Source organism: Stegodyphus dumicola, chromosome 10 (genome assembly GCF_044657685.1).
Source record: "Stegodyphus dumicola isolate Sdum_Otavi_A_Nest chromosome 10, ASM4465768v1".
Taxonomy (NCBI): domain Eukaryota; kingdom Metazoa; phylum Arthropoda; class Arachnida; order Araneae; family Eresidae; genus Stegodyphus; species Stegodyphus dumicola.
In genome coordinates, this window is record NC_140777.1 from 46,606,720 (window position 1) to 47,033,298 (window position 426,579).

Genomic DNA, 426,579 nt, shown 5'->3' on the forward strand with positions numbered 1-426,579 from the left:
ACTCGATTAGGTTTTACGCATCAGTCATTTGAGTTAAGAACAATTTAGGCGTTCGATCAGCTGCGGGAAGAAATATTGGCAAGATGCCAAGTACTAATTCTCGGAATGTCCCTGTGGTATAAATTGCTCGGAGCAGTGTCCTTTTTTTTTCTGAGATGGGAGCACTCTGATGAAATATTCTCGGAATTTAACGAGCCGACTACTTCGGATTGACGGGTCATATTCAAATGGCGAAATTAGCGAAGGCAAATGCAGAACTAACATTCCAAACTAAATGAAAAATATTTTAGGTTAATTTAGCATGAAGATTAAGCTATGTGATATGTTAATGCAGTCTTTACAAAAGGCGAAAAGGATTTTTATATTATGCACTAAATACACCTTAAATAAAGATGTGCATAATAAATGGAAAAGATTGGAAATCATAAACACTCAAAGCAGACAAAATTCAACATTATTTTAATTAAAACGTTTCGAAGCTATGGAATGACAAATCGTTTTGTGAAATAGCCTCATAATTTATAATTTCCTCCAAAAATTTCTGAACTAAAAATGTACTTTTCAGCTGTTTTACGCTTTGTATTCATGATTATAGTTTAGTATGTATTGTAATATTTGTAGAAAGTGTAAGTATCTTAGAGTCATATTTGACCAAAAATTAACATGGAAAAAGCGCATCGGATTCCATTTTCATAAATGTGGAAAAATTATGAATACTTTTTTTGAAACCTTCAGCCAAACAGGCTGTATCACAGACGGTAAGCGTATGCTGCAGTAGAACAATGAAGATTGTCAAAACTGAGGGCAAGATAGTTGGTAGATACAATTTAGTTCCAACAAGACAGCTCAACGGCGAGTTGAAGTATCTCTGGTGTTGACTGTTGACGGAGTGAATGGGAACACTATCTATGGCTAATAGGTTTTACCGCACGTTCGCCACTGGAGTATAGCATTTATTAGCATATTATCTACATAAAAAGCACTCCTATGCTACAATATAGTTGTTGGTGTATATGTTGTGTACTGAGTTATTAGTTAAGAATCAAAGCACAACTTTTGTTCGTGATGGAGAAGCACATCCATGTTTGTGAAATATAGTATGTCAGCCGAGTGCTTGCAGATTGTTTTTCGGCAACTTTATATGCAGCCTTTATGCTGTTTGGTAGCCTGTTAAGTTATCATTGGGTATGTTACAAGTAAAGTATAGCAGACTGTTTACCCAATGACCAATATTTTAAAAACCCCTATTTTTTAAAAGTACGTTGAGAAGGGTCCGTAACCTCTAATACAAGGAAGTTGTGAAATTTTGGTGTATATTTACTTATGGTATGTGGTAATTTGTGTAACTACCTTGTTTGTTTTGTGTTCCATTCTTCTTGCCATGGTGTGTGGGCTTTACTGCTAAGTTGATGCTTGAAGTAAAAACGTGTCAGCGAAATATCTTGAATATCGGTGTGCCTGTTACTGACATACTGCTCTGCGAGCGCGACGGCGATTTCTTTGCTACATGTGCTTTTGTCAAATGAATAACGACGTTGCAATCTTCATAAGTCCTACTGGATTTCCGTTCTTATTGGTGATATATGTGTACTGATGAGGTGACTTGCAGTCATTCTGCTGAGTGGGTGATGTATGTTTTCTGGAGTGACATACTGAGTACTTTCACTATTGCTATTATGTCTGCTTGTATATTACTGTTATAAGGGAAGATGTGTCTTTCCATTAGTATGTGATATATAAGTATGGCTGCACTCTGAAACTCAAGGTTATGTTCTGCTACATTACTCCTAAAATATTCTGATTTCCCACTTTAACAATTTGTCCTCGCAGATTTGACAACTGCAGAAAGCTTTCTGTGGAGTTATCCTCTAAAATCTTTGATGTTGAAACATAGTTTGCAACAGATTGGCGAATATACTGTTATGAGTTTTACATCTATATAAATAATTTTAGAGAAATTATACATAAATCGTACATTTGTATAAATATAATCTAATGTATATGTAACAGGAATGTGTGTATATAACCTCTTGTATAATGTAACAGGAAAGACCTCAAGAGTGTGAAGCATCGCCGGAAAAACAGGGTTAATGGGGTAAGTTCATTTAACATTGAGATAAAAGGCTGTCTCACCAAATTGGAGAGAGAGCGCGTAGCTGGCGATGCCTTTATCGAATAATTTTTGTCGCCAATTTGGCAAAAAGTCGCAAAATATCACCAAACTGGGCGATATTTTGGTCATACACCTATGCAGCTCTAACTGTTTCGACCCCTAAGTAACTGTAACTGCATCCAGTCCATATATTTGGAACTGTGTACGCCTTTCAGCAATTTCATGAAGTTGTAGGTACTGGAAATTTCTCAACGGGCAGGGAGAGCTATATAAGACCGGAGTGTGCATCAGTTTACAGTTTTTATCTCTCAAAAACCACATCGCTCATGTTTTTAACAAAGCAAATGCTGTATTTACGACAATTTACAGCGTCTCGGGAAGAAAATCCAAACTAGGTATAAAAGTCAAGAGGACACTCTGTATTACTTTTAATTCGTCCGATCTTACTGTACGCCGTTCCTGCCTGGGCTAAAGCTATCAAAACTGAGAGAATCAGAATCTGTGTGCTACAAATTAAAATACTCCGTCTATAAAAAATACTCCATGGTACGTCAAAAATTCGCAAATTCATGCAGATTTACAAATCAAGTCTATATCTGATCACATACGTATCAACGCACACAGTTTCTTCGAAAGTATCAGAAATTCTCCTCAGAGTGCAATTCAGAATTTAATTAAATATGACCCAACAATAGAAAGCGTCATCAAAAGGCCACGCATAATACATTACAGTGGTTTCTGATGGTGAAATATAAATATGTATATATTTCAAGTTTTTAGTGCATGTTGTATTTTCTGACAAAGCAGGACTTTATTTTCCTGCAAAATCAGGAATGGACTTTGCTTAAATTTTTACAATTTCATATTATTATTATTTTTCAACTTTAATCTACAATTTATTTTAATTTGCACCGTGTAGACCATGAAATAAGTGACTAGACGTTGTGTTTTTCACCAAATCAGATACAAATGAATTAATGTGAAATTTCGAAAACTTTCGTAAGGACCAATTAAGAACTTGCATACAAGATTGTTGCCTATCCGTCGATAAACATCATGTGACCTAAAGTGCTCTCAAAATGAGCTTAAAATCTGCAATTTTTTTTAATACAATCAAATTTATTAATTTGAAATTAAGATTCAATTTGGATCCGGGAACACGATCCGATGGAATGGAAATACGATCCGAGAAAAGAAATGCTGTATGGAATGCACATTGCTTATAAATGAATTGCGATAACTTGCACGAATGGCCTTTGTCACCTCACGCATTCACGCCTACGGGTGAACGGTACAATGGCACCTCATATTTTAAAACTAAAGTGATTGGCCTTAGGACAAATAAAACTGTCCTGGCAAAAACTCTCTGTAGTTGATATTAGCTTGCAAACCGATGATTTACGAATTTTAAATTTAGTAATGATCTGCGTAAGGGGAGGTGGTATTTTTACATCGCGACACTTTTATAAATATTTCTTTCTTAGCCGACTTGCACAAAGGGGCCAGGACCTTCATAACTAAACGCTGTTGTGATGGCGTCTCACATCAGAAGGAAAAAAGTTAGGCTAACGATTGGCATGAAAGGTAGTGCTTTGCGAAAAGTATTTCTACCAAAACCTAACAGGCCGTTTTGCTGGTATAATGGTTACTAAGGAAAACCACCTGGGTCGGGGTATCCGTGTGAAATTGGTTTCCAGTAACGCCCCGAGGCCAGTTTGACAGCTCAGACGGTATTTTTTAAATCACGCTAACACAGATTAAACCACATACACAGATAAAAACTCGAATAAGACGTAAATGATACCACGAAACGTCCGAATACTAAACGTAAATGCAAGGATGTGCACGTAACGCAGAATATGCATAGGTTCTAACCTACCGATAGGTTCGAATCCTGGAGAATGCATGGGTGTCTGTAAGCTTGTAGTGTTTGTCCGGCGAGAGGATCGTGAAGTACACGGCAAACCGAAAATTCTCTTTAGATGTTAGTGATAGGGAAAGATGCAACAGCCAAAAGAGCAGCAACTGAGCCCCACGTTCCCACACTTGATGTGCCTAACTCGGGCTCGTTCTTAAAAGCCGAGCTCGAGAGAGCATTATTGAAGCGTTGGCAAAATCTGTGGGAGACAGAGGCTACTGACAGGAGAGTTTACAGATTTTTCCCAAACGTCAGTCGGCTTCTAAGAAGTAACTCGCCTCACTTTACCCAGTTTCTAATAGGGCATGGTCCCTTTATAACTTACCTGCATCGCTTCAAACGACGCGAAAACGACCAGTGCTCTTGCGGGATGTCAGGAGATCCGGACCACTATGTATTCGTTTTCAGAGAGACTGTCGAACTTCATCTTAGACAGCCAGCAGTCGTCCATATCCATGCATAGGCCGAAACTACTTCGATAAATCGCTATGCATTGAAACACATACGCTACTGTGATAATATTGCACGTAATATCTCAGGCTGGAATAATTTTAAAATGCCATCCTCGTCACCAGCACAGGCCCCTGTGTGTTCTGTACTTGTAGCTAATTAATTTTATTTTAAGTTAGCTTTCTCTGTTTATACTGATTTTCTTGAATTGGGAACTTTGAATTAGCTATTTTGCCTTATGTTATGTATTATTTTTACTGTTTTATCAGTCACTTTATTAAATGCTCGTATTCATAATTAGTGTACTATTTAGCTTATTATAACTCAGTTATACCTGCATTTATTTGACTATCTACAGCACTCATTGTTCAAGTTGTGGACGCCTATTGAAAGTACTTAAATAGTAACCATCTTCCTATAACTTTGTAAATATGAAAGTGAAATTTTCCTCCTCACCCGCAATGCCTCATTCTTCCATCACTGCACCATTGACTCGCTCAAAATTTGTTTGCACCCCTAGCACTCGCCTTGAGCACAATATGCACCAAAATATGTTATGTACACGAAGTTAATTCCTCCAGCGGGCCTATATGGCCGACCCTGTACGAATGGTGAATTTCTGGAGCCCCGTTTGTTTCTACTTGTGCCTACACCTGCTAAACACTAACAAGTCCATCAAACATATTTGTCAATGATTGATTCCGGCCAGGCCTAGATTGCTAGATATTTTGGAGTACCTAGATCATCCCATAATTTCCCATTACAGTCCATTTTTCTGATGAAACAAAGAAAGAAGGCAATTGAGGCCTCCAATAAACCTCTGGGTTTAAGATTCATTGGACACTGGTTGCTAGCTGCGACTTGTCGAAACATAAAATTTCAATTCATAAAGTGGCGAATACAAAACCGTTGGTTTCTTGAGAGGAACTATTGACGTGACCAGCAGCCTCCTAACTTAATTCTCCTATGATTTTCTGCTATGGATCTCCGTAAAAGACAAAATGTGAATATAAAAACACTATTGGTATGAAAGGTATACGAAATTACCCATCATATGAAGCGAAATTCAAAGGAGATATTTAAAAAAATAGAGAAAATGGGGATGAAATCGAATATCTATTACTTAACTCTCAGTGGTACTTAGATCCGAAAATAAAACAAATCTGAGTTCTCAACTGTTGCCACTTTCTACTTGAAAAAACAATCCCTTCATTGCTGAAATAGTGGAGGCGGAAAAAAAAGGAGAGAGAGGAGATCAGATGCTTAGTGAGGTCAAGTGGCTGTGGCAATCTCAAACACGCGAAGGCTTTATTTCTTTTCCAAATAATATTTCCGAGTGGCAACAGAGAGGACTGTGTTTTAGTATTTCTGTCTGAATTTATTTTTATCGTTTAGTTCTGTCGTTAGCTGAGCGTTATTTGATATCAATAAAACTTTTAAAAAAAGGAAAAGAAAAAAGAAAGAACTCGTAAAAAAAGTTTACGTTGGAATTTTTTACATTTTCGTAAAGAATCGGAGATGGTGAGGATATTAACCATGATGCCGAGAAATTCTGATTATTGTGTTTTGTTTATGATAATAGTTTTTGTTTTTGAAATCAACGTTACTATTACAAGGTGTGCTTATCTATTTTTAGAATAATTTCGATAAAGAAATTTAAAAAAATGTTTTGAAAAAAAATTTCTGACAACCTTTAATTGTTCGAAATGAGAAATATCGTCTGCTACTTTTAAATTTCTTCTTCTTTCAAAATATCGCATATAAACAAGCTGTGGACTGGAAGGATATGTTTTTGCATTCTTCGCAGAGAAATATTGCTTTTCCATGTTATACGCGTAAGACAAAAGTTAATGTTTAAACTCTTTTTATTAGTTCTTAGCCCAGAAGGGCTATTAATTTCGTTTTGGCATTTTGCATCGAAAACTTTAAAAGTCTGAAGCATTTTTCAATTTGTTGCTACCAAATATTAGAGCCCTGTGTTATATTTAAAGAAATTAAATAATGAAGAATCTGCATAAATGTATGTATGTTTCTGGCATTGTGACAACACAACGGTACCAAGAGCCATCAAATTCTGAATAACGTACGTCTTCACCCGAATATGGACACCTGGAAGCCCGAATTTGGAATTTGCTTTATTATCTATGACATATTTTGTAAAGCATTTATGAGTTTTTTATTGAGAACTCAACTATTTCAAAGCGACAACGGCAACACTGTAGGAAGAAAAAGATGTTATTTCCAGCGCGCGAAACTGTGTATCGGGAAATTCTAAAGATATGCTCTTTTCTAATTATTTTGCGATATTGCTGTTAAATTGAATTTTATGTTTAAAGTACGTAGAATATTTAATAAATAAAGGCAACGCACAAAACGTTAAAAAAAGCGTAATTTTTTTCATTTTATTTATTTTTTCGTTTATTTTTATTTATTTAACATTGTATTTATTTTGTGTCTTATACTTAATGAATTGCAATGTTTTTATACTATTATTGCGTGCTTACGGGTTCGTAATAGATTGAATGTACAAGTCTGATAAAAAGTCAATAAAATTTATTCTTATCGCAAGAAATAAAACAAAATGCTGAAACTTTCCTTACCAGTATTCGTACAATATCACACCGTATTTATATTTTAAACTACTATTGGAACACAATTCAAAGTACAGAAAAAGCTCAATCGATCTCACCGTGAATTCGCTACAATCAACAACAAAAACTTAGTAAACAACTGAACTGAGATCTTTTTCTCCGGCTTTTTAAAGCCTTTTAATGTCACGAGAAGCTTCTTGTAATTTTTCGAGGTTTCTGGAAAGCAAACGAGTACAATTACGAGATATCCATTTATAAAATGTTATATAAATATTCGTGCTCCTGTAATTTTGACTTTTTTGGTGTAGCTTTTTCTTAAAACTCGTCACGCGCTGCATTGCACGGGGAAATGAAGCAATTTTAATTACAATTCAACTAAAAATAGGAACTAAATACAAAAACCATAACACTATAAACTTATGCACTAAATATTGCTGTATACTATAGATAAGTAATTTGTAATATAAGAACAGATTCACTCATTTTACATTAATTCCATTGTCAAAGGTAATTCTGGTTTAGCAACATTTCGGATGACGAACGCCGTTCAAGAGCGAATTACATTCGTGAATCGAGGTTTCATTGTAATTTAAAATATATTTAAATTCACAATATGTAAATTGATATTTATAAACATATTCATTATTTCATAAAATTAGGCACACCAACAGCCTTATGTTTGGTGTAGATCTTTGTCAAGACTCTATCAATTTCAAGGGCAGCCAGTTTGAGGTCTCTCTTTATCAGAAGCACAGAAGTCTTCCCAGATATTAGATTTCCTTACTCCCGATGAAAGGAGAAAATACCTGTCTGCCCTCGAGATCGATAGAATCTTGACTAAAATTTACACGAAACATAAGGTTGTTGCTGGGCCTAATTTTATATTTCACTTCAATGTGTTTCTCTTCTATTTTGACATTCATTATTATTACCCTAAATAAAGGATATTCGTTCGCAGCTATCTTTGTCAAGACTCTATCAATTTCAAGGGCAGCCAGTTTGAGGTCTCTCTTTATCAGAAGCACAGAAGTCTTCCCAGATATTAGATTTCCTTACTCCCGATGAAAGGAGAAAATACCTGTCTGCCCTCGAGATCGATAGAATCTTGACTAAAATTTACACGAAACATAAGGTTGTTGCTGGGCCTAATTTTATATTTCACTTCAATGTGTTTCTCTTCTATTTTGACATTCATTATTATTACCCTAAATAAAGGATATTCGTTCGCAGCTATCTTTGTCAAGACTCTATCAATTTCAAGGGCAGCCAGTTTGAGGTCTCTCTTTATCAGAAGCACAGAAGTCTTCCCAGATATTAGATTTCCTTACTCCCGATGAAAGGAGAAAATACCTGTCTGCCCTCGAGATCGATAGAATCTTGACTAAAATTTACACGAAACATAAGGTTGTTGCTGGGCCTAATTTTATATTTCACTTCAATGTGTTTCTCTTCTATTTTGACATTCATTATTATTACCCTAAATAAAGGATATTCGTTCGCAGCTATCTTTGTCAAGACTCTATCAATTTCAAGGGCAGCCAGTTTGAGGTCTCTCTTTATCAGAAGCACAGAAGTCTTCCCAGATATTAGATTTCCTTACTCCCGATGAAAGGAGAAAATACCTGTCTGCCCTCGAGATCGATAGAATCTTGACTAAAATTTACACGAAACATAAGGTTGTTGCTGGGCCTAATTTTATATTTCACTTCAATGTGTTTCTCTTCTATTTTGACATTCATTATTATTACCCTAAATAAAGGATATTCGTTCGCAGCTATCTTTGTCAAGACTCTATCAATTTCAAGGGCAGCCAGTTTGAGGTCTCTCTTTATCAGAAGCACAGAAGTCTTCCCAGATATTAGATTTCCTTACTCCCGATGAAAGGAGAAAATACCTGTCTGCCCTCGAGATCGATAGAATCTTGACTAAAATTTACACGAAACATAAGGTTGTTGCTGGGCCTAATTTTATATTTCACTTCAATGTGTTTCTCTTCTATTTTGACATTCATTATTATTACCCTAAATAAAGGATATTCGTTCGCAGCTATCTTTGTCAAGACTCTATCAATTTCAAGGGCAGCCAGTTTGAGGTCTCTCTTTATCAGAAGCACAGAAGTCTTCCCAGATATTAGATTTCCTTACTCCCGATGAAAGGAGAAAATACCTGTCTGCCCTCGAGATCGATAGAATCTTGACTAAAATTTACACGAAACATAAGGTTGTTGCTGGGCCTAATTTTATATTTCACTTCAATGTGTTTCTCTTCTATTTTGACATTCATTATTATTACCCTAAATAAAGGATATTCGTTCGCAGCTATCTTTGTCAAGACTCTATCAATTTCAAGGGCAGCCAGTTTGAGGTCTCTCTTTATCAGAAGCACAGAAGTCTTCCCAGATATTAGATTTCCTTACTCCCGATGAAAGGAGAAAATACCTGTCTGCCCTCGAGATCGATAGAATCTTGACTAAAATTTACACGAAACATAAGGTTGTTGCTGGGCCTAATTTTATATTTCACTTCAATGTGTTTCTCTTCTATTTTGACATTCATTATTATTACCCTAAATAAAGGATATTCGTTCGCAGCTATCTTTGTCAAGACTCTATCAATTTCAAGGGCAGCCAGTTTGAGGTCTCTCTTTATCAGAAGCACAGAAGTCTTCCCAGATATTAGATTTCCTTACTCCCGATGAAAGGAGAAAATACCTGTCTGCCCTCGAGATCGATAGAATCTTGACTAAAATTTACACGAAACATAAGGTTGTTGCTGGGCCTAATTTTATATTTCACTTCAATGTGTTTCTCTTCTATTTTGACATTCATTATTATTACCCTAAATAAAGGATATTCGTTCGCAGCTATCTTTGTCAAGACTCTATCAATTTCAAGGGCAGCCAGTTTGAGGTCTCTCTTTATCAGAAGCACAGAAGTCTTCCCAGATATTAGATTTCCTTACTCCCGATGAAAGGAGAAAATACCTGTCTGCCCTCGAGATCGATAGAATCTTGACTAAAATTTACACGAAACATAAGGTTGTTGCTGGGCCTAATTTTATATTTCACTTCAATGTGTTTCTCTTCTATTTTGACATTCATTATTATTACCCTAAATAAAGGATATTCGTTCGCAGCTATCTTTGTCAAGACTCTATCAATTTCAAGGGCAGCCAGTTTGAGGTCTCTCTTTATCAGAAGCACAGAAGTCTTCCCAGATATTAGATTTCCTTACTCCCGATGAAAGGAGAAAATACCTGTCTGCCCTCGAGATCGATAGAATCTTGACTAAAATTTACACGAAACATAAGGTTGTTGCTGGGCCTAATTTTATATTTCACTTCAATGTGTTTCTCTTCTATTTTGACATTCATTATTATTACCCTAAATAAAGGATATTCGTTCGCAGCTATCTTTGTCAAGACTCTATCAATTTCAAGGGCAGCCAGTTTGAGGTCTCTCTTTATCAGAAGCACAGAAGTCTTCCCAGATATTAGATTTCCTTACTCCCGATGAAAGGAGAAAATACCTGTCTGCCCTCGAGATCGATAGAATCTTGACTAAAATTTACACGAAACATAAGGTTGTTGCTGGGCCTAATTTTATATTTCACTTCAATGTGTTTCTCTTCTATTTTGACATTCATTATTATTACCCTAAATAAAGGATATTCGTTCGCAGCTATCTTTGTCAAGACTCTATCAATTTCAAGGGCAGCCAGTTTGAGGTCTCTCTTTATCAGAAGCACAGAAGTCTTCCCAGATATTAGATTTCCTTACTCCCGATGAAAGGAGAAAATACCTGTCTGCCCTCGAGATCGATAGAATCTTGACTAAAATTTACACGAAACATAAGGTTGTTGCTGGGCCTAATTTTATATTTCACTTCAATGTGTTTCTCTTCTATTTTGACATTCATTATTATTACCCTAAATAAAGGATATTCGTTCGCAGCTATCTTTGTCAAGACTCTATCAATTTCAAGGGCAGCCAGTTTGAGGTCTCTCTTTATCAGAAGCACAGAAGTCTTCCCAGATATTAGATTTCCTTACTCCCGATGAAAGGAGAAAATACCTGTCTGCCCTCGAGATCGATAGAATCTTGACTAAAATTTACACGAAACATAAGGTTGTTGCTGGGCCTAATTTTATATTTCACTTCAATGTGTTTCTCTTCTATTTTGACATTCATTATTATTACCCTAAATAAAGGATATTCGTTCGCAGCTATCTTTGTCAAGACTCTATCAATTTCAAGGGCAGCCAGTTTGAGGTCTCTCTTTATCAGAAGCACAGAAGTCTTCCCAGATATTAGATTTCCTTACTCCCGATGAAAGGAGAAAATACCTGTCTGCCCTCGAGATCGATAGAATCTTGACTAAAATTTACACGAAACATAAGGTTGTTGCTGGGCCTAATTTTATATTTCACTTCAATGTGTTTCTCTTCTATTTTGACATTCATTATTATTACCCTAAATAAAGGATATTCGTTCGCAGCTATCTTTGTCAAGACTCTATCAATTTCAAGGGCAGCCAGTTTGAGGTCTCTCTTTATCAGAAGCACAGAAGTCTTCCCAGATATTAGATTTCCTTACTCCCGATGAAAGGAGAAAATACCTGTCTGCCCTCGAGATCGATAGAATCTTGACTAAAATTTACACGAAACATAAGGTTGTTGCTGGGCCTAATTTTATATTTCACTTCAATGTGTTTCTCTTCTATTTTGACATTCATTATTATTACCCTAAATAAAGGATATTCGTTCGCAGCTATCTTTGTCAAGACTCTATCAATTTCAAGGGCAGCCAGTTTGAGGTCTCTCTTTATCAGAAGCACAGAAGTCTTCCCAGATATTAGATTTCCTTACTCCCGATGAAAGGAGAAAATACCTGTCTGCCCTCGAGATCGATAGAATCTTGACTAAAATTTACACGAAACATAAGGTTGTTGCTGGGCCTAATTTTATATTTCACTTCAATGTGTTTCTCTTCTATTTTGACATTCATTATTATTACCCTAAATAAAGGATATTCGTTCGCGCAGCTACCTACATCAGTAAATAATTCCCCCGACTTTTTTTAAATCATTAAATTCAGTTTCGTTGCGAGTGGATGTAGCTTAAAACTTATCAGAACGCAAGAGGACCGCGAGGAGAATTTTGTTTTTTCTTCCTTTTTTTTTTTTTTTTTTTTTTTTTTTTGCAGAACCTGAAAGGGTGCATTGTGCGGCAAGCGCGAAGAGGCCTCGACCCCGTTGCGTCACTTGCCCCACCCTTGGCGTTTTCGGTTTCGCACTCTCTACTCGTGCCCTATGAGCCCGGCTATCGCTTTCTCGCTTAGATAAATAACTGCTTCTGCGAAGCACGTTTCCTTGATGAATTGCGAGCACAGCCCAGACTTGTTTGTTTTTGCAAGGGCGAGAGGAACGGAAACACGACGTCTCGGAGTCCAGACCCCGCTCGGAAATATTTTTGAGAACAAAGTAGCTGGAAAAAACTGAAGCATAGAAGGGCTTTAATTTGGTAATGGGACATTGAATACCGATACGAATATTCTTGAGATGAAAATCCGAGATGCTTCATTGTGCAATGGTGGACAATAGAAGTGGAAATAGTTAACCCTTGATTGGCCGCGGTTAAAGCTAACCCATTCTTGCCTAGAAGCAAAAGTTAGATCTAATTACTAAGTATCGATGAAAAAACTGCTATAACAAACCAACAGCGTCAAACAAAACTGTCTTTGGGAAGCGTAGAAGGAGGCGTGGGGAGAAGTGAAGTGCGCGGATTAACAACAGTGATAATGTCATAATACTTGGGGTTTTTTTAATTCACAAGGATACGTAATTTAGTTATATGTAAACTAGAATACATAAACATGAAAGTAACTCGTGTAGTCTTAATAATAACTAAAGTGTGCAGAATTAATCTTCTGTTACAGATTGACTGCTTTCGAAAGGTAAGAATAATGTAAACAAACGAAAAAAGTATGTGCATCACGAAATGAGATAAAAAGTAAATAGAGTAAGAAATAGATACAGAAAGAAAGTGCGTGCGCGATCCAGAAAGAAAAATTCTGATGTGTACACTACATGACTTCCTTGTACGGAATATTTAATTATGCGCATTTTTATAGCATTTCATTTAAACTTATTGGATTGAATTAAATTTACTTCGTCGATAGCGTATAAACCACAATAAAATAAATACACTCTTTTAAAATCCATTATATCTGTTTACCATAGTGACACTGGGGCGCTACGCTAAGTTCCCTTAACAGCGTTACATTTCATTTATTTTATAACTCAGAATTCACAAAATTTATATCATCTGAAGAATTATCTAATCGTTGGCACATGTTCTATTCAAATATTATAATAAATCTAAAACGATATATAAAAGAAATTAAACAAACCAAATAAATAATTAAATAAATAAGAAAGAAAGAAAACAGTTTTTCACTGACAATTCAGTATTTCTCATTCAATTAATTCAATCCTCACTTCTCTACAAGGCTAAAATACATAAAAACTCAAAATAGCTATATTGAAAATTACGAAGTAAATCTTAAACATTTATTTCCTATTATTATTATTAAATTCCGGAATGGATTAAGCATGATTTAATTCTCAATAGTAAAAGAAGAATAGTAAAGTATTTCTAGATTGGCAACAAATCCCTATTCTGCCAAGTTTCAAATGTAAACAAACATGGCCGCCATGGTAAAAATAATGAGGCTTAGCCGCACTTAGCTTTTAAATTGTTGATAATTCTACAAATATTGCATACCGATTTACTAAAACCACAAAAACCTTAGCCGTAAGATAAGAAAAACATAATTCAATCATTTTTAAAGCAAAAAATGCACAATTTACAAACATGTTAGAATTGCACATCTACATGTTATAACAGTCCTATGTACAAAATTTCAACGTTCTCAGACTATGTTTTTGAGTTATGCGAGATACGTACGTACAGACGCCACGAAAAATTCTCTTCAGAATTCATTTTAAAGCAGTTTTATAGTTTTTTTGAAGGAAAAGAGTCTTTTTTTCCGTCCTTACGTACAGATATTACGCAAAAACATCGTTAATACATACGTACATACACATAAACATCGTACATACATACGTACGTACGCACAGACGCCACGAAAAATTCTCTTCAGAATTCATTTTAAATTAGTTTTATAATTTCTTTAGGAGAAAAGAGTCCTTTATTCTGTCCTTACGTACAGAAAACATCATTAAATTGCATTCGATAGCGATGAAAATTGATATTTGCGTTAAAATATAATGCCTGAACCTTTTCGCGATAACAGTACTTCCTTTTTACTTCGTACAAAGAAGTAAAAAAGAGAACTTTGATTACGTAGTTTATTTTTTAGATTAAGTTGCTTGAAAATATAAGTATTAATATTATTTATTAGTTAAATTTACTGAAGAGGATTTTCAGCTCCTCTCTGATTTCAAGTCATGCTGCACAGACACTGTATAAGGTATTTCTCCCGCCTTCCTGGCATGCCTTCGTGGTGCACGATCAGCGAGTAATTGAGAGGCCCGTGGTTCGTTTCCCGGCGAAGGCGTTGCATATTTTTCATTTTGCCTGCTTCCCAAAAAATACCTAATGTCTCTACAGTGCGGCCCGAACTAAAAGGGTGTTGGTTGATGATTCTTCTCACCCAGGATTTGACGATTGGGTTCCTAAAAACCCCAGTCGCCCTTTAAAATGGGGAGTATATAAGGTATTTATCCCGCCTTCTTGGCATGCCTTCGTGGTGTGGTGGTCTGCACGCTCAACGCGTAACTGAAATGTCCGTGGTTTGATTCCCGGCGAAGGCGTTGCATATTTTTCATCTTGTCTGCTTCTTAAAAAATACCCATTGTCTCTACAACTATACGTACATAAACACCTATGCTATCTTCGGATTGAAGCCCTGGTTCATCGATATGAAACTCAGCATGGGCAATCATTATACCAATGTTAGGCAGATAGGACCACTATACTCTGTGCGACTAATTAGCAGACAAAAGTAGTCATTGAACTAAAATATTTTTTAATTTTAATTTGCATAAGTAATTTTCGCTGTGTGATAAAAACGAAGCCTGCCATTGTTTCCTGGCATAAGAATTCTATAAGATCTGATATTAGATCGCTTTTTTGGAAAGAAAAAGTTATATTGACCATTCATGAAAATCTGAATTGAAATACTTGTCGCTTAATCTATTAATGCCATACACCATTTTTCGCAAACTGATATTTTGTTTTTAGATATTTAGATTTCATATTTTGTTTTTAGATATTTAGATTTCATGTACAAATGCAACTATTTCGCTCTTCAATTTACGAACGGCCCCTTAATATTATTATCTCCAGCATTTAAAATGAAATATCTTGAATATTTTTTGTCATAAGAATGTTACATTTTATACTTATATTTTTAATAATGTGTATAAAACTTAACTACATACGTATAGACCAAAGAGACATTTGCAAATTTGTTATTTTTATAATTTTTTAAAATTTTATTTAAAAATATCAGAACATGAGTATTTGTGTCATTTAAATCGTTTTTGCAATTGAAAGTATGGTAAGTTACGACCAATGTTTGCCGAAATAAAAACCGAAAAAAAAGCTTCTATTTCTATGTGTATATTGCTATATCGTTGTGTATATAGCGATGTATACTGATAGAAGCTAAACTAAAGGCCATGTATAGCGACAGAAAAGAAACAGGAACGATGTTTTAGCAGTTGAGCGAGTAAAACAAGAAATGCATAGATTCTAATATGCACGTAAAATTCTGTTTCTACGTAATTTTGTTAAGGTTACAGTTCACAGATTTTGGTAATATAACTGCTGAAGCATATTAGAACTGCGTGACTCATAAGCTTTATTGTCATAAAAGTCATATGGCCCGTTTTACTTTTAAATGAATTTAGAAATGAGAAATTTAGAAAAACTTCTCATAAGCTTGTTACTACTTTTCGGATAGAAAAGGCCAAATTAAGAAGCAGATTTAAGGAGTTATTGTAAATTAAAGTTTTTTTTTTTTTTTCATACACGTTACCTCACAGACACATACAATTTAAAATAAATAAATATTAAATAATTATAGGTATATTTATGAAGTGTTACCATTAATTATTTTTTTAATCTTTTCTCATTTCATCATATAGATGTTCAGTTTTCTTACTAACGTGCCGCCACACAATCTTTTTTTGTTATTTTTGTGTTGTCTTTTCATTTTTAACTTTTTGTCTTTGGAACTTTAATTATTAAACGTCACTTTCTTCGCACTGAAGCTAAGTACAGTTCAGCAGTAAACTTAAATAATATTTAAAAATAGTGCATTTTTAGAACTCCCTACAGAGTGTTAAATTTTGCCATATATTTTTAATATTAGCTATAGTATATGGCGATAATATTTGGTGGCAACACCCTTTTATTTGAAAAGTGATACCGCCAAGAGAATTGAGGACAGCTGTAATTAAAAAAAAATAGAAACAGGAAAATAAAATAAAAAATTAAATTTGTATGATAGTAATTTTGTAATAGTAATACAGTAGCAAAATCAAAAATCCTGCAGCTGAAATATATTTACAGGTTCCTTAAATTACTATTAATTTAATTTAATGTATTAGTATGTATTAGTTTTATACATCTTCCTTATTTGTACTTCATTTTTCGAAAGATCACTTGTAAGGTATATAAACGATACTATTTTCTTAAAATATCTTTAGCTCCTCTTCCATAACAGACGCACAGAAACATAAATTACAAAAATGATTACTTTTCTGTTATGTTTCCAGTCATATCCTTATTTTTCGATACAAAAAGAGGAAAAACTAGGTAGATAAAATCCCCAATAAACTACTCTCCGCTATATAAACTTGTGGTTACACTGAACAAGAAACCAATACAGAATTCCCTACGTGCTTCGTTATCATTTCTCCCTTTATCCCCATAAATCGGAAGTAAATCCCTTTCTATTACATTCCTACTGTCACAACAGATTTATAAATAAGGATGTGTCCCTACCGTTTATTGGCGACATATTTTTTGTCAGCCGCCAAAGATTACTTTTTTTGGCAAACTGGGGTAGTATTTTTTGCTTTTTCTTTATCCATATTTGCTAAATTTCTTTTCTTCTTTTTACTATGCTCTTGTGTCCCAGTGAGCAAGAAACATTCTAGTAGTAAGTTGTATTTCTCTTATTTCGTCGTCTGATTTATTTATTTCTTCTCAGCTCTATTTCTTTTGCTTCTGTGGCAATGTTGTGGCCATTGGCGGTAAAGAGAATAAAAGTCTTACTATGAGGATGAAACAAATTTTGTTTTCCTTGTTGTTAAGCTCCTGGCGAAACTTATTCTAGATACTAGGATTCTGCAAATACAGTTTTGTGATCACAAATGTCATTTATTTTTCTACAGAAAGTTTAGCATTATAGACTTCTATTAATAATAATATACTTCAGTTAGATTTTGTAAGCGGCTGAAAACTATTTTAAAGACTTCCACATAAATTTTAATTTAAGCAAAAGAAGAACCTTATTCTGCAGTAGATTTTGAATATAACTCGGGTAGTTTCGGAGGCCATCAGATACAAATACTTCTGTTTCCTTATATCTTTAGTCATCATTTTGAAATGTTTTATGCTGTTCAAATTATAATAAGAAATTAAAAACATTTTATTTTATCTGCTTTGAAGTCAGTAAGCGTGTTCACAAAAATGTAAGTTAAATTAGAAACATTGAGGCAAAAAGAAAAGATTATTTCAGAACATGCTTCAGAAATATCTTCCTGAAAACAGAATTAATGTTTGACTGGCATATGAAAGAACAAAATTTCATTTTCAAAATTAATTTTGAGACAAAGAATATTGCTCATTTTTAATACTTGTGATTAAGCTTACATGCAAACACTTCTAAGTTTTCTTGTAACTTAATTAATAACATTCATACGGAAATGTTCAAAAGTTAAAATATATTTCCCTATCAAATTTAAATAAGTTGTCTCCTTAATAACTTCCCGAAATGAAACTTAAACTTCCTTTTTCTCCAACTAATATCAATGAATAAAACTAGATTTTTTTTATCTTACCATAAAGAATTGTTTCATTTCGGGTATTTAATTAACTCCACCTTTATGTGCTGTAATTTTCGAACTCATGCATTGAAAGTGAAATCCAGTATCCTTTTTGGCAATGGCAGAATGTACAAAAAATTACTAGATAAAAGAATTCTGTATTAGTTATTATATTTTTTATATTTTTTTATGCGCTTGTTATTACAGAGAGTGTTCACACATTTTAGAACAATTTCCATAAAAAATTTTAAAAGACGGGGTTTGGAATAAAATTGTTTGGCAATCGCTTATTATTTGACATGAGAAATATCGTCTGCTGCTTTTAAAATTTATTCCCCTTTAAAATGTCGCATATAAACAAACTGCAGAATGAAGGATATATTTTTAGGATTTCCGAAGAGAAATGTTCCCTTTTCACAATTCAAAAACTTTGCATGGTTTTAAAATTTCTGATTGTAGAATAAGCAATATTATTAATAGGAAAAGAAAAAAACCGTTGATCATTACTTTTACTTGTAAAGAATTCTGCAAATGAATAACCGAATCTAACGTTTCTAAAGTTAAATCGTTGGTAACATGAGAAAATCCGTCGACGCAGAAATAAATTGTAGAGCTTTCAATCCATTTGTAACAACATTAAATAAAACAGTAAATTAAGAATTGCAGTTAAAAAAAAAGCTTAATATTCGTCAGGTTTTGCCGAGACATGTGGCTCAACGCATACAATTTGTAGAACGACTGTATGAAAACTATTTAGCCGGAGATAACCCTTGATAAAGCATTGGTTCATCTTAAATGAAAAAAGAATGTTCTATTTAATATCGAAAACGAAGAGGAAAAATATACAGATCTGGTTCCGTCAATGCAAAGAAAGATTCAATGATCGTTGCGATATTTTCTTACTATGGGAAATTAAAAATAAGAAGAGTGGAGGGAAAAACTCAACGTCCCAGAGAAAGTTTTACGTCCGATATTTGCAGAAAAAGTTTCATTTTTTTATCCCAGTGAATTTCGCTCAGTCAAACTTCATACTACTTACAACTTTAATGTGAGGAAATACAGTATTACCTCGATGTATGTACGCTTTGAAATACATATACTTTGCTTACGTACTATTTGGATGCAAAAAATTTTGTTTGGGATACGACATTTGTTTGGAATGATACTCCAATTCTGTAAAGCTTGACTGCGAGCACTATACTTGTTTATTTCTTTTGAGATAAAGCTGCGACTGCCCATGAACATCAGTACGCCTCTGGTTACAATTCAGTAAACAACCCGCATTATACCTCTGAATTTAAGTGATTTTGTGTTTAATAGCGTAAATGTTTTGTAAACCCATGAAAATCTGTTTTAGGAAAGTTAATGAGAAGAGTCAAGTAACGAAGAAAATTGTTAGGATCATTATGGGGGTGAAAATAGAGATTAGTATAAAGCAGGAAGATGGAGTGAATATCTGGGTTTCAGCTACGCAAAACGCATGTCGAGTACGGTGTCTAGGATTGTGAAAAACAAAGGTGTTAAATCGGGTAATGTTGCGGGGAGTGAAATCGATGACCAAACAAAGATCAGAGGCCTTAGAGAATATTGAAAAATTGCTCTTCATTTGGATAGCAGACAATCATATACGTACAATGTATATTTTAACCACTGCATTTGTATATTAGTATCAGACCATTTTATGATAATAACAATAGTTTTTTTTTTTTATTAGAACGGATTAATCTTTTCTTTTTATTTCTTATAGAAAATATTCATTTGGCATACGGCCAAGGTTATGAAAGTGGTACCTCGTCACTAATCCGTTCCAGATCCCTGGATGTGTACTAAACAAATTTTTCCAATAAGAAATAAAGGGAAAACGATTCATCTGTTTTTATAAAAAATCCTGACTGTTATTATGACACTGTTAAAAATAATGCAAATGCAGTGATTGAAATATATACTGTACTTAAATGAGGAGCTGCATATAATACTGGTTACTGTTACACAAATTTTTTTCTCCTATCCAGATCAAAAGCAATTTTTTAAAAAGCTCTATCGTCTCTGACCTTTGTTAGGCAATCTACTCCACCCTTTCGCAACGTAAACTGATTTAATAGCGTCTCTATTTTTCACAACAGTAGGCACCATCGTATTCGGCATATGATATTCAATAGTCAAATCTCGGATACGCATGCCATTATCGTATTTCAATAATCTTTTTTATCATATCTCAATAATATCTTTTTTTCGTTTTCATGGGGATCCTAACAATTTTGTTCGTTGTTTGACTCTTTCTGTTAACTTTTCTAAAACTCAGTGTTAAAGAATTCACATTAAACACAAAGTTATTAAAAATTCAGAATTATAATTTAGGTTGTATACTTAATAGTAGCAACAGGCGGACAAGTACTCATAGCCAGTCAAAGCAATGTCTCGAAAGAGGTAATTAAGTGTGATGTGTGCCCTCGGGACTGATGGAACTTAGTCGTATTTCAAACAAATGTCATATACCAAACTAAATCCAAACAGAACTTACCAAGTGGACGTACTTTTAAGTGAATATATATCGAGGTACAGCTGTATTTTAAAAGTTTTCCACGGCCGTACGCACGTCTTACGCCAATGTGCTATTCAATCTCATGCATGGTACAGAACAAAATCACATTCGCTGCAAAGATCTTTCGTGGAAAAAAAGGAGAAAAAAAAATGATGGAAAAGTGTCAAATTACGCTTTAATTGCTAACAGAAACAAAATAAAACAAAATTTAAAAAATGTCCGATATGTAAACAATAAATATTTTTAAATGACGTTAAAAGAAAAGTTTTGTTGCCGGTCCAAATTTGATTATGGAGAAATAAACCTTTCCCGAATATTTCTTCTGAAACAATCAATCATGATATATGTCATAATATTCAGTTCATTTTTGAAGTAATCTGTTATTTATGGCATGCAAACACACACAAAAAAATTCCCACTAATGATTAGATGGTTTACTCTCGGGTGAGATTTATTCTCTGTTATTTCTTACTCTTTTAAAACTGTATAATATTTTACTAATTTTGATAAGCTCATATTAATGACAGGGTTTTTTCTGTGGGATTGACTCAACATTATTTTCTATTATTATTACAGAATTATGTTCCTTTTCTTTTCTTCCTTTTAAACGGTTTAATTTTCTCTCAATACCTGAAAGAGAAGTATTTACAGTAGGCACTAGGCAACACTTAATGTGTTTGCATGACTATTTTGACAGCATTATACGAGAGAAAAAATATCTTTCAAAATAGCAATAGAATTTAACTAAATAATAACTAATAATTACTAGAAGCATAGACACCTTCACAGAATTTTAATTACGAAATTGAAAAGTTTGTTAATGAACTGTTCGTAACATATTGAAAAAGTTCATTTATGAACAGTTTATAATATTTCTGAAAATTACTTGACCGATGTTGTACTCCTAGCCTTAATACTCAGGACGCATGCCTCACTAGAAGAAAACTTTGGAATGTAAAATTGAAAGCGTTGAATTGAATTTTACGTTCCAAAAAAAAAAAAAACATCGAAATGTAAAATTTAAAATTAGCAAAAAAATAATTGGTCATTTTTCCCTCGAAAAAAGAAATTCTGCAGATAATGTTTTGCTCCTGAAGAAAAGGAAGTTGTGCCACATCTCCTCAAAATCGATAGAGCTTTTGATAATCTACATCAAATACAGATGTTATTTCGGGGGGGGGCTAATTTTAAATGGTTGAGTATAACCAAGATTAATACACAATAACACGCCGAACAAATACTAATTCAGAAGTCAAACAACAAAAATCGCGTTACATTTTCAAATTTTCACAGGACTAGTTTTGATGGTTTTACCGAACCACCATCGTCAGCCGCAAACTTTTGCATCTGACGATGGTGGTTCGGTAAAACCATCAAAACTAGTCCTGTGAAAATTTGAAAATATAACGCTGATTTTTGTTTGACTTCTGAATTAGTATAACCAAGATGTTTGGTGAATAAATGAACGCCCATACTTAGTGACAATTGTCAAGTTACAGACTTGATGTATTTTATAACTCATTTTAAACTTATTTGGGGGATTGTATCTCTTACACTAGAACACCCATTATCTGAGTTTTCATAGGTCAAACATCGTCCGAGCGGTAAAATTGCTGAACACTGCCAGTTCAATCCGAGATTCATATCCCGGCGAACAAGCATACTGCATGGGTGTTTTCGTGGTTTTCCACATGTGTAACGAGGATTCGAGCCAGTTTCCCTTAGAAAGTCCTTCACGAAGGCATTTCTCCCTTGAGGCAGATAGATCCCTCATTCATTTTGCCGTAAGCGGTCACACTGGGACATATGTCTGTGCGAAATCGTCCATTTGAACGGTTAATTCCTATTTTCGAGCTGTCATGGCCTCTTTCAGTCTACTTTGGCGACTACGGATACGCATGCCGTTAAAATATGTACATGTTCATGCGCTCAGCGCCGCACATAACGACTAAAGTCTTTCATTTAATAGCGATCGTCAGTTGCAGACCATTCATAACTTGCAAAATTAAATGTGCAGCCATCGTTAAACACGCCTGCTGAAAACGCGTCAGACTGCGTCACTTTGACTCCATGGGGACTTTTAGAGCTCCAGTTTTGGCTTTCAGAATTAAAAATACATTCATCAGATAGATGTTATATGAATTTTGCAACAATTGCAACAGCACACTCTATTTTTCAGTAATAAATACAAATAATGAGAGCCCTCTCTAAAAATAAATATTTCTTAGAAACAGAAGTAAACGTTGCCACTGAACATCAACTACAAACATATTCTGTAAAATGGGCATGATTACAGAAGGCCGTTTGGAAACTTGGGTCGGTCTAAGTGATTTCATTGCATGCAGTGAGCAGCGAGACCGGCGCCAGAACATGTACCACCAGTGCAACCGCGCCACGCAGCGCAATTCTGGGTGGCAAAAGTTTTAAAATTTAGAAAGGAAACGGGCGGCAGCATTTTGGATTTGCGGAATTTGCACCAGATATCAAAAGGATTAGCGACGGCATGGTGAGCAGTTGATAATAAAGAGTATTAAATGTTTGAAATGATTAATTAATTGCTTGAAATTTTCATGCCTGCATTGGCTCCCCAAATTCAGCTTCTTTAGCTTAGGTCATAAAAGGGCATAACCTTGGCATAAAATGCTCAGAAAGTCATGATTACTATGCAGAGATTAATTTTGAGATAGAATGGTTCTTATACTACTTCTCTAATCTCAGAAAAGCAAATTACAAGCTCCATTACAAGGGGATGGAGCTCCAGCTAGTCGTTTACTGGCCGCGAAAAGTTAATTATTTCCATATCCTGCGGTAAAATTTGAGTATACGCAACTTCATCCTGTTTGGATAACTCATTCTTTCTGAGTTGTTTTTTATGTTTTAGAGAGTATATTTACAGCTGCTTTCAATCAGGGAGTCACTTAACTTTACAAAGCTAGTTGAATGAATCAGTTCAAAACTGCAATTTAATCAGTCAGTTGGTACTTTAGTTGCTCACTGTGCGTGTGATATTAATCGTCGACGTTTCTTGTGTTGTTAAGGACAATTTTGATTATCTTTTTGTTCCGCTTCAGCAACTTGTTGTTGCCTTTGTATAAGCTGTTATTTGTTGTTTTTGTTTCTATCAGCTGTTGTCTGACCAAGCCAGCTAACAGAGTGGGTCTATATATATATATATATATATATATATATTTGTTGTTTTTGTTTCTATCAGCTGTTGTCTGACCAAGCCAGCTAACAGAGTGGGTCTATATATATATGTTGTATGAACATAAATCCATTTAGTGCGAATACAAGTTATTATTACTTGCGCAATTGCTGCAAAGTTAGTTAATAATAATTTATTTCCTAAACAGTATTGATTAATTGATTATATTATCTCCTAAGTTTAATTAAAGTAGAATTATTTTAAAAGTGTGCATCCACACTTGTAAGTTATATTTTGAAAGATGTTTTGAAGTAATTTGAAAGCAAAATGTTAATAATGTTTTAACGGGGACTGGAGTTAAATCATCACGAAGAATAATATTACAATTGTAAAAGTAAAAATTAAAACATGTAATTATTGTCATTGATCGGAAATTAGTTGACTTTTCAAGGGGAACAAACCAACTCCCGTTCAATGATCAATAATTGATAAAAATACGTAAATATGAAAGTGTTTCGTCTTTACTCGAGTTATAAGTTAAAGCCAAACCGGCAATTCTAGTCAGGGCAAATATTTCCGCGAATAGTTGTTACTCAAAGAACTTATTCTCATGAAGCATTTTAGTCAATTCAATTTGGAGTAAAAATCAATTACTGTAGAGAAATCCTGTAAAACTCGAGTAATCGTCCCCGACACTATCATCTTTATGTATTTGAGTACTATATTATTTGTAGAAATTAAACATTGGAAATTGTCATTATGAAATCGAAATCAAAGTAAAGTTGAAATAAACATAGAAGATTATAAAAAAGATAAATAATGCAAACTTTGTAAAAACAAATTAAAGAGAACATAAAAATAATATAAAAATAATATAAAAATAAAATAGAAAATAATATAAAAATAAAATAGAAAATAATATAAATAAGATCAGTGAATGTACATGAAGATATAAAGGCCAGAAAGGTATTAAGTAACTTACATTCTTTCTAGTGGGGGAGTTGGCAATGTGTTCTCTTCGTGTCTGACTCAGAAGTGTAGGGTGTCCGAAAATTCTTAGCGGCAGTAGGGGCTTTGAATTATATCAGTCGGTAAGACTTGGGTGAAGAAATTTATGGTAGTGGGTGGGACTTGGAATTCTTGAGGGATGTATTTTGTGGAGTTCTTATCTGAGAGAGACCGTCTGTTAAGATTTTTTTAAAAATACTAGTGAATGGAAATTAATTAATTTCTGGCTAATTGTCGTGTCGCAATGATTAAGAATTTAAGAAAGGAAAAAGACATTTTCGCTGTCCAAGAGCTAGTAGACAGTCTAAAGGCAGGAAATAGGCCCATTTTTTTAGTAACAGTATAGTAACAGTATATGTCTGAAGACAATTAGCTTTTTACAATATATACAATTGAGTAATTACACTATATACAAATCTTTCAACTGACAGTCATCCAACTTATACAGCCTTCTCAGGTTTAGGAATAAATTATCATATCCCTATCAGTTAAATGATTTAGAGTGAGTATTTAACGCCTGCTCTTTTAAGGCAATGGTTGATAAATTGAAAGGGAATTAGATTATTTTTGAGAATTTTGATAAGGATCAAAATTTCGCGTTGTAAATCTATTGTATCTGTGCATATAGTTTTAATTCGTTGTATTTGATTAATTATAGTATTGTTAATTACTTTTTTGGATATGTTGGAGTTCCAATTTATTAATTTGTTAGTATTGAAATTGAAGTTTCTTGTTTTGTCAAAAAGTAAAATTTTTTTGTAGTTAATGATTTGAAGATCTAGAAAGTCTATGCTATTTTGTGAATTATTAGTTTTATTAAGTTTAAGACAATTCGGATAAATGTCGGATTTTTCAATTTTACCAAAATTATTAATTGTAATATATATATATAATGTTGTATGATCTTAGATCCATTTAGTGCGAATACAAGTTATTACTACTTGCGCAATTGCTGCAAAGTTAGTTAATAATAATTTATTTCCTAAACAGTATTGATTAATTGATTATATTATCTCCTAAGTTTAATTAAAATAGAATTATTTTAAAAGTGTGAATCCATACTGGTAAGTTATATTTTGAAAGATGTTTTGAAGTAATTTGAAAGCAAAATGTTAATAATGTTTTAACGGGGACTGGAGTTAAATCATCATGAAGAATAAAATTTCAATTGTAAACGGAAAAATTAAAACATGTAATCATTGTCATTGATCGGAAATTAGTTGACTTTTCAAGGGGAACAAACCAACTCCCGTTCAATGAACAATAATTGATAAAAATACGTAAATGCGAAAGTGTTTCGTCTTTACTCGAGTTATAAGTTAAAGCCAAACCGGCAATTCTAGTCAGGCCAAATATTTCCGCGAATAGAAGGAATTATGAACCAATGCTGATACTCAAAGAACTTATTCTTATGAAGCATTTTAGTCAATTCAATTTGGAGTAAAAATCAATTACTGTAGAGAAATCCTATTTAACTCGAGTAACCGTCCCCGACACTTTCATGTTTATGCATTTGAGTATTATATTATTAGTAGCCTCGAGTTAAATATGTTACTCGAGTTAAATAGGATTCGTTGAAATATGATACCGAAAATTTTTCGCGAATAGAATACTTCCTTACTTCGTAAAAGGAAATAAAAATACCAAATCAGAGCGGAATTTTTTAAAAACTTTTAAAAGTAACTATGGTACTTCGCAAAACACGCTCTTCCTCAGTTAACGGTAATTGGCCTGATCGTAATAGTAAACATAATAATCCATTAATCATCAGTAACTAGTTTTGAGTACATTATATGTTGATGTGTTTCCTCCCCCCCCCAAACGCATAGAGTGTTTTCACGCTTTTCTTACGTTTTTAAAGTGTTGTTTCATCGTTCATTCATTCTTTAGTCAAATAGGTCATTCATTTCTTGTCAAATAAAAAATGAATATACGTAGAGCAGTAATTTTATCGTGGGAAAACATGGGAAAATTCTCAGGATAGTCGCATGGTCGGCGAAATTTCACGAAATTTCGCCACCTTCCATTCATTAGAACACTACTTTTACGGAACATATCGGCCCTTTTAATGAAGCAAGTTATGGACTGTCATTAGATATGGGCTCTTTTCCAGTCTTTAAATACATAGAAAGCATTACCAAATCGATTTTAGTAAAGTAAATTAAATTATATTTTTACTTCACGTAAAAGTTATTTTTAGTTTACAAATGAAAAATCTATTCTTGAATATTCTACTAACAGCTAATATAGCAAGTACACATGTTTTATGTGTTACCTTTATTTATTAAATATCATGTTCTTCGCACTTAAACCATAAACTTCAGTTCAGCAATATCGCAAAATAATTTTAAAATGAGCATATCTTTAGAATTTCGATACACAGTTCCGTGCGCTGGAGAAATTTTTTTTTTCCCCGTAGAGTGTTGCTATTGTTCGTTTTTAAATCCTTGAGTTTGTTAATCAAAAATTCGTTAAAGTTTTACAAAATATGAAATTGATAATAATACAAATTCCAAATTCCAAATTTGGACTTCCAGATGCCCATATTCGAGTGGAAACGTACGTTATTCAAAATTGGATGGCACTAAGTACCGTTGTTTTATCACAATGCGAGAAACATACAGACATGTATGCAGATTCTTCATTATTTAATTTCTTTAAATATAATACAGGGTGACAATATTTGGTGGCAACAATTTGAAAAGTGAATCGGACATTTATAGTGAACCAACGCAAAATGAAAATAATAATCCTTCAGGGCAAACTGCCCCTTTGTTCTAAAAACGTAATGTTCACTAGCTTTTTCCGAGGCATGTAACTCTTCGCAGAATAATTTGTAAAACGCTGTATGAAAACTAATTAGCCGGAGATAAATGGAAATACTATAACCGTTGATGAAGCTTGGGTTTACTAAAGTCACTGTAACAACAACAAAAAAATGTTTATTTATTATAGAAAACGGATAGAAAAATGTATGCAAATCTGTTTCCGTCAATGCGAAGAAAGCTTCCGTAAGGAATTTTCGATTGTCATAGGATTTTGTTTCAATGGGAATTTAAAAATAAGAAGTGGTGTGGGTGTGTGTGTGTGAGTATGGCAAAGCCTCGAGGGCTATCTGCCTAAGAGGAGGGATGCCTTCGTGGAGGACTTTCTAAGGGAAACTGGCTCGTATACACGTTACACTTGGGGAAAACCACGAAAACGCCCATGCAGCCAGCCCGTTCGCGGGATTCAAACCTCGGACCGAACTACCAGTGTTCAGCGACTTTACCGCTCGGCCGCTGGTGGGCTAAAAATAAGAAGAGTGGGAAAAAAAGTTAAAATCTACTCAACGTACTATTAAGACAACGTTTTACGTCCGATATTTACAGAAATAATTCCATTTCTTTATGCCAATGATTTTTGTAAATCTTCTTTAAGGCAAAGCAACAAGTAATACTTGAGTATCACTGCATTCATTGAAAAATAGAAAACTGATATTGATATTGCAAATATACCTTTTCAATGTATTCCTGCGCAGTCGCCTGACATTTCATCCACAGACGTTTGGCCTCTTGAAATGAAGTCTTTCTAAGCGCAAGCCTGCCACGATGATCGGACTTGGAAAGTAATGGAAGAGAAATGGAAATCAATACCCTTGGAAATTTTATGAAAAGTCCTTCTATGATGGAAATCGCGATGTAGACTTTCCGATCAAAAAACAGGCTACGAGAAGGAACACTTAAAAAATGCTCTTTACATTTTAAACATTAAATAACCAGCAGCAAAATCGTTCTAAATATGTATTAAACATCTCTGTATCTTTTGCTGTTGTTTTTTCCTAACTCATGCGAACTGGAGACGGGCACATTCTAGGAGGAACTTGTTATTTTTCGGAATATCATCGTCTGTTGGAGTCGAAAGCTCCCACTGTATGGAATTATTCTTATAGCATCCTGTTCTCCTTGGATCTCAATCATGATAGACAAGACGAAGACGAATCTGTTGGTTGTCATGACGACGGGAGTTAAGGTTCGCGTCTTGGGAGGCGTTTATCTGGCCACCTGCCACAATGTCGTGTTTTTGGAAGGAAAGAACTTTTTTCTCCCTATCTCGTGTTCTCTTGTCACTTCTCCTTTTTCCGAACTGCGAATTATGTCAACAGACAAGAACGATAAACGAAATTGATGTCTTTTTATTTTGAACAACTAAATTTTTATTTTATCTCGCTTATCTCTACGAAATATATTTTTTATTGGGGGAGGAGAGGAGAGAAAAAAGAATTCATAGACACTGAAATAATCATTTAAAATTCTTACAGCTTTTCTAATTGCCTGTATGGAACTGAGACGTTAACTATTAGTGTAAAGCATTACAAAAAATTTTATAAAACAATTCTTCACTTAAAACTCATTAAATAATAACTGAAGAAATTAATTCCAGAAAGAGCAATTTTATATTACGAATAATAAAAGCGTGGAAAGTCCGTGATAAATATATAAAGTTAATGCGTTATAAATTTATAAATAATGTGCAGATCTATAGTACAATCGTTAACTTTGATAAACGTATAAGACAATCCAATCTGATCATTAAATTTTGTTATCTAGGAGCCAGTGTCTTTATTATTTGTAATATAAATTATTTGTAATTTTTTAAATGAATTATTTAGTATCTTTTTCCCTATAAACTATTTAATAAATTATTTTTCTGCTTTTAGTTCTCTGATTACTTTATGAGTTTTAAATGTGGATTTTTTTTAATGAAAACTTCTTTTTTTTAATTTGTTTTATTTATTTTTTTATTTTCATCTTTTCAATCTCAATGACACGTTAGTAATCAAATTATGAAACTGAAAAATCATTTTTCAATGATAAATAAACACACGTTTTGCTTTCAATAATGTCAAATCGTTGAAAGTAACCCAGCGATATTGCCAAATAAAACGAGATATTATGTAAAAATTTCTTATAAACTGCATTTAAAAGATTTTTTCCGCTCTATCCGATAGCATAAGTATTAAAATTATGAAATTTTTAATTAGTTCTTTAAATGAAGATATATATGAAAAATCGTTTCAGCTTTAAATTTTTAAAAATCTAAATCGAATTTTTAAAAAAATCGTTCAATACAATGTATTGTCATCCATAAAATGTACGTACTGCATTTTTGTCTAGTTCAAGACCAATTTTGAAAACGTTACTTTTGTCTGTAGTATTCTTTAGATCGAAAATTTTCGCGTAGAATCTTTGAAAATTTCAAACCTTTATACGGGATACATTTTTATATATTATAATTTTAAAAATCAATAAAATAATATAATATTACATAGTCTAATAAAATTAAGAAAATAATACCTTAAAATGAAATGCTGAGAAAATTATGTAAATTTCTGAAATGGAAAAAAAATTTAAAATGACGTGATTAAATTATGTGAAATTTTAAAATGATTAAATGACATGAAATTTAAAAATAATTAAATAACGTGAAAGATTTCATTGACGCAGTAACATAGCCCCCCCATTGAAACTATGTTTTTCAGCAATGTTCGAAGGCCCTTCTGTGTAGCATTGTTTCACAGAAGGGTCTTCTATTCGAAGAAGCCCTTCTGTTTCACCCTGTAGTATACTTTAAAAAAATATGTAGAAAATCATCCAATTAATTATGTCTTATCATTCTTGTTTTAAAAGAGGGTGAAGAGTTTCTTTCGTAATTTCTAAAAAATTCAAAACTTTGTAACCAATATATATTTAAGCGTTGAAATTACTTAACATGCGAGTCAAACAGTCGAAAAGAGTTGAGCTTTTTTCGAAAATTTGCCTAAATATCAGAAATGACATTAAAATCTGATATGAATTTCATATAAAATCGGATGGTGCAAACAGTCAACTTCTGAGATTTTTTAGTTAGTTTAAGTAAGTGAGAAAAATCATTTCTCGAATTTTTAAAAAACTGCTTCGCCATATTGTATTGCCATCCACAAAAACTGCGTGTACAAAATTTTAATTCGATAAGTTATCAGGAAGTATGTTGAAATAAATTGGAGCTTATAATAAAGTCAATTTTACGTTCCCTAAGTGGACGTCTGTAAACCAAAAACAGAAGAGCCTATTTTCATGTTAACCAGATTACAATATAACTCATTATTTAACAGGATTATTATCAGTAGGATAACTCATTACTTGTACATACTACAACTGAAATTAAATGAAACTGAACATATAAGCGAAAGTTGAGTCAAGTTTTATGGCCAATTACCGCTTTTCAGCAGAAACCACTAGCTGCCATTAATAACGAAGATTATTCGTATTTCCCTTTATTAAATTTCTAAGAAACTGTCGCATACCACTCTTTAAATAGGAGAGAATGTAAGGATCACATTCCTCACGCATCCTCCTATGATATATACAGGATGGTTATAAAGTAGCTTCATCTAACTTAATAATTTTAATAAAGCTTAGTAGCTTATCCATTCAACCAATTGAAATGAAATTTCAGATATTGTTATCTGAAGGCATGCGCTCAAGGTTATGATTATTTAAACAATAGAGCTCTCACAGTTACGGTTACACTGAAAGCTTTTAATGGCAACACCCACCTTTCTTCCTGCGCAAACTGATAGCGCATTGATAAATCATAAATGGCATTGGAATAATACACGCTTGATGAAAATTGCTGGAGTAAAACTTATGCATAGAAGAGCGTTGTAAAATACCATTTCCAACATAAGAGACGAGAGGAATAAAAACCTTTTTATTAGAATTACAAATTTTCAACGTGCACACTTTCGCAGACTACAGTGCACTCCATACTGGTGATTTTTGACAATAACGATGAACGTAATATCGCAGGAGGAATCTGTATAACGTGAATGTTGTGGATTTGATATATACATCTTAGATTTCATATAACTCCAGAACCAGAAAACCATCGGCGTGAGATCAGGGACCACGGTGGCCACGAAACTGATGACTCTATCTTGAAACGTTGTTCATGTTCATAACTTGTACAACGTTTCAAGATAGAGTCATGAGTTTTGTGGCCACCGTGGTCCCCGGACATCACGCCGATGGATAACTTGTGATTCCAATAAAAGTTATTTTTTCTTTCTGCTCTTTTGCATTGTTATTAGTACTCTAAAATGCTCATCTTTGCAAAGGTTTTTACGCAAGCAATTTTTGTCACATGTATCGTTCCAACACCTTACATAAGGTATTTCTCCCACCTTCCTAGCATGCCTTTGTAGTGTAGTGGTCAGCAAGCTTGGCGCGTAATCCAGAGGTCCGTGGGCGCGTATTCCCGGCAAAGATGCTGCTCATTTTTCATTTCTCCTGCTTCGAAATTACCTAATGTCTCTACAACCCTTTTACGGCTTTACAATACTCTAATAATTCTGCATAGGAAAAAAACAATAACTGAAATTTTATTTTGGCCGCTAAGAGTTTCTATATCGGGAAACTTTTTTATGACCATTATGTAGTTATTCTACATTAAAATCAATTGATTGTTTGAAGGATAACTTTGCTTGATGATATTCGGTTAATGTTATCAAAATAGTCAAGGATAAAGACAATCCTATTAACTGTCGCTTATTATTTTGTTACGTTTTGTAACTGGAGATACAATTATTAATGTCATACAGTTGTACTAATTGCTTTTCTTTTTTTTACAGGTGAGTATGAATGATTGATTATCTCTTCATTTGAGTGCTGATTGGAAGGTTCGTAGATTATTCTCCTTTGAACTGCTAAAATACTAAAATAGCCGTTTTTAGATGATTTTAGACACAGAGATACATTTAAAGTTATTCATCTTTTTAGAAATGAATAGTGTTAAAATTTTAATTGTATGTATACGCAGATAACATACACTCAGCTCACTTTATCCATCATTTTCTAACAGTAAAATAGTTTCGTCAGATAATTTGGTTTCTGTAAAAATATCCTTCAAAGAAGATAGTTAGTTACATTTAGATTAGCAAGCGTTGTTTTCTGTGACAAAATAGCCGTCTTATTTGGGCTGTTTCTTTTATAGCTACATATGTGGGTATAAAATATGTGTGTATATATTATACCTACATGTGTACGTTTGATGTGGAGATGTAAATGGAGGAACATACTTGCATTCATAACCAGTTCATAGCTCTCGCAGCCATTCATAGCACCGTTTTTGATCTTGAACAACTCAACAAATCTCTGCAATCTGAGTAACCTATTTTGTAAAATTACATTTGTACTTTCAAACTTTTATACCGTATTCCCTCGGATATTTCTCACCCCACTCGCGTATTTTCTCACCTAACTTTTAAAATATTCACTTAAATTTCCCTTCCTTCGTTATATACAGTTTTATCCTCTGGAGCTAGTTTAATGACAAATTGTATTCCCTTCATTATTTTTGTCAATTACATTCAATTTGTATTCACATTTCATTCATATTAGTTCCCTTGCTTTTATTTTTTGAAATGTATTTTGGGAAGATTCTTCGTTAAGCTACCCGGACGTGCCAGTTGTTCTCACACTTAAGAATCTTTCCAAACGTGTGATTTCACCTTACTTCTGCTATTTATGTTCCAGCTAATTATAGTCTTGTGTACTGGTGATGTGTCCGATATTTCGAAATACGGGTTTTTTGTTCGCCTCCCTTCTCCATTCTTTACAGGCCTGTCTTCATCAGGAGCAAAGAAATATCGTCACCATCCGGATGCTTACATTATATAAGGGTTAGGTTGTGAGTAATACTTTTATGATTTTAAGTTACCTTTATTGCATAATTCAAGTTTTTTATTCGAAATTTTAATACTATTACTTGCCCAAAGATTTTTTCCCCGTTTGTAAATAACTTGCATCATGAGCATATAAGAGTCATATGACATAGTTTTGAAATAACGGGTCAAATTATTATAAGCGTATTACTGTTTTTAGGACCGAAGGGAGAAGTAACCAAATTAAATAGAAGATATAAGGTATCCTTTTGGTCATTCCATTGAAACACTTAAGGGAAGAAAAAAACTTTTGTTTTCCTGCAATGTTTCACCAAAATGCGACGAATAACACTATTTCTTATTCAGCTGAGATCCTTAATGAGTCTTAGTGATAAACTTCGATCTGACATCCTGTGTCTTTGTATTTGTAATCATCGATTTCTTTTGGATTTACTTTAATTATTTGAACTACTGGAAAGACAAATTTTTTGGTTTCCTCACATCATAAACTAAAATATAAGGAACGGCAGCTTTTTCTTCTTATTCAGCAAGATAATGTCCGCCCCCATTGCACATGTTTCTACTGCTTGCCTTAGTGCTTGCCGAACATTACCTTGGCCAACAAGGTCGCCGGATCTCTCTCCTATTGAGCACGTTTGGAGCATTATGGGCAGAACCCTCCAACCAGCTCGGGACGTTGACGATCTAACGCGCCAGTTGGATAGAATTTGACACTATATCCCTCAGGAGGACATCCGCAACCTCTATCAATCGATGTCAAGCCGAATAACTGCTTGCATAATGGCCAAAGGTGGACGAACGCGTTACTGACTTTTTCACTTTTTGAAGCTCTATTACTTCAATAAATCATCCAATTTTTCTCAAACTGTAATCATTTGATTTTTCCGTACATGTACATCATTTCTACCGATTTCCGTCTCATTCGGATTCCTTCTTGGTGCATCGTTTTTTTTTTTTTTTTTTTTTTTTTTTTTTTTTTTTTTTTTTTGTCTAAGAGTGTATGCTGAATAGTTTCTAACGATAGGGCGAATTAGTGCTTTCTCATTCGAAAATCTTCCTCCCTCATGTGGAATGGAATGTCATAATAGATAACCAGCTACCTGTTTCTCTTCAGAACCCCAGCTGCAAGCACTTATGTTTCACATTCACAAAGATTTATCTTCTTTAGTTAATACTTTTTATTCTAATCATGTGCTTTCTAACACTTTTAAAATTCGATTAACGTGCTTCTTTAGTTTCGTAACTCTTTCTGCCGACAGATGTCGGTACCTTCTCTTTTGCTTTACTCCTTTTATGGATAAATATAACCTTGGCTTTCCTTTTGTTACAAATTTCTTTGCTCGTGATCAAGAGGAACCCGTACGTGGTTGAACTCGAAATCGATAGAGTCTTCATTAAAATCTATCTCAAACACAAGGTTGTTGCATTGATAATTTTTTAATAAATAATTTTAAAGTAGAAAGGAAGATGTAGAAAAATCATCTATTAAAAAATTTAGAATTTGAAGTTGTTTGTAGTTTTCTACACAAAAGAAATTCACGCCTCGAGCGCACTGTCGTGAAGAACTTCGCTAAATAGAGGAATTCGTAAACTAGAATGTTTGTTAAATAGAAACTTGACTATATTATCAATTAAAATATTCAATGTCAGTTAAAATTAAATATTATCAAAAGCTATATAATTTTTACTTCCTTGTACCAAGTAAAAAGGAAGTATTGTAATCGCGAAAAGCTTCAGGCAGCATATTTCAACGAAAATATCCACTTTGACCGCTTTCGACTGCAATTTAACGATGTTTTAGCGTGATATCTGTACGTAAGGACAGAATAAAAGACTCTTCTCCTCCAAAAAAAACTAAAAAACTGCTTTAAAATGAGTTCTGAAGAGAATTTTTCGTGGCGTCTGTACGAACGTATGTACGTACGTGCGTACGAACGTACGTACGTACGTATCTCACATAACTCAAAAACGAGTAGCTTCAGAACGTTGAAATTTTGTATATAGGACTGCTAAAACATCTAGATGTGCACCTCGTATTTTGGTTTCAATCGGCCGCGCCAAACGTATATAACAGAGTGGATATATTTATAAATATATCCACTCTGTTACCCGGCTCAGTGATATCAGTTTCTTTACTCTTATATGTTTGTAAATTGCACATTTTTTTCTTTAAAAATGATTGAATTATATTGTTTTTTTCTTCCGGTTAAGGGTTTTATGCCTTTAGTAAATTTGTATGCAATATTTTTAGAATTATCAACAATTTAAAACTTGTTTAAGTGCCGGTAAGCCTAATTTGATGGCGGCCATTGCTTGTTTACATTTGAAATAGCTGAGTAGTGAATTTGTTGCCAATCTAGAGAAACGTAGCTTCGCAACAACAAAGATAAACGCCTTCATTTATTATTGCGATTTAAATCATGCTTAATCCTTTCTGGAATTTTTTCGAGGAAATAAGTGTTTAAGATTTACTTAATTTTTAATAATTTAACTTTTAATAATTAGTAATTTAATTTTTAATATTTAGTAATTTTTAGTATAGATATTTTGAGTTTTTATGTATTTTTGCCTTGTCGCGAAGTGAGAACTGAATTAATTGAATGAGAAATACTCAATCGTCTGTGAAAAACTGTTTCTTTTTTGTTTTGTTTGCTTAATTTCTTTTATACATCGTTCTAGCTTTATTATAGTACTTGAATAGAACATGTGGAAACGGTTAGATAATTCTTTAAATGAGACACATTTTGTGCATTCTGAGTTATAATATGAACGAAATATAATACTGTTAAGTGAACCTAGCGCCAGAGTGTCGCTATGGTAAAAACATAGAAAGAATTTTAAAGAATGCACTTATTCTATTGTGGTTTATGCGCTGTCGGCGAAGTAGATATAATTAAATCCAATAAATTTAAACAAAATGCAAGAAAAAATGCGTATAATTTAATATTCCGTACAAGGAAGTCATGTGGTGTACACATCAGATTTTTTAATTTTGTGTACTGCATTTGAAAGCATATTAAATTCTTTATCCCAGTAACTGCCCCGAGCAATTCTTTTTCCCCTTCAAATGTAATCTTATTTCATTAGAATGAAAAAAATCATTTTTCATGCATCATTATTCCCTTTCGCATAATAAACATAATTACAAAATGGAATTTTAATAAAAATTCCTAAATTGATGTTAATAACTTTCCAAACAGCCAATGGAAACAGCAGAAGCAGCTTAATAAAATCCATTTTCCACGAGTGGCTTTTGTGACGTCTATGACTTCAAGAATGTTGCCATCGCGAGGATATTTAATTTTGTTTTTAAGTATCTAGGAAGAAAAGAAAAAAGAGAATCTAGAAGATATCTTAAATAAAACGCAACAGAAAAAATGAGGAAAGTGAAAATTAAATTAAGCGTCCGAATAGTTAGAAAATGTGTCACACTAGATTAAATTTCTTTTTGTTGGCAACGGGGAGTATAATCCGATTCTTTTTCATTCTGTTATTGGCCTTTTATTCGTTGCCATATGTGGGAACCATAAAAATATTTCATTCTTGAGAACGAAGACATATGATTTTTGCTTTTTCTTAATTTTATTTCATGGGGAAGAGAGGAAAAAAAAGGAGAATTCTAGAAATCAAAATCTCATTCGTTTGCGGAATCGAAGAACTGGAATTTGCACTTTCTTTTTCTTGCTACAATAACAACAGAATGAAAAGTTTTCAAATGTCATTAAGAAAAATCGAAACTGACGAATCATGACAAACTTCGTTTTCTGTTTTTCCCTTCATCAAATGCTGATTTTTCTTGCCAGAAATGGGAATTTAAAGAACAAAGAAGTGTTTTTATATACTTCAGAATTCAGAACGCTTTCAAAAGTACAAATGTTATGTCAAATACTAGAAACATGAACAGCGATTCCAGCAATCATACAAGAATTTCTTGACTTATGAAACATCTTTGGCATCGCTTTGCGGTATCCTGAGTGGATGATTCAAAGAGGAATATTCGGGAAATATTTCTGCTTGTATTACGAAAAATACAATGAAAAAGCAGTTTTTATAGAATAAGCTTTTATTTAAAATGGATATGATAATAAATGCACTAAAAGAAGGAAAGTAATTTATCAAGTAATTTAATGGTAAAAACAGATTAAATATATTTTATCTATTTAATACATCTACAATTTTATATCGCGAATAATAAAAACGTTGGGCGCCTAATTAACGAGTTCTATTAACTGAACTTCGATTTTCAAATATATGAGCCATTATCTTTATAATTTTCTATTAACTTAATAGCATTTTCAAATGTATAAGGCATTATCTCTTTTAATTTATGATGAGCGCCCAATGCTTTTATTATTGGCAATAAAAAATTGTAGATGAATAGAATTATTTAATTTGTTATTCTCATTAAACTATATGATAAATTATTTTTCAACTTTTATTGCATTCATTGTCATATCCATTTTAAATAAAAGGAAATGGATACTTCCGTTGAAATATGATACCCGAAATTTTTGGCGGTAACAATATTTCTTATACTTGTAGATAGAAGTAAAAATAGCACTTTAAAAAATACGGATTGAAATTCGATGCATACTTAAACGTTTTCGAAAACAAAGTAACGTTTTTTTAACTCATTGAATTTGCATGAAAATTTGTAGTTTGGATTACCCGTGTTTTTCAATTATTCGTGACCTACTTTTCCGATATTACCTCGACCGAGACTACATTGTATTATTGCTTCAAAAACAATATTTAGAGATAAAAAATGGCGGCTGCAGGTGAAATGAAAATGTGATACGGAGAAAAAAAATGTGATCTAGGACTTCTAATATTTCTTATTAGTCCAAAGGGGCTTTGCCCCTGAAGGACTATTGTTTCGTTTTGCGATATTGCTTTGGTTCACTATAAATGTCCGTTTCAGTGAGCCATCCAATTTTGAATGACGTAATCCTAGTGCGAATATGGGCATGTGGAAGCCCAAATTTGAAATTTAGGAATTTGTTTTATTATCGATTTCATATTTTGTAAATCTTTATCGAATTTTTGATTGACAAACTCGAGGATTTCAAAGCGAGCAATGGCAACGTTGTACTGAGAAAACATTTTTATCTCCAGCGCGTGAGACTGCATATCGGAAATTCTAAATATATGCTCAATTTAAAATTATTTTGCGATATTGCTCTTGAACTGAATTTTATGGTTTAAGTACGAAGCACATGATATTTAATAAACAAACAGACAAAATGTTAAAAACGCTCCTTTGGACGTAATTTAAAATCTGAAACCTTTCAGATTTAAAAAAAAAAATTTTAATAAATAAATTAACAAGCTGAATTCGGTTTATTTTGAAAGAAGAACTAGTAAACTAATTAGTTAAAGTTCTATTGAGTATTACTTTGTTTAAACGTTACAAGTGTTAAAAATGAGGTCAATGTAATTAGTGTACATGCTTCTAAGTGTTAAAAATCATAGTACATTCTTCTAAGCATTTAATTAATTGCAATGTCAAGTTGCAAGTAACAAATCGGAACACAGACGATATATGTTACAACGCAGGAACATACTGCATATTCATAAATTAGTAATTGTAATGAAACTCCATAAGGAAAACCTGCAAATGTTTAAAACTGCAACACATCAGCATCATTCTTTCACTTTATCCCTTTGAAGTGGAATGGAATTATGTTTCGCCGCTGATAGCCGCTAACATGATCATTCTCGAACACGAAACTCCCATCTTCTTGCCCGGTTAAATTACCCATAATTCACCATCAGCGGAGCAATCCCTTTTGCTGTAAATGTAATAAACAGAAAAGTTCTCCATATTGTCGTATTCTCTGTAGGTAATCGTCATCATCAGCATCTGTCGTATTCTCCAATGGTCGTCTGCTGAAATTGGCAGTTTCTTTATTGGCTAAAGATGCGTTGTCCTGGAAACGCGTCAAGTGACGTCATGAACCTCTGCGGTCCCTATTGAACTAAGTATCCCGTGATGAACCATCTCACAAGAGGATGATTTTCTGTCTAATGATATATAATTAAAAACAATCATACGATTGTTTAATTATTGTTTTCGCAAGAAGATTTTTCTGAGTGGTTTTCGTTTTCTTTTTTGTTTTATTTGCAGTTTTAGGTTACGCTTATAATTAATTATTGTACGATTAATTTTAATTGTTGAGTTAAATAAGACTACATTTTTTACTAAATTTACTCTGTCTTAATAATTTATATCTTTGCTTTATCTTTAGTCATATACTTAAAATGTAAATTTTTAACGAACATTTTCGAGAAATCATCGAATTTCCCATTCATGCTCTCGTTGTGTAACCACGTCCAGTTGGATGACCCGATGTTGGAATGCCGGCGTGGGCACAGACGATTTCCAAAGTCCTTTGCTCTAAATTTTCTGAGGGTTTCTGCAGCAGCATCAGAACTTAAACATTTGGTAGTTGGTAAATCTTTACCACTTGGGTTAAGTTTCCTAGGCCTCGACAATTTCCCCGTTTGACCTTTAAAACGGGGAGAATGTAAGGAATTATAGCAGTGCCTCGTGTGAGCTTTCGTAAGGTAAGCGGGCTAACACATAGATCTAATTAGTGAGAGGATACCACGGTTTTGGACTCTAAAAACGTAATAGTTTCTAATGTGGCACTCAAACGAAATGTGTAGAGAGAATCAGAGATTGTCATCACTTAGATTTGGCTGATTGAGTCCTTTACCCCTTCCTATTTGCTTTGTAAGAGTTGAGGAAGGGCATAATGCAAGAAATTTTTATATTCCTGCATAACTATATCGTGTGAATATGCAGCTTGCGGACCTAGCTGTATTACTCGAATTCTCAGCTTGTTGTTCATGCATAACAAGACCCACTGTAAGCGAGTGGGTTATCATGGAGCAAATTCCGTGAGTTACCTTGCTAGAACTCAGGTAGTTATTATGAATTGCTTCATGCAGAGCTACAAAATACTTAACTACTGTTAATTCTCAACGGTTTGGGCCGTTCATGGAAATCCAAGATTCACAACACTAGGGCAATCAAGGGAAGAAAGGAAATAGCACCTGAAAGATTCAGATTTTAACGGTCATCCAAAAAGGTTTGTTAAGGTTTTTTACGCTCTCGCTGAGCTTGCAGTCTATCAGTCTGGCTGTTTGCCTCACGCCTGGTAACCTTTTTTTTTTCATCTCTTTAGCTTTATTATTAAGCATCAATTTCTTTCGCATTTACGTCTGACAGAATACAATAGCAAAATCCCAAAAGCTGCGTAGAAGCATATATTTAAAATTGCTGATGTAGTGCTAAGTTTAGGCATTTTATGTATATATTTTTACTCTTTTCTCAGTTCTTCACATCAATGTTCAGTGTTCAAGATGACTAACAAACTTTTTTTTATCTTTTAACTTTACATATTTAATATCACGTTTTTCGCATTTACGCCACATCACAAAATACTTAAAAACAACATATCTTTAGAATTCCCGATAGAGTATTAGATGTTGCCATACATATTTTTATATTCGCTATATTATATTTGCCCAAAGTAGTTATCATAAAAAAGAAAAAGTATATAATGATTTTAAAGTGTAACAAGTAAAGTGCTTCAAAGAGTAACTTCAAATATCTAAAGATGTTAAATTAATGTTTTAATTAATACTATAACAAAGCATTTAAAAGAGACCACTCAAAATCGTATTTCCAAGACCCCTTTCTTGGGGGGGGGAATTAGTGTTTTTAGAATAACTCGAGAAGTAATGCAACACAAATCAGTAAAAGCTTTTAGAATTGTTGTCCAGGTTCCAAATAATGTAGGAATTTGTTCAATGATATTATTAACTGTTAAACAACAAATCACTAAGCTTCATATCTATGATTCGATTGAATGCTGCTTATTAAGTTGAAGTGGATCGTCTGCGAAAGCGAGGTTCGTTTTTATCGAATTTTCTGCTTTCCTTTTCGTCTCATCATTGAAAATCTCTTGTTTCTGACAAAATATTGTCCAGAAAGTCTTTTTGAGATATTTTAAGCGTTTCTGTAGTTGAAAATTCCATGGTAAAAACAAAATCTGATAAAGAACTTCGATCGTATGGCTACAGTTGCCACCTTTTATATAAACCTTAATAAATTATTTCTAATGGAAATTAATTTTAATAAATGCATTGTTTCAATAGATATGCATTTTAGTAAGCCCCTCATTGTCTAACGAATCGAATAAACGAACGCCTGATCGGTTTGGATTTTTTTATATACATATAAATATTAGTGTTAACCTGTCGAGCGGACGCACAGAACTAAAATTATTTTGTCTGCTCAATGATCTCTCTCGGACGGTTTTCGATTATTTTGATAAAAACATTATTTGCAACCTTAAATACTTATCAACCGAGTGCGTCTACGCCCTAGATATATATTTTTTTTTCTCTTCCCTCATCTTCTTTCTTCGTCATTTTATTTCTTTGCCTTTTTGAATCATATTAATCAAGTAACTGAAGAGGTTATCACATCTAGCGCCGGTTCCTGCTAGACGGAACTATTCTGAGAAACGAGATTCTGGTAACACTGGTTTAAACGGGAGGATTCCTAGAAAAAGGCCTCCCTGGAAGCGAAGTTCCGCCTAGCTGCGGAAACGATTTACTGGATACACGGGATTTTTCGAAATTTCGCCGAAAATGTTTCGGATGCAGTTCTGTCCCGCGTAGAGATCAACCAATCAGACAAAAGTTCTACTTCTGAAGGATCACATGATTCCAGGCTAAGCGATAGTCGATTACTATTTGGCTTTCAAGTCTTTGTAGTAAGTGAAAATGGTAACCTAGCGTCGTGGGTTTCCTGGAAATGTGCGGGATCTGAGAATTGTCCCTTTCAACGTCAAGTCCCTCGTATCCGAAAAATAATGTGATTGAGACTTAAAAACACTAAAAAGTAAGTAGTTATTATATTAAAGCTCATTTATTTCATTGTAACTAACACCAAAACAGTTTTTCAGAGTGCAGATCATAAAATTAGATAATAATAATAATAAAGCCTATAACATCCTATTGATTTTATTACTGAAATCTTAAAATATATTAAAATAACAACTTACCTGTTTTGCAAAATAAAAGTCTTAACAGTTTGTATAAACATTGTAAATAAACATGCCACAAGAGGGAGGGAAAGAAAATGAACCATAAATTTAGAACTTGTTTTGCAACTCCAAGCAGTAAAAATTTTTACAGGTCAAGATATCTAGAACACATCCAGATATCATTAATTATCAACTCGAATATAAAGATTATAGGGAATGTTATGAAAAGATACGGCAGCACTTAACGCTCTGTAAACGTAAATACGGATCAGGTGAACTCGTCTACGCCACACACACCTTTTTCCTCTTCCCTTTTTCTTGTATAAAATTACAAAATTTTAAAGTAGCAGAAATCAACATGAGGCAAGGATGGAGTAGCAGAAAATTAGCAAAATCGTAGCGACAGAAATTGTAGTAGCGCAGATTTGTCAAAAGCAGAAAATTTGCGAAACCTCGCACGTTCTGGTAACACTGTCCCCATACTATTTTCTGTGCAGTATGGAACTGTTTCTCATAAACGCATTCTATAATCCAGCAAGATGTTATAGATCAGAATTGACATCTTTTCTTAATACCGTATTTCCTGGTGTACCATTAAAACGATGGCGCCGATGCCAACGGAAACACCAAACAGTGGCGTTGCGGCGAACGAAACCAAATGTTAAGTATTGTCGACGACGCATACGGGGAAGTGCACGTTAACCGTTAAAATGTTAAGACCTTCCTTCACTTGTTTGAAATTCCATTTGAGATTCACACCAATTTCTCCCCCACCGTTCATTAACGAACAAAGATGTGTGAAGGTTTCAAAGGATGTTGTTTCTAGTTCCTAACAAAGGAGCTTCCTCTTGAAAGTAAACTGAATCACCTTTACTAAAGATAAAAAACTATAAAAGAATCCTCTTACCGAAAGTTCTACACTAAAAATGAACTGATGCAATACACTTGAGGAAAATTGCGTCTAAGACTATTATATACTTTAGGGGTTGACCGACCTTAACCCTTTGACTACGAATTAAAACAAATTACTCCGTTTTCTATCCAAGGGAACAAAATATAATATAAATAATGCAAATTTAAAATTTGGGATTTTTTTTAAAAAACGGTTTTCAAACCAAAGGTTGGGACACATGTGTCGCAGCTGTAGTTAATGGTGCGGTACAAATGTCCCGTACGTAGCGATCGACTTACTATCAGCAAGCCAGTTATTTTGGAAAACTTTATTATATGAAATAGATTTTTACATTGTGTGGTATAGGGTAAAGCATTCTTTGCATAACCCAGCATTACACATTGGGCAACCCATATTTGTTCTTGTCTCTATGTTCATTTGTGTACGAGCACAGCGGCTTCTTGGCTTTCCAACTATTGGAAAATGATCCCCAACATTCAGGAGATTCTAAGTACTTTTTAACGCAGCAGTAACTTTTAAACTTTTATTGGGACATTAGTGTCTCGTTAGTGGTCAAGGGTTAGAGGTGGTTTAAGGCTGTGCTTTAGGGGCCGATTTACAGGTGAGATCCAGCTATTAGATGGGAAATTTGAATAACTTTATGTAATATTCTTCCCATTAAACTGTAATCCGGCAGGATAATAAAAAAAAGCACTCTCTCAACTAAATAATTCTTTATTTTTTTCAATTTTTTATTCCCAAAATGAAGTTGCGTTTTATACAAGAGAGTGTCTTATTCAAGAGGAAATGCAGTAATTTCTAGTTAAATCAACAAAAAAGCATAATTACGTTATCATTCAAACTCGGATGTTTCTCTTTCATGTATTATTTCAAATATTCAGCCGTGTAATTTATTTAAAGGTTTTTAAAATTTCTTAGCTATAAAATGTAACCTGAATAAAAATTTGGCAGAAGTTCATTCTTTCTGCTTTATTCCATTTTTTTTTTTTTTTCAATAAGCTCAAAAATACCATAAAAACATAGTAGGGAAAAAGACAAATCTAATTTAATTTTACTTTTGCTCAAACTTCACTTATTCTTATCGAAAGTTCTTTTCTAATTTAATTTTATTATTAAACACGTGAGATATTGTGATCTGTATTCCACACGATGGTACGTAGTTTACCGGACTTTCAATTTTACTTCAGTTTTTCTTTTGGGTCGGGCTTTGTATTTTTTCTGAAATTGTTTTCTCTGTGTTTATTATATTTTTTAATTTTAAATTAAAAAGTTTTAAGGTTTACTTTTAAATATAGAGGAACGTTCTTTTACTTTTTATTTTGATTTTACTGTATTTTAAAAAGGTACACTGCGGGGAAAAAAAAAAAAAAAAAAAAAGATCTCTATAGTTCCCGTTATACTGGGCCAATTGAGAAAATTCAAATTGCATTTTTCATGTCTCGAAAGCGCAACTTAGGATATATATTAGATTTATATATACCATTGTTCTATCAGAGATATTTTGACATAAAATCGTACTTTTTCTGAAATAACATACCAATGTTTTTCCATATTTCGATTCTACAACTCAAATTATGCCTAGATATTAAATTTTGTAAAATTTGGTGCGAAATTTACTGAGAAATTCAAAAATTTAGTTTAGCACAATTTTTGAATTTGCGCCAAGAATAATTCACATGGCGCACTTTTTAATATATGGCAACCAATTTTCCTTTCCCTTCCATTATACCTGAGCGGAAAAAAAGGCACCTCGTTCCTACCTTTTTACATTGCGTATGAGCCGAAAAAAAAAGTCACATCATTCTTAATTTCTGATAATTTTAGCAAAGTGTTTAAACCACATTCGAAGATTTTATCACTTTCAACAATACGCCAAATTTCAAAACGTGCCAATATATAAATTCACGTATATCTTCGGAAATTGTGAATAAAAAGCTGTAAGTTTTAGCAGGTATGCCAGAAAAAGTCCGATTTTGTGTCAAAATACCGATATTGGAACAATATATATAAATCTAATACATATCCCAAGTCGCGCTTTCGAGACATGAAAAACGCAAGTTGAATTTCATCAACCGGCCCAGTAGAACGCAAGATATAGAACTGTCCCCCTCTTTTTTTTTTTTTTTTTTTTTTTTTTTTTTTGCGGATTGCGCAGTGTACATTTAAAAAATATTCTAAATTACGCTATGAGAGGCTTTAAATGCACTGTATATTTTAATTGCCGATGTCTAAATAATTAGTGTCGTACACCAGCGGCTGACCAATAAAGCCGCAGAACACTGTTAGTTCGACCCGAGTTCAAATCCCTGGGAAATGGCTGTATATCTGTTTTCGGGGATTTTTCTCTCCCACATGTAATACGAATATGAGCGAGTTTTCCTTAAAAAGGTGTTCAAGAACGCATCGCTCTCGTTATGAAGATACCTCCAGTTTGCTTTATTATAACCTAATAATAAATCTTTAGGTCTTATAGTCAGTATCAGAGTTGATAATAATACTTAATATTGGTAACTGAATCGTGGGTATGATACTTGGTAGTAGAAGGAACTGGCTGCATGCTTGATTTTGTTATTTCTTCCTTATACGAAGTAAAGGTAGTATTGTAATCGTTAAAAACTTCGGGTACATTGTTTCAACTGAAATACCCATTTTGACCGTTCTCGAATCCATTTTGACAATTTTGTTTGCGTGACGCCTATACGTAAGAACTGAATAAAGGACACTGTTTACCAAAACGGATTGTAAAATGGGTTTCAAATGATTTCAAAATGGATTTTTTTGCGGCGTCTGTACTTACGTATGTATCTCACATATCTCTTTTTAGTTTCTTTTTTAATCATATTAGATCGAGACTGATCTTGATTGGTTTGTCTAATAAATTACCTATCTATATCCATGTTTCAACACAATGACGCGTAACGTATAAAATAAGCAGCAGTTAAATTCGTTTACATATTATAAAATAACTAAATTTTTGTCTGTATTTGGTATTTTAAGCTGAACGTTATATTAATATTTTATTACATCAACATATTTGGAATGATGATATATCTAAATACTATTTCTGAACTCGTTTCCTTTAAAATCGAGATGTTTTTTGTTTCCTTTTTCATTTTTATATTTATTTAAACTTCCGTTTCATACTAGCGAGCTATGGATTTTTTAAGAGTATCCGTACTTCACCGGTAATCATGAGTTTAACTTTATTTGAATCATCTCTCTAAATTTTCTGAGTGGCCGTACACAAAAATGATCTTATCCAGCATGTCTTAATTAATTAGGTTGTATCTCTGTCCTGGTTGTGATCTGGCATTAAAGGATTCTGGCTCCAGAATAATCCAAAAGCAGCTAGATTACTTGGGAGAGACAACTGTATTTACGTAATGATCGTGTCATGAATAATGCATATTTCATCTGAAGAAATTGATAGATTCTTATGATGAAATGTCATAATCTTGTGGTAATCCAGAAACTTCAGGTAACTCCCAGAGTATTTTTTGTTAATGAAGCAATTACAATATGTTAATTAACCAATTATAAACTAAGCATCTACAGTAACTTCTCCTTTTCAATAGTATTCACCAGGATTCAAATTAGAATGTAGATCATTTTAAATCCAGGGATTTGTGTGTTTTAGATGTAAACGTTTTGGCAGCGTTGTCTGCAGTATACGTTCTGTCGCCCAGTTCTGCTAATATTTAGGTTTTAGTTATTTCACTAGCCGATGTTAAAAGACGCCATTAAAATATTCAGTCAGTTCAGCGGGCCAGTTTGTGTAGTCTTTTACTACTGTACCTTTCATTTGAGATTTATGTTATTTTAAATACTCACAAATGGCGGTATTTCGACCGTAAGCACAAATACAGCCTTCTGTTTAATTTTAAGAGTTAAATAAAAATATTATTTACAACCTTCTTAAGACTTTATCATAATATTTGCAGACAGAGCAAAAACTCGCTTGTCAGTCTAACAGGATCTGAAGAACTTAAATGTCTACACTATGAGGATTCTATTTGTGTAGAAATCAGGACAGACAATTTTCATTGCGGTATGAACATGTCTTCAACAATGAATAATTTGAAGAAAGGGATAGACACTTGTGACGATGACACTGCAAAATATCCAATGCTTTCATCCTGAGGTTAAGATTTTTTTTCAAAGTGTGGAAAAGATTACTTATTCAACATAGCATTCTCTACTGCCGATGCATGCATTGTAAAAACATTCTCTAATCGTAATGGACAAAGATAATCTTGTCCTGGGAACACGTCTCACATTCATTGGACAAGACAGCTTAGTGTCCAGTGTATAAGAGAGACTGGTGTCCACTTTCACTGGACAAGAGGATTTAGTCCAGTGAAATTTCGCGAACTAATAGGATCGAGCTCCATTCTCTTCTCGTGATCTATCTTTAGTAACGGATAACGTTATCGAAAATTTCGAGGAAACACTGTGATGCTGCTTTGTGCTTTGAAATCAATGTTTAAAAATGTGATACCATTTACCAAACGGAATCACTATTTGATATTAAAACACAAGATGTGTCTCCTTTTCCGACTGAAATAACTTTTTTTTTATTTAATAATTTATTTTTAAGTTTCGTGGTTCTTGTTTCGCTTGCATTGTATTTAACTTAAAATATATGAATTTTTTCCTACAATGATTTCCTGCCAGTTATATTGAAATGTTAAAAGCAGAAAATGTGGCACGATTGTTATATAGAATACTAAAATGGTACGGTTTATGATGCTCTCCATAACATCTGCAAATGGAAGAAAAGAAAGTCTAAAATTGCACGATTTTTACTGCTACCTACCGAGAGCCTGAATCGAGAAAGCCCGAAATGGAACATGAAGGTCATTTTCTGACATCGTGTGTTTCCGGGCAGTCTGGAAACAGCTAAATGACTCTGTAAAGACAATAAACGCTGTGAACAACTGAAAAAATAGATAGACTGTGATCACGATTAAAAATCTTATTAAGAAACTTTCAGGTGCTGGAAAAGGGTGAAAGAGAATAGAACAAGGTTATTACTTAATTATCTCCTGCGAAAATAAACGGAGATTTTAATTTCCTCATTTACGCGAAAGCAGAAATATGATTTCTTTAAAGTTAATTGCCAAAACATATTATTATACATTATATACATTTTTAACACATCCTAACATTTTAAAGTATCAATTAATATAATAATTACTATAAACATAGTAAATTACTTTTAATGCGTATTTCTTAACTTGCTGAAATAAATTTAAGACCAAATAATACCTTCAAACCGTTCTTCAAATTTTCCATTGCCCCGATTAACGTCATTCACAGTAATTAAACATAAGCGACAAAGTTACATCGTTCGTACATGCGTATTAATGCATCCCAATTAGAGGATCATTCTCCTTGACGTCAACAAAAAATGAAGAAAAAAAAAGCGGGATAAAAGCAGAATATGTAAAACCAAAAACCTATGATTAAGCCGTATTAGCAAGAAAAAAAATTATTCCTCTTTTCTTTTTTTCTTCTTAAATGAATGTAAACATTTCGAACATATCATTAAAACATCAAAGTTTGTAGTTCCTTTGATAGGAGGGATAAAATCATTTAAATGTGTTTTTAACAGTGTAGTGTATTTGCTGTGTTTTTTGATACAACCGTTGATTGCTATATTGTGGACACATAGTTAAATTTGCTTTCTAAAAACAAAATGGGGATTCGTAGAGATTTCCTTAAATAATAAAATCAGAAAGACTTGAAACCTTAATGAGCTATCACAAGCACGATAGACATTTTTAAAAAGCCGAAGAAGAAAAACAAAGAAAAATTCTACTTAACATGCGTGGAATATCGCAAGTTAACAGAACCGCTAGCAAAGCAATATTTAAAGCACCAAACACGAACGGAAACCTTAACAACATTAAAACACATTGATCCAACTACTACTACTAAACACATTAATTGATTGATGGCGGTTCACAGCCTCGTATTTATAGGGTTGGTTTAAGTGGAAAGGTGAGCACTTCTGATATCTTTCAAAAAATTTCGTCTTAGAATTTTGAAAAGTCGTTTCTCGAAAACTTCTAGAATATCAACAGATGTCGTCAAATTGGCGACAAAACTGCTGACATGCCTTGGGTTTTTTCTTTATCTGTGGCTTTCCTTGAGCGGTTTTTTACAGTTCTAAATCATGCCGATTCAAAATTAGAAGGTATACAACAAACTACATAAAGTAAACACATAAGAAAGAACGTGAGAAGTAACCTCAAATTCAAATTTTAATAAAATACGCAAATAAATTTTAAATCTTCCTACAAAATGCACCGAATAAATAAATAAAAACAATTCACAGCGTTACACTAAAACAGAAAATTCTGGACCAAATAAGACAGATTTACAATAATACTTATTGAAACTGTCTACTTGATGCTTCTCTTTTTTTTTTTATATTTCCTCCAGTCATTTTACTCCGTTTCTCTCGCTTTATAATGTCTATAGAATAATATAAAAATTTGTAATCATAGCAACTTCTTGCTTAGATTGCCAAACTTGAGTTAAAGCATTATTTTCCCTTTCAAACGTCATAAACATATAGACTTAATAAGGTTATTTTAATTGAAATTACAAAATACAATGCCAACCTTTTGATGATAATGGAGGAATATTGTATAAATCTAGGTTTTAATGTCTATGCTTGTATAAATTTCAAATTAACTTTATACTTGTGTATTCAAAAATATCGAAGAAAATCATTTCATTGTCTTAAAAGGACTGCAAAATATTTAGAAGCTAATATTTCAAAACGCAGTGCTTGGATTTAAATATCCCATTAGGGATGATAGAATGAAGACAAACATCTTCCTTTATCGATTTAAACTATTAGTTATGTCTCGTTATGTTAGTTTATATAAACTGTCATTTATTGTGGACTTTTATGCTTTTGTAACAGTTATGTGCCTTCCATATTAGATAGATCATTGTTAAAATTTTGTATTTACTTTTCCGAATGAGATAAAAATGCGATTTTTATAAATGAACCATTATAAAATAGTTAATAATCTGAATTCTGATTTACAGTATGAGCCTGAATTCGGTGCTTAAAATTATTATGAACTTTGAATGCATATAGTCCTCGACACGGACATGGGGTACTCGAAGATCAAATTTTGAACATCAAATTTGGTTTTGATTTATTTAATATTTTGTACAAACATAACGAACTTTTGTTTAACAAACTCTGAGATTTGTAAGCGAGAAGTGGCAACACTCTTCGAAATAAAACATTTTTTTCCAAAGAGATTAGAATGGATGGTGTAAGCCTGACGTCACAAAAATGAAGCCAAGGAAATGTCGTCCAGACATGACGTCAAGACTTATCATGGCTGCCATACAGCATAAGGGTAAGACTACGAGACATATAGTTAAATAAAATTACACTGAAATTGAAAGCCAATATCAACGTCTACAGGCTCAGAAGTATCTTTAGGCATTATTTGCATAAAATACCATCAAAGCTTCCACTCATCATTGAGGTTTTTACCATGTAATACATTTATAGTTACCATTTACACATTTGCATGTACCTAGATTTGATTAAATTTGAAAGAGTTATTTGTAAACCTTGTGATTTTTCTATAAACTAAGTATAAAAAATCTTTTACGTTAAGTATTAAAATTAGAACGAGAGACATATAAACGTTCAATGATGAATAGCTAACATGCAGTCAAAACCAGTTAGAATGTAAACAAAACTAACCTAAACTAAAACTAATGTAAACAAAACAAAACTCCGCTTATGGCAGCGGCCATGGTGAGTCGTAACTTCATACCGCGCCGTTTCATGGCTTCATTTTCATCGTAGGAGAAGGCTTATTCCATCTATTCTAACCTCTATGAGTTTTCTTTCCAAAGCTCAAGATTGTTGCCATTCAGCAAACTTTAAAACATTTATTTTTCAATTTTAATCCCCAAATTTGGCTATTTAAAAACAATGTCTTGCAACGATCTCAAATGGAACAATTAATACCTCCACACCTGTTGCCATTCAATAAACCGGGAGATATTTAACTTTTAAATTAAATCTTTCTCAGACTAAGTAAGTAAACCAAGTGATCGAAAAGCAATAACCTCTCGAGAGGACTTTCGGTTCGCCACATATTTAGAGTGTCCCCATGCCGTATGGATACTATTCATTTACAAACATCCATGGATTCGAATCCTGGTCCTTCGGTATGGCATTCAGCGACGCTAACCACTATACCGGTTGGGCGGCTTATAAATTCTTCACATTAATTAAATGTTCCCCGTGTTCAGATGTGAAATTAATCATGCAAACTGAAGAATGTGCTCAATAGTAATTTCAAAATTTGAGTTTGTTTAAATTTAATTAAAAAAATAAGATCAGGCTGTTGAAGACGTTTTCATATACAAAATGATGTTTATTTAAACACCAATACCTTTAGTAATATCTCATTACAAAATACCTACAAATGTTTCTTAAAACAATAATTTCTCTCTTTCTGATCGCTTTAATTGGCTAATTAATTATTAAATATTTTGTTAAAAAAGAGGTTTTTAAATATCTAAAATAATTCTTTTGTCTCGATCATTTAAATAATCCACGTCTTCTTTGGTTTGTATTTATCGATTTTAAGTTTCAGTCGTGAACATTACTGCCTTAATTTAAAGGGTCTGGGTATATATATTTCTTATTTTATGCTTTTGTTTTAACACAATTAACTTCGAGAAAGTTTCCTGTAGTGTTTTTTCCCTCTCTTGTGCTATTAATCAACCGGAAGGAGCTTTCGTTTTCTCTGCAACGAGAAAGCTGTTTTCATGTTTAACTCGTAATGATCAATGCTTTCTCTATGCATTTTTAAGAATTTTTAATTGGTACGAAAAGGGATTCGCAAAGTAACAAATAATAAATCTTACCTTCTTATTGCGATCTTCCGCTTGCTTTTGATTATTTTTTAACAACATGTTTTACTGAGATTTTTTTAGAGAATTCTGCTTAGATGTTTGCAATTTTTGCTGTAAACACTTCTGTTTAAAATGCATTTGCTCTTTGCTTATGAGTAGAATGTTTTTTCTTTCCACCCTCCCCTTCTGAAATCATTTTACATTTCTTTGCACATTTTTAAATAACATTATTGTCGACAACGAAAGAAATAATAAATTGAATGTAATGAAGTTTGTACAAAGTAATTTTGGAATCAAAAGGTTTTTTTATGGGGAATTTAATGGAGTAAATATTATCTCTTTGTGAATCAATCATAACATCTCTTTGTGAATGAGATATGTAAAAATATAATGGGGGGTGGACTTCATAGAAGAGCATTAATGTCCTGAATTTTCATTGGTACAAGTGATGCAAACATGCTACAGATAATATTCGTGTAGAATATTCAAACAAAATAAAAACTGAAATATTAAATTTCGTATTTATTGCAAACGTGAGCCAGAAATTCATACGGAATTGGGTTAAATTAAAGCTATAAAGACCTTTAAGAAAGATTTTTATTAAATCAAAGAAGTTTTTAAGCTTATAAAGGCTTTAAGTTTTTCATTTAAATTAGAAAGATTATTGTTTTACTAAATGAATAAAATTAATTTATTAAATTTATAAAGAGCTTTTATTTTAGCCCAAAGGGGCAATTTCCACAGAAGGATTAATAATTTCGTTTCGACATTTCGCGCTGATTCATTATAAACGGCGAATCACTTTTTAAATTGTTGCCCACCAAATATTAGAGCCCTGCGTTATATTCAAAGAAATTAAATAATGAAGTGACTGCATAAATGTATATATGTATGTTTCTTACATTGTGATAAAAACAGCGGTACCTAGAGCCATCAAATTTTGAATAGCGTACATCTCTGCCCGAATATGTGGCATGTGGAAGTCTAAATTTCGCAACGATTTGAAAGCGAGCAATGGAGACACTGTATGGGAAAAAAAATTATCTCCAGCGCGCGAGACTGCATCAGAAATTCTAAAGATATGCTCTTTTAAATATTTTATGATATGGCTGTTGAATTGAATTTTATGGTTTAAGTGCGAAGCACATGATAAGTAAGACAAGCAAGTGTAATTAAATAAATAATCAAGCTTAATCTTACATACTACATTCTAATAAAAATGATGTATTTATGTCCAAATTACGACCACTTAACTTATAGCTTAAATACACTGTATAATATAAAAAGCGACGTACTGAGTAGGAGCTATTCGAATGGGATGAAATTTTATATGCCCAAATCTTACGATGGAATATGCAAATTAGCTTTCGACAGCCAATGACTGACTAGCTGCAGCTGCAGTGCACTGCAGCTGAGCAGCCGGCAGGAACATTCATCATTTGAGAAAGGACCTGCAAAGTAACCAGGGTGGTCAAATCGAAGAATCACTAGACATTTAGATTGGACGGATGCTATCATTTAAAGGCGATAGCAATAATGGGTGAACCATGCCGTATACAGCTTCAAAAAGAGCGATGACAAAAAGCGAAGCCAGAGTGATCGTCCGATCGGCGCTCACAGACCCTGATACAAGTACACCAGTGACTTTCTTTTCTTTTCGCCATCGGCATAACAACTGCCTTACTGGGTTAGATGCTCTTCAGCCTGTTGGATCAATGGAATTTTAAAAAAAAAAAGAGCTTAGTACTGTGTCCTCCGATAATTTATTTTATTTAGAGAGCTTAGTGCTTTGCCCTCCGGGAATTGACCACGCTAAGCGAGAAACATTGAAAGAAGAACAAGAATATTGAAAGAAGGTGCATGGTGGGATCTGTTGACAGACTAACGGGGACACCTTTCACTATTATGGTCCATGTTAGGCATACAAACATATAAAGGACAGAGTACAGACACAGGTAAAGATTCAAAGGTGAAATCTAAATAAATACATTGCAAATCATGAAATATATTAAATCAGTGCTGGATTAATCATAATATTAAACATAATTAATAACAACAAAAAAACAAGACATTAAGTAAATTAATATCTGTTCACGGGTTTCTAACGGCACAATGTCCAAGGAAAGAAGTCACTCCAGACTGTCATCAGCTCTCAGCAATTATAGTGCTGTCTCTATTGCGACTGAGCGCATATTTTTTTCTTAATTGTGTTTTTGAACCATGCCGGCACATTGATTGCAGCTGGTCTTTTTAAATGTAAATTCGCACTGTGTTGGCAGTCATACAGATAGTGATCTGGGTCACCACTACTTCCACAAATACACACCAGTGACTTCACTGGCTACTGGTAGGCGACTCAGCGAACGGGGACTGAAGTCACGGAAGTCATTGTGCCGACTGTCCCTCACCGTTGCACACCACCAGGCAGGTTTGCAGTGGCGAAGGGGCATTCGACCTAAGATCTTATTGACAGAAATTGTTTTCAGCGATGAGTAGCGCTTTAAATTGAGCCCCGATGACCAGCACGGATGTATTTCAAATACCCAGGACAGCGGCAGGATATTTACCTGACTGTCGAGCGCTACACAATTCGACAACCAGCAGTCATGGTACAGGATGTTATTTCATTTTATAGGACTCCTTTTATTCTTAAAATCTTGGATCTTAACTTCACATCTGGCATTACCTACTAAGAGTTCTAACCAGTATCCTGAAAATTATAACCATGTAGACATTTGCTTCGTTTAAGAAATAAAGATGTACATTTAGTTCATCATCGCACGAAGCGAAAATATAATATGAACGTTCATGATTTAGTAAAGTTCAAACGAAAGATGTTCTTCTTCGATCGCTGCGCTGGCGTGGAGACAGTCCGAGGAGAAGTCATGTGCCCTTGAGAAGGCACCTGATTCGTCAAGGTCGATATTTGCAGAATTGGATTAAAGTTCTTAATTAAGCTAAAAATATGCTTAATTTGAAATAAATTTGTGTATTTACCTTTAGTCCAAAGTCCAAAGCGATGAGGAAGAATACAGTTTGCTCTATTTACATAATAATATTAAAATGAAAAGCTTGAACTTGTAGGCGTGGCTTGTGGGAACCATTGCAGGGAACAGAGTCCAAAGCACTTTTACACGAAATACACTAAGTTCAGAGGGTAAAATAAAATCTTGGATAAATAAAAACTATGTATAGTCTATAAGTTGCAGGTAAAACATATACAAGATGAAGATGAGATGAAATAAACTAATGTAGTTGCAGTTGTGGAATTGTAGTTTATGAAACTAGAATCCCAAATCAATACTTGTAAAATAGTCGAGTGCGGCAATGCCGACTTCGAGTTTACTCACAATTGATTTTGCGTTTTTGAATTTTTGTAGGAATTCTTTTGCCTTGTTTAGATGGGTTTTTATTCATGAAAATATTGAAGTTTCATTATCGTTATCAGCGTCCTGATTATTTTTTGTCCATGCTGATTTATTTGTATCATTAGATAGGGTGGAGAAGTCAGATGCTTTAAATTGGAATTTATTGTTTGCTTCTGCTTCTTTCTTGGCTTTCGCCGCGGCAATGGCTTTATGGATACTATTTGGGTGCTTAATATAACCTTCATAAATTGAAACATGATTTTCTCCGCAAAGGGCACAGCCTGCTGATTTATTATCTTCCTTCTTTTGGTTGCATGTATAGGTTTCATGAAGTTGTGCACATTTCATGCACCTCGCTGAATAATGACATAGATCCCGTGTATGCCCATAACGTTGGCATTTGTGACATTGCACGGGGCCCTTTTTTGATTTGTAAAAGGCGTTAAAAATATCTAATCCTCCGAGTTTCTTAACGTCATAGACTTTTTTGCCTTCGATACTACGCTTACATTCAACTTGAAAAAGCGGCAGTTTCATTGAATTTCCATTTCTTACTGTAGTGAGTTGGCGAACTTTAAGAACTGAAATACCTTTTTGTTTGAAGTTCTTGCTTAATTATTTCAGGATTTAAATTCTTTGGAAGTTTTTTTAATAAGCGCTTTAAGTTGTTTTTCATTATTTGGTTTAAAACTGTGGTATTGAATTCCACGCTGTTGTAGTAGGCTAGTCATAAATCTGAATTGATCGGGGTCAAAGACTCGGATTGTTAAGGTTTCGCCTTTCATGTTGCCTGTAAATCGAGTAATAGCATTACTTTCAATTTCTTCTTTTAGTGCGTCCCAGTTCCCGGTGAAATCATAGAAAACAATTGGGGGAATGTGTGGTTTTCGAGCTTGAGGATTCTGATTTACAGGAATTTCCTCTTCCATTTGATCATCTTCAATTAAATTCGAAAATTTATTCAATTGAGTTGCTTCATTTTGATTTTTGCCCGGTAAAGTACGTTTAACTGAGTTTCGATGAGAAATAAATCCTTTACTATCAGTTAGGGCGCGATTGTTTCGTTTTTAGTAGCTTTAGTAGTTGAGGGAACAATTTTATCAACCTTTTCATCCAAATGGTTTTCTTTTGTTATTTGTGATGGTTGGTTTGAATTCTTTTTGATTTCCTCAATTAGAATTTTTAGATTATCAACTTCATTCTGTAATTCAATTTTCGGTTCCATGTGGCTTAGAGGTATCATCAGGGCTTTCACTAACACCTGTCGATAATATGAATTGTTTAAATTTCAATTCATCAGCTTTCTTTTGAAGTGATTCAATTGTTGGTATCGGAACCGATTTTAAATCTCTTTCCTTCTCGTTCATGATGACTACCATTGTTTAAACCAAGCAAATATGAGATGGCATAACTAACAGTATACTAACCAGAATTCAAGGTGAAAAGATCCATAGCAAAAGATAAGGAATAAGCAAAATAACGGAGCTAACAAAATCCCTGTCTAGTCCCTATGGGCTCAGCGACAGGAATGTGATGTGGCCCTTTTATTGCTATCCGTCACACCTTTATAGCACGACGTACGTCGATGAGTCTGCGTACGTGGCCCGTTCATTTCAACACAATTATCCCCGGCCTCACATGGCATGCCTTTCTACTGCTTGGTGCTTCTACAACACTTCCCTAGCCGGTGCAGTCGCCAGATGTCACGCCAACAAAACATCATTGGGCTTTGATGAAGATTTCCAACTGCCCTTGGACACGCCAATCTTAGCCAGCTGAAATGAGCGTGGCAAGCAAAGTTCCAAGAGAACATCTGCCAATTGTACGAGTCAATGCCCAGCCAGATAATACTTTCCATCAAGGCTAGAGGTGGACCAACGCATTATTAATCTTTCCCTCTTATAGATGCATTTTCTGACTGTCACTTTCTAAAATTCCTAGAAAAAATTCCCTAAACTTCCTTTCTAAAAAATAAACTAAATTCCTACAATACTATTAGCTTTTCGTTTCAAGTATTTGTACATCGCATATAAAGTTCACGGAAGGTAAATTTCGGAATACTTTTTGAATATTTCTTTGCTCACTACTGAATCTAAAAAATAAGATATTTATTTTTATTTCTATCGTCTTTGCACTTTGAAACAGAAAGAGTTAGAATCAATTAGACTCGGAACTTTATCTTAGAATTTAGGCCCATTTAATACATAACTTTAATCAGCATGTTGATGAGACTCAATTTTAAATGAAGATAAAAGTAAATAAGGCTTCCTTTCGTTTGCTAAGGCTTTGTTTACAGTAGTTTTAGCGCGAATAGTATTTTTAGGGAAGGTAATATTTTTAAGGGGATATATTTTTTGGGGGAGGTAATATAAGGTAATATTTTTAAAACGTAGTGGTTCTTCCTTTTCCATTAGCTTTTTTTTTTTTTTTTTTTTTTTTTTTTTTAGGAGGGAAAGTGTCTGATATAATCTGTCTGCGGAAAATATCAGTAAGTTTCAGTCTTCATATCAGCACAGAGAATCTACTGATGTTTTCCGATAGTATATGTCTTGATCAAAAAGTATCGAAAATTATTCCAGAAACACGAATTTCGTTTCGTTGGTCAATATTTATTACATCTTCTTCAAAGTAAGCATTACGATTGGCAACGCGCTTATGCAAATACTTATCTCCAGTTCTGGGAACGAAATGCTTTAAAATCCTTTTTTGTGAAATCTCTTTAAGTTTCGCACAGAATAATTCTTTTATTGCATGAATAGATTCAAAATGGTGACTAGAAAACAGCAGTTTTATTCGGAAAAAGTAAGAAAATGTCAGCCGTTGTGATTTGATGCATGTTTTTTGCTCAATTACGTTCGCCATTTGGGGGAAATTGTCAAAGCAAAAATTCTTTATTTTCTGAAAAATGGATTTATTGGCGAAAAAGAAAGGGTAATGAAATACAGATTGTTGCAAGATATCAAGAGAGTCATAAACATCACTAAAAGAATAAACATTGCGAGCTGTTTCTTGCATAAGAGTCTTTTAAATGAATGTTTTATAATCGGAACAGAAGTAATGCTTGTAAAACAATGATTTTCATTGGGCTTTTCAAAAGCTATATGAATAAATCTCATTGAAATCAATTATTAAAATTGATTTTAGACTTGTTCTGTATAAGTTGATGACTAATCTTCAGTTTTTGTAAATTATTTGACTGCTTAAATTGAATTATTGGCTGGTAACTATTACTTTAACTCACATACTTGATACTTTCCCCCAGTCTTTTAGTTGATGCAAACACTTTATCTTATAAGCAATCGATTTCGTATGCCACGAATTTCTGAAAAAATGTGAAACACTGAAATTCAAACGTTCTTTCTTTTTTGCCACTTACATCTTTCTAATTTAACCTAAAAAACCATTAAACATCTTAACTAAGAAGTTTGGAAATACTATTTGCATAATTAATATCCAGCAGTACCATTTAAGGGAACGCAAATGTTGCAGTTTCAGGGGATTATTATTACTGTATTTACTCGCATATTATCCCCGAAAATCAAGAGGTGAAGATTATACGAATATTTTAATTTCTAAAGAAGCAGTTGCAGTAAGAGCCTGACAAATGAAAATTATTCACGGGTAAATGGTACCTTGCGTATAAACGCAATCACCTTTGCGCTACTGGGGGGATTTTTTAAAGATAAACAGATAAAAATTACTTATTTCGTGGAAGTTATCGATCTTAAAGATTTTTTTAAACATTCCCAAATTTGATTTGATTGTAAGTCGGCAAACATTATCAACATATCAAAAGGAAAGCACTTTAAAATATAAATTTAAGTTATTAAGTAAGGATTCTATGATACTTTAAAAAAAAGAAAAAACAATTTACCCGAAATCCTTCTTTAGCTTTTTAGCGTTGTTCTTCTTCCCATGTACACAGCGATCAGTTTTCGCTTTAAAAACATCCGAGAATTTCAGAAACTTGGCACTGTGCATCGGGTATCTACAAAATGCAACTCACCATTGTTCTGTTTAGTGATTTTGCGACAAAATACTGTATTCCTGAAGAAAGTTTACAGCAGTTTCTTCCATTGCTAATAAATTGAAAAGGCGATATTTTTAAATCCATTGAAGGCAAAAAATATCGTGATTATCTATAAAAACTGCAGAACTGTGAATACAGCAAAAAGAATGCATATGAAAATGGTGATGTTGTATAATTAAAGGGCTGTTGGGAGCATGGCTGCCTGAAAAGTATTTATGCGGATGGTTGCCGGAGTTGGTATAAATTTGAAAATTTGGCGAATTCTACTAAGGTGGTTGCGATAAAACGTAAGTACCGGGTAAACTACCGGTTGCCATCGCAATATTATTTATTTAAAAGAAACCTGTTTTCCTATAAGCCTATATAGTAATAATAATAATACTATATCTAAGATGATATCTCCATTTCTACTTTGCTATATCTTGAATCTGTTATTGGCCGATTCTACTCCGTAATCCTTAAATCATTTATGCTGTTGGAACTGCTCTTTGAGTGAACGCTGTAGTTTGCAAGACGTTGCCATCGTCATAATTGCCACCTTCTTCCTCATCGTTCAGGATTGCCTCGTCGTTGTCTTTCTACGTGCAAGGATCTTCAAAACCATCAAAGTATTATATATATCCATTTTCATCTTTAAGTTGTTCATTATTATTGCTACATGGCAGAGTCTATGCATCTCAAATACACGAGCAAACAAACTGGTGAGACGAAAACGACCACGATATGTCAACGAATCCATTTGAAAATTTAGGAAAAAAACCGCTTTGGGAACTCCTTGAACAAAACGAAAGTTACGTAATACTTAAAATATTTTCACGGCTTTGTGCAAAAACCCCGGGGGGGATATGGGAGTACATACGATATTTGGGTCACTGCAACGCATGATAAAGCTTTTGCTGAAGAATGCATTTTTGGTGGAAGTTTTTATGGAAAGCTGGCTTGTATTCATGTAACATAATGACAAGCATAAGTAAATGACCAATGCAGCCAGGCAGTTCTCAGGAATTTGAATCCGGGTCGATCTACTAGTTTTCATTGATTTTACCGCTCGGCCCCGGATAGCTTGTAGCATCAAATGATCTGGACCTATGTTGATAATTCTCAAAATAAAATTTATTTATTCAGAGTCTCCGCCAAATTAAACACATTGGCTAGTATAGTTTTTCTAATTTTAATTTCATTAATAGTTTGGCGTTTTTCTTTTCTTATTAATTTGGTGTCATAATTTGACGTCTTTTTCTTCCAATTACAACGTTACGAAATTTTGAGCTCTTTCTACAAAACAATATTTAGAACAATACGCAGATTTATTCTACGAAACTGGACATAACATTTCATATACATACATAATTCTTCCAAGTGATGGAAAAGAACCAGTTTATTTCCCTCATAAATCAGAACATTTTTCTTAGTATCAGAAATTCTCCACATTTGAATTAAATCGTATAATATATCACAATTATTCAACATATCGTTGAATCTAATACTAGAGTTTCCAAACGCATTATTTCAAAGCATGTATTGTTACCCACAACACGTTTTTCTTCTGTACCAAGTTCTGGAAATATGTTATCACACAAGCAGAAACGTCAGAATTAAAATGTCATTCATCATGCAACTCAAAACTTAAAATCCGAGATTCGCTTATGTTTCACAATGCTGATTTCTACTGTCTCAACTGTGCATAGTCTGTCCGACCTTTCCTTTTCAGACGATTCCGCCGAGATTTCTTCGAACATTTGCATAATCTTTCCTTCGGTTGAATCTTTTGTTCGAAGAAATTCTCTCCGCGATGGCTTGCCATACTATTCTGAGAACTGTTTACTAATGCAATGCTGAAGTTTCCAAGATTTACAATAGGCTCATGATAGCAGGAATTCACAAAGTTGCGTATACGCCGCTACACGTGATTTTTAGATTCTTTTAATCGTGAAATATATTATCTTTTATCTGATACTTCGGTTTCATAATTGCAACGTTTCAAAACAAAATACTTGGAGCTGAATCGACTATTTCTCTATTTTATCAAATTTATTTTATTAATGTCAATCTTCGACTTGTTTTACAGCAATATGATACCAAGCTCTTTTGCTGATCTCGTAATTCTTTTAAAATCTCAATATATCGTTATTGTTACGAAATTTGTATATAGATAGATGGTTTTAGTGCAATTATATGTGAAATTGTTGTATTTTTCTGTGTAATGGTACGTAAGAAAAATCTGAAAAGAGAGAAGCTATGCCCAAAAAGTAAGAATAGAACGGCAACAGCATTTAACATTGAGTAAATAAGTATCTCGGTAATATGGCGAGAAATCGCCAAAATTCACCAAACCTTGCCACCATTTGGCGACATATTGGTCCGGTCTCTGTATCATTGTAATATGTATTGTAATTGGATAAATACAATTAATCACCATATTAGCTGCAACCGTAATTTCGAGAAGCAGAATGTACTAGAAATATCTTAGTGGCCGGGTGAAGACTATATAAGGCCGGATAGAGCATCTGCTGCTTAGTTTTTGTTGTTGCGAGTTGTAAGTTCAGCGTGAACTGAGATATCTTCTGGTTAGCTTTCTTTAGGTGCGCTTTACATTGCATTCTGTTTAACGTTCTTAGCAGTTTGAAGTGTAACTACTGATTGTACTCGGTGATACTGTGAGCACCTCTACGAGCATTTCTGTAGAAAATTCGAGAACTTTCAAGTATTTCATAGGATAAAAATAAATTTTATTAACCTTGTGCGTTCAATCTATTAAGAATCCGTACGCACGCAAAATTATCTTTACCGTAATTATCACCAGAAGCTCTGTTAGTATCAAACTCACTTTTTAACCGTATCACTGCTGTGTCTGTACCACTTTCTCCAATGTTGCCATTAGCATCCAATGATGACAGAGAAGAAGTTAGCTATTTTGCTTCCACATCTTTATTCAGCTCAAATGGCAGATTATTATTCTTTTAGATTCTCTAAAATTGCATATGTAACTTAAAATAAATCGGATTGACTTTAAATTCATTGCGTCATATTATTCAAACAAAGGGAGATAGATGGGAAGAGCAGCAGCCAAGGTCTTATAACGGCAGAAAGAGAAAGCAGTCTGACTAAAAAATGGCGCGAACTCTGCATTTATAGTAGCGGTTATATAACATGCCAGAATATTCTCGAAAGTACTGGCCTAAGGGGAAGATCCTGAAATTGCGGAAAGTTAATTAGATTTTGCCTGTTCGCGTAGAGCAAAGCCATCGTATTTTTTTATATTTTACATATACATATTTCACGAAATGAATTTTTCTTACTAACAAATCAAAAAATCTGATAAGGGAAACACATGATTTCCTTGTACGGCCTCTTAAATTATACACATTTTTATGCATATCATTTAAAGTTATTCCCTGGTAACTTAATTAACCCATCCCTTAAGACAAATTGAAAATGATATCAAAACTTTCCGCAATTTTGAAATTTAATACCCCGGTCAATTTTCGTTCCACAGGAGTCAAAATTCTTGTATTTTTATTACTTCATTGTACGAAGTAAAGGAAGTATTGTAATCACGAAAAATTTCGAGTATCATGTTTCAACGAAAATATCTATTTTGACCGTTATCGACTGCAATTTAATGCTTTTTGTGTGACATGTGTACGTACGGACAGAATAAAGGATTATTTTTCCCAAAACGAATTATAAAATAGATTTAAAAAGATTCAAAAGAAATTTTTTCCATGGCGTCTGTATACATGCGTATGCAACCATACGTATGTATACGTCCTTACGTAAGTCAGCCATACGTGTGCAGCCATACGTGTGCAGCCATACGTGTGCAGCCATACGTATGCAGTTCATAAGTATGCAGCCATACGTAAGTCTAGTCCTTTATTCCGTCTGTGATTGCGTGCATACGTCACACAAAAATTTCCAAATGGCTTTGGGAACGGTCAAAAGGGATATTTTCTTTGAAATATGATACCCGAAATTTTTCGCATTTTTCATCTTTCCTTCCTGCTTCCAAAAAAATACCTAATGTCTATACAACATATGTAAACAATAATAACAATATCGCAAAAGAAAAAAAAAATATATTTATTTTGTGTTTGAAACCTAAAGTGTAGTGTCTGCAAAGCATTTTTATCTGTGATACTTTCTTAGTCAAATATATAGAGAGCTAAATATTAAATTTTCATACTGGTATTTGTTTAAAACAGGTCTAACGTGTTTAATCATCAAATAACTTTAATACAAACGAAAGATAAATTATGAAAAATTTCAAAAATGGAACAGAACTTGAGATTAAATAATAAAAATTAATGTCTTTCTCTTATTTATTAATTTTTTATCGACGCATAAATAAAAATGTGGATGTTTGTTTGTAATAACTATGAACTTATTTTTTTCTGATTTTATGACCGCGTTTCGATTTGAATAAAGTTTATAATTCTCGAGAAAAATTAATAGAAATAATTTTTATCATGGATTACAGAAACTCATCGGTCAATTGTGTATTTTTCTTGCTAATTTTCAGATGTGAAATAAAGCTGTAACAAATACGAATAAGTTAAAATCTATACATTCAAATCTTTGAAAAGATTTAATTCAATGAATTAACTCGAATCATAGATTTTCTGGTGAGTTATTCATGTTCGTCTTTAATGATAATGAACATAATATAAACTTGAATTTCAAATAACTAAACTCTTGAAATCTTTGCAACAATTCATAATTGAAATGCTCACGGGCCGCATAAAATTGATTAGGGGGCCGTATGCATCGCACGGTCCGCCGGTTGTAAACAACTGCTTAACACTACTTACAAATAAGTACCTACATACAGCAAAACTCGAAATCCGTTGCCATTCGGCTAATTGAAATATTTTCCTTTACCGGACTGAGAAATCAGAACGGACACGGTCATCCGGCCTTAACGACTCACTTCCTTGATTTCGTGAATGTCAGCGGCGCGTTTAATTAACTGTAACTGCTCCCGTAACGACCGCTCCAGTACACATTGCGAAATAAATGTAGCTTTCGAGAGCAGTGATTTCTTATTCTATTATTGTTAATTCGGTAATGTGTTACGATGTTGATTTGAAATTTAAATGCCGTGGCGCAATTATGTATTCATTACGTGTCTAAGCTGCACTGCCAATTTCGAATGGCATAATTAAGCAAAGAGCAAGTTTGTTCTAATTTGGTTGAGAAAATGCGTGTTTCGATTTATTTGTAATGAGAAGGGAAATTACCATATCATACTTTTATATTTAACGCGACTAAAAATATCTACTGAGTGTTTTCTTTTTTTAATTATTATTATTCCTTGGAATATTGACCCCTGATTAGGTATAAATTTTCCAAAATTTCTTGTTGTTTAACTTGGAGTTCCTTAAATATGCTTTGATTTGAAAAAATGAAATTTAAATCAGGTTTAGTTTTTTCTTTTCTTTTCTTTTTTTTTTCCTTGATTCTTTGGCCATTTAGTTTGAATTTTTCCAAATTCTTTTTCTTTTGAAAGAGAGAACTTTAAATGAACTTTTGTGTTTAGTTGAAGCTTTTTCAAAATTTCTTTGACTATTCAGTTTGAGTTTTTTCAAAAGCTTTTACTTTTGAAAGACACGAATTTAAAACAACTTGTGTTTAAGCATAATATTTCAAAATTCGTTGTTATTTAGTTTGAAAATTTCAAAACTTTTTGAAGGCACATTACTGCTCTCACTTTTTTTAGAAGACTGAAACAACTAACTTGTGCTTGATTGTAATTTTTTCAAAATTTCTTGTTATTATTTTGAAGCACCTAACTTAATCTAGCTTAATTTAAATCTTTCGAAACCAACTCTTTTTACTTCTTCGAAATAAAGGAAGTCTTCTGATCGTGAAAAATTTCGATTTTCAGATTTCAACGGAAATATCCATTTTGAATATTTTATTCCATTTTGACTTTTTTTTTGGCGTGGGTACGGACAGAATTAAGGACCTTTTATTATATAATGGATTGTAAAATGGATTTAAAATAGACTTTTTCATAGCGTCTGTACGCAAGTATCTCGTTTAACTAAAAAAACGATTAGCCGTAGAACTTTGAAATTCTGCATATGGACATGATTTCTAGTTGTGCACCTCCCTTTTTTATTGCAGTTGACGGTGCCACAGTGCCAAACGTAAATTGCTAAAAAAGCATTCAAATGCAAAGTAGCCAACGGGTACTTTGCTTTTTTTGCTTTTTAATTTTGCGCATAACGGTAACTCAAAAACGGCTAATCATAGAATGTTGAAATTTTGTATATGGAACTGGTATAACATCTAGTTATACACCTCTTTGATATTTGCTTCTTAGTACAAAATAAAGGAAGTACTGCAATCGTAAAAATTACGGTTTTCAGATTTCAAAGGAACTATCCCTTTTGACTACTCCATATTCCATTTTGACTAGTTCTGTTGTGACGTCTATACGTCTGTTGATTGTTTACACATACGTATGTTGCGTAGCTCAAAAATGGTTCAACGCAAAATGTTGAAATTTTGTATTTGGAACTCTTATAATATCTACTTGTACACTTCCTTGTTACTTGGAGGATTTTAAAAACCGCTAAAAACATGTTTACAAAAATTAGTAACTTTCTAGTGCTGTGTTTTTGTTTTTATTTTTGTAGATGGTTAGATCATAACAAATTAAAAACAAATATAGTATTAGCTAGATAAAAGACTAAAACATTTATTTACAGAGTAATAATGGTACTTTATATTTCAGGGAAGAGTTTTGTTTTAATAATTACATAAATATTTGATGTTAATTAAAACCAAGTTATTTATTGTGTAAGTGTTCACTTTCTTAAAGAATCAGAAGATCTTATCTCACTTTTAAATGAGATATGTTTAAACAACACGCAGCAGAAAATTTGCATAATTTAATAGATGTTTTCCCTCGAATAGCAGAAGACCCTTTTTGTTGACATCAAAGAAAGGAGAATTACCTTAAAGGGTAATTTTTAAGTTTTGTAAAATTAATTTCTAAAGTCAGTTAATTTTAGAGGAACTTCTGCTATATACACCATTGTAAGCACAACACATTCGGAGGTTGTTTTTCATTAAGACACGCGACCACACTCATCCACTTCTTCTCTTGAGGAATGTGTCTCATTAGAAATATAAAATAATTTTATGAAGTTACAGTAACTGGATTCATTAAAATCATTATTTATTTTTTCGTTTTATGATGACTATTTCAGGCGATTGGCTGCGCAGGTGACTAGTGTTCACATATAAGGTTAACTTTTGTAACTAAAAATTTTAGATAAGTTCAGCTTTTTTTATTATGATAATGAAATTAGTTTCCATATACATCTTTTTCGTCTAACCGAAATCAAAATCTTAACATCATGCAATATATGTTTCTTTTTTTTTTTTTTCCTTAGCCCAAAGGGGCGTTAGCCCAGAAGGGTATCAGTTTCGAAACGGCATTTTGCGTTGAATCACGTAAATGCGATGTATCACTTTTCAAATTTTTCCAACCAAACATTCTCGCCCTGGATTATATTTAAAGAAACTAAATAATGGAAAAATTGCATAAATGTATGTATATTTTTTGCATTGTGAAAAAAACAACGGTACCTAGAGTCATCTAATTCTGAATAACGTAGTCCTCCACCTGAACATGGGCATCTCGAAACCCTTATTTGGAAATTCGAATTTGTTTTATTGTGTATCTCATATTTTTGTAAAACTTTAGCAAATTTTGGAATAAAATCTCAGCAATTTCAAAGCGAACAGTGGCAGCACTGTAAGACACAAAATATTTTTATCTCTAGCGCGTGAGACTGTCTATCGGAAGTTGTAAAGATACACTGTTTTTAAATATTTTTAGCCCAAACCCTCTCGAAAAAGTGTCTGTGTCTGTAAGTGAAAACTAAGCTTGTTTGGGCGCAATATAAAATCACAAATCTTTCAGATTTTTTTTTATTATTATTTTATTTACTTACTTATTTGCAGAATCTATAAATGCAAAGCAATGTTCTGTCTAACCAGCACATCAGCATTTCTGCACACTGAATTTTATAAAATTGCGTACGTGCTTTTACTTGCTTTGCATACATTTGACTTCAGAACATCAGCATACAAAGTATTCAAAATGATCAAAATAGCGTTTTGTGCAGACTGTAGTTTTTCTGTGTTGTAATTTTTTCTGTGTTGATCTGGTTATTCGAAAAATTTAGAAGAAAATGCATTTCAAAACAATTTATTCTTCCGTAGTTCTATGAACCATTTTATCATTTTCAGGAGCAGTTGCACATTTGTTCTCATGAGTATTTAAAATATGCTTTGAAGAAAATTGAAATTTGTTTAAAAAATACAGTCTGTACTTTTGCTTCAAACATAGTAAAATTCAGGCGTTTCGCATTCTACTTTCTGATTTTATGCATAAGTTCATAGCTTATTATATACAGGATGATTCAAAAGTAATAAAACACACTTTAAATGTGATAGGATTCACCGAAACAAGCATTTTTCATCATAAAATGCATGGTCGGATTTCTGCGGTTAGGCGTTGCAGAACACTTTCCGTTTATTCCACACACGCCTTCTTCAGCAATGCAGGAATACAGGAAATTTTTATGTGGGGATATAAGAGTAGTGTTTATCGTATGTGCAGTCATTATTTTTAGTCCAAAGGGGCTTTGTCCCTGAGGAACTATTGTTTTCGTTTTGCGATTTTGCGTTGAATCACTATAAATGTCCGTTTTACTTTTCAAACTGTTGCCACCAAATTTTAATTGCATTTTAATGTGACACCCAGAAAAGTTTTCTTTGTTAGAGTTTACAAAAACTTTCTAGTACTCTGGTATCAGCAATCTACTTCAGATGCCATTAAGGTTGGAATAAATCTCCGTATAACTCTCCAAAAACTCCCAGGCGTTTCCTAAAGGGGTTGAAAAGAAAGTAGGATGATCGAGACAAATATGAACAGTTCAAGAGAGAAAAATGATGTTTTCGTACAGCATTAGCTCGCATTATAAAACAAACAAATACGAAAGAAAACAGAGAATAGAGCGATTTAGAGGAGTAAAACTCATTTACTGGCGTAGAACATCGATGCTTAAGAGGCGACGCAAACGGGTCGTTTAGATCTTTCCTACACCCAAATCGATGCGACCGTAGTTTTCAATGTAAAAAGAGAACTGAAATATATTGCGCATAGGACTATTCAAAATGTAGTTTCAAAAGTTACTTTTGATAAATGATTTCCAGCAATGATTTTGAAATAACTTCCAAAATGTGGTGGTTTTTTTTTTTTTTTTTTCGTATATAGGCACTGAGAAATCAATATCTTTGGCCTATTTCTGTTATTAAATTAAGTAAAGTGAAATGTTTTAAGTACCTGAACATTTATTTCTTGAATGCATTATTTTCATTTATAAATTAGGTTAGGATATTCTAATATGTCAAAGACACAAAGCCTATCTGCTTAAGAGGAAGGACGCCTCAGTGGAGGATTTTCTGAGGGACATTGGCTCGTATTCTCGTTAACCATGGGAAAACTAGGCAAACGAATTATGCAGCCAGTCCATTCGCTTGGACTTAAATCCAATCCGGTTCTAACTACCTGTACTTAGCAGTATTTAGCACCTGGCTACTGGTGCGCCTCGTTTATAAATTAGAGACGTGTCAATATATTCAATGATTGAAACTATTTCGATAAATTTATTAAATATAAAAATTATATTGTTGCCTGTGTACGGATTCGTAGATTGAATGCACAAGTCTGATAAAAAGTTAATAATATTTATTCTTATCACAAGAAATTTAACAAAACGCTGGATTTTTCCTCAACGATACAATATCACGCAGTAGTTATGTTTTAAACTTCTTAAACGTTAAATAGAACGCAATCCAAAGCGCAGAGAAAGCTAATTCGATATTACAGCGAATTCGCTAAAATCAACAACAACAACTAAGTATCAAGTGAGCTAAGATAATTTGGCCCTTACTTGGAAGAAAGACGAAATACTGTCACTTAATTTGTTTGTTGTTAATTGATAGTAGATTGGTTTGTTCCCCTCGACAAGTCTGCGGTCAGTGACAATAACTACTTAAAAATTGTTACTACTTAAAAATTTTCAATACTTAAAAATTGTTACCTTTAATTTTGCTATTTTTGCGATTGAGGATTTTTCTTTGCAGACTTTTATGGTTTTTACTGTAATATAGCTCTAGAAGATACTAATTTAAAATGCTAATTAAATACTGACTAAAATAATTTTTTTCTTATAATAATTCATGGTTTTAATTGAATTTCTTTTCCTTGGAAAATGGTATATAAAAACTTTTTCTAATTATACTATGTTTTATATATATATATATGTGTGTGTGTGTCTGTAATTATGTATTCTAACTATACTATATAATATATATATGTATGTGTGTGTGTAATTATGTATTCTAATTATACTTTATATATATATATATATATAGTGTAATATATAATAAACTTCTGGTCCTGCTGATCGCGATAAGAACGGAAGATGCACAACTAGATGTTATAGCAGTCCCATATACAAAATTTCAATGTTCAATGGCTAATCGTTTTTGAGTTATGCAATATACATACGTAAGTCCAGACGTTATTAAAAAGTCCATTGTGAATTATTTTTAAATTCATTTTGCAGTCCTTTGTGGAATAAAGTGTCATTTAGTTTGTCCATACGTATAAAAGTCACGAAAACAAGTAGTCAAATTTGAATTCGGGAACTGTCAAAATGGATATATGCGTTGAAATAATGATACCCGAAATTTTACGCGATTATCGTACTTTCTTTATTTCATACAATCAAGTTTCGGAATTTTCCAAAATTTATTTTTGAAATTTAAAAATATCATAATATGAATATTTATATCATTTCAAAACTTTTTTCTAATTTTTAAGTTCATATGTACCTCCAATAATTGCAGCCAATTGCCCCCCCCGCACCCAAAAAAAAGAGGAAAGAAAAGACCGTATAAGGATTTTTATGAGCACTGTGTATAAAGCTTTTTGTAAAAAGTAGAAACATAAATATAGAGATTGGATTTTCAGCAAAGTATTGCTGTTTTAAAATAAAACTCTGCTTTTAAAAAAAATGTGAATTCAACATCCGTTTATATTTATCTATAAAAGCCTTGCTGGGTAATACTTTCAGGACGCTATAAAAGTTTCCCACTTTATATTATCATGTGAATACTACACATTTTTGTGTAGTATTCACATGATAAATATGTAACGAAAATATTTTTTCAAAAGTAAAAGAATTCCATATATCGGCCTCCTAGTGGTAGAAAGAAGTACTTTCCAATAAATAAAAAAGTATTAATGATATGTGTTTTCTTGTATAAGCGAAGAATGTATCTTCCAAGTTATTTTTTTAAAGTTTCTTTTTCATTCCTATTGTAAAGAACGCTCCTGAACTCTACTAGAAAGACCTATGATGCTCTTGACTAGAGAGAACGTCGTTAGCAAACTCCTCACAGTACGAGTACTATAATTCATTTTAACACCTTATTTAAAGAACTGTGAATGGCAACGACTTAACTGACTAATACGCATGGGTAAAAAGATGAGATTTCTGTCGGAGGCCTGTCTGTCAGTGAGAGAGAGTCTGGGAAGCTCCGCGAGCGAGCTGAGGTGTGGAGACTGTTTGTCGAGTGATGACGAGTACCATCTGCGTTACCGTCTCTGATCGTGTCACCAGCTCGGATATCTACTAAAGTTTTCTAAATGTATTAATGTTGTATCTGTGATATGTTGTGTTATTAAAAAGTGATGCATCACCAATACCAGTGTTTATTCCGTTTTCACTGAAGCATCCACGACGTCACACTATAAAGAATTTTTAAGGCATATTTATTTCAATATTTAATTCGAAAAGGATGCTAGCAAAGTCTGTCACCTGCAGTATCTTCAGAAAACTTCAGTTATTACCCGAAAAGGGCAATTAGTCTAGACGAATCGCTATCAATGAGTCGTTTCACTTTTCATTCGGGTCTATTGCCATTCGGCAAAACTAAACTGTTTGAAAACAATAGATGCAATTTTTTTTTAAATATTCGTTATTTACTTTTGAATCAGAGAGATTTAAATAATAAAAATGCATTTAATACATGATATGCCTAATTAAAAGTGTTCATCATTTCCAAAGAACGACGTTATATACTTTTCTAACATTTATTTCACATTTCGTGAAACATTAATGAATTTTTCATTAACGAACTCAACGATTTGAAAGCAAGCAGTGCCAACACTGTACGGAACAAAACATAAAATTATTTCATTCCTTACAGTGCCACCACTGCTCGCTTTCAAATCGTTGAGTTTGTTAAAAATTCATTACAAAATTTGAAATATATAATTCGAAATTCAAAATTCGGGCTTCTCAGTGCACATGTGCGTGTGGAGGGATACGTAATTCAAAATTTGATGGCTCTAAGTACCATAATTTTTTCACAGTGCGAAGGATATACATACATGCATGCAGATTCTTCATTATTTAGTTTCTTTAAAAATAATACAGAGCGATAATAGTATTTGGTGACAGAAATTTTAAAAGTGATGCAGCCGTTCATAGTGGAGGTATAAAAATCCCGTTTTTTGACAATAACTAATATCCCGGTTGGGCTAACGCACTTTTGAGGAAAAGTTTTGTAAGGCGTCTTACTAAGAAAATCGAACTTTAATACAATTAATTGAGAAATGACTGAAAAATTGCAAAAAAAATGTATGTTGACACTTTACTGCATCGGCAATTCTAAATATACGCTGCTATGCTGCTTTTAAAATTTTTATGATTTTGTTGTGGAATTGCATATGGCGTAAGTAAAACGATGGTTAATAATAATGCTAAAAAGACAAAAAAAGTGTGTGTTAGCGAGAGTAAACTTCGCAAAAATTAAGAAGTAAGCTGTTGCTGTTAATGTATTAAACTGCTAACAGTTAATCAAAATTAAAATCAGTGCCAGAACTTGATGGAATTTTTTCGTGTTCCCCATTACATTTTTTTTTTCATTTAAATAAACATTCCTTGCGAATGTTTCCTACGAAATGAATGAAAAAATAGGTGTACAACATGATATTTTTTTCTTAACTTCCAAAAACGAATTTTCTTTAGTGGTCAAGACTGTTTCTTTTTTTTCCCATATCCATGCAGATGGTTCTAAATTTGGTTTTAGGTTACAAATAAAATACTAGTTTTTGTCGCTACCAATGATTGCTTAAAGAAATTCGGAAATATTGCCTGTCTTTTGAATCAAATCCTTTTTGCTGTGAGTCGTTGAATACGTAGCCGTAGACATCTGTATAAATTGTAATAAATATTCTCCTTAAATGTTTTTCCACCAAGAGACCACATTTTTAAGAAGAAAAAGTTTGAGATATTTTAATAATCGTTGCTCTCATCTTGTAATTCCACTGGGCCTTATTGAAAAATATAAATCAGCCTTAAAATTTTATCGATACAATGTTATACTATTTTAAAATAAGCAGCAATTGCTGTCATACTAATGCCGAAGAGAAAAACAAATTGACTGTAGAATTTGAATAGCTTCTTTGTTTTCTAAACTTTCTTTCTATTTCAGGACATGGGATACTACCATCAAGTTCTGGGAGATAAAAATTTCAAAAACATTCGTTGTATCATAATGAATTATTTCTCGGTCGCGGTTACAGCATCATAATTCTTATGGTTTACTTCCGCTTTATGAATAACAACACTTCGAGTTCAGTATTTCCTTTTCGGAGTAGATTTGTCATTCTCAATTACTCTGAGACATCGCTGTCTTTTTATTTTAGATTAGTATCAACGGAGCGTGACGTCATATTCCCATTTGCATCGTTAAAGAAATCGTCGTTGTCATCTTTATTCAAGGGTGTTACTTTCTTTAGTCTCAAAACACGTTTATTATCGTATGTTTTTGGATAAAAAGAAAAGGAATTACTTTTAACTTTTAAGAAGTGTAATTTTATCTAGGCAAAACTTTCAAATGTTTTGTTTCTACAAGCAACCTTGAAATAATTTTCAGATCGCCTAGAACCATTTGTACGAAATCCAAATTTGTTGATATTTAATTACGCGTTTATCTAATCCGCAGACCTTTGATACAATAATCTAAAAATCATTTACAATGATTTTGATAAATTGAGTAAATAATTTTGTTCTGTGGATCTGTTTATTACCTCCTATAAAGAGGCTTAGGGCTACATTAAACTGCCCGGTAACTGAGATAATTCAACGATCATCGGATTACTAAAAAAACGATCATCGGATTATTTTGGATAACTACTTTTCTTAGATATATGCGTCTGCGGGGCAACTGGCTCCCCCGACCACTACATATTTGAATGCAGCCTTACATCCAACTTACACCTACTACTCCCAGCCACAAATATAGAATCATATAAACGATTCATCATTAAGCACCCACCAGCGGTCAAAAAGATCTGCCAAATAATTAGGCAGGTCAACGACCTAGGGCAAGATATCTGCCAACCAAACTAGCGTCAATTAAGGCGTCTCATAAAGCAACCACAGTCAGCTTTCATTACCAAATCATCAACAGAATTCTGACAGTCTCTTATACTGACAATCAGTTGAATGCAACTTACAATATGTTTAAGTTATGTGCTGTGCTTATAACATAATTGCACTGTAACATAACTGCAGACATAGCTGCTTACTGAGTACAGTACTCACTTACGGCGTATAGAGCAAACTACTGACTATGAACAGACTGCTACCTGCATTGTCTCTGTAGTAGTTACAACGACTGAAATATCTATAGAAGTATTTCCTGGAATAACAACACTTATTACAACAACTGCAAGTTATATATCAGTGTATAAGGTACTGTGCGCAGAGTAATTGGAACGCCCTGACAAATCGTGTACAGAGCTCAACACTGACTAATCACAGGCTACTACTTGCATGTCCATGCTAGTCCATGCTTAACTGAACAGTGTAAAACAAATGTGTATCCGACTTTGCATTGTGTAACCATTCTGTAAGCATTGTGTATACAACAAGCATCATGTATCTATTACAATACTAATATGCACTGTGTATTCTACAACATAGTGTTTCTCCTACAGTCATTGCCAGTACTGTATTACACAAACGCGTTATACAAACTATCTGCAATAAATATGCACTTCATTCTGCACTGAATTTGTCAAATTCTGCACAGTATCTGCTGTATATAAAGCATATAATTACTATGCAACTATCTACATTGCGTGTGCATTACCTGCAATACCTTACAACCTGTTGTGTATCTGACTTTGCACTGTGCATTTGTTCTGTGAGCAATGTGTATATAAAAAGTACTGTGTACCTACTTTAATCCAATAAACACTGTGCATCTAATATAATATAAAATAAGCTCAGCGCATTCTATAACATAGTGTCTCCACTACAGTTATTGCCTGCACATCATATCTGTATTAGTGCATGCTTTATGTATGTTAATTTGCGCATTTTACATGTGATATGTGATCTAAATGTGTCTTTAGTGTAAGTGTATACTATATATTAGCTTAAATATGTTTCATTATAAGTATGTGTTTTTCTTGTATAAGTGTGTGCAAACTAGTATCTAATTTCTATTTTTATATAATGTGCTTACATGTTTTATATGTGTTATATATGTGCTTTTATATGTGTTTTACAAGTGTTTTGTATGTATCTTTATATGTGCAAGTGTATGTACTTGTATGTGTATGTATATGCTGTAATTAGTGTCTAACAATGTCTAACAAACCAAGATGTAACAAATCATCCGCCTATCGATCAAAACTAATGTATTCCTAAGACGCCTCTGTATGGCCATGTACAATTACGTAAAATTCTTCAATAAACTCCCAAGGTGGCCTCATGAGGCTCCTGGGAGTTGCTGCCACTAGATAGGGGAGGGCGCGGGACATATGCCTGTTTACCTCTGTCAGGCGTCCCCGTCCTCCGTCACCTGTCACCTGCTTGTTGAATCCTGTAAGTTCGTTTAACGATATATTAACTTGACTGTAAACCTGTAGACACTATACGCTAACAATCATTGGCTGTGGTATTTTGAGTCATATTTTTCTTCACTGGGTCTGTTTACTGCATCCTATAAGTTGCATTAATGCTATGTTAACCTGACCATAAAGATAGCTAACAATCCATGGTAAAGGTATTTGTACTAAATATTTTCCTTCTGAGGGTCTCTATGCTGCGTATCATAAGTTGGTATCTAGGTATATTAACCTGATCAGCAAATAGTCCATACAATAATTTAACGGGCATTAGCCATAGTATTTTGAGTTAATTTTTTTCTTCTGTAGCTATGTTAATTGTATCGTGTAAATTGGCTTACTGAACACATTAGCAACAGCAATAACTTAAATATCTACCAATCATTTAGCTAAAATTATTGAGTGGAATGTTTTCTTTTGTGGGCCTTTTTGTTGCATCTTGTGAGTATATTTGTACATTAACCTTATCAGCAAACTGAGATGTAAAATTTCTCTTTATTGCATCTTGTGAGTATATTTGTACATTAATCTTATCAGCAAATTGAGATGCAAAATTTCTCTTGCATCTTGTGAGTATACTTGTACATTAACCTTATCAACAAACTGAGATGCAAAATTTCTCTTTGTTGCATCTTGTGAGTATTTTGTACATTAATCTTATATCAGCAAACTGAGATGCAAAATCTAACAATCACTGGTAGTTTTTCTTCTGTGGGACTGTTTGTGGCATTCCATAAATTAGTTTAATGGCACATCAACCTGATCAGCAAATTGACGATACAATAAGCTTATAATCATTTTCAATAGTATTTCGAATGATATTTTTCTTCTTTCCACATTTACCTGATCATCAAACTGAGATATCTAACAATCACTAGCAATGATATTTTGAGAAAGTATATTCTTATGTGGCTCTGTTTGTTTAATATTTTAAATACATTTGTACATTCTGTTCCTACATTAACTTGACAATTACTAATTATTTCTGTTTCTACATTAACTTGACAATTACTAATTATTTTTTTCCTGTGGATCTGCTTGTTGTATCCTATAAGGACACATTAATCTGATCAGCAAACTGTAGATAAAATAATCTAACAGTCAATGGCAGCGTATTTTGAGTAAATATATTTTTTCTGTGGATCTGTTTATTTTATCCTATGTAACATGGTTTAAACGATAAACATGATAATGATAAAGCAAACTGTTGATTGTTTGTTGCCTCCTACAATTTGGCTTAACGATACATTAACTTGATCAGAAACTTTAGATACAACTGTAGAGCGATTAGATATTTACCGGGACAGGGAACAAAACAAATTAGCAACGCTCTTGTTGGAATTCTAACTCAAGATTTCCTGAATGCTAGCCGATTGATAATTATATTTCTTCCGTAGAGTTATTTACTGTATCCTATAAGTAGGCTTAACGATGTATTAATTTCACCAACAAACTGTAGAGAGAATAATCTAACAATCTAACAATCATAGCAAATGGTATTTCAAGCAAACATTTTCCTTTTATGTTAAACCATCTTATCGTATCCTATAAAGTTAGCTTTAAATTATTCTTCTACTGTAAAAAAAAACCTTTCTTAATTGGAAGAATTACAGCCATCTTATTATGATCTGCCATCTTATTACATTACTTATATGATCTGAAATTTCAAATAATAACTCAAAATTAAAATACAAGAAGAAAGTTTATAAAATATGTTTCGCTGTTTCGCAAACTTTATAGAACTCAAATAAATAATAAACGTTATTCACCACTACTTACAAGAGGTTAACTCAAATGAAATACTTAATCTTTGCAATACACAAAATATAATATGCTAAAACTTTTAGCGCCCTTAATCGACTAATTTTGATTAACATATTACTCGTACTTAATAAGATATTAAGTCACTCGTCAATTCAAATGTAATAAACATAAACTATTAAAGATTCGAAGTCAGTTTTGGCAGAGTGTCAAAACACGCTACTGCTAAACATGCCTTTTTATTCGTAACTGTATGTTGGGTTATTAAAAATTTTTTGATCATATTTTCGTACTGTTTAAGGCTTCAATAGTAATCCAGGGGGTAAAAAGAATGAAAACATGAAGTTGCGGTCTAAATTTTGTATCTGATCTGTACAGCATTATCTTTTACCGTGGATGATGCAGTCTTGTTTAGAATATACAGCGCTTGGCCCTTCCAAACTCAATCGGGTAATGGGTTTCGAGAGGCCCTTCTGTTTTTGCTAGACATCAGAATCCACTTTGCTTTAATGTGTTTTATCTGGATATAATCTTGCACTTTGAAAAATTCGACTGCATTTCAAGATCGTATCAGGAATGGGTACGTCGTATACCGTGGAATTTGATTTTAAGCTTGGGAAATGTGATCACAAAATGTTTATTCCTTCATCCCAAAGGAAAAAGGAAATATTGGTCTAATACAACATTTTTAATTTAAATTTCTGTTGAGAATAATTCGAATCTAACATTAAGCCCATCTGCCTGTTTAAAAACGTCGACTGCTGTGATGTGTCCTTGTGTATATATTTATGTGTTTAAGTCAGCGTAGATAATCGTTAGCGTAGAAATACCATAGTAAAGTACATCTTACGCACGACAGATATGATCTTAGTTGGTGCATAATTTTTAATATATATGCAGAATGCAAGGAAAGGATAATTTGCATTTTTGTAGCTAAAAACACAAAACCTACAACTTTTTCCAGACACGTACAGTGCATTCCCAGTACAAGGATATATATATATGGGTATACATTCCAGTTCTTGTTGTCAGCTTTCGTCCTTTTTCATACAATATAAATTATTTAGTGTTTTACTTTTCCACTGTTTTTCAAACATTTTGGCATTACTAAAATGCTAATAAACTCTTGTAAACTAAATTTCATTTTAGGTGTGCGAATAATGCTTATTTAATGTCTAATATATTTCTACATGGCAATAGCTACAGTCCCAATTTATTTATTTTTCTTATATAAGAAGTGTTTATTAGCCCAAAAGGGGCGAGTCTTTGCAATTCGAGTCTGTTGCTATTCTGCGAAATGTGAGATATTTATCTTTCAGATTGAATCTGTCTGCTGTGGAGAAACAAATTAAGCTATTTGAAAACAAAAGATACTATTAATTTAGAAGTCAAACAACAACTATTAAAACTCAACCTAATTTAACCTAAATTAACAGATACAGTTCTTAAAAAATATTTTTTTACTTTTGAATGTTAGTGATTTCAATAAAAATGCGTTTAATTCATGTTATAGCTCATTAAAAACACTCAATACTTTCATAGAATAACATTACATATTTTTTTATTATTTTGTAAAACTTTAATAAATTTTTATTCAACGATTTAAAAGAGCACACTGAACGATTTGAAATAGCACAGCATAGATAAAACATTTTTATCTATAGCGCCCGGGTCTCGCTGTCTGAAATTCGAAAGATAATACTGTTTTTAAATATTTTGTGATTTTGCTGTTTATTTGAGTTTTGTAGAATGTAAGTCCGAAGTATGATACATTTAATAAGTAAATTTAACACACAAAGCGTTAATTATAAAAAAACAAAAAAAGAACAGTTTTGTCAGCCCTCTTACTAAGAAAAGTGAACATTGATAAAGTAAACTGAGAAAATACTGAAAACAAAAATAGAAAAACGTTTGCCACACATTAATACTGCATTGGGAATTTTAAATATATTCTGCTATGCTGCTGTTAAAAGTTTGTGATTCTGCTGTAGAATTGTATATGACGTAAGTGCGAAGAGAAAGATACTAAACTGTTCCTTTTATGCTGCTGTTAAAAGTTTGTGATTCTGCTGTAGAATTGTATATGACGTAAGTGCGAAGAGAAAGATACTAAATAATAAAGCTTAAAAAAAGGCTAACAGGAGTCATTGCAAACAGCAGACTGGTAGACTGCGAGCTCAGCGAGAGTGTAAAAAATCTTGACAAAGCCTTTTGGGCGACGGTTAAAATCTGAAACCATTCAAATTTTTAATATAATATTCCTTTATAGCTTCTTGCTTACACTTTACACAGATAAATACCTTGATGCAGCCATGTTAATTTAATTTTACGCAGAAGGATATCGGGCCATGTTCGTTAACACACTGTACAGGCTATCTAATCTTTGGTAACATATGATTTCACGAGTTCAAATAAAAATCTGAAGAAAAGGATTTAACTAATGACATTGAGGAGAATAGTCCTAGGCTATTTAATCCCAGAATCTTAATCTCCTAGACCCTTTTATGTAAAATCTTGCCGTATAATCTTGTGGTCAGTTGATATTAAGAGTTTCATGAAGTATTTTCATGTATTTCTAATAATGCAGAAATGAATGAATTAATTCCTGCATTATTAGAAATTAATGAATTATTAGAAATGAATGAATTATTAGAAATGAATATTTGAAATGAATGAATTTTATAGGGATGATAGTTTATGTCGCTATCGATTTCGGAAATTCCGGTTTGAGATAGAAGGTATGAAGTGCAGCCACTTTCTAGTCGTTCCTCAATGATTTCTGAAAAGATTTTGGATATAGGCATGACAAATCCATATTCAATCTGTCCTCGAACTAGCAAAAATATTAATAGTATAGAATAACATTTTAAATTGGATGCATGGACTTGATTTCATCATGAAGCTGGATCATTAGTGCTTGCTTGTTGTGAAATACAGGAGGAAAGAATCTGTAATTTCTTTCGAAATGTCCCTCAGTGGTTTCAAAAACAAAGTGTTGGATTTAAAGGATTACAAATTACTCGCATCCACGAGTAGCAAGAGTATTGATGGTATATCAAAATTGGATGCAGGGACTTGAGTTTATCGTGAAGTTGATCAACTGGTTCCAGTATCTTTTTTTCTATTTTTTTAACATTCTATACATCCCTCAGTGATTTCTGAAAATATTTTGGAGTTAAACATATCAAATGGCAAACATCAATCATTTCTCCACGAAATAGCAAGAATGTTGATGTTATATAAAACTATGGTGGAAATGTGAATGCAGCGACTTTGGTTCATCACGAAGTCTGATTACTTAGCTCCACACGTACTTTCTGAAAACAATTGGAGGAAAAATCCGTAACTGTGTTTCTTTACCTTTTTTGCTTTTTATAGGTCTCTCGTTTGTTTTTGAAGAGAATTTAGTCTCGGCATCACAAATTATTAGCTCTCCACAAGCTAACAAGATTGTTTATGTTATATAGATCAGTGGAAAAACGGATGCAGATACTTGAGTTCATTATGAAGTTTGATAAATTGGTTCCACACTTGCGTTCTGTGAAGGATTGGAAGAAAACATCTGTGACTACGTTTCTTTTTTTTGTTTTTTTTTTTTGTTGTTGTTGTTGTTGTTGTTGTTGTTGTTGTTGCTACAGAAATGAACCGATTTTGGAAAGGATTGTAATGGGCAATGAGAAATGGGGGCAGCGCAGGAGCATCAAGAGTCAAAAGACTTAACGTCGAGTTGCAGAATTTATGCCATCAACCTTTAAAGCAAATTTGGATCCCAGTAAGCTTTTGCTAAATGTATGGTAGGCCATAAAGAACATAATATATTAGGAATCGTTGCTATTAATTGGCCAATAAAGGCTGAAATCTATTTACTGTCTGTAGTTGTGCAAACTGAAATGAAAAGGGATAGCTAAACTTCAATCATAAAGGCGTTTATCATAGAAATTAAATCTTATTTCGTATCGTATTGATCACTCAACAAAGATAACTGAATTCTATGAAGGCTGCTATTTATATTTCAGGCCTTGTCAACAATGAGTGTTTTTGGTGACCGCAGACGATTCCAAACGAAAGTTTGATATTTTTAATCATAACTTCTTCAGAACGTTTTGCCATTTTAGCGTGATATGTGTTGTTTACAGTAAACTGGAAATTTTATCTCGGGCAAAAAGTGGAATTCACTCGTGAAAATGTTCATGCGATTGTTTTTCACAATAACTTTCGATATGAATTATCAAGACAAGAGTCTTTCGATGAACTTAATTCTGTATACAGCAATAATGAACCATACTACAGCACTGTAAAATATTGCTATAACGAATTCATTCGTGGTCGACGTTCGTTCCAGGACGAATTCCGTAAAGGTCGTCCAAAATCGGTTCTTTTGCCAGAAAATATCGATGCTGTGAGTAAACGTATAAAGCAAGATCGTCATGTGACATACCTTGAGATTGAGGCATCTTTGAACATTAGTATGACATGGATAGATCCTGCGTAACCTGACAAACGTTCCAAAGAAGGTTTGTATTTATTGGTGCAAGGAAATGTTCGAAAAATATGTTCATTATGCATTAAGGCAGTGTATAACATTTACATAGATGACGAATCATGGATCTATGCAAATGAGCCCAAAACAAAACACAGTCGATTATATGGGTCTTCTAAGACGAGCTAAATCCAACAAAAGTTGTTCGCGGAAGAAGCACATCCGGTCACCTGGCGACAGGGGCGTTAGAGAAACGCAGAACGGTCAATTCCGAATGGTACATGACTATTTATTCCTCAGAAGCTATCGGAGAAATTTTAAAAAAGGCAGAAGAAGAAGGGAATCATTCTTCATCGTGACAATGCGAACTCTCACACATCGGCTCAAACAAAAGAATTTTTGACGGACCAAAGCATCGAATTTACAGATCATCCTCTGTATAGCTCTGATTTAGCACCCAATAACTTTTGTTTATTCCTGCACATCAAAAATAAATTACATGGTCAGCGATTTGCGACACCCGAAGAAGCGAGTGATGCATTCAAAACGCATGTTTTGGAGTTAACTAAATCGGAGTGGAAGAAGTGCTTCGAAAATTGGTTCGAATGCATGAAAAAGTATATTGAACTTCATGGAGAATATTTTGAAACACAGTGAAAATAATTTGGATCAAAAATATTTGATTTTCATTATTAGGCCAGAAATATTAATAGCAACTCTCGTAGTTGGTAAATGTTACTCATCTGGAGACATTTTTAATTCTACCATAAGACATTTTAGTGAACACTTTTGCTTTCCCAACCTCCGATGTCTCAGAGTATATGAAAGCGTTATTATAAGACATTTTAAATTCTAAAATAAAGGAATTTAACAATGTGAGATAAACTTAGTAACATAAGGTGAGAAATCAGGAATAATGTTTAAGTTAGGTAACTGTTTAAGGCAAAGCATAAAAGGTCTTCCTGCGTAAAGAAGTAATGCTTTAACGAAAACACTGTTTTTCCCCCATTCACTCTCTCAGTAATAAAGGAATTGTCTTTGACTAACTACCAGTGTTCAGCAGTCTTACTGTGTATCAACTGCTTGGTGGAATATGGATTATATATTTACACATGACCCACTCTACATGTCATAATAGATATTTGTGATTAAAAATCATGTAAAATATTTACTTTGTTTAGGATAAAAAAATGAGGTGCATTCTGCACTAATTTTTTTAAATGAAAGGAATGGTAAATGTTCATTGCGAATGTATCGTTTTCCAGATTATTTCAAACTTTCTGCATTAAATTCCTAAAATCCCATGAAACAAATATGAGACACTTAAAGGAAATTTAACATCAAAATTTATAACAAGCCTCAACCACATTTGCTATTCAAAACCTAAATATTAAATTGAAAATCTCCCGAAATCAAACACAAAATATTTATCAAGTGCTTAGTAAAGATTGCGAACACATTTATGAAGATGAAATCTAGTGTAATTTATTTAGACGAATGTACGAGCGCCCACTCACTTTGTTAAGGGAAAGCTCCAATTTGCGTAATTTATTATTGTATGCTTTTCAATTTAATCACATTCCTAGGGCGCTGTATCTAAATATTAAATGCCCAAAATGTTAATTTTAAATCCTTCCGCGTGTTGAAATTGAATTCCTGAAGCAAAGTATGTGTTTGCGTCTTTCGTTTTCCTTATCGATTGTACATTGTCTTTCAAAATTCGTTTCAAACTTTCCCACCATTTTCAGTTTTCCATTTTTAAAACTCTTCACAAATATTTAAGGTTTTCTTTTGCCTTTTCTTCTATTTTGAGATCTTCAGTAAAACCTCGGTTTACGAATTTCTTTCCTGGAGGCCTTTCCTCAACCAAAATGTTCGTAAACGTAAACAGTTTTCTGCATAGGAATCAATGAGGAAAGGGATTAATTCGTTTCTGGTATACAGATGCTTATTTTTTTAAACTTTGCAATAGTATTTTGTACACAAGTTCCTAACACAAAACAAATGGAAAGCACTAAATCCTTAACAAAAGCACTAAATCCTCAACTTAACACTACATTAAACAGATTAAATAGACGAAACGTACTTTAATTTTATTGTACCTGTACGAATTGGGAATTGGACGAAATACAAATCGGACATTGGACAGGTATAAGTGGAAAAAGATGAGAAAAACGTTATTATTTGGATGCGAAATTATCTTTCCATAAAAATATCATGTAGCTGTTGTTATCTTTAGAAAGCGTGTTCTTTTATCTTTTCTTTTGTCTCTAAGCGGACTCAGATGTGGTTGAAACTTACTGGCTCTCCATTTCACTCAAAACTGGTCCTATGTGATTTGTTGTTGCCTATGTTTTGGGTGTTCCTAAAATGAGACACAGCATTGTCACTGAAAATTCTTATGCTATAGCTTCCTACTGCATTATTAGGTTGTTACTATTACGTAAAAACTTTGCATCTTACCCATTTTGTACAAATTTCACAGATCAGAGAACCAGCATCCTCTTCTGAACCCGTTTTTACCAAAATCGCCTTTTGTTGCTATTCCATAAATCGCCACTATGGAAAATTGCATCTTATAAACTTGCCAAAAGGTCTTCCCATCATACATAGATAGCTTCAGTGAGGGACGAGCAGGCATGGGTAAGAATTTGAATAAGAACGAATTGCTCCCTGCCGTCGCTACGAATTTCTTTAAAGTATCAACTTCTTTGGCAACCGCATAAACCCTGTCATCAATTTGTTGTTCGATTTGTCGTTGAAAGCAAAAATCTCTTCCTTCGATTTCTTCTTTGACAGAAGAAACTCTGTAACCTACGAGTATTTGTTGTTCAACGGCCGAAACTCTCTCTTCTATTCGACCTTTCATAGAAGAAACCTTTTCTTCAATTTGTCCAACTTTATTTTCAATCGCATCTATTCTGCCTTCCGTAGCCTCATTTTAGCAAAATGAATCGTATGACAAAACAGGATTGATTAACAACGCTATAAAAGTGTAATTCCACAATAGAAGTAAAATCTTATAAGGTATTTCTCCACTTTCCTAGCGTGCCTTCGTGGTGTAGTGGTTCTGCACGCTGGGCCGGTATTCCAGAGGTCCGTGGTTCGATTCCCGGCGAAGGCAGTTGCTAATCGTTCATCTCTCTTGCGTCCAAAAATAAATCCCAATGTCTCTACAGTGGCGCCCGAACTAAAAGGGTGTTGGATGAGGTTTCTCCACACCCAGGATTTAGCGATTGGGTTCCCTGAAAACCCCAGTTGCCCTTTAAAAAGGGGAATATATAAAGTATTTCTCCCACTTTCCTAGCGTGCCTTCGTGGTGTAATGGTTCTGCACGCTGGGCCGGTATTCCAGAGGTCCGTGGTTCGATTCCCTGCGAAGGCGGTTGCTAATTTTTCAATTCTCCTACTTCAAAATATTGCCTAATGTCTCTACAACCTAAAGAAGTAAAACCTATATCCATATCTGCTGGAGGAGAAGATATGTTTTTCTAATTTTATTGTTATTACTGTACATGAACATATGCACATAAATTATCAAAAAAAATTGTACCAGTTTATTTGCACACTATAATTGTGGCAAAGTGGCCCTGAGAAATAAAAATTTCACTTCACCGGGTTTAAAAATACTACGGTGTTCTTTTACGAAAAAAAGACTAGATAGAATAGACTCACATCTTTATTAACATTTTAAACTCAACTGCCAGATAGGATATTCTAAGTAAACGATATAATTTTTGTTGCCATTCCGAAAAGGTAAATATAAAACGATATAACTGCTTGGTGCAAAAAAGGTAAATATAAGCAATAATGTTATAATTATATATTTTTCAAGATGGAGCGCAGAAAAATAAGCCAAAGGCCGCATGCGGCCCGTGAGCTAGTAGATTGACATGCTTATACTAGATTTCTTCCAAAACCCACCAAATGCTTCATATTTATAGTTCTGTATGTCAAATAATATTTTCAAAAATGTAATTTAACTGGCAGTGTTTGAATATTGCCTCTGTAAAATGGCGGCCGTATTCAGTTTTCTGAACAGTAATGGAAGCTGCTCAGTATTCGTTGAAATTTTTTATCATGAATAATGGTGGGATGGTAATTCAGTGTTGCGTAGAATTCTAGTATAATGTGTATGGGAAGCTTCCGTTTGAAACATCCCAATAAGTTAATATGGCGTCATCGTTCTTGGAAAGTATCAAAGATGTTATTTTACAATCATTAGTTTTGAAATAAATTTCACAGCGAAGAATTAGTCCAGTTGTTCATGTTAAACAAAAGAGTAAAATAGCAACTCAAGAATTCTGTTAACAAAATCTTAACAAAATCACGAGCTCTCAGGCTTCTGGTGTTTTATGAGACTTATCTGCGCTATCTGTATCGCTTTCACAACGGTCCCCTTATCCAAGTCGGCCGATGTTCGAAAACACAGAAATCTGCGTAAGATGTCTGCATAAATGAGCGAACACAAACTGAAGATCAGTTTTACTCTTGAAATTAATCCTTATGCCAATCAGGCGTTTCTCGTAAAGGTGCGCGAAACTGTATAAAAATTCAGCGTTTTCTATAAAAGTGTAGACACCTTATGCAAAATCCCAGTTTTTATAAAGGTACCAAAGATTTATTTAATCTCTCCTTTAATTAAGTAATCAGTAACTGAAACGGAAACTGGATTTGCATAAATGTGCGCGGTTCTTTGAGGAAATCACCAGATCGGGATAAGGGTGCCGACGATAAAATAAGCGAGAAACTAAACATCAGTTTGTGCGCGCTCCCTTATGCTGGGCACACTTATAGGTATTTCTGTCTTTTCGATTTGCGACTGATTTACGTAAACGTCTGGCTCCGTTATGAAGCGGTTATGGTCAACTGTAACTGGAATAATAAATTTACTAAAACACCATAGACTCGCTAAACCGGCTTGCAGCACTTCTAGTGCTCGTATGTTAAGATTGTGCCGAATGCTGCGTCATTTGGTGCATATTGAATGCATGAATCCAATGTAGTACTCCAGGTCAAATGTTATAGCCGTACCGGGTATAAAGTAAATAAGAGTTCCTTTAGCTTAGAGTTTCCCACCGGTGAAATTAAATATATCGGTATAATTAAATATCAATTTTTGTTGTACGAGTTTCTTAGCTCGAAAGGGGTATTAGTCCCGAAACAAGTTTCCGGTTCATTCACTTAAATGTCACATTTAAGTGAATGAACATCAATTCATTAAATGCTATTCACTGTCAAAGCGTTGATTCATTTTTCATTCGAGTCTGTTTCCATTTAGAAAATTGTAATCTTTCGGATTCATACTACTTGTTATGGATTAACAAACTAGACTATTGAAAAGCAACAGATGTAGTTCTTAAGAATATTATTATTTGAAATTTTAATGCAATTAATTTAAAGTAAGTGCATTTAATTCCCGATATATATATAATTTAAAATATTCAATATTTTTATAGAACGACGTTATGTATTTTTCACTTTTCGAATATACAGACGCTATACAACGTTCTCAATCTAAATGTACATTCATCTAATATCCTACAAAAATCAAAATGTCCAAATATACATCCGTCTAATATCCTATACAAATGTTTCCCTCTTCCCACTTGTCCATTTTCTGCTCATAATTTCTACTGATAAACCACATTAAACGTTAAAGGAACTCTTTTTCGGTGGCCGTTAAATTCTAAATGCTTTGCGACTCCTTTATTCATTTATTTTTTATCTTGAGTGTAACTTTTTCCTAAATATTATTTAGGAAAAGATTATACTTATTATAGTATACTATTTAAATATCGGGTTTTCAACGAAAGTTTCTAGCCACCGCAAATATCGAATGCTCAAACAATTTGCGTTTGCGTGTTTATTCATATTTTGTCATAGGATTTTGGCGTTTGAAAGAGAGACTTGCTTTAGAACACTGTGTGAAATTTGTAATAAAATATCGTTATCATTACGTACAAGGTATCTGAAATGGAACTATCATGCTAGCAGATTAGAACCATCATTCACTTCCAGTTCTGTTGCAAAAAATCAGCTACAGAATGCCACCAAATCATGTGTATAACTTTAGGTACTAATGTTATATCATATGATACTGTGTAAATTTGGCACCGAAAGTTCAAAGACAAGAACTAGAAAAATTCAAGAAGCATCGCGCTCTGGCCGGTTTTCTGATGTTGATGCCGGACTTCTGATGCTGCGAGAACTTGTGGAAGAAGATCATTATGAAACCACTCTAGAGCTTACTAAGTAGTTAAACGTTAGTGCCATGTCCGTTAATCGCCCTCTGCATCGCATAAACTTGACGTACAAGTTCAAACAGTGAGTACCGCATGAGTTGACTCAAGCAGATAAGGACAGATGTGTTCGGGGCCTGCATTAGTCTGCTCGAATATCAAAGCAAGGACCAAATTCTAGACCGGATCGTCACTTTTGATGAAAAGTGAATTTACTTCAACAACGCAGTCCGAAAAGGGGGTTTGTCTGAGCGCGGTGAGTCCCTGTCAGCAGCGCCGCAAAGCGCAGTTTCACTATAAAAAAGATCATGCTTTGTATCTGGTACGACTGCCGTGGTATTATCCACAAAAAGTATTTGTAAAAAGGAAAAGCCCTCGACACTAAGGAGTACAGCGAGATGGTAATCCGTGTTGACTCTGCTATCAAGGAAAAACGTCGAACTGAGTTCCGGAGCAAAAAGGAACTGGACTCTGTACGGACTGGTATGGGAACTTTTGCCACACCCACCATATAGCCCCGACATCGCTCCTTCGGACTTCTACCTCTTTTAGCACTTGCAGCTACATCTTGCTGGTGCTATCTTCTATTTTGCCCAGGACGTTCGAAATTAAGTTGATCTGTTTTAGAACTCGCGGCCACTAAGTTTCTGGGCCGCAGGCTTTGAAAAACTATAGATTTAGGGGATGATTACTACCCGCACTAAAAGTACTGCTTTCATGTTTTTTTTTTTTTTTCTAACTTTATTAAAAATGTTTTATGGCGGAAAACATTCGTTACAACCAGATATTATTCTAGTCTATATATTGTTATGGTAAACTTGTAGTACACTCTAGTAAGTATAGATACTGACGGGGAATAAATATAAAGCTAGATTTCGTACATTTTACAAAATTGATTTCATTTTAAAATTGAAATGAAATTTAAAATAAATTTGAAAATGCCAAAACATGAATATTTGGATCAGTTAAATTTTCTTTATTGCACAATGAATGTATATGTCAGTGTTACGTATATAAAGCGATGGTAAAGATGTGTAGACGCGATGTATAAGATTACTTTTATGCTTTAAATAATTACGATTAAATTTTTATATTCATATCTTATCTTTATATACTTATAATAATAATGAATTCTAATAATCTCATTTATTAATAATAATAGCTTCTTTTATAATAGTAACTTCTTTCTATTTGAGACTACTGTTTACCGTGATTCATGATTTAAAGTCATTTAAAATTATTTGAACCTATTACTTCGAAGGTTGAATGGGAAATGGGGAAGCGTGGAAACTATGCAACCTGAATTAAAAAGAACTTGAAACAAAATTAGAAGTTTTATAATGGCATCAGCGACGGATATACACAAACTAAATGAAACATACAAGCAATATCACAAAGGAGATTAAAAACGAAAATTGAGTAATTATGGGAAGAAAATAACTAGGAATGGGAAGCGAGCCAATTATTCTCTTATTATCCAATTTATACCTCTCTGTCCGCAGGGAAGGAGCAGAAATAATAATCCAATTTAGATAGATCTGAAATTGGCATGTAGAGTCGAGTTCAACATGCTCGTGTTGATCAATAAAAGCCAAAACTGAAATAAAGGTAATTGCATTTAAATTATGAGTGGTAAAAATTATTGATATTATTTTAATTCATTATTTGCTAGCTTTTTTAAACTACCGTGTGTTTAGCGCATATAACCTTTCTGGTAATGTGCCATTAACTCAACTACCATCTCAAAATCATTATTCGCAAAATAGGCAGACTAGTAGAAAATAAATACTTTAGTGAATGAGTGAAGATGAAGTCTCAGATGTATAAGCATTGAAAAAAAAATGCAATAAAAGAAAACAAAACAGCTGGAAATATAATTAATAATTGGCAAAGAATAGGAATTAAAACTTAAAATAAATGCAATAATTAGTTAGTAAAAATATTATGCAGCTTCTAAATGAGTAATTATTTCCTAACTTTGCTTTTTTACCCCAATCAAATGCTTTCGAAAGCAAAGTTTTATTTCTTTTTCTTCATTTGTTCATGTCATCTTTGATCATAATGTTTTTACGGATTATGTGCATAATTCTGAAAAAAAAAAAAAAGAATCTACTATGTTTCCATAAAACAAAATATTTCAATTTATTAAGCAACAGCTTTGAAAATTTTTCAGATTGCTATTTACCTAAGCTACGTTTTCTTCAATCCTCGAAACATGTTTTCAAAGTATTTTTGTGACATACCTTCAGAACTCGCAGCAAACTTTTATTATATCGACAGATTTGAAGTTGTTACCCATAAAATCGGAATTTTAAATGTGGGAATAAGAAAAAATGTCACAGTGCTGTATCAGGTGAATAAATCTTTGCTGGTTTTTCGGTAAAACTTTTCTGAACATGACGAGCAAATGCATTATCGTACGCAAAATCTATGAATTATCTCTCTAGTGCAGCGGTCGCCAACCGCTGGTCCACGGACCACTGGTGGTCCGTGAAATCATTTTGATGGTCCACAAAAAAAATTGAGACATTATATTTTTATGCAGATTCAGTTTAAAAAATCACGAGTAACAAAATCTATTATGGAATATGGATTATGCTTTTTTTTTTTTTTTTTTTTTTTTTTAAATTTAGCTACTACTTTTAGTGAAATTTCTTCTGAATTTAGCGAATTTTTAGCTACTTTTGCAAGTGTATCTAGCGACATTGGAAAGTGAGAGTTAGCATCCATGGATATGCTGCTGTTTATCAATAATAGCTCGAAATGGTATTTATTCTCCTTCCTTTTAAATAACAAACATATGGTATTGTTGTCGTTAATAACACAGTTTTTCTCCGTGTCAGTAGGCATCTTGATAGATTTTTATGAGAACCATCTGCATTCTTGTTTATAATTGCATCACTGAAAGTTTCCGTTTTTGTTTTGTCTAACTGTTGATCAATGGCGCCATTGCTGAGTAAGCGATTAATATTATGATTACAATAAATTAAAAATTTTCGGTATAACACTGTCAGTTTATTAATATCGCTTTACATTTTCCGGTTTCTTCTTGCTTTTCGTAAAGTTTCTTTTCAGTGATATGGAAATGTGAAGCTTTCTGTACTTTCTGTAAAAGAAGGTAAGATTTTTGTACTTTTGATGTAATTTTTAGTGTGAACGAAATATGTGTAGTGTGCTGTTTATTACTGTATAAATGTATTTACTTTTTTTAAATTCATATTAGTGTTTCGCCAAATATAAAATTATATATGTAGTGGTCCGTGAAGTCCCAAGAGTTGACAACCTCTACTCTAGAGTTCATGTCCTTTTTAAGGAATTGCTCCAGTCGTAGAACATCAAGATATTGCGCCATTCGGAAAGTTCTGTGTTTTTTACAATAGAAGCGCTTTTTCTTATGTTTATTTATTTAGTGATGATTAGAGTGACCTTTATTAAAGCAAATGTGTAAATACACTATTTTTTGCTCTTGTAGCATAATCGTAGCAAGTGGTTGTGGTGTATTTTTTTTTTTTTTTTCAAGTGTACTGCTAAAAGAATGCAGAAACCAAAATTTTATTTTTGTCATATTATGCTCTTTTATTTAAAAAAGGGAAAAATGCTAGTTAGACTGTTGGTAAAATTTTGCTATATATGGATAAAGTGCTGTGTCTGATGGCATGGTTCACAGGTCGTCAGTGAGAAGCCAGAAATTTTAACCTTGAATGTGGTGCCTGCTCTGGTCAATGATCCTTTACAAATTTAAGGTATTTTAAAAGACGCTGTTTCTTAATAATCTCCGTTATGCAGCTCAGGAACTATCAAATAGATTAAATATTCCAAAAAATACAGTACATGATCATTTCAAGAAGACTGGGTATGTAAGCTGCTATGGTATATGGGCATCCCAAACAACAGAGCAGAGTATGCTTGCTCGAATTTCGAGATAAAATTCTGTGCTTAAATGAAATAAAAAAGCTCCTTTTTTTAAACGGCTCATTAGTGGATATGATAAGTGAATGCTATAGAATAATGTTAAAACTAAACGATCAAGCTTTAAGTCAAATGAACCATCTTCATTAATATCGAGATTAGTGGTTGCATTTGAGGAAAAGTAATGTTTTGATAAGATTAAAAAGGAATTGCACGTTATGAATAGTTGCCATCAAATTAGAAAGTAACGTTGAAAACATATTGTTCCCAAATGGCAGTTTTAAAAGCAGAAACTGAAGCAAAGCATCCTGAACGGACCAATCTTCAAGGTGTTGCCTTCCATTATGACAATGCTCAATGCGATGAATGTGAGAAAAAGATTTGTTAAATATACCTGTGATGTTTTGCTAACTTGTGCCCCTCATAGTCGATAAACTATGCCACCTGGGATTTTCATCCGTTCAGATCATTTCAAAATTCTCCGAGTAGCCTGTAATTAGTTCACTTTTTTGGAGACTCTAAAACAGTACCTCGATAACTTCTTTATGAATAAACCTATTGACTTTTTTGAAAAAAGGAATTTTCTAGTTGCCGAAGAAATGGCAAAACGTCATAGCACAAAATAGCGCTTATGTGATTCTATTAAATTATTTTATGCTTCTGTAAAAAGAGCAGAACTTGGGGGATGGACGCTCTTTTAATAGTATGCCCAGTTAGTACAAATTCATATTACAAAGCGCAACGAAACGCGAAGAAAACAGTCAACATTACTTTAATTTTTGACCGATTTTTCACGTTAATTTTTCGATCATGCTTCATTGTTTGAGTGCTATTCACTTGATTGTTAAACAGTTAATGAAATGCGTACATTCAAATTTCATTAGCTGTAAAAAGGAGCTTTAAGAAAAAAAAGCTTTGACACGGCGTTTTTTGTACTACTCGAGAAGAGAAACGCCTCAATCCCAAATGAAATTTGAAATTTTCTTGATTAAAACATCATACAGTAAATTGTAAATATAATCATAAAGCGTCACATTGCTGACTAAGGTATTTCTCTCACTTCCCTAGCATACTATCGTGGTGTAACGGTAGTACGTTCGGCCGGTATTCCAGAGGTCGGTGGTTCGACTCCCGGCGAAGGTGGTTGCATATTTTTCATCTCTCTGGCTTCCAAAAAATCCTAATGACTCTACAACTTGATCAACGTGTTCTTCATTAGTTGAAGCAGATGGTCTGCCAGAGTATAGTTTACCTCAGTAGCCTTAACTCAAAAACTTATTGTTATCGATTACGTATTGTTCTCTAATGGTTTTCATAATATTTCACTTTTTTTGCAGCAGAAATTCTATTGCGAAAACAAAATTTAATCTTTGCTCGCTGCATTCGCCGTTTTGGGAAATAGCCAAACCAGAAATTCTTTATTCATTTAAAATAGAAACTATTTGCAACTGACAAAACAAAATACAGATTAAAGCCAGATGTATGTGGAACTCGTAAAGATTTTGAAAACAATTTTGCAAGAGATTTCTTGCATATGCTTATTTTACACTGAATCATTTTTGATATTTTTTCATAGTGATACTTCCCCCTCTCCAAAAGAAAAAGAAAAAAAAAAAGGAAAATAAGAAACGTTTCAGTTTTTAACGTGAGACTAGAAGGTTATTTGAGGTTTTTTATGCTCTCGCTGAGTTCGCAGTTTACCAGTTTGCTCTTGGACTCACTCTTGCTAAGACAACTTTTTTTGTTTTCATTAAAACATCGCTTTCTTCACACTTACACCTCATAGCGTTCGGTACTAAAATCACATAGTGTTTCTAAAACGCATATTTTCAGAATTTCTAGAATAGTGTTGCCATATTTTTTCCATTTTCTTCGCTCTTTCCTCATTTATCTGAGTTCACTATGTAAGGATCTTAAATTTTACTAACGTTTATTTTATTTTAAAACTGTACTATCACTTCTTATTTTCCACTTCCGGCCAGAATTAAATGTGTTAACTTGTTTATGCAAATTGTACTTGCTAACGGCCAAGTATTTAAGTTGTGGCGTTTTGCCAAGAGTTAGAGAGAGAGGGAAAGTGAGCCGCCTTGCCAATGCATTTTCGCACGAGTTTTCAATCAGCTGCTCTCCGCCTTTAAGGCCAGAGGTTTAGTCCTCTTGATATTTTAAACGTATTGTATTTTCGGCAGTTTGCGTACTACATACGTAATAATTTAAAAGGCCAGTATTAGTGTTAGACATTTGTGTAAACTAATTCAAAGTTAGCTCTTATTTTTAGTTAGTAGTTTTATATTTTTACGTTGAGACTACAAATAGTTGGTCTCTGTATCCCGAAAGTGTGGGAGCACCCGTATTATTGTGAGAATAAAGGGTAAGTCTAACCCTTCCCGCTTGATATCGTCTATTACACACATATTTGAACATAGCTTGATTAAGCTCCCTGTTCCCATTCAGGACACAGCATGTTCCGAAAACAGATAAGAAGGAATACAAGTCCTGACAACACTTGTTAACAAAATTACCTATACAAATTGTTTCTTTTTAGCTTTTTAACTTTATTTTCAAGCATCACTTTTTTCATACTTACATCACGTAAAATTCAACAGCAAAATCGCTAAGCTTTTAAAAGCAGTGCTCGCTTGGAAGTTTAGACTCGCTGTTAAGTACTGCCATTATTTTGTTCAGTTTTTCCTCAGTTTATCATATGAATGTTCAGGTTTCCTAGTAAGATGACTTACACGCTTTTCTGTCCTTTTTTATTAGTAACTTTTTGTCTTTTTAACTTTCTTTATTAAATAATACTTTCTTCGCGCTTACGGCACAAAATATTCAGCAGCAAAATCACAAATATTTAAAAACTGCCTATCTTTAGAATTCCCGATATAGAGTTGCCATACTTTTCTTTATATCCTCTATATTATTTCTTTAAAACTAATGCATGGCGATATCATTTGTTATCAATACCCTTTTATTTGAAAAATTATTCGGTCACAAAAGTGAAACGGATAAAAACGTAAGCGTTGAAAACTAAAAAATGTCTTCAAGAATGAATGAAAATGTACACAAATAACATTTTGGCGCTTTTAACAATCGTTTTTCTTGGATATTAAACACATGAAGGCGTCGTAAACCATCTGGGAAAAGAAAACTCGAGGAAGAGATGCATCATAAAACGAAACGAAATAACCAAACCAATAAACCCTAAATCAGCTGCGTTATGTTTTATTATACTATGTTGCTTTATCCATCATTGCATGAGGCTTTATGTTCTTAGCCCAAAAGTAAATACACCTTCGGATGCGACCACGATTTTGTTAAAGATTGTATTTTTGGCTTTCCCTTGATATAGGTAATAACTACTACTTTCTTCCTTTTTTACTGCATTACATAATTTATTAAGTCACTAGCACAGTTCCGTTGACAAACCATACACAATTTTGTCCATAAAAGTTGCTAATCGGGCTTTATTTTTCCTGTGAATATCAGTGGTCTTCAAACTTTGCTCATTCTCGTGACCTTTAAAGCTAAAATTTCTTGCAGAACCTTTGAAACCATAAATATTTTTGCTGGAATCTCTACCAATCCTCAGAAAAAAAAATGTTAAGGCACTGAAAATATATGAATGCTACGTCCCTTTTATGTGTAAAATGAAAAGCATTATCTCGTTATAATTTTGCTTCTAAAAACAGATTTACTTCGTATTATTTAAAGAAATACTGTTACGAATTTTGAATGTATGTAATTAATTTTAGTAAAATCATATGTAAAATTATTGTATCTCTTGTGTAATGTAAATTGAAGTGCCTCGAACAAGCGAAGCTGTACCGGAAAAATAAGCTTACAAGAGCAAGTCTATTTAACATTCAGGTAAAGGGCTTTCTCGTTAAACTGGCTGATACCGCCAAGCTGGCAATGGTTTGGACAACTACTTTTTGTCGCCAAATTTGGCGAAAAAACCAAATTTTGCGACCATTTGGCGACATTTTGGTCTGGTCCGTGTATAACTGTAATTGGTACTGTTACTGATCCCTATGTTGAAATGAACGCTGCTCAAGTGGACTGCCGGACCTAGCTATGATAAACCATCCACCATATGTGCTGACTGAGCACGACTCCCAGAATGCACAGCATTTTTGATTTCACATGCAACTGTAACTGTATATACTTCCAGTAATTTCAAGAAAGGGAAAGTAATGGAAATTTCTTGGCTGTCCAGGTAAAACTATATAAGGCCGGAGAGAGCATCAATTCTCAGCTTTTAGTTCAGAGTACGAGCTTCACTCTTTACATGGGCTTTGCACTGCGTTCTGTTTACCGCTCTTAGCAGTTTAAAGTGGTGACTACTGACTCTGCTTTGACATACTGAGAAGAGCTGTACGAGTTCTGCTGTGGAACGTTTTGGAAGTGTAAAGTGTTTCTTTTGTGAAAATAAATTTTATGAAGCTTTTATGAACTGTACGTATTCATTTATTTACGAACCCTTGTGGAAAATTATAGAAATATAAAATGTTTCTTTTGTGATTCACCTTGCACGCTTGTTCAATTTAATTTCACACAATTTTTAAAAAGTTTTTTACTTCAAACAATCGGGACACTTCTTTTTTTCAGTTGTACGCAGGGCTGTCTCACTAATTTTCAATTGCTGAGAATTATTTGAACTTTTTGTACATTTTTACTTATGTAAGACATGTTCCTATTTAGTTTTTTCGTAATTTTTACTGTATTTTAACTTTTACTATATAATCCCTTTGAAAGGTCTGATTATTTAACTTTTTTTAAAAGAATGTTATACCTCTTTCAAATTTCATTTTATGTATTAGAAAAACAGATCGGGAAAAGGGACAATTCCATAAGACTATTAATTCTACGAATTACTTTTGACTATTTGATTACGTTATACTATTCTAAGCCTCAGTGAATCAGACGGAACGAAACTTGTTTTAGCTGGTCTAGTTGATCAACTTTGTATGAAGCTTCAAAACACTTTTCCCTTGACAAATTCTGCTGTGAAGCTCCAAGTAAAAGAGATTAACATATGCATTTTAGTTTTCTGGTTTACCTTTTTTGTTTACTTACTTTTTTAGTATTTAACGCAATTTGCGTACACTAATTGTTTTAGTATTAAATATTGTTTTGTATCTTACTATTATAATGTATTTCGGAAACAAAGCTGAGTGTAATTCGGATCTTCTTACTGATTAGTTGGATATCTTGACCTTTATATTTCTTTAGAATTTAGCGCTAATTTCTAACCTTTAAGTACTATCGTACTTACTTCACGCTTCATCAACTTCTCCCTATTTCTCTCTCTCTCTCTCTCTATATATATATATATAGTTGTGGTCGTGGTGAAGCTTGGCATCAAAGTTCAGGCATGGCTTTGTGCAGGGTGGTAAGGAGGATATCCAAAAATGGCACAAACTGATTTAGCTTTTAATCGCACATTTTTATTTTCCAATTAGCAGATCATTTTCCTTTTAGATGAAAACTCTCTAAATTATATATCCTAAATTATATCTCTAAATTACATAGTGATTTTAACTAAGTCGGATTGAATTTAAACTTCCTGCGTCATAACTAATTCTAACAAAAGAAAGAAGGACGAGCAGAGTAGCGCGGAGTCTCGTAGCAGCGATATTAGAAAGCAGTCTGACTGAAAAATGACGCGTACTCAGTATTTATAGTAGCGGTTACGTAATAGGCCAGCAAATTCTAGAAGGTACTGGTCTAGGGGGAAGATCCTGAATTGCAGAAAGTTAATCAAAGAATGCGTGTTCGCGTAGAGCAATGCCATCGTATTTTCTTATATTTTACATACATATATATTACTAAATTATATGTATATATATATATATATATATAATTGTATAGAATTTAAAATCTAACAAAAGCCGCTTAAATATTTGAAAGCATCCTATCATTTTTCAGGAACACGTTGCAAAAGTTAAATACACGAGAAAAAGGCAAGTTATAAACTAACTGCATTACTATTGGAAAAATGGAAAAATTACAGAGTACAAAAAAATTTTTAATCCCCTCTGTTTAAAGCTTCAAAGAGAACATGTCGAGGTAAAAGTGTTTCGAAGCCTCAAACCAAGTTGATCAACTAGAAAACGGTAACATGTTTCGTTCTAATGAATTCACTGAGACTTTAAACGTTTTAATTTAACTCATATTCTTTATTAACTTAATAAAAGTCTCATTAAATTCACTTCTTTTCCCGACAGGCTTTCGTTTTCTATGTCACATAATGTGCAGAAATACTTAAAGAAATTACTCCTAAAATTATAAAACATAAAATTCAAAAAACATCTTAAGGTCTAAAAAGGTGTAAAAAGGCTAACGATCGAATGATAAAGGAAATGTAACAGAATTTTAAAAAATTGATCAATTTTTAGGTATGAAAATTACGTTGAAAATCCTATATAAAAGCAAAAAAACAAGGGCAGACTCGAATGTGTAAATTAATTAAACCTTTTTTGCTATTAAAATCTTGTCAAAGTAAATATGTAAAAATGGAGCAATTATGTTTAAAAAGGAAAAAAACGCTTAAAATAAATAAAGATTGAACAAAAAAAAACATACCCTTAAGTAGACTCAAACGCCGGCATCATGTAAGCTGTGAAAATTTCAGACGCGTAAAAAGGTTGCCAAAATTCCGACGAACCTACCAGAGGGGCCTCTAGAAATTTAAAATTGAATTTATCTTTTTAATTTAGCAGCTCATGGCGCTAATTTTATGTCTAATTTGCTCTTTCACTTTTAAAGGCATTTTTCGTCTACTTTATCATATATATATATATATTGGAAGCCATTGTTAAAAATGGGTATATATCCCTGTGCAAGACAATTAAAATTCGCTCAGAGATATCCATGGCTGAACTGGATGTATTTTTTCGTATGCTTTTTTAATTCTGGAAGCCATCTTTCATGCTGCCTTGTAATGATAGTTACAAACTTCAGTTCAGCTTGTGATCATTATTTTTAGTTTTGTTGACAATTAAGCTCAAGTTAAATACTGGCCTATCTTCTTCTGGTTCATGTTACATATTTCCGCTCAGACCAGAACGTTATGCAAATGAATAACGTGTCAAAGAGTTTAACCCTAAGTAGCTTAATTATAACTCGTGTATATTGTAGTAAACTCCACGCGCAACCACAGATAACTTTACCACTAATTATACGTTTCGAAAGCTGTATTGTTCCCGCTTACGGTGCGCATTGATAAATTGTTTTAAGTGGTGAAGAAGCAATGAAGTGTGCAATTTGAATAGAAACGTGTTTTTATAAACCGTAATCCTCAGCAAGCCAACTTGCATCAATTTTTTGTAAGCCATTGTCGATATGTTATCAACTTTTATCGAAACTTTTGGTTTTCTTTTAGGTTGTTTGTATTTGTTTTAGATCTATGCCACTAGGAATGTCTAAAAAGACTGTTATTTAGTCTGTATCTGTTAATGTCTTATGTTAGCTGTGTATATACTAGCATAAGCCTGCAAACATAGGTAGAACAAAATGTTTCCGATCTCACATATAAAAAATTGTTTGGAAATAAATTCCTCTTGCAGACATGTAATTGCAAAAGTGATGTTTATTTTGAAATGTTTAAAACTGAGATTAAAGAAGAAATGAATAAAGAAGAAATGAAATGAATAAATAATGTTTATTTTGAAATGTTTAAACTGAATTGATTAAAGAAGGTTTTAATCCCAAAGAAATTAACTAGCGTTTAGATCAAGTGTATGCTTGTTCATCTCCCTTCTTACTAAATGAACAGATAAAACTATTTCGCACGGCTTGAGAATCCATAGAAGCTTATTCTCGTGAAGATTGACTTTTGGAAGCACTGACATCAGAAAATATTGCTCGTGCCCAAACGGGGAAACCTATCATCCGACCCTTGTGGAAGGTCCCTTATCCAATGAGTAACATGATATCAAATGACAAGGAGATAGCAGCAAAACTGATCTATTTAAAGTAACTGTTTTGCGTATTCTGCGTGAACATCTTCATATTAACAAAGTTCTGCAAGATGAATATACCGATGTCCTTCAGAAATTCCAAAACAGTAACGAGTCAGTGCAATTTGGAAATAGCAAGTGTGTTTAAGGAGCTTGACCATCCTATTTACATCCCAGATTTAGCTCTAAGTGATTCTTATCTTTTCCCGAAAATGATATATGACCTTCGTAGAAAGAGATTTAATGACGATGATGGCATGAAAAGAACAGTTATGAAACATAAATTGAGACCAAACCTTCAGGCTGCTTTCCGAGAGTTTGCTTACTACACGATGCGAAAAGTGTATCAATATACAAAAATATCATGTTCAAAATTAAAATATTAAAATTTTCAAGTTTCGTTTGGAAAGATATAAGGTCTGATACTTTTAAATCTCTTTATCTAAGTATGTCTTATTTAGTTTATGCAGCTGATATTCACAAAAGGAAAGTCTTCATTTTTTTTTTTTTTTTTTTTTTTTGTGTGTGTGTGTGTGTGTGAGAGAGAGAGAGAGAGAGAGAGAGAGAGATGGAGTAAACATGATGACAAATATAATAAACACTTCCTGAGAAAAAACGTCTAAAGTTTTATTTATCTTCATCTGGATGTCCTGAGTATATTTTGAAACATTCTTACAGTCTTGCCACCATTCTTAAACGGGAAAGCAGTTGCACATACTTTTTAAAAACAAATGGTCCACATTTTTGTATATATTATTATAAACATCAGAAGTCAGCTACAGCGACGAAGAAACTGGAAGCCAATAACTGAAAAGGCATGGGGAAAGACATTAGCTAACACAAATTACATCAAAGCGCCAAGAAATGCACTTCAATAAACTTTTACACGGTTAAATAATTCATAAAGCACTTCATTCAATTGCATTTCACCTAGGCGGGAGCAAAGAATCATTTAAATATATTCTTGGCCACTTCGTTTATAGCAGAAATATTAGTTATATTAAAGACAAGGTACCTTTTTCAGTTTTGTGTGCCTGGTGTTTTAAGAGTGTTAAGATCTGACTACGAGTTTTAGTTGTATTTACGGTGACTTCTGAAAAGTGATAAATTTGAATTACAGAAGAATAAAATATATTATAATGATTTTGGCATTATACCAAGTTGGTAGGAATATATTTCGTGGCTATTTTGAAAGTCCTTTGAAACTTTAGATTGTCATGTTTCACTTCTAGTTTAACTTGAAGGCATTTTCCCTGAGGCAATGAAGTATAATTTTGTTCTGAAAAATGTTATTAAAAAAATTATAACGATTTGAGTGGTGACCTTTAACTAATTAAATTCTTCTACCATTACTCGTCCTCAGATATTTCCTTCACTGTGCTAGCGAATTGTCGGCCTTAGTTTTAACTGACTGCAAAAGCAATAAACACACAAAAAAGTAAAATATTAACTTTATTTTCTCACCACTTTTCAGTTAGATTAAAGTAATACGAACGTAAAATCTATATCTCCTTGACTTACAGTTGCTAGCTAGAACGCACGGTAATTTAACTGTCTGCAACAGTCGTGTTCATTCTCATAGTTATAAATAACAACTGGATCGAACAATTAATTTATTTTACTAAATTGCATTCTTGCCAAGACCTGCACTTAATGTCCGGCATCTGTAACGGGAAGACGAGCCGCTTTGCATTAGAAAGTCGTCCACGATGGCATCTCTCTCCTTAAGCGGATAGCCTTCGTGTAATTTGCTATACTCATGCAGCCTGACCTAACACAATGTCCGGTGATTACGTTTAATCTGACTGCGGGTTCCGCGGCAATAATATCAGGCGATAATTAGCAGCAGCAAAAGTCTTTACTACGACTCATGCAGGCTCTGATTTTTTTCACTTTATTTAGGCTGCGCCGCTTGCCCTAAAATCTTCAAACGCCTTTGTACTGAGCGAATACGTGATGAAACGAGACATAAAGAAAACTCTAAAATAAAATCTTAACTGTTAATTAAATTTAAATGAAATATCACAAATCGAAATTATTTTTGTCTTTTGAAGTTAATGTAAAAAAAATGAATCCGTAAATTGACCACAGATGACTATAAAAAATGAGCTTAAATGTCACAGTATCACCAGAATCCAATTTATGTGTTCCGTTGAATTCCAATTGGAATTACCGTATCTTATGAAAGCAGAGAACTACACTATCCGTACTCCGGCTAGATTTACTCATATGTTTTAATATTCTGTTAAAGAACATCCAAAGAATTTCGGTGATGAGAAAAACGAAATTGCTTTTTATTAACCTGTAGTAGCGTTTTATGCTTTTTTCCTCCCTTTAGTCACTTTTCCAGACATTTGGCTTTGAAATCGTGCAGTGATCTTCGGTCCCAAAAGAATATTATTAAATATCGAATTCAACTGCATGCACTAGCTTTTATAAGCTTCCTTCCAACGTCCGAGCAATCGAATGTGAACAAATGTTTCTCTTTTCGCGTAGTCTACGGAGAGATTAAATAGAAAAACTCTCAACAGGGATTCCCTGAAGTCCCTTTCCGTGGAAACATCGCTTCCTGCTTGCTTTTGCGATCCCATGTTTTCCTTATTTTATCCCACTGTGTCTAGAGTACTTAACTCGAAGCTGGAAACTTCCGATAGAATTGTGGTAAGAAGATATGGGTATAGAAAGAGAGGAAGGGGAACTTGAGTAAATAGGATATCGAGCGATAGTACATTGTTTTAGTTTCTGCGCGAATGTTCTTCCTTGCAGATGCTACATGGATATAAGAAGATCTCTTAGGTTCTCAGTAAATATAACTGAATGGATGAAAGGAAAGGCAAGAATAGGAACAGCGGTTTGGGTTGGAATGGGTACATTTCTTGGAATGATTTATTACTAGTCATCGTATCATCATTTGATTGAATACAGGACAGTCTCTTCCTTCTAGGCTGCCTTTAAAATTAGAGAATATTCAACGTTGCATCGGTATTACATTTCCAGGAAAGCTGTATATTGCATTTCCATGAGCATCTGACTCCAATCCGTTATTTTCAGGGAGCAAAAGTGTTCCGGTACTTTTTACCAGACATATAAGTTAAATGTAGAGTTGTAAAGTCCTGAATATTCTGAATTGCAAATTACAATTTGCTTTCGCAATCGTTTTTCCAAAATGCATTGTAAAATGATTCCAAAGTGGATTTTTTTGTGACGTCTGTACGTACTTATGTATATATCTCGCATAAATCAAAAACAATTAGCCGTAGAGCATTTAAAATTTGTATCTAGGACTGCTATAACATTTACTAGTTGAGTATCTCCGTTTTATATTGCAATTGACAATATCTAAAGTATATATGTATATGTGTGTAAGATATAATAAAATACGGTGGCTACGATAATAAATGATTTTCTGAATTTTATGTTCTCCCTCTAAGTTCATCTGGTCTTCCAACTTCGAGATCTTTCCATGCTACATAACGCTGCTTTGCAAAAGGGAACTAAAAACCTTAAATTAACCAATCGCAGCTTAACTGTACATATGCACCTACGTACTGCGTTGCAAGCAATTACGTCACTTCTTCTTCTTAACTTCTCCTGCTATGCAAAACCTCTGCTGCTATGCTTACTTATCTAAGATGACGTCGTGCTTTAAAACCCGTGTACATAAAATTATCGTATTTAACTATGATTGAAAACATACCTTGTCTACCAGAACGATCTGATATGAATTATCATGGAATAAAATTATGTTTCGAAACGGTCACGTCTAGAAGTTTTTAATTTATGCACCCATCTTTTTAATTACGCAGGGAATTTCCTTCGACTGCCGGAAATTAAAAGTACCGGCTCGTAGACATATACTTCTAATTACAGAAGTGTTTTAAATCACGAAAACAGTTTGGTAATTTCAAATTTAAAAACAAATCTTTTGTACTAATAAAGAAATCTAATTTTTCTGCAGTCTCCCTATTCCTGTACTTATCTTTGGCAAAGTTCTACATTTGTTTGACATCCGTATGATAAAAAGTGACCAGGATATTTACTTTCAAATTTTGCAATTTTTGATGTCACTTTCAACTTGCTTTGACGAACTAGTTAATTTAGTTGGAATAATTAAAGAAAATGAGTTTTAATGAAGTCCAACAAAAATATGTATAATTTAATAGGCATACAAAGAAATATGGTGTCCACATCAGTTTTTTTTTCTTCTGAATAAGGGATCTGTATCTGATTTAAAATTAGGTAATTTTATTCAAAACATATGACGCATTAAAGTTGCTTTTTTGTTTCTTTAAAATACTTACAGTTTTAATACAAATGATCAGCTTATAGAGACATTAGGTTAATTGGAAAAGCCCGAGAGATGAACCATTAGCAACCGCCTTCGCCGGGGATCGAACCACGGACCTCTGGAATACCGACCCAACGTGCAGAACCAGTACACCAAGAAGGCACGCTAGGAAAATGGGAGAAATACCTTATATACTCCCCTTTTTAAAGGACGACTGGGGTTTTTAGGGGACCCAATGGCCAAATCCTGGGTGTGGAGAATCCTCATCCAACACCCTTTTAGTTCGGGCGCCACTGTACAGACATTAAGTTAATTGGAAAGGCCAGAAAGTGAAAAATTAGCAACCGCCTTCGCCGGGAATCGGACCACTGACCTCTGGAATACCAGCCGAGGCTGCAGAACCACTACACCACGAAGGCACGCTAGGAAAGTCGGAAAAATACCTTATAAGCTTTTAATTTTAACCTCTTGCATAATGTATTGTGAATATGTGACATATAACTATACACACGTAGACGAAGCACTTTAAATAGTCTGTAACTGTAGTCACAGACGTCCATAATCCGTGTTACCCAGAACGTGAATTTACGATCACCTCACCTGCGTCTTGTATAATGAATGAAAAGCTTTGGTGAACTCGCTCGACTTTGTTGCATATTGAATGAACTACTTTGCCCTTTTCTTACTTCGAGTGTTGCCTGTTTATCCAAGCAGTTCTTTAAGCCCCCCCCCCCAAATGGCAATTCTTGTCGACTTCATTTCCTCTCGCGGAGGAAGCTGCCCATGCCTCTTTCCATCTTATCCGTATCTCCTTCTCTCCTTGTAAAAGGAGAAATCTCTCCGGGAAATAGGAGAAAAAAGCTATTGCTCGCGCCCAGAGATGAGATTTCTTGAGACGACTGCCAGGAGGAGAGAGAAAGTTGCTTATTTTATTTCTCTCAGCTAAGGCTAAAATGAGAGAGCTGTGGGCGCAACGAGATGTCATGTGGTGTGGGGAGGCTGGAACAGATTTGACTGCTGTTTATTTATTAACAATGTGCATCATCTAGTTTTGATTAAGTTTTGTCTAGGAAAAAAAGTAATTGCGAAAACTTGCTTTTTGTGTGTGTGTACAGGTGGGATAATCATTTTATTAATCATAATAAATAGCTGTCAGGTTTTTCTTCTTATAAGTCAGTAATTTATCACTTGACAAAATCTCGTTATTTATCAAGGAAGGTATAGTTATGATATTTGAAAATGCTCTCTGCAAAACAGATTCTATTCATTCACCTCCCCAAGGACAATCTAAATCACGTGAAAATAGCACATCTTACCATAGCTATATTTGATACATCTAATAGATTTGATAGTACTGGTATTACTTTCTTTTTACTCCTAACCTGGTACATTTTATAGTACTAATTTACTTATTACATTTATAACAGACTGCTTATTTTTAATATCGCTTTCATATAATATGAAATTCAGTTTTGCAGTTATTTTTACTATTAATTAAAGAGTTTTTAATATGTGTTAATTGCGGTACTCTTTCTAGTGCTAGAGTAAAAGAGTAATGAACTAAGATTGATCTTATTTTAATTCAGAGCATCCATAAGTAATCATATTTCTTTATATTGTCACATTTCTCAAACACTAGAAATTTTAATTTAGCAATTTTTCCTGGTACATGTTATAGAAATAAATATCACTCTCTTTATACTCTTAATCTACAGATAGTGTTTACACATTTTTAGAACGAATTCACGACGGTTCGAATATTTAAAAATCTAAAGAATACTTTTTAAAATGTTCTATCTGATAGCATTTTTTCCTAGATTGTAAATCTGCATAGTGATTTCCATGATAAAAGGGCTTTTTGGTAAATTAGCATTGTTTTCCATTCCTCATCCCCTACTTTCCAGACTCTGTGCAAACATTAGGTATTTTGGAAGCAGGAGAGATGAAAAATATGCAACGCTTTCGCCGGGAATCGAACCACGGACCTGGAATACCGGCCCAGCGTGCAAAACCAATACACCACGAACGCACGCTAAGAAAGTGGGAGAAATACTTTATATCTCCATCAATCGTGGTAGGTTTACGCTTAGGAAGAGACTTTTTCCAGAGACCAGAGCCACAATAGTCCATAGGTGAAATTTCAGGGGAATTCACCGGAATATATTGAAAATTAGGTATATATGCAATACCTGTATTAGTCTTCATTTTTTTGAAGGAATGCAGTGGTACTTTTCAAAATATGACTTGCTGTTTTATCTTGATAAAATTTCACTCTTTGAAAGTCGCTAGGTTAAAGAAATGGAATTACTTTTGCAAATATAGGACGCAAAATTTTCTCTGGATAGCACATTTAAGATGATAATATTTTTTTTTCCCACAATGCTATTTTTACCTTCTCAGTGTAACAGATTCTTGCGACAGTTTATAAACACCTTCCTGAAACGTCCTTTGTGGCAGTCATTTAGGTAAACCCGTGCTTAATTAAGGATCGCAATGTATTTCTATTGATCTTCCGCTTATACAGAGCTCTACATACAGGGTTTTTTTAGAGGGTTCCTTCTATACATTACTTTGCATTGAAAATGACTCTTTGTTGAAATCTTTCTACAAATCTGTGAACATTTCCTTTTATATTTAACAATTTTTTTAAATAGTTTGTATTTTTTCGCATAATTTCGAGTTGTTGTTATGATTTATCTCACTTGTCTGACAGTAACATCAGAACCAGCTCACGAAGTTTGTGGTGGCAAGAAGTATAAGCGTGCGCCTGTGCAAGGAGTGCAAGAGCCTTCAGCATCATACAGGTGGCAGTGCGACTTTTCTCAGTTGCGCCCTTCCCCCCAGTTTTAATTGAGAGCACCCCGGGTGGGACGGGTCCGAAGTTTTCCAACTCTCTTACCCTACCACGAACCTCTCGAGAGGACTTTCGGCTCTCCGCACATTCAGAGTGCCTCATGCCGCACAGGCACTATACATTTACAAACATCCATGCCTTTTCCGGGATTCGAACTCGGGACCTTTGGTACGGCAGTCAGCGTCGCTAACCACCTAGTGTTATGGGAAAGCAACCTTTGTGGCGCACTCTTAAGAAAAAACAAGTTTAATCAATAAACAAAATAAAACAGGTTCTAATCTTTTAAAATAAAAGTACTTCCAGTATTTAAAAGACTTGGGATTTATCAATATCTAATTTCGTGTAATATTTTATTTGACAAGAGTTTAAAAAGAACATACATATTGTTACGAAATGTAAAAGCGCGGTAAGAAAGCTTCTCCGCAAAACAGTTTTAGGGTTGCCATAAAATGTCAAGGGAAGGCAGGGTTGCCACATTTGGCGATAAATCCCCCGTTTGACGACACTTAACGTCAAAATTGGGGATATACCATGGACGGTTGGAGAACTTTCTGGAACGAATTCTTACCGGTTTAACCCAGAATGTCCCCGAACACAAGCCGCAAGCTATATAAACCCTGCTGGTTCGCAGTCAGTTAGAGTAGTATCGAGAGGGAAAGTGCGCGTCTCTCATCAAGTGAGTGTGTCTCGTCTAACGAGTCAATCCCTGCGGAGGCGATCGCGTTGACAGCCGGCCAGCGAGTACCGAGTGGGTCGTTGAGTGCAACGAAAGAGTCTCATAGAGTATCGCGGTTAGTGCATCGTCGAGAGAGCGTGTTGAGCTCCGTAAACGACTGAACCGAGAGTCAGGAGCTGTGCTCTGTGTGTCGCGAGTTGTGTCGAGTGCTTTGCGAGTTGTAGCGTGGAGAGTCTCGAGAGTACGTGGAGTTCCGAGAACGACCAAGCAGAGTCGGGAGCTTTACTCCGGAAAGCAGAGTCGGGTGCTTTGCAGGAAGCTGTCTCCACCCTGATAACCTGAAGGATGTGTCTCTGATCGTGTCAGCGTGTTTTTAGTAGTTCATCGACGACTGTAAAAAGTGATTTTGAAGCTATCTCATTAATACTGGCTAATAAAGTGTGTTTCGATACTTCATCAAGTGTCGTCGTTATTAACTCCAAATCTACGAACCCCGTACGAACGTGAAGGAAGAAAATAACGTAACAACTGGTGTTAGAAGAATAAAAAGAAAAACGAAACAATATTTTAAATTAATTTGAAAATGCCATACTCATTCAAAATCAAGTATTAAACATAGTAATTAATTTTCTGTTTACGTGTTAGATTGACAAAATGTAAATACATTCATTTTGCTTTACACGTGGGCAAAACGGCGAAAATTTTGCGCAGCAAACCCATTCACTGAAAATCTTCAAATTAATATATACCTCGCAATTCATCTTTTTCGTTGCTACTAACTTGCAGAGTAGGAAAAAATATTATAATTAAAAAGTTCTTTTCGCTATTTAAGGCGAATTAGTGTTTTAACAATCACGAAACAAATTCTTCACAGATGAGTTCGAGAAACAAAACAAAAGAAAGAACTTATAAGAGAAAGGGAGGGATGCATAAAAATGCATGGATATACATAAAAACATATGGATACATAAAAAGAAAATAACAATAAGTCAATAAAAGAAACTTAAAGATACAGTATTAGGGGAAAAACTCGAAGGATCACAAAAACGCATCTGTTTTCATTGCTTTCCCTCTTACCGTTGATTCATCTTTAAATAAGCTGCTAAAATTCCCGTATCCCTTTCCTCGCTTCTGTAAAAATATTTAATGAACAAAGGCTAAATTTGTTTTGCTTGACTTCGGCAATTACACCACTTTGGCTTTGGCCATTTCTTCCTATCAGAAGTCGAATCTCATTACCGGCTGTGAGCAGACGATTATAAGATGGAAACATGGATCGTCTTGACCTTCTTTTTCCTCTTCCAGAATTCTGTCGGTTCTTTTGAAAATGATCGTTGTGTGGGGTAGGGGTGGGGGATGAGCTGCCGCACCCACTCCTCTTTGCCACCATCTAGAATCCTGGAGGAGGTGGGGTTGGGGTGATTGCTTTTGTGGTCTAGTATTTTTATCGTTCGAGACCATCTTCAAGATAGCAAGATGGGGAGGGCGGTTTTCTGAATGCGGCGAATAAGGTTCCTTTTGTAAAACAAATATGGCGCACGTCAGTTGGAATATTCTCGGTTGCAGTTAATTTCTACGTTTGGGATAAAAGAGGTTATGCTGCGCACAGACCCGCAGTTTCTTTTTTTTTTTTTCCTTTTTCGTGTTTGAGAGAAATGAATTTATCGTCTTCCACTTTTACTATCGTCTTTTTATGCAAATTCCGTAGTCGAGAAATGTGTCTTCCCTCTTGCATTTCTTCAGATTTTAAGAAGTATCTTTAACTGCTAGTCTCTTTTTTTAACTAATCCCAGTTAGTGATAAATCGAGAAGCTAAAGTCAAAGGAACTTACTCTCGCCGAGTATCCAAAATTATCAATAGGCTCTTGGGCAAACTTCTACTAATACGCTTTTTTTGGAGGGTGGTGTCTTTTTAGCTTTGTTATTAAGAATCGCATTCTTTGCACTTATGGCACATAAAATTCAAAGAAAAATCATAAAATATTTAAAACCATCAGATCTTTAGAATTGACATTAGAGTGTTAGGGGTTGCCATATACCTTTTTTTTTTTTAATTCGCTACATCATTTCTCTGAAAATTAGCGGCTCTGTCAGCCAGCCGCCTAAAAGAGATATCATATCATAAGAACAGAAAAAAGTATGAAATGATTTTAGCGAGTACAACTAGTGCCATTTCGTAAAATATTTAAGATTTCTAATTATGTATCTCATCATGTAAAGGAATTTTTATTTAAAAAAATTAGATTAAAAAGTAGGAAAAAAAGACAATTTTAAGAACTGCGTTTATTGCTTTTCAGTCACTTGATTTGCTACTCAGTAACAGAAAGATTGTAAATTAAAATAAATCGTATTATATAATACAATATGATTATTTTCTCAGTAAATTTAAATTGAGAGAAAAAAATATCGTGTGCTGTGTTGTGATTTATCTCACTTTCTGACAGTAGCATCAGAACAAGTCCACGAAATTCATCGTGGCAAGGAGTGCAAGATTGCCCCTGTCTTCGGCAAGAACCTTAAGCACTATACAGATTACAGTACGATTTCGCTCAGTTTCGCACACAGTTTTGATGGTGAACACTCGGGGGGGGACGAATTCGAAGGTCTCCCACCTCTCTTTCCCTACCACCAACCACTTGAGAGGATTTTCGGCTCGCCGCATATTTAGAGTGCTCCCATGTCGTACAGGCACTGTATATTTACAAACATCCATGCCTTCTCTGGGATTCGAACCCGGGATCTTCAGTACGGCGTCGCTAACCACTATCCCGGTTGGGCGACAAAAATATAGTTTTTTTAATGATTACAATATTGTATTGCCAAATAAAAGAAGAAAGCGGAAAAAAATAACTCGTTAAAAATATCTTGAAGATCGCCCTACACATATATTCGGTAAAATTCAAACACATGGAGGATTCAGATGTGACCTATATTTTAATCATATGCTCTTATTTTAACTACGCAGTACCCCCAATTAACGAAGAACTGACCTATTATGTACTTCATTTTTCGTTCTTTAATGTAACTTTTGATCTCTGTAATAAGAGGTATAGTATCACAATTTATTTTTAAATATGATTAAAATGGAAATACTCTATGAAAGTACTGCCATTCTAAAAAGTGGTATGAATGAGAAAGATATGTAATCGAGATTTTCTTTAAAGAATTTGATGTAATATTTTAGCCATATAATTAAATATTATTATAATATTGTGTTATTATTCACATTTAATTTCCTCATGCTTTTTATAGGATTAAGTTATTATATGTACTTAAAATATTTTGTTTTTGAAAGCATTAGTTTTTCAAACGGTATAATATTTCACATACATTAGGAAGACGGTATATTTATTAGAGTTTTGTTTTCTTAAATGCATAATACCTTTTTCCAAGAATATTTTAACATAATTGCAGATTTTAATTTTTCCCAAAGAAATGTGTCATTTCATTTGAGCCTTAAGCAAAGCACAAAAAAACAGAAAAGGCAAATAAGAGTTCTGTTAAAATATACTTACCATATGGCATAGGAATGAAACATCTCTCTTCAGCAAACCTGTCTGATCAGCAGATTCCAACATGCACTGTATTCTTGCATTTAACCCTCCTTCTAACCACAATCCCGGTTTCAAACCCTACCAGGTTTGAGATATTTCAAGTCTTTTTTTCTCTTCCTTGCATCCCAATGCGCATGTTCCAAATGTTACCGATACAGAGACAGAGAAAAAGAGGTGGTAACGGGAAACTTTTCAAAAAAGCCGTTTGAGATGCAGAAATAATGTTGATTGGGAAGCGAAGGAATAAGCGACACATAACCGACATTATTCGTGATAGATTTGGTTTTATTTGATTACATCAAATCACACTAGGGATATCTGCCTAAGAGGAGGGATGCCTTCGTGAACGACTTTCTAAGGCAAACTAGCTCGCATACACCTGGGAAAAAACACTGAAACGCTCGTGTAGATAGTCTGTTCGTCAGGAATCTCAGCCAGGTTGGAACTGTCAGTGTTCAGTGACTTAACCGTTCGGCCGCTGGGCATTATTTATTCGTTATATAAATGAAATAATTTATCATGAACATGACCAGAAATGAATCGATACAGAGATTAAACAACATATGTATAGATGTAAAAGACGTATAAATGTTAAATGGATAAATGATGGCTCACTGTAAAAATATTTAATCTCTGTCATGAAGTGGCGAAAAACAGTTCAGATTCATATTAAGTACTTTTTCTTAATTGTAAGCTTTCCTACGTGTATTTTCTTACGTGTTTCTTACGTGTGTTACAATCTGAGCAGCTATAATGTTTTATTTTAATTTTGTTTTAAGAATTTGCGAACTTCTTGTGCTCTGCATAGTACATAATTAATACACAAGGCTTACAGAGGTAAGTAAAATGCTAAAATGCTACTAGTTTTTAATTCTAATCTTAATTTTTATCTACTATATAATAAAATGCTCTATACGGAAGAAAAGATCGTCATTATCACTGATTGTACTGGGTGCTGTAAAGGGTTTTCATTACCCGACTGTTCTTTTATCCTTCACTATCACCAACATGTTTCTGTTTTCTTATCGTATACACTGGCTTCCTAAAGCTTAGAATGTGACTGTAAAATAAACAAAACTGGGAAAGTAAAACTTTGATTAACACCAAATTGCACATGAAGGTGGCAAATGCGTGTATGCATGAAAAAAATAAGCGACATGTACAAAGAGGAACGCACTATTCAATTTTCATAAATAATATGATAGCGTCACAATTTGGATCATTAAGAAATTGATGTTAAATTTTAAAACAAATAAAGCTTACATTAATAAGGTATGTGACCACTTTTGACCTTCACCAAGCTCTACAGTGAAGTGATCAATCATCGCAGATACTAGCAATTTTTTTTCTTCATTAGGCCATTTTTTAACAGTTTGAGACAAGCTGAAGGAAGAAAAGGCTCAGAGACAGCACAGCTTAGGACATCTCAAAGATTTTTCGTGGGATTAAGTTCGTCGGCCTTCCCTGCGAGAAATTTCCTAACGCTTCTGGTATTCGTTAACAATATTGGCTCGATGGAGACAGACGTTATCATCTAAGAAGGAAATGAGGACCAACTTTTGCAGCTGGAAATCCTCTTGGGCGGAAGACTTCATCCCAGTACTGTGCAGCCGTCATAGAACCGTCTGTAAAGATGTGTATCTGGGTGCGAAATCACACTGAAATTCCAGCCCACACCGTGATGCTGCCACCTCAGAAGGCATGATTTTCTGGGCGTAATTTTATGTATATTTCAATCTCTCCAGCCCTTACACGCCTATCATTTGATTTCAGCCATATGTGGACTAGTCCGTGAACAGGACTTGCGCCAATCAGAGACAGTCCAACTGACATGTTGTTGACACCACTTTAATCTCGCCCATCTGAACTGGGCGATTAGTGGAACACAAATAATTTCACTTCATGTGAGGTTTTCGGTACAGAGTACTGACAGATATTGTTTTACAAAGTGACGCTGCAACTACGCATGTAAGAGTTGTGAAGGTCGCTTGTCGATTCCACTTGGCTACTGTAGCAGTATATCAATCGAAGAAGGGGAGATAACCTTTTTAGTCGACCGAGAGCAGATCTCCGTATAACTATTTGACTTGTTTGTAATTGTTTCAAAATTCAAGAAGTTACAGAATGATCGACATTAGGAAAAAAAAAAAAAAAAAAGAGTGACATCTTTTTATTGTCTGTCTTTCTTGAATGCGTCCGGCAGCATGCCAGAGATAACTATCTACAAATCGTTTTCTTTCTGTCATACAAATACGAATATCATTTTAAATTATCCTACGAAAGTTGTAAACATTTCGTATCAGCAATTAACTGGATCTCCTGAAACCTTGCAGAACGCTAACTTTGTTCCATGATAATTCACATCATTTTGGTAGACAAAGCCTTTATCCGATCATAGTTAAATACAATAATTTTTATGTACACCAATTTTTAAAGGTAGGCATTTTTAGTAAGGTAAAGCAGCGCGAGTTTGGCTGAGCAGAAGTTAGGGAAAGGAAGATGACGTAGTTAACCGGCTAACCGGTATTTATGCTAAGTATATGCAGAAGGTACTCTAAGCTATGACTAGTTAATTTTAAGCTGTTATGTAATATGGAAAGATCTCGAATTTGAAAGAACAGATGAATTTGGAGGGGGGAGAGAACATAAAATCTGGAATAGTTAATTTCGTGGTCGCCAATCATTTCTTAAAGCAGACTGGGCTAATCAACCATTTTCCGCTTCTTAATTTTAATATTTTTTGCCTTTAACTTGTTCGATCGATTTGTATTTTACTGTGTTTTTAATTTACTTTTTATTTCGTATATAGCCTGTTATTTTACCTCATTCAATTGATTTGTTTTTTTACTGTGTTAAAAATTTCCGAAATGTTTAGCATATAACTTTTATTAATCTAACTTGTAAATATTCAAATATTTTTTTCCATTTTCACACTTTTCATAGCAACTGAATATGCTTATGTTGAAGTTTTCTTGGAGCCACAGCTCTTGGTAACTTTTTGGCGAGCTTACTAAAATTTATCTTCTCATTTCCTTAATTTTGCAGCACAATGCGCAAAAGATTTTGACGAAAATTGGTCTTTTTAGTTTTGTTCTTACAACTTTCTTATAATAATAATAATAATAATAATAATAATAATATATATATATATATATATATATATATATATATACGTAAAGAAAGAAAACAGGAGGCTAAAAATAAAAAGCAAATGTATATATATATACTGTTGTTGAAAGGAATCAATGCTAAGTGATAAACTATGATAAAGCCCGTTAATTTTGATCTATGGAATGTTATTATTTATTATTTAGCCATTTCGCTTAAAAACATAATCTTTTACACTTGAGGAGAACGAGAGAAGAATATTATTTATTTTTATTGTCTGTAATGAGTTTAAAAAATCCGGCGCTTAAGCATTCAATTCACACAAAATTAAAGTTAACAAAAATAAAATTCCCTCGTTAGTCCCTAGAAATACTGCAATCGATTACTACTCTAATTAAAAAAGGGGGAAGTAAAAGTAAAAAAGATAAAAAAAGAAAATCTGAAATGATTCATATTTTAAAGTCGCACCAGAGGGTTTCTTAAGGTTTTTTATTGTCCCGCTGAGTTCGCAGTTTATCTATCTGCTCTTGTACACACTCTTGCCGATACAACTGTTTTTGTCTTTTTAACTTTTATTAAACATCACTATCTTTGCCCTTAAGCCTCATAAAATTCAACAGCAAAATCATAAAATTTTTAAAAACAGTATATGTTTAGAATTGCCGATAGAGTGTTAAGGGTTATCACACATCTCTCAGCGCAGCAGGGCTCTAATTCTGGAATCTCACTTTTGTTGTCCGTTTCGCTTTTCAAATAACTAGCCGCTTAAAATAAATACTTTAAAAGAGAAGTAATATACAATGCATTTAACAAATCCAGGTAGTGTGGTTTCCGGCCGGTAATTAATAAAAGAGATAAAGAACTGCATTTAATGCTTTTAAATCTCTTAGTTTGTTAATAAGTAAAAGGGAGATTAAATTTTTAAAAAATTTAAATGGCCAAATAAAAAAGGAAACTGCAACGAGCAAAAAAGTTAGGTTTGAGACTAATAAATTAAGAAAATTTTTTTTAAAAATTCCAAAAGTTAAAAAACCAAAAATAATTTCGTAAAATGTAAGCTTTTGATATTTATTAATAAATATATATTACACCACTTCAATTTAATCCCCCTACATTGCAATTTGCTTTTCGAGTCTTTTTCCTATCTGCGAAGTGCGTTTTAAAGTTATTTGATAAAAAAAAAACCCTTCGGGACTTTTACAGTGAATTTTCTTTTATTACATCAGTAGACTCAATATAGAGATTGCAAAGGGGCAGTTTAAACCTTGGAAAATGGAATCACACGATGGCGTATAAGTGAATATGGAGTTTGCTTATCTGAATGTGTTGAAATTTCGGCCAAAATTCACGAACAGAAAGACCATCGGGAGTGAAAAATCTAATTTCGACCGTGAGTTATTTGCCACAATTCACGTCGTTGTCCACGAATTGCGTTTTGCAAATGGCGCAGAGCACTCAAATAATAACATCTCCAACGGTCTGTTTCAGTTTGTGGAAACTCATGACGCACAAGAACTGAAGAAAACATCAACATAATGGTGATATTCGATCGACTCTACTATGGTCTTTACGAGCATGTTTCATCTTTCGAGCATTTCTCTCTTCATTCTTGAACTGTTTCTGCATCAAAACCTTAAATCCATGTTTTCATCACAAGTAGTAATGCTATTTAAGAAGGTGGCTTAAAAAAGCATATTTTAGGATACTTGAACGCATAGTTTTTGGAAAAAAATTCAGTGACTTTATAACAATTTGAGAATGGATATACCGCAAGGCTTAGTGATGTTTCAGAGACTGTTAAGCATGATTCAAACGATAGAGGAACTTGTTCAATGATATCTTTAAGAAATGATGGCTAAGGTCAGATATGGGAATTAATGCCCAGTAGCTGAGGTCCACCAGTATCCAAACGGTTTTAAGATAAATTAGATTATTTGAATACGGTAAACCACAGGAAGGCTATCTGCCTAAGAGAAGGGACAGATTTGGGAAGGATTCTCTTGTTCCAGCAGTTTAAAACTACTAAATACTGGTAGTTTGTTCCAGTTGGAACCTAGGCAAGAAGGCTGGCTGCTTGGTTGGTTTCCTTATTTTTTCCATGTGTAACGTAAATACAAGTTAGTTTCCCTTAGTTCTCCACAAAGGCATCCCTCGTTTAGGCAGATAACACTAGTGTGCTTGGCCGCATTTAAATAAACAATGTAACCATCAGCTGTGGTCAATCATCTACCAGAGCAAATTTCGTCTTCAAAATATTCTTTGCCTTCGTGAAACAATCATATACCTTTTTATAAGCCCACCAGCGGCCGAGCGGTAAAGTCGCTGAACACTGGTAGTTCGGTCCGAGGTTCGAATCCCGCGAACGGGCTGGCTGCATGGGCGTTTTTGTGGTTTTCCCCATGTGTAACGTGTATACGAGCCAGTTTCCCTTAGAAAGTCCTCCACGAAGGCATCCCTCCTCTTAGGCAGATAGCCCTCGAGGCTTTGCCATAATCACACACACACACATATACCTTTTTTATAAAGTTTTTGATAAAGTGTTTTCTTTTGAAGATTTTTGCAATATTTCCTATGTTTCTATAATAACATTCTCATTTGAAAAACAAAATTTAGTGCATGCTCGTTGCTGGGTTATATTCATAACTTCTAAATATCGGCAGGAAAAAATATTCTGAATACATTTCAGGCGAATTTAAATTAGAATGATGAAAAAAAAAATAAAATATGGATTGTAAATTATTAAGCGATTTTTTTTTAATACACATTCCCGCGTGTATTTTAAAAATGAGTCATTCTCGGTATTGGCTGCTGTCAGGAGTGTACTTCTACCATAAGATATCGGAAACGGATAAATAAAAAATATTAAATAATAAATAAATGCTAATGGCGCAGCAGTCTGCGTCTCTTTATTTAAACAATTGCCATATTCTTTTGGAAGATTACAAATACAAAAAACATGTGGCAAGACACAAACTTTGCGCGTGAAAGGAAAGACTTGACGTATTGGTATATGTATATGTAAATGCAGTGATGCCTGGAGACTTTCACAGAAATCCTTTAATTTCGTAACGAAAGTGTTGATGAAATCTGTAATCATCAATATTTCTGGACAAAAACAAAACGTGCTGTTATGCAGTATGTATCAGACTTTTCATAAAAGACTGTTTTAAAATTTTCTTATAAGAGTGCCTCTTCTTTGGTATTTGTGAAATAAAACCGAGCAGCCGGTTTTTAAAAGCAAAAACATCTTTATTTTATTAAAGAAAAATACTAGAAGTATGAGTAGAAAAAGCGTGCAGGAAAAGTGTAAGCGTTTCAGAAAAGAAGTATTTTGCTAAAGAATGAAGAAAGAGCTTTAGAAGACATGAACGATTATGCATGCTTAACTTGCAGAATTTTATGCAAGAGAAACAGACTTGCGAGTTTCTACTTGCGTTTGAGTAGTTCGTGTATTTCTCCTGCAGACGCACATTATCGTATTTATTTGTTGAGTTTTGAAACATCCTTTTGAAAACCAACAAAGCCTTGACAACAGTTACTCAGAGTTATATTACTTTACATTTGTAATGAGAATTTCGTATGATATCGGATTTGTACTAACATCACATCAGAATAGGTAGTTGGTCGTATTTATTAAATACGGAGGACTTTTTAGCTATCTAAAACGTACTCGTACGTTAGCCTTTAAAAAGCCGAAAGCAGAAAGCGGCTATTTATCAGCTGCAATTAGAAACTTTGAAGAATTAATTGAAATTTTCTTTATATGTAATTAGCTGGTAATTCATTATGACCACCGGATTAGAACGCTGCTGGATGGCCTTTCATTATAATTTCGGCTTGAATTCTTCGAAGCTTGCGTTATGAAGGAATCGTTGAAATCATGCTATGTTGCTCAAGAATCGCGCAACCAAACTAAAAGTTTCATAACTTTTTTTAAATTTTATTTTCAATGTGGACATTTCTTGGCATTTGCCAAGACATTTCTTTTTCCTTAAATTTATTTAATTCTATGAAGATAAAAAAAACTCTTTGTGATATTTTCCCACTATTCATTGTCATTTCAAACATTATAAAAGTTCTGCCTTTATATTAGTTCCGGACAAGGATACATTTTATTTCTATGCGGTTAGATGATGAGCACGTTAGAATTTAAATGCAACGTTAAAAGTGTGGGCAAGGCACGTTATACTAAAAAAAATCCTTATGGTGTCTCCTTTGTCCTTTCGTATTGTGTCAAAATGACGCTGTAGTAAATCTTTACCCTATTTACTTTCCTTTCCCAAACGAAACACGTTAAAGTTAAAAAGGATTTATTCTGCTTACCTTTAACCGATTTTTCTTATTTTTTGTCTTTACCTTTAGTCGGGAAAGTAAGTTAAACAGAATCTATCAAATCTTTAATCAGGACGTACAATTTACTTATCCTCAGAAGAAAAAATAATTCAAATATACTACTATAAAAATACTACTAATAAATAATTTTAAAATCTGAAAGCTTTCTGATTTAATATTACGCCCGAACGGTTTTTTTTTCCATTTACAGACATATACACGTTTCGAGAGCATCTGGGCTAACACCACATTAAGCTAAAAATATTTAAAAACAGATTTTCTTAGAATTTATTGCCGATAGTTAGTCTGGAGCGTTGGAGATGAAAATGTTTTATAGTGTTGACACTGCTTCATTAATGAAACTGTTGAGTTTTTAATCAAAAATGCGATAAAGTTTTACAAAATATGAATTAGACAATAAAACAAATTGCAAATGCGGGCTTCCAGATTTCCATGTTAGGAGCGAGGAGTTAGTAACATAAACTCTAAGAATATATCATGAACAATCTTCAAAGCGTAATTATTTCTTCGCCAACGTCTATTTCGAAATATCTGTTTAAACCTCTGAGAAAACCTCTCTTGCAGTCAAATTTTGCCTTAGTATTGGATTTTTTTAAGCTTAAGCCATCAGCCGCTAGGACTTTTTAAGCTTAAGCCATCAGCCGCTAAGCAGCAGTCTCGAAACCTGAAAGCTTCATGTGTGCCCCGACATAAAGATGTCGATATCTTTATAAAGATCAGCTTGAAGTCGAGGACAATAACTCTCATAACGTTGCTGGCGCCTTTATACCAGAGCACTATTGCGCAGGCAGGATAGTGTCTTGGCACGAGGATACGAGCTATTTTATGAAAGTTGAAAATGCGAAACTGATTTTCACAAGTGTCTGGGCACCTTTATATCAGAATATCATTATGTAGATTTCTGTCTCCCAGAACTGTTATCAGGTTGCATAAAACTTCTGCAGTCTTATTCCGAGACACTGTTGCGAAGCGATCCCAATTCATAGATTAGGTGACCAATTGCCGCGAAATCAAACGTTGCACTACTTCGCATTGGTGACTATCAACTCATAGATCATCGGTTACTAATGGATTTAATGGTCTCCAGCAACTAGTAAACTTTTAATGGTTATCGTTTTCTTTGGTTTAATATTTTTAATAATACATCTAAATTAATTTCACCGTTTCACTTTGCCCTTAGATGACCGCCAGCCATTGACAAACTATGTGTCACCGATAGGTCACAGATGATTAATTAGCTTAATGGTTATGTTATGTAGAAAAGAAATAATAATAACTTTAACCTTACTTTAAAGGGAACTGAACTGAACTTTTTTCTGTCTCACTGATGCCGCCCAAAAATAATAAGAGAATGAAACTTAAAAAGCTGAACTTTTATGGAGTGAGGAACTGGGAACTACGTTAAATCGATAAGAACATATTCTTATACTCAACTTATTCGAAATTTAAATTCAAACATGTTAATTCAATAACCTTGTAGAGACATTAGGTTAATTTGAAGCAGGAGACATGAAGAATGAGCAACGCCTTCGCCGGGAATCGAACCACGGACCTCTGGAATACGCGCCCAGCGTGCTGACCACTACACTACGAAGGCATGCTTAGAAGGCGGGAGAAATACCCTATAGATATTATTATTATATGCACCTTGTGTTTTAACAAATAAAATCAACCAAGAAAACCTCCATGTTTTAACAAACCTTAAGATTCAAACAGTTGAAGTGACCAGAATAGGCCACCAAATAACAATAAAAATAATGTATACAAGCTGGATCTATGTCCCTACAGCATTTTCTTAATAGATAGTAACACACATTTCAATTGTTATATAAATCTACTCATGTACTGAATATTTAAGAATTTATATTTTTGCCTTTAAAAAGACACTATATTTCTTTTTTCTGATTACAAACCTAAGTATTATATTAAGTTTTGTTAATTAAATTCACCTTGGTATGTCTTCCTTTAACATTTGCATTAAAATAACTCATTATTTATTAGCCATTAGCCTTAAAAAATCCTTACAGCTGACTATAACAGTTAAAACAGAGAACCAAAAACAAACTTCATTCCTCATTGGATGAAATTGAAAACATCTGAATTACTGATGAGACTCGGACAAATAACCAGAACATTAAGATTTCAGATATTTCAAAGTCCATTAGAAATCAACTCTCTCATTCCAGTTCAACGCCCAGGAAATGTCGAAGTAAGATAGTCTAGTGTGAGTTAACCCACTGCCAGGGCTAAGTACGAAGCCTGTGCCAATGATTCTGTTCCTTAAAATAATCCTTCCACAACAGTGCAAAATCCCAAGCAAACCTTCCTTCCCCAAACAATTTGAAAACACAAAATCACATTTTGCATTAAAGCAGCCTTTTATCAACCATGCGAAAAAGGTGTGTGTGTGAAGGCTACCACTTAAGACCCAGGTCTCGTCGAACCTCTGCATCCGGGAGGAAGGAAAAAAAAAAAAGAACTTTAAGCAAAATTCTCTTCAGTGGTTCGACTTTAACGGGAAGGTTTCGAGAGGGCTCAGTATGTTTTCTCTGCAAGTCCGCAACGAGCAATGTCACCTTCTCCTTTTATTTTTATTTAGTTTGTAATTCTTCGGCACTCAAAACAAATCTGAAATCTACTGCTGTGCAATCGTTCGGGAAAAAGTCTATCTCTCATCACCTAAATTTTATAAGTTGAAAGGGAAATTAAAATTACGTTCTGACCATTGCAAGATGAATTTACACCATTTCTTTTTCCAATAGAGAGCATTGAAGTTGACAAGACCTGTCCACCAAACGCGTGCAAACAAAATTCAGCACCTTATCTTTCGAAGCGGGAATCGTTCAATTTCTTTAATTACTAGCTAAACAAAAGCCGTCACTTCATCATCCGCTCACTCATAAACCTCCATGGCTCCTGAAACTTGAAAGCTCGACTATCTGTCTGGAGAACACTAACAACCCGCTTCAGCCTAGATATACAGAAAAAGCACTCCCTGCGGTTTGTGACAAAACGATCTATAAAAACTGAAAATAATATAACGAAAGCTTTTAAACTGCCCTTATTAATCTAGTTCAAACTATTTCAATGAAATAAAAATCTACATTAGCACAGTTAAAATTTGCGACACAACAGTTATCATTATCTTCTGAAGATTTCTATCCTGTCCAACTTGCATAAAATTCCGGCAATTTTTATAATAGAGGCAGTTGCTGAATGGCTGCACGTTGTTGTCCGTTTATGTCCGTGCTCCTTTTGTATCTTTATTTCTCCCACTTCTGTAAGAAAGTTCGGGAGGAGCCTAACTTTGTCCGTTTACCGACCTTGGTCTTGGAAACCAGTGGTCTGGCTTATCTGATTATGTCAAAGCATGATAGAATCTTAAGGTACGGTCATGTCTTCATGGAGGATTTTCTAATGATAACTGGCTCATATCCATGTTACAAATGAAGAAAACTATGAAAACGCCCACGCAGCCAGCCCTTTCGCTTGCAGCCGAGGCCGAATCAATCTACTAGTGTTCAACGATTTTACTACTCCGTCGCTGGTAGGTCGAACGTAGAAACTGGAGAACAGTTGTCGACTTCCATAAAAGTCTGACAGCTTTCTGATGGAGCATCGTACTGAAACGCTTCCTAAGGCCTGAATGTTCCGAACATTAGTTTACGTCAATTCACAAATCATCGGTGACTAATTGATTTAAAATATTCACCAGTAACTAGTTACTTTGATGGCTATTGATGTTCTCCGGTTTAATAGTGTATCTCTACTTATTTCAGGGCTCTACATTGCTGACCTATGGGCTGATCGTCAGTGACTGAGAAATTATATGTCAACGATGACCAATTCTTCGTAGGTCTTAATTTTCATCACCGTTTTTGAAACTTTCTGTCTTGGAGACATGTGGTTAGCTTGCGCAAAACGTACGGCAGTTTTATGACGGGCGCCATGCTAAAGCGGTCCTCAACGGTTGAATAGAATTTAAAAAGCGGAAAACGGTCCCAACTGCTGAATGGTTAAACCATCAACTCACAGATCACCGGTGATCAGCGAATTTGATAGATTAATGTAATCGAATACATCAGTTTGTTCCGGTTTCGCTTCATCTGTCATGCTGTTCTCTGTTGTTTCATCATAACAAATCATACATCTAGTCCATCTTTTCTAACTTTCATTTTTGTTAGCTCCATATTTAAATATTATATGGTAATTTTCACTGTGGTCTGTTAGTTTACTTGTGGATACCTCTAAATTTATTTATGAATGCATTTGCACCATTTTAAAATGGAATTCTGGTTTTTTTTAAAAAAGAGGCGAATAAATTTGAGTTGAATTAGCCAAGCAACTTTTCAACAAATGCTTTCTCCTACAAGCTTAGTTTTATGCCATGAAAAGTCAAAGCAAAAATAGCCATTAACGAAGAAAAGGCGACTTAAACGATTGCAATATTGCAGTCTGAGCTATTTTGTTCTACCAGGAATCAAACTAAAAAACTGCACGCTATATTTCAGTGATTAATGGATGAAAGCTAATAGGTTCTTTATGTAATTTTTATTTTATTTGCCTTAAGTAGATTATAACTCACATCCGCTGATCTTTTTTCGTAAATGTGAAGATAGAAATCATGTGATTAGCTTTCCCATATGATAAACACGCAAGCAGAATAAATGGAGTAGACTGTGACAAATGATATAACTGTACCATCTATTTGTTTCTTGTGGTATCATGCCCTGTCTTTTCTTTCACTATAACAGAAAGTTATCATTGGAAACGATAGACGCACACATTAAAAAAAAAGGCAGATTTACATTTTCATTTTTTTTTTTTTTTTTTTTTTTTTTTTGTATTGGTATGTAATTACATTCAACGGAAATGAGTTTATTGCTAATTCTTTTTAACTTTGTTGAAAATATTTCATTAAAAATAGCAAACTTTTTTTTCATCTATTGATGTATATTGCCCAGATGAAATATATCTCAAATAACGAAATAATATTCTTGAAACGTATACAGACGTAGTACGTGCTATATCACATTGTAGTAGTATGCACATGTTATATCACATGAAAAGCATATGGACATAGTATTCACATAAAAGCTTTCTCCCCCCTCCACAAAAAATGTACAAACATGACGTTTTGTTTACAAATGACTGTAAACCTTCTAAACGTACAAGAGTGCTACTGTTGATGAGGAAGCACTTTACATGTGTTACATTAAATCATTCAAGATTGCTCATCATAATAGTTGTTTGTATTAATGTGGAATGCATGTAATATGGATGGCTGTGGAGACCCTATGTGTAGATGGCCATATGTACTGCTGTAGAGTGATGCATGTGAATGGCTGTATGTACTATAATAAAGTACTGCATGTAGTATTGCAATAAAGTAGTGCACCTACTGTATTGTTGTAGAGGGCCTCTTGAGAAATGCTGGATAAAGACAGCAAAATGTGAATTTCTCTAGAAGACAGGACGACGAAATACATGTAGTGCCAAAAGTTTTCTTCTGTAATCAAAGTACTTTGCGCAGAATCGTAGTTATTCACCCACAAAATTGTTCACCCAGTTTGACTTTTCTTGACTTTTTTCGCGCATGTGAAAGGTTTATTTTAACATATATATTTTTCATATAAATTCAGAGCTTAATTTCTAAAATTAAGCCGGAGTCTTATAGAAGACCGCTTGACTTATTTGAGTTTCCGATTGCAGTTAACTTCGACTGAATTTAAGCTTTGAATGTAAAGGGAGGATGATAGAAATAAAGACTATTCTTTTTCCAAAACACCAATGAATAACGTTAAAATGGTTAAAGCATCACTAATGAGTCTAGACAGAATGTTATAGACAGTAATAGAATATTGTAGAGTCATTAGGTTATTTGATTCCTGAAGACATGGAAATGTGCACTTGTGGATACTCCCCGGGACTCAACCTGGGCCTCTCGAATACGCGCGCCGAGTGTGCTACCTTTACACCAAGAAAGCATGCTGGAGAAAGGGAGAATATTTAATTATTGTTAGTTTGAATGTTTAATTATCATTACAAGTTATTCTTATAATAATAGTTAAACATTCAAACAAACAGTAATTTTGGGGGAATGTTTAATTATTATTACAAGTTGTTTTTGGTACGTTTTCAGAGTACAGCAAAATTTCCGCAACAATGAACTTTTAGAATAATGAATGCTATTCCATCAAAAGTAGTATGAAATGAATCGCGCCTTCAGATCTGTTACCTGTATTTTGTATATTCTACTTTATGTAACGCATGCGGAATAATCTGATACTTTTGCTTTTGTCTTGATTTCGGAGTGTAGATAGTTGCGGTATCCGGATAATACCCGATTAGTCTATGCAAGCCGCCCGGATGTCCGGACCTGCTCTCACCTGTCACCTGTAGGTATGAAAACAAAAAGAGATTTCAACATTTTCCGACCACGATCTCTCATCAATATAAATCTGGATGTCAAGCAGAATGAGACAGAGGAACAAATGCTTCCCGAATCCAAGTGTTAGTTGAAAAAAAATAACTAGTGACAATCTTTATCGCTCATGTTTGGTTACATCGTTCCAAAAAGACTGTAGGATCTCTTTTCAGCGGGAAGACGTAAATGTTGGAACAAAATTTACCCGTTGTCATAAATTTATTGTAGTTTTTGGAAAATAAGCTTTTGACATGTGAGTATGGTTTTTCTTTCTTTAGAAGTCTCGACCTCCGTCCAAGGGTTAGTTTCCCAAGGCACGCATTCAGAAGTTAGAATCGATTTTTAATATAATTTTATTACTAAAAATATTTTCGAGGTCAAATTCAAGAGGTATTTAAGAGGTCAGTGATTCAAGTCCCGGCGAGGGCATTGCTCACTTTTTATTTCTCCTGCTTTCAAAAAATTCCTGATGTCTCTACAGTGGCGTCCGAACTAAAAAGTGCAGGATTTGGCGATAGGGTCCCCTAATCCCCAATCGCCCTTTAAAAGGAGGGAGTATATAAGGTATTTATCTCAGCAGGCCTTCGTGGTGTAGTGGTCAGCATGCTTGACGCGTATTCGAGAGTTCCATGGTTCGAGTCCCGGCGAGGGCATTGCTCATTTTTCATCTCTGCTGCTTTCAAAAAATGCCTAATGTCTCTAGAAAGTAAATAATAGAAATACGTAAATAAACTTGTATCCGTAGAGATAATTTTTCTTCTTTGGCCATAATAGGAAATCCAGCATTCGTAAGAAACCAAAGCATTCTTGAGAAACCTTTCCGTCTGTAAGCCAAAATTGAGTAAAATAAAGACGAATTTACCATTCATTTTAAAAGCGAAAGACTTTGCCAGGCTTCTCCATAAAACCGACTGCCAAATAATACTAAAAACGAACATATTATGATACATATACAGAAGGCTAACATATTGGAAGGCTTAGAGGTAATGACATTGACGATTGTATTAAGTACAACAGTCAATAGTTGGGTATTTGAATAGGGCAATAATTTTATCTGGGCTCAAATTTCCGTAATTATTTTCGGAGGTTTCCAGAATTAAATAATTTCACCTTCTGATTTATGCCAATGCTGACAAACGTGGCAAAAATTAAACACGTGGCACTAAATGAAAAAAATATCAATGAAAAAAATATGCATGTATAAATGTAACGTATAAATCGTATAAATATAATGCATAAAAGCGTGTAAAGATAAGTTTAAAAAATATATATGCAATGTGTAAAAACGTATAAATGTATAAATCTCTCTACATATACCTGTATAGATTTATATAATGAATAAATGTATATACAGGGTAATTCTAAATTGTTTTTACAAATTAAGAGGGATGATAGTACTCATCCAGATGAGCAATAATTGCCATAGAATATAGGGTCGCATTCCGCTCTAAGAGGCAGAAAAGAAAAATATTAGAATTCCAATCTGAACTTACAACGGTGTTGTGAGAGCGAATGAATGAGACCAAGTGTTGCACAATCAGTTTAGTGACAAACTCACAGAGAGTGCACAAAACGGATAAACCAAAAACTTGGCGTTCGAGAGTTAATTAGAGCTGAGACTTTGTGATGACTAACACGCAAATGCACATCTTTGTTAACAAGGTGTCAACCTCGCAAATGATTGCAACAAGTTAATTATCTAAATTATTAGTGGGAAAAGCTACCTTGAATCAAGTATCAAAGTAGCAGTTGTTTTTCTCTTAGCTATCTTCAAACCTGTCGTCCTGCACTTACTCTGCTGCGCTCGTTCTACCTACCGCCCTTCTATGGGAGACGAAGTTCTGACAGCCGGAACGCAGCATGAGCTTTTCATGCTAATCTCGGCATGCAGCGGATGTTGGTGTTAGTTGATAATATTCAGCCCTTGTTTAAAATTATTAACTTGTTGCAATCGTTTGCTAGGTTGACACCTTGACAACCAAACATGTGCATTTCAGTGTTTGCCATCAAAGTCTGAACTCGAATTAACACTCGAACGCCAGGTTTTCAGTTTTATCCGTTTTGTGCACTCTCTGTGAGTTTGTCACTAAACTGATTGTGCAACATTTGGTCTCGTTCATTCGCTTTCCGAACACTGTTGTAAGTTTAGATTGCAATTCTAATAGTCTCTTCTTTTCTGCCTCTCGACAATATGTTCTATGGTAATTATTGTTCATCTGGATGAGTACTATCACCCCTCTTAATTTGTAAAAATAAATTTAAAATCACCCTGTATATCTATATAGATATATATAATGTATAAATGTATATATATATATATATATATATATATAATATAAAAACATATATATATATATATAATGTATAAATGTATATATATATATATATATATATATAATATAAAAACATATATATATATATATAATGTATAAATGTATATATATATATATATATATAATATAAAAACATATATATATATATATAATGTATAAATGTATATATATATATATATATATAATATAAAAACATATATATATATATATAATGTATAAATGTATATATATATATATATATATATATATATAATATAAAAACATATAAACAAAATACATAAAAGCACCATTCAATTAAATGGTAATCTTTATGTAAAATAACGATGTTGAATAAGTTATCCTGAATTCGGTGGATTAAAAATGTAGAATCTAGTTAACAAATCATAATTTAAGATGTATTTACTTACATACTATTTACGCGTATTGCTTCTCCTTTCTGTCCGTTCCTCCTTACATTCTATTCCTTCCAAATTATATACGTTAAGTATATACGTAAATATATACTATACGTAAAAAGTATATACGTAAATATATACGTTAAGTGTTTTTGAAAATGTTAGTGAAAATACCAGACCATGGAATTTTGTAAATCTTAAATATTTACCAATGAAAATTTTGTCTTTTTTCCCTGAGAAAAATTTTATCCTAATAATGAGAGATACCAGATCGGCCTTAAAATAGGAAATTTTAAATAAGGAATTTTCTTCTTTCCCACGTGCCTTCCTATTGCCAATAGAAGCACGCTCAATTAGCAGTTGGGAGATCCGGAGTTCGGATCTCTGCGAGGGCACTGCTAAGAAGATGTTCAAACGATAACCCTCGCCTTTTAAGTGGGGAAGAATGTAAGGAATTTCCGAAATCCTCACCACGTGGTTCAATCGGAAGTACTTCCTGCTCGCAATCGGTCGAACCCTGATTGATAGGACTGAGTTCGAACCCTGGCAAGGACTACTGATTTGACATAGTTCCTCTTTCGAAATAAATTTACTAGCTCTACAACATTAGAATATAGCCTTCGTGAAAGGCTTTTAAAGGGAACCTGGCTTTTGTTTACGATGTGTGGCCAGCAGAATTGCCGCGATTTGAACCCGCCTCGAATTGCCAATATCAGCGGTTTTACCGCTCGGTTGCGGGAGGGCTGAATGCAAAACAAAGAAGCATCTCACCATCGTTTGTATTCTTTCCATCATTTCTTCTACGTTTACTATGTATTTCTACTCTTCGGTTAACAGGCGAAGTTCGTCATCTGCTATGGCTTATGTGGTAAACCTAAAACATAACTAGCATATTTTTCCTACAGCACAGTTCTTAGCGAATAATCAAAGTATTCTGTAAAACTGCTCTAATACTGCTAATCCATTGACATTTGAGCCCACCAGCGGCCAAGCGGTAAAGACGCTAAACACTGGTAGTTCGGTCTGAGGTTCGAATCCCGCGAACGGGATGGCTGCATGGGCGTTTTCGTGGTTTTCCCCACGTGTAAGGTGTATACGAGCCAGTTTCGCTTAGAAAGTCCTCCACGAAGGCATCCCTCCCTTTAGGCAGATACCCCTCGTGTGCTTTGCCATAATTGAATAATCCAATCTAATCCAATCCATTGACATTTGAAGGGTCATTTTTCTGTCATCATCGTAACGCGAAACAAGCATTGAATAATACATCCGCTTTGCATGGTAAAATCGGAAAACGATTAGTTTCAGTCATCGAAAAAGATACTAATATAGATCTTTCGTAACAAATGAGCTTTCGTAAAGCGAGGGTTAATAACAACAAGAAAACTAATTAAAGATTAAGCCTGCAAAAATATTCGTTTGCCGTAACTATTACGCAAGAACTTTGAGTAAGAAGTTTTTTATCCCATGAAACAGCGATTTGCAATAAGAGCATGAACCCTTTCAGAGCCCGCAGCTGACCTCTACGCATGCGCGTCGTATCCGATAGTCCGTGGCGTGAAGCATGGTACACACACACCGCCCGATTCTTCTTCAGTTGTTGGTTCGAATTCCGATGTGATGGGTAGCAGACGATATCTTCGGTCGTCTTTCGGCGCTGTATAACTTTCTTTTGGAATCTCTGAATTCTTTCAAATTATCAAAGGCGTGTTTTTGTTAATACACTCACTTTCGTTTCTTTTTGAATAATATTTCATTTAGAAAAATTGTTATTTTAATAATTTAAGTGTTCGAAAAAAATTATTTTCTGTGCTTTTCAAGGAAAAAAAGTACAAGAATTTTATTGAAAGGATGTTTGTGGAAAGATTCGTTAAAAAGATATTCTCGAAAAAAAGAAACCAAACATGAAGACTGTAGAACTTTCAATGACGGATGTACTGCTAGTTTGATTTTCGGGGGGAAATATGTAGAATTTTGCAAACAGAAAAAAAAGAAAGTGTGTTATGTTGTGATAATTCATTGACGACTGCTCTGAATTGGATTAATATGGAATCTCGTTGGAGCTTGAGAAGAATATTCCGATCTTCTTACAATAATCGGTAAGACATCACTATAATTTCCAATGTTTTGCTTGTATTAAAATTCATATTTTTACATTAGAAACATCTATAACAATTTTGAATTCTCAACCAGGGAAGGAATTTCCCCCGGGGGGGATTTCATTGTTAAAGGGGGGAATGCGGTCAGCCGTTTATTTAGCTGTTAAAAAAACTTTTTTTATTCATGTTTGGGTATTTATAAACATTTTGTACATATTTTCTTGTTTAATTTATAAAACACATTGAAATATAATCTAAATTTAAATAAATGCATATGTATTTCTTGATGTAATGTTTTGAAAGGAGTGAGAGCGAATGATGAAAGGGATGCTTGAGTCGGAAAAGTTGAGAAGCACTGATTTGTAGCCTAATCCAATGATTTTCAAATTGTGCGATTTGTAGAACTCATAAAAAGTGTGAGTTTTCGGATTCTGTTCGGAAGAAGAGGAAGGAGACTGTTTCGGAGATGTTGTTCTCTGTTTTCGGAGAAGCTGTACGATCCTTTAGAAAAATTAATTACTAAATAAGTAATACTGGGAACTGCATGCAGGTTTTGTGGAAAGTAAAAAGAAAATAATTATTTCATTACAATTTTATACTTGAAAATGGACATAGGTAACAAAAAGAGAAATAACAAAAAATTTGTTTAGGTAACAGCAGCAATAGAAGTTCTTAAATGAGAATTAAGAATGTTATTAATTTAATTAAGAATGTCAGATTTCCACATCGTACTGAAAAATTGTTCTGAATTTCGATTTTAACTTACGGTACCATGAGGGAAGTTGTGTGGGAATCTAGGGCTTCGCAGAACACAGTTCGAAAAATCTTTGATCTATTCTATTTTTACATCATGCTGTGCTACATTGCATTAAGCTATTATAGCATTAATCATCTGCGCTACCTGAAAATGGGCTAATTATGAGGACTGTTGCCATTCCACGAACCCTAAGATATTTTAATTTATTTTTCAAACTATAATCGCATTGCGACAGACTGAGGAGATTCTTAATAATTTTATAACTAGCATATTAGTGTCATTAATAGGGCCTGATTCACGTACGGGAAAAGAGACACATGCACTAAGCCCCATAGAGGCGAACTTATAATGGTTGAGTAAGTCTAACTATAAAGGTCCTTGAATCATTAATTATTTTTGTTAATTGTAAACTTATATTGCCTTAAAAGGGCTCAAAGGGAAAGCCTTAAAAAGGTTAAGCGACGTGGGCCCACTACTTCATAAACTAAATTTTCCGCTTTCAGAAGCACTTGTAAATCCTTTTTTAAAATATAAAATGTTATGTACTATTTCTAATGTGATGAATTTTAAGTTACATACGCAAGGTATAAAATTAAAACCAGGAAGAAAATTTGAAACGCGTATTTTAATTTCTTAAAAAATCATACATTACGCCTTCATTTTACATTCTTGTTGGTGAAGCCTGGATGAGACAAAGAACTGAAAATTTTATTTTTACCTTTTATTCATACACTTGATAATTAAACTAACAAAAATTTTGCATAAGTTTGATTTAATCCCTTTAACTTAATTAATTAAGGTTTATAATAGAGTTCTTTGATTTCTTCTCTTTCTTCCCAGATGATTCGATTCGAGAGTAACGTAAAACAAATTGTTGTAAAATGTTCAATCTTATATTTTAAATAATGCATAATAAATTACAATATAATAAACAATAATTTTTCAGATTATATAATTACATCCAAAGGGGCATTTTTTACATTTACATATACGTACACGTTTCTAGAGCATTTGGGCTAATGTTCCTTTGGGTTAAAAACATTTAAAAACAGTCTATCTTTAGAATTTCCGATAGACAGTCTATCGCGTCGGAGAAAAAATGTTTTCTTTCTCGTACAGTGTTGCCATTGCTCTCTTTAAAATCGTTGTGTTTTTTATCAAAAATTTATTAAAGATTTACGAAATTTGAAATGCCCTATAAAATATTTAAAAATATCATACCTTTTGAATTTCCGATAGACAGTCTCGCGCGCTGAAGATAAAAATGTTTATGTTTTTTCCCGTACAGTGTTGCCATTTCTCGTTTTGAAATCATTGAGAATTTTTGCTGTATTGGTTTTTAACTCGAATATTTAAAGATTTGCTGTATGATTGCAAATAATCCTAGCTTACTCTCACTACGTATATTTTGCATTTCTGCACAGAATTGATTTGTTTTATTTACCTAAACTTTTATTGTTTTCTGTAAAACATAAATTACAAATAGTTCTAAAATTCTGAGGTTTGAAAGGGAACTCGCGAAGTTATTCAACGTATAATGTAATTCTTCCGTATAAGTCAAGGTTTCTTCAAGCTCGCGTTTTTTAAATTCATGCATCTTGTAAGTTCTGCGGTTTGGATTGATTTCATAAAGCCAAAATCCAAAAATATATTTTCACTTTTAATTTAACTGAGGTTAAATTATTCATTCGGCCTTTTTGGAATTTTTACATATCCAAAAGGGAAAATGCCAAACCAAAACGTTATTCATTTATGTTCTTAGAACTAATTGTCACTTTCAGAGGTCGTTACCATAAAGGGTTGGTACTCAGGAGCGAGTTAAATGTATTTGAAAAAACAGAATGAAATACTTGCAACTAAATCTGGTTGCCAAAATTTCATGTCATTGTCGTAATAATTATATAAAAAATAAGAATTTATAATCAATTTTTCCTGTAAACTGTGAGGCTTTCCGATGCGATATTAAAGTCCATCATCGGCAAAAACATTTTCTTTCCCGCCATTTTAGCCTTATATAATAAAATCCAATTGGAAATGCAGTAAGATGATATTAATTTATAACCTCACTTTAAAAATATAAAACAGAATTTTTGTTAAATAGTAAGGTTTGTTAAAATGTTTAAGAACTTCAGGAATGAAGGAAAAAAAACTTTGCCCCTGTCGCGTGTTACGCCACAACTATTCGTTGTTTCAGTGCCTATAACAAAGATTACTTAAACCTTGGGCCTTTTCATTTAATCATAGCATGAAAAGCATAGTTAAATCTGTTTAACTTTTCCCGCCACGTTACTTCACTTAAATTCAAACTTTAAAAAGGAAACCTCTGGCCGTCCAATAGAACAAGCTGTACAGATAATAATAAATATTTTTAACGCGTCATGTGCTGCCAAATTTACGTGTTTTGGTTGTTTATTATGATGAAGCTGAAAGGTCACTAGGGTGCAAAAAGAGAAACATATTTACGTTGTTTAGGTCTCGTACTATCGCTTCTGACTTACGATGGATGTTTTCTTCTAATCATTTCGAAACGTTACTGAAAAAAAGAAAGCTGTTATCTAAGAGAACATTCATGGAGTTAGTTAATGACTGAGCGAAAGCAGTTGTAACTCGCGATGTTTAAGCAACATTTTTTATCACACTGTCATAACATCCTTGCAAATCTGTAAAAATTCTAAGGGATTAGATTTTTTTATTTTTTAATTTAAAACTTTGGAAATTAAATGCTTGTAATATTATAGGCAATAAATATAATTTCATACAATATAACGTAAAATGTTATATGGTATTTTCTCCCTCCTTTCTGCATGCTTTCGTGGTGTAACGGTAGCACACTCGGCGCGCATTTAGAGAGGTCCAGGTTCGAGTCTCGGCGAGGATATTGCTCCTTTTTCACGTCTTCTGCTTAAAATAAACTAATGTCTCTACTGTGGCGCCCGAACTAAAAGATGGTGGATGATGATTATTCACCACCAGGCTTTGCAACTGGGTCCCCTAATTCCCAGTCATCCTTTAAAGGGAGAGTATATAAGGTATTTTCTCCCTCCTTTCCTTCTTTCTACATGTCCCCGTGGTGTAACTTTAGCATATTCGGCGCGTATTCGAGAGGTCCAGGTTCGCGTTCCGGCGAGGGCACCGCAGATTTTTCAGATCTCCTGCTTCAAAAATAACTAATGACTCTACGATGTACTATGAATAATTCTTATATAGGCAAATGTTGCAGATGTTAAGTATTTTAAATGGTAAATATGTAGTGGAAAATGATATGATCATGATTATTCTGCTGTTGCCTATGGCAATAAACTGGCGCCCCCGAAGGAATTTGTTTTTGTTATCTGTGTATACATTTAAATCATGCTTTTGTTGCAAGTTGCAAAAATTTCAAAATTTTAATTCTTTGAAGTCCGATTTTGCATTATTTACATTACCATTAAAACCTAACATAAGTAATTCACCCAAAAAAAAATCTATAAATAGAGCTAATTAGTTTATAATGCAATATAAATCTTATTCTAAGATATGAAGGTACACATCTGTCTAACGTTAATTCGTACTTGTTAAAAGATTCATATTCTCATTTACGGATTTTTACAGTAATAAAGATCGCATTATTTTTAATACATTTATATGTGAACAGTAGACATTTTTTACAGACTCGAAAATTAATCCATTCTGAGCTTTTTCACTGTAATGCAGATAAATCAGCAATTTTATACGACAGCAAATACCACAAAGATTAAGTCTTAACGAAACCTAATAGCGCTTCATCGAGAATATGCTTATTTCGTTTAACTTTTCTGAAGAGTGAAAGCCTGGTATCCGAGAACAATAACTGAAAAATAGTGCACCTTCTAGTCCCTACATGAAACTGATGAGGATCGAATTCTTCAATATGCTTCTTCTGAGAAGCCAGAAAATAGCAGTATACACGCTTCAGTTTGGTAACAATGGAAAACTGCACCATCTGGGTTTACTTCAGACATTGCCAACATAGATAGCCGCCTAGGGTGCCGATTTTCAGAGGCTGCCACTTTTGATTTTTGTCGCAAACGGCACCTAAATAATGAAAACCTCAATAGTAGAGTTAATGATGTGTTTAATTTATTCTGGGTCTCAACGGTACTGATCTTTCGAGACTAATTTAGCCGCCATCCTTGTCATCATCCGACAGAGCTGAAGTCTGACTTGGCCGGTATAATTAATTGTTCAGCGTCCAACTTACAAAACGTTTCGTGTACAGTCAAGCATAAAAATATGCTAACCACAAATTCCGAAAACAAATTACGCATTTTTGGTTTAAAAAAATCCTTCTTAGCATAAAAACCAACTATAAATTCAAGCCGGATTTGAAACTACTACATACGAGGAAATAACGTGTTGGTCCTCGAGACGCCTGTTAATGGCGTCCAGTCATGAAGTTGCAGCTAGATAGCGGTTTGTATTGTTCTATGCAAGTCTTTGCACTGTTCTATGCAAACTCTATGCAAGTCTGCCACTGTTCGGAAGGACAGAAACCGTCATAAGGATGAAGATGGCTGCATTCTTTTGCAGATTGTAGAGTCATTAGGATGTTTTTAGGGGCAGAAAAGAGGAAAAATAGCAAACGCCTTTGCCGGGAATCGAACCACGGACCTCTGGAATACCGGCCCAGCGTGCAGAACCATTACACTACGAAGGACGCTAGGAAAGTGGGAGAAATACCTTATAAGATGAGCTTCTAACCTATAAAAACTTCTTACAGATTCGGGCACATTTATGCTGGGACATCGTTACGCAAGTATAATTTTCATTTCCTTTGCTCATGGCAGAAGCAAATGGCAAATCACACTTGCATAGCGGTGTGATACGTATATATCAAGGATGCATTTTACAACTTAGAAATTCATCTTCATAAAGGGTGTGGACCCCTTATATCGAGGCACACTTGCACAGATGCTTCCGCATGTCTGTCTTAGCGGCCAACTTGCACAAAGATGCTGGCACTTTTATGACAGTATACCATTAAGAAGAGATACCTTGGTTAGTGATTAAAAGCGGTCGTAGGAGAAAGATGACTGTATTAATTACATGAATGATGGAAGGAAACTGTCAAAAATTCAACCTTTGGTGATTTTTAGCTAGATTATAACTGTGCATGCATTATTGCTGAAAAAAATGTATCGCTACTTAGAAAAAGGACGTAGATGAAAACTTGCGCAGTTAAAAAATTGTGATTTTTTTAGTTATGTATGAAAAATAATATGAAATAGTTATTAGTATTTATTATATGTAAGAGTTTGGACACACAGGCTGTCTTCAATTGTTGTGACTTTATCACTTGTGTGACAGGAAACATCAGAAATAGACCACGAATTTTTATCACGGGGAGAAGCGTAAGAAAACATCTGCCGTTCCCATGAGCCTTGTACATTTTTTAGGTGATAGTACAACTTTTGTCGCATTTTCGAAGAAGAATCACCTTTGGGACAAGTTATACTCCTTTCCTGTATCACTAAATCTCTCAAAAGGATTTTCGGTTCACCGTTATATTAAAAGCCCCCTTACCGCAAAAATGTTATATGTTTACAAATATTCAAGTGTTTTCCGTTATTTGAGCTCGGGCCCACCGATAGGTATCCAGCAGTGCTAACCACTATACCGATCAGCCTTAGCGCATAGTTTTATATTTTATTATTTTCAATAATGGTATAAGGTATTTTCTTTCTCCTTCTACCATGCCTTCATGGTGTAACGGTAGCACACTCAGCGCGTATTCGAGAGGTCCTGGTTTGAGTCCCTGATCGGGTGCCAATGTGGAATCATTAGGATTTTTTGAAGCAAGAGACGTGGAAAATGTGCAGTGTCCTGACCGGGACTCGAACCTGGACCTCTCGAATATGCCCTGAGTGTGCTACCTTTATACCATGCTGGAAGGAGGGATTGCAAAATTTGGAAATTTAAAACACATTTTATCCAAACCTGCAGCTTTTTGAGAAGGCTGAGTATCATAGCAAGTGGTAATATGTTCTAATATTTATATTTTTCATAATAATAATGTTCTGCATCTCCTCGCACAATAAAAAATATTACATCGCCTTTAGTATTTTGTTTTTTGAGTTAATAAGGTTTTGGCCCCAAAACAACTATCTCTTTCATTCAAAATTCAGAATTCACTTTGATCAAATTCAGAATATTTGCTTTCTATCATCTAAATATTAAATACCTTAATCATTTATCTTCGCAGAGCGTTTCGGTAAACATATATGCATGGTGACTAAATGAAGACCTTTTGCAGGCAATATATTAAACGACACAAATCCATGTATAAAATACCAAAGACATTTTGACATTAAAAATCTAGGAAATCTCTCTTTCTCGTGGCGGTTTAGGGAAATTGGAGCTTATTAAATGGCTTTCAGATTTACTAGTCATATGCGCTAATTGAGTTAAACTGAGACAGCTAATTTCCTCGTCTTTTCATAAAACAGTGAGCGTGAAAAGGAAGACAAAACAAAAGTAAAAATGACTCTTAAAATTCTTTAAAAATGCACGACACTTTCAAATCATAATTTGTATGCTTATTATGTGATGAATTTATACTCAATTTATTAAGGGGACAGCTTTTAAACTTGCTGACTATGTTGATTGATTAGATAACAACTATAAAATGTCTTCCATTAGTCATATCTAACTATAGGCACAATCCCTGATTCTATCGTTAGTCAAGTTGTTTCAGTCGTTTAACAATATAATTATTCATTTGATAGGAATTACAGAAGATATTATCATATCAAACTACTGATTAAATGTTAATTAATGGAAATTATCAATTCGAATTACAGATGTTCTAGAGCGAGTGAAATGGTCTGCTATTGAATTATTTCAATCCAGCCGTCAAATGTCAAATTCTAGGTAATATGACTAAATATATGTTTCTTAGAGGCATTTTTGTAATTATAAAGCCTAATCATGTACATCGGTTGTTCAGTTTGACCAGTATAATGGAAATTCAAATATCCGGATTCGTTGGAACCGGATAACTGAGTTTTTTCTGTAGGCTTTTTGATTATCTTGTATTAGAATAATTGGTGTTTTATTCTCTTTTGTTCCCTTACCTTTACATACTGCTCTAGAAAATCCACTATTGTGCAGAATGCTAAAACAGAAAAATAAAACGTGTGATCTTGTGTAAACTGATTAGTAGGACTCAGAAAAGAATAATAACTTCAAGTTTAATGTTTTCTTCTACTTGATCTAACTCATTGGTCTTGTAATTCCTATATTAAAAGCTGGAAAAGAACCAAAGCTCTAGAGATTTAAATGTAATAATAAAGAAGAACATAGCGAAAAATTCAAAAGTTACAGCAATTAATAACGAGGAACCGAGACGGTGTAACGTGAGTTATATTTATAGTAGTTTCGAAGGCTAAATAGAACCTTTAATTTAATCAAATTATTCCCCTCTTGTTACCCGTGTTGTTAAGCATAAGCTATATTTACGCTATACCAGTGTTAATTATATGACAGTGTCGATGTTATGGGGTCTATCCAAAGTCGTCTATTCTACGTAGTGTTGGTCAAGTCTGTACAGCATTTACTTATGCTCGTGTCGACTTTACGCTTAATCGCTGTATCGTTGTTCATTCTAATAGTATTAGTCCTCCGATTGCGTCGATCTTACGCTACTCCGATCCATTTTTGATGTTCATTTTAGGCTGTATCAATCATCCTATGCAGCTGTCGATTCTACCCGGGTTTCGCTTTCGATTTAGTTGATTATGATAAAGCACAGGCTGTCTACCTAAGGGGAGGGTGCCTTAGAAGATGACTTTCTAAGGGATACTGACTAGTATACACGTTACACATGGAGAAAGCTACGAAAGACCCCATGCAGCCAGCTCATTCTACTGGTGTCCAACCCATGTCGGAACTACCAGGGTTCAGCGATTTTACCGCTCGATCGCTGGTGGGCTGATTATATTCAGTGTTAGCCTAATGGGTATTTCGATGCTACGCCGCGCTAATCTTCTGAGAGTCGATTCTAATATTGTTGGTCCTATTCTTGTACCGGGAATACGGGTATACGGATATCAAATTTGCACAGTTTGGGTCCTATATCTCTGTCGACCTTGTGGCTGTTCGTTTAACACAATATTATTCTTATGCCTTTGTCGATATTACGCTGTATTGAGCATGTACAGTGTAGAGTCTACTAAGTGTTGGGACTTGGCCTGTGTCGATCCTATAACAATGTTGATTTTAGATAGTGTTGCTTCAAGCCTGCATTGATCCTATGCGAATGGCGATTCTACACAATGTCGTTCCTGTGCCTGTGCCCATCTTACGCCTTATCGCTCTTTATTTTTTCTATATAGTGTTAGTCGTTTGAGTATGTCGATCTTACGCAGAGCTGATCCTATATGGATGTCTGTATTAGGCCCTATCAGTCCTATGTCACTGTCGATTTTACTGAATGTTGGCCTAATGGCTGTGTGGTTCCTATAGCAATATTGGTCTTGTGCCTTTATTTATCACACCCCGTGCCAATCCTACGCGATGTTGATTCATCTCGGTGTTGGTCCAATGCCTGTATCAATTCTAGATAGTGCTGGTCGCTTCCTGTATAAATCCTATGCGGGTAGCGATTCTATACAGTGTTGGTCCTACACTCGTGTTGATCTTATGACTATTTATTCTACACATTGTTCTTATACATTTGTTGATATTGCTTCGTGTCAGTCCTATGCCGTGTCGAGTCTACTCAGTTTTGGCCCTATGCCTGTGTCGATCTGTTCCGTGTCGGTTCAACAGTTCTATATAGTGTTGATCCTAAGCATGCATCCTATTGCATGTTGATTCTGTCTAATGTTGGTCGTATGCCTGGGTGAATTTTATGCGTACGTTGATTATAATCAGTATCGGTTCTATGCCAACCGTGTCAATCCTACATCAATGCTGATTCTGCATATTATTGGTCCTATGACTCGTTTATGTTTTTCGTTACTATGCTAGTATTGATTCTACGCAATATTGATCCCATGCTTTCTTTTATTTTACGTTTAGTCAATTCCATACGGTGTCGGTTCTTCTCAGTGTTGTTCCAATGCTTCTATCAATCCTGCACCGATGACGATTCTAGATAGTGTTGGTCCTTTGTGCATGTGGATCCTATATGGGTGCCTATTGTACATGGTTTTGGTTCCTACACCTTTATCCACTCTTGTCTGATATCGATTCCATACATTGTTGGTACCATGTCAGTGTAACTCTAGACAATATGTGAGGCCTATACCTATGAACAACGGTGGAGAAGTGTTGACCTTCATGTTAGACCAGTATAATCGACCATAGGCAATGATGATTCTGTGTTTATGACAAACCATGCTGTAATCATCTTACTTTAGTACATCATTATCTTTTATAGCATGTCGATAGTACGCCGATATACCGTGTCGACGCAGTGAATTTTACACGCAATGTTAATTCGTTTAGAGTTAATGATAAGAAATGCATGAAAAGAATGTAAACACCGAATTGGCTTCTGGGTAGTGCAACCAATTAAGTTACTGAAGAAGAACAAAACTTCTAAGTATTATATTAAATATTTCCAATGTTACTAAATTTATAATAATTCTCAAAATTTCACGTATTTAATACATTATAAAGTAACGCATTTGAAAAGTCTTCAAGAATTTAATTCAATGTTGTGTTCCCTTCAACAGCTGAAAATTACAGCTATAAATATTGCGCTAAAGAAATATGTCTTAAAATTTCAAAATTACTAGTGTGATTTCGTAAATTTCGAATTAGCATTGAAAATAAAGAGAAGTGTTTTTGCGAAGTTTTATTGAAATTTTATCCAGCGTATTCCATTTCGATTAGCAATCGAGTTTATAATAATAAAAACGGTGTCAAATATATGTGTTAAAATTGCTTGAAATATTCCTCCCAGAATAATGTGCCCTGTAAAATTTGAATATTTATTTTACAGTTCATTTTTACAAATTTCGTATAATTAATCGAATGAAATCGGCAAATGAGTTCTGATTCCCTTAGCGATAAGCATTTCAGCAGTTAAGATCAATTCATTGAGAAAGAAAACGGGGAATAAAACTTTTGACTAATCCTTGTTTATTTGGGCGGTGTATTTTCGCAGATAAATCTTTCTTTAAACTCTTTATTTTTTTTATTGCCAGCAGTGGCTCCATTATTTTGTTCCTGCTGTTGTTTCATCCTGAAATCATTAATAATTTAAATCGCTTTTTAATGTCGTACCATTAAACTCTTCTTGTTGAAAAGAAATATTTGGATTTAAGCGAGGCATTCGAAATATATAAATGTGTGTGTTATAAATCCTTATTGTGAGCTGCAAGATTAACCAATAAAAAATGAGACATGTGTCTAGGACCCGTAATTGGGAGGGATTTGCCTTCAGAACAGAAAGATAGTAAATAATTAATAAACAAACAAATATAGTATATCAAAGAGAAAGAAAGTATGAAAAGATTCATATTTCAACGTCACAGCGGAAGATTTGGTAAGGTTTTTTATGCACTTGCTGAGCATCGTAGGTTACATTCTATCCTTAGACTCACTTCTGCTAATATTCATTTTTTTCTTTTTTAGCTTTATGATTAAGTATCGCTGTCTTCGCAGTTACATCACATAAAATTCAATAGCAAAATCACAAAATATTTAAAAGCAGCATTTTCCGATAGAAAGTTGAAAAATATGGCGATAGTTTGCCATTCTTTTTAATATTCGCTATGTTATTTCTTTGTAAACTAGCTGCTTGAGCGTCCAACTGCCTAAAAGTGTTTTCACCAGAGAAAGGTAAAAGTCTATAATGATTTAGTGATTTCAGCTAGTGTCGTTTCGTAAAAATAATTAATATATCTAAGACACTTCATGATTTAAATGCATTTTTATTTTAAATCAATCATATTAAATATTATAAAAAATGTTTTTGAGAATTGCATTTATCGCTTTTCAGTCACTTGGTTTGCTACTCAGAAAGATTAAGTTTGGAAGTTAAATCTTACGATATACAGAATGGCAACACGCTGAAGCGTGAAGGTGATAAATATGCTATTTGATGCAGTAGCGGCAAATTCGCCTATCGAAAGATAAATATCTTATATTTTATCGAATGGCATCAGATTGGTGCGCTGCAGATAAAAGTGTTTTATTACAGTTTCTGACTTTCAAATCGCTTTGTTAAAAAGAAATTCTTTAAATTACACAAAATATGAAATAAATCAAAACCAAGTCCAAAATTTAAAATTCGCACTTTCGAATGCTCTTGTTCGTGTGGAGGGTAAATATACTATAAATCTGGTGGCTCTAAAGTGCCGTTGTTTTTCCACAGTGCAAGGATCATACATACATACATGCAGACACTTCGTTTTTTAATTTAATTTTTTTAATATTATATCGCCATAACATTTCGTGGCAGCAGTTTGTAAAGTGATACGAACATAAAATGGGTTTCGAATTTAATAGCACCTCTGATGCTAATAGTAAAATTTACGAAATATTTATAACAAATCTTTAATAGTACATAATATGAATGTTGTTGTTTTTAAATATTGCAAATAAATGTCATTATAGTAATTGATAGAAGCATTAAAAGCGGACTAAAGCTGCTTCGGTGCTACATGTTGTACTGATGTATAATCTGCGTGACATATGGGTGCGTGATAACTCCTTACATGCATTCAGTACATACATGCTCACTGATAATTTGTAATTACTGTTACTTTTTACAACAGTAAATAAAAAAGGTAATTTCTGTTACTACTGTAACACGTGAGCTGACACAATTTGTTTTAATGGCACGGAAGCAAAATTTGTGAAACCCGAACGATATGTACTAGTTTATAGAAAATCACAACGTTTCATTTCCTTTTCTATTGGTGGTTTCCCTCATGTGTAACATGTATATGAGCCAGTTTCCCTTAGAAAGTCCTCCACGAAGGCATCCCTTCCCTTAGGCAGATAGTCCTAGTGTGCTTTGCCATTATTAAATAAACCAAATCTTTTCTATTGCCGAAATACTGCTAATAATTTATTTAACTGTGTCCTGTAAATAATGTAACAAGCGAGATCTTACTCTATTTCAAACCCAATTTAAAATTATTTAAGAAACTCTACAGAAGACAAGAAAGGCTAAGCAGTATTTTCTATAGTTGTATTGTATAAGCAGTATTTTATATAGTTTTTTCTATAGTTGGTATGTTTATTATGGCAAAGCACACGAGGGTTATCTGCCTAAGGGGAGGGATGCCTTCGTGCAGGACTTGCTAAAGGAAATTAGCTCGTGTACACATTACACATGGGCAGTCGGGTTCTTTTTTCATTATTTTTCAACAGCGGAAAAACGCTGTTTCCATAGAGATGCATTCCGAAACGAAGCGATTATTTTTAAAGGAAAAATTCGCACCGTAGCGTATTTATTTCTGTGAAAAATACGAAAGGATATTAATCATATCTGTATCTTTAGATCTTTGAAAAAGATTTACACCTCTTTGTGAATTAATTAGCACAATTTATATGTTTTCTGGTGTATTATTCACGTTTGCTTTTAGTTGTAATGATAATAATGTAAACGGGAATTTAAAGTAACTAAAAAATCTTGTATCTTGTATGTAAGTATCTTGAAATATTCAAGATATCTTGAATATCATCATGATATCAGATGTAAATATCTTGAAATCTTTGCAACACCGTATTTGCAAGAAATGCATAATTGAAATGTAATCACGGGCCGCATAAAATTGCTTCGTGGGCAGCAGACCGCCAATTTGAGATTGTTGCTGGTATGCATATCATATCTGGTTAATATTATGTTTAATTTTGTATTACGATGACGAATATTCTATGATCGTTTCTCGTGAGACTTCGACCGAGCTTTCATCAATTTTTTTGTTTCCAATACTGAGATTCAGCTTCTCAGTGACGTATACCATTTCTTTGGAAAGGAAGAACATATCATGAATAGGAATGACTCCTTCAGGCCACTGAAAATGATTGTAATTGCTGCTTAACAGGAAAACGTCATTGACGGAAAATGTGACTGCTTCACTTCAGTGATCTGAATTCCTTAGAAGAACATGATGTTACTACTATATCTGAAGTAGGAATGAGCATTTAAATGACAGCATTATAAATTTAAATGACAGCATCGCAGGAAAATAGAAATAACTTAAACATTAAGGTAAACGTATTTTGGTGGATTTCTGAAAAAAAAAAAAAGTGAGGTTTCTTGAGGTTTCTGTGCAGTAAATGAACTAAAAATACTATTAAAATGTGAAATGAACTAAAAACACTTTTCTTTAACTCAGTGAATCAAAAAATATTATGTGCACATGCGCTATATTTTAATAGCCTCATTGTGGAATAAAGCAGGCCCGGGCCTAGGCTTTCTGCCACCCGGCTCCTTTTTTTTTTCTCCTCCGGTAAAACATTTGCCAGTGAGGCTGCACTGGGTGCACCGGTTAAAACGCCCTCCTTCGTGGAGACCACGCTCCGTGTAAAGGGTTATGTAAGTCGCTACATTTGCCGAATTCGAGGCAGTAAAAATCCGAGGGAATATATTTGGAATTCTCCAAAGGTCAGTGTGCATAGTACGACATAGTGATAAGGAAACATGAAAAATAACCTGTGTCTAGGAGAACCCAGTCACCTATTCCAAGTGATTATCTTCTACCACAATTTAGTCGCACGACGTTGTAGAGTTTTTTGGAATTTTTGAAGCAAGAAAGATAAAACAGTCAACTATGCCGTTTCGGAAATTTGAACTCCGCAGCTGCTGATTGCTAGCCAGATCTGTTTCCAATCACACCATGAAGGCAGGCTGTAAGGAAAGAGAAAATTGGTTACGTCTTTTTTCTCCAACGGACTGAGCAAATGAAAATGGAAGATAAGACACTGAGATATAAATTCCAGAGACATGAAGCCCCGACCCTGCTTTGCGAATCTTGGACGAGGTAATTCAAATGTTCATTTCTAGCGCGGTGGAATGGCAAAACTGGACGTATTTCATGGTCTGCAGGAAGTGCTGACTATCCCCGCACCAGACTTCATCTGGAACTTTATAAAAATGAGATGTCCAATGAAAGTAACAATTATTACCACCTCAAGAACAGAACCAAAAAGCAGCTTCAAGCGTTACACCATTTTCTTGCCAGAGTAAGGACCAGAACAGAATATCGCTCTGTCTTTTGTCGTGAGACTAATAATACACATATTGAAGTTTGATAATTATATTCGTAAATATGTTTGACTAAGTGAAATAAAAAATCTTACTTTCAAGCCATTTTTTGAATACCTGCTTCGCAGGGCACGCATCAAAGTCCACTTTTCATGTAACCTATATAACTGAATAGAAAGATCGAACAGGGACCCTGTAGAATCATACCTGTAATATAATAATAATAACCTGTCATAATAGTGTATACCCTGTAATAAGGAGGTCTGAGTTTTTGACGTGATATTGTTGCAATATTTGTATGATGCGCCATAGGCTGTTTCAACTGAATTGCAACAGAGCCAAGATTCAGAAATCAGAGCGAACCTATACAGTAAATTTTAAATATTACCTCATTAATACCGGTATCTTTTCACAGACCAGATACTGAGAGGCAAAAACTGTCAGACATTACTATTTTAAATCTTTACAGCTGTAAGAGCGAACCGCATGACGTTTAAGTGAGTTTCAACCATGTGTGACGTTCAAGTCAATTTACCTCGGAAAATCATTTGTACATCCCTTTCCATATGGCGTTCCATCCTCTCTTTGCCGCAATCAAATACTTTAACCTATCTATTCGATATCTTTATGGAGAATGAATCCTGTCTGATCTTACTGAATTGTTAATAACTTTCAAAAAACGAAAGTTCGAATAGTATTCACGGATTTAATTAGAAATTTTGTGAAGCCGGTTGCGACTGGTAAACTCGGTGGGAGGTCCTTTTCTGTGTGTTGATAAGTTTTGTTTTGGTTGGTTTATTTAATTATGGAAAAGCACTCGAGAATTTCTGTTCTTCTCGAGCTTTCTGTCTTTTTCTGTTGTTCACTCGAGAGCTTTCTGTCTTTCTAAGAGAAGCCTCCGGGAAGGACTTTCTAAGGGAAACTGGCACGTATACATTTTGCACATGGAGAAAACCACAAAAAAACCCATGCAGCCAGCCAGTTCATCGAAATTCGAACCCCGGACCGAACTACCAGTGTTCAGCAGCTTTTACCGCTTGGCCGCTGGTAAGCTCAGTTTCACGTTGGTTTTTAAAACTTTGCTTTATTTTCATAAGGTTTATATAATTGTCGCATTCATTTGTGCATAGTGTTATGGTTAGCAGTTGGCAAACTGGAAGATGTATGGCTCGAATCCCGCAGAAGCCACAGTTCATTTTCTTGGTCCCTGCTTCGAAAATATGTAATAGTCTCCACACTGGCAGCCGAATGTGGTGGGCAATAATTTGTCACCATCACAATTTTATCAAGTCGGTTTCATGCCTCTGCCTAATCTCCCTTTAAATGAAGAGAAGGAATTTCAGTGTAGAGTCATTAGGATTTTTTCGGAAGCAGGAAAGTTGAAAAATTTGCAACGCCTTCTCCGAGAATCGAACCACGGACCTTTGGAATACACGCCCACATGCAGACCACCACACCAAGAAGGCGGGAGAAATACCTTATAACAGCATCCTTGTGCATGTTGTTATGGTGTTCGTATAAGCGATTAGCACATTTAGTCGGTAAACTGAAACACCCTCATATAGATTCCAGACGAGTATAGATCTGACTGCTCATGTTTCTTGCTTTGTAAAACCCGAACAGTCTTTATAAAGTTGCCGTAAATGATATCTTTGGAAAATGTCTTAAATCTTTTTTTTATATATGATACGTGAGAAAATCTTTATTATGTGCTGCTGCCTTATTCTACTAAATTGCAATTATGCGAACTTTCAATGAAACCTAACCTGCAATTTAAATGCCTTTTCTAGGAAAATAAAGATAATGTAGGTCTGATTTTTATTTATTTATTTGTTTTCTGTAATAATGCTGCTCCGCAATTGTGATACTCTCAGTTACCACGCCTGTTTGTTCTTTCAAGGTAATTTTAACCTCACAAATGACTAAAGATGCATAATTTTTCACTAGCAGCATTCAGGTGCTCTATACAATGAAAACTGAGAATATCAAACTGTGCTATTAAACTCTGCTTAATGTCTGCTATTAAATTTTATTGATACCCATTTTTACCGTAAAATAGCAAAATGCGTATAGTAAATCTACCTAAAATGCGACATATTAAAATAAATCCCTATGTCTTATATATCGCTATAGTTTATACACACACACACACTCATATGTACAATATATATATATATATGTTATAATAAAAGCAAATCAAAAAGACGGAACACTGTAGATGCGTGATTAGACCCATATTGAAGAAGATTTTGACTGCGTAGTATGCTAGTAATGCTAATTTGGTAATATCTAAAGAACTTGGCAGTCGAGACAGTTTTAATTCCATTTTTATTTGCAACTGATATTTGTGGCCACAATCACTTGGCACTCTAGTCGTGCCTTTCCACAGAAGATTTTACATTTTTGAAATTGTTGAGATAGAAAGCAAGCCAGCGAAATTACATCTTAGCACAGTAGAGAGCAAAAGCTGAAGTGCGTATTTATGAAAGATGGAAGCACGGCGAAGAGAAAAGTTTTGGTTTACAAGGACGTTTCAGTTCCCAATTATTACGTCATCTGAGCTGCGCGGGCCATAGAGTGATCTAGAAATGACGCAATGCAGAGAAGTTATTACGATTTTAGAATAGAGAGGAAGAGTTAATGTTTATAGTTATATTATAATTCTTATTCATATATTTTTACCTTACATATATATATATATAATGTGATAATTCGGTGTAAGTGACTTGAGTGTTAGAATATAGCCATTAACGATGAGATGCTATCTGTAATTACTTGGAAAGGCTTTCATGCGTAAATTTACAAGGTGATATAATGAATACAGACTTAACGAAAGCAACACATTAATTAATTCGCGAACATTCTTGACAAGCATAAAAATGTTCGTTCATACGTCATTTTGTGTGCTTATCGCGCCCTCCAAACGTTTATATAGTGGATTACATTTTTAGAACAAAGGAGAAAGCAGAGCGATCAGAACACTTATGTTGCCATAAACAAGAGAAGCTGGGAAAAAGGGGTGTACATTAGTAGTAGAGTTATTTATAGTAAAAAGTTCCTTTAATTCGATTGGACAAGAGCTTTTCACACTGCAAAATCATTACATAAATCGAAATGGGTTAATTTTCAGATGACGTATTTTAGATTCCTGGAAAGGGATGTAGCTAAATTAAAACCAGGAATTAAGTGGCTTAGTTGACAGCCCAATAAACATGTAGGTCCAAGTGCAAGTGTTTCGGAACACACAGTTCAGCGGACACTGTTGGCTATGGCACTGCGCAACTGACGTCCCACCTCATGTGCCTCTGTTGACCAAGCGTCGTTGTCAACCACACCTACAGTAGACCCAGGAATATCGAAACTGGAACATGGATAAGTGGAAGACAATTGCCTTGTCAGATGAATCACGATTTACTGGCAAATCGTTAATGTTAAAATTTTGAGAATATCCGTAGGAGATTAGGAGGAAATTTCGGGATGTCCTGAGTCTATGATAAATAGGACTTGGTATGATTCTAGTATCCCCCACTATCAAACGAACATAGCTAGGATGACCTGAGGATGCATTCGGATATATTTAGATAATGAGGGGGATTTTCCATAATGTCTTGAAAATATGATAGAAATATGACGTTTAATCTTAACAGTGTCTCTTAGAATATCGAAAGGATGTAACAGGGATGTCCAGGGATTTACTGGAATGGTGATATTAAGATTCTGGAAGGATCTGTTCAGGAGATTTTGTGGAAATTTTGTTTCCTCTGAAGCTTTGATAAGATGTCGCTCTTTTGAGAAATGTAGTAACTTCGCTATTCTTAGTCTAACATCAATAATATAATCTTCGCTTTTCTCTTGCCCTTGTCCTGTGAACATGTAATCCGTTGCCTGTTTTACTTTATTTACTTTATTTTATTTGCTAACCGTAATAATTTTAAATGTATGAAATATTAGCTGGTAACTAATGAATAACAGGAGCGATTATTGGCAGTTTAGTTATATGTTGTTACCATAGTAGTTTTATAAAGTATTATCACATTTCCATGTAAGTACTGTCTGATATGATTAATTATCCCATCAAGTCAGCAGCTGGAAGATCCACGGTTCTGTTCTCCACATAGGGTGATTTCTTAAAATCCCTTGCTTCAAAAAACATAAAATCTCTACGAGGGCGTTCGAACTATAATCTTCTGGACAACTGGTCGAAACTTGACATAGTCACGTAGGTCTTCTTCCTTGGCTCAGTCGCTCTTTATGTGAAAAAAAGTAAGGAGTTACTACATTGCTTCCTGAGTGGTCTCGTTATTAAGTGGCAAAGACGTCCAGACAGCAGCTGGAAGAACCCTGGTTCGAATTCCGCTGAGAACATAGTTGACTTTTTTCAAGTTTATTGGCAACAAATATAATTAATAGTTGCTCCAATCTTGTGCCGCAAATAAAGAACTTACGAACCAGAATTGACTACATGTTCCTTACAACTATCCAGCATCCATCAGACCCAAAATCCTTCTACGTTATCAGACCCAAAATCCCAGTCTTGGGCGACAGGTGAAGAACTATAGGAATCGGAATGACTGCTTATTTCTTGTAACCATCCAGTATCCATCATCTTTTATCTTCTTCGTCAGGGGTATGAAATTGGCGGCCCCCAAGCAGATTTATGTGGCTCGCGAATACATTTAAATTATGTGTTTGTTTCCAATGCAGTGTTGCTAAAGTTTAAGATTTTAGTTATTTGAAGTATGAATTTACGGTATTTTCATTACCATTAAAAATTAACATAAATATCGGACCAGAAAGCGATTAAATGGAGTTAATTTACAGTGTTATGTAATTGTACTCGAAGACTTAAAGATACGGATTTCTGTTAACTTTTATTCGTACTTAGTGCAAATAGTTCGTAACTGAGCTTATTTGTTTTTAGATTTTAAAAATTAAATAAACTCAATTACGGCTTTTGCACTAAATAATCTCTTTGTTTGGGAATGCAATTATATATGAACAGTTGTTTTTCACAATTGAAAATTAATAAGAAAATAATCAGATTGATTATTGATCCTTTACGTCTGTGATGAAGATAATTTCTAGCAACTTGTTTCTAACTACAAACGAAACGGCATCAAGTATCAAGCTACAATAAATAGTAGTTAATAATATTTATGAACATATGTATTTTTATTCATGCGTTTAAGAAAAATTTGTTAAATAAGAGAAAGTGACTAATTTGTGATTATTTATTCTCATTTTTGTTCCATTTGGAAAATTTTCTCTGAAAACTTAGAAATTGTTCATAATTTGATCATTTTTAGTTTAAATTAAATTAAAGTCATTTAATGATTGATTAAACATTTTAGAATTATTTGAAATAAATGTCGTTCTGAATATTTAAGTCTATATATATTTTGCAACCAACAAAACTGTCTTGCAGGTAACAAACTTCAGATATCATGTAAAATTGAATTTTTCTTTACGATATTATTATTATTGTTTACATACCTTTTAACTAAATTTTATAAGTGAAAAATTTTAATTTATTTAAAATATTTAAAAAGCAAATTCTGGTCCTTCAGCTTTTTTAGATGGTGCATTCGTCCCGCTTTGAAGCTTGAATGCGAGACTGTCATCAGATGACAAACTTCATCTTGTGCATAAATTTATTCCGATATATTAAACTTTTTATGCAGTTTCCTTGCGTTCATTCTTTGAAATTTATAGCACACGTCAGTGCATCTCCTCTTTTTGCTCTAATACATTTCAGCAACTTAATTACGATACTTCATGTTAACAAAGCGCCGTGGCTCCACTACATTGTTTTATTTCAGCTTTCATAAAACTCTTCAGTTTCACGATCTCCCATGATCTTAAAGATACTTAATCACACCCACTGTCAGCGGCACAATGCATGCTGTAGTGTCAACGGATGCATTCTTCCATTCAGCTGAACCTCTGAAGTTCATCCTCTGCAAATTAGCTTAATTACTGACTTCCCTTATTCTCAAGGAAGAAAGAAATGTCTGCTGAATGCTTAGGAGCGTTTAGCTTCCTATAAATGTTTAATTGTTAACAAGAGGGTTTCACATAATAAGGATGTATCCAGCAGTGTGGAAAATGTCACACACGTGAGCAACAACGACAACAAAAAATTGTTCTCATTGAAAGGGATTTAATGTTTTCTGTAAAACTGTTATTACCATTGTTAACCAATCGAGATTGCTATATCCATGTTTAATTAAAAGGCCTTTGCTACCTTCACAGATTTTTAATCTATTGATAATAGTATTATCTCTTTGTGAACCTGCGAAGTTTAAATTGTGAACATCATGTAGAAGCTCCAACTACGGGGTGACTTCATGAGTTGAAACTTTGTGGGGCGGGACAGAAGAATGGATAATGATTCTCTTTCTCTACATATTCGCAGATCTGAAGAATGAGTTTCCTGAAAAGAAATAAGAAGGAAACAGAACATGATCTGTTTTAAATTAGATCAAATCACAGAAAAATAATTTTTTATAAAAATAATTAATCTTATATTATTTGATACAAATTTGATCGTTCTTCGATCTTCCAAACTTGTTGTCAAGCATTCATAGCATGTTTAAGTATATGGTGATTCAAAAGTTATAAGATATTTCTCTCGCCTTCTTAGCATGCCTTCGTGGTGTAGTGGTCAGCACGCTGGACGCGTATTCGACAGTTCCGTGGCTCAATAGTTCGAAATAACCTAACGACGTGACGCGCATCAAACTTTCAAAAGTTGTGGAAATGCTAGAAAGGATGCTAATGTGAAATAGTTGATGCATTACATTTCATTTGGTTAATACTTCCAAATTATTGAAATCAGGTTGTAGGTTTTATTTAATTTGTTTATCCAACTATTTTAGGTTTTGTATTTTTATTGTCATTTCTCTCTCTCCGTTTTCCTGCTAGAATGCCAATTATCTCACGTATATATAATTGAAATGGTTAAGTCAGAGCGTGTTCTTCCTATTGAAGGCAACGTTGCTAGGCTGGTTGTTTTAAGATAAAATTTCCTGTCTTCGGCCGGGTAATACTTGCCGATATTAACGCCAGTGAAAGTCCTAGAGCCTACTTCGCAATTAATTTACGCTGCGTAGCCTTTGGCTATTAGTTATCTAGATTTAGATTTACACTGAATTTCTAATTTGAATTCGCGCGATAAATACTGGCTGATTTGAAAGCACTACGTATGCCTTCTGTTCTTCCATTTTAAAGGGTAAAAATAAACGGTCTTTTGCACCCTTCCCAAGTTTCTATTATACTTTTAAGACATATTGATAAGTCGCTTAAAGTCTTATTAAGGTTAGGTCACAGGTTACAAGAAAAAGACCACATGCTTTACAAGGTTACCAAGCAGAAAACCATTTTATTGTTAGATTCAGGAGCATGTTATCGTTGGCAACGGTATCAGTGAACAGAATAATGAAAAATGAAAAATGTTTATAATTAATATGCAGTCATAAAATTTATAAATAAATTAGGATTTATTCAAAAACATTTAACCGGAAGTGAAAGTTTACTTAAAGCTCGTTGCTATTCCGTACATGGAATTAGAAAGAAGTCATATGTGCTAGCCATTTCAGATTTTGTAATGACAAACTGCATCATTTTAAGTTACAAGCAATAGTCTAATATCAGTATTTGCTTCTCTTTTCTTCATTTTATTCCATGAAAATCGTCGCGGTAGGTGGGAAAAGGAAGCAAGAATTATGCGATAGCACTTTTTCTGAGAAGAGCACTTAAGTGAAGAACGCAACGCATTAATAATCACGTGTGAAGGGAAGCATTAATATTGCTTTATTCTGCATTTCAAATAAATCAGTTAAAGTTATTAATTTTAATAATATTCTTATCACTAACAAGATAATCGATAATCTTTTTCATCTCTGCACGCATTTTATACCGTTGTCATTAATCAGAAGCTTCTAAATTATGTGTTAAAATTACAGGGGAAAATATAAATGTTCGAAAAAAATATACAAGTAAATACGATATGAAAGATAACTGATAATAATAATAATATTATTAATAGCCACAGTCTTTATTTCTTTAAATACGATCCTTTTATTTCATCATAAATTAACTCTATGTGAAGAATATTTATATGCGTACATAATATGCATCTATCTCTTTATCTACACTCATCTATATGTATATTTGTATTTATTTATTATAAATATATATGCATGCATGCATAGGAAATAAGATATATGTTGTTACGAATTTTGTATACATGTAAATACTTTTAGTGGAATTATATGTAAATTGTATTATCTCTTGTATAATAGAACACAAAAGGTCTAAGGATGTGAAGCATCGCCCAAAAATAATGTTAGAGGGGTAAATCCATTAAACTTTGAGATAAATAGCTGTCTCGGCAAATCTGGCTAGAAATCATCAATAGTAACTAAGCTTGGGGACAACTTAGTGACATTTTGTTCCGATCTCAGTGTAAGTGTAACTGGTCCGATGTAACTGGAACTGTATCCGGCGTTATGTAACTGTAACTGTGTATTCCTTCCAGCAGTTTCGAAAAACTGAAAGTACTAGAAATTTCTCAGGGAACGGGGGGGGGGGGGGACTATACGAGACCGGAGAGAGCGTTAGTTTGTTCAGAGTTTAGCTCAGAGTATTAAGAGGTCAGAATATTGAGAGATTATTGCGGGAGCTTATAATTTTAAGACCCTTCTTAGCATTAGTCTTTAAATATCAGTTTGCGATCACAATATATTCATATTTTTTATCCTAACACCTCTGCAGGAGGCTGTCGATGGTTTTTCTGCAACAGCCCCTGATATCTTACTTATTCGGTTAGTATTGCATTTAAGACCCTGCGCTGCTGTGGGATTCTGAGTCGTCGAGGTCCACTCTACCCCTCCTGGAAATTTGTTCCTCTAGTTTTCAATTACCTTTTGTAGTAACCCATAAAAGTAACCATCACATTTTTTTTTGGTATCATTGTTTTACGTAATCTTTGAAAAATGGAAATTATATTACACATCTTACATAGATTGCATAATCAGCGGACTTAAGATATCATGAACCATTGTGATTTACGCTGGATGATACGATGAGATCACGTTTACCTGCCTCATCAGTTTTATAGCAGTTGTCTCAAACGCGTGGGCCAAAGGCACAATCCAAAAGCAGCTGACTGGCCGGTATTTGTTTCAACAAAATACATTTTTTAACTAAATTTAACAATTGTTTTCTACATGTTTGTCAGGACATGCATACTATGACAATGATGCAGAGAAAAAATTAATATTCATACTTATTTTCTGTTTCCGATATAAAGGATGCTGTCTGCAAGAAATTTCTGTTGGTCACAGTTTGTAGTTTACACATATCGACAGCTAAATATTAAAACTTTCAGAATTACATTTATTCAAAGAATTGTATTTCATTAAAGTAACCACTAAATAACTTACTTAAACTAAAAAGAAATAAAAGAAAACTTTCCATGAGTGACAAAACTTTGGAATGAATAACGACAATGAATAACGGTGGTGTGGTGTATTTAATTATGGCAAAGCACACGAGGGCTATCTGCCTAAGGGGAGGAATGCCTTTCGTGGAGGACTTTCTAAGGGAAACTGGCTCGTATACACGTTACACATGGGGAAAACCACGAAAACGCCCATGCAGCCAGCCCGTTCGCGGGATTCGAACCTCGGACCGAACTACCAGTGTTCAGCGACTTTACCGCTCGGCCGCTGGTGGGCCCAATGAATAACGAATCTTTCTGTTATTTATGAGATTTCCATATGACGCATACAGAAAAAATACACATTTTTAGTCGAAAGGGGGAATTTGCCCAAGGAAGGAATATTAATTTCGTTTCGGCATTTTCCGTCGATTCACTATAAACGGCGAATCACCTTTCAGATTGTTGCCACCAAATGTTAGAGCCCTATATTATATTTAAAGAAATTAAATAATGACGAATCTGCATAAATGTATGCATATTTCTCGCACTGTGATAAAACAATGGTACCTAGAACCATCAAATTTGAATAACGTACGTCTCCACCGAATATAAACGTCTGGAAGCTCTAATTTGGAATTTGTTTTGTTATCAATTTCATATATTGTTACACTAACGAATTTTTGATTAAAAAACTCAACGATTTCAAAGTGAGCAATGGCAATACTGTACGAAAAAAAATTATCTCCAGTGCGCGAGACTGTGTACCAGAAATTCCACAGATATGCTCAATTTAATTTATTTTCCGATATTGCCGTTGAATTGAATTTTATGGTTTAAGTGCAAAGAACGTGATATTTAATAAATAAAGGTAACGCACAAAACGTTAAAAAACACGCTTTTGAGCGTAATGTAAAATCTGAAAGCTTTCATATTTTTTTCGGGGGGTGGTTAGATGATTATAAAATTCTTTGTTTCATACTATACCTTTCAGCTACAACACTTCATGTCGTTTAGATTTTCATAAAGTTTGCAACCATGAAGGAAAATTATTAGCAAGTATCTTTTCCACCAGTAGTAGGTACTCATTGGTAATCTGGTTCTTTTCGTATACATATTACCTTTTAACTATGGAAAAACAACTGTTCACATGTAAATATACTCTCAAACATAGCGATTATTCTTATTGCAAATATTTGTAACTGAGGGCTATAGAGTCATTAGACATTTTTTTTTAATGCTGGAGACGTGAAAAATGTGCAACGGCCTCACCAGGACTCGAACCTGGATCTCTCGAATACGCGTTAAATGTGGTACCGTTACACCACGAAGGCACGCTGGTAGGAGGGTAAAAAATACCTTATATACTTCTCCTCTTAAAGGGCGACGAGGGATTAGGGGATCCAATCGCCAAATCCTGGTGATCACGAATTATTATACAGCATCTTTTAGTTTGGGAGCCACTGTAGGTCATTAGACCTTTTTGTTTTATGATGGAAACGTGAAAAATGTACAATGCCCTTGACAGAACTCGAACCAAGACATGTCGAATGCGTGCTGAATGTGCTACCGTCATACCACGAAGGTATGCTGGAAGGAGGAGAAAATACCTTGTATTTCCTTACCTTAAAATGTAGAATCTTATTTTGAAAGCAAGAGAGATGAAAAATGAGGAATGCCGTGGCCGGGACTGAAACCACGGACCACTCGAATACGCGCCGAGTGTGCTGACCAATACACCACGAATCATGCTGAGAAGGCGGGAGAAATGCCCTATAAAAATACCTCATACTTCATATATATCATTTGATAAATACGAATAAAAGTTAATATAATTTGTATCTTCAAATGTATGAATAAGATTTATATCGCAGTGTGAACTAGTTAGCGAATAATTTCTAGAAATTTCGGATCGTCACTCACATTCGTTTTTGTTAATGAAACTAATGTAAGTTAAATTAAAAATGATTAAATTTTAAAAAGTTAATTTCCTCTTCGAATTCTTGTCATAATAACGCTAATTAATTTAGGTTTGAGGTCACTATCTTATAGAATCAGAGCAGTTTCTGGTAAAAGGTTTAAAATAACTCCAGCATTCCAAACTTGTATGTCTCTCTTCCAAAATGAATTCAAGCAGTTTTGGATACCAAAGTTGTTCCTGTGATAATATTCCATCTTTTTTGGATAATAAATGTGTATATTACATATAATTATGTAGTATGTCCTAAACAAATAGGGAAATATTTATATATCCTTAACATATTATTCGAAAATTTTTTGGCTTACTTCATCCGACTTTATTTTTACCCTAAGCGCACCAGCGGCCGAGCGGCAAAATCTCTGAACACTGGTAATTCTCCCCGAAGTTCGAATCAAGGTAAACGGGCTGGCTGCATAGACGCTTTCGTAGTTTTCCCCATGCGTAACGTGTATACGAGCCAGTCTTCTTCAGAAAGTCCTTCACGAAGGCATCTCTTCTCTTAGGCAGAGAGCCCTCATGGGCTTTCCATAATTAAATAAAGCAAGTCAAACCAAACCAAATCCAACCATTCGACTTTTTCCGTTTTCCTAAGTCGAATCGGTTCACTTTACCTCGCTGTTCTGTTTTACGGTTATCTGTTAAGTATAAGAAAGAGAATAAAGGTAAAAAAAATAAAGGTCAATAAACTATAGTGTAAAAACCTGGTTTTGAATAAACAAACTCATGTACATGTATAAACGAGAAAATTTTAAAAGCGTTGACAATTTAAAAGTGTATCTCTGCTTCCTTTTTGAATAAACTTGTACTCCCAAATCAATGCAGTGAAAAAAGTAAAATAAAATGCATAACTTCATGACTTATTCAAAAGTTACTGAATGAGGCAACAGGCTAAAATAAGAACGGTTGAGAGCTCTGCCAAAATAAATCGATAACACTCAAAAATTGCCTGCAAAAAATGAAATGGAGTAAAACTCTATTCAATGCGTGATACTGATTTCTGTTTGGGATATGAAGAAAATCATTAGTTTCAAACCACAAATCTCGATCTTATAATTGCCACTAGCAATGACTCTACCTTTTTGCTTCATCGCGTCTTAACTAAAGGATTTAGAAAACATATAAGCCTTTTTTTGTAAAATCTTTAAAGATCAGCGCACTTGTCTATTTAATCTTTCATTTTTAAAATGATAGAACTTCCATCATATCTATTTTTAATTCATAGCGTCATTAAAAAAATATTGTTCTTCCTTTGTTTTTAACGTTCAGGACTTAGAGAATTTAGATATCATTTTATATTCAGGATTTCTAAATTTTAGTTATTTAAAAGCTCTTATAAGTTATTTAAAGAGTTCTCTCTTTAGTAAGAAAAAGCTCTAAATAACTAAAATTTAGAGCGTTTTCTTCCTATGACGAATATACTGTATTCCTTAAAGTGATCCGATTTCAGAGGTTTCATTTTTTAAAACTTTAGACACACAATGATAAATAATACATGAAAAGATAGGAACATAGTTTGTCAGATTTTACTTAAAAGTATACTGTGAAACTATACTTTAGTCTCATGAATAGCATCGGGACGATACTCTAATTCTTATCGTGACTGTTTCGATATGTAAATTTTTACTCTGTCCAGAACAGTTGCGTAACTTTTCATCAAACTACTGACTGGGCCTTAAAAATAGAAGTACTGGAGCGGTATGGAAAACCTTCAGGAAAGAGGAATACAAATAATAAATTAAATAATTAATAAAAAATAAAATAAAATCACAGAGCTTTGAGATTTTATATTACGCCCAGATGGACTTTTTTTCATTTACAGACACATACACGATTCGAAAGCAATTGAGCTAACGCCACATTGTGCTAAAAATATATAAAAACAGCATATATTTAGAATTTCCAATAGAGTTTTCCATGTTGGAGATAAAAATGTTTTATTCTCTTTGGTAGTGCCACTGCTTGCTTTGAAGTTGTTGAGATTTTAATAAAAAATTTGTTAAAGTTTTACAGAATATGAAATAGACAATAAAACAAATCCCAAATTCCAAAATCGAGCTTTCAGGTGACCATGTTCGGGTGGAAGACTATGTTATTCGGAATTCGATGGCTCTAGGTACCGTCGTTTTCTCCAAAGTGCGAGGAACATACATATATTCATGTATATTCTTCATTATTTACTTTCTTTAAATAATAATACAGGGCGATAATATTTGTTGGCAACGATTTGAAAATTGATTCGACGCAAAATGTCGTTTTGGTACTAATAAGCTCTTTTGGACTAACTCTCATTTCGGCTAAACATAGCATTAAAAATTAATAATTAAAAAAATAAAATAAACAGAAGTTATATGTATAATAATACAGTTTTGGAGCTTCCAATTGCGACAAAAAAGAGGTGCACAACAAGATGTTACAGCAGTCCCATAAACGAAATTTCATCTTTCTACGGCTGATTTTTTCTAGATATTCGAGATACATACATACGGCGTAAATACTGGCGTAAAGGAGGTAGCACCTTTATGACGGAATACCTCTGCGCAAGTAGTGTTTTAATGAATTAAACTTCATGAAATGTATTGTTTACAAATTAGTGGCTAACTTTCATAATGGTGTTCATAAAGCTTCGTAGCTGCTCTGTAGAGCTCTTATAAAAGCGTTATCATAACTTACATTAAGACATAAAGGTGCTGGTTCCTAATTTGACAAATTCAAGTTCAGGGTATCATTATTCAAGTAGGAATTTTGTTTTCAGTATTAATCTGAGTAGCAAATTAAACCTTGCATCGCGTGCAGGTACACTTTTATTCAGTCTTGCAAGAGTTATTGTTTACAAATTCAGGATTTACCTTTATAAGCGCATAAAAAATAGAGAGAGTCTTCATAGAGGCTTTATAAATGCTTTATAATAACCGTCATAATTCTGTCGCATTCTTTTAAATTCCTGAAATTTATAAATGTTTTCTCGAGAATTGGAAATCCTTAAATATAAAGAGCAACAATTCTTCAGAATTGGGAATCGAGATCTTTTGTAAATCCCTAGGTTTCCTATAATGTGAATCTGGAATCTTGGTCGATAATTTTATAACTTCGGAGTCCAGCTGTGAAACAGCGAGTCATAGCTTCCACTATGATTGGTATAACAATCATAGATGAATGAAATCATTGAGGACATTCTAGTCAAACTCGAAATTTCTTTATTCATTTGCTGCATGTGTAAATCAATATATGATTAATTGGTTGCCAATTATTTTCAATCGTAATCGATTCCATTTTCGATAACCATACGGAATTAATTTATTTGAACATCCTTAAATGTAATAAACAAATCAGAATTTACTCTCCTCGAACCTAAACTCATTCTTCATTATACTGCAGTACTACAAACTCAGCAATTATTAATTTAATCTAGGAGTAAAATATAATCGTTTACTGAAAAGAAGCTCATTGGTTCGAATCCAAGTCATGCCGTAGTACTTTATTAAGACGTCCAACTAACGAACATGTTACTGTAAATACCCAGCTCAAAGCTATTATAAACTCTCCGCTTTTCTGGAATACTTTTGAGCAATAACATTAAAACTCGGAAGTGCCTGCATGTGTTTAAATATTCAGCATAAAATTTTGTCCAGATGTACATTAAATACGGTGAGTTCAATTAAACTAAAACGAAATAAATGAGCAAGTACACAATCTTGTTCTGTCAAAAGTCTAAAATAATGATTCCACTTCAGAACGAGAATGATCCGGAATCATATCTTTCACTTTTTCGTCTCTTCTCTCAGCAGAACCAGAGAGCCTCGTTCTCAGTCTATTATTACTTTTCCTATTACCTAAGTCTAGCAGAAATAAAAGACTAGTCTTCACCAAAGTAAAATGATGAATTGTAAAGGTAAAGAAGATCGATGAATATCCACCAAGTTAATTTGGACATATTGATAACCACTTTCATGAATACTCTTGTTCGTGGACGTATTTATATTATAAATGGAGAAAACCGCTAAAACCAACTATGCAACCAGCCTGATCGTCTGGGATCGAAGCCGGAGTGAAATCCCAGCATTCGGCTGTCTGAATCACTTATCCACTGGTGGAGCTTCTTGCGAGTACGAATTGCGTAAACGGTAGAACACACTCATACTAGTGGTGCACTGGAACTCGCGGAATGAGACAGAGTATCATCTAGACATATCCCGAGTTACTAATTGCGTTCGCAATAGTTTTGAGTTCTTTCCAACTACTGCGTAAACCGCAATGCTGTAAGCATATTAATGTTGTATATATGAACCGTTTTTTTGCAACTTTTTTTTTCGGGATACCTTGTATTCTATATAGAATATATTCTATATAGAATACAAGGATATTCTATATAGAATACAAGGTCTTGAATATCCAAGTGTTTATCATTTTGCACTCTCTCGGAAGAAGCATGGTATGGTATTCTATTGGAAGGACAGCACGTTTCTTGCCAAGCAAATCAGCAAATACACAATCTTGTCCTAAGTTGGTTTTACGCGCATTTTTCTTCAAAAAATAAAGCATCGTACATATATTTACTTCGTTTATTTTAAACATGCTATGATGCATCGTACGAATTAGGAATGGGCATTTAAATCATGGAATTCTACATATTAAAACAGATTTGGGATTCGAAAAATCAAAATCTATTTTTTTCGACATTTGAAAAAAATTAAAAATCCGTTTAAAAGTTTTAATTCAAAACGTTGGAATACCTTCTAATAAATACATTAAAAAAAGACGCAATTGTTGCAGTTATTTTATATCTGAATCATTAATAAAATTTCGTTGCGTCTTTCAATACCAAATTCTATAAATAATAAACTGATTTGTTTTCTCATTTTAATTTTTTGGAACGAGTTTAGAATTCTCTGTTAAGTAGTTTATCTGTGTTAGTTCTTAAAATAAACCCTGTGCCTTCTACAGATGCTTAGATTTATGAAGATTCTGGAAAAGTTTAAACTTTACTTAAATGCATTTTCTCACATTTTCTTGAGAGAAAATGAGTTTCAAAATTAATGTTTTTTAGAATAAGTACTATTAAAATTTGTGCGCCGTCTGTCTGTTTGTTTGTATATTTGTTTGAGACATAATTTCCTTTGGAAAGGGTGGGGGAAAAGAAGCCTTTCCGACCATATGCATCTTCGTACGACTTTAATCAGCCGAGATACTAATTAAAATCTCTGAAAACGCTAATTTTCGCCCTTGTTTTTCCGAGTGGCAACAGCATCGCGCGTTGGAGATAAAAATGCTTTATTTCGAAAAGCGTGGCCACTGTTCGCTTTCAAATCGTAGAGGTTTTAATAAAAAATTTGTGAGTTTTACAAAATTTGAAATAAAAATAGCATTGCCAAACTTTAAACATATTATTATTAGTCCAAAGGGATTTGAGTCCCGAAGGACTGTTACTTTCGTTTTGGCATTTTCAGACTCCTGTAAATGTCGGTTCACTTTTCAAACTGTTGCCACAAAATGTTAGAGTCCTGTATTATATTTGAAGAAATTAAATAATGAAAAATCTGCATGTATGTCTATTTCTCGCATTGTGATAAAACAACGGTATCTAGAGCCATCCAATTTTGAATGACGTAATCCTACTGCGAACATGGGCATCTGAAATATCAAATTTGAAATTTGGAATTCATTTTAGTATCGATTTCGTATTTTGTAAAACTTTAACGAATTTTTGAATAACAAACTCATCGATTTAAAAGCGAGCAATGGCAACACTCTACGGGGAAGAAAAAACATTTTTATTTTGACCGCGTTGAACTGTGTATCGGAAATTCTAAAGATATGCTCATTTTAAAAGTATTTTGCGATATTGCCCGTTAGTGTACTATATTTACTAAACTTCACTTGTATATTCTTAATCAATATGTTTTTAGTCAGTATCTCTAAATCCTTTTATAAGAAGATCATGAATGAAAGCATTGAGGAGTCGTGGAATCATGAATAAATACATTAGTTCAAATAAAGAAAGCTTAATTAAAAGATTTTTCTCTTTCATCTAAATGAGATTTTCACGTCAGCAATTTTTTACAAGAATATGAAATAACTCTATTCTTTACTGGCCATGGACACTTTAAAAGTTATATGAGCAGATTTAAATTAGGTCCAGAAACATTTTGTGATGGCACTGTTGGTGGCGAGTAAAATGCTGAACATGTGCTTCATCTGTGTTGCAAATTTGACAGAGAAAGAAAAATCCTAAAACTGGCATTCAAAAATATTATTATTAACTGGCCTCCTGATTTTCATCAGTTTATTTCCGAGAGAAAAGCCTTTGACTATTTTAGTCAATTCATTGTCAATTATTGTAATCCTTCATAAGTTTTCTTTTAAATTTTTTCTTTACTGTTTATTTTTCTGTACTGTATTTTATACTTACTTCCGTAAGCCCCATGTGATAATTTGTGATACATGAGGAATTGTGTGCGTATTTAACCAAAAAAAAAAAAAAACTTTTTTAAGAACATTATTCTTAATTTTTTTAAATAGATGACTGAACTTTTGGCAGTCGAAATCAAATGCTATATCATCAAAATTTTAATTAAGCTTGAAGAAAAAAAAAGTCGCATTATTTGATAATCAGGTTTCATAAATCATAAGTAGTGTGAAAAACTGCTACTATAATACTGGTCGTAGAAAGAGTACGAAATAAATTAATTATATTCACCGGGGATAAGAAATGGACTATAATTTCATAATTTTGAGGATAAAACTTAAAAACCCGTAAAAGAAATCTTTAAATGTGCAAAACCTTACGCCATTCCCATTAAAAGCGTTTGCTTCTTAATGAAACTGTTGATGATTAAATTCTTACAGAGTTAATACGAATGTGAAATTATAAAACGGCATTAAGTAGATTTGTAAATTTGACAAAGCCTTTAGTGATTTTCCAAAGTTTGAAATTGATTAAGCAGCTTTCGTTTCATTTATATCACTTTTATCTCCGAAGGTGCTACTAGTCTCAACCTTCATATTTTTGTCCCTATCACTTTTCAAATAAAAAGATGTTGCCACCAAATGTTATAGGCTTATATTATTTTTAAATGAATAATATATCGAATGTAAATAAATTTATGCCGACACATTATCAGGAAATCTAGATGTGCTGTTTTCCAATATTTTGTGATTTTGCTGTTGAATTTTATCTGGTATAAGTGCAATTAAAGTTTTGTTTAATAAATAAAGTTAAAAGAAATTAATAACAAAAAGGCAAAAAAGTTGCATAAATCGTCTTAGTAAGAAAACTGAACACTGATATGAAGAACGGAGGAAATATTTAAAAACGTTAATGGCAACACTTATCTGGTTATGTTCGAAAAAGAGAAAGTTTAGTAATAGAGTTTAAAAGGCGAAAAGAAGTTGTAGCGACAGGAGGGTGTCCAAGACCAGATTGAGATAGCTCAGATAGATCTGCTGAGTTTGCAATTTATCAAGCAAGATTTATCTTGCTTGATAAACTTCAAGCTGAGCAAAAGCATGAAAAACCTTAAGAAACCCTCTGGTGCGATGTTAAAATCCTTTCAGATTTCCTTTTTTCTGCATTTTTTTCCCTTTCAACCCGAAGGGGCGGTAGCGGAGAAGGGCTGTTAGTCTCAAAACGGCATTTTGTGGCGTTTCACTATAAATAGCAAATCACTTTTTAAATTGTTGCCACCAAATATTATCGTCCTTTATTATGTTTAAAGAAATTAAATGATGAAGAATCTGCATGAATGAATATTAGTTTCTCGCACTGTAAAAAAACGACAATACCTGGAGCCATCAGATTTTAAATAAAGTAGTCTTTCACCCGATTATAGACAATTAGAAGCCCGAAATTTGAATTTTGAGTTTGTTGTATTATGCATTCCCTATTTTCTAAAACTTTAAAACGAATTTTTGATTAACAAACTCAATGATTTCAAAGCGAGCAATGGCAACACTCTACAGAAAAAGGAAAAAAATAAAAATAAAAATAAAAACATTTTTTATCTTCACCGCGCGTGACTGCGTATCGGAAATTCTAAAAATATGCTCTTTTTAAATTATTAAAGTATATTGTGATATTGCTGTTGAATTGAATTTTATGATTTAAGTGCGAAGAACATGATATTTAGTAAATAATGGTAACACAAAAAACATATACAAAAACGCCCCTTTGGTCGTAAATATAAAATCTGAAAGCTTTCAGATTTTTTAAAAAATTTTCTTTTATTTAATATCATATGTATGTCTCAGATGAATACGAAAAGTACGCGAGGATTGTCTTCATAAAAAGAGTGATGCTTTCTTGCGTGATTCCTTTCCTTGCTTTATTTCATTCCTTTCAAAATGATGCAAACTGGTATAAAATATTTAAAACCAGATGAAGCAGAAAGCGTATTATTGCTTTAGAGTATGGCAACTACGCTGCTAGGTAATTAGTCACTGTTTCTACAGTTATAACAGAAGAACTTCTTTCTGGTTAAGTCTTGTATTTTCAAGTTTTCCTCCTCATGAGTATGTACGTAATTATAATAACGAACCTCCGTGTTCTTCATGATTAAGTGGTTAGTACATTCACCTGGCAACTGGAAGATCCATGGCTCGAATCCCGGCGAGAGCAAAGCTGGCTTTTCACATTTACCATTTGCTAAAAACCTGATGTTTTCTTTCTTTCTTTTTTTTTCCATTGGCGGAATTTGACGATTTTTTACAGATGGAAAGGTAAAAGTTACTTATCGGGTGCAAGTTGGTGGTTTTCGCCTCCTTTGTTTTCAGTAAAATTCCCAAATTATCGATATTTATTGTAAGTCGTAAACAATAGCAACATATGAAAAGAAAACATACTTTAGCTATTTAAAATTCAAATTTGAATACTAAATAAAGATTTCGCTATACATTAAAATTCTCACATTCTTCTTGAAATCTTCCTACAATTTTTTTTTAGCAATTCTCACGAATTACACAGCAATCTGTTTTCGTTTAAAAGAAAGAAAAAAAAAAAAAAAAAAAAAAAACAAGCTCTTAATTTAAAACTAAATTTACGACAAAAAAATTACGATTTTTTTATAAAAACCGTTGGAACGTGGAATATAACAAAGAAGAGCCCATACGAAAATTGTGGAATTTCTTGAATGAAAGACTGTTATGAATGTTTACCAGAGTTCGCCTCATTCTGAAAATTTGGCGACTTTTACTAAGGTAGTTGTTTAAATACGTAAGCACCAACCTATACTTTAATATTAAAGCCGTAATATTCATTGGTTTGCTTAATTTATCAATTGACTAAGGTAAAGCACGTGATCTATCTGCTTAAGAGAAGGGATGCCTGCGCGGAAGACGTTTTAAGTGAATCTGCCTCATATTTACATTGTACACGTTAAAATCATTGGTGGGTTTTCATTCATTAATGGGTCAACATTTTCTTTTTGATTTTTTAAAATAAGTGTAGAGTTATATTTTAAAATTGAGTTTTTATTTTTTACCAGTATGTTTGTTACTTAAACCTTCTTCTTCAATGGCCAGATAACCCAGGATAGGCCCTTGCCTTCCTCAGAATCGAATTCCAAGCTCTTGTATCCTTCGCCATGGGCATCCAATTGGTTATTTTTAAAATTCTTAAGTCTGTTTCCAAACAGTCGAGACACCTAAGTTTAGGTCTTCCTCTTTCTCGAGTGCCGAATAGTCTGGTCAAGAAGATCATTTTAGTTACATGATTTTCATCCATTCTGCATAGGTGTCCTGCCCATTTAATTCTCTGAATCCTCATATATTTTACTATATTTAGTTCTTTAAAAGATTTATAGAGTTCAGAATTAGTTTTTCTTCTCCAAATATAGTTACATTTTATGCCACCAAAAATACTTCTCAAATTTTTTTTTTTCAAAGATAGAAATGATACTTTTAACTTTTTCTGTCATTGCCCAGGTCTCAGCACAGTATGTAAGAATGGATCTGATTAAGCTTTTGTAAATTAGAATATTCGTTTTTCTGCTAGTGAAGTTAGAGATCAAGTATTTTTTGAGACCGAAAAAAATCGTGTAGCATCTGTGACTCGTTGCTACCCGATGGATAGGATCTCAGGCATTGAATCATTGAGAGTATTAACTTCTTTGTTATTTTAATCAAATGTGATTAAATTTGCAATTGCCAGACATGCCTTCGTGGTGGATTTTCTAAAAGAAATCAGCTCAAATTCACTTTACATGTAGAAGAAGCCACGACAACCAAATGCAATCAACTATTTCGTCGAAGAACTCACCGGAATGAAATACCAGTGCTCAATGGTCTTATCGACAAGGGCCACTATCTAAATTCCATGGGTGATTTAAAATCCATTTGAAGCCCACCATTGAAAAAAGAAATAAGATTTATAAACACTGGTTGTTTGGCTAGAAAGGTAATGCTAACAAAACGACGGGATGCATGGCCATTTTTGTGGGATATCCCATATGTAATATGAATACAATCCAGTTTCACTTAAAACGTCCTCCACGATGGCTGATTAGGTTTCAGTTTATTTGATTAAGGCACATCGCTCGAAGGAAGGATGGCTTAAAAAAGAATTTCCAAGGGAACATGGTTTGTGTCATGTCCCTCCCCTTTAGTGCTGGGGTATAATTTAATAAACCAAAACCAAAACAGCCTTCGCGGTTGATTTTATAAGAAAAACTGGCTCTTATCAACATTGCACATGGGGGAAATCCACGGAAAGGCTCAAGCAGCCACCTAGTTTGAACTGGTAACGAACCGTTAACGAACTACCAGTGTTCAACAGCTTTACCACTCTAGCGGTTCAGCCCAGGAAGATCCTTGAGCAGAAAATCCTCAGTAGATATGCAAAATATGGGATAATCAATATAAATTGCTTGGCCATAATCAAAATAAATCAAATCCAATTTTCAGCTAGTCTAATTTTCTCACGATCGATTTCCTCGCCATCACTGAGATTTCCATTGTTCTCCATGCACCATTTTTTTTCCTCTCAGCTCAAAGTGAATTTTGTAGTAAAAATGGTATAGGATCTATTCCAAAATAAGAACGTGGGGCAGTATCCGTTCCCAGTTTGTAATACTGTCGGAATTCTTTCACTTAACTATTCGATGTACATTTATCGATTTATTCACAGTGACATCGAAAGTGAAACATCAATATTGGCAAAGGATATGTTCAGATTCCTTTTTCCGCTCCAGAACATTTCGCTTTCGCATCTTTCGCCTCAACATCGACGGCAAAATAACAATAATCATAACAACAACAACAAATAACAAAATAAAAACGACAACAACAGCAAACGATTTCTTCCTCGCTTCGTTCGCCCAGCAAAGGTTACGTCTTTTCGTACGCTGACGGTGTCAACAAACCTGAAGAAATCGAGCGTTGCATACGTGCCATGCATCTTATGCATCGCTGCGTTTGGCGCGCCACATCAAACTTTTTATTTTTATTTCTCCTCCGCGCTGCGCGAGAAACGCAAATTTCACTTTCTACCTTGAAATATAGGTGCATTGGCTTCAAGAAAAAAACGCATTGTAATATATTTTGGCGAGATGAGACGACCAAAATTTCGCCAAACGCATTTTGAATTTATTTATCATTGCACATGAGTCTGTCATGAATATTATTGTGTAATGTCACTTATAAATGACTGTAAATTAGGTTATTTGAATTTGGAAACGTACATGAGGATTCTTTGCTAAGGGAAGTAGTGCCTTCGTGGAGGGCATGTCAAGAGAAACTAGCTCGCATTCACGTTACACATTTGGGGGAAAGGGGAATTATGAAAAATTACCATGCAGCTAGCCCGCTGGCCAGAGTTCGAGCCCGGGTCGAGCTTACAGTATTCAGCGGTTTTAACCACTGAGCATTGGCGGAGCCAAATTATTATCAATAGGATTGGATTGGATTGGATTATTCAATTATGACAAAGCACACAAGGGCTATCTGCCTAGAGGAAGGGATGCCTTTGTAGAGGACTTTCTAAGGAAAACTGGGTTGTACACACGTTACGCATGGGGAAAACCACGAAAACGCCCATGCAGCCAGCCCGTTCGCGGGATTCGAACATCGGACCGAACTACCAGTGTTCAGCGTCTTTACCGCTCGGCCGCTGGCGAGCCTTATTATCAATAGGTACAAGTAAAACTAGAAGAGATCGCCAATTAGCCACCAGGTAACGCCAATTAGTTTGTCTCCAGTAAGCATCCAGGTAACGCCACTTAGTCTTTCGCCAATTAGTCATCATGTGACACCAATTAGTCTATCGCCAATTAGTCACTAGGTAACGCCAATTAGTTACCAGGTGACACCAATTAGCCACTAGGTAACGCCTCCATTCACTAACCATCTTGAGCAGAGCCCCCAACGGCTGCTGTGAGCATTCGCATTGGGCATCCAACCAAGCGCAATTACACAACAGCCGGCAGGTACCACCTCTGCCTTTGCTGGTACTCAGCCCGTTCGAAATACCAGTATTCAGCGACCTTTATTTTTGGCCGCTGCTAAGCCAGTTCTTAGGATTGTGCTAGGGTCGTAATACATGGGAACGTATTATAAATAAGGCTCATAGTTAATTATTAATACTATATTAATAAGAGTTGTAATTAATTATTAGTTTCACAAACGAGTCGTAACGCCAGTATAATGCAGAGTCGTAATTAAGAGTCTCAGCATTATGAAAAAATATATTAGCAAAACTACGATGTTAAATCTCTACGTCATAGATACCGAACAGTTTTCTACCAGTAATGAAAATTGCGCCGACATTTCGTGTAGACCATAGTTAAATTAAACGTGGTGCTTTTATTGTTTTGTAACACTGCTTTGTTGTTTTCAAAATAAGCGTTGTTAATTAAGTTTTTAAATAGTATAATCTTCTTTATTCTCTGTTTTATTGAAGTAACTAAGAGATAGGTTTCTTACGTTTATAGTCAGACGAAAATATGTTTTCTCGGTAAAGTATTAACTTGGTGTATAAGTCTTTCTACAGAAAATTATTTGGGGCGTATTGTGCTATAACTGAAAAAAATCAAGTAATTAATTTCTAATATGGTGATCAGGGTACTAATTTTATCGACCAAAAGTAAAAGGCACTATTTCTGCGCCCTAAAATGTACACTAACAATTTTGCGAAAAATGTATTCACGTTCGAAAATTTGCTGTAACATTGTTTTGTTTTTCCCTTTCTTTCTTTCTTCTTTTTTTTTGGGGGGGGGAGGAGAGGTAGTGGTGAGAGTCAGAAAGGAAGCAGTGACACTAATAGCGGGTCTTTTCTGTTGCAAAATAACATGTACCACGCAATTTTATACTGAAAGATACACGCTTTTAACGTTGCTCGTTGGCAAATGATGTTTTCCATTCTTAAAATAAATACTAGCTGGTTTCTTTTGAAATGAAGAATCTCTACCCTTAGACAGAAGCTTTCGTATCCTTTGCCGTAATCTAAATATTCCAATCCAACAAAATCTTTAAATGCGTTTTGTTTCAAATTAAATATTTCAATAAAAAGATTTTCAAATCTATTACTTTGTTTCGTTTTATGTTTATTGAAATAAATTAACCTAAGCAGTATGCTTCTTATGTTTAGAAAGCTTTTATCACAGCTGAAGATTAAATACGTTCGTTACCTGGCACAAGTTTCCCTTGAAAAATCTTTCACGAAAACAATTCTTTCAGCAAACAGACCTAAAGCTCTTTGTCGTCATCCAAACAGTCTAGTTCAATCCAATGTTTTCTCTTTAAAAGTATTAGTTTGGCTAGATGCATTTCTAAAGAAATCTGTTACGTAAATTCCTAAATAAGTAATGTACCGTTAATTTTAAATTATAACTTTTTAAACTGAAATTTAAGTTTAACAACTAATTCGTTGTCGTTATTTCGCAAGTCGCGAAACGTTATAAATCAACTGTGCTCTTCATGCTCAACTGTGGGATACGAACCATTGATTCTTTCCTTCCTAGCCGAGGCATGCTAACCACATACTTCACAAGAATACGAGAAAAAGATTGTGTTTCTTCCTTAAATTTTAGATTTAAGATTACCATTAATTTGCACGATGCTTTTCAACATCATATTGCACGAGTACAGATATTCTACATTAAATTACTCGTTGTTAAAAGAGGATAATTAGACATAGGCATTAAACAATCAACAATGAGAGACTGTATACTTTAGCAAAGGACTTTTTCTCTTATTCGGAGACATCAAACAACATTTAGGTTGATTCAGAGTTCCAGCTTATAGTTTGGATTTTGAAAAAAGGCTACTAAAATTTTAAAAGGAATGCTAAAATTTTGCATCAAAGAATAGGAATCCTATGTTAGCCAAAATAGAAATGAATAATATTCGATAGCTGATCGTAATTTTCTACGATTCTGCAAAAATTATCCGTAAACATTCCTCTAATTTTGAAAAACATTATTCACAAAAATTATTTAGCTAAATGGATTTTCTTCAATTGTTTTAGATTTAAAAAATTTATCTGCTTTAATTAATGACAGGGACAGGGAGAAATGGATGAAGCATCAGAACTTTGCATATGCTAACACAGGTATTGCACTGTCGCACTACTGTACATTTTTTTAATTAAAAATATATTTTAAATATCCTTTTTTAATTAATGGCATTAATTCCAATCCAGTTCTTACTAATGTATTCAGAATTCTTAACTTTTTACTTATTTTATTGTTTTCCGCGAGAGATGGCGCTATGCTAGTTTTCTCTTTACTCCACCCATTAATGTTTCTGTAAATATGTTTTTACTTGTCCTACATTTGCAAAATTATTTGCTCAAAGAGAAAAACATATGTCAAATCGTCTTGTATAGAGTTTTATTCAAAATTTGTTCTTATTTAAGATTTCCTTCCTGCCCAATTAAAAATAATTATTATTTTTTATCGTCTTTATGGCAAAAATTTCATTCAAATGATACACGATATTTGTTTTTGTGTCCACTATACAAACTGACAATAGTTTTAAACTGTGAATTTAGTTTTGGGCACATGACTTACATGTTAGTTAGAAATATAATATTAAAAAAAGTGTTGTAACTGTATGTTTGTAAATGAAAAATACCGTTTTTGATCATTTGTTAATTGTATTGTTTCTTTTCTTTTTCAGGTGAGTATGAAAAAATGCCTTTTCATTTTGAACTACTCGTTTGAAGGTTCGTAGATTGCACTTTTTTTAACTTTAAATTTTAATGAATATCTGATAATAATGCTTTTATCTAGTAGATCCTTTGAGATGCAAACACACATTTAAAGTTATTTATATCTTTTAAGCCGAAAATGTTGATGTCATACACAGAAAAAATTGTGAAATTATTTCCAATTAAGTACTTTGCAGTGCGTCTAAATTCTCTAAGTTTTTATTGATTCTTTTACCTTTGCAAAAGCTTTTTTGTTTTTGAAGATCGGGAAAACATGTAAATACATAAAATCTTCTTCGAAATAAACAGTAATTCTTTTTTATTTTCTTTTTTTTAAACCAATCTCAATTGAAAAGTGTTCTTTTGCTTAATTTTAACGCAGTTGCTATTTTTGCAGTAGAATTCTAATTATCTGAAGAGCAGATAATAATTATGTACCAGTGAAGAATGTAATAACAATAATCGGAACCCCAGGTTTTTCGAATGCCACGTTTTCCTTACTAAGCCAGATAAAGCTAATGTTATTTTTTCTATTTAACGTATTTTTATTTTTCCCGTGGTTTAATAATGCAAAAATAAAATATCGTACCCTGCGTACATTTTGGAGAATTTAATAGACTAATTGAGAAGAATATCTTCTAGATACAGACTGAATATCAATTTTTCCAGTACTTCGATAGACTATCATCCTCTCTTCTTAAGAAAGAATTGTACATTTTGGAGTTTTAAAGATAGAATTTAAGATTTATTACTTCATTAAAAAGTAGACGATAGTTGTTTTTTTTTTCCTAATGCCATGTCTTCCGACTGTGTTCCGCAGAATCTTTCGTTTGCAGGAAGTTCTTCTAAAGGTTTTGCAAGTCAAAGTCAAAATTCGAAGAAAGTTTTGAATATCACATGGACGGTAAGACTAACTAGATAAATTAAGTAAACAAAGTAACATTTCTTTTATATCAGCTGTTATTGTTACCTCAAACAATAAGAAGCAAAGCTATTTTTATGAGTAAAATTGTAATGAAATAATGAAATGACAGTTTTTTTTTTTTTTTTCATTTTCCACTTAACATGCACGTAACACTGATATATTTTCAAAGCTTTATGAATACTTATTGTTCTAAATGTGGAAGGAATTATATTAAAGAATTAGGTTATTTTGTCTTGAGCAGAAGACGTGAAAAATGTAAGGAGCCCTTCCCGAGAGTCCAACCTTGGACCTCTCGAATACGCGCCGAATTTGCGTCCGATTACACCACGGAGACATGCGGAAAGGAGGGAGAAAGTAACGTATATACTCCCCCTTTAGAAGGGCGCCTGGGGATTAGGAGACCTAGTTGTCAAATCCTCGTGGTGATCAATTATTGTCCATCTCCTTTTAGTTCGGAAGCCACTTGTATAGTCATCAAGTTATTATTATTTTTTGTTTGTTCTTAGCTACGTAAAAAACATGCAATGCCCTCGCTGGGACGTCAAACTTTAGACCTCTCGCATACGTGTCGAATATGCTTCCAATTACACCACGAAGGCATGCGGAAAGGAGGGAGAAAATATCTTATAACATAAAAATAAATAAAAAAGTAGTTTTAAGGATTCCGCAAAAGAAAATATAGTTCTCTCAAGTTCTCCGAGTTGGCAAAGGTTCTAATGTACACATGATAATAACTTTCCTATGATGAGTGCTAATGGCTTCTAATTCCTTTGTACATTATCCAAATTCTGATCAAAAGCTTACTTAGGAATTATTATCCGAATATCCCACATTTCCGTAACCGTTATTTATTGGATAGATTTTTCTTAGCTATGCGAAAAGATTTAAGATACCCGTTATCCTTCTGGTTACGATAAGTATTAATGTTAAATAGTGCATTTTTAACACGGCTGTTTGAGTAATATTACACACTTTTAATCTATGGGACATGAGTCATTGTTTGGTGTGAAACTGCATTCTTTCAATATTTTTGTGTCTTTATTTCGCACGAGAGTATCAGATTTTATTCACCGGTGAAGAATGCAATGGACTGTAAAAGAATAATGTTTTTCAAGAACGAAGACTGAGAATGAAGAAGCTGTCTATTAATTTTATTCAAGAATCTCCTTTTGTGTAAAGATGGAGCATAAAGCCGGTAAAATGTGTGGTATTTTTTATGGCTGCGTAGGCGGAAGGTTGCTAAGTTTCTTGGAAAATAACCGCCTGTTAAATTTTGAGGCAAAGAAAATGTTCTTTTATATATATATTCTTTTTACTACTTATAGAAGTCTTTCATAAAAGAAACAATTTTTTAGAGTGCTGTGCAGGTTTATCTGAACGTACTCGTATAATAAAATAATAACCAAAAATTTAAAACAATATGAATAAGAAATATACTTCATTTTGCCTGAATAACGTCGTTCACACGTTTAAGTATATATTTCACCAGCGTTTGATATCCTTACATGGCATCCCCTAAAGGAGATTCCCGATTCCCGTTTGCTGATATTTGAAATCAGGAGATTTATCGGTGTATTATCTTTTGACTTCAGTCTTCTCTTCAGAATTGATCAGATATTTTTAATTGTACTAAGCTCAAGTGGATCTGCTGACTAGTCAAAGATATGGGCTTGACTTTTCGCAAAGTTTCTAATACTTTTCTTTGATTTGTGTCATTATGTAAGTACTTGAAAAATGCCATTTTTCAGGTCAGACATTTTCTAGATTTATTGCTACTTTTTTCTCTACAATTTCGATGTAGGGTTTTGGATTCATGACACCAGTGATAGATGATACAAATGGTTTCGTGACATTGGATAAAGAAGCATCTCTAGAACGTTTTTTTCGGAATATTTCATAGTCTTATTGATGTGGAACCTCAGATACATTTAATAGGTGACATTTTAACATATCCAGAATGTTGACCGCAATCAATGAAATTGGCTTAATCAATAAAAATATAATATGTTCCCAACCCTTTTTGTTCCTTACTGAATATGTTTACGCTGAATCAGTCGTTTTCTTTCATATGGAATATTAAAATGTGCTTCCTTTTAAGTAGAGCTGCTTTTCGATCTGCTTTTAGTAATCTTCCATATATAGTGAAGTCGTGTATATGTATTTTAGAATTTGACAACTCTTTTTGTAAATCAAAATTAATAAGCAGAGAGTTTTCTTTCGATTTTCTTAATAGACATCTGTAGTGATTGATTCGTGTTTTCTACCACATTTTAAAACTAGTTATGGTTCAGTCATCCCACTTCCTTCATAACATTTAAGAATGCTGTTTATAGTCCCAACACTTATTTGACTGGTCTTCGCAATGTCTCTTTGAGTCACAGAAGTGTGCTGATTTAAAGTAACAATCTTACTTCGCTTCTCGGAAGTAATATCCATTGTAGAAAATGAAACAGAGGTCATCTACAATAAAAGAAAAATATATTGTTGCACTTACGCCACATGAATCAAAATCAAAATCTCAAAATTTTTTAAAAGAGCATATCTTTAAAATTCCTAATAGACTTTTAAGGGTTGTCATATATTTTGTTTCTTTGTGTTATTTTTTTGAAAATTAGCCGCTCGAGCAGGAAGCCGCCTAAAATAGTTATCATAGAAAGAAAAACGTATTGTAGCAGTCTACGGGTTCATGGATTTGAAGTGATTGACAACAACACTTGAAGAAGAATCAAAACACAATTTATTCGCTAGTATTTTACAAGAGAGTGCAAAAGACACGTTTACAAGTGTCGAAAAACTACTCTAAACCCGCTGAAACAATCAGCAACACAGCCTTCCGCCTACCAGGCTGTAACGGTTAAGTCAGCTTCGCGGCAAAGCAGCAAAGTACAGTTCCCGACTCGGTGCGGTCGCTCTCGGAGCTCAAGACACTACTACTGAACTCAAGGTACTCTCGATACTCTCCAAGATACAATTCACGATACACCCTACGATACGCTGCTACTCCGCGTACAAGCAGGCTGTATATAGCTTTTGACCTGGCTTCGAGAACATTCTGGGGTAAACCGGTAAGCATTCGTTCTAAAATGTTCTCGCTCCGTCTATGGAATATCGCAATTTTGTCGCCAAACGATCGATTTCGCGCCAAATCTGGCAACCCTACCTTCCTTTGCTATTTTCTGCCAACCCTAAACCCGCTTTGCGGGGATACTGTCTTACCGTGGCTGGGCATTTCGTAACTTTTTAGGATATTTTATGCTTCTAATTAGACATTTCATGATTTAAATGCATTGTTATTTAAATCAATCAGATGGAAAGTATACAAAATAAGAATTACGTTTATAGCTTTTCAATCACTTGGTTTTCTACTCAGTAATAGAATGGTTAAATTTGAATGTTACATATCCTACGCTTTATTGAATGGCAATTACGCTGATGCGTGAAAATAACAAGTATTATGTGTGAGGCAATGGCAAAACATTGCTTTCAAATAGCCGAATTTGTGGATTAAAATTGAAAGACAAATATCTTACATTTTGCGAATGGCAGCAGTCCGGTACGCTGGAGATAAAAGCATTTTATTTTGAACAGTGTTGCCACTTTTCGCTTTTAAATCGTTTTGTTAAACAAAAACTCTTTAAATGTATTCAAAATAAGAAATGAATCAAAAACAAATTCCAAATTTAAAATTCGGGCTTCGAGATGCCCATGTTCGTATGGAGGACTACGTGTTTTAAATCAGTTCAAGTTTAAATAATTAATTACTAAATGGAGTATAGCCGAGCATATTCGATGGAATATAACTGTATTCTATAGGCTCGATTACTATGCAAAAATATTAGAAAGTTCTAACATATGACGAATTTGTCACTAGTCGAAAGAAATTTGTTTCAATCAATTAATTTCATACGTAACAATTGAAATAAATTTGTTTCAATAAATTTCATACGAGCTAATTGAAATAAATTTCTTTTGATTGGTGACATGCTTGTTATATCTAAAACCTTTGAACAATGTTTTAACTGATTGAATTAAAAATTAGCTTAATATGAATTAAATATGTGCTGCTTAATTCACATTATAATGCAAATTCTAACTTAACTATAAGCTGATGGTTTAATGAGTAGCTTGATAAAAATAACTAATGGAAACAGTCTAGTGAAATAATAAACAACATTTCCATGTGGTTCCGTCTGAGATTGTTTACTCATTAATAATATAATATCAGAATTCTTCAGAATTATCCAGAGAGTTTCAAACATAAAAACGTACTTATTTGGAAAGATTTTATATTTGGTATTTATTTATTCTTAATTCATTCTAACATGTTTACCATATTCGCAGGTACTAAAAACTATTAGAAAAAAAGAATTTAAATGAATATGAGCTTTATGCTGCCATTTTTTGTAATGAAAAAATAAAAGAGTATGATTCTATTTGAATTGCTAATGAACATAAACCTTTTGCATAATGATTTCCGTAATTAAAATATTTTCAATTTATCGTATGTTTTTCTATGCTTAAAAAAATTGTTCATAACAAACACTTAATTACTTTACGAAAAAGTTACTTTTTTTCCTCTTTGTAATGAAAATTATTGATGAAAAGGCTAATACTGATCGAGAAGATGGTATTTAGATAACGTGAGTAAGTTTTAATAAAGTCTCCGTCTTGAATTCTTTTTGTTAAGTATCAGGCATATTTTCAGATCATATTCCTTAGGCGTAAGGATAGGTTACGAAATTGTCTAAAGCTGTTTTGTGTGGATTACTTCAGATTTATTTTTGCAATAAAGCTAAACTGATTCAGTAAACTTTCTTTTGTGAAAAGCGAAAATATTTTTCCAAATATTCTTGAATAATTCAGTAAGTCATATATTTAAGTAATATTACTTAAATATTTAAGTAATATTACTTAAAAGTATTTATAAAAAGCAGTGCATATTTAAGCATTACGTAGATGCATTGAAATTTGCATATAATGCCGAATCCGAATAATTTGAAATTGCTCATATGTAACCGATATCTCAATATAAAGTGACTAAACTTTTATTTGGCCATTATTAGAACGAGATAATTATCGAACCTGCTGGAGGACACATTTTCTGAACTTTTTTCTTAATTGTTCAGTTCTTTTTCACTTTTTTATTTTTCTGAACCTTTCGTTGGATATTTTTTTTTCAATTGTGTTTTTCAGTTCTCACCTGTTAGAGCGAATCCTTACGGTTTCAAACTATTTCTATTTTCTGTGAAGATGGTTGTTTTAGGCATCAACACGGTTGGTGATGTTAAATACCGATACTAATTTAAATTCTCAGAAATGCTGAATGGTACGGACATAAAAAAAACATGGTTGTTCTGATTACGTGAAATGCCTTGTTCAGTTTCAGTGTATATTCAGATAACCGTTTAACATATCGTATATATCCTTTTATCGCAATATTTTATTGAATTAGTATTTGCTATAAGATAACTAACTTTCATCAAAATATTTTCTTTTTAACATTCATTGAAATATATTCATCAAAATATTTATTTCAAACGTGTTTCAACTTTCTCTTATGTATATCTGTATAAATAAAGAAGAGTGCCCGTGTATTTGTCTTTCATACAAACCTACGCTTTTATCTGGATCTTGATGAAAATTAGCACATTTGACTTTCGAAACAAGAAGGTCACTGTCTACATAAGCTTTCTCAAAAAATACTGCATAGGATCCTCAGTCTTTATATAGCGAATTTAACGAACTTTTGATCATAAACTCAGTGCTTTAAATGCTTTGTGTTGCCACTCTACAAAACGTAAGATATTTGTTTCAAATTTAATCAGAAAACTCGACGATATAAAGGAAGTGGATTGTTAGGAAGTATGGAATAAGTTGTTTGTTAATTGTTAAGCAAAGTTTGAGTTATGTTGTAAAATAAACAATAAAATTATTGATCCATCTTCGTTTAATCTTTATTTAATATTATTTATTTATTATTTGAACAAAAGGGTTTAAACACAATTTTGCGCGGTTTCATTTTTTATTCGAGTCTGCTGCCATTCGGAAAAACGTAAGATATTATTCTTTCGTATTAATTTGTGTGTTATTCATTAGGAAACTAAAATATTTAAAAGCAATAGATGCAGTATCTGAAAATTATTATTTTTTAGCTTTTGAATTTAGTTGATTTAGATGAAAATATATTTAATTCATGATATATCTAATTAAAAACATTAAATACTTTCATAGAATACAATTACGTATTTTTTCACCTTTTATCGATAATCCCTATTGATAAACCGTATTGACTTAAAAAGTGCCCTTTTGGCCGATCGTTAAAATTTGTACCCTTTCATATTTTTATTTTCAGCTTATTTAAATTTCGTTTGCTCTTATCGCCAAGCATCGAAATGCATATACAATTTTAAAGTTGTATTTATTCTCTACTTTGCAACTCTCGTATTCTCAATCCCATGCAGTTCATACCGTAGCGAGTTTCATGCATTCGCTTATCCGATTCGTTACAGAATCCGAAATTTGAATTGAATCATTTTTTTTTCTGTGTTTATTTTTGTTCTCAATTTGAAAATGTGGTTTTAAAAGTTAAATTAATAATATTTAAATATTAATGTTACAGTATATCCGTTTTCACAAAAAAAATTCACTATTGCGTTTGAAATGTTATAACTCTTAACGTTCTAATATTTAATTATTAATGCTTATTTATTAATATTCTTCATTTTAAGTTTTAACCTTAACATCTGTTAAAGTTATAATACATATTTTTCAATGCCATTTCATCTCAAGTTCTAAATACTCATTATTTGTCCAAGGCTGCGTGCAATATTTGCATCTATATCAATTCTTGCTCTCTCTCAAAATACACTGATATTTTCATTGTTTCTGTAGAACGAATATCACTTGTTTACCTTTCGAAATGCATTGAACTGTTTCGTAGAATTAACGTCAGGCCAAAGTTGCAAACTATGCTAACTATTAGTATTCAACTCGACCGTGCAACTCTTGCATCTGCTAACTATCTACAGCTGTTTAAGAGGATTTTGCTCGGGTTTCCTTTCGTGTCCCTCGCCAGTGCAGTGCTTTCGTTTCCACAAGCTGTAGCTTTGATTCTGTTTTGATTTTTTTCCACTTGTCTTTTTCCGATTTTTTTGTGTACATTTTTCTTTTATTTTTCATTCCGCATTTGTTTGCGTTCTTTGAGTTTGTTGTGTTTTCCATTCTATTGTTTGGTTTCCCTACTAGTTCTTTTTTTTTTTCGTTATTTATCTTTTTTTCGCTAAGCAACTGTTTTCATCCAATTACCTCCTAAATGGGTGAGGTTCTTGAACTATCTGTATTTTTTGTTTCTGCACAGACTGCAAAAACGACATTCTCAGGTTCCTTTCCGTAGAATGAAATTTAACGTGACAAGATTTTCCTGAAGGCAGTGCAGGGTACGACAATTTGTTTGAAGCTTACTCTACATTATCAAACAAGTAGTACTATTGGCTGGGTTATTTCCTCTTGCCTACATGTTACAGAGCTGCCCATACGGTATAGTGATCAGGAGGTAATCTCCGGTATCGAAGGGCCCGGGTAAGAATTCTGGAGAAGGCATGGATATTTGTAAATGTATAGTGTCTCTGCGGCAAGGAACCTACTTATACTCTAAATATTGGCGAGCCGAAAGTCCTCTTGTGGAGTTTGGTGGTATGGGAAAAAATGTAAGAGACACTCGGACTATCCCTCGGGGTGCTCTCCCTCAAAATTGGGATGGAAGTAGAAGTCCAACTTCCTTGAGTCTCTGACAACCATTCTTCCGTAAAATTCATGGACAAGACAACAACAACAACAGCATGTTACAGAGAAATCAATCCAAGCAGACACAAAGATTTCAAATCCTTTGGATCTTATGCGAAGAAGCATGCTATCTGGAGACTTTCAATATGTGTTCTTAGAAATGCTACCCACTTTTAGAAGTGGTCACCATTAGAGATTTCATTTCTTTGATTACTGGAGTCCAGACTCCATTATGTCTACAACTATTCCAACTAAGCAGAACTCAGTTATTAATATTACATTTTTAAAAGAAATAACGTCTACTTCGATTATAGGCAAAATTATGCACTATTTCTTTCATTTCAAATTCACACTTAGATACCTGTTAAAACTCCGATATTCCATACCAATTTAAATGCATTTTTTGAATGATTTGTCATCAGGTAATTACAGAGGGATTTTACACATTTTTAGAACGGTTTCGCCGAAGAAATAAAAAGATGGTAATGTTTCGAAATAAAAATATCTCATTATTTGAAATGAGTAATATTGTCTACCATATCGGATATTTAAAAAAATACTCTTGACGTTTTAAACATAAATTAAATGGCCTCGAACGTGTTCTAAAAATGTATAAACATCCTCTGTAGTATTCGTCCAAATAGTTTTTAACTTCCTTGTACGAAGCAAATGAAGTATAGTAATCCCGAAGTCTTTCCGGTATCATATTTCAATGTGTATATATTTGGGAACGTTCAAAATGGAACGTAAATATCCATTCTAAATATTCTCGAATCCATTTTGACTATTTTTTTTTTGCCTGACGTCTGTACGTACGGACAAAATAAAGGACTATTTTTTCTAAAACGGATTGTAAAGTGGATATAAATTCACTCAAAAGGATTTTTTCGTGACGTCTGTACGTATGTATGTACACATGTATATATCTTACATAAATCAAAAACGATTAGCTGTAGAAAGTAGAAATTTTGTACGTAGAACTGCTATGACGTTTAGTTGTGCATCTCACCTTTTCATTGCAATCTGCAGTACCAAACGTATGCATATGCACTCACCTCCTTTTTGTGGCTTAAAAGACTTTACCTGACCTCGTTGGTTGTAGTCATATATCTTCCAATTAAAGAAGATTTTTAAATGAAAAAATACTCATCCAATTACCTCCTAAATGGGTAAAATATTCATCCATATTTGCCTATCAGATTAAATAATAATAATAATTTTGGAGAAGCAGCGAAATCTAAGCTTTAAAACGATCTCGCGGTTCCTATACTCATATGTGGGAAATTTATACTCAGTATGAAAATATAAAATTATAAGAAGTATGAGTTACACACGAGAAAAATTGACGGGGATATTAATTTCAAAATGGGAAAATTTTTATATCCTTTTCAACTTGAGGGATCGATTAATTTAGAATATTTAATTGGTTATTCTAACTTAAAAATTCGAGGAAAAAAGTTTAAAAGAAGTGCAGAAAAAAAATCTGTATAATTAATTACGTAGTACAAGGCAGTTATGTGGCTTCCACATCTGATTTGTGGTTTTACTTTCCACAATATTTTCAGAAGACAGTCAAAAATGAAGACAAATGCTTAAGCAAACTTTAAGTATCAAATAAAAATTAAAGCACTCTAACAAACTAACTTAGGCCCTCAATTTAACTCTAAGCATTTATGTCTAGCAATGGCTAAACCCGATATAAGTAGTACCTCATTTGCAGAGAAAAGTAACGCAATGACGGTCAACTATGGCTGCCGTAGTCCCTCAGTATGGAATAAGCACCCCAAACGCGGCACTTTTCATAATTCAGAACTTTTGGTCGCTTTGACGTAATTCCAGATCCTTTATGCATACAGCTAAGAGCCTACCAGTAGCCGTACAGGTTGAACACTGACCGGTAGAGATGGATTCAATTATCGGTGATGAGATTGACTTGTAACGGAGTTTTTTCAGTTTTCGTCCTGTAACATGAATTCTAGCCAGCATTCCTTAAAAGGTTCTCCACGCAAGTTTCATTTCTCTTAGGTTCCCATGTAGCTCTTCTGTTCTTTGTCGTAATCCAAATAATCCGATATGTATCGCTAAAATTCAAGTTGGTGGTGGTAGTGGTTTGCAAATGGCTATATGTGTTATATATTCTTTTGGAAGGGTCAATACCCAGTAGTTTTAGGAATGGTTTATTAGAGGTCAATGCCCATCTCATCTCAGAGAATGTTGTCCAAAATGCACGAGAGGGGTCGATCGACCTTACATCCGCAAGAAGCGGAAAATGCCATCCCACACTTGATGATGGGATTCCGGGGTATCTGAGGGTCTCTCCTTTTTTCTCCTGCCATGAAACCTCTGGAGAGTTTCCCAGTGTAATAAATGCCTCATATCTCCTTTCGGCTCATCATTATTATAAATATCCCATATCGCACAAACACTATTTATTTATAAACATCTAAACCTTTTCCTGAGTTCGAACCCTCTTCCAGCGGTAGAGCCACTGAATCGATCACGGAATATTTACATTTCCTTAAATGGCAAACTGCTAAATTAAATGTGAATTTTATTAATATTGAACATAAATCATGGTCTAACACTCAAATTTCTTGTGAAAGCTGAAGATATTACGTTTTCTAACTCGCAGCACTGACTTCCTAGTCAGTGTTTCAGTCACTCCATAAATCAACCATCGATAAAATAGAGAACAACGTATTCGTGAAAATGAGGCACTTCTTGTATTTCTCTCGAAATGCACTGAACCTTTCACTTTATGAATGAAGGCCAAAGGAAAGTTAAAATTTATAAATTATTAACTTCTGAAGATGAGCAGAAGACAGATTTGAAGATAACCGAAGTGGAATTTCAATCAAAATGCCTACTTGATTTCGGTTTATTAATTTTGAAGGACACTTAGGAATGAAATTTCTTCTGCTCTTTTCGATCCGCTACCTTCCTAAATGTTTTCTGAACTTAGAAATATTCAACTTAGAAGGAAAAATATTCAACTTGGATGGAAAGCTTATTGAACGGGGTTGAATTTCAGATTTGATAATGCAATACTTGCTATAGTTTCATTAATCTGGATTACGGTTAGCTAAAGTTCGGTTAAGAGATATTTTACAGTACACAATAGCAACTGTAAGAGGAGTGGCGAGGCGCTCCTCTTACAGTTGCTATTGTGTACTGTAAAATATCACCACTCAGGCGCCGGATGTAGAGAGGCGCTGCGCCGAATAATCAAGAATTTTAAGCACACCAAAAGAATCTTCTGCGAAACGTTCTATCTTGATTTTGCTAGTTTCAGTTTTTAGGGAAAACTGAAACTAGCGCGCAGGTCGCCAAATACATTAAGAGCGGCCTTAATTGTACGTGAAGATAACTAACTGAATATTGACAGTAAGAGCTTTTTCAAATATCCTTTTTTATGTGAATTTTGTCCTAAAATTTCGTAGACTCTTATGCAAATTTTAAGATACACAAAACATTTTAAACCCTCATTATTGTATAACGTATTAACTATTATTTAATGTATTTGCAAAAACATACTAATTTAAATTTTTACAACTTTTAATTGCTGATTAAAGGAAATAGTTACATTTTAAAATTTCTAAATTTCATTCTTGGTTATTATTAGTGGCGCTTACTTCGCCAAAGTGGAAGCAGGTGATGGCAGGTTACCAGAAATTTCAGATTTGATAATGTCTTATTTATGCGTTTCTCGCCACAGAGGCTTTATTTGTCATTTCATAAATATTACTTTATGGGGACAAATGTTTTACGGCGGAAAATGAAATGTCTCTTGGGAACAGCATACATTTTCGAGTGAAGTGAATTTGTATTTACCTTTTCTCTGTCAATATTTTATATAGAATTTTTTAATACTTATTTATTCAAATTCAGCTGTAAAGCATCGAAACTGATGTTTCTATGATAATATGAAATGAGGTAAAGAAATATTTTAATTGAATTTATTTATTTAGAGAGAGACATTGTTAGAATTTTCTAGATTTATTAGTTAATTTGCAAGGTTTGGTTTGGTTTATTAGATTACGGCAAAGCACTCGAGGGCAGGGATGCCTTCGTGGAGGACTTTTTAAGAGAAACTGGCTCGTATACACGTTACGCATGGGGAAAACCACGAAAACACCCATGCAGCCAGCCCTTTCGAGGGATTCGAACCTCGGACCGAACTACCAGTGTTCAGCGACGTTACCGCTCGGCCCCTGTTGGGCTCGTTAATTTGCAAGGAAGCCTTGTGCTATAGTACTAATTATCTGTAATAAACATTATTGAGAATACATTTACATAATAACTTGAAGCAGTTCCGGTTTGAGTCTTAAATTTACACAAAATTCGACTTTAATGGATGCTTGTTTCCATCTTCTATACGGCTATCTGCCTAAGGGATGGGATGCCTTCGTGGAGAATTTTTAAGGAAAACTTACCCCGCATTGATATTACACTGGGGATAAACCACGAAAACCAAAGATGCAGCCAGCCCGTTTGCCTGGGACTGAACCCAGCTCGAACTCTTAGCATTCAGCTATCTTAACTATTCGGCCATTGGTGGGCTTGAAAGACACAGATCTGTGATAGATTCACTTGAAAGGCATAAAAGTGGCTGTAAAACTAATATAAGTCTGAAGTTATAATTTTTTCTGATTTTGAAACATATTTACTCAAACCTGAAAAATTTCCACAATCAGATGTTTTCTCAACACAACCAGTACACAGGGTGGACCATGAAAAACCGATCCATAAGCAAGAGAAGAACTTACTTTCTAACTTACTTTAGAACACGAAACGTAAGGCGATATTATATCGGGTGGCCCAAGATAAGCTGAACCGCATACGGAAGTCTTCACTTGCTGTTGGTTCAGTTTATCTTGGGCTACTTGATATATCGCCTTGCACTTTATATGGTCTTCACTCGCTTTGGGTCCGGTTTGTCTTTTACGACTATCCTGAATACATTCCATAGAGAAGATTATATACTATGAGAAAACATGTTTCAGATTACACAAAACTTAGTACACAGGAATAGAAAAAACGTACTGAGAAATCTTTCAATTTCTGTTACCTGTGTTCAATAGCTGAATATTTAGGGGAACTGGTAAAGAGAGCATTTATTACAGCTTTGGGTGATAGATCGACGCCTCTAATCAATAAAATACTGGCACTAGTTTACATGCTGCCTAAGGCCGAGTTTACTATGGCCACTATTCTAAGTTTCAGAGTGATACTGTTACTAACTTGGCGTTGATGCAGCCTGACTTCGAATTTTGTTCTGGGATATCATATAGTAGTGAACTAAGTTCTGACTTCATTCTCACTACAAGGGCTTTGAAGAGCATTCACTGAAAAAGAAGATTAAGAAATACTTTTCAGTGTTTTGTATTCTGTTTCAAATGTCACAATGAATTTCTAATGTTATGATCCCCATTTAAAATTTGAAACCTGATGGATCTGAACATTTCGTTGTTCGCATTTAATGCGTATTATGATAGAGACAATGATAAAAGAAAAAAATCACTACCCTTAATTGGATAGAATGCTACTGGTTTAGTAATAAGCTTTTCAAACAATGATTATTGATATTAAGTGTGTCCATGCATATTTTTTACTGGAAAATACCATATAGTGCTTTTTACGGTAGTGTATTACACCTCATCACCAGATCGGTGGGTCATCGATGTACCCGTTATATATACAAGAGATGATTAGGCTTTGATGCTGATAGCACTGGAAATCGTGACTTCAGGTTGTCGAGTTGATAGATGCTTCGACCCGCTAAGGGATCAACTCGACTGCCGCGTTATCCTAATACTGTCTTTCAGATATCGTCGACAGAACCCAAATGGACAATGAACTGGGCGATATCGCTGTAAGGATGTACAATAACGGTTTGGTATACGTAGCACTCCTTGAAAAAGATGACTAAACTTCAAAATTTCTTTACTCAATCAGTGCGCGACTAAATCAATATAGTAGGAGTATCTGGAATCTTTCAATGTACCGAGCAGAGTGTTGCTAGCTAATGAATTATAGGATAGGTATTGCCATCTTGGTGTCCAGGTCTCAGTCCGACATTATTTTCGAACTATTGTCTCCAAATTTGATGCACAGTATTTGCATTACGTTGAGTTCCTACTCACTAAGACTCTATAAGACCAATAAAGCTGTAGTAAATTATTTATTTTGATGATCATCTCAGTGCCATTTTAAAAAACAAAACTTCACACTGAAAGCCATTTTCATACCATAGTTTTAATCTTGACACTAAAAGCATCAGAAAAAAGCTATTTCCATATACTTGAGAAAGTCTCAAAAGTTAGCTTAATAAAATATCTTGTCCCTTTTGACCCCAGTTTCGAATAACATCATAGATTGAAAAGTGCAAAATAGATGAAACACCTTTTTCTAAATACTGTATTTTTCTCTTTTGCGTTTTAGCACAAAGTTCTAACTTTTTTTAAATAGTCATGTAATTTCCTTCCTTAAGGCGTTCAAAAAGAGAACAGCCCTAAATTTTATAATGGGCTCATCCACGCATTGACTGTTTTCTTCTTATTAATAATTAATTTTTAATTATTAGTTAATTTCTTCGTAGATTTTGTGTGTATGGACTCTGGTGGAGGAAAGAGTAATAGTGAAGAGTTTCAAGAAAACAGTTACTCTTGGTGGTTCTGAAGAGCACTCCACATGGGAAAATAGACTTATCGGTGAAAAAGACGGTAACGATGGCGACAACTTCGAAACTGTAGCAGACGCAACAGACAGCAGCACTATCTTATTGGAACGCAGCTTTATTTTAAATAAATCATATTTAGTTACCGATTGTGTATCTATGAACTGTGTTCATTTTTATGTTTTTACGTACCATTGTCATTCATAAATTAAATTATTCACATAATTTCCCCCTCTGTATTTTCATGCTATAAAATTAGTAAAAAACGTGAGGGAAAAACGCTTGCAGCGGACCACACAGAGGTGAAAAATTGTGTGTGCGGGCCCCGCAAGTCACTGTTTTCAAGCTTTTACGAAGTGTCACACGACGGGGTTCTGAGATCGTAGACGCAATAATACGTTCTAGTTGACAGAACAAGAGACATAACTTCCCGACCAGTATCAAGAGATTTTAGAGTTCTGCACTGTGTCTGTCGTCAAAATCCCACGATTTCAGGAGGGCTGATGAACCATTGTTTTTCCTCTGATATCGTTCCAGACATAACGAACAGAGGATGTAAAATACTACTAAAAAATTAAGGAGGCGAGGCTAATTCAGTCTGAAGATTTTTCTAAGTGAAAAAACACGTCAGAATGCTCCTGAACTGTCGACTAGAGAGAACCAGAATGCGCTTGAACTGTCGACTAGAAAGACCCAGAATGCTCCTGAACTGTCGACTAGAGAGACCCAGAATGCTCTTGAACTCTCAACTAGAGAGAACCAGAATGCTCCTGAACTGTCGACTAGAAAGACGCAGAATGCTCTTGAACTCTCAACTAGAGAGACTCACGTTAGCAGGTTCCTCAAATCATGAGGATTATAATTCACTTCAATAACTGTTCTATGCTGTCCATGAATTATATGTATATGCAAAGAGCTTCTCGTAATTGCAATAAATATGTTTTGAGTTCAAAAATGCAGTATTACGGAAACTCACAAATGTACTAATAATTATAAGGCGCCAGATGTGCTACCTACCTGCCCCATATGCTAGTAAATACGGTATATTCTGAAATTTGCGTATAGCTAGAACAAATATTTTATGATGTTGCTTTTTATGGTGAAGTAATATGTTTTCTACCTGAAAATTTCTCAAAATAAACGCGACTGCTATCCAAGAGAATGTTATTATATTTTGAATATCACTTTATAGCAAAGACCACTGCGTCTAGATTAGATTGTAACAGAGATCGCTAATCGTGTTTTAAAGCCGATGGTATTGTAACTGAAGAGTGAACAACATTTAAAAGAGTCATACAATTTATTCCATTGTTTGTTAAATGCATTATGCAGTTACCTAAGTACAGCACTGTTGCGTGCAACTGAGATAATTGTACAATAAAAGAGTAGTAAATGTAAATGCATTATCTGCAGATCCATTAAAATGATGCTGAGTTCTTCAACTAAAAGGCATGCTGTGAAAAAATGTGGGTATTATCCGTAATGAATAGTTGCGTGACAATATTCGTTACTTGTTTGATTTCAAATGTTACAGCACTTCTATTAATTATTAGAATTAAGTGGAGTTGTAGTTGGATTACTGCTTTCTTTTTTTATTTCGGCGACGTTTCTTCTTAGTGGTTTGATGAGAACCTATGCAGAGGGTTTGACATTTATTATTGTTAGGAATTAACTTTCGCCAACGTAATTACTACGTCTGAAGATGTTACATTGTCATAAAATAAGGCAATTATGATTAAGCAGAAGGAATAAATCGGAAAACAGTTCCGTAGTTGTACTAATTTTTATAAAACTTTAGGGTAAAAAGTATTTGAAAACCGTGGGAAGTGACAGAAGATTAATATTTTAAATGTAGTCGTTGAGCAACGACAAGAACCGTAAAGATCCAAATGACTTTAGAATATTCTTTTCTTATATAAGAAGAATGCTTGTGTTTAATGAATTTACATATTGTGAAACGTAAATCGATTTTTTGAAGAGTGTGCCAAAGAAAGAAATGATAGATACTTGCTGAACTTAGTTGATTTGAATTAGTCATTATGTCCTGTACATTTATTTCCTGTAATATACATTTATTTCGTGTATATTTCGTGTACATTTATTTCGTGCATTACTTGAATACAATTGCCCTGTATATTAACTGTAAAGCTTAAATTTAATGTTTAAAATTTGTATTGTTATAGTTAAAAATTAATAGTTTTTATTATAACAGTTCCCTGTTTCGAAGATTATCTTTATATCAATTCTTTGTTTCTAAATTACTGATTCACTGCAGAAATATGCAAAATGGGAGGCAATGAAAAGTGAGAAGATACGTTCGAAATCATTTTAGTGTTTGTGTTCCTGCTGGCTAATTTCTCGCCTCAAATCTAATTGTTTAACGCATTCAAACCAAGGCCGCCCAGACGATATAGTGGTTAGGGGAGCTTACTTGCGGTATCAAAGGGCCCGGGTTCGAATCCCGGTGAAGACATGGATGTTTGTAAATGTATCGCGTCTTTGCGCCATGAGGGAGCTCTAAATATACGGTGAGCCGAAAGTCCTCTCTTGTGGCTTGGTGGTAGGGTGAGCCCTCGGATCACCCCTCGGGGTTCTCTCCCTCAAATTTGGGATGGAAGTAGAAGTCCACTGGCAACCATTCTTCCATGAAATCCATGGACAAGACAACAACAACATTCAAACCAAGTTGAATGCAGTTTTCAAAAAAAAAAAAAAAAAAAAAAAAAAAAAAAAAAAAAAACACGTGTTTTCATCAGTTTTGAAAATCATTTTTACTCTGCTATTTAAATGTTCATGGATGCCCTAATAATGCCCTCTAATTCTTTCTTTTTGTGTAGTAGGGGAGATTTTAACGAAAAGCTGCGTATAGAATCTAGCTGATGTCGGATTAGAAGAATATTTAATTTATATCACGTGCTCGAAGCGTTTCGAAAAATAAATTGTTGTACGTTGAAATCAGGGTCCTTAGAATATGGTTATAATGCTCACCTTTTTAACATGTAGTATTTTATTGCACATGCTGGAGAAAATTGAAAAGTACCTATGTTGCTTGTTGAAATGTACATCCTAAGAGCACGGTTGTAATAAGCACCACTTAAACTCATCGTGTAGGAGAGGCTTTATAACGCATGCTGAAAACATTTCGAAGAGGTCTAATGCTGTATACTGAAATGCAAGTCCTAGAGACACAGTTGTAACACGAATCACTTTAGAGCGTCATGTACAACGTCCTTTCAAATACATGCAGGTAACATTTTGAAACGTACTAGTGCTGTACGTTGAAATGTACATCCTAAGAACAAGACTGTAATAGGCACCACTTTAGCATATTGTGGAGAAATACTTTATAGTATCTACTGGGAACGTTTCGAAAAGTACCAGTTTTGTACTAAAAACATGATTGTCACATACGTCGTATAGAATGTTATATTAAATGCAAGTAACATCATCAGAGAACGAAAAACCTTTCGAAGTTAATAGAACCATTATAGAACGATCTTTTGAACTCTTTGGAGCTGCTTGGGTAGCTTAATAGCTATTTCTAGCAATAGGGGAATAAGTTGGTCATTCATTAGAACATCGAATCAGTAATGGTTCAGTAGCTATTCCTATCAATAGGAGAATAGAATGGTCTATCTACTAAGTATCGCAGCTTTTAGTCGCTAGGACAATATGTATTATAAGAATTCCAGACAATAAATGCTTCGGCAATAGCGACAACCATGTTGAAAAGTAATAAGTGGTTTAAAATGCGGATAAAATTTCTAAGAATTAGGATCCTGCATTTCAAAGAAACACAGGTATAAAAATATTTCTGTAAAATTTAATAGACATTTTTTTCTACATATACACTGCTGGTCATTAAAATTGCTACCCTTTAGGGGCGACATGTAGCAAATGTCAGATTTGCATGAAAAGTACTGCATGCTGGGAGATGCAGATGTTAGCATCCCAGCGCATACGTTCAAAAGAGGAATCTACATTGTTTATAAATGGGAAGATTACACAGCGGGTTTATCATTTGGAAATCGCATATAAATATGCTGTGTTAAAGTCGGGTTACGCCTGACTAGGAAAGTAGGCTTGCCTATTCACAGGAATAATACATTGTAATACATTGGGGGTACACTCAGACCCTCCTAGCTACGAAGTGGCCTCAAGGTAAACAAAAAAAGAAAGAGTGACCCCAAAAGAACATCAGATATAAAATAAATAATACATAATACAAAATATAAATAAGATACAAATAGTACTCAAATATAAAATAAAAATAGGGAAAAACGTACAACAAACACTCACGAACATACAAGCAAAAACTAACACAAAGGACAGCATCAAATCAGAATTCCAATTACACCTCGATTTGCATATATAAATTTAAAGGCATCTTGTGCAAAAGATATGATATCGAAATTATCGTTATATATAGCATTATCAATTTTGTAAATCTTCCTATGATAGGCGAAAATAGGACAGGCTTTTAACAAAATGTTTCGCGTATCCAATGGCATTACAAGAAATACAAAATTCATTATTTTGTAAGTTGAATCTCTTAAAATAATAAAGAAATCTCCCGTGGCCAGTGAGAATTTGGTTTAAGTCAGTATTGTTAAAAATAGTCATTTTATTAGAAATTCTGATAATTTTCATGTATCCTTTATTTTTTGGTGAATTTTCCCACTTTCCATTTGTCAATGTAAAATTTCTTCGTGTGTGTGATGGCCATCTGTTTAGATCCTGAATTCGTAGAGAATTGAATGGGGCGGCCATCCGGCCAAGTCAAACACAGCCTCAGAATATCGAAAGACGTAATTTATAGGGTCAGACTAATCATTAGCGTTCCAGACAATCTATCCAGCTTCTGAAGAAATTCTGAGATTGGGCGAACAGAGTGAAGAATCTCGTGGTGCCAAGTGATTAGCTGTTCCCTTCAAAAGGAGGATATCTGCCGAAATACTGGAGTAAATAATGGAAAAGATTCAAAATGTTTCTGTGAAATTTAACCAACATCTCTGTTGTATAGTTATTAGGTTTATCGAAGCTGGAAACATGAAAAAAGTGAAGTGGCCTCTCCGGTGTTCAAATTCCGTAACTTCTGATTGCTAGCCGGACGTACTTCAAGTTATAACACGAAGACAAGCGATACGAAGGGAGAAAATACCTTTTTCCTCCGTTTGAGATATTTATTTTGCCTGTAGCAACGTTCTACTAAAACCACAGAGAAATACTTAAGAGACCGACAATACTAACATTATAAATCTTAAAATTTTTGGACACTTGGAACTATTTTCAACATTTGTTTTTTAATTGCATCTCAAAATTAATTAGTTAAATTTCTTGATATATCAAGATGTATCTTCTCGATTTGTACTGGCTCTTCAAATGTAATTTCTATTCGTTCTTCAAATAAAATAAATATTTTTAACAACCTTAACCCAATTTTATTTCAAAATTTTACCAAAAGAATATCTATTTACAAAGTTCTATCTTAATTTTTTTAATCGTCACGTTCTTTAAAATGTCTGTAAAATTTTCGTCGTCTGTTGCCATTCCAACGAGGTGCAGTTTATTCTTTTTTAATTATGAATTCTCGATCTATCGTATGTAGGTCTTAATACTTAGTATTTGATCTATTAAATGGGTCATTGATTTAGGTTTAATTGCTTTGCTGTGCTTAGTAATTTCGTCATAACAGGTGAATTAAAATATTAGTATCTTCTTAGATTTATACAATAGTCTACGTTTAATACACAATTTTTTTCTTCATAAAATTTTAGCTTTCTTGATAAGCTCAATACTTCAACTTTTAATATTTCTAAATCCTATTTTTATAGAATTATTTGAACTTTATCATTAATCTCTTCAACATTAAAGCTTTCTCACTGCTTGCGTTCTGCATAAATAGCAATCTTTTTATGCTGCTACTGCTTGGTTTTGTTCAAAACTTTTCAAATAAAAAATTTGACTTTCCTTTTAATACCGCTATAAATTTTCAACATCTGATAACACTGCATGTAAGGTTTCTAAATCCTTAAATTTTCCTTTTTGCATGCGCATTCCAAATTAGCTTGGCACGCTCGACTGCACGTTTCAGCCTTTTGTTTCTAAGCGTTTTGTTTTAAGTAAATATTAATGGTAATTTTATTTTATTTTATTCATTTCGCTCTGGGGGGGGCAGGAAGAAGATGCTTAAACGGTTACCGGTTTGGGAAAATACTTCCAATTTTACAGCCCTCGGAGCATGGACGTAGTTTCTTTTTTTAGATATCCCTTTAAAATTTTGCGTAGAAAATTTTATTCATTGTTTAAGAATTTCAAGATTTTTTGCCCAGAGGATATAAAATGAAGCGAAGAGGTAGAAAGGGAAAGTGGAAAGAACATTATATTCCCTTTTCAATTTTTCCAGCTGAGCGCATCGCTGCTTTTTGTTGAAGAATGAATCCTCAAACAGCGAATCTGCCCCCCTCCCTGGCTTTTTTCTATCTTTTAGCGCACCAGGCAATGGTGTAGTAGGCTTTCTCATCGTCTTCCTGTCTATAGAATATGTGCGGAGGAAAGTATAATTCCGTCCTTTCTTTGAACATTGTTTTGGCTGCCATGAGTGATAGCTGTGAATTGAAAATCACATCATTTCGGTTCATAAAGGCCTGGCCTTGGAATAGGGTAAAATAGGAGATTTAATATTTGGTATGATATAAGGCTTATGCATGGAGATATGTCTTCCTCTTGGCATATTACTTATTTAAATGTCTTTTCTGAAATATATGGCTGTGTCTTCTAGTATAATCTTAGGCTTCTGACAGAACTTGCTATCGCGTTTTCTTTTATGTAAGATACGTTGCGAAGTGACACGTAGGCAAGATGATATGTTAATTGAAAGGATTTATGATGCATTATGAAAATGCATCACAAATACATGAATGTGTGTAAATTATACCTATTTTTTACCGAAATGCTTTGCAAATTTCCAGTGAAGAGCTTTTCATTTTTAAGAGCTTTGCACATTAAGAATAGGGAAGTAATTTTATCGCATAAAAAAATCCAAATTCTTCAGGGCTATCGCATAATAGTAATAGAAAATATGAAACGTTTCTGCGGCTGATTATATATACTAGCAAAACCGTGAAATTTTCCATGGTCGATGATTTCTTACTAACATTTTGAGCAAGACACTCCCTACTGGCATGGTGAAATCGGCTACTATACTGAGATTCAAATCCTGGGTTAGGTATGGGTATTTATAAGTGTATAATGTCTTACAAAGTATATAATGTGCAAAGGGGGCACTTAAAATCTTCTTGAGCCGGAAGTCCTCTAGAGATGTTGAGGATAGGAGATCCTCGGATCCGTTTCCTTGTTGTTCTTCAAAACTGGGACACAGCTTCCCCTACCTCACAGGTGTAATTCTGTTCGCTTCCTACAGTACAACCTGAACAACGTTCTTGGTGATGAGATCGCTAAATGACATATATCTGGCGAACAGATGACAGTATTAAATTACAAAATTCCACCAGTTTACAGCAACATTTTGAGAGGGTTGTATATCGAGACGAGATAATAATATTATAAAGTGTTTCTCCCGCCTTCTCAGCGTGCCTTCGTGGTGTAGTGGTCTGCATGCTAGGCGTGTATCGATTTCATATTTTGTAAAACTTTAACAAATTTTTGATTAACAAACTCGACGATTCCAAAGAGAGCAATGGCAACGCTCTACGGGGGGAAGAAACCTTTTCATCTCCAGCGCGCGGAACTGTGTATCGGAAATTCTAAAGATAGGCTCATTTTTAAATTATTTTGCGACATTGCTGTTGAACTGAGGTTTAAGTGCAAAAAACATGATATTTAATAAATAAAGGTAACACACAAAACGTTAAAAAAACTCCCCTTTGGACGTAATTTAAAATCTGAAACCTTTCAGATTTTTTTTATTTTTTATTTATTAATTTTATTTATTTTTCATTATGAAATCATGGCTAGTCATTTCTAAATTCTGAGATACGAAACTGGTAAATTCTGAGCTATAGTGCTTAGAATTCAGCAGTGGACCTCAGAAAGTCAGTTAAGTAGACAAGTATTCATTAATTATATTTTGATCTCTATTGTTAATTAATATATGTAGTAATAATTGTTAATATTGCATGTAAATTCCTCGCATTATACTAAGTGAATCTGAACAAGTGGTCAAAATTTTAGGGGGTGATAAACAGCAACTATACATGCACAGAATGTATAGTCGTAACGCAAGCGGTGAGAAATTAATGGGTATTTTTGAATTATCACATTTAAAGAATTAAAACAAGAATGAGAGAAGATACTTCAGAAAGCATTTTCTTAACAGGAATATAATTGACAGATATGCTGAAAGAAATTGCTCAAAAGGCTTTCCACCAGCTGTAATGCAGGATTCAGACCTGCAGGATAGGGAATTGGCGCACATTTGCGAAGACACCAGGCATTTCCCAAATATTGCTGGCAACAATGGCGATCATGTGGACTAAATCCATATCAGTTTCAACAGGGCACTCGTAGATTAAGCTATTCATATGGCTCCACAGGAAAACGTTCAAACACGAGAGATCAGGTGATCTTGGTAGCCAAACTATGGGAGGACCTCCAGCGATCCATCGCCCTGGAATTTTCTAGTTCATATAACCAGCCATCCTCTTGGCAATCTGTGGTAGAAAATGCCGTTAGATGCGAGGACCGACACTTTTATACCATTTACAATACCATCTAGCGGCTCTTCGTTTGCGTTCCAATCATACATTCTTTGACGAATATTCCTGGTATAGCTGGCTTCTCTCACCCCCTAACGTTTTTCCCACTTGTTGAGATTCACCCTGTAGAAAAACGACGTTAGCCAAAAGGCACCAAATTTTGAATACGCATAGTCCTCTACCGGACCATACGTATCTTGAAGTCCGAAATAATAATTTTGAATTAGTTTACGAATTGAATGAATTTGCGCTAGACTGTTGCCATTCGGGAAAATATAAGATATTTATCTTTCACTTTTATTAACAAAATTGTCTTTTTATAAAAGCGATATGTACACTGCCTGAAGCAAATTGTTTTTATCTTTCACGCGTCAGCATGCTGACATTCATGAAACCGTAAGATATTTTACTTCCAAATGTAAATATAATGTCAATTGCTGTATAATAAACTAAGAAATTGAAAAGCAATAAAAGCAGTTGCTAAGAACATTTTTTCGACTTTTTAATCTGATTGATATAAATAGAAACTTTTTAATTAAAACCATTATATATTTTTGTTGGTCGCGCAAGCGGCTAATGTACAAAAATTATGACAGTGATCAATGCTGAAAAAATACAATAAATTAAGATAATATTTAGAAAATTATGACAATGATCGTGAGTTTCAATGATCGTGAGATTTCAGTGATCGTGAGTATTAATTTTTTCTGGTTCAGTTTCATGCTTCTGGAAGAAGCAAGAAAAGCGTACCTGAAATTTTATCATATTTATCTACTGAGTAAACATAATCAAAGGCGGGTACAAAAACTAATATCTGCATTATTTTATTTTACACGCGCTTTTAATAATATTGCTCACATTTGAGGATGCTGAAATTCATGTAATAATAGCGTTTCTTAATCGCTCAAATCTAATTTTGTGATGAAACTTGTCAGGGAAAAGTTGCTATTTTCATGGCTTTGTGCCAACGCTTTGTCTTCAATTCCTGGTTGGCAAGATTCTAACTGGGTTTAAGTTAAACCGCTTAGTTGTAATACCTTTGATTAAGCCTGTAGTTGTTGATAGCAAATTTAAGTAATCAGGCAGAATTTATACTGATTTGAAATCTTAGAAAAATTGATGCGGAACGTACATGGTTTCAAAATCTCTAGAAACTTATTAAAAAGTTAGAATAAAACTTTAACGTTTTATTCTAACTTTTTATTTTTATCGTTTTAGAATAAAATTTCCAATTTGGCATTTTGTAAATGCAAAATACTTTGTCACTCTAGGTTTGAATTATGTTGAAATTAATATATAAAGCTTGGCTTAAGCCGTTCTGCTTGCTAACCATTAATTATCTACGGACTTTGCTAAGCCTTGTTGCATGTTACCACTTTTGACAGCTATTTTAATATAACTTAAGCTTTAAATAAACACGGAAACTTTCAAATTCTTGATTTAAAATTTATTAATAACTGCACCCGGCCATAACAACACAAAGCGTACCTGAAATTTACAAGGGCACTTGTTTTCTTAAAATAATTTTGAACACATGCTCATCAGAAATAATCAAGGTTATTTATCTATGATCTATATGCTATTTGAGAGGAATGGTTACACTCTTCATTTTTTTTAAATACAGAGTGCTCCAAAAGTAAGCAGATCTTTTTGTAAAATCGGGCACTTTTTAAAAAATTCAAGTTTATTAATATTTACCACGTTTTAAATCATGCTAATTATTTTTAATGAAATTCTGATTTTCCACCCATACGTACCTGTAACCATTATTTAGTAATTCTGGAAAGGAATTTTAAAAAAACGTCATTTACGCTTATACATGCGAAAACAAAATTTAGTACACTTTTAGGAACATGATAAACATTAATAGACTTGTATTTTTCTAAAAAATGTCCGATTTCAGAAAAATAAGTATTTAAGCTTTGTGGCACCCTGTATTAGTCTCATTGGAGACATTCCCCTCAAGCATCAAGCATAGGTTAAAAATGCAGGAAACTATTGATCATTTCTTCAATTTATCACCAAGCTTCTACTAGGAATAGACCGATATTATACCCGCAAAAAGGGGGAGACATAGGAAAAAAACGAACCTTTCGTAGGATTCGAACCTACATCCTGAAGTTAACAGCAATAGTCAGTTTCCGCTGACTATGATACCATCCGAGGCAACTAGTTTTAAATAATTTGAATAGTTTAGCACTTTTGGTGTCTTGGTGAAATGTTCATTATGTTAATAAACTTCCAGATTCCAATGCATATGAACCCCACTTGTAACCGAGTGAAGAAAACCAGTAAATATTGGTAGTTTGGTCCGGGTTTGACTGCATAGGAACGGGGCAATTTTGGTGGTTTTCCGTATGTGTAACTGTGCAACGTGCATTGAAGCACTTTTACCCAGAACGTCCTCCACAAAGGGGCTAAAAGAGTTAAAGTGGTTAAAACATTATTGAATATTGGTAGCTCATCCCGGGTTAAAACCAAGGGTAACGGACCAGCTGCGGGATTGTTTTCGTGGTTTCCCGCGTATGAATTTGGAATACAAGTGTCCTTCTCTTGAAAACCCATCAATGAAGGATTATCTTCCCTTAGGGCCTTAGGCACATAGCCCTCATGTGCTTTCCCGTGTTCAAATAACCTAACCTCCACGAAGGCATTCCTTCCCTTAAGCAAACAGCCCTGGTATCCTTTACATTAAAATATCTTAATTTATTTGATATCCTCCATCTGAACCCTCCATTTTGTGAGGTAAACTCGAAAATCTTTTATGGCCTTGCTTAGGTAAGGCAATATTAATATGCCAGGGATCAGTCATCTTGTCGTCGGTGGATTTTCTGTTTTATTCTGATCGTTCAACTCCAGAAAAATGGTCGGTCTCGAAATCATCGAGAAGTTATTCCGATCACGTCCTGGGAGAGGTTTGAAATTCAGCTGGAAGATTTATCCGCAATACTTTCGCAACCTTGCTCTTCTTTCTAAATTAATTCAGTCGAATGTGAGAAAATGTATCAGTTTGCGGGCATGTTTTTGTTTATAAGAGATTTAAAAAATTCTTTTCTTTTTTAACGGTAGATATCAAATGCTCAGTTATTTCAGTATCAAATGTTCTGTATTATTTTTCAATAAGCATAAATTGTGTTGCCTAAAATCTAAATCTGTTTCTTTCCTTAATAGTTTATTCTTTCTAATCTTTTTTAATTAAAGAATTAATTATATGAACAAATTTGTACATTTAATTATGATATTTTGTTTTGGCTTTATACGTTTAGGATTGATGTACTTCATATATTTTTTCTTCCCGTCGTTACTTTTATTGTACTCTGTAAAAAATTCATATTGTTATTTAAATTTGCCAATGAGCACGAAATTGTAGTATTAAGTCTAGAAGTTGAGATATTCAGGGAAAAAAATTCAGATGTGTTAAAATGCTTATGTGTTCTCGATACTGAAAATGGCTTTTATAAATGCGTTAAAGACAATTTTTAACTGCATATCCTTTTTTGAAATAAAATACTGTAAGCATGTAAGCAAAAGAAAAATAAATAAATACATAATACAAAAATAAAAATTAAAAATTAAAGTTCAAATTAAATCAAAAATAAAAATATGAATAAATTTTCCAAACTACATAACAGTAAATTATATTTAGTTTACGATAAAGAAAAGAGAACCTAATTGCATGTATTTTCCGCTACCTAAATAGACTGTAGTCGTATTTAATCTGGATTGGGCTATTTCATAGTTAGTCAACATTTGGATATCTTATAATGGGCGCATTTTTCAGAACATTTAGATTTGTATATAATGATTTTGTCCTCTTTTAGCTCAGATATTTGGATGTGATAATGCTGGTCGCATTTAGTCTTTATATTTATGATGATACTAGTCACATATAGTTCGGATAATTAAATATGATGGTACTGTTCGCGTTTAGTCTATATATTTGGATATGATGGAACTAGGGCATATTTAGTCTCAGTTTGTAGTAATATTATTCAGTTAACTTCATATTTGTTTAGAAATTTCACAGGGTGGGTGATCTTCTGTGCAAGATACTGAGAAAATTTTGATATTCTTTATGCTAAGAATAGTTTCAAGAATTAATAAATTTCAGTTTTTTTATGATAGACTGATTATTCAAAGTAATATACACCAAGGTCACCTTGGATTGTCAAGAGCTTGTATCATACATGCATATTAACTGTTATAGGATAGCTATGGACTTCGGTCCTTCAAATTGTTTTATTAATATATATACAGTATTCAAAGAACTACAAAAGGGTGGATTGTAGTGAATAAAACATTTTTGCTTCTGATAGAAGTGTACAACTGACTGAAAAATGTAACAGCCATCGTTAAAATTCAACATCATTTGAGAGATCTTTCTTAAGTATAGTACATACTTTTAAAATATGAATTTTTGCAATAATGTAACATATTAAAAGAAGATAAATTATGTATTGAAGTGAATTATGCATTCAGTATTCCAATAAATTTTCCATTTTATACAGACACGAGTCTCATTTAGACAGGATAGTTGGATATCCTTATACTGGTAGCAATATCCTGAAATTTTGATATGATGATTCTGATCTTGCTTAGTTTGGATATTTTAATTATATGATAGTCACTTTTGTTCGGATATTTTTATAGTGTGTTAGTGTTAGTTCGGATATTTTGATTTTGTAATACTGGACGCTTCTGTCCGGATAGATACTATATAGCCTGTTATTGGTCGTATTTATCCGGATGTTTGTATATTCTTGTACTGGTCACATTGTCCTGACATTTGGATATGATGATACTATAAGAAAGGCCGGATATTGGTATATGATGATAGTGGTTGCTTGTCTACGGGTATTTGCACATTCTGTCAGTAGTCGAATTTGTTTGGATATTTGATATGATAATACTGGTTGCATTCCGGATATTTGTAAATTATGATACTAGTCGCATTCGGTCCGGATAATTTAATACCCTGAAGGTAGTCGCTTTAATCCAGATATTTGGATAACCTGAAAATAGACCTATTAGACCAGATTTTGCCCGAATGGATCTGATATGCGTTGGAATTCGGAAGTCTAAAAAAAGTTTCAGATTAAAATAGCATATTACCTTCTTCAAGCCGAATATATTTTTTAATTTGATTGGCAATTATCTTTTGTTTAGAAGAATATATTAAAATGTTTTTATGTTACTGTTTAAATGCAATATTTGAAGACTCATTAAAAAATTTAATTTTTTCTATGATAATAAACTTTTTAATAATAAAAAGCATAACCGAACGAATAAAAAGCATAAACTTTTTACTTCGTTTAGAAGGAATTTTTCTTTCTTCGTAAAATCTTTTAGGTATTAGATTTACTTCTGGCGATGAAAAAGGATTCATCTTCAAAAACAAGCATAAAAACATTAACTGTTATAACAAATGGCATCACTTGCTACATTGACAAATAGTGCTTTGCTATTTAATTAATGCTTCTTATTTTCCGTTTGACTTAGAACAGTTTGATTTTATTTCTGCTTCAGCAGTCGGTCAAGTTACTATTTTTTGTAATTTAAATTCTTTAAATCTCTTCTAATAATTTTCGCTTCAGTAATGATTCGAAATACCAATCACTTACTGAAAGGACGTGTATTTGAGTTAATAAATATGAAGACTAATTATTCTCTTTTTAAATGCTTCAGTTTTTTTTAGATAAATAAGAAGTTTATAAAAACTAAATTATTTACGATAGAAAACGTTAATAAGAATAACAGTTGGAGGCTTGTCTGTTACCGTAGGTATGTTGCATAGTGCAAGGTGAAAACCAGTAACGAAATTTAGTGCAAGCTTCTCTCAGGAGGCCTATTTGTAACCAGGTTTTCTTCAAAATTCGTTAAGATTTTGAGATTTTTTAATAGAATGCTAAAAGAATTTTTCGTTATCTTCCTAACATGTTTTCATTTAAACAATAGAACAAACGTTCATAAAATTTCAATCCTTAAAACTGAAATTCATTTTGAGCTGAGTTTTAATTTAACTCAGCCGTAAATATCTGCGGTTGAACAGGAAACAATAGATATTACTTTTATTTCTGAAGAAAAGCGAGTTATTTGCGTAATTTTTTACATCTATTAAATCATTCTCTATTTTTAATTTTTGAAAAGTTTTTACTAAATATGTTTTTATATATTTTTACAAACATTTAAAGTTTTCTTTGTGATATTAATCTATGATCGAATGTTTTCAAACTGCAGATTCCTTTTTTCTTTTTTTCCTTCATTCCCTCCCCGGTATGTATGCATGTGTGTGTGTAAAACGATGTTTATGGAAATAACTTTCCGTTCATAGCTCAACGAGCAGCAGCTAAGATGACAAACCGTGTGTTCTGTGTTACAAAGTAATGCAAACTACCATTGACTGAAATGCAGTTGAGTAGATATTTATTCTCAGCACTACTCAGGACATTTCACCTTATTTGAAAACAAAGGTCAGCTATGCAAATAGCTGTTAACTGGTATTTACTCTTGCATAATCTCTCATTAGAGTGACGTTAGCCAACCATTCACGCTATGATAAATAAATTTAATGATATTTTCCATTAGCCAATCGACGGTAACGTAGGGCATATATATTTAATGTTCTGTGAATGCAAATATTTTACTTTCTATGTATTGTTTTAATTATATAAGTTGCAACGCGTTATTTGAGCCGTGATTTGCTTTGAATGTATGACCACGTCTTCAGTTGTAAGTTTGAAAAGATAAATGGAGAAGATGAACCATTTTTTTAATTTTGGTTGATTAGTGTTTTGTGGCACTGCATGTCAGTATCAGTCCTTTCGGAATCTAAAAATATTCTTACTTATCTCTAACGCATTGCTATAATAGGCTTTTCATTAAAGTAGGGACGAAACTTTCCTGAAAACAAATTTCTAGAATGTTTCCGATATCTTGGCTCTTTTATATAAGAATGAGAAGGCAGAAAAACGGAGCAAAAATTTCCTCTTGATGTTAAAATATTAATTAAAGCAATTCATTTTTTCATATAATTGCACTAAAAACATTTGAGTTCCAGTAACGTTTTTAACCGTTAAGTGTCCCAGGTCCACTGAGATGGCTCATTTTTCAGACTAGTGACTCAGATCCACTGTGATAGTTATTTTTTCCCCTCTGGTGACCCAGATCCACTGAGATATCAACAGCTGCCTTCCTTCTTAATGTTGGCGAGCTATGTCCACTGAAATAGTTCTTTTTTTTAATACTGGAGACTCAAGAGATTATTCATTTTAATACTGGTAACCAGTTCCAAAGTCACAACAGCTGAGTTCTTTAATACTGGTGGCCTAAGTCCACTGTGCCCGTTCTTTTTTAATACTGGTTATCGAGGTCCGCTGAAATATTGGTGATCCAGGTCCACTGAGCTCGTTCTTTTTCAGTACTGATTATCAAGGTCTGTTGAGATATTGGTAACACAGGTCCATTGGGATCGTTCTCTTTAATACTAGTAACTCAGTTCCACTGTGATATTGGTGAAACATTTCCACTGAAATCACCCAACAGCTTAGTTCCTTTTATAATACTGATGACCCAGGTCCTCTGAACTACTTTTTTTTTCAGTACTGATTACCGAGGTCCGCTGAGATATTGGTAACACAGATCCACTGATATGGCAACACTTGTTTCTTTTAATATTGGTAACCCAATCCCCAGAGTTATTGGTGACTAAAGTCCACTGATATTGCAACAATTGCGTTCTATTTTTTTAATATTGATAACCTAAATCCACTGAGATATTGGTGATTCAGATCCCTTCAGTTGCAACACTTGCGTTCCTTTTTTAATGAATCGAGGTCCATTGGGATCGTTCTTTTTAATACTGGTAACTCAGTTCCACTGCGAAAATGGTGAACCATTTCCACTGAGATCGCCAACAGCTTAGTTCTTTTTATAATATTGGTGATACAGGTTCACTGCGCTGCTTCTTTTTCAGTACGGTTACCAAGATCCGCTGAGATATTGCTAACACATGCCTACTGAGATGGCAACAGTTGCTTTTTTTTAATATTGGTGACCCAGTCCACAGAGTTATTGGTGACTAAATTCTACTGATATTGCACCAATTGCGTTATTTTTTTTAATATTGGTGACCCAGTCCACAGAGTTATTGGTGACTAAATTCTACTGATATTGCACCAATTACGTTATTTTTTTTAATATTGATGACCTAAATCCACTGAGATATTGGTGACTCAGATCCCTTCAGTTTGCAACACTTTCGTTCCTTTTTTAATGAATACTTTTGTTAGAAGTCAATCAAATTAATCTTACAAGAGTTTTGAGTTAGAACATTTAACGACATTTTATTATAATTTCAAAAGATATGATTGAGTTAAAAAATGCGAAGAACGGATAGTTCGAAATGTCTCTCCCTGTGATAAAAGTTCCAACTAGTATGACATTGCAAAAAATGTACACAGTTTTAGTGATTTATTTCTTTTAAAAAAATGGAGAGGTAACTTCTCGATGAAATTCGAAGAGTTATATGCGTGTATGTATGCAGTTTCATCTTCCTCAACATTCGTTACCGTGATGTAGGGAATCATCGCGTGACATGTGATTCCCAAAACAAAATGGCCGTTTTGTGTCTTAGAAATCCAGAATACTGAAGCCATTACCGAATGGGCTAGCTGCAGGTTGATTTTCGTGGTTGTTTCCATGTGTTACATAAATACAAGCTAGTTTTCTTTAAGATGTCCTCCACGAAGGCGTCGCTTGTCTTAGGCAAATAGCCCTTGTGAACTGTGACAAATGCGAATCTAATAACCTCCGTAATATAAACAGCAGTTTTAGGAGCTCTTGCTTGAGATATCTTGAGTTTGGTAAAAACTTACGACCTAAAAAATATGTATTTACATCATCATCAGAGAGAATTTATGAATTTCGGCAATCAGCATCTGTATATCGTAATGAAACGTATCTTATAATACATATTTACTGTGTTTTCTTTTTGGTACTTATGTGTTATCGCAATTACCTCAGTAGAAGTCGCTACATTTTCAGAATGTGCCAGACTCTGGCAACCATGCGTGGACCATTCTTCAGGCAATCATGCTCGTAACAATTCTTCAGTCGAGCAATGTCACCATGTTCGTAGGATTTCTTTTTGTGGTATTCCAAATCCTAACGCTTCCATGTTCGAAGTTCTTTATTGCCTTAAACTCAAATTTAAAATAAGCCATTGTAGAACTTACTATCTATAGAAGTAACTGCAATAAAATATTAGCAGGAATACAGAATTTTGCAGCGAATTCTATAAAGAGAACAATTAGGAGATGCGTTTGACGGATAATCTTTGTTACCGAGATTTGCGCAATGCAGAATCTCTGCAATTCTCTGGTAATTTTTAAACGAACACAGATCTCTCTGCACTTGGAAATAAGTACAACGCAAAAAAATTCCAGAAAGATTTGAAGAAGGTTATTTATTTTATTTTTAATGTATACGTAATCCTTATTTAATTATTAAAATGTGTATTTTAAATTGCTAAAATATGTTTTCGTTTCCTATTTTAATAATGCTTACCGACTTACGTAGTCGATAGTCTGGAAATCTTTTTAGAAAGAAGCTCCTTAAATCACTAACTTACATCTGTTAACTTCCTTTTGTAGTTAAATTAATCACTCGTAAAATGGTTGTAAAAGACAAACATTTATTTGAAGATAAATCTTAATAACCTATACGTAACGTATTCGTAATCGTACATAACATAACAAACGTACTTACTGCATCGTACCGTTAAACATTTGAAGCATACATCATCTGAAAGTATATTTTTAAAATTATAAATAGAACGACATCCAGAAATTAGCTGTTGCCATTTTCTCAATAGATATTTTGTCTAATAACAATTAAATAATTTACAATCGTTCTTACACATCCGCTAAGTAACTTTTAGTTTTTAACTATAAAAAATCGACAGATTGTGCCAGGGTGGTTGTATTAATACTTAATTATTTTCTTTTTTAATAAGTTATGTGCATCTTTTATAATAACTTAGTACATATATATAAAAGTAGTACATACTATAAACATATATATAAAGGCCTTACCATTTAATGAAGTATAACAACTATCCCTTTCTTTTGGATAATTATTATACTTTATTAAATAGGAAGGCCTTTATTAAAGTAAATGGTATTCCCCTGAATGCGTAATTTTCTTTTAAGATTAAATGGAAATACTGAACCTTTTCATTTTGTAATCACACATTCACATACCTGCGTTACTTAACTTTCGTGTGAATTTCATTATATCTAGTGTTTTAAAATCATTCTTAAAACATCTATTGAAAATTAAATTCTTAAATTTACACATATATATAAATATACAAGAACAGTTTCGATGAACTAATTAAAACGTTTAAAAATTGTTGCATGGGCGTTCATTATCTTGCACTCAAATTACTAAAAGCGTTTTATTTTAATAGTTCTGTGTTTTACGACATACAAATAAAAAATGTTAATTTTACTTTAAATATTTCAAAGTGACAGATAATTAGTTTTAGCCGTTAGTAAAACGAACACCAGATTGTGAGCGTTTAAAATGCATAGTAAATATCCTTCACATATAATAATTTATTTACTTTTAAACAACTGATAAAGCTCGCGTGTTCCCACAAATTATTTGAAATTAATCGCTTTTACTTGCTTTCACTGTTTTATTGGAGGGGCTTGTAATCTTTATTATTTTTATTATCTCCGATAGAGTTTTTTTTTTATATTTATTAAAAAACTGATGAGTTGATTAAACAGAAGTGGAAAATTTTTAATTTGTAGAAAAGTAATTATATTTTATCGTCATATCTTCCAGTTACTTAATGGTGTAGTTTGTATCGTTTGGATTTATTGATAATTTATCTTTAAGGCTTTGAAAACTACTGAAAGAATATGAATTATGAAGAGAAAATAAAGGCAGAAGTTGAAGTAATTTCATAGGGAGAAAAGAGGAAATTTGCAGTTTTACTAAAAATTAAGTCCGGAATAATATCATAGTATTTTATATGTAAACCTCCCAGTGCGATGCAAAGATAAGCCTAATTGCCCCAAATACACAGCTATACCCTAAACTTTAAAGTAATGAAAAAATCAGTACAAATATAGAATAATAAATACATAAATGATTAAATATTCGTGAGTTTGCAGTATATGATGCAATAAGCCGAGAGGGTTAGAATAGATGGAATAAGCATGATGTTACAAAAATGAAGCCAAGGAAATGTCAGTGCATATTTTCATGTACGTAGATTTTCTTGAATATGAAAACAGTTATTTTCAATCTTGTGATTTTTCTATTTACTAAGTTATAAAATCATTAACGTTAAGTATTAAAATTAAACAGGTTTCATGGCTTCATTTTCTTTGCACATGGCATACGGAAGAGGCTTACTGCATTTATTCTGTCATCCTTCCAATAAGCTAAAAAATATACACGTGGAACGATTTTGATGGATACCGGATATAGTAGAGAAATGACGAATGTTACAAGATTCAAAAAATATGTTGTTGTTGTTGCTTATACGCACTTGTCTGAAGTAGTCAGCCCAAGCCCACGAAGATCTTCATGACAAGGAGCACTAGATTACGTCTGTCGTTGGCAATAGCCTTGAGCACCTAATAAGTGACAGTGCGATTTGGTTCAGTTCCGCCACCAATTTTGATGGATGGTGGCCATGCCGCACCAACAATAGTGATTTACAAACATCCATGTCTTCTCCGGGATTCGAACCCGGGACCTTCGGCACGGCAGTCAGAAACGTTAACCACTATACCGGTTGGGCGGCTTAAAACATATGTAAAGAACTTACCTGGGTCTAAGATTATTCTAGTACGGAAAATTACTCACAAGCTATCTACTAAAATACAGAGGTAGATGCCTTCGTGGAAGAGACACTGGAGGAACTGGCTTCCAAAGAAATTGGCTGTTAACGATACTGTTGAAAAAAACCATAAAAAAGAGCCATGCAACCAATTCGTTTACCTGGTTCGAGTCCGTGTCGAACTACCAGTATTCGGCGATCTTCTACTTCTAGTGAGACAGATTTGTAAGAAAGAAGGAGGAAATACATCAAAAGTGTGGTTTAGTATGCTGAACAAAATAAAGAGACTTACTAAAAAATATATGTTCAAAGTCGTATTTTTAATTATTTTTGGAATAGTATTTCTATAGTTTAATGATAGGCCAGTGTATTGTTAGATACAGATATAGTACTTTATACAAAGGCTCTCGTACGAGTTGAAAGCTTCTCCAGGAGTAAACGTTTAAAAAACTGTATTACTTGAAAAATCTGAAGTAATTCTTCCTAATGAATCCTTTCGTCACTTCTAATTAAAAAACTGTATTACTTGAAAAATCTGAAGTAATTCTTCTTAATGAATCCTTTCGTCACTTCTAATTAAATTAGAATTCATTTTCATGATTACAGTTAAAATTATTTTTTTCTTGAAAGAACAGTTTTTGCTGAAATTCGCTAAAATTAAATTCGAATAAAAATATTCTTTAGAATATCCCCAATATAATTACCGTTGGGAAGTGATTTCTTTCGACATGGATTAATTATATTCTATATTCCTTTAGAAACAAATATACTCTGTATTCATGAAAGATGTAATAATGCTTTAAATGTTTTTCTGTCTTAAAAAGGTTTTTTTAAGTTTGTTTCACGTTTTATCTTATATGGTCTATAGTGTGTTTCACGTTTTATCTTAATTCTAGGTGGTTACTAAATGTAATGGTCTGTTCAGTGTATGTTAATAGACTCAGATGTCATTTTAACATTAAAATAATTTTATTATGGAATGATTAAGAAAAAGAAACGATAATTTCATTTTGATTGATATTAATGTAAATCTAAAAGTAAAACATACAAATGGGATTCAGAAGATGTATCGTAAAGTGGAATATATTAACTATTCCTTTAGCTACAAGCAGCTTAAACGAAGCAAACGATTAGATAGGAAATAGATTTTATAAGCATTTGTTATAATTTCATTCTTGTAATACTGCGTGAAATTCTTGTATTCTGAAACCGACTGCGTAATTTTCAAGCTATGTAGATTGTTGACTTACTTATTTTTGGACAATCAAATGAAACATTTTAGTAATGATAACAGAGCAACAAGTTGTGGAAGATCACTTTTATCGTATTTCTTTGCGTATTTATCGCCTTTTCTTATTAATTTTATATCTATAGAGAACTATCACAACACTATTTCTTCAAAAGAAACTTACATTCTAATAAAAATGCATAGTAATATTAGCTTTACAATATCTAATAAAAATACTTTCATTTCTACTTCCCTGTAGCTTGAATCTCGTTCGTTCGTATTTTTATCTGTACTATTCCTTCGACCTCAAATCGGCCATAAATAATTACAGAAAGTGAATATGTAACTGATTTAGCGAAATCTTAAATTAAATGCCAGTTCGAGTTTGCATCGGCGTGATAGATCGATTCTTGTATTAGTCCGGCATCAAGTTCAACAGTTAGAAGCGAAATTTTCGGCGTGATCTTCGCAGGTAGTATCCGAGAATTTGTCTTTGTTATTAACATGAAAATAATTATGGCGTGGAAGAACCCATTTTAAATTTAGGGAAGCTCTCTAAACGCATTGAGGAAGTGTAAAATCACGCGAGTGTTGTTAAAATTTTTCGAACTTCGCGCTAAAATCATAGGGGAGAAATTGCGGAACTAAGCATTTGTTATAATTTTATTCATGTATTGTTGAGTTCCAGTTTAGCGAGAAACTTTGTATATGATTAAAAAAATAGAGAGGGTTAACAATCTGTATTTTGAGGAAATTTAGCCATGTAATTAAAAAAAAATTGAAGAGCTACAGATTTTAAGTTACCCAAAAGTGCTTGTTACGGTTTTTCTACGCTTTCGCTGAGCTCGCAGTCTACCAATCTGCTGCTGCACTCACTCCCACTTATTTCTTTGTGTCTTTTTAACTCTATTATTAAGCATTATTTTTTTCTTCGCACTTACACCATATAGAGTTCAATAGCAAAATTACAAACATTTTAAAAGCAGCATGTGTTTAGAAGTGTGAAGTGTTAAATGCTGGCATACATTTTGCTATTTTTTCAGTCTTTTCTCAGTTTATCATATCAATGTACAGTTTTCTTAGTGAGATGGCTTTTGCAATTTTTTCTTTTGTCGTTTCGTTATTAACGTTTTAGGTGTTAAATTTATTCATTAAATATCATGTTCTTCGCACTTACACCACATAAAATTCGGTTGAATCACAAAATATTTGAAAAGAGCATACCTTTAGTATTTCCGATATACATTCTTGCGCGCTGGAGGTAAAAGTATTTTATTCTGCTTAGTCTGTTGCCACTGCTCGCTTTTAAATCGTTGAGTTTATTAAAAATTCATTAAAATTTTACAAAATAGGAAATATAAAATTCGAAATTCAAAATTTTGACTTCCAGATGCACATGTTTGCGCGGAGGACTACGTTATTCTATTCTTTAAAAGTAACATAGTGCGATAATATTTCGTGGCAGCAATTTTAAAAGTGATTTCAAACATTCAAAGCGATACGCCGTGAAATCCTATTTCGAGACACCCATTTAGGCTAACGTCCTTTTGAGATATTAACGAATTTTAAAACATTTTTGCGATTTTTCCACTAGCCTTAGCAATGGAATCTATTGAATCAAAAAGTGTATATTATTAAAATTGCTTTACAAATCGTTACCATCCTCAGCTTCAAAACAAAGAATTAATCTAAACATTTTGATATTTTGAAGTATTTTCAAATAAGGAGGTTTTTTGTGTGTGTGTTCTAAAACTCCGTATAGATTTTGTAAATAAACATGCCAAAAAAACAAAAATTATTAACAAAAAATTTGGAACCTTTTTCCGACAACTTAAAACTGTAACAAATTCTACAGATGAAGATATCCAGAGCAAATTCGACTATCTTCATGAATTTACATCCCAAATAAAGATAGTACAGCTAATAACGTGTGACCACACTTGTTTACGTTTACATAAAGACTGATTAATTAAATACGACCACGCCACACACATTTTTCCCCTTCTCTGTTTCAAATATATTTATAATAATATTTTGAAAGAATTTAATATATAACAGTAATTTATATCATTTTTCAAAATTATCAGTTTCAATGTTATTTTTTTAATTAAAAATAAAAACTTTACATTTTTGAAAAATTAACGAAATATTTTTAATATGAATTGTAACTATCATTAAGTTGAAATAATTTTCAGTATGATAAAAGTTTCAAAAAAATTAAATAGCCGCTAGTTTTTCTTTTTCAAATTTTGTTTGGAAAAGCTCTTGTTTTAAAATCCGAAAGACATTTTTATTTCGGATGTAAAAGGAAAGAATGTTTCTTTCAGATTTAACGAGAAACTCTTTTAAGTGTATTTTATTAAATTTTAACATTTTCCTTTTTGAAGCCTGACATTTCCAGGGCACCGACTTTTGAAGTAATTTTATTCTAAAACTAATATAATGTAGTACTAAGGTAATGTAGTTCTTTCCTTTCTGTTTAAAATAATTTTTCCCGTTATATCTATGTCACATTTTTTACTATACATTCAGCGCTGTAGCAGTTCCTCTTCTGTTTTCTAATCTCTATTCCTCGCTTTTCCATGCCTTGGGAATGCTAGTTAATTCATAATTTACCGCAGTGTCAATAATCTCCTTTTTCTTGTGTAATCTCTTCTCTATTCCTATTGTTAAATAATGAAGAGTATGCATGTATGTACGTACGTATGTATGTATGTATATATGTGTGTTTGTGTATATGCGTGCATGTATGTGTAAGTATAGATAATTTAGATCGAATTTTTGAAAACCTAATGGACATATTTGAATGAAATTTGGTATCAGTATACATTTTTAATAAAGAAAGATATATACACTCTGCATACACACGCATACACGCACTCGCAAAAAAAAAAAAAAAAAAAAGGGACAGTTCTATCCCGTTCTACTGAGCGAGTTGACGAAATTTAATTTCGTTTTTCATGGCTTGAAATCATGACTTAGCGCATACATTAGATTTATATATAGCAATGTTCTGACATTATTTTGACACAAATCGAATTTTTCCTGAAATAGCATACCGATTTTTTCCCCATATTTTGATTCTACGACTCAAATTATGCCTAAATATGAAATTTTGTAAAATTTGGTGAGAAACTAACCGAGAAATTCAAAACGTTATCTTAGCGCACTTTTTCAGTTTTTGTTAAGAATAATTCATTAGGCAAAATTTCCCTTTCCCTTTCATTGTACATGAGCTGAAAAAAATGTGTATCGTTCATTCTTTCAATAATTTTCTTTATATATTTTTTAATCATAGCTGTTATATTTAAATATTTTTTTTCCTTTTTAAAATTCCATTTTAATTGTATGAGTTGTATAGTTTCCTCAAATAATTGCTTTAAAATTCTCTATTTAATCATTTGAACTACGTACTTTAAGTATATATTTATTAATATACGTTTTCGAGGATTTTATTTTATTTATTTGTATTGCGGCCCAGACTACGATGCATTTGAAAACTGCATATATTGAAAGTGAAAATACTGTAAAACACAGTTAATATGCCTTTCAATGGGCCATTCAGAAAAGATATATAAATGAGAGAGCTATATAAGTAAGAATTTAATTTAGGATGAGTTGTATACATGGCTTTAAACAGTTTTATCATTGTGCCATTACTTTACATAATTTTATTATCCTACTTTTAGTTTCTTAAAATATTATTCATATTCTAGTCAAATATTTTATTTTTAAAATCGCAAGAAACAAATAACATAAGATTTTAAAATTTTAAAATTAAAAAAAAGTACTAAACTTTATGCAAAAATTATTTTTTTATTCTTAATGCCTTATCGTTTTTCTTGAAACATTCCGCAAATATATTAAAAATCGACCATCTTTATTTTTTGTAAACTAAATACCACAAGCATTTTCTAAACATCTTGGTTGACATTCCTATAAGTAAAGACCAACTGTTTCATCAATATTTGGTTGGACTGAGATAGGGAAGCAACTTTTACCATGATACTGAGAGAGCTAGGTACTAGGACCTTTAGAGGCTAGGTATTTTGAAGGCATGAGATGAAAGGAAAGCTTGGTTTCATCAATAGGGAAAAGTCTTTAGATGATATCCATATACGCCCTTGGATAAATTCTTCAGTCTTTAATTAATTCGATTGCGACATCTTGGGATTATCCGTTTATGATATGATATGATGTTCTATGACGTAATTAAGATTTGCACAACCATTCAGTAACATATACAGGGTGTTTGAAAAACTGATGGAACAACATTTAACGGGAGACAGAACACACCGATTTGGACATTTGTTGTTATAGCATGCATCATACATTAAATATTTTCCAGGGAAAGCATATAATAGTATCCATCTTCTCATCATTCAAACACCGATCTGATGTTCCAGGTAGCTGCAGACGGTACTTTAACTAACAAATCACTAATAGTCGCGAATATAATGCGAAGCTTGTCATGTCCTGGTAAAAAAAGGCTACTGGAGTAATTTGATGCAATTACATTTTTAGCTAAATGGCTTTCTGAGAAGGTTACAGAAAAGGAAGATTAAGTATTTCTTAGTCCAAAGTTACTTGGATGGTACGAGAAATCTCCAGGGACACTATGATTTAAAAACCATTGAATCTAAAAGTTATCAGTTGAAAAGCAAAGCCTTGCTACAACTTCGGAGCACATTAAAAAAAACACATGAGAAAATGCGGCTTAAAAATAAAATTAATGCAAAACGAATAATAACGATCCATGTTCACCTTCCACGTCTGAAATAACCGTTAGTAGTTTCTGTACTGAAGAAAGCGTCATATATAAGAAACAAACAAAAAAAATAATAATAAAGTTTGCTCAGCGCCTGACTGCTTAATGTGCGACTGTGCATGGTGTGCTGAAAAGTGTTTGTTTTATTGTGCTCTTTCGCACCTTAAAGTTTATTCTAGATTTAAACCTGTGTATTATATTATATATATATATTTATTACCCTATATATTTTTACTGCTTGAGGAAGAGAAGCCTACATTAAATTTATTTTTTAATCAGTTGTATTATATGGTATTATTATGTGAATCTTCATTTAAATACAATAATTTTAACACGTTCGCAGGCTTGTTGTTAAGAAAATCTAAAGCTGACGATGATGCCTTTATTTTTAAGCATATTTTACGCGCTCTCTTTTAATTTATGCCCACAAGGCAGATATTCTTTAAAGAAAGTAAAGGAAAAAATGCCGAACTTCGTAGTAAGTAAGGACTCCGTGTTTAGCACTTTATTTCTACTTCAGAAAGACTGCATATACCTCTCGCCAACTTTCCCTTTTAAAGTTGTGTCACATTATAAAGTTCTTCACAAAAGATTATTAATGGACTTCCGTGGTGTATTAATGCATTCCATTTTGGTTCTCTCAAAGCATGTTAAGAAGAGTTTTCTTCTTTCTGCAACCCACTCGCATTACTCCTTTCTCTGTTGCAAAACTTCTTCGCTGGCAATTATTTAGAAAGCTGTTTGTGCTTCTCAATTCTTAAAAATGTGCTCGGAATTTATGACCGTAAAGAAAGAATTTTTTAATTTTTTTTACTCTTAATATACTTTAAATCTTCTTGAATATACTTCTTTATAAAACTCATAATTCTGACACATAGTACGTACAAATTTACTTATACTTAATATACTTCTGACCTTCGATTATTCAATGTTATTTAAACTGAAATACTAAGTTAGGTATCCAAAAATCCGAATAAACAAAAGGCACAGATGTTGATATTTTGGAATTAATATTATGGATAGGGGTCATATTTTTCCCACTCCTAAAGCGCATTCGATAATTAACCGATGTTACACGGGTCGAGATATACTCCCTCGGATCATATTCACAGTATAAAGCCAATTAGCCATTTCATTCACAAAGATACGTAAAAAACACAAAATAGCACAAATAAACTGTGCACTAAGCTTGAAACTACAAACAATTCCTCAAGAAGCCAGTTATACAATCTTCATAGCTCGCAAACAAATATGCACAAAAAATAATTTGTTTATAGCGGCAACTTCAAAAACGCGTAATTACATAACAAACTGAGTGTGTATTTACACTAAACATATAAAAACTGCTAATAATCCACAGAAAAAACAAAAGCACACACTCTTCAACCTCATTCATGGGAAAATGTACATGAAATACAAAGTCGTATCAAACATGCATCAAAGCAGCAAAAAGTACTCGTATATGCAAATGATAATAAACGTCGATAATCACTTCCAGTGCACAGACTAGGAAACAAAATAGAACTTGCATACCTTGCGCAGCAAAATACATCCAAAACAGATATGTACAAAGTATTGACAGAAAGTAAACAAACAGCGTCATTTCGCCTAAGTACCAGCGGCGAATCGAATCATCAGATAATCCAAGAAAAGCCGTGTAAACGAAAACAAAAAGTAGTCTTCAAGTAGCACAACACATAAACATAATAAAATAATCATTTGTAGCACAAAATATATAATTTTTACTGAGAAACGAGCATAATTTTAAGAGCTTATCAAAACACGCCCAACATGTCCGCTGGTGAACGTTGCCAACCATACTCCCTCGAATATCTAAATATAGGATAAAACGGGAAACGCAGATATTTTGGAATTAATGTTCAGATACATTATAGAGACATTAGATCATTTTTAAGCAGGAGATATGAAAGATGAGCACTGCCCTCGCCGAGACTCGAACCACGGACATCTCGAATACGTGCCGAACGTGCTGAGCATTACACCAGGAAGGCATGAGAAGAAGGCGGGAGAAATACCTTATATACTTCCCCTTTTAAAGGGCGACTGGGGATTAGGAGACCCAGTCGCCAAATCCTGGTGGTGAAGAATCATCATCCGCTACCTTTTTTAGTTCGGGCGCCACTATAAAGACATTAGGTATTTTTGAAGCAGAAGATATGAAAGATGAGTAATGCTGTCGCCGGGATTCGAACCACAGACCTCTCGGATACGCGTGAGCGTGCTGACCACGAGCGTGACACCACGAAGGCATACTGAAAAGGCGGGAGAATTACCTTATAATATATCGTATTGTTGCGGCCGTACGCGTTCGTAATAGATTGAATGCACACATTTCCGATAGTAGGTTAATAAAGTTTGTTTTGTCGAAAGAAACACTTCAGATTTCTGGAACTTTCCAAGAAAATAATCATATAACGCGCCACAATATCACAGAGTACAATCAGTAGTTACACTTCAGACTACTAAAAACCATAAACACAATGCAAAGAACGAAGCTAGCCCGTAGATTTATCAGTACTCCGAACTCACGCTGAATTAACAACTAACAGTGCTCTTTCTGGCCTTATATAGTTTTCAGGCGGCCGCCGACATATTTCCAGTATTTTCTGCTTTTCGAAATTACTGGAAGGCATTTCAGAACCGAATTTTGGTTACCGCTATATTGAGCACCAATTACAGTTATTCAGTTACACCATCCATTACAGTTATTCAGTTACAATATCCATTACAGTTATACAGGAACAGGCCAAAATGTCGTCAAATGATTGCCTAGTTTAGTGACTTTTGGCGATTTCTCACCAAATGTAGCGACAAAAGTTAGTCGCGAAAGCGTTGCCAGCTTAGCGATATCTCGCCAGTTTAGTGAGATAGCCATTTCCTCAACTTCGCTTGCCTAGATTTTCATCTTACATTATACAGAAAAATACAATTTCAGATATAATTACACTAAAACCATCTATCTAGGAACAAAATTCTAGAAGGCTGTCGATAATAAACCGGATATACTGTTTCGAGTATTTAAAATTTCGGATGAAATAGAAAGCGCAGGTATTTTAGAATTAATATTACGGATATACAGAAGTACCTCACAATAAGGGACACCCGCTGCACTAGACTTTTGTCCCTTAAATAGAGGTGTCCCTTCAGTTTTTATTAGAGAGGAAAATATCGCAAAGCGAAACCGTCCTCGTACAGAATGTTATCGTAACAAAAAGCAAGGAAAAAACATCGTGGTAAAAATAAAGAGGTGCAAAGCATTCAGAGTTTTCAAAACATCATCTTACAAAATATCAGAGTAAATGTAAAACACCTACAAGTTATCGCAAGATGTTAACATAACAGACATATTCTTCTGAAAAGAAAATAGTCTGAAAAAAATGATACGTAAGTATCATTTTTAATTTATAAATATTTATATATTAATACTTAAATTTAAAGCACTCCATAAAAGACTAAAAATACAACCCCAGAAATATAACAACAGGTTTGCAAATCTCTATGCCTTACCGAAATTTCATAAGTCTCCAATTAAATTCAGGTTCATAGCGAATAGTAAAAAAAGTTATCTCAAAGAAATAGATTATATCTTTGCACAAAAACTTCGTATGATAATCAATAACTATGATTTTGAGGGTTTGCATTGCAACTGGATGATCTCTAGTAATGAACTAGTTCTTAAAACTATGAATTCACTTAAAATAGAACATATCCAATGCTACGACTTTGAAAACCTTTATACATCTCTACCACTCGAAGAAATTTTTACAAGTTTACTTGCTCTTCCAGATTTATTTCCACAAATTTCTACCATTCTCAGCAACGAAAAATGGCAGCTATTCCTTACCAGCGTACTCTTCAATAATTTTATTCAATTTGACAATAACATCTATAAACAAGTACAGGGTATCCCTATGGGCGGAAATTTTTCAACTTCAGTATGTGAATTATTCCTGTTTACTAAAGAATTGACCTATGTACGTTCACTCAGTACGGAAGAACGTCTCTTTTTCCAACACATCTATAGATATATTGATGATGTCATTGCGTTTAATAACTACAACAAAATAGAAGCTAATGTCTACCCTGCTACTTAAAACTAAATAAAACCAATACAGAACAGCATAATGTAGTCTACCTTGATTTACATATTATAGATTACCATTTTATTAAAGTTTACGACAAAAGAAGAGAATTTAATTTTTCCACACTTAAATTAACTAACTGGAATTCAAATATTTCCAAGAGAGTCATACTCAACACAATTTATTCACAGCTACTTAGAATAAAAAGAATTTGCAATACTGCGGAACACTTACAAGAAGAAATACTATACTTCGTAACTATTTTAAAAAGTAACCTAATACCTCATAAAATAATTAAAAATTCCCTTACAAAAGCTGGCATTAGCCTTACCTATTTTTAGATTTTTTGAATTAGATAATGATATTTTATGCCTAAAGCTACGGACGGTTTAAGATGGATGACTAATTCAGAGAATCTATTGTAAAAATGTACAGATAATTCTTGTTTATTCATTCTCTTTTCTCCAAAATTTTGGCACTTTAATCTTAAATACTATTGTGTACATAGTTTTAAATTTCTGTAATGGCCAATTTTACTGCTTTTATTAACAAATCGGGCTTTTTTCGTTTTTCATAGTAGCTTGATCGCCCGCTAGCTTGAAGAATTACGACTTTTTTAACAAATGACTGTTTTTTCCTTTTACTCTTGCTTTAATGGCCAAGTTTTTATAGTTGTAGCTGAATTAGCCATTTTCACTTCGAAAAAAATTTTTTTCCATCCTACTACAAGCCAAGCGCCATTTTTGAGATCTTTACACGTTTTTCCGAGGTTTCCGGCTCCCTTCGATAATAGGAGACGAGTTTCAGATAACGAAAATCTCTTCGTATTGGCTAAATGCCCACCGAACTTCGCTCCCCCCTACATACGTCATCCGAATGAAAGACACAGAAAGAATTGCAGCCATTTTTCAACAAGTTTTAAGAGGGACAGCTTTGCATCGCCACAGGTCAGTTTTTGTTTCTTTTGTTACAACTTTTTCTTGGTCTTAGCAAGACCCACTTAGTTTGTTCTCATCTTAATTTTTGTTTTATTTTATTTTAGTTACAGGTTTTCATTACAGATTTCTAAAATCTATAATTTAAAAATTAAATTGTTAATCTTTAAGCTTGCAGACCCAGCCCGTATGTTTTTGTATTTTTAGGCCTAATAGCTCATCGCTATTTATTTTCGTTTTTATTTTGATTTCAATTTTGATTTTAGTCTACATTTAGGAAGTTTAGGTATTGTTTAACATATTTTAACACCTTAATGTGTCATTCTGTGCGGACGCGTCGGGAAATTTGAACAGAGAATTGAGACTATTAAAATTTCCAAGACACTTTGTCTAAATTTTAAAAAATTTTTTAGCGAAAAAGTTTCAATTGTCTGTTTCGGCGAAACGCGTAATGGGGTTAGCTTGATTCGACGTTCAAATAAATGAAATTTCCCTTGAAAAGCCTGTTTGGAAGTCGAATTGGGCTAATTTACCATTTTCCGCTTACCTTTTTATCTGTTTCTGTTTTTTTAATGTTTTACATGTCTAATGGTTTGATTTTCATATGTATTAATTTTTTTAAAACGAGTTGAACCTTTTGGAGCAGCAGCTCTTGGTAACTTTTAGGCGAGCTTACTACAATTTTTATATTTTACTTATTTTGCAGCATATTGCGCAAGATGTTTTCTAGACCAAAATTGGTTTATTTAAAAATTTATAATTACTACTTTGCTTGATATAGTATTTATAAATTAATATACTTATATATTAATTTATAAATACTTATATATTTTATATTATAAGTAAATTTTTGCATAATGATTTGTGAGCTCAGGAGAAGCAAATATCATTTTACCTCTATAGTTCATAATTTTATATTAACTATAAAAGTTTACTGAAAAAGAAAGAAGTAAACTATTTAAATGATGATTTTAGAAAGTCAGCAGCACAAGTTCAAAATTCTATTAACTTCTATACGTATCATTAATTTTTACTACTTTCTAAATTTTGAATGCTGAAGTTTTCTTTTTGCTTTTTCAATAAAAGATTCTTAATTGATGCAAAAAGCTGAATTGTAGAGGGGATATTAGTATTTACTTTTTCTTATTTCCTTCTCACAGTTCACTATGCGAAAAAACACTTAAAAGTTTTACAGTCATAAAATACATATCTGCAATTTTATCATCATGCGATGATTTATAGGTGCTTTATTTCTTATCACGATATTTGTACGATGATGTTTTGAAAATGCGAAGGTTTTCACTTTTTTTTTTTTTTTCCTGTCATGATGTTTCAGGATTGCGATATTTTCTCCTTGTCTTCTTTTCTCCCACGATATTTTGTACGACAAAGTTTTTCCTGGCGTCTTTTCTCCAAGGTATTTCCGTCTGCTATGCATTTGCCTCAGTGTTTTTGGCTGACATTAATTATTTTCCCTTTATACTCTAAGATCAGTATAATGCTTATTAAAAATCCCTTTAAAGTGCGTCATTTTTTAATTAGCGCATATTATATTATAATTATATAACGTTCTTGAAATATGTACTTACCTAGTGCAAAAACTATTTTACCCAATATTAATGTTATGTTTTGGAAATCTAAATTCAACTAACCAATAAAAATAAAATAGACCATACCTTCACTATTTTTGTCAGATATTCGTATCGCATTCTTCTCTGGGTTAATCAGCATCTAATTTATTTCTCGCCGCTTTTTTTCTTTGACACTTAGATACCTGCATCTATGAGCGCAGCAGACAACCCCGATTAGGGGAACCAAACATGAATAGTCCGCAAATAAGAGTCCCTATGGGCTTACTGCACGTAAGATAAAATGGGTAGGCCCGTGCTTGTGTAACTTCTATTCTGTCGTCTTTAAAGAGTGTTTGAAATGTGTGCATGTGCTGATTATTTTTGTGTTGTTATTCAGAGGAAAATAGACTTGAAAAATATCTCTGTAACTCCAATAGATCCTGAAATTTAGAAAAAAAAAAAAATTTTCTGGGTACTTGTGTAATAAATTGTTTTATTGTGTTTAAACCGTATAATCTTTGTTAAAATAAAACCTGAAAAATACAAAAAATATTACATTTATAATATTTTCAAAGGCTTCTGGAATTTCAAGCTGTATTTTAGTTCTAAATAAAATACTTTTCTGACTTTCTCTTATGAGCATCATAACTTTTATTCTGTGTGGTTTCTACATGGAGGTATAAAAAGAAGTAATAAGAATATCTTTTACAAAAAGCCAAACCACAAAAGTGGAAAATGCATTAAAGTTGCATTAATAATCTTAAGTACAAAAAAATTAAAAATTTATTTTCACGAGTCTTAGTCATAAATATTTTAAAGTCATTTATTTAATATACCCTCTTTTAACTTCCATTCTCGTTGAGATTTAAACTGCAGACATCATTAAAAATTTATTTCCTGAGCAGTAGCAGTTCTGCGTGCGCCGTTGACTGGCGACTTTAGGGATTAAAACGAAAGAAATGTTGCTCTAATTCACCGCAAAATTATTTTTTTCCCTTTTAATCAAAGCTGCGATGCTTTACTTTCATTTTTATGGAATAGTTCTTTTTTGTTCATCTCTTTTGTTACTCTAGCTAAAATTTACTCAAATGCAACATCAAAAGCTTTATTTTACGGTGGTAGATAATAATAAAAATTATTAGTTTTAGCCGAATGCTTGTTTAGAAGCATTTGTGTATGTATGTATGTGAGGGTTTTTTTTTTTTTTGTTATCTTATTCGTGTGTAAAAATGTAATTCTGAAACGCAGAAGTTTATGCTGGTAGTTACTTTTTCCCCGGCAGAAATTAATGTGATTATCTGTTTCAACTACGTTCTTCCTCAATGAAATCTGCCGAGATAAGGGTTGTTTGCGTCGGAGTTATAGATGGAAACAATTCAATCGCATTTTAAGAGCAAAACTGCTTTCCTATGAGATGCATTATTATGTCATTTTTATGTGTCGTTCTCTGTAACAACAGGAAAAAAAGCTATTTGCCATCTGTTCGGAATATTCTTTCTGTTCGGTTATGGTTATTCGAATATGGCAAAGCACACAAGGCTTGTCTGCCTAAGGAGAGGGATGCTTGCGTGAAGACATCGTGCACCATCATGTTACCACATGTACCTTTGTAACCATTGTAAAAACTATTAGCTATGCAAAATCTTATACGCAAAGTCAATAAACTCCCCAAAAGGCATTCTCATCGCCCTTTGCAATGAGAATGCAAGTGTTGCTCTGCATAGGGGTGATAGGAACGTACACCTGTTTAACGTATGTTAGAAATCATATTTCCACACCCTCCGTCACTTGTCTCCTACCATCGTCGAGGTCTTCTAAAGGTAAAACCTCATATAATATACAGAGAAGTCCACAAAAGCTAACCATTCCGTCAGACCGTTCGTCTGGTATCGAACTTCCAATGTTAAGGAGTCTTAACAACTAGGCCTTTGGTGGGGCACCTTCACTTCGAAAACTTTTGCTAAATCTACCCTTACAACCAAAGCTCACTGCTTTTATGCTGCTGCTGACTAGTATTTGCAATGCAAAATTTACACATTTAAATTTTGCATTGAAATAGGAGAAATGTAAAAAATTTTCTTATTCTGATTTAAAGAAATCTAGTTGATGATGGGTGTGGGACAATACCTGTAAACCGTTGGTAAACACCAGGTGTCTCTATTTATCATAAACTGAACTGAACTAAGTTCCGAATGAATTACCTCATTCACTCGTACATTTATCATTATATAAGTATTTAATATGTCTGTTTAGTTGTTGATAACGACATGGTTTGAATTCTGCAGAGCGCACAGTTGATTTTTCGTATTTCATGACTTCGAAAAAAATCTGATAATTTTAACATGAAAATACTTCAGAAGGATTTCCTTGCTAAACTGGTTCTACGTAGTTGAATTTTAATTGGCCTTTTCCTTATCCGCTTATTTACAAGAAATTGTTTTACCCAACAGTATTCGAAACACATTTTAATTTTTTTTCTTGGAACACCTTTGACTAATGTCGTCATGTGTTCTTCAGAACTTTATTCTCGTAACAATCAAATTTAAAACAATTTTATTGAAGCTAATGTTTAATCAGCTCATTCTGGAGAAACTGTTTCCTTAAATGTGACGCATAAGAGCTGAATTGAAATCAGTTTTTACATTGGGCAACTAGTTTTACGAAAGTATTTATTTCAAATTTTCCTTCCAACGAAAAGTAAAATTCACCTATATGTATAAATATATTTGCATGGAATTTTATAAAATAAAATACCTTTGTACAGATGTAGCAGAGCCAGTTATCATAACTTGATAGAATGTGGCAAAAGTAGCATTTTTCAAAATGTACCGTAATTTCCGGAAGAAAGGCCGCATCAGAGTAAACGCCGCACTCGAGAAAAATGGCGGGGTAAAAATTAAAATTATACAGAAACGCCGCATCAGCGTAAACGCCGCAATAGATTAAATTGCGCGTGACATCGCTGTGGGCCGTATAGATGCGAAAACTCAACCTAAGTCCTGATATATGACATACCAGTTAAGAAAAATGCGTGAAATGAATCCATAACTGAAAAATAAATTAAAGGTAAGAAATGTATAGCTTCTGTGCCGTTTAGAGACATTTTCAAAAATTTTCCGTTCCCTTCTTACTTAGAAACTATTCAACAAGTACTTGTACCCAAACTGATGGGATCTGTATTTGGCAGAATGCCAAGAAAAATCCATTCATGCTGAAGGGGAAATGCGTCAGAGTTCGTTATTGCGAGGCAGGTGGAGTCGTGTCCGCCTTTGAAAAAAATTGCAGAAAAGGCAGGGGTGGGGAGAGGATGGGTCCTGGAAGATTCATCGAATGGCAGAGGAGAGAGACTATTCAAACTGATGAGAATGTTATTGTTCTGAGATCTCGTTTAGGGTGAATAAGGCATGTAGGTCCGTTCAAGGGAAAGAATGTAAACAAAATAACGTTCGCAAAAAGCAACTGAGTGGTCTTTTGTGTGGGAACAGCACCAGTCTATGCACAATGACAAGGCCATCCAAACTATGTATAATGACCATCATAGGAAACATTTTATTTTTAGTGCACCTAAACGCCGCATGGGTAGAAACGCCGCACCCGCTAAAAATTAAAGTTTTAAACACGTAAACGCCGCGGCGTTTCTTCCGGAAATTACGGTAGTTGTTGTTGCTGTGACTTATCTCTCTTGTCTAACAGTAATATCAGAAAAAGCCCACGAAATACATCATGGCGAGGACAGCAAGACTGCGCCTATTGTTGGCAAGAGCCTTGAGCACCATACAGGTGACAATACCACTTTGCTCAGCAGTTCCTTAACCACGTTTGATGGAGAGCACTTCGGGAGACGGTTCGAGGGTCTCCCACCCCTCATCCCCTAACACCAAACTCTCGAGAGGGCTTTCGGCATATTTAGAATGCCCCCATGCCGTATAGACACTATACATTTACAAACATACATGCATTCTCCGGTATTCGAACCCTGGCGCTTTGGTACGACAGGCAACGTCGCTAAATACTATCCCAGTAGGCTGCTTGAAATATAGTGAATGATGGAAATGCATTGAGTGATGGAATATGAAATATGAAAGCGGAAACACAATACAAACGGGGAACATGGAGAATGAAAAGTCATGTCATTTTAACCATTGATATTTATTTACAAGAAATAATGTTTAATATTTACAAGAATTATCCAATTGAACGATTGCCAACTGCAAAACATGCGTCACAACGACAACTGGCATATACTTTTGAAGATGCCCGTCATGTATGTGCTTTTGCAGCAGCGATGCTAAATTCTAGGAAAAAAGTCTTCAAAAGAGACAATCTGCATCTCGTAAACTGGATATATTGACGTTGTGACGTATTTATTGCAATTGCAAATCGTTTATTTCAATAATTAACTATCAAACACTAATTCTTGTAAATATCCGAGATGAAAACGACTTTTTGTTCTGGGAGTTCTTACGTGTTTTTACATTCACATTCCATTACATGAGTATTATATGACAAAAATTGCTACTTTTGCTTTACTTTGTTCCTTTAAAGTTACAAACCATCATTTCTGTTCATCCTCTGTATTTAAAATAAAAAAGTTATTTAATGATCTAATTAAAATTCCAGAATCAACTAAATTTATTTTAGTTTGTTTTACTCCTATGAATGGAGAGGATATGCACCGATTATTCTTTTTTGCGATTTTTCTACTAATGCAAAATAACTCAAGTATAACAGTGGGATAACTTTCCATGTTTCTGTCATGCATTTCTGAGAGGTTTTTATCCATTAGACGATATTAATCGCCTTTTAATTTTGAATAACTTCGGATCTTTCATCATCCAGTGCATGGCATTAGCATTTTCTGTCTTCTGGTCGACTCCACCTTCATATGACTACAGCAATAGCTGACGATTTGAGAAATGAATTTCGTGTGACGTCAGTTTTTCGCGCCTCGATGCGCCCGTGTCGCGTGTGTTTGAGGGAAACCCTCGAGGCATCTCGTGGCAGTCTGTGGGGCAGGAAAACCCCTCAGGGCTTTTATTAAAAGCATTTGGAATATTCTTGCTTACTCATGTGTGATGATGGATGTTCGGTCTGAATTTCCGACACAGTCACTCACCGCTTGATGGCGCTTTGCTTAATCCTATTTGTGGGATACTATTTGGTATCATCAACCTGTATCTTGAAATAGATTGTTACCAGCTCAAAGTAAAATTTCCTGCAAAGTTTCCGTCTATTTGCTTTGATCCAAGCTTACATGCCTTAGTCTAACATGTAAAAGATGTATTGTTACATTATGCTTTACAAATGTAATACCATTATCAATTACTTGTCAGAACCATCAAAATCTTTGGTTAATGAGAGAGCAATGGGAATAGCAATGGTAAGTGAATGACTGTAGTGGGACTGTAGTAAATAATTGGGGTATAAACTAAGCAACGGAAGTTTAGTGAGAGAACGTTTATTTGTAAACTAATTTATAAAGAAGTTTTCTTGTGTAAATAGAATGCATGTTGTATGATGTTCCAACTAATTATATTATTTACAGATGCACATACGAACCATAAAAAATGCGAAGGATAAATTCGGCATAAAGAACATCATGACGTCTGTCTGTGTGGAAATACACGCGACATTGCTTTGAATAAAAGAGATCTCAAGTTCTTGCATTTTAGTTTTCATCAGACTGTCCTACCTCAAACATCATAACAGCGGCATGGAAAGTATACATGCTCAGAAAAAGAAATTCTTTTTCCCGTGTTCCTTCGCTTTTTACGGTTTGCCAGGAATGATTATTCATTTATCTTTTCCTTAAAATCTGTTTGCTTGTCTTCATGCTATTAATGTTCCCCGCTAAGCAAAAAATAGCTTCTTTTTACTGTTATATATTCGCGCTCTCAAAATTTGTTCCTCGGAATCTTTGCTACTGAATTCCATTATTTGATACCAGTTGCCACTGACCGATAATTTTCAAACTTTTAAAAAAATTTCACCTTGCCCTCAGAGAAGACATTTTACTATTTAAGATAACATTAATAACCTTGTCGTGCTCTCATTTCATCTTTCTGCCTGTTACAAAATTTGCAAAGATTCTCCAGAATTTCAATTTTCAAGTCATTTTCTCGCCTATTAATAAAATCCCTGGTTTGATTCTTAAAGATTCCATTTCTGATTCTATTTCTTGAGAAATTTATAGCATAGCTTGCGGGCGTGTTTTTGAGAAACATCGGCCAAGCTGAAAGCGCGTTGACGTTTCGCATCAAGGAGCACGAATCTTATGTCCGAAAAGACGAAATCAACAAGTCTTCGATAGCTAATCATGGTTGGAAATTTAATCCCAATTTGGACTTGTCTACAAAAATTATTGAAAAAGCTTCTTCCGTTTTAAGAGTTAGATTTTCTTGAAATTTTCATACTCACCAAATATTTATCTTGTTTAGTTAATGACTTCCAGTCTAGTCCTTCCTAATGATTTAAAATTCTATTAACTTAATTTTTAAATTTTCGTTACTATTTCTGCCGATGGATGGTGCTACTTTATCGCTGGCTTTACTCCTTTTGGATTAAATAAAACCCTTGGCCTACTCTTCGTTGCCTATTTCTTTGCTCCTGATGAAAAGGGTCTTATGTCTATTTGTCCTCGAAATCGATAGAGTGTGGACAAAAATCTACGTCAAACACGATTTTTCTGCTTTGCTTAATTTTGTGCTTTGTTTAATTTTATGTAAATTTCATTCTTTAGCGACTAGTAATTTGTTTACCTTATCCAAATCCTATTCAGTGACACAGCAGCTTATGGAATTGTCTCACTTTTAAATGTTACAAAATAATATGATTTTCTTGCCTGTTAACTTTGGATCATTTCGTGTGTTTGTGATATGCTTCATTTCGGCATGAAAAAACTTAATAGTGAGAAATTTGGCACCATCAGCGCTGACTATGTTAATCACAGAGGACTATGGACTGCTGAAATTACTAAACCTCTCTCTTAAATTTAGATTTTTGCTCTTATTTAAAATTCCTCTGATTTTTACATTCTGATAGAGTAAACGAAACATTAGAAATATCCGATATATTTTAACATATTGTTGCCTTCTATGGGTTCGTGGATTTTGAGTAATTGATGATAACACTTAATGAAAAATCGAAATACAATTTATTCGCCAGTAAGCCAAATTACACAGAACAGTTCGAAAGACACGTTTACACTTGTCGAAAACTTCGACAAAAACGTTGAAACAATCAGCAACACAGCTTCATGGGAAAGCACCAAAGTACAACTCCCGACTCGGTCGATCGCTCTCAAGCTAATCTCTGAACTCAAGACATTACTAATACTACTCGTACAGGCAGGGTATATATAGCTTCGAGAATATTCTCGAGAAAACCGCTAAGAATACGTTCTAGAATGGTCTCGCTCTCCATCTATGGCATATCGCCAATTTCGTCACCAAATAACGCATAATGGGTTATTTCGCGCCAAATCTGGCAACCCCGTCTTTTCCCGCCACTTTATGGCAACCCTAACCCTACTTTGCATGAAAGCTATCTCATCGTAGCTGGGCATTTCGCAACAATATGAATTAAAATAAACTTTACAGTAACAGTATTAGTGCTCATTGTATAAGAAGTTTTTATTAGTTGTTATTATTAGTTGGTTTATTTCTGATAACATTTGGCTCTTGCTGGGTAATATTTTGTGTATTCATTGTTACGTTATAACCTCCCTTTATTACCTTCTTTTAGAATCTAGCACTTAATTTTAGCATTGCCATTAACTACATTCGTTTGCTGAGATTAGCTGAAAATATTCAATCCTGGAATTTTGCATCTGTCTTGCAAATGAGTTTTAGGATTGTTTAAAGTCGATTCTCAACTATTACAATGCGCATTATTTAATGAAAATCCTTATTCAGAGCTTATTCGCTTCCAAATAATATGCATTTATTGAATTAAAGATCAAGTAACTTTCCATTGTTTGGTAGACAAGGAATAATGGGAAATGAATAAACGGACGCTGAAATATTCACTTTAGGATTGATTTCTTTAATTTGAAGAGAGGCTGAATTGAATCTAAACTTCGGTTTTATTCAGTTAAGTGTACATTTATTAAGCATTATAGATCAAAGATCGAATTATCGAATTGAAAGCTAAATACTGTAAATCAAAAGAGCATTTGATATAGCTCATGTGGCTACCAATATGACTCAACTTACTTATCTTAAATATTTTGAGATGTTTTATATTCAGCTGCATCTGAGTAAAATCTTTTATCACAAAACCTTTTGTTATAATTGAGTGCTACGCAAAATGCTGAATTGATACATTTAATGATTGCTTAGATATTTTATGTTAATTAACCAATTTTTATTATTTAAATCTTTACTTTGACTTTTCGTTTCCGTTAGCTCTCATCAAGACACAAATGAATATATCGGATTCCTATAGTAATTGGAAGCTAAAGTTTTGCCGACCCTACCTGACAAATAGCGAGTTATCGTTAAGTTAAAGTCACTGTCAAAATGCGGAAGAAAGTTTATTTACCTTTAATGTAATAGAACAGACACAGCTTGTACTATAAAGCGAAACTTCCACCACTTGTAGATATTTAAATTAATATAATACACAGTTTTATTGAAGTCTTGATAACGTAGACTACACATTAAATAATCTGGCTCAGATATTTTACAGGCGCGCATTTAAAATAGCGGCTAGCGAGATTGCTAAAGCCGGAATATAATTATTAAGAACTGGCGAGAATTACTAAAAAGAAAACGCGACTGCCAGAAGTTCTAATCTAAAGATAAAAAAAACCTTCAACTGGAATAAACAACCTAATTTTCATTCTAGTGAGGGATGCGGAAAGGAGAAGTTAGCAACATTAACCACTATACTGCAACGGCAGTCAGCAACGTTAACCACTATACCGGTTGGGCGGCTTACAATTTTTAGATGGATGAACTAACCGCCTTAACGCTGCAACGTTTACGTACGGGAAAAATGCAGAAATTCTTATAAGGAAAAGTATTGATTGTTTGTAATTTTATTTATTTATTTATATTTAAATAAATAAATAAAAATTAATTTTTATTCATTCATTTATTTAATTTTTACTTTATTTTTTATCTATTTGTTATTATTAATCCCTTGACGTACATGAGGTTGAATGTGTAAGTATTTTTAATTATAATTCCAAAATAATATGCTCATTTGTCTGCGGTTTGCTAATTAATGTTCTAAATCTTCTTTCTAAAATTCGTCATTCAGATTGAATACCTAATTAGCAATGTGGCAATTAATTTCTCAGTTAAATCAAAACACGTGTCTCTGTTAGTTGAAGATTAGCTATAGAGATTAAGATTTAAGAAGATTGTACCATTTGCTTATTCACTGTTGCTTTCTCCGACAAAAAGATATTCTAAATTTCATTCTTCGGATTAGGGATCCGTAATTGGTGCTTGTGTTTTTTCCCCCGAGTTCTTTAAAAGAAATAAGGAATATCGTTATGGAAACAAATGTTCTGAAAGAAAAATATGGAGAATAGGTATTCAAGCTCTGGATCTTGCTAAAAGAAGGATAGTTCTTTGAATCCAATTGAATATTAATAAATTTTCATTTCTTTATGTGAAAAATCTCTATTTACTTTATATTTCTCATACATTTTCTCTCGCTGCTCGTAGAGAAAAGAAATGGTAAAAACTGAGAAAATTTTCAACAAGGAAATTTTAACGTAAATGCGTTTTTTAGATCTTGTAGTGAAATCGAGATACTTTTCATAATATGTTTTTATTTTTCGAATATATTTCATTCATTTTAATTTTCGAATTTTCTTTACGTCTTTTAAATAAATTAGGATTTCTAAAATTTTAAAAAATATTATTTTCTTCTGTAAAATGATTACAGTATGCTAGCAAAAGGAGCAGCCGTGGGTTGTCTTGCAAGCAATAGCTTACTTCCTCATCGCGTACGTTCGTATTGTAATTGGAAGCACGTCTTCCTGGCATTGGAAGATCCGGAGTTCGAAACCAGGCAAGATGATCACTGATTTTTCATGGTTCCTGTTTCTACAACCTTAATAGAATCCTCAGGTGGCGCTCGAATTAAAGTGTGATAGAGCATAATTCGGTGTCCGCCGAAAACATCGCATCGCGGGCCGAGGAAACAATACAAAGGTAAAAAACTTTATAATTAAAAGCACTGCTGAAAAAAGAAAGCAAGGAGAAAACTTCGCAGTTCTAAAACCATAGCGGTATAAAACATCGTAGTCGAAAAGAAAATTAATAAAGCAGTTTTAATTTAGCAGTTAGGTAGTCTTACAGTCCGCAGATATCCATACGTTAAACTTCCATCCTTTCTTCATCTTTAAGTGCGCGTAATAGTAGGAGCTTCCAATCGAAGTTAGCATACTACAAAATTTTCTCTCCTCAGTTAAAGTCAACTAGCTTGATAACGACGACGTCTTTGAATCATCAATATGAGCAGATGGATAAGATACGTCATCGTTGCGAACGTCGGAGAGAGAAATGTTTGAGCATGTCTGTCTACTAACATGCTTCCAATGACGGCGACTAACTTTTGAACATAGCAGTGCCACTTGCATAAATTAGGAATGATTAATAAGTGTTAGGTGTAGTAACTCAGGAATCATTTTGAATTACGAATTTTATGTATCTATTTATTTTGTTGAACATATTGGTTAATATTTTGGTACTGTTCTGTTATCAGGGCTGAATCCAGAAATGTATGTATGTATAGATTTATGCTTTTATGTATACATGCATATATGTAAGCACGTATGTATGTGTGTATACATATACACATATATGCACATACATATACATACACATGTGCATACACTCATACATTTCTGAATGCGGTCCCGGTAGCAGAACAGCACCGATGTTCTTAATGTATTTCCTTCTCCTCTCCACAATCTCATATCGTAAAATTATTCAGCCGTTTCATGCACTTCGCGCCAAAATTAGTCCTGAAGTCTGTAAGAAATAACTTTATTCCCTCTTGCATGCTGTCATAGTGTAAATAGTTATAATATGGATTTGATAATTAGGAGATCCACGGTTCGAATCTCGGCGAGGGAACAATTGATTTCTCATGTTCGTTTCTCTAAAATTTCTAACGCTCACCTCAGCTTAATTGAAATGTTTTAGATAAAATCATAGTCTTTGTCATAATCATAGTCATACTTTTGACCATAGCGAAAAATACAATTGAGCTAAATAAAAGCTTATAATATAATAACGGCAATAGTTCACTATTTTTATGGTAAAACAAATTAATCTTAAAATAGTTTACCTTTGCAGTATAATGTGCTTTAAAATGTTCTTATAGTTTTAAGATTTTATTTTGTTAATTTAAAATATGATTATCGACATTTTAAAGCACTAGAAAAATTAATAAATGCATTATGAAACGGCAACATTTAAGCCAAGGTATTTTTTAAAAAAAATGTGGCATCCACAAAGTGTATTTCTAAAACCTTAATATGAACTCCAGTGAGTTACAAGAATACAAAGCATGCTTAAATAATTTGCAGACCACATTTTAAGAATTTCAGAAGACAGAAGGTGAAATTCTTCTTTGAAGTCTCGCGCGTATATGCATGGTTGATGAGATCAGTGATGGTTAGCTAGTTCACTAACATCCGGTTACGGATTCATCTGTTGTGGAACTAATGGAATTTCAGAAGGATCTGAGTCCAAATCTGTTTTATAAATCTGAATCTGTTTTCGAATTCCGATGAGGTAAATTCTTGGAATATCTCTAACTCTTAGGATGCTATGAGAACAATGCAAATTTCTACAAGAAAGGTTGTTGCAGTCATTCCATGTTGTTATAAAAACGTAACGCAAATTACCTGGTTAATTAATTTCTAAATATTACCATCTGGGATTTTAAATTTTAGATTTATGTCTTTTATTTACCTCGCATTTGCCTGCCTTCTTTAACTTACATTCCATACCATCTATTATTATAAACATCTTAGCAATTCTTGAAGTACTTTTCCGTATTTTAAATAATTCAGCAGATGATTCTTTTAACCCTTTGCACTCGAGAGGTGACTTTCGGTCATCACTTGATTTGTTGCGGTAGCTTTAGAAGTGACTGTCGATCACCACTCGGTTTGCCGCAATAATTCGAATGGTAACGATGTTTATTTAGGTTTGGTTTGGGCAATATCGCTTCTTGAGTGCACTCAACAATACATCCATATAAAACAACTGCCAATATTTAATCCTAAATATGTGTTTTAGATTTATTGTTATATATGCTTTTCTGACGTTAGTTCGAACTCGACAGTCGTGGCAATAGAAATATTATTTTCAAAGTTGTAAGGATCTTAAGTTTTACTAACGTTTATTTTATTTTAAATCTTTACTATCACTTCTTATTTTCTACTTCCGGCCAGAATTAAAAGCTTTAACTTATTTATGCAAATTTGTCTTGCGAACGCCAAGTATTTAAGTTGTGGCTTTTTGCCAAGCGAGAGAGAGAGGAAGGAGTTAGTAGAAGCAGGCCGCTTGCCTTAGCAGTTTTACTCGGTTGCTGGTTGCCTTCCAGGCCAGAGGTTTAATCCTCTTGATAATTTTAAACGTATTGTAGTGTTAACAGTTCTCTGTACTACATACGACTTCCTGTTAATATACGGCCAATCTTCCACGTAGGCCCTTGTTTATTATTCCAAAGTTAAGTTAGAGGTTAGTTAATATTTTTATATTCTTACGTTCAGACAAGTGGTTGGTCTCTGTATTCCGAAGTCCGGAAATCATTGTAAAGAGTGAAAAATAAAGGGTTTCGTATACCCTTCCTGTGTATCTTGTCTACTTCCCACATTTATTGAACATAGCTTTAGTAAGCTCCCTGTTCCGAGTCAGGTTTGTGAATGTTCCCCAAGCAAGTAAGGAGAAACACTGAACCTGATAAAGTTACTCAGCCCAGTAAGCACAGAATACAATGAAGGAATCAGTTCAAGTGAAGATGAGTTCGTCGATGAAGAACGAAATTACGTTTATTCATTCTAGGTTATTTGATGATAAAGGAGAAGAGTGGTAAGAGGTATACGAAGGTCAATCAAGGTAATAATAGCGAATTTGAAAGCGACACGGTGATTCTGCAGAAGAGACAGAAAATTCAGAATGGATAACATGCACAGAATCCGAAAACATTGCCGCTAAGAATACCATTTGTATTTGGTGAAAGACAGCAAGTATCTTCAGACATGAAACATTTTTATCTCCAATGCACGTGACTCTCTATGGGAAATTCTAAAGATATGCTATTTTTAAATATTTTGTGAGTCTAATTTTGAATTGGATTTTATGTGGCGTAAGTGCGAAGAACATGATTCTAATAAATAAATTTAACACACAAAACGTTAATAGTAAAAAGATAAAAAAAGTTCTGCAAGCCATTTTACTGAGAAAACTGAAAATTTATATGATAAACAGAGAAAAGACTGAAAAAAAATAGAAAAACATTTTTATGCTAACACTCAACACTGCATTGAGAATTTTAAGTATATGCTGCTATGCTGTTTTTAAAATTATTGTGATTTTGATGTTGAATTGTATATGGCGTAAGTGCGAAGAAAACGATGCCTAATATTAAAGCTAAAAAGACAAAGAAGAAAAAAAAAAAAAAAAAAAAGAGAGGCGCTTAGCAAAAGCAACTGCAACCGCAGACTGCTAGACTGCGAACTCAGCGAGAGCGTAAAATGCGTAACAAACCCTTTTGGATGACCGTTATAATCTGAAAACCTTCAGATTTTTTTAGTTATAACTTTAATAATGCAGTACTTATATTTTTACCTATCCGTCATTAATTTAATTCATTGATATTTTAATTTTTTTACACATTCTATTTAATTATTAAGCATATATTATTATCCCAAAAGGGCTGTTAGTCTCGGAAAACGACTTTGCGTTGTTTCCTTTTTTTCATTCGAATCTGTTGCCATTTTAAAAAAGATATTCTTTAATATTTAATTTGTCTGTTATTAATAAAGCAAATAAATTAATTAATAAAACAAATAAATTATAATGAACAAATTAAACTATTTAAAACCTACAGATGCAGGTCTTAAGAATATTATTTTTTATACTTTTAATTTTATTGATTGAAGTATAAAATACATTTAATATATGGCATATCTAATTAAAAACGTTCAATATTTTTGCAGTTTTTAAATATAGATAAGGTATGTAACATTCCCATGCTATTCTAAATGCATATTCTTCTAATATTCTATAAAAAGTTTCGTTTTTCCACCTGGGCCATTTCCATCGATAATCACTACTGATAAACCATATTAAACTTTAACCTTTTTGGGCGATCGTTCAATTTGAACCTTTCAGATTTTTTTCTTTCTCTCTTTTTTTATTTATTACTATTTTAGCATCAACGGTGCTATTAGTCTCGAGCCTCACTTTTTTGTCCGAATCGCTTTTATTTTTATCCATATTACTTTTCAAATAAAATGATGTTGTCACCAAATGTTATCGCCGTGTGTTATGTTTTGAGAAATAATATTGTATAGCTAATATTAAAAAAAAAGTATTGCAACGTCACACTCTATCAGAACTTCTGAAGACATGCTGTTTTTAAATATTTTGTGATTTTGCTGTTGAATTTTATATGGCGTAGACAAATAACAACAATAGTCTTCATGAGGCCTCAGCACTTCAGTTTTTTTTTTTAATTAGGGGCTACCACATGGTGATTATAAACATCATGCACACATGTTTGCCTGTTATATGTCGTAACAACTGGTTGTTTTATTTCGGATAACGTTTCATTGTTATTCTGTGTAAACGTGAGAAGAATAATTTATTCCTGACGAAACTAGAGCGCATAGTTCATCTTTCGAAATACTTCATGCAATAATTATTCGCAATTAACATCACAGGTCGAAGTTTACCAATTACTAAAGTTCAGGTTGGTTATCTGTCTCCTGCATCTATGATTACTGTCTTCGTTTGTAGAATTTTTACTCGATACTTCCGAAAACGAAGGACTAATTAAACTTTTTAAACTTTGCTCATAGGTTATTTTCTTTTTGTTCGGTTAACGAAAAGCATTTAGACTGAAATCAGTTCCGGCATGATGCCAATCTCATACAAAGCAATTCTCCATCATTTTCTGATACCATCGTTTGCGATAAAACCGCGACTGGCTGGCTGTTAACAACTACGCGCTGATAAAAATTCGACGAATGCTGCGTTTTGTCCACATAACGCGTTATTAATCTTGCTGACACCTCATCCATAATTTCATCTGCAAGTACTTGTTGGAACTTCATAACACGTTCAGTGAAATTTCGCTGTATGATGCATTTACTTTTGAACTGCAGTTTCACAGTTTGATTTGAATAGTGTTATCTTGTGTTGTTTAGAGCAAGCACTGTAATCGATTGATTAGGTTAAGCACTGTAATCGATAGAGTAGTTTGTTTCTTTTCCGTTTCTTTCGCTTTATTTTTTCATTGCTCTTCACTTCTGTTTATTTGATTTTCATTTTACAGCCTTTCAACTATTGTTAAACTAGTCACTTGGGCAGCTGGTCGCCTAAAATAGTAATTATATATATATATATATATAGAGAGAGAGAGAGAGAGAATTTTTAATGTGTCTAGCTGGCTTAATTTAATAAAAATATTTAATATTTCTAATTAGAAATCTCATTTAAATGCATTTTATTGAAATCAATCAGATAAAAAAACAGAAAAAAATGTTCTCAATAACTGCATTTATTATTTTTAAATCGCTCAGTTTTTTACATAATAATAGCCAGCTTAAATCAGAAAATTAAATATCTTATGCTTTGCGGAATGGCAACACGCTAGTGCCTGGACGATAAAAATATTTTATTTCAGGCAGTAGTGAATATATTGATTTCCGAGTTTGTTGATTGAAATGGAAAGGTAAATATCTTACATTTTGCTGAATGGCAACATTCTGGCGCACTGTAGATATAAATGTTTAAGTTCGTGCAGTTCTGCCACTTCTCGCTTTTAAATAAACGAGTTTGTCAATCAAAAATTCATTAAATTTACACAAAATAGGAAATAAACAGGAAAAATTTGAAATTTAAAATTCGAAATTCAAGATGCATATGCTGTGGTGGAGTACTTTCAAAATTTGTGTTTCTAGTGCAACCATTTACATTTTATTTAAAAAGAAAATGGTCGTTATTGTTAAAAGTTACTACTTTGTGGTATTTACTACTTTGAGGTAAATTCAGTAAAAATTGGTATGATTGATATATGCATCACCATGCATTGAAGGGTTAAAGAAATTTTTCTTACGATTGTTGGAAGATCGTAAGAAAAATTTCTTTAAATGATATTTGGTAAAAATTTCTGAAATGATATCATAAGTTCCCATCAAAAATAATCAAAAAATAGTTGAATATTTCCTTCCATTTCCAGTAAATACAGTTTCCTGAGAAAATCAGTGCTGTGATATAGTAACAAGAAATCCTTACCACAGCTGAATTTAATTTCAGATCGTTAAGAAAATAATGATAGCTTTGAATACGTCATTAATCCTTTTCAATGATTTGGTTTATGTGATCATGGCAAAGCCTCGAGAGTTATCCGCCTAAGGGCAGGGATGCCTTCGTGAAGGACTTTCAAAGGGAAGCTGGCTCGTATACACGTTGCACATGGGGGAAAACCACGAAAGCGCCCATGCAGCCAGCCCGTTCACCGGGATTATAACTGCGGACCGAACGACCAGTGTTCAGTGACTTTATCGGTCATCCGCTGGTGGGCCATTCCAGATTTTTGGACCTATACCAAACGAACATTTCCAAGAAGAAATAAAATTAAAATGATTAATCCTTTCATATAAAAAATTATATTGTTATTATTATACAGTTTAATACTTAAATACTGTTACGAATTCTGTACGCACGCAACAATACAAATGCATTGCGTGAAATGTATAACCCATATAAATGAAGTACTGCACACGATACTGATGTAAATGTTTTTCTTCTCTCCAGATCGAAAGCAATTTTTCAGCATGCTTTAACGCCCTAGACTTTTATTTGGTAATTGAATTCATCCCCATCGCAACGTTAGCTGATTTAATAGAGGCTTTGGTTTTTCGCAACCGTAGACATCGTCGTACTCTGTATAAGATATACAACAGCCAAATTCCGGATATGCTTAGCATCCTCATACTTTTCAAAGGTCTCTTTTTTCACCTCCATATGATTCTAACAATTTCCTTCGCTGCTTGCCTCTTCTCACCATATTTTCTGAACTCTCACTAATGAATGTGAACTAAACTCTCACTTTACTCGAAAAAGTAGAAAATCTCTTGAAAATTCGGAGATATAGCATGGGTTTTTGTGCAGTCGTGGCAAAAGGCCTACTGACGCTCATGAGCATACGTAGCACTGTCTCGAAAGAGGTAAACAAATGTAGTGCTCGTAGTTTTGACTCATCGAGTTCGAATTACAAATGTAGTATATCAAGCAAAAATTTTCGCTCCCGAACAAGACAAGGCACTTACATATTAACTCACCCCCCTTGGCGCAGTCTGACAATTTTTTTGCAGATGAAATGGTAAGAGATACTCTGATTTTCTTGACTTTTTAAAGAAAATTCCCAAACTATCTCTATTTATTTGATGTCGAGGAACATTAGCAGTATATCAAAAGAAAATATACTTAGTCAATTTAAAATATAAATTTTAATTAATTAATAAATAACGATTATATGATGCATATTAAATAAGTAAAAAATAAAATGTATTTATCGTGAAACCGTTTTGGTAATTTTTTGCTCCCTTCTTCTCCCGATGTACACAGAGATCTGTTTGAGTAAAAAATTATCAGATAACTGGGCAAATCCGACATCGTGCTCAACTTCATCATTGTTAACAGGCTATCTATCAAATGCATATAATTTTTTTATTATTATTATTCCCGATGCTTGGTACTAGCCGTTAGAGGCCTTAATCACTATTAAGGTGGTCATAATAGGTGGTCCACCGTTGCCTCCTAGAGGGGACGGATAATTTACATTCATGCCTTAACCGGGATTCAAACCCGGTCACTTCCGTACGGTAGTCAATGTCACTAATAATTTTCCCGTCTGGGCTCCCTTTAGTCACCATTGCTTTGATTTTGCCGCAAAATACTGTATTCCTGCAGAAATTTTACTGCAGTTTCTTCCATTGCTGGCAAATTCCACAAGCGATTATTTTAAAATCATGTTTAATGCAAAATATATCACGATTTGTGTATAATTCGCTGGCACTGAGAATATAACAAAGGGGAAAGCAAATACGAAAGCTTCGGCGTTGCTTGACTGAAAGATTGTGAGTATGGTTGCCTAAAGAATGTTTTATGCCCGTGGTTGCCAAAGCATGGAAATTCTGATCATTTGCCGACTTCAACTAAGGTGGTTATGATAATACGATAAGTATCAGAATGTATACCATGTAGGGCGTATTTTAAAGCGGACGAATATTGAGATAATAATGTATTTTATATACAGGCTAGCACGAGGCGGCATTCTCTATCACAAAACATTAAATTTCTCGCTGTAAGCAAAGTTTATTTTTGGTAAATATGTATGTACACTTTAGGTTATTCATCACCAAAAAATGTTTCTGTTGTATTCTTTTGTTTGTGTATTTTCAGCTAAATTGTGAATGCTATAAATAGCATAGGTTAACGCTAAGTAGCATTCATTGCTAAAAATCTAAGATAGCACAGTTAAGGATTAGACCTTACTGTACAAGTCTTTCCTTTTAAATATGCAACTAAAATATGATTAATTTTAAATGCTACAGTATGTAATATTATGTGTTTTAATACTCGCACCGAAAGGTGGGTAGAGCATTTCGTTAAATAAAAGAACTTTTAATGAGTTAGAATTTTTAAGTGGCTATGATATTATGAATGCACAAAATAGATTTAGAGAATCATATTTCACGTCTAATCTTTTCTGAAGTTATATTTTTTCAGCGAGGAATTTGAATTAATATCTTCTTGTCTAATGGTTTTCTCGGAAAATGTAATTCTTCGTACGGGCGGCGAGTTTGTTGCATAATTAAAATAGTCTCATAACGTACCGGTTGCTTTTAATCCTCGAAGATTCTATATTTTTTTTTTTTCATTTTCTTTCTTTTTTCCGGCCAGCCTAATGTTTTTTTTTCCCGAAAAACTTAAGAGGTAAAATGTAAAATAATCTAGTTTCGCTTCTTTCGTTCTTTCGAAGCATTATTTTAGGTTCTACATGTTTAAAAAAGAATAAACGGGACTTTATTTTTTTGGGCTACAATATGTATTTTTCTTTTTTGTTCGCGGTAAATAATTTTTTTATATGACGCAGCTTTTAAAACCATACTGTAATCCAAAGTTTTGATGATATGAAAACATTTCAAAGCCTTTTTCAGGTTCGCCAGCGGCCGGCCGAGTGGTAAAATCGCTGAACTCTGGTAGTTCTTTTCAGGGTTCGAATTCCGGTGAACAGGCTGGTTGCATGGCCGTTTTCGTGCTTTTCCCCATGTGTAATGAGTATACGAGTCTGTTTCTCTTATAAATAGCCCTCCACGAAGGCATCCCTTCTCTTAGGCCCTCGTGTGCTTTACCGTAATCAAATAAACCAGTTTATTTTTAAGTAAAATATTCATCATAACATTGTTTTATGTTTCCCCTGCCCGAAAGTTGCCAAAAAAATAACAATATAACTAGGATCTGACTACCCCCCCATCTGAAATGTGTAAGAACTATTGCTATATCGACCGCGTATAATTAGAATTGTTCTCGTAAGAGAATTAGAATTGTTCTAATTAGAATAGTTAGAATAGTTCTCCCTAATTAGAATAGTTCTTCTGTCAAAATAGTTCTCGCGCTAGACGAATGGTAATGCGGTTTAATACTAATAGTTCGCTTTGGGTTCAAGGCCTGGCGAGCTGGCTGCATGGAATTTTCGTAATGTGTATCGCAAATAAGAATATATTTGTATTAAAGACAGTAGTGACGATTCATCCGCTACCATCCATCATCGATTGGATCTTTCCGGATTCACCTTCTGTTGCATCAGGTTCTTCTATTTACAATAAAATTAATGTAAAATTCCTTACCTGCTGCATCTTCAGTGTTCTCGACGTCAGGCTTCTAATAATCACGTTTTCCAGTAAGAGTTTCTATTACAATTAGCAGGCCATCTTGTCTTTTAATTATTTATTGGAATAAAAAGCTAATATACACTATTTACAAGGTAGGTGATAATTATTTTAAAACAGTACATTTTTAGTTCTGAGTCTTTACGCTCCTCAGAGCAGTTCCAATCTCGACTGCTTCTCGGAACTTAATTACAGCAAAAGTAAAGGAAGAGATGCCCGCCACCTAGTGGCAAGAATGTGACATCCTCCCACCTTTTGATTTTACCTCGATAAAATGGGAAAATCAAAACAAAATTTATCAATAATCAAACAAAAATTCAAGTACAACTTTCACAAATATGAAAAGTAACTAATGCTCTAAAATTAATACTTACAAAGAAGGATTACACATCTAAACATTTTCTGCATTACATTCATACCATATCCAGATAACATGTTCCAATTGACTACTGTTAGGACAATTAAATTTCTAAAATACTGAAAAGAAACAAAAATTAGTATAGCAATTTAAAAATATGTAACAGGGTTTACAGTTTTACGTCCATATCTAGTTTGATAGTTCATATCACTGTCACACTTATCGGCAGAGTTTTTTCTGTTCATGGTGAAGTCACTAAACAAGTTAGGTCTATCAAGTTCGAGAGGATAAATACGTTTCACAGGTCTTAGGAGTTCACCCGTTGCAGTTTTCACTTTGACAACACGTACTTCGTTGTCTTTCCCAGGATATAGTTCTACAACACGACCTATTGGCCAATCTATTCTCTTCTTATTGTCGCTGCCGACAAACACCAAGTCATTTTTGTTGATAGTCTGAGTAGATCGTTTAGATGGTTTTTGCACTAGGATAGCTAAATATTCATCACGAAATCTTTTGCGGAAATGTTCTCTTAAGTTCTGCAAGAACTTGTATCTTTTTGTCAGATTAATGGTATCCAGGTAGTCTAAGTCAGGCACTCCGACGTCGTGCACATCTTGTAGAAACATTGAAGGAGTTAGTGCCGTAAGATCATTTGGATCTTCTGAAAGGTACGTAAGGGGTCTTTAGTTGATTACTGATTCGATATCACAAAGTATAGTCAACATTTCCTCATAAGAGACACAGGACTTGCCGAGAACATTTCTCAACATCTTCTTGACTGTTTGTACCAACCTCTCCCACCAACCGCCCCACCATGAAGCAGTTGGGGGATTAAACTTCCACTGTATTCTCATACTAGTTGAATGACATTCTATTTCTTTCCAATCTATCGATCTTAACAGATTTTCAGTTCCAACGAAATTAGTGCCATTGTCGCTGTAAATAATACCTGGACGACCTCTTCTGGCAATAAATCTCCTTAATCCCAAGATGAACGCATTTGTTGATAAACTTTCTATCAGTTCAAGATGTATCGCGCGATAGACCGCGCAAGTAAAGAGCAAGATCCATGCCTTTTTTCCTTTTCGTAAATAAAGAAAACCAGCTACATCGACTCACTTCAAACACCAGAGCATCTCTAACTCGATCTTCAGGAAGAGGTGCTGGAACAGTCTCTATATTCTTTGCGCTATATCTTCTACAGCGAACACACTTCATAAGAACTTTACGTACTGTTTTTCTTCCTCTCAGGACCCAGAATTTCTGTCGAATATTGGCTAGTACGAATTGCACACCAGCGTGGGATAGTCGCAAATGGTAATCTAAAATTAACCTATGAACTAAGTCATGATTTGAGGGCAATACAATTGGACAGAGAAAATTTTCTTCTTCCTCTCTTCTAGTAATCTTGGTCTTTAACCGAATAAGGCCATCTGAGTCAAAAAAGGTACAAAGGTTGCTAACTTTAAGTTCTTTGCCAAATGCTTCTATTTGTATTATCTTGCATATTTTCTTTTCTACAGTTTCTATTTCAGGGACCGTGAGTTCTCCTGATTGTTTAGAATCTGGTCTTCTGCAGTTGTTGATAAATCTGCATATCCAAGCAGTTATTCTTAACATTTTATGGTAAGATGAATATTTCTCAAAAAAATGTTCTACCCTTTGCGTATTTAGTGCAGAAATGACTGATTTCCTTTTTTCTGAATTCACTATTTCCATGTCCGGTATTTCTTTTGTATAGGCCATTCTTCCTGATTTTTCTTCAGCCAGTCGGGGCCCTCCCACCATCTAACTGCTAAAAGTTGTTTAGCGGTGCAACCTCTTGATGGGAGGTCAGCTGGATTTTTTGTTCCAGCAATATGTTTCCACGTTTTTGGATCCGTCAGTTTCCTAATCTCCCTGACTATGTTTTCCACAAAGACAGCCCAGACAATCTCTTCCCTTTGAATCCATGTCAAAACTGTTGTAGAATCCGTCCAAAAATGCGTTTCCACATTTTGCCATTGTAAACCATTTAAAACAGAAGAGCATAGTCTGGCACCTATCGTGGCAGCTATCAATTCCAGACGAGGGATCGTAATAGATTTCACGGGAGCTACCCTAGACTTCGATGCCAACAGATGAACTTCAACTCCAGAATTCGTCACAGTTCTCAAGAAAACTGCAGCAGCATACGCATTACTACTGGCATCACAGAATGTGTGAATGCTGCAGAACTTCCTATTGTCCTTGCTGGAATGTATCCAACGTAGGAGGGATATTTCTTTTAAGAGAAAAAGGCTTTTATGCCAATTCACAAAATTTTGTTTTGTACTCTTGTCGACTTCAGTATCCCAAGAAATTCCTGTTTTCCATAGGTTCTGCAACAATACTTTAGGATACAAGAGAACAGGACTCACAATACCAATAGGATCAAATATTTTGTGTGTTACAGCGAGAATTGTTCTCTTCGTTATTATACCCATTTCAAAATCTTCTAGCCAATTCAGATTCAAAGTTAAATTATCTTTCTGAGAGTTCCATAACAGACCCAATACGGGTGAAATAGTTTCCTGTTTCAAGTTATCTCCGTTATGTAACCAACCTCGAAGATTAAACTTTCCTTCATTCATTATTTCTCGAGATTTTTCGATGAACTGAATCATCTCGGATTCTTTGTCAAAACTGGCAACAACGTTATCTACGTAGAAGCTACGCAAGAGTTTAGCTATTATCTCCGTATCATATGAAGAATTTTTCATGTACTTTTGTAGATGGAATTCTATAACAGCTGCCAAAAGGAAAGGACTACTCTTAACCCCAAATACTATCCTAGTATGACGAAATATTTTCGTTTTCCTTTCTTCCACATCATTCCACCAGAAAAACCGAAGCCAGTCTCTATCTTGAGGCCTTACACTGATCTGTAAGAAAGCCTTTTCAATGTCTGCTATAGCAGCAAACTTGCCTTCCCGAAATCTCAACAAAAGAGATGGAATTAGTTCTATCAAATTTGGTCCACACTCCAAACACTGATTTAGAGAAGGAGACGATTGTTTCCTCGCAGACGCATCAAACACCGGTCGAATTGGTGTTGAGCTATTTTCTTTGATCACCGGTCTATGCGGTAAATAATGTCCAAAGTCAACCGCAATATTTTCTTTAACTTCTTCGATCACTCCTAAGTTACACCAGTCATTAAAAACTGCATTGTATGAAGAAAATAAATTTTGAGATAAAAGTTTCTGGGTGGTAGATTGTAGACGTTTCAACGCTAAATCCTTGTGGGTGGAGAGTGGTACATGATTCTCCGCCCACGGAAGTGCGACTTCATAACGCCCTTCTTCGTTTAGAGATACAGAATTTTCGAATTGCAATTTTGATTGCAAATCCCTTTCCTCTCTAGCCTTCTTTGTAACTGGATCTGTTATTCCGATAACATCAAGCCTCCACAGTTCTGACAGAGTGGCATCAGAAATATGTAAAGATAACGAAAGCGTGGAAAAGGAATTTTCTATTTCATAATTGTCAGTGTTCGCTTTCCCCATGACTGTCCACCCAAGTCTTGTACTTACAGCAACTAATCTTCCCCAAGGAAGAACTTCGATTTTACCTGTAAATAAATTTGCAGCAACATCTGCCCCTAACAACAAATGAATCTCTTGGGGGTTCTCCTGAAATAATCTGCAATTTTCAAAAACATCACTGACGTAAATTCCTCTTCTTCTAAGTTCCCTAATCCAGTGTATATTTTTGATTTTAGGGACCGAAGAACATATTTTTCTTTCATCCAATACATTGATTTCGCAATTATACCGTTTATCTACGCTACCCAATTTTATTCTATAACGTTTATGTTTTTCCGAAACTTCTATGCCACCGAAATGTCCGTGGGTTACACTTTGTTCACCTAAGCTTCTTAATTGTAACCTTTCTGCTGCATACCTGCTTATGTATGAGTTTTGACTTCCGGTGTCAATTATCGCTCGAACAAATTGGTTATTCCCTCTTCCATATATGCGAACAACTAAAGTTTGCAAATATACTTCTGAACATCCTGCTTGATTTGAAAGTACTTTATTTTCTATCTGTTTGTCTTTTTTAATTTCCGAAACTTCGACAGAAGGATTTTGTTTATTACACATAATAGTTGCATGTTGTTTTTTACAAATAGAACAAGTTATTTTTGTTCTGCAGTTTTGAGCCAAATGGTGTAATTTTAGGCATTTATAGCAAGCACATTTTCTTTTTAAAATGTCCCTTTTTTCTTGTAATGATAAGCCGGAAACGAAACTACAGTCATGAATCTTGTGGAATTGATTACAGAATACGCAGTTCATATCTTCCTCCCTGCATTCAGATTTTGTAAACAAATCTGTAGCGGTCGGAATCTTTGGTTTATTATGTCTATTTGAGAAACCATATGCGCTTTTCGTTGCAGGGGGGAAAGAAGACTGTCGCCGATCGGATACTTTTTGCTGTTGCGAAACCGTTGACCTTGTGCGTTCGCGGGATGAAAGTTCTGCGTGTAAAAATGACATTAAATCTTTTATGTTATAATCTGTGCCAACATTTTGTGTTCTATGAAATTCAAGCGTTAATTCTGAAGGCAATAACTTCAAAATCATCGGACACAGCAAAGCGCTGTAAGATTCCGATACAACATCTAACGCTTCGAGACATCTAATCTGTGTTTGTACTTTATCATACAAATTACGAAATGTTTTTATGTCATTCGCATTTTTTAATGATTCAATATTCAGCAAATTATTCATGTGCGCATTAATAAGAATGTCTCTCCTTCCAAAACGGTCGTGTAAGATTTGAATTGCTGAATCATAATGTTTTGGCGATAACGGAAGTCCTTGAACGCAGCTAGCAGCTGTTCCTCCTAAATATGCTTTCAGGTAATTAAATTTGTCTACTTTGTTCAATGATTCGTTATTATGTATTGAGGACTCAAAACTATTCCAAAAAGTAAGCCATTGACTACTGTTCCCATAAAATACGGGAATAGAAAGTTTTGGTAATTTAACATTAGGTGTATCTTTTATATTTTGCTGTGTGTTCGGTGCATTTAAGTCATGATTAAGTTCCTTAATCCGTTTCTTAAGCCTGAATTTCCATAACGTTATCTTCTCGCGATATTGTTCTGTAATTTCGAATTCATTTTCGAATTCATCTACACTCAGAATTGGTTCAACTTCTACATCGGCATTAGCTAGTGTTTCGGTTTTAGCATTAAGCTGTTCTAACAATTCTTCGAGCTCATTAATACTACATTCAGATTTATTTAATTCACTTTCGATTTTCTTAAATAGTTTTGTAACGGCAGTTCTTAAGATACTTCTTTTCTTTTTTAATTTATCTACTTCAGCCATTATCTTTCTTAGATTCAAACACTTACACAAAAAATATACGTCTCATGAAAAACAAATATTTAACTCTTACTTAGAAAACAAAATTATTCTTCTGCTGAATACTTCAAGAACAAGTATTAAAATCTTCAATTTTAATATTCAGCTTTTGAATTCACTTTATTAGAACTTTTCAAAAAACCTGGCGTCCCTGTTCGGGCGCCATAAAAATGTTGCATCAGGTTCTTCTATTTACAATAAAATTAATGTAAAATTCCTTACCTGCTGCATCTTCAGTGTTCTCGACGCCAGGCTTCTAATAATCACGTTTTCCAGTAAGAGTTTCTATTACAATTAGCAGGCCATTTTGTCTTTTAATTATTTATTGGAATAAAAAGCTAATATACACTATTTACAAGGTAGGTGATAATTATTTTAAAACAGTACATTTTTAGTTCTGAGTCTTTACGCTCCTCAGAGCGGTTCCAATCTCGACTGCTTCTCGGAACTTAATTACAGCAAAAGTAAAGGAAGAGATGCCCGCCACCTAGTGGCAAGAATGTGACACCTTCTTTTCGAAAAATCATTCTAAGACAGCCAACACTGGTTTTCATCATTCAAAATAGTTTAGGCTATGTGAGCTTTACTGCTTTCATCCGGCCCATTTTCGTTCTCTAATTTATCTCACGATTTTCTTTATGTGATCTACCTTCGAATATTAGCACTGGATGACCCCATTTAGTTTCAGCAAACTTGAAATTTAAATTTCCTCTTAGAACTGAAAGTTGAAATGCGATAAGATTTGATGAACTCATGATCACGTTTTAAACAGATATGCACGGAAATATCGAATTTTAAATAATTGGCATGTGACTGAAAATGTTTGTGTATAGTGCTAAAATTTCTTCTGAGCAAATGGTGCATTGATTAGATTGTTAAGTGTAACAAGTCAATGCATATTTATCATGTTGTAGAGTTCCTCACTCTTATTCTACTTAAGTAAATGTCGAGCAACCTAGTGAACTGTTAAGCGACTTATCACTTAGTTCAAATAACAGAAATCGTAAACTCAAGAAAGGTTAACTACTCTTTATTTCACTCAAAATTAGACGAACAGTTGGCCCCTTATTCGGGCTTACAACCAAACCTCCACTCGGGCTTAAAATCAGAAATAAGAACTAACTATATCTAACTAAAGAGACACAGCCAAAGTTAGCACAAATCTATCCGTAGTTGGTTATTAATCTAAACTAGCCGGCGAATATCAAAAGGCACGTAATATACGGCCGAGCGTAACAGCTTCTAGAGATTTAGCCCGAAGCCAAACACGCGCTACTTAGGATTCCTAGCTCTCTCCCTCCAAGTAAGTTAAACCTTCCTTAAATGCTACTTCTAACTCATTTGCATTCAACGCGATTCTAAAATCTCATTCTGGTAGGGAGTTGTAAATTGAAACAAGTAACGATAGGAAAGCACAAATAAATTAAAATAACTGTTATAAAATTAAACTATACCTTACAATGCAATAAATTTCAATAATGCCATTTAGAAAAGACGATGAAATGGAAAAGATTCTGTCAGCAGGGGTTACTGATGGCAAGCTTTCTGTTAAAAGGGTGGTATAATTTTTTGTGCGATCATAGGCTCAGAATTCTAAGTACTATAACTCTAGTAGGGCCTAACTACTAGAGTTCAACGACTTTACCGCCCGGCCGCTGGTTGGCTCTATATTCACCTAAGCAAGATAAAGAAATAAGTAACTATAATCTACTACCAACTATTCAAAATACATTTTAATCTGCATTCATTTTGAATTGCTTTGTTTGGTAAGTTATTTAATTTATCCTCTTTCATATTAATGTTTGATATGGCTATTCAAGAATTCCTTTGCACTCGTTTTCGTAGAGCATTTTTTGTGGACGATGTCATGTACTGCAGGAAAGTTCCCATTAGACTGAAATGATTTCTACGACTTCTCGTTCACATTGAAAAATTGCTTGCAATTCTTTATAGCCTCGAATAATAAAATAAAACCTTTTCTTTTTATGACTGGGAAAAGTAAGGAGAAAAAAACGGGATTCGATCCCCAAAAATAGATGGCCGCTCAAGATGAGCCATTTTATTATTTTTTTTTCCCCTTCCTTCGAACGTCAGAGATAAATTATGTCTCGAATAGTCACGTTCGTACGAGATCGCACGTGAAAGGTCGACTACGTTCACAATTATCTCACGCTTCGATCAATCTGCCCGTCGTCTTCCGCTTTATAAGCCTGAATTTTAAAATCTTCGCATTGGGAATTCTGTTTTTATTTCTTGATAAATACTGTGCAGCGGAAACTTGTGGATTTTAAATGTGTTGTTGCTTTTTGATATTTGTTTTCTAGTATTGAATCAAGTAACAGAATGTTATTCGACCGAAGTATATGAATAATAGAATTTTGACTAGTGCCATAGAACTCTGACTCAACTTGCATGCGGGCTGAATGCACGAATGAAAGACGTTGACTCGTAGGAATTTTTTTAATGAAAAAAAATTAAAAACCTAAATTTCAAATTCCACTTCTTAACAAATAAAACTTGAAAATAAATAACGACAATGATATCTCTTTTGCTTTCTTTTATTTATTAAATTTTAATTCGATATTTGCAGAAAAATATATATACTTTTATGCAAATAATTATACAATTCTTTATTTTTGCTCCAACTTAACATTTGATGCTGTTTCAGTTCTGATAAAATTTGTAGCCTTGGAAAAAATGACTAGAAACTATCTTTTGTGTATTGTAGATGCTCATCGGTCAGTCAGATTCTTTTGCTAGACTTACTAATTTTCAACTAGGAAGGGGGACCGTAAATTGTTTTAGATTTTAACGGCCTCCCAGAAGGGCTTGTGGGTGTCCCTTAAAGCACCCCACTGTGCAAAAAAAACTTTCAGTTACGCTTTCGACATTATATAAATACTTAAATAACATACTTAAAAGTGACCTGCCAGAAGCGAAAATATTTAATGGTCGTGAGTGTTTTGAATAGTGATATCCAAGTTATGGTACCAGTTCCAATCTATAAAAACCATCCCCAGGAAGCCTGGGAAAGACCGTGAAATAGCCAAGATACCTATAGCAGATCGAACGGTAGTATTAAATACACGATGGTATAGAAAGAAGATGGCTAATAAACTCTCCCAAGACCTTGTTGCTGTATCCGAAAAAAACTATTTCCAGGCAAACTATGTACAGATGCCCAGCAGAACTGGTCTTTAACTCCAGCGTCATGTACTTCCTTCAATAGATCTAAGAATAGATCCCATCTTTTCTAGAATCAGGTACACTATTCTTCTATACAGCAAGACTGGGGCCTTCTTTGAGACGGTCGAGATTCAATACATAAAATAATTCTTCACGAGTTTTCATCTAGAGAGAGTCTGGAGTCTAACATCGTCCTCTAAAAGGAAGCGCACCATTTTTGCAAGATGGGAATCCTTGTGTAGGTAGGCATTATACTTGATGGACGCACAACATTACATGTCTTCAATTTGCCTTCTGTAACCGCACCTAGGGATGAGGTTCTTGAACCTCATATGAGATTTTTAAGGAGACCTGCTAGAAAGCGCTTTATTTTCATGCAAGACTCTGCAAGGCTATACAGCGCTCAAATGATCGGCAATTTTCTGGAGGAAGAGAGTAAGTATTTCACACATGGTGGGGCTAGACCGCGACATCGCTGAACTTAAAGCTAATACTGCATTTTGGACTCTTTTCCGATATCAACTTCCACCAAGTATTAAAATCTTAGTTCTTAGAAGAATGAAATTTGTTTCCTTTAGCTGTAAACAATTACATTTAATGTTGGACTCTAGTAGAATATATAGGCCCACCAATGACCGAGCGGTGAAACCGCTGGTTCGATCACTGTTCAGATTTCTACAGATGGGTTGTCCGCATGGAGGTTTGGTAGGTTTTTCTCAAATTCAATTAAATACGAGCCATTTTCGACTTCGAAATCCTCTACTAAGGCATCTCTTTCCTTATCCAGATATCATAAATCACGATTAATATATAGCATAACTTTCAGCAGAGATTTTTTATGTGTTGCAGTTTAATATGAATACTTTGCATCAAATTAAAGCACTATACCATGAAATACAATTATGATAGTTAGGGTAGGAAAAAACAAAATTTGCCAGGCGGTCGCAGGGTAAGTAATGAAAATTCTCAAATTTCTCGCGGCAAGGAATTTATACCACGAAATATTTCGCGATCGATGATTTAAATTAACATTCGGGGGAAGAATGTACACTAGAAAGATGAAGTAATTTAAATTATTAGTGTGCAGCTCAATAAATATTAAATTATTTGTTTTTAAATTGAGATTTTGATTTATAAACTAATGAAATAATGGGTACATATTCAGTACCGCGATATTTTAGATCAAGGCAATCATTTAATTGGATTATATTGTTTGCATTTTCAAACATTAACTTAAAAGTCTGTCCTTTTCCAGAAATTCTAACTGAAAGTAGTGTAAAAATTATTTAAATATAAAATTAATCTGATTATTAAAAAGTAACAGGGAAGAATTCTCGAAACAAAATTCCCTAAAATTCTCGAAACAAAAATAATGAAACTTCGTACCGCAAAAAAGTTATGGTTCTAATGACTGGTCACTGAAAAAAAATCTGATGAGGCTAACACATGACCTCCCATCAATTCCATATCTTAAATAGCAGCAAGCTTTAAATATCACCTCCGGTGGATGGTTGTAAAAAAGTCTTACAAAGGTCTCTAATAAGAAATTTTGAATTATATTTTATTTGATAATAACTGCTTTTTCGAAATTTTTATCAACAAAATCAAATTTTTTCCTTTATTAGTTTTTTTTTTTTTTAATTTTTGTATTTTATTGGGCAATTGAAACATATGTAGTTGAATTATTTTTCAATTAAAGAAAATTGTGTGTTTATAATATATTTTAAATAAATACTTTGGTACAAATATCAAAATTTAATTTCCTTTTGTATTATTTCTCTAGTATCAAAAAATGTATATTTCTCTAGTATCAAAAAATGTAAAAAAATGTATCACTTTGATCAGCACCCTTAAATTCCCGAGATATTTAGGTGTCAGTATACCAAGCTCGTCAGTTTCTGGAATTATATCTGAATAGTGATTATTGTCCGTTCTGGGATCAGCACGATGTAAAGCACATGTGTTTCCGAATTTGCTATCATCATCAACGATGCAAGAGAATAACGAGTGCATTTTTGGTAACATGCCAGCATTGCAAGAGTTTTGAAGTTCTTCAAATGAAAAGTTATTTTAAAAGTCTTTCTCTTCTGTGGCTCGATATAAGTAAATATTATATCTACGTAGCGTATTCGGAAACTAAGTACCGTTTCATTCTAGCGCCGTCGCAGCGCTGTGGTAGGCGTCTCGCGCATGCGCACTAGTTTTTCTTGTTCACTGACTTTCAATTGTCGGCATTTTGGTTGCTCTATGTTGTGTTTTCAGTTTGCTGTGCACATTCAAAATGTTTAAGATAATTAGTTCTCCCGCTGACTGTGAGATTCGTGCCGTGATTAAATTTTTGAACGCGAGGAATGTTAAACCGACCGAAATTTATCGTCAAGTGACAGAAGTTTACGGTGAATCCGCGATAAGTGATGGAATGGTGAGAAAGTGGGTAAGAATGTTTAATGCAGGTCGAACGAATGTCCACGTCGAGGCTCGGAGAGGTCGGCCTCCTGTTGTCACCGATGATTTGGTAAGGAAAGTTGATGAAGCAATTCATGAGAACACACGCTTCACAATGACAACTCTTTCAGAGGCATTTCCACAAATTTCACGTACTGTTTTGTTCGAAATTGTGTCTGACAGCTTGAATTATCGCAAACTGTGTTACCGATGGGTTCCAAAAATGCTCACTGATGTTCACAAAACAAAGCGACTTGGTAGTGCCTTGACATTTCTCACGCGGTACAGTGATGAGGGAGAAAACATTTTAAACCAAATTGTGACAGGTGATGAAACTTGGGTGTGTCATTTCACACCGGAATCGAAACAATAACCGATGGAGTGGAGACACACTCATTCTCCGAAAAAAAACAAAAGTTCAAAGTGACAATGTCATCACAAAAAATCATGTGCACTGTCTTCTGGGATAGGAAAGGCGTTTTGCTTACTGAATTTGTTCCCAGAGGTGAAACCATTAATGCGGCACGATACTGTGAGACTTTAACAAAACTAAGGCGTGCCATTCAAAACAAAAGAAGAGGAATGCTCAGTAAAGGAATTGTGTTGCTCCATGACAATGCTCGGCCCCATACTGCTGGTGTCACTCAATCGTTAATTCGACAGTTTCATTGGGAGCAGTTCGATCACCCGCCGTACAGCCCGGACTTGGCGCCGTCCGACTATCACTTGTTCCTGCACATGAAGCGCGAGCTTGGTGGCATGCGCTTTGGATCTGACGATGACACGAAAAATGCTGTGGAGTCGTGGTTATCGAAACTGGAAGTTTCTTTGACGATGGTATACAAAAACTGGTCACCCGCTATGACAAGTGTTTGATCATTGGCGGAAACTATGTTGAAAAATAGTTTAAGACATGTATTTTCATGTAAAAATAAAATTGGATTCGAAAAAATTGTTTTACTATTTTTTTTTTTTTTTTTTTTTTCAAAATGGTACTTAGTTTCCGAATACGCCTCGTATATATAATAGAAATAGGCTTAGTAGTGCTGCATTATTTTAGATTAAACTCTTATTACAGTAATTCTATATTTTTCCAATAAAATCTTTTAAAAGTTCCAAGTAACGTACCACTTATAAAATATAGTCAAAATCTAATATGTTTTTCGCAAGTTTCCAATTATACAATAACATATTTTTTCACGAAAATCTTCGAGCTTCAAGAGAGCTTCAAGAACAGGAGTAAAGTATCATTTCCGGTTTATCAATTTTAACCAAAATCTAATATCTTGCTGCCATTGATATATTAGGGTTAAATACTAAAATTCGAAAGCTTAGAATTATGTTTTGAAATAATTTTCCATTAAAAACTGTTACAGACTTCAATTAAAGTAAACTTTCGGTTATCCATTATAAACTGTTAGGGACTTCAACAAAAGTACCCTTTCGGTTTTAAATTAAAAATTGTTAAAAACCATGCTTGAAGTAATATACTACTTTCATTTGTTCGATTTTACCCATAACTTGATCAACTCTTTATTCGAATGGATGGACGGATTATTCAGTTATGGCAAAGGTGAGGACTATCTGCCTAAAGGGATGGATGCCTTTCGTTGAGGATTTTCTAAGGGAAACTGGCTCGTATACACGTTACACATGGGGATAACCACGAAAACGCCCATGCAGCTGGCCCGTTCGCGGGATTCGAACCTCGGGCCGAACTACCAGTGTTCAGCGTCTTTACCGTTAGGCCGCTGATGGGCCCTTTATACGAATGCAGAAATGTTAAATACTGATGGAAGGTTTTAGAAGTTTGATTTAAGAGTTATCGTGAGCAAAATAAAAATCGTCACACGCATACACACTGAAAAAGGGACATTGTACAAATCCTAAAAACGCTTTGTGGTGAGATTAGTTCGAGTTTATTCACTGAAAACTAACTGTTGAACTTTTGGACCGAAAATACTATTAATTTTCTTCTTTGTGCGAAGTAAAAAGAGTGTTGTAATCGCGAAAAATTTGGGTTTTCAGATTTCAACTGAAATATCTATTTTGACCGTTTTCGAGTCTATTTTGATTACTGTTTGTAAGAAAAAAGATGTCTATAGGTACGGATAGAATAAAGAAATCTTTATTCAGAATGAATTGTAAAATGGATTCAAAATAGGTTTTTGTGACCTCTGTACGTACGTATCTATCTCATATAACTCAACGATAGTAGTAGAACGTTGAAATTTTGCATGTGGGACTACTATAACATCTAGTTGTGCAACTCATTTTTTATTGCAATTGGCAACTGGTAATACCAATTGGTAATACCAATTGCAATAAAAAAATGAATGCACCCACTTCTTTTATCCTTTCTTAAAAATCCTTAACTGGCCTTTATTTTGTCGTATTATTTTTGTCGTAGACGTATATTTTCAATTACAAAACTATTTTAAATGATGAAAATAATTCATGTTTTAGCAATTTCAGATTTGAAAAAAAAATTAATTTTGGACAAGCAGTGAAATCTAGTTTTTATAATGCGGTCTCCCGTTTTCTATTTTTATATTTCCGTTTTCTATTAAAGTTTTATACTCGTTTTGAAAAAAGAAAAAACAAATGCCAGCTGTTGGACTCCCGTACGACAAAAACTGGCCGGGATATTCAATTTCAACAAATTTGGTATTTTTGATGTCATTTTTAATTTGCTTTGAGGGATCGGTTAAATACGTTAGAATAATTCGAGTAAATAAGTTTAAATGGAAGTGTAGCAAAAAAAGTGTCTAATTTAATAGGCTTACAAGGCCACATCATATTGTTTACCTGTGAATTTAGGTTTGCGAGAAGTGAAAATTATTTTGAAATGTATTTTTTCTTCTGAAAAACTTTGAAAAAATCTTTCAAACTTTCTCATCTTAAAGTTTTTACTTCTGAAACACTTTAAAAAAATCTTTCAAACTTTCTCATCTTAAAGTAGGTGTACTGTTTTCATTTAATCTTAAGGTATAAAATCTGATAAAATCAAATCTACAGATGATTCATGCGTCGAAAACTGACGACTGAGGAAAATATAAATAATCTAAAAGCAACTCTTGGCAAATGTTGTCATTATGCTAATTTTAAAACTTTATCATTTATTTATAGTGTATCCTCGAAAACAATCATTACCCAGGAGACGAACCAGTCAAGCGCAAGATCTTTAATTTATTCTTAAAATATAATTGTGGTTCTTTATTCATTAAGAGACTCATTCATTTAAAGCAATAAATATACTTTTTAGTAATTTAAATTTTTATTCTACTATTTCAGTAATGCATTTAATTTATGTAAGTTAAAATGTGTTTAGTTTACAATATAGCAATTGATATTTTTATGAAAATTAGTATTTTTTGTTGTTTCAATGAAAACGTTTCTAACACCTTAAATTACGTAACCAGTACAGAATTGAATATTAAAAAAATTTTTTCTTCCTTGTACGAAGTAAAAAGGAAGTATTGTAATCGCGAAAAGTTTCAGGCAGCATATTTCAACGAAAATATCCATTTTGACCGCTATCGAATGCAATTTAACGATGTTTTTGCGTGATATCTGTACGTAAGGACAGAAAAGCGACTCTTTTCCTCCGAAAAAAATTATAAAACTGCTTTAAAATGAATTCTAAAGAGAATTTTTCGTGGCATCTGTACGTACGTATCTCGCATAACTCAAAAACGAGTAGCCTCAGAACGTTGAAATTTTGTATATAGGACTGCTATAACATGTTAGATGTGCACCTCGTATTTTGGTTGCAATCGATGGCACCAAACGTATATAAATATATTTATACATATATCCACTCTGTTACCCGGCTCAGGGATCTCAGTTTCATTACTCTTATATGTTTGTAAATTGTGCATTTTTTTGCTTCAAAAATGATTAAATTATGTTGTTCTTATTTTCTGGTTAAGGTTTTATGCCTTTAGTAAATCTGTATGCAATATTTTTAGAATTATCAACAATTTTAAAGTTGTTTAAGTGCCACTAAGCCTAATAATTTTTTTGATGGCGCCCATTGCTTGTTTACATTTGAAACAGTTGAGTAACGGATTTGTTGCCAATCTAGAGAAACTTAGCTTCGCAACAACAAAGATAACGCCTTCATTTATTATTGCGAATTAAATCATGCTTAATCCTTTCTGGAATTTTTTCGAAGAAATAAGCGTTTAAGATTTACTTCGTAATTTTTAATACAGATATTTTGAGTTTTTATGTATTTTTGTTTTGTCGCGAAGTGAGAACTGAATTAATTGAATGAGAAATACTCAGTCGTCTGTGAAAAACTGCTTTCTTTTTTGTTTTGTTTGCTTAATTTCTTTTATACTTCGTTCTAGCTTTATTATAGTATTTGAATAGAACATGTAGCAACGATTAGATAATTCTTTAAATGATATAAATTTTGTGCAATCTGAGTTATAATATGAACGAAATATAATACTGTTAAGTGAACCGAGCGCTAGAGTGTCGCTATGGTAAAGAAATAGAGTGAATTTTAAAGAATGCAGTTATTCTATTGTGGTTTATGCGCTGTCGGCGAAGTAGATTTAATTTAATCCAATAAGTTTAAATTAAATTCAAGAAAAAATGCGTATAATTTAATTTTCCGTACAAGGAAGTCATGTGGTGTACACATCAGATATTTTTAATTGGTCGAAAGGGGCTTTATCTCTAAAGAACTATTGTTTCGTTTGTGATTTCCTTTTGTGATTCACTACAAACGGCGAATCACTTTTCAAACTGTTGCCACAAAGTATTATAGCCCCGTGTTATATTCAAAGAAATTAAATAATGAAAAATCTGCATAAATGTATGTATATTTCTCGCATTATGATAAAACAACGGTACTTAGAGCCATCGAATTTTGAATGATGTAATCCTCCTACGAATATGGGCATGTGGAAGACCAAATTTGAAATTTGGAATTTGTTTTATTATCGATTTCCTAGTTTGTAAAACTTAACGAATATTTGATTGGTTACAGTCGAAAACATCGCGGACGAAAACGTCGCGGAGAAAACAACGCAAGGCAAAAACGTCGTGCTACAAAACATCGCAAAGAGAAAACATCGCAAAGAGAAAACATCGCAGTCCTAAAACATCGTGGTACAAAACATCGTCGTCGAAAATAAAGCGGTTCAAAAACTTCGCAGTTTAAAAACATCGTCGTCGAAAATGTCGTGGTAAAAAATAAAGTATCTACAAATCGTCGCATGACGATAACATCGCAGATATGCTTTTTTCAGACATGCTTTAATAACTGTAAATTTATATTCCCATAATGTTTGTGAGCGCAAGATGGAAAGAAGGATAATTTTTACTTTCATATTTTTTTATTAACTAATAAATTTTTGCTCAGAAAATAAAAAGGAAACTTAAGCATAGAAAATTAATGCAACTTATAGCACTTAATGGAATTTTAAACCGACATAGTTAACTAACAAAGGCCATTAATAAATAATTTTTGTAATGCTTTTACTGGTAATTTTTCATGAAAAGTATAAGCTATAAGTTGAATTTAATTATCTATGCTTAAGTTTCCTTCTTACTTTTTCAGCAAAAATTTATTAGTTATTTAAAAAATTGTGAAAGTAAAAATTATCCTTCTTTACATCTTGCGCTCACAAATCATTATGGGAATATCCATTTCCAGTTATTAAAACCTGAAAAAAAATGTCTGCGATGTTATCGTCATGCGATGATTTGTAGATACTTCATTTTTTACCACGATATTTTCGACGACGATGTTTTTAAACTGCGAAGTTTTTGAACCGCTTTATTTTCGACGACGATGTTTTGTACCACGATGTTTTAGAACTGCGATGTTTTCTCTTTGCGATGTTTTCTCCCACGATGTTTTGTAGCACGACGTTTTCCCCTTGCGTTGTTTTCTCCGCGACGTTTTCGTCTGCGATGTTTTTGCCGCGATGTTATCGGCGGACACCGCCCTAAAACATATAAATCTCGTTTATGCAAAGTTTTTCTGTATGCCTCTAGTTTATTCTTCACAAAAGAAACCAAATCTAAATCTTGTATTCATACAAATTAAAGTACTTAAAAACGGCGCAATTTAACTTTTTCTTCAATTTTATTTATTTTAATTTTTTAATTCTTATTTATTTTAATTTTTTTAATTCTTATGTTTCTATTTTGCACAATAGATGACACAACATTGTTGTTTATTTCATTATTTTTTATAAATATCTATTTATATTCACATTATATAATTCTAATGATTATAAGTCTGGAATGCATTATATTATTTTTATTATATATTATACATTACTAATAAGTCCCAGATTCTCTTAAAGAATCGAGTAATCGAAAGCATGATAATTGTATCGGAATGAGAATGGGCGAATTAAAAAGCAAAGAATAAATCCAGCTTTAAAGTTGTGTATACATTCTGAGATTTGATGATAATATTAAACGGAAATCAAATAATATTAAATAAAAAATAAACGAGGGTGGATTAATTATTTTATTGCTCGATTTTACAACGTAACAATGAGCAGTAAAGTTAGTAAAATAAAACGATTCTTGAACTTAATCAAAAACTTCACTGTACACATTATTTCGGATAAAAATATTGTTAAATATTAATATATGTATAATACACGTGTACAATACTTTAAATGTAAAATTCTAAGCAGAAAACTCGCCTTTGTTTTAACTAAACGTAATAATAAATTACAGTATTATCAGTGGTAAACAACGAACACTCACTTTTTCTCGCAAAGTTGGATAATCATTCCCGTTGGGGGAGGAAAAAAGGGGAAAGGAAAACCCCTATGACCTTGACCAGCTGACTGCTTCCCTGGACACAAATTCGTCTTTTCTATTATAAGATGTTGTTATTTATTTATATCACCGTTTTGGTTACATTTCACGTATTGAAGACCTTATTCCCGAAAAATGGAGCAAAATATTTTTTTTTCTTTGAAGAAGGGGGACCTGTCTCATATCTTTAAAATGCTTAGATATTTTCTGTAAAGTTAATGGTCATCCAGAATTGAATTATGCTGGAAGATACATATCTCCACCCTTGTTAGATTTTTGAAAATGGTTAAGAATTGATGATTTTTCTTTTATCATGTGTGCGATCGTTCGAAGTATTTAAACATTATTATTTCCTAGCTATGTTATCCTTATCATTAAATAATGAAGAATATGTACGTATGCTCATCTGTTCTTATGTACAGTGTACGTTCGTCCGTCGAGCTGTGTAAAAACGGCGTCACATAAAGCCAACAAATTTAGAACACATATTTTATTCTACTCAAACATGTGTTTTTCGAAATCCGAATTTTAATTTTTTTATTTCTTTCATATTTTAGGAAGAAATTAATAAATTTTTGATTCACAAACTCAGCGATTTAGCAGCAACTTATTGTCACTCTACAAATCTTAAAGTATTTGTTTCGAATTTTATCAAAAAAACTCAGCAACTTAAAAGGAATATGTTGCCGCTGGAGAAAGATATTTGTCTTTCAAATTTTATCATAAAGCTCAGCGATTTAAAATTAAATGTGTTGCCATTACCCGAAATATTTTTTTTATCTTCTGCTTGCCAATGTCCTGCCGTTCGGCAAAGTATAAGCTATTTAATTGCTCTGTCTTTAAAATTTAATCTGTCTGCTATTGACTAACAAATTAAGCGATTTAAAAACAAGCTGCGTTCTTCATCTGTGTTATTATAAATTACAAGGCGAAATCATGAAATGACATATTAAAATCATTCTACGCTTTTACACCCTTGTACGAATTAAAAAAGGTATTACAATCGCGAAAAACTTCGGGTAACATATTTCCATCATATTTCAATGGAAATATCCTTTTTGACCGTCCCCGAATCTATTTCGACAGTTTTTTACGTGACGATTTTTCTGCGCAAATACAGAATAAAGGACTCTTTTTTTTTTTTTTTTTTTTTTGTTTAAAGAACGGAATTAAATGGATTCAAAATGGATTCTTTCGTGACATCTGTGTACATACGTACGAATATATCTAGTATAACTCAAAAACGATTAGACGTTTAAATTTTATGTATGGGAGTGCGCCAACATCTAATTTAGCCCCTCCCTTTTTTTATTGCAATCGGCACTACCAAATATATATATATATATATATAATTTATTTATTAAAGAAATATTGATTATATTATCACCTAATATAAATTTAGTAGCATATGCTTCTAATTATAGATGTGTTTTAAATGATGAAAATACGCATATTTTAGCAATTTCAAACTTTAAAAAAATTTAATTTTGGTCAAATAACGAAATCTAATTTTAAATGAGGTCTGCTGTTTCTACATTTACATTTGGCAAAGTTTTATACTCGTTATGAAAAAATAAAATCATAAGAATTTTGACTCCCGTTAGACAAAAATTATCCTCGATATTTAATATCAAAATTTGCAATTTTTGATGTAATTTTCAAGGATCGGTTAATTGAGTTAAAGTAACTTGAGGAAATAAGTTTAAATGAAGTGAAATGTGTGCGTATAATTTAAAAGGCCGTACAAGGTAGTCATGTCTTGTCCACATCAGATTATCTTCTTATTTATAATAACTGTATTAGACAGTTGATCTTAGAAGGGGCTGAAGTATTTTAAAGTAATGATATATTAACCATTAATTTTTCAAAATTTTTTATGTTAAACAAATTGATAAAATATTCAACAGAAGAATTCATATATAAGTTCATATGAGCAAAGAGAGCAATGGAGCAATCATTGCCTGATGCCTTAATCGTAAATCATCACTTTTCTTCTTATTGCTTTTAAATGGTTCTAAATGGACTCGATTCGATATTTTAGGGAACTTACCGTTGAGCATAAAGTCAGTGATTTGCTGCAACCTAGCAATCTTTCACCCCAGTTTCCCATCCATGTGGTCCAATGTTCGACACCTTTGGATGTCAAAATGGTGAAAAATTAGACTGGTAAATGATATGGATATCTATCTCTTCTCGCAACGTTTTGAATCGTTGCCAACTTTAACGCTATAATTAGATCTCTTCATCGTGTGGTTCAACTGGGGACAACTACAACCTTCCTTTTTTAATGTTCTTGAAAATGGTAATATCTGAGCTTGGCTTCCCAATTCATTTCTACGATACTCGCTGTCTAGCCATGACCGTGGTCGTGGCTGTTACGTAGATTTTCAGTCGCTGCTATTTAGATATTTAAAATATATAACTAACTTGACTCCAGAATTTTGGAATATATTTAGCAAATGCATATCCTTTGTGTTTTGTTTTCGATTATTTTTGAAAAATATGAGACATTATTAGCAGGAATTCAATGTCAAAAATGTCTTGTTTTTCTGTGAAGAAATGGTAAGTTGACCTTTGTTTTCTAATACTTCTTTTCGTTTCTTATATATGAATTAGATACGATTACCGCTTACTAGTTTGGAAAACTTTTTCTATCATTTTATTAAAAAAATCAGATGTCTAAGTATCGAAAAATACATGTGGAATTTTACAGTCAACTCTTGATTAACCAGATTAACTGTGATTTTCAGCTAAAAGTGTTTACAGGTTATATGAGTTATTAAGAATTTTTTTGTTTTCATTTTATTGCCAAGAAAAAATTCTTTATACTTAACTCCTCGTGAGTCAACGAATTTGACTTAGCATCCTACATGTCGTCCAAATTGCTTATGTATGTGTACGTGTGTGGATTCGAAGTCCGTTTGAACATGAATAAATACTTTCATAACTTAAATACCTTGCTTTTTACTAACACACACAAAAACAATCTCATCACAACTGACCCTTGAATCTTTAGAATTCTAAAATCTCGTCGTTGCCAATTTCAAAAAGGAATCCTTTAGGAAACGACAATACTGCAGTTTATTGGTACACGATTAATTAAATATTTCATTATTCCCGCGCATATACATATAAAATAAAAGAAGAAAAGAAAATCAGTAGGATTCGATGGCTCTAATGTACCGTTGTTTTATCACAATGCGAGAAATATACATACATTTTTGCAGATTTTTCATTATTTAATTTCTTCAGATATAATGCAGGACTCTAACATTTGGTGGCAACAGTTTGAAAAGTGAAACGGACATTTATAGTGAACCAACGCAAAATCGCAAAACGAAAACAATAGTCCTGCAGGGACAAAGCCCCCTTTGCACTAAAAATAAGTAAGATAAATTACTGGCTTTACTTTGCAATAGATTTAAGTCTGCTTTTTAATTTAGTTATTTTCCTTTTCCATCCTAAAATTAGTATTTTTTTTTTCATAAATCGCTCTATATTTGCCTCATTTCAAAATTCCTTCTCACGTGGAGCCCACCAGCGGCCGAGCGGTAAAGTCGCTGAACACTGGTAGTTCGGTCCGAGGTTCGAATCCCGCGAACGGGCTGGCTGCATGGGTGTTTTCGTGGTTTTCCCCATGTGTAACGTGTATACGAGCCAGTTTCCCTTAGAAAGTCCTCCACGAAAGGCATCCCTCCTCTTAGGCAGATAGTCCTAGTGTGCTTTGCCATAATTATATACACCACACCACCACACCACCTTCTCACGTGGTGGAATACAAGTTTAAATCAATTATTTCAATTTGTACAAATAGCTTACTCAGAAATTATGTGAAACCGCAGTGCTTTACTTCAATAGTGCATTTTCATTAGAACTGATGAATTTAACCCTTGACTTTGCCTTTTTACTTCCTTGTACGAAGTGAAAAGGAAGTATTGCAATCGCGAAAAGTTTCAGGCAGCATATTTCAACGAAAATATCCATTTTGACCGCTATCAAATGCAATTTAACGATGCTTTTGCGTGACATCTCTACGTAAAGACAGAATAAAAGACTGTTTTCCTCCAAAAAAATTATAAAACTACTTTAAAATTAATTCGGAAGAGAATTTTTCATGGCGTCTGTACGTACGTACGTATCTCGCATAACTCAAAAACGAGTAGCCTCAGAACGTTGAAATTTTGTATATAGGACTTTTATAACATGTAGATGAGCACCTCGTATTTCGGTTGCAGTCCACCGCACCAAACGTATATTAATATATTTATATATATATCCACTCTGTTACCCGGCTCAGTGATCTCAGTTTCTTTACTCTTATATGTTTGTAAATTGTACATTTTTTGCTTTAAAAATGATTGAATTATGTTGTTCTTATCTTCCGGTTAAGGTTTTTATGCCTTAATAAATCTGCAAACAATATTTGTACAATTATCAACAATTTAAAACCTGTTTAAGTGCGGTTAAGCCTAATTTTTAAATAACACGGCGGACATATTTGTTTACATTTGGAACAGCTGAAAAGTAGATTTGTTGCCAATTTAGAGAGACTAAGCTTCGCAACAACAAAGATAACGCCTTCATTTATTATTGCGAATTATGCTTAATCCTTTCTGGAATTTTTTGGAAGAAATAAGTATTTAAGATTTACTTTGTAATTTTTAATATAGATATTTTGAGTTTTTATGTATTTTTGCCTTGTCGCGAAGTAGGAATTGAATTAATTGAATGAGTGCAGAGAGTGCATGCAAAAATACTTTTTGGTGTATATTGTAAAAAAAATATCTGGTTTCACAAAATAATTATCAGTATTCATAGCCTTAAAAATTACCCCTATACCTGCTTGCTATTTAAAAGTCATTCTTCTTGAATTGTTGTTGTACCTTTAAAATAAAATTCTAAGATAATATGAAGGAATAGGTTGAGGTAATATTTCTACGAGGTGATATTTTGAAGCTTTCATTTAAACTGCATATATGCATAATGATATCTGAAGGCTAACAATTTTTAATGAGCTGTTAATACTTACTCCAAACAATTTTTAATGAGCTCTTAATACCTAAGCAAAGTTTACAGAAGAAAATTGATCGCTTGAGGGTTTATACGACGCTAACGAAGCCATTAACGTAGAAACGCGTGCTGCGTTTAGTCTCGTTACTCGATAATGCACAATTCAGAAGGACTTGGAAAGAAACTGTTGCAATCCATTCTGAAGCATGAATTTTTGTTCGCCGTGGAAAGCTTTATTGTAATATTTTAAAAGCAAATATCAAGAACTTTGGCAAAGGCTTAACTTGTCTTTTTTTCATATCTGTATGTTTCGTTAACTATTAAATAATTGCAGAAATTTTAATACGTACACCACTGCAAATGTAGATACAATAAATTTCCAATAATTGTCCCACTTGAGACTAAAAGTTGAGCGAATGAGAAAATTTTGCAGATTATATGTAATATTTTGTAGTGTTTTGTTTGCATATTTTTTCTTTCTAAGTTTTACATGAATTACCTTAATAATATTTAATATAAATTATTTATAATAACTTACATTAGCCACATTAATAATTTTAATATTTACATTAACTGCATTAATAATATTTTGCATTAATAATTTGTAATATTTGCATTAAATACATTAATAACATTTCACATTAATATATTACATTAATTACATTTACTAATTGCATAAATTAAAATTTGCATTTTTGGATTGATAATTTTTGATATTAATAATTTACATTATTTACATTTTTTATAAATCGTATTGATGATTAAAGTTAATAACCGTATTAATTACGTTAATAACATTAACGAAAGATACTCATACCTTAAGAATTGTTTAATCAATGTTTATTGATTATTATATTTTCCACTATTATTATGAATATTATTATATTTTCCACTTTAATTTTACATTTTGCATTACATTAATTATACATTAGATTTATAATTGTACTTTATTTATTATTACACAGTGCATTTACAATTATTTATTTTTTATTATTACCAATTACGTTGTATATATATATATATATATACCATACATATGCATTAATTATATATTATTAATGTTTGTTATTACGCATTACGTTTTACATTAATATAATAACTAACAAACGATACTCGTACTTTAAGAACTATTTAATCAAAGTTTATTGAATACAAAGATATTATACTTTTGACTAGATTTATGTACATAAGAAATAAAAAGAAAGAGCGTCTTTAAAACTGATTGATTTAATTGAATATGGCAAAGTAAATTGGAGCTGCCTATCTAGAGAGGAGGGATGAGGATGCCTTTGTAGGAGATCTTTTTGAGGGAAAACTGACTCGGATTCATGTAACCCAGCGGAAAAGCTATGAAAACCCACCATGTAGCCAGCCCGTTCGCCTGTAATCAAGCTTGGGTCGAGTTCAGAGTATTCAGCAGTCTTACCCTTTTGCTCCAATTCCACAAATATATGTCGTGATTTAGCACGTATGTTGCGTGTTGTGTTTCGGCTATCATAAATTATTGTGGTATAACAGCGCTTCAAATAGACAAATGCCGAATTGTCGGTCTAGAAGGATCGTTTTGGATGTAGCGAGGGGTGTGACCAGTTGTTATTGTGTAGAGAAAAGATACCTGAGTGTTACCCTTTTGGCCAAAGGTGGAACCGTTTAAAGCAGCGGTCGTCAATCCTTAGAACTTCACGGACCACTACATATATAATTTTATATTTGGCGGCCCACTAATATGAATTAAAAAAAAAGGTAAAGACATTTATACAGTAATAATCGGCAAACTACACATATTTCGTTCCCATTGAAAATTACATGAAAAGTAGAAAAATCTTACCTTCTTGTGCAGAAAGCTTCGCATTTCCACATCATTGAAAAGGAGCTTTACGAAAAGCAAAAACAAACCGCAAACGGAAAGCGATATCAATAAACTGAAAGTGTTTTGCCACCAATTTTCAATTGTTGTAAACATAATAATCATCGCTTACTCATCAATGGTGCCATCGATCAGCAGTTAGACAAAACAAAAACGGAAACTTCCAGTGATGTAATTATAAACAGGAATGCAGATGGTTCTCATAAAAATCCATCAAGATGCCTATTGACACGGAGAAAAACTGTATTATTAACGACCACAATAGCATATGTTTGTCATTCAAAAAGTAGGAGAATTCCATTTCGCGCTATTATTGATAACAGCAACATATCCATGGATGCCAACTGTCACTTTCAAATATCGCTAGATGCACCTGAAAAAGTAGGTAAAAAGTCGCTAAATTCAGAAGGCGTTTCACTAAAAGTAGTAGCTAAAATTAAAAAATAAAAAAGGTTAATCCATATTCCATAAGAGATTTTGTTACTCGTCATTATTTAAACTGAATCTTCATAAAAATATAAATAATGTCCCAATTTTTCCGCGGAACATCAAAATGTTTTCATGTTTCATGGACCACCAGTGGTCCGTGGACTACGACCGCTGTTTCAAAGGACGATAACAACATAAATTGTAAAAAAAAAAAAAAAAAAAAAAAAAAAAAAAAAAAAAAACATTGGAGTAATTTATGTGAAAATTTGTGCGTGCAGTAGAGTGCGCGCAAAATCATTTTTATGCTCTTAAATAAGAGGAAATTAACACTTTGCAAAAAAAGTGCCGAATTTGAATTTTTAAGTTTATTAAAAGAAAATGTCCAGCTCTTTGCTACCGTGTTTTCTATTTTTAAGACCAGAAAATCATTACAGGGACTATTTTTAAGTATATCTTTTCGCGCTGACGTAAATAAGCGTGTTCCTTGCGCGAATGCAAATAAATCAGAATCGAGATGATATTCAGTATATGGAATGTTGTAGATAACGAATTAATTACGCATGTTAATCACATAAATTAACATAAAGGAATTGTTTACACATGTTAACCACATTAATTAATTTAAGAAAAGCAACTAAATATACATGTTTTAATATTTTTAATTGATTTTATATATTTTTTAATATTTTAAATGTAACCCCTACGTTTTCAGAAAAATAAATGCAAGAGAAGATTTGACCATTCTTTATGAAGAGATTCAGAGAGAAAACTATACTTCATGCATTCCATGCGGGAAAAGAAAAGAAAATCATAATTTCATTGCAATTTTACTCATAAAAATAGATCCACTTCAAATTATTTTAGGCAGCAAAACTAATAGATATAAAAACGTGTTATTTAATTAATTATTTTAGATGTTTAGCTGTGCACTCCACGAATTCGAGTTTTTTTTTATTTGCGAAAATCCGTACAGAATTTGCGTGGATCCACACCGTTCCATAGAATAATTTTTGTAAAAAGTAAAAAAGGAGACAACATAAACAATATTACTTTATTAATCATTTTCGATGCTTGCTCAGCAACGTTTTCAATAAAGAAAAGGATAAGCAATAACAATAGAAATATTATTTAATTAATTAATTCAGATGGTTACTGAAGAATTTTTAAATAATGCGAATTCGAATTTTGATTTGTGGAACCCATAGAGAGATTCCGTGAAGCCACAGAGTTTCAAAGAATAGAGTTTAAAGAAAATAAGAACTTGAACAATAGCAACAGAAATAGTAGTCCCTTCATATCGAAATGATTTTTGATTTTCCAATTTATTTGTGTCAGATTAAAGATACTGAAGAGGGAGGGAGAAGTGGTTTTGAAAAGATTACTTTCTACTTTTAATCAAATAGAACTTGGATACTATATGTCGATTTATTTTCCTTCTTTTTATATAGCTGTAGGGAAGAAACGCAATTTAGCCCTCCGTTAGGTGCGTGGTCTACATTCGTAAACCAAGATTTATTACTCTTTAAAATTAACAACAAAAAAACTCTTCTATAAAAGCTGTTGCATTCCTTTCTTTTATGTGTTTTAAGCAGCAATAATACAATTAAAGAAAATTTAATTACGTACCTAGCAGTTGTTAAGAACAATGAAAAATTTTACATACAAAGGAAAATCTAAAATAAAAACAAACAAAATACTTAAGTACTAAATTTAGATAATGCTTGCAAATATCATTCGTATTTAACAAAATAGAGTGTACTGGACCAGTGCACAAGGTTTTGGAATTTCAGTTATTCAAACACAATACACAGATGTCAGCCATGTGTTTTTTACATGGAAACTGGTGGCATTTACAGTACTCTCATCTGGAAGATTGACATTTTGGGTATATGCTAAAACGTCCGACATAATTTTTCCGCTTAGGTTTTTTCCATAGGTTGCTGAACTTTTGAAAGATCTAAGAGAATAAGTCTTCTAATTTCCACAGGTAATTATTTCACTGTAGATCTAAATTCTACTTGTGGCCGTATTAATTCCCATGTAAAAGCTTTAATAAATTTTCGCCTTTTAATTTCTTTTATCAGAATTATTTACCTTATAAACACAAAATACGTTTATTGCAGACATGTTGTATCCCTTCCGATGTGGTATTACTGCATATACTCTCAAAATGCATATCATTTACTTCTGATTCTAATATTTCTGCCTCCGATGTTTCTTGTTCTGTGTCTTACATCTTCTTCAATTTCCAGTGTATCTTCTTCAGATGCATTCCTTGCATTCCTTCTTTTTTCTACGTATATCATCTTCAGAGGACAATTCTTCAAGCCACCTCATCCAAACTTTCGTATCTCTCGGCTTTTTAATTCAGCGTATTGTTCGGCAACATGCTTTTCTTTGAAATCACCAAAAACATTTAACACTCACGTATGTCAAAAATGTCAATTATCTCACATTATATACTATAAAACACGAATAAAAACAATTCAATCTGATGAAAACGTAACGTAATCAGGCGTATGGTCTACAAACGTAGACCAACAAAATTCTAATCGAAATAAACCACATGTACGTACCCGTTGAGAAACAAAACGATACTAGTTCCGTAAAACAATATATTTCAAACAGCTGCTGAGAAGGCACAATCTATCAGAAATTGTTACTTAAAGTATAACTGGTCTACGATCGTAGTCCACGCGCCTAACGGAGGGTTAAAATCTGAAGAGATAAATGTTATTATTCTATAAGAGCTATTGAGAAACTTTGAAAGACTTAATCGTAATGTTATAACGGCTATCTGTAAAAAACATGGCATATCGGTCGAAACTCTTTCTAGGGTATGGCAGGTGACAGGTGACGGAGGACGGGGACGCCTGAAGTTTAACAGAGGTTAACAGGCATATGTCCCGCGTCCTCCCCTGGAGTTTATTTAACAGTTATAAGTGTGGATACATGGCCATACAGGGGCAACTGTTTAACATCTGGCATTTGAAGTACATTTGAATTAACATACAGGCACGGTAAAAAAAAAAAAAAAAAAAAAAAAAAAAAACTTAATAGGTTATAACAAAAGAAGAAAATTAAACACCTAAAAATGCTGTTCAATTTTCTTCTGCTCCCTATGCAGTCAGAGATTAGATGGTAGAGCATTAAAGTGCATATGTCAGCGCGCAAGTAATGCATGTAAGCCCTATTACTCTGGTTGACAGAGGTCTTGGCCATATGCTGCAATGGTGGTTATTATTTTGCAGATTTTATTTATGGCCGCTCTGTTTTTGGCTAGGAACTTGTGAAATGCTGAGATATTGGCTGGTATCGGGAAGTGGAACTGTTCCGTGAGTGGGCACTGAAAGATGTAATGATCCGGTGACCCCTCACCCCCGCAAACACAGCGATCCGTGGTTGAGATGGTGCGGCGGTAGAAGTAATCCGGGAAGGGACCATGACCAGTAATGAAGTTGGTAAGGGGAGCAATTGCCATAAGGCGCTCCGTGGTTACTTTTGGCAAGAAGCTATGCGCTCTTCTTCCCGTGTCGCCCTGATCCCATTCTCTTTGCCACCACTGGATAGCGGCATTTCGCAGTTGACTTTTGAGGAAAGATGGTGGTGCTGATACTGATATCGGTCTGGCATTTTGGTTCGAAGCAGCCTCTTTAGCGAGTTCATCCGCTGTCTCATTACCCATGTTACCTGCATGGGCTTTAATCCATACTAGGTCAACATGTGCGTGCCGATTATCTTTTAGGATATGCTGCAGTCGTATGATCAGTGGGGAGGCGTGACTATGTTTGTCAAGAGCGAGCAGTGTCGACATACTGTCTGTATAAAGCTGCACATGTGTGATGTTGTTGAGCGCCACGTATTCAATGGCAGCTGTTATGGCAACTACTTCTGCTTGAAAAATGCTATTATTTGGTTTGAGGTACCCTTTCCAATGATGTGCAGCATGGCCTTGCCTGTAGTATATAAAGGCACTACCTACACCCTCAGCAGTTTTCGAGCCATCTGTGTAGAACGCGTGCATATTAGGGTTTCCTTCTGGTTGACTTCGTGACGGTTTGAGGATAGTGTGAATGCCTAGTCCCTTGTGTGCTGGATGCGTGTGGAGAGGAGTACATGGATGTTCGTAATTTGCAGGGCTATGTAAGGTGCCTGCAAAGGTTGCGTCTTTCTGTAGATGTATTATTTTAGTATATGTGGCCTCTAGCTCCGCTTGGATATGAAGTGGTATGATGCCGGCCAAGGTGAGTGCTGCATAAGTTGCAGTGGTGCGGTAGGCTCTGCATAAGCCTATGGCGAATGGGCGCTGTAGTGATAGGAGTTGCTTAACCTTGCGTGCGGTCATGGGTTGTGCCCATATAGCTGCCGCATAGAGTGCCACCTTCTCAGCTACAGTTTTATAAAGTACCTTTTGAATGTGGGGATTCCGTCCCCAGTTCCGGCCTTGGAACTGTCGTGATCTCCTGGCAATTGCAGATGTTTTAATCTTTTGTGCCTGGATATGCGGAAGCCAAGTCAGACCTGGGTCCCATATTACCCCAAGGTATCTTAAAGTTTTTACGACCTTAATATTCCGGCCTTGTAGTTTGATACATGGGCTACGTGTTGGATTTGTACCCTTTCTTGGAAAGATGATAGCAGTGGACTTTGTGGTGGATATTTTGAGTTTTAGCTCTTCGCAGAGGTTGGCAAAGATAGTGCATGACTCACTGCCATGGGCTTCAAGCTCAGCGCGTGTGCGGCCTCTGACCGGTAATGCCGCGTCGTCCGCGTATGCAACTAACACAGTATGTTGTGGCCACCTTGCCTCTAAGACTTTATTAAAGGTGAGTTTCCATAGCAGAGGCCCTGCACAGGACCCCTGTGGACATCCTCTCACTTGTGTTATTGAAACAGTACTACTGTTGTTAGAGATCATCAGTTGCCGGTCTGCCAGATAGTTGTCCAGAACTTGATAGATATTTCTTGGGCATCTTGCCTCTCTGAGGGCCTGTCTGATGGCAGGCCACCAGAGGGTATCGAATGCACTTTGCAAATCTATCGATATAAAAGCCGTCTGATAGCCCTGCGATTTGTTCTGAATTATGACTTCATGGATTCGCTGCAGGGCATGAATGGTAGAACTGCCTTGTTTGAAGCCAAATTGTCTTGGGCTAATGCTTTGGTATTGATGTAGATGAAATTTTAGCCTGTTGACGATGAGCTTCTCGTAAATCTTTCCCATCGCCGACAGAAGGCAAATTGGCCTAAAGGAACTCGATACTAGGGGGTCTTTATCCTTTTTTAAAAATAATACCACATTGCCTTTTTTGAAAGCTGTGGGGAATATTTTATAATGCAGAAGCTTGTTGTAGTATTTATGGAAGTAGGATGGTCGTGCCTGATATGCAACTTTGATAATTGCGTAATCGATGTCTGGACCCGGGGCCTTTTTTAGTGGCAGATACCGGAAGATATTACGTATCTCCTGTGCAGAAAACTGTATATCGTTCGGTGTGCATGGCGAGCTTGTATCTTCTCTAATTTGCCTCTGTTCTGAAGTATCTGCTTGTGTATCATCTGTGGGAAAGATAACATTTAAAAGTTCCTTGGCGGTGGAGGCCGCTACGTCCATAGTATGTGGTGCTGTTGGTTGAACTGGTACTTGCGCTGGTTGGAAGATTTTCTGCGTTGCCAGTTTGTGTAAAATTCCATATGGATTACTGTTACTGGTGCAGAAAGATCTCCAGCTGTTAATTTTAGCTTCAAGAATTGCTTTCTTGTAGACGGCCCTTTCTTGCCGAAAGGCCGTAAGGATGTTGGAAGCTACAATTTCATTGGTAGCAGATCTGAGGCGACGGCGCAGAGCTCTGCACCTCTGTTTCATCTCTCTCAGTCTTCCCGTCCACCAGGATATGCCTTGGAGTTTTTTGGTGGTCCTTGTAGGGAGGATCTGCTGACATATTTGTCTGAGTAATGACAGAATGCAGTCTGTGTAATCATCCAGTTCTTGGGGGTTGGTAAGCTCTTCTAGTATGTCTTCTTCTCTGATGAGCAGCTCCTGAAAGGCATTCTTCAGTCGTCGTATCTTTCCGCCCGGTAGTTTGAATCTCTGGAGGATATTAATGCTGGCTTCAAGTGTTAGTGTGAAGTGGATGTATCGATGATCTGAGTTACTCTCATCATCTAGAACATCCCATGAGCTAAAGTTGTTAGCAAAATTAGCAGTTGAGAGTGTAAGATCAGGCCATCCTTTATGATAGGTATTGTCATAGGTTGGTTGTGCCCCTTGACTATTATGTAAATGTAGATCGTGACAGGCCATAAAGTCTTCCATGTCTCTCCCTTTAGGCGTTGTGTCTTGGTAGCCCCATATAATATTATGTGCATTGAAATCTCCTCCAACGATGTGAGGTACTGTTGGGCATTTCTGTTTCACTCGTATAAAGTTGCAAGTCACATCCGTAAGACCTTCCGTGGGCGGGGAGTAGACGGAGGTTAGGAGGAATTGCTGCTCTTCAAAGATGACTAGAATAGTAACAAAGTCTCTTTCTGTGGTTACTACGTATGGAGACCAGGAGGGGTTGCAGCAGACAATGGCTGCCCGTGGTGCTTGTTCTGCATTGGCTTTCTTCTGAAAAATTTTCCATGCCAGTGGTAGACTTGCCATTTGGCCCTCGCGACAATAAGGTTCTTGAATTATCAAGAAATCTAAGTTATATTGAATAGCATGCTGGACTACCTGCGTGGTCGCGGCTACCGCCCGTTGTAAGTTAATTTGTGTGCATTTTATCTGTGCTTGATTAGAATTAGCTTCCGCACTTGAAGTTTCTTGGGTTGGCCCGCGTATCGCTTGTTCTGTTGTCGTGCTGTTCGGCTCTTGTTCATTATTCATAGAGAGTGCTCCTTCTGACGCGTTCGATGTATCGTCCATACGTTGGGCAGTTGGTATCATAGGTCGGATGGTTGCATGGCATTGTGCTGCGCGTTTTATAGTTGGCGTCTGAACAGTTGATGCATGTTGGCCTGCTGGCGTGACAGTCCTTAACACTGTGACTTCCAGAGCAGAAGGCACAGTAGATTCTGTTGGTGCATGTTTGCTGCAGATGGCCAAACTCCTGGCATCGGAAACATCTTTTTGTGTCGAAGTGCTCAGCAATCCTATGTCCTCTCCACCCAATGAAGAGCTTGGATGACTGGAGGAGGCTTCTAAATGCCGCTGGTTGACACTCAAGTATCCATTTGACGGTGTTTCCTCTGTCCTTGAGTCGGTACATGACTTTGGCTGTTGTTTTGGTGAGGTGGAGTTCTGAGGCGAGTGCATTTTCTATCTCTTCTGGCTGGACGTCAGGAGATACGTTGTGGATAGCCACTCGTGGTAGTCTAGTCAGTGGTTGCTTGATTTTGACTATTACTTGTCCCTGCGTGCTTTGTAAAGTAGTAGTGAGCTTGGTCACGTCCTCTTTGGAAACACAGTCTACAGCTAGTCCTCCTTTCTGTAGATTTCTAATGGAGGAGATTTTAACTCCAAGCTTCTGAATAGGGAAATTTTCGTTAAGGACAGCTTTTAGGTCCTTATTACCCTGTGCAGTACCCTCAGAGGGATAAATTAAAACCGTATGTTTTGGCTTCGGTTTGGTTGCTTGCGCGTATGTTTTGACTCTGACAACGGTATCGCTAAGCGCTGATGAATCGTTGGGAGCTGTGCCGTGCAATGAACCGCAACAGACTATGGAGGGAGTGTTGGTACAGGCGTCTGCTGCTTCAGGTTTCGGTATGTAATTTGGACCTTCGAGTGCCAAAGTGTGCACTGCGTCTATCAAATCCAGGAGAGATACCTTTACGTCTGAAGGAAGAAGGTATCTGCCTCGTCTTTGTATGGAGGCTGTTTTTCTAAGACTTTCGCAGAGCTTATTGATTTTTGTGTGATAGTCTAATTCTGAGCTAGCGAGAGTTGCCGGATCAGAGTCGCAGTTAGAATTGTCGTACTCAGCCACTGAGGTTGATGGCCGTGTCATAGTAGCAATCACTTGCACTATACAATGCGAGAAACAATTGTGGACTTGAGATGGCGCACTGAATTTGATGCAAAGAGTAAAATCACATAGAGACACACAGAAGTCGCTTCACAGGTATCACTGTTACACTTAAAGATCACTTATACACTTCACTGTAGTAAAAAATTTCACTGTGACACTTACTCTGCTCATAAATGCACCCACTGAACGTAAATGCACTTGTGCTAATCAGCACTAATCACTAATGCACTTTTTGTGCACTAATTACTTGCACACGTATCACTGTAAGCACTTAATAATTACTCATTCACTTTCACTGTAGTGAAATTTCACTGTGACACTAACTCTAATCAGCACTAATCACTAATGCACTTTTTGTGCACTAATTACTTGCACACGTATCACTGTAAGCACTAATAATCACTTATTCACTTTCACTGTAGTAAAATTTCACTGTGACACTAACTCTAATCAGCACTAATCACTAATGCCCTTTTTGTGCACTAATTACTTGCACACGTATCACTGTAAGCACTTAGTATCACTTATTCACTTTCACTGTAGTAAAATTTCACTGTGACACTAATCAGCACTAATCACTAATGCACTTTTTGTGCACTAATTACTTGCACACGTATCACTGTAAGCACTAATAATCACTTATTCACTTTCACTGTAGTAAAATTTCACTGTGACACTAACTCTAATCAGCACTAATCACTAATGCCCTTTTTGTGCACTAATTACTTGCACACGTATCACTGTAAGCACTTAGTATCACTTATTCACTTTCACTGTAGTAAAATTTCACTGTGACACTAATCAGCACTAATCACTAATGCACTTTTTGTGCACTAATTACTTGCACACGTATCACTGTAAGCACTTAATAATCACTTATTCACTTTCACTGTAGTAAAATTTCACTGTGACATTAACTCTAATCAGCACTAATCACTAATGCACTTTTTTGTGCACTAATTGCTTGCACACGTATCACTGTAAGCACTTAATAATCACTTATTCACTTTCACTGCAGTAAAATTTCACTGTGACACTAACTCTGCTCGTAATTCACACACACTTGCACTTTAAGTAACGCTAATGCTCTTATTTGAGGAAATATGTAATGATCAACAAATTAATTAATGCTAATTAATAAAATAGAATAATCAAAAGGTGACCAGAATGCTGTAATAGTACTATTATACATTCACGGAATAAATAATATGCACAGGGATACACACAAATAATATAGTATTACTATTTATGTTTAATTACTGCCTAATTAAAACACGTTGGTAAGCCAATTACCACACATAAAAATTTAGAATAAAGTACAGGGAAACTAAATCATAATGCTCTGATAAGAGATGCTACTGTTTATGCATTCCGTAAAAACATATTATCAAATACTGATACAAGAGAATTATACTGGCAATTAATATAATTAATGAGCTAGTTTGAACTGCGGTAAATAAAACAGATTTGTAATGTGAGCTAGAGCCTTCTGTGCAGAGTACAAATTAAATGCACACGATCACAACAAAATTGTAGCGTTAGAAACTGTAATTAAATTAACATAGCAGTAACAGATATTATTAGATAGCACAAAATGACACAAATTGACATAGTTTGATGATTATACAGTATCCGGTGTTATACCTAAAGCCTATTTTATAATATGAAGTTAATGACTAAAATTAGCCGAGTCTAACCAGTAAGTAATGCGATTCTTAATTAAACTAGTTGATTTAATTAGAAACAGGCAATCCTACCTTGGTTGCTAACCTTCTCTGTACTATCTATAAGCAGCCGCGGTAAGCGAATTGACACTTGGCCGCTATTTTCTCTGCTCTTCTTCTGTATAATGAGTTTCTGCAGAAATCGTTCAAATATTGTCACTGTGTAATCCAAAAGATGGACATAAATCAGGTAACACTGTACGTAAACACAGTCGCGCGAAGGTGAAAATCCTGTCCAAAATAAAGTCACAAAAAAAAAAAAAATAAATAAATAAATAAATAAAAATAAAAAAAATAAAATAAAACTCGGATTGTAGTCGTCCAAAAAATTTGAAATTTATATCCCTGTAATCCCTGTCACATGAGGAGTCCAAAACTGAAGGTTCCGAAGAGCTACTTCAGTTAGTTGCCTAATTAGCGAAAAGACGAATTAAAACACAGTCCCTTTTGTTAGTCTTCTTTCCCCTTTGTTGATAGAAAGGAAGTCGCTGACGCCGGGGGGTCGCTGGACTGCAGGTGGTCGTTGGATCGCTTGAAAAGGTCGAGGGTCACGGACACCTCGTGGCTGCAGAATCACTTACTTTAAAAATTAATTACTAGCGGTATAATTAACCAATTGTCTTGAAACTGGTCTGTAAATACTCCTTGTAAGGTCCTCTTTCCAGCGATATAAAATTCAATATGATTCGGCTTCCGGAGGTCGCTCAAAAACAATTTAAGTTTCAGCCCCGTTGGATGTTAAACTGAGAAATTAATGAACCGTTGATCGTAGAACCAAAACATTAGTGTCTACGTATTCCTACTGATGTGGGCTAAATAATAAAACTTGTTTCAGCACCTGAAAATAAAAACTTCCGCTGCTAAAGACGAAACACGAGGAGCGACGAAAATGCGACCTACTGCTGCAAGTATGGCGGGGTGACTAGGTTGTAGGGTATGGCAACGAGACAAACGCTCCTAAATGAGAACCCACTAATGTTGAAGCAAACATAAAAGGGCAAGTTTTCGTCGATGCAAAGGACGTGAAGCCATCTCAGTGTGCGTATTCCACCAACACTGATTTGTGGTTGTATACGGAATAATCTTGCACCTCCGTATTAGGCCGGATGCAGGAAATCTAGTCAAAAAGGTTCCAAAGAGAAGATCCCATTTCTCTCTCATAAATCTTGCTGTCTCAAAAGCTCTCAAAGAGAAGATCCCGTTGCATTTCTCATACGTATGCAATGGGGTTCCAATCTACTGCGGAGGAGTTTTTAAAATTTTGTGCTCTGTCTTAAACGACCCCTCGCTGAACCGGCTTCACATGATCACCACTTCTGGGGCACGGAAACAACGAAGGATAAGGCAGCTTACTGAAGAACCTCTTGCCGCTGGGAGTCACACTACCCTCTCGGATGGCCTAAGCCATTACCATCCGGAAGAGCATAGGTTGCGCTTTGGGCAGTAGGAAATGGATCCATGTATTTTATGCTCTCAGAGTCACTACTGGGAGATTATTATACTAAGCCAGTATGTGTAACTCCGGGAGGGGGAGGGGGGAAAAGGGCGTAGAGATAGTTTTTAAAAAAATCAGAAAGATTTTTCGCTTCGCAAACGTACTTCATTAAGAAGTACTCCTGCTTCAGCGGGAGAGTCACTGGCAATGACGCAGAGAACAGGAAAAGTACATATATTTGAAGCGTGTTTCAAGCGCCATAAGATCTTAATTGCAAGATAAGAAAGCATGAAAAAGGCAGTGCTGCTTTCGGAATTCATTACTTGTGCCAGAAAATCCTTATTTCGGCCAATGAAGCAATAAATAATTTAAAAATTAAATAGCATGCAATATATATAAAATAAAAGTTAAATACATAAATATTTACTATACTCTTATAGTTATATCGTACTAAATAGATTTTACTTACACCTTGAAAATTAGTCACAGAGCAGGAAAAAACTTTTTTTTTTTTTTTTTTTTTTTTTTTTTTTTTTTACAGTCGTTTCGATACAAATAATTTATGCAAAAAGGATAACCATTTCGATAAGAAGGAATTATGACTAAATCATTATTTTAGTTGTTTACTTTCTTGATCCAGTTCGTATTCGAAAATTCTTTAAAATTTTGATTTTGAGCTGCGCTTCTAGATGAGTTACTTGGAATTCCAAGAATCTATGAGACACAGTTTTGAGAATACTGAGTTTAAATTAATATTTGGATGAGCATTTTGAAAGCTTCCATTACATGACTAATTTCCTTCTTAAGATAATTAGAACTGTAGTTAAATTGCAATGCTTAAAACACTTGCTTATGAGAAACAATAATCTATAAAAGGTATAGTTACAATATAAAAATCATCGTGCTTGAATTTTAACAAAGATAATATTACCAGCTAGCTCACTATGTTGTATTCTTAAATTTTATAAAAAAAATTAAATATTCGATATACGATTCAATAATTTCGAGAAATATGAAAGCATTATGCTACGAAAGTTACGTAATAACCAAAAGAGTAGAAACAGTAACGTAATGGTGTAATGTACCGAAACACTCTTTCACGAATTAACGGTAACCAGGGGAGAGTGATTGCATTATGGGTAATGGAACTGGGCAGATGCGTTGAAATTAATCAAGCAGGAATGTCTGAATCGTCAACATTACAGATTCTTGACCAGAAGCAGATATGCGTTAGGGTTTGGAAGACTGGTTGCATCCATAGAATCACAGAATAACCGTTGTAGAGGTGTACAAGATAATGTCAGAAGTTTAGTAAGAATGTGACCTAAGTTGATATAAATATAAATTAACATAATTCATAACTTATTGAAGCATAAGTACTAAAAGAGAAAAGGTATTATTTCATTTAAATAAAGAGTAACTGAACATAAAATTAAATGGTACTGAAATAATCTGGAATGCAAATTACAGATTAAATGGATTGAAATAAAATTTTTATGACCATTATGCAAACACAGGCGAGATGGCGAGATAGCGCCGTATACCCCACAGTAAGTGTTACTGAAGGAGTACGCTCCGGATTTGTGACCGACTGGTTCTTCGGAATATCAATCTTTGGAATTGCCAATAGTTTAGTGTAATATATGTTAATCTACGTGATATTTGTTATCCTGTTAAATTGCCTGTGTTGGTTTTACTGTCGTGAATAAAATTTTTTTGTGTCCAAATAAGAAGCCCTTTGATTGCTGCAAACCAACGATATAGACTGTACTCCTTATAGCTTCGTACAAAAGGAAGAAATAAATTGTTTAACAGTTGGGGCAAAAATAGTTAGTTGTATTTAATCTGACAAAAAAATGTATTTTGTATTGAGCTTCAGTTTGGTGAACTTAGTCTCCTGCCTTGAGTTTGTCGAAGTAATTTCTGCATTGAATTTAAGCTTGGCAAGAACAAATGCTACATGAAATTCTATAAGATATTTTGGGGGGTTGGGCCTCAGTTTGGCAAAAGTATTTATTTCAGTCGAGTATCAATTTAGCTTTAATGCATCCAGCTGGGTCTTGGCGAAATCAGCTTAGATTTGGATTTGAATAATTAGATTATGGCAAAGCATACCTCGGCTATGATTATGGCAAAGCATACCTCTGCCTAAAGGAGAAAATGTCTTCGTAGTATAATTTTCTAAGAGAAACTGCTCGTGTTCGCTCTGCACTTAGGCAAAGCCTCGAAACTGCCATGCAAACAGCCTGATCGGCTAGAGCTACGCCCAGCTCTAATCAATAGAGTTTAGCAATCTTATTCGATCTGCTGCTGGAGGTCGAAACCCAAGGTTAGTAAAATCAACACTCTCTGTTTTAAAGACCTTCTAAAATGTATCTAATGATCGAAACCACTTTATCTAATGTATACAGAGGGATCTAGCAAAACTTACAAACTTTTGGGATTGGTAGACGACAACCCCTTTAAAAGGGATAAGGACATCGTAGCACGCACTTGAGTAGCTCTTTCGGAAGTTCAAGATACGCTAAGAATTGTTTGCATTATATGCTATTTTATGGGTTTGCGATGTCAAACGTGTATTGCAGCTTATGGTCACAACTTTGAACATCTTTTGTAGCATCAATACATTTCGCAAATATTTTGGGAATAGTATGCAGCATTTTGTGAGCTGCTCTTACGTGCTGTGGGTGTGCTTACGTGCTCTTGCTGCTGTAGGCTGCTGTTTCATTTCTCGTCCTGTTTGTATGTTAACGAAGGCAGATATGTTTAAAATCCAGAATTACTATATCACTTCGATTCTGCTTGGGCAATTGACTAATCCCATAAGTTTGTACATATTTTACCTCATCAACATTAAGAATATCTAGGGTCGAACTTAAGGAAACTAATAGTAGCATTTGACAATGCGCTTCAGCATAAAGAAATAGTTTGATGAAAGTTTTAACGTTTGACATATTGAGAGATACAACCATATGTGTTAATTTAATGATCTGAATTTCAACTTAGCGAAAATCTGTCTTTTACATCGAAATTAATTCAAATAAGAAAAATACGTTTGAAAAATACCTTAGCAAAAATAATCCCCTGTTTCGAGCTTCAGGTAGAAAACACAAAGCTGTGTTTTGTGTTTTCTGTTCTGTGCAAATTATTTAGCTGTGCAAATTATTGCTATGCTTTTAATTTATATTTGCTTTATTTGATTATGGCAAAGCACGCGAGAGTTATCTGCCCGGGGGGATAGTCTTCGTTGACGAATTTTCAAGGTAAAGTGGTCGCATCTACGTTACACCAACTCGTTGGCCGGATTCTAACTCTAGTCGAATTACCGCTCAGCCACTGTGTGAAACGCTTTTAAAGAATATTCTTGATATAGCAATAACAAAAATATCTTTTCCTGTTACAGTAAAACCAACCCCCAATCAGAAATTTTTCAGCATACGCAATGTATTCGATATAGCATCAGCTCTTGCTAAAATTTTCTGACACATTTTATCGCAAATAAACCTTAAATCCTTTGCTTCTGTTGCGTTATGAGTCACTATTTAAAAATGATATATAATCGTTGTCACATTTCATAGTCGTAGCTGTGCATTAATTTAATGAGACACAACTTTCTCGAAGTCAATTTCGAACTCTGTGAGTTGCTATCCTCTCTTTAGACGATCCTGCGGAAGAGTTTACGAAATTCGTTTTCCCGTAATCGCCTGTGAATAAAATTTACTACTACTTCTCTCTCTGTATACTAACGAGAGGGATTTTAAATTCTGTTCTGGTGGAATCACGTGCTCATGTAGCGTGAAAAGATAATGGGCTCGTTTAGTTTTCTGAAGTTTATTGATTTCTTGAGCGGTGTTGTCGACACAGGATTTTGTTGGAGTAAGCGGAAGGAAAACAAATTAATTCCACTGTCTTTGCGTTGACTTCGATTTTCTGTCTCATTAAGTTAGCAAAGATGGAATTTTTAAGTTTTGCTTATTTACGTAGTATATGTTGATTTTAAGTTAAAAGACGTATGGTTGTTTAACCCTCAAATTAGTAACAGTTGTGTCTCATTATATTAGCAAATATAATATTCATTGCAAAGTAAATGTTGAATGCATAGTGTTTCTAGGTTAACTAATGTTGAATTCGCAGCTTGAGGTTTTCTACTTTTGCTATATTTAACGTAACATAACACCAGCCTCATAAAATCAGGAAAGGCAAAGGGCATTGGCCTTTCCTTTGAAAGAATAACTTTCTCAATCTTCTTATAAAACTTTCGTAATATATTTTCAATTCTAAGTTTTAAAAATGCCAAATTAAAAACAAAAATAATTTTTCAAATGCCATGTTTCATAACTTTTTAAAAGTGGGCAGTTGTTTTATTTTCTTATTGGCAATAATATTATTATATACAGTTTTTAAAGTAGAGATAAGTTTCTATTTTAGGATGCAAAAAATTATCAGAAAGAAAGTATTTCCTAATGATAAGAAGAAATTTCCGGCGTATAAGGCGCACCTATAATTTCAAACTACATTTTAAAAATTTTTAGGTGTATTCGCCATAACGCGCACCCTTTTTTACGAAGAAATCTTAAAGATACTTGGGCGATGCTCTGAAATCCTTCATTCGAAGATTTTCCCTGGGATTTTGAAGAATGGTATACTGAAGCGACAAGTGATAAAGGAAACAATATATGTGTGCGAAAACACTTGAATAATTATTTCTGGAATGATGATGGGTTGTATTCAATGCAGCTGTGCACAAGAATGTTGATCTAAGGTTTCGAGAAAAGGGAGGCATAATCTGGGATACGAATGCACTTCCGATACAAATGAATTCGCGGAATTAGGAATCAAATGTTTTCTTTTTCCGTAGTCATTTGAAGCCGTGAATTTGAAGTGAATATTCAGTAAATCGCATTTGCTTTAGTTCAAATACAGTTGATCTTGTGTTCCTTTTAGTAGTACGCATGGCTTCTGGCAAAGGAAACAAAAACAGTCGTGGTTTCAAATGCAAAGCAATTCCGATTGCGAAACAAAATCGAATCGTGCTGCAGCAAGGATATTTGGTGTTTGTGAACGTTTTATGTGTGAATGGAAGAAAAATGAAATCATAATAATTACCTTATTTGCCGGCCCTATAAGACGCACCCTTTTTTTATACACATTTTGGAACGATAAAATTTTATTACTGATCTTTATAATGAATTTACAGTATTTTAAATATAAAGTAATACTTTCTGAAAATACCCAATCTATCTGGGGAAGAACACCTTTTAATCTTCTTCCTCAAAACCCAGAGACTCATTTCCGTAACTAAATGAAGAGTCACTTGAAACATCTTCTAAATCAGCATCTGAGTCCTCATACAACAAACTGTCCTCTGTACCATCCAGTGTATCCGTGTTCTTTAGCATACGCAATCACACGTAGCTCGTATGCTATGTTAGAGCAGTGCCAACGCTGTTTTTGAGTCATAACTTGCCAAGAAATTCAAGGAAATTGAACAGTAAAAATTTCACACATTTACAGAAGTCGTTCACAAAAATTGGAAAGTTTAAACAAACTCAGCTGTGATGATCGTCGAAGGCAGCGCATGCGCATTTACTGAACTCTATGTAACTGTAATATTCTCACACTCCGCAAGGAAACGAGAAAAAAATCGCATAACTCCGAATAGAGGAAATTTCCAAGAATGAAATATCGACGTATAAGACGCACCCCGTTTTTCAGATCTATTTTCAAAGAAAAAAGTACGTCTTATACTCCGGCAAATACGGTACTATGCCAAAGAATAAACGTGCATTGCCTTAAACTAGTAAGAAAATGGTCTATCACGGAAGAAAGTATTGAGATGTGGGGCCTAGAAAATCGCCAGAATGGATTAATTGTAACAAGAAACAGTGTACAATCATTTCCCTTAAAGTAGGCAAAAAGAAATGCAAACGAAAGTGAAAACTTTTAAAACAATTTCGAGTTAGTGTTATCGATTTATGGCAAGTAATAATTTAGTTCTATGAGAAAGAAACAAAAGTTTCTCAAAGACTTCCAAAAGATTTGAATATGATATGTTTCCAGAAGTATGTTATTGACCTAAGAAGGGAAAACAAACTCTTATTGTTGCATGTTGGATGAAACTTCAGTAATGTTTGATACGATAAAAAATAAAACAATTGATGTAAAAAGAACAAAAACGGTTCACATAAAACAACAGAAGCATTTCATCTCAACTTAGTGCTTCCCTGCTTAGTGGATGGTACAAAATAAAACCCCGTGATTATTTTTAAATGAAAGACGATGCCGAAATATTTTCCAAAGTGTTGTTTTCATTCATGTTCACGAAAAAAGATGGATGGGCAAAAGCAATGTGAAATTGTGGATAAGAAATCTTTTGCAATAGCGTCCTGTTGCCTTAAAACATCCAGAAAGTCTTTTACTTTGGGATATGTTTAGATCCCATGTAACGGACAACACGAAGAACTTGAAAGAGCAATCAGACATGGCAGTTATTCCAAGTGGGCTAACGGTATTACTTCAGCCTTTAGATGTGTGTATGAGTAAATCATTCAAAGAAAATCTATAAAGACAGTGGAATATGTGGATGTTAGAAAGTGAATAAACATTTACAAAAGGTGGCCGAATATGTCATGTTAATCTAGAAATAGTGTGTGAGGGAATAATAAAAGCATGGGATGAAATTAATCCTGACATATTCAAAAGTTATTTAAAAATGAAATACACCTAACAATCTAAAACCTAGATAGAACGGAAGATGATGTAATAGTGATAGTGAAGATGAAACAGAATTCGATGATATGCCTAAATGTATAAGAAAAGACGAATATGAAGAACTTTTCATATTTATCCGTTAATGAAAATTTTCAGTTCATAAGGTATGTCATTTCTTCCAAATAAACAGCATTTGGTACATAAATAAATTTAATTTTTGTATTCTCATCTTTTCCTTATTTTAAAAATCGATCATTTTTATATCAGGCATATAACGCGCACTCGTAAATTTCGAACTTATTTTTTTCTTTTAAAATTGCACATAATGCACCGGAATGTACGGTAATTAATTTACGCATTATCCCGTCGACCATGAAAAATTGGCTAATATCTGGCCAAATTGGCGCCAATTTTCCGGAGAAAGATTGGAGGAACAAATTGCTATGGACTGAGGCAGATAATCATACATCGCTGTTTATTTAATTAGATAATCAACAAATGCAAGTTGTGGATATAATTTATAGAAAACGTAAACAAAGATTACATCAAGTCTTGAAATTATCTGGCAAATAAAGTTTGTTATAAACTTTCCTCATATTCTGCCAGCAAGGAGAGCTATGAAGCAGGCAATTTCTTTGCGAATTCAATTCCAAATAGATTCATGTAAATGCGAATCTGAGTAGTGTTGCTATTGCTGAGATGTGTTTCTTATCAAGCTATTTTACTGAACCTTGTTTTGATATGCGCATCAATATTAACCAGTTCTGTAACTTTATACTGAGTACTCCTCTGCTTACTTTTCTGTTAAAGAAAGGTCTTAAATTTTAATATTTTTTAATTCAAAAGAAAAACAAAGAAACGGCAATCAGCTTATATCCTTCTTTACAAAATCTTAACTGGCTTATTAAGGATAAGGATTCTCTAAAACCAAAGAAGAGATATTATTAGCTCGTTGCAATATCACGCTTGTCCAGTATTGGAGCTAAATCACATTGCTTGAGGACAGTTTTTGCTTGTATCAATATTAACCAGTTCTGTAACTTTATACTGAGTACTCCTCTGCTTAATTTTCTGTTAAAGAAAGGTCTTAAATTTTAATATTTTTTAATTCAAAAGAAAAACAAAGAAACGTCAATCAGCTTATATCCTTCTTTACAAAATCTTAACTGGCTTATTAAGGATAAGGATTCTCTAAAACCAAAGAAGAGATTCAGAAGTCTAAACAACAAAAATCAGCGTTATACCTACAAAATTTTCACAGGACTAGTTTCGATGGTTCGGTAAAACCATCGAAACTAGTCCTGTGAAAATTTTGTAGGTATAACGCTGATTTTTGTTGTTTAGACTTCTGAATTAGTATTTATTCGGCGTGTTATTGTGTCTTAATCAAAGAAGAGATATTATTAGCTCGTTGCAATATCACGCTTGTCCAGTATTGGAGCTAAATCACATTGCTTGAGGACAGTTTTTGCTTGTATGAAACGATCAGCAGAAAAATACACGAGTACCAATTAGTAGCCAATACAAATTTCTTAATTAATTAAGTTTTATAACCACCATGAATTATCTTTCTCTTGTTTCATCTATAAAAACAAAAATTTAGTTTAATTAGTCATATGTTGTACAACATGTAATAAACTGAAACCGTGAAAACATAGCATAAAAAATAATGAAATAACTTTTTAATTTAAATAACTTTAAATAAAAAATATTAAATTGTTAGGTTATTTTATATAATGCGCACTGGTAATACGTTTTGTATTGAAACTAAAATTAGTCAAACCAAAATCAAATTTTTCTGAAGGCTTTCAGATTTGTAAATCGAACGCTGCATAAAATCGTCTTTTCGATTGCATGTCACATTAGTTTTTATGTTACTTTAAACAAATCAACTTAAGATTCTGTATATGCTGTGTGATAAATAACAAACAGTATATATGAATTTTAATTCCTGTAACTGTTTGAAACAGGAATTGCTTAAATTGTTATATAACTTTCTTTTACCTTAACATGTATATTTGCTTTGTGTGTAAATCTAGCTTTACGTTATTTTGGCTAATTTATTAGTTAAGAAACATATTTTAATTTTATAAGAAACTTTTTATTATTATCTTAAAAATACTGGAAAAGTTCAAAAAAAATATTCATTCGTTATTTCTATATTGTGTGGCTTTAAGAAAGGTTGTAATCGCCCTAAGAGGTATAGTGGTTAACATTGCTAGCTGAAAATTCATTGTACCCGGATCGAATCCCTGGGAATATTACCCGACTCTTGAATGTTTGTAAGTGCGTAGGAACTTTGCAGCATGGTGGCATTTAAAACACATAGCGAGCGAAACGCCCTTTGAGTTGTTTGGTTGCAGACGAAAAGGGATTTAGAGACCTTTGGACTCGCCCCTCGAGAGATTCTTCGTCAAAATTGGAGCACATCTGGATAAAGTCATACTTTACCTCTAAGCTGACCTCTAAGCTGCCTAAAGCCCAAAAAAATTTGTGGACTTGTTCTGATGTTATGTCAAACAAGTAATACAAATCACAGCACCAAGAGAGATAGTTGGTTGTCAAATCTTGTATGTTTGTTCGTTTGAATACGACAGATCCCATGAGGATTGCCTGCTTAAATGAAGAAAGCTTTCATATAAGACTTCCTAAGAGAAATTAACTCATATTTACTTTATGCATGGGCTAAATCACGAAATCTACTACGCAATATGTGATTCTGGTTTAGATCGGATAACCATATTTCGTCGATCTTAACCACTGGATTGTATGTTGTTTGGTTAATAGTTTTTCGTAATTTAATTACTGATCTTGAGTGCCTTGTCAATTAGGACCACAATGTCTAGGGAGAGATGTCGTAGTGAAGGTTATAGTTAGTTAATTGTTAAGGTAAGGACTATCTACTTAAAGATAAAGATGCCTCGAAAGAATTTTCTGCTGCTAGCTAGTTTGTATTCACGTTACATATGGTAAAAAGCCACATGTCCCATGTAAGCTGCCCATTCAGGATGAATCGAACCTAGGATTAAGCAAGTGTTTAGGTATCTTATCCACTCGATTGCTGGTGGGACCCGGACCTTGACCTGCTCGTGGGTCCTCGACTGCTGATGGGCTGAAAGATTTAATACTAAGGAAGCCACAGACTCGTAATTTATCTTACATTTAGGGAAAAGGCATGCCAAGAACTCCATGCGGTAAACTGTTTAAACCGATGGCATCAAAACTAAGATTGTGTACCCTTATTAATGTAAAAGACTGTCGGCAGGCTCAGTCCAGTGACTTTAACATAACTTCTTGGTAGAAATATACGTACAATCTTCCATCTCCCAATTGTGTTTTCTGTTCCTATGAAACCGTACCTTGGCTTCAGTCCTGATCCTTCTTCTCTGGAGGAGGCTGTAGCCGTTTCTTTCTATGTCTGCTGACTTTTCGTCTGTCCGGTTAATTGGTGTCTCCAAATAAAGCTGTATTTCAGCTTAATAATGCCTTCTTATACACACTATCTGGTCACATCGTGTCAGAAAGATGGTGTCCATCTTGTCGGGTTATAGCCGCAGGAGATTCGTAGATCTCAGCGTATGTAACTAATATCAGTTTTTCCGTACGGCCACTCTCTATTAATATTTATTATTTTGTGCTTCCAATTTGTTTCTAAATAACTACATTTTACGTATTATTACTGCTGTTATTTTTTGTTTGAATTGCTGCCTTATGTTAGGAAAAATAAGTTATTAACCTGCATCTGTTTTTCTTTTAGCCATGAGACGAAGATTTCATCATGGCTTCCGCCAGTGGAATCGTGGGATTCTGGAGGAACAGGACTGCCATATGGTTGGGAAGCAGCCATTGACAAAGAAGGAAAAACATATTACGTCAAGTAAACTATATCATTTTAGGAGTAATTTTTTCTGAAATATATGTTGCTATTGCTGATGTTTTAGCTCGATGCCCTTACACAAAATGACACATATACAATCAAAGTCAGCAGAAAGATTTTCTTTCCTTGGAGAGGAAAATGGGTGGAATTAAAAAAACTGATTTTCTGGAATAATAAATACAAAGGACTTTAAGAAACGTCTTTCTATTTTTTGCTTCACATTGCTTGTATTACTGAAATGTTTATAAATTTATTTAAAGTAACGCACGCCAAACATTTTTCTACTAAACGCAGTAATATGTGCCAATGTTGCCGATTCTATGCATCATGTTCATAAAAGTCCTTACCCTGGTTTTATTTTCGCAACCGTTGGTCGTAGACATATACTTCCACCTACAAGAATGTTTTAAATGACGAAAAGATTCGTGTTTTCGTATTTTTTAATCTAAAAAATATTATAGCTAATGACAAATTTTATATTAAGCAGTGCTACAAAATTAATTTATTAATTTTATAGCACAGCCTAATATAGATTTTAAAGTTTCACGTTCATTTTACCTGGTATTCAATTTTCAAAAAATAATTTCTTCATAATCTTCTGTTCATTAAATTTTTTTTTAAAAGAAAGAAACCCCGAAAAGTTATTTCAACCGTTAGGTTTAGTATACTCTCATATGTTGAAAAAACATTTTTCAAAGTAGTGAATAGATGAAAAATGCAAAATCAACGATCATTCACTTTTTGAAATCAGGTTTACTTTGGAACGCAGCTAAATGAGTTCCTATGCAAATAATTTTAAATGAAATAAAGTAGGTTTCCGTGATTTCTAATAATTGAAAAGAATGAAATCATCGAAACTCTTAATTTACCGTATTTAACTCAGAAAACGTGCGGCTTTCTATCCTGAATACTACCCAATCTTGTATTTATTTGGCCCACGCTTTTCAAAAATTCTTCGTAGACGACCAATGCTACTGGAATTATGAATTAAGTTTAATTACTTCAGCTGTAATTAGACTCAAATGCGCGTCGTTTCCAGGTCTTTTAACTCAGTAATGTCCTTAATATTCTTTAAATTTTGTTCCTGTCTAATTACCAGTGCAAATAAAGAGGCAAATATTACGCTGGAGTTTTCCTGAGAATTAGCTGTTAAAATTTGCCGTTTGGTAGAATCATCTTCAAAAGCTTTTGCTCTTAATCCGTTTACTTTAACTGCAGGGTAATTCTGTGTTTCCCTTTTACTTCCGATTATTTTGCTGTTAAACCTTGTGGCTTAGTTCTCCAATTCATGCTGTCATTCTGAGATATTAGGATTTGCAATTTATATTGGATTTGCAATTTCTGAGATATTAGGATTTTTCTTTATGCAATATATTGCCTAGTTATCACTCAGATAGCAGGTTATTTGGTAGCAAGAAAAGAAAAACGTTCAGGAGTACTTTTTCTTTAATAAAAAGATCTGTTGGTTATTCCAATATTTTCCTAAGATTTAACTAGTTAACTTACGACCAATCGAGCTGCATCTTCTCTGCTGGGTAATCAATGGAACATTCATTTATTCCTTGGCTATTTGTTATTTTCTCTTATTTCGCGCATGAATAAGCAATGACTGAGTTCTGGCATCCTTGATGGAATTTTTGCTGCTTAAGATGAAAATGATAATTGAAGATTAGTTATAATTTCTAAAGGTAATTAAAATTTAAATCTCCAAGCTTATATTTGATTCCTAGGTCATCAAAGATTGCAACATATATTTAGCGAATACCACATAAACGTCTTGGGAAACTGCAAAATCTATGTTGTTGTTGTGGCTAATCTCACATGTCTGACATAATCAGAACAAGCCCATGAATTTTATAGCGGCAAGATAGCACCTGTCGTTGGCATGAGCATTGAGTACGATATAGGTAACAGTACAACTTTTGTCCAGTTCCGGCCCAATGTTGAAAGAGAGCACCCCGGGAGCCAAGTCTGAAAGTCTTCCATTCATCTTCCTCTACACCAAAACCACTCGATAGAACTCAGGCTCGCCATATATATGTTTTCAGTGGCCTAATGCCACACAAACACATTACAAACATCCACATCTTTCCCAGGATTCAAACCTGGAAACTTCGGTACAGCAGTCAGCGTCACTAAACACTGCCCCTTAGCTGTTCGGTTTGGTAATAAGCAGAAATTGGTGTTAAAACACACAACTCCTGATATCGCGACTGAATTCGTTGACGGCACCCATGGGATCATTGCTAGTATTAGCAGTACCGGAAGAATATCGCGACAACTGATTTGAATCTGGAAATGGTATGGCGAATCCTTCAGAAAGTTCTTCATTTCTGCCCATGCAAAATAACCCGCTTGCAGACATAACGATTATAGTAAACGGGTAGCATGTTCTCTGATATTTCTTGCCAGGATGAAGATCGATGATGCTTGGCAGTGTAGAATTCTCTGGGGAGATGAGGCCCGATTTCACCTAAACGAAACTGTTAACACTCTTAATTCTCGAATTTGGATATCCATATGATTTCATGAAGTTCAAGAAATCTCACTGCATTTATCAAAATCCCTATTAATCTGACTTTCGAGCAGATTTCATCAGCGGACCATTCTTTTTTTTTTTTTTTTTTATTTCTTTTTTTGAGAACACTAATCTAACATAATCCACACACATACGTGGGCTTCTGGGCAATTTCAATTTGTTCAATTAAGCTTGTATTTTCTGAAACCAAGCTTTTATACAGCTGTTTTTAATGTTATTTAATTAATACAACTTTAATTGGTGAAATAAATCGTGTATTCTTTATCAAACCCACACATTCTCTTTAAAGGTTAATCTAATTGCAAGTCGGGCGTTTTTTCCTTCAGTTTTCTTTTGTTTCTGTAAGAAAAGGAAGAAAAATTACAAATTCAGAAAAAGAGCAATAATTTATTTGTTAAAAAAAATCTAATTACTTTAGGAATCGATAATCTACATCTATAAAAACGTAAAAGAAATTCTTTTTTTTTAGGAAGTACCTAATAAAGAATTCAGCTACCATATTCTTTTTATTGTTATGCTTGTATAGAGGGAAAGAGCTAATGAGGTAGAAATTAAGATTGTATTTATTAATGGATATTTTTTCCGGCTTTCAGTTCAATTTTAAACATCTAAAATTCGATTCAATACAACACTGTAGTTCTTTTTAATATGTAGTTTTGGAAGAAAACTACTTGTTCTTATTTTAAGAAACATATCGATGAAGAAAGCTCCCTCCTTTCTTTATCGGTATGTTCAGAGTATGTAATTAGATTGATTTAAATTATTCTTAAATTAGAAAACAGTTTTTTTAGAAGACCTGGACTCTTCCTTCCCTCCAGAATATTTTTAATATTTTTTATTCCGAATTATTTATAGCCTCTTACTTTAAAATAGGAACTTCAATGTTGTTTTCTAACCCCCCCCCCTTTTCCGATTTGGCTTGCAACCATGGGAATAACAGCTGTGGAAAAAAAGGTCGACTCGCTTAATGTTTTCCTCCACTTCATTCTGTTTAGTGTATTTCGCTCCATAAAAAACGAACAAAGGACTGATATGCTGACTTGAACTTTAGTCTCAGATGACGTAGTGAAAATAAATGCAGTGCTTTGATGACTACAAGACTTCCTGTCGCGAAAGAGGAGATAACAGTGGCCTTAAATTGCCTATTTTAAAGTAACGGAAGAGAGTTGTGTAGCCTATGAAGTGCTGCTCAAGCTAAAATGTGATGGACGATAATTCGTCAACAACTGGTTTAGTGTTCTTTAATCTGAATAAATGCTCTCTCCTCGGAATCATGCAAATTACTTGAATCTGAAAGAAATACCGGCATGTAAAATATACGAATTCCAAGCTGATTAGAAGTTACCATTTGAAGTAACTTCGTTGGTACTTCGCTTATATATTGAACCTGTGTTCACTTTTTTCTGCAATCTCTTCTCAGATTAAGCTTGGGAAAAAGTCTGCAGAAAAATTGTCCACCTCCCTTTTTATCAGATTAGAATCCATATACCAGATTGGGATTAAATTTAACGATTATTTTCATTCACACCTGGCATTTATTGGATGATGATTTTCCACGAACGAAGGGTGAGATCATGACCCAGAATAGAGTACTTCATGATATATCAAATATACTAGTTACCTTTGGTCAGAAACGTATCCTCCCTGCTGTTTCAGAATGTAAACCTTTCTTTGAAACTCTGAAGCTGGTACATAATTGACTTTCAACTGCACTAAATGATATCTAGAACGTAACTAGAGGTAATATTTTATCTTTTCACACATAGTGTTCATTATAATCCTTGTGATCCTTTATTTTTGCAACCTCTGATCGTAGATATATACTTCCAATAAGAAAAATGGCTCAAATATTCATAGTTGAACATTTTTTAAATTAAAAAAGTCAATACAGATAAGGAAATCCAGACGAAAACGGGTAAGAAACAAAAGTCAAGATAAAAAAGTCGGGACAGAAAAGTCAAGACAGAAGGGTTTTTTCATCTGTGGATTCGTCATAGAGACGACTCTTTCGCCCTTTTTGATGGCAATAAAGAAGATTTATCCCAGTTTGTATCTGTTATGAATTCGATTATTCCTGTCATCTAGTTCACTTTTGAAACTGAATCATGCAAAACCTTCCCTTTCCATGGTATTCTTATAATATGCAATGAATCCGATTTCAGCATTACTGTTTACCGTAAACCCCTTTCTGTTTGTTTGCCAACCCCATGCTATGTCGTGTCCTCCGGCTAAGTACAAAATAGTTTTCTTGCCTATGGTTCTTTTTTAAAGATTCCATTTCTGACTTTTATTCTTGGGGAATTTATAGCATCACGGATTCCCCAGAAGTTCAATTCTCGAGTTATATTTTCGCCTATGGTTGAATTCTTAAAGATTCCATTTCTGACTTTAATTCTTGAGGAATTTATAGCATATCTTTCGAGTGGTGTTTGAGATATATCAGCCGTCTAAAAGAGCTTTAAAGTTTCGCATCAAGAAACTCGAATCTTACGTGCGAAAATGAAAAAATTAATGAGTCTTCGATATCTAATCATAGTTGAAAGTTCAGTTATAAGTTTGAATTTGGGTCTGTAAAATTTATCCAAAAAGGCCTCTTCTATTGATGAATTGGATTTTCTTGAATCTTTTCACATTCCCATCTTGTTTAATTAATGACTTGAATTCTAATCCACTTCTACTTAACGCTTTTAAAATTCTATTACCTTAATTTTTATATTTTCTTTACTATTTTTACTAACAGATGTCTATTTCCGACTATTTAGCTGATAGCTTCTCATTCGCTCTACCCCTCTTGGTTATGAATACAGCCATGGCTTTCCCTTCGTTGCAAATCTCTTGATTTCTGATTAAGAGGTATCTTGGATCTCTTTGCTTCTGTACCTGTCTGCCTTCGAAATCGATTAAGTATTGATAAAAACACTAGGTTGTGTCTTTACCTAATTTTATGATTAAAAACATGTCGAACTAAAATTTACGAAGTTTAACATTTTATGCATTTTCTAAGTCTCCGCAATTATGTTTAGTACACCTTCTTACATTTTATAATAAGTAAAATATAAAATTTTGTCTTTCGAGCGACGAAAATTGATCGAGATATTTAATTTTAAAATTTGGAATTTTTGGTCCATTTTCGGATTGTCTTGATAAGATCGCTTAAAGAAATTAATCATAACTTCTTGAAGTTCTAATTAATTTTAGACACCGACAGAATTTCCGTACAAGTAAGTTCTAAGTTTCAAACACTAAAAATGCGTTGTTAATATGTCCATGCAGTGTAATTATTTTAGAATCATAATCTAATATCCATATAAAAAATCCATTAACCTGGAAGTATTAAATCCAGCTATTTTTTCCTAGAATTCGGATTTTATAGACTTTTTGTAATACAATTTTTCTTTTTGGAAAAAAATGTCATTGATCAAATTTTTTATTCCAAGCTACATAGAAAGAAATTCTCGTCACTTTATCTATTACTGTCAGAAAGATTTTTCTAAACCCATATTTCGTTTTTAGTAACTTGCAATTCCAAACATTTCGCTCTTCAATTTGTGTATGACCCCTGAATATAATGTGAAACTTTAAAAACGAATGTTACAGCCAATCTACCGTACGGGAGTCAAAGGTATTATATTTTATTTTTTAAAACGAATACAAATTTTGCTCGATATAATTATAGTAATCAGGAAGCATATGAAACGTATTTGCAATTTTTACAACGCTAAATGTTTTTATTTAGAAATGCCGAAATATGGATATGTGCACTAGTTAAAACATTTAAATAGTTAAAAGTATATGTCTAAGATCAACGGTTGCAAAAAAGCCATATGAGGAATTTTGTTGAAGTGGTGCTTATATGTACAAATTATAATTGATGTCAAGTATAATTGATTGAATACTGTGCTGATTGATAGTTACTGAGAAATATAAATTAGTAAGGAATTTATTGAAATCTTTGATTCCTTTCATACCAGTTCAGAATTCTAAATCCACTTCGAGCTATTCTAAATCCCAATTCAGGAATTTAGAATAGCTCGAAATAATGAAGAGAAGGAACGTTATGGAGGGGTGACATATGTAAATGTGTTGCAAATGAATGGTCAAGAGGGAAGTAGCAAAACACTCTTTAACTGTACTGATGGAGAAAGAGGTTCAGTGTAAAGATTGTTTCTCCTTTTATGTCTTTAAAACTGGGGAATTGGCTTTTACCCCTCATGTGAAGCGAATGAATGTTTCAGTTTTTCCTCACCTGCGTCATGAAAATTCCTTCAGTGTTTGTAGCAAACTAACATTTCGATTTCTTTTGCGGAAATTCTTTGTAATTTATTACTCTGTTTCTGTTAATTCAATGGGACTTAAAATAGGAGAATGGATAGAGTTCAATTAAATTTTTTTAGGAAAACCGATAAAATTCTTATAATCTCTTCCTGTGCAAGCTCTGAAGATACTTCGATTTCTGAATTAAAACCACTCCTTATTTTTTTTATTCGTTCACCTAGGAAGTTAAAACTTAACTCTAGACAATCCCATATCTTCTGAGTAATTCCCTATCTGCTGCCTTTCTGGTAACTTGACTGAAGCATTCTTATTTCCCATTAGCAGTGTTGTACTGTTCACGAATACAGACCTGGGCTATTAAATTGCTTTATGTCACTAACCGCATAGCACTATCTCAGGATACAGTCCTTCATACAAAATTTTTCTTTTGCTAGTTCTACGTTTCAGCACCTCTAGTTGGGATAACACAGATTAATGATTTTTTCCGCATTGCATAACACTGTCACAGATCTTATGCGCATGAAGATAAAATAATATACCAGCTCTAGCAAACCATTGTTTACATTTAATAAGGCCATATTAATGTAACGTTTCCAAGACATCATGTCCTAGCTTTTGAGTTGTTCGAAAGAAAATTAAAAACGAGTGGGGACTGCAAATTAGGGCATTGTCGCAGTTCTAACTTCTTCCGCTCAGAGCCTAACGAGGTTCTTTTTTCTCTCTTTCCATAAATTTTAATTTTTTATGGCAGCAAAATCTACGTGTATGTCGTTCTGGAATAGCCGCTGCATTCGAGCAGATCAAAAATCGCTCAAATTCTGGCGCTTTCTTTGCAAGCTCGAAATCATCTCGATTTCGCAACTGAAATCGCCCCCAAATTTTAATAGTCGCTCACCTGGAAAATTGAAATTTAACTTAGCCAGTTCACAATTAGTTAGGCACTTTGAATTAATGATAAGAGCAATAAAGTGCAAAGAACTCCCTCGAAAAGAAATCTAATCTCCATAAGAAAAATATCATAATTTTATTTGCAATAAAACGCTAAAGAAATTTTCACATGCATAAAAATGCACGTGGGAACTTTACTTTTCTTTCACATCATAGAAAAAGCCAACTACCCAAGTTTAATTGACCAGGGAAGGCAAAACATGGAACACCTTCTACGTTTTTCTCACGGTACAGCTAGAAAAAAGATTTCCTTCTTACACTTTAGCATCCCTTTGCAAAACGCTGCAAATGGTAATCCCCTAATTTTCCTTTGTTTTAGATTAGCTTCAATAAATCCGGTGTGTTAATTTAAATTTCTTAATAATTACCAATAAGCTTATTAAAATTTCTTAATAATTAACAATCAGTACGCAAATTTAAATTTCTATAATTATAATTTGCGTATCGTAGTGTATAATGTTATATTAATTTGAACTATAATTAAAATTTTGAATCTGTTATAGATTATGATAGTTGAATGGTTATATGAAATTAAAATCGTGACTATTTTAAATACTTCTTTATTTTCTGCAAAAGATTATTTAAATAAACACACTTGGATGTAGGATGCGCATTCTGTATTCCATAACTAATAGCTTATTTTTCACACATTCATAAAATTGTAAACTACTGTAGAATAGGGGCGGCAGATGACATATTAGCGGTATTGTGGGAAGAGCGAAGATTGTAAGCTCAGATTATGAAAACAGAGTTACATTACTGTTTTATTTCGGTTTGTTAATTGAGAGTTTGGGTTAATACCCTTTTCATTACTATCAGATTAAAATCTTCAGTTTCACTTTTGCCGTTATGAAAGTTCGTACGTCATTAGCGTTATGTACGAATCATATGACAGGAATTAATTTTGAAATGATGCACTTCAGAAAGATATCTGAACGCATTTCTGTACTTGGAGACAGAAAGTGAAAACAGCCAGATTTTAAAAAGAGACTTAAGGGGTTATTACGAATTAAAATTATAATTTTATCGTACATATAGTTAGTTATATCAATTTGGAATTAACATGATGTATTTCTCCGTAGTCATATGAACAAGACCACCACCTATGAGAACCCTCGCAAAGACGGAGATGAAGAACCCCCTCAGCCGAGAGAAGTGGAGTTGGTTAGGGATCCTCAGATGGGTTTCGGATTTGTTGCCGGCAGCGAGAAACCTGTCATCGTCAGATTCGTAACGGAAGGTGAGTCTCTGAATTGTTAGACTGATCCGTATCTGAGTCTTTCAGTAGAATGATAAAATTCGTGAGTCTTCGAATGGAATTGTTGGTCTGTTGATCTCCTAATTCACTAATGAATACCATTAGATTTCTAAAATGTTTCTTTAAAGGTAGCAAAACTTCACACTAATGCATATGTGAAAATTCTATCGTGAATGTAGGATTTTAGAAAAGAATAAATTTTCGGTTGAAAAAAAGAAGTAAAATCATACACTTCGGTCATATACTTATCAATGATCATATACTTAGCAATGATCTTAAAAAGCGAGTTGTAAGCGATTTGCCTAAATAAAATGGCTTTTATATACAGTAAGACCCCGCTTAACGCGGGGGATACGTTCCATCAAAGTAAAGCGTAATGCGAAACAGCGCTAAACGAGGCTATCTTTACATGTAAATATTGGGGTTAGGGGAAGATGGCTAGGAAATTGGTTAGGTATTAAACTTAAAACGTATGTTTTTTTAATAAAAATAAAACCAAACATTTATTTCTTAAAGCCCAAATTAATACCACATTATTATTTCTTGCAAAAATAAAAACAAAATATAATAACAAAACGAATATTCTTAAAAAAAAACAAATAAAATTCTAAGTCAGTCATATTTAGTTAGCCTTCCGCGTTTTCAGTGTTCTGCCTTTTTGTGACAAAAGCATCTAATGTTGTTTGCCTTTTTCTTTTGCGTTGTTCTCTTAAAAGTTCTTCATAAACGGATAGAGCATCTCTAACACCACGCCTTACTTTTGAGCTCCTGTCAAAATTCGGATCATTTTCAATGAATTGATCCATTATTTCAGTTATGGTAGACAAACTCCTTTTTACAAACACCATCGAAAGTTCTTTTTGCTCTTCTTCTGAATCACTGCTGTCAACATTTTTGTTTTCTTCTTGTTCAGTTAATTCCTTGAGCTCATCATTAGAAAGACTAGCCGCTGCTTCTTGAATTATTTCTTCGACATCTTCCACATTTACCCCTTCAAAATATGTCTGTACAATACCGCACCAAACAAGAAATACAAGTACACTCTTTCGGATATGTATTTGAAACTATCGCTGCATAATATTTCGGGGAATCCCCGTATGCTGCGAGCGATTTCGTGGGATCCCCGGGTTGAAATAAAAGAGCGCTAAACCGAAACAGGGCTAAACGAAACAGCGTTAAGCGGGGTCTTACTGTATATGTAATATTTTGGCAGGACGGCAGTGGAAATTATGAAGCTTAACAATCTGGTCACTTCAGAGCCCGGGTGTGGTCGTAGCGAAAGTGGAAAACATCAGAATTGAAGACACAGAAGAATTTTACTTTTCGGCTCCATCTCTTTATACGATGCAAATGTCAGATCATTCAAGATTACATATGCGATAGTAATTTGAACTAAATAGTATTCACTTTATATTTTCTGCTTACTCACTATTCAAAGAAAGGGAGGCAGATGAGAAGAGCTGCAGCATCGGTCAACAGCAGTAGAGGGAGACAGCGGTCCTTTTTGACGCAAAATGGCGCGAATTTTTCAATTATAGGAGCGGTTACGTAGTATGCCTGAATGTTCTCGAAAGTACTGGTCTAGAGAATTGTGGAATGTTAATTAGAGGGTTATCTGTATGCCTGTATGCGTAGAGCAAAGCTATCGTATATTTTATATTTTATATATGTGTTACTGTGAAACACCGAAATCTGGAGAATGTCAATTTCGCCGGTGAATGTCAACATTCACATAGTCGCTTGGTGTATGTCCGAAATATTTTCCAAATACTCTTATTTCTGACTTACACCGGTAAATGTCGACATTCACCATGTGCTAATGGTGAATTTTGAACATATAAGAATATTATATTTTCTTCTCCGTGATTCAGTAGCGAAAAAACGCACTTGAGACTTAAAATAAGAACATAAGAACTTAAAGTACACTGTACATTCAAAATTAGAAAAAGAAATAATAGAAGTTAAATATTTACTTAATTATACAGTGCGTTCTCAATGAGAAAATAAAATAATAGTAATAAAAAACTTACTAAATTATGTGATTAAAATCTTATTTATTGCAACAACTTAAACTATTATGACACTTTGAATTGTACATGAGGCCCTTGCTTTTACAACTACATTTATTTGTGGAGCCCTTCCTTCTGCAATGGCAACGTGTATAGCCTTGCCCACCGCTTCTCGAATTAGCTGCAGCTGCTTCTCTCAGCGACATTTCTTGAAAATAAATCTTATCTATGGAAAGTAACTTTTCTTTACAAATTACGAACTGATTACGTGCGTAAAGCTGCTTGGTGGTTACCATTTTCGTTTGCAAGTTTATAAACGTCGGAGTGTTCTATTCCAACAACAACCGCTAACACATTTCAGTTATCTGTACGACCACGGTCGACATCAGGGACTTGTATTCGTACAGTATCACAATTTGAGCAGGAGGAAATTGTTTTTGTGAAGTTCCTAACATTTCTGTTGCTTGCAGTTAAAGATTCTCTTTCGCAGCCGCTCTTTTTATAGAAATTAACTCGTGTTTTTCAGTCAGAACTTGATGTGATGACGTGATAGATTGCAAGTCCTCTTCAACATTTTTTTTTTTCTGGAATGTGATTTCGGTATGACCATCGCTCAAATGTTTTTCAGAAGTATTACCAGTTTCTTCAAGCTGTTCTTCGGTTTCAAAAGTATTGGCAATTTCTTCTAGTTGTTCTTCGGTTTCGATATTTATGCTATGCCTCTTTATGCTTTATAAAAGACGATGCTATGCCTCTTTTTGCTTTAACGCCAAACATGGCTTCATAAAGACTTTGGCATATTCCTTCGTGGTATGTAGTGTTCTTGGCAAATTGAACAAAGGGTAAACCATCTGTCCATTTATTTGTATCGTTATCGTTCATCCATGCAGTTAGCATATTCTGTATATCCTGATTGGCTCTTTCAACTGAGCCTTGTGTTTGACTGTAATGAGACTTTCCATGAACTATCTTAATATCATTCCGCATAGTACGTATTTCGGATATGACTTGATTACTGAATTCTCTACCATTATCTAATTGCAATATAGCTGGAGCACCAAATGTTAAAAATATTGTAAGAACGTGATACGCTACTTCTTCAGCTCTCTTAGTTTTCGTCGGTAGTAAGCTCTCTTAGTAAGGTCGTAGCTGGACAAGCTTAGTTAAATGATCTTGATACAACAATATGAACTTAATTCGCCATCTCTGTTTGACTGCAGATCTATCAGATCAACATGATATCTTGAGTTTAACTCAGAACAGTTGAATTGTGTTTCATTTGACACTGTTTGCATAAATTTAAATACAACATTACAACTTCATATGTAATATTTTTGTATTTAATTTGCAACTCTTACATGTTCTTCCTCCGTGGCTTATTCTGGTGTGAGTTTCATATAGTGTACTGAACAATTCCTCATTGGTAACATAATACTGTATATTCGTTTCTCTTGGTTTTAATGGTACAATTAACTTCTCTTCATCATTAATTTTTAAAACGTCAAAACGTTTTAATCGTCTGCGATCTAAAGGTGTGTTGCACATAGTTTTAGCAGAAACCACTTCAGAAAGTATTTTAGGGTACTTTTCTTGAGAAAATTAAAAACAATTGTCTTCTCGTTTACCCGCAATTAATGCACTCTATACTCTGAAATCGGCATACTTTTTCCCCTTTTGCTTCGGACTCCGAAATTATCTTTACCTCGATGTTGCTTCTCTTCGGGCAGCAAAGCACATTAGAGCTATCGCATAAAGGCAGCCTTTGTAAAGAATTTTCTAATGGTAATTAACTGGCTTGTTAGTTTGACGCCTGGAAATAAAAATTTAACTCGTGTACTACGTACTCTGAAAGTAACTAAGTACTCTGAAACTAACAGGACTGATTTTGAAAAAGCCTCATTCCACATTTGTGTCTCAAACATTTGTTGTAGCGTCTAACGCCACTTTCCTAACCTAGTCAGAAAAATCCCACGAATTTTATCATGGCAAGGAGTGCTCGTTGGCATGAGACCCTTAACATGTGACAATACGGCTTTGCCCAGTTCTGACCCAGTTTTGTAGTAGATCACTCCGGGGATTCGAATGGCTTCCGCCCCTTTTCCCTTACTGTCAGCCACTCGAGAAGACTTTCAGCTCACCTTATGTTTTGAGTGCACTACTGCCGCACAGACGCTACACATTTATACACGCCCATGCCTTCTTCGGGATTCGGGCTTTGGCCCAAAGGTACGGTAATCATTGTCTTCAACCGCTATACCGAATGGGCGGCTCTCAAAGTATTTAAAAATGACCATTTAAGAAAAAAAAACTAAAATTTATATCGTTCAAAGGGGAACTCAATAGTATTTTTTATAACAGTTTATTTTTAAGAATAGATTTTACATGCGTACCAAAATTGGAGCTAATATAAATTCGTGAGCGAATGTAAATATAAATGTTTATTCCAAAATATACGGATAAAGCAATGAACGTTTTGATGGCATCAAAAGAAATAAAATTATACTAAAAATATTGCATATAGTTGCGTTTTTCTTCACGTACTGTAAGAGTTCGTGGTTTTGGGGTCAATAACGACGACACTTGATGAAGTGTCGAAACACAATTTATTAGCCAGTAATTATTCAAGACAGCTCCAAAGACAAGTTTGCAGTCGTCGAAGAACTACTATATACATGCTGAAACAATCAGCGACACAGCATTCAGGCTATTTGGCTATAATGTTGAAGACAGCTTCACGACAAAGCACCAGAGTACAACTTCCAACTCGGTCTTTCTCGGAACTCTTCGCACTCTCGATACTCTCCACGCTACAACTCGCAATGCACTCGACGATACACTAAAGTACAGCTCCCGACTCGTTTCGGTCGTTTTCAGAGCTCAACACACTCTAAAATAAAACTCGTCGATGCACTAACTCGCGATACACTAAGAGACTCTCTCGATGCAGTCGACGACCAACTCGGCACTAGACTACGAGACACTCGCTCAATGAGTCTTAACTGACTCGACTAGACACTCAGCACTCACTCTGCACATACCAGCAGGGATTGTATAACTTTTGGCTTGCGTTCGAGAACATTCTGGGCCTAAGAATTCGTTCCAGAAGATTCTCTATCCGTCCATGCCATATCGCCAATTTGGTCGACAAATGTCCCCAAATGGGCGATTTGAATGGGCGTACCTTGAATTGAGTACTTACTATCTCGGCGCAACAACGTGATTCCATTCATTAAAGCGTAAAATATTTATTGTGATTCTTTTTACGTGTTCCGCCTTAAGGCACAACATGGAAGAGAGGGATGCCTTCATGGAGGATTTTCGAAGGGCAACTGGCTCGTATTAACACGTTACATGTGGAAAAAAAACCATGAAGACACTCAGCAGCCAGCCCGTTCATGGTATTCGAGCTTCAGAACGAACTAACAATGTTCAGGGACGTTACCCCTCGGCCGCTGGTGGGCCAGCGTAAAATATTTAACTTTCAAATTTAATCTTTCTCTTACCGAGTAGCAAACCAAGTAACTGAAAAGAAATAAACACAGTTCTTAAAAATAATTTTTCGCTTTTTAATCTGATTGTTTTAAATAAAAATGCTTTAAATCATGAAATTTCTAATTAGAAACACTAAGTATTTTTATGAAATAACATTAGCTGGACTTATTAAAATCCTTATGCATTTTACCTTAATTCTTTAGTCGTTTGGCCGCTCGAGTGGCTAGCTTTTGAAGAAATAATATAGCGAATTTTAGAAACATGTATGGCAACCCATAACACTTTATTGGGAATTCTAAAGATGCGTTTTTTTAAGTATTTTGTGATTTTGCTCTTGAATGTTATGTGTGATAAATGCGAAGAAAGCGAACTTAATAATAGAGCTAAAAATAAAATTTTTAAAAAATTTGCTTTAGCTTGAGGGGCTCCAAGGGCAGACAGGGAACCAGCGATGCTCAGCGAGAGCATGAAAAGCCTCAACAAATCCTCTGGTGCGACCTTTCTTTCTTTTTTTTTTAATTATTTTTTGATTATCTGTAATTTAGAATTTCGATTTTAAAACTGCTATATTAATTTTAATCTCTTGTTAGTACTTTGTATATTTCGCTTATTTCAAAAGCTTTATAATCTTTAAATCAATATTGGTCTGTTTCCTTCCCCGCATTCAGATTCCGGCATTATTTTCTTTGCTATTAAGCTTTATAAGTATATTAAAATAAACATAGGAGATTACAATAACAAATTTTTATGCTAGTCCTTGACTTGAAAATCTTTCTAATTTAATCCATTACATCAAAGTTATTTCATTTATATTTAAAGCATATGCATTTATTCAAATTATTCAATTCTCATGTAAATTTATTTCGCCAATTTCACACTTCGCGACCCAAATGGCGGAGAACCACATTTGATAATGAAAAAAAAAAAAAAAAAAAACTGTCAACTCCTTTTCCTTCTTACTTTTAATTCACCAAGCCCTGACTGAATATCCATTACACTGATGAGCTTCATTTCGTAAACGATTCCGCTTGAATTATTTCCATCCGAGCAATATTTTATTTCCCTACTGTTTCTAAATTCTTCAGTAGTTAATTTCGAGATGCTGCCAAAAAAGCTAAGACACCATTCATTATCTGAGCGAAGAGCAATTTACTATCATTGGCCTAGATTTGGCATCAGAAAGCTTCGAGTTCCACTTTTATGACTAATTCGCGAAGAAATGGTGGACGGCAATGAATGATTGTTAATTTATTCGAAAGGAAAATCTTTAAAATCCAGTAACGTAATAGATAAGGATGTATACAGAGTAAATGTGTAACACTTTTAACATGTCACGCCACTGATAAATCGCAAAATTTCTGTGTGAGATATTGGTATAATAACCCTGCTTTTAAAAATTAAGCTGAGAAACTATGTCTTTAATATGTGTCATTTCGTTTCACACGAGATAATATAACGAAACGTCTGTTCATGAATATGATACATTCCTAAAAATCGTTCGTCGACCGAAATGTTCGTAAATCAAAACGATTTTCCTCGTAGATATTGATGCACATTTCTTTAATTCGTTCCTTAACCAGTGATGATTTCTTATTTAAATTTTATAACAGTATTTTGCGCACAAGTTCATAATCCAAAACCAATAAAAACAATTAAATGTAAAAGAAAAAAGATAAATAAAAAAAACTGAAAGGATTTGAATTTTAATGTCGCACCAGAGAGTTTGTTAAGGTTGTTTGTGCTCTCGCTGAGCTTGCAGTTTATTAGTCTGCTCTTAGATTCACGCCTGCTTACACAGTTTTATTATTAAACATCACTTTCTTCGCATTTACGCCACATTAAATATAAAAACAATGCAGTGTCACTGTTGCTGCGCCATATACGCTTTAGCCCAGAAGGACTATTGCACTCGAACATTTGTTTTGCATCGAATCACTTTTGCTGTCCACTTCCCTTTTCAAATAACCAGCCTCTAGCGCTTTCTGCCACCTATATATATATATATATATATATAACTGTGTTTACTGTTTTCCAATCGCTAACTTTGTTAATCACTAGAAAACAAATTAAATTTTAAAAAACTGAATATCTTAGGCTCCGCCAAATGGCAGCAAATTGGAACATAAAAATATTTATACAGAGTATTTCTTTTAAATAACTACGTACTTTTATTAAATCTGAAAACAAATGTCTTACGTTTTGCCAAGTGGCAATACATTTTAAAAGTGATACGGACACAAAAGGAGGCTAATAGTATCTCTGATGCTTAAAGTATTAAACAGAAAAAATAATAGACATAAACTTATTGTAATTTTGCTGCATATATATGAAGAAAAGAGGATGGCATAAATGGAAAGGATGAGAAAATAGCTATAGATTGTTTGGATGCAAAACTCCCTTCCATAAAAATATCACGTAACCGTCTTCAGGAAGCATCTTTTTTTTATCTTTTCTTTGCCTTTAAGCACCCATTCGACTCTTTTTGAGACTCAGTGAGCTTCCGCTTCACTTAAAAATGGTCCAATGTGATTTGTTGTTAGCTAAATGTTTCTAAAGTGAGACACGGTACAGTTACTGAAACTGCTTATACCGTAACTTGCTACTATTTATCAGAGGGATATTACTATATAGCAACGCTGAATCTTATCCGTATTTCACAAATTTCACGGATCTGCGAACTGGGAATTTTTTTCTTCTTCTCTTTTGTAATCTCTTTTTGTAATTACTTCTAAAGTTTTACTTACTTCTTGTTAAGCTCATTTTTATGGTGGTCTAATAACTTATCCACATGTTCGTTGTTAGCTTCCTAGCCCATGGTTTTGCCTAAAAACACAATATCATAATTAAAAAAAAAAGAAAAGACTTCAGATTTTAAAGGTCGCCCAAAAGAGTTTGTTAAGGATTTTTAGGCTCTCGCGGACTTCGCAGTTTACAAGTGTGCTCTAGCATCGTTGTTTTCCCCCTTACGTCAGCAACAAAACAGTTCAACAACAAAATCACAAAATTTTTAAAATCTGCATTGCAGCATATGTTTAGAATTCGCGATGCAGTGTTAAGTTTTGGAATACATTTTAATATGTTTTCCAGTCTTTCTTCAGCTTCTTCAGTTCATCCTACCCATATTCAGTTTTCTTATTAAGATGGCTAACAAAAAAAAAATTTTATCTTTTCCTTATGAACGTTTTATCTGTTAACTTTTATTTATTATATATCACTTTCTTTGTACTAAATTCAATTCAACAGCAAAATCACATAATATTTTAAAACAATATATCTTTAGAATTCCCAAGAGAGAGTTAGAGTTTGCCATACATATTTTTATATTCGTTATATTATTTACTCAAAACTAGCCGCCTAAAATAGCGTCATAAAAAAATAAAAGTTGTAGAGACATTAGGTATATTTTTGGAAGCAGGAAAATTAAAAAAATTAACAACGCCTTTTCCGGGAATCGAACCTCGGACCTCTGGAATACGCGCCCAGCGTGCAGACCATCACACCACGAAGGCATGCGAAGAAGGGGGGAGAAATACCTTATAAAGTATGTAATGCTGTTAATGAGTCCAACTAGCGTAATTTCCTAAAAATATTTAATATTTCTAATTAGGCATCTTATGAGTTTAATACATGTTTATTTAAATCAATCACTTTTAAAAGTAGAAAACTATTCTTAAGAACTGTGTTTACTGCTTTCAAATCGCTTGGTTTATTATTTAATAACCTTCAAAATTAAATTTGAAAGTATTTTGGGCTTTACTGATTGGCAAAACGTTACTGCGTGGAAGATAAAAGTATTTTATTTCCAGCCACAGCAACACATTGTTTCATAGAGCCGAACTTGTTAATTAAAACTGGAGGATAAATATCTTACACTTTTCCAAATGGCAACTGTCTCTCGCGCTGGAAATAAAAATGTTTTCCGAATAGTTGCCATTGCTCGTTTTCAAATTCTTGAGTTTGTTCACCAAAAATTCCTTAAATTTTTACAAAATAATAAAACAAATTCGAAATTCAAAATTCGGGCTTCCATATGCACATGTTCGGGTGGAAGACTATGTGATTTCAAATTCGATGGCTCTAGATACTGTCGTTTCTTCACAAGGCTTAAAATGTACATACCAGATTCTTCTGTTTCAAGGCTTGGAATGTACATGCATTCATGCAGATTCTTAGTTTCGTTACATATAATACAGGGCGATAGTATATGGTGACAACAACTTGAAAAGTGGCCCGTCGTCTATAGTGAACTAACGCAAAATCCCATTTTGGAACTAAAGTCTATTTTGGGCTAAAAGAAAAAACCGATTCAAATGTCAAAACTCTCCTGGTTTCTACCTCCGATTAGTATGGCAGTAATTTCCTCCAGGCCGAATACTCAGTCTTGTTGCTTGCTGGCTTGTTAATGAGAATCAACGAACGAAATATATTATAATGATGTTTCCAGAAATCCGTGAATGTTAATTCTGTGTCCAGATTGCTTCAAAAGATCTTTGAAAATCATATGTTGCCCACTTGAGTGTCCATATCTCAAGACACCTGTTCGTCACCCAAGGCATTTTCTTTTCAGCTAATTTCTTCGTGATATAAGACGTTTGTCTTCCCAGGTTCCACTGTATATGAAAGGAATTGTAATAGTAGTAAAGCTATTATTTGCAGGCGTCTTACATCCACAAATTTGAACCATGTATTTCACCCCTCCCAGTGGTCAAAGGTTTGACCGTCAAACCCTAGACTTACTAAAACGACCATAAGTAAATAGTTTTGTTTTATTATAATTCCAAAATGAGCTTCCTGCTTTGTATATTGATTCTTTTTCTTCTTAATATTCAGCTTATTTGCTTGGACACATTTCAAGATGCGTGTATCTGTACTTAAAATAATTGTAATAGATATTTTTGAATGTATAAAGTCAAGCTATTTATAGTATAAGGTGTATTCCTATATATACATTTTATACTTACATGCATATTTATATACATATAGGCGTATATAATGTTTTAACATGGAAGCGTATTTTATGTAACTAGAAAGCTGTATTAAAAATGTTGGTTCTCAAATTTTTATTTTCTCTCCTATGCCGGGTTTCCACTTGCGCACACTTGTTATGTATGCTAATTTATGGCTTCATTTTCCTTATTTGTCTATTTTTTCCTTAATTTACGAACAACAGTATATAATAGGTTCTTTCTTTCACAAATAATTTTATTTTATTGTGTTGTAGGGTTTATATTTATTTTAACTAACATTTATTTTAAGTTTAAACTATCTTTCCTGTCAAGCCTTACTTTCCCCTGGAACTGCCAATGCCAGAATATGTAAATTTGAGTAGAACGCGCAAGGATTCAAATTATCAGCGGAAGTATTATGATTTAAATAGAAGGAAACAAGTTCGGTGTGTGATATTCTTACTTAGCGAACGCGGAGGTAGTTAGCGAGATTTTGAATGACCCCGCGTTTCGGCCTATGTATGTGCTTGGCGGGAGGTAGTGTTAATCGTTCCAGTGAGCTTCAAGTCTGCTGAATTAGCAGCGGTATTGTAAAACGCGGTGAGTTAGTTATTTTAGAGAGCCTCGTAGTTAGAATCTTGTCTTTAGTTTCTTTTCAGGTTATTATTTTTATTTGACTGCCGAGTTGGCACCGTCTGTAAGCGTCAAGAGGACGCAATTGTAATTTATTACGTTGAATAAAAAGGGACTTAAACCCTTTACAAGACTCTGTGTTTTATACAGCTTTCACAGTCACCTCTTGGTTGCGTGCAAGTTGGAGGCGCGCAACGTTATAGTATCATCTAGAAAGTTCTGCATTTTTTTGGAACCACATGAGCATCATTTTGTTCTATGACTTTTTCATTTTTCTAGCAACTGGAAAATTCCTTTTTTAAAAAGAATTTTGAAGTGGCCTGAAAAGATTAAAATCCAAGAGGATAAGGTCTAATAAATATGAGGTAACACAAAACATCCCAGACTTATTTGATAAGTTTTTGTTTGACATTCATAGAAATATAGGGGTTAAACATTGTAATGATGGAAGACGACACCTGGAAAAATGGACAGTTCTGGGTTCTTTGCTTCAATTTCTGTTTTTAAAATTGCCATTCGGGAACAGTAGGATTATAAATTTATAGCCTGATTTTGGTGACAATTCATAATTAAAATCCCTTTGTAGTCTGACCATACAAAAACTACCTCTCGTTATTACTAAAGAAGGTTCTGTTGGCTTACCCCATGACCTTTTTCTTGTAGTTTTATTGCATAGTATCCGGTTCCCATCTCCAGTAATGATCTGTTTCAAAAAAGAAGCTTTATATTTTCAGCAAATAATCACATACCGAATCTCGAGCCCAATGTTCTGATGTATTAAAGTATGGGTTGCCCATACATCATAGCAGTTTAAATTCCCGGTCTTCTACCAAATTATCATGTAGTGTACTTTGTGGAATATTTAGTCTGTTTGATAGTTCCTGAGCTGTATGAATTGTATTTTCAGCAATACTTCTTTCAAAAAGGCCTTGTCTACGGAAGATGGTCATCCAGAGCGGGCATCATCTTCGAGGTTGAAATTTCCACTCATAAATTTCTCAAACCACCATAAATTTGTGTTACGAGGCACCATAATTTTTGCTTAAGTAGCACAAATTTTATGAGCAGTCTGACTAGCATTTTGTTTTTCTTTTTTAAAATAAGAGCAGAATATGACGAAAATGAATTTCTGGGTTCTCCATTCTTAGCACTGCATTGAAACAAAACTTATGCTACAATATTTGCCAGAGTTATACATCGTGACAGAGATCATAATTAAATATTTGCTTCGATCAAGATCACTCCATATCAGCAGTAGCAAAATAATTAGAAGAAAATGTACTTACATTTGAAAAACCGCAGAATTTTTAGGATGACCCAATACGTGTCTACTCGCGTAACAGTCGCACTTTTTTGCCATTTTTTAATTGTTGAAAGTCTAGGTGCGACTCTAGAGGGGAAATCTACTACAGTATTGTACACTTTCGACGAATGTTTGTGCTTCAAAACGGGCGTGCGACTATTACGGAAGTAAACAGACGAAAATTATTTTCTTAAATAAAAAATAGTTTTACTTATTTATATCGACTAACATTTCGCTTCACAACGAGCGAAGTATTAAGCTGAGAATTTTCGACTACATTTTTGTGTTAGCTTAATATTTAATTTAACTTTTATGATAAATCTAACGCGTTTTACTCGTTTTTAATCATTTGCGTGTTTTCAATACATTTGATAAATATTCAGTCTCGAAGAAAATTTAAATAACTGTTCTTCATGGAAATTTATAGCATGTATCCTGTTTTAATGGTTGGTTTGCTTTATTTGATTATGGCAAAGCAATCGAGGAGTATCTGTCTTTAGTTTTAATAGATATTTATTATTTATGTATTCTTAAAAAAATTTTCTTGATACTTGTTTTTGATGCCTGTACATTGCGTGTAAAGACTTATTCAGTAAATACTAATTTTATGTTCTCAAATTTATGTATTCTCAGTTTTTATGCACTTAAAATTTTTGACATATATGTACTGTTATAAACATTTCATTTCTTAACATTTTCGTAAGCATCTGTTATGATCCCAGCGAAAGACAACTTGTATACGTTTTACAGCATTCGTAGAAATTATGTAGCATTGATTGATTTGATTAGTTATAGATTGGAATTTCTCTGCACCTTATTTACTCGAACTTACAGTAGTACAATTGCATCAGCGATGTACAGGGTGACTCAAAAGTTCGTTAACATTTGAAAATGCAATAATTCACTGAATAATGTAGGTATAGAGGTAAACATAGGCACACATGCTTGAAATGTCATGGGGTTTTATTGAAAGCAAAAAAAAAAAAAAGATGCTTAACATGGCCAACATACGATGGCGCTTCGTATGATAACAAAAGCAATGATTAGCATAAAAATTAGTTTTTAAGTAAGACTGTGTTCTTTATAGCAAATGTTCAACATGTCGGTCATCATTCATCAAGAATGCCTGTAGTCGAGAGATTTGTGGAACCAGCAGAACCACGCATTTGTTTGAAGAAAAAGTGTCCGATCACGATTGATGTGATAAATCCACATCACAAGGTGACCAACACTCGAGGCGAGTATGGAAAAGTGACAAAGTTATGAAAGGACTGATTCCCTCTCTCATTACAGGTCATTTCATACACGATTCCCATGCGGTGTCACTGACATTTGGCTACCCAGCGCCATATAAAGGCTTTGTTTTTCGCTTTCAATAAAACCCATGTCATTTCAAGTATGTGTATCGTATTTTTACATCTCCACCTACTTTATTCCTTGAATTATTGAATTTTCAAATGTTAACGGACTTTTGGGTCATCCTGTATATCACTGCATGTTTGCACATTAGTGTACCTTACCGACTCATTGCACTTCTGCGACCTACATTGGGTAAAAATTAGTCTTGGAGATGTCATTTGTATCCTTCTTGAAGAGCAAAGGATCTTGTTGACCACTTGCTTTGATATATTTGACGGAAGAATTCATTATAATTGAGGACTTGAAACTTGTTACCCTTTAAATAGATATCATCATAGTTGCAAGTTCAGGCATATAGTTGAACTTTATTTATTAAAAATTAAATCGCCATGCCCAACTTTGTCAAAAAACTTTGTCTCATATCATGGAAAATAGCAGCCGCTATTCTTTCTAAATTTAATACTTCTATTTTTTTCAATAAGACTTACAACTACTGCATGTCAAGTAAGTGAAGACATTTTTGAAGGCATAAAACACTATTGATAACATGGTAAGTTCTAAGTAATAGTTTTTAGAATAATTTGGCAGCTGTCTGAAAAATATAAGCAGTATACAGTTTTTGTGTCTTTCCTAACTTTTTCTCCTGGTTTTTAATAACAAAAATGACAGGAAATTTCCGAAACGATGGAGAAAGTTTTACGTAAAGGTAAATGCTTGGTAAATATTTTCTAGACGTAAGGTTACCCTTCTCCAAAACACTATTGTGCACGAATAGATAATAAATCATAACCGTTAAATATCACGGAATAATTAATCATCCTGCTACAGTATGAAGTTTTTTGTTTTTGATCATGATAGATTTGAACTGACTAACCAGCATTTTCCTGCGAAAATTTCGTAAATTAAAACTTCCAAGAGAGAAATGCGAGAAAAAACATCGCTGCATGAAAGAGGAGGGAAACAAATTATTTTCAAAATTTTTAGAGTTCAAGATCTTAGAGCAAATCATATGCTAAGAAAAAAACGGCATTCAGAATTTAAACTAATTCTAAATTTTAAAAAAAAAATCTTATTTAACCTTTTTTAAAGTTGCGAAGTAATTTTAAGTACCATATATTATCCAATATTACGTGCACCTATTATTTCAAATTACATTTTTTAATTTTTAGGTACATTCGCCGTAACGAAGAAACTTGAATGATACATGTGCAGTACTTGTACCTTTTAAAGTCGTTCATTCGAAGACTTTTCTTAGGTATTAATCATATACTGAATTGAAAAGCAATAAGAGAAATGTATGAGGGAAGTTTTGAGGAAATAAATAATTCTGCAAAGAGGATGCGTTGTATTCAATGCAGATGTGCACAGGAAGATTACTTTAGAAAAGAGAGATATAATTTGGGGGTAAGAATGCACTTCCGACCAGAATGAATTCTTGGAATTAGAAGTCAGATGCTTTCTCTTTCTGTAGCTTTTTAAAGCGTCCTTAAACTGAACATCAAAGGCTTTAGTAAACCGCATTTGCTTTAACTAAAATACAGCTGATCTAATATTCCTTTGAGTAGTAAATATGTCTACAACAATACGAAATAAACTCATTGTGGGTTTAAAATGCAAAGTCATTCAATTTGCGAAAGAAAATGGAAAATCCTCCTGCAGCAAATATGTGTGGTGCTGATAAAGGCTCTATGTTATTGGGCTACGAAGGCAAAAAATTTATTTGCTCCATCATATTGGAAATATGGAGGAAACTCCAGTAATAACTGCTATTGTAGGAAATAAACCAAATGACGTAAAAGAAACGAAAAAACGGTTCATATAAAACAACAGAAAAATCTCACCTCACCGTAGTGCTTTTCTGCTTAGCGGATTGTATAAAATTAAAACCCATATTTACTTTTAAAAGAAAGATGATGCCAAAATGTAATAATTTCCCAGATGGTGTTTTCATTCACGTTCCCAAGAAAGTATGGATGGACGAAAACGATGTGAAATTGTGGATGAGAAGTGTTTGGTAAAAACGTCCTGTTTGTTTAAATAATTCAGAAAGTCTTTTAGTTTGGAACAAGTTCAAATTCCGTCTAACGGGTAATACGAAGAAATTGTTGAAAGAGTGTAATATAGACAATGGCAGTTATTCCAGACGGATTAAAGCCATTAGTTCAGCCTTTAGATGCGTTTGTCAATAAACCATTCAAAGAAACCTTAAACCAGCAGTGAAATACGTGAATGTTAGAAGGTGAAAAAACATTTATAAAAGGAGGCCAAAGGCGTCATGCCAGTCTAGAAATAATATGTGAGTGCATAATAAAAACATGGAATGAAATTAAACCCGACATAATTCCAAAGTCATATAAAAAATGCAGCACATCTAACATTCTAAATGGAACAGAAGATGATTATTTATTTATAAGTAACAGTAATGTTGAAGATGAAAGAGAATATGATAATGTGCCGAATAATATAACGGAAAATGAATAAAACGAACTTCTCCTGTTATCCGATAATGAATATTTTTTAGTTCATATGTCATTTCTTTTAAATAAACAGCATTTAGGTACATGCAAAAATCTATTTTTTGTATGCTCATCTTTTGCTAATTTTTAAATATGTCATTTTTTATATCCGGCATATAATGCACCCGTAAATTTCGATCTTATTATATTTCAAATTATTTACAAATGTTTTGCAAATGTCACTATGAGTTCCTCTGGCTGTCCTGTATATATTAAAAGTTTTTTTTTTCCGAATCCATTCATAGATGCTGATTAGGTTATTTGAATATGTAAAAGCATGTCAGGCCTAGAGGTATAGGTATACTTTCATGGAAAATGTTTTGAGGGAAATTGGCTCGTATTCACGTTACATATAAAGAAATTCACGGAAACCAAAAATGAAGCAAACCCGTTCGCCTGAGTTCGAACCAGAGTCGAACTGCCAGTATTTAGCTGTCTTTACCACTCGATAATTCGTCTTTCCCACATACATGCTGAATCACATTTGATGTGATTTTAGTAATGCAGAAAGTGATAAATATGCAACGAGCGGCTGTGTCCCATAAATTCGCCAAAAACTGCGTTAAGCAACCATAGTTTCTTTCCCTTGATTAAGGCAAAGCACGCCAGGGTTACGTAGCTAAGAGAAGGGATGCCTTCGTGGAAGGTTTTCTTTGGGACATTGGCTTTAGACATGGAGGAAAACCACAAAAACAGCCCATGCAGCCAGCATTCTCCTGAAATCGAGCCCAGGTCGAACTATCGGTGTTCAGCGATTTCACCCCTCCGCCGCTGGCAAGACGTTGAACAATTATAATAAATTTGGAATTTGGATTTAATTTGGAAATTATAATAAATTTGGAACAGTACGCACTACGCGTTTTATTTGAATATTCCATACGAACGGCTGGTTAAAAATGATAATGTCGTAATTACAGAACAGAGCTACTGTGTATGTCAAGGCTACCTCGTCATAACTACAGAGCAGGGTTACTGTGTATGTCATATGTCAAGGCTGCCTCGTCGTAACTACAGAGCAGAGTTACTGTGTATGTCAAGGCTGCCTCGTCATAACTACAGAGCAGAGTTACCGTGTATGTCAAGGCTACCTCGTCATAACTACAGAGCAGAGTTACTGTGTATGTCAAGGCTACCTCGTCGTAACTACAGAGCAGAGTTACTGTGTATGTCAAGGCTGCCTCGTCATAACTACAGAGCAGAGTTACTGTGTATGTCAAGGCTGCCTCGTCATAACTACAGAGCAGAGTTACTGTGTATGTCAAGGCTGCCTCGTCATAAATACAGAGCAGAGTTACTGTGTATGTCAAGGCTACCTCGTCATAAATACAGAGCAGAGTTACTGTGTATGTCAAGGCTGCGTCGTCATAAATACAGAGCAGAGTTACTGTGTATGTCAAGGCTGCCTCGTCATAAATACAGAGCAGAGTTACTGTGTATGTCAAGGCTACCTCGTCGTAACTACAGAGCAGAGCTATTGTGTGTATCAAGGCTACCTCGTCCGTCCCTATGTTAAAACTTAAATGTTTTCTAATTGCTGTGGTTTAACAAATAAGATTGATTGATATGTGATAAGGCACAATATAATGATTTATAATCAAGACATTATTTTTAATGACTTTGTGCATATGAAATTCTATACAAAATTCCACACTTACTTACTTGGAAAGTAATTTAAATGGGAAATAAAATAAATTCTTGAAATTCGATAAATTCGATAAATAAATAACGAATTTTTGAATAAATTCTTGATGTTAAATACGTGAGTTTCTGAATAATGCTTTAAAATTAAACTTATACGAGTGTTTCTAAAACATTCTTAAAATGAAATAATTATTATAAACTTCTGAATGAATGTAGCTGTGTTTATTACTTTTTTGTTCATATGAATTCAAAACTGATTTTTAAGGTATTAAGCATAATTTACTCATGTTCTCAAAATCAATTTTCGCTTATTATCAGTACATTCTCTATGTACCATTTGAAAACAAAAACAAAACAAAAAAAAAAAAAAAAAAAAAAAAAAAAAAAACACTTGTTATAGATTGTTGGTAATAACTCAAACCGCAGTATTGCTCTGAATTCATTTCGTATACTAAAAGTCATTTTCAAAGCATCAGATGACATTAATTTCATTTTCTGTAAATGGAATAATTCCGACTTCTTTCTTTCTCCCGCAGGTGGTCCTAACGAAAATAAATTGATGCCTGGTGACCAGATAATGAAAATCAACGGGGAAGATGTGATGCGATCGCCCCGGGAACATGTCATCGAACTAATCAGGTGATTTGTTTTGTCAAATGCCGTTACTTCTGTTAAAATTTAATTAATTTACCGTAGAGTGTTTTATTTGTTTTTTTGCAATTGCTAGATATTGCCTAAATTTAAAGCATAAATGGAACAAAATATTTGCACGTATAAGATATATATATATACGTACACGCCCACCTTTTTTATTCATACAATGTAGTGGGATCGTTAAATCGTTGCTGCGGCTACAATATACAATATGTGCCTTTGTTTTTTTACATTTCGTTATTTGTCTGCTGTCTTAGTAGACTATTATGGAGAGATATCTGCAAAAACACGATGAAGATTGCTGAGTATTTAAAAAATATATATTTATTATATCATGCGTATTACATTTATTCATTATTTTTATTAAATCTTACATATGTATGTAAGATATAATAAATATGATGGCATGCGTTAAGAAATGATTGGCCTCAAAATTGATCATTCTAAATTTGATATTCTTTCCCTAAGTTCATCTGTACTCCCAAATTCGAGATCTTTTGAAGTTACATAATGCTTCTTGAAAAAAGGAAACTAAAACCTAAAATTAACCACTCGCAGCTTAACTGTACATGTGCATCGACGTAGTATAAATACTACTTATTATGTCATTCCTTTTTCTAACTGTTGCCCTGCAAACGTATCTGCGCTGCAATGCTTTCCTGTCTAAGATGACGCCGTACCTTTTTAACCCGTGTGCATAAAAATTGTTGTATTCAACTATGATCTAAAAGTATATTATCTGTAAAGAAATGATGTGATGTGTGTAAAAATAAATTTTGGGGATTCTACAAATTCAGTTTTGTTAGCATAGTTTGTATGCCTCTACATTCAGCCAGCCATGTCAATTGCCGGAAAATAAAGTACCAGGTTACATCGCGCATTAAAACATCACATTAAACATTACTACGCATTAAAATATCACATTAATAAAAAGAAAATATCACGATTAAAATATCACATATAATATGTATACATATACGATATTCGTCAACGTATCCAGAATATTGAATCTTTGTGGAAAGAAGACACTGATCAATGTATGCGAAGAATTTGGAAAAGGTTGCTCCCGCAGGAACCACTGGAAATGTACGCTCAACGTAAAATGTTTGCTCTTCCCGAGCAGAAACTTTTCAGTGTGTGATGTCATTGTCTTATTAACTGAGCGTATGATGTCACTGTCATAGTCATCTTCAAAGTAACTATTCCCTTTGTGTCTTCATTTCTCTCACTTCTATAAATTGATGCCTGGTGAACTCATTCATTGGGAAGAGTATAACATGTTTGTCTACTGACCTTAAATACAGTGAGCATAATGTCTTCGGAAAAATTGTCGTAGAAATTGTAGAAAAAGTATGCAAGCTAAATCTAGACATGAATATGGAAGATGTCGACGAATTTATAGATGATGAAGACAGTAAACTCAATAATGACAAATTAATTATCTTCAAAATGGAATTGTAGAAGAAAAAGGAATAAGAAAGAAGGTGGAGAAGAGAAACCGTCAAAGCACTGGCTACCGAAGGATTATTTGATGCATTTTCTAAATTGAATCAAGGGCTTTTATAAGGTATTTTCTCCTTCCTTTGCGCGTGCGTTCTTGTTGAAATTGGAAGCATACTCGACGCGTGTTCGAGAGCTCTAAGGTTTGAGTTCCGGCGAGAGCATTAATCATTTCTTCAGTTTCCTGACATGAAAAAATTTTTAATGTCTCTATAGTAGCGCCTGAACTAAAAGGTGGTGGACTATAATTCGTCACCACCAGGACTTGGTGAATGAGTCTCCTCATCCCCAGCCTTTCCGCATGCCTTCGTGGTGTACTTGGCGGAATACTCACCGCGCATTCAAGAGGTTCAGGGGTCTAATCTCGGGAAGGACACCGCACATTTTTCACATCTCTTGCTTCCAACAACAACAACCAAAAAAAAAAAAAAAAAAAAAAAAAAAAAAAACTAATGACTCTACAACTTCTCAAAAATATTTATCAAAACACTGATCGTTTCTTCAAAGTTCAAACCAAACTCTAAAATCAGACCTAGCTCTGTCTTTTTCTCTCTTGCAATGTTTTTGCAATGAATAATGAACGACTTTAGGTTTAGAGTTCGAAGACTTACGAATCCGAACCACGACGTCATTCAGCCTGTTTAGGATTGTGTACGGCCCATCCCAAGGTGACTGTAATTTCGGACAAAGTCCTTTCCGTCGAGTCGGATTCCACAACCACACCTTGTCTCCTTCGTGGAATTGATGTTCAGTAGCTCTTGTGTCGTATCGGGTCTTCATCTTCTCCGTCGCCAAGTTGACTCGCTCTCGTGCAAAATTGTGCATCACTTCAAACCGGGCCTGCAGATCTTGAATATATTCCTCAGACGATGAAGGAGCATCCGGAGGGCGGCCAAACACTAGATCACAAGGCAGACGAAGGTCACGACCGAAGAGCATCTGTGATGGAGAATAGCCGGTAGTCTCATGGACAGCACTGCGGTAAGCCAGTAAAAAGAGTGGTAATTTCTTGTCCCAGTCCTGTTGGTTTCTGGAAACCACTAATGAGAGGTTATTAAGGATGGTTCGATTGAACCTCTCTACCATGCCGTCCGACTGGGGATGCAATGGCGTCGTTTGAGTTTTGTCAATGCCGAGTAGTTTGCATAGTTCTTTGATTACTGCCGAGGCAAAATTCCTTTCCTGATCGGAATGTAACTGAAGAGGCACTCCGAACCTGGAAATCCAGTGCTGTATCATTACCTCAGCTACTGTGACTGCCTCTTGATCAGGAATAGGATAAGCTTCAGGCCACTTGGTGAAGTAATCAATGACAACGAGTATGTATTTGTTGCCATCAGCAGTTCGTGGCAGAGGTCCCAGGATGTCAAAGGCGATACGTTCAAAAGGCGCACCTACGTTGTAACGTTGCAGTCTGCCTCGGCTGCGTTTCCTCGGTCCTTTCCCACCTGCACAGGCATCGCAAGTTCGGCACCACTTTTGCACGTCATTCTTTGCATTATTCCAGTAAAAGCGCTCACGAACTCTCTGTAAGGTCTTCATAATTCCAAAGTGACCTCCTGTAGGGCTGTTATGTAGTTCTTTGAGGACATCAGGAATCCGGGATCTTGGAAGTATCAGTTGCCATCGGAACGTCTTCCCATCATCCGACTCGAATTTCCGGTATAAGACGCCGTTTCGAATGTGAAGTGAATCCCAGAGTGCCCAGTATTGTTTTGTTGTAGGACTACAGATAGAAATGTCCTGCCATGTAGATTTTCTGTTTGATGACTCTATTAAATCAAGTATGGGTTTAATGTCGCGGTCTTCCATCTGGTCTTTCCTGACTTCATCATCACTCCACGGGTCTCGATCAGCCGATGTTGATGTTGTAATTTGTCTTGCGACCGGAGTCAGCAGCTCGTATTTCGCTTCCACCCTGGAACAATATCGGCAGCTTTCTTGGCAAGGTCTTCTAGACAGGGCGTCGGCGTTTCCGTGTGATGATCTCTTACGATGACGGATAGTGATGTCATATTCTTGGAGTCTCTGTATCCACCTGGCTATTTGACCCTCAGGATTTTTGAAATTTAAAAGCCAGGCCAATGAGGCATGGTCCGTGCGGAGGAGGAATTTTCTCCCGTATAGATAATGATGGAAATGTTCTACAGCTTTGACTATGGCGAGCAACTCTTTCCTTGTGACACAGTAATTCCTCTCCGGTTTAGACAGGCACTTGCTCCAGTAAGCTACTACACGTTCTTGGCCGTCTATTTCTTGGGACAAAACAGCACCGACACTTTCATTGCTCGCGTCGGTGTCGAGAATAAATGGTCTGTCGAGCTGAGGATACGTCAGGATTGGAGCAGATGTTAAAGCTTCCTTTAAGTTGTTAAATGCATCCTCGCATTCCTTTGTCCACAAGAATCTTTGCTTGCTCTCTGTCAGCTTGTGAAGTGGTCTTGCGATGGAAGAAAAGTTCTTCACGAATCTCCTATAGTAGGTGCAAAGCCCTAGGAAGCTTCTCAGCTGATGGACATTTTCGGGACGCGTCCAGGATTTAACCGCTGATACCTTTTCAGGATCCGTGCGCACACCTTCTGCGGAGATGACATGTCCCAGGTAAGTCACTTCCTTTCGAAACAATTTGCATTTAGCGGGAGTCAGCTTCAGATTGGCCTCTTTCAGTGTCTGAAGCACCTTTCTAAGATTTTCTAGATGCTCTTCAAAACTCTTTCCGATGATGATGATATCGTCCAGGTATATCAGACAGGCTTCGTAGGAAAGGCCTTTCAAAACAGTCTCCATAAGACGTTCGAATGTTGCCGGCGCATTACACAGTCCAAACGGCATCACTTTGAACTGCCAAAGTCCTTGTCCCGTAGTAAATGCCGTCTTTTCTCGGTCATCAGGATGGATTTCTACCTGCCAATACCCACTCTTTAAATCAAGTGTTGAGAACCACTTCCTTCCAAAAGAGTGTCTAGAATGTCATCAATTCTAGGAAGAGGGTGACTGTCTTTCTTCGTAACCTCTTCAACCGGCGATAGTCAACGCAAAATCTTGTTGAGCCGTCTTTCTTTCTGACGAGAACGATGGGAGATGCCCATGGACTCGCTGAAGGCTCGATGACATCGCCTTCTTCCATATCTTTTAACAGTGTTCGCACCTCTTCCTGTTTAGCAAACGGTAGACGTCTTGGATGTTGCTTGATCGGGGGATGATCGCCAGTATCTATTCTATGTTGTGTCAAACTAGTTCGACCCACGTCAGAAGACGAGCGGGAGAAAACAACTTGAAGATCTTTAATGACGCGATCGGCAGCATTTTTCTCTTTATCGTTTAATTGTGCATTCTGCAATAACTCCGATGTAATGCTCTCTGAGGACACGGATTCTGGGATGTTACTCTTTCTTTCAACGCTGGTTACTGGAGTACATGTTGCAACCACTTCACCTTTCTTAATAACTCTCGACTTTTCAGTTACATTGGCGACTCTCACCGGGATAACCGTTCTGGATAGGTCGACGAGTGTTGAGGCTACTAGTACTCCTTTTGGGATATTACAGTTATTGGGATATTCTATGATGCCGTAGCGGAAATTTCTATTTTCGCTATGGATCCAGGAAGTAAAATTTCTGTTCTTGCCGGTATTGTGATATAGTCTTGTGCTATGATTTTATGGACAGATTTAACTTCTTCATCATTAACGAGAAATAACGCTATGTCCTCAGATGTAGAATGCAATTCGTTATTTTTAAAATCCAAGGAAAATTGTATTTCCTTAGAAAGTCCAATCCGAGTATGCAAGAATCAGTGATCTCTGCTACATATGCCGTGTGATGGTAAGCGGCACTTCCAAACGTGATGTTAACATTTACTTTTCCGTCGATGTCGATCTTCTCACCGGACACAGTCTGGAGGGTAACGCAGGGCGGCGTCCAGATAAGTTTGTTTCCTAGTTGCTGAGCCAAATCTTTTTGGATGATGGTGACGTTGGCTCCTGTATCTATAGTCATATTGCACGGAACTCCATTAATATGTCCTATTATGAAAAGTCCATTACTGCCGCCTCTCATTGCAGAAATCTGAAGCGCTTTAAACGGGGGCTTTTCATTATCTGGCAACCTCCGCCCCGCGAGATGGCCACTAATTAGTTTCCCTGCTGCTTGTTAGAAGCGGTCTTAACATCAGTACCCTGGGGTGTTTTGCAGTTTCGTCGTATGTGTCCTTCAGCATCGCAGTTCCAGCACTTAATGGTCGGTTTCTTCTCACCAATATTCCGTCTCAAGGCGTTCAGTTGTCTAGTTAAATCGTCAAGTCGAGCGGTGACTTGATCCCCTGGCTCTTGGACTTGAGCAGCTCTGACTGGCTGGCGGTCTCGACGAGTGGCTTGCTGGGCTGCCTCAAATTTCATGGCGTACACTAGAGCACTTTTTAAATCTTTTACATCCGCCATTCGTAGAGCTTTCTGTATTTCAGTATCTCGGATGCCGTCGATAAAGTATTGCAAGGACAGGATTTCCCTTGTTTCTGTCGGGCATTCCGAAAAGGCGAGATGGGACAGCCTTTCAACATCCGCGGCGAGCTCCTGAAGTGTTTCGGTAGGCTTCTGTTGACGAGATTTTAATTGGAGCCTGCTGTAGTCTTTTAAACACTTATCTCCAAAGCGCAACTCCAAGGCGCCGGACAGAGCTTCGAAATCTAACCTTTTGTTTTCGGGAAGAGTCTGAAGGATATCCGCTGCGTCGGCTCTTAGAGAAACGGCGAGATGACAGGCCTTAGCTTGGGAATCCCATCCATTCGCATCCGCCACGATAGAAAATTGTGTCTTATACACCTGCCAGGAGGTCTTCCCATCATATGTGGATAGCTTCAGAGGTGGACGAGCAGGCATTGGTAAGAATTTAAAATCATCACTCCTGGTCCCTGCCGACGCTACGAATTTCTTTAAAGTATCCATTTCTTTGGCAACTGCAGAAACTCTCTCATCAATTTGTTGTTCGATTTGGTGTTGGACGGCACAAACTCTTCCTTCAATTCGTTCCTCCACAGCAGAAACTCTCCCTTCTATATGTTCTTTTACAGAAGAAACTCTTTCTTCTATTTCTTCTTTCACCGAAGAAACTCTTTCTTCAATTAGTCCAACTTTATTTTCAACTGTGTCAATTCTGCCTTCCATAGCTTCAAATTTATTTTCTATTATGCAGGTAATCTCTCTTTTCATTTCTTCTTGACCTGCTTCAATCTTTTCTTGACCAGCTTGAACGGCTTTCATTTCGTCCTTAACAGATTCCTGGCCCAACTTCATTTCTTCTTTAACGGACCTAATTTCTTCTTTAACAGAGTCTTTCATTTCTTCTTTAAATGTAGCAAAGGCTACCATGAATTGTTTTAACTGTTCTTCCATCGCTCTTGTGATTGGCATTCAAACCCCACTCCTGACACCAAAAATTGTTGCGTGCGTACGGATTCGTTACTAAATGAATGCACAAGTCCGATGAAAAATGAACAAAAATTTATTATTATCACAACAAAAATGCTTAAATTTTCTCAAATTATCACGCAGTATTACAATATCTCACAGTAGTTTTCTTTTAACTACTCAAATATCCAATAGAACGTAATTCAAAACAGCTAAAGAACGCTAATCCGCGAATTCGCTACAATCAACAACAGTAGTTTTCTAAACAACAACAAATTAAGCAACTCCTACAAACTGAGATGTTTTCCTCCTTTTATAAGATTTTAAAATCACGCGCTAGAATTTTCCAGTACTTTCTCGAAATCAAAAAGAGATATTTATTTATTTAATGCACGCGCTCTTGTATTTTCAATTTTCCGGCTTAGCTTTCTTTTAATATTCGTCACGCGCTGCACTGCGCGAGAAATAAAACCATTTAATTTATAATTGAACTAACATTAGCTTTTTAAATACCAAATTCGTAACAATATTCATCAACATTTTACATTTCCTACGAAAAACCGGGTAATTAATAGTTAATCCGGACCTGAATCTCAAAACAAGCTTTTCCGGATGAAAAAGTGGCAACAACGGTTACAATGAAACCTCAGATAACCAATGCCTTCCTTCACAAACAAGTTACCTAAATAGTAAATTCCTCAGATGAAGAACAGTGTCTAGGCTTGTGAACACTCAAATGGGCAACATATGATTTTCAAAAGTGCTTTGAGGTAACTATGCCCCATAATTAACATCAGGAACTTCTGGAAGCATCATTTTAATATTGTCCATTGTTTAACTCTTATTGATAAAACCTGGGAGTAGGAGCCTTACAGAACCACGAATACTATCAGAAAGAAATTATGCCCTGACTGGGTTGCAAGCAGAGACTTTTGAGCTTTTTGATACATACGATTTCTTTTGTTGTCGATGATATTATGTCTGGGGTCAAAATCATGAGATAGGAAGTTAACAGTGAAGGCATGGGAAGTTACTAGAGGAGACTGCTATAGAGTTAGCTTAATATGAAAGAATTACTACATCTTCAACAATAAAGAAGCTATAAAAGACGATTTCGGACATTTCTCTTCAGAAAAAGCGAAAGAAAGAAACATGACCCGAGTTCTCGAATCTGCAGAATTTGTGGAAAAGGGTATAAGATGCAAAACTGTCACCCAAATAAAGCAGTAACGTTATAGCAAACCACGAAACCGCCAGTGCAGCCAGCCCGTTCGCGGTATTCGAACCTCGAACCGAACTACCAGTGTTCAGCGACTTTACCTGGGCCATTGCTTTTTGGGCTACGAACTTTATACACAAAGGACTCTTTCAAAATTTAAATAAATCCTATGTGACCGACTAAGGAATTAATCCACTTTACTGTAGAAAAATATTGTTTCGATTTAGGAACATAACAGTTGACGAAGGCCTTCAGGAACGAATTAAACTCGTAAATCGAGGATTTAGTGTAGTGCCTTTCTGTGAAGAATGCAATCTAGAAGATGGGAAGGAGGATGTGTAATCAAACATCATCCAAAATATTTGAATAGCGTTTTAAAAATATGTTCTAATCCAAATAGCAACTGCAGCTTGGAAAAAATAAACAATCGCATGTATTTTACTTTTGCGTATGTAAAAATGGAGAAATACTATATTCTACTATCTGAAGCATAAATTTATGAAGGGAAATGTGCATATTGTTGGTTTATGTTTTTATTAATGTTTATTGAGTCCAAGGTAATGTGCTTTCTTTGTTAGAAAAATAGATCCATATACGAAATTTTATTCTCCTTGTTATCAAACCATTATCTTAAAGCCGATATTTCATCATAACAAATCCCTACATTCTATCACGAAAATTAAAAGAAAAAAAAAACAAATCTGAAATGTTTCAGATTTTAAATTACGTCCAAAGGGGCGTTTTTTAACATTTTGTGTGTTACCTTTCTTTATTAAATATCATGTTCCTCGCACTTAAACCATAAGATCCAGTGCAACAGCAATATCGCAAAATAGTTTTAAAACGAGCATATCTTTAGAATTTCCGATACAGAGACTCACGCGCTGGAGATAAAAATGTTTTTTTTCTGCACAACGTTGCCATTGCTCGCTTTGAAATCCTTGAGTTTGTTAATCAAAAATTCGTCAAAGTTTTAAAAAATAGGAAATCGATCATAAAACAAATTTCAAATTTCAAATTTGGTCTTCCACATGCTCATATTCGTTGGAGGATTACGTTATTCAAAATTCGATGACTCTATGTACCGTTGTTTTATCACAATCCGAGAAATATACATACATTTATGCAGATTTTTCATTATTTAATTTCTTCAAATATAATGCAGGACTCTAACATTTTGTGGCAACAGTTTGAAAAGTGAACCGACATTTATGAGTCCGACGCAAAATGCCAAAACGAAACTAATAGTCCTTCGGGATTCAAATCCCTTTGGACTAAAACCTCTAGCTTCGTCATCGTAAGGCTCCAGCTACATATCACGACCAATGACCTAATTTTAAGGAAATTTAACAAGCGGTAACAAAATAAATATTTTAGCTGTATCTTTGTTAAATCTAAAAATGTCTCTTTCTACGCAATTTGTTTTGGTATATTGAAAAAAGTCATCGAAAGATAGCAACATTCGATTTTATGGGACTCAAGGAAAACAATGTTTTGAGTGTGTCACGTGTGATCGTATAAAAAAACGGTTTTTTGGCTTGTAAAAGTTCCGATACAAGTTATGATTAAAAAGAAACTTCTAGGAAGTATGTAATAAACATTGTAAATATAGTTGTAAGTAAAAGAAATACATATGTTTCATCAAAATTAGTATTTTTAAATTTTATCAATCTTCCATGTACTATGCACGGAATATGGAGTTCTTAACACGGAATATAAATACGTAAATATTGAATTTTTAACCACTGTGTGGCTTTGTACCGCTCAGCCGGTACAGTTGGTAGTGACGCTGACTGCCGTACTGATGAGCCCGGTTGGAATCCCGAATCGTTTATAAGCGTATAGTGCAGTGATTCTCAATCGTTTTTGCTCCCTTTCACCACTGCTAAAAGATCATTCCCCCTCCATTTCCAAACTCGCAAACTACATGTACATTTATTTAGATTTACACAATTTGTTTAACAGTTCAGCAGGAAACAGGTGGGCTCAGACTCATCTCATTCCTGCTGAAAGTATTATATCCTCCCAGTAGGAAAGTTTGCATTGTTGATAACCGTTCGTATAGTATCTGCATGGCAAGGGGGTACTTAAAGTACTCGGAACTGCACTGTTAGTTCAGCAGAATTATACCTGTACAACGAATGGTGAAATTCTGGTATTCCTCCCACATCTACCTGTTCTTGTGCGTTTGTGTTGTTGAAATTTATACGCTTGTGAAAGTAAACTCATTTTAGTATCTTCATTTTCATCTTTTTCATGTCTTGTGTTTCTTTTATTTTGCTCCTAATTATTTCCTGTACAAGTATTTCTGTAGTGTTTGCTCTGTAAACTAATCTGTGCTTTCTTCTGTTGCAGGTCCTGCAAGCAGACTGTGACATTACTTGTATGCCAGCCTCATACAAATAACGTAAGTTCATTTAAATTTGTTCATTTTTATTAAACAAGTCGTCAACATTTTGCAAAACTGGGGCAGGGAATGAAAGGGACGTTCTACGAAATGGGAAAGGAGAAGCATTAACGGAATTGTTGATGAAACTCATAGCAACTTTTGAGCTCGGTGTTTCAAAAATCAGAAAAACCGTAGCTGCCTAGCTTAACTGTGGTGCCGTCTCACATATAGAATCGTTCATCTACTATCTGTGTTATCTTTCTTATAAGAATGCACCCGAGGTAAGCGCAGTACATGCTGACAATCACGAAGCCGTTGCAAACATAGGTTCACCATCACCGGTTTAGTCAAGGCTAGTATGATAGCGTTATCGAATATAAGCAGAGCATGACTACCAAAAAAATTTCGAAAGATTTCTAATGTTGTTTCGTGTATGGGAAGGAAGTGCAAGATATTTTTAACGCAGGACTATATTTAGACTTTTAGAAGCAGTTTTGCACTTGACTTTTAGAGGCTTTTTGCGGTTTTGCACTATAAAGATTTTGGAATCTCCGTAGTATATCTGCTCCAAAATATAAGTAATAATAAACTCCCACTTATACAGATGCAGCAAAATCTACAATAAGAGGGAAAAGATTTCATTATTGTGTATTTTATTTATATTCTAAATGTTTTCCCCTACATTTCTATTTGCAAACTCTCTTATAAGATCCTCAAATTTGATAACACATATGTTTTGTGCCATGTAAAGGTAAGATATACAGGAGGCCATGTTGCATAGTTGCGATCATTTCCCATTTTTACTTCCTTGTACTACGAAGTACAGAAGTATTGCAATCGCGAAAAATTTCGATACCATGTTTCAACAGAAGTATCCATTTTGATGGCTCTCAAATCCATCTGAATGATATTTGTGCGTGAGATCTGTACGTACAGACAGAACAAAGGACTTCTTTTTCCAAAACGGATTCTAAAATAGATTTAAAGGGGTTCAGAAGAGATTTTATTCATGACATTGACACGACATCTGTTCTTACGACATCTGTTCACGACATCTGTTCGTACGTATGTATCAGTCTGGCAATAAAAAAAAATCTTCGATAGTCAATCATAGTTGGAAATTTAATTGCAATTTTCACTGTCTGGTTCTGCAAAAGTTCTCTGTAAAGCTTCTTAAGTTAGTGAACTAGATTTCCTTGAAGCTTTTCACATTCTCAAAAAATTATTTCCTATATCATTATTTCCATTATACTTCTTCCTGTAATATCATTATTTCCATTATACTTCTTCCTGTAATATCATTATTTCCATTATACTTCTTCCTAATGCTTTCAGAACTTTTATTTTTATTTATTTATTTATTCATTTTTCATTACTATTTTTTTCGATGATGGCGCTAAGTTCGTACTTGAACTGCTCCGCTCATCACTTCTGGCATATTAAGCGGTCGTCATTCCTCCCATTTTGAAAAAATGATTTTGCTCTTGAAAACAAATGCGTTTAATCGTCCTTGAAATCGATAAAGTTTTATTCAAAGCAAACCTCAAAAACGAGTAGCCGTAGAACGCTGAAATTTTGTATGCGGGACTGCTATAACATCCAATTGGGCACCTTACTTTGTAATAGCATTTGGCCCGAGCAAACACACATATATATATATATAGATTTTTCTGTCTTTTACTGTTTTAATGAAGATGTTTTCAGTTTGTATGCTTTTCTGGCTTGCCACGAAGTGAGAACTGAATTGTTTGAATGAGAAATACACTGATGTAAGAAATTAAGAGAATTTTCATATTTGATCTACGATCTCTAGAACTACTGGACAGATTTTAATAAATCTTGGTGTGAACATAGGTTGATATAATACAAACAAAATAAACATTCAACAGTTATAATAGACACACATTTTCGTGTGTAACACTCATGGGAGTCTGAATGTCTGAAACAGCGGTTGCAGAAGATACAAAAGAAATGGATTAATAGGGGGTACGGTCCCCTCCTACAGTCCTACAGCCATATAGGCCTCGCAGCGTGATGTCATATTGGAAATAAGGCAGTTATCAGTGCCTGTGGCAATTGGTCTCACTCATTCAGCATCGCTGTTTTCAGTTCGTTCCTGGATGGTTCTCGGAGGCGGGTTGCGAGTTGCAATTGCCCTCCCCTGAGCGTCCCAAACATGCGGTATAGGGATAAGGTCTGGAGACCTGGCTGGACAATCCATCCGGCAAATATCCTCGCTCTCAAGAAATTCGTTGACCAGGAGAGCTCTATGTGGCCTCGCGTTATCGTCCTGTAAAATGAACTCGGAGCCCATTGCACCTCGGAAAAGGCGAACATAGTGCTCCAAGAACTCATTCCTATACCTCACACCAGACACAGAGACCTCTGTCAAAAACGTGGAGAGGTGTACGGCCATCCAACATGATGCCTGTCCAGATCATTACACCGCCACCGTCACCGTCATAATTGTTGATTTCGCGAACATTGGAGGATAGGTAGAGGGTCCTTGGCTTTCCCTATGTGAAAGTATGACGAGAATCGGTGTTTAGGCTAAAACGGAACTCTTCGATGAAACGAATGTCGCCCATTGCTCCGTACTCCAATCACTACGCTGCCTGCACCATGCTAATCGGACTCTCCTGTCCGTAGACGTGAGCAGGACGCAAACAGTCGGTCTTCTGGCAAACAACCCTCTCTCATTCAGTCTTTTGGAAGCAGTGACCCTTGTTACACGGGTTCCTGTGACTGCATACAGGTCCCGAGAGAGCTGAGAAGCTAAAGCCCCTCTAATATGCCTCGCTAAAATGGACAAATAGGGATCTTCTCTGGCCGTCGTGGCTCTTGGACGACCTTGTCCGGGATTTCTCTCGATGGATCCGGTATCCTGGAACTGTTGCCATATGTTACACACGACGCTGGACGTTAAAGTAAACTCTCTGCATATCTGGACTTGCGATCGGCCTGCCTCTAGCCTTCCCACAATTCGTCACCTCATTCCATCATCTAAACGTAGGTGGTTACTCATTGTTACTATTACGATGTGAATTTAACCGATTGCTGCAAGATAACACCGAGAAATTCGGCGAGGTGTGTTCGCGAACGCAATTCGTCTTACCCTCCACGCGCTTATGAAGCTTGTTTTTCTGCTGACTACGCCTACACACACGTGTACGCTTACGTATTTGCCGTACAAGATTTGTATTTTTACATAGAAGCAGTGGTTTTTCCTTCAGTTCAGTTCTTTTCATGCAGTTCGATAAAATACGCAAATTCTCTTAATTTATTTCTCCAGTGTATATCTCTGATAAAATTCGAGGAAATACGTTAAAATGAAGTACAGCAAAAGATATGTATAACTTAATAGCCAGTACAAGGAAGCCTTGCAGTGCCTACGTCAGATATTTTTATTCTGTTGATATATTGTGGAATATTGTAAAAGTATTTTGAAAACATTTATTGTGCAATTTACTCTGAATTTTCTGTTGGGAAAGTTTGAATTAGTTTATTTATCATAAGAGAGTTTTTTTTTTTTTTTTTTTTGTGGAATTCTGTTTAAGTACGCTTTTGAAATTTTTAACAAAATGTTCTATTTTGCATCTTGAAATGAGAAACTTCCGTGGTACCATCTAAGACGTACTTATAAAGTCGGTAAATGCTGATACTCGTCGCTAAACGCTGATTCGTCTGGGATTCGAATTCCGGCAAACGACTGACTGCATGGAATATTGGTGTTTTTTCCTCATGTGTAATGTGGATACGAGACAGTTTCCTTTAAAACAGCTTCCACGAAAGTATCCCTTTCCATAGGCAGATAGTACTGCGTTGCTGTAATCGAGTACTAGAGTTGCATTGCTCTAATCGGTTTTTCTAAGTTTTATAAGGTGTTATTGCCAGTGTTCGATATAGTTTCTTATTTGAAAAGCAATTCACCTAAACTGTCTTGAATTTTTCTGTTAAATATTTTGAATGTGAAGTGCCTTTGCTTCACATTTTCATATTCAAAATATATAACATACATAAGACAAAAGAGTTCTTTCTTTTTCTTCTTTTCATTTGTAAAAAACTTTGCTATGACGATTGCGTAAAAAAAAGCGTATTTTTTAAATTATAAATTTTAAAAGAAATCCTTAAAATATATTACCAGTTTTCTTGATTCCATTATTTAATAGCTCTATCCAAACTTCCTTTCTATAAAAAATAATTAACAGTTTAGTAGGTTTCATGATTGCAAATATTATGAATGAAAAATCCCCTTTTCATAAGCCACTTTCCTTCTTAAAGGCAAATTATAAATGAGAAAATTAAAGATCTGAGCCATGCAGTGTTTGCTTTTATCTGTTTGATCCGAATGAACTGCAACAGAAACAGGAGTTACTTAAATTTTGCTATTTTTGCTTAATTTATTATTCTTAGCCGCGAAGGAAAATAAAGGAAAACTCTACCTTTTTCTCCTGATTAATTTATGGTGTATCTAATTTAATTAGCGGAAGGATCGATCTTACGTATTTGTCTGAAGTCTACAGAAATTCGTTCTTTTTTCTTCATCCCGCAGTATTGACACATTCATTTCAATTTCAGAAAATCATCACAATATCGGCAAATAAATTGCGTTATTAAAATTTCAATTAATGGGTTCAGTACTGTATTTCAGAATTACTTGGTTGGAAATAAGAATCATGGCTATTAATTCGGTTGCCATCATTAATATTCTAAAATTTAGTCTCGAATAATAAAATGTTAACTTTTTGTTACATGGCCTATCCTATATCATTTTCTAGCCAAATTAAAATCGTATTTTATTCATGACACTGATGGTGTGTATGCTTATATAAATTATTTGTTGAATGCATTGTAATTAGCGGTACTTCACATACTTCAATCCATTCCAGATCCTTGGTCGTATAATGTATGAACTTTTCCGATAAGAATTAAAGGGGAAATAATTAATCCATTTCTAAGAAAAAAAAGTTCCTTTTGTTATTATTATAACACTTTTTAATAGTAAAACACATATGAAATGCGTGAAATATATCCTGTACATAAATGGAGCACTACACATAAACGTTTTTCAACTAGCCAGATTAGAAGCAATTTTTCAGCATGTTATAACGTCTCTAGTCTTTGTTTGGTAATGAATTTTACCCATTTGTAACTTTAACCGATTATACAGCGTCTTTGTTTTTCACAATCGTAAACACCATCGTACCGGGCATACAGTATGCAGTATCTACGTTCAAGATACTCTTGCTATCCTCATACTTTTCAACGATCTCTTTTTTTTTTTTTTTTCCCTCCATGGTGATCCTAACCATTTTCTTCGCTGTTTGACTCTTCTCATTAACTTTCCTAAAATATATTGTTAATGGGCTCAAAATTTATTTTCGAGTCGTATTTCAAACAAATCTCGTATAAAAGACAAAACGTTTCGCTTCCAAAGAGTACATATACAAAGTTGGATTTATTTCAACGCGGACGTACATTGAAGAACCACTGTACTTGACTTCTGTAACGGCTTTGACAATAGAAAATTACTTTGGCTCAGACTTAATAAAATGCGATTTGTTGCTGAATGTTTAAAGCACACACGAAAACAAAAATCTAGTATTAGTAATTGGTAAACGATAATTCATTCAATATTTGAACAAGTTGCATACAGAAGGAATTTAAAGTAAATGTATATGTATTATAGTTTTTTATACAATTTTCTCAACAATTTCTTTAAAATAACAAAATAATTCAACAATATATTCATTATGTATCATAGCTAATTAAATTATGTAAGCAATTTAGTTAAAATAACAACATATATTACATGCCACTGAATTCTGTCTGTTAATAAAAATACCGAAAAATTCTATATATTATTTTTATAATTTTGTTGGCAGTTTAATAAAGAAACAAAGTATATAAACATACCAAATTCATTTTTTCACGTAATTCATTTTCATGTTAAATAATTTTCACGTTATGTAAAATGGTATCTACCAGGTTGTCAGGCCAAGAGATGATTTTTCAGAAAGGTTTTTACGTGAGGTTTAAGGCTAATTTCTTTTAAAGATTATTTCTCATTGACAGAAATTGTTATTAATTCTGACATACATTTTACAGTCAAAGACTGTATTTTATTTAATCATTTGATACTCAGGAATAAATTTATTGAAAATGGATAGTATTTTCTTATAGGTATTTAGATTTTAGATTATCTACAGCGCGTTTGACCAAACTGAAATGAAGTCAGATGAGAACTATATAATTTTCAAAGTAAAAAGCACTAATGTAACCCAAACTCATCAGCTGCTGAGGAGTAAACTGCCGTTAACACTGGTATTCGAGCCAGGTTTCAAGTCCCACTGAGCCGGCCGGCTGCATGGGAGTTTCGGGTTTCTCCATGTGTAAGGGAACTACAAAACACTTTCCTTCAACCATTTCACCGTCCTAAAAATATATATATAATATGAAATATTTGCTACCTTTTTTTTTTTTTTCTTCAATGGTAAACGTTTTGCCTCTGAAACTGGCAGTTTATGATAAAAATGTTTTTCCGCCTTTTATTAGCTGACAAGATCCAAAAAAAAAAGGACAAAGCTCTTTTTTTTTTTTTTTTTTTTTTTTGGCATGCCTTCAAATGAGCAGTAGTTTCCATTGTAATGCCAGCTGAAAAAGGGTGAAAGTGCATTTATATTTCTCTACTTTTTGAGTGAATTTGTATGATTCTGATACAATCTCGCTCTGAAGAGAAAGTGACTAATTAAGTCATAAGTCTCCTCTTTTCGTTTTAGCCTCATTCTGGTGGCTGAAAAACACGAAGCGAAGAGTTTCTTTGTGAGATAACGATTTAAGTCGCTTTTAAGGCTGACGAGAGGTGCGTGTCATTGTTGATGCCTGACAACAGTTTCCAAATCGACGAGTCTGTTCTGGGGAGAAATTCTGAAGTGGTTAAAAGGTCTTCCATAAAAAAAAGCCCCTAGCTTTTGGCAGATATCCCTTGCTTTAGCATAATTTAAATAATCTTCTTCTAACCTGAGCGTGATTAGTACACACAAGATGAAAGTTTTACAACACATCCACTATTTCAATTAATAGAATCTGTATTTCGAAAATCTGATTCGCAAAACATTTTTTTTTTTCAGTTGTTAGTATTCCCTTTTTTATCTCAAGGATTCCCTTTACTTCTCAGAAATATCTGATCTCATAGTCAAGGTCTAATTCTTAAATACTTAAATTTAATATAGAGTAAGACCTAAAGTAAGTGACGTTCGGGAGGTTTTTAGCGGCGACAAGAAAGTTAAACATTTAATCTTCAGCGATTAATTTGTTTTGATGATTGATCACTTAATCTGGTAACAAAACAGGAACAAATGTAGAGTAGTAATGTAAACAAATATAGAATACAGTAAAAAATATGGTATCTATAGTAATATCAATATTATTTGACGTATCAAAGAAAAGATCAGCTAGATGAATATATTGAACACACGGAACATCTTTTAATTTTTCATTTGGAACTAGAGTAAATACCGACATCCTCTCTCTATTAACAAACGTTTTGTTAATTTGCAAAACATGTTTTTAAAGACTCGTTTTTAGAATGCAGTTTTAAATAAGACTAATTATGTACTTTATTTTTAAATCTTTCAATTTTAAAACCTATAAAAAAACACTGAAGGTAGAGAGAGGATGCCAGAATTCCAGTTTTTATTATTTTTTAAGTTTTTATTCCTTATCTTAAGTGGTCCAAGCTTGAAATTAAGTTCAGCGGAGCTTGGCTCCAGTGCTTCTCAGTTTTAATATGAATTCGGAATTCTAGTTGCCCTAATGTTTAAGACCTCTGAATGCTGGCAGTTCGATTTGGTTTGGGTTTAAATCCCAAGCAAACAAGCTGGCTACTTAATTGATATTCGCGGTCTTTCCCATTTGTATCGTCAATACAAACTAGTTTCCCGCAGGAAGTTCTCCACGAAGAGCTTCTTCCTCTTAGGTAGCTAGCCCTCATGACTTTGCCGTATTCAAATAGCTTATATGCTGTTTTAGCGGAAGTGCACCGGAGCCCTAAAATAAGTTAATTTCTGATATTTTCTAATATTCTAAGTTAAATATTAAATTGTATTTTTAGATATTTCTGATATTTTTTAATATGTATGCTCCATAATATATATCATATAATTTAAAGTAAATGTGTATGTATTTAAATTGAGCATACATATTTCTAATATCATTATGAAGCATACAAATTTCTAATAATGTATGTTTCATAATGATGCCTGACGACAGTTTCCAGTTTATTTCTAATATATATAATTTTTATATATTTTGTGAATCACATATTCGAAATACAGATTCTATTAATTGAAATAGTCGATGTGTTGTAAAATTTTCATCTTGTGTGTCCTAATTACGCTCAGGTTAGAAGTAGATTATTTAAATTATGCTAAAGTAAGAGCTACCTGCCTAAAGCTAGGGGCTTTTTTTTTTGGAAGACCTTTTAACCACTTCACAATTTCTCCCCAAAATAAATTCGTCGATTTGTCGTCAGGCATCATTATGGAGCGTACAAATATTAGGAATATGTATGCTGCATAATGATATTAGAAATATGTAGGCTTTATTTAAAGTAAATACATACACATATACTTTAAATTCAGTAATAAGTAAATGTGTTTGTTTCTAATATATGAGCATACGTATATTAGAAATATGTATGCTCCATAATATATTTTTAATATGTATGCTCCTGGGGATTTCAAAATTCTTGAGTCGAATTATAATCCATTCAGTAAGAGGAATTTTTATGGGCCGTGACCATCTGGTAAAGAAAATTTGGACTCTCCTCATGTCTCAAGAACTATATTAAAAGCCAGTTAATGAAGCAATTTTATCTCACCAGTAATAACACTTTAAAATGGCTTCCTTTATTTTTTCCATTATAACATTTATGGGTTCTAGCAAAAAAAACCCCACAGGAATAATGCTCACAGGTATAAATGCTCACAGGAAAAACGCCCACCCAGAAATATGCCCACATAGAAAAATACTCACATGGATAAATGCTCACTTAGAAATATGCTCACACGGAAAAAAGCTCACATAGATATATGCTTACATGGAAATAAGCCCACTGATAAATAAAATGCGTAGAAATATCGTTACATCAATCAATCAATAATTAATTGATTTGAACATCGTACACCTACTTGGATTTTTTAAAGAAAAATTATTTGATCATTTGAAAAAATTATTGGACAAATGCTCATATTAACCTATCCAAGGGCGGTATAAAAGAATGAAAACTATAGTAAAATTTTGCATGTATTGTAACATTTTATACCACTGCCCCCTGAACGACATTTTTTTTTTTTTTTCTTTAACTGCCAATAATTTATTTTTGCATACTTTTCATGTGTATCTATAGAAATTGATGTTTGAATGTAGTTATTTAAGTTTGGAGCCAAAAAATGTTCTAGAAGACCACAGTTTCCAATCGAAGTGCGGAATCATTATGATGCAGCCTTCGAAAAATGTCCTAAAACCAAAAATTGTTAGAAAGCTTTCATAAGGTACTAAATTCATTATTTAATTGTATCCATCCTAGTATGTGGTTTTTATTTGACTATTGTAAATACAGGGCGTACTGAAGTAAAAAAGGCAAATGGGAAAACTTACATTTGGTAATCACAAATCATGTAAGAAACTATGACGAAATCGATGATAAAATTAGATATGTACATATATTAGCTAATATTCGATAAGTGTGTAGAGACATTAGGTATTTTGGAAGCAGGAGATGTGAAAAATGAGCAAAGCCTTCGTCGGGAATCGAACCACGGACCTCTGGAATACGCGCCCAGCGTGCAGATCACCACACCACGGAGGCATGCTAGGAAGGCGGAAGAAATACCTTATATACTCCCCTCTTTTAAAGGGCAACTGGGCTTTTTAGGGGACCCAATCGCCAAATCCTAGGTGTAGAGAGTCATCATCCGCCACCCTTTTAGTGCGGGCGCCACTGTAGAGATATTAGGTATTTTGGAAACAGGAGATGCGAAAAATGAGCAAAGCCTTCGCCGAAAATCGAACCACCGACCTCTGGAATACGCACCCAGCGTGCAGACTACCGCATTAAGAAGGCATGCTAAGAAGGCGGGAGAAATACCTTATAAGTTTATGTGAAATATAGATGATTTATATATAAAAAGGTATTTTACGTAATTTAAATAAAATAATTATTTCTATTTGCTTATTCTTCTAAATGTTTATATTATAAAATGCGTAACATATACTTACTATTATTTTATTTTTTAACAATTAAATTTGTAATAATTTTTTGCTGTATATTCTGTTTCATTTTTCTTCCTTCCTCCTCTCTTTTCCTAATTCAAAACCGGCTCATTTGTTAATCTTATATAGCAACTAAATCACATAAGTTATACAGTTTTTGATATATCTATAGTACATATATATCATAGATGTTTTGGTAATTTAAATAATTTTTCTTTGAAACATTTAAGTAAGTGTACGATGTTCCAATCGATTAATTTATTGATTGATTAATGTAAGGATATTTTTGCGTATTTTATTTATCAGTGGGCTTATTTCCATGTGAGCATATATCTATGTGAGCTTTTTTCCGTGTGAGCATATTTCTAAGTGAGCATTTTTCCATGTCAGCTTTTTTCTATTGTGGGCATATTACTGTGTGGGCTTTTTTCCTGTGAGCATTTATACCTGTGAGCATTTATACCTGTGAGCGTTTTTCCTGTGGGCATTTTTCCGGTCACCTTCTTTTAGTATTAATTGACTGATCTTATATTTGTTTTATTAATTTCATTCGATTGTGATGATACTTTTCTTTAACTATCGTTAATTTGTTGTTTTATAAATAAAATTCTGTGATGTTTCAATTTCATTTTTACTTATTTATCATTCATTTAACGTAATTTATTACTATTTAAATTATCTGTGCAATTTATTTAATTGTAGCAATGAATTATGTATTATTTTATCCTTTTATTTTTGTTCACTGCCGTTAACAACCTTCCTCAGGCCACACGAAATTCTAATTGTAGAAGCCTCGAAGTGAGCTTAGATAGAATTATAAATTCAAAACATGAGGATTCGTTCTGCAAATAAGATTATTAATCAGATTTGTAAGATTATTCACCATATTAATATGCAAACATAGTTTTGAAGATTAACTGTCGGATTTGCAGTGTAACCGCTGTTCCATCCAGACTAATATGATAATCATCCCTGTAGTGAATAAAATTTGTTGAATAAATTTTCCATAGAACTGCTGCACTTATAACATATCTAATTAATTAATTGTGCTGAATTGGAATTTGTCCAAGCATAAATAAATAAATTCTAGTAACAACAAGCAAATAAATTATAATAAACAAATAAAAAATAAAATTAAACAAAGAAAAAGTAGACAGATAAATGAATAAAAAGTAATTAAATAATTCAACAAAAAAAGCAATTAATTTAAAAGTGTTTACATATTAACGGTTACCCAAAAGGGCTCCTTTAAAGTTTAATATTCTTTATTAGTAGAGATTATCGATGGAGATAGCCCAGGTGGAATAGGGAAGGCATTTTCGAAGATAATAAGTAAATTTACTTATAGACTAACGAAAACGTTGCATATCTTCTGCATATTTAAAAAGCGGCAAAAGGTATAACGTAAGTCTGTAAAAATATTTAATGTTTTAATTATATATATATCATGAATTAAATGCATTTTTCTTAAATCAATTCGAATATAAAAGAAAGTAATAATATTCTTAAAAACAGCTTATCTTGATTTTGAATAGCTTTGTTTGTTAATTCATAACAAGCAGATTAAATCTGAAAGATTAAAAAAAAAAAAAAAAAAAAAAACTTACATTTTGTTGTATAGCAACAGATTCGAATGTAAGTAAAACTATCACAAAGTTGGATTTCGTATTAGTCCTTTTTAGTTAAAAGATAACATTTTTGATAATAAATAACATAAAATAAATAAATAAATCTGAATTTTTTTTTAAAACGTTTTGTGTGTTACCTTTATTAGTCCAAAGGGAAATTTGCCCTGAAAGACTATTAATTTCGTTTTGGCATTTTGCGTTTCTTCACTATAAATGGTTCACTTTTCAAATTGTTGCCACTAAATATTATCGACCTGTGTTATATTTAAAGAAATTAAAATCACAATGCGAAAAACATACAAACATTTATGCAGATTCTTCATTATTTAATTCCTTTAAATATAACACAGGGCTCTAATATTTAGTGGCAACAATTTAAAAAGTGAATCAAAGTTTATAGTGAATCAACGCAAAATGCCAAAACGAAATTAATAATCCTTTGGGGCAAATTGACCCTTTGGACTAATAAACAAATAAAATGAGTAAGCAAATAACGATAAACGAATTGTACTTAGTTTGCTATATTTCCTTTCTTCGCATGAATCTAATTTAAGTTTATTTTAATTTTAAGTTTATTAAAAATCTATCATATTCAAATTTTTATTTTATATATCTTCTTGCTTAATTAATGATTAATGATTCATGCTTCTGCTGTATTTGAGATTTTTATTATTAACAGTGTAAATTGTTTTATTGGTTTTAATAGTTTTTATTTCTTATTTCTTATTATTATTCTTTATTTTATTTTTTATTTCTTAATAAATTTTTTTATTTATTTATTATTTTTATTTTCATTTATATATCTATCGTTATAATATTTTATAATAGTTGATCAAAAAATTAAATAATTTAAAATAAGAATTTTTACTTCCTTGTACAAATTAAAGGAATTATTGTAATCGCAAAATGTTTCGAGCATTGTATTTCAACACAAATATCTATTTTGACCGTTTTCGAATCTATTTGGACATTCTTTTGCTCGACATCTACACATAAGGACAGAATAAACGACACTCTATTCTAAAATGGATTCAAAAGGATATATCTACCTATGTATATATCTCGCATAAATGAAAAACGATTAGACGTAGAACTTTGAAATTGGTATGTGGGACAGCTACAGCATCTACTTATGCACCTCCCTTTCCTAAGTATCAAACGTATAATATGTATATATATACATCGACCCCCTTACCCGACATAAAAATCCTTACGTGATCTTCATTTTCGCAATCATTTATCTTAGTCATATACCTTCAAATACGGCGGAAGTGTTTTAAATGACGAAAATACTAACGTTTTGGAAATAACAAATTTATAAACAACAAAAAAACAAATTTAACTTTTAATACGATCTCCCGCTTCTTGTACTTTTATTTGGGGAAGTTTTATACTCGTTATGCAAAAAATACAATTTTAAGAAGTTTGACGCCCATGCGACAAAAATTGACGGGATATTTAATTTCAAAATTTGCAGATTTTTTATGTCACTTTCAACTTGCCATGAGGGATCGGTCAGTTCAATTATAACTCGAGAAAATAAGTTTAAATGAAGTGCAGCAATAAATGTGTGTGATTTGATAGACCCTATAAGGAGGTCATGTGGTGTCCGCAGACTTTTGAAGTTGATAAAAAAGGGTTCAAATCATATGAACCTTTTTAAATATCCATAACACATATCGACATTTAAAAAGGATTATTCAATTATTTTTAATAAATCTAGTAGTTTAAGTCGTTCTCTCCTTCCCTCCGAAATCGAATCTCACTCCAGACTGTATCTACATCTTATACGCAGTTGAATTCCGTACGCAGTTTTAAATACCACATAATCGGGCGCATAACGTGCATTAGTGTACGACGCGACCTATAACTTCAAACTGTATTTTTTTAATTTTTATGTAATTTCGCTGTATGACGCGCAGTATATCGTAGGAAGAAGTAAATAATTCTGCAGAGAGGGGTGGGCTGTATTCAATGCAGGTGTGCACAAGTATGTTATGTTAGGGTTTCGAAATAAACAGGATCTTCTTACGGTTTTTGTATGTAGTTTACTATGTTCACTAGAATTGAAATAAAAATTGTTTTATATTTCCGTGCAATGCAGCACGAGACTTATTTGAATAGAAAGCTACGTCGGAAAAATTAAAATACAGAAGCACGCGCATTTAATATTTTCATAAATATACATCTCGTAATTGTACACTTTTGCTATCCAGAAAAAACGAGAAAATACCAGAAGGTTCGTGCAGGATTAAAAAGCTTATAAAAGCCGAAGAAAAACATCTTGATTCAATTGTTTACTTAGTGCTGTTATTGATTGTAGCGAATTCCCGATGAGATCGGATTAGCTTTCTCTGCGTTTGTTTTGAATTGAGTTCCATTCAACGTTTTAGTAGTTTAAAATATAATTATTGTGAGATATTGCGATATTGTACGAATATCTCTGAGGAAATTTCAGCATTTTGTTTTATTTCTTAAGAAAAGAACAAACTTTGCTAACTTTTATCGACTTGTGCATTCAGTCCATAACGAACCGGTACGCACACAACTATATAATTTCGGATAAGATTGCACTTCCGATCGAAGAGTTCAAGGGACTAGGAGTTTCTCTTTCTTCAGCTTCTGTTCAATTAAATGGTATATTTGAATTAAAACTTTTCAATGGCTAAAAAGATTATTTTATTTAATAATGTCTTTTATTTAATTCCTAGGCACTGCCATACATGAAATAATTTTCAGCATTACAAGATTCACATCTCTTCATTATAATTTATGATTTCATATGTTTATTAAATGATTTGAACTCAAATGGAATAACATTAAATTTAAAGTAAAATCGTCCATAATAATGGAACAATTTTTAATTCATTCAAATGTTCTGTGGCAATGAAAATAAAATGTCATAAAACAATTTGATATAAAAAGACAAAATTCCAGTATCTTTGCATCAGATCTGATGAAGACTATTCAGTTCATGACTATTATATAAAATATGCTTATATACGTGATTTTGAAGTGAATACATCGAAGGTTTTAGTAAATCGCCTTTGGTTTAGCTGAAATACAGTTAATCTAGTGTTCCTCTGACTAGTAAATATGGCTTCTGCTAAAAGAAACAAACACAGCGCTGATTTAAAATGCTGTAAAATCATTCAGTTTGCGAAAGAAAATAAAAATCGTGTTGCAGAAGTGTATTTGACGTTGGTGAAAGCACCATCCGTGAATGGTAGAAAAATGAATCATAATAATTAATATGTCAAAGTATAAATGTGTGTGTGTGATTATGGCAAAGCCTCGAGAGCTATCTGCCTAAGAGGAGGGATGCCTTCGTGGAGGACTTTCTAAGGGAAACTGGCTCGTATACACGTTACACATGGGGAAAACCCCGAAAACGCCTATGCAGCCAGCCCGTTCGCTCGGCCGCTGGTGGGCCCAAAGTATAAGTGAAATTTGCCTAAAGGAATACGAAATGCCCTAACCTATAAGAAAGTGTTGCGACTCTATCCTAGAAAATTGTCGGAATGGATTATTTGTAACAAGAAACAACGTAGCAAATGAAAATGAAACTTTAAAGCAACTCTGAGTAGCTGTAGTCGATTTATGACTCGAAATAATTTAACTTTACGAGAAAAAATAATTGTTTCGCAAAGGCTTCCGAAAAATTTGGACAACATATGGATAAATTTCTAGAAATATGTTATTGAACTAGGAAGGCTAAAAATTATTTGCTTTCACATATTGGAACTGTGGATGAAAAAAACTCTAGTAATGTTTGTTATGATAGGAAATTACAACAATTGATGTTAAAGGAAGAAAACGGTTCGCATAAAAATACCGTAGTATTCTCACCTCACCATAGGGCTTTCCTGCTTACAGGACGCATATTTCCCAAGTGCACAACTGTATAGCCACCGAGGATGTGGCTTCTAGTAATATTTGTGTCATGTCACATGACCTTTCGCGCGCTTTAAGATTTAAGCAAAATGGTTGAAAATATTTTGCCACGCAATTTTCTGTACAAAATAATTAAAGCATCGTCGATTTCTTCTGAAAATTTTCATTGCGAAGTTAGATCAACTATAAGCAAATGTGAAGATTTAACTACCTGGTTGAAAGAATTTAAAATAAATACAAACACATTTTTGGATACTCCGCAAAAATATCCATGTGAAATATTACTTAATGAGTGGTAAATAAGATGAAGAAGTCCAAATGCTATCAATGACTCTTTACAATGACTTACTTTACTCTGATACTCAATGACTCTTTACATAAAATTATGCATATGAGAAAAATATTTACACCAATTATACATGTAAATAGAAGTCAGCACTTTTTATTGCAGTCTGTATGAAAAATTATTCAAAAAAAAACTATATATTTCTTAATCCACAGGTGTTAAGTAAATGCATAATATTCGAGGCTAATTATAGCTTGAGTCATTTTCTCGTTGTAAACAGCGATAATATGCCTTGAACATCAATCTAAATATTAATGCGTGATAAAAATCGCGAAAGCGAAATGTCAGCGATTAATTAAAGCGAAAGCACTACGAGATTTTCTTCTACTACGCCATAAATTTTTTGCCGCGAAACAAATGCAAATTAGAACGTAAACGATATACGCTCACGTGCATGAAGATTTATCGTCACAAAAGCAATAGTAGCTCATTGGTCCATTTTCAAAACCCCTCCCTCAGTGGCTACGCTGATGTGCACTTGTGAAATATGCTTACCGGACGGTGGAAGATAAATTCCCATGGTTATATTTAAAAGAAAGGCGATGCCGAAATGCAATTTCTCAAATGGTGTTTTTATTCATGTTCACGAGAAAGCATGAACGGACGAAAACTGTGTGAAATTATGGCTAAGAAATGTTTGAAAAAGCATTCTATTTTTTTAAACAATCTAGCAAGTCCTAGTTTGGGACATTTTCAGATGTCATCTGTTGGATAATGAGAAGAAATTTTTGAAAGAGTGTAATACAAACGTGGCAGTTATTCCAGGGGGGGGAAATTAACCCATTAATTCTGCCTTTTTCAGCCTTTAGAAGCGTGTATCCATAAAATTTAAAGCGACAGTGGAATACGTGGGGGGGGGGAAGAACACTTGTAGGTGAAAAAAACATTTGTAAAAGGAGGCCAGATGCGATAAGACAGTCTAGAAACAGTGTGCGAGTGAATAATAAAAGCATAGAAAGAAATTAAACACGACATAATTCAGAAGTCACTTAAAAATGCAGTACATCTAACAATCTAGATGGAACGGAAGATGATCTGTGAATCAGAATAACAGTGATGGTGAAGATGAAACGGAATTCGATGAGGTGTCTGTAGATATAACACAGTAGACGTAGTTCGGAAAGTATGCCATTTCTTTTAAATAAATAGCAATTAGGTGCATTTAGAAAATTAATTTTTGTATGCTCATCTTTTCCTTATTTTTAAATGTACTATTTTTATACCCAGCGTTTAACGCGCATCCCTAAACTTTAGTCTTATTTTGTGCATTAAAATTAGAGAACACGTGCCGCGTGTTGCGCGATAATTATAGCGAAGTTGCACAGGTGGCGCCATCCAGTGACCTGAAAGTCAAAGACTACTAAAATTCTACTCTGTCAAATTCAACAACTAGCAGTTCTTGCAAATGCGTTCGTGAGATTCAACTATAGTAACTGTTCAGCGTTATAGCATCAGCTTTATCTTTTATTAGTTTTCCTTCTCGAGCATGCCTATTCATTTTGACAACCTAGTTCTTTGAAATGAAAATGTTTTAATGTAGAATGAAACCTTTCCTAGTTGAACTATGATTCTATTTATTTATATTTTTTGTGGAGGGTGGCGATCTTCAAAAATATAATTGCTTATGATGTGTAATACTGTTATTTAATTATCACCACATAAATGATGGTTACTTCAGAGACGGTTGCCTCGAGAGAATTCATTTTTCTATTATTTTAAAAATAAATGTATAAATTATAAAAATAAATGTATAAATTTATAGATTTTTTCGAACTTGTCATGTTAATTTTTCTATTATAATTTTGACAAACTGAAACATAAATCTTGAGATTTTTTTTTATCTGATCCTAATTTTTTTTATAGAAATGAGTGTAAGGTGAACATCTTTCTTCATATGTTATTGGGCAGAAATGTGTGTAAAATCATATGATAATGAAACTGTTATCTTGCTGAATAAAACCTCATCTCAATTTGATCGAAGAAAACTGTTAGGTCCAGTTATTGTTTCTTTTCTTCTGCTCTCAAGGACATGACAAGGTTTTTATCTGATGGTTTTATTCCCTCTGTTCTGTGCAGACAAAGAAGAATATTAAACATTCAGACTTTTATCTGTATTGAAAGCCAGTGTCACTTGCATGATAAGTTGGTTGTTCTAGTCACTGTACTAGTTATCAAGGTAAATGACAAAATACTAGTGCAAATTCAAGTTTAGTAAATTAAGAAAACAATAAAATTATGTAAACAAATAGAAGATTACTTACATAATTCAATATTTTATTTCTTATTAATTGTTTAGGCATATAGATATTACAGTCAAAAGACGTTAATTCGGACACCCATAATCCGGAATGATCTATAATCCGGACCTCAAAGCTAAAATCTTTCTGCGCATGCGCCGCATTGACGCATGCGCATAGGCGTTTTACTCGTGCGCGCAAGACATTTACGACTGCGCATATGCGTCTGCGCAAGTGCAGAATACGTTTTCGCTTGCGCGTTTAATATATAACGGACGGTATAAGCTAAAATTATCTAATTATCTATTTCAGTTAATGTTGATGATTGCGTTGTTCTTTAATCTTCGAATTGGATCCAGCTTATTATTTTTTGCAGACTGTAAGAGCAATTTTATAAAAGTAAGCTTGAACTTTCGATTATGTCAAATAGAATTTCCGATGCTGGAGCTCCCAAAGGATCTAGAAAACGAAAGTATGTTTCGATGTCCATCAAACAAAAAACGAATTGCTACAAAAAATGGATAAAGGCATATTCTTTGTTTATCTAACCGTTCCGAAATCTGTTTATCAATTTCACGCTGCTCTGCGCGGGGGGGGGGGGACGTCGCGGCGCGCAATGAACTGGAAGTTGATTTGTCAACACTATCGTTATCTTCAGGGCAGATGTTTTTATTTTATTCGGCTTATAATTCCTTACTAAATGTAGTATTTAATTTCGATGTACTCCGTCTTTGATATGATTTAAATCAAATTCCTCGTCATTATAAATATCATGAATACACATCAAATAGTTTCCTGGTTGCAATTTTCTAATTTCGAATATGCGTAATGTATGCTTTACGCATGCGCGCGTTGAAAGAATGAAAGAAATGTTTAATAAAGTAAACAAATAAATATTAAGCTTTTTTTTGGTAAATTTTGATACCCTTTAGATCCTAATTGCTCATTATTTTATAAATTACGGTTTCATATTTTTAATTTTATAATTTCTGCATGCCATCTTACCAGATTTAAACTGATGATCTATAATCCGGAAAAATCGATAATCCGGAATCGCCGAAGTCCCGACGAGTCCGGATTAAAGACTTTTGACTGTACTTAATTTCTCTTATGAAATTGATTTATGTTTATCATTAGCTATTTGTGATTCTTAATGAACTTACTGTATTTTACAGACAACTAGAAAATCAGCTTTATTAACTGCTGCCAAAAAAGCAAAACTAAAAAATAATCCATCCAGAGTAAGGTTTTCAGAAGGTGTAGTCATCAATGGATCGCCTTTATACTCTGTAAGTATCCTTTTCGTCGTGTGCTTGTATGATTAATATAGATATACAATATAGGTAAAACTAAAATACTAATTTATGATTACAAAAAGCATTTTTTGTTAATAGGGTGAATTAATATTATTTAATGTGGTTTTTGAATAACAAAATCATACTGATGAATTTATATTAATTGCATTTATATAGCCATCTCCAATGGATTCTTATGTTCCTTTTCTACCAAATGTCCTGAAAGTATTCTTGGAAAATGGTCAAACTAAGTCTTTTAAGTATGACAGTACAACGACAGTTCAGGTATCCAATCTTTCTATAAATTGCATTTTTTAATACAGCATAAATAAAAATGGCACTGTGATATAGTAATAAAATAATTATAGTATTATTAAAGTATTCAAAAATTCAACTGAGCATAGAGCTTTTACTGCATGTTATTTAAATCACTGTGAAGATTATTTTGTTTTGTCTAAAGATTTATGCATCTAGTCTGTAGCTTTGTTTGAGGCTGTCATTACAGTTTGACACAAGAATATATCAATTACCATTTCCAAGAATGGAATTTTATTCATAACATTTTTAATAAATTTTTTAATAATAATAAATAAATAAATAAATTTTTTTAATATTGTTAAATGTTTGGAATAGCTATTGCATATATATACATGATAATTTAATTATTGTAACTGAATTGTATAATTAAGTCAAATATTGTAAATCTTTGATTACAGGATGTCCTGAATTCCCTTAATGAAAAGCTGTCCTTGAAGTGTCCAGATCACTTTAGCCTTGCTACGGAGCATGTTAAAATCACTCGTAAGAACAGGTTAACTGTTCTAGATCCAAAAGATACACTAGCCAAGGTATCAGAATTTTTTTGTTGTTTTGTTTTATTCATTAACTGAGAGGTTAATAAGAAAGTTTGGAAATCTAAAGAATTTTTTTTTTTTTTTTTTTTTTTTTTTAGTATTGAAAATCTATGATATTTTTTACCAAAAAAACATGTTTTTTAAAATGTATTTAATGCCAACCAGGTTAGAAAAATGTTCCTGTTAGTTCTCACTAATTAGAATAATGTTCTTCATAAATAATAAAAATTCTGGAAAAATTAAACTCTTAAAAGGAAAAAATAACTCTGTTGTTTCTTTGTTTGTCTCTTCTTTTCTAAACTTCACATTTTTCAGAAATTGTATAAAGGATACAGATATGAATTCATCTTTAGCAATCTGATATACTTCTGATAGCTCTCCATCATTGGGTGTCTTCTTTCTGATAGATATACAAGTTTGAAGCTCCCTTGTAATCAACACTGTAACATTCTTGAATAGCTGCTTTATCTTTTAAATTCATATAGTGGAATGAATATTAACTGAACCAAAACCTAAATTATTAAACTTAACTATTTGTAACACAACCAGAAATATAGCTTCTGGAAGACTGTATTTTTCAAATAAAGAAAAATTAAAATGAAAAAAATTAATTAAAAATTTTGTTAGAATGCAGTAAATTAAATATTTGCTAACCATTAAAAATAACAATCTTGTTTACAAAGATGAAAAAAATATAACCAAACATAAACTGAAAATATCATCTATAAATCGAGTTTATGATAATAGAAATGTAAAAGTGAGAAAAAAGATTAAACTAACCGTATATTTTTATAACATAAATTTTCACCACAGTCAAATTAAATGATTGAAGAAGTTCAGGGTCAAATTTCATCATGTTTTTAAAACTTTTTTTTTGCATGAGTTTTATGCATTTAAATAGACTGGATGATGACATTACAAGCATAAATGTTTTGTCATTCAATGTGCATTTTCTAATACAAGTATTTTATTTTATTTAAGTGTATATAATATAAATACTGGTAATTTTTTTACAATGAACCTAAAATGAAATGATATTCTGGAGGCTACTTCTGAAGATGATTTACAGACACAGAGCATCTCAGAGACTGTTGTCAAGCCTTTATCTTAAGTAATTTCTGTGAATACACGATTCTTCTTTGAGAAATATCTCAAAGAACAATAATGTATTTAAATGCATAAAACTCTTTGAGAGAATTTTCTCAGTGGAGTAATCACAGAAATTTGATCACATATTTTGCTGCAATTGGACAAAGTTTATATGGTCCATTGGTGAATTCATTAACAAATTAGAAATAATTATTTGTGTTATTGTCAGATACCATTGCAAAATGTTTGCAAAATCTCATTGCAGATCTTCAGTACAAAAAGGAGTTTTAACTCTTGCAGCTTTTTAATGATATTTGCTTTTCTTAGATATATAAAATTTATGTTGGAGGCCCCTTTTTGTGGAAAATGGTTTCAGCTGCACTGTATGCTCCAAGATAAATCCGCATTAGTAAACTAATTTGAGACCCTTTTTTTTTTGTTTAATTTTGTTAAATTGTTTAATCCTGCCCAATTGTTATTGTTTGTAACTGGTACTTGTTAATACTTCCACTCAAGAAATGCCAGTTGTTTAGATTGCTCCTGAAAAAATATTTTTATATTGAAAACTGATAATTTTAAATAATTAGTTATTTTTTATTAAATTAATAATGAGATTATGAATTATTTATTAAATTATACCTTAACAAACAAGATATCCTTCAAGTTAATGACAGAGAATATGAGGAAATATGCTGACTTAAAAACTCTTAACAATAAATCCTATTTCTCCACGTGACATTCATGCAGCAGTAAAATTTTATTTAAACTACACTAAGTCAAAAATTTCAGTAAGTTCAAATGAGAATTGAAAAGTAATCTAATTTTTTTTTCAGTAAATATTTTTTTTTTCCTCTACTCCCTTCAGTTGGGCTTATTGAAGATTGAATATAATTTGTTGAAGTATGCACTAGAGAAAACATGAAGTAAATAATATTTTTAATTAAATCTCATATTATTTAGTATATACATTTAGAAATTCATTGTTTTATAGATTGCAGCCCGGCCAGGCGCACATCATCTCCGCTGTGTTTTCCGTGTCACTTTTGTTCCTAAAGATGCATATGATCTTCTGCAGAAAGATCCTGTAGCTTTTGAATACCTATATGTGCAAGTAAGCGATTTAGTGTATGATTATGGTCATGGTAAATATTGTTGTATTCAAAGCACACAGTTTACTAAAAGTGATTTAATACTGAAATCAAGTGTTTTCAAATGTATATTACATTGCTTGTGTTTTCAAATGTAAACTCCTTTGTAGTTTCATTTGCTTGATATTAAAACTTTTTTTTTAAAAAGATGCATCCAATTCTGTTTTATGTGATAGGTTCCTATGACTCCAGAAAAACTAAAAAAAAAATACATAGTGCATATGACAAAACAAAAAATTAATTTAACCTAGGGCACCTCATAAGCTGTTTTCACAAATTTTAATTAAATTCTTTACTACAACTCATAAGCTATTTTCACAAAACTTTAATTAAATTCTTTACTACAACTCATAAGCTGTTTTCACAAAACTTTAATTAAATTCTTTACATAGTTTTTATTATTTAAGAATATTTATGTTAGAAATTTATGGGGATTATTTTCTGTGCATGTGTTTATTAAAGGTATAAATATATCAGTAATTCAAGAATGGGAAATAAAAAGGATTTATATATGGTTATCAACTAGGTTTTATTTGTTTTCAATAACAGCAGATGTATTTATTTGCTATTAGTGACAGCAAACAAATAGCATGAATATAAAAATTACAATGAACATTAATAATGAAATACTGAGAGCATTATTTATTCTTACAGACAACAACATTGTGTAATTATGTTATTCAAGTTTTTAATTTTAGGAACTCTGGTGCATAAATTATTCATATGTAAAGCATTTCTAAAATGTTAAATGCTATTAAATATGTAACTATTAAAACAAAATCAGTTTTAAGAAAGCCTAATAATTTGTTAATGAAACTTTTACTGTGCCTACCCTTAAAAATGACTCCTTCAGCACTAAATTCAATATACTGCATTCATATACTGTGAGAAATTGGTAGAAACCTGTACAACTGGAAAAAGATTGTTCAGCATCTAGGCAACTGGGAAAAAAAACTGTGCAACTTCTAGGTCTCAGTGATAGATAGCACTACTACTATAACCTATTAGTGAAAATCTTGTATAACAGATCCCTCTAGCTTGATATAATACAATCTTGCTGTTTCAGAACTCTGTACCTTCCTTACACACCTCAGTTGGGACTTATACACACTGTTGCACGTGGTTGCGGCTGTGTGCAACAACAAACTATGCGTATTGGAATTTGCCAGTGCTTTTAAGGATGAATTCATTACGTGCCATAAGAGCCAATTTTTGATAACAAAAACATTTAATCACATCACAATATTAAAACTTAATTACTACAGTCAACAGACAATCATGTTGGAGGAAAGCGAGTGACCAACCGCACCGCCGACGTGACGTGACTGTGTGTCGCCAAAATCACCTTCGGTTACAGTTAGTGATAACGGCGCGCGGTTGGCGAGTACAACACATGTTTACAGAGTTGCCACAACACCTTTCAATTCACCAAATTGTCCACACCTGTTCTTCAAGTCATCTAAATTTATAAACTCATCTCTCTATGTATCACGCTTACTCACATAACAGCTGTAGCTTTCAATATTGTGCTGCATATAGTAGAAGACTAACTAGCAGTTTCACTTGCTCACTTATAAGCTATGACATATTTATGCTGTTATGGAGCATGCCTTTAATCCAGTAGTTAGACTCACACACCCAAATTTCAGCAGTTCAATACTTGTTGAAGAAACTTAGTTTCCATTTCTCATTGATAGATGGTGCCACCACTGTAACATATAAATGAAAAACCTATCTAAGAAATTACTGTAAATTGATGAAGTATGGTTTAAAATATAATGTTTTATTCCTACAGTGTTGCAACGATGTAGTACAAGAAAGGTTTGCTCCGGAATTGAAATATGATATTGCATTACGTCTTGCTGCCCTTCACATCCAACAGCATTGTCTCAGCAGTGGTATGCAAGGAAAGATTACAATTAAAGCAGTAGAGTAAGAATCTTTTATAGCATTTTTAATAGCATATATTGTTGAACACTTGAGCCTTTTTGTTTAAATAATATAATTATATATATATATATATATATATATATATATATTTTTTTTACAAATTTATTCTGAACTTAATTATTTGGTTTGTTTCATTAGATAATGCCAAAACAATCAATCATAAATTCCAGCACATTCTGTGTAGAAATATGAGATAAATTTAAAGTGTACCATTCTACATACGAATATAGCATCACAAAAACTGCTAGAAATGCATTCCATTGAAATCCAAAGCATTCATGAATTTTATATTTTGTATTAAGGTCCTTCATAATATGTCTCATCAGTTGCCCATATTACTTCATTAAGCTTTCTAATCAGCTAGCCTTATTTTTGTCAGCACAATATCTTATACTATATCGAATAAGAGAGAAAATGAGAATAAGTCAAATCAGTTGAATAAGGTGCTTGAAGCCTTATGGAGAGAGATTCAATCAAACATCACAGTTACAACCAAATGCAAATTGTGATCTGTTTAAAAGATATCGCAATTAGTTTTAGTCCTCACATCAATATTTTTGTTGTGCATTTCATAACTCAAAGTCACTCAAAAGCAAAATATCGTGTTTCTACATTGAATGGGTAAGATTTTTTATTCTCTGAAAGAACTATTAAGTAAAATACCCTTTATTTAAGCACCAACACTAAAGAAGGAGAAGAATTAAAGCAGAATTATATAATGCTAAATGACTGTATCAAAATATAAAGAAAATAAAAGGTCTGCATTTTAGGACAGGTAGAAGATGAAAAAAATACAGTAAAAGCCCCTTAACATGAACTCATTTAAAGAAAATAGTCGGCTAGAATGGACAAAATTTTGGTCCTGGCAGCATTATTTGTGGTCTTATGGGATGTTTTATCAGTTAACGTAAATTCAGGTTAGTGTGAATGATAAACAGTTTTATAATCCTTTGCATTATTAGATTTTATCATTTAATGTGAGCTTTCAAAGTTGGTCATATTTCTTTCCTGGTTTTCCTCTGCTAGAGCTGTGTTCAGAAATGTTCCAGTTCCTTTAATTGAAAACATCACAGAATAAATTGTACTCTTTAGAACATAGCCAGCACAAGAAACCTTGTTTGACAATCATTATCATCACATTAACAATGAGCTTCAATTAACAAATATAATTCTGTGTTCAGATGTGCTTTTTATTTTTTAAATGTTAACTAGTACGACCAGCATCATACCACAATGATCCAGAATGATTTCTCATCAGGGAAAAGGATCATACCACAATGATCCTTTTCCCTGATGACAAAGGAATGGGCTCTCTCCAGATACAGGTATGCCAAGAATCAGTATCCAGGCTCAATCTAAACTCATCTGTAAAAGGCACAGTATTCCACTAGAATCTTGTCCTAGACACATGTTGTCAGCACTATGCTAAATGCACTCTCTTGTGTGCTGCAGTGAGCAGGACACAAACAGTAGGTCTTTTGTCATACAGCTGTATTTTGTGAAGCCTTTGGACAAGTGTAGACTGAAATTCAGATTTTAGTGGCAGCATACAGCTCAGGTGAGAGCTATGAAGCTGTAGTAGTCCTGTGTTGACATGGTGAAAGGGCCAAATAATGATCCTCATTTGTCATTGTGGATCTTGGTCAACCTTGTCCAGGTCTTCTTGATATGGGTACAATGTCTTGAAACTGTTTCCACAAATTGTAGACAACACTGGGCATTACATTGAGCTCTGTAGCCCATCTGTGCTTGTGATTGGCCTGCCTTTAAGATACCAACAATTTTCCATCTCTTTGCATCATCCATACATTCATATTACTCATTTTACCTGATACCTTTTAAAATTTACTCAACTCTTGCAAGTTGGTGTTGGTGTATTTAATTATGGCAAAGCACACGAGGGCTATCTGCCTAAGGGGAGGAATGCCTTCGTGGAGGACTTTCTAAGGGAAACTGGCTTGTATACACGTTACAGATGGGGAAAACCACGAAAACGCCCATGCAGCCAGCCCGTTCACGGGATTCGAACCTCGGACCGAACTACCAGTGTTCAGTGACTTTACCGCTCGGCCACTGGTGGGCCCAACTCTTGCAAGAAACATGGCAAATATCATGTAGGAGTGTGAGCACACAAATCACGGAAAACCCCTCATGTGCTTATATACTCTCTACAAACACAGTCCCACAGATGCGCAAATGTGCGCTTATGTAGTCCACTCTCTAACAGGATTGTCACAATTTATAATAGGGCATGCAGCTCTATGTTTATTCTGTTTTTAAAATGCAGAACATTAAATTATATCTAATGGATTTCATTTCAGTTTATATATCTTTTATTTTTTTTTTTGCAGTGTAATTCTTTTCAGTGTTAGCAGAATTCTTTTTTTTCTATAATGTAATTCAATTTTTTTAATATGTATTTGCAAATTGTATTAGTATAGTAAAATAAACTAAATATATTTTACCATTTTGTATAAGACACAATACTAATCATGTTTGAGTATCTAAGTATATTTACTCACATACAGAAACTCCATCATTATGCAAGCTTCTAGCAGCTGTTGCCACTTATGTTTGTCACACATGAAATAATACATGATTCTATTGGTAATCATGCAATAAATAAATAGCAACATTAATATTATAATAGTGAAATGCATCATTAAATATTGACAATGAATATATCAGGCTTTTATAATATGATAGAAAATTAAGAATTCAAAAGAAAAAATTTCTGTTATTAATACAAGACACTTAAAATTGTTTTTTGTACATTCTTGTGCTTTTTAACCGTCTTATGGATGAACATCGTATGGGCTTTTAAAACCATATATATATACTTGCTTAGAATACAACTGTAGCAATTGATCAAATAAAAAATTATATGTACATTGAAAAGGGATTCTAGAATTTACATTTGGAATAAGTGTGCACAACTGGGCAATAACTTACAAGTTTATCTTTCTAGTAATGTTAACTTAGCCATCTGTTTCTATACATCAAATAACAGACTTGAACATTAATGCTTTGATATGTAAAAATCAATATAGTACATTTCTAAAGCAAAATGCTCATTTAAAATGCTAAAATGTTTTAAACTTTTGAAATATTCTATCCCTATTAAGAATATATACATATACAAATTGTGAAAAACATTATGGACTCTTAAGTTTTTACATTTGTGTGTTTATTAAGATTATGTTTCACAACATGAATATGTTTGTATATTAGTTGAAAGAGAATTTAATTTCAATTCAGTTTAAAAAAATTCAAACATTTATAACACAAAGGGATCATGTTCATTTACTTGATTATGTAAGGTGCATCTGAAAAGTTCAGTAAATGCCACGGGAAACAAGAGTTACAAACAAAATACCTTTAGTGGCTTTCAAAGTAATCACCATGAGCTACAACTGACTTCTGACATCGATTGTAAGGCTGTTGGAAACTGTCAGCAAATGCTTTTTGTGGAATTGATCGAAGCACTGTGGTCAGGTATTGCTGGATATCTGCAGTGTCTATGAAACATAAGCCTTTCAGGGCTAATTAAAAGTGGGGAAACAAAAAGAAGTCCCCTGGTGCCAAATCTGAAGAATAAGGAGGTTTTTAAGAACAATCACCTTGCATTGAGCGAGAACACTGAGCACATGAATAGCAGTGTGTGGTTGGGCATTGTCACTGAGGAAATTCCAATGTCCACTCTGCTACAGTTCTGCCTTAAACCACCAGATGCATTACAGCAGCCATTTCAAAATTCCATCATAAATTTCTGCATTAACAGTTTGATCTTTGTGCAGAAATTCATGATTGGTTTCAAGCCCTTTCAAAAAAGTCAATCAACATCATCTTAATCTTGGATTTTGTCATCCGACTTTTGGGGAATGCTTGTTGACTTGTCTTTCAATGCATATGTGCAGGCATCTCATCCTAACCAGTGTGGTTTTTAAGGCCCATATCACACGGCGTTTGTTTCACACGAACAACTGTTTCGGACAATTTTTCTGCCTGGTTTACTTTTGAAAGAAAGACGTGCGACTTTTTCCTTTCTTTCGAAAAAAGTTGCAAGTTGTTCGTTTTCAACCAATCAGCAATCAGCGCCGAATGCTGTTAGCTTGTTCGTAATGGAGAACCAGTTTTCCCTGTGTTAACCCCAAAGCGAGCTGTGGTGATTGGCTGTTGTGACAAAGCAGAAAAATTGTTCCAAACAGTTGTTCTTTTGAAACAAACCGACGTGTGATAGCAGCCTAACAGAACTTTTCAGATGCATCTTGTAGATGTGACTGAATTAGATACTCAAAAATTACAAAAACTGCAAACTTCTAATTATTAAATTCTCTATTTTACTTGAATTCTATTTCAAAGAAGTTTTCTACATCATTCTCATATGTATCATGAGATTCCCTGTATAAATGTATGGTTCTCATCCCATTCATTTTTGCTTACAATTATCCAAAATATTATTTGAAGCAGTTCTTTCTTTATAATTTTGCTATTTCTATGTATGCAGTATGTTTTATGTGTTGAATAGTTCAATACAAAATCTTTCTGAATCCTTAAAAAATACATAAATTTAATTTAAATGTCAGCAAAAATCAATTTTCAAAATTTATTTTCAATAATATGTTTAAACATTTGTTATTTTTAATGCTACAAAATATTGTTCACCATTTTGTTAGTGGCAAAAAGAACTATCAGTATGCTGCTAATAAATTTGATGGATTGATGCTTTGTATTTCATCAGTTTCTTCAGTTTTTATTAGTACATTTTAATCACCTGTTTATATACGGTTTATTTTCAATGCAACTGTCTAAATTAGTCTTCATCACCAGTTGCCGTTTTCATAGATTAAGTAGATGCATAGTAATTTTTTTATTTTTTTATCAGTAGTATATCAATATTCTCTTTGTAGTTACATACATAACCATACTATTCTTTAATTATTATCAAAAGCTAATTGTTATTTAAATACATTTCAAAAATTTTATGGTATGAAAATTCTTAAATAAATATGTGTTAATTTTGAGTCACTATAATATTTTATTAATATCTAATCTAGGCGAGAATGTGGACTTGATAGATTTGTTCCAGTATCACTTCTGGATACTATGAAAAGAAAAGAACTGAGGAAACTGTTGGGACATTTCTTAAAACAAAACCAGTCTCTCTGTGCTCCTGGGCAGAAAAATCTCACAGCCTTACAAGCTAAGCTACATTATTTGAAGATCATTAGTGAACTTCCCAGCTATGGCTCCAAGTGCTTTTCTACTAATTTAAGAGTAAATTATTTTTGTTATATTTTATATTTCAGGTATTGGCATTCAATGTTGAACAAAGATACTAATTTATGAAGATTTTGTAATTTTCTTTCAAATGTTAATTATTAAATCTGAAAAAAAAAATATTAAACTAATTTTTTCTAGTGAATATCGTATACTGGCTTAACATCATAAGGTGATCATTTAAAACTCTACTTCTCAAAATGGTATGCACTACACTTTGGGAAGCTATTTCATTGAATAAAACAGCTGTGAGTAGATGGGAAATATATGATATGGATAACATGTGTGATAATATACAATATATATAAGTTATACGTGTCTGGGTGCGGGACAGTCCCAGGTTTATAGTTGCATTTGGAGTTTTACCCTGAATAGTTATGTCTAATATTTTTAAATGCGTGTTTATAAAAACTGAAGATGTAATAATTAGTTTATAGAAGGAAAGAGGAATCGTATAAAATCTTAGTGACATTTTTATATCATCTATGTATTTACAAAGACATGCAGCAAAATGTATGTAATCTATTTTCAATGATTTTTTTCGGGGGAGGGCTGCTTATTACATTGTCACATCCTTTTATTTCTTCATACCAATATTTCTTTGTCATATAGGAAGCAAGACTATATAACTTGCAAGTCTGTAAGCACTTTTAACAGTCAAATTAATTTTTCCTGAAATGTTCCTGATTAACTTTCCTAAACTACGGTACTTGTAGATGTGTAGAAATATCAGAAACTAAGAATGATGATTATGCAGCTGGAATAAAATTCACTTTGCAATGGAACAGATGTATTGAAGGAGAAAAACGTAGAAAGATTTATTGCTAAATTTAATATTTATGGTTAAATTAAAATTTTTGTATTGATTTTTCAACTCTATTTTATATTAAAAACAAGTGCAGACTTTTGGTTTGAGCAATATGTTAGAAAATGTCTGAGAATTTCAATATCAGGCACAAAAATATAGCTTTATTATGCAGTAAAATTCAAGCATATCTGGCACATTAGATAAATAGTGAAATGGACTTTGGGTTATTTTGTAAATTCCACAGTTCCATATCATTTTCTTCAATTATTTTAAAAGTTCATTTCTTACCTTTTCCCTGTGCGTTACTATGTAAATGAAATAAATGTTGATGCAAATTAAATAATAACACTTGTGTTTTTCTATGTATGAAATTTATAACATATGAAGTATTTGATATAAAAAATCTCATGATGTTCTCACTGTGTATGAGAAGGTGGTCGTAAATTATAATTGTTGATCTCAGAAGAGCCCCCATCTAGAAATTTCTTACAAATCGTTGATTAAAAATATGTGTGTCATTACATTAGATGAATAATATGTTGATGTATCATTCTCAATAATGATTAATATGTTTTATGTCTACTGAATATCATTGCTGGAATGTAATGAAAAATAGCATAGCAATGGAAAAAAAAAAATATTGCTTAGTAAAGTTTTGACTCTGCTACATAAAATACAATGGCAGTATAAGTTTAAGCATTAATAACATTAGCATTTTCTATTTCTATATTTCAATATGTTTATCTGCACTTATATACAAAAAGTATTATTTCTGGAAAAGCAAAAATTACTTTTATAATATATATTAAAATAATTATATTTTTGGTAATTAAATAATTATTTTATTTAATCACCTATATTGTTATGTAAACTTTTGCTTTTAATTATATTTTTTGCAGGCATAAAAGTTAATTAAACTTATTATGCATTATCTTTCATTGTTGTCATTTTCTTATTGTTTGCATATTTAACCAAAATATTTGCTTTAAGTATAAGTTATATGATATATGAAATAATAATTATTTATTATTAATTAGGATTCTAATCCTGAGGTGGCCTTGCTAGTTAGTCCAAGATTTGGTTTGAGCCAAATTGCCTGTTTAAGAAATACAAGTGTAAGTATTTTATTTTTGAATACTTTAATGCTGATGTATGAAACTTTCTTTATAAAAAAATTCTGAAATGATCTTAAATTGCTCCAGTCAGCTTTGTTTTGAAGTTTTGTAAATATTTTCCTGCATGCAGATTAGTGAAGTTTATTTTTTGAAGCATAATTTCATAATACTTTTGACCGTACAAATATTTGTTTAATAACCTATTTCTTTAGAGGAGGAAGGAAGGAGTTACTTATTTTTAACTTTCACTCTGAATCATTTTTTTTTTTAATATTAATCTTGACTTCTACTTGCATAAAATTATACATCTGACAAGCTGCTTTTGTTATTTCATGTTTATTATGATTTTATTTCAGATTATTATAGTCACATGTGAACAGCTTACATTTAATATTAGCTTAAGGAAAATAAAAATATTCTGATAGATCCAAATTATTTTCTATTAACAGAAAACTTGAAAACTAAGTAATTTTTTATTGCCATAAAATAAAATTATATGATGATATAAAACATAGTTTAAATCTAGTTTTTAATACTGTTATATGTGTACCAGTTTGTAATGGATTAAATTTACGCATAACCAATGATAGCTTGATAAAGTTTATTTTCTCAAAAGAAAAACTTTACAGTTCTGGAACTTTTCACAAAAGTACTCATACAGCTGCTGTTAATAAGACACAGCACAATCAGTAGTTACCACTTCAAACTGCTCAGAACGTTTAACAGAACACATTGCATAGTGCATCTAAGATGAAATTTCACACGGAGATCTCTCAGTACTCTGAACTCAACTCTAATCTAAAAACTGAGAACTAATGCTGTCTCCGATCTTACATAGCTTTTCCCAAGCCGCCAAGAAATTTTCAGTACCTTCGATTTCTCAAAATTGCTGGAAGACATATACAGCTAGTTACAGATAGGGCTGAATACAGTTACAGTTGTATATAAGGATCAGACCAATTACAGTTATACAGGAATTGGACCAAAATATTGCCTAAGGATCGTCATTGGTAACTTTGCGTGACAAGACTTAGTCTCCAAAACCATCACCGGCTTACATAGGCCAAATAGCCATTTACCTCTATGTTAAATATACTTGCCACATTTTTCAGTAAAGCTTCACCATCTTGAGGACTTTCATGTTAGATTATATAAGAGATATTACAATTTTACATATACACAAAATTAGTACAATAAGATACTACAATTTTACATATAATTTCTCTAAAATTTTTACATATACACAAAATTAGTAAAAATAATTGATTTATTAATGCTATTTTTATTGTTTATACATTAATTTCTTTTCTCAGCCTGTTACTCTTGCACGAATTGAAGAGTTATCAGATGTGAAAGTTACTAAAGAGGATGAAATTTCATCTGCTGTCGAAATTTTTATGAAAGATCCAGACAGACAGGTTTGCATTTTCAGTTTTCTGCTTCTTGCATGTATATATTCTAAGAAAAAGTGTTCTAATTTAGATTTCAGATCTGAAATCATAAAAATAATTCTTTTAGTAGTTGATGGCTCAAGATTCATGGTCACCATTTTACACTAATTTGTGTTGTAATAATATATAAGTAATCATGATTCTTACCATTATGAAAGAGTTTTATAGAAGTTGATAGAGCCATATAGCAATTCCTGTAGAACTTCATAGGTAATCCTCTATAGAAATGCTGCTTATAAAGTTGTATAGAAATTTTATGATGTTTTTACAGAACGAATTCAATAAAAATATTGCTTTGCAAAATCATATAGAATTTTTTAAAAAGCCTTTATAGAATGGTATTCTATAGAAAAGTGAAAAGTTTTCTAATTTTAATCCAAACAAATTTTTAATTTAATTTAGCTTCTAAATTTATAGTATAACATTTTGTATGATTTTGTTGTAGAGTATGCTTATGTAGTACAGATATCTAATCTTGAAAATGCATAAAGTAAATTTATGTCATACAATAAGTTGAAAGATTAAATTTAAAATTAGCAGCAAGCTAATTATAAAATTTTAATTTCTGAAATGAATGCTTTTAATTATTGTATGTGTGCCCCTGATGAGGAAAAGGGTTTTTTGATTTTAACTAAATTTTATTTAAAATGTATTTATTTTTATTTAAATATATTTTTTAATTAAAATGATACTGAAATTTTTAGAAGGAAAATAATTATCATTTATTCCAAAAGTTTTTGTTCCCTTCTGTCTCCTTGTTATAGATCATTTCAAAAATTAGGTTAGAAAACTCAGTTCAAATATGAAAGTATAATTAATTCATTTTAATCTCAAAAGAAAATTTTGTTGATCTTATATAATTCTTTTAAATACTCAAATGCTTCTATCTGATCCTTTAAAGGAAAAAAAAAAAAACTGGTTTATAATTCTTTAGAATGATGGCCCAGTTTTCTATAAATTGAGTCTGATATTATCCATAGAATTTAATTAGTTGATTATATACGCACTATATTAGATTCTATACATGGGACCGTTAGAAACTACCATTTGTTTTATAAAATCTGTACAAATCTCTGTAGAATATTTACACATACCTCTGTAGAATCTCTATACAAGTCATCAAAACATATGTTTTTTTATCTTTCACTTAGCTCTATAGAAGCTAATATAATATTCTATAGAATTTTATAACAGATCTCTGACATAGTTTATAGAAAATTTGGCCATTCCTCTAAAAGGACCCTAAAGAAGTTTAACATTGGATATTTTTATAAAATTCCATAAGACATTTTTGTGAGAGAAGACAGCTGGCACAGTTGCCCCACCAGTAACCTAATCTAACATAACTAAATGGCACAAGACTGGTAGTATCCATCGCCTGGTATGCTACCCACATATTTAATCCTCCCACATCCTACCATGCCACTCATTGGATTCAGACAATGACTAAGCCTGCTTCTCTCATGATTCTGAACTGCTAGCAGTGAATTACTTCTTTTGTTCATTGCCCGGTACAAGTTCTTTATGATATATTTTCTTTTATAGAACTATGGTAACTCTCTTCTTCTCTATAATACCATAATGCATCACAAATGAGCATGGATATAGTTCACTCTGTGCATATTCTGTGATATGTTAACTGTATTACGATCTGATTATATCAGATAAAATCAGTGTATATTTTTTGGCATCAACATGTAATTGCATAAACTCAATGCACATTTTTGCTTTCTTAATTTTATTTTATAATGTATAATAACATAGAGTTAATGCATACTTAACTACTATATTTTCCTTTTAATTTGCTTAGTGTATATATGTAACAATATACTCCAGTTTGGCATTGTAAGGTGCCCTTCTGTCGATCCATTGTATATGCACAATATAACTACTGATTGTAACATGCAAAACTTAGTTCCTTTCTCTAATCTATGACTTCTGGCATGCATATTATGTTTATGTTACATTAACTTTGATTTTGTCATGTTTTGACTGTTCAAGCTGCATGTTTCTATTAGATTTAAAAAAAAAAAAAATTCTAGCATGATATGCTTCTAAAAAAAACAGAACACATTTTAATACTTTATTTTTAATGTATCTGATTGATATTCAGTATACTTTTGTATTTTGCATCACTTTATGAGCAATTCTGTGCTCCTGAAAACGTAATCTGAAGATTCGACCTCAAAATATCCCATAACTAGTTTTTTCATGTCATTAAATCTCTTTCTACGAAGGTCATTCAGTTTGCACAACAGAAAAATCCAGTTTTGCGTCTATCATCTTTTAATTTCCTATCACTCAGTACTTCCTCCTAGACACAAGCAATATTTTCTATTATCATCTGTTTATGCATCTTCTATTATGGTTCATGCATCTTCTATTAAGCATATCATATCCCGTTATGAACTTGTTGCTGTATCATATATGTTGTTATCGTGGTACTTCATATAACTATGGGATACTAGTTATGTATTTTACTACAGCATGTTGATCTAGTTCCATGTACCTTAATAAGATACACACAGTTATCAATAGCCAACCTTGACAAGAATCATCTTTTGTTGTGTATATATATTCTCATCACGTATGAAATTATTTAACAAATTCTTTCACTGTAGAATAGGAAAAGGACAAATCAGCATACATATAACATATTGAGATTAACATCTTCTAATCAAAAATTAATCAAATGATGACATTCAGTTTTAAACTTCATAGAACTAACTAGTCTATTACTTCATTCAATAAGGAATCAGAAAAGAATGGAGGTTATTTCACTAACAGAACTTCCAAATTTATTCATTTAATATTGCTGCTACATGTATTCAAGAAAGATTTATTGTTAAGCAAATTTTTATATGTAAGGCAATATTTTCTATTATCATGGAATATCAATATTTCTATCAACTTTTGGATTGACCTACATATATATTTACTGTGAACAAATATGGTTCATGCATCTTCTGTTATGCATATCATGTCCTGTTATGAACTTGTTGCTAAATCATATATGTTGTTATTGTGGTACTTCATATAACCATATGACACTAGTTATGTATCTTATTACTGCATGCTGGTTTAGTTCCATGCACCTTGATAAGATACACACGGTTATGAATATGTACAGTTAGTGAATTTGGTATCGCACAACATATCATCACTAATGCACAAGCTTCTTATAATATTTGGTTTGGTTTGATATGTTTTATTTGATTATGGAAAGCATGCTAAGACTATCTGCCTAAGAGGATGGATGCCTCCAGGAAAAATTTTCTAAAAGAAACTGGCCCATATTTATCCCTATAATATAAACCACAGAACAGTTCCCATTAATATAATCAGTCACAATGCCATAGTCCATTAATGGCTATATAATTAGATATAAAAACTATCTTATTAATTGGCATCAAAACTCCTTACAGTTGACTAATACCCTGAGCTGAGGCAATTCAGACAGTGTGCATTACACAGCTATGTTATGCACAGTTGCAAAGTGTGGATAAAGATTTGGTTTTGATCATTAATCTCATGTCCAAATTCATCTCCAGCATTTTTGGCATTCTGGGCAATTAGTAAAGTTTGTATCTCATATGTATTAAATATATCAATATTTCAAACCATAACTTATTAGCGAATTTTTTATTAAATTAGCTAAATGAGTGTGATGTTTTTAATGTTTGTAATATATTATAAATCTTTGTGCCATTTGTAAGATGCAATCATTGATGATGTATCATATTGTACTTTTTGAGCAAAATATTTTTCTCTGGAGAAAAATTCACTTTTTTTAAAATTTAAACATAATCTCAAACAAGTTTTTACCAGTTTCAAGTTTGAAAAACTCCTCTTTATTCCAGTTACTGATTGGTGACTGTTTACTATATCCTTACATATTACCTACATTTAAAGATGGTGACTGTTTACTATATCCTTACGTATTACCTACATTTAAAGAAGCTGCAAATTTTTGCTATTTTCTGCTAGAGAGCTCCTATCCTGTTTTGCGAGACCATAAAATATTACCAGTTTGTGGTTACCATGTTGTGTTATTCAAATCATTACTTTGCTGAAGAACATGCTTTATAAATAAGTAAAAGAATTTTTGTAAACCTACTTTCTGGATCTATTTAATCTTTGTTGGAATGTTCATACTAAAACATTTGTTTCTTTTGTCAAATTTTAATGATTTTGAATACAAGTTCAGCTACCAAATCATGAGCCTCAATCATAATATTTTAAGTCTATTATTCTGAGTCACTATTATTCCATGCCTTTTGAAAGTGAGAATCACCAGAGAGTATTCAGAAATTGCCTTCTTGCCCCCATGTTTAATAACACAGCACAGTAATTTATTCCCTGCTCTTCAGGAATACTATCACTTTTGAGAACCACTTGGCTTGTACCTGTTGAAAATCAATCTAGATGATTATTTATATTTGTAGCTGCACTTAGCACTCAGTCTAGATGATTATTTATATTTGTAGCTGTACTTTCTAGCATATAACATAACAATAATTATGTTATTATGTTATATGCTAAAATAATTTACTTTTTAAAAATATATTACTTTTTAGCATATAACATAATAATAATTATGTTATATGCTAAAAAGACTAGGAAAATATACTGCAAATAATAACTAAGCTGTGAAAGTGCAGATTGCTGAACTGATTTTCAAATATACATTCATTACAATTGTAATATGAAATTATTAACAGTGACAGTTCTTTTTAATGGCCAGGTGCTTTACATAATAGCCATTAGCCTTGTGCCAAATATTAATTGTGATAATTGATATCCCCTTTTAAGTTTGTGTGAGAATGTATTTGAGTATAATTTATATCAATGCAAATCAGGTGGTAGTTCACAATAAATTTTAAAATTTATTTTCACAGTAATATGTTTTATTTGAAGTGTTATTTCCATTATGAAGTGTGTGATTTTTTAAATTATAAGGTTTGCTATGAGATTTTTTTTTTATTTTTTTTTATTTTTATGTAATAGTATGAATATTTTTCATTTTGTATCTTTTGCAGTTATTGAATATTTACATCCTTTCTCTCTTCATTTAGACTCTAAATTTCAGCATGGAAGACAGAGATGCAGAAGAATTTATTTTGTTATTAAAAGGCTATTTTCGACTTTTGGCTGGAAAAGAATTAACAGTCCACTGGGATTTCCAAAGTTCATGGCAAGCTGAAACAGGTAATTACAGTTTTTTAAGTGCAGAATTTCTTTACAGTAATATGTGTATATCTTTTACTTTACTTATTACTGAGCACCTTTTGATATAACAGAAAATTATTTCATTTACTATGTTTTTACAATGGTAGAAAATGCACTAAACTCTTAAAATTTTCAGGAAAAAACATTTTATATCATACAAGGGCTTCTAAGATGATTTAAATGAAATGCTTTGGTATTCATATTAATTTTAACTCAGGAAAAATTTTGTGAAAAATATTCTTTGAAACTTAATAGAATTTGGCTACGTGGTAAATATTATTTCAATATATGATTTTATTATCAGGAATTACCTGTAAAAGCATGAAAATTTTAAAATAAAATTAGATAAATTTTATTAAATTAAATTGTCATTCTTGACTCTCATGATTGGATTTCTTATTAAAAATTTATATATTTATAAAACTTAAGATAACACATCCTCTGATGTTAACAGAAAATGTTTAGAGTTAATAATTTCCTCTAGATATAAACTTACTAAGAATTGGTATTCAAACTAAATTCAAATTAATATTCAAACAAATCTATTGTTACTGATTTCTCAGCTCATTTCCTAAAACTGGTTTATTTCTGTATGATAATATATATATTTAGTTAATTTCACCAATGCATATTGATAACAAAAATATAAAATTATCATTCTGTAAAATACTTTTTGACTTACATTCATAATTACTGTAAAGAAAAATAACATGTGTATTGCCTGTTATATTCACATATATATCTTTATATTTTTTAAGATGTAAATATTAAAAAATTGTTGAATAAAAGGGATAATTGCATTGTATTTTATTGAAAACTTATTAGTTATCAGTTAATTTATTGCACTTTTTTCATTTATTTAAACTTTATTAAAAACTTCACATTTTGAAAAATAATGTTTCAGTAAATAATAAAAAATGCTTTTTCTTTTATATTAGGTGCTGATATGAAAGCCTGGTGTTCATATACACCATAATCAAAGGCTGATAAATATTACAATTATGGAAATTTAAATAAAGTGAATAAAGTTTTATAAAATTTTTATCAGCATCATTAGATATGAGTGTTAGTACTGAATTAAATTTACAGTTAATTTCATTTTGTTTTCTTGTTAATTTCATTACAGTTAATTTTTTTTCATTCTTCTTCTTCATGCACGTGTAATAAATAAAATTGCCACATTAAATCCTTTTGAAAATATTAACATTAGCATAAAATATTTCCAAAACTGATATAAATTTAAAATAGTTTATCAATTGTCAAGCAACTAAAATAATTAAATATGTGTAATATCTACCTGACTGATGTAATTTCCGTCTGATGGATATTTTTTATGTGCAGAAATGTGTAACACATAAGAATATGAATCTTACAATTTTTCCCTTATGTGCATGCATTTTTTAGTGACTTACAACAAGCAAACAAGCTCAGAAAGAATGCAGACATTACAGAATATAGCTGCCTGTACATTGTAGCTATTAAAGCACATTATAGAAAATCCTTTAATCACTCATCATCATTCCTTTAAATTAAATTTGTGAAAATGATGATGAAGTATGAATTTATTAATGGTTTATTATGTAGTAGTATTTTTAATTTAGTACATGAAAGTATAAAACAGAAAAATAAGTTGTTTCTCATGAAGTTATATTTTTTATTTGCAGTGCCATGTTTCCACAACAGACATACAGTCCGAGAAGCTCCATGGAGCTACCCACCACATCCTAATGGGCCTGGTCTGAGAATGCTTGATCTTGCTGTGCCTCCACCGCCTTATGTCCCAGCTGAGGTAATCAAATATTTCATTAAGTATTTATAATTATTTGCAGTTGGTTCTGCTTAACTGGGTTATTTTTAATATTTAGTTATTTAGATAGCATTCCTATATCCAAAGTTTGACATGTTTGATTTTAAAATCTAAGAAAAATGTGATAATGTATTTCGCAAAGTTGTAAGTTATTTCTTCTGATGAATAATGTAAAAAAGAAATAAAATTTAATTTCTTTTGTAATTTTATTTGATTTTTTAAAACTTTCCTATATTTAATATCAACATAGGTAATTACAAATGAACTGTTTATATACTACCAACATGGCAAGCTCATTTTTGACATTTTTATACATGAGTTGTAAAAACTACATTTAATAAAATTATTCTGTAATTTTCTACTGCTTATTTTGTGGTAACTATCTTCAACAACCAGATCACTTCGAAAAATTACTTACTTTTAAAACTACATATAATAAATTAATTCTGTAATTATCTACTGCTTTTGTAAGCAGCTATCTTCAACAACCAAATCAATTCAAAAAATTTCATTTTTAAATTGTTTCCTTATCAACAGAAAATGTCAGTATATTTTACTTATGTTCAGCTTATAAAGTATTTTTCCTGCCTTCTTAGCATGCCTTTGTAGTGTAGTGGTCAGCACGCTGGGCGCGTATTCCAGAAGTCCATGGCTCAATTCTCGGCAAGGGCATTGCTCATTTTTCATCTCTCCTGCTTCCCTCTAAAAGCTCAAAATACACTACACAAATTTTAGTGATTATACAATTTCAGTTACATAAAAATTTGTTATTTTAAAGAATAGTGCAGATTTTTCAAGCAAAAATTGCAGTATTTTTCTAAAACATTTAAAGTATTTCATTATATCTTTGCCACAAAAACAATTAGTTACCTTTAGTATGTAAAAACAAACAGCTACCCCTTTTATTAAATGTAGGAGAAAAATGCATAAAATAGCATGAACAAAATATCTTTTTCAAGAGTAATTTACTAACAATTAGCTTTTGTGGGTATATACTATGCAATAAAAATTGTCTACTTTAAATTTATTGTAGGATTAGTTAAAAAAGTATATCTGCTTTGAATTTATCTGGTGGTATTTTTAAAGAAGTGATAATGAATAACTCATGAATCTAAGAATTTTAAAAATATTTTTGATAGGATTCAAGGTAAAAGTTTTTAATGTGTTAAAGAATTAATTTATGTAACAGATGTAAAGTAAATACAAAATCAATTTTTCAGAGTCGACAGCTACCTAGAAATCCTTCCAAGGAAAAACTTGCAGTACCTTCAACACCATCACCTACATCGGTTGATCATAACATGAATGAAACACTAGCAGCTAGTGATCAAAACCATGAAGAAGGTAATATGACAAACATTCATTTGAAAGATGATGTGAGGAGGACTATTCCACATCGATCTAGAATTGATGAATGTCATCCTGGAATTGACTACCAAAGTGTTATATCCATGGAGCTGTTGGAGGACAGCTCTGGTGATATTGATGTGGACATTTATGAAGCCAAGAATGATGAAGTTATAAAGCGTATTTCAGAAATGAACCAAATCCTAGTAAATGTAGAATCGTATTTATCTGAGAAAAACATGCCTTCTATGCAAGCTTCTGAATTTGATGATGAGCAGTCAAATTTAAAAGCTACTGACTCACTTCTGTTGCTAACTCAAAATCAAAATGATAGTGATGATAATGAACTGGAGGATAAAAAAGAGATAACTGTTGATGAAGATGTTTCGCCATCGGAAAGTGACACAGACAGTACTCCGAATGATAGTCCTCTTCATCGTTCCGTTCCTTTGCGAAATTCAATCAATTCAGGGCATCCTATGCTCAGAAGAGATTCCAGTTTTGGACTTCATAGCCCAGATTTGCTACCAAATATCAGTTCTGGTAACAACATTTTGGATATCTTAAAACACATGCAGAGTGAAGAAATACAGCTTCCTTTTGCAGAAGGAACTTTGTATCTTGATCCTGATATAATTGATTTGACTATGATTCCACCACCTATCACACCAGATACAGAATCACAAGATATCACAGGATCTCCTTTAGATGCTCCCCCTACACCTTTCTTAGATACTGGAACATTGCATAAAGAATTAGAAAAGTGGATGAGTATACCAACACAGATTGCAGAAGAAATTGAAGGAGAAATAACACCTACCAATACACCAAGTGCCAGCAGTTCTGGCAAAGGTAAGTGAAAGTAACAAATGAATAAGTACTGCTTTTTTATTAATTTGTGCAATCATGTTATGTATGTATGTATGTATATTTTTTATAAATGAGGAATTCACATGTATTGTCTGTAACGTAAAATTCATTTTTTTATATTACAAAAAATCTTTAATGCCATAAAAATGTTATTTGCAGAAGGAATAGCGTTTTCTGCTATAGAAAGTCAGCAATGAGTACTGTCTAGATAAAGCCACAATTCTGGATTTTTGTTCTTAAATCCAGAATTTTCGAATTTGTGTAATGAAGACTCATTATCTTTCTCAAATTTTTTTATGAAAAATATATCATTCAGAAGCAACATAAATTTAAAACTTTTAGACTGCTGACAGATATAAAAAAGAATTGAAGTTTTCAGGCTAAAAGAAATTGGAAAGCAGAAATACCAATTTTGATATGATGGATTAAATCTATCTTCATTTGCTTCCATGTATCCATTGTTGAAAGCTAATTTAATTATATGAGTGCCATTATGGTAGAGGAACATCATTATGTTGCACAGATTGAAATGTTATTTATGTTCATTACACTAAAATACAAGTGAACATTTTGAGTCAGAAATCCCTCTGACAACCCTAACTGGTGAAGATTTTAAGGACAATTTAGTGAATAACTGGACAACTTACCAAAATTCTTTATGTAATCATTATCTTCCTTCTAACAGCTCATTATCTCCAATACCTGTTAAGAGTATACATACTTCAAGTTCTAATTTGATACTAAAGTGAAAAAATCAAAATGTCTTGCTGATTATACTTTTTTATTTTGTTGTTGTTGCTGTTAGTGAAGAAAAGTATTAATGTAGCAGTTTTCAAAAATTAAATCTTATGTTGTTAAAGCAAATTAATTTTTAAGAAATTAAAAAATTACACTTTTTGCTTCTCTGATGAAATAGTTTGGAAATATGCAGGTCTGCATCTGTGTATGTGCTTCACATTGCTATCCTGAATAATTTGAACTTATATCAGATTTTTATTCCACTTTAATATTCATGATTTTTTAAATGGCTTTGCAATTACCCCTAAGAAACATAATAACTGATAAATTCACCTTCAAGATTAAATATTTAACAAAGTTAATTGTTTTCAATACTGTTTGTCTAAAATTTTTGTGCCACTTTCTGTGAAAGATAAATATGGGGAAAATATATTTATTACATACACCTGGAGAAAATTTTTAGTTAACAGTGGACTTGCAAAAGTGTTAGTAAATATTTTTCATATTTTAGAATGTCATGAAAAGTTCATAGTTAAAATGAAAAAAGTATAATAAAATTATAAGCTTTCAAATAGTTTTTATATGATAAATTAAACAAAATACCAGCAGTGCGGTAGAAGCCACATTTGGCTGTTTGCAGATAGCCTAACAAAAAATGGCTGAGGCTGGTAAGCAATAAAACGATTTTTGAAAGTGTAGGATGTCCACAAAGTCCCTGAGCAACATCAATCTATTATTGTGAGCTTTGCATGTAAGGTAGTGCTGTAAATGTTTTTAGTGTTATTACACAAAGTTTTTCCTCCTCATGTCACAAGAAAGTTGAAGCAAACAGCCTAAAAAGTGAATGTTTGGTGTGGGATGCTGCATGATAAGATTTTAAAACAATTTTTAATCAATGAACAAACAGTAAGAGCTGAAGTTTACCTCAATACATTGATTAATTAAATTTACTTACAGCTGTCAACCAGGGGTTGATTTTTTTTCATTCCAAGGTTGTATAACTTGTGTCCAGTGTCACAAAAACTTTGAACCTTACTTGTGAAAGTGTGACCAATCACCAAAGGTGTAAGTTGTTTCATTCCCAAGCAACAAGCTGTTAAAATTCTTCTTGGGTTTTGTGTACATCCTGCATAATTAGTATTAAGAATTATTGGAAATAATAAATGTGTATGTATATATATAAATATATGGAAAATGCACTTGAAACAAATCTCCGATAGTGTGATATTAAATTAAGGTGCAAGCATTTGTTTGCTTAGCATAATTAATTAATCCCTGTAAAATATCATTGATTGAATATAAAATGTATATAAAATATTGCATTACATCTAATTATTTGCCAAAATTTCTTTAATTTATATGGCTGCTTATCGAAAATTTAAAGGAAACAAAATAAAACATTAAAATCGTAATTCTGTTTATTTGTATAAGAACAATTTTATCAATTTGGTAGGAGGGAAAAAATCAAATTAAGTAGCTTGGACAAATTTCTATTTTCTCTTCTTTTTATACTGTTCCTAAGGCAATTTAGCACATCATCAGTCTTTTAGACAACATGTATATTTATTTCAAGATTTCTAACAAAATCCCTACATTCAAAAAGTGAAATAAGTAAATGAGAAGGCTACACCATTCATAATGCAATAATTCTTACTTGAGGTTTTATGTATTTCATTGAATTTAATTAATTAATTAATCAATATGTGTCACTAACTGCTGAATAAACCCAATGAAATCACTTTCTCTGTTAGATAAAAGTGCTTTCTTTTCAGCTATTGTAGTGTCACTCACTTCTAAGACTTTCAAATATTTTCAGTTCAGATTTTTTTTTAAATTCTTCTTAGAACTCAGCTGATGGAACTGAATGATCACTCACATTAAAATTAATCTTAGATAAACTGTATTATAAGTTGCGAAAATTCCAAGGTCCAAAAGTTAAAATTAATATCACGTTAGAAAGCAAAAATATACTTTTATACTTTCACATTGACAAAGTTAATTTACTAAATTTACGGAAGGAGTGTCATGAAGAAGCTTAAGGGAAATTTATCCAATTCACCTTAAAAATGCAACTATAATTTGATTTGTATAATATGAAATTGATGAAAAGACTATGCAGCTAGTTTATTCTCCCTCCCCACCAAGAATCAAATCCGAGGAGAAATATGCAGTATTCAATTATTATAATTATTGGTTGACCTTTATTTTAATGTGGTAGTGCCAAAAATAAAGGGGAAAGTATGATGTTCATAATGCAGTGAAATAGTACATTCCATTTTATAGTTTCAAGAAGATCATAAGATGATGCCTTACATAGGTGACACTTCTATGAATGTTTTTTAGCAGAAATTTTCGTATATAATTCATTTCAGCACTCATTTTAACCCTTTGAATAGCATCATTTTTCTGATCTGCTCATGATAATATGCATTTAAACAGCATTTATTATCCAAATTTGGATAATTATTTATTTTAGTCTCTGTTTTCATAAACTTCTTTTCTTAAGATGACTTTTACATCATATAAAGATGTAAGAAAGTAAAATATTTTAAATTATAAACTAATAGTATAATTTAAAATATTTTAAATTTTAAAATATTTACACCAAGAGACAAAAAAAAAAAAAAAATCACCAGATAAAGGAGGTAATGCCATCCAAAGGGTTAGTATTTTAATTATTTGAATATTTTCCATAAAATGATTAATTGTGTTGCTTGTTTACTATTCAGTTTTTGTTACCAATACTGTTTATCATTAAACAAGAAACTAATTTAATATTTTTATTACTGTAAAAGAAAAATTTAATTACATATCTTATAAATACTTTTTGTAATATATTAATTTAGAGTATTATTTTGTCATTATTAGGACTGAGTCTATGCTCTCAAGAGAATAAGAGACAAGAAAATTCTACGGCCTCAGTCGACCTTAGTCATCTTCATGATGCATTCAATTCATTACTCTTAGACTCATCTGCTGCTGAAAATCCTGGTGTTGATATAAAAATAGATAGTATTGATTCTTTCATTGCAAATCTGACTGTACCTCCACCTCCAGGCCATAAATCTTTAGAAGCTAACGTTTCTAATGAAGATTTGTCGGCATATATTATACCTCCACCACCAAGCTCAAGTCCTAGTACTGAAGCACAAAATGAAGTTATTGCTAGATTTATGGCTGCAGCTGAAGACATGAAACGAATGTTTGAAAAGGATCTCGACCCTGAAGTGTCCCAAAATAGTTTTAGAGAGCTTCAGCAATTCTGGTCTGAGATCAAATCAAATGATCAAAGAAATAACAGTGGCAGTAGCAATAGTAACTTTCTTCTAGGTCTTAATCAAATTGAAACTTTAAACAGCACTGGTGATTTAGGGTCCCACAGTGGAGACTCGTCGGGTTATGACACATTGACATCATCTCTTACATCATATAGTGATACTGTTGTTAGCGATGAAACAGATGCTTTGTTGAATAGTCCATCTTTTCCTAACAGTAGTGATTCTACTCCTACTTTTGAACAAACTCCTACAAGTATATCAATTTTACATAATGGTAACAATGGAGTGCCAGTAGCTCCTCGTCTGAGGACTTCTTGTGTGGATGATATTACTTCACCTCTGTCCATCACATCGCCGTCTTCCACAACCAGTTCTGACAGCTCAGTTATTTTATTAGATGGTGCTAGTTTAGACCCTTCTGAAAATTCCAGAAAATTCTCAATGAATGATTTTTCTCCTTCAAACAATGCATGTCAAACAGGATCAGGAAGTTGTGATAATTTAGTATGGAAAGAAGGACAAGACATGCTTAGTCCTGGACATTCTGGTATAGTTCGTTCAGTTTCCTGGACAAGTATAGCTGACGTAGATAGTTCTAAATCTAATGCATATGAAAAGACTGTAGTGCCTACAAGGCAAAAACCTCCAATTTTTCCACACAATTTTCATCAGGTATGTTTTCTCCTTATTGTCTAATTTAAAATTTTTAGTCTATATGTATGTATGTAATAAGTTAGAATGAGTGAAGATATAAACACTTCAACCATAGCCGAAGTTATAAATGGTATTCAAACACATAATTACATAGTTGCAATCAAATATAGTAATCATGATGATTCAACATATTTTGTTTCTGGACAAAACAATTCTTTAAGACGCACATTACCATTTTAAATCACGTATCGTAAGGGGCACAATCTGAATCCTTCTTCATCACATTTCGTGCCGTTTTACATGACGATTATCACATTACTATTGATGAAATGTAAAGCCAATCGATGACGAGTTATTTGGAAGTAAGCAAACACTAAGAATCTAACTTATTCAAAAGAAAACCTGCAAGAGAAGTCAAATGGTTATGGTTTGTAATATTAGTTTCGATTTTGAATCATCGTGATTGGCTAAAACTTTTATATAGGTACCTGAAGAGTTATATAAGATAATATAGCATGGATTAATTTGGAAATGACGCAGTTTAGAGAGATTTATTTTAAGCAGTTTCTATTTTCAGAACATAAAGAGGAAATAGCCAAATTAAAATGGAGAACTAAGGGAACCTTGCAAATTAAAACTACACACATCTATTTGAACTTGTTCTTTCGTAATTTTTGTAATTTACGACTTAGTCTACTTTATATATATATATTGATATATTGATGTAGCTCTAAAGAGATTCGCAATTAGAAGCAACGTGTTTTTCAGTTCCTCTCATAAAGTGGCCTCTTTCTTCACTTGAGTCTATCTTCATTGCAAAATCCTGCAGTTTTTTAACAATCCTTTTAACTTTTTGCATGCAAAATCTTTATGATGCATGCTTTATCTTCTTTTTCAGTACCACTGCTTTTGCTGTTGTTATAAGAAATTCAGTTATTCATTCATCATTTTTCGATTAATTCTTTAACTTCTCCTTCTCCCATACCTGTTGCAAACTGACATTTTTTGCTCCATTTCAAATAATGGAAATCCTTTAAAATTGTTAAATATTTGCATAAGTCGCCTGTAGTAACGGCAACCGCCGGCAATAAAAGGAGGTGCTTTCCTTAGTGGCACCGCAGTGAGTCCCGGGCGCTGCGATCACGAAAGCTGGAGGCAGTGTCTAAACATAGCTCCGAAATTTTTTAAATAACTGTTTCAGTAAATATTTTCAACTCTCTAAAAAAGTTTAATGCACCTTTCCTATGCAATGTCTCATTCATCAAATTGAAAAAGGAAACTTCGCTTCTTCGAAACTTCAGGTGTTTTGTTAGCTGTTTACTATCAACACGAGAAATCCAAAAGAGGCCCTGACACGGAATATTCAGATAAGTAACATTCTGTTCTCTATACAATATATGTTTCTCTATCACTAGAGTGCAATTAAATTTTTTTATTTATTATTTTTCATAAGATTCTAGCATTATATAATAGTTAGTAATAGTAGCAAGTCATGTGGTTCTTTTCTTCGTAACTATTCGGTAGAGACGCCACATTCCTTATCAGTAGTCTGTTCTCTGTTCTTATCAGCAATTCACACCCTTCGGAGGCCCCCCTCTTCGTGCTTAGGAACTTCTTGAGAGGGAAAAAATGGGGGTCTCTTGACCATCGATGAGTATAGATTGTGATTTTTGTAACTAAGATCCCCGACCTTTTTTTTTTTTTTTTTTTTTCAGGTATCAAACTTGGAATTATGATCAAATATAAATACAGAGTGACGGAATTTATTAAACTTGTACTATAATAAATTACAACGGTTAAATTAATAAATTAATTTTATATTTAACTAATAATTAAGAAAAATAAACTGTATAATTTATTTTTGTTGATATGCTCTCACACTGTGTATGGATTTATGATTTTGTCAATTACTGTTTTTCTGAAATATACATGAATTTTTTTTGGAAACGGCAATAGTTAATGTTACTTTAGTTAAAATATTATGTGCATCTCTGTGATGATATATGTCTTTTCTAGTTAGGTCTCAAGATAAGGGCATACACATTACCATGTAGGAATTCATTCATTCATTTATTTATTTATTTTATTAAACTTAGCTAAAGTTTGCTTCTTAAAGACACTAATTTTTGCAGATGAACTCCTTAACTACACTCACGGACACAATCGTATTTTAGGATATTTTCTACTTTTCCTTTTCTTTCTTTATGCCCTTTTTTTTTCCTCTATTATTTTTGGGCCATTTATTTTAAATTTCATTTTGTCCCATCTTTTCTTTCTGGCCTTTTGAACTCGTAAAAAATGTACGAAGTTCCTTTTTACTCTCCTCAAATACGAAATTGCCCCCCTTTCTATATACCTTTCCTTCGCACCTATGCTTGATTTTTCGCCCATCGGTGCAGAAAGACTTTGCGGGTGCAAAACAAGACATCTGTCTACTTTGTCTGTCTGTGTCTGTCAGTGGCACCGCAGTTCCTTTTAGTTCGAGCCAGAATAGACAAGCCAGGGGATGAGAGATTCCGGTTCCCGTCTTGTTGCGGATCCAGTCCTGTTCCGGTTCCCGTCTTGTTCCAGTCCTGTTCCGGTCCTGATCCAGTCCTATTCCAGTTCCAGCCTGGCCATTTAAGTCCAAAACACGTAGGAGCGGATGTCTGAATTCAGCGGAATGGAGATATACGCCGAAAGGGCTAGATGGATTCTGTCTTTTAAGGGAAAGTGTTCTTCACCGTGCCGGCATAGCTGTTACTTTAAAGCACTTTGAAGTTTTTCCATCCAAGATGTTAAGTTTTTGTTTGTGATGTTAAGTTTTCATCAGTGTTGAAGTTCCAGTTAAATAAACCTTTAAGTTTTAGACAAGGTTTTTGTGTTCTTCAGAAAATTTTAGATTCGAAGTCAGATACAGCACATAGGATTATTATCGGAAAAATCAACATTTGCCATCAAGCGACAGGATATTGTCTGCAAGGTAAGCGACTTTTTTTATTTTGAATCATGGAAGCTTTAAAATTAGCAAGAACTCAATATAGAAGACTATTCAGTAAAGCTTGTAATGAATTTGACAATGAAGAAACTAAATTTAATCAGGAAGAAAAATTAATTAAAATAAAAGTTATTTCCGAGAAAGCTAAAGTTTTATTTGATACTGAAATGAAAATACGAGAATTAATGTTTAAAGAAATTACAGATGAGACTTTACTTAGTAAGGAAATAGATGAATCTGAATTATATTTTGATAGGTGGAGACTTCTGGAAAGTAAAGTAAAAGATCTTACTTCTGGAACCCCGAATGTAACTTTAATTGATCCATCCTTTGTTCAGAATAAAATGTTACATTATCCGAAGATTAAATTGCGTATGTTTGACGGCAACGTGAAGAAATGGCTAGGATTTTGGGGGCAATTCCAAAAGATTGATAAAGATCCTACAATAGATAATAATGATAAATTTGCTTATTTAGCACAGGCTATGGAGAAGAATTCTCCTGCAGAGGAAATAGTTAAAAGCTTTCCGCCAACTGGCGATAGTTACAAGAGCGCAATCGAAGCATTGCAGACGCGTTTTGGTAACAAAGAATTACTAACGGAGATTTATATTCGTGATTTGTTAACCCTTGTTATTCAAAAACAAGGTACACACTCTTTGCGGAAACTATACGATGAACTGGAATCTAATCTAAGAGCCTTGGAGATATTGGGAATAAATAGAGGCAAATATTGCGCGATATTATATCCATTGGTAGAATCAGCATTGCCGAATGAAGTCTTAAAAACGTGGGAGAGACTTAGGTTTTCGCGTAAAGGATCAGAAAGTTTAACCGGCGAAAACGCCGAGTTAAGAGAAAGGGAATCTGACCTTGAGCGCCTTTTATGTTTCTTGCGCGGTGAAGTTGAAAGTGAGGAAAGAATTTCTTTAGCAGCTAAATCTTTCAATGTTTTCGATCGATTGGCTCACTGTAATAAGAAAGGGAATTCGGGTTTAAGGATAAGAGAACCTCGCTTAAAACCTACGGCAGCTGAACTGTTTACTTCTTCTAATGAAGCTAGAAAAGGCTGCATATTTTGTTCCAGTATAAATCATGGTTCTGCGGAATGTTTTCAGGCGCGTAACTTATCGTTGTCGGAAAGAGAAGTTTTGGTCCAAAGGACACGCTCTTGTTATCTGTGTCTGAAATCTGGACATTCTGTCAGGAGGTGTAGATTAAAAACAGTTTGTTTTACATGCGGCAAAAGGCATCATATTTTTCTATGTAAGGGCCATTCACAAATGAGTGAGACAAGGGCAACGGAACAGCCTCCAAATCAGGCTGAAACACTCGCCAACATTTCTTCAAGGTCTCCTAAAGTTTTGCTGCAAACAATAAGAGTAATAATTAAAGGAGATAAAAAATCTCGTTCGGCTCGAGCTATAATTGATACTGGTTCTCAAAGGTCGTATATTCTGCAAAGTGCAGCTCAAGATATGGGTTACAGGTATACGGTAAAGGAATACCTTAGCCACGCATTATTTGGCGGTACAACGACCAGTTTGTGTGAACATAAAGTTTACAAAATTCATTTATCTAGTACGTCTGGCTCGTACAGTTGTAATTTTGATGCGTTAAGTCAGCCTGTTATTTGTAATAGTATACCTTCTATTGGACAAGGAATATGGCTTAAAGAGCTTGCTGACTGTGGAATAAGTTTAACAGATCGTTTAGAAGGACCCATAGAAATTTTAGTAGGAGCCGATGTTGCAGGACGATTATTAACGGGGAATCGTAAACAAATTTCAAACGGTCTTGTAGCTATTGAAACAAAGTTAGGATGGACGGTTATGGGAAAAACCGGGGAGTTGAATAGTGAAGGTTCAACATTCTTAGTTACATCAATGTTGAATAAAGAGGCTTGTATTTCTGATTTATGGGCCCTCGACTCGCTTGGTATTACAGACCCATCCGAACAAAAGACTAAATTGGAATTGTATGAGGCTACCAGGCAATATTTTCTTGATACTGTAAAAATAGAAGATGACCGCTTTGTAGTGTCTTTGCCTTGGTTGGAAGGGCACCCTCCCCTGTCGGATAATTTTGAGTTATCGCTTAAAAGGTTGCACGGTACGATTAGGCAACTTGAAATAGATAATCTTCGCCAAGAGTATGAAAATATATTCAAAGAATGGCTCAAAGAGGGCATAATAGGGGAAGTACCCGTAAATGAATTAGATTTACCCCATCATTATTTGCCACATAGACACGTTGTTAAGGAACATAGTACTACGAAGTTACGGCCAGTATTTGACGCTTCGTCTAAAGTAAAGGGTTCTCCGAGTCTCAACGATTGTCTTGAAAAGGGATTAAACCTTATTTCATTTATTCCTACAATCTTAAATAGATTTCGCCAAGAAAAAATAGGGGTGATTTCTGATATTCGTAAGGCCTTTCTACAAATTGGCCTGAATTCTAGTGACAGAAACTTCCTCCGATTTCTTTGGATAAAGGGTGAAGATGGCTTAAAGCATTTTCGTCGAGTCGTATTTGGTGTAACCAGTAGTCCATTTTTACTTGGAGCTGTTATTCAATATCACTTAAATTCAATTTTGGAGAAAAATGATGCAGATGAAAAATATTCTTCCAACATTATTGTTAAATTAATGAATAGTTTCTATGTTGATAACTGTGTAACAAGTGTCGGAAGTGAAGATGAATTACAGCGGTTCATGAAAGTATCTTCAGATGTTATGGCAGAACGAAAATTTGAATTGCGGTTTTGGGAATATACCGACTGTAGTTTAGAAACAGAAACTATTGCGAATGTATTAGGTTTGTTATGGGAAAGACAAGGCGATACTCTTCAAATAAATGTTGCTAATTTACAAAATCTTTGTTTCGAGAAAGTTACGAAAAGAAGTATTTTGGCAATAGCCCATAAAGTATTTGATCCCATCGGTATAACATGTCCAGTCCTTATATTACCTAAGATGTTATTACAGCGTACATGGGAAACAAAAGTAAAATGGGACAAAGAAGTTAACACCGAAATTAAAAGTAAATTTTTGAAATGGGTAAAAGACATTTTTCTTTTGAAAAACATTAAAATTCCAAGGTGGATACGATATCAGCCAAAACAGTGTTCAATCCATGTTTTTTGTGACGCCAGTCAAGCAGCGTATGCGGCAGTAGTTTTTATTCGTGTAGAAGAACCTGAATCAGTTAAAGTCCAGTTGCTTCAGGCTAGGTCTAGAGTTTCCCCTTGTGGTAAAAAGGAAACTACTATTGTAAGATTAGAATTGTTAGCAGCAACTATTGCATCTCGTCTTGCTGCAGACGTTCTAAAAGACTTTGAGGCCAGAAGTATATTTTTCTGGACAGATTCAACTACTGTCCTTGCATGGATAAAAAGGGAAGAACAATGGGGGACATTTGTAGAAAACAGAGTACAGGAAATAAGGCTTTTGACACGTGTGGAGGATTGGAGGCATATACCTGGTCACCTTAACCCTGCAGATCTTCCAAGTAGAGGGTGTTCAGTTCGCCAACTCTCCCGGTCAAAATGGTGGGAGGGTCCGAGCTGGCTTTTAAAATCGCAAGAAAATTGGCCGAGTGCCGAATTTATAACTGATGAAGCGGAAATAGCCAGCGAGAAAAAAAGGCAGTGGTTTCATCTCTAGTGTCTACTGAAAGGTTTAGTTTGAGTGAGCGATTTTCTGGCTATCGAAAAACAGTTAGAGTTGTTGGTTGGATTCAACGATTTTTCTTTAGTTGCAGAAATAAGAAAAAAAAGAAAGGTGAACTCACTGTTGATGAAATTGATTTTGCAGAAAAGGTTGTTATTCGCTTGATTCAATCGGAATCGTTTCAGGATATAGAAGACGCACGCTTACGAACTCTTAGTCCATTTTATGATGCGGGAATTGTAAGAATTAAAACTGGTGCGTTTCGAAGAGATGACACGTTAGAGTTTAGAACACCTATAATATTACCAGGAGAACATCCATTAGTTAGGAATTTAATTATGGAAGAACATAAAAATAAAGGACATGCAGGTGTACAATATATACTGAATACCTTAAGGGAAAGGTTTTGGTTGTTATCTGGCAGAAGAACGGTGCGTTCTGTTTTGAGTAAATGCATTACTTGCAAGAGATATTCTGCTGCACCTGTTGACCACATATCAGCCCCACCGCCAATAGAGCGAGTAAATGATTCAGCAGTATTTCAAGTAACGGGTATAGACCTTTGTGGTCCTTTATTGTTGAGAAACAAAGAAAAGGCATGGATTTGTGTTTTTACATGCGCCGTTTATAGAGCGGTCCATTTGGAGTTGCTGACTTCTCTATCTACAGAAGTGTTTCTTCAGGCTTTTCATCGGTTCGTGTCACGAAGAGGTAAACCCACAACTGTGTACAGTGATAATGGAACTAATGATGTACCCGTGAAGCAGCAGATTGAAAAACAAGATTCGTTGTCTGAACTTAAACTCAACATAGATGATAAATCTGTCAGGCCTGTAACACGATCTGGTAGAACTGTAACTCCGCCGGACAGACTGGTATATTAAGGCTCTTTGGCATTGTTTTACTTTGATGTGAAAGTTCATTTTTTTCCCCTTAGGTGGAAGGATGTTAAATATTTGCATAAGTCGCCTGTAGTAACGGCAACCGCCGGCAATAAAAGGAGGTGCTTTCCTTAGTGGTACCGCAGTTACTTTTAGTTCGAGCCAGAATAGACCTGCCCGGGGAGAAGCCAGGGGATGAGAGATTCCGGTTCCCGCCCTGTTCCGGTTCCCGTCTTGTTGCGGATCCAGTCCTGTTCCGGTTCCCGTCTTGTTCCAGTCCTGTTCCGGTCCTGATGCAGTCCTATTCCAGTTCCAGCCTGGCCGTTTAAGTCCAAAACACGTAGGAACGGATGTCTGAATTCAGCGGAATGGAGATATACGCCGAAAGGGCTAGATGGATTCTGTCTTTTAAGGGAAAGTGTTCTTCACCGTGCCGGCATAGCTGTTACTTTGAAGTTTTTCCACCCAAGATGTTAAGTTTTTGTTTGTGATGTTAAGTTTTCATCAGTGTTGAAGTTCCAGTTAAATAAACCTTTAAGTTTTAGACAAGGTTTTTGTGTTCTTCAGAAAATTTTAGATTCGAAGTCAGATACAGCACATAGGATTATTATCGGAAAAATCAACAAAATTGTTGATGACTTCTGGTCAGTGCTGATGCCAAAAAGCATTCATTGTTATTGAATAAAATCCCAGCGTTGGACAAATTAAATGGAAACAATTAAGATAACATTACACTAATATGTCCTTAAGAAGGGTTTAGTCTATCTAAAATAGTTCTAAAATCTTTAGATGTACTTACTCCTCAGTGACTTCTCTGAGATATCTGTAGCAATGGTTTTTCATTGCAGCATATATCGAATGATTTATCTCTGCTACAGAATTAGATAAAAAAAAGACCATGAGATATAAGAAGTTTTACCAACAATAGGATGTTTGGGCAGCATCATAGCAGCTGTTAATTGCCTCTTAAATAATCACTTGACCAAAGATCATGTGAAACATGTGGAAAAAAGTAGTCAAAATCTACTGTAAAATGTGTTACTGAATATCTATTTAAAGATTCATTACGGACTTCTCCTAAATAAGTTCAACGAAAACGGCACTCATTTGTAAAACGAAGGTGGGCGCTTCTATTAGGATATGGTGGACGTCGACTGTCATTATCAAGAACAATACGGCAGAATATGATAAAAGATTACATTTAGGGGTGGCAATTGTTAATGGCTTGAGTGCAAATGTAAATTCTTATGTCCTTGTTCATGAATTACTAAAGGGGAGAGTTAAACGTTTTGCTAAGCTTCATGCTTCTTGATTTACCTGGCTGATATTAACTATTATCTATTATTAAAATTTCTTCAAAATATTTTAATAGTTGTGTCTTAAAATCAAAATGTTCACTAAAAATATATTTTATGCCGAAATAATCATTATTTTCTCTAATTTTTAGATTCAATTAAAAAATAATCATAAGTTTGTTGCACGTGGTTGCGGCTGTGTCCAATAACAAACTATGAGTATTGGAATTTGCCAGTACTTTTAAGGATGAATTCATAACATGCCATAAGAGCCAATTTTTAGATAACAAAAACATTTAATCACATCACAATAGTAAAACTTAATTAGTACAGTTGACAGACAATCACGTTGGTGGAAAGCGAGCGACCAACCGCGACAGACAAAGTAGACAGATGTCTTTTGTTGCACCCGCTAAGTCTTTCTGCACCGATGGGCGAAAAATCAAGCATAGGTGCGAAGGAAAGGTATATAGAAAGGGGGGCAATTTCGTATTTCAGAGGAGAGTAAAAAGGAACTTCGTATATTTTATACGAGTTCGAAAGGCCAGGAAGAAAAGATGGGACAAAATAAAGTAAAAAATAAATGGCCCAAAAGTAATGGAGAGGAAAAAAAAATTATTTATAATTAAAAAAAAAGGGCCTATAGAAAGAAAAGGAAAGGAAGTAAGAGAATTTTGTTAAAAAAAAAAACACGATTGTGTTCATGAGTGTAGTCAAAGTTGTTATCATTTACATTAAATACAGTCTTCCAGGTGTGTGTAATGAGTGTGTTTTGTAAAGCTGAATAGAGGTAAAGATGGGGAAAATTAATAATAAAATAATACATTTTGGGGGTCCAGTCACATAACAGTATAAGTAAAGTTTAGAAGCTAACTTTTGCTATAACAGGGAAACTAAAATTTAATTTTTTTTAAATTTAAACTTTTATTTTTTTACATGGAAACCAATATTAGCCTCTACCTTGAGACACAGTAACAGAAGACACATAAGATCAAGATACATATAATATCATGCAAAGTTATACATTAAACTAAGTAACATCATCTATTGCGGTTTCCAACATATTTATATATTCAGAAAACACCATCAGATAAAATCATAAATCCAAAACAAGGCGAGAACATATCAGCAAAAATAAATAAGTAAATAAATTACGGAGTTTTATTATTATTATTATTAATTAATTTTTTTAAAAAAGTAAGCATTTTATTTATTTATTAAGTTAATGGTCATAATTTATTATATGTGTACTATTTTATCAATTTGAGGCACACTGTATTAATATATGCTTTTAATTTAAATAGATAGGAAATATAGATTAAAGGAGCAAAAACTACAACTCTGTACATTCCGACCAACCGCGACGTGACTGTGTGTCGCCGAAATCACCTTCGGTTACAGTTAGTGATAACGGCGCGCGGTTGGCGAGTACAACACAAGTTTACAGAGTCGCCACACTACTCCTCCTCCAGTGGCAATGAATTAAAGGTACCGAGGTTTAAATCGGACTCTACGTTCCGAACTTGTATGCTGAGGAGCACTTGTTTCAGGCACAGAAACTGATGTAGTAGCAGATGTTGGTGTAAACCCAATAGATGAAGGTGCCTTCGAAGGAAGTGGGACTGATGCACCAGTCTCGACAGTTTGTGGTGCTAAGATAAAGGCAGGTTTGAGACGATCAAGGCTCAACACTGTCTCTGTGTCGCCGATTAGTATCCGATAGTTCTTGGATGTGCGGCTTAGAACTGGGTGTGGGCCTGTATAGGTAGGCTCCAAGGACTTTTTTGATGCATCACACCGTATAAGAACACATGTGAGGATGTAGCGAGTTCTTTAGGAACAAACACAGGTCTTTAAGAATGTATGCTTGTGGGCTTAGGGTATAATGCAGCCATGGTTTCACGCAATTGTTTGAGGAATGCATGGGGCTGGACATTGGGTGAGTTTTTTGCAGAATTTATAAAATCTCCCGGTAAACGTAAATTGGTACCATAAACCATTTCAGCACTTGAAGAACCCAGTTCTCTTTGATAGCCGTTCTGAGTCCTAACAACTCAGTAGGAAGGACATCAACCCAGTGACTAGCAGTATGGCATCTAATGGCCTGTTTAAGAGAGCGATGGAACCTCTCGACAAGTCCATTGGAATTCGGGTGGTACGGTGATGTACGGATCTTTTTAGTTTCCAAGAATTTTGTTAATGCAGTAAATAATTGAGATTCGAACTGCCGTCCTTGGTCCGTGGTAACGTACTCGGGTACCCCAAACCATGAAATCTATACAGAAAAAAAAGTTTTTTCTGTATGGATTTCACGGTTTATGTATGGAAAATATGGAAAAAAAGGCCACAGTGTCGGCTGACATATCTACGATAGGGATAGCCTCTGGCCAACGTGTGTATCTGTGGACACACGTAAGAAGATATGTATAACCTAATGATGGGGGTAAGGGTCCAACCAAATCGATATGTACGTGGCTAAAGCGAGCAGATGGTAACTCAAAGCGTTGACATGGAGTTCGAGTGTGCCTGTGAATTTTTTATTTTTGACAGTCTGCACATGCTCTCGCCCATGCAGCGATGTCCTTCTGCATACGAGGCCATACAAAACGCTGTTGAATTAACGTGCGAGAAGCACGGATGCCAGGATGGGATAAATTATGGAGGCCACTAAAAATACCATGCCGGAATTTCAGTGGAATATATGGCCGCACCAAATTACCTTGCACATCGCAGTACAGTGAAAGATGTGGTTCTAACTGCATAGGTACTAAATTAAGTCCATGAGAAGACTTGTCAGACAAAAGATGTTGTAATTCTGGGTCCTGTTTCTGACATTCAGCAATGGCGGAGAAATCTGTTGTTGATGGCAACTGAACCTCTTCAATTCTGGACAAAGCATCAGCAACTGTATTTTGAGGGCCTTCTACATGCCTAAAATTGGTTGTAAACTGCGCTATGTAATCAAGATGACGCATTTCCCTGGGAGAAGCCTTGTCAGGCTTTTGTCGAAAGGCGAAAATTAGCGGTTTGTGGTCGGTATAGATAGAAAACACACCACCTTCTACCATATGACGAAAATGTTTAACAGCCTCATACGCACTAAGAAGTTCGCGGTCGAACATGCTGTATTTTGATTGCGCTGCAGAAAATGTTTTCGAGAAGAGAGCAAAGGCTTCCATGCTCCGTCTACCAGTTGCTGCAAAACCGCACCCATGGCCATATTAGACGCGTCAACCATTAATGCTAAAGAGTGCTTAGAAGGATAGCTAAGAGCTGTTGCCGATGCTAAGTCAATCTTACATTGTACAAAGGCTGTACAGGCATCATCAGACCAAATAATTGGCCGCGTACCTTTCTTTTTACTCCCAACCAAATATGTGTGCAAAGGTGCCTGCTTTTCAGCGGCATGAGGAAGAAAGCGACGATAAAAATTTAACATGGCCAGAAAACGACGCAGCTCCTGAACAGTTTTTGGCTCTGGAAAATTTTGAATTGCAGTGACTCTCTCACTAAGTGGGCGAACGCCCTCCGAAGAAACTTCGTGACCAAGAAATGACACTTTAGATTTCCCGAAAACACATTTTGATGGATTAATGACTACACCATAAGACTGAAATCGGATCGAATCGGCCAAGGAAAATCAAATGAAATCGAATCGGCCAAGGACTATGCAAAGGTGTTTAAGGTGCTGGTTTTCAGTTGTCGAGGCTACCAGAATGTCACCGAAATATGGGACACAAAAATCTAAATCTCGAAGGACTTCATTATTGAAGCTCTGAAACGTTTGCGCAGCGTTATATAACCCGAAAGTCATGACAGGAAATTCGAATAATCCAAAAGGTGTGATGACAGCAGTTTTTGGTATATCAGGTGGATTGACAGGGATCTGATGGTAAGCACGAGTCAAATCTAACGTAGAAAAAATATTTTTGCCTTCCAAGACTTGCATGCAGTCCTGAATATGAGGAACCGGATATCTATCAGGCAAAGTAACTGACTTAAGACGTCGAAAATCCCCACAAGGACGCCAGTCGCCGCTTTTCTTAGGGACCATGTGGAGTGGACTGGCCCATGAACTTTTAGATGGCCGACAGATTCCTTGCTCAAGCATGTATTTAAATTCTTCTTTTGCAGCCTTTAATTTCTCTGGAGGCAACCGCCGTGCTTTGGCAAAGATTGATGGTCCAGTAGTCTCTATGATGTGTACAATACCGTGGTCAGCAGTCGGTTTGCCAGTTACTGGGCGGATGACGTTAGGGTATTGCTTAAGTAGTTTGTGGAAAGGAGAATTACCGGAAATTAATTTAATTCCCAAATTAGTAGCATTTCCAATACTACCTACCGCGGACAATTGTGTGATGGAGTCGAGTAAGCGTCGATTTTTAATGTCGACCAAAAGAGAAAATTTTTGCAGAAAGTCTGCACCAATTATTTGGTGCGAAACCGCAGCGATGGCAAATGGCCATTGAAATTTGCGACGCAATCCTAGATCCAAAGACATTAATATTTCTCCATATGTTGCAATTTTTGATCCGTTAGCTGCAAATAAGTTAAATTTTCCTGGCGACCGTTTGGATTCGGCAAGAGAGGGAGGTACAACCGAAATGTAAGCACCTGTATCAACAAGAAAACGTCTGCCTGATGGTTTATCTGTTATGAACAATCGACTAATGCACGGGCCTTTGTCACTCATGGCTTCGAGTAACGCCCCTTCAGTTTAAAGAGGTCTTCTGAAATTTGCATGGAGGTGTACACTTGCGCGCTTTATCACCGAATTGGCTGTGATAAAAACAAATGTCTGATTGAGTACCAGAATGAGCGCGTTGGTATTCCCTATTATTTCGGTTCCGGGACTTTGATCTACCGCGCGGATGATACTGAGATCGTGTCTGTAAGGCTGCGACCTGCAATGATAATTCCTGTATTTATTGTTGAAGAGATGAAATATCAACACTGGGATGCTGAACTTGACTGATTGCTTGTGGTTGGAGAACATCATGAATTTTGTCTGCCATTTGGGCCAGTTGGGGTAGGTTCTCGTTACTGGAGGCAAGAATAGCTTGGATATTGTTCGGGAGACGATTGAGCCACAATGATTGTAAAACATTGGACTTAAAATTGTCACCCGAAAGCTCCTGCATTTTTGACAATAACTGGGATGGGCGCATATCACAAAGTTGCAAATCTTGTAGTAACTGCTTTAGTTTGGTGTTTTCAGACTCCTCATAAACTGAAATCAATTTATTTTTCAATTCCTCGTATTTATTATCCGTGGGAGGTTTCAGAACAATCTCGCGTACTGACTGAAGAACCTCAGTACCTTGTACCTCCCTCTCAGTGTGGAGGGCGGAAATCGCAGTATAAAATTTCGTGTCATCACGTGTTATACACCCGAGCTTGAATTGTGCATCTAATTGAAAAAAAAAACAAAGGTTAGGGTTACTACGGCAAAATGGGGCAGGTTTCACAGCAACGCGAGCCATGTGTTTGTCACCAGTGGCTAGAGGATCGCTAGTACCCATATGAATAAATACAGATAACGAAAAAAAACGATATTTTAAGAATACTGTTGCAGTACACGTGAAGAAACACAAAATAATTAATGTTAGGACCTGGGTTCAAATGATCTAGAACATGAGAAATATAGGAAAAAACTCACCCGCTTGACGAATACATACGAATCCATGTGCAGAATAAAAGGTAGAAAATATCACCTTGATGTACAGAAATTATCCACTCGCATGATGTTGGAACACTATCACTAATGGAAAATGAAGGTAATCCGCATGTCTGAAAGATGATCACAAATGGAAACATGAAGGTAATCCACGTGGCTGTAATATGATGAAACTGATGCACGATCCAATAGACACGATAAGTAATCCAATACATATAAGTAAAAAATATTGGTTCACCTGCATTTCGCACATTATTACAAGGTCTTGTATAAGCACAAAATTTCTGCTGTCCTGTAAATTTCGACGATTCATTTGGCTTAAGCCTCAACGTCCTGAAGTCATCATTTGTTGCACGTGGTTGCGGCACGTTGTTGCACACAACAAACTATGAGTATTGGAATTTGCCAGTGCTTTTAAGGATGAATTCATAATATGCCATAAGAGCCAATTTTTAGATAACAAAAACATTTAATCACATCACAATAGTAAAACTTAATTAGTACAGTTGACAGACAATCACATTGGAGGAAAGCGAGCGACCAACCGCACCAACGACGAGACGTTGTGTGTCACCGAAATCACCTTCGGTTACAGTTAGTCATAACGGCGCGCGGTTGGCGAGTACAACACAAGTTTACAGAGTCGGCACAAGTTGTTTTCCTAAAAACTAGATTAACAAAATTCAAGCTTATGATTTTATGAGACTTCATTTATTTTTGAAAACTAAGAATTTAAAATTTATGCCATGGCTAGTTAATAAATATTACCAGGCTATTTAATTGAAAGTGCATTCGTATATATTTTAAGTAAATTAATTTTTCATCTTTGTTTCAGAATCGCCTTAGGAGATCTTTTAATCGTGGTCCTCTGAGAGGCCCTGTTGTGACAAGAACTCAGGAACAAGTAATAGCCAAGCTTTCTCAACCCCGTATAGGAAATGTTGCTACAAGCACTGGTGCAACAGATAGCAAATGTGAAACTGAAGCGAAAAGTGGATTTCAAGCTCAGATGAATCATATGAATGGCTTGAGAAGTAACTGTATTCACTCACTTAACAGTGACATTTGCAGCAGTTGCACTGGTACTAAAGATCCTAGTTCTCAAATTCAAAATGGTATCATTCACAATAATGGACATTTAAATGGAATAGATGAGAGAGGTTTAATTGTCGATGGGCATTCTTGTGGCCCATTTCAACAAGCACAAAAAGATATTTCTGCAATGGTAATTCATCTAAAAAGGATATCCCAGTTGCCTTCGAAAATCCCCATTGTTGGCTCTGACGGAGATAAGTTTACTGCTGCAAAAGAGGCTTTGGTCAATGAATCGCGACAGTTTGTAACATCATCAAAACTTTTTGTGAAAAGTGCTATGGAATCGTCGGAGAAAATGATTGAAAACATGGCAATCTGCGTGGCTCTTTTAAATCGCATGACCGCTATTGGCGAGTTGGTTGTCATGAGAAGTTCTCCAGGTGAACCTGTTCTGTATCTTGTCGAAAGGCTAAGAGATGTGGCTATTGCATATTTTTATACAGTTGAAGCTGCCCAACAAGCAATCGGAACTAGAATTGATCATCCACAAATGGCAACTCTGATGCAACGTGCAACGACGCTGGCCACAGCTCTCACATCTCTTATGCGTACTTTGAGGGCAATGTCTGGGGTTTAGTAAAGGCAGCCAGTGTGGTATAATGTATTGTAGCCATCTGTGTAACAATGGCACTGGGGAAGATTGTGATATTATACTTCTAAGTACCGAGTGACCACGAAGTCCATTAGCAGTACATGTGAGACATGTGCTTGAAATGTTTATTCCCAAAGCATTGCTTAATATGTAATTTGCAGAAAGACTGTTCTATATGATTGTGGGTCCAAATCAAAAGTGTATGGCGAAAATGGCAATTCATTTTATATTTTTCATAGTAGATCTCATTTGAAAGGTTTCAATTTTCATGATAGTACATAAAAATTTTTTGTGAAACAAGTTAACTATCTGCAGTTTACTAAATCATAGATTTAAAAAAAAAGTTCCATTTAAAAATTAATTTTAAATCTTATTAGAGTAAAAGATAATTTTATCAAATAGATTCCTTAATGAATAGAGGTTATTAGAACCATTCGTAACTTATTATTTAAATGAGAAGGGGAACTTTTTTTCCTAAAATTCTTAATTAATAATTTTTATATAACTTTCCCATGTATAAAATATTATGAACACATGTGTACAAACAAAAGAAACTGAAGTTGATGTGGATGACAACTGCTTTATGGAAGCTCAGTCATGGAACTGCAATTTTAGACAAATGCATTAGTGTTCGTGTATAGTGAATACACATATCTGAAGACTTATGGGTGCGTTGTGTAATTAAAAATGCTATCACTGTATTTAAGAGAAGCTGTTACAAACCTTAAACAATTTATAATTACCTTGTTGAAATGTTTATATTTTTACTTATGTATAAATATTCATATATATTTACGAGATGGTTACTTGTACATAGTAAGCTAAAAAAAAAGTTGCATAGCTTATGCAGCAAGGTCACTATAATAGGCAATATATATATATATATATATATAAATCATCTTTCTATTTCAGTTTTATTACTTGTGTTTTGAATGTTTATGTTCTTTAAAACTAAAAGGAAGATCGTATTGGCTGGAATATAAGACGAAGAGAATGCACTTTTTAAAGTATTTCATAAGATAAAAAAAGAGCTTGTACATAAACCTCACATTTATAAACTTGATGTATTGAAAATATTCTACGAGACCATATATTCCACAAATACCGTACCTTTAAATTTAAAAACATGTTTAATTTATGTGGAAAATTTAAAGTAAATCACTATCTTCATATATTTTTAAATAATAGATTGTGCAAATAATCCAGATACCGTTTCAAGAGCATTTAAAAGAAAGTGCAATTGTCTTATGTTCGCCTCAATACGATAATAATTATTTGTCGATGAGAAACTAAAAAAGAGTCTTTAGCATTAGCTTAAACCTATAGCATTTAATTACTTAAATTTCCCATGATGTCTCCTTGGAATAAATTAAAATCTGACTTTTTTGAGCGGTTTGACCAACAAAAATGTAAATCATCAATTTGAAATTTCACTTTCCATAACATAGTTCGTTTACTTACCTCCTAATAGTGAGGTAATTCAGATATTTATAAATGCACTTGTATATTATAGTATTGTTTCTATTCAAAAAATGTCGGCCAGATGCAGAGTAAAACGTGTTTTTGTTAAATACTTGTAAATCTTGATGTGTTGACTGAGTGGCCATGCTGTATGTTTCAGTCGATTTCTTTTCAAGCCTCTAATAGAGGAATAATACTCCAACCATAATGCTTCATATGTCCCCATAGGCTAAAAAAATATAAAGGAAATATTCTGCATACCAAGCAGAATAAAACAAAACATTCCCTAATTTTTTTTAACTGCCATTCCCGAATTGGGCTTTCATCCACCAGCATATTAACAACACATCTATCTACATTTGATATCAAAAACGAAGAAACGGTTTAGGCTTCGTGTAGACGGCGGTTTTGTCGTCATAAAGCTTTGTGGTTCAAACCAAAAAGTCATTACAACCATTCACTCTTGTTTAGCAGAGTTTAAACCATAGCCAATCAGGGAAGGAAAGTCGCGCATGCGTAAATGTGTAGGTGACTCGGCGAAACCGTGGACCGATGTATGCCTCGCTGTAATCAGTGGTTCTTTTAGCAACTTGGCTTAAAGTTGAAAAGTTAGAATTTTTAGACAAAATCCTTAACCAAGTTCTTGTGACGTAGCAAGGTCTGGTTGCTTAGCAACGAAGCTCGGCTTTAACTTGTTATGACTTCACCGCGTGAGCGAAGTTTTATGGAGCGCTCACACGAACGCTTTCCGAGGCACAAGTGATATAAGCCGAATTCGGTTACTGAGCAACCAGACCTTTCTACATGACTGAAACTGGTATAAGATTTTGTCTTCATGTTTTACTTGTTCACCTTTATCCCAACCTGGTATAATCGTAGCAAAGGGAACATGATTTGACGTAAGATCGACAATTGCGCTGAGTCACCTGTACATTTATGCATGCGCAAATCTGGCTTCCCTGAATGGCTATGGTTTAAGCCATGTTCCTCAGACGGGAAAGAAGTTAATGCCTTTTACGCTTTAGAACTATGACATCTAGACCATAAGGTGTATGCTTCTTTACAAAGCCTTGCTTTGGGCTCTTTTCTTAAGTCGATGGAATATACCATATTTACTCTTGTGTCCCCCTCCCCCTCGTGTAGTTCATCTCTGCCAAATTTATGACAGTAAGGACATCTAGACCATCAGGTGTATGCTTCTTTACATAGCCTTGCTTTGGGCTCTTTTCTTAAATCGATGGAATATACCATATTTACTCTTGTGTACCCCCTCTTTTAGTTCATCTCTACCAAATTTAAAATACAGTTTCGGAACTTTTGATTTATTTGCATAAATTTTAACTTAACTGTCTAAACCCAGGAAGAGAACTGCTGCAGAAAAAAAATCCAGTTCCTAAAATTTAAACCCTTTAAAGCCATTACCAAAACTTTCATCCTTCTTCCTTAAGAAAGGAAAGCTGGTAGCCTTTAAATAAATATCCTGGAGACTAAACTCCAGGAGGTGTTAGCGTAGATGACGTAATGAATTAATGACTCCCTGAGTTTGGATGTCTGTCCGTTTTTGGAAATGGCAAAGTAGTTGCAACTGTGGAATATTACACTGTTATTCTTCTGCAGTCCACCCCATAATGGAATTCTGTAAGCACTGTAGATTCACTATGCAATTTTCATTTTGCTGTTATCCTTTTAAAATTTATTATCATACAAATTTAAATTATCCAGCTTACAAAGAAATTGCTGCTGCCAGTTCAAATTTAATTTATGCTTTTAGTTGCGTTAATAGGCGTTGGGAAACAGAGAAGTTTAGGCCTTATTAGTCCCCCCTTAAATTTTATCCCATCGTCCCTTTCTTCCCAATTTAAATTTAGCAATATGGGATGCAGAACAATCTTCTGATAGAAGTAATAAAAGAACTCGCTGTTTATTGATAGTCAGGTGTAGATAATATTTTATAGCTTCACTAACGCTGTGTGGTTCTGTCTCCGTTTTTTTACTTGGATACCTTGCATTTAATCTAATGCATTATTATAACTAATTTTAAAATGCATCCAGCTAGATCTTAAGTTTCATGTGTAATTTGAATACTTGCCAGTTTTGCTTAAAAAGTCTTCCACGAAGCCATCCTTCTTCCTAGAAAAATAGTCTTCGTATCCTTTCAATAATCCAATCTGGTACAGTGTACGCTTGATTATCCAGGCTAATGTCGGGGAAGCAGGTTACTGATAATTGAAAAACACGAATAATCCAAATTATCAGTTTTCATACATATTGTATGCGTTTATTTCCGGAAAAAAATTGATAATTTTATTTTGTTTTTAAGAATGCTTAAATATTTGTTGAATTTCACTGCGCATTTTTCAAAATGCTATTTTATCATTGCATTCGAATGCCCTTTCGTGACAAAGTCCAGCAGAAGTTTCAACAAAACAAGAACAGTTTCAACAGAAGTCAGTTCTTCCTGGAACGAACATAAACAGTTTGTGTGCCAATTCCGTATTCTTCGGCGAGCTTTATCGTCGATTCGCCATATTCAAATTTTGCGATTAATATAAAGTTTTAATTTTAAAACAACATTTTTGTACTTGGTATTTGTAGCCTGTTCTTTATTCATTTTTTAGTTCTAAAACTTTAAATCAATTTGTAAAAGAATAAAAAGAAAATATGCACGAAAATACGATCGGAATAAAAAAAAAATCCCATTGATCAACCGAAATGATGGCTTCGACACATGCAACACAAACTGCACCAGGTAATTGTTGAAACGAAACGTAAAGACATCATTCAGCTATCTTTAGAACCTTGGACTTGCGCATGTTTATTTATTTTATTTTATTTTATTTTATTTTATTTATTTATTTATTTATTTATTTGTGCTTACTCTTGCGCATAACGTTGAGCGTGCGTACTTGGGCACCGCCAAGCGCACGAGTAATCTGAAAAGCGGTTATTCTGCATCGGGGCAATCGAGAAAACACTGCATTCAAATGGGCCTAAACAAACCTAAATCTAAATGGAGGCATTCCTTCAATCCTTAACTTTAACTGGCTTCAAATCTCTGCGACCAGCCTCAATTCTGTCCGCTTCGCACTTTTTTCTCCCTATCGTCCTATCTATTCAGCTTTACCAAACACTCTCACTACACTTCGATCTTGGATCATATCTTTCCTTTTGGCATCAGCTACTAAGAGCTATAACCAGTAAATTAACATTATACCAGAGGCCAATAAGGATTTTAAAAATAAAGGTGTATGTGTTTAAATACACCGCGCCCGAAGGCGAGATCAATATCATGAGTAAACTCAGTGAATAAATTTTTGTTATTAAATAGCATATCAAATCATATCATGGCGTAATAGGTAGCAGCTACATCAATGGCGACTACGCACCTGGCAGACACTATTTATTGTAAATGGACACAGCTTTTGACTACACTCTGGACACAATGCCCTTTTGACTACACTCCTGGACACAATCGTATTAGGAAGTTTCCTACTTCTTTCCCTTTTCTTTCTATAGGTCATTTTTTCCCTCTTTATTACTTTTGGGTCATTTATTTTAAATTTTATTTTGTCCCATCTTTTCTTCCTGGCCTTTCGAACTCGTATAAAAATGTACGAAGTTCCTTTTTACTCTCCTCTGAAATACAAAATTGCCTTCTATGTACCTTTCCTTCGCATCTCAGCTTGATTTTTCGCCCTTCGGTGCAGAAAGGCGGGTGCAAAACAAGACCATCTGTCTACTTTGGTGTATACTACACCAAAGTAGACAGATGTAACTACTACTACTACTACTACTACTACTACTACTACTACTGTCATCTATCTACTACTGCTACATATGTCTAGACCTGGCAAAACAAGTCTGTCTGTCTGGCTGCATGAAGGTTTTCGTGATTTTTTTCCATGTGTAAAGTGAATATGAATCAGTTATTATTCAAAAGTGTCGTTTAAGAAGGCATTCCTTCCTTCAGGTAAATAACTTTCGTAGGTTACACTTACGTCTTAATAAGTTAATTTAATTACCATTCATCGCCCAATGAAAAAGATGTTTTGCTCTGCAGCTAAATGAGTAAGCGTTACAATGTAGTCTTAAAGAAAGCTTTCCTGAGCAATAAATGATCAGTATTTGTCCATGTCTTAAACTGTTTAGATCCGGATCATTTTCAACATATCCAGCACCCCATATTAATAGCGATGGAGGAAATAAATACTTTTTTTATACCAGGCAGTAAAGAAGTCAGCCATTGTTTCTTCTTCTAATACATATACACAAAATACCAAATACAATACAAATATCAAAATAGTTCTTTTTTATTCCAAGGAGTATAAATGCACAGACTCATTTTCAGTTAATGTGTTTTAATTTTAATAATTAAGTATTTGAATATGTAAATATGCATTGCTGAAAAATATAAGCTATGTTTACTGTTATTTAAGTTTGTTGAAAGTTACTTCTTCACTTACTACAAAAGCGATTTTTTTCCCAAAGAAGCTTAAAAGCGTGTTACTTTTAGAGTATTGTTAAAGTATGTACAATAAGGTTGTAGTATAACTATGATCTTCGCTCCATCTTTTATAATAGTCCGATTGAGAGAAGTTTTAATACTCATTAAAGTGCATTGTTAAACATTTTAGTATATTAGTCATCATACTTTCCTCTTAAATTCTTTATTAAGCAATTATTTGAGACACATGGAGTATTCATATGTCCATTTGTATTAAAGCAGCTAGTCTGAAATAAATTTTCTTATATCACATATTTATGAATGCCTTTTGTTTTTTATTAATGCGTTTGCTTCAAAACATGCTTTTACGGTAACTGCTTGGAACCATATATACTTTGCTACTGTGGTCAAAAAGGATAAGGAATTATTAAAATTTAAAATATCCACGTACCAGAAATCGTTTGGAAATATTTTTGTAAGTTATTAGTACTTTCATGAACATCTCAATCCGTTTTTATTTCCTTTAAATATTTTCTGTTCTTTTCTCTTTCTTTTAAATAAATAAAGAATAATTATTTGGCAATTTTCCAAAACGATAAATTTAATTCCGTAAAGAAATGCATGAAATTTAGTCTTCGTAATGAATGCTACAAAAATATTTTTGAGTGGTTTATAAGGAAGGGTGCGATGAAACTGAACCACCCTCTGGTACTACATCGTGCACTTCAACTAGTGAACAAGACATCGATCAAGTCAGAGATCTGGTGCTTTGCAGTCATCGCTTAACAGTAAGGATATTGTTGAATAGATTCTTGTATTATTTGGATTCTGTCGATCAATTTTGAAATATCATTTTTTACATGCGTCTCTTACCGAGTTATTCCAAAACCATGAATTTCATGCAAAAACAAAAACATGTTCAAGCGGCCCAAAACAATTGTCACACTTGTATGCTACCTGTGTCTGCGCCTTAAAAAACTCGATTCCGGGAACCTTCATTTTCGAGATTTCTGATTGGTTTATTCACCCGAAAACCAGTTCACTGATTCGTTTTGCCTTTTTGTCTTGTAAATCTGATCTTTTATTTGTACCACTATCAGTAATATGAGGAATAAATTTCATTCATTTCTGACCATTCCTTCATGATGTTGCATTTTTCACAAACATTAATGTACATACTTGCAAATTGTATTTCATTTGCATAATATAAATCTCATTTCAAATACGCATGCTATGGAAAGAAAACTTTTTATAATTTTATGAAAGCTGAGTTATTCAAAACCAATCCTAGTTCACAAAATTCTCAATATACGAGTTTATAGTTTTACATGTGTGTAACAATTATTACTACATTCTTATAAAAGCATATTACGTTTTTATAAACATTAATAATAAGACAAATATATCACATGAGAAACTTGAAATATTTTTATAAGATGTTTTAAAATAGCACAACAATGTACTGGTAAAATAAGAAGAGGAAAGAATGCTCTGTTTTCAAGCAATTTCATAATAACGTATCCTTTTTAAGAAGAAACAGGATATTTTATATCAATAAGTAAAAAATTACAATCTCTTCTCATTTAAATTTTTAGATAACATAATTAGAAAAACGATTAAAAGATGACTAAACGAATATCATCAAAATCTAAAATTCCAGTAATCATTGTAGTTCATTTCTAAATAATACTTCAAAAGAGCTTAACTAGTTTCTCTTTCAGGATCCTGACTTTTGAGACCAAAACGAAAAAATAAGAAATTCATCCACAAAAGATGTCATTTATTGTTAATACCAGAGAGAAATTTAACTAACATATTCTTCTCTGTTTATTGTTATACAATACAGAACTCAATTCAAATTAAATTGTTAGCAGTTGACACATAAAAAGTATTAACAAGAAAATTAATTCAAAGGGCATAGACAAACTCATAATATTCTACAAATGAAATTGATCAGAAAACAGAAATTATGGCACATGATCACTAATAACTTTTTTTAAGTTATTTACAATTTTAGTCGTAAACTTCAATAATTCAATGAATAACTTATTCTTAGCACAGGCGGCAAACCAGTAAAAGGTGTCGCAGGCTTCAAACATTATCTTTAAGGTAAGAAAAATAGATGCGTATCTAACCTAAATAACTGAATGAAATGTTTGTCTGATAACGGAAACTCATTCAATTTACTCCGAAACACCCTTCTGTGAATAGAATTTCCATGATCTATTTGATTTAAAAGATACAGCGCTAAACATTCGTCTGATACCCTTGTTTTTCGATTCAAGAATTTTAAACGGCTTTACTTCAAGAGCCGAAAACGAACCGATAGCTACATTGCACGAAATGATTTCGATCTGTGTTTCAAAATTGTAAATTGTCGCTCCGCGCGAAACACGCGTCATATGGGACGTCATTCTGGTATCGAGATCACTTCGCACTCTAGGAGAAGAAGGCCTTTGATATGTCGTCTCTGTTCGTCTGAGCATTGGGACTTCCATGTGACAATACTTACAGGTCTGTACTCGCCCGTAAAAGTATTCCTTACCATACAAAATTTTAGCTCCTGCATAAATGTCTCTTTCACATATGTTAGAAGGAAGATATCGAATATTTGTTTCTCTGCTCGTGGAAACGCGTCGAAAGTCACTCTGTAAAGCAAAGCCTCTGTAAAGCAAAGCGGCCGCTTTGCTTTACAGGGGCCCAGGCCTCACCAGTGAACAGAACAGATATTGATTTTCAATCCAGTTTACATGACTGTTCCCAACGTTCCTTTCAGTGACGGAAGGTAAGCACGACGCGCAGTGTAGTCGAGTAGTATATAGACTGCTTTCGTTCAGCCATCTGTGTACAGTCGTGGCTGATACTATCCTTCCCGTAACAGAAATAAACGTGGATCCATGTTGAGATAGAGTTGCAATCCTGTTGCTATGTGCAATAAGCCACAAATATCGGTGATCTCTAAAAGTGGTAATGTGATAATTATTGACTTACCTTCAGTAAGTCTTCGAATGGGTGCATCAGCAATAGTTGTTTCCACAACTGGCTTACTACGCAACAGTTAATATTTAGCCATTTTGCAACGTCAGACTGTCGTTGTTACGGACATCATACGTCCCTATGGAAGAAATAGTCCACTCAGAAATAGCATTTCGAATCAGAAGGTAATTTTTGCAATATAGTTTCTATATTGCAATATATTCTACATTTATAGCATAATATGTTTACATTACACTTCGATTTAGACACTCAGTTTGAGCATTACATGTATATTTCAACTTTTCATCATTCTCAAACTAAAATTATTCTCACATTAATAAAGATGTGTCATGAATTTAATACTCATGTTTTTCTAAGCATTTCTCCTTTTTACTTGCTCAGAATGCAAAATACTAACTACTATTTTTTGGAATTCAAAAGAGAACTCAACGAAGGTTGCTAAATCGATTTGATTAAAGTTTTCAAAAGAACTACAGTTTTTGAATACTCTCGTCATCACTCCATACTGTTTCCTTGCTCAGGACTAAGTGAAAGTATTTTAGAACAGTTTTTGATCTGCTTCTAATCGGGCAAAAGCCCTATAACGCAATTCTGCTAGAAAATGCTAAATTCTGCTCTAACTCATGTTTAGACATTGACTATTCGAAACTATTTAATATGCCACCGGTTACTGTACAGCAATTCCCTCCTAAACAGTTGGTTTTAAATTGTATCGTATTCACGTAAAACGATAGTGACGCTCCTCTTTTGCATAAAGTATTCGATGCAGCTTCCTTTTTTTTTTTTTTTCTAACGTATCAAAATTTCAGGAGTTTCGAACTTCTTTTAAGCCGATTTATCATGATTTTGCAGTTTGGAAATTAACGTTTGGAAACCAGAGTACCTGAAATGCAGAAACGATTGCTGATCACCAGACATTCCTGCTATGAGATCGTTAAAAGAAAATAATAGCCTGTTTTACTGCAATTCACACAACGAGACTACGCTTGTTTTCAACTCTCTCAGCGATAAGGAGGTAAAATTCCTTGTAGAAGGATGTCTTTCTTATTATCTTTTTTATACAGATGAAATTTTCTGCCAGCTTTCAATGTATCCGATTTCATGCTGGATGTATATTGGAAGAGGAGGACACAAGGTACAAAGTGAGAGTCGTTTTTTAATTGTAATCAAGAAAAGTACCTAGGTATTTCATGACATTTTGATGAACTTTAAAATTTTGCTGCTAAACCCGTTACCCTCGAGGTGTTAAAAGCCCTCATCACTTCTGTTATTGCTTGGGGACTGCGTTAGTTCTTATAACTTGTTGTGTAGAAGAGGTGGTATTATAATATTCCTATCAGCAGCCCCGTGTCTAAGGGGGCAAGCTGTGGTCCCTGCATCGAGCGACGACTTCTGTGGGCGTCTAATTCAAGTGTAGCGCTGTATCGTATTTCGAATACAGTCTAATTTTGCTACAGCGTTTGAAGTTTTAGGACCAGGTTTAGAAACCTCTTTTAAGAAGATTCATAATTAAATACTAAGAATCCTTTTAAGGAAACAAACAGTTAGAAAATGTTAATTGTAGCTGATTACGATTATAAAGATAAGATTAAATAGAAAGTAATAGAGAGATTCCAGGCATCGCTGACAAGGTCAGACTGATATTGTCAGTGACAACTAGAATCCCTTGACATTGTCAATGGAGACGTGCTGCTGGATGTATTCGAATAAGAACTAGAACGATAAATTCGGGGCGACTCGTTTCCATAACAATGCCTTGTGATAAGGTTACATGAAAGAAGAAGAGACTGAAGATTTATATGGACGAGGATGTCTCGTGAGCATAAGCTGAAAATTATTTTCTTTTTAACTTACAAATACGTTTTCAATAGTTATTAAAATAGTCTTTATTAAAATAATTAAATCGTTGCCAATGTTTAAAACGCAAGCTCGAGAGCCACGAATTGCTCTCGCACGTAAAAGGTATAGAATTTGATTTTTGAAAATAGTAAGTTTCTCTCTTTTCGAATTAATTGTATGTAGCCTTTTTTTTTTTTTTTTTTTTTTTTTGCGTTCAATAAAATTTTTATGCTGTGTTTTGTTTTCAATCTGATATCACAACCCAGGGTTAGCATAGCAGTTTCGGCCACTACACCACAGCAGTAAATATTAAAATTTGGTGGCAGCTTTTAGGGATTGTTCCTGAGAGTAAATTTAGGAACGGATTTTTTTCGCCTGTGAACTTGAGTTTTATGTTAACAGTCAAGACTTTCTTCTCTTCAAGAACGCTCTAATTTTGCGTGCAAGGACAGTTCGCGTGGTGAAGCCTCTTCAGTGACAAGTGACAGTGTGTCAGAAGGGAACGCCGAAGGAAGCGTGATCTAGTGCTACAAAATAGTGAAATTTCCCAGAAGAATATCCAAGTAGTGCCGGGAGAGTCAATCGAAGGCGTCTTCAAAATTGGTGAGTACCATTTTTGTGATTTTGGAGAAGTTATGCCAGTTATTCGAGACAAGGCTTATTTTGGATATAGAGCAGGATAAGGTTGCCTCTTAATTAGCATTTTTTTATATACGCTTTGTTTGTAGGCATAGGTATTATCATTAAGTGTTGTAAGGCAATTTGTGTTCACAATTGTTAGGGAATTATTCAGTTTTGGAGAGATAGACCTGTTGTTTTTGTGTTATTGTTTTTCGGGGTAGGTTATTTTTCTTTAATTTTCCATAATGAGTGAGTTTATCAGGAAATTTACTAAAGCTCTGCTATTGGAGTTAGCGGAGGAGTTTGAAACAAATGTGTCTCAGGCAAATAGAGTAAGAGAAATTAGGCAGGCTATTCTAAATGCCGAGGACTATGAAGAAGAAGCTGCGAAAGAATACGCGGCAAGAATTTGGGCTGCGGCTGAGCAGAGAAAAGCAGAAGAAATAGCCGATCAAGAGAGAGCAGAGCGGGAACGCGAACAAGAGAGAGCAGAACGGGAACGTGAACAAGAGAGAGCAGAACGGGAACGTGAACAAGAGAGAGCGGAACGAGAACGGGAGCGAGTTTTTGAATTGGAAAGGTTAAAACTGATGAATGTGGTTCAGACTAATAGCCTAGCTTCCACGGTTTTGAAAGTTGAACAATCTAGAGAAAAAAAGGTTATTTTATAAGGCAATAAAGATTATATCTGATCGAATCTTATCAGAAATTAAAACGAGAGTTAACAGCGCTATTACATTGTATTCAAATTTTGCATGCGAAAGAATGGAGCAAATCTTGCACGAAAATATGAGCGAGACCTAAACACATTTGAGTTCTCCAGAAACTCACCGTTTTTTTAAAGAAGCCCCACTATTATTCAGTGTCATGAAGAAGGATAGCGCTTTCTATCTCTTGCAAAAGATCACCTATGATTTGCAGTCTGCATTTTACAATGTTTGTATTGCGCTCTGGATTTACTCTACGTTTCCGACCACATCCACAAGCTGTGAGCGAAGTTTTAGCAAATTAAAAATTATTAAGAACTATCTGTGATCATCGAGAACCCAGGAACGTTTATCGAGTCTCACAATTCTGGCAATCCAAATCACACCGCACATCAAATTGATTATGGCGATACTACAGACTTATTTGCAGAACAAAAGGCTCACAGAATAACATTTTAATTTCCGTTACTAATTCCGCTGTATTTTAATAAAGGTAAGGATCAGCGACAACCCGTATTTTGTATTTCAATATCCTCACTAGCCCTTTAACTGCTTAAGACGTGTTTAAACGTTTTTGGAATATCTTTAAAAGTGCTTAAGACGTCTTTACTCGAATTTCAAATCGCACGAAAAGTGCTTAAGACGTGTATACACGAAGCTCGAATTCACGAAGATTGCTTAAGACGTGTTTAAACAACGCGATCTGGTCTTCCTTCCCCTACCTTTCTGCAGGCGGCTGTCAGTTGACACAAAGGTCTTAATAGGGTGTGAAGTCTCTTTGAAAAGAGCACTTTAGGAACAAGTCCTTAGAGTGAAGTATCTTTGTCAGACAGCAGGTATGTATTATCCGTGTGTCGACTAAAAGTTTGCGAAAGAAGATAAATCGTTTTACAACTGTTTGCCTTGTGGTACTTTTTACAAATGAAAGTCAAACAGGATCCGACGTTGTTTTAGTACATTGCCGAATTTTAGTAGAAACAAGAAAAAATAAGAATTGTAACGGAGGACGCCTTTATGCCTATATGTTATAGAATCAAATATTTTATTTTTGTATTGAAAATTGATTACAATTTCTGATTCGTCAGGAAAAAATATAAAATGTTGCAACCAGCTTTCTTGTTTGCCTTCGTATTTCAAATGCGCGTTATTATAATGGTAAATTCTTCTTTTTACATTCTTAAATGTTAAAACTGTGCTTTCAGCATGCCTGAGTTTTGTACTCGTATGTGTGGCTCTATGCTCCGTAGAAATGGCGAACTGACATATAAAAATTATATTGTAAGGATCTTAAGTTTTACTAACGTTTATTTTATTTTAAATCTTTACTATCACTTCTTATTTTCTACTTCCGGCCAGAATTATAAGCGTGAAGGAGTTTATGCAAAGTTGTCTGGCGAACGCCAAGTATTTAAGTGTGGCCTTTTTGCCAAGCAGAAGAGAGGAAGACGTGAGTTCGAAGCAGGCCGCTTACCTTAGAAGTTACGCAGTTGCTACTTTGCCTTCCAGGCCAGAGGTTTTAATCCTCTTGATAAATTAAACGTATTGTAGTGTTCACAGTCTCTGTGCTACATACGCTTCCTGTTATTATAAGGCCAATCTTATTCTAAAGTTAAATTAGAGTTTAGTTTTATTTTGATATCTTTTAAGTTAGACCCCGAGTGGAGGGTCATTGTATTCCGAAGTACGGAAGTCATTGTATATAAAGAAAAAAAATAAAGGGTTTTGTATACCCTTCGTCTGTATCCTGTCTACTTACTACAATTAGTGAACATAGCTTTAGTAAGCTCTCTGTTCTAGTCAGGTCATTGTATGTTTCCGAAGAAGGTTAGAAGAAACATTGAACCTGATAGTGGCGCCCGACGAAGAATAACCATGGCCGAGTTTCAAGAAGAACCTGTGCTGCCTGCAGGAACAGCTCAGAATCCAGAAATGCCAGCTGCCGCCCTGGAAGGATTTGGGTATATTGTCCAGACCATGCGCGCTTCGATGAAACCAGAAGCAACGTTTAATGGAAACTCACAGGTAACCAGTTTTTTGGAAAAATTGGATGACCACTTCATGCTCTACCCCGTGCACGAGTTTCAAAAAGTTACCTTAGCTACCAGCGCTTTGAGGGGCCAAGCGCTTAACTGGTTCAAATGTATCGGCAGAAGTCTCTTGGGTCAAGCAGGAAGTCCCACCTATACCTACGAAAATTTCAAGACTGCCCTACTAAAAGCCTTCCCTGTTGTAAGGGATCGTGCGAAATTAGAAACAGAACTTTTCAGTATATATCAACAAAGAATCAAAACCTCTCGAGCTTTATTTTAAGAAAAAATTCACGTTTTCAAGCTCTTGTATGGAAACCGTCCGGATCCTGAAATAATTCAAGTGATTTTGCCGAGGTTACTACCCCAAGTGCAAGACTTTATTGAATTGAGAAATCCGACTACACTGGAAAAATTATTTGAGCTAGCAATCCAGTTTGAAAGTAGAAGAACGGCGGACGTCGAAAGAAGACGCCAATATCAACAGCGAAACCAATTTGGTACGCCAAGACTACAGCAAACTCAAGCACATGGCTACGGAGAAAAAGCGAATCAGTGGGCAAGGAAACCCGAGCATTCAAAAACAGCCGGCGAACGTCGACAGTTCAATAGCAACCCAGGAAAAAAGTCTCAAGGCCAGTGGAGAAAGGAGAGCACCGAAAGAAAAAATAATTTAAACTAAAACGGATTTCTGCTGACGAGAGGGTGCGGAAATCCGAAGGCCACGAAAACCCCTCTTCCTACAAGTTAAATACAGTAATGGTGAAAAATTTAACTCTTCCGAAGATTGAAGTCTTGGTAAATAATATCCCGGCCACCGCACTCCTGGATACCGGCGCGCAGTGTTCCTGTGTGGCAGAAGTCTTTTTTAGAAAGTATTTTCGCAAATACCGCATATATAATGCGGATAATACAACAGTATTAGCGGCGCAAGGAGAACAATGTAAGTGCGTAGGTAAAGTACCTTTGTACATCCGTATCAAGGACGAACAAGTAAAGGTGATGTTTTTTATAGTAAAGAATTTGCAAGCACACTTAATACTAGGAATAGACTTTCTTTCAGACGCACAAGCTACACTGGATTTTAATGAAGCGTCTCTTAAGCTGACGATGAAACCAGTGCGTGTAGAAAAGGTTGAACCGCCAAGGGTAAATCTCGACCACCTGCCTAATGACGAGCAAGATAGAATCCGACAAGTGGTAAGTGAATTTGCTTCCTTATTTAGTGATATTCCAGGATTTACCCAGGTTACTAACCATAGTATTGACACCGGAGATGCATTGCCGGTTCGTCAAAAACCATACCGGTATGATAAGAATAAGGAAAAAATTATAGAATGGCATATTACCGATATGCTACGTAAAAAGATCGTAACGCCTATCTCAAGTAGTTATGCTAGTCCGGTGGTTTTATGTAAGAAAAATAATGATTATCCTTTGGAGCATCCAAAAAGGTGGAGATTCGCTATTGATTACCGTAAATTAAATTCCATAACGAAATATCCGGTATATCCGTTACCGATTATAGAAGAAATTTTAAGGAACATAAAATCAACCAAATTTATGACAACTTTAGACTTAACGAATGGTTATTTTCAAATAGGGATCAGGCCTGAGGACGTGCCTAAGACTGCTTTTATAACCAAGTCTGGCACTTATGCATTTTTGCGAATGCCGTTTGGCCTTTCAGGCGCCCCAGCAACATTTCAGCGATGCATGGACATTGTGTTAAGACCTGTTCTCGGAAAGTCCACATTTATCTATTTAGACGATATCATTATTACTAGTGATAATCTAGACCAACATGTACAGGATTTAAGACAGGTGTTTTCTTTATTAAATGAGGCCGGTCTAAAAGTTAATGTCGAAAAATGCAAATTTGCAGCCCCTGAATTAAAATATTTACAAAATATCGCAAAAAGGGATCGAGACAGATGAATCAAAAATAATCGCTGTACAAAAGTATCCGACTCCAAACACGGCAAAGAAGCTCTCTTCTTTTCTAGGACTTTGTTCATATTATAGGTCCTTTATAAAAGATTTTGCGGCTATCGCTGAGCCATTGTTAAAATTAAAAAGGAAAAAGGCAAGATTCTCGTGGACGGCCGAAGCCAATAGTGCTTTCGAAAAATTAAAACAAGCATTAACGCAAGCCCCTGTGTTGAAATTTCCTGAAAAGGATGAAAATTTAGAAATTTCAGCGGATGCTTCGGATTATGCGGTAGGAGCGGTACTTTCGCAAAATCAGCAGCCAGTAGCATTTTTTAGCCGAACTTTAAATCAAACACAAAGAAACTATTCCGCGACCGAGAGAGAGGCACTTGCAGTTCTGTTAGCAGTGCAAAAGTTCCGAGTCTATTTTGGAAAGGCGCCGATAACAGTATATTCTGATCATGCGGCGGTAACTAGATTGTACTCTGGAAAAAATTTATCCCCAAGGTTAATAAGATGGGCACTCAAGCTGCAAGAATATAATCTGGTAATCAAGCATACCCCCGGAAAGGAAAATATCGTAGCAGATGCCCTGTCACGAATTAAATTAGACGAACAGGGTAATACCGTAAAAGTTGCAATGCTGACAGCGTGTACAATAAATTCCCGAGAAACTGTAATAACCGAATTGGGTAAGGATCCTGAGTTTGGAAGTATTTATGAGTATTTGAAGGATCCTGAAAATTTTAGCCACCAAGATATTGTGGCGATAAGAAATAGGGCGGCCCATTACGAACTAATAGATGGTCTATTATTTTATACAAAAACTACGAATTCCAACAACGAATTTCGACCTGTTATCCCAGCTAGTCTTAGATTAAATATCCTGCAAGAGCTCCATGACAGCCCTTTAGCTTCTCATGCTGGTATTCGAAAAACTACTCAACGCGTACGCGAGGCAGTCTACTTTCCTGAACTGCAAAAGTTAACAAGGGCGTATGTCCAGTCCTGCCCAACATGTCAAGCCGTTAATTATATTAATTTCCGCCCGGCCGGGTTTCTAAATAGTATTAAATCCGAATTTCCAAATGAAATAATCGGTATCGATTTATTGGGCCCTTTCCCAAAAAGTCAGTTAAACAAAAGTCGCTATCTCCTTGTTATAGTTGATCATTTTAGTAAATGGACCGAAATTGTTCCCTTAAAACGAGCCTCCGCGAAATTAGTTACCGATTCTATTTTAAATAAATATATTTTAAAATACGGGGCGCCCCTAAAAGTTATATCGGATAATGGTCCTCAATTTGTAAGTAATATATTTGAAGACATGTGCCAAAAACTGGGCATACGTCATTTAAAAATGGTCCCGTATCGGCCGCAATCAAATATAGCGGAACGGGTCAACAGAAATATAGTGAAAATTATCCGTAGTTATGTTAAAAATTTTCATAAAAGCTGGGATAACTATGTCAATGAATTTGCTTTCGCCCTTAGGACCGCAAAACATGATACAACGGGAAAAACTCCTGCTGAGTTATTTCTAGGCAGAAAGATTATAACACCGTTAGATAAACTATTTTATGTGCAACAAAGAGCCCCAGAATTTAAAATGGGTGATATAGAAAAACTAATAAAAGAAGCAAAAAAGAATACAGAAGTAGCACAAAGAAAACAAAAATTGTATTATGACTTGAAACGACGGGGAGTAACTTATAAAGTAGGGGATGAAGTACTAAAAATTAAGCATTCACTTTCTTCAGCACCAGAAGATAAAACTGCCAAATTTTTCCCACGCTTTGAAGGACCATATGTTATAGAAAAAATAACTCACGCTGTTGTAGTATTAAAGGCAAGAAATGGTGAAACCTGTTCCGCAAACATTGACCAGATAAAACCATTCTATGACCGTAATAAAATGCAAATCTTTTCAGATCTTTTGCAGGATCCGGTACGGCAGACACCGCAGGTACAAGTTCCAGAGGTGGGAAAACGACAAGTACAAGGGCAAGCCAATGAGAGACAGAAGCAAGTGAAAAGAAAATTGCCCCGCGGAAAAATTGAAGGTACAAAGAAAAAGAAGCCGTTCCACCGTCCAAAAAACAGAGTTCACGAACACCCCCAGAATGAAGAAGGGAGAAGGACGACGTATGTGGAAAAGACCGGGAGAAAGGACGGCAACTATAACCCGGCTGTGAAACGGAAGATTGACTCATCCGACAGAACTCTCCGCAGCAAAAGTCGCCGAACTGCGGAAGGGCCATCAGCGGCGGAGGAAAAAGTACAAGAAAAATTTGAACGGCCAACAACGAGGTCCAAGCAGGATCACGACAGAAGTTTCCCGGTTCCACCAAGACCAGCTGCCTTCAAACGGCCAAGACCACAAGCAGAGGACAGAAGGAAGATGTTCAAGGGTGGCCGTAGTGGTGAAAAACGGAAGCTTCCAGAGGAAAGCACTGAAGGGCGAGCCCGTACAAGAAGGAGGATCAACCAAGCTACGGTCTGCAGCACCTTTAAAGACTGGGCCCAGAAAAGGATGTCTGAATATTACAAAGATAAGTAAAATTTTGTGTTACTTTACAAACTTAAGTTAATCTTTCATTCTTACTGCAAGTGGCAGATTTGAAGAAGTTTTACCTCATGCGAGGTCTACCTTTATCGCCAAAAGGGCGAGAAATGAGTTGTGACCGATTTTCTTATTATGTTTTTCAATTACTCGCGCGTAAAACTAAAGTTGATGTATAATAGCGTTGTATAAAGACTTAAATATTGTAAAAAGTTATTGTATAAATTTTATTTAAAACATTCTAACAAGAAAGAAGTTTTAGTCTGAAAGACTTTTTGAAATGTAGTATTATTTCAATGTAGAAAGAATTGGCACTTGCTTTGAAAAGAATAGAAGTTAACAATGTACTACTAATGTATGTTTTCAAATGTGTAAAATTAACGGCATCTTGATATGTTCTTGTATACATGTGAACTGTTATTTTGAATGTTTAGAAATAACGTGATATGGTAAAAGTGAAAGTAATGTTAAAAAATTTGTTATTCGTGTGACTGTAAAGATTAAATCATGGTGAATATGTGTTAAAGGTTGAATGATGTAGTTAGGCTCTCTGACGCTACACTTTAGAGTTAGCCACTTTCAGAATAGTACCTCAGGGTCTAGAGTTGAAATTAGGGTGTGTTAAGAGGTCTCGTATGTTGAATTTTAACACGTTAGTGTTTTGATTGTAGGAGGAAGTGTTGAACACATAGACAGAAACACATTCGTGTTTGGTGTTTTTACAACACATGTCAGAGAGCACGGGGAGAGATAATTAAAATAGTCATGAATGAAATAAGAATGTTAAGAAAAGTATATTCTATATGTTATTTGCAATGTCATTCTGTAACATTTCATTAAACTAGTTTTCCTTCCAGATCTCTGGAAGGAACCAGAATTGAATAAAGCTCCTGTTTTGATGCAGTACAGATGAAAAAGAAAAAAGATTGTTGTATATTCCGGGAGCTGCTATTGTAACAAATTTCTTTCTTTTAAAATTTTCTAGTTTCTAGCTAAGTTATGTTTGTAAAAGTTTGGCCTCGCGTTAGTTTCTAGAGCTAAAAGTTTTCAACAAGGTCGTTTTAGACCTCAGTTTCAAACTAATTAACTCTGGCGGGAAGTATGTAAGGATCTTAAGTTTTACTAACGTTTATTTTATTTTAAATCTTTACTATCACTTCTTATTTTCTACTTCCGGCCAGAATTATAAGCGTGAAGGAGTTTATGCAAAGTTGTCTGGCGAACGCCAAGTATTTAAGTGTGGCCTTTTTGCCAAGCAGAAGAGAGGAAGACGTGAGTTCGAAGCAGGCCGCTTACCTTAGAAGTTACGCAGTTGCTACTTTGCCTTCCAGGCCAGAGGTTTTAATCCTCTTGATAAATTAAACGTATTGTAATGTTCACAGTCTCTGTGCTACATACGCTTCCTGTTATTATAAGGCCAATCTTATTCTAAAGTTAAATTAGAGTTTAGTTTTATTTTGATATCTTTTAAGTTAGACCCCGAGTGGAGGGTCATTGTATTCCGAAGTACGGAAGTCATTGTATATAAAGAAAAAAAATAAAGGGTTTTGTATACCCTTCGTCTGTATCCTGTCTACTTACTACAATTAGTGAACATAGCTTTAGTAAGCTCTCTGTTCTAGTCAGGTCATTGTATGTTTCCGAAGAAGGTTAGAAGAAACATTGAACCTGATAATATGAATGTTGAAAGGAAGATATTCTACTCGAAACTTCAACTAAATGGAATAAATGAATACGCCGAAGGAATTTCTAGAAATATTTGTTTTATAAATTTTATTATTAAGATTTTAAATCCAAAATGTTTAGAAATCTAAAGAAAAAAAAAGGTACTTTTCCGTTTCGCCGGCGCAAATCTCGCCAAGCAGACTTTATTGGCGACAACATACATTATACACACACAAAATATTGAAAAAAAGGTTAGTCCTAAGAATTCTTTTTTTTGAAGGCATAAACATTTTAATATCGCTTAAAATTTTATAAAAAGCCAATAAATAAAGACAATAAATTTATAAAAAGACATTAATTTAAGAATTTACTATGCTTTCATGGTTCAACATCCTGTTCCGCCTGTTCATATCACGGGACCCCAAGCGATCTCATCTCACGTATACTACTCTACAAAAATATAATGCTCTCAGTAATTATATACATGAATTTCAAGTTAAATCTTAATTTGGAACACAAGTTTAAATGCAAGAAATACTTCAATTCGTACGAATAGCTTACTCAGAAATTATGTAAAACTGCAGTGCTTTACTTCGCTAGTGCATTCTCATTAGAATTGATGAATTTAACCCTTGACTTTACCTTTTCTATATTTTCGGCTTCGGGTAAGCGCTGTGATTGCATCCTAATTGATTTAATTGACGAAAATGGCCTTAGACATAAAACTGAACTATTTGAATGAGGCGTAAAAGGTTACCAGCGAGAATATTCCGTTTGGCATCGGTTGTACCATTATTGGCGACTTTATCGCTTGCGCCGGCAAAACGGAAAAGTACCGAAAAAAATATGTAATCCTTGAAACATTTTTGGAAAGATAATATCGATATAAAATCTCTTAAAATTAATGGAGTGTAAATTAATTAAAACAGTTAGTGTACGGAAGGGTTAGATATACTCTGCACAAAAAATTACAGTCAGAAGATCAATTATTTAAAGATATGAATTAATTACATTAAAAGAATTTAAAATAAATTAACATCTGTCCAAATGTCAATGCTAACAGCAATAGCACGAATGAAAGTTATTCTTTAAATTCCGAACTTAATTCATCCGTCGGTACGCAATGATTGTGTCTTTGCGATTATTTTTCTTATAGATACTACAAAAGGCCGCCAACGAAGTAGCGGTAAAATTGTTGAATACTAAACTAGTTTGAAGCGGGTTCAAATCCTGACGAATGGATTGCCTGCATACCAGTTTTAGCGAATGTTTGCTGTCCATGTTTAATATGAATATTAGCCAATTTTAGTTAACTTTTCATGATGACGTGCCTTGACTACGAGTCCTCGCTCGGGTTGTGTTTGGTTTGGCTTGTTAGATTATTAAGCACGTGAAGGCGATCTGTCTAAGGTGAGGTATACTTTGTGACAGATTTTCTAAGGGAAACAATCTCGCACTACAAAAAGTTAAAACCATAAAAACGCCCATGCAATCAGCTTGTTCACGGGAGTTTGAATGCAGGTCAAACTACCAGTATGTTAAGAGAAGCGATTTCAAGAATGTTTAATTATTTTATTTTGTCATAAGCTAAATAAAATAATTAAACATTCTTGAAATCTCTTCACATTACTGAAATGGCAATAACTTCGAATTATACTATGCTACCACTTTTCCTCTAATATGAAATTTTGAACTTTTCCGTTATCGGACAGCCCACCAGCGACTGAGCGGAGTCTAACGGAACAACTGGTGGTTCTGTCCGGGGTTCGAATCCCGGCAAACGGGCTGGTTGCCAGGATGATATTCTTAGTTTTCATATGTGTAACATGTATGCAAGCCAATTTCCGTTAGGCAGTCCTCGAACGAAGGCATCCTTCACCTTAGGCAAATAGCCATCGAGTACTTTGCCACAATTAAATAAACCTTTATCCATAACATGCTTCAAATATTTTTATGTTGAAAAGTTCATGCGCCAAAGTTGGCCCCCGTTGAATGAAATACGTTGTTTATTTTTTCTTTGCTTTTTATAACAACAATGTTCTTGTTTTCAGAATTTGAATTATCAATAAAATTCTTTTAATAATATGCGATTCTTTTTTTTTTTTTTTTTTTTTTTTTTTTGTTTTTGTTTAATGAAAAATTAATTTAAGCGACAAATCTCTTACATTTAGAAAAATTTTCGATTTTCGAAACGAGTTGCTGTCAAATGCGCATCTTCTCGTTGCTGCATATATTTATTTAAAGCAAACTGCTTGGCACGTGTGCTTTTATATTTGAAAAGATTCAAAGAATTTTCAACAAGGAAATAAAGTTATTAATTTTACTGAATTGTGTGGATTCTTTGTGTTTTGAGGTAAAAGTCAAACCATCAGATATGCGATAACCTTAAAATAAGGGTATATATAATCAGGATTTTGCGGCCAGACATTCCCAGCGAAATACATTACAAAAAATTTTCTATGTAGAATTAATGTATATTCCGTTTATTATTTTAATTTATCAATGTTATTACACATCAGTTTATCAGTGTAAGTTATATCGAGTTTTAGTTGTGTTCGATATAAGAATTTTATTTGGTTTTTATAAATCCGATTCGTTTAATAATATTATATTTATTAAATACTATTTATTAGGTTTCCAAATCTGTCAAACCCAATCAATGGCCTCCTGGCTAAGATATCTAATTATCGCTATTTCGACTCATATTCGAACCCAAACAAACGAACTGGTTGAATTTTGTGATTTCTTCTATGTGTACCATGAACATGAGTACGTTTTACTTAGAAAGTCGTCCATGGAGACATTCATTGCCTTCGGCTGATAGATCTCGTTTCCTTTGCCATACTCAAAAAATCTAAAAATTTTTCAAAAAGACTAACAGATGCATATAACAAAATAAAATTAAATAAATGCATATAAGAAAATAAATTAAGTAAATGCATATAAAAAAACTGAAGTAAATGTATATAACGAAAAAAATGAGGTAAAAACAAATTTTCAATAATTTTTCAATACAGTAGTTTTTAAATTGCTTGTTTTCAAATTTTATTTCATTTTTATGTATGTACTAATATACAGTGTATGTGTGCGAAAGTGTGCTTGTTCGGCATATCCATATATACCAATTAAATAAATCTGATTTGAAAATGCATGCACTAACGCGCTATTCTCGTAATTTGATAAACACTAAAGTATTGTCTGAGAAAAATATTTATAAAGAAAATTAAATTTCGTCTCCTTACTCGGTGCTGTGTAAAAAATTTAAATAAGCTTATTAATTTTTTTCTTCTTTATTAAAAAGAAATTAGTTTCTTTTCATCTATATATGAAAAATAACAAAATCTTGCTGTCAGAATGGAAATTCTTAAAAATATAAAACTCGTTTTTTTCGAACAAAAGTTTCTGAGAAATTTCTCTAGGTCAGCAGGTAGTAACGGGACCACTGACTGCTTTGTTTGAAAAACCCGATGAAGTGGATGATTTTACCCCCAAAAGGTTTTCTTTAACAAAGCAGATGCGGTCCAAATGGCTTTGATGAGAAGCGTTCGTATTTGAATAGCTTGAAGCTTGAAAGCTTGAGTTGGAAGACTTATTGTTCCCGAAGCAATCAGTCAGACAGCAATAAAATTTGTTATAGATATTTCTCTCTCTCTCTCTCTCTCTGTGAGTTCTTGAAATCTTGGAATGGGTGAAAGTTTATTTTGTTTTACATATATAAGGAAACTGCATGTAAAGCAAAATAGTTCAAGGCACCCATTGTATGTTAATCATTGTACGTCCCCTCAGCTCTTCGGTTGGGTATTAAGAAAAGAAATTCCTATACTGCTTTTGTATTTCTTGTATAGTGAAAGATTTGAAAAAAAAAAATAGCTTCATATGAAAAGTTTTTCTCCGATGAACGAATACAGCTGAAGCATGTTTCTGTCTTCAAGTATATCCACAAAACATGAAATAGTATTGTAATATTTTGTATTCTATTGCATTTTTATATTACTTCGTGGTAAATCTTTTTATTCTTAAATTTCTCTCTCTCTTTTCTTATAATACACAAGTACTCTTTCAAATATGGCTGACCTATGAACCTAAATTTTTATACTATAAAATTTTATATAAAAATTAGCCGTAATCATTAGACACAGCTTTGTGTATATTATATTCTTGAATACATGCCTGCAATTAATACTAAAAATACTATTGATAAAATTCGTGATATAATTAATAATGAAAATACTGTTTAAGCTAAAAACCGATTTGAATCTTTTTTTCATTATAGGGTAACATGAGCCAAACAATTTTAGTTAGAAATATACAATTATGCTAACTTGACACATCAGATAGAAAATATTTTATCGTCTTCATCGGCTATGATAAAAGATTTTTACGCTTAAGATTTTGGATTATGATAAAGCACACAGGACATATTTGTCTAAGGGAAAGGAAGTCTTCAGGGTAGATTTGTTTTGTGGGAAACAAACTGTTAATTCACAATCAATTGTACTTATGAAAAACCCCTAAACCTCCCATGCAGCCGCTAGAATTTACCGGTGCTCAGCTATCTTACCGCTTGGAGACTAGTTGGCTTTCTGAACTTACGCAATATCTATCTGAATTTGAATATTTGCATAAAAAACGAGAAAAATAAAATGACACATTGTAAATAATACATTTTACTGAAATCCAACTTTCTTTGAAAAAGGAAAATTAATTGTAAGGAATAAGATGGATGCATTTAATTAAACGGCGGGCAATAACAGCGCTGATCATATGTTTCGTATAGGAAATCATTTTCTTCGTGTTATCGTATAACAGAAAATATCCACAGATTATATTTTACAGTTTTTAAGAAGTCATGGGTTATCTGCTTTAAGAGAACACCTTCGTGGGAAATTTTCTAAATAAAATTGACTTGAATTCACGTTACGCATCGGGAAAATCGTAAAGACCACAAGCAGCTAAACTGTTCGGTTGCCAACAACAAACTACCAACATCAGCAATCTTATTCACTCAACTATAGTGAACTTAAACTAATGTTTGTATATTATTAGTAGTATTAAAATAACGAAAATATTTATTCTAATAAAAATTTTTGTTTGAATATCCTCCCTAGTAAGGTATTTCCTTTGGTTGGACATTTGTCAACAATAAATGCTATGTTCAAACAAGACATTTATTTAGAGGATAATGCTTCAAAAATGTACGCTGAGATCCCTAGAAAAAAAATATTTCCGAAAAAATATTTAATTATTCATATTCTTATGATTAATTATTAAATAATTAATAACTTTTATAATTATTAAATGAAATGCTTATTTATACTTTACCAAATGTACAGCAACACTCTTTCTTTACAAAAATACCATATTGAATAAATTATATTGTAAGCTAATAAGTAACAACATTGCTTTGTTTAATTAAGATACAATAACAAGCCGAACAAACATTAAATTGGAAGTCAAACAACAAAAATCAGCGTTATATTTTCAAATTTTTACAATCCAATTTTCATTATATCTTATCTCGTTCATTTGCGCTTTTGCAGCTGAAGATGATGGTTCGGTAAAACCATCGAAACTAGTCCTGTGAAAATTTGAAAATATAACGCTGATTTTTGTTCTTTGACTTCCAAATTAATTGCTTTGTTTGTTATTAATATGTCTCATCTTTCCTATTTCAGATAAAATTTACTAGTGTTTCTTGGACAGGAAAGCAAGAATTTTTAATTTGAATCAATAAATTTATGATACACTGAAAACGGTTTCAAGTTATAATTCCCTTTCTGAATATCTTGAATGGATATGAAAAAGTAAAATGCAAATTTAATATTAATATTATCACCCTTAAAAACACCCAAATGTTTCGTTTATTACTCTCTTAAAACTACGTAATAATGAAGGAAAAAAGAAATTATTTAAAATAATTATTAGTTGCCTGCAGTTGAAGAATATAGAAAAATGCTGAAGGTTTTAAAGATTTTTAATTAATGACAAAAATCGGAAATAATACGAAATGTTTCAGCAATATCTCAGAAGGAATGAAAGTTGCACCAGATATTTGTCAGAAATTGAAATTCTGAAATTCCGGTGATAATCAGTGACATACAGATTTAGCTTACTTAAGTTAAAAATGCGTAATAATTTAAAATTTAACCGGGTAAATTTTAAAACCAATTTATTTGAAAACTAGCAGCTTCGCTGCGAGCCTTCGTCTGGCTTTTAAATGTACCGGAAAAATGGCTGAAGGGAACTCCAAACGTTAAATTTAAAAACTGCGTAGGATTTTCCTCTGCAGAATAACTTCATAAAAAAAGTTATTACGTATAACAAAATTACAATGAAATAAGCAATATCCCTTAATACAAATATTAATTATCCTAATAAAAAAATTAACCAAATTCCCTTTGCAAAATCTTAAGAACTGAAATGGTATAAAGGAGATTAAGAACTTTGTTTCCTAAAAAAATCAGTCAAAACTTTTCAATATCTTAAAAACTGTGAAATGAGCAATAAATAAAATAAAGGAATGCAAAAAACAAAAAATTCCGAAAAGCAAAGTATAATTAATGATATTTTATCATATGTTTTCAAGGGAAAAAATTACAATGAAATAAGCTATATCTCTTAATACAAATATTAATTATCCTAATTAAAAAATTAACCAACTTTCCGTAGAAGAACAAAAATCATGCAAAACTTTTCAATATCTTATAAACAGTGAAATAAGCAAAAAATAACATGAAAGCAACTCAAAAAACATAAAATTCCGCGCAGAATGTTACTCACCAGAACAACTTTATCAAAAAAAAATCAATAAAAATATATTATATTTATATAAAAATGAAATATGCCAATCTCTTAAAAGCAGTGACATAAGAAATACGATGAAAAATTGTTGCCAAACCCATATTTCCAAAAGAATGAAACTATTCAAAATGATTCGATTTCATCAAAAATCTATCAACAACAATAAGACAGGAAAATTGTTGCCAAAATCACATTTTTAAAGATGTGAGATGTGAGAAGTGTACTCGGAAGCTTCATTTAAAAAATCTTTTAAAAATACAAAATATTATCATTTTTCCAAAATTCGTTTTGTAAAAGCATTCGCAAGGATGAAAGTTTAATGTGTCCAAAAATCAAAGAAAAATAAACTCTACATTTTTAAAAATAAACTTTTTTAGAAAAAATCCCATTGAAAAAGTGTTAAGCTCCCTTTATTAAATAAATTCGTATTTAATCGATTTATTGAAACATGAAATTTATTTTAAGTTCGTAAAATAGCTAAGTGCCTACGTTTTATGACGATGTGAAAATGGAGTGTGTAGAGTAAAATCTCGCTTTCCTATAGCCCATTATGTTTCAAAATGACACGATTTCGTCACAAAACATGAAATAAAAAAATTCGAATTCGAATTTCGAAAAAATCGCTTCGAAGTGCACTGGCTCTTGTGTAGATGTACCTATGTACCAAATTTTAGCCGTGGGTCTATTAGCTTACGCGCAGCGCGAACGAAAGGCACACACACAGACAGACTCTTTCTTTTATTATATGTAGAGAAGATATGTAGAGATAAGATTGTTTAAGGGAAGGAAACTTTTAAGTTTCGCAGCTGTACCCTCCGGCATTAAGACGGCCATCACGGAGAGTCTAGCCTTTTGCAATTCTCTTGAGAGCTCACATCTACCTTGCGAACAATATCTAGTAATCAGTCTCACTTAGTGGAATCATTGAAGTAAAATTCTGGGAGGGATGGGAAATAACAAAAGAACTGCTTGACAGTTTTCAGAGGTTTAGGGTTATTTTCGCGACATTTTACGGGAAGTTCGGTCCAAAACTAGCGACAGTTTTAAAGGGATTCGCAGAAAATCACTCGACAGGATAAGGGCTAGTGGTTCAATGGCGAAGACTGCTGAATACTGGTAGTTCCACCTGGTTTAGCATTAAATCCAGGCGATCGGGCTTGGCTGCATAATTTGGTTTTGCGGTTTTCTCTATGTGAAACGTGAATACAAGCCAGTTTTTTTTAGAAAATCTTCTAAGAGGACATCCCCCTCATAGCCAATTAACCCTCGTTGCTTTGCCATTTTTAAATAATTTAACCTAACCTAACCTGTATGCAATGAATACGGATTGGTGAGAAGCTTGGAAGGGATTCTATTGGAGCGAAAAAAACGAATGGCGCGGAGAACTGGAGGATTAGATGTACTCGTGGCCTTGTTGTAAATTTAATAAACCACTTTCCTTAAGAAGCTGAAATGAAGCTTTAATCAACTAAAACTGCACATAAAACAAAACATCAAATGTTACTGTTGGTATGCAAAAAGTGATGGACTGTCGCCAATAGTGCGATAAACATTATGAACTGGAAACACTGAAAAGGTGTTAATTGTGTAACTCGCTTATTCTTTACTCGTACTTTTTTCACTCCTTCAGGAAAGGACTGATATGACACTCTCTATTATATAACTCCCTTTTTCGATATGTATTTGTGATACTAACAAATCTTAATCTATTTTCATGTAAATAAAAATGTGTTTCACTTTCAATTTCCGTCTACAACCTTTTTTGGGTTACAAGTTAATTAGCTGTAATCTGGCTTGATGCTGCTCTGGATACAAGGTAAGAGGAATCATTTTACTCTGTACTTTTATTAATTTGTTGTGAAATTTCGAGGCTATAAAAATGTTTTACAACAAAAGATTATGAGACTGTGCAAAAATCATAGCTAATTTAATAATAGTAAAGAATAAAAAGATAAAAAAATACTGTAAAGGCTAAAGTGTAGTTTCATATCAAATCCGAAAATAAATTTTTCGACGATACAGAAATGTTGCATTCAAGTCAAATGCAAATTACAAAACTGAATTCCAGCAATTACTTAACATGGAAATTCAAAATACAAATGCTACTAATAAAGGAGGATCTTTACGATGTAATCGAAGATGTTCCTCCAAGCCTTATTACAGAACAATGGAGTAAACGGGATCGTCAATGTCGCGCGATGATAAATTTACTTATCGAAGACAGCCAAATAATTCACATTAAACATGAAACTACTGCTAAAGCCACATGGGAAAAAGTCAGGAAGTACAAAGGTCTAATCTTTCAAGTAAGCTATTTCTTTTGAGAAAGTTTTACAGTTTGAAGCTTGAAGAAAATGGAAATATGCAAACACATATAAATACATTACTGAATATTACTGTTGAAAATAATTCATCAGATTCAAAGGCATTTAAAGCCTCATTTCAAAACAAGAGAAAAAGAGAAAAGTTTTGCTCATACTGTCATAAAAATAATCATTTTAGATCGGAGTATTATCATCTAAAATCGAAACAAAAAAATTAACCGCGCCAAAACTTGAAGAAATCATTCGCGGATTGTAAAACACGCCAAGCAAAGAATGCTTTTAACCTTGCGATGAATCAACAAGAAACAAAAATTTAAACACCGGAAGTCGAATCCAGACGGGATGCCGTCGCTCTGTCTGCTGAGAACACCGTACATCAATCACCGGAGACTTTCATTTTCGATAGCGCGACAAGTAGCCACGTAGTAACTAATAAGAGATATTTCACGGACTTTCGAGCCATAACTCCGTCAGATATTATAACTGCTAATGGACAATGTATTGAATCAACGGCAATAGGAACTGTCCGTTTTAAAACAATAAATGCTAAACAAAAAATAAATGAAGTTCTCTTATCGGAAGTTTTATACGCTCCTGAATTAGAAGCGAATTTAATCTCAGTTAGGAAAATAACGGAAAAAGGACTTTCGGTTCTGTTTCAAGGAAATAACTGTATGATAATGAAGGGAGATCAGATTATTTTAAAATGTCATGCAACTAACAATCTTTACCAATTTAAACCAATCGACAGGAATAATGAACCATCAGCTCATGTAGGATTTCAGTGTAAAAATGAGAACTGTGTCCAACTTTGGTATAGACGCCTTGGTCACAGAAACGATGACGCGATCAAACAACTTGTAAACAAAGAACTCCCTGAAGGAATTATACTAGATAATTGTAAATATGATACCAAATGCATTTAGTGCGTAAAGTGTAAAATAACTGATTTCCCGTATCCCAAAGAATAGAAATTCAGAGCGTCTAAACCGCTATAACTCGTTCACACTGATGTTTTAGCAGTACAAACACCATCTGTCAGTGAATACCTATCCTTCGTAACTTTTATTGATGATTACGACAGGTTCACAATGATTTACCTAATGAAAAAAGAAAAATGAAGTAATGTCTAAACTAAAACAATTTACTGCTCTTACAAACAATAAATTCGGAAGAAAAGTAAGAACGCTTAGAAGTGATAACGGCGGTGAGTACACAAGTACTCAATTAAGATATTCTTCAAGTAAGGAACTTGAAGAATATCTTATAAAACATGGTATAAATCGCCAGCTTACTGTCCAGCCCAAAATGGAGTCAGTGAACGCAAAAATAGGTCTTTGATGGAGATGACGAGATGTCTTTTAGCTGACTCAGGTCAACCTCACAGATTAGGAAAGCAGAAGCAGTGCTAGGCAGAAGCAGTGCTGACTGCAAATTATTTATAGAATCGCATGCGTACAAAACCAAATGCAAAAACGCCATACTAATTATGGAATAACAAGAACTCATCTGAGGACTTTTTGGTGCAAGGATTTTGCTTACATCCATAAATCTAAAAGGGATAAACTCTATGATACCGCTATAGAAGGAATACTCGTCGGCTACGACAGCAGAAGTAAAGGCTACAGAATTTTAATCCCTGGAGACAAAATCACAAAGTCGATCTGTACGATTTATTGAAGACACTGAAACTGACGAGCCTGTAAGCGTCTCTTTAAAACAGGATGAAGAAAATCCTAAGGAAAAAACTCAGAACAGGAAGAAATAAAAATAGAAGAACCCGAAGAGGAAGAAATATCAGAACCCGAAGAAGAGCCTTTGGAAGTCAGAAGATCAGACGGAGTCACAAAAGGTAAATCTCCTGATCACTACGGGTTCCATGCAAAATATCTTATCTCCTCCGAACCCAAAAGCTGGAAGGAAATTCAAACTTTGGAAGAAAATGAAAAATGAAAATGGCTGACAGCTGTTCGAGAAGAAATTAATTCACTAGAAGAAACCAACACTTGGGAATTAGTTGTTTTACCAAAAGGAATAAAATCAATAGTATGTAAATGGTCTTTCAAAACCAAGCTCAATACAGAAGGAAAAATTGAAAGATACAAAACCAACTTAATCGCAAAAGGATTTAGCCAGACATTTTGTTCTAACTATGATTAAACCTTTGCTCCTGTAGTAAAATACGCAACTCTATGAGCTTTCCTATGTGCAGCTTCGTGAAAAAACATGTCTGTCAGACATATCGATGCCAAAACAGCTTTCCTTCATGGAGAAATAGAAGAAGAAATTTACATGACTCAACCTGAAGGATACTCCAAACACTGGAAATGAAAATAAAGGTTGCAAGCTGAAGAAATCTACATATGGTTTAAAACAAGCCGCTAGAGCTTGGAATCTGAAAATTGGAAAAATACTTCTAAAAATGTCATTTAAACAAAGTAAAGCAGACCCATCCTTTTTTTTTTTCAAAAACATCATTGAAAAATTCACGTATATAATATTATTTGTAGACGATATGTTTATAGGAAGTGAAAGAGAAGAAGATGTAATGGAAACAATCCAACAACTGAACGCTAAATTAGAAATCAAAAAACCTATGAGAAGTCACCTACTATCTTGGCATAAACATCGAAAGATTCAAAGATGGAAATTTTCCCATAACCAAAAGGAATAAAATCGAAGAAATAGTTCAAAATTTGGACTTCAAAACGAAAAACCAACATATATATACCAATGGAAACGAACTATTGCAAACTAGAAACTGAAGATGATCTTCTAGCGGATAATACAGAATATAGACAAACAGTAGGGGCATTATTATATATTGCAACAATCAGCAGACCAGATATAGCATGCGCTGTCAATCTACTGAGTAGAAGAAACGAAAAGACTCGGAATACAGATTGGAATGCTGTCAAGAAAGTCATTCTGTACTTACATACAACTGAAGACTTTAAGTTGGTCTTTAACAAAATTCAAGAACATATGCTAACTGCATATTCAGATGCAGATTGGGCAAATGACAGAGCAACAAGAAAATCCATTAGCGGATACATATTCAAACTAGGAAATAACTGCATTTCATGGAGGAACAAAAGGCAAAACTGCGTTGACAATCTTAAGCTGAAGCAGAATATATTGCGGCAGCTAATACAACACAAGAAGCACATCCTAGCTGGACAAACACTTCGTAAATGAAGGTCTCTTCCACAAAAGAAAGATTTTCTGGATCGAATAGGAGCAACTACTGACAATTATTCACTATCGTCATTTTTGTGCTCACACTGTCCAACAGCAGCTACCGGTGCTGAGGAAGATATTAAATATGAGGCAGAATGATGTTCAGCAAGTTCTAGTGCTCTAGCTTGATCACAAGCTTTTTCTATCGAAACACTGACATTTTCTAATAACCTTTCTCGAATGCTTGGATTCTTCAAACCGGGGATGAATGCATCTCTAATTTATTCATTTTTATATTCTTCTGCAGTAACAGAATTAAATTCACAACCCTTGCTCAACTGCTTTAATATTTGTAAATATTCATTTGCAGACTCCCCTGTTTGTTGAAATCTAGATGCTAAACAGTGCCGAGCAAATATTTCATTTTAGTAATGTACAATGAATTTAAAACATTAATTGCATTATCATACGATTGTGAATCATTAATGTGGTAATAAGCACTTGAAGATACGAAATTACATAACAGCTGTAGTTTTCTTTCTTCAGTTGCCTACTTCAATTGTGTGAGAAAATTTGAAAAAGTTCTTTTTCAGTGTTTCCATTTAGATTCTGCTGCAACACATGCAGGGGCAACATCAAATCTTTCTGGTTTCAAAAGTTTCCATTTTGCCAAAAAATAAGGTATAAATTAGTTTTAGTTGATTACATTGTTGTAAATTTATTTAATCAACTAAAACTGCACATAACTCAACTAAAACTTTCGCCTCGTCTTGGAAAAATCAAAGATCTGGGGTAACAACCTTTTCTCAAGCAAGGAGGTTAGAATAGAAGGAGGGAGGGTTCGCAGTTTCCTCCACTATCGGAGAATGAAACTCGACGCAACAAGCGGCGTCCATGTTTGTAACTTCAAAACATTGCAATACGGTAGTGAAACGTACGTGTTTCTAAGCTGTTCCATGCATAGATTTTCTAGTAAAAATATGTTAAATTTATAATGAAATGCTTCGCTATTGTTAGTTTTTTGTTCTAAATTTATAAAGATGATATTTGTCATTTAGTAAGTACAGAGAATCATTAAGAAATAGTTCGAAATCTAAATGCATGTGCATAACATTAAAGCCTTTAAAAATGTTATTTCTGCATAATTTAAAGACAACCTTGGGTATACTTTCTAATTATTTCTTTAAAAAGTGATATTTCTGATTTATTCGCAATATTATTGTAATTTATTAAAGAATCATTTAGAATCATTTTAACCTGAAATTAATAGCAGATAATTATCTAAAAAAATGGTAACATGTTGCATTTTTTTATATGAAAGTTTTAAATAGATTCTTTTCACAACTAACAACCTTATGTCAACAAGAAAATAAATATTAATAAAATAAAACAGATTTATGTGAATTCAATGATTTCAGCTTATGCGCGTTTCATATTTATGAATCTCAAAGAAATTGCCTTGAATTAAGCTGAATTACGAAAATATACCTATATAAAATTTTGGATATATCTTTTCACATGTTTAGTTGTGTAAATATTTTACGTTTATCGCTATACTGCCCAGAAATTTGTAAGCTTATGCAAAAGCATTTTAACAACAGAACAGTTTATCTTGATCAAATGTACAAATTATATTCGCAACAGTTCACAAAACTTAAAAATGAATGATAATTAATACATAAAGAAAAGCGTTGATTAATTTAACACCTTTACAATTCATAAAAATAGTAACAATTGGTTTCTTACTTTTCATGAAAATTATAAAACGAATTACCTAAACGTTCAAATTATGCAGTTTAAATCCTAGCATATATCATTGTATGTTAAGGAACGAAGGTACCAGCTATAAACAAAAACATTAAAATGTATTTAACATATTTCGATCATTATTAAGTCCTTTTTTTTCACATCTGGAAAGAAAACAACATGACATTGCGATATTTTTTAACATATTTATGAAATTACATAAAAAAAGAAAATCAATACTTACGAGTGAAAACTAATCCCAGGAATATTTTTCGAAAATATATTTGTGCATCCATATGCAATATAAGCTGACATGCTTCAAAAAGAAAAGGAGAGAGGAAAAAAAATAAAAAAAAAATGTTACAATTACAGACTTCCTTGCACAAGTCACAGCGATAATAGTAACATGGCCGCCAAGCTTCACCGTTTCAGTTGAACCGTCCCTCCTTCTATTATAACCTCCTTGAGCGGTTTTAAAAATCGTCACATGAGGAGATTGAAATAAATATGGGACAACGGAACAACGAACGATGCCAAATCTTGAAACAAAACAAAAAAACAAGGGAAAAAAGCAGATTTGATTAAAAGCTGTCCAATTTACCCTGCTATTTTCCCATCAGGCAAAAGATTATGCTTTTAAGGTGCAAAAGTAGAGCTTTGTGTTTATTAGTGCTGTAGAAGTAACGAGAAATTGTGTACCCGTATGTATTCGTTACTCGGTGAACCAGTACTCGTTACTATCGTATCGTTACTCGTTACTTTCGGTAAAATCGATCGGTATCCGTATCCTGAGCCTATTTTATCGATCTAAGGCCCTAAAAAGGGCCTTGAAACGTCGCATCGCAGTGAATCACGTGAGCTATTCTACCCCGCGGGAACTGGGTAGTGCTGCGATAGGGAGTTTTGCTTCGCCTTTTTGGGTAGAAATAATTCACTTTATTTTGGCTATTATTTTTTGGTGCACTGGATATGATTCATTATTAAATTTTCTATTGCTGTCAGGGCTTAGTTTCTAAAGTCAGAAGCGCCTACGGAAGGCCGTCAGGAAAATAGGAAAAAATAAAATAAAAAATAAAGAAAGAAAGGAAATAAATATTACAATAATAACATTAATTAGTAATTAAAATAACAAAAAAATTACTTATTAAAAAACTTAATAATTAAAATAGTGATTAAAATAATGTATAATTAAAGTAACATAATAATTAGCAACTGAAATATAAAATACTTATAAGTAAAACTTAATAAAAATGTAAAAACTAATAAAAATTAAAATAATTTTAAAGTTTATGATGACTAATTAAATAATAAAGTAAAATACCAGATCTTGTCTTATTGGCTTAGTATCGTTTCGTCCTTTCTCATTTCATCCCCAGCTCGAGAAAGTGTTATTTATTTCGCTGCCTTCCCCCACCAATTCCCTCTTTCCCGTTTCATCCGCTGTTTGAAAAATAGGTGTTTACTTTACGATAAGGCCAACGTCTGTTTACTTCAATTAAAATGGTTTAGAAGAGATGACTGTTTCTACTTCGACTTAGTTTTTGATTTTTTAATAATATTTAATATTTTATGCAGACAAATTATGTTGAGCAGAATAATGAATTTCAGACGTGTTCAAAAGGTGTGTATCTGAATATAATAACATTTTTGTTGTATAGTATGCATTTTTTAAATTTCACACATTTCTAAAGCAACAGAAGTACGGTATCACTATTTTGGCACACACATCAAAAACATGTATAATTAAGATTAATGTTACATTCCTTATTAAAAGTAATGGGTCCTCATTAAATGCAACCATTCATGCTTTTAGAGGATTTTACATGTGGTGGTCTTAAAGATGATGTTCACTACCAATGTTTGTTTATGTTCCCAAAAATAGAGATCTCTTAAAAGGTGACCTCTTAGAGATGTCGTAAATAGATGATTTGCTATAATTATTTTCCAATAGATAATGGAATTAATGTAATTTAATGTCAATAACTCGAGGAAGCAAGTTTAAATACGGTGCAACAAAAATACAGAAGTATTTTAAATGACGAAAATATTCATATTTTGTCAATGTCAAATTTAAAAAAGAATTAATTTTGGACAAATTATGAAATCTAACTTTTAATGTCGTTTTCTGGTTTCTATATTTATATCTGGTAAAGTTTTATACTTGTTATGAAAAAATAAAAACGCAAGAAGTTTGAGTCCCGTAGGACAAAGATTGACCGGGAAATTTAGTTTCAAAATTTGCAATGTTTGGTGCCATTTGTAACTTGCCTTCGGGTTTCGCTTAATATAGTTAGAATAATTCGAGGAAATAAGTTTAAATGAAGTGCAGCAAAAATAAGCATAATTTAAATAGTCGTAGAAGGAAGTCATGCGGAATCCATATCAAATTTTCACTTTTTCATAATGACCATAAAACTTTCCCAAATACAAATACAGAAACTGGGAGACCGCATTAAAGATTAGCTTTCGTTATTTCATTTGCTGCTTCCCCCATTCCCTTCATCAGAACCGCTAATGACGAAAGGGTGAAATTTCCCCGATTCATCCCCTTTCCAAAAACTCTTTGTTGAGACTGTTATTTGTTGAGACAAGGAATGCTATATTATAAATGTCAACTTGCTTTTTACACTTAACAATATAATCGATAAAAACATTCGCACATGTATAGGTTAAGTACGAATTAAGAAAGAACTTAAAAGAAATTTAGAAATCTATAAAAGGTAAGGAAATTTGTATGTCACTTTATTAGAGATAATGGTGAAGCACTAAATATTTCAATCAACGTTATTTCATAATGCTATGAGTATACCTTTATTCATTTAAGAAATGGCCCACCAGCGGTCGAGCGGTAAAATCGCTGAACACTGGTAGTTCCGACCTGAGTTCGATCTCAGGCAAACGGGCTGGCTTCATAAGCGTTTCGTGGTTTTTTTCC

The 426,579-nt window shown here is 33.8% G+C and overlaps 1 protein-coding gene, 1 long non-coding RNA gene and 1 pseudogene across 3 annotated transcripts; 2 read left to right on the plus strand and 1 right to left on the minus strand.

The window, feature by feature from the left end:
• The first annotated feature begins 129,807 nt into the window (after positions 1-129,807).
• On the plus strand, positions 129,808-395,556 carry LOC118197886 (uncharacterized). 2 transcript variants are annotated; one of them, XM_085824920.1, is made up of 18 exons: positions 129,808-130,290; positions 287,652-287,771; positions 296,616-296,773; positions 315,227-315,329; positions 325,823-325,874; positions 345,412-345,525; positions 345,709-345,816; positions 346,248-346,379; positions 348,466-348,585; positions 350,418-350,554; positions 355,630-355,849; positions 357,698-357,775; positions 359,089-359,193; positions 364,302-364,434; positions 366,120-366,244; positions 367,483-368,461; positions 372,086-373,167; positions 388,486-395,556. In XM_085824920.1, the coding sequence occupies exons 1-18, from the start codon at positions 130,238-130,240 to the stop codon at positions 389,320-389,322; spliced, it is 4,656 nt and encodes a 1,551-aa protein (XP_085681046.1). In that variant the 5' UTR covers positions 129,808-130,237; the 3' UTR covers positions 389,323-395,556. The 2 variants fall into 2 exon arrangements, with proteins under 2 accessions (XP_085681046.1, XP_085681047.1); XM_085824921.1 differs by lacking the exon at positions 129,808-130,290 and adding an exon at positions 261,065-261,262.
• Positions 364,298-398,335, minus strand: LOC118197887 (uncharacterized). Its single transcript, XR_015043394.1, has 4 exons — positions 398,234-398,335; positions 370,173-370,343; positions 369,127-369,181; positions 364,298-364,425 (listed from the first exon to the last, which is right to left on the minus strand). It is a non-coding gene; the product is annotated as an uncharacterized LOC118197887 (long non-coding RNA).
• Positions 398,336-421,451: 23,116 nt separating this feature from the next.
• LOC146994957 (uncharacterized) lies at positions 421,452-421,916 on the plus strand (annotated as a pseudogene).
• Positions 421,917-426,579: the final 4,663 nt, after the last annotated feature.

Coding starts and splice junctions, on each gene's coding strand:
- LOC118197886 (XM_085824920.1), top strand. CDS start 130,238: ATGGAATCTCGTTGGAGCTTGAGAAGAATATTCCGATCTTCTTACAAT. Junction 348,586..350,417: donor TTGAATACCTATATGTGCAA/GTAAGCGATTTA, acceptor TTATTCCTACAG/TGTTGCAACGATGTAGTACA. Junction 364,435..366,119: donor TTCATGGCAAGCTGAAACAG/GTAATTACAGTT, acceptor TTTTATTTGCAG/TGCCATGTTTCCACAACAGA.